Source organism: Zalophus californianus, chromosome 8, assembly GCF_009762305.2.
Source record: "Zalophus californianus isolate mZalCal1 chromosome 8, mZalCal1.pri.v2, whole genome shotgun sequence".
Taxonomy (NCBI): domain Eukaryota; kingdom Metazoa; phylum Chordata; class Mammalia; order Carnivora; family Otariidae; genus Zalophus; species Zalophus californianus.
The window spans coordinates 126,372,027-126,924,261 of NC_045602.1; the positions used below are offsets into that span (position 1 = coordinate 126,372,027).

At 47.0% G+C, this 552,235-nt stretch overlaps 3 protein-coding genes and 2 pseudogenes across 23 annotated transcripts; 4 read left to right on the forward strand and 1 right to left on the reverse strand.

Annotated features, from left to right (window-relative positions):
* Positions 1 to 17,809: 17,809 nt before the first annotated feature.
* Positions 17,810 to 283,915, forward strand: EYA2 (EYA transcriptional coactivator and phosphatase 2). 4 transcript variants are annotated; one of them, XM_027622030.2, is made up of 16 exons: positions 17,810 to 17,930; positions 99,587 to 99,705; positions 114,445 to 114,490; positions 117,848 to 117,990; positions 124,649 to 124,765; positions 178,765 to 178,832; positions 180,624 to 180,801; positions 191,942 to 192,084; positions 198,273 to 198,356; positions 232,425 to 232,514; positions 254,562 to 254,620; positions 258,442 to 258,602; positions 262,193 to 262,307; positions 263,267 to 263,388; positions 274,708 to 274,808; positions 281,768 to 283,915. In XM_027622030.2, exons 2-16 carry the CDS (start codon positions 99,597 to 99,599, stop codon positions 281,846 to 281,848), a joined length of 1,617 nt encoding a protein of 538 aa, XP_027477831.1. In that variant the 5' UTR covers positions 17,810 to 17,930; positions 99,587 to 99,596; the 3' UTR covers positions 281,849 to 283,915. The 4 variants fall into 4 exon arrangements, with proteins under 4 accessions (XP_027477831.1, XP_027477834.1, XP_027477833.1 ...); XM_027622032.2 differs by lacking the exon at positions 17,810 to 17,930 and adding an exon at positions 22,706 to 22,755; XM_027622031.2 differs by lacking the exon at positions 17,810 to 17,930 and adding an exon at positions 58,248 to 58,403.
* On the forward strand, positions 245,971 to 246,530 carry LOC113937448 (annotated as a pseudogene).
* An 11,996-nt stretch (positions 283,916 to 295,911) lies between the features above and the next one.
* On the reverse strand, positions 295,912 to 435,038 carry ZMYND8 (zinc finger MYND-type containing 8). Of its 18 annotated transcripts, none has more exons than XM_027621964.1 (23): positions 434,962 to 435,033; positions 418,883 to 419,116; positions 409,987 to 410,057; positions 381,140 to 381,288; positions 371,796 to 371,939; positions 368,743 to 368,856; positions 366,199 to 366,291; positions 364,987 to 365,074; positions 361,832 to 361,887; positions 358,794 to 358,871; positions 357,200 to 357,315; positions 351,132 to 351,613; positions 338,266 to 338,406; positions 328,141 to 328,293; positions 324,697 to 325,206; positions 319,522 to 319,920; positions 317,377 to 317,567; positions 314,029 to 314,109; positions 311,572 to 311,650; positions 309,369 to 309,608; positions 306,528 to 306,688; positions 305,474 to 305,540; positions 295,912 to 297,561 (listed from the first exon to the last, which is right to left on the reverse strand). In XM_027621964.1, exons 2-23 carry the CDS (start codon positions 418,894 to 418,896, stop codon positions 297,422 to 297,424), a joined length of 3,567 nt encoding a protein of 1,188 aa, XP_027477765.1. In that variant the 5' UTR covers positions 418,897 to 419,116; positions 434,962 to 435,033; the 3' UTR covers positions 295,912 to 297,421. The 18 variants fall into 18 exon arrangements, with proteins under 18 accessions (XP_027477765.1, XP_027477755.1, XP_027477772.1 ...); XM_027621954.1 differs by having other exon boundaries at positions 371,796 to 372,014; positions 434,962 to 435,032; XM_027621971.1 differs by having other exon boundaries at positions 319,651 to 319,920; positions 434,962 to 435,031.
* Positions 435,039 to 505,141: 70,103 nt separating this feature from the next.
* LOC113937861 lies at positions 505,142 to 505,727 on the forward strand (annotated as a pseudogene).
* Positions 505,728 to 535,676: 29,949 nt separating this feature from the next.
* Positions 535,677 to 536,714, forward strand: LOC113938072 (S-phase kinase-associated protein 1-like). The gene has a single exon (XM_035728959.1). It carries the CDS (start codon positions 535,881 to 535,883, stop codon positions 536,370 to 536,372), a length of 492 nt encoding a protein of 163 aa, XP_035584852.1. The 5' UTR covers positions 535,677 to 535,880; the 3' UTR covers positions 536,373 to 536,714.
* The last annotated feature ends 15,521 nt before the right edge of the window (positions 536,715 to 552,235 follow it).

Sequence of the window (552,235 nt, forward strand, 5' to 3'; positions counted from 1 at the left end):
CAAATTGATAGGGGCAGTTGATGGGGCAAATTGGTGTCACTCAGCTGTCTCTTTTACACGGGAAGCCACTTGGAAGGCCATTCGATGAGGCTCCCCTTCTCCCCTAGAGTCAGGCAAGTTCTCACTGGAGCTCACATTTTAAGAGGTCTCTAGGCAGCTGCTAGCCGGCAACAAGATGGCGCACCAGCACTGAGGCTCTCCCAGTTAGAGACCACCTGCCCACCAAGTCCGGGGAAGGGGGACCGGCGCAGACCTCAAAGTCCAGACCCAGCAATATGAGGTGATTCGCTTTGGGGAACCGAGAAAGAGAAAAGTTCTTAGCTCCTCCCCAAACCTAACAACCCATCTCAAGGCCTGCTCTAATGACTTCCATGGCCAATATGAAGGATTTTCAAAAAAATATGGGGCAAAAGTGAAAAGTTATCCAAGAATGGAGAGTGCACCCAAATAGTAGCTTTTGTTGTTTTCTAAGATTTTATGTATTTATTTGACAGAGAGAGAGAGAGAGAAGGAGCAAGAGAAAGAGCACAGGCAGGGGGAGAGGAAGAAGCAGGAGCCTGATGTGGGGCTCAATCCCAGGACTCTGCGATCATGACCTGAGCCAAAGGCAGACGCTTAATCGACTGAGCCACCCAGGCGCCCCACTTTTGTTACTTTCCAAGTAGCATAACTTAATCGACTTACTTCCACACATCACAGAAGTAAACAAATGGGTGAAAATGGGCTGCAGCCAACCCCTCGGCATTGGAAAATGCCGGCCCTTCCTGCTGGATTGTCTCCAACACCCCGAGAAACCCAAGACTATCTCACAGTCAGAGGGGGTACCACTGCCAACTGGAAGAGTAAGTGTTAGCAAACCAGAATTTCTTTCTTATTATTTTAGATCAGAATGACACTTAGAAGTTTGTATGTTGTCTTCTAGGTCCCAGTGGATGATCTGCCCTACTCCACGAGGGCAATACTGCCCTAAATCATGAATTCCAATTAGAGGTAACTGAAAAGCCTCAGAGCTGACCTTCTGCTAAAAGAGATGCCAAGCAATTAAGGTTTCTTTAAAAAAAAAAAGAAGAAGAAGAAAATGCATTAATATATTTTAGTCACGTAGCTGGAAGAGAAATGTAAAAAAATCTCAACTCCTGGTAATGAACATGGAGAAATAGAGGCAGGGTCACAGCAGAAGGAGAAATGGCTTAGAAGTCAAAGAGTACAAACTTCCAGTTAAAAATATGAAAGTTCTGAGGATCTAATGCACACTACTATGATTATAGTTAACAATACTGTACTATGTACTCGAAAGTTGCTAAGAGAGCAGATCTTTCATGGTCTCACTACAAAGACATGTTAGTCATGAGATGTGATGCAGGCTAAACTAGGGTGGTAATCATATTGTGATACATGAGTATCAAATCAACCCATTGTGCACCTTAAGCTTATACAATGTTACATGTCAGTTATACCTCAATAGGGTCGGGGGGAGGGTGGGTCAGGAGGCTGGGATCTAATTCAGTTCAGCCTCTACCTAACTGCGTGATTGCCTCACTTCCTTCCCCCATTTGTAAAATCAGAGGGTTGGACTTAATGCTCTCCAAGTTGAAAAACTTAGATATACATCAAACGGAGAGCTGCAAATTCAAATTTCTATAGAGATCAGTGGGTACAGAGAAATGAATGAAGAAGGGCAGGTGGGAGACAGCAGGGAGCGGTGGAGTCTCTCTTAACTGAAGAGAACAAGCACCACCCAGCTCCATCAGCCGGTGCCATTTAGGCAGGAATGTGAGTTTCATGTCAACAGATGTTCCAGTTGTTTCTCCCCCCCCAAGAGAAGCCAGGAATCCAGATGTTAAATGAAATGTTCTTATTATTAATGATGGCACTTAATTTAAAAGAAAAACTCTTTTTCGGAAACACTGCGAGGGACCAACAAAATCCACTTGAAATCAGTTGCTTTAGAACGCTTCCACATCTGGAGAAGTCTCAACTTCACTGGCAATATTAGCTGGAAAGTAGCTTATTTCGCCTTGTCCTAACACCCTACGTGTTTACATGTGCTGATGTTTATTCGCCTGGGAAGTGGCTCTCTAACAGAAACATTTGTTTTACCTGTTGTGGCAAATCATCCATTTGCTGAGGGGCAAAGAACAGCCAAACCTTCCCCTCTCCACCCCCCACAAACATTTCCCTAGACCAGCTTATGAAAGCACTTGCAGATTTGTTTGTTTCTCTGTTAACCGAGCCACAGTCATCTTGGGATGGGCCGATGTCCATCTGTCCAGACGGGGTGCAAGCTTACATCCCAGCATTGCAGATCCAGCACCTGAAGGCAAGACCCTAATGATCACAGTGGATGTCCCACTCAATCCTACCACGCAGTGTCCATGGAAAGACCACTTCTCCTCTCTTCCTCTCTCTCTCATCCATCTTTATTATCCGAATTCGCTTCTTGGTCCTCATTGCTGTGTTTTTGGAAGGATATCAGGTTAATTCTTATCCTCCTTGCTTCACTTGATTTCATGCAAATGATTGAATCCTAAGTGCACATTTCAAAGAGGAGTCTTTTTTTAATTTGATCCTTCAATCTTAACTTTGCCCTCCAAGCATGCCAGAGATAAGCAGAGTCTCAATTTTTAATATAATTTTACAAAAATTTATGGAGAAAAATGGAATCCAAATGATGGACTTGCTTTTTTTTTTAAATAATCAAGCAGGAATTAATTTTTCAAAATAATTGTCTAGAGGTGATTCGATTTCACACACTCTTTAAATATGTATTTGTCAGTGCTCCATGGCTTGAAGGGACAATTTAAAATTGGTATATATAGTAGGCTCTGAATCATAAATAAAAACTCCTGCAGTTAAGCTTTGTCATTTTTGCTACAAAACTCCATTTTGAAAATGAAATTCTAATTTCCTGATAAATCCTCTTTCTTCCTCCCCCATTCCAGTGTCTAAATAATTTTATCAATGGAAAAACAGAGGATTGTTTTTTAATAATTGCAACCTAGAGATGTTGTGGCAGGCAGAATTTTAAGATGATCTCCATGATCTCCACTCTGTGGTGCTGATGCGTGGAAAAATCCCTCCCCAAGGTAGGGGGGACTTGTGACTTGCTTCTAGCCAATAGAATTTGGCTAAGGTGATGTGATGTCACATTCCTTAATAATTACATTATGTGGCAAAAGTGATTGACATCATTCCTGTGATTTTGTGGGGTGTGTGTGAGAGAGAAACACTGGTTAGCATGCACTAGAGTAAGAGATTATGGCCTTGAAGAAGGAAACATCTATGTGTGAACTGCCTATGTTGAGTGTGAGCTCCTAATGGTGAGTGTGAACTGCCTATGGTGAGTGTGAATTGCCTATGGTGAATGTAAACTCCTGATGGTGAGTGTGAACTGCCTCTGGTGAGTGTGAATTGCCTATGGTGAGTGTGAGCTCCCAGTGGTGAATGTGAACTGCCTATGGTGAGTGTGAACTGCCTATGGTGAGTGTGAACTGCCTATGGTGAATGTGAGCTCCCAGTGGTGAATGTGAACTGACTATGGTGAGTGTGAACTGCCTGCGGTCAGTGTGAATTACCTGTGGTGAGTGTGAGCTCCCAATGGTGAGTGTGAACTGTCTATGGGGAGGACCACATGGCAAGAAACTGCAGGCTGCCTCTGGGATTGAGGACAGACTCCAGCCACTGGCCTTTAAGGAGCTGGGCCCTCAATCACACAGCCACGGGGAAATAAATTGTGCCAAGAGCCTGACTGAGAATGGATGGGAGTCCTTCCCTGGTTGTTAAGCCACCAGGTGAAAATGCAACCTGGCCCCACCTTGACTGTAGCGTGCTGAGACATCATGCAGAGGACCCAGGTCAGCCATGCCTGTACTCCTGACCCACACAAACTGGGAGTCAGTAAATGTGTCCTGTTAGTTTGTGATAATTTATTACACAGCAGTAGAAAGCTAATGCAAAAGCCATTTGTGAGGACTTTTGTAAAATGGTCTAATCACAGAATTTCGATGTTGAGAGAGACATTAATCTGGCCCCTTCATTTTACCAAGGAGCAACTGGGAATCAGATACAGCACCGGTCATGCAGCAGGTTGGTGACAAAGCCAGGAACCTGGAATCCTGCCTCCTGGGGAATGGATTTTATCAAAAATCACATACCTAAAAACAGAATAACGATAGCTGGCATTTCATTACACGCCAGGTCTGTGCTATATGATTTGCATAAACCATTTCTTCTAACCTAAAATCATTTTCTCTTTTAAAATGATTGATTTCACAATTTATTTTTAATTACCCCAGTAATATATTAATACATTATCATCATTAAAACAAATCAAAGAATACAAATAAAGTGAAGTTTTCCTTGCTCTTTCTTCTATCCTTCCTCCAAAACCAATCCCCCTTCCGTTTGAGGAAACCATTTGGTATTAGTTCTATGTGTACATTCCCAGAGTATATTTAGCAGATGTTTCTTCTAAACTGTCCCTTGTCCATTAATTTGGTTTCTGATATCTTTTGCGGGACAGTTTTAAACCTTTTGCAGCCAAATTCACCAAGGTCTTCATAATAGATTTTGTCTTTTTGTTTGCTTGTTTATTTTGTTTGTTTTGTTTTAATCATTATTGCTGTCCAATATTGCTCAAAGATTCTGCCCTGCCTTGATTTTGTAGAAATAGTCCTATGGTTTTTTTTCTAGCATCTTTATGCTTTTCTTTTTTCTTTTAATGTGTGCCTTTTACTACACATGGAATTTGTTTTAATGACTGAAGAGAGGTGAGAGTTAGCCTTTCCAATGGAGAACCAATTGTTCCAACGGCATGGAGTAATCCACGCTTTCCCCACTGAGCAGCACAAATTTGCATAAGTAAGTGTTTGTTCCTAAGCTCCGTATTTTATTACATTGATCTATTTTTGTTTATGCCAACACTTCTCCGTTTTAATTACTATGACTCCACTATCTATTTTGATATCCAGTGAGCCAATTTGTATTCACTTTCAAGATGTTCTGGTCAGACATTTCCTCTTTCAGATGAATTATCAAATCAGCTTCGCACATTCAAAAAATAGCGATTCAAGCATCTGCATGTTTATACGTATCTGTATGTATATGTATCTGTATGTCTACATGTGTATGTGTGTACGTATCTGCATTGTGTGTATATGTTTCTGTGTGTGGCTGTGTGTCTGTGTCTAAGTGTCAGTATGTACTTGGGTCTATAGCTCTGTCCACTGAGAGGGCCTGAGAGCAGAGATGAAAGAGCACACTTAGTGCTCAGGTCTTGGTTTCTAGAAATTCTTTTGCACTAAAAGGAACTACAGATTTTTGGAGAAATGCCTAATTCCAGGATTGAGTCAAGACAAGTAGATCAAACTGAACATCTTGTTGTGCGAGAAAGGAAGGAGATGTTCAAAGAATAATGAGGAGATGTCAAATGGGCACAAAAGCCAGGACTCCCACTGACCGCATCTGTGACAGTCTGGACATGAAAATAAAAAGGAGAGTAACAGGCTAAACACATTGAATAAAGGAATATGAATAAATAAATTAATAAATCGAAAGTTTGATGAGGAACAGGCTATGTAGGTAGTCTCAAAGTATATTCTCACAAAATACTTATTAATTATAAAGGAAAGAAGAGTAACTTGATAGTGGAGGAGCTTGGCAGACACCACCTTAATTAAGTATTGGAGTTAATAGCACCATTAATGGGACAAATTGAAAACATGTGCTATAAAGAACGCATCATCGCTTCTGTGGTATTCTTGCCAAAGAGAACCTGAATCCAATCATGAGAAAACATCAGAGTAATCTAAGTGAGGGACATTCTGCATATAACTGATACTTTAATAGCATATTATGTAACATAATGACACCATATTATAGTATCCAAAGTTATATACTATATATATCATGTACATAGTATATCATAGTATATAGTATTATATATACTATGCATTGGAACATACTGTTTTCTTTTAAAATATATTTTTATAATGTATATACTTTTTATTTATTTAATTTTTTTTAAAGTAGGCTCCACGCCCAACATGGAGCCCAACACGGGGCCCGGGCCCATGACCCTGAGATCGGGACCCGAGCTGAGATCGAGTCAGACGCTTGGGGCACCTGGGTGGCTCAGTCCTTAAGCATCTGCCTTCAGCTCGGGTCATGGTTCCGGGGTCCTGGGATCGAGCCCCGCATCGGGATCCCCGCATCGGGCTCCCCACTTGGTGGGAGGCCTGCTTCTCCCTCTCCCACTCCCCCTGCTTATGTTCCCTCTCTTGCTGTGTCTCTCTCTGTCAAATAAATAAAATCTTTAGAAAAAAAAAGAGTCAGACACTCAACTGACTGAGCCACCCAGGTGCCCCATATGTATTTATCTTTTATATCAATCTGTCCAGATCTTTTTAATATATAAATTCTTCCCAACAGTTCTCTGAGTATTTACAAGTGTGTGTATATACAAATATATTCTTCTTAAAAGGTGTAAACATACTATTTATGACATTCTACAAATGACATTTCCCATACAAATAGATTCACTTCCTTAGGTACTTGAAAATATGGATATATCAGGTTAGCCATTTCTTTTTGATTTGCCAGTTAGTTCTTCCCCATCTTATTACTCTTATAAGCAATGCTCAATGTACATCTTTTTGCGCATGTTAACTGTGGACTACTTTATGTGCTTCTCTAGAAAGGAGATGAGTAACAGAATTCCTGGGTCTCACTTTCTATTTTAATAGGTATTTCCAAGTTTCTGTCCTAAGTGACAACACCAGTTTGAGCTTACAAGTAATATTTCACAAGAGAAATGACGATGCACACAAAACTCAGTAATCTATAGAGCATAATGTTGAATGTGGCAGTGTCCCTCACTATCTGTTCTCCCTTTCTACCACAGTAATAGAATATTTAGCTTGGCGTTGTACGCTGAGATAAAGTCTACATTTTCCAACCTCCTATGCAACTACGCATGGTCATATTTTTTTTTTAAAGATTTTATTTATTTATTTCAGAGAGAGAGAGAGAGTGTGTGCACAAGCAGAGGCAGGGAAGGGGGGAAGAGGGAGAAGCAGACCCCCAGCTGGGCAGGGAGCCTGACGTGGGGCTTGACCCCAGAACCCTGAGATCATGACCTGAGCTGAAGGCCGATGTTTAATGGACTGAGTCAGCCAGGTGCTCCAGGAATGGTCGTGTCATTAATTTCTGGCCAACAGGGTGTGAATGAAGATGATGTGTTCAACTTCTGGGCAGTTCCCTTACAAGAAAGAAATGAGTCTTACAGCTCTTTTCTCCCTTCCTACTGGCTGGAATACAGATGCGATGACTGGAGTTAGGGCCGCCATTTTGGATTATAAAATGGAAGCCACTTGTTGATGACGGCAGAGCAACGAAACAAGGATCCTGGGTCCCAAATGATTGTGGACCCACCAAACCAGCCATCAACTGACTACCCAGACTTTTAAGTGAGAAAAAAAATGTATCAAATAAGTGCCACTTTGGGGGGGATGTCTTTCTGTCACAGCAGCCAAACTGATGTCCTAAATAATAACATCACTGAACGTTGAAAGAGAATTATCTGGTGAAGAAAGCAATCATTTCAAATTGGGAAGGTCGAAAAAAATATCATTTTATGCGATCTTCCCAACAATTCAGTGAGGAGGAAAGTTTGTGTATTGGTATTTAGCGGCCATTAATGTTGTAGATCGTTAAAAATACTTATTGTACAACTATTGTATTCCCCTGGGGATTTTTTTTACACTGTTGGAGAGGGCAGGCCAAGGGATCAACTCTGCTGAAGGAGCTGGGGAAAAAAAGCTGTCCAAACCAACTGGGGTTTTGGCAATGAATACACATTTGTTCACCAGTTTAGCATTTGTTTAGATTCCAGTGTTTTGAAAAATTAAGTGGTTCAGTATTTTAAATTTGTTTCTAAGCCCAGTGTAACAAATGACCTTTCTTCTCCTTAGGTTACTGAAAAGAATTTTCTTGTGTTTGTGGCTAATTCCTCAATGGCAGAGGCCCAGATGGGGGACCAGAGGGATGCTTAGGTCAAAAATAAACACGGGATGAGAGAAGGATCCTGGATTTCCTGTGTCTCCTTCCATTTCCAGCCATCCATTCTGTTACATCTGAGTTTGGGTGGTTTTTATAGACAGAATAAACTATACACAAATTCTAGGAAATAATTTTAAATTACCAAAATTACAATTTCCAAACCTAGTTTTCCCCCTTGGGCTTATAAGTGTCCTCTTCAAATCTGTTGTTTTATTTCTAAGACTAGAATAACAAAAAATCAGCTTGTCTTTAAGAAGTCATTGGTTAATATCTGGTCCCGTATGAGCTTAGCTAATTAAATGTCTTTAACATTTTAAACTGCATTTCTAAATTTGATATTTTGGGTTTTCTTTGCAAGCACTTCAACTGTCCAACATTTGTACTTAATCAATTCATGTAAATCTAATAAGTGACACTTATACATCAAATCTTAAATTACCTTAAGTGTTCCAATGATTGCATACAAACTTAGCCAGACTTGAAAAAGATTGTTGTTTAATTTTTCATTGCTAAAATCATTGCTAAAAAATGTTTAAGCAATGATTCAACTACATTTTAATTGTAATCAACAAGTTTGACCAACATGTTACTCGAGTAGTCTAAGTCTCTTAAACATAAGTCTCTTAAAATATGTAATTTACTAAATATGAACAGATTCATTCTTAACAAAAAAATATTAATCTGATGATTTTGGCCTTGTTGAAATTTTTCACTTTTATATCTGAATTGTATCTTAGTTAAAACATGCTTTCTGATAAAATTCCTTTCCCATTTAGGACATTTCTATAATTAATATTCCTGGGGTTTAAAGATGCCTGTCTTCCAGGGGGATAATTACCGCCAGGTCATAAGGTAGCTGGGGTTGCTTCCAACTAGACTTCTTAGCCTGGGGTCTGTGTGTAGAGTTTGGGAGTTCTGTAACTTAGATGGAAAAATAGTATATTTTTTTCCCTTTTTAAAGCTTTATTTACTTATTTTTTTAAAAGATTTTATTTATTCATGAGAGACAGAGAGAGAGAGAGAGAGAGAGAGAGAGAAAGGCAGAGGGAGAAGCAGGCTCCCAAGGAGCAGGGAGCCTGATGCGGGACTCAATCCCTGGACCCTGGGATCATGACCTGAGCCGAAGGCAGACGCGTAACCATCTGAGCCACCCAGACGCCCATTTACTTATTTTTAAAGAGAGAGAATGAGCCTGAGCAGGAGAAGCAGAAGGTGAGGGAGAGAGAATTCCAAGCAGACTCCGCACTGAGCGCCAGCCAGACTCAAGGCTTGATCTCATGACCCTGAGCTCACGACCTAAGCCAAAATCAGGAGTCCGATGCTTAACTGACTGCCCCACCCCGGTGCCCCCAAAGTACCTTTATTTTCACCAGCCTCTAAATGAAGCTTAGCATTCCCTTCCGATACGGATGTGGCAACAAACCTCAGGAGCGTTAGCAGGACCCGTGACCCTGTTACCTATAGCAATCACAGGTAATTTCATATCGCATCATGGTTGTTGCAAATATCTGGAAATATCTTTTATACTCAGCACTGCTGCAAAATTATGGAAGTTATTAGGCCTGCTGTTAGATCTTATCAGTAAATGTATCAATAAAGAAACTCATATGACTGTATCACAAATGCATATTTTTAGTGAGGTTCAACTGAAGTACAATAAGCTGGATGTATTTAAAGTGTTAAATTTTATCATTTTTGACTTATATGCACACCACGAAACCATCAGCACAATCAAGACATTGAACTTTTCCATCACCCCCAACAGTTTCTTCATGCCCCTGTGTGATCCATCCTTCCCTCCACCTCATTCACAGGCTTTGCTTTCTGTCACTATAAACTCATTTCCATTTTTAAGAACTTTACATTAATGGAATCACGCATTATGAGTCTTTTTTTGCGGGGGAGGGAGTTTGGCTTTTTACTCAACATAAAATGATTTTTGAAGTCTATCTATGTTGTGTGTGTATCATACATTTCTTTTATTCCTTTTTATTGCTGAGTAATCCACTGTATGGCTATACCACAGTCTGTTTATTTATTTACCTGCTAACGAACAATGAAGCTATTTCCAGTTTTTCGCTGTTACAAATAATCCTGCTATTAACATTCATGTATGAGTCTTTGTGTGGATTTGTGTTCCGCCTTCTCTTCAGGGTCACATGGCTGGGTCCTATGGTAAAGGGATAGTCGGGTTTTGGAGAAGCTGCCAGACTGTTTTCCATGTTCCAGGATATGAGAGTCTAGTTGCTCCACATACTTGCCAACACTTGGTACAGTCAGTCTCTTTAACTTTAGCCAATCTAATGGCTATGTGATGGCATTTAATTATAGTTTAGTTTGCATTCCCCTCCTAACTAATGATGTTGAGTGTCTATCAGCCATCTGTGTGTCTTCCTTTTTGAAGCGTTGGTCCACAATTTTTTGCCCTTTTAAAAAATTGAGTTATTTGTCTTCTCACTATTGAGTTGTAAAAATCTTTGCATATTTGTTCTACATTCTTATGTGATTTTTACATCTGTCTGATGGATGTGTCCTATTCTCCCAGCCTGCAGCTTCTCTTTTATTTTCTCCATTTTGCCTTTGGAAAAAACCAAAAGTTTTACATTTTTAATGAAATTCAACTTACGAATATTTTCTTTGATGATTTGTGCCTTTTGTGTCCCGGGAAAGCTTTGCCCAGCCCCAGGTTGTGGTGACTTTTATCTAATGTCATCTTTCAGAAGGTTTATGGTTTTAGATTTAGGGTTGATTTTTCTGTGTCATGTGAGGTAAGGGTCTAGGTAATTTGTTTTTGTCATCAATATTCAGTTTGCCAGCACCCTATGTGCATTACATGCATTTTTCTGTATTTAGAAGCTTTTTTTGGTGGTGGTGGGTGGGGGGAGAAGATGTCCTGAGCCTTCACCAGACTGCCAAACAGGTCCGTGGTACATGTTCTAGAGATTCCAGCAGAGTAAGAACTGCTGATATCCAGGCAAAGAGTTCTTGGTCTCCGCGCCCGAATCCTTTATAGCAGCCCATGTGGTTTGGAGAGACCCTTGCTCAGCCCAATATGGTTGCATAACAGCCAGAGATTTGGGCCAGAGCACCGAGTGGGGTGTCATCAGAAATGCGGACAGGATGCCCTGAACTGTACCAAGAATTGTCATGGTGATGATTTCATAACTTTGAAAAGGGTTGCTCACTGCCCCCGGTCTGCTCAAGCAAGTTTGCAACCACCTCCCATGTGATTACTTGACTAAATTTCACGTGTTCTTGGGCCTCGGGACATATCTAAGTTATCCTGCTTAGGCAGGATGGTCATCTGTCCCCGTTTGCCTGGGATATTCACTCTCAAAAGGTCTCTAGACAGGGGCGCCTGGGTGGCTCAGTCTGTTGGGCGTCTGCCTTTGGCTCAGGTCATGGTCCCGGGTTCTGGGATCAAGTCCCACGTCGGGCTCCCTGCTCAGCTGGGAGCCTGCTTCTACCTCTCCCTCTGCTGCTTCCTTTGCTCATGTTCTCTCTTGCGTGCACTCTCTCTCAAATAAATTAATAAAATCTTAAAAAAAAATAAAGGTCTCTAGACGGACCTTTGAACTTGAGCAACTCCTATAGTCTTTTCAAATACCCTCTCTGCGTTCAGGAGCACAAGTTCTTTAAGAATGTAGAACAACATCTAGTTGGATTGTGGAGATCTCTGATGTCTCCCCATCAGCGTTTCTAAGCTCATGGCCCTGATACTTCCCAAAGACCAGTTGGCTCTGTTCACCATCAAAGAGTACAGTTGGCCAAAAGCAGGGAGAAAAGAGAAGCCACATGTATTTCTTTAAATTTTTTATTGTTATGTTAATCACCATACATTACATCATTAGTTTTTGATGTAGTGTTCCATGATTCATTGTTTGTGCGTAACACCCAGTGCTCCACGCAGAACGTGCCCTCTTTAATACCCATCACCAGCCTAACCCATCCCCCCCAAACCCCTCCCCTCTAGAACCCTCAGTTTGTTTTTCAGAGTCCATCGTCCCTCATGGTTTGTCTCCCCCTCCGATTCCCCCCTTCATCCTTCCCCTCCTGCTATCTTCTTCTTTTTTTTCTTAACATATTTTGCATTATTTGTTTCAGAGGTACAGATCTGTGATTCAACAGTCTTGCACAATTCGCAGCGCTCACCATAGCACATACCCTCCCCAAGGTCTATCACCCAACCACCCCATCCCTCCCACCCCCCACCACTCCAGCAACCCTCAGTTTGTTTCCTGAGATTAAGAATTCCTCGTATCAGTGAGGTCATATGATACATGTCTTTCTCTGATTGACTTATTTCACTCAGCATAACCCCCTCCAGTTCCATCCACGTCGTTGCAAATGGCAAGATCTCATTCCTTTTGATGGCTGCATAATATTCCATTGTGTGTATATACCACCTCTTCTTTATCCATTCATCTGTCGATGGACATCTCGGCTCCTTCCACAGTTCGGCTATTGTGGACATTGCTGCTATAAACATCGGGGTGCACGCACCCCTTCGGATCCCTACATTTGTATCTTTGGGGTAGATACCCAGTAATGCAATTGAGAAGCCACATGTGTTAAAAAGGCAGAAATCTTGTCATTTGATTTGCTTTTTCTGTCTAGGGAAAAAAGAAAGGAAAGAGTGGCAGGGTTTTGAGGGAAAGGAGGTGACCTGGCTGAGAGAAACTGCTTAGAGCTCTATGGGTCGTCTTTAGGCCAGAATCAGCTTGAGAGCTGATCATGACCAAAGGTCTGGGCAACCATCGAGGCATTTGCTTCATTACTGAATTTTCCAATCAAGGGGATAAGAGTTCCATCTTATTCTCCTCTCATTTGGCACGTTCTCTGTGGTCTCCTAACTAGTCCCCAAAGGGAAACTTAGACGTCAGCCATCCGGGCTACTCTCAGTGTGAATCCTCAGGGCCTTTACCGAAGAACAAATTGAAAGAGAGAGCATAAAAGAAGAAGAGAAGAAAACCTTGACCTTATCTTGAGCTCTGTTCTGGCTCCTCAGACAAATGGGCTTCTTGAACACTCTTATTCCTGTTTATTTATTTCAGGGTGAGGGGTAAAGGAAATTAGAAAGGGCAGCATGACTCTGGTCATTTTGTATACACAGCGTCAAACCCATGCCATATCATTTGTATCTGTCATTCATTCATCATCATTTACTCGGTGCCTATTCGTGCCCCAGGCACTGTTCTAGGCACCGGAGATCTAGCATGAACAAAACATCAAGTGTCCGCTCCCACGGAGCTGACGTTGCAGTGGGAGAGACAACCGTGAATAAACAGGCAAATATGTCATGCAGTGTAGTGGTGTGATCAATGTGCTGAGTAGGAACAATGGGGTGAATTGGGACAAGGATGCTATTTTGGACAGGGAGGTCAGGGAGGGCCTCTGTGGGGTGGGTACGTCGGGCAGAGACCTGAATGGGTTGGAATGAAACCACCGGCCTGTGCCAGGAAGGGGTAGTATAGGCCGAGGGAGCAGCACGTATGGGTGTCTCAGCGTCCCTCTCCACGTGAGAATGAGCATCTTCCACGGAGCATCAGTGACCCTGAAATTCTGGAGCTCTGCCTAAAATTGCACCCAAGAGTTGAATTCCTGCTCTTTCATTTTTTTTAAAGATTTTATTTATTTATTTGACAGAGAGAGACACAGGGAGAGAGGGAACACAAGCAGGGGGAGTGGGAGAGGGAGAAGCAGGCTTCCTGCCAAACGGGGAGCCCGATGTGGGGCTCCATCCCAGGACCCTGGGACCATGACCTGAGCCGAAGGCAGACGCTTAACGACTGAGCCACCCAGGCGCCCGATTTCCTGCTATTTTAAATGGGAAGAATTATAATGCCTGACATGTCAACCCAAGCCCCCAGACAATTTCCTAAAGTGGAACTAAACCCTTAAAATGCGGACTGAGTACCCAACTAGCTTGTTAAGATGGTAAAGTGCTTAAAGGCGGGCTTCCTGATCACCAAGCAATTTACTTAAGTTTGCAACAAATAGTTGTGTACGTGGTGACACAGCCACATCTGATTGTATGTCCCCTTCTTTGCTCCTTGGTGCACTTTTCAAAATGGGATTCTGATGCTGTCTCCATAGTACCTGAAATGTTACTTTCCCAATGTGTCCTTACTGTCCTACATGTTATTCTGAGAGAAATGCCACATAGAGTTTTGAGGATACAAGTAAGACTTTTTCTTTGTAAATACTGGTCTGATCATTTTGAGAGTCATGCCTTCTATGAAGTTTAGGTATTAGATACAAAGAGGCAGTCTACTGGGAAACTGTTGACCAGGGAGATGTTCAAAGTATGCCTATTTTGTGCCCTTGGGTTAAGGAGAATGTAAGATTTTATTATTGTTTTTGCTGAAGGGGGATTTTTTTTATTTTACACGTTTGCCAAAAGCCCCCTCCCCCAACCCCACCCACCTTACATATTCTCTCTCTTTTTTATTTATTTATTTGAGAGAGCACTACAGAGAGAGAGAGAAAGCAAGCATGAGCTGTGGGGAGGGGCAGAGGGAGACAGAGAAGCAGACTCCCCGCTGAGCAGGGAGCCTGATGTGGGGCTTGATCCCAGGACCCTGAGATCATGACCTGAACCAAAGGCAGATGCTTAACCAACTGAGCCACACAGGTGCCCCTTTATTGCCTCTTTTATAGGGACCCATGGGAAACCTTCTCTCCTGTACCAGTATCAGGCAAAGTTCTTTTTTTTTTTTAAAGATTTTATTTATTCATTTGAGACACAGAGATACAGAGAGAGAGAGAGCATGAGCAGGGAGAGAGGCAGAGGGAGAGGGAGAAGCAGGCTCCTCGCTGAGCCAGGAGCCCGATGTGGGGCTCAATAACAGGGATCATGACCTGAGCCGAAGGCAGACGCTTAACCATCTGAGCCACCCAGGCGCCCCTCAGGCAAAGTTCTGATAGCTTTAAGTAGTCCTGTGTGTTTCTATCCTATACGCATTGAGATTCATGAATGCAGGGAAGCACTTTGAAATTCATGGTTTTCAATCTTGACTCTGCAATATTTTGGGGGTTCCTTCAAGACCCTCTACAAGTACCCACAGGAGAGAGGTGTGAGACTGGTGCAGGGATCCCTCACTTCCTTTTTCCATACTGAGCTTCTGTGCATGCTTGCTTTTGAGCAAAAGAAAATTGGAAAGCCACTGATGTACTTGATCACATTTTCCTCTTTGCCTTGACTGCCAGGAAGCTCAGCATCTAATTCTCAGTCCACCATTTGACAAGGGCTCAGGACCTCCTAGCCCACATTTTGCCTTTCTTTTCGGTTCCTTCCCATGTTTCCCCTTCACCTGCTTTTCCTGTTTTAGTTATTCTGTTCCCATATATTTATGTTTTTGCATGCTGCCTCAAATCCTTTTTGGAAAGAACTAAGGTTTAAATGAATGCATTAAAGAAAAAGGAGTACTTTTTCTTTGCAGGTGGGAAAGGAATGTGTATAGAAATAAGGCATGATTGGACATAGAGAATATACACGTGTGCTTGTAGGATCTGTATACACATGTTGGATACTTTGTGAAGTTTGTAGTTTTCCAAGTTAAGTTGGTCTTCTGGCTTCCAAGAACATGTACTTGGAAGACTCCGCGGGTGGGGTGGGGGGAGTGTTTTATTCCAGGGTAGGCAGGCCTGTGGTCTACACTCTGAAGAATCTGCTTTATGATTTAGTATTTTTAGATTTTGTCTGGGATTATTTTGCTGATCATTATAAAATGAGGACAACTACTTCATAAGAAAAAATCAAGGGAAAAAAAAGGGATGAAAAGGGGGCACTGGTACCTAGGAAAGCAGCTGCATTTTGGGAGGTCTTCAATAAGAATTGGGAGCCTTAACGCCTATTTGGGCTTCTACCTCATCTGCTGTGACTTGGTGGTCAAGTTCTTATTCTCCCAAAGATGGGGACTCTCACCCTCTGCTGAACACTGGAATCACCCGTGTGATTCAGGAGCTTTAAAAACTGATACCTCAGTCCTTCCCCCAGAGAGTCTGGTTTAATTGGTCTGGGGTGGGGCCTCAGCATGGGGATTTTTAAAAGCTCCCCTGGAGATTCTAATATGCAGCCCCCAGTTGAGAACCACTGCCCTAAGAAAAGGAAAAAAATAATAAGCACCTGCCTCCTGTTTATCTTTCAAAGTGCTGTGGGGCGTGGCTGTGATTTATGAGATAATTGGCCAGATTCAGGTGAAGGAGTAAAATGATGCCAAGGAAACAGATTAACCCTTTGTATTCCACAGAGTACCCTTAATTAATGTGGTCGTTGACATTTCCCCCATGATCTGCAGGAAGAAACCCAGTCTGACCCAGCACACACACACACACACACACACACACACACACACACACACACACACACACACACTTATTGCATGCAATTCACTTCATATTTCCTAGGCCAGTCTATCCCATTTTATTCCTTTAGAAAAAAAAATCTGCCCACCACTACTGTTAAAATAACATATTAAGGCTCATGGGCCAAGAAAAATTAAACCCCTCTGGAGAACATGAATACACCCAATTTATAATGACTTGGGGCTTTCTGCAAGATGCTATGGGAAGTGAAGCTCTGTATACAGTAATAATGATTGGGTTTTGTTTTTTTTTTTAGTAATAATAATTGTTGAGCAACACTAGTACCAGCTACAGTCATGGTCAAAAGTGTTTACAAGCATGACCTCAGTGAATTATCACAATAATAATATAATATGGATGTTAGTATCTCCACTTTAGAGATGAGGAAATCAAGGCCAAGCACATATGCATGTTCTGCTTCTAGGAACAGAAGAGTCATCTAGGAGCTACAGGTCCGGTGCTTACTTGGCTCATGGAAGGAGAACAGCCATGCTTACTGAATACATTTGCTTCTACTTAAAGTTTTGGGAGTAGAAAGGGGAGAACCAGCTCTGACCAGAGGTGGATGCAGGTATAGCCCGGCCTGCAGCATATAAATTTGGACGTAGTTTCCCCATCTGTAAAGTGGGTGAAAAGTAGGTGGATGATCCCTGAACTCTCCTCCCCCAGATATCACCAGCAATGGCCTTTCTCATAATTCGTGTCACCTCCTCAGAGAGGTCCTTCCAGACTCTTCTAAGATTACCCGCCCTGCACCCCCAGCACATAATTTCCTCCCTCCATAATAATTCTAACTTTCTGAAGTTTCCTTGCTTCCCTACTTGTTTGTTTATGGTCTATCTCTGCTTGTGCACGTAGCTCCGGAGGACAGAAAAGGAATCTATCTTGCTCCAGTGGAATCTCCCAGGGGCTGTACCTGACACAGTAGATGCTCAGTGTAGGCTGAATGAGTGAATAGGTGGATAAATGGATGAATGGATGAATGAATGAATGAATGAATGAATGAATGAATGAGTGAATGTCGGTGTAATTGTGAAGGTGCCTTTCTCAGGGGCCGCGCCTGGGCTGCGGCGGGGCGGGGAGGAGGTGCGGGGTGTTGGTGGGTGGGGAGGAAGCTGCGCCCTCGCCTCCTGCAGGACCGGCAGGAGCGGGCACGCTCGGCGGGGCTGCAGGCGCGGAGAGCAGCGCGGCGGCAGCGGCAGGGCGGGAGCCCAGCGCCGCGCGTCCAGCCGCCGGGGGTGTGCGCCCGCCGAGCCCAGCGCCGCGCCTCGGCGCCCCCACGCGCCCACGCAGCGGCGCGGGGACCGGGCGGGGGCAGAGGGAGGGCCCGGCCCGGGGAGGGGAAGGGGCCGGTCCTCCCCGCGCAGGCAGCGGCCGCCGCAGCCCAGGAGGCGGAGGCAGCGGCGGCGGCGGCGGCGGCAGAGCAGCACGGTGCCCGCCGCAGTCAGCCCGGCCGCGTCGGACCCGCGCCCGCCCGCGCCGGGGCGCCCTCTCCACTGCGCGCGGTGAGTACCGCCCGCGGCGCCCACCCCGGGCCGCCGGCCGGGCTCCGCCGCCCTTCGCCGGGCCCGGGCTGACGCGGACCGGTCGCCTTGCGCCTCCCTCGTGCACCCGCCGGGCCCGGGCCTCCGCAGCTGTCGGGGCGCTCGGGGGACGCACGCACCCGCCCTCCAGGACACCACGGGCGCGAGGGCGGCGGGGGCGGCGGGGACGGCGGGCGGGTCCGGTCCCGGGAAAGCCGGGTTCCGGGCCTCAGTTTCCTTTTGCGCTCGTGGGACAGCGGCTCAAGTTTGCACCCCCGCGCGCGGGACAAGTGCACGGCGCGCGGTTGGTGTAGACGCGGCGGGCTGCGTTTGGCCCCTTTCAGGGCCCGGGTCGTCGACGACTCACGGTGGTCCCCGCACCCCGGCCCGAACCGCAGAGGCGCCGGGAGCCCAACGCACGCCCGCCGGCGCCGTCTGTGGAGCCCCCGGGATGGGGCGGGAACGGCCGCCCCGCCGCCTTCTAGCAGCATTTGTCTTTGAAAGCCCGGCTGCGCCCGGCCTGCGCGGGGCCGGCTCCCGGGGCTTGCCGAAGCCGGAGTTGAAAACTTAAAAAACTTTGCCTCCGAAGACTGGTTAGAAGGAGGCTAGGGTTTTGCTGTAGTGGGAGAAAGTGGGGAAAGGAATTGTTTTTTAGCCTTGCAGTCCGGAGGTTAAACGGCCCTGCTGGCCTTGATTCCTGCAATATATTTCCTGCCCCCAAATAAATAGTCTGTAAACTCCAGGAATCCTAGGAGAGCTTGGCTGGTAAAAATACTCGCATCGCGCAATCCTCCGAGCGCGTTTCTCGGGGGCTGAGAGGCAAGCGCTTTGGCTGGGAGGGTCCCGCTCCCCACAAGCGCAGTTAGCGTGCCTGCCGCTACGGTCTGAATTATTTTTGCAAAGCAAGACCGAGGCTGCATCTTTATGGATACCATTTTCTTTTCTCCCCTCTTTTCCCGAAACGCTACGTAATCTTTAATTACTTTATAAAAACGTTGAGGTATAAATCATCCCTGGTGGAGGGACCTTTTCATGACGAGGTGCGGCGAAATGAGTGAGCATCGGAGTCTGGTTGTTAGCAAGAGCAGAGGGGAGGCAGAATGATTTACAAACATCAAGTAAGGATTTGAGTGCTGAATTATGTTTGAGTTACGGAGCTCCCTTCCAAAGGAAATTATAACCAGCGGACAATTGCTGTATTTCAAACCAAATTTATTCATTTCATGAGCCCTTTCTTGCTTGAGTACTGATTTCTACTACCAGAGTATGAGTCCTGAGCTAGTAGCCACATTTCCAGCCTCTGGGCCTTTTGGGGAGGTGAGGGGCAGGGCAGGGAGACCTCCCTTTAAAAATAATCTTCATGAAAAACCTTTCAGGCAACTTTATCCAAGGAAATGTTCACGTTTTCCACTCCCCCCATCTTTAAACCCCTTAAACATACTTCCTCTCATTTAGACATCCTCAGACTAAGGGAATAAAAGATGGATGTCATAAATGATGATGGTTTGAATCTTGCTTTTGACTAAGCCTAAGATTGTGTTTGTATGAAAAATCTTGCCTTTGGAGGAAGCTCTACGTTTGGCACTTTTGACCAATACGGCTAGATCCGAAAGGGCCTGAACTTTTTAAAAGCGGTTCGTAGGTCCCACAAGTACTTGGTAGTTAGACCATTCTTCCCTTGTAAATTTAGCTTCAAAATATTAACTATTTTATCTTAAAGGACTTGGCATTTTTCCTCTGCCTTGAAAACACCTCACTTCGAGTCCGTGGCTGTGTGGAGAATACTCTATAAACAGATCAGTCTCTTTCCTAACGTTAAGTAGCTAAAGGAAAGAAAATAAAATAAAAAGATGTTATCCTGATTCTTTGCGATTTTTAAAACCAGATGCTTTCATCACTTAAGTTCTAAAGTCTTCTTTTCATGCCTTTTGTGTTGTATTAAACACATCATAAAGAGCTATGATTTGTTGACTTGTTATAGGATTACCATTTGGCAAAAACACCCAAGACATGCTGTTTCAAATATGTGGTCTTACTTCTGCTTTAAATTGCACGTACAAAATTGCAAGCCTTGTTCCAGACGGATAAATTGATAAAATGCTAGCTGCTGTTGGAACAAGGCAGGAGTCCTCAGCAAAAGCGCTCTGTGGTGGAGCTACGTACATTTTGAATTGGGTGAAGCCAGATATGGGGACCCCGGCAGTTTGTGAAAAGGTAGACACAGTCCAAGCACGTACGTCCACTTTAAGACGCTTTGGGTTCCCCCATGACAAGATGACTCCTTTCCCACAAAGAAGAAACATTTCCTTATTTTTCGGTTGCTTTTCCAAAGATAACTTGTGTTCGGGCGCGAGAGACCAGAGTTATGCAGAAATCCAACCGTAACCGGCTCAGAACGAGGACTCATTCCCGCTTTCTTCCACCAGATGTTTTTTAGGTGTCCTTAGCTGGAACGCCCAGTTTGAAACTAATTAGGCCAGCAATAAACTCCTTGTATAATAAAATTGCAGGCCGTTATGGTGCATAAGCGGGGTTCCCAGCCGCTCATGACAGATGCCTCTCTCTGGCAGAGAGAGACAGCCCATAGCTATCAGCGGAAAATGAAGGGAGTGCAGATATCTTGTTAGACATTTGCCCTTCTCTGTATATCCACGCACACCTTGAACAGCACGTTCCCTTCTGTAAGGCATGGGTAGTAGAGGTTGTATCTAGGTAGGGTTTTTGTCTCTGCTGGGCAGGCCTCCTTACCATAAAAAAGCTTGTGGAAGAAGTTAGCCCAAGTACGAGGTGGTGGCCACAGGTCTGAGGTGTGTGTGTTTACACGTGTGTGTGCAGGCTGGGTGAGAAGGCTTTTTCTCACGTGGCAAGGTAAAAACTCATCTGCTTCTCACCTAGGCACAGATAAAATGCTAGGCTGTCTGGCCTGATAGGCATTCCTTGGGGGACAGGAGAACCCCCTTCCCCAAAGATTTTTTATAAAGGGGGAATTCGCCCACCGATGCATTCTCCTTATCTGTGGGGTTTGTGGAGGTGAAGTGGCTGGTTATTCGGTTACCTCCAAAGGCCGAACCTTCTGACTCTTGCCAAGACTAGGTTTTGTTGGTGGAAGGAATTTTTTTTTTTCTAGCTAGCTGCTCTCAAAAAGGAGTTGGTAGACTCTGCTCAAAAGGAATCTCTACAGAGAATTAACCCCAGAGTTGAGAAAACACAGCCTGTTGACAGAAAACACACACACACACACACACACACACACACACACACACTCATGCACACTCCCCATGGTGCTCTTCTCGCTTCCCACCTGCCTCCCCCATCCCCACCCCCCAAATCATAACAGCTTCCTGAATGGCCCATTCCCCACACCCCTTATTGTTGGTGGCCGTTCAAACAGTCCCAAACATACAAAACCAAAAGAAGATTCTAGTAGGGAAACAATTAGCAGAGAATTTCCTTGAGACAATGCTTCATTTTCGCTATTTGAAGATCTTAACTGGTCTAATGGTGTTTGACTAACTAACACCTCTTCTAATCCGAGGATAAACCCCCTCCATCAGGTGGCAAATACTTGAAGTGACTGGCTCAGACCCACTTGTCTCTGTAAATGAATTGGAGGGGGCAGGAATTTGTTCTTCATGGCATGTGATTTAAAAATCAATTTCAAGGTACGAATGTACCTGCCAGGTGTATTCATGGGAGAGAGGGCCAAGGAAGCCACAGGCTTTTAAGTTTATTTTTGCTGCCCTTTCTTTCTTTCTTTCTTTTTCTTTCTTTCTTCCTTCCTTCCTTCCTTCCTTCCTTCCTTCCTTCCTTCCTTCCTTCCTTCCTTCCTTCCTTCCTTCCTTCCTTCCTTTCTTTCTAGATTTTATTTGAGAGAGAGAGAGAGAGCACGAGCAGGGAGGAGAGGCAGAGGGAGAAGGAGAAGCAGACTCCCCCCTGAGCAGGGAGCCCATGCTGGACTCGCTCCCACGACCCTGGGATCATGACCTGTGCTGAAGGCAGACACTTAACCGACTGAGCCATCCAGGCGCCCTTTTTGCTGCTTTTTCTTCTTTTTTCTCACTCTCCTCTTACTGGTGTCTTTGCCCTTTCTCTGCATATGCAAATTCTATCCTTGTGTTTAACAGTAATGAGATGAAGATGCCTGCCATGTATTGGACACTTGTGTACCAGACCTGAATTCTATTATTATTAATTATTATTATTATTATCATATCCCAACTTTGTTAACAAGGGAACTGAGTCTCAAGTCAGTGCCTCATGAGAGGCTGCAGAGTGAGGGAAACCAGAACCAAGGCCTTCAGACCTCTGCAGACGGTGCCTTACCCATTCGCTATGAAAACCTTGGCCCAGAGAACATTCCTGCTCTCCTTTCTCTTGGAGAGAGATGCCAAATTAGGCTGGTCTGAAATGCATGGAATGCAATTATTTTCTGATTCTGCCCTGATGTTTGTTGTTGTTGTTGTTTTAAACGGAAGAAAAATCATATTAAGTATTGAGAAAACACAAATATGAGCCGTTCTGAGTCATGATATTCGTCAGGTTGTGTACAGTTCTGTAAAGGAAAATGTTTATTTTCAAGGGCTAATTTGATTTGTTCCTTCGATACTATAATGCTACGCATTTCAGTTCCTAAAAAGAGTCAATGAGTTTACGGGCAGTGGCAAGGCCCTAAAATGTTCCGGTAGGCAGTCCAAATCGAGTTTACCGGAAGGTGCTGGATTGCGATTGGGTGGGTTGTTGTTTGGGGTGAGATTATAAACATTTGGAGAGCGAAGACTAATTTGGAGCAGGTGGTCCTGAGAGTCAGGTAACTGGAATGATTTATCTTTGCCAATTTGAAGGTTAAAGGAGGATGTCAGTTCCCTGAATCCAGGACAGGAAGCCAGAGGATCTGTGGGGGCTAAGAGGGGGCCCCCACTTTGGGACAGAGCCTGGCAGGATGGATGAGAGGGTCTCTGCACACAGTCGGGGGTCTCTTGAAAGCGGGGCCTCTTCGCTGTTGTCACTGCCCTTGGACGATTGTGGTTTAGGACACAGATATGCCTGCATGCTTTTTTTTTTTTTTTTGCAGGATCTGCCTCTGCGTTCAGATGTATGCAGGAATTGAAAGCAGGAACTCAGATGAATAGATAGGTAGCCAAGGGAGACAGGTTTTCATCTTACCAATTTTGAGACTGTGCACACGGTCAACTTTCTTGGCCCGAGAATGCTAATTTAGACAGGTTTCAAAATGAACGGAGTATTGAAAAGAAGTTAGAACTTATTCTGTCATTTTGTATCAGTCTTATTGTGGCAGTAACACAAAAATGTGTGTGATTTCAGGGGCATTGGATTTTTTCCCCCCTCTTTTTCCCTTTTGAATATCTAGCAAAGTTACATTTTTAAAAATCTGTGTGTTCCCAGATGTCATGTATCTGTACGTACCGACTCACAGTCATTCCGAGGAGAACTGTCAACTCCCTGTGAATTTAGCTAGAAGAAAAGTGATAAAATCGACATTTCCCCCCCCGAAGAATGAGGAACTGGAGGGTCTGACTACTGTATGAATATAGCAACTTACTTTTGTCTCGCATCAGCTGGATCTGTCAGTTCCCCTTTCTTTTCTATTCATCTCCCAAGAATGGTCTTTCATAACTGAAATGTACAGCATATTAGCCAAAAGACATTTTAATTTCATAAAGAAAAATCATGCCAGAGACAGCCGAGTCTGTTTCAACCATTATTGTTCTGTAGCGTGCATACTTTGGGTTTCATGGTAAGATGTGGGTTTGCCAAGAAAGAAAATTACAGCAAGAAACTATGTTGAAAGCATATACACTTCTGTTTAAGAAATGGGAAAAACACAGAAAAATTCTGCATGGTAATTGCTTTAACGTGAGTTTTAAATGTCATTGTTTGACTTACGTTAAAAAGTCCCTCTTAGCTAATTCTCACATATGCTGTTACCAAATAGCTCACCTTTAAAAATGGCAATTGTTGGCCTTAACTTTGATGCTTTTTGAGGCTTTAAGAGATATCTTTAGTCCTAGTGGAAACATTCCAAATTTTTAGATTGTGTGGGCCATTTTTTTTAAGGTTACTTAGATATCGATTTTATTTTCTTGACCCAAAATAAGAAAACATGGGGAATTCTCAAAAGCTTTTTACAGGCTGCTATTATGACAAGAGAAGCCAAACCAACATGTATTAGGTCATGAGCTTGAAGTTGCATAAATAAGCCCTATGAAGGTCACCAAAACAGAGCGAAAACCACCAGTTCTCCTTACCTCGGCCAACTCCGCATTCCTGCTGGTAGATGTGTTCGGTTGAAGTGGACGAGGAAAGGGGCTGCAGAGCCCACGGTCAAAAGATCTCAATTTGATTTGGGTTCTGAGGATGAATGAAGACATTCTTGGGGTCAAGTGAGGTGTGGGGGTTGGAATTCCCATCCCCCTCGGACCCTTCCCTCTCCCAGCTCTGCAGAAAAAACAGGTTCCGGCAGGGCAACCCCTTATTCCGAAGCAGAAGTCTCATTCCTGGCATTTGGATCTGCGGCAGCCAGAGGTCGAGATGTCTTTTGTTCCTTCTGGTCAGTTTCTTCACCTCCCATCCCCTTCCTGTAGGAACTTCGCGGTTAAGGTTATTTGTTGTTTCGAAAGCCATTTTTTTTTTTTTTTGTGCCTACGAACACATGTGTGTTTTTTTAGCATGTGGAGCGGGCTGTGTAAGCACGCACCTTTAGGTCTTCCTTGATGGGCAGCTCCCCGAAATACATGGAGACAGAGTGTCCACTGTGTCCCCGAGTTTGGTAGCAACCTGAGTGGTGATAGAAATCCCACGCAGGGAGGAAGTCTCCTTTCAGAAGAGACAGAAAAGGGTGTCAATGCAAACAGAGTGTTTTCTTTTGCGGGTGTGTATTATTTGTCTGTATGGGGACTTTTGTTTCAGGGTGTTCTAGAAACATTTGTCTCTCCACCAAAGGTATGAATGTCCTTCTTGGTGGGGAAGGTGGTGGATGGGAAGGAGCACAGGAGGCAGGTTCCTGCACCTCTGGCCTTTTGTGTGACCGGTACAGTAGAGGGAAGTGGGGACTCGTGGCCGGGACCGGGATGGTGTCACGCGGCATGACAAGTTGTGACTTGCCGCTTGTGTTGTAAATAGAGTGTTGGCCCCATCTGGCTGGGGAAAAGAATGCAGCCAGGGAGATTATTCACTTCTGGTCTGCCACAGGCCAGAACTCTCTGGTGCTGTCCTCTTGCCACTGAGACCATGCTCCCTGGAGATTTGAATGTTGCGATGTGCAGGGAAGGCGGGGAGAAAGAATGTCTTAAAATCAGCAAATGTCTGAAACCCTCCAAATGTATTCCACGTTGCTCTGGCACCCACAAGAAAGGCAGAGTGAGAAAAAGACACAGAAGCAGGCTTTGCGGGAAGGGGCAAGAGAAATTGGAGGGCTTGCTAGTGGTTTGATCTCGAGGGCAGAATTTTCTGACACCTTGGGACCCCTGGAATGCCCTTCTGGAGTATCTTTAGGAACCTGAGTTTGGAAATGTCCTTTCCTGCACCTTGGCTGTGCTTTCTTTGTGCTTATTTTTAGCAAATTAGTTTTTTGTTTGTTTTTAAGAAAACATAAGACTTTTTTTTGGAATAACGAGTGGCCCATATTTATTGAACACTTAATATGTTGCAGGCACTGTGCTAAGCAAACGCATTTCTGTCTCCAAATAGCCTTAGATGGAATTGGCTATTATTGTTATTATTATTGTGTCTATTTTACGGAAGCAAAACTTGAATCTCAGGGAAGTGAAATAACTTGCCCAAGGTTACATGGCTCATGTCGGAGCCAGGACTGAACTGAGTTTTGATGCCTAACCAACCACTAGGATATCCAGGCTGCCCCCCTGCCCCTGGTGTAATATTACCTTTCCTCTACAAGTCTGGCCTGGAGAGCCAGATTTTAAAGTTCATCTCCATTTGTTTTGCTTGGGGGATATTAGCTGATGGTCAGGCACAAAAGTTGGGCTCAGAAATGAGAGACATGTGCTGATTCTCATAGAACCTTGAGCCTGTCCTTGTAGAAATCAGAGAAGGTTTAGTGTTGGAATCTTGAAATGGTGGCCACATCTCTGCAGTTAGCTGGCCTAAGCGAATTGCCTATGGCTGCTCCTGTGCCAAAATTGCGGAGTCGAGTGGTTACTACAGAGATCTCATGGCCCTTTACGGAATAAGTTTCCTGACCCCTGAGCTATTGCAATATGACAAGACAAATTTTGTTGACAAGGAAGAACATGCTCTTGCGACATTGCATAGACCATTTCACTGATTTGTGATAATAATTATCGAGTGCCTCCTACATGCCTGATACATTGCATGGTGCTGGGGGAAAGTTAGAGATGCATTCATGCTTTCATTCATTTATTCACCAGTATTTACCGAGCTGTGTTCTAGGTGCCGGGCTAATTACTGGAGATCCAGAGGCAAAAAAGACCCGACCTTGCCTCTCCAATGGTAGGATCCTGGTGCATCTCCACCAACATTGCACTGCCTCTTCCTCACCTTTGAGGATCCAGAGGGCAGTGATAGGACTTCTTGAGCTTCCCAGTACGCAAGCAGCAGGTTGGAGAAGTAGACCCAACTTTGTAGACCCTTACTCAAAGAAGCCCTGCCTAATTCAATAAGAGCTGTATACCGACTGGCTTCTGTGCCTAGAACTGTGTTGTGCACTGTGACCTTCCTTCTGCTTTTGTCAAGTGGTGGTGGTGAACAGGTGGTGATGTTGGGGGCCGGGAGGAATCAGGCTTCCTGAATTTAAGCCCTGGCTCTGACCTAAAGCCTAGAGGTGAAGAGCATGCACCTGGGAGCGGGGCTGCTTGGATTCAAATCCCTGCTCTGCATAAACCAACTACTTAACTTTGGGCCAGTTACCAAACTTTTCTGTGCCTCGGTTTCTTCATCTGTAAAACAGAGTGGATAACTGTGTACCTTCCCCCAAAGAGTTGTGGAGATGGAGTAAATACATATAAAGTGTTTGCAACAGTGCATGGCAAATAGTATGAATTATATCAGAGTTGGTGGCTGTATTATTTATTATTATTTACAAGCTGCATGAAACTGGGTTTCAGTTTTCTCTCTATAAAATGGAGATGCTATAATAACAACAGTAATAACTGCTTTGAAGGGCCATTGCGAGAATTTAAATGAAGCAGTGCCCATCCACATGGACTACCCAATAGGGGAGCTCTTCTGCTCAAGCCAGCCCTTCCTGCCCTTGACGTTATAAGGAATCACATACTCGGTCGTCGATGTCCCTTTAAGTTACTGGTCCATTGGGTCCTTTTTCAATATCAAGAGACTGTGGGGCAGTGGTTGAGAGCATAGCCCTTGAGCTCAGACAGACCTGGTCTGAGCCTCAAGCCCCCAGCTCACTAACTCTGCCATCTCGGGCTGGGGCTTGACTCTCTTAGCTTCCCAAACGGTGGAGGCTGTGGTCGCTGTCCCCTGGGTGGTGGTGAGGGCTGGGAGAGGTGGCACCCATAAACCATGGAGCAGGGTGTTTGGCACATAGTAAGTACTCAATAAATGGCAACTTGTGTAATCATCACTCCCACTCTGCTGCACCTACATCCCTGGGAAAGCACAGAACATTAGTAAATTTTAATTTGAAAATAAAAGAACACATTTTAAAACTGCCAAACAGATTTAAAATAATATTCATTAAACAAAATTAAAATATTCTATTAAAGCCAGACTTTGGGCTCAGACCAAATTTTTATAACCCAAGCTTAAAGGCCAAGGAGTCCCCCAGCCACAATGGGGACATTGTGATTGAACTTGAGACTTCAACGCTGCTATTGAGCAGTCTTTGAAACGCACGTTTCCCCGTTAAAATAAAAGGGAAGTCATGGGAAGAAAAAAAAAATGAGGTTCTTGCTCACCCCAACAAACCTTAATGAATCGAAAAAGAAAAACAAAAGATTTCTCATTTTTTTCTTCTGCTACTTTATCCTGCCAAAGACGCATGGCCCTCTCCTAACCCCACCTTTGAATGGTACCCGCTCAGAATGTTCCAGATCTGATATGGTCTACTAGCTGAGCTCGTCTAAATGCTGGTCTTCACCAGATTTTACAGACGATGGTGTATTGCCAACAGCTGGGGTGTGGGAGCCCTGCCGCTCCTGCCTCAGCTTCCCTATTTGCTGAACGGTGATAAAATAGCTCCTGCATCTGGCCGTGGTGAGCTCATCTAAGATTCGGGTACCCCTGTCGATGTTTAACCTGGTCTTTTGGGACTTTGAAGATTTCAAGAGTACGGGTGTGCCTTCATCTGAGAGGTTTTTTTTTTTTTTTTTTAAGATTTTATTTATTTGACAGAGCGTGAGAGAGCACAAGCAGGGAAGTGGCAGGCGGCAGGGTGGTGGTGGTGGTGGGGGAAGCCGACTTCCCGCTGAGCAGGGAGCCCGTTGTGGGACTCGATTCCAGGACCCTGGGATCATGACCTGAGCTGAAGGCAGACGCTCAGCCGACTCAGCCACCCAGGGGTCCGTATCTGAGAGTTTTGAATGAAAACCATCTCAGTATGCAGGGAGGGGAATGGGGAAGGGAAGAAGTGGATTTAAAAGTCTCCCACAGGAGTTTTGATGTGCTCGACACTTTGACAAAGCTTTTTTAATCCTCTCAAAACAAAATCCCATGACATATGTATTTCCATTTAACAAATAGGGAAACTGAGGCTTGGACCACTCCAGTGGCTGCTCAGCAAGATTCCATTCCAAAGCACAGGCCCGTTCCACCCCACCACCTGCAGCCCTGTCTGGCATGAGCGCACAGATGATCCAGAGACTTCTCCCTGACTGACCGGTTATTTGTGTTCTGGTCCTACATTTCAGTAACAACCTTCGTCCTCACCAAGCCTGAGTCCTTGTGGCTTTTTACCTGCCTTGCTGTTGAGAATGAATGGATTCTTTCTTGAACAACAAAGAGTAATGATCGTGGGCTGTGATATTCTTCTCTAGGGGACATTTTTTGAGAACCTCTGCAGTTTCTTGCCAGCCAGAGGAGGGGCATGACCTTGTCCTCTGATCAGGCCAGGCCCTTGGCTATGATGTGGAGCCAAGAGGCAGGTTGTCAGGGTGGGTGGCTGTTGAAGAGGGTGTGGGATGGATTCCCCACTCCGACACCCACCTGCTGTGTGACTTAGGGTGGAAGACTCAAGTCCTCTGAGCCTCAGACACGGGGCATGTGCTGTCCATATTGGATTTGTAACAGCTTCGGTCAGCCATGGGTGGGACACATTCGGCAGTTCTGAGAACAGTGTTCTTAGATATTATGGAATTGCCAACCCCCCACCCCAAAGTACTCCAAAAAATGAGCAAAAGTGAAGGCAACTCGCCCCTGGAAATATTCCTCACTGTTCTTCAGGTAGATACAGTCTTGGGATTTTACACATTCAGGAAGAATCTATAATCCTCCAAAGGGCAGTCTTCCTTTTAACAGGGTGCTTGGACCCTTTCCCCATTGACTTAAAAGATGCACGAAATTTTTTCTTTCTTCGGAGTTCTGTCTATTTTATTACACATTTGGAACAGATGTAACAAGCAGCTCAAACCAATGGTTTCACAAGTTTTTATGGGTTAAGATAAAAATGGTTTAAAACTCAAGTCCATCGGGTAATTACTAGCAAAAGTGGCACAAAGGCCTGGCAGAATTCCTGAGTGATGTTTAAGAAGTACCAATCCGAAGGTGTGAAATGCCCCAAATCGCAGAACCTTCCACTAGTCAGAATTACAGTTCTGCACTCCATTCTCAGGGGAAATAAGAGGAAACTAATGAGATCTCTCAAGAATGTCATTAAACTCATCTCAGGGCACCCTAGGGTCTGGGTACATTTAGTCTGTGTCATAGATCTTCAAAAGAAGAATGACTTGCCTTTAAATGAATATCATCTTAATAAAAATGACTTCTGAGTGCTGACTCCATGCTGGGATCTGTTCTGAATGAGTTAGGTATCAACTCATTTATTCCTTACAACAATTCTATGAAGGAAGTGCTATAATGATTTCCATTTTAGATGAGGGAAGTAAGGCACAGAGAGGTTAAGTGACTTGTTCAAGGTCACACAACATACAAGAAGCAGAGCCAGGCTTTTTATGCAGGAGTATGGTTCTACAGGTTGTCTTCATAACTCCTGCCTCTTTTAACTGCCATAGAAAGAATCAAACTTACCTTCTTTTTGACCTTACTTAACTGGACAATTCATTAATTCCAGACAGGCATGGGAGGGAAGCAAAGGGCACGTTAGCCTTAGCTATAATTCTTTTCGTCTTTTCGTGTATTCTGTGGCTTCAGGTGCAGCGTAACGCACCTGAGCTGGATGCAGAGTTTACTCCTTACTAAGCCTCATGACCTTGGGTTCACATAACTTCTTCTGGTCTGTTTCCTCATTCATGAAGCGAGTCCACATCCCGAGTAAACGGCTCTCACCTGCAGAGAAGAACACCAGAGACACAGCCCTTGATGGTTAAATGCTGTTGATTACCCCTTGAGGGGCAAGGAACTCTAGAAATCGTGTCTCCCCGTGGGGGCACAAGCACTTTGGTGTGGCCCGGAGCGGGAGACGAGGGAAAGGTGCCTGGGACGTGAGACTCGAGCTGACAAGTGTCTCAGGTTTTTCCAGATGACTTTGGACGGAGCCCGAGACACTGGCTTTCCTCATCCCCACGTGAGACGCTGCCAGGACGAGTCCTCGGTGGGCGGCCTGGCCGTCAGAGCCATCTGGGATTAGAACGTGCACGGGTGAGGAGACTGTTCGTGGCGGAGCAGAGACCCTGGTCCTGCAAACTCCAATGCCAACATAGGCTCTCATTTTAGGGTCTTCATCTTTCTTCTTGCCCCCTTTCTTCTCCAGTGGACAATGCCTTTTTCTCCAGAAGGGTCTGCCCCATCTTCAGTGACCAGGTGGGCAGACTTCATGGAGTTGGCCCTTTTCACTTTCCCTCTCCACCTTACTCCCCCCCCACCTCTGCCTCCCTTTACCCTTCAATATGGAAAACTGAAATTTTTTATTCATTCATTCATTCATTCATTCCAAAATATGTAGAGAGCACCAGCTGTGTACCAGGAACTACTCTGGACACGGGGAATATAGTAGAGAACAAAAAAAATCAAAGCCTACTTCCTCCCTCACGGAGCTGCCATTACGTGGAGAAAGACCAAAAATAAACACCCAAATATGTAAAGTACACAGAATGTCAGATGGTGAGACCTCTGTGGGGAAAAATCAAGAGGTGGATAGAGGGTGCCCCGGGGTGTGGATGGATCCCCGCGGCCTCTGCGCCCAGCACTGAGGGAATGAGGGAGCTCTGCTGTCTGTGGAAGAACATTCTAGAGAGAAGAAACAACAAGCACAAAGCCTTGAGACGGGAGCTGCCTGGAAGCCAGTGTGGCTGGAGCCCATGAGAGAGGGGTGGGGGCAGATGAGGTCACGGTGGAGGGACCCCATTGGGTGGGGTCCTGCTCAGAATCCAGCAGCTATTCTCTGTCAATCAGGCTAGTCCAAAATCAAAATTAGTATCATTTTTGAATGATTTAAAAAAATACACAGGACGTAGGAGCCCTTGGGTGGCTCAATCAGTTAAGCGTCTGCCTTCAGCTCAGGTCATGATCCCGGGGTCCTGGGATCGAGCCCCACGTTGGGCTCCCTGCTCGGCAGGGAGCCTGCTTTGCCCTCTCCCTCTGCTCCTCCTCCTGCTTGTGCACTCTCTCAAATACATAAAATCTTTAAAAACAGAAACACACGGGACCTAAATCTGAAACCACTAATTGCAAACTCCAATACCCAAAGTGGCCACACAGGTGATGAAGTTAATGAAATGGGCGTGGCAACTAGCTGGGAGGAGTGTGGGCTCTCTATTGCCAGGTATTCTGTTCTTTCAAAAGACAACGAAATCTGGATTTTAGGAGACACGCCCCGAGTTTTAAGTCACCACGAGAAACCAGCAGAACACTCATCAGGCCGCTGGTCTGTGACTCCTCTCCCAAGCACCACCCTAGACCTTGGGAATCTCCTTCCCGTGAAAAGCCACGAAGGCTTTATCTTGCTGCCTCTTTTCTTTTTACCAATTCCCTACCAGAAGGATGCCAAGAGATGCTCGAAATTGTTTCCAGGAAAAAGTAGGCCTCGAATCTCGTGGGAACGGGGGGGCTGAGACTTCTTCCAAGGAGCAATCAGCTTGCTTCATTTTTATGTCTTTCTCAGGATGTTTTCCTGCTCATCCCTCATCGTGGGTAATGACAACGTGGTCCAAATCTGTCCTCCTTCGGGTTTTCATTAGTTTCCTGATGATTATTATTTTGTCATCTGGGGTTGATTTAGGAGTGGTGAAATGTTTGCAGGTTTCATAATGGTTGTCAGCCACTGTTTAGAATGGCAAGGAACTTCTTGTGTTGCTCACATTGCAGGGACGGGGGTGGTAGGTTCCAATGGCTACAGACATGGAAGAGGGAAAAGGGGGGAGCCCTGAAGGAGGGGCCACATCAGGAGACTGGAAGTTGAGTCGGTAGGTTGGGGCAGCAGGGGTGCGAGAGTCAGGAGAGCTCACCACTGAATTCATAGTGTCCCTTCTTCACCCCAAAGCCAGAGTTAAGCAAAAATCGGGCCAGGGGGCCACATGGCTGTTGAGATTGTTCTGGTTGTAAGTAACAGAAAATTTCCGGGTTGGCTTAAGTAAAAGAAAGTTGATTGACTTGGGGAAATGAAAAGTTCTGGGGAGTGCTGGTTTCAGGTGTGGCTGGATCAAGAACTCAAATGTAGGTGATATGCCCATCCCTTACTGGATATCCCTGTTTGGGAGGATTCTGTACTCTGCCATGTGTCACCTCTGGATGTAGGGATGGGGTGCGAGAAAGGTAGGCTCCCAAACTGGAGTCAGCAACATTTGTTCAAAGGGGAAGGTGGACCAGTTCCTTGTGGACCCCACAACTGCATTATAATTCACTTCTACTCCTGCCCTGTCCACTCCTCGTCTATCGGACTACAGTGCCATTTGTGAAATTTGTCATTTTTCCAGGCACTGTGCTGCATACACCCTTTATGTGTATCATTTCCTTTTCTCTTCAAACACTCGCGTGAGGTTGGTACTTGTAAGACCCGCTGTAATTCTGCCTCCCATATGCCCTTTCCCACAGGCCTGGAGGATGATCTTTTATTTCAAGCAAGGGTGTTTAAGGGAGGTTCATCTTTATTCATAGCGTCTTGTGCAAAATTAGCACTCAGTACTTGGGAGGCTCTAGCTCAGCATGGGAGATGCACTGAACTTGGGAGGAAAATTTAGAACAGAGTCGTTGTCACTTGGAGTAGAGGAGTGATCCTGGCTATGCTGTGCTTACATTCTTGGGCCTCTGGCAATCCGCCTGCATTTCCTTTCCTCCTCTGACCTTTGCCCTGTGTCACAGCACCCACTGGATTTCTTCATGTTCCATCTAGTGGCACTGCAGTAAAGTCCAAGGCAGCTCAGAGATGGCAAGCTGGCAGCCAAGATGCGTTTTGTTTGGTCTGCAGAATATTTTAAATAGAAAATAGAGCCAACACTTGAAAATCTGGACATTTCACACAAGAAGGCAGACTTCTGGCTTCCATTAAAAAATCAGAAGATCTGTCAACGCTGTGCCCACATTCCCACATGACTTCAGTGGACTGGAGTTGGGAAACCTCTTTTAGGTGGATGGGTCTTAGCTCACCACAGTCCCCACCATGCCCTATTGTCTCCCCAGTACTGGGGCTCAGGGTGAGTTCCCCTTGGCCTGACCATGGGGATGGGTGCTGTTGGCTGCCCTACAGTCAACAAAGAAGGAAAGGAAATCTCTCCTGTAGTCAGGTCTCCATCAAAACTCTGAAAATGAAGCATAAACCAAGTTGGTCACTAGTATGAACAAAATGGGAGGAAAGCATGTGTCTTCAGGTAAGTCAGGGCTTCTCAACCCTGGCACTAGTAACATGTAGGGTTGGACAGTTCTTCATGGCAGACATCTGTGCATTTTGGGGTGGCATTTCACGTGTCCACATAGGGACCACTCCCCCTTATAGAAGTAAATAGGTCCCCGGGTGCTGGGCACCCGTCACCGGTTTGGTACAAAGAGTTACCATAAGTGAGAAGCACTGTTCTTGCTCTCCGTCGTGCCCCAGCAGCCCTGCCTAGGTTTGGCAGTAAAGGTTATGAGTTGGCTGATTCTGGTTTAATAATAGGTAGACTTGCCAACCATTGAGGCCGTTTACAACTGCCTGTCTAAGATGTTACAGAAGGAATTCAGCATTGGATGAGAGGCTGACTGTCTTAAAGAGTCTTTGGAGACTCTTTTAGCTGAGAGGGGCCACGGTGGATGCCACTTTCAACATTCTTGCAAACAGTGGGTTCTACTGGGGAGCGTGGGCAGCCATCAAGTCTTGTTGAAGAGTGGGGGATGGGGAAGAGGGACCAGAGGACCTGGGACATCTCCTCCAGCTCTGTTTCTGAGCTGTGGCTCAGGGAGTGCATTGTCCCAAGACCAGTCCAGTGTGTTGCCTACTGCATCATGGTAGCCCATAGAGGTTGTCTGCGGTAGAAACCCAAGGGGGGCCTGAATGTCCAGAGTGGGAGATCAGTCCCCTGGGCTAGTACTGTGTACAATGTGGTGTTTTCTTCTGGGCCTTTCGCCTGTGCCTCAGATCCTATCAAGGGTCTGAAACACTTTCCCTGCTTAGGTTTCCCCTCATTACAACAATGGGTACCATTCATCCATCCAACACACATTTGTTGAACACCCACTGTGAGGCAGCCACTGTTCCAGGCACTTAGCGAGCAGGGGAGAGCAAAACCCACCAGGTTCTTGCCCTCGTGGAGCTTATATTTTTCAGGGAAGGCAATGGCAGCAGACAAGAACACAACCAAGGACACAAATGTGTGTGTGTGTGACAGAAAATGCTGAGTGCTATGGAGAAAAACGGAACAGGGGGTAGAAAAGGGAGCGGTGGGATGCGGCAGGGAAGAGTGGTGTTTTTCATCAATTTTAATTTAAAATAGAATGGTCACTGAAGTGACACCCAGTCATCTGGCTCTCTGGAAATAAAAGGCCCTGATTTGTAGTGTTTGCCACTTCCCATGGGGTAAAGACTCCCATGGTGGCCTATTGCAAGCCACCCGTGGTTTAAGCAGCTCACACAGTTCCTGCAAATCTAGCAGCCATTTCTTGCAGGCTGGTGGGGAAGGCAGAAGAACCCACCCCAGAGCCCTAAGCGGATGGTGGGGAGTGTGCTCAGGAGTAGCCAGGAGTCCACTGTGCCTGCAGCAGAGTGAGGGGAGGGGGCTGGGAGACGTGGTACGGGGCATTTTGGAGATTTAGGGCATTTTAGGCCACGCTTGCCTTTGTGGCCTCCGTTCTGTGTGAGGGTGAGGTGGGAGCCGCCAGAGAACTCCAAGCAGAGGAGGGATGGAACCTGACGTTTAGCAGCATCGTTTAGCTGTGAGAACAGGCTACGAAGGCGTTGGGAGCCTGTTGAGGCAAGAGGTCCTGGTGACTTGATCAGGAGACAGGGTCAGGGACAGGGCAAGGGGTGTGGGGAAGGAAGGGGCAGCAGGGCTGGTGGATAGTTGGACTTGGGGTGTATTTTGAAGATAGAGCCGATGGGATCTGCTGACGGAATGGGTCTGGGAAGGGACAGCAGTCCAGGGTGACTGAAGTTTTGGGCCTGAGCATCTGGGAGGATGGAGCTGCTGTTTCCCGAAGACGGGAATGGGCGGTTGGGAAGGAAGGTTGGGAGCACCTTCTGTCAACCTGGCCCTGAGCAGGGGCTTAAATGCACCGTCCCCTTCCTTCTTCAGGAGGGGGCTTTTTTAGTATCCTGTCTTAGAGAAGGCGTGGCAGCCACTGGAGAAGGAACGTGCCCGAAATGGCCCTGCTGGAACGTGGCCAGGCCAGATGTCCCACCCTGCCACCGCCCTGGGTCCCACCGTGTTTTCTTGGCTCTCCTATGTCTCCTCTTTGTTTTGAGGAAAGGAGGCAGAGAAACTTTGCAAAGGAACCCCCTGAGGAGCTGAGTCCGTCTCCCTTGTTTGGAAAGAGCTCTCCAGTTGTTTCTGCAGGCACAGGCTGGTTCTGCTCAGTGGATCCATCGCTGGACCCTTGCCCTGACAGATTTGTTGGAGTCACCCCATGAAGATTAATATTTCATGGCAGGACCCATACTTTTTAAAATATTTTCGTTCAGTTTGTCTAAACGTTAAACAAAAACACAAAAAAATATGCGACCCCATGTTTGTTGCAGCATGATTTTTAACAGCCAAGATTTAGAAACAACCTGTGTCCACTGATAGAGGAACGGATAAAGAAATTGTGGAATATATGTGCACAACCGAACATTATTCAGCCATAAAAAAGAATGAAATCTTGCCACGTGTAACAACATGGGGGGACATCAAGGGCATTGTGTTAAAGTGAAATAAGTCAGAGAAAGACAAATACCATATGATCTCTCTTATCTGTGGGATCTTAAAAAAAAAAAAATTCAGTAGTCCGTAGCTTCGGAGGCTTTGGTTTTGTGCAGACATAGGCTTCAATCCAGACTCCACCACTTAATAGCTTGGCTGCCTGAGCCTCAGTTTCTTCATCTGTGGAATGGGTGTGTTGAGAGTTGCTCTGGGACGAAAGGAGATAATGCATTTAAGGCACTGAGTACTGTGCCTGGTGCAGAGTCCACATTTAGCAAATGGGGTCGGCGGGGGGGTTGGATCTCAGGACCATTTGAGAGAGGGAATTAGAAAGCCAGGTTTAATCCTAGACGAAGACTGACTTACCTTCGAAGCTGGGGTGGGCACAGGGGCTGTGAAGCTCATCGTGCCTGAAAGCTTTGAGGTTTGGTCTTTTCTTTTCCTTTTCGGGCAGAGTGGGTCATGGAGATAGAAGGCCTCTCCCCGTGCTTCTACTCTGCTCACCAGGCAGCGGGTCCCGGGCCACTGACTTGCTCTCTGGGCTCCCGGAGGAGCCGACCTCAGCCCCACAGTCTCTTGCCTTGCGTTGTCATTTGTCGAAAGCAGAACGGCATGTTCTCTCAACAAGCAAATCCCCAGATGTGAGCCCATTCGGGGCTGCCACGTTTCTCCTGATGGAATTCCTGACTTGGTGTGTTGTGTTTTTTTAAAAACACGCCCACTGCCTCCAAAAACCTCAGCCGGGGAAGAGAAACATTTCTCGTTGAATTACTGCCTTTTGAAATGGTGTCAAATTATGCCCCACTTTCATGGCCCAGATACGCCAATCTTTCCACTTACTGCTTTTCCGGAGAAGGCTGCTAGATGGCAGAACGTGGACGGAAGGCAGGCCAGCCCTGGCATGCTACAGATGGGAAAACTGAGGCTCTGGGAGACCAAGGGGGTGAGGGGGCATGGTGCGCAAAGTCAGCCTCAGAGCTTTGGCCAGACCCAGATCTCTGGATTCCTAGCCAGTTTTCTTCCTCCTTCATCAGAGGTCACAAACGGGCAGCCTGTGGCCACCTCTACCCCTAGATGTGCTTTCTTTGGCCCAGGAGTGTTTTGATTTGAATGAGTTGCCAGCGCTTAAAAATCAGGAGAGTCCATAGAAAAACTCTGATTTCTGGCTTCTCTTGGACCATTGGGAGATCTGCATTCCTCCGTGGTGACAGTGGAGGATCTCCGTTTGCCACAGGCCCCACCCCTCCCTCTAGCATCCCTGGACACTGGGGCCGAATGTCACTTGCCATGGTGGCGTTTCCATTCCTGGGTCGCTTCTGGTGGAATGAGGAGGAAAGTAACATGTCTCTTGAACTTGTGCTTTATCAGAAACAAAGAACCAAAAGTCAACTGAAGAGGCTACTTGTTTAAAAGCGAAGGGTACAGAGCATTATTATTATTATTTGGTAGCAGGGAAGAAAATTCCTATGAATTTAATATGCAAACAGAACACGTCAGTGTCGAGAGTAGCCAGCCCCCTCCACTCACTAACACCACCTTCCCCGCTCAGCCGGCGTTACTTTTGTGACCCTGGCACCCCAGGGCCACAGGTCCCACTTACTTTTTTTAAAGGCAGAATTAAACTTCTCTGACCTAAATCTGTCGCACTTCTCTGAAATTTGAAATATTATCAAACTGAGTTAAGAAATTCAAAAGTTAAAATTTTAATTGCTCAAGAAAGGGCGTGTGTGAGAGTCTGCATGTGCCCATACGCGTGTGCGCATGCATGTGCATGTATGTGAAATGCTGATTTACGGGATTTCCTCCCGAGTTGGATGAAAGTGTTTTCTCCCTGGCTCTGGGATAGCATTTCTGGACTTCACTGTAAATTTAAGCCGGGACATGAAGCCAACTGGTTTTCACTCTTCTTCAATGGTGTATCAGTGCGCGGGGCTAAGGTTGGATTCAGATTGCCTTTCCTTCATTAGGGGGCGTATTGGGGGGAGGGTCCATGGAAAGAAGAGTGGGGATACCAAGTTTTCAAAATGATCATCACTTTCTTTCTAGGACAGCTGACCAAGAGAAGAGGGGCTGGCACTTTCAACATGCCTGCTGGGTGCCAGGCAGTCACGTGAAGATTATCTTTCCGTTTTCCAAAGTGAGCTCTGGAACTTTTTTTTTTTTTTTAATATTGATGTGTTAATTTTTGTATGTGTTAGGACAAAATTTAGAGAGATAACCTTGAAAGTACATAAATGAGCCACGTATTTCTTAGAATGAAGATCCATTTATCTAAGCGGGATAAAAGAATCCATTTAAAGAAAAATATGTAAATCGTACAGGTGGTTTGTGGATGTGACAGATCGTGAATGATTGTTGTGATGTTATTCTCACAGCACTCGGGAGTGGTCAGGTGGTCAGCCCACCCCTATGTTTGTAAACCCTCCTAACACCTTGTACTACCTCAAAGCACTTAAATTTGTCATTAAACACTTAATTGTGTAATGGCTTGCACAAATCTGTCCGGCCCCTTTAAACCGCGGCTGTGCCTGGCTTTTCATTGTTGTGTTCCCAGCACTGAGCAGAGTGCTGGGCACACAGCAGGTACACGGACTCCTGCAAGGTCGGAACTGCTGTCCCCATTTTATGGGTGAGGAAACTAGGTGCAGAGGGATGAAGTGGTTCACTTAACACATCAAAACCAGGATATGGCAGCATCAAGATTTGAACTCATGATTCTTGGGCTGCACGAAGCTTGTGCACTTTTTGTCAAGCAGCTCCGCATGGGACTCGGACCCTGACAGCTGGCCCATGGCAAAACGAGGGAAATGAGGTGCATGCGGGGAATTTCATGAAGCTAGACTGGTTCAATTTAAAGAATGGTCTGTTATTTTAATTTTCTTTCCATTGAGGGTGCTGACGTGTTTGGGTTTTTTTGACTGCAAAATTTCTCATCTGTTGTTTTTAAACACTTCACCCGACAAATCAAAATAGCAGCCCCTTTCTGTGGGTTCCCCCAGGTTTTTCTTGTTTTTGAGATTTTCTAGTTGGTGGAATCCCAGAGTCTGAGAGTCACTGCACTCCAGTCTCCCCTTGAGAGGTAAACAGGTCAGTCACGCACTCCCTGCTCCCCCAGCCTCTGACTTCCCTCAGCTGTGCTTCATCGGTTTCCCCCTTCTGGGAGGGGAGAGCAGGTGTGTCTCCCTCACTCCCGGCCCCAGTGACATGAAGACAGAAGCTGGGGCAGTGTCTCCAGCACTGGTCCTTAGACCTCTCCAGATGGCCGGAGGCTGCCTTTGCAGGTTGTGCAAGGAGGCACAACCCGCCATCCCCCTGGGAGAAGTAGGAGCTGCTTGGATGCCTGTGGTTGACTGGCAAGTCTTCACGGGCTCTGCTCACCTACTTGGCTTCAGCACAATGCACATTTCCTTTTCTAGATCAATCCAGACCCTTCCCCTCTAGAGGTTAATCCTAACTACCTGCCGAGCAGGTCTGCCCCTGTTGGCCCCAGGTCCCTTCTTCCCAGCCTGGAAGCTGGCCAGCTCTCCAAACCCTGCCAGGACATCTAGCTGTAGCCAAACCTTGGCCGGCTTTTGGGGAGCCTCTGGGGTGGGGAGGCTGTGCCAGCAGCTGTGGAGACTAGGGGACAGAAATACCCTGGTCCTCCCCTCAAAGAGCTTGGAGACGAGTAGGTGAGACAAGACAGGCCCAGACGGTTAGTTTAGCCTTTGAGGTTCTGTGTGGAGGGCTGGAGAATGACCTCTTTTCTTTTCTTTCTCTTTTTTAAGATTTTATTTATTTGAGAGAGGGGGAGAGAGAGAACAGGAGGGGGCTGGGGAAGAGGGAAGAACAGAGGGCGAGGGAGAAGCAGACTACCCGCGGAGCAGGGAGCCCTGCGTGGAGCTCGATCCCACAACCCTGAGAGCACGATCACAAGCCGAAGGCAGACACTTAAACGCTTAACAGACTGAGCCACCCAGGCGCCCCTGGAGAATGACGTCTTATGCCTGCATCCCACTTTACAGTTTACAAAGGGCGTCCATGACTTACTCTGTCTCATTTCTGTGTTTCGCCCTCTGCAGTGGATGATGGCTGGCAGCCCGTCCATCTTCCAGTTTTCCTTCTTTCCCTTCCTTTCTGGTTCCCACTGCACTTTCAGGCCATCACTTTACTCCCCAGTTCTAGGTGTAGACCTGTGTGCCCCTGTGTAGACCTGGACGTGCACAGCATTCCATCCCTCTGCCCTCCGGGCTTGTTCAGGCACCAGGTATGAGCTGAGTGGGGCCCCGTCCTGGGCACTTGGGTCTGGCTTGGCTAAGCTGGGGGACTGTGGCCATCCTGCTGGGAGGCGGCCTGCCGGACAATGAAGGCCCCCAGGATTAAACCCGAGGCACCATACAGAGGCACACGATTCCCGATGACATCACTTGAGCATCTGGACCCAGCTCTTCCTAAAGCTGGGTTGGAGAATGCCACGAATACCATGGGTTATTCGATTATTTTTCATTTACTTAAAGTTTGAATGGACCTTTCTCCCACTAGCTGCAGACAAATTCAGTTGGCTCCATTTACCCAGTTGCCCTGCTTCCTCTCATCATAATAAAACTCCATTTCATTTTTTAAAGCCCTCTTGAAAGCCTTTTCATAGCATTTGGACTCATTTCTCTGCGATAACGTTGACCTAATTTTGCCGATAAGGGATCTGAGACACAGAAGGGGAGGGAAAAAACTTAGCTTCGCCCCCCCCCGGGGGGGGGCACCCTCACCAACTTTTGGTTTGGGGAAGAACAGTTTTTGATAACCAGGGCACCTGTACCCCGGGGAAGGGGAGTGTAAGGGGATTTGGTGAACAACCCGAGCCAGGTCAGGGGGCCCCTAACTGCATCCTAGAGCCACAGTCTGGGTAATACTAGTAGTCATTTTAGATGCTTAGGGAAGTTCTGGACGGTGGGAGAGGAAATAGTGAGCTGCCCTTTACCCATGGGGAGTGGAATGGGGAAAGAGGGCGACTTTTATTTTTCACTTTGTATACTCTGCTGCTCATTCTGAAAACTAGGTGCATGGCTTGTTTTATATTCAAATAAACAGTGAATTTTGCAATGTAACAGTAGCTAGCTTTCATCTAGGAACATCAGAGCATCGAATAGTGAATTACAAACCAAACATGAGGGGCATGTGGGCAGCTCAGTGGGTTAAGTGGCTGCCTTCAGCTCAAGTCATGATCTCAGGGTTCTGGGATCCAGCCCCGAGTCAGGGTCCCTGCTCAGCAGGGAGTCTGCTCCTCCCTCGCCCTCTGCCCCTCCCCCCTCCTGTTATTTCTCTCTCTCTCTCTCTCTCTCTTAAATAAATAAATAAAATCTTTTAAAAAGGGGCTCTTGGGTGGCTCAGCCGTCAAGCATCTGCCTTCAGCTCAGGTCATGATCCCGGTCCCGGGATCGAGCCCCGCATCGGGCTCCCTGCTCGGCAGGACGCCTGCTTCTCCCTCTCCCCCACTTGTGCACCCTCTCTCGCTCTGTCTCTCTCTGTCAAATAAATAAATAAAATCTTAAAAAAAAGAAAAAACATGAGTCCGTGAGCATATTACTAATAACAAACAGATAAGTAGGTAAACAGGAGAGAGGGAGGTTTCTTGTCCACAGTGGAATGACAAGGGCCAGCTGGAAACATGGGGGGGGTGCCGGGTTAGACATACGTCATGGTCCAACCGTTCTGGTAACGATTGGTCCAGTTAGGAATCATCCATGGATATTCAATCTGGGCTGCGGGATGTTGATGAGTAGGCTATTTGGATGCTCTTAAAGGCTCTCCCCACAGATGGCTTATTAATTTCAAGGGGGAAGATAGCTCACTGTGTCATGGAGAAATCGGCACATGGACTGGGTGATCAGCATTAGCCTGATCAGCGAGGGAAGGCTGGATGTGATACCGTGAGAGGCACACACCATCACCCCTGTAACGTTCTGGCCAAGAACACATAACTGGAATCTAATCATGAGGAAGCAACAGATGAGCCTAGAATGCAGAACATTCTGTTACCAAAAAGGCACCTTATTCCTCAAAATGCCAATGTCGTAAAAGGCAGAGACAGGCTGAGGAAGGTTTCTAGATTTAAAGGTGCCTAAAGAGATATGACTGCTAACTACAGGGCCTAAGTCTAGACTGGGTCCTAGGTGGGAGGGAAAAGCACCCTAAGGGACATCAGTAGTCAGGTGACAAATTGTAATACTGAGAGCATCAGGTCTCACTGATCAGATTCTGTATCAGTGTTGAATTTGCTGATGCTGATGATGGTCTTGTGATTCCATAAGAGGCTGTGCTTTCTTAGGGTATAGACACTGAAGTATTCAGGAGTAAAGGGCATGATGTATGTAACTTACTCTGAAATGGTTCAGAAAAAAACAGATGAGTGTGTGTGTGTGAGAGAGAGAGAGCGAGAGCATGCAATTGACAAATTACATGAGATGTGATGCTAACAGCAAGTGCATCTGGGTAAAACCTATGCACCTGTTCTTTGTACTAGTAAGTTTGAAATTATTTCCAAATGAAAAAAATTTAAAAATTACTACCAGCAAAAACAATCTATATCTGTCTGTCTGTCTATTTATCCATCTCATAATAAGAGTGGTACTTGGCAATTACTGAATAGTGAGACAAAGTGGGACACATCATTATGTCATTTATTCCTCAGAGACCCCCAACATCTGGCTTCTGAGTTAACATGCTCCTCTTCACAGAAGATGAAACAGAAGCTTAGGGAGGTGAAGGTGCCCGCAAACCCACAGCAAGTCTGTAGCAAAAGCGGTGTTTTCACATAACCCAGTCTCTTATCTAGAACTCGTACCTACTAAGCCAGTCTGTCCCAAAGCCTGGGACACCTTCCACGGGAGGGTGTTTCAATGTTATTATGCCAATAGAGCACTGGATAACATGAAATCACATAGCGATTTTTTAAAAATCTCATTTGCATTCCCTTTCAATTCTTTTAAATCCACAAGAAAGTCTCAGATTTGTGCTAGGTGGTTGTGAACACCAAACACTTGCTGATTCTCACTGAAAAGAAAAGAGTCAGTAGACAGGCAGCAGGCTCTGGAGGGGCCGAATATCTTGCTTGTGGGTTCGTGATATTTATTCTTCTAATTACCTTCTAGTTTGGGGCAGCACTTTATATTTGCGATTTAAAAAAAAATTTCCTTTTTAAGTATATTGATTTAAGTTTAAGTCTTTTAAAACTGAGTCCATTCAAAGAAAATATTAAGGAAGTAACAGTAGCACCGTGTCAGGGACATGAATATGACAGAGTTTGGGAAAGACAAAGGTTTGAGCAGCTGCAGATGGACACCCCTCTCAAGTTCATGATGTTTGGATCAAGGTGACACTTTCCCATCGGTGGTCCCCACTTTCTTAACACTGTCATTTAGGAGGGCCCTCGGTGGGTCATTTTCGCCATTCCCTTGTCCCTTCCTTCAAGGTTGTCCTGGGAATAACTGAGCCTTCTCTCTCTCTCGATGATATATGACATTTCCATGATGTGTCATGTCCATAGTTTCTAGAACCTGGAGGAACGAGGCATAGGACTCCTAGGCTAGAAATTCGGAGATAAATGGTATTAGCTCTAGGACTTCTATACCAAAGTATCATCACCCTAGTGGTTTAAAACAGCAGAAACGTATTCTCTCCTGAGGTGAGAAGCCCAAAAGCAAGGTGTCACAAGGCCATGCTCTCTCTGAGGACTTACGTCTTCCTGGCTTCTGGTGGTGGCCTCCAGTCCTTGGCATTTCTTGGTTTGTAGCTGCAACCCTGCCATGTCTGCCTCTGTCATCACATGAGCTTCTCCCTGCGTGTCTTCACATGCCTGTCTTCTTAGAAGGACACCAGTCATACTGAATTGAGGGACCCCTCCTCCACTATGACCTCCTCTTAACTGATTACATGTGCAAAAGACTATTTCCAAATAAGGTCACATTCTGAGGTGCCTGGGGTTAGGACTTCAACAGATCTTTTCGAGGGCCATAATTCAATCCATAACAGAGGCTTATTCAAAAACTCAAGGAGTGGGAAAGAAAGATTGATGGCTGACCCCACATAAGCACATCCGCATGGCAGAAACGCCATCCGTGAAATCAAAAGGTAAATGACAAACCAGGGAGCATTTTTGTGGCGCTTAACACAGAAAAAGAGGCTGGTTTTCGCTAACATATAAAATAGAGTTCCTAGAAATTGATCAGAAGACAAGAACAATAATTTCTTAGAAAAACAGATAAAAGATATGAACAGGCAGTCCACAGAACAAGAAAGGGGAAAGATGTTCTGTCTCACTTAAAATGAGAGATATGCAATTAAAACCACACCCAGAGGATTGGCAACAATTCCAAAGTTTGCTAACGTACTCTGCTGGCGAGACCGTGGGGAAGCAAACACTCTCATCTCTTGCTGGTCGGAGTGTGTATCTGAATGGTCCTTTTGGAGCTCCTTCCAGACCCAGCTTGGCAGGGTCTATCCACATTACAGATGCACCCACCCTTTGACTTAGTGATCCCTCTTTTAGGAATCCATCGCAATTGTCCACGTGCAAAGTAGCGCGTGCAAGTCTTTGCGGGGCGTTATTTGTAACAGCAGAAGTTTGGGAACACTGCAGATGCTCAGATAGAGAACTGGTTCCATAGAGTATGGCTTATCCGTGCAATGGAACACTATGCAGCTGTCAAACAGAATGCAGATACTCTCTAGACACTAATTTGGTTAAAACCTCCAGAAAAATATTACAAAAGGAAGTTGTATAGTATGCTACTTTTTGTTGAAAAAAAAATAGTGGAGTGAATAGGAATATACATGCATATTTGCTTCTATTTACATAAAAAAATTGGAAAGGAGGGGTGCCTGGGTGGCTCAGTTAAGTGTTTGCCTTTGGCTCAGGTCATGATCTCAGGGTCATGGGATCGAGTCCTATGTTGGGCTCTCTGCTCAGCAGGGAGTCTGCTTCTCCCTCCCTCTCTCTCTCTCTCTCTCTCACTCACTCTCGCTCTTACTCTGTCTTGGAAAGGAAACTAATGAAAGTGGCTATGGGGGGAGAGAGGAATGGGAAAGAGACTTTTTCACTACATTCCTTTATAATTTTTATTATGAATCATGTGGATGTAGAACCTGTTTTAAAAAGTAATCAAAAATAAATGGGAGACCTTGGTAGGGGAAAGCTTACCATGGTTTGCTGCACATCATTACTTTGCACATCCTGAAGTCTTATTTTTACTCTGGGAGAGAGCGTGTGCCATGGGATACCCGAGTCGAGTAAATCAGTGCAGGTCATCTTGTGGGCCCACAGTGGACAGACTAGCAGCATATGGGAGCCCTGTGTCTTGGGTAAGGAAATGGGAACCCTTCCAGTTATTTTCCTTTATTGTAGCCAAGAAGTGCCTCGGAGTGGTAGCCTCTTACCCAGCATGGCAGTAGGATTTCAAGCAAGAGAACACTTACGACAAATAATGTTAACAGATAACACTAATGTCATGGCTCCTGTGCTGTGGGGACACTGTTCTAGGCCCTTCACATATATTTACTCCCTCCTGCAACTCTGAAGTAGATATTTTAATTATCCTCACTTTACAGATGAGTAAACTGAGGTATAGAGGTTAAATATTCTGCCGGAGATGACACAGCTCCGTAGTGGAGACGGTGGGATTGGGACCAAGGAGGTCTAGCTCAGAGATCACTCTTCTTGGCTTCATCATTCTGCTGAGTGGGTTCAGGGACAGGAGTTTGAATGGATGGAAGAATGGGAACTCAAAACCATCAGCGGAATTCTGCTGGGGGCATAAGGCTCTGATCTTTCCAGTATTGCTTTGACCATTCTGTTTTTGTCAGACAAAAATGACGATGATGATAGTAGTAACATCTACTATTTATGGAGCACCTGCTAGGTGCCAAGTACGGTGAAGGCTGTCTTACACATCTCATTTTATCCTCAGCTCAGCCCTATGCGGTAAGTACTGTTGTCCCCGTTTTGTGGATGAGAAGACTGAGGTTCAGAGAGGTCCAGAGTCTTAGGACACCAGTAAGGGGCAGAGATAGAATTGGAAGCCAAGTCTCGTGGATTCCAGAGTCTGGATTGGTCACCACCCCCTGGTCTGTGCCCTTGGGGAGCTGTCTCCAGGATGAGAGCTCTTCTTTGGGTAGCATCTACCACATCGCTGGGCGCATACAGTCACTAGTGCTTGGGGTGGTGATGTTACATTTGCTCATGGAAAGTTGACCTCGGTCGTGCTGGGGTCTCCCTTCCCTCCTCTGCCAGGTCAGGATGTGGACGGGAAGGGGGGCTTTCAGGCACTGCTTTGTGGAAGGGGTTCCAGAAGGTTGTGTGGCCCGGAAGTGGCACCGCACTGTCAGGGGCCTCTACCTCCAAACTACAAGCAAATTCTTCCCTCCAACAAGAGCACATTGTGTTCCGGCCCTGCTCTCCCACCCAGGCTACTTTAAATGCGGATCCTGCTGCCAACAGCTACTTTTAGCAAGGGCAGACTATCATAAGGAGAGAAACATATGAGAAAATAGCAAAATGGAGGCATTGTTCCTGAGGGTTTGGAGCAGGTTCAGGGAACTGTGGGGTGGGAGAGGCCTGGAGACGTGCTCTGCCATCACAAATAAGTCATACAAAAAAACAATAATAATAATAAAGTCACTTAAAGAGTTTCCTTGAAGCTGGCGGGAAGGGAGGGCTAGCAGGACTAACTCTTGAAGGGTCGGGATCCCATAGTCTCGTGGACCCTCATCCGAAGGAGCTGGGAGATGTTTGGAGAAGAAAATCACATTTGGAGGCTGGAAGGAGCACAGGGAGGTTGGTGGAGTGATCGTTAGGGAAGGAGGGCAGAATAAGCGTGTGGCTTGAGAGAAGAGGCCCTTTTTTGAGGAAATTAGAGGTCCCAGGAATGAGCTAGGACCACATAAGTAAAGGACGCAAGGACAGTTCCAACTAGTTAGAGCTTCTCATGCTGCGAGGAGGTTGCTTCATGCAGTAGTGAGTGGACCGTCCCTAGAAGAATTCAAGCAGACCCTGGGTGATGTTTACAGGGATGCCAGTGTTGAGCTAGGACGCAAACTTGAGCAGAGGTTCACAAACACTGGTTCATGTGCCAGGCCAAAGAGGCTTTGAGTGGTGAGGTTTTAATCCAGAAAGTGAAATTGATGTTTATTTAAAGGACTGTCCTTTGAGACTGTGCCCTTCCTATATTTGGGTGTTCCAATGTCCTTTATAAAATTACCAGTTTGTGGAACGTAGAAGTCTGGAAATATCAGGATTAGACAATATACAAGTCTTTTCCACCGCTAAGATTCTGTGATTCTAGGAAAGTATGCTTCTGATTTGGGTGAAACAAGATAGGGCAACGAGTGTAAAATCAAGCTTAAAACTGACACATCAAGAAATGGCCATGTCAGCATATTATTTAGAGATGTGGAGATCATTACCAGAAAGAACAGCTAAAAAAGTTGACAGTGGTTGGCCCCAGAGAACAGGGCTGGAGGTGAGATTTCTCTTAAGTATCAATCTTGTACTATTATGTGAATTTCAGAGCGACGAGCATGTATTATATGATCTTAGATCAAAATAAAACACCTTACACCTTAGAAATAAAAGCCAAATGATAACAGCTGCCATGCATTGGATTTTGTGCTAAGAGGTTTTCTTTCTATTTTTGTACTTACCCCCATCTTAGAGATGAAGAGACAGGCTCGGAGAGGGGAGGTGACTCGCTTTGCTCTACAGTGAGGGGGCCTGTCAGGGGTTTTGACTTGAGAACCCAAGTCAGACTCATACACACGATCCTTCTCAGTTTGGCCTTGATGGGAGAAAGGCAGAGTGAGAGACAGCAGACTGTCTTGAAGAGTCTGTCCTATGCCAGACACCGTGCTAGGAGCCTTGCATAAATATCATACCATCTCGTCCTCTCTGTGACACTGAGAAATAATAATGCTCACCCTCACACGGCTGATGTTGGGGGCCGGATAATTCCCTGTTCGTGGGGGAGCCGAGCACTGTAGGATGTTCAGCAGCACCCCTGGCCTCTGTCCACTAGATGCCAGGAGCACCCCCCACCCTCCCCAAGCTTGACAGCCAAAGATGTTTCCAGACATTGTCAGATGGCTCCAGGGAGGCAAGACCACCCCCAGTTGAGAACCACTGGCTTTCTCTGACTGGGTGTGTCTTATAAATTGCCTTTTTAAAAAAGATTTTATTTATTTATTTGAGAGAGGGGGGGGAAAGCACAGAGGGAGAAGGAGAAGCAGGCTCCCCGCTGACCAGAGAGCCAGATGTGGGACTTGATCCCAGGACCCCGGGACCATGACCTGAGCCGAAGGCAGACGCTTAATGACTGAGCCACCCAGGCGCCCGTCTATTGTCTTTAATTGCCATTTTACAGACAAGAGTACTGAGGCTGGCAGGAGAGGAGAGATTCACCTGGGCTCACGTAATTGTCAGTAGCAGAGCTGAGCGTCCAGCCAAGTCTTTTCAATACCGAACTTCCAAAACCAGCTGATGAAAATCTGGGCCCAGACTTGACCCCAGGTTGACCCCCAGGCTGGCACTAAAATGCAGATTGAATCTTTTCTTTTTTAACAGCAGTGGACATCTTAGAGCAGGTGCTGGTGTTTCGTTAAGTTTTTTAAAGTAGGCTGAACAGCACCCAATGCAGACGAGGATGTGGAGCAACGGGAACTCTTACTCATTGTTGGCGAGAAAGCGAAATGGTACAGGTGCTTGGAAGACAGCTTGGTGGTTTCTCTAAGACTCAACATCCTCTTACCAGGCAATCCAGCACGTTTGCTCCTTGGTATTTACCCAAAGGAGTTACAAACACGTCCACACAAAACCTGCACATGGATGTTTATAGCAGCTTTATTTATAATTGCCAAAACTTCAAGCAACCAAGATGTCCTTGGGTGGATGGATGGATAAACAGACTATGGGGTATTATTTAGCACTAAGAAGAAATGTGCTATCAAGCCATGAAAAGACATGGAGGAACCTTAAATTAATATTCTTAAGTGAAAGAAGCCAGTCATATATTGTATGATTCCAACCGTGTGACATTATGTAAAAGGCAGAAGTGTAGAGGGGACGCCTGGGTGGCTCAGCCAGTTAAGCATCTGCCTTCGGCTCAGGTTCTGATCCCAGGGTCCTGGGATCGAGCCCTGCGTCGGGCTCCCTGCTCAGTGAGGAGTCTGTTTCTCCCTCTGCCCCTCCCCTGCCGGTGTGCGTGCTCACTTGCTCTCCCAAGTAAATAAAATGTTAAAAAAAAAAAAAAAAAGCAGAAGTGTGGAGACAGTGGGAAGATCCCTGGTTGCCAGGGGTCAGGGAAGAGGGAGGGATGAACAGGCAGAACACAGGGGATCTTCAGGGCAATGAAACTACTCTGTGTGATACTATGACCATGGGTACCTGTCATTATCAATTTGTCCAAAGCCATAGAATGTACACCACCAAGAGTGAGCCCTAATGTAAACTACAGACTTTGGGTGATTTTGATGTGTTAGTGCCGGCTCATTGATTGTAAAAGATGCACTGCTCTGGTGGGGGATATATGGGGAATCTCTGTACCTTCCTCTCAATTTTGGAAACCTAACGCCACTCTGAAAAACTTAAGTCGGCTGGAAGTGTGGTGGCTGAAAGCATGGCCTCGGAGCCCAGTGCCTTTATTCCGTCCACTCACCAGCTCGGCAACCCCGGTGTGCTGCTTAATGTCTCTGGGCCTCAGTTTTCTCTGCGAAATGGGGCTCATGGTAATAACTCAGGGTTGTTGTGAGGATGGAGATAATGTGAGCAGGTAGAGGCTCGGCATCAATAAACAGGAGCTGTTGTTTGCAAGCTTTGAAATCTGTTTCACACAGTCAGATCTGGAACTTGGACCCCAGTGACGCGTTGCAGAGCATCATTTCTGAAGTGGCTGACTCTGCTTCTTAGCAGTTGGGCCCTGGAGTTGCAATTTGGGTCGATTTTTCGCTGACCACCGAGCAATCATCCCTGGGGGCTGCAGGAGTAGCCAGATTTGGCTGGAGCGTCCCGAGGAGGAGCCATCCGAGCTGATCAAGCATTTGCCTTCCCCACCAATAGGAGTCTCAGGAGAATTATGGAAATATCTTTGCACATGGAAGAGATTAATTCGTGTGGTCACAAATAGCTCGAACACTGTGTCCTCAGTGCCGTGATCTCCTATCCCCTGAAATTTATTCAGGGTGCCAGCTCAGCCAGAAAAGCCACAGGGCTGCCTTAACTATCCACCACGCTTAGCTAGAGGACCTCTCAGGAATTGGGGGGGGCGGCGGGATGAGATTAAGTGGTTTGATTGTTTTTAATTTCACCCCTCCGCACACACCATAGCCTGCTTCTGCCCTCCCACACATCAGCCAAATGCAACTGCTGCATGGCCCCAAGTTCCCACCTCCAGCCCTTTGTCTGCCTAGTTCCTGGACTCAGTATACCCTCTTCTTATCCCCATGACCACCTTCCAGTCTCCACATGGGCAAAATACCATTTTTCAAGCCTCGTGTCATCACCTCTGCCTTCCACTAGCAGATCCTACATGGTTTTCAAGGGTGTGGGATCTGGAATGGGGTTAAGGCCCCGGCTCTGCTGAGGAGAGGCAAGGGGCTTACTCTCTGTAAACCTCAGTTTCTGCCCCAGTAGAACGGGAAGGCTGATTGGTACCTTCGCCGTTGGATCATTTGGATGAGAGAAGGCATGGTGTGGGCTTGGCACTGTGCTGTTAAGCACGTGGTAAGGACTGTAAAGGTGAGCTCGGGGCGGGTGCAGAAAGAGACCACTTTAGATGGCTGGGGGGGCCACACCTCCAGGAATTTGGCCAGTAAGGAGACATCGTGCCTGCGTGGATTTAGGCAGCAACATAGGCGAGATCAGCTTAGTGTCGGCTCCTGCATCCCCAGTCCCACAGGACTCTTCCCAAAATTTCCATTAAAGTCGCAAGATTGACTCTCACTGGTCCAGTTTGGGTCCCAAACTTGTCCTGGAACCAAGGGCCATAGCCAGGGATGGGATGAGGCTCTGATTGGACAGGCTTGGGCCACGTGCCCATCCCTTTGTAAATGACACGATGGGACCCAGGAGTGGTCCACTCCATCCAAATGATGTGGACAGAGGGTGAGGTAGGAGGGATTCTCCAAGGGGAAGTCAGGATGCTGTTCGAGAAGATAAGATAGATGCTGGGCAGGTACAGACAACAGGTGTCCACCAGCCCCTCGAAGAAGATGGCTCGTTGGAGCCTGATTGTGCAGACTGAATAAGAGTTCGTCAGGTAGGATGGAGGAACTGGAGTGAGGGGAAGGGAATCTCGGGCAGGGGAACAGCAGGAGCAAAGGCCCAGAGGAATGAAATGACGTGTTTAGGAAACCTAAGGGAGCTCACATGAGTGGAGCATAGGAAATGGGACTGGGAGATGGGTAGGTGAGCAAGGGTGGAGAATTGAGTAGCGTCCTTGGATGTGAAGTGATTCAAAGAAGAAAGAGCTATGGTTCAGTTTGTGTTTAAAATTCATTCATTCATCTTAATCTCAGGAAACAAACTGAGGGTTGCTGGAGTGGTAGGAGGTGGGAGGGAGGGGGTGGCTGGGTGATAGACATTGGGGAGGGTATGTGCTACGGCTGAGCACAGACCTGTACCTCTGAAACAGATAATACATTATATGTTAAAAAAAAAAAGATAGCAGGAAGGGAAAAATGAAGGGGGGGAAATCGGAGGGGGAGACGAACCATGAGAGACTCTGGACTCTGAGAAACAAACTGAGGGTTCTAGAGGGGAGGGCGGTGGGGCGATGGGTTAGCCTGGTGATGGGTATTAAAGGGGGCACGTATTGCGTGGAGCACTGGGTGTTATACGCAAACAATGAATCATGGAACAGTACACCAAAACCTAATGATGTACTGTATGGTGATTAACATAACATAATAAAATAAAATTTAAAAAACAACAACAACAACAACAACAAGAAGATGCCAGAATGACAGGTATCAGCAACCAGAAATGGTGCAGCTGTAGAGGACTCAGAGGTGGCAACACCAGCCAGAGGAAGTCCCTGACGCAGGCACTTCCTTTTAGAGAAAACAAATAAAAAATAAAATTCATTCATTCATCCAACACATATTTACCAAGCACCTACGATGTGAATAAACAAAGTCCCTGGTTATGTTCTAATGATACCAAACGGCAGTGACAGGAGACCGGACCAGAGACGCTGAGTCTGAGGGCAGGGAGGCCAGTGGGGAGGCTGGTGCACCAGTCCAGGCAGGAGAGGAGAAGACTTAACTGGGGGGCAGAACACATATCCCCCTATCACAGCTCTGCTCAAAGCCATGTAAAGTGAGTGCACAAGGCAGATTTTCAGGCTCCTGTTTGATGTGTCTTCGGGGCAGCCTGCGGGAACAATTTTGTACCATCTGTTTGCGTAAGCTGCCACCCCCAGAATGAACCTGGATTTGAACCTTTGGGTGCTCTAGGTACTGTTTGGTTGTGACGTGCTTACCTTTCTGGGCTTCAGCCTCCTCCATTGAATGGCTTAGCATAGCACCTGCCTGGCGGGACCTTGCTAGCATGAGGCATAGGAAACGTTCAATAAATGGCAGATGTTATTAATTAGTAGTATTACCACAACTCTCTTCAGGGAAGACTACCTCCTGATAATCATCGTCCTCTCTTGGAAAATGGGGACCATGATATCATGTACCTTAGAAGAGAGGGAAACCACTTAATGTGTGACCTTGGGCAAATGACGTCACTCCTTTGTGCCTCAGATTCCTCATCTGAAAAAAAAATAGGGCTAATATTAGTACCTGCTTACAGGGCTTCTATATGAATTAAATAAATTATGTTCGGTGCTTCAAAGTGTTCCTGGCACATAGTACGGTCTTCCTATATGTCAGGGAAGTAAATAGTAGTGGTGGTGGTATATTCTTCCTGAGTAGGAGTGAAAGTGATAATTAAGTGAGGTTATGACATAATAAAGGCTTATTAAGTGGTCAGTGTCATCGTTTTCCCATCAGATACTTTGAGGGGAAATGACAGCATTTAGTTTGGGGGACAAAAGGGACACCATTTCCTCCCACAAAGGCGGATGCCTTTCTCCCAGAACACATGGATATTAAGGATTGCTCCTTGGGTGGGGCGGAAAGGCACGAATTGGGGAAAACGGCTGCAACGCCTGTTCAAGCAGGTCAGGAGAGCGAGGCTGGTCCCTCCCACTGACCCACTTCTCCCAGGAAAACCACAGGGGCGTCCCCCAGCCCCGGACAGCCGCTCTCCGAAGGCAGCTCGAGCTGTATTTCACTTTCCTAACAGGGATTTCTTTGCTCCCTCGTGCCTGGAATAATTTGTGGTTCCACTTACAAGAGTAAAGCTCTTGTGATCGGCCCCAGTCGGGTCCCGGAAGCAGTGACGCCTGGGAAGCAGTTTGAAAAGGTCAGTTGAGGGCAAAGTCCAAAGTGATTTTAAGTGGCCGAGCTGAGTGCCAGGCTGAATGGGAAGTCCTTTTAATTTATGACAGTCTTACCCTGTGAAGAAAAAGACAACACGGCTTTGGAGCAGTCTGATCACCAAGTAATAAATCCCTTTGTGTTTATAAAAAGTACAGATGTATCTAGCTCACGTTTCCAAAGGAAAAAAAAAAAATCTCTGGTGGCTGGGGTACGGGGCTGAACTCCTGTCCATGAAACTGTAGGAAAAACTTCATAGAGAATAAGGATTTTATAGCCGTTACACCTTTTTAATTTATAAGGATTTGACCCAGACTGCCTGGCATCCCAACTTCCCAAGCTGTGTAACCTTGAGCAAGTGACTTCATCTCTCTGTGCCTCCGCTGTACAACGGAAAGAATCATAGTACTGGTCTCTAGGATTGTCTTAAGAATTGAATGGATTGCTACACGTCAGGCAGTTAGAACAGTGCCTGGAACAATGGATTCACTTGGTAAGGGTTAGTTACTTTTACCTTACAGACTTTTGTTTTGGGGTTGGTGGCAATTTTCTGCCTGGCCCACGGGAAAGCCAGTGGAGAGAGTGGCCTCGTGGTTTGCAACAGAAACCTATAATTAATTGTCTCTTTCTCCTTGGTGTTTTAGCCCGGTAGTCCAGCGCACACACTTCATCATGACTTGATTTTTTTTTTTTTCTTTTTTAATCCAACCTTTTAGGACATGCTTCCAGTGAGGCATTTGGAATTCTTGAATTCCAGAGATTTTTTTCTGGCCACATCAGCTAACAGAGGAACTCTTCAAACCCGAGAGAAGCCTGCAAACCACTGGTTAGAAAATCGACTCACTCATTCATTCGTGCTGCAAATACTCTTGTGGGCTTACTATTTGCCAGGTCCCTGTGCCAGGCTTGGGGTACAGAGTGAGCACAATGTAGTAAAGCTGGCTCTTTGGGGAGCCAGGCCCTGATTTAGGAGCTGTGGCTGTATATATCTCAGTCCATTTCATTATCCTCATCATCTCAGTCCCGGGAGATAGAGTCCCATTTAACAGATGAGGAGACTGAGGCACAGAGGGGTTAAGGCAACCCCACGGGCACACAGCTGGGAAACAGAGTCCAGATTCAAACCCAGGCAGCCTGGCTCCTGTGCCTTCACTCCTCTCTTTTTCTCTCCAGCTTTTTAATTTGGAAAATGTCACGCCTCCAGTAAATTTACTGGTATGGTAACCATGAACATCATATACCTGTCACATGGATTCGCCACCTATTAAGATTGCCACCTTTCTTTAGCTCCCTTTCTCTCTAAATTTGTGTTGAGCTCTTTACTTGCAGATATCCTGATTCCTCACCCCTAAATATTTCAGTGTAGGTAGTAATTATCTATTGCTGCATAACAAATTACCCCCAAATGTCATGGCTTAAATAAACAAATGTTTTTTCTATCACAGTGCTGTGGGTCAGGAATCTGGCTGCAGCTTAGCTGGGTCCTCGGCTTCAGGGTCTGTTGCTAGGCAGGAATCAAGGCCTCAGCTACAGCTGCTTTCTGGTTAGGCATCATCGCACTCACTTGTGTGCCTGTTGGTGGGAGCCCCAGCTCCTTCCCCATGGTCCTCTTCATAGGGCTGCTTGTGATCCTCTGGCCGGCTTCCCGCAAAGCCATGGATGAGAGAGAGAGGGAGAGAAAAAAAGAGAGAGGGGGGACAAAGTCCCAAAGAGGCAAGACGGAAGCCACAGTCTTTTGTAACCTAAACTTGGAGGTGATAAATCACTTGTGCCAGATACTCCTGGTCACACCAACCAACCTTGTACTGTGTAGGAGGAACACTCCCGCGGGAGTGAAGACCAGGAAGCAGAGACCAGCGGGGCCTCTTGGATGCTGGCTAGAATGGGGTGTCTCTCTACACAATCCCAATACTCTGATCACACTCAGAGCATCTGCTCCTAACACTGTACGAGTGTCTCATTTACTCCACATCCGTGGCTCTCCGGTTGCTCCGTGGCATCCTTTTGATGAGATCTTTTATCCAGTCTAGGCCCTGCTCTACACTTACTAGTCCTGTCTCTAGTTTCCTTTCATATGGGGGCAGTTCCTCAGTTGTTCGTTTGTTTGTGTTTTTGCATTGTCTTTCAAACCCTTGCCTATTTTTTTTTTTTAACAATCCAGGCCAGTTATTTTGCACAGTCTTTTCAATTTGGACTTATTTGATGTTTCCTGGTGATGATTCAGGTTAAACATTTTTGTCAGGAATATTGACATCGGTGACATTTAGAATCTCCCCTTGTAATCCCTGACTTGGGTCACCCAATGGGGAAGACGGTCCTAGAAGGAATAACGGTTCTGTGTGATAAGTGATGCTAATGGCTAGGGGGCGTCCAGGATACCAGAGAGGGCCTGTAGGACATGAGACCATATAGACCACAGGGCATCTGACAAAGTTTGGTTGGGGGAAGGGCTTGGGAAGACTTCCAAAGGCAGGTAAGAGTACCAGTGAGTGGATGAGTGGGTGTGACCCAGAGAAAGAGGCGGGGGGGGGGGGGAGATATTCCAGGGGGGCAGGAACAGTACATATGACAGCCCAGAAATGAAGCCCAGCCAACTGGCAGAAATGAAGGAAGTTCTGAAATCTCAAGCGGCAGAGACACAGGGATGTCATCGTGTGGGGTGGGAACGGGCAGCAGCCTGTTCAGGTAGGGCCCGCTAAGGCATGTGGATCAGTCACAATCTTAGTTGCAAATAACAGAATCCAATTCAGCTACTTTAAACATAAGTGGAAGAAGGGCCAAGGGAAAGGCATGGTGGCCACATAATCCCTGGACTACACCTGGGGGCTGCTCCAGTGGACAGTGATCCTGCACGTCCCCTAGCAATTAGCATCACTTATCACACAAGAGGTCCCGGACTCTAGAGACCCTTCCTTGACTCTGGCAAGGATGTGGCTGCTGGAACATCTGCCCTTTCTGCTTCTGGAAGCGATTTGCCTTTGCCATCATGGGGATGGATTCTGCATGACCCATCACCTCCCTTGAGTCATTGGCTTTTGATCTAAGATTCAGGAGGATGAATCTGACTGGTGGATGTCAGGTCCCATGTCTGCATCCTAGTTGCAAAGGAGGCTGAGAAAGCAGATTTCTGACATCCGCCATGGGGAGCTCGGGCCTATAATGTCGGAATTCCCCCAAATGGGAGGAGTGTTCAAAGGTAGTGCCAGCCAGCAAGAGAGAGTTGTCCACGTCACATAGCGAAGAGCTTGAACATCACCTGTGAGCCCCAGGGCACCTACGAAAGATTCAAAGCAGAAAGTGCAGTGGTCAGACTTTTGGAGGGGACAGAAGAGAGAGAGAGGGACAGCTGGAGGCTGTGGATCAGGCCAGCAATATGTGAGAGTGTGTCCTAGACTAGGTATTGGCGCTGGGATGGATGGAAGAGAAATCTCGAAGATGGAGTCTCCCTCTGATTGCAGAAATGAGAGGGAGTCAGGGAAAGGCAAATGATCAGATTTAGGAACAAAAGAGAGCTAGGAGGTCAGAGTGTCTTTAAGAAGTGGGGTTACAGAGGTGGGGGCTGTGGTCTGGATTCTGTACACCAGCACGTGGTGCTTCCAGCTGCGTGAGGATGGGAACTGCTCCTTCACCTGCAAGTTAAATCACGTGGCTCAGACTCTGCCTGCCTGAGTAATCGGGATGGTGGTTAAGACCCTGCAGCCCAGGGCTTGTGTTTAAGTTCCAGTGCTACTCAGCTGGGCAAGTTGTTTAGACCATCTATTTCCCCAGTTGCAAAGAGAAACCAGTTAATTGGGCTCTTCCGGACTGACCAACAGAGATTGCCGAGGTTTGGGGTTAGCTGACATTTCCTTCTTCTTCCTTTGGTAACTTGCCTTGATTTCCCTTTGAGGGGCCCCTCACCCGCTGTGAGGCAGCATGCTTTTGCCTCTGTTCTATTTCTGTTGTGCTGTTTCGTTATTTTGAAATACGAAATACTCCGGGCTTTGTACAACGGTACAGCATTGTCATATTTCGTTATTTTATCTGTTAGCGTATAGTTTCGGGATGCGCTTCCACAGCTCTCTCCGCTCCTGGACTGTGAGTTGCCAGTCCGGATCGACTCCACCTTCTTAACATAAAAGCATTCTGAATGTCCTTTTGGGAAACACTCCTCCCGATTCTCTGTCCACCGGGATGGGGCGGGGCTGACTCCCATCCCCCCCCCCCCCCAATCAGGGGCTGACGTGTGATTCAGATCTGGCCAAGGAGCGGTTAGCAACACGCTGGTGATGGTGATTGGTCCAGGGATGGCATGTGACCCAGGCTGGGCCAATCATAATAATTCCTGGCTTATAGCTGGTACTAATTGGGAAAAAAATACGGTAGTACCCACCCCGCCAGACTCTTAATCCTCAGTTTGAGTTTCCGGGGGTTCAGGTACCTGCCATCGACGAGTGGGAAAGCAGATGATTCTCTTTCTGATTAGCAGCAGGTCAATGGTAGCCTAATGTTATGTCACAACACCTAACAGCATTCACATCACTTTATCTAATTGAGTGGCATTTTGTCAGCTCACATCATCCTAAGAAGGGTGAGTACAGGACAATAAGATATTTAGAGAGAGAGAGACCATATTCATATAACTTTTATTACGGTATACTGTTATAGTTCTATTTTATTATTACTTGTTAATGTCTTGCTGTGTCGAATTTATAAGTTCAACTTTATCATAAGTATGTGTGTTTAGGAAAAAAAAAACAGTATATACAGGGGTCAGTACTGTCTGTGGTTTTAGGCATCCACTGAGGGTCTTGGAACGGATCACCCCATGGATAAGGGGGGACTATTGGACTGTCTTACCACTGGAGTGGAAAGCTGGCAGAGTGTCGGGCTGAATGCACCAAAGATTATCTTTGCCAACAACTTGGGGGAGGGAATGCTTGAGAATGAAGCCAACACGGAGGGAAGAAAAATGAGGGCGGGGGGCGGGTAATGACTTTATTACTTTTAAATCCCTTGATCAAGCCGTGTCTGAAGCTAGCTACTGCTAAGGTCCAGTTATTTGAGTCGGTAAGTTTCCCTTTTTGCTTAAACCAATTTGAGCTAAATTTCCTGTCATTTGTAACGGAAAGGGTTCTGACTAACACAAGAATCTTCCAGAGAAAGAGAGTGATTTACTGTAAAGCCTTACCACAGAAACTAATTTGTTTGCTGCAGAAGTTTGCTATGAGAAAGCAGGGCTGATATTCTTAGAAATCAGAGTGCTTTGCTTTTTGCCCTCTATTTGTAAGGGGTGGAGCAGTGAAAATTGTAGCCTTCCTACCTTCCATAATGGCTGTCCCAAGGAAGCTCAAATCCCAGGTCCACTTACTATTGCGGGGACCTTAACCTCTCTGTTTCCTCATCTGTAGAATGGATATACTATTCAGACACAAACTTTGAGAGGAGAGTAAAATAAGATAATGTATGTTAAGCATAGGGACAGTACTGGGTATATGCTAAGTATTTAATAAAACTTAGCCATTCGTAATTATTATTAGATGAAAAATCTGTGTGCCCAATGTTGTGCCAGGATCCGAGAGAAGATACACAAGAAGAATGATATGCCCACCCCACTATCTCAGAAATCTTCATGGCGGAGAAAAGGTTTGATCTGGTCTTTCAAGGATTCACCCAAATTTAAAAACATAAATAAACAGAGGGCTTCCTGGACAGAATGGGCGGAAACACACATCAACACTAGGAATAGGTAACACTGACCACCAGCTGTGTACCAGGAGTGGCTGTTAAGTGCTTTTCTCGTGTCAACTTGTATGAGATGCCTAATGGCCCTTGAAGTGGGCGCTGTGATGAACTGTTTTACATATGAGAACACAGAAACACAGAGAGGTGAAATCATCCACCCTCCCACCTGCAATCACTTGGGTCCGAGGTTGTGACCCAGGACTGAATCCCCCGTGGGGTATCTGGATCCAGAGCCCACACTCTTAACCATTCTGGTGATACTACTGTTACTAATAAAATAAATAAATAAAAATAACAGAACATTAGTTATTGAGGCCACGCAGCTTGAGGCACAGGGACAAAACTCAAACGGTGATAAGGGTGTAAAAGAAAAGGCACAAAGATCTGGCCCTCGAGGGGTTAAACACTTTGTTCTGTGATCTGTGATCAGCGCAAGGGCCAAGCGAAGGACTCTGGGAGGGGAAGGCGACAGGCAGCTGGTGACATGGGGGGCGGTGGCCAGCTGTCTCCCACTGACCAGGCCTCTCCCGGGCGAGGCCCCAACAGCTGTGGGAGAGGAATGGCGCCTGGCGGCTCCAGTGGCCTGCAGAGTGAGCCAGTGACCCTGAGGTGAAAGATGGGCCTGCCGGCCCTGCAGCCCCCTGACTCGCCATCTGTCTCACCACCTGGAAGTGCCACTTCTCATTGTTCCCTTTGGTGTAAACGGGGGAGCAGCTTCAGGGTAAACAAGAGGAGCTGTGTAAGGCACCCCGATCTTTCAAAAGCCTGGAGCCTGCTGGCCGCCAAGGTGTATTTGGTGGAGAAGGCTGGCCGGGGCACCAGCAAGGAGAGCAGCATGCCGGATGGGGTGGCGGGACAAGCTGGGCCTTGCAGTCCCACGGGCCCAGGTTCGGATCCAGGCTCTGCCACTAAGAGCTATACCTGCCTTCAGGCAGGCCACCGCCGTATCACGTATGTCTTCTGTAAAGTGGCGCAGAGACTCCCAGGAGGGACTAGAAGGATTTAATGAGATGATGCGGTTGTGCGCAAGGTCTAGAACCAGACTTGCAGGTTCATATCTGGGCTCTTTCCTGTCCCCCACGCCTCACCCCCCTTCTTAGCTGTGTGGCCTGGGCAGGCTCTTTAATTTTTCTGGAGCTCAGTTTCTAAATCCCTTCAATAGGGTGATAATACCTATCTCCCGGGGCTGTGGTGAGAAAGTAAATGTGTTACAGTGCATAAAGCATCTAGAACACTTCAGTAAGCACTGTTAAGAGAGGTGGTTTAGCATGGTGGTTAAGAGAACAGGCTCTGCCACCTACTAGCTGTGTGACCTGGAACAAGTGACTTCCCCTCTCTGTGCCTCAGTTTCCTCATTTGTAACACGGGGAGGCTCATAGCCCCTGCCTCAAAAACTTGCCATAAGGATTAGATGAAATGTTATAAAAGCCTTTGGAGCTTAGTGGTTAAGTACATGGTAGGCGTTGCCTCTTAATGTTATGAAGGTGTTTGTCGATCTTAAAGTGGTTGTCCCTAGAGTTTTTGTTAACATTGTTTGTAGAACATTCCTCCCCAAGGAGGGGGCAGTGGACAGTCGGAGGGGAGGCACCATTTTGTAACAGAAAGACCCTCTTAGAGAAAAGATGGGGAATGGGGCAGAGGGGCCCCTGACATTTGGGGACATTTTTTGTGTAGTCAAGAGAATTTAAGAGTTGAGTTCATCCAGCTCCAAACTGGGATATCTCAAAGGGCTCCAGCAACTAGCTGCGCAGTCTTGAAGGCGTACTTATACGGCCAAGCCGGGCTCCAGGGTGAGACTTGCTGGGTTCGTGTCCCTTCTCTGACACTAGCTGTGGGACTTTGGGCACGAACAAGTTATTTAACCTCCCCATGCTGGGTTCCCCCATCCGTAAGACGAGGACTCCAACAGACCTGCTTCCCAGCGAGGATTGTGTGAGTTAGTCCACAGAGAGCAGTGGTTCCCAGTCATGGGTGACTTTGCCCCCCCCCCCCCAGGGGACATTTAGCAGTGTCTGCAGATGTTTGTGTCACAGCTGGGGGAGAGGATGCTTCAGCATCTGGTGGGTAAAGGCCAGGGATGCTGCTGAACATCCTACAGTGCCCAGGACGGCCCCACAACAGAGAACGACCCAGCCCCAAATGTCAGTAGTGCCAGCAGAAATCCTGACTTACATACGGGTCTTAGCACAGCGTCGGTAAACAGTTGGTGCTCATGTGTGTTGAGTGACTGAATGAACTTGCTCTCTCCAAGGCTCACCTTCTGGCATGGAGAGAATATGTATACGTATGTATAAGGTATGTGTGCGTACATATGTCTACCTATCTATACGTACACACACTATACACACAGACAGACACATATACATATATATATCACAGATCCATCATGAGATTCAAGGAGAAAAATCCATGGATGTGCCCGGCCGGAGGCATGGCCCTCTGTGGGCCGGGTAACTGTTGTCGCTGTGGAATGAATGTTGCTATCAGTTGGTGGGGGGGCACAGAGAGTCCAGATCCGAGATCCGATCGGGGCAGGAGGGCTCATGCTGGAAGCCAGCTTGCCTGAGCTCAGTGTGAATTTCTTCTTGTTCAAACTGGTTTCTCCCTGAAGGATTTCAGGGGTGACAAGTACACCAACAAACAAGGATGGTGGCACAGTGTGCCGAAGGAAGCTAGAGCTGTTTTGGTCGCTGGTGTTCTCCCTTCCTGCTAATTTCTGAAGCTCTAAGAATTTTAAGGGAAACTTAATCCACACGTTGTTGCCTCCTGTGCACGTAATTCATCTAAATGCCTTTCTGTAACAGAACCTCTCTGTGGCTTGAAGCCCTCCCTGTACTTTTATTTTTATTTTTTCTTCTTTCTCTTTCTGTCGCCTCCCCCGGCCCCATCTCTCTCTTTTCTTGCTCATTAAAAAGATGCCTTTTCTCTCAAGTACAGGAAGTTGGCTTGTGCCAAAAACAGGGTGGATGCTGAAAGCTCCCGGGGTGAGTGAGCTTGGAGGCTCCAAACGCTGGGCCTCGAGCAGCTTTCTGACCAGACGCCTCCTCCCTGTTCCGTCTTCTCTAGCTGGCCCTGGGGAGCCTCAGGGACTGCTGCAGGGGTGTGGCCAGAAATGCTTACTTCCGCCCTGAGGACAGGTGGGGGCTGGGGACAAGATGCCCAAGGTGGCATCTCTGATTCTGCAGCAGGTCTGTAGGGGCGGCAGGAGCTTCGGGCCACTTGTGGCCTGGGTTTCCTCGTCTGGGCTCTGGGGGAGCGAGGGGCTGTTCGGATGTAGGGGTGGGGAGCCTGTGAGGTGAGGGGCACAGAGTGAGTGTGTCGGGTACTTGACACTGCACAGCCAGGGCTTGGGGCTTGCCAGCCACTGGCACCACTGCCTCTTCGGGGCACCTTCTGAAACTTGCGTCTTCCTCTCCAGGGCGGGGAGAAAAAGAGCACCCACTCTAGAGCGTCGGTGGGAAGATCCAAGCAGCTCTTTGCTAAGGGCTCCCAGTAGGATCTGGCGTGTAAGTAGGGCTCAGAACCGTTTGTTAATGTTTGTGCCTTGTCCTACTTTCTTTGGGCTGCTAGAATCCGTGACCGTCAGCTGGGTGGCCAAGACAACAAACACCTATTTCTCCCAGTTCTGGAGGCTGGAAAGTCCCAAGGCGCCAGCGGACTTGGTGTCCGGTGAGAGCCCTCTTCCTAGTTCTCCCCGTGTCCTCACGTAGAGAAAGGCAGGGCGAGTGAGCTCCCTGGGGCCTATTGTAAGAGCACTAATCCCATTTGTGAGGGCTCCACCCTCATAAGCTCATCACGCCCCTCCCCCCGAAGGCGTCGCCTCCAGATACCCCCCTACCAGGGAGTAGACTTCCACAGATGGATTTTGCGGGGGGCAGAAACATTCAGACCATAGCACGTCTCAGACCTTCCCTAACTCCTGCCTGCCGTGTAGTGAGAAGAGGTATCAGCTTGGGAAGGAGGGCAGGAGAAAAGGTAAAGATGCTCCATTTACCATGTCCTGCCAGCTCGTTTGGTTCTTGAAAAAGAACGTGCCTCCTGCCGTTAGCAGTGGGAAGTTCCTCCCTTTCTCTGGGTGGCCTTAGGCACTCTGGACCCCAGTTTACTCCTCTGTATAATGGGGATAATTATAGTATCTGCACTCTCAGGGTATTGGGGATTAAAGGAGATGTCCTATGTAAAGAGCCTAGAACAGTGTCTGCCATTTCTTAAGTGCTGCTGGAGAGTTGGCCACATTGAGCCAGGGTGGTGGGATGCTCATCAACTACCTGATGGACTTTTTTTAAAAGTTCAAGTTCCCCGTTTTTAACCAGCTTCCAACATCTCTGAGAGTTCAGCCTCCTCTCCTGTGCCTCAGTGCTTCTGTTCTGTAGAAGGAGAAGGATGCTGCACGCCGTCTACCAAGTTCCCAGAGATGCACCGCGGGGCATTTTGCAAGCCTGGGAGCCCTGTCGAAGCGCAAGCTGCCACGAGTGCTGTTACCATACTCCACATTCTCCGGGGCTCTTGGGGGACGTGGGAAGCTTGGATTTGTGTAGACATTTCATGACGCGACTCCAGTCATCGTCAGGGCATTTGATGATTTTGGACGAGGCCTGCCTTTCACCTCTGTGGCCTGCTGGGCCCTTCTGGGTGTGTTGCAGGAAGGGAATGCATCATTTCTCCTATTTGCCGAGTCAGCTTTTGCAGCAAGCTCTTGATATGACAGTTGTGTGTTTTGGTTTAGCTTTCCGACCTTCTGCAGCCTTCGCTGCAGAGGGTGGAGGTACTGAGACAATCTGAGCAAACCTTTGGCTGCCAACAGTGGGCCTGGTGAGGTCTCACTTTTGAGGAGACGCTGAGCTGTCGTACGCTGGCTTGCAGCTCGGCGCTTGGGGTCTTGTGTGTCGGGACTGAGGGCCCGGAAGACCCTGAGCACTGAGGGTCTCAAGAATAAGTGCTGACCTTGGGATCTGGGTCCTGTTTCCCAGTGGAGGTTAGTCTCCATCCCCAAGGTTGTTTGTCTCTGGAGCCTGCCTGTATTTGAACTTCTTCCTCCTCTGGACCTCGCCCACTGGATCCCAGTAGGACCATCAAATCCTCTGCCAAGATGGGCCATCAGTGGGGAAGGCTGCTCTCTCCTTACTTCTAAGCTCAAAACCCTGAGAGGTCTTGCCTGTGGAGACAGGGTGCGTGGCTTTGTGTTTTATTACTATTTATTGTTCTTGTTATTTTAACATTTATGGAGCACGTCTTAGCTGTGAACTCATTTCTTGAGCGTCACTGTGGTCAAAATCTCTCCAGGGTGCAGGGCCAGGGGTTACTTTGATTCGTTTTTGGCTTTTGCCCTATTTACTTTATTACAAATATCATTCTGCTTGGGGCTCCCTTTGTTCTAAAGACTTTTCTGGATGTGGCCCTGGGTCCACCCTAAGCCCCTAAACACTATTGTTTGAACGTGAGCTGGGGCATGCACGAGCAAACATTTTCTGTACAGAGCAAGATAGTAAAATTTTAGGCTTTGCAGGCTAATGGTCTCTGTGGCAACTACTCAGCTGCGTTGTCATTGCAAGAAAGCAGCCACAGAAAACCAGTAATTGAATAAAACTTTATTTATGAAAACAGATGGCAGCTGGAATTTGGCCCATGGCCATAGTTTATTGACCCTAACGTAGATGATGGCAGCTTTGTTCTTCTAATAGGAATTCATCTTTGCTTCTTCCATGGATCTAAAATGTAAGTCATTCTTACATTTCAGCCTGATTCTACCTCATTGTTTGATCCCCTAGAGCAGAGGTCAGCCAACTGTGGCGCACAGGTCAAATCTGGCCACCTGCCTATTTTGTCAGTAAAGTTTTATTGGAACATGGCCATACCCACTGACTTCTGTACCATCTGTGGCTACTCCTACCCCCCCCCCCCACATCAGCAGAGTTGAGTAGTTGTGACAGAGACCTCTTGGCCCCCATGACCTAAAATATTTACTTTCTGGCCCTTCACAGAAAATGTCCCTCGCCCTAGAGAGTTGGAGAATGGCTGGAAAGCACCCTTTTTTTTCACATATGTGTACAAACTAACCCCTTCAAACTCCTCTCCTTAGGCCTTTTCTCCCAAGTTCTCTCATCTAGTCCTCCAAATATTTCAGATGTTCTTTTCTGGACACTAAGCTTTTTCCACTGCTTTTAAACACTTTTGACCAGGATTCTCAGAAACATATTTATGACAACCTTGTAATAACATAAAAAAGGAAAACAACACATATGCTCAGAAGACACACCCCACCACCAGCACGACACAAAACACACATATAAGTAAAAGTTTCAGGAAACAATATTTATTCGTACTACATGCAATACACTCTCATGTTTTCCATTAATATCAGTCAGGATAGGCTTGACTCCAGGATAGGCTGTGGTAACAACCCCAAATCTGAGTAACTTTAAGTCAACAGACATTTATTTATTGGTCCTGCTCCATGTCTTTCCTGGGTCTTCTGGAGACTCTGAAGCTACAGAATATCACACATTGGCTCTCCAAGAGTCTGTCCAGAAGGATCACTTGTCATTTCCTTTAATACTTCTTTGGCCAAAGCAACTCATATGACCATAACTTTAAACAGGGTGAAAAAGTGGAGTCCTACTGTGGACCCAAAAGATGAACCAGAAATATTTGATGAATAGCATTCATAACTACCATATTATTTATCCCATAGATAAGGTTTTAAGTTGCTGTTGGCACTTGAGACCCTGTTTTTAAGGGTCAAGTCCTTAGACTGGAACTGTACTATAATATGCTTTATAAGGTGATACCAAAAACATACATGACCCTGCTGCTTTTATGGAAAAATCTGAAGTTAATGGGTGAAATTGAGGAGTAGGGAGGGCTTAACACTTTAGAAACTGTCCTGCTGAGTATGGGAATAAGTCAGGGCAAACAACACAATCTAGGCTTTCAGTAACATGTTGCAGAAAACCCAATTCAAACTGGGCTAGCAAGTAAAGGGAACTTATAGTCTCAAGGAACTGAGAGTCCAGGGCTAGGGCTTGAGTTCAGGTATAGCTGGATCAGGGCTCAGGCGATGCAGTCAGGATTTCAGTTGCTTTCTGGCTCTTAACTTAGTTTTGTTCTCCACTTTTTTTGGCTTGATCTTCAGACTGCACATGGATAGACGGTGTGGGTGGCTCCATCTGCACATCCTGTCAGGCACACAGTAGGTGCTCAGCAAATATTTACTGGATGAATGGATTGCTTATGATTGGCTTAAACAGTTGATACTTACAAGTGTGAAGTTGATACCCACTTTAAGACTTCTGTGCATTTGTATGTGTACCACAGAGAAGTTAAAAGTGAAATACATGGCTTTGGTTGCAACCTCTGGCTGTACCACTTACTCACCATGTGGCTTTGGGCGAGGGTCTCCAACTCTGTTTGCCTCCACTCTGCATCTGTGCGGTGGAAGCTCCTCATGGAGTTGCCAGGACATCCAAATGAGGTCATAGTAGTATTTACCATCTACTGATGGCTCACTGAGAGTCAAGCATTTTCCTAAGAGATGTACATGCATTTACTGAATCCTCACAACCACCCAGTGAGTTATGTACTCACATGACACATGAAAGCATGACAGAGAGGCTGAGAGGCTTGTGTAAGGTGAGTGCCAGAGTCAGGGTGTGCACCCAGCAGTCTGATCCCAGAGCCGGTGCTTTTCTCCATTATGGGTGCAAAGTGCTTAACACAGTGCCTGGCACAGAGCAAGCACTCAGTAATTGAAATATAGTCATCAATGCATGCTCGTTTGAAGATCAGGGTGAGACACGGAGAAGCTATGCACAAAGGAGAGGTGAAGCCCAGTTCCCACCACAGGCTGCGGCCCCCTGCCCGGGCCACTACCCAGAGCTCTTCTTCTGAAGGCCAGAGAGCCCACAGAGTGGGGCCCAGCCCTGTCTGTCCAGCTCCACTGACCCCCCTGAAGCATGCGGTCCCCACACTTACCCTGCAGGAACCTCACGCCAGGTCAGCCCTGCTGGGGTGGACACAGGGCATCCTAAGACTTTTATGGAAGAGGTTGCATTCCCAGTTATTTTAAGATGCAGAACTTCAGACGTGTCCCCAGGGGAATGAGGGTAAAGGAGTCACTCTGTGTCTCTGTGTACAGAAAATGAGATTTCATCAATATTTCTGATTCATTCTATTTCAGTTTTGCACAACTCATATCATTCCATCTTCAAGTGCCCTCCCTCTAAGAAACCCGATGTTTGAAGGCCTGGAACTCTATTTTTTTTAAATGTTTTAAATTATTAATTATTTATAATTATATTTATATTTATATTTATAATTTAAATATATTAAATTATATAAATTTATATATTTAATTATATAAAATAAATAAATATAAATTATATTTATATTTATAAATAATAAATATATAAATATAAATTAAATATTTATAATTTATAAATAATAATTATATTATTTCTAATATTAAAACTCGGAAAAAGCAGAGAGATAGTTGAGTAATCACAATAGCTTAATGTTTGTCTAATGGTAATGTGCCTCTATTTTATGCTTTATGTGTACTAATTCATTTAGTCTTCATGACAACCCTCTGAGGCAGGTTTACTATTAACCCTGTATTACACATGGGGAAACTGAGGTCCCTTAGTAACTTCCCTTAAGCTAACGCAGCTAGTAGGAGGGGCCCAGAAGCTGTGTCAGTAACCACCACACTGTGTTAATCCGGTTGTGATACCTGACCCTAAGAAATATGATACTATCATAGGTAGTGTGTGTAAAAAATCTTGAAGTGTGTTCCCCCATCCCTTTTGCCCTCACCCACCACACTCCAGCTGCTCTGTTATGCTTTCCATTCCTTAAACATGCCTGGCTCATTTCCACCTCAGGGCCTTTGCACATCTTGCCCCGCCTGGTTGCTCTTCCCTTCCTTCTCGTCACATCACTTGTTAGCCCACATCAAGCGTTCGCTCAAATGTCACCACTCCAAGAGGCCATCCCTGGTCATCCTGTCTAGAATATTTGTGTACCCCCCACACACACACTTATTGTCTCTCTCCCCCATTAGAATGTCAACTCCAGGAGCACTGGGACTTTATTTTGTTTACTGTTCCATCCCCGAAACCTCGAACAAAGCTGGGCACATAGTAAAAGTTCAATTAATACTGTGGAAGGAGGGAAAAAGAAAGAGGGAGGGAGGGAGGGAGGGAGAGAGGAAGGAAGGAAGGAAGGAAGGAAGGAAGGAAGGAAGGAAGGAAGGAAGGAAGGAAGGACAACTAAAAAAATAAAATCCGTAAATTTAGGAGCTTACAGTAAAGGAGCCATCCCGCACCCCACACAGCTGTGTTTCTCTCTAAACCCCAACTTATTTTGACTTGTGGTTTATAGACAAAAGATTTGCATAGCAGACAGGCTCTGGGCAGCTAGCTCCCTCTGAGGGAACACATTCATGTGATTTTTAGGCTGCCTTTCTCCAGAAATACCATGCTGATGAGTGGCCTGTGTTAACACAACAGCAATCACATAAACAGATGCTCCTCCTGCTGAACTGGTGAGCGACTGAAGACACTCTTACGTTTCTTGGTGTTGTTCCCCAAATGCCACCTCATCCTCCCTGTGGTCTCCTTCTCAGCCTGGAGCAGAGCTGAGTTCAAATCAGCCATTTCACGGGGCAGCGGGCTCTGACGACACTAGGTTCTTACTATGAGGCGTGCGCCATGCCAAGGGGAGGCTGGACTGTGGTCTGCGGGCCACACATTTTTGGCAGAGGACTTATTCTAGGTTCTTTTGTTTGTTTGCCTTGATTTGGGGATGAGGAAGGAGCAAGAACAGTACCTTTGGTGATTCTAAAGGTCAGACTAGAATGTCAGCACGTCCTGTGGGCATTTTCTCAGCCCTGGTGTTTGCTGGGTGAGCAGAGGGTGGGCTTTGCCTTTTATTTTCTCTTCTTGTCATTCTTTGTTGCATTATTCATTTTCTTCAATGCTTGTTCATGCAGTCATCATACATTTAGTGAGCACCTACTGTCTGCCAGCCAGGCCCCAGCCTGGCATTTCAAGAAACTGAAGAGGTATAAGAACCACCCTCAACAAATTCCACGTCACCAGCAACCCTTATACTCTTTCAGGTTCAAATTTCTTGCGACTTTTTTCTTTCTTCATTGGTTTTATTTTGAATTGCAGAAGAAATTAACATGCGCATCACGAACCGTTCAGATGATGCTGACATATATAAAGTAAAAAGGGGGCATTCCCACATTCCCTTTTCTAACACAAGCACCATTCATTGTTGGATGGGTGCTCCTGCAGACGTGGTTTAATATGTATGGAAATTATCCTACACGTTCATATGGTTTTCTTTTCACAAAATGGGACCAGACTTTATGTACCACAACTTACTGTGCATCCTAACTTACCCGTTATGATACCTGACGCTAGGAATAGGGTACTATCATAGGTAGTGTGAATCCTGTGGACATCTTTCCCCCGTGCCAGCACATCTAGATCTTATCTGCCTCCCTACGGACAGCAGTTCATTCATGGATATAGCAGAACCTTTATTTTTCCCATGTTGGCCCCCAATACAAGGATCCACACGCTTTTTCTATAAAGAGATTGTAAATATTTATGGCTTCACAGGTTATTCAGTCTCCATTCAACTACTCAGCTGTGTCACTGTGGTCTGAAAACAGCCACAGACAGTATGTAAACCAAGGGGCGTCGCCGTGTCTCAATAAAATTTTATTTAGAAATCGGGTGGTAGACCAGCTTTGGCCTTTGGGCCATAGTTTGCCAACCTATGACCTTTTAGTCTTCCACATTTTTCTCCATATTCGTGTATTCCTAGACAGATGGATTTTGGTTTGGTTTGAATTGGTTTGGGGGTTAGTTTGGGTTTTTTGTTTTTTGGGTTTTGGGTTTGTTTGTTTTTTTTAATGGGTGGGAGGGTTTGGAGGGGGAGGAACAATCACTGATCCTTTTTTTTTAGTAACGTATTACACATGTTTAGCATCTTTTTTCCATCTTTAAGTGACATTCATGGAATGGGCTCCAGGACTACTAGTATAACTCTTATCGTTTCCAGTGGCCACACAAAATTCCATTGTATGGAGAGATTATCAGTATTGGTGAGTGCTGTAACAAGTAAATCCTGTCTTCTCAGGGCTTAACATAACAACAGCTGCTTTCTCACTCACATGAAGACCAGTAACAGTGTTCCTGGTAGACCATTGTCCTGATGTGGTCCACTAGGGACTCAGGCTCCTTCTATTGTGTAGCTCTCTGTCCTCTAGGGCCTCAGAGGTGAGTCAGATCAGCAGACAGATGAGAAAAGAATGATCAAGCTTTAGAGTCTCTACAGGCAAGACCTGTACGTTGCAAATATCCCTTCTGCCCATGGTCTGTTGGCCAGAACTCAGTTATTGGCCGACCCTAACTTTGAGATCATCTGGGAAGTAGTCTAGATAATGTGTTCAGAAGAAAGAAAAGCCCGGTTTCAGTGAGCACAGAAGCATCTCTGTCTCAAGAATTCCATGACTTATGGACGGAGCACACAACAGATGCTCCATCGCAAACAAGGACTGTTGTCTCGTTCTGACATTGTGATGCTCTTAAGACCTGTTGTGGGCTCTTTGCCCTGCAGAGCACTGCACTTCTGCCTCCTTCTCCATGCTTCTAGTCGTTTATCAACTGGAGAGCTAATTATGCAGACTTGTCAGAATTTCGCTGTAAAAATTAGCCAACTCTTAAGGTAGTAGACTGAACATGGCCCTAAAAATACCGGGTCCTAATCGTTAGAGCCTGCAAATGTTACCTGGCAGAGCATAGACCTCTCAGGATCCTCGTGGTCATGATGGAGATGACTGGGCTGGGAGACAGACCATGCCTGGCTGCAATAAAACTTCATGATTTTTGATGTATCTGAGTCCATGTTTTCTATAATTATGAGAAACACGCAACCACATATAGTTTTCCACTGATGGTTCACGGAAAGGTAGCAGCACTGTAGAAATAAGCATGAACATTCCCATGAGGGACCCTCATTTTTCCCGCACCACCCAGCGTGTAGTAGGTGCTCAGGAAATAGGTGATGAACGCATTAATGCATCTGTGACAAACAGATCTGACTGAGTCCCAAAGACCTCTCTAATTACATTGGCGCCTGTCACTGTGTACAGTGAGACCCTTCTGGCTAGCTCGGAGCTTCTGAACCTTGCCACTATCAAGAGTTTAGGCTGGGGAGGGCCTGGGTGGCTCAGTCGTTAAGCGTCTGCCTTCGGCTCAGGTCATGATCCCAGGGTCCTGGGATCGAGCCCCGCGTTGGGCTCCCTGCTCCGCGGGAGGACTGCTTCTCCCTCTCCCACTCCCCCTGCTTGTGTTCCCTCTCTTGCTGTGTCTCTCTCTGTCAAATTAATAAATAAAATCTTTTAAAAAATAAGTAAAAAAAAGAGTTTAGGCTGGGTAATTCTTTGTCATGTGGAGCTATCCTGTGCATTGTGGATGCCATACTCTCCCAGTTTTGACAACTAAAAACATCTTCAGGCATTGCCCAATGTCCCCTGGGGACACAGTCGTCCCCAGCACTGTTTTAGCTGACTGTAGTGAGGTGCTGTCCCCTCTGCAGCTTTATTTCATTCCCCCACCCAGCGCCCTCTCCTTCCTCTTGCATCTCTCAGCTGCTTGTACCCCAACACACACACACACACACACACACACACACACACACACACACACACACACACAGAGGCACGCATGTCCCTTCAACTGCTCCCACTTCGGCATATAAAAGTGTCCGAGCATAAAATTTTCTGTCTTACCCCTCCCCTCCTCCACTCTCCATTTCCTGAACCCGGTACCCAGCTGCCGTCGGGGGCATCTCTTGCCTCTGAAGTCTACAAGCCTCTCTGTCCCATCAATGTCAGCAGGAGCTCTGTGTGCAGAGGGATGATGTGGGGGAATGTCGGAAACTGTTGGCCAAGTGTTTTTCTTTGCCTTCTGAAATCTCAAGAAGGGCTTGTGTCGAAGGGGTTGCAAGAAAACAACTTTCGATAGGGCCCCTCTGGCCACACCTGGAAGATTCAGGCGAAGTGAGGAAGCCTGAGCTTAGGGCCAGGGCTGCAATACACCCAAGTTTTGCTTTGATTTGTTTTTCTGGCAGTATCAGTCTGGGAAGTAATAATATTGACTTTGGCTGTTGAGCTCTCGCTATGCACTGCTGCAAAGCCCTTGACGTGAATTTACTCATTTCATCCTCGGCAACCCTGGAGGTGGTTACTATTATTGTTATCCCATTTTACAGCTAATAAAATGGAGGCTGGGAGAGTCACCTTGTCTGAGGACACAGCTAGTAGGAGAAACAGTGGGATTCGACTTCAAGACTGGCTGCTTCCAGATAGTAATAATAAAAGTAGCTGAGATGTACTGATATGTTTACCACATGCCAGGCACTGTTGAGAGTGTTTTATGTGACTTAATTTATTTAATCCTCCCTACCACCGTATGAACTACATACCTTTATGATTCCCGTTGATGAGTGAAGGAACTAAGGCACAAAAGGTTAAGTGATTTGTCGGTCCTTAAGCCCTATAGTCCAGTGCACTGGACAAACTACATCTCAAGGATCAAATATGTCCCACTGACCGCTTTTGTAAATAAAGTTTTATTGAGACATGGCTGTGCCCGTTCATTTACATGTAGCTGCTTTCAAAGTATAGCCACAGAGTTGAGCAGTTGCAAAAGAGAGAGTGTGATCCACAAAGCTTGAAATATTTACAGAAATATTTTATGGCCCTTTACAGAAAACATTTGCCAACCCCTGTGCTAAGATCTTCCCTGATCACCATTCTGCCCTCCAAGCTGTGGGACCCCCACAGCCTGCTGGATTTGAAGTGTGTTTTATAAGTTTAAACAAGGGAGCATTTTGGCAGCTCCTGGAAAGAAAACCAGCATCCTAGGAGGTGCTGTGGAGGTGCCCTCAGAAGGCTGACTTCTCATCTCCGTTATGTTTCTTGGAGTTTGCTTTAAGATTAGCTCAAGTGTGGAGTCACCTTCCTCAGCCCTGGGAGAAGGGAGAGGGGCATAAAAATCTAAGGCTCCTTCCCCTCAGCTTATTTAACCCTGGACAAGCAAACTAAGAAGCAAACAAATGCATAAGCTACTTTTAGATTGAAAAGAAAAATAAAATAAGTTTGGAGAAAATAAAACAGGAGGACATGCTAGGCCTAAGGGCTCTAGGTCTCATACTCACTGGGGAATTTTTTTAAATGCTGATGTTCAGGCCTCACCCCTAAAATTACCTGGATTCAATTGATCTGAAGTAGGGACTGGGCATTGGTTTAAAAAACAAAACTCCTAAGGTTTTGAAGGCTCTGGTGAGACAGTGGTCAAGGGATGGGGAGGTAGCCTTTGGCTAAGACAAATGGACAAGCAAGAAGAGTGCTGTAGGCAGAGGAAACAGCACGTGCAAAGGCCCAGTGGCAAGAAGGACTATGATGCCAGGGGATTCGGCATGACCAGAACTTAGGCTGTCAGGAGTGGGTGGGGAAAGACGAGGCTGAAGGGTTGCCAGGGCCTCGGGCAGAGAGTTCTTAAACCAGTGTTGTTCAGACTGCAGGTCTTAACACATCGGTGGGTCTTGAAATCACTTTGGTGGGCCACAGCCAGCACTGGGGAGGAAAAAAAAGAACAGAATAGAAAATACCCATGTGTGTCACACATGAGGTCAACATGATTTCTTGAAACTTTTATTTCAAGTTTTATAAAGGTGTACAGTGTACTGCATTGTAAAATGTATTTCTTACTGTGAGTCTCAATCAAAGATTTTGAAAGCCACTGTTTTTAGCCCTTGTGAAAGTTTGGAATTTAGCCCAAGGGCAGTGGGGAGCCATTAAAAAGGTTTTAGTGGGGGCATGACAAGGTCAGATTTATGTTTTAAAATCTCGCTCCAGGAGCATGGAGAACAGATTCGGGGGTGGGGGGCAGTGGAGGCTTGGAGGGGGATGGGGAGGCAGGAGGGGACGGAGTGGGTCATCAGGGACTGAGGATGAGACCCAAATAGTTTCTGGCACACAGAAGGCCTGCAGGTAACTACTGAAGGGATGCGTGCCCCCACAACAGTGCCAGGGAGTAGGGGGGCTAGAGGGTTGAAAGGCTGAGTTTCAGGTTCTGCCTCCCACCCCTCCCCGGGGAGCCCTGGCCCTGACTTGTCACCTTTCCTGTGGGCAGGTATTTCAGGCACAACAGATACTGGGCTTTTTTTTTTTTTTTTTAAACACCTCCTCTTTGTCAGACACTCTGCTAAAAATGCTACCCAGGATTAACTAACTTGACACCCTCACAACAACCCTTTTGGTGGGTACTATTATCCCCATTTTATAGATAAGGAAACTGAGGCCCAAAGGAGCTAAAGTACTTGTGCAACCAAGGTCACCACGATCATCAAGGGGCAGGACTGGGGCTCCAGAGTCTATGTTCTCCAGCATCTGTAGCAGTTACGGGGGGAGCCAAACTGCGTGACTTAGAATTTAGGGGGTAGTAATAGCTGAGTGTCGTTGTGCAGGGTCCATGAGCAGGGGATTCAGTGAACACTACGCTCAGAGCAGTGCTAGATCAGTGACAGTTACTGATGCTGTGACCGTTCCCCCACTTGATGGAGCAAGTAAGTAGTGGACCTGGGGTTCAAACTCACATAACTGGTGAACAGAACGGCAGCTCCAACTGCCAGGGTTCGAGTCCTGCCTCTGCTGTTTGCTTTCTGCATTGCTGAGGTGAGTTACCAGGGTCAGCTCCTGTCACTGGGCACTCTAGGTCAGAGACTCGCTGAGCCCAGCTTGCACTGGTGACCCCTTTCCGAATGTGAGCTGTAGGTCCTACTGATAAAGGTCGGACAGGAGTTTAAGCACCAAGACCGGGATTCAAGCTCCCAGCCAGCTCACTCTTGAGCAACGAAATCTCTTTAAAAGGGGCCAAGACACCAAGTCTGGTTTCTCTCCTCACCTTTCAAATCCTTAATCCCCTCTCCCCACCTCTAACCCCCAACAGTGGACAGAATAGGGCTTCAGGCCCAATGGGGCCATCAAGGTCACTGGGCACCCCCGAGCTGGCCACACCATGCTGCACAGCTCCTGAGTGTGACCCAGGGTACCTTCTCCACGTCTTGTCTCAGAGAACTGTTTTCTTTGGCGTGTGATGGAGACAGGTGACCCCACCTGGTTGGTTCAGGCCCAGGCTTGTTCAGCCTCCCAAACACTCTTGGCCTTGGCCTCTTGACTTCCCTGGTTTGGCACAGCCTTGCCTGTGTTGGCTCCTGTCCGCCATGCTGTTCCTTGCAAATATGAGTGGCCCTTCTAGAACGTGTTTGTCCAGTCAAGGTTGATAGACTTCTCAAGCTGCCGTCTGTTGACTTTTCTAAGAGCCTTCTGGCTGCCAGGCTGCTGTGGATGACTCTCAAGCCCTGTCTCCTCTTGGGGTGTGGAGTCAGCTAAGAGAGCCCGGGGGGAGCTGGCCGTGTTCACAGGACTGTATCTGAAGAGAAGGCTGGGGCCTATACTGGCCGGGATTAGGCAGGTGACAGAGCTGTATTTCTATGGAGATAGCCCCTGGTGATTGTTTGGAGAATTTTAAAACGCAGTATACAAACAGACTGTTCTTGACAACCAGGATACGAACAAGGCAAGCTCTCAAAGTCTCTTAGATTTTATTTATTCATTCATTCAACAAATATTTATTCGGCATATATTCTATGCCAGGCGCTGTTCTGAGCACCAGGGACGGAGCAGGAAAAATCTAGTTATGATCTCTGTCCTCGTAGAGTGTATTAAGCTCTCAAATAGCACTGTCCAGTACAAATGTAATGCAAGCCACGTGTGTAGTTTTAAATTTTCTGGTAGCCACATAAAAAATATAAAAAGAAACAAGGGAAATTAATGTTAGTAATATATTTTATTTTATCCAGTATATTGAGATATTATTTCAATGTATAGTTAATATTTTTAAGATTATTAATTCGTTACTGTACACTTCCTTTTGTACAAAGTCTTTGAGATCTGGGGTGATTTGGACGCCTCTCAGTTTGGACTAGCCACATTTCAGTGGCTCGTGGCTACTGTCTAGAGAGCGTTAACTACAGAGATAAGCATTATACAACTAAAAAATCAGCTAATTATTAAATGCAGTGGTAGTAAATGGCATGAATGAAAGTTCTAGATGCAGTGAAGACTAATCTAGTAAGGGAGAGTGGTGGCGGTCGTGGTGGTCAGAGGAGGCTTCCTGGAGGCAGTTGCATTGTGCTATTTATGCAGAAACCTACAGGTGGCAAGGGTCGGGGGGAGATGAGCATAAAGGGCAGAGGAGACAGCAGCCCCCAAGGTGCGTAGACCACAAGGTGGCAAGGAGCATGCTGCCTTTGAGGGGCAGCAGGTAGAATGCTGGTGCCACTGCAGGGTGGAGTAGTGAGGGGTGGGATGGGAGAGAGTAGCAGGGGCCAGGTCACCAAAGCCCCCAGCACAGTGTCTGATGCTGGGGGAGGCCTCACCAAGACTGATTGCTGGTGCTTGGAGGGTCAGCTGAGGCTTGCAGTTATTTCAAACTTCTGGAAGATTGGTTTGGCCAACCCAATCTTGTAGTGAATACCTCCAGGACAGGCCCTGCCGGTGGCTCAGCCAACAGCCATTGCCCCTCTTCTGGGGCAACCAGAGCCTGGTCTTGTTTGGTTGGCCGTGTGCTCCGGCCAAAAGGATGAAGGATGATTAGACTAAGCCCCTTTACCACGATCCAGTGCTCACCAGGGAAGCATAAGGGAACATCTGCTGGAAGAAGCTGCTAGAGCTGTTCCTCTAAGATAAAATGAAGGGGGCCTATGAGGGGTGCCCCCTGTTTCACTACCTTCCTGCTTTGGATAGGGTAATGTCAAGTCATAGTGCTTGGAGCTGCCAAAGGGAGAAGCCAAGAGATATGCAGAGGTGCTTGACATTGTCGACCCTCCGAGGCCACCATCGCCATCCGTCTTGTGCATTCGGACGGCGCGTGTCTATGTGGTCTCTTGCCATGTGTGGAAGGAGAATGTGCCAGGCCTTCTGCAGAGCACCGCATCTTACCTCATCCTCTCAGCACCTGTCTTCGTCCCTGTTTTACAGGTGAGCCAGAGTCACACCCGGGCTTTCTGGCTGTTTTTAACCCTGACGTTATGCTGCCTCTCTGTGTTTAATGTGCTGGTTTGGAAAGCTTCCCCCGCCACCAGAACATTCCTCTAATACAGGGTTTCTCAACCTTGCCAATTTGGACGTTCTGTGCACTGGAGGATGTTTAGCAGCATCCCTGACCTCTAGTCACTAGATGTCGGTAGCACTTTACCCAATTGTGACAACCAGAAATATCTCTGGATATTACCAAGTGACCCCCAGAGGACAAAATGGTCACCCACTGAGAACCTCGGCTCTAAAAGATGTGTTACCGCCGTCCACCTAGGTAGCTCTGTACCTTTGTGCAGGTTGTGTAATCTCTCTGGTCCTCAGTTTTCTCTTCTGTAAAATGGGTGTGGGGGGGGTAGGTAGGGGGACACAATATTATTTACCTCGGGGGTTATTTTGAGGATTAAGTGAACAAATATATGTAAAGCACCTAACAGAGTGCTTGGTGCACGATGAGGCCTTTCATAATGTGAAGATTTGGCTCAGAGGTCCCTCTGTCTGAATTGCTAGCTGGATTTTACCAGCATGAGTGAATTCCATGATCCACAGTGAAATCTCCTAGGATGTTGGCTCTGGGAGTCAAGGGTGCCATCCATCTTGCCCCTCGCTGGATTCCCAAGAATTAGATGAGTGCCTGGCACATAGTAGGTGTTCTGTGGTGTTTATTGAATGAATAAGTCTTAAATCCTTATGAATATCTATAAAACAATTTTTTTAGATCTCTCAAGTTTCTTTCGTTCTTGTCTGTCTTTGTAAAATTTGTTTTTACTGTTTTTTTGTTCTTTACTGTTTTGTTTTTTACTTTATTTTTGCTATAGCTGTGTATTTATGAACACCAGAAATTACAGATCCTGAGGATTCTTCAGCACTGCTGTGAGCTGGGCCAGCCTAACTTGGGAGCCTCAAATCTGTTTCAGTAATCCCGTTGGCCTGTTTTAGCCCCCAATGCACACTTTTAGGGTTTAATATATTTCCCAGAAAGGTTCTGGCTGGATATTAAATCTGGCCAAGGGCAGATCTCGGCAGAGGGTGTGTGCTTAAGGCTGTTGAGTTTAGGTTTCAGTTAGAATTTGGAAGTCCCTCCCCCTCTTCTGTACGAGCACCATTATAATCCAATTTATTATTAAATTTGAGGGAGAAGGGGATAAGGAGAGTCATGCATATTCCTTGAAATATAACCCTATCATCGACTGAATGTCAGACCATAAAAATTAGGCTATTGTTCCCGTCTGTAAGCTAGTTTTATAAAATTCTCTCATGTTCTTCCATCAGATTTGCTGATTTGAGGCATGATGTTAAAAAACAGATCAACTCAAGGGGTCTTAGGTTGACATGATAAATTTGCAGACACTAACTGCAGTTCTTTTTGAAGAATCAATTCTCAGATTTTCGCAGTAAGCATGACCGAAGCACAGCTAAAGTACTTACTAAAATCCAGAGAGGGTGTAAACATATTTTTCTCAAGGGCCACCATTTGAAAACTCTTTGGTTTCCATTTCTTTACTGGCCCCCGCTGCGGAAATCAGAGTGTTCTACTTGTTTAAGTGTGTACGTAAGTATTTGGAGGAGAGGTCCTCAACCGGGGGTGGTTCTGACCCCAAGGGACATTTGACAATGTCTGGAGACATTTTAAGTTGTTACAAACGGGGAGAGGTGTGTTACTGTTATCTAGGGAGGTGTGGGGCCAGGGTTGCTGCAAGACAGCCTACAATCTGCAGGCCAGCCCCGCACAGAAAAGAATCATCCAGGGGCGCCTGGGTGGCTCAGTCGGTTGAGCGTCTGCCTTCGGCTCAGTTTGTGGTCGTGGGGCCCTGGCAAAGAGCCCCTTGTCAGGCTCCCAGCTCAGTGGGGAGCCTGCTTCTCCTTCTGCCCCTCCTCCTGCTCATGTTTTCTCTCTCTCTCTCTCTCAAATAAATAAATAAAATCTTAAAAAAAAAAATCATCCAGACCCAAAATCTCAAGAGTGTCAAGGCCGAGAAGTCCTCAGATAGATGTTCATTGCACCAATTAAAATTGAAGAAAAAAAAAAATAGGAAACCTGACTATAACCTGAATGTCCATCACTTGGGTAATGGTTAAATAAACTTTGGTACATTATTTCCATGGAATACTATGCAGATATTATAAAGAGTTAGGTGGCTTTATGTGTACTGATTAGAAAATTGTTCATGGTGTATTTGTAAATGGGAAAACCAATACACAACATAGTTTTTGTTAAAATAAATTAGTATCTGCTTTTAGTGATATTAAGGAATTTTGTAGGCATGATAATGGTACTGTGGCTATGTTTTCAAAAGAAGTCTTTTTTTTTTTTAGAGAGAGAGATGCATACTGAAATGTTTACAAATGAAAGTATGTTATGGCTGGGATTTGCTTCCAAGTTCTCTGAGGGGAAATGTAGATGTGATGGAAATGGGATAGGACTGGCCATGAGTCGGCACTTGGTGGGGCTGCGTAACGGGCAGAGCAGACTCACTGGATGAGTCTGGGTATTTTTGTGTATGTTTAAAATTCATCATTATATGAAGTTGCTACACACAAACACACACATACGTAAATGCACTGAAGAAAATCTGGTAGGAGAGAGCTACGTTGATACACACAAACATAGATTTGGCACTTTATAACAGATAACCATCATAATGGTGCAACTAGCCCGGAAGTTTATTTTTCTCTCGTCTGAACGTCTGGGCCGACCCAGCAGCTCTGCTCTGCGGGGCCAGCAGGGGCCCAGACTCTTTCCATCTTGCGACAGCGTCCTGAAAGTGCAGCCCTTTACCTCATGGTCGAAGAAGGCTCTCTATCACGTTGCGTTGCAGCAGGTAGGAATAGGGAAAAGGTCAAGGTTCTCCTGATTCTTTTAAGGATGTGGCCTGCATGTTGAATGCATTGCTTTCGATTCCATCCTGTTGACCATACTTAGGCACATGACCACAACCTACCTGCAAAGGAGGCTGCAAAATGCTCTGGGTGGCTGCATGCCCTGCTAAGAATCAGGAATTCTTTTATTGTATAAGAAGGTGAGAAGAGAGAGAATACTGGGGACCACCTGACATACTCTTATGTGTACCCCAAACTGTGAATGATGGTTAGCACAGACCGGTGGGGGGAAGTCTATCTTTTTAGGTTATATGTCTATTCAACTCTCTTACCATGAGCCAGTATTTCTTTTTCTTTTGTAAAAAGAATTAACTATAAAAAAACGCTGTCGCTAACCAGTGCGTGCATGGTCCTTGTATATGACACTATGAGGTTACAGTGTCCCTAGTAGTCATTAAACTGCTACTTACCACTGACTATTTAGTGCCAATTGCAGTTACCGTGTTAAATGCTAAGGATGCAGCAGTGAAGAAGACAAAGTCACTCTCCCCTCAGAAGGTGAACAAATAAATATACAACACATTTTAAGATATTGATCAGAATTGTAAAGATGAGGGGCGCTTGGGTGGCTCAGTTGGTTAAGCATCTGCCTTCGGCTTGGTCATGATCTCGGGGTCCTGGGATCGAGCCCCGCATTGGGCTCCCTGCTCAGCGGGGAGTCTGCTTTTCCCTCTCCCTTTTCCCTCCCCGCCCCATGCTCTCTCTCCAATAAATAAATAAAATCTTTATTTAAAAAAATTGTAAAGACGAATAGAGCAGGGTCAGAAGATAGAAGGTGGAGGGTCCGGTTGGAAAGATGGAGGAATGGGTTTGATAATATGATCAGGGAAAGCATCTCTGAGTAGGTGACGTTTGAGAGAGAAAACACCTAAACGAAGGAAGAGACGAGGATTTGTGGCAGAAGGAACAGCGTGTGCAAAACCATGAGGCAGGAACCAACTCACTAGGTCTGAGTCATAGCAAAAGGGGTAGCATCCCTGCAGGAGCGGGAGTCGGGGCAGAACCCCCAGGAGGTGCAGTTGGAGGGGTGCTAGGGCCCATGTGGTATGGGGCCGTGGATGGGGTGTTCTGTTAAGCTCTGTAGGTATTACTCTGAGCCATTGTGGCCAAAAGATGTTTTTCCTAATTATTTGCAATTATTTTCAAAATGTGGGAAGACATCCCGTGGAGACAATGGAATGCAGGGGAATGAGATTTATGTCTATGGCTGTCATTAGCTGTGGAACCTGAAGCCATTTACTCAACTTACTGGCCCTGTCTTCGCTTGTAAGGGTGGAGAATGAGAGTTGCCTCTGGTTCCTCTTCTGTTCTGAGAACTTGACAAGTAGCAAGTCATTCATCCTCAAAAAGCCACGGGGACCATCTGTATCCCCATTTAACAGGTGAGAAACTTGAGGCAGGGAAACCAAGTGAGATCCCATACCACCAGTAAGTGGCAGAGTCGGGATTTGAACCCAAGCCCCTGGGCACCGAAGGGGGCCTGCTTTGTCACCCCATTGTTCTGGGTTCCCGCTGGCTTGTGGGCTGGTTGGGGGAAGTGCAGTGAGGAAAGATCTGTGACAGCAATTTGCAAGAATATAGATGCTAAACAAATGTGTTAATATTATTGTAATGTTCTTCTCTCTGTTCTTTAAAAATATTTTTTTTGAATTTCTAAATCCCTAGTGAAATAATCAGTTCAGCTCATGAGCATTAGTGGGATGAAGCCATTAAATCAAAGGTTTGTGGGGGAACTTCATAATGGCAGAAGCAGACCTGAGACCTCTATTAGTATTAGTAGGAAGGACACCCTGGACATCACGCCCCTCTGATGTGATGTCGCGGAAAGAACTTAGCACCATTCTGAAGCATTACTGCTCCCCCCATTAATCTGAACGTCCTCATATTTTATTTTATTTTTATTATTTTTTAAAGATTTTATTTATTTATTTATTTGAGAGAGAGAGAGAGAGAGCACAAGCAGGGGGAGTGGCAGGCAGGGGCAGAGGGAGAAGCAGACTCCCTGCTGAGCAGGGAGCCTGATGCAGGACTCAATCCCAGGACCCCGGGATCATGACCTGAGCCAAAGGCAGTCGCTCAACCAACTGAGACACCCAGGCACCCCTGAACCTCCTCATATTTTAAAGAGAATTTGTGGGAAATATGGTAGAAAGAGAAATAAGTTAACAATGCCATGAGGGAGCAAACAGAAAAATCCAGTACATGAGATGTCTACAAGACAACTAACCTAGTTTCTTCAACTCTGTCGGTATTCTGTATAAAAAGGGCAGTGGGGTGCACCTGGGTGGCTCAGTCGGTTAAGCGTCTTCCTCAGTTCATGTCATGGTCTCAGGGTCCTGGGATCGAGCCCCACGTCAGGCTCCCTCCTGAGTGGTGAGTCTGCTGCTTCTTCCTCTGCCTCGCCCCCCACCCTACTTGTGCTTACATGCTCTCTCTCTCAAATAAATAAATAAAATATTTTTTAAAAGGCAGGGAGGCTATTCTAAACTAAATAAATGTAAGAGACATAATAAGCAAACATAATGTTTGGACTTTGTTTAGATCTGGAATCTTTTGGGTTTTTTTTTTATAATTGAAGTATAGTTGAAAGAGTATTATATTGGTTTTCAGGTGTGCAGCATAGTGATTCGACAATTACGTAGTTCACGAAATGTTCACCATGATAAGTGTAGTCCCCATCTATCACCATACTGTGTTCAAGAAGACACAAGGAATTATTGTGAATTTTGTTAGATGTAATAAAAGAAAGCGTCCAAATTTTTTAATGAAGTATAGCAGAGACAAAAGACTTCAAAGTTTGAATTTGCTTTAACGACATCACCGAAGAGAAAAATATATCAAAAAGCTTAGAAGAGACACATGTGGTCAGATCTTGAAAAATGTTGAATCTGATAGGTGCTCGGCGATTTATTTTACTGTTCTGTCTGCTTTTGCGTATGTTTGGGGTTTTTCCTTAAAAACCACTTCTAGCCCTTACTGTGAAACCGTCTTACAAAAAAAGGAGAAAAGAAACCTCACTGTATGAAATGGCATAAAATGGAGCCAAGCTCAAAACTAGAAGAAAAATATTTTAAAAAGTACAAATCAGTGCCTGGCCCCTTCAATTTCAGGGTAACGATGTAATCAGAGATCAGTCATTAGGAAGGATTAATGTTAAGACATCTGCTGTAGTCAACGGCAGATGGCAGAGGGGAGAACATTCGGAGTCAGACTTCCTGGCTTTAAGTCCATCACTCCCACTTACAGCTGATTTTAGGCAAGTGACTTAAACTTCCTGTCCTCGATTTTCTTATCTATGAAATGGGAATCTTCATTCTGCTGATCTCATAGGGACTGTTGGGGAAATTAAGTGAGCTCAAATACAAAAAGCACTCAAAACAGTGCCTGGCTTTTAGACAGCACGTGAACTATTATTATTACTATTTTTCAGCTTCCTGGGGGCACAAATAAGGATTTGGGTTAAAATGAAGATATTCTATAGGGCACCCGCGTGGCTCAGTCAGTTAAGCATCTGCCTTCGGCTCAGGTCATGATCCCAGGGTCCTGGGATCAAACCTCACAATGGGCTCCCTGCTCAGCAAGGAGTCTGCCTCTGCCTCTCCCTCCTCCTGCTCGTGCACTCACTCTCCAATAAATAAAATCTTAAAAAAAAAAAGGATGATATTCTAAAATTCGGTTTTTAGTATTCAGTTTCTCCAGTGTTTCTCTCTCACCCGTTCCCCTTCACTCAAATTAAAATGCCCAGCTCTGTAGCTTCAGAACGCGTCTCTCCATGGTCCGAAGTAGGTCCGGGTCATTGCGGTGTGCTGTGGTTGGGTGAACAAGAGAGAAAGGAACAGTGCTGCTGGGGTGGTATCTACGGAGGGCGAGCACTGTACACGCAAAGCGAAATGTCTTTGCAGCTGAGAGAATGCTGCCTCTCGCCTGCTGCTTGCTCACCTGTCCCTTGGGGGGGGCCCCCGTGGCCTCCAGCCCTTGACGTTCTCTAGCCATTACTGGCAAGGGCAGGCCTTCCCTTACAGTGAAAGTCCTTGCTATTTTACTTTGTGCCTTGTTTTGTTGGTTGTGGGTTGGGGCTTTTTTTTTTTTTTTTTTTTTTTTTAATGGCTCCGCATGAGAAATATTCTATAAAGTTTTGCATTTCGCTCCAGGGCTTTGCTGAACCCAACCTGAAGTCAGCAAAACGTGTGTGGTCCTGTCTCAGTCTGTCACTGCACACTGGGTGCTTTTTTGAAGGCTGTCCCTTATTGGCCTAGTAAATATTGGAAAGTGCTTTATAAAATGCAGTCATCTGAACTTGAGTCATGTTAACCACAAAAAAGCCAATCTCAAGAGGTCACATGCTGCATGATTCCATTCTCAAGATGACATTTCAGAGATGGAGAATGGATTTGTGATTGCCAGGGGTTAAGGGTGTTTGGGGGTCCGGGGCATGAGGGCGGGCATCCCTGTGAAGGGAGAGCACAAGTTGAGGTCTTTGTGGTAAACGGAATAGTCCGCTGTCTTGATTGCAGTGGTGGTTACGTGTGATAAAATGACACTAAGCTGCACACACACTCACGTAGGCCCGATGCTGGTTTCCTGGGTTTGCTATGGTGCTGGAGTTACGTAAGAGGGAATCACTTGGGGAAAGTTGACGGAAGGATACCCAGGACCTCTCTGTACTATGTTTTGCAACTTCTTGTAAATCTATAATCTCAAAATAAAAAGTTATAAAAAAAAAAAAATCCCATGGATAGCAAAACGGGATTACAAAAACAGTGGGCCCTTGTTTTCACATGCTATCAAGAATGAGGGAAGCATTGTAAAACTATCCCATCAACCATTTTTATTCTGCATCAAGTTCATATGATTAAGTATTTATCAAGCATGAGTGACAGAGCTTGTTCTGGGACTAAGATGCCAGACCCAGGCTGGTTTTCCTTTCTTCTTCTTTTTTTTTAAAGATTTTATTTACTTATTTGAGAGAGAGAGAGAGAGAGCAAGAGAGTACAAGCAGCAGGAGGGGCTGAGGGAGAGGGAGAAGCGGGCTCCCCGCTGAGCAGGGATCCTGATGCAGGGCTCGATCCCATGACCCAAAGATCATGACCCGAGCCGAAGGCAGACGCTTAACTGACTGAAGCCACCCAGGTGCCCCTCGTTTTCCTTTCTGACACACGACTCCCTAGAACTTCATCTGCTTGGCTGAACAGTGATGCTGTGGAGGCGGGTTTCTGAAATTGCTTATGTCTTCCTAAAAGAGTTTTGGATAAGAACCTCTCATTTCAGGAGTAGAAACCTGTGCAAGATGTGAAAACGAGACATGGCCATTGGGAATATAAATTCGATCAACCACTCCAAGGGGCAATTTGCAAATGTCCTTTACAGTTTTAAAGCTAGAGCCAGCAATTTTACTTTGGGGTATCACTCCCAGAGAACTGCACGCATGTGCCCCCAGGAGGGCCTATCCCAGGCGGCGTGGCATTTAGTTATAATAACAAGACTTAAGAAACTTGGGGAGTGGCCAGAATACTGCAGTGTAGACATACCAGCGAATCCTATGCAGGAGGTAACAAGAATAGGCTAGATGTCTGTATTGTGACATTGAACGAACATCAAGCTATTTTATTATTAGAGTGAAAAAAAAAAAGCCCTGGAACAGGTGGCACAGATCAATGACACTGACACAACAATACTATGTGTTTTTAAGGAAACGTGGGTGTTTGAGTTTATGACTAGGAAAAAGTCTGCAGTGCCATTCATCCTGTTATTAACTATGGCTACAGCTGGTGGGAGATCGTGGCCAAAGGAGATTTGAATTTTATCTGAAATTTTAAAATGTATTTACAAATGTTTTGAGATATTACCTGGTTGTGAAAATTTTCTCTTAAGAGAAGGTCATACAGTTATCTTCTCAGCAGGAGGAGACACATCTGTGCAACTGTGTGATCGATATCTGGGTCACCCATGGATGAATTCCCCCTGAGACTGGATACAAAATCCCACTCTAGAATGTGGACTTCATGAGAGCAGGGAACTTGTCTGATTCAACATTATATCCCCAGTGCCTAGGACAGTTCCTGGCTGTCCAAAATAATAAGGTGAAAAAATTTACTGAATGAATAGCCACCTTTCTTTTTTGATACGCAATGTAAATAGAGTCAGTGGATCTAAAACCATCAGCAGCCTGACTCAATGAATGAACCAGTGGATGGATTTAGCATCTGCTGTGCCTTACTTCATCATCCTTCTCTCTAGCCTTTGCAAAGGAGACCGACAGCCCCTTGTTCGTCCAGGGAGAGGGTTCCCTAGGTATCCTTACATCTGCCCCTACAACTTCTATTAAGTGACACCTTCCCCACTGTAAGGGAGACAGGCTGGGGGAGGCAGATGTGGACAGGAGGGGCAGCTTGTCACCTCGCCAGGGCAGCATGTGGGGTCTTTCCCTGTGGATGCTGAAATTGGCCACAGTGACAGCGGCCCCCAGATTTCACGGACTGAACTTACGGTTCACTCCTATTCTACCTTTCCCACTGAACACGGAGGATGTGGTGCACATATACCAGAATGGGGGTCATAGTCTTCCAAGACTCTGCTACTCAAAGGGAGTCTGGGGACCCTCACTGCTACCAGCTCTAGGTAGACACCTCTCAAGGTTCATGTCCAGTAGGAAAGAGCATCTCCTCTCCAACCATCCATCCGGGACCTCTCACTGGCCCCGCTGGCTCATGTGATCCCCATCCCTGAGCCAATCCCCGTAGACTGAGGGGTAGGAGATGATAATTGCCAGGCTCAAGGCCCTATTGGTAGTGTCAGCCCCACCCAAGCCATACAGGCAGAGAGTGGGGGAGATGCAGTTCCCCCAAGGGAAGAAAACATGCTCTTGCCACAAAACCAGGTCAAAATGCCAGTACCCGCACTGCTCCCACCCTGCCCCCACTCCTCTTCCGTGCTGTGGCTCTAGGCATTTCCACTTTCTCCTCCTGCTTTCCAATCTCAAAGCAGGACCACCAGATTCACTTTGCAATATATACATGTATCATATCATCTCATTGTACACCTTAAGCTTGCACAGTATGTCAGTTGTGTATCAGTAAAGCTGGGGAAAAAGCCTAAGAGGGGGCAAGCAGGACTGCCAAGGGCATGACAGCCAGGCAGAGCTTAATAGTAAATGACCGTGTTTCACATACACCTTGTGTTACTGGGGCAGGAGCTTTGGGGCCACTTCTCCCTTCTGGGAGGGACAAGGAGGCAGTAGCATCCAATGTCCACCTACTGCTGACCATGTCCTACTGTATGGAGGCCTAATGCTAGGAAGAAGAGTAAACCCGGGGTCTCAAACTCAGTGCCTAGAGGGGCCCCACAGTAATGTAAATGTGTACATTGTCCAGGGTAGTGATAGTGGCCATGACCAGCAGTGTTTGGCACAAATAGCAGACAATTAATATTGGTTGAATGGATACATTTATTCATAGAGCAGTTCATTCATTATACAAGAAGTATTTATTTTTTTAAGATTTTATTTATTTATTTTATTAAAGATTTTATTTATTTATTCATTTGAGAGAGCGAGAATGAGAGAGAGAGAGAGAGAGAGAGCACATAAGAGGGGGGAGGGTCAGAGGGAGAAGCGGACTCCCTGCTGAGCAGGGAGCCTGATGCGGGACTCGATCCCAGGACTCCAGGATCATGACCTGAGCTGAAGGCAGTCGCTTAACCAACTGAGCCACCCAGGGGCCCCTAAGATTTTATTTATTTATTTGAGAGGCAGAGAGAACGTGAGCGGGGGGGAAGAGGCCGAGGGACAAGCAGACTCCCTGCTGAGCACAGAGCCCCAAGCAGGGCTCCATCCCAGGACCCCGAGATCATGACCTGAGCTGAAGTCAGACGCTCAACCAACTGAGCCGCCCAGGCGCCCCTCCAAGAAATATTTATTAAAGAGGTATCAAAGGCCAGGCCTCGCAGTTTTAGGGAATGTAATGGTGGACAAAATAGACAGAATCCTTTCCAGGGAGTATATAGTCTGCTAAGGAAGACAGATGGAATTTAAATGACATCCGAACACCCACCCAAAAATTGGGTGACTGGTGTATAGAGAGGGACATGACCCTGTGGAGGTGGGTGCAGGGGGATGGGCTCTACTCAGGGAGGACCTGGGGAGATCATGGTAGCTGAGACCTCTGAAGGGCGAGCAGGAGGGAGTGGTGTTCCAGGCAGAGAGAACAGCATGTGCAAAGGCCTCAGGTCAGGAGGGAGCATGGAATGAGAGAAAGGCCAGAGTGCCGGAATAAGACCTCCCTTGCAGGGAGGCCAGATCAAGGCTGCGTTCTAAAGCCTGTCACATTCTGAGAACAATCAGAGGTTATAAGCAAGGATGCAATGAGGAAGGCAGCTTCAGATTTATGTTGTCAGGAGCTCCTGAGGCTGCTGCCCAGAGAACAAACTGGAGGGAGGCTAGAGTAGCCCGACAGAAACGGGCACAGAGGCTGCGGTGGCTGTCCAGGGCAGAGATGGTGGTGGCTTGGGCCAGGCGTTGCCCATCGAGGTGGAGAACAGTGAGCGCATTCCGTGGATTTTTCCAAGGTAGACTTAACAACACCTGGTGACGGGTTGGATGTGAGAGCTGGAGGAGAGCGAGGAGGGGGGAGCAGTCCTGGGCTTCTGGTGTGAGCAGCCACCCCCCCCCCCCGCCAGATGGGGGAGACTGGGGCAGAGCCAAGTTTGCGATTGGCAGATGTACTTTGAATGAAATGAAATGGGGGTGGTGGAGGCAGCCAGAAACCTCCACGTTTGGGCCACAGCTGTTGTCTATCCACAATCTTGTGATTGCCATTGGCAGGTTTGGATTTCTAAGCCCTTGAAAGATGCTGGGAACTGGACGTCTCTGAAGTCCCCTTGGCCGACTGGCCATCTGTCCTCTCCATCCAGCGGGGCTGGGCCACTGTTCTCAGCCAGGGTAGCCAGGGCACTCGGGGGGTGTGGAAAGGTGAGCCACCCACCCGCCTGGGACCCTCCATCTGCTTTTGATCCTTCATAGCCTTTGAAGTCCCCCCTACCCCCACCCTCCAGCTGTCATCTCTTGGGCTCCTCCAGCAGCCCCATGCTCCCCCAGTGCTTCTCAGTCCCCGGGGACAGGGGTGGTGACAAGGGTAACAAATGGTGCAAGCCACTGGCAGCAGCAGGCCAAGGAGAAGGCCAGAGGGCGGGGGCTTTTGAATGCCTCTTTCTTCCCATTCCTCTTGGTCTGGTTCTGCAGCAGCAGGGGTATTGGGGTTTTGCAACAATGCAACAGGGGGAAAATTGTTTTTGTAAATGAATCCCATGCCTTTGCTTCCTTTCTCTGCCTTCATGAAAGAGAAGCTAAGTCTTTCTCCTCCCCTCCAGACTCTGTTAAGACTGTCTGATTTCTCTCTTCCCTCCCCTGCAAAGAGAATAAGCTGTTCTCCTATTTCAGGTAATTGTGAGCAGGGGAGAAGGGGCAGAATGTGAGTGAGGGAAGCCTCCCCACAAACTGCAAGAGAATTCAACTCTGCCCATCAAACTACAATAGGAACCAGTGGTTTCTAGGTGATCCTCATGACAGTTCCTAGTATCTCCCCGGAATGAAACTAATCGTGTCTTTTGTCTGTGTGAATGCATTCTCTAACTTAATCTGCACATAACCTGCTGGGGAAGGTACTATTATTTTCTCCATCCTTATGGATAAGGCTCAGAAGTTACATAACTCGCCCAAGGTCATACAACTGATAAGGTGCGTAGCTGGAATTTGAACCTACGTAGCACATGACAAAGCCAGAGCTCTGACCAGGTGGCTTAGTGGATATTGGCGCTGGATGGGCCCTGGGTTCAATTTTTGACCCAGTTTTACTTGCAAGCTGTGGTTTAGGAGCACAGACCTATCCCTGATGAACATAGATGCAGAAATCCTCAACAAAATATTAGCAAATCAAATTCAGGAATACATTAAAAGTATCATTCATCACAATCAATTAGGATTTAATCTAGGAATACAGGGGTGATTCAGTTTTCACTAATCAATCAATGTGATACATTGAGGAAGGATAAAAACCAGATAATCATCTTGATAGATGCAGAGAAAGCATTTGGCAAAATTCAACATCCACTCATGATAAAAACTCAAAACACGTTTAGAGGGAACATACCTCAAAATAATAAAGACTATATATGAAAAACCCACAGCTAACATCATATTCAGTGGTAAAATACTGAAAGCTTTTCCTCCAAGATCAGGAACAAGACAGGGATGTCCACTATCACCACTTTTATTCAACATTGTACTGGAAGTCCTAGCCATAGCAATCAGACAAGAAAAAAAAATGAAGATAAGGAAGAAGTAAAACTGTCACTTTTGCAGATGACATGAGACTGTGCATGGAAAACCCTGAAGACTCCACAAAAACACTATTAGAACTCAAGTGAGTTCGGTAAAGTTGCAGGATACAAAATTAATATGCAGAAATCTGCTGTGTCTCAATACACTAATAACAAAGTAGTAGAAAGGAAATTTTTAAAACAGTCCCATTTATAATTGCACCAAAGGGATTCAAATACCTAGGAATAAACTTAACCAAGGAAGTAAAAGACCTGTACTCTACAAACGATAAAACATTGAAAGAAACTGAAGATGATACAAATGGAAAGATATACCATACTCATGGACTGGAAGAATTAATGTTGTTAAAATGTTCATACTACCCAAAACAATCTATAGATTCAATGAGATATCACCTCACACCAGTCTGAATGACTAGTATCAAAAAGACAAGAAATAACAAGTGTTGGCAAGGACACAGAGAAAAGGAAACCTTCATGCCCTGTTGGTGGGAATGTAAGTTGGTGCAACCACTGTGGAAAACAGTATGGCGGTTCCTCAAAAAATTAAATAGTAATACCATATGATCTAGAAATTCCTCTAGTGGATATTTACCCAAAGAAAATGAAAACACTAATTTGAAAAGATATATGCGCTATTGTGTTTATTGCAGCATTATTAACAATAGCCAATATATGGAAGCAATCCAAGTGCCCATCAATAGATGTATGGATAATGATGTGAGATATATATATAGATACACACACACACACACACACACACACACACACACACACACACACACTCAATGGAATATTACTTGGCCATAAAAAGGAATGAAATCTTGCCATTCTTGCCATGGGTGGACCTAGAAGGTATTATACTATGTAAAATAAGACACAGAAAGAAAACATATGATTTCATTTATACATAAAATCTAAAAGACAAAACAAAAAACAAAACAGACTCTTAAATACAGAGTGATTAAATACAATGTGATTGCCGGGGGGGAGGTGGGTGGGGGGTGTGGGCAGATTAGGTAAATGGAATTAAGAGGTATAAACTTGCAATTATAAAATAAATAAGTCACAGAAATGAAAAGTACAGCATAGAGAATATAGCCAATAATATTGTAATAACATTGTATGGTGACAAATGGTGACTACACTTATCCAAGTGAGCAGTGAGTAATGTAAAGAATTGTCGAATCACCATGTTGTATACCTGAAACTAATAGGACATTGTATGTCAACTGTACTTCAATAATTAATTAATTAATTAATTAAAAAAATACAGCACTGACCTTAGAGCCAGACCACCTGGTTGTGAATCCTGGTTCTACCACTAACTAGAAGGTCACTTTCTGAACCTCAGTCTCTTCATCTCTACCCACCTCATAGGATTAAACAAGCCAATATATGCAAAGAGCTCTTGGCCCCAGACTAAATGCTCTTCAAGTGTTCATTATTTTTATTTCTATTATCTGTAAAATGAGCACTATAATCAGGACCAGGTTAAGACCTTCAGAGGCCTCAAAACACCAGAGGGATCAGCCTCCCTCCTCTGCTGCCCCATGTAATTCAATAATAAAACAATATGACCCATAAAACCCAAATCCGAAACTCACTGTGTGCTGAAATTTTAATTCTTTTCAGATCCTCATGGCAGAACAGGGTGAGTTCACCAAACAGGAATGAGTCATGTTTCCTTGGTGCTTAAGCTGTGCCCAGACCTAAACCTGTGTTTAGTTGACCTGTTGGGAAATAGAGGGCGGACCATTATATCTCCCAGGGTAGTTGAGAGAATTTGAAGGAGGTGATGTCAAAGTGATGGGGGAAATTGCCTGGTGTGGAATGGGTGCTTGGGAAGTGGGAGCTATGATTAGAATTTTTGGAAGGGTTTTTCTCACTGAACTGCTCATACTGCTATACTTTATGGTTAATAGTTTGCTTCTGCAAGATAGCAGTACCCGTAAGCTCTAGCTGGCAACAGGAAAAGAACGATTGTCAGGGTCCTGTTTACTTTGCAAGAACTAACATTGCTATTGCTTTAGCTTTGTTAGTGATACTTACTTCTTTTCCTCCAAAGGAGGATGTGTTTGAATTGCTGTTGGTATGTTTGAAGTTGAGATCTTGAATTCCTAACAAAGATCTAGACTCTTTATTCCTTTTTAGAGTCAATACCATGCAAATTAGTTTTGGGAAGGGCAAACTTCCTAATCGTTATATCTTCATTCTTTCATCATTTCGGTATGTTCCTCTAAATCTGTAGTAGTGGTTTTTATTTTCATGTCTATTTGAAATTATGTCAGCTTTCTTTTATTTGGTGTTTGCATCATGTGGATTTTTATAATTTTTTGCTGTGAGTCTGTCTTTATATTTAAAAGGGATATCTTGTGATAAGCATGCAGTTAGTTTTTCAATCCAGTCTTGTAATATTTATCTTTTAGTGGGAGTATTTATTCTGTAAGGTAAATGGACATTAAATGTTTACACTTAATGTAATTATTGATAAATGTGAATTTAAATCTATCATTTTTTTTCCTATTTGTTCCATCTCTTCTTTGTTTCTTTTTCTCTAATTTCTTGCTTTCTTTTGGATTAATGAAGTATTTTCATTGTTCCATTTTCTCCTCTATTACCTTGTTGGTATACATTTTTTATTATTCTCTAAGTAGTTACTCTAAAGGTTATAGCATGCATCCTTATAAATTTTAAAGTTTGCTATAAATTAGTACTTGTACCACTTCCAGGAAAATGCAGTGTCCTTAGAACATGTAAACTTCATTTATCCCCCTCTTATTTACATATTTATCCTTTTATGTTGTTCTCCATCCTTTGCCAAATTTTCATGTTTCCAAAGCATTCTTTTGTAGTGCAAATGTACTGGTGAAAAATAATCTTCATTTTGGTTGTTTCATTTTTGTCTTCATTTTTGAAGGGTTTTTTGCTGGCATAGAATTCTGTGTTAGCAGATGAAATTCCATTGTTTTTTGGTTTCCATCATACTTGCAGAGAAGTATTCCTTCTTTAAAGATAATTTGTATTTTCTTTATTTATTTTAGAGAGAGAGATAGCAAGTGAGAGAGAAAGCACATGAGCGGGGGGGAGAGGGAGAAGCAGCCTCCCCACTGAGCAGGGAGCCCAACATGGGGCTCGATCCCAGGACCCTGAGATCATGACCTGAGCTGAAGGCAGATGCTTAACTGACTGAGCCACCCGGGCAGCCCAATAATTTGTCTTTTACTCACCCTGTGGCTGCTTTTAAGATAATATATTCTCACATGTGTATAGTTTGATTATGATATGCTCAGGAGTGTTTTTCTCTGTATTTATTTTTCTTCTGATTTGCAGAACTTTGCTGATTGCATTGGCTTGATGCCTTTATCAGTCTTGGAAGATTTTCTGTCAGTTTCTTGTTAAATATTGTTTCTGATTTGTTTTCTCTTTTCTTTCCTTCTGTGGCTCCTGTTACATGTATGCGGGACCTTTTCTCCATGTCCCATTATACTTTTATGCTTTTTTTGAACCTATTTTCCTTTCCAACCTTCTTTCTGAGATTTGTCTGCTGACTTATCGTCCAGTTCATTATGCCTTTCTTTTGCTACATCAAATCTGTAGTTCAACTGCTCTATTGAGCTCTGAATTTCAATTATTATATTTTTCAGTTTTAGAATTTTCATTTTTTTAAAAATATTCTAGTTCTATAGTAGTATTCTCCAATTAAATCTATTTTCTTTTTTTTTAAGATTTTATTTATTTATTTGACAGAGAGAGAGAGCACAAGCAGGGGGAGCGGCAGGCAGAGGGAGAGGGAGAAGCAGGCCCCCTACGGAGCAGGCAGCCTGATGCGGGGCTCGATCCCAGGACCCTGGGATCATGACCTGAGCCGAAGGCAGACACTTAACCGACTGAGCCACCCAGGTGCCCCTAAATCTATTTTCTTGATCATATTATCAGTGTAGTTGGGGAGTCCATGTTTGATGAATCTTATTATGGGTTTGGTTTTTTGTCTCAGTTTTTGATCATTTGGTCTTGTCTCCTTGCATGCCTGGTAATTTTTATTAAGTGCTAAACATTGTATATGAAAAATTGTGGAAACTCTGGAAGGTAATACCTTCCCCAAAAGAAAAGTTACTTTTCTTCTGCCAGGTGGTGATACTAGAGATAAATCACTTTGAACCAATAAGGGATAATTGGATGACAAATCAGGATCTATTTGGTTTGCCCATACTCTAAGGGAGTAACCTTTCAAAGGTCTCAGTTAAAAGCCTGGTGTGTTTACCAAGGATTCTCATCCTTGACGGACCATGAACTCCAATTTTCACCTCCCTAGTACTAAGAGATTGCCAAAAGCTCTGCTTCATTTATTGTCTTCTTAGCTACCTCCCTGTGTTTGGCTTCTCTCACTCTCACCTCGCCCAGCTTAGGTATCACCAAACTCCTCAAAGGTTATAATTGTCAGCAATGTCAGGCTCACTCCTCTGTGGTTCTCATAGCTCTAGGATCTCTGCTCCTTGGGTTCTAGCTGCCTTAGTAACCCTGAACTCCAGTTTTTGTCTCCCCAGCCCAATGAGATTGGATAAACCCTAAGCTGTTCTTTTTCCTTCTGTGCTTAAAAATTGGCAGATGTTTTGAGGGGCAAAGTGGCAAAAGTCAGACTTAACTCAGTCCATGTCTCATCTCTCTGGGATCCTGGGCCCTCAAGCCCTCCCTTCGTTGCTGTCTGATACTTTAAAACAATGTTTTATAGCTTTTATTTTATATTGTGATAGTGAGATTAACCAAAATTACAAATTATCCCATCATAGCTGGAAGGTGAACTCATTTGAAGAGTTTACTACATACTAGGAAAAATGACTTATTTTTATTTTCTCCAGTATTGGAGAAAAATGCAACTCTAAACCATATTAAAAGGAAGACTCCAGATGAATTAAAGACTTAAGCATGAAAGTTAAAATTCTAAGTGAATATGGAAATATAAACAAATTAAAATATGGACACATTTTAATATCCTAGGGTTAGGGAAATAATTTTACACCTAGAAAAAAAATACTGGGCAAATATATTAGAAAATTTTTGATCTCCAAGACACCATAAATAAAGAAAATGAATGGAAACTTAAGGAAAGAAATTTACAGCATCTAAAACCAGCAATGAACACTCCAGCAAATCAGCAAGAAAAGACAAAAAGAAAACCCAATAGAAAAAAGGGCAAAGATAAAAGATATAAATAGTTCCCAGAAACTCACATGTTGCACAGTTATGTGACTATGTGCTTAAACTCACTAGTAATCATGGAAATACAAAGTAAAACAAGTATGATATCACTTTCCGCCCATCCCCTGACAAAGATTAGAAAGCTGGAAATGCCAAATGTTAGCAAGAATTTATGAAACTAGAACACTTATGCACTTTTTTTTAAGTAGGCTCCATGCACAGTGTGGAGCCCCATGCAGGGCTTGAGCTCATGACCCTGAGATCAAGACTTGAGCCAAGACCAAGAGTTGGACGTGTAACCAACTGAGCCGCTCAGGTGCCCCTGATTTATATACTCCTGACAGGAATCTAAATTAGCACAGGAATTAGTGAGGAACTGTCTACTAGTACTTGGTCAAGTTCAATTCACATATACCCAATGACAGAAATCATCCTTGTATATATATACATTTAAGAATGTGTGTGTGTGTAAACACACATATATAGATACACATTATATATATATGTGTATATATATATATATTTTTTTTAATGAAGATGTTCGTTGCAGCATTGTTTATAGTAGCTGAGAGATGAAGGCTTCCTGGATGTTTATCACTAGGGCAATACATAAATACAATAGAGCGAATACACAGTATGGAATTCTAACTATAAGCTAGATGCCTATTCAGCAACATGTACACATTATAAAATCATAGTGCGGAGTGGAAAGAAAAAGCCTAAAAACAAGACAAGATCTCATGTACAGCACTATTCATGTAAATTAAAACACAGTCACACATAAAACAATACAGCATCATTTTATAAGGGGATATATTTACATATTTAATACATTAGAGTCATCATCTAAGATGGGGTGGAAAAATGAGAATAAATGGGAACTTTTAAAAATTTTGTTTGACGAAGCTAATCGCTCAATTATAGATTTCCTCCTTCCCTCCCTCCCTTCCATCTTTTTCTCCCTCCCACCCTTCTGCAGATGGTAACAGGATGACAGAATGAACAAGATTCCGTGTCAGGTGTTGTGGGGGAAATAAAGGTGATTTCCATGTTGGCTTGGCCTTCAAGGATGTTAGGCAAAAGTCTACAGTGAACACACCAAAAGCTTTAGTTAGCACTACTCTGTCCCAGAGTTAGAACTCACAAGCCCCTTCCTTCTCTGAGCTCCTGAGGATGACAGCAACTCTTGGTAAAATAAATAAGCAATGCGACCGAGGCCAGAAGTCACAGTGCTTCTTCTTTCCCCGTTGGGTAAATGTTTCCCAGCTAACATAAAGATATAAACACTAGGAGCTTACTTGTGTGGAATTCTCTCATCAGATTAAAAAGTGTATATAAAGTACTTCCTATGTGCAAATCCTAGAATAAGAGATTTCTTTGTTGTTGTTTTTTTTTAATTATTAAGTTTTTCGGGCCCACAAAGATGTGCAGTAGCCACATCACAGTGGTATGCCCACCATCCTGTTTCCAACTAAAACAGGGGTTGGCAAACTTTTTCTGCTAATTACTAAATAGGTTCAGCTTTGCGGGTCTCTGTCACACCTACTGTACTCAGAAGGTGCAGTGTGAACATAGCCCCAGATGATCCAGTCAACCAACGAGCAGGACTGTGTTCAGAGAACACTTTGCTTATGGACACTGCAGTTTTCACATGTCATCAGAAGTTATCCTCCTTTTGGTTTGTTTCCAACCATTTAAAAATGTGAAAGCCAGGGCACCTGGGTGGCTCAGTCAGTGAAGTGTCCGGCTCTTGATTTCAGATCAGGTCACGATCTCAGGGTGGTGGGATTGAGCTTCGTGTTGGGTTCAGCACTGGGTGTGGAGCCTGCCTGAGATTCTCTCTCTTCCTCTCCCTCTACCTCCCTTCTCTAAAATAAAATAATAAACAATAAAAATGTGAAAGCCATTCTTAGCTCACAGGTAACACAAAAAGGTGGGCTGGATTTGGATGGGCCACAGTGGGTGTCAACCCCTGAACCAAACGTTACAAACTCAGTTGAAGCCTCCAGGGTACCGCTTTCCAAAGTGCCTTCCCCCCACCATCCCCAGAGTCAGCCATTCTCTGAAATTTGTTTTTCATCCTATACATACTATCATCTGTGTATTGCATGTGTGTATATCCTTAAACAGTATATAGTATTGATTTGTATGTTTTGCACTTCATAGAAACGGTATCATACTTTGGGTACCCTTCTGCCTCTTTGCTCAGGACTCTGTCCGTTCTGCTGTGTGTGGAGCCCCAGCTTAGTCTTTTTCACTCCTGTATGATATTCCACCATGTGTACACACCACCTGTAATTATTCTTTCTCTGGGAATGCACGGGCATTTAGGTTGCTGCCCCCAAAGACCTTTCCTTATAGCCACCTGTTTTCATCCTCACCATGATCTTTCCAGGGAGGTACTTTGATAACGCCATTGTCCAGATGAGCAAGCTTTTCACTTAGAGCGGTTTGGTAGCTTTCTCAAGGTAGTGAGGAGTGAAACTGAAATTTGAATCCATGACCTTTGCACGATGGAATCTGAGCTTATAACCACTTTGCCTTCGGTCGGTATGTTGTGTTTTATTAAAGTAATGATAACAGATCCTCCCAACGATGACCTTGCAATACTAATGTGCTTAGCCTTTCTCTGAGGACACCTTGAATCAGTGCCAAACGTTATTGGTTGTAGCTTAGCCCTTGGGAAACCACCAGGTACGGTATTATACACATGAACCAGAAACCTCACTTCCTAACCATGGTGGGGAGGAATTTAGGAGGAATAAGTACTGGTGTGGTGCAAGGACTGAACGGGTTTCAATAAAAAATGAGAAAGACCCAGGAGACTTGTCCCACACTTTCCCTGCCCCCATAACATTTTACCAACATCGTAAGTAATTCAGGAGCTAGCGTTTCCTTCCTTGGCGGGGACCAAGGTGATGGGCTGTGGAGTCTGGCCGCCAAGAGGGACTTGTTAAGTATTACAGATGCCTTTCGAGCCTCTGTCTGTCCCTCCACCTAACACCATGTCCATTTTTCCCTCGAAACTGCAGTCAACCGCCTCTGCTCCCTAAGCTTCTGCTTTTGGGGACCCAAACCCAAACTCTCCTTCCCCACCTGTCTCTCCCTTCCTCCGCTGGGAAGGCTCCCTAGCTCCCTCCAGCTCATTCAGATGACATTTAAAAGAGACCAGAATATAATTTTTCTAATGGCAAAATACCGTAAGAAGGAGGGGAAAGTTTTAATCAAGTGGGTATATTCTCCGGAGGGGAGCAAGTACTTCATTTTAATTCCTCATTTCCCTTTGATGAAAAGTTTAGTGAATTTTTATTATGTAGAATTTATAAGACGGCTGGGTTTAGGTAATCAGCTTTAATATTTATACTCTTAGGGAAAGAAATAGGAATCATTAGTAAGCCTGCATAATTAATGAATAAATTATATTTCCCTTTGTTTTCTTTCAGGTACAAGGAAATGCTAGAACTGGTGATCTCACCCAGCCTCACTGGAAACAGAGATTGTCCGGGTAAACCGAAGCTTAACCGTGCCGATGCCGATGTCTGGACTCTGAGTGACATAGAAGGTAGGCCTCCCGGCGTGAGTTTTGGTGGACCTGTGGTGGTCCCGCTTGCCCCGTGGAATTTAGTTAAGGGACTGACAGCCTTCGACACGTGTCCTTTTGCAAGTACCGTCATTATGACAGTTTCTCCTCTCGCCATTGGGATTGTTGCCTCTGGACCAGAACTTTGGCGTGCATTGCTAAGGATTCTGTCTAGTCATTAGAGGGGCAAGTGTGCTCATTCGTGTTCTGAACTTCCTGTGCCGAGAAATGCTGACACCTCCGCAGACGATAGGCAGTGTCGGGTGTGTTCCAGGGCCCAGCCCTGGGTGTGTCCTGCAGGGTCGCGGCTCCAGCTCCGAGTCTGTCCCCCAGCGCTGTCCCGCCATCACGCATCCAGGCAGGCGTCTTGTTTACGAAGGTTTGACGTTGGGACAAGAACTCATCTGCCTTTTGCTTTCAGGTTGGGTTAGAGTCAAGGAAGCAGAGGAGAGTTAAGCTGTTTAAAAAATTATTGGCAAATGATGCCGCTGAACTAGTTTTCACTAGAACAATTCCAGCTATTGTTTGCTCTGTTTGGGATCTGTCAGCCTTCCTGGGAGAGCTGGGAGTTAGCAGAAGGCATTAAGCTATTATGTTTAACCATTGGGCTTAACCCTTTATGTGGCCAGCTTTGGGGATTTGCCGCTGGTGTCCTAGGACCTCGGGCTGTCTTTCCTTCACCGCCTGTGATTGATGCCAGCTCAAGGGACACAAATGCTGCCTAACTGTCGTGGAAAACCAGAGACTTGTGTCTAGTCAAATACAGCATCGCAAGGAATTTGCTTTTCAGCAACTCCAGGCTACTGGGAATAATTCTTGCTGTCACCAGGACAATGACATTTCCCTTGCATGCTGGTAATGAAGCTGGGACAAGCCTACTCAAAGTACCACCAAGAGGGTCTGGGCTCCCCCACCAAACCACATGCTAGAGAACACACCCTCAATCCTGGCATTTTGGAGTGTCCGTGTAAACCACTCTGGGCTCTGTGAGAGTTGGAGACAATTTGTTAAGCCCTGTTCAAAAGCAGTCATTCTCTTATTTCTGAGTAGAGCTACTCTTCAACCTAGGGCTTCATTTCAGAGCCGGGAGAGCTAGGAGGAAGCTGCCAGGTGAGGAAGATCCAAGTCTGAATCCCAGCCCCACTGCTTCCCAGCCAAATGGCCCCCGGCCAATTGTTTCACCTTTCTGAGCCTCCATTTTCTCACCTGTCAAATGGGGGCGTAGTCACGACCCGCTTCAGAGGATGCCTATTGCTGCCTGGCACACCTGAACGTGTGGTACCGTGGTTAAACATAGTATTGCACGGTCATTCTCCAATGAATCAAATCACCACGGGGAGGGTAGAACCAGGGTTGCCAACTGGCAGCTCACAGCCAAGTCTGGGCCTCATGAATGCCTTTGTTTGCTTTACACTGTAATAAAATAAAAATAAAAGTAAACTTGTAAAAATCAGGAGTGCTCACATAAAAATCTGGATTTCTAGTTGCTCTTAAAATGCTGACCGCTTTGTAGACGCGGGGCCCACATTCCCACCTGGCTGCCACTAGTGGGAGCTGAGGAGCAGCTGTCCCTGAGATGAGTCCTGGACACTTCCTTTGTCCTTAATTTTTGTGAGCACATACTTTGCGCCAGGCACCATGGAAAGCTGTGTGACTGCAGATTAACCCTCCTACTGTCTGTCACAACAGAGCAGACACGCAGCACTGGCTGTGTGCCAGGCATGGTTGTACAAACTCACTGAATCCCCACAACCCCTGGGAGTGGGGACTGTTGTTAACCTTTGTGTTACCAGTGAGGGAACTGAGGCACAGAGAGGTCAAGAGATCATGAGGTCACCTGATTGAGATAACACAGTTCAGTGACAGCCAGAATTTGAACCTAGGTAGTCTAACTCTGAAATCTCTTCTCCTAATCAGTACACTATAATGTTTCTCATTGAGTTATTACACCCTTATTAGGCTATGAGCCCATCTTACAGATGTGTAAGTTGAGGCACAGGGGGATTAAATATTAAGTAAGCAGCCTAAAGACACAACTAGTGGCAGGGCCAGGAGTCAAACCCAGGTGCTCAGGCTCGAGTCCCCACTTCTAAATTTTAGACTCATTTTCTGCCAAGCCCTTAAGAGTCCTCAGACCCCAGATATTTGTCCCCACAGTGGTGGACATCTCTCTCCTGTCCACATCCTTTCCGCTGCCCTGGCAGGCAGAGCCAATAGGGTCAGGTTACACACACGTACACACACACACACACGTACACACACACACACACACACACACACACACACACACACACACACACACACTTCTTTCTCTTGAGATGGGTGGTGAGTTCCTGGGCTCTGCAGGGAACATTCCACCCTAGCTGCAGTCTCTAGTGCTGGATTCGTCAGCTGCCCTTCCAGCCTGGGCCCTTCTGTGACCCTTCTGTGACAGAGTCATTATTGACTGACTGCAGGGATCCAGATCCAGGGAGGACCCCAGGGGGGCAGGAGCAAGGGGGCCTCCATTCAGGGGCTTCTGGAGGGAATGTGAAATCCGGAAATACCACGGTGGTTCCCGCTGCATTCGTGCAGTCTCTTACCACCTCGGGGCCCCTGGTCTGGTCACCCAGACTCTTTGAAGTTTATTTGCCTCATCTGTTAAAGGGGAGTATTCTTCCACTGAGCTCCCTGAGTTGATTATAAGGATAAAATAGTTAAAACATGAAGAGGACTTAGCGTTTCTTAAAAAGTATAGAATAAGATCTAATTTCCTTACCCTTGGCCACCAGGCTCACCTGTCTACCCCCACCAGCCTCTCAAACGCAGCTCGTCCCCATCCCTTTGCTCAGTAGACCTAGCTTCAGCCTTGTTTCTTTCGTTGTAACTCAGGAACTTGATGCTGCCCTTGGGGCCTTGGCCCATGCTGTTCCCTGGGCCTGGACCAGTCTCCCCCGTCTGTGGGACCATCCCTCAGCCTTCAGTGCTCATCAGAAAGGTCTTTTCCTATCAGAAGTAACGGTTCATTCACTCATGTGACAGGTGTTTTTTCAGCCGCGTGCCCAGCATTGTTTTAAAAGGGCATACTAAAGCCCCTGCCTTCCTGGAGCCTATTCTAGGGGGCCGGCCGGCCAGAGGCTGATGATAACAGTAAATAAGCAAAACACAGAGCATGTCAGGCGGTGATACATGCTATGGGGAGGGGGCAGGGGAGAAAGCAGGGAAGGAGGATAGGGAATGCAGGGGTGTGGGGATGTCCCTGGGAACGTAACACTTGAGTAAAGACCTTAAGGAGATGAGGGAGGGCGTTCGTGTCGATGTGGAAGAAGAGCCTCATACACTTAGGAAACAAGTGTAAACGCTCTGGGACAGCAGCGGCGTCCCCAGAGCACCTGAGGAGCAATAAGGAGGCTAGTGTGGCTGGAGCCCAGGGAGCCAGGGGCCGTGGGGGGAGGAGGTCAGAACAGTGGCCAAGCTCAGACCTCGCCAGACCTTGAGAGCCACGGGAAGAACATTGGATCCTACCCTGAGTGAGATGGGAGGTATGGGAGGGTTTGGAGCAGAGGAGGAGACCTCTGATCTGTGTATTAACAGGACCCCTTGGGCCATTTGTGAGAAAGACGGGGGGGTGGGGACTGAATGGGGGCCCACGGACAAGCGAGGGAGGCATTACAGTAACCCAGGAGAGAGGTGCTGGTGCCTTGGACTGGGGCAGGAAGAAGGGGCAGATTCTGGACCAGATTTGAGGGTGGAGCCGACAGACACCCACCCACACCGTTCTCTGTCCTGTTTTCTTTTCATCACCCTAGTCTCTGTCAGAAGGCACATGTTTGTTCACCTGTTGCTTATTGGGCTCCCGGCCTGAATGTCAGTTCTCAGGAGGCAGACTTTGTCTCAGTCACCTGTGTATCCGCTCTGCTGAGAGCAGGGTGTGACACCTCGCAGGTGCTTCCGAAGTCCTCCGAATGAGTGAGGACAGAAGATGGAGCCCTCCCTGTGACTGTGAGCGCTCCCCTCTGTTGGCCTCCCATGCTTTCACACCTCACAGCCCTTGCCACCCTGCACCCCTGCCCGAGCGCCCTTCCTTTTCCTCTGTTTCTCCCTGACACATCGGTTTCTGCTCACCGGCTAACACATAAACACACAGTCCTTACAAAGACTGGAAACTCTGGGCCACATCTATCCAAGCTCAGTCTCTCTTCCCTTCCCCGGAAGTAACCACCGTATCCTGTTTTGTGTGCATCTTAAGACCTTTTTGTAAGAATCACATTTGTGTCAACATTTACTTATGTGACTTACGGGTGTGTATTTTTATATATTTAAACATGTATGCTTACTATAAAAATTATAGTATCGCTGGAAAAAAATCTGAAACACAAAACAGTCGCATACTGTGTATTTGCTCTAACTTGTTCTGCTCACTCAGGACACACTGAGTAACGATATAATAATATACCAAAGAATGACGGTGCCCCAGTTCATGAAGCCATACCCCTGTGGAGGAACATGAGGTTGTCTGTACAGACAGTGCTACCAGGGGTGCGGTCATGCAAGCTACTGTTTGAACACGTGCCCTGTTTCTCTAGGGAAGATGCTGAGAGGTGAAGGGCAGCGTCCCGGGGCTCCCTTCCCTGTCCTTGTTGCCTTACAAACTCCCCCTCATCAGTGCTGCCTCTGCCTCATCGCAGAACCTCCCGAGCCCCTCCAGAGGGTTGGTAGTTTCTCGTGTATTCCTTCATTTCTGCAGCCATGAGGTCAGCAGGTTGTTTGATGAGCCTACTGTGCACAAGGTGCTGGGGACCCCCCTGCTGCCTGCCTTCAGGGCCTCTGCAGGTCACTCTGCTCCCAGAGGCACTTTTTGCATCATCCCATGGTCGCCGCACCCTACATCCTACAGGGTTTGGGCTCAGCCAGGCTGCGTGTGTATCCCAGCTCTGCCATTTGCTCCCTGGGTGAACTTGGCCAAATTCCTATTTTCTGCGAGCCTGTGTCCTCATCTGGATAATGAAGATATGTTTGCTGCATGTGTGTTCAGTAAATTGTTCCAGAATGCCTGCTGTGAGCCAGTGCCTCGTGTGGATAGTGGGGCTATAATGGTGAATGAGACAGACGAGTCCCCCTCCCAGAACTTCTGTTCTAGGCGAAGAGACGGGTACTGAATTTTTAAACAAATATGGGATTTCAGGTGGTGGTGATTTTTATGAGGAAGTAAAGCAGGGATGAAATAGAGTGACCTGCAGGCGGGCCAGTGGTTAGAAGGGCTTTAGCGCGATTATGCTAAAGCCTGGCGGGGTGCTTAGAAAACACTCAGTAGAGGTTAGCTCTGTGTCTCTCCCTCTTTAATGTGCATAATAGACTCAGCCGGGGACTTTGTTAAATTTCAGATTCTGATCCAGCCTAAGAGTCTGCGTTTCTAACAAGCTCCCAGGAGATGCTGATACTCTGGTTCACCAGCCCCTCTGAGGAGCAAGGGGCTAGCTTGGTGTTTCTCAGATTCTCTTGTGCATCAAAATCACTTTGCAAGTTTTATTAGCATGCAGATGGCAGGGCCCCACTCCTAGATTGCTGATTCAGTAAAGGTTTGGTCTGGGGCCCAAGAATTTGCATTTCTAACAAGTTCCAGCTAATACTGATGCTGTTGGCCCAGGGACCACACTTTGAGAACAAGGCTTCTGCACTGGTTTTAAACCTGGCTGCACACCGGATTCTTCTGGGAAGTTTAAAAAAAAAGTTTAAGGCTCATGTCCAGATCCTACCCCCAGAGAATCTGATTTAATTGGTCAGAAGTATGACCCAAGCAATGGGATTTTTCTAAAGCTCTCGAGATGAATTTATTGTGTACCCAGGATTGAAAACAGTTGTTCTAGGTGGTGAATTCCTCCAGGACAAGGACAGTTTTTTATTCCTATATATGTATTCAAATTATTGTTCCTGATTAGCACACAACTCAGTCTGTGACTCTTGGTAGATCCTTAAAAATTATTTATGGGTGGGTAGGTAGATAAATGGATGGAAGGGTAGAGGATGGATGGATGGAGGATGGATAGGTGGATGGAGGATGGATGGGTGGAGGATGGATGGATAGATGGATAGATGGATGGATGGAGGATGGATGGATGGAGGATGGATAGGTGGATGGAGGATGGATGGGTGGAGGATGGATGGAGGATGGATGGGTGGATGGAGGATGGATGGGTGGAGGATGGATGGATGGGTGGAGGATGGATGGGTGGAGGATGGATGGAGGATGGATAGGTGGATGGAGGATGGATGGATGGAGGATGGATGGAGGATGGATGGATGGAGGATGGATGGAGGATGGATAGGTGGATGGAGGATGGATGGAGGATGGATGGGTGGATGGAGGATGGATGGGTGGAGGATGGATGGATGGGTGGAGGATGGATGGGTGGAGGATGGATGGAGGATGGATAGGTGGATGGAGGATGGATGGATGGAGGATGGATGGAGGATGGATGGATGGAGGATGGATGGAGGATGGGTGGGTGGAGGATGGATGGAGGATGGATAGGTGGATGGAGGATGGATGGATGGAGGATGGATGGAGGATGGGTGGGTGGAGGATGGATGGAGGATGGATAGGTGGATGGAGGATGGATGGATGGAGGATGGATGGAGGATGGATGGAGGATGGATAGGTGGATGGAGGATGGATGGATGGAGGATGGATGGAGGATGGATGGATGGGTGGAGGATGGATGGATGGAGGATGGATGGAGGATGGATGGGTGGAGGATGGATGGATGGGTGGAGGATGGATGGATGGAGGATGGATGGAGGATGGATGGGTGGAGGATGGGTGGGTGGAGGATGGATGGAGGATGGATAGATGGATGGATAGAGGATGGATGGATGGAGGATGGACATGAATCAGTGGAGGATGTGTGGGTGGATGGGTGGGTGGATGAATACAGAGTGGTCTTGAGGAATCACAGATAACTTTAGGCTGGTATTAGTTTTGAATCCTTAGTAAAGTTTCCTTAATTTCCCCCTGCCTTATTTCCATATCTGTAAAATACAGATAATAACTTCCTCCTTGGGTTGTTATGGACAGTGATAGAGATAAGTCTCACGCAGTCCTTAGCACAGTGCCTGACTTATGGAAACCACTTGTGAAATAGGAGCTATCATTCGTTACTATTCAAGGGAAAATTGGATTTGAATTGTATCCTGTCTTCTGGAAGGAAAGGAAAAAATGTTACAGAACTAAGAAAAAAAACCTATTCAAAATACAAAAAAAAAAAAAAAATGCGGATACATTTTGCAGAAGCCAAAGCTATCATCTCATTAAGGGTTTCCTCTGAGAGGCGAGGCCATGCCCACGGGGCAAGTTGGGCTGTCTTCTCTTGGACCTCCCGCACCTCCTCTGCCCTGGGCACGATAGGGTCTGATTTCCCGTTCCCGTCTCATGGGTTCTAGCCTGGAGCTGGCACGTTTTGATTCATCTCATCCAAGCCAGGTGGAGCTGCCCAGACCTCTGCCAGAGTCCTCACCTGCGGAGATGCAGATCAGCTTCACCTCTCCCACACTTCAGCCTTTCCCGGCTGGCTTCCTGGGGGCCCTAGCACCCAGAACAGCCTCTACCTGAATAGAACAGAAATCCCCCTCGGGGGGTATTGGTGTAGTGTGAAGGAAATTGCCAATCCCCTCTTTATGAGAAAGGGCACTGATGATTATTCATTATTGAACACCTTCCCTGCGTGAAGAGCTCTCGCCCCGGAGGTGTCTCCGGGACTCCCCACCTTCTCCAGCCACTCTCTGCAGTATGTGGGTCCCACCTCTCCTGTTGCTTACCGATTTTTCTTTAAAACAGTTCCCTTTCGTATGGAGGTTCCTCAAACAGTTGAAAATAGAGCTACCATATGATCCAGCAATTGCACTACTGGGTATTTACCACAAAGATGCAAATGTAGGGATCCGAAGGGGTACGTGCACCCCAATGTTTATAGCAGCAATGTCCACAATAGCCAAACTGTGGAAAGAGCCAAGATGCCCATCGACAGATGAATGGATAAAGAAGAGGTGGTATATATACACAATGGAATATTATGCAGCCATCAGAAGGAATGAGATCTTGCCATTTGCAACGACGTGGATGGAACTGGAGGGTGTTATGCTGAGTGAAATAAGTCAATCAGAGAAAGACATGTATCACATGACCTCACTGATATGAGGAATTCTTAATCTCAGGAAACAAACTGAGGGTTGCTGGAGTGGTGGGGGGTGGGAGGGATGGGGTGGCTGGGTGATAGACATTGGGGAGGGTATGTGCTATGGTGAGCGCTGTGAATTGTGCAAGACTGTTGAATCACAGATCTGTACCTCTGAAAAAAATAATGCAACATATGTTTAAAAAAAAAAGAAAAAAGAAGAAGATAGCAGGAGGGGAAGAATGAAGGGGAGTAAGTCGGAGGGGGAGACATACCATGAGAGACGATGGACTCTGAAAAATAAACTGAGGGTTCTAGAGGGGAGGCGGGTGGGGGGATGGGTTAGCCTGGTGATGGGTATTAAAGAGGGCACGTTCTGTGTGGAGCACTGGGTGTTATACACAAACAATGAATCATGGAACACTACATCAAAAACTAATGATGTAATGTATGGTGATTAACATAACAATAAAAAATTTAAAAAAACAGTTCCCTTTCATTACATTCATTTTAAAAGGATGACTTAACACCAGTTCCAGAAATGAAAAGTTATGCCTTTGATAGTCTTGCTGTGGTTCTAATACACATTCAGATAAATCGGTGATGATTTAAGTAGAAGAGTGTGTATTTAGGTGTCTTCTCAAATCTTCATACTCTGGGATATGCTGGCCTTGTTCCTTTCAGTCCTCAGGAACACCCCTACAAGGGACAGATGCCTTGTTCACTGTCACATAGCCACTCAACGAGGGTCAAAACTGGGGTTAGCACATCTGGACTCCTAATACAGTGCTCTCTCCTGCTGTCATTGTCTCCGGCCTGGGAGCACTTTAAACCACCCATACAGAGGGGATGAGCTGATTAGGTTAATAGCCTTGCACCTTTCGTAGCAAAGACCTGCCTCAAGACATCTTGCACTAGAAACGGTCTCGTCTCATGGGGATCACTTAGAAGTGGGCCTCTGGGGTCCAATTAGGCAACATAATAGTGGTTGCTGCTTTCAGAATCATTAGCTTCTTAATCCTCCCAGGGAGAGGTAAAAAAGTGTGAACATTCAAATTGGGCTCCTGGATTTAAGTGGCTTAAGCAAGGGCCCCAGGAGGATGGAAAGCTAATAAGCGCTCCCATGTGTGGGGCCCTTAACGCTTGGCGGCTACCTGCCTTTTGCAATGCTAGAAGCAGCCCTGTGGGTATGAGCTATTGCTCCATCTTGTGGGTGTGGAAACCAAGGCTTAGAGAGAAGAAGTGACAGGCACAAGGTCATACGGTTATCTTGCAACAGCAGCAGGATTTGAATTTGGGTCTGACCCCTTAAGCCCATGTGCTTTTGGAGGGAAGAACGTTAAACTGACCAATTAGATTTGCGTTGTAGATCTGGCCCACAGCAGGTGCATGAATGCACAAATGAAGGAACAGCGTATGAAGGCCCTTGCACGAGTTTCTTCACACAGTCACGTGTATACACAGTCACCCTCAAGTGTGCATTCACACATATAGACCTAGCTTTAGTTGCCTTATTTTAAAATTTGGATCTTAGGCCTTGCTTGTGTATATTGTCTTCTGGGCCCCATGTGCCTTTGAGTTTGTGACTTCTAGATTGGGGATTTATTTTTATGAACCTGGAGTTGTGATACTTATTAATGATTTGCAGTTTTTCAGTAGCCCGTAGTCCAAACTCCCACCACTCAGAAGTGTGGTTTCCTGGCCTGCTGTGTCAACCTCACCTGGGAGCATTCTTTTTTTCCTTTTAGGATTTTATTTAAATTCAAGCTAGTTAACATATACTACACTATTGTATTAGTTTCAGGGATAGAATTTAGTGATTCATCCGTTGCATATAACACCCAGTGCTCATTACATCACATGCCCTCCTTAATGCCCAACATCCAGTTACCCCATCCCCCCACCCACCTCCCTCCTGCAACCCTCAGTTTGTTTCCTATAGTTAAGAGTCTCTTACGGTTTGTCTCCCTCTCTGTTTTCATCTTATTTTTCCTTCCCTTCCTTTATGTTCATCTGTTTTGTTTCTTAAATTGCACATAGGAGTGAAATCATATGGCATTTTCTTTCTCTGATTGACTTATTTCGCTTAGCATAATACCTTCTGGTTCCATCCATGTCATTGCAAATGGCAAGACTTCACTCTCTTTGATGGCTGCGTAATATTCCAATGTGTGTGTGTGTGTGTGTGTGTGTGTGTGTGTGTGTGTATACCGCATCTTCTTTACCCGTTCATCTGTCGATGGACATCTGGGCTCTTTCCACACTTTGGCTCTTGTGGACATTGCTGCTCTAAACATCGGGGTGCACGTGCCCCTCCGAATCGCTATGTTTGTATCTTTTGGGTAAATGCCTAGTAGTGCAATTGCTGGGTCGTAGGGTAGCTCTATTTTTCACTTTTTGAGGCGCCTCCGTACTGTTTTCACCTGGGATCTTTCTTGGCCTACAGGCTGGGAGTCTGCATTTTCACAAGATCCCAGGGAGTCCTGCTCCTTATCATCTACTTGCTTCCTTTGCAGCTTGTTCTAACTGTAGTTAAGACTTATTTGCATAATCCTTTGTTTGCCATCCACCTTCCTCACTGAACAGGAAGTTCCTGACTGCTTCAGCTCATTGTTATAAACCACTTCCTATCACATGCCTGGTGCAAGTAGGCAATGAATAAGCGAATGAGTGAGTGAATGAATGAATGAGCTCATTCCAGAGGCTTTGGCCATCGGTTTAGCTAATCCTCCCTCTATCCATGGGAAGCTGGGGAGGAAAAGGAGACTGAGAGTTTTAAATTCAGAAGTAAATGGAGGAGGCTGTCTGTCCCTCCCACCTTGAGAGCTAGCTGTCCCATTTTATGTGTCAGCCACATCCCCCAAAACACATGGTGAGGCTTGGAGATTGGCTACCTTGGGTCAGGTCCCTAGGGCTTGGCCTCTGGCAACGTGGTTATAAGTGATGCCTCCATTGACCTCAGCCTCATCTGTCATGGCAAGTTCAGTGGCACTAACAAGATTGAGAACAAGAAGCTGTGGTCCACGCTAGTCTATCAGGCTCCAGAGCCCACCAATAGGAGTGTGGGCTGCTGCAGCTTCTGAATGTAGTGTTTCCAGCACCCTGAAGATGCTGGGGGCTCACTTTGACGAGTGGAGTGCAAGGGTCACCTGCCCCTTGTGCCAATGGCCCCGTGTTGGTGTTGGGGTGACCCTGAGAAGTATGACCTCCTCTAGATGGCCAGCATGCCTGCACTCCCGCTAACTCCCACTGCTGGACTCTGTAACGCTTTGGCATCGTGCAGGGACTCATGACCACGGTCCCCCCACCATCTGCCCCCCTGGCAAACCGTGGTACCGTGGTCATGCTGCTGGCCAGGGCTGTGGGCAGGATTGTTCCTCAGCTGCATGGAGAGCTTGGTGGCCTGGCCTCCCGTGTCTCCAGCCTCAGTGGGTCTGTCTGGCTCTGACCGCCATCTAGAGAAAGCTGTCAAATACAGTGGCATTCAGAAAGTGGCGAAGCGGGGCCTCTGGGGGATCACCAAAAGACATCCTGGGCTACACTGAGGACCAGGATGTCACCTATTACTTGAACAGCGATGTCACACTGGGGCTGGCATTGCCCACAGGACCGCCATGTCGGGCCCACTTCCTAGTATGCAGATGGTGACAACGTCAGGCAGGCCTCCTGGTCTTCATGATCACAGCCTTGGACCACAGCAGGAGCACCAGATGGAGAGAGAAGCTCTCTGCTCCTGGCAAGGCCCTGCCCTACCTCTGCGCCCAAAGCACTGAGCATCACCGTCCTTGACACAGTCCCACCCAGGCCCTCTGAAGAAGGGAAGGAGCTTGAAAGCCCCACCTTGTCACATGCCATCAGGATTCCCAGTGAGGTGTACGCCATCCCCACCTGGAATAAAAGGCAGAAGGGAGGGCGACAGGTAGGGAGGAAGGAAGGGGAATCGTTGCATATGTAATGTACTCATTTTCCAGGCTTCCCTGCCCCCAGGTCTCCTGGGATGAAAAGTTCAATACCCTACCAGTCCGAAAAGATAAAAGCCTGTGTTTTTCAGAAGTCCCACAGTCTGCAGAAGGCAAATCTTTTACTGAATACCCGTCTCTCACTTGCACAGTCGTCTTGGAGGTTGCTGGGGCGGGAAGGGGAGAGGATTGTAGGCTCGCAAGCAGGAGAGGGAAACCTACCCACGTGGGGAAGGCAGGTTGCTCAGCAATTCAGAGCAGAGGAAGCAGAAGTGAGGCAAACATGCAAATCACAGCGCGGAGATTGGGGCAGAAAGACGCTTCAAATTTACAGAATGCCAAGTTCATCTGAGCCCATAGGAATGTTTCCATAAGATGTGATTTTTATGAATATTTACATATTTATTTAAGAAAACATATTCAAAATGTTTAATTCAGTAACTTATGTATTACTAAATGTACTGAGATCATGGGCTTTTACCCATAATGACATTGTGGCTGCTTCCGAAGGAGGCCGTTCATTTTCTAGCCCTGGGGGAGGCTGAGGCTGGGGTGCTGGAGGTTCTGCCTGGGGCAGCGAGCCCCAGCTAGGGAAACTAGCATTGAGTGAGCACCTACTGTGTGCCAGGGGCTATCCCTGGCATTAGAGCACGACTGTTCTTGACATATAGTTAGAAATGTATTTTTACACTGCTATTCAGCTCACACACGCACACACACATGCCCGTGCACACCCCCCCCACAGCACATTCTCACGTCTGTAACTGGAACAAAAGTCTCACCCAAACCCTTTTTACTCTGGGCAATACATGCTGCTATTGTCTATTCTATTTTATTGTCTAGCTCTAGCTGTTGCTCCCTGAATGGGCTTCAGGCCTCCCACCCTCGACCCAAGGGTTTGGGACCCCAACAGAATTTGACTCAGCCAGGGTGGCGGTTCGGGGAACGGACTTGGGACTCACATGGCCCTGGGATTCACGTCCCAGTTCCAGTGCCCACAGGCTGTGTGACTTGAGCAGCGTCCTTAGCCTTGCCCAGTTTCTTCCTCGGTACCGTGGGGACAGTGACATTGCCTGCCTTGTAGCACTGTTGAGGGGACTGAGTGAGGTCATGCCTATGAGCGGTTAGCGCAGGGCCTGGCACGAAGTGAGCTCCTACGTGGACGCTAGTTGCTCTTTGTTACAGTGAGGGTCAGCATGGGCTGCAGCGCCCTGGATCCAGGCCACCTGAGTTCAGATCACGGATCCGCCCCTCCTGACCCATGGCCTTGGGTGAGTTAAAGTCTCTGTGCCTCCAGCTCTTCACCTGTAAGGTATGAATAGAACCCCCCTCATGGGGTGATTATGAGGATTAACAATTACTGATCAAGGTAACAGACTTAGAAGAGAGCGTGGCACATAACAGGCACTGGATAAATGATGGACGTTATCATCATCTCATTTAATCCACACGCATCCTAGTGGGATCAATTTTTCCCCATTTCACAGGAGGGAACTCTGAGGTCTAGAGACTCTAGGCAAGCTGCCCAAACTCTCACTGCTACTGAGTGACAGAGCTGGAATTGCAGGTTGCTGTTCTGAGCCTCCAACTTCAGGGGTGAGAGAGGCTTGGAGCTCCGGAGACCTTGGAGCATTTCTCAGGAGGCAGACGTGCCCCCAGCCACGTACCCCAGGACATAGGCACTGCCCTGCACACGAGGGAGTGTGAATTGGCAGGTTGGTACAATCAGAAAACATGTTATCTAGTATTTTCCAGGCCTTCCCCGTGAGGAATTGAGTTGCAGTGTTCAAGATGACAGAGCACAGTCCCCAGTGGACTGTCCATTTGTAAAATTAGCCTCTTGAAAATCTCCCTCCCAGCTTAATTCCATCACCTGTTCGTCACCTCTTGCATTATTATCTCCCAGTGACAGTCACATGCTGTGGGCCCAGGGATACACTTGAATCAGCTCAGGCCTCTTCTGTCTTCCTGCTTCACACCCGAGCTGGAGCCTAGGAGATGAGCCAAGAGGTGCCTTCCCCTGAGTACTGGGGCCAGCCCCACCTGAACGCCCTGGACCGAAACTAGGGTGGGAGAGGAAGAACATCAAGATGTCATCAGAAGAAGGGAAATGAATGTCGGATAATCAAAATCAGCTGGTGTCTGCCATTCTTGGGTTCTTGGGGTTGCCTTTGAGGCAGGGAAGGGAGCAGTTCTCCATCCAGGAGTGGAAATGGCACCAGCCTGGGAGTCAGGAAACCTGGTTCAGGTCCCAGCTGTGCTGCTCTCTAATTATGTGACTTCACCTGAGCATGTTCTTTCTGTCCCTTTGGCCTCAGTGTCCCCATCCATGCAAGGGGTAAGGGGGAGTGTTCTACTCTGATGTTTCAAGATGCTATAGGCTCTTTATGTGTAGTCCTTCAATTAGTACCTGGAGACAGAAGTCACCCAGAAAGGGTTTTCAAGAAGGAAAGTGCTCAAATGTTGTGCCTCGGATGAGCTTTTGTGGTTGAGAAAGTCCCTGGCAGCAGTTCTCTGAGTTTCTTCCCACTCAGGTCAGCCTCTAAAGTCACAGCTTCTGTGGGTCAGCACTCTGACAGCTAAAGCCCTTCCAATTTTTCTTTTCCCTCCAGGCATCACCACATCGGCCTCTCCGAGTGTGTCTCAGCTCTTCGCAAGGTGAGCACCCCGGCCCGGCTCCTTCTGCCTGGGTGTCCCTTTCTCCCCCTTGCCGGGCAGAGGCTCTGGGGTCAGAGTCCCAGAGGGGAGTCCCAGCACCAGCACTTCCCCACTAAGCCACCTGGAGCGCGCAACTCCACCTCACGGGCCTCAGTCTCCCCATCTGGAAGAGGGGGACCATCACGATGCCTGCCCCATGAAATGAGCTAGAACATGTCAAAAGGGCTTTAGGATGGAGCCTGGAGCAGAGCGTTGCGTGTTGGCTGTTTTCTCCCTTCTTCTCTTTGTTCTCTTTGTTAGTCTTTCTTTCTCTTTCCCTCCCCTTCCTCTCCTTTCCTGGGCAGACCCTTTCTCAGTTCTTCCCGTCCTCCCTTCATCCCTGCCTCCCTCCTTCTGCCCCTTCCTCCTTCCTTTCTCCTCCCTTCTTCACTCTGTCTCCCCCTTCCCTCCCTGTCCTGCTCTCTCTGCCTCCCTGTCGCCTTCATCCCTCTCCTTCCTCTTTCATCCTCTCTTCTGGTACCAACACCCACCCAGCACTCCTTCAGGCCACATTCCACATGGGACCGCGAGTCCCGGAGATGGGTGAGGCGGGGCCCCTGCCCTCGGGGAGCTGCCCATTGAGGGGAGGAGACAGGCCAGTAAAGCAGAGACCCCCTCACATGGGTGGGCAACATCAGTGTGCCACCAGCGGTGTGCAAGGGGCAGAGGGAGCTCCCTGGTGGCCACGGCTCACTGAGAGCTGTCGGGGAGCTGCCAGCCTGCAGCCCGCAGCGTGGGAGGCCCGGTGGTGGGCCCAGCCTGGTGGCCAAGGTGCCCTCGGTCTGGAGGGTCCGCTCCTCCAGATGTGGATGTGCACTTCCCTTGACAACACCGGAGAAGCTGCTTAGAAGGAGCACACTTTCTCGGCCTTCCTTTCCCTGCAGATGTTTTGGGGGTCGTTAGTAGCAACAGAGGTCTGTCAAATGTATCTCAACTTTTCTTCAAGGCCTTCGGGTTCTGCTCCTCTTTCTCGAGGGGGAAAGGGCTTCTGATGGGAAACCGGAGTTGAGTGCCTTCTAGTTCCAAGGACAGGTGTAAATTGGGAGCAGGGTCAGATAGGGTTCTGTGCTCAGCACTAAGTGCCGACCCTCGGCATTCACCCTCGGGCACTGCACCGAGCAGGACACTGGTGGATGAAACCGTCCAGGACTGGGTCGGGCGTCTCCAAGTCAAATGAGTTTGTTACACGCTTTGGAACAAGTTCCCCAACCCTCTATCACAGTAGTAGTTGAAAGGAAAGAGGGACAGGAGAACATCTTTTTGTAAATTCTGTAAAGTTTTGTACCTACCTCACACCTGCCATGAGGCTTCTTATGGAGGAGGAGTTCCGGTAACGAACAGGTTTTAACTAAGGAGATGTAACCAGAATGGAACCCGACCTGGAGTTGGGGATCTCATTACCATCTACTGGCAGGCTCTCTGGTTAGAGCAGCTAGATACGGGATGTTGGGTGCAGATGGCCCTAATGTCCAGGTGTGGGAGCTCACAGGAGAGACTGGCACCAGGGAGTGGTGAAGGGCACGGCCTCTGCATCAGCTGTGCGCGATTAGTAGGTTCCTTAGTCTCTCTCGGCCTCCGTTTTCTTATCTGTAAAATGGGAGTAGGAGTAGTAACTGCCTCCAGGGATTGTCATAATTGTTATGAGGTTTAAATGAGCCAATACGCTGAAAGGAATTAGGACAGTGCCTGGTACATAATAGGCACAAAAATTTTTGGCTGTTTTTATTACTAAAGGAGGTGGACCCTGTAGGGGCTCTTGCAGACGGAGTGCGATAGAGAAGTGGCCGCTGCTCAGATGGGTTGATAAAGTCATACAGGGGTACAGACCTAGGCTTGCTAAAGCTTCTGCTTTGTAGGGGTGTGTGTGAGAGAGAGAGAGAGAGGGAGGAAGAGAGAAGCCTCATGGTTTGAAAATAATAGTGATGAATCCAAATTTTAAAAAATCAATAACTGCACTAGCCAAAGAAATTATATCCGTGGATCCATGGACCACGTATGGCTCCTGGGCCACCATCTTGTCCCCTTCCTGCTAGAATAACCCACCTTGACTTGACTTATTGCTGCCTGTAGGGCTGAGTCAAGCTCAGTCCTCTAAGTGAGAAGCAGCACAGTTGCAAATGTGGACTCTGTAGTCAGAGTCCCGAGTTTAAATTCTAAATTCCCCCACTTTCTAGCTGTGACTCCAGGTCTCTGAGCTGTGGTTTCCTCTTCTCAAAAATGGGAGTTACAAGAACCCCTACCCCAGAGAGCTGATGTGAGCATCCAGTGAGATACACTGCATGCATCAGGTCTATGGGACAAAATCCGAGCCTGTGGTAAGAACGCAGTGATTGGAAGCACTCGTTACAGATGTCTTAGGAGGTGGACCTTTAAATCCTAGGCCTTTATGGAACCTGTCATTCACCATGGAGAGCAGAATCCATTTGTGTCCCTGCGTTGCATGTAACAGAATATAGGCTCCAGCTGATGTCAACCCAAAAGGACTTTTCCTGGAAAATCGGGAGTAGCTTCCAGTGTAAGTGAAAGCAGAATAATCAGACCTTGAGAAAGACCAAGAAAAGGACAGCTTCTGGGATCCAAGCAATAGGAAGGAATGAAAAGACAGGGTCTTTGGAGTGTAGCTGCTGGAGGGAACTCTTCAGCCCAAGATTTAAATTCCCAAGACAGAATCTGATTGGATGCTCTTCCCTCACAAGTCCCCCCCTTGGCTAAGAGCAGGACATGCTCTTCCCTCACAAGTCCCCCCCCTTGGCTAAGAGCAGGACATGCTCTTCCCTCACAAGTCCCCCCCCTTGGCTAAGAGCAGGACATCAATTGGGAAGATGTCTAAGGGTAGATGAGATAGGACGGATAGGCTGCAGTCATCAGTGGCGTGGACCCAGTGACGTCACACGACAAAGGCTTATTTCTTACTCACTGGAAGTTCAGTGTGGATTAAATGAAGCTCCCCAGGGCAGGTGTCCTCTACATGCTGACGCGGGATCCAGGAGATAATCCACACTATAGGTCTGCTACCTCAATCTTGACAGTTGCCACCCAAAGAGGAGAGAGGACAGGAGGGTCGCAGGGGATGGTTTTATTAGCCAGAACTGGGAGAGGCTTATACATTCTGTGGGGCAGAATCTGGTCCCATGGTGGAATCTGACTGCAAGGCAGACAAGAAATAAAATCTTCCTGGTGCCCAGGAAGAGGAAAATGAAATGGGATTTGATGAACACGTAAGTTGCCTCTGCCCTGGAAAGAGCAGGTACCCAAAGGAAAACAAGGAGGAAGGGATGCTGCGCTGGGTTTGGATTAATCTTCTCTCTTTCCATGCAGACCTTGCCCACACGTCCTGCCCAGCCAGCCTGCCACGGCCATGGCAGCCTACGGCCAGACACAGTACAGTGCGGGGATCCAGCAAGCTGCCCCCTACACCACCTACCCACCTCCAGCGCAAGCCTATGGAATCCCTTCTTACAGTGAGTACCAGACCAAGCCCTGGCTTTTCCGCTGGGGTCCCCAACGTCATGGTCTTTCTTCTGTCCGGTTGCCTCAGTTAAATGCAAAATGGCAAATGCAGCCAGCCTAATTTGGGGTTGGAAATAGAGGGAAAAGACAGACATATTTAAATATGGTTCTAGTTCAACGAACTATATCAAGACCTCTTTTGATTGCAAGACTAAGAAACTTAACCCAAGCTGGCTTAGGAAAAATGGAAATTTAATGATTCACATACTGAGAAATCTAGAGGTACAGTCAACATCAAGTATGGCTGGATCCAGGTGCTCGGGGGCTGTCGGGAGTACCACATCCTGCTCCAGGTTCGGATGTTTTCCTCTGAGTTGGCGCCAGTCCCACACAGGTTCTTCCCAGGTGGCAGCAAAGATAGCGCCTGTCACTCCGGGTCTGTATCCGTTCAGCTCAGCACACCCGGTGGAAGGAGAGTGCCTCCTTCCCAGCAGTCCCACCGGCTTCCCCCGCAGCCCTCGCTGGCCCAGACTGGGTCATGTGACAACGTTTCAGTCTAGGCCAGGAGGTCAAAGTGTGAGAAATAAGGAGGCTGAAGCACGTGGATCGTATCTGAGGGAGAGGGATGGTTCTCTCAAAGGAAAATTAATGGATGCCAGGAAGACGAAAACAACAGACCTACAGGCCTTGACTGTGAGAACCTTCCTACTAAGAACCAGAGAATCAGGGAACCTGGCCCACCACCCGAGGCTCACCTGCCCCTGTCTGTACTGTTCAGGGTTCTCCGGAGAAGAAGAACCGATGGAATGAAGATATCTTATGTCTCTACATCTATATCTAAAGAGAGAGAGGTATCATAGGAATTGGTTCACCCAATTATGGAGGCTGAGAAGTTACAAGATCTGCAGTCGGGAAGCTGGAGACCCAGGAAAGCCAAAGGTGTCATTCCAGTTTGAGTCCAAAGGCCTGAGAACAAGAGGGCTGATGGTGTCACTTCTGGACTAAAAGCAGACAGGCCCAAGACTCAAGAAGGGCTGACTTTTCAGCTTCGGTCTGAAGGCGGGAAAAGACCCATGTCCCAGCTCAAGCACTCAGGCAGAAGGAGTCCCCTCTTACTCAGCCTTTTTGTTCTATTTGGGTCTTCAGTTGATGAGATGAGGCCCATCCACATTAGGGAGGGCAATCTGCTTTATTCAGTCTACAGATTCAAATGTTAATCTCCTTCAGAGATGCTCTCACACAGATACACCCAGAATAATGTTTGACCAAATGTCTGGGCACGTTGTAGCCCACGGAGGGTGACACGTAAAATTAACCATGACACTGCCTCATGATAGTCCTGCCCATTTTAACTGATGTACCAATCAAAAACTCTTTTGGTAACAAATGACAAAAACCCAGTGTTAATTAGCTTAAGGAAATAAGGGTGTTTATTGCAAACACAGCTGAACATCTTAGGGTACTAGCTTCAGGCAGAGCTTAAATCCAGGTACTCAAGTGATACTATGAGACATCAGTCTCTCTGCTTTCCTTTGGAAGGTTAAGCTTCAGTCTCAGACAGGCCTTCCCACTAGGGTACCAAAGACAGCCCCAGCAGTTCCAAGTTGTAACTCCCCCCAAAAGAGAGCTTCTCTCATCCAGGACTTTCTGCACCATCCTGGGGATTCCTCCGACTGGACTTCCAAAGCCATCGCTGACCTGGACACTGGGGCAGAGAAGATAGAATGCTCTGGATAGGCCACATTGGGCCATATGGAACCAAGAGAGCAAACTCACCCAAGAAAAAGAACCAACCTGAATGTGAGGTAGGGGAAGAGGAGGGGACAGGTAGAAACCACAGATGTCTAGTGGACAGAAGGTAGGATTGGTAGGCAGGAGACCTAGCTTCCAGGCCCAGCTGCCTCTGATCTCCCCATGCCTCAGTTTCCTCAACTGTTACATTAATATCTCATGTCATCTTCCCAACCAGATGGTGTGGCTTGAGTGCAGAGACCCAATCTTGTATTTTTTCCCCTCCCTTTTCTCCCTCTCTACTTCTGCTCTGTTCACGTGTTCATTTATCATTCATTCATTCCTTCATTCCTTCATGACATTGGGTCATGTGCTGGGCACACAGAGGCCAACAAAGCAGAATGGGCCCTCCCTGGAGCTTATAGTCTGGAACAGAAGCTGAAAAGTGAAAGCCAATGGGTAATGTGGGTAGCTCTCTTAACCTATAAAATACACTTGGCATTTTAAAAATTAATTGCCAATTTTAAAATGTGAAATGCTAACATAAAAATTTGTATTTCTAACGTCTTTAAAAAGAGAGATGATCAGGCAACACTGAGCCCACAGTTTTTGTGTTGGGAATAGGTGGCCCTGAGTAGGGCTGACCCCATTAGCCTAAATTCGTCATGCTCCCCACCCAGCCCACATGACTCATTTGAATTAGCTGCCGGTCCCCTGAAGACATTTGAATTTGCACCCCCAGCCTAAAGGGAGAAAAAAAATTAAAGATGTAAAAATCTTTATGTGTTTCAAACTATGATGTGTGATACAGGGAAGAGAAGTAGGTCATGAGAAAGAACAGAAGAAGGAAGACTTCATCCAGGATCCAGCATCAGGGAGGTCTTTTAGATGAGGAGCTGATTCAGCTGAGAACTGAGACAGCATCCAGGCAGGGGGATCGCCCACGGGAAGGCCCCTGAGATGGGGAGGAATTTGGCGAGTCCAAGAAGCCCCGGAGCTGAAGCACAGTGGGGGCTGAGGTAGGAGAGATAGGCAGAGCCCTCAAGGCCGGAGAAGGGTTTGGGATTTTATTCCAAGTGAAATGGGGGAACTCATTGGCAGGTTTATAAGCAGAGGGCTATATTCTACAATCTGGGTTTTTTCAAGATTGCTTTGGTCACCGTGGGGAGCCTGGATCGGAGGGAAGGAAGAGGGAAGCAGTCAGGCCAGTGGGAGACCAAGGAAGCAGGTGGACGGGGTGATGGTGGAGGCCTGGGGCAGGACAGTGCACAGACTGAGGGAGACAGCTGCAGGAGCAATTCTAGAGATAGGAGTGATGTGTCCTGGGAGAGCAACAGGCCAGGCATTGGTAATAGTCACCAGCGTGGAGTTGCTGCCACCCTCAGTCCCTCAGTGCTCTGTGTCCTTACCAGGGAGGGTAAATAAATCGCCCAGGGTCGCCCAGCTGGTTGGTGGCATTAAACCCAGGCAGCCTGGCCCTGGAGTCCAAGCTCTTAACCACTGAGCTCCGCTGCCCAAGCCTGCATCCCGTAAATGCTGGGGGATTACCAGTGACAGACCTCCACCAACAGGTGTGGACACCATTTCCAACTTTCTGTCCCTCCTGTGCTGGAAGACTCGTGATATAATCACCCTAAGTTAGCCCAGCTGGCTGACAGCCAGGGAAAATGAAGCCATATTATTTTTCGGTGTAAAAGAGAAAAGTAGCCTTGTTCCCAGACAAAGCATGGCAGGTGGTAAGAGCACATGTCCTGGGCTCACACGCCACCTCTGCCACTTGCTGGTCCTAACACACTGGGCAAGCCATCTCTGTTTCCTCATTCATACAGTGGGAGTGATACCAAGTCTGGCCTCCTCACTGTTATTGTGAAGATTAAATGAGACTGTCTGTATCAGAGGTCAGCTGCCATTTTCTGTAAAGATCCCGATGGTTATTTCTGGCCTTGTGGACCATACAGCCTCGGTCACAGCTATTCAACTCTACCACCGTAGTGTGAAAGCAGCCAGACAATATGTAAACGAATGGGTGTGTCTGTGTTCCAATAAAACTTTATTTACACAAACAGGAAGTGAGTCAGGTTTGGCCCACCAACCATAATTTGTCAGCCCTTGACCTATATGAAGGGCTTAGCTCACAGGGCCGGCCCAAGGGAAATGCTCAATCAGTGCTGTAGGGGCCAGGCTGCCACACACACCTGGAATGTTCATGTCACTGAATAATGACAGGTAAGATGAAAAGCTGTTTTCCTTCACATATGCCTGTGCCCAAGCAAGCAGTGTTTGTTCATTGTCTGGACAAACCTTGTTGAATCTTGTTAGGAAACTTTTCTCATTGCTGCTTGGCAAATAGCATTATTTACTTTTGTTGAAACAGCTTCAAGGAAATAACACATTTGAACAAACTAGAGGGAAGGAGGTTAGGGGTATTGAATATGTTTTTCCTCAGTTTATTATGCAACATTTAAGACATCTGTAAAAGCATAAAGAGTAATACTATAAATGCCCATGGACTGACCATCCAACTTAAGAAGTAAAAAACAAAAGGTTATTTTCCTTTCTACTCAGAGATAACCCACATTCCTGGATTTGACGTTTATCATTCCTCTGCATTTCTTTAGGTAGAATAGAGGTCAGCAAATTTTTTCTGTGAAGAGCCTGACAATAAATATTTTTAGCTTTGCAGGCAATACACTGTCCATCACAACTACCCAACTGTTCCATTGTAATGCAGAAGGAGCCATAGTACGTAAATCAATAGATGTGTCTGTTTCAATAAAACTTTATTGTCAAAAACAGGCAGTGGGTCACTTTTAGCCCTGGGCTTATGTAGAGTATTATTTTGCATGTTTTATAATTTTATATACATTGTTTCTTTTAGTAGCCATTCTTTTTTTGAGAGAGAGAGAGTGCAAGCCAGCCCAGCCTTCGGGGGTGGGGGGGCGTGGTAGGAGGGGCAGAGGGAAAAGGAGAGAGAGAATCCTAAGCAGGCACCGTGCCCAGCATAGAGCCTGACACAGGGCTCAATCCCACAACCCTGAGATCATGACCTGAGCTGAAATCAAGAGTCGGACGCTCAACCAACTGAGCCACCCCGGTGCCCCTAGTATCCATTTTTTTGACACTTGCTTTTTCTACCCAACGTGTGTCTGTGAAATTTATCCCTGTTCATGCATGCTGCTATAGGTCATTCATTTTCACTGATGTATAATATTCCATTATTTGTACCACAACTTGTTTATCTATTATACCCAGAACTTAATCACTTAAAACAGCACTCTGATATATTATTTCTGGGCTGCTTTGGGTTGACTGGATGGGCTTTCTGCTGGTCTCCCCTGGTTTCTCTCATGCACCTGTATTTGGCTGGCAAGTCGGCTGGCATGGCTGAGCCTCTCTTTCAACCTGGCCTTTAATCCTGTGCTTGCTCACAGCATGCTGGTGTCAGGTTTCCAGAAGGGCAGAGGTAGAAGCTTCAAAGCCACTTGACGCCTAGTCTCCAAAACCCCCATCACTCAGCCACTTCTACCAGTCAAAACAAGTCACAAGGCCAGTGGAGATTCTAGGAGTGTGAAAATAGACTCTACCTCTTGACAAGAGGAGCTGCAAAATATTGTGATTGTGTTTTTTCAATCTACCTGAGTACATCTGAATTTCTTAACAAAGAAGGAGGAGTCTGCCCAAACAGGAAGTTAATCTGTTGGCATCTGATGGTGGGTGACATTGGAAACTCAGGAACCAAGAGAAAGAACTCAATACTCTGATCACAATAGACTTCACCATGTCTGTCTTATAGAATCCTTTGACATCTTCCTGTTCTGCTCAAGAGAGAACAGTGGGCCAGCCTCAGTGCTGCCTCTAAAATGCAAGGGTGGGCTTTTCTTCCAGAGAAGTTTCTGGGGGTTGAAAGCAGGGACTTTCCTCCTCCTTTCCTTTGCTCCCCCATGGTTTGGAATTATTGTCTTCATTCACAAGACTGAATGGGTGAAAAGGAAGGAACCACAGTTACAAAACTGGCCCCAGAACTAGAAATGTCCTTTGAAGAGATGTAAACAACTTTAAGATACTATTTGACACCTGTAAGATAAACAGTTTATTACATTTTCAATAAAGACACAATATGTAGGCTACTGATGATGGATCAGGCCTCCTCCCTCAATACAGTCCCTTCTCTAGCCTGTTGCTCATAGAATTGGTGCCTGTGCTTTGGGGAAGCATGTCAGACTTTGGCTGGAGAGGGGACACATTTTTAACTGTGGCTTTTGGAGAAACAGGTTTCACACGCAGTAAGAGTGAAAGTCATCTTTACAGAGGAAAGATGGTTCATTTGACACATTCCCCCCAAATCCTGCTGGACATTAACCATACATGGCACTACTCCATAGAGTAGGAGGTTGAAAACTCGCTACCCTCAGAGCCAGGCAGGAAGCACGAAGCTGATTGCATGTGCAAAATATGAGCCTCTCTTGACCTGCCTTTCCCTTCCCCACTTTTGACAATGTCCTGGGATGTAAAAAAAAAAAAAAAAAAAATACAACTGCAACGAAAAAACAGCACCTTAAAACCAGCATTAATGTCTCAGAGACAGTGCAGAATTTGTGGTGACCTGGGGAACCTACAGGGACAGTCTGTCTTCCCATGGGAATGCAGGCATGGTGTTGCTAGACCGTCTTGTTGCTCAATTGAAGCCATAAGTCCAGATTTTTTGGTGAAATCTCCTGATTTTTAAACAAAAGCAACTCATTTCAGGTTTTCCTTAAAAATAGGCAGGTCAAGCAAAATACGTCTATAGACTAACTTTGCCTGACAAACTACCAGTTTGTAGCTCCTGGTTTAGACGCTGATAAAATTGTGTGCTCTCTTGACTCAGTAGTTCTTCTGTAAGTGACAGGGAAGCATCCTAATCATGTGTCCCCGGTGCTTCTTTTTCCTCCTTCCAAGGCATCAAGACAGAAGACAGCTTGAACCATTCCCCCAGCCAGAGTGGATTCCTCAGCTACGGCTCCAGCTTCAGCACCCCACCCGCTGGACAGAGCCCGTACACCTACCAGATGCACGGTCAGTGTGGCGCTGCGGCCCCTTCCTGTCCACATCTAAGGCACTAAGTTAGGTGGTCAGTCATTCATTCATTTACTTGCCAGATTTCTTGAGCACCTACTATGTGCCAGAATCTATCTCGAGGAGTTAGAGCGGCAGACAGAACAGAAAAGATATGAGATCTGCCCTCATAGCAAGTACATGGCAGGAGGGAGAGAGTGGCAATAAACAAGGCAACAAATAAACCAGCTGATTTTGGAAGAGGTTGAATGCCGTGAAACAAATAAACATGGTGTTTGGGTAGAAAATGATGGGCCATTGAAGGGTCAGGAATGGTGAGATATGTAATTGTGGAGGGAGTCATCAGGGAAGACTCTGAAGAGATGACATTGGACAGAGACCCGAAGGGTGATGCGGAGCCAGCCCTGTGCAGACCTGGAGGAAGAGCATTCCAGGCAGAGGGAATGGCCTGTGCAAAAGCTGTATGCGGGGAAAGGTCTTGGTATGTTTGCGGCACAGAATGGAGACCAGTGAGGCTGGAGCGGGGTCAGGTGATGTGGGACGAGAGAGTCTTAGAGAACAGAGCCAAATCATGCAGGGTCCTGAGGGCTGTGGGAGGAGCTGGTTTTGATTTAAGTGTGATAGAAAAGGCAAGACCCTCGTAGACTCAGAGAAATGCCAGATGGTGGGAGTTTGGGGCAGGCAGGTAAAGAAGCTGTAATTCCATGCAGGAGATTCAGCGCTCCCTGTCACCCTAGGGTCACCTTAGGGAAGAAAACTCCAGTGTGTAGTTATTCCCATCCCACGGCCCCTAAGCAACTGGCTTACTGGATTCTTCTGTCCTCACCTCCGCTCTTTGACCAACTAGGACCCCTTCCCTTCTTACAGCCCCTTGGGAGCTGGGATGTTGGGGCTGATGCGTGGAGTAGAGGGTTGGTGGCAGTAATTTGGGGGATCCTCCTCCTGGTATTTTTTTCCTTTGATGAAAACTGGTGAAAATGACCATCAAGGATCTGAAAACTAATATGTAAGAATGAAGGAGTTATGACAAAGCTGTGGGCTAATGAGTGATTGTACTTCTCTTTTAAAAAAAAATCTATTTGCAAGTCTTGTCACTTTATCTTTTTAAATTTTTCATTGAGGAATTAAGGAAACGATAAAGATGGATACCAAGGGCAGCTTTTCAGGGAAAAACATTGCGAAGGGACAGCAGACGATCTCGGAGTATGTGTAGAGAAAGGGACTGATGCGCATTGATGCCCGGCCTGTGCAATAGCTTCCCCGTAAAGGCCTGCATCAGAGTTTGCTGGTGACACTGTCAGCTAACACTGACCACACACTTACCCTGTGCCACATGGTGTTGTGGGGATCATCTTATACAATCTTCATGGCCAAGTGTGGGTGCTGGTTTAGATTTTACTGCACATGCAACGAGCCTCTTAGTGGTCTGGCAGAATCCTGTCCCCCAGCCTCACCCAAAGTCCATGCACGCTCTCTCGCTCTCTTCTCCACTTCTGCTGTCACCTCTGGCTCCCCACAGCAGCCTTTCTGAGTCCCACTGAAGGGTATGAGCTGCTGGGACCCATCTTCAAGTGGGAAGTGAATTTTGGCACCAATCCTGATAATAAAGACTTGTGCAGACATGAACTTGAACTTGCGTTTGGATCACTCTCAGGCCAGTGTTTACTAGCTCTGCAAATAGAGATAGGACTTACTGCCTCAGGACTTCCAAGGCTGTGGAGGTTGAAGGGCAAACACGTCCCCCCTCCCCCATTCTGACACCCACCTCCCGCTCTGCAGGATAAGAAGTGCGTTCAGTCATGTGGGGTGGCTCTCCATCCATCATTCTTTCACTGTGTATTATTGAGTACAAGTTCTATGCCTGGCACCCTTTTAGGCCCCGGGGGGCACAGCCGTCAACAATGACAATCCCTCATAGAGACAGACCATAATCAATTAACAAATAAGCAAACTATTACTAATTTTGATAGAGCTTGTGAAGGACAAAGACAGGGCAGTGCAATGGGCAGTGACGAGGGAAGTGGTGGTTGGTATCACCCAGGTGGTTAGGGAGACCTGAGTGATGAAAAGGAGCCAGCTACTTGAGCACCTGGAGGCTCTCCCAAAGGAGAATCATGAATCTGGGGGCAGTGAGTAGGGAGGATGAGATTGGAAAGCAAAGCGGGAAGCACCCGCCCCGACCCCGGACCAGGACGTATAGAATATGTTATTTCTTCTCTGGTCCTTACAGGAGCCCCATGCAGAGGGTACCATCACCTCTGCTTTACACATGATGAAAGCGAGGCTCAGAGAGGGGAAGTGACCTACCCAAGATCACACAGCCAATAAGTGTTCAGAGCTGGGATTCAGACTTGGGTTTCTAGAATTCCAGAGCCTATGCTGTTTCCTCCAAGTGCTATTTCCAGGACTCCTTCGGGACTCTGTATAGCATCCTAAGCTGCGTATACACCATACACTATTCCCCTTAATCCTCCCAATAGCCCTATGACATAGGTTCTATCATTATCCCCATCTTACAGATGGGGAAGCTGAGGCACAAATTGGTAAAGTAACATGCCTAAGGTCACGTGGTGGTGGCAGTGGGATTTCAAGCCAGACGGTTTTACTCCAGAGGCCAGGCACGCAACCTCCACACCATCCTGCCCTCCCTCCTTTCATAGAACCTTCTAGAAGACGATTCTTCATGGATCAGCCCTGGCCTACACCCTACCTCCCCACCTCAATCCCCACCAGCCCTTCACAAATTGAAAAACATCACCTGCTCTGTTCCCACCCGACCATGGGAATAATCCAGGTTATTTTCTTATCGTCCTTGTGGCCCAGATGCCAGAAGGGCTGTGGCAGCAGCTGGACTCTGTCCCAATTAACTGCCTTCAGTCTAATGCTAATGGCCATAAGCTGCTCATGAGACAGCCCAGGCATTTTGCAAGCCTGACATACTCCTCCTTAAGTATTTTTTTCAAACACAAACACACAGAACGCTCACACACCATGCCCATGTGCTTCCTATTAACTTTTTTTTCAAGTTGTTCCAGAGGAGAAATAAACTCTCAAACTACTCCGTGTGTGTTTCAGAATGGAAGATGTCAGCTGAGCTTAGTTTTTCAGACAAGGAAGGGAATGAAGAGGGGACCCGAAAACATGAATAGAGTGAAATTGGTCCGTATTTAGAAGCTGGGTTAAGTTTTTCTCCTCTCTAGGAATTAAAATCATAATTTCGTAGGTGCCAAAAAGCACCCAAGCAGGGACCACCCCATCATTTTACAGATGAGTAAACTGAGGCACTGCCATGGAGTGGTTTGTGTAAGGTCACAGAGCAAAAACATTAGATAAGCTGGGATGCCTCCCCCAGGTCTTTTTTTTTTTTTAAGATTTTATTTATTTATTTGATAGAGACACAGCGAGAGAAGGAACACAAGCAGGGGGAGTGGGAGAGGGAGAAGCAGGCTTCCCACGGAGCAGGGAGCCCAACATGGGGCTTGATCCCAGGACCCTGGGATTATGACCTGAGCCGAAGGCAGATGGTTAACGACTGAGCCACCCAGGCGCCCCTCCCCCTAGGTCTTCTGCCTACTCTCATAAACTTCCAGAAACTTCCACGGGGTCATCACCCCTCAAGGCCCTGGTTTGAGATCTGTATCTGTTTGGATAACACTGCTCCTCCACCAAACGTACAATAAACGTAAAAGAGAAAAGTTCACAGCACTCGTTCAGCCTTTGCTTGGTTGTTTATTTTCTTTTTTTAAGTTCACCCAAGGGTTTTTGTAACTGAAATGTATTTCTTACGGGTTTGATTTTTTTTGTTGTTTCTTTTCGCTTCTCCTGCTGAAACCCTGCTATTCACAGAAATGGCCCCAAACAATTAAAAAGAAAGGAAGAAAATGTCTTGAGAGTGTATTGTAAGAACTTGCTGGAGCCATGCAGGGGTTGAGAGCCCAGACCTGGGCTGCAGTCAGGCCTTGCTGTGTCCCGCACGCTCGATGAACTTGGGCAAGGCACTTGACTTCCCCGTGTCTGTTCCCTCACCTGTGAGCTGGCATCCTAGCAAAAGAGATGACCTCATGGGACTCTCGGGAGGTCTAATTGGAATGATTCCTGACCACATCAGAGGAGGTCCATAAAGGCTGGGTGCTCTTTTTATTATTCCTGTTATTTATTTTTTTTATATAACATAGGCATTAAAAGCAGTAACCCTGAAGTCAAGCGAAGTGAACTTCCCAGTTCTGCAGTGGACCAGCTTGTGACACTGAGCCCGTTCCTTCTCAGTATCTCAGGTTCTTCCCCTATAAAATAGGATACTGATAGTACTTACACATGGAGTGCGACAATAATTAAATGAATTAATTAATGTATGTGACATATTTAGAGCAGCACCTGGCATAAACTAAGTGCTCTACAAATGTTAGTTGTTATTACAATTGACTTTTGAACAATAGGTTTGGACTGCAGCGGCCACTTACATACAAACCTTCTTCCATAAATACAGGACAATCCTATAAATGTATTTTCTGTTCCTCATGATTTTCTTAATAACTTTTCTGTTTTTAGCTTACTTTATTGTAAGAATACAGTATGTAATACATATAACATGCGAAATGTGTGTTAATTGACTGTTTATGTTATTGGTAGACTATGAGTAGTTGTTCTCTTTTTATCATTTTATTTTTTTCCCATCATGATAAGCATACTCTGTAGTAGTTAAGTTCTTGGGGAGTCAAAAGTTAAATGGGGAATTTTAACTGCACGGGTTGTTGGCACCCCTAGCCCCCATGTATTCAAGAGACAATTGCCCTGCTATCCTAATTTCAGGTCTGATGGTCTGTGTTCTTCCCAAGTTCACCTGTATTTCCTGAACTCTCAGTTTTACTAAGTAGTCCTGGTAAGAGGAAAGAGGAATGTGAATTTGAGAGACTGTTGAGTCTTTCACAACAGCATAAACTCCCCTTCTGGTGAAATCTGCATTACAGGGGGACTTCAAAATAGTAGGAGAGCTCTTCAGTGGGGATTCCTTTTGTATTTACCAAAGGCCATGAAACATTAATACCGAGGCTCAGAACCCAGCATGAGCTATTGAGGAACATGGGAAGAATGTGATTCGGGGCTGGGTAGGAGAATTAAAAGCCTAGCAAAAGGGTTTGTAAGCCAGTGATCTCAGCCAGAGGCTTCAGGGGCCAGTTCGTGGGGGATTTTTGAAGTCTAGCATGGTTTCTGACACCAGAAAGCTTCGTGACTTTGGACAAGTCATTGAACTTTCAAGATCTGTATCTCACAGCTCTGGTGTTCACAGATGCTCACTGAAAAAATAGAGAGGTCGGAAAAGTTCATGGTCAGCTGCATCAGATACATTTGGTAAATAGTGAGCAGCACAGAGTTAAATAGATGTCTTTGCTGCAGGACTTTTCAGATCCTTTGCAGCCTGATAATGCCTTGTGGCTCTTCAAGAATGGAATTCAGTAGCTCGTTTTTTCTGGGTAGATTGAATAGGGACCTTCTCTTCAAATGACTCCTCGTACTCAGCAGGAAGTCTTGGCTGTGATGGTCCTTAGAGCCCTTTCTGTGTTAAAATTGTTTGAGTCTCTAATTTAAAAAAATAAAAAATGGTGAGGGGCGCCTGGGTGGCTCATTTGATTAAGCGTCTGCCTTCGGCTTGGGTCATGATCCCGGGGTAGTGGGATCAAGCCCCGCATCAGGCTCCCTCCCTGCTCAGCCAGAAGCCTGCTTCTCCCTCTCCCACTCCCCCTGCTTGTGTTCCTGCTCTCACTATCTCTCTCTCTGTGTGTCAAATAGATGAATAAAATCTTTAAAAAATAAAAATAAAAAATAAATAAACAATGGTGAACATGCATGTATTTTCTTTTTAATGTATTTTAATAGTTTGTTTTTGCAGAGATATAATTCACCTATCATAAAATTCATCCTTTTTAAGCATACAGTTCAGTGCTTTTACTATATTCATAAAGTTGGGCAACCACCAGTACTCTCTAATACCACATTTTCATTACACCTCTTTTAGGGTTCCTGGACCCAAATCCAGCAGGGGAGTCCCATACACACACACCAAGCAATTCCCAGACACCATGTTAGTGTCTGAGAATTCAGCTCAATTCTGACACTACCCAGAGACAGCATCAGATTCTACAGGTTAAGGGTTCAGTCCTGCAAGACTACCTCATCCTCCGTTCAGATGCCAGGCATAAGCCCTGCCTGCTGTCTCTCCTGACTGACTGGCTACCGGTTGGAGCTTCCAGTGACCCCCTCCTTGGGGTTCAATTAATTTGCTAGAGTGGCTGTCAGAACTCAGGGAAACACGTTTGCCAGTTTATTAAAGGATATGAATCAATAGCCAGATGAAGAGATACATAGGGCAAAGTCCTGAACAAAGGAGCTTCTGTCCTCATGGAGCTTGGGGCCCGGCTCCGTGGCACATGGGAGCGTCCTCGTTCCCCAGGCATGGAAGCTCCCTGACAAAAACCAAAAAGCTGCTCTCTTGGGTTTTTATGGAGGCTTCATTATGTAGTAATGATTAGCTAAGTCACTGGCCCTTGGCTGATTCAACTTCCAGACCCTTCTGCTCCCAGAGGTCAGGGGGTGGGACCGAAAGTTCCAGCCCTTTAATTACATGGGTGGTCCTCCTGGTAACCAGCTCCCAGCCTTGCATAGGTCCAAAAGTCACTTCCATTAATAACAAGACACCTGTTTCACCTTAATGGCTCTGAAGCGTTTTCAGAAACTGGATGAAGACCACATGTATCTGAAAATTATAATTTGGTCATCTGAATGATCAAATATACATTTTTTATAAATTATTATATCATAACCCTGAATGAAACCCCATGCCCATTAGCCATCACTCCCAGTTCCCCTCCCACCAATATATTTTCTTTTGTAATAAGGGGAAAACAGATACATTTAAAATTACTCTTCCTTTAAATTATTTTTTTGAGCAGTTTATGCATTTACCTAGTTTAAATAGCTATAGAAATCTCTCTCCCACCCTTGCCCCACATCCACTCAGTTTCCAAAGCCCCAGTGGTTAACCATTTATACGAAGTTCTTGTGAACCCATCCAGAATTGGGTTTTTTTTTTTTTTGCAAGGATAAGCAAACATGAAAATCATCAATTAGATCGCATGTTTCTATGACAAGAATTAGCTCATACGTGATTCATAAATAAGGAAATGATGTCAACTCTATTTTCAAATGATAACTCTGAAGTTGCATTGGTGCATTTGCTTTTCAAATTTTCTCCTTATCACCAGTTTTAAGAAATTTCATTTTTGATGCATTGGTGTCATTTTCTTCATGATTCTAGTGCTTTGGATTCATTGAGCTTCTTAATCTGTGAGTGTTTTTATCAAATTTGGAAACGTTTTGGCCATTATTTCTTCAAATATTTCCTCCCCACCATGTCTTCAAGTTCACTAACCTTTTCTTTTGTAGTATCTGATGTGAATTGCACTCAGGGCATTTTTTTCATCTTCAGGAATTTGATTTGTATTTGTTTATGTTTTTCTTTTTTTTCTTTTTTCTTTTTTTTTTTTTTAATCTTTCATGCCTCTATTGAACATGTCTAGTCTTTCTTGTGGCTCCTTGAACAGACAGAATACAGTTAATAGTAACTGTCTTAATGTGTTTGTCAGCTAGTTCTGTCATCTGTATCATTTCTGGGTTATTTTTCATTGATTTTTCTCCTTGTTATAGGTCATATTTCCTGCTGCTTTGCATGCATGATAAGTTTTGATTGTATGCCAGACGTTGAGAATTTTACCTTATTGGGTGCTGGACGTGTTTATATTTCTGTGACTATTCATGAGCTCTGTTCTGGGATGCAGTTAAGGTGCATGGAAACAGTTTAATCCTCTCCAGTCTTGCTTTCAGCTTTTTTAGGTAGAGCAGAGCAGCGTTTGGTCTAGGGCTCTCTGGACCTAACAAAATTTTCCCATTACCGAGGAAGCCTCTCAGAGTGTTCTACCCAATGCCCCATGAACTATAAGGTTTTTCCACTCTGGCTGGCAAGAGTAAGAACTATTTACAACTCTCTTGTGAGCTCTGAGGATTGTTCCTTCTAATCTTTTCAAGTGGTTCTCCTCCAGCCTTAGTAATTTCCTCCCAGATTCATCGGGACGCGGGTGGACACCTGAGGGGAAGTGTCCACAAATGTCCAGAACGCTCTCGCAAAGCAACTCTGTCTTCTGGTACTCTGCTCTACGAATCCTCCCCATTACTTTGGCTTCCCTGGACTTGCAGCTCCATCTGTTCAACTTAGACTGCTGGGTGCCATCTGGGTGGCCCTTCATGAAAACCCGCCATGCTGGGGCAGTCCCATGGATCATCCCTCATTTCCCTGCTCTCAAGGATTGCTGTCTTTCACTGTCTGATGTCCCATGTCTTGGGAATCTATTTTCTAAACTATTTAATGTGGGAGGATAAATCCAGTCCCCATGACTCAGTCTTGGCCAGAAGTGGAAGTGCAGCTGCGTTGGTTTTTTTGCACTTTTTCCCAGCACATATGCTAACAGCAGCTGAATGCAAAATACATAACACAGGTAGAGGCACCAAGTTCCGTCCCTGGTGCCCTGTGTTCTTCCTCTGACCTCAGATGGGCCACATGCTCTGGTTTGGAAGAAGTTATTTTACAATTTCCCCAATCTTTGGTGCATTTTTCCCTGGTTTCCATAATTCACCACCTCCACATTCCTTATACCCCCTTCCACCAAGATACTTCCACCTCTTTTTTAAAGCTGAGCCTTCTAATGGAGCACTTCTCTATTTATTGCTCTTTTTTATTGAGATTATTATTGCTTTTGTTAATGCTCTGGTTACAAAGTTGCATTGCTTTTGTGCAGTCTGCCCCGACACTATTTTTTCCCATAAGCCCTATTATTTCAGTGCACAGTTTTGTGCAACACATGGCCTTTCAGGAAGGTTTTATCACATTATGGCGGTAACACTTGTAATATATAGTAAGACTATATATTCTTATTTTCATAGGCAATGTTCACACATGGTCTTCTGCACTTCGCTTTCTTCATTTAGCTATATACTGAAGAACTTTCTAAGTCAGTGTCTAGAAAGAGCCTCCTCTGTTTTCACAGATGCCTATTATTCCATTCAGTGATATGCTGTAAATGATTTAATCAGCTCCTCTTTGGGTGTTTACAATAACCACCAATATGGCTATGAATAACCCTGAATGTGTATCGTTTTGTTTTTCTGCAAGTACATCTGAAGGGCAGGTTTCGCGGAAGTGGAATTCTGGGTGGAGGGGAAAGTCCATATTTAAATTAGGTAGATATCTGCAAGTTACTCTCCAGAGGGATTCTACCAATTTGAACTCCCACCAGCAGTGTCCCAGAGTGCCTGTCTGGCCAACCCAGTGTCATCTAGTTATTGGATGCTTTTTCCAATCATATGCGTAAAAAAGAGTTTCTTGGTGTAATACTGATTTGTGTGTTTTATGAGGTTGAGCATCTTTTCAGATCTTTAGCCAATTTGTGGTTACTTTTCTGTGAATTAGAAGATTAGATTTGAGGGGCACCTGGGTAGCTCAGTCAGTTAAGCATCTGCCTTCGGCTTAGGTCATGATCCCAGTGTCCTGGGATCAAGCCCCACATTGGGCTCCCTGCTCAGCGGGAAGCCCGCTTCTCCCTCTCCCACTCCCCCTGCTTGTGTTCCCTCTCTCGTTGTGTCTCTCTCTGTCAAATAAATAAAACCTTAAAAAAAAAAAAAAGATTAGATTTGAGACATTATGCAGAAGAAGAGAGATGAGGTGCCAGGCATACCAACATTTAAGCATATTATAGAGCTTCAATAACCAAAACAGCTTGGTTTGGGTACATGAATAGACTGATTGACCAATACTGGGAAGCACGATGCCCAGAAAAAGACAAAACATATCCAGGAATTTTGTACATGGGGCATATGACATGTCAGTGGGAAAAGATAGAATATTCAGTGACTTGTGTTGGAACAACTCATTAGCCATCTGGAAGGGAAAAAATCCATTCCTTTTACTATATATCAGGAAAAAAATCCAAATGGATCAGCAGGGTTTTTTTTTTTTAATTTTTTATTTAAATTCTAGTTAGTTAACATATAGTGTCATGTTGGTTTCAGGAGTAGAATTTAGTGATTCATCACTTTCATATAATACCCAGTGCTCAACACCAGTGCCCTCCTTAATACCCATCCCCCATTTGGTCTGTCCCTCACCCACCTCCCCTGCTGAATCAACAGTTTAAATGTCAAAAGTAAAATCCTAAAAGAACTAGAATGAGAATAAGCAAAATTTGCATAACCCTAGAGTAGAAAGGCTTTTCTAACCGTGACTCAGAAATGCAAAGTCATCAACAAAAAGACAGCAGGCTTAACTACAGATTGGTTGCGGGGGAGGGGGCCACATGGCAGAGAACACCAGAATTGAAGTCAAAGCAACAAAAGCAAACAAACTAAACAAAAAACAAATGGCAAACTGAAAAGAAACATTTACATCTCAAATCACACACAAGTTGTTACCCTTTTCAAAATGATTCTACAATTCTGTGGATTGAACCTGCTCTGGGATGAGGTTCTTCTAAATAAGGAAGAGAAGTGAGTTAGATACAACGTTACAGGGAGTGGTAGGACCTATAGCATGCCTATCGGGGCTTTAACCCATTGCTGCCACACTAGGATGGGGCCCCCAGGAGGCTAAGTCTTTCCATATTTCAAGGTAATCCCCAAAGTTGTATTTTACCGTGAAATCTCAGTCTTTTTCAGTATTGGCAAACTGATTTAAACACTCTCTTTAAAATATCTCGTGAAGCAGACAAACATGTATAAGGCTGGTCTTCATGCTTCCATCTTGCAGTCTGGTTCCCCATTTTCTTAACTGAACCACAGGTCCTGAGACCAGAGGTACATGGAGGAAATTACCAGCCAGGTGGTGACTTGGAGAGCCAGAAAGATCACCCCCCTTCCGCCCCCACCTCTGGCCTGTTTTATCAGTGAGGCACGTCCCACGGGACTCGAGCGATGGGCATGGTTAAGTTACAGGATTTTTGTTCCCTTAGTGCCCGAGGTTCTTGGTCATGCCGCTTCGAAGAATGAAGAGGGAAACCAGACCAAGAGTGGTGGGCAGCAAAGCAAAGTTTATAGAGCGATAATACAAAGCTCCCAGAGTGGGAGGAGACCCAAGAGGGTTGCCGTTTTGGCATTCAAATCTAGGGGTTTTTATAAGCTCTTTCGAAGAACTATCTTAAGCATTCTGAATGTGGGCCCCCTGTGGATTGGCTGCTAAGATGTGCCCATCAGGGCTTTGATCCTGCACCTGTCTCCCAATCGGGTTATTGTTCACGTGTTGCTGGTCTTTTGGGCTCTCAGGTGGAGACTAACTGCTCAGCTTGTGATAGTGACCAATGTTTTATGGTTCACTGTTTTGTTTCAGGATGTTTTGCAAAAGTCACTCCTGAGGAGGCTGCTAGACAGGGTGCTACTGCGGTCTCGTCCAAGCTGTAAAGCAGGATATGCTAGCTCAGTTTCATTTTCGCTGTCCCGGGTTTTTGCCTTTCTTGCTGGGGACCCTAGCCCTGACTCCCTAAGCGTCCAGTGAACTCCTACCGCTTACAGCCGAGCTGGAGCCGCTGCCCCCCGTGAAGTGGGGTTATTTCACCCGGTCTTCTTGGCAGCAGCATGCTGCGTTTAGGGCCGTCCCAGCACAGCCAGGCTTGAGCAGCCCGGGTCTGCCTGGTCTCATTTTGTCAGCCGGGACAGAAGCCAGGCTTGGCCTCCTGTGGGTTGCTGGCCTGAGGTCAGGTTTCCTGGTGTGAATCAGCAACTTTTCTGCACACGACAAAATGGGTGAGGTTTCCCGATACCTGTCAGCATTCTTGCACCATGGGGCACCGCCACCCTGGCGGTCACCTTCTCGTCACCTTCACAGGCGTTGGCAGACTCGCTGCCTCCTGCTTGTGCCCAAGTCTTCTGGAGTTAGGGTGTGCATATAGGGTTTAAATGGATAGTCTTTTCCTCTGGTCCCACAACAAGATGTATTTAGTCACCCCTATCTCCAAACGCCACTGAAGATGACAGATGAGAGCAGCTGGGTGATGGGGTGTGCATTTGGGGGTCACGAGGGAGTTTCAGCCACAATGATCCATGAAGGCGGTGCTGGCCTGGAGACTTCCCACAATGAGGGAAAAGTTCTGTATCCGTGCTGCCCAGTGTGGCGGCCAGCAGCCACGCGTGGCTGTCGAGCATTGGCTCACACAACTGGAGACCTGAAGTTGTCCTGTTTAATCTTAATTGTAACACCTGTAATTGTGTCTGGGGGCCACCCTATCTGGCAGCACAACTCCGAGAGTCCATTAAAAGCCAGCTCTCCTGGTTCCGGATGGGGTCAGGGGAGGTTAATTAGTGGGTGTTAGAGAATGAATGTTTTGTGTCCCCCTAAAATCCGTCTGCTGATGCTCTGACCCCCGATGTGACAGTATTTGGAGATGCTGCCTTTGGCAGGCAGTTAGTGGTAGATGAGCCATGAGGATGGGTGATCAGTGTCTTCTGGGAAGAGGGAGAGAGAGATCTGTGTCTCTCCCCCTGCCCGAGTGCACACCCCGAGGAGGGGCCATGCGAGGGCATGGCGAGAAGGTGGCCATCTGCAAGCCAGGAAGGGGGCTTTCACGAGGAACCAGACCAGTCGGCACCCCGATTTTGGACTCCCCAGCCTCCAGAACTGTAGGAAATAAATGTCTGCTGCTTTAAACCAGCCAGTTTCTGGTATTTTGTCATGAGAGCCCCAGCTGACAAAGATGGTGGTTTTTCTGAGACACACAAAAGCAGAAGTGGAAAGCTGAGAGCTTGGAACATTGTTTTTTATTATTATTTATCTTTTGGAGACACTCCACCTCCTTCTCTTCTTGCCCCCCGCGTGAGAGGGATTTTCAAGGCAGAGCTACAGAACTGAGGGCGTAGGAAGCTGCCCTCGGGGTTGGCCTGTGGAGCCGTGAGCTTGTGGGGGCCTTAGGCTGGCGCCCTCATGTGGCCACGATGGCAGCAGACGTTAATGGAGCGTCTCGCTGTGCCAGGCGCTGCGCCAGGTGCTGGGACTGCAGAGGTGAGCGAGACAGGTGTGGTCCCTGCCCCCATGGCCTTCGCAGCCCAGGGTGGGGAAGCAGACGATAAACGACTGATGGCACAACGTAGGTAAAACTGCACCCGTGAAGTGCAAGGGGGCGACGCCAAGAGGGACTCCGCGGCTGTCTGGCTCCGAGCCTGTCCCCTTCGTTGTGCCACTGGTCACAAAGCAACGTGCCCAGGAGCCCAGCCTGCAGGTCAACGTGTGGGGCCGGTTGGGTGAGGCCCGTGATGAACTGAGGATCCCTAGCTGTCCATACTCCACTAATTGGTGCCATGCAGTGGGTCAGTTATTCCAAAGTAAAAGAAAGAAAGAAAGAAAAGGAAGGAAGGAAGGAGAGAGAGAGAGAGAGAAAGAAAGAGGAAAGAAAGAAGGAAGGAAGGAAGGAAAAAGAAAGAAAGAAAGAAAGAAAGAAAGAAAGAAAGAAAAGAAAGAAAGAAAGAAAGAAAGAAAGAAAGAAAGAAAGAAAGAAGAAAGAAAAAGAAAGAAAGAAGAAAGAAAGAGGAAAGAAAGAAGGAAGGAAGGAAGGAAAAAGAAAGAAAGAAAGAAAGAAAGAGAAGGAAGGAAGGAGAGAGAGAGAGAGAGAAAGAAAGAAAGAGGAAAGAAAGAAAGAAAGAAAGAAAGAAAGAAAGAGGAAAGAAGGAAGGAAGGAAGGAAAAAGAAAGAAAGAAAGAAAGAAAAAAGGAAGGAAGGAAGGAAGGAGAGAGAGAGAGAGAGAAAGAAAGAAAGAGGAATGAAAGAAGGAAGGAAGGAAGGAAAAAGAAAGAAAGAAAGAAAGAAAGAAAGAAAGAAAAGGAAGGAAGGAAGGAGAGAGAGAGAGAGAGAGAGAGAAAGAAAGAGGAAAGAAAGAAGGAAGGAAGGAAGGAAGGAAAAAGAAAGAAAGAAAAAGAAAGAAAGAAAGAAAGAAAGAAAGAAAGAAAGAAAGAAAGAAAGAAAGAAAGAAAGAAAGAAAGAAAGAAAGAAAGAAAAAGAAAGAAAGAAAGAAAGAAAAAAAGAAAGAAAGAAAAAAGAAAGAAAGAAAGAAAGAAAAAGAAAGAAAGAAAAAGAAAAAAAGAAGGAAAGAAAAAGAAAGAAAGAAAGAAAGAAAGAAAAAAAGAAAGAAAGAAAGAAAGAAAAAGAAAGAAAGAAAGAAGAAAGAAAGAAAGAAAGAAAAAGAAAGAAAGAGAAAGAAAGAAAGAAAGAAAGAAAGAGAAAGAAGGGAGGGAGGGAGAGAGGGAGGAAGAAAAGAAGGAAGAAAAGATAAAAACCCAGAAATCTGGAACTTTGTAAGATCTTTCCCAATTTAAAAAAATTGCTAGGAATAAATTAAAAAGAACTACTTCTGCCCCTAGGCCGCCATTGTGCTAAACCAGTTCTACATCATGGTGGCCATGGAGAAGACTGATGTCAGGGCGAGTTCTGAGCTCCTTCTGGGGGCCCTGCCCTCAGGCAACTGCTAGTCCAGCCCACAGGAAATGGTGCCCGCCAGTACCAGCAAACCACTCCTGGCGCTTTGGCTCTGTGGCTGACTCTGAGGTGCTGGTATAATCAGTTCATTCATTCATTCATTCAACAAATATGTATGGAACAAAACAGATGAAAATCTCAGCCCTCCTGAAGCTGGCGTTCTGTGGTAGGAGACAGATAATAAATAAGAAAAACAAGTTATATAGTATGTTAGAGGGGGATAAGAATTAAGGGGAAAACTAAAGAAGCAAGTGCTGGGTTTGTGATGTTTTCTGAGACGGAGTGATCAAGGAAGGCTTCATGGAGGAAGAGAGTAGAGCAGCAGTCTGAGGAAGGTGCAGGAGGGGCCGTGTGTTGGGGGAGAGCAGTCCAGGCCGCACTCACACGTGTCAAGATGGCCACGTGGCTGGAGTACAGTGAGTAGGGGGATGCTGGTGGAGATGAGGCTGCTCAGACAGGGCCCAGCAGGTCAGTAAAGGAACTTTGACTTTTGCTCGGAGTATCCAAGATGAGGCAGTGGAGGGGTTTTTGAGCAGGAGGGTGACATGATACGTCTTAGTTTTAACAGGCTTCCTCTGGCCACCGTGGGAGAATAGGCTGTGGGGGCAACATGAAGCACGAGACCAGTGAGGAGGCACCTGCAGTCGTCCAGGCGAGATGAGGGCTTGGCTTAGGGGTGATGGCAGAGGTGGGGAGACCTGGTCAGATTCTAGACGTATTGTGCATGTGAAATGGACAGCAATTGCTGATGGATTGGATGTGGGGAATGAACCGGAGGTATATGGAGGGTGAGGGAGGTGGAGCCAGGCTGGTCTGCTCCCTGTCCGGCATTGCAGCTTGTTCCAGAGGGGAAGCTCCCAGTCTGTGGCTCTCCCGCCCAGGGAAGGAGCTTCACTTTCAAACCCAGTTTCCCTCGGAAGGCAGGTGGGTCTGTGAGGGGAGAGCAGCTCTGTTGTTGTTCTGGGCATAATGTGACTGAATATTGTTAAACATTCAATTAAAAATAATCAAAGACGTTATAGCATGGTGTAGTTGCCATTGACCATACTACAGTAGCTTTCCTGCGAGTTTTAACAGATGTGAAAATCCTGAAAAAAAATCCTTTGTAGGTATGTATGGAATGGACTCCTGTACTAGGATCGGGGTTAGCAAACCTTTTCTGTAAAAGAGCCAGAGAGCAAATATTTTAGATTTTGTGGGCCTGAAGTCTCTGTACTAATTACTTGTAACTCTGCCATTGTAGGTTGAAACTGTAGATGATAGGCAATGAATGAGCAAGACTGTTTTCCAATAAAATATTATTTCCAGTAACAGGTGGAGGGCTGGATTTGGCCCTCGGACTATAGTTCGCTGACCCCTGTGTTGTAGGAGCAGATCATTTAAGCCAGGTCTTCACTGTGTGAATGTCTGCAGGACATTACAAAGCCAGATGAGACTGCAGAAAAAAATCTTCATTTTGCTGGACTCTTCCATGCATTGCAGAACATCTGTCACCTCTGTCACCTACCCACTAAATGCCATTAATGTCCCCAATAAAAGCGTCCCCACAAATTTCCAGGCACCTGTAGGGGTACCACAGTGCCCTTGAGAACCCCTGGTTTATGCAGCAGCAGGTACAGGCATGGGGAGCAGTGTCTGTGTGTGTAGGAAAGACCATCTGTCACTCACTCAGCACGCATTCATGAGCATCAGCTCTGTTCCAGGCAGTGTGCTAGGTGCGGGCCACTCAGCCCCGAGCTGACAGTGGAGCCCTGCCTTAAATGGAATTTCTATCCCAATGAGAGGGTACAGACAGTGTATTTGTCTGCTGGAGTGGCCATAACAAAATTCCACAGACTGGGGAACAAACCACAGACACTCATTTTCTCACACTTCTGGAGGCTGAGAGGCCCCATACTGAGGTACCTGCAGATTTTGGTTTCTGGTGAGTGCTCCCTTTGTGGCATGAGGATGGCCACTTTCTCACTGCATCCTCACATGACATGAGGAGGGAAAGCAGTCCCTGGGATCTCTTTCTGTTCTTATAAGGACACCAGTCCTATAGGATTAGAGCCCCACCCTTATGACCTCCTTTAACCTTAATTACCTCCCTAGAGGCTCCATCTCCAAATACGGTCTCATTGGGGGGTAGGGCTTCAACATATGAATTGGGGGGCCCCCAGGCAGGGGGGAGGGTAGAATTCAGTCCATAACAGATGGTGAGCAAGGAAATGAGCAAATGGCTGTGGCGAGTGCTCCGAGGAGAATGAGCAGGGAGATGGGGTGCAGAGGATCTGGGGAAGGGGGGTCTAGGTTGGGGGGTGGGCAGAGCAGGGTCTCTGAGGAGGTGACGACAGAGCTGGCCCATGCAAATTAAGGCCAGCAGCCATGGGTCAGGAGTGTTCCTGCCAACAGGAGGCCAGGCGGCGCGTACATAATGGGGTGGAGGGTGGGGCCGGAGGGTGGGGAGGAAGGACCTCACAGAGCCTTGTGGCCAAGTGAAGGCGTTTGGATTTTGTCTTGAGAGCACCAAGCAGCCACTGGGGTTTTAAAACAGGGAGGTTGATCTGGTTTGCATCTTGGAAAGACCATTTAGCTGCTCTGGGCTGAGTGCAGTATAGGGGGTCGTGGAAGAAGCAAGAAGATCGGGAGGAAGCTATCTCCTAGTGACAGTGACCACCCAGCTCCAGCCCTTTCTCCCTCCAGTCCTTGACCCTCCAGTCCTCAAGGTCAGACACAATGGAGCCAATGCCAAAATTCACAGAACTTGCCTCCAACAACATCTGCCAGGTCCCGGCAACCCTGCTCAGAAAATTCTAGAATCATCCCAACTTATCCTTGGACTCCCCAGGGAACAAAGACTCAGAGCGGGCTTTGATATTTCTGCTCTGGTGTCATTTGTTTTTCATTCCTACTTCTGACATTTAGGAAATAGGAGCTGAGCCCATACCAGGGTCTGGGTCTGTAAAATTTGTTGAAATTATGGGAGATTTGGGGCGCCCTGGGTGGCTCGGTCATTTAAGCGTCCAACTCTTGGTGTTGCCTCAGGTTGTGATTTCATGGGTCAGGAGATCGAGCCTTGCGTCAGGCTCTGAGCTAAGTGGGGAGTCTGCTTGAGATTTTTCTCCCTCCCTCTAACCCTCCCCCTGCTCGCTCGTGCACGCGCTCTCTCTCTCAAATAAATAAATCTTCAAAAAAATAAAATAAAATATGGCAGAATCAATCTCTCTGATAATTTTGGTGGGGGAGGGGGAAGAATGAAAAAGAAAACAACAATGAACCAAAAACCTACAGACACACAAAAATGCAGTCCTATTCGAGGTACCAGTCCTGCCGCAGTGATTTCTTAGAGACAGCAGTGGTGAGCAGCCTGCTCCCAGCCCCAGCTGTCAGGCCTTCTGCTCAGGAGTTGGAAAAAATATTTAAGGGCTGGGGGAAATAGAGCTTCAGGCTGGGAGCCATTGATTAGGTGGGACACACACACAGACCAATACTACAAATCCACCTTCACTCAGAGAGAAGCCACAAGTCAGCCATGGGATACATAATTTGCACCCTTAAAGCAAATCAAACTTTTTCTACTCCTAAAAGTTCAGTTGGTAAGGGGGAACGAGGGAATTTCTCTGCTTCTCTCAGCCTGGGACACTCTGCCCCTCTCTCTCCGCCTTATTTCACATCCTGTGCTGTCTGCAAGCCCCAGGCACAATCCTCCAGACCCTCATCCACCTGCCTTTCTATGCTGCTTTTTCACTTTTCATGTATTTATTTTAAATCGCATAAGAAATACTAGTGTGTTTCTTTCTGTGCATGTGTGTGTTTCCTCCCACAACCAGGGAATTCCTCTCTTTTTTTTTTTTAACAAATAATATCTTGTTGTACATCTTGTTTGATAAATTGCCTTTTATATTTCTCACTAAAGAAGATGCTTTGGAGCTCTTCCAAAGTCAGTTCAAATAAACCTACCTTATTCTGTTTTCTGGCTTCCTAGTACGCCATCAAGAAAGTCGGACACCTGGGTTTGACTCTCAGCACCACGCCTCACAAGCTGTGTGACTTGAGGCAGATAACACCTCTGAGACTTGATTTTCCCATTTTGAAACAGAGTCCATAGAAGGAGTTGACCTCAGGGGCTGCTGTGGAGCTGGGTGCCAGATGGTCCACGCACGGGGCTCAGGGAACAGTCAGGGCACTCTATTAAGGTCGGCTGTTACTATTCTTATGGATATACCGGGGCATTTAGCCATTCGCCTTGGATGAGCAATTAGATTGTTTCCAGCATCTCACTATGTTTACCTCCTCTGAAGCTCTTATTTCTATACTTATTCTGCCCCTGGATGTAGTCGCTACCCTGGAGTATTGGTTGCTATCCTGGAACTTGGTTGTGGGGCCACTTGCTGTCCCTGCTACTTTGTCCCGGGATCCTCATTTCTGCATGCATGCTTGTCTCCTTCTATGGCAACCAGGGTCCCCCCTCCAGCATCTTTGGCAAGCCTTACCAGGTCTCCCCAGACCTTGCATTTCTGCTAACTCAGCCCTAAATTGTGGTCTCTAAGAACTGGCTGCTCAAAAGGATTGTGCAACCCCCCAAACCATAGCCTGGGGCCGTCCCAGCTGCTGCTGCATTTGATCCCCAATTAGCTGCCTGCCTTTAAATTCTCCAGGCTTCTCTGACTGGTCTCGTTACAGACCCCTGGGACCAACATAGAGATGTGGCTGCAGAGATGCACAGGAGGACTCCGCCTTGGGGGTGGGGGTGGGATTTGTGACCTCGGGGGCCCAGATTCTTAGAATTTGCTGTTGCTGAGGCTTTAACTTCTCTCAAGCCTTGTGACCTGCTCCGGGGCCATTAATCACAGGGACATTTGATATTGCGTGTTGGAACAGCTGGCCGATTGCCCTGGCCTGGAACGTTGAGGCAGGTTATTAAAAGGGAGGGGTGGGGCGCCTGGGTGGCTCAGTAGGTTAAGCGTCTGCCTTGGCTCACGTCATGATCTCGGGGTCCTGGGATCAAGCCTCACATTGGGCTCCCTGTTCAGCGGGGAGTCTGCTTCTCCCTCCCCCCCACTTGTGCTCTCATGCTCTCTCTTGCTCTCAAATGAATAAAATCTTTTTTTTTTTTTTTTTTAAAGAGAGGGGTACTCATCTTCTGGTGTTTGCCCAGTGCAGGACAGTATCAGGGATAACATACTCTTCTCTGGGGGACTCAGCTTTCTCATCTGTAAAATGGGAGAACTGAACTAGAAGGCAGTGGCTCTCAACCTTTTCTGATTACAGTTCACACTAAGAGGGACACTCTGAATCGCAGCCCCGTACGTGATGTGCAGACATTCACGTGCATAGCTGGTTACAAAGGCTCTGCAACAATAACCCGCTTACTATATTATTTTACACTCTGATAGTTTCTGTTTTACAGAAAAAAACAACAGAAACAAAACACAATTCTCTTCTATTCCACGTAAAGCATTGCAGGTCAGGATATGTCCATTGGTCCTGCATCCCACCAATGGATGGTGGTGTCCAGTTTGGGACTCTGGACAAGATCTCCAGAGAACTTGATGATGATGGCTTGGGTGACAAGAGGGCTAGATTTTCTTTTTTTTATAATTTCTTGCTTGGCTTTGCAAGTATTCTGTGTTCATTGTGGAATCATTGGAAAGTACTATAAAAACGCAGTAAAGAAAATTCTATTAATAGTCTTTATTCCCACCATTTGGTTAAGCCACTTTATCTTTGGTTCTACCGGTTCCTTTTAAGGTTTTAATTTATATGTGTATGTATATATATAGTCATGGCAAATTAAGATTATGTTGAATCCATAGATTTAAATTTTGTGGATTTTTTAGCATTGTGTGCATTTTCTCATCTCATTGAACTTTCTTTGTGAACATGCTCTCAGGTGACTTTATAGTACTCCATTGAATCAGTGTGCTGTAATTTATTTAACAACTTATACTGATGAGCACTGAAGGAGCTACCAGCCTTTTCCATCTCCCACAAGGCTCAGCAAACTATAGCCAGCAGCCCGTAGTTATAAAGTTTTATTGGAACACCACCACACCCATCCATGTTTGTATTATCTACAGCTGCTTTCTCATTACCATGGCAGAGCTGAGTAGTTGCAACAGAGACCCAGTGGCCTGAAAGACCTAAAATATTTACTGTTTGGCCCTTCACAGAAGAAGTTTGCTGTCCCTGGTCTAATAGATGATGCCACAAGGATTGTATTTATATTCACAACATTGGGCCATGTTTGTCTATTTCCTCCTTCTCAAGGACATATATTAGATGTATTAAAATGTAATTTGGTAAAACCCTGAAGTTTGGCTTGCTTTGGTTCCCAGAATGAAATGTAAATGACTAGGTTAAAATGAAGAAAAAAGACATTTCTTTTTATTTAATAGGGCTGTGGTTGGAGTGACCATATTATTTATTGCCTGAGCCTATACATTTTTTGATATGACTGGGAACACCGTTAATAATTATGCTGGGACAACAGCCTAATCTGGGGTGGCCATGGGTCCACAGGACACACCCTAGCCATGGAGAATGCATGGAATCTTGTAGAAATCATGCCCAAATTATGATTCTGGAGAGGGTGTGGGTTCTGGTCTTCCACTAACTGCTGGATGATGTTAGACAAGTCGTTGTGCATGTGTGGTCCTTCATGTTCTCCACTGTCATGCCAGCTACCTCCAAGGCTCTTCTGCAACTCACCAAGACCCAGTTCAAACTAGATTAGGATTTAGAAAGGCATGTATTGGCTTGTGGAAGCAAACTAGTTATGGGGGGAGTACAGCTGACCTCAGGGACCCAGAACCAGGGATGCAAACCCTCTTGTCAAGTTACTTAACCTTTCTTCAGTCAGAAGGACAACAATAATCCCTGCTTATAGGATTGTTGTGAAGATAAAAGGAGTTAGTATTTATGAACTACACATGATAGTGCCTGGCACATAGTATGTGCTTAATAAACACAAGCTGTTGTGTTTTACTAATTCTGTTATTTTTTTCCTGAGGAGTTCTGTATAATGTTAGTATAAGACTCAAGTCCACAGAGTATTTTTGGTCACTCAAGGACAAAGGAATAGAGGGCGAGAAAAAGCAAATGTCAAAACCTACTAGAGATAACGTAGATTTCAGAACTGTACTTCTAGAAGGGATACAAGTGATCATCTAGGTCATGGGTCAGAAAACTCCCTCTGAAAAGGGCCAAGTAGGAAATATTTTAGGCTTTACAGGCCATAGAGTCTCTCACAACTACTGTAGCTTGAATGCTGCCATAGATAATACCTACGCGAATGGCATGGCTGCATTCTAATAAAACTTTATTTACACAAACGGGTGGCCAGACCACAGTTTGCCAACTCTTGGTATAGGGTGATTTAGGTCAACCCATCCCTAGGTCTGGGTGAGTTACTGTGGCTGCCAATTGTACTATTTCCAAGTTTTAGTGATCCTGAATGACCCAGAGTGGCAGGATTGAAGTTCTTGCCTTTTCTGTGGCTGGGAGGGATTGGAGGAGAGAAAACTAATCTGGCCACTAAGTTGAGAGTGGAAATGATATGCTGCCTCCGGGCCACAGCATTCAACAGCCAATACATGACCTTCCAAGAGCTCTTTTCTCTCTGACAGTGCTCAGATTGGGATGAGGGCTACCCCTTTACTGATGGCCTGGAGTGATTCCAGTGAACGGAGCCCCTAGCTGACTTCAGTAAACAAATAGCATGAGAGAAGAATCAGTTCTGATTGCATTTAAGCCACTAAAATATTGGGGATGTTTATTACCATAGCACACCACAACCTGCCCAGACTGATTTATCGGCATAGAGAAGATTTTACATGGTACATGATGGTCGCAGTAAGAGCCTTCCCCTTTCTCTCTTGTTTCCATCTTTCTGATTCAGTGGTAAAGCAAGTAGGGAAGTCTCTATTTGGTGTATAGGTCTTTAACACCTTCTAATACCTGCAAATATTTATTTCATTTTATTTTATTTTAAAGTGAGAGGAAAACTGAGGTTTGGGGTCTTTGTCAGGCCCCAGTATTTAGCTAGAACCAAGAACATTTGTTTTCTGTGTATTTTCTGTTTCTTTGTTTTCATTATTGAGGGCAAGTGGCACTGATTTTCTCTTTATAGTAGTGATATAAAGTCTTCTTCCCAGACAACTTTATTTAAATAAAAACAATGAGTGATTTCATAGAAATTATGGCTGAGGATAAAGCTCAGTCTTACAAAAGTATAAGTCCATCTGAAGTTGATGTAAGGGATACTAGGTAAAATAATAGTGCAGGTGGTTTGAAGACATGGTAAAAAGCAGAGAGAGATAGGTAGATGCATCAAGTCTGGAAACACAAATCCAGTTCAGTTTCTTCCTTGCACAGATGTGGGAGTGGAGGCTCAGAGAGAGGACGTGCTCTGCCTGGGGTGACCCAGCTTCCCTGCGGCAGGGCCAGGAGGCCTCCCCGAATTTTGCAATTCAGAGGCCAGACTGCCCTCATCCCCGTGGCCTATCCCTGCCAGAGCCGGAAGGAAAACCGATGAATGCCAGCAAGGCTGCAAATCACCTGTACCATAGACCCCCCCCCCATCCATGGCTTCACTTTCCCTGATTCCAGTTACCCACACTCAGCCGTGCTCCGGAAGCAGAGGACCACCCTCCTCCTGTCGTACCGTCAGAAGGGCAGTAGTAGCCTCGCACTATGTCACCGTGTAAGCATTTTGTCATCTCCCATCATCACAAGAAGGGTGAGGAGACAGTACAATAAGATATTCTGAGAGAATATTCTGAGAGAGAGAGACCACATTCACATAACTTAGAGTGTACTGTTACAATTATCCTATTTTATCATTAGTCATTGTTGTTCATCTCTTACTGCACCTGATTTAGAAATTAAACTTCATCATCGCCACGTATGTATGTTTAGGAAAACACATAGTACCTACAGGGTTTGGTACTATCCGCGGTTTTGGGCATCTCCTGGGGGTCTTAGAACGTGTCCCTCCACAGATAAGGAATTACTGCATTTGTGTCCTAAAGCTGCCAGAAAGGTAGCAATAAACTGGGTGGCTTAAAAGAATGTAAATTCATCGTCTCACGGTTCTGGAGGCTAGAAGTCTGAAATCAAGATGTTGGCAAGGCTGGTTCCTTCTGGAGGCTCTGAGGGAGAATCTGTTTCATGCCTCTCTCCTAGCTTCTGGCAGCTGCTGGCGGCCCGTGGTGTTCCAGTCTCTGCCTTGGTCCTCACACGGCATTCTCCCAAATTCCCCTCTTCTGATAAGGGCACCAGTCATTGCATTGGGGGCCCTCCCTAATCCAGTGGGACCTCATCTTAACTCGATTACATCCGCAAAGACCATATCTCAATAAGGTCACATTCACAGGTACCAGGAGTTAGGAGTTGAACATATCCTTTTGGGGGACACAGTTCAAACCACAGCGTCACCCATCCAGGGTCCCTGCCTGAACCGCAAAAGGCATGGGGCTGAGAGCTGTGTTCTGTCCCTGCAATGGCTGGGCTTTGCAAAAATTGAAACCACCCAAGTGAGAGAGGTCAGTCCAGGCGGCCGCTGTTCAGCTGGCTTGCATTAGTCTCAGTCTAAGACTGTGGCGGCAAAGGCGGCCCAGACCCCAGCAAGTTCGACAAGGAGAAGCTGCCGCCAGCAAAGGTCAGGGCTCACTCTTTACAGTATAAACATAACCGCCTTCCCAGCGCCCCCCCCCCCAGCCACACAATATCTCTTTCAAAGATCTCAAAACACCGACGCAGACCGTACCAAATTGACTTTATTGTTTTAAAACCGGCCCCTTCTGTCCGCCACCACCCGCCACCCCCTCCCCAAGGGGAAAAAAATTCATAATAGATGTCTCTCCAGTGCACCTCTGTTCCCGGCAGCTCGGGACCCTCAGGCGGTGACTCTAATAGTGTGTCTTCCTAGCCAGCATTCATTTGCCAAATATTCAGTGACCACCAGCCTCATCACGGCCCCGTGAATCAGTGGCCGCTGTAGTGACAGAGCCACCGTGGAGGCTTCCAGGGACCAGGTGCCAGGCTGGGCACTTTGCCAGCATCCACTCCCTTGCTCCTCACTTCGGTGCTTGTGGCAGGTTCATTGGACAGGTGAGAAGACTGAGGCTCTGAGGACGGAAGTCACAAGGCTGGGAAGTGACATAACCAGGATTAGGGCCAGGGTGAAGGGGAGGCAAGCAAGGCATTCTTCCCATCTGCAGAATTGCCGGGGATTCCAGAAGCTCGGTAACCAAGATAAACATTTTAATGCCATATTGAAAATAGTCAATGCCAATGCAAAAAAGCCCTGATGAGCAAAGTATCAAAACATTAAATAAAGACGGTTTGCTCATGTTTGTTTTACCAGGTAGCATTAGCCTGCAGGGGAAACCATTGTTTCCAGCCACATGGGGTCGGTCACTGAGGGTCCTGCTCCTGCCGTGCGGGTCTGGGGGCACGTGCAGAACACAAGCCTTTATATGTAGTCATGCTTTTTTATTGTGGAATGTTTAATCACTTTTTGCACTTGGTTCACAATACGGGAGGATATTTTGGTAAATGCATACAGGAACGTGCATTTTGCTGGGTCAGCACTGACAGGCTTTTCCTCCCGGCAGCCTCAAGCAGAAGTGCCTGTCTTTAGGGGCGCCTGGGTGGCTCAGTCCGTTAAGCATCCAACTCTCGGTTTTAGCTCAGGTCATGATCTCAGGGTTGTGAGATCGAGCCCTGCGTCAGGCTCCACCTTGGGTGTGGAACCTGCTTAAGATTCTCTCTCTCCCTCTCACTCTGCCCTCCCCCAGAAAAAAGAAGACCCTGTCTTTAATTATTCCCTTCTGGTAGATTCTACAACTTTGCACACACGATCTCCGGTAATCCTCATAACCAGGCGTAGGCATTCAGAACGTGGCCTCTGAAGCCAGACCCCCGGGGCTCACATCCGAGCCTGGCCATTTCATACCTGCGTGACAGGCAAGCGACTTTGCCTTTCTGGGCCACAGTTTCCACCTTTGTAAGATTTGGATCTTAGGAGTCTTCACCTCATCAGTTGTGCTGTTGTAAGATTGTTGTAAGGATTGAATGAGTCAGAACGTGTAAGAGCAGAGCCCGGCACAGAAGCTGTGCCACGTGTTGATGAGCATTATTATTATTCACAAGTATTATTATATTAGTCTTTTGTGGCTGTAACAAATTGCCACGAAATTAGTGGCCTGAAACAGCACATATTTGCTATCTTACAGTTCTGGAGGTCAAAAGTTGGACTCACTGAGCTAAACTCAAGGTGTCAGCGGGTGGTGTTTCTTCTGGAAGCCTTTTCCACCCTATGGGGGCACCTGGGCGCTCCTGGGCTTGTGCCCCCCTCCCCCCAGCAGCACGTCAGGTCCTGCTCCCACCACATCACTTTGATCTTCTGTCGTTCTCTCTCTCTGTCCCTCTGTCCTGCCCCCCTCTTCTGCTGATATTGCACCCCCCTCCCCCGTAATCCAGGACGCTCTCTCTATCTTAAGGATGGATGATTAGCAACCTTAATTTCATTTGCAACCTTAATTCCCTTTGTCATGCAGCCTAACATATTGGTGATTCCAAGGGTGAGGGTGGGTATCTTTGGGGAGTGGAGGGGTCCTATTCTGCTTACCACACACACACACACACACACACACACACACACACACACACACACACTTGTCAACAATTTTTTATTCTCAGTATCCACGGCGCACAAGGTTTGGGGTCCCAGCCATGACAGAGCAGAGAAAAACTCCACCCTTGCACAACTTACATCCTAGCAGGGGGGGACACAGACAGTAAATAAGTTGTTTTTTTTTTTTTAGGCAGAATTCATGTTTTTGACAGTGATGGATTCATGCAGAAAAAGAGAGCAAGGAGGGGACTGGTAGGAAGCAGATGCAATTTAGGTAGTGGGGGGGGGGTGGGCAGTCAGGGCTGGCCTTGCCAAGAAGACGAATTTGAGCTAAGAGGAAGGGAAGTCCGGGGAAGGGCATTCCAGGCGGAAGGAGCAGCGCCCACAAAGGCAGGTCTGAGGAGCGGCGAAGGGGCCAGATGGCTGGAGGGGAGGTAGTGGGGGATGTGGAGGGAGAGGTGAGGCCGAGAGCTGATGATGGGGCTGGGCCCAGTGGACCGCTGGGAGGGCTGTGGCTCTACTCAAGTGAGGTAGGAAAGGCAGGAGGAAGGACAGGACCCAGTCTGAGTTCTGTACACCTTTCCTCGGGCTGCTGCAACACAGAGCCGCCCGCTGGCTGTGCCGCGCAGCTCTGGAGGCCAGAAGTCTGAAAGCAAGGTACAACAGGGCGGTGCTCCCTCTGAAGACTCTGGGGGAGAGTCCTTCCTTGCTCTTCCAGCTCCTAGGGGCTCCTTCCCTTCCCTCCCCATGTCTCTGTGTCCTTTTCTGTCTTTCATAAGGACACTGTCGTTGGATTTAGGGCTCCGCCCGAGCCAGGGAGATCTCACCCCAATTCTTAACTTGATTACATCTGCAAAAACCCTCTTTCCAAATAAGGTCCCATTCTGAGGTTCTGGGTAGACGTGAATGGGGGTGGGGGGGGCACCATTCAACCAACCACAAGTTCTAGCAGGGTCTGCTACATGGAGAGTGCTCTGTAGGCAGACGCTGGGCACAGGGAGACCCATGGGAGCAGGTGACTGTCATAGTCCAGGAGACCACAGGAGAGGCATGGCGCCTATGAAGGGAAGGAGCTGGGGAGCAGCCCATTAGCTGCCCTCTCCTCACCCAGGCTGGGAGATGGCTCCTGTGTCCCTAGGCAGGAGGGCCAAAGGTCAGCAAAGGGCTTCTTCTGTCCCCGGCCATGCAGGAGGGGGTCTCCCACTTACAGCAGGACAGACCAGCTGCTGCTTCTGCCACAGGAATGCTCCTGGGACGAATCCACAGAGGCCAGGAGAAACCCTGAGGGGTGTGTGTGTGCGCATGTATCGTGGCAAAAAGCATATGACATAGAATTTATCATCTTAACCATTTTTAAGTGTACATTAGAGTAACGTTAACTATATTCACATTTTTTTTGTGCAACAGATCTCCACAATGTGTTCATCCTGTAAAACTGAAACTCTATCCACTGAACATCGCATTCCCCCTCCCCTAGCCCCTGGCACCCACCATTCTACTTTCTGTTTTCAAAAGTCTGACTACTTTAGATACCTCACAGAAGAAGAATCAGACAGTATTTGTCTCCTGAGGGGCCTCTTAAAACAGGAGAATAGAGACTTCCAGAAACAGGAGGGCAGGTGTAGACAAAAGCTCTGTAGCAGTGAGTTTCAAATATTTTGACCTAGACCAAGCGTGGGCTAACTGTGACCCAATCTGTCTACCGCCTGTTTTTGTCCAGCCTAGGAGTTAAGAATGGTTTCTACACATGCAGACAGAGGAGAAAATCAAAAGAAGAAGAATATTTCATGACACCTAAAAATGATATGAGATTCAAAATTTCAGTGTCCACAAATAAAGTTTTATTGGCACACGGCCACTTCCATTCAGTTACATAATACATAATGTGGCTGCTTCCACACTGCAGGGTCAGAGTTGAATATTTGCAACACAGACCATATGGCCAGAGCAGAAAATACTTACTGTCCGGCCCTTTGCAAAAAATGTTCGCCTGTCCCCTGATCTAGACCCACAGGAAGAAATACAGTTCTATTTTATCACATGCAGGTGCTTGTGTGTGGACATGGATATACAGGCATACCTCGGAGATGTTGCGGGTTTGGTTCCAGACCACCGCAATAAAGCAAATACCGCAATAAATCAATTTTTTGCTTTCCCAGTAAATGCAAACCTTATGTTTACACTATACTTTAGCCTATTAACGTGTATGATGGCATTATGTCTAAAACAACAACATACATACCTTAATTTTAAATATTTTATTACTAAAAAGTGCTAAGCACCATGTGAGCTTTCAGCAAGCCATAATCCCTTTGCTGGTGGAGAGTCCTGCCTCGATGCTCATGGCTGCTGACCAGGGTTTCTGTCCAAATTCAACGCTGTTACCACTGTGTTGAGCTGTCGCTAGAAAAGGAAGTGTCTGGGGGACAGGAGGAGGGGAGGCAGATCCAGTGGCTTGTCACCAAATAGCACAAACCCTTGGTGCGTCCCCAGGTGTGTGCTGCTCAGAGCTGCAGGGGAATCAAAAGCACCCTACAGGGCTCTTGCAGGTAATCAGCTTAAGCCACCCCCTGCAGGGAAGTTAGATAAGCAGCAGGTGGGCACCCCTGAAACAGGACCAGGAGCTCAGCTGACACCTCCACCCAGAGGAGTCGCAATTCTGTACACAAACCCACTTTTGATTCTTCAGTATTTAAAGGACACTGATCCAGGGCGCCTGGGTGGCTCGGTCTTTAAGCGTCTGCCTTCGGCTCAGGGCAGGATCCCAGGGTCCTGGGATCGAGCCCCGCATCGGGCTCCCTGCTCAGCGGGGAGTCTGCTTCTCCCTCTCCCACTCCCCCTGCTGTGTTCCTTCTCTCACTGTGTTTTTCTCTGTCAAATAAATAAAATCTTTTAAAAAAAATAAAGGACACTGATCCTCAGGAAACCCAGAAAAATCCCCCCTCCCTATACCCTTTCTTTTCATGATATATTAAGTTTGTTGAGTGGTTAACATATGCACATAGTACAGAGGTAGTAACGTCTGCCTCCTGTCCCTGTCCCACAGCCACCCACAACGCGTCCCCAGAAGCAACCCCTGTCACCAGGTTCTTGGGTGTCCTTCCAGAGATCGTCTGTGCATGGCTAAGCATATTTGTACGATGAACACTTTTTATACAAATGGTAAAAATCCAACCGTAAACCAACCAGAACTCAGTCCTTGAGTAGCTGTCAGCAGCCCCCTGGTCTGATCTCTCCATCACCAGGGGGTAGTGTCAGGTTCTGGATTTTGTCAGAACTGGACCAGTCGAGGAAGCCGCTGGTGAATTTCCTTGCTGGCCTCCATGGAAAGGTGTGCAGGGATCAGCTCTAGTGGTGTCTGCTGTGACCGTGGGAGGGACGTATGGGTGGGTGATACAGATTTTCTCCCTTGGTCTAGAAAGTGTTTCCCAAACTTCAGGCACTCAAACATCTTATTCATGATTTTGTCACATCTAAATACCACCTGTACTGCTACTTGATTTTTTTTTAATTTACAGGCTTCTTTTGCCTTAAAATAAATTCATTTTAAAAGGTGAATTTGTAGCACTGCCTTTGGTGGAGAGCCACCATTGTTTGCCATAAATGGAAGGAGTTGGTAAAAATGAAGTCAACGAAAATAAAACAGTATTATTAAATCCTAGCCAAGACTCTGGACCTGACGCCTGGCTGTGCTCTCTTTGCTAAAAAGAGAGATTAGTGTCTGTGAGAGATTTTCTCCTTGACCTAGTAATAATTAGTACTTGTTTAATACTTACTGTGCTTCAGGCGCTACCTCATTAAATACTCACAATTACTGTATAATATAGAAATTATTATCATGCCTGTTTTACAGAGGAGGAATCAGGCACAAAAGGGCAATAACATGGTCAAGGTCATTCAGCTAATGAGTCGTGAAACCAGGATTTGGAACCTAGCAGTCTAGCTCCAGAGTCCAAGCTCTTCACCTCTGACCTAGGCTACCTGCGAGATACATTAAAAAGAGAATTAAAGGGACAGCTGGGTGGCTCAATCAGTTAAGTGTCTGCCTTCAGCTCAGGTCATGATTCCAGGGTCCTGGGATTGAGTCCTGCATCGGGCTCCCTGCTCAGCAGGGAGCCTGCTTCTCCCTCTGCCTGCCACTCCCCCTGCTTGTGCTGTCTCTCTCTCTCTCTGACAAACAAATAAGATATGAAAAAAAATTTAAAAATAAAAGAGAACTAAGAAAGTCATCTAAAGTTATCTTTGTCCCACTACTGGGGGTATCTATCACACTCTGGGACCCCTGAGCCAGCAGAAGAAGCAAAACTAGATGTAAGACCTAAGTCTGGGTTCTCATCCCATCTCTCACAAATTCGTATATGACCCTGGTCCTTCAGTCACTGATCCTCAATCTCCCCCTCTGTAAAGTAGAGAAGTTGGCCTATATTTGAGGTTCTGGTTAGCAGGAACCATCCCTTATCCCACAGGACCCATGGCATCTGGCCCACATTATCAGAGTGCATTCAGCTGCAAGCAGCAGAGAACTCAGTGTTCCAAGTTCCCTCTAACTTTCATCCTGATTCTTGTCACCTCACAGTCACAACATGGCTGCTTTACCTCCAGCCCTTACCTCCACATTCCAGGCAGGCAGAAGAAGGGAGAATCAAGAAGGAACAATGCTATGATTCGGAAAGCTAAAGTTTTCAGATTTCGTTTAATGGGCTGGATTTGTGTCCTATGACTACTCGTAGCTCCAGGGAAGACTAGAAGAAGTGACAATTTTTACCTGGGTGCATTGCTATTCCGAGTCGCCTCTCTCTCTCTCTCTCTCTCTCTTTTTAAACTAGGCTCCACACCCAGCGTGGAGCCCAACGCAGGGCTTGAACTCATGACCCTGAGATCAAAACCTGAGCTGAGATCAAGAGTAAGCCACTTAACCGACTGAGCCACCCAGGCACCCCAGCTTCTCTTAACAAGAATGGGGAGGAAATGGATATTGGGTAGGCCACCATCAGGCAACCAGAAATGCTTGAAGAAGGAAAGAAAGGAGGGAAGGAGGAGTGGGCTTATCCCTCAGACCCCTACCAGCTCTCTAGGACTGTGACCAAAGAATGTTGGTCCTCCCCTCTCTTACGGAGCTCAGTGCCCAAGAGCACGAATATTATATTTTTCCATAAAAGGGCTTTTCTGTGAACTCCTACATGTCGAGGCCACTTTTGTTTTTACTGGCAACCTTATTCCAGGGGAATGAAAGTTCACCACGGTGCAGATGTATATTTCAGTACGACGGGAGGCACCGGCAGGGGACCCATGGAAAGGGAACTCTGAAAAAGGGGAAGGCAAACGTTCCGCCTGGGAAGGTCACGTACGAGTCTCGGGAAGAATGAATGTGTCAGGTGCCTTCCAGCTACAGTCAAGGAAAGGATGTGGCCTTGGGGCCAGTGTTACTTCTCCGCAGCTGCCCACGGCCATGCGGGTGGACCACATTTTTTTTCATGTGGCCGGCCAGCACCCTTCCTACAGTGCTGCATTCACAAGGCAGCATTTCTCCTTTCATTTATGACCTAGCCCGACTTAGCATTTTCCCATCTCTCTCTAACTGGGTGGCCTTGGACAAGTTTCTTCATCTCTCTGTTCCACAGTGTTCTCCTCTGTTTACTGAGCTGAGGATGATACCCTCTTCACTGAATTATGAGAGTTACTATCTATAGGAAGCTCACCGAGACTTTCCTGGCACATAACAAGCTCTCAGTTAATGTTATGGTGTCATCATGATTGTCATCTTTCTCTTACATGAGGAAGTCAACGGAAGTTGATACCTGCCTTTATCAATGTTGGGCAGTTCTTGAGTGATTGTCTCATTTTTGCAATGGGCAGGAGGAATAATTCAATGTTAGGCGGTTTTTGGATTCTAGCAAATTTGTCCAGAGACCAAACTGTGTATTTGGAGAGAGAGGTATTCATGGGGCCTGTTGGTGGGAGAACAGAGCTGGGTGCTGTGTCTGAACATAGCTCTTCCCACCAGGGCTCTGCTTTTGGTTTTATTCAACTCCGGGGGGCACCCTTCACATCAGAGTCATCATGGACTTACGTAGTAATCAGGACCATTGTCAATAGATAGCACTAAAATGTCTTGAGAATGTGAAGGGCCTTCTTCAAAGGGGGCTGCTTTCCATATGCTCACGTCCACACTTCTGTGAGCCATGGACCCTCCTGAACACTTCTTATATTCATTCAGTCAGTCCACAAATATTTGTTGACACCTACTGTGTCCTGGGCATGGTTCCAGGCCCTCGAGATGCAGCAGGGAACAAAAGAGACAAAAAAATCTATTTTTGTGTTGGGAAATATGGACAAAACCAAGATAAGTAATAGAATGAGTAAGTAAGTGCCTTATCTGGTAGGGTGATAAATGCTGTCCATGGATGAAGAACAAAGTAGAGCAGTCAGGAGGATCCAAGGTGTGCCCGTGGGAACCTGTCGTGCCGTTCCACTGTGGTAGTGGGGCCAGGTCTCGCCAAGAAGCCGCGGCTGAGCAGTTGGTTCATTCACCCATCGAGTATTTGTAGAACTCTATTACATCATCTCTTTCATCTCTTCACTCAACAAATATGTAGTGAGGGCATGCTGTGTACCAGACCCCATGCCAGCCACTTAACTAACATTCTCCCATTTCATCTCATGAACATCCTGTGAGGGAAGGACTGATATTTCTCCCACTATGTAAACGAGCAGATGGAGTTCCAGAGAGGAAAGGTGACCTGCCCAAAGTCACAGGACCAGGAGTGGAAGAGCCAGGTCTGAGAAGCTGCCAAGTACACACTTCCTACCACTTCGATGTGCTAAACAGATAATCACACTAACTTAGCCATTGCAGTTGTGATCATGGCTATGAAAGAAGAGTACAGGGAGATTTGGAGAACTCTAACTGGACTTGGAGAAAGACCAAGTAAAATAACAGCCCCTGCGTATGAATTGGCTAGTGCTGTGTAACAAACCACCCCAAGACTTCATGGCTTACAACAGCCACAGTGTATTATTTCTCACAATTTCTTGGGTTGGGCGGGCTCAGCAGAGTTGGTTTTTTGCCCTTCTTGGTGACACCTGGGGTCGCTCGGCTGAGATGTCCAGGAAGGGGGTACTCACTCATCTGACAGTTGGTGCCACAGGCTGGGATGCCTTGATTCTCCTCCATGCAGCCTCTCTTCCTCCAGGGTCTTGCCAGCTTCCTTACAGCATGGCAGCTGGGTGCCAAGAAAATGAAGGTGGAAACCGCCAGCTCTCTTAAGGCCTGGGCTTGGAAGTTCCAGAACATCACTTCTGCCACATGTGATTATTGGTCACAGTAGGTCACAAGGCCAGGCCACGTTCAAGGAGGAGGGAAAAAGACCCCACCACCAGCTGAGAGGAATGGCATCTGCATACAGGGATCAGAGGAATTCTTGGCAGCCTGTCACATTTGGTCTTAAACACTTCTTGTGAGTTTGCAGAGTGGCCTGAAGACAGTGTTCCGAAGGATTTGTCACCGGAAGGAACTTTTGCCTGGACCACCCTGTCCTTTGCCTCAACTTCTTTACCTAGACATCTACATAAGCAGTGGAATCACTGTAAAACCAAGAGAACTTTTCTCATGAAATTGGCAGGGCCCTGTCTTTGAGAGTTTTATTTGGCATCCATGTTACGTGAGGATTTGGGAATAGTGTCCGGGTACATGCTCAGCCGCTTTAACAGTGGTTCAGTGGGACTGCAGTTTATTTCTCTCTGACGTGACAGTCTGGTTGTAAGCAGCTCTGCAGAGTTAGGAAGCTCAGCAGCCCTCCCCCCTTTCGTAGTTCCATGGTGCTGAAGGTTACTGCCCTTATCCCAGCGACCCAGGATGGCTCACACCGAGCCTGAGCCAGCCAGAGGGGAGGGGGAGGAGGTGGAAGGCAAAGACCACCCTCTCTTTAAGGGCATAACCCAGATATGGCACCCCACACATGTACTCATGTGACATTGGCCAGATCTTAGACACTTGACCAACCTAGCTGCAAGGGAAGTTGGGAGATGTAGTATTTATTTGGGATGGCCATGGGCCCAGCTAAAACTTGCAAGCTTTATTACAATGAGAGAAGGAAAGAGCAGGGGTGCCTGGGTGGCTCTGTCTGTCAAGCGGCTGCCATAAGGTCAGGTCAGGATCTCGGGGTCCTGGGATCAAGTCCCGCATCAGGCTCAGGCTCAGCAGAGAGTCTGCTTCTTCCTCTGCCTCTGCCCCTCCCCCCACGTATGTGCGCTGTCTCTCTCTCTCTCTCTCTCTCTCTCTCTCTCTCTCTTTCTCTCAAATAAATAAAATCCTTTAAGAAAATGAAGGAAAGAACAAACACTGGGGGTAGTCCTCTGGCTCAGCCTCCCATGGCTGTCCGTAGGAACCAGTGTGCAGATATGCCTGAGGATGAGTGGCGAGGTTTCTCATCATCTGCACACAGAACAGTCACTGCGGGCTGCCCACCAGAATTGCCAGCCCTGTCTGGGTACAAATGTCCAGTGTGTGGGCTTTGACAAGGGTTTGTGTTAGGGTTGGATGAGATCCAAGTCCTCCCAGCCAAGTGCAGAGTAAGTGCTGAGCTGCCTTTTCTGGACCAGTCCTTCATCTGCTCAGAACGCGTCATTAAGTGCCTGCAACCACAAACAGCCCACCCGGCACAGGGCCAGCTCTGGGCTCGGTTTGTCACTATAAAATGTGCCACCACTTAAGAGCTGACTGTTAAGGTGAGTTCAAGAGTTCAGCAGCTTGGGATGCTCCCGGGGCAGGTTCCAGCAGGTCCGAGCTGCGTCCGGGAGAAATGGAAGCCGCATAAGCTCTTGTCGGAGCTGGCTTGCCAGTTACCAGCTGTGCAACCTTAATCATGTTACTTAACTTCTCTGAGCTTCAGATCCCTTGTTTTTAAGAGGTCAGGATTAGGGATGGTGTCTGTCTCCCCCAGGTTATTGTGAAGACAAAACTAAAATAAACTGGGGCAGCTTGTTCGTTTTTTGAAATTTGAGTGTTGGTCAAACAAGACGATTTTTCTCTTTTCAGAGCTTAAATGCTACATTTTATTTCATTGAATGTCCACTTAGACTGTAAGAGCCTTAAAGGCAGGGACCATCTTATTCCTCCCCATCGTGACCCCAGCGAGTAACTATAAAGCGTGCGTGCACGCATGCGTGCGTGCATGAGTGCGTGAGTGAATGAATGATAGGAGGCTCCTGGGCAAGGGACAGCAAATGCCAGTGTCTACAGGAACAGGGCATGTCACACAGTGAGGAACATGTGCTGGGCCAAAGAAAAATTGGGTAATAAGCCCCTACTGTATTTTTCTGTCTCATTTTTGTTAGAGACACAGATACTGGGTCAGTGTCCTATTGGTACCATAGCAAATTGCCACAGACTTAGTGGCTTTCACAACGAAATTCATTATCTTCCAGTACTGGAGGTCAGAATTCTAAACTCAAGGTGTCAGCAGGGCTGCGTTCCTTCTGGAGGTTCTAGGGAAGAATCTGTCTCGTTGCCTTTCCCAGCTTCCAGAGGCTGCCCGCTTCCCTTGGCTCACGGCCCCTTCCTCCATCTCTAAAGCCCATCACTGCAACCTCTGCTTCCACGGTCACATCTCCTCTCTGATGCTGACCTGCCCGTCTCCCTCTCGTTAAGACCTTTGTGCTCACATTGGGCTCACTTGGATAATCCAGGATTATCTCCCCATCTCAAGATCCTTAATTTAATCGTCTCTGAAATGTCGCTTTTGCCATGTAAAGTAAAATGCAGTTCTAGGGATTCAGATATAGACATTTTGGGGGCCATTATTCAGCCAACCACGGAGATACAGAAGCATTTTTTTAACTGTAAGAAAATATCAGGCCAAGGATGATGGATTTATCCTCAGTGTGGGGGGAGACAATAGGGAGGGGAGGGGAGCATGGTCACATGGAGAGCGCATGCCCCTAAAAGGGGCATCCGCTACTCACTCCGAGCATATGATTGTAGGTGAGAGAGCAACCCCAGTTTTCCAGAGCGTCCCTTACTTTTTTGTTCAAATAAAAGCCCCAGACCTGGATTCTTACGTGAAATTATTAAATCTTACCAGTTTTTTTTTAAAGATTTTATTTATTTATCTGAGAGAGAGTGCACGCATGCCGGCGGGGGGGGAGGAGCAGAGGGAGGGGCACAAGCAGACTCCGAGCTGAGCGCAGAGCCCGACATAGGACTTGATCCCACAACCCTGAGATCATGACCTGAGCCGAAACTAGGAGTCGGACACTTTGACCGGCTGAGCCACCCAGGTGCCCTAAATTTTATCAGTTTTAAAAATATTATGCTGCTGGAGGATTCTGAATTACTGTATGTGTTTCACCCCATTCTTTCCCAGCAAAAGAGAAATAATGGAAGTGATAGGAATAAGAATAAGGACACTATCGATGGATGGCATAGGTCCCGACATTGCTGAGGATCCGATGAGTTTTTTGAGCATATGTGTATTAACTCATTTGATTCTCACAATGCCCCTGTGAGGTAGATGCTATTTTAATACCCGTATTACAGATGGAGAGAGTACAGCACAGAGAGGCTGACTAACGTGCATGAGGTCACATAGCCAGTAAGTAGCAGACTTCATCTCTGTCCATCAGAATCTATTTATTCTTTTTTTAAAACTCTTTCGGGGCACCTGGCTGGCTCAGTTGGGACAGCATACAACTGTTGATCTCAGGGTTGTGAGTTCAAACCCCATGTTGGGCGTAGAGAGTACTTAAAAATAAAATCTTTAAAAATAAATAAGTTTAGACTTACATAACAGTTGCCAAGATAGTACAGAGAGTTCCCAGCTTCCCCTACGACGTACAAAATCGCGGTGCAGTGGTCAAAACCAGGAAACTGACAATAGCTCTGTGCTTTAACTGAATGACGGACTTATCCAAAGACCACCAATCCTATCACAAACATCCATTTTCTGTTCCCAGGGTCCAATCCAGGATCCCACGTTGCATTTAGTGGTTGTGCCTCTTCTGTGACAGCCCCTCCGTCTTTCATGACCTTGACCCCTTGTTGAACACTAGTTGGGTGTTTTGTCGAATGTCCCTGGATTTAGGTCTGTCTGGTGTTTTCTCATAATTAGATCGAGGTTGTGCATTTGGGGCTAGGAGACCACACAGGCAATGTTGTACCCTCCGTGCATCTTATCAGGGGCTACGTGATGTCAGACTGCCTTATTACTGGCAGGGTTGACCTTGATCAACAGAGTCCCCACCCTGTAATCCCTTGGTTTAAATGCTTTTCTCGTGTAACAAGAGGGGAAAAGATAAAAACACAGAATGTTCTGCAGGCCACGCCGGCAGGCCTTCTTCTGTCCCTTGGGCTGACTTCAGCCATAGGATGTGCTCTGGAAATGTGAGCACCCCACCGAGTTTGAAGACAGGCTCAAAATCACCCACTGGTGATGGTGGGAGTGGGGAAGAGCGACACCCAAATTCTGGGCCTTTGGAAACACTTTGAGCACGCAGAGATTGGAAGAGCTGGCCAGAGAAGGGGAAATAAATCCAGCAGAGATGAAAGCCGAGGTCCGCAGCTGCTGGGTCCATCAACTCTTTAAAAGCAACGTGAGGTTTTAGGGCAAGGAGTGAATTATGGCCGTTAGGACCAAGGACAAGACGGCTTTGATCTGAACGTGGGAGATATCTTAAGGGAAGCTGTGGCCTTTGCGTGCGTCATTCCCACATCCTCCTGGGGTATTTCAGATGGACCGCTTGGAATTTACAGGTCTGCGGAAAGAGCCTCACTGCTAATGGTAAACACTTGGAACGGGCAGCTTGGTGAGTAGAGGGGCGGAGTTGACATTCAGAGGGAATGAGCCCGGTGCCCCTGCAAAGGTACCTGAGAATAATGCACCATTTTACGAGGCTCTTTGCCCATCAGTCGGACAGATGGAGGATTTGTATCTTATGAGGCACTCGAGGGTTGCCGTGGGAGGTCATTTCGGTGAGCACTTGACCTCCCTATTTGAAAAAAGTATCAATTTGGAGAAGGTTGTCTTTACTGCCAGGAAACTTTAGACTAGAGCCCATACCATGGCTTTTTAGGGCCACCCTGTCACAAACCAGATGTTGGCCTCTGCTAGCCCCAGGGCGGGGCCCCAGCCTGCATCCGACTTCCCCTCATTACTGAGCCCTGGCTGCTGGGGAGCTAGGCAACCATCTGCCATTGGGGAATCAGACCCCTGTGCAGCCAGGCCAGCATTTGGGGTACACTGGGAGTGAATAGGGGGAGGAAAGGCATTTTCCGCTAGGCTAAGTCAGACACCCACTGAAACTATTAATAAACCCTCTGGTGGGGTGGGAATTCCCCAGCAGAATGGAGGGGGGAGAACACTGAGGTGAAAAACAATGGACCCCCAGAGTCAGACAGCCCTGGGTTCAAATCCCAGCTGTACCACTTGCAGTCTCAGAGTTGTAAGCGGCAAGTTGCTTAACCTCTGTCTGTGAGCTTCAGTCTTTCACATCTTGCAAATCTTTGCTCAAATAAAGAGCCTTCTGTGACCACCCACCAGTACCCGAGTTCCCTAGGTCCAACCAGTTTTACATGTTTATTCGTTTTCAGCCCCTCCCTGCTAGGATGTCAGCTCCCCGGAGGCGGTGTTTACCTTCTCTTGTCCATGGCTCTGTCCTTAGTGCTTAGGACAGACTGGCACATAGTAGGTGCTCAGTAAACAGAATGATTGATAAGGGATCACAGTAGAGCCTACTTGGTTCTTTTCTCCTTATTGTGTGGGGGACAAACTAGGATAACCAGGGGAAGGGACTTAGCGGAGTTCCTGACACAGCATGGGCTCAATAATCAGAAACAATTATCCAGGTCAGTTCGTTTGCTCTTTTAATGTAGTCATTCAATATGTAGTTATTGAATGTCTGTTACATGCCAGGTCCTGTGCTAGAAGCTGGAAATAGTGCCAAGAACAAGACAGACATTCTTTTTGTTTGTTTTGTTCAAAAATTTTTTTTCAGAGAGCTGCTACATGCTGCTTACTTTTCTAGAAACCAGGCACAAAGCAGCCAACAGAGTCCCCACTCTCGTGAGCTGACGTCCTAGTGGGAATGAGATGAAGAGTAAATATGTTTCTAAACACATAGGGTGGCTTCAGGGGTGTGAATTCCAGCAACAGGAGACAGTCACAGCAGAGTGATGCGTAAGGCGTGGCCGGAGTGAGGGGGCACTGGGAAGTGGGCATGCTCTGGAGCGGCCGGGAAAGGTCACAGCTGAGCAGAGACCTGGCTGACAAGAGGTAGCCAGCTGTAGGAGGGGTCAGGGCTTCCAGCTGTGGTGCCCAGTCTGACCGCATCAGCATCGCCTGGGAGAGTGTTAGAAATTCAGGTCTCACCCAGAACCTGCAGAATCTGCTTTCTAATGGGATCCCCGGGTAGTTGTAGGCGCGTTAGTGTTAGAGACTTGGGCTGTGAGCCGGTAGTGAGGGCAGAGGGACAAGTAAACGCAGACGTCCTAAAATGATGTCCTGGTGGCCAGGTGGCTGGAAGGAGGCAAAGCAGGGTGGCGGTGTTGATTTGCTAGGGCTGCTGTGACAGAAACACCACAAACTGGGTGGTTGAAAATGACAGGACTATATTCTCTTTACAGTCCTGGAAGTCCGAAGTCCAGACTCCAGGTGGCACCAGGCTTGGTTCCTTCTGGAGGCTCCGGGGCAGAATCAGTTCATGGCCTCTCTCCCAGCTCCCGGTGGTTGCCGGCAGTCCTTGGCTTGGAGGCCCATCACTGCCCCCATCTTTACCTGGCACTCTTCCCTCTGTGTCTGCCCCCAAACTTTTCTCTTTGTAAGAGGACACCGGTCCCTGGATGAGGCCCCACCCTGATCCAATATGACCTCATCTTAACTTGATGCCATCTGCAAAGACCCTATTTCCAAATAAGTCACATTCAAAGGTACTGGGGTGAGGATGTGAATATATCTTTTGTGGGGGATACAAATCAACCCATAATAGGGCTGAAAGATGGGGCTCAGTGAGGTCAGAGAAGAGGCAGGTCACAGCAGGCCTGTGGACCCCGTGAAGGGAAACCAAGGACGCCGTGACTGATCTGGAAAAGAGCTCTGGGAGGCTGTGAGGCTAGCGGATTGAGCCAGAGTCGGGGCAGATGAAGGAAAATCAGTGAGGAAGCTAGGCGGTTCCCAGGCAAAGAAATGGTAGAGGCGTGGAGGTGGTGGAGGTGGAGAAAGGGGGACAGACTTACAGAGTTTTCAGAGGCCCTATGCACAGAAATCCGTGACAGTATTTAGATGGCTGAGAGTAGGAGGGGCACCAAGGATGATGATTCAGTCATCCATCTGTTCTTGAGCAGACATTTTTTTTTTTTTTTTGCACATCTGGGCAGTGAAAACTGGGTGTGTTATCTCCCTGGGGAGGAGGGCAGTCATGAAAACGCCTGGTGCTCTCATGGTGGCCAAGTGGCTGCAGTACCTCCTGCCTCTTTACCATGCGGCACCTGGCAATGTCCTCTCATTCGGGTCTGCTTAGTTGAGATGCACACCCCTTAAGCAGTCTTTGTCATCAGGGGAGCGTGATGCAGTGATTGGTCCAGGCTGCATCACATACTCCATCCCTGCTGAATTTCCGTCAGGGCGGTAAGGTATGTCTAACCTCAATGCCTTCCCTGGGCACTAGATCAGTGAAAATCTCTCTCCATCATGTGTAACTTGTCTCAGAAGCCCTGATCTTCATGGCTTACCACTCGGACAGTCCCTCCAGAGAAGATCCTTGGCAGTAAGAATAGTGCCCTTGGCCTTGGGATCCACTGTGACCCTCTGATCTGTTTCTGCCACACTGAGCGAAGTCACACGGTCAGTCCTTCCCCATGTTGTATCAGATTATGTCACTCCTCTGCTGAAAACTCTCCGTGTGAGGCTTCCCACTGCAGTCAGAAATAATGCCAGTGCCTCCCGGTGACCTCCCTGCAACCAAGCCCCACATGATTCCACCCCTGAAGACCTCTCTGACCTCGTGACACATACCGCACCCCCATCTCTCCATTTCACACACACCGGCCTTCTTTGCATTCCTCACACCTCGGGGCCTTTGCCCACTTTGCTGTTACCCCCAACCTGAACTGCTCTTTCCCCAGATCTCTCTGTGGCTGCTTCCTTCCCGTCCATTTAGCTTCTGCTCAGTTGCCACCTCCTCTAAGAAGCCCTCCAAATCTATCAATCCTCTGCATAACTGCCACGAACAAATAGCGACGTTTAGTCTGGAGTGTGCTCACAATTGCCACTTGCCTTTTCCCAGCTGGCACTGCGAGTTGGCTCTCTTTCCAGCCCGGCCCATGTGGATCCACATGTGGTTGCCTTTCCTCGGTGGTATTGTTGCCCTTCTTGGCCCTTCTCCCCGTCTCTGCCCGACATCACTCCTGCTCAGGCGGCAGGGATGCAGTGACAGGGCAGCCTGTCTGAAATGGCATTCTCAGGAATGCGGATTGTTTTATTGCCAGTTAAATACGCTTTACACTACCTGTGAATGAGGCCATTGTGACATTTAGCAACTGATTTGATTAAACACAGATGTGGGCTGGACTCCACGTGCAGCCGAGATGCAAGAGGACAGGGTCCGGGTGCGTATTTGGATTTTTTTAAGATGGCAAAATAGACTAGATGACTCAGAGCCAGCAAAACGGATATGGATGCCTCCCTCCCTGGCATGTGGACCATGCATCCCTGTTGGTCTTAGAGCTGCAAGCTCAATCTGCCATCTCCCCAGATCCTTTGTCTTCATCTGGAATCTTCTGTTTGGCCTTACCCAAATTGTTGTTGTGGTTTTTTTTTTTAACCTTCCTCGGGTGTTTTTATTCTCACAGATATTTTTTAAAAATGGTGGACTGATGGAATACTAGCGAGCATTGTTGACATCTTGATGGTGATTATTAACACACAAAGAATAATAATCCCAGCTACCATTTATGGAACATTTACTCTGTAAATGGGCTCTGCCTTGTATATGCCATATCTTACAGAATCCTCATAATAAACCAAATAAATAAACTGTTTAGTTCCATTTTACAGCTGGAGAAACTGAAGCTTAGCACTTTCAACCAGTGTCCCTAGTCACAGGGCAAATAATCAATTATGCATGGATTCTCTGTTGTCTCCCCCCCCCACCCCCCGCCCCCAGACCCCATGATCCAAGACAGGACCTAGCTCTTTCTCCAGACAGAAATCTCAGCACACACTAGCTAGTCGGCAAATATTTATTGAACAAATGAGTGACTGCCTGGATGAACATAGTAGGTCAAGGGCAGGGCCAGAGCTTGTCAGGTCAAGCCAGGGCTTTGCCTTCATCGCTTGGTATTCTGGCAAAGAAAAGAAGCAAAGCCATCAACCTGGGGAGACCTATGACTTGTCCCTTTCTGGACCCTGGGCCGCGGCTGGGGTACTTGACTGGGTCAGGCTCACTTTTCTCTACCTACTCGTGGCTTTTCCATTTTACGCATTACGTGCAGGTAACTTTTTATATCAACCCCCAGTTACACAGCCAGGTCTTTTCACTTGCTGTCCTGGTGTGTTTTCGACAATTTTAAACACTGGCATCAGTAAGATGAACAAGTACTTGTTTTTGAGTTCACTGTGGACCCGGGACGGTAGGTCCCTTGGCTGTGGGGAAAGAAGTCGTAAAGTGGATTCCAAAGCAAGAAACATCGATGAGGGGCTGCTTTTCACTGGGATTATCTGTGAGGCTTTCTTTGCGCTGTTGGGGGTGACACGTCAAGCCTGTGGTGACAGGGACATCGGGTTGGCTGGAGAACCGAGGCAGGCAGTGACCTGTGTGATTTCCCACAGCGCTGAGAAGGCAGGGCCGCACGTTGGCTGGGCGCCGGGGCTTCGGGGTCAAGCCGACCCGGGCTTGAACCCTGCTCTGCCATTTCGTACTAGGACCGACTTCCTAGGGTTGTGGTCTAGATGAAGCAAGATATTGCTTGTACAATGACTAGCCCTGGGAAAGGAAGTGCTTAGTAAATGGAGGCCATTATTATTATTTTTTTATCATTCGTCTAAGCGCTAATGCCAGTAACGAAGAGGTTTCCAAGGGCTTGGGTTCAGTTAAAGGTGAGCTTAGCCCAAGAAGAGGAGGAGAGGTTTTCATGGTGACTGTCTCCATCTCCTTGGAAAGCAGAGGGAATCCAGAAGGCAACAAGCCCAAGAAGGATGTGCAGAGTCACCGGTTATAAGAGAAACATGAATTAAAGATAACAAGGCAGATATCATATTAGTCCTATTAGGATAGCAATACTTAACAAGGGGGGGGGGTGTTAGCCAGCCGTTGGTGAGGATGCAGGGATGGGGGACCATCAGCACTGCTGGGGGGAGCATGCACTTGCAGCCAGGAGCTCTCACCTGGCCCTTAGGGAGACCAGGTCTTAGGACTTTGGGACCCAGCTGTCCCACTCCTCGGCATACATCCCAAGGAGACTCACAGGCCCACAGGGGACGGTCCAAGGGTGTTCGTGCTGTGGTGGGTGGACACGGAGGTGTCCCAGGTACTGTCCCAGAGGAGGAGCAGGAGATACCAAGAACACACACAAGGGAGGGCTGAGCAGTTGCGAGGACAACAGGGGAGCGGTGCCTCTAGCAATGTGGACGGAGCCCAAGGACTTAGTGGTGGGCAAAAAAACAGAGGAACCATATGGAAGATAACGAAACGGGACAAACAGGATGTACCCACAGCCACATAGACGGGTCTTAAGAACTTCCTGATGAGTGAAAAAAACAAAAAATCCTAGGAAATGTAACAAACAGAATTCACAAAAATGATGTACCTGCCCACCAAGCACTGGTGAACTTGTGCAGGAACCCATAGAGACGGTAGGATACGCCGGAGACATGCTAGAATTATTGCCTATGAAGTGACAGGGAATGAAAGGAAACACATTTTTTAACCAACTGAGCCACCCAGGCCCCCAGAAACGCATTTTTTAAAAAGAGAGGTCTTGGGTGTACTAGTGAGGAAAATGTGCCATGAACTTGAATTCACTCGACAGTTAGTACCCAGCATTTTGCAGGATGACAAAAGGGATGGGCTGATGCCTGCGACTGTCCACACAGGCTCCCTGACATTGGTGGAGGCACAATTCCAGGGACATAAAGAATCCCTCTGTGTCTTCTATAGAAGGTGTAAATCTCGATCTGTAAGCTCAAGGGAGTAAAAAGAGGATCTGACTTTATTTTCAGCCTTTCAACATGATTTCTACTTTGAGCTACCGTTCCCCTAGGCCGGTGGGAAAGTTTCACTGTAGTCTTTCAAGGCTTTCCCCAAATTCTCCGGAATTTTGGCCATGGTTCTGGCATCTTATCCCAAGCTAGTGTGTTATAGTGTCAGGGGCTCCTCATCCTCCCTCACTGAGACCCAGGCTGCTGCCGACTTGTCCACCCTCTCCATCTGTGAGGCTCCCTCCCGTCTGGGGCTCTTCATCACCGTGTCTTTGCCACACTGTGGGCCCAGGAATGTTTCATTGTTCTGTCTTCCTAGACCAGAGGTCACAAACTGGAAACCCACAGGCCACATCCCCTGCAAATTTGTTTTTGTTTGTTTTGGTTTTATTTTTTTTTTTTTTGGTCCCAACTAATTTATATTTGTTTCCTACATATAAACATTGGGAAATTTCCATATATAAACCCAGATTTTTCACTTCTTTGGAAAAATCAGAAGCCCTGGCTACATTAGATCACACTTCTAGGGGACCGAGGTCAGTTGGAGCTGAGCCGCATTGTATCAGTCAGGAATGCTTTGGGCAGCTAGTAACAAAAAGCCCAACTAATGTTGGCTTAACCCATAATAACATTTATTGTGTATTGAGCAAGAAGTCTGACCCTAAGATTGCTTTGGCAGCGCATCTGTATCTTCAAGGACCAGGTTCTTTTTGTCCTTCGACTCCTTCAACCTCAGCGTGTGGGCCTTTTGCTTTTATGTTTGTAGCCTCGTGTCCCAAGATGGCTGCTGTAACTCCAGGCATTACATCTTTACATAACCCAGGGGAGGAACTGGCAGGGGAACAAAAGAAAAGTCTTTCCCAGAAGCCCCTTGGCCGAAACTAGATTACATAGCCATCCCAGGACTGCAAGGGAAACTGGGAAAGCAAGGAAAGTAACAGGCAAGGAGAAAGGAACTGGGAATGCCTGTGGGGAGCCAGACTGTGCATTCCAGGGGCGCCTGGGTGGCTCAGTCAGTGTAGCGTGAGACTCTTGATCTTGGGGTTGTAAGTTCGAGCCCCACGTCCGGTGTAGAGATTAGTTAAAAATAAAATCTTTAAAAACAAAACAAAACAAAAAACTACGTGTTCCAGTTTGCCACAGTCCCCACCACGCCCTATCGTTTCCCAACACTGACACCGTGTGTCAGTTGCCATTTACCATCATGGCTGCACCAGCTCCTTCCCTCACCTCCTTTTCCTGTTGGGCCTGGAAGGTTCTGAGGGCTGCCCATCTCAGACTCAGCACACACAGCCCCTTCCCATGGAGGGGAGGCTTGCTGCTTTCTCAGCACCTGTGTGTGGGCACAGAAAATTCCTCTGCCCCAGGACCCCCTGCTCATTCTCTTTTTCTTTCTCTGCCCACCCCCTTGCCTTCCCTCTTGCCCTACCCCATTCCTTTAGCCAGAAGAATCACCCATCCTCCCAAGAGAATCCTTCTTCCTTCGTATTTCTTAAGCCATTTTGCCTACCTCATTCTAATTCTTAGTTGGCGCACCAACTGGGACCAGTCCACAAACTCACTGGCCTGTGATAACATAAGTACAGAACTGAGAGTAAGAGAGAGAAACTTTCCCAGCAGTTAAAAGACTAAATTCTGCCCCAGCCACCAGGCACGCAATCCGCAGCTCATCTCAGCACAGGATGTAGGGCCGTTTGGGGGTTGTGGTATCACGTGGTGAATTACATGTGGCATGAGTTGTATGCTGGTTATGCAACCATATCTTTGTTAAACACTGGTCCTTCCCTGACAGTTCGAGAAGCATTAGCCTGCAACTCAAATCCTCCCACACTCCAGGGCTTAAACTTTAGAACACAAGAGCTGGGATAACTCATTTCTGCTAATTCTTCTGCCCACCTGTGCAGGACCCAGGACCCTGATGGGACTGGAAGGAGAAGCCCCAGTTGCCCTGACATGCTTGCCTTCCTTCCCTCATCCCAGAATGGCTTGCCACCTCTCACTTGTGGTTGTGTGGTGAGGAGTAGCAGGTGGAGGAAGGAAGAGTGAAAGCAGATTGTCCCCCTCGGAGCACCGTGGGAGCGCTTTCCTTGCAGGGAAGTTGGGGAGAAGTATCCAGAAAGTGCACACCTCTCAGCGCGTTCCCTAGTATCTCTCCATTAAACACCTCCGTATCGATATGATGCCCAGTTGTCTCATCTGCCGTGAAAAATCCTGCTGGCACATTGGGCTCCGGGTTCTCGGGGAGTTCTCCAGAATCCGGGCGGGCGCCGCCGCTTTTGCGCAGTTACCTCCGTGGTGGGGCTGACTGGAGGGCTCAGCATCGTGGGCAGTACCAGTGCAGTCAACAGGTTTGCTTCCCAGTTTACATGGAGTGCATCCCCCAGGGCCCTGGGCCTGCTGACAGCAGTAATAAAGGAGGATGGATCTTTGCGCACTGACAGCGGTTCAAAGATCCCAAATGCCACCTGCATTGTACGTGGCCCCTGCACATGAGAGCTGCTTGGTGATCTCGGAAAGTGGCCCACCGTTGCCCGGGGGAGACCCGGACCCAGCTTGTCTCTCCCAGCCCCCCATTCCAAAGAGCCTTCTGCAGGGAATCTCGCAGTCTGGTTAGATGAAGCCATGATACTTCCAAAAAGGGAAAGAAGATGGGAAAGGAACGTGAGGTCGGTGTCGAAGGGGTAGGGGACAGGCATGGTTCCCTGAACTCGGGGTGGGCACAAGGAATCCCAGAGATGCAGATGTCACCTCTTCTCTCAAAGCCCAAGGAGCTTCCAGGACTGTGGCAGAGGGAAGGGTCCTGAATTCTCTGGGCGTCCCCGTTCTCCTCCTTTGCGCCTGCCTGGGAGACCAGCTGTGGGATGGGGCTGGGAGGCAGCGGAAGCAGAAACTTTGTTTTGTTTTCAATGGAGATCCAATTCACATAACAGTAACCATTTTATTTTTTTTAAAGATTTTATTTATTTATTTGACAGAGAGATAGAGAACACAAGTAGGCAGAGAAGCAGGCAGAGGGAGAGGGAGAAGCAGGCTGCCCGCAGAGCAGGGAGCCCGATGTGGGACTCGATCCCAGAACCCTGGGATCATGACCTGAGCCGAAGGCAGCCGCTTAACTGACTGAGCCACCCAGGTGCCCAACAGTAACCATTTTAGAGTACACGGTTCTTCACAGTGTTGTGCGACCACCACCTCTATCGAGTTCCAAGACATTCTTATCACCCCAAAAGGAAACCCCATCACCCATGAGGCTGTCACTCCCAATTCGCCCCTGCCGCCAGCTCCCAGCATCACTAGTCTCCTTCGGTCTCCGTGGATTGGTCTGTTTTGAACATCTCATACAAAGGCAAATCAGACAGCATGTGGTCTTTGACATGTAACATTTTCCACTTAAAATGTTTCTGACATTCATCCACGCTGTAGCGTGCGTCAGGACTCCATTCCTTTTTACAGCTGAATAATGTCCCATCGTATGCATTTGCCACATTCCGTTTATCCATTTATCAGCCGATGGACGTCAGGCGTGGTCTGCCTTTTGGCTGTTGTGAATAGTGCTGCTAGGAACATTTGTGTACAGGTTTCTGTCTGAACATCTGTTTTCAACTCTTTGAGGTGTGTACCCGGGACGGGGATTGCTGGGTCACATGGTAATTCTGTGTGTACCTTTGTGAGGCATCTGCAAACTCCCTTCCACAGCGGCTGCACGTCCTACACTCCTACCTGCAGTGCGCAAGGTTTCCAATTTCTCCACATCCTCACCAACGCTTGTTATTTTCCATTTTGTGGGGGTTTTTTTGTTTTGTTTTTTAATGGCCGACCTAGTAGACATGTAAGAGTAGATGTCCAGCAGCTCAGACACTGTTGGACAAGCCAGGGAACGTTCCAGCACCGAGCTTCTGTAAACTACATTAAGGAAGGTGGACAGCTGTGTTGAACAAGTCACTGTGCATAACAGCGCACGATGGGGTTGAGGGGGGCATCTTTACTTGGCACCGAGGCCTGCCTCCAGATGCTGGATCACCCAGGATTTCACATGTTCACTGAGGTGAAGGACCAGGGGTTTTTCCTTCATTTATTGTAAAATACAATAAAAATGAATCTCTAGAACTTGCATTCTGATTGGGGGCAATATCACCCAAAGGGAGCAAAAAATGGTTCTCAGAGTAGGGACGAAAACATGTTACTCTTTTTGTGTGAAGCACAAGTATACATAAATACCTAAACAGATACGCAATTATCTATAATATTAGAATTTCACAGGAGAAGGGGTAAGTAGAGGAAAAATATCAAAAAGGATGGGGCAATCATGAAGAAAAAAGATGGAAAAACAATGAAATTTTTTTAACTTTTTTTTTTGAGATTTTATTTATTTGACAGAGAGAGAGAGCACAAGTTGGGGGAGCAGCAGGCAGAGGGAGGGGGAGAAGCAGGCTCCCCGCTGAGCAGGGAGCCTGACGAGGTGCTCCATCCCAGAACACTGAGATCATGACCTGAGCCGAAGGCAGACGCTTAACCGACTGAGGCACCCAGGTGCCCCAACAATGAAAATTTTTAAGACACACTAATTACAAGTCCTGATTTTTAGTATCAGATTCAGCAGACAAGAGACATTCCTACACACCATCTCCCGATTTCTATACTCATGTCATTGAGAACAGTTTGCGGGCAGGCTCCAGCCCACAGTCCACACAGTTCAGTAGTGCTGTGTAATGCATCACTGCATTGGATCTGGGGAATTATCTTAACTCTCCGTGTATCTATCCACTTGATTGTGTTCTGTCTCCTCCCAGAATGTGAGCATCAACCCCTTACTGCCATATCCTCAACAATGCCTGACATGGTGATACATTTCACTAGGAAATGTATTGCCAAAGAAATGGATAAATACCCGCTTGAAAATTGTTTTGCTGATATGGTGGTTCTGGTCTGCCAATGTGGCAGGGGTCCCAGCCGTGTGACCCAAGATGACCATATTTCACAGGGAAAGGGAGGCCTCACCCTTGCCCCGTAAGGGCATACTCAGGAAATTGCACACATGAGCTTACTGCCCTCCCCTTGACTAGACCTCATCACACGGCCACACCCTCCACAAGGGAAGCTGGGGGAAATAGTGTTTATTCTAATCAGGCATGTGCCCAGCTTAAAAGCAGAGATTCTTTTGACACGAGACAGAAGGGGTGAATGGATACTGGGGGACCCCGAGCAGGACCTGCACCTTCACCTTAAGAGAGGACTTTTTCCTCATCTTGCCCTTGCCTTCCCCGGCCCTCCTGTGGGCACTCCCCCAGCCGGTTGGAGGCAAGAAGTTGGTGTTCAACATTCCAGCTCAAGGCGGTCCATTTCGAAAACCCTCCAGAGACCACATGGTGTGGCACAAGATATCTGGGGCCACGTGCCCCCATCCTCCCGGGTCCTCAGGCATGGGATGGCTGTCTCCCTGCAGGGGCCTGGGACTGCCCTCGGCACACTGCAGTTTGTTCAGCTGTCCGTTCTTCGGAGGCCCCTGGGTCACAGAACGAAAACAAACAAGAGGCTCTTTGGGAGAAAGAATACCAAGGGACCAGACTGCGGCCTGTTTGTTTTTAAAACCTGTCCAAAGTTGTCATTCAGAAGGTTGACACAAAAGAAAAGAGAAATCAGAACAGAAAAACCCTGTGGCCAAGACTCTTCAGAGGGCAGGTGTGTTTCTAAGCTTTAGCAGGTAGGGTCACCATGGTAACCGTGGCCCCAAAAATGATCTAGAATGGAACAGGCTGGCCTAGACCTTCTGTGGACCTGTCCGAACAGGCCACTGAGGACAGAATGGGATCTCAGCGTGCCACACTATTGTGGACAAATTCTGTGGGTTCTGGTCCTTGGATAAGCCTCCCTGTGTTGGAGATCAGGTGAGGATGCCCAGGTGTGGCCATGTTCCCGGTCCTTCCTCTCTTCACCTGGCTGGCTCCAGCTCATCCTTCAGAGATTAGTTTAGGTGTCACTTCTTCCGGAAAGCCTTCCCTGGCCCTACCTCTCCCCAGCAGGCATTACAGAACCCGTCTGGGTGCCCAGCACAGAATCCTTCTTACCCCTGGATATGGGTATGGTTCATTTTGTAGATTTGACTTTGGAGCCATTTCAATATTTTTAGATAATTATAAAACACATTTGAAAACTCCTAAAATTTGATAGCAAACTTTTATAGACCTAACTGCATATTGAGTTGGTTGGCATAACCATACAGAAAGGAGACTTTATTTACCCATATTTTTACTTTTTTCTTTTTTCTTTCTGCCTCCTGATGTTCCAAGAGTCCTTTTTAAAATTTCCTGTCTGTGTTGGGCGCCTGGGTGGCTCGGTCCTTAGGCGTCTGCCTTCGGCTCAGGTCATGATCCCAGCGTCCTGGGATCAAGTCCCACATTGGGCTCCCTGCTCAGCAGGAAGCCTGCTTCTCCCCCTCCCACTCCCCCTGCTTGTGTTCCCTCTCTCGCTATCTCTCTCTCTCTCTCTGTTGAAAAATAAATAAAATCTTTAAAAAAAATAAAATTTCCTGTCTGTGTCAAGAACTTCCTGTTCTCATCTTTTCAGAGTATGTCTGCTGTGACAGATTTTCTTAGTTTTTCATTTGAGAATGTCTTGATTTTCCCTTTATTCCTGAAGGATATTTTCTCAGGATGTAGGATTCTGGGTTGAAAAACGTGTCACTTCCTTCTGGCCAAGAGAAATCAACGAGCTTATTCTCAAGTTGATATGTAAATGCTAAGTTTATACATAGAAGCCAAAACAATCTTGAAAAAGAAGAACAAAAGGAAAACTTATGCTGCCTGATTTCAGAACTTAGAGTAATCGGGTCAGGATGGAATTGGTATGGGCTAGATCCATCGGTGGAACAGAGTCCAGAAATAAACTCTCACATTGTCACTTAATTTTTGGCAAAGGTGCCAAGTAACTCAGTGAGGGAAAGAATAAACTTTTTATAGGGGTGCTGGAACAATTGGATATCCATGTGCAAAAGATTCATTTAGACCCTTACCTCATACCATACACACAAAATTAACTTAGATCATAGAGCTAAAACTATAAAATTTCTGGAAGAAAACATAGGAAAGAATCTGACCTTGGGTTAATCAGTGAAAGCAAGATCCATAAGGAAGATATTGATAAAAAAAAAAAAAAAAAAAGCTTCTGCTCTTCAAAAGACACCATAAAGAAAATGAAAGGACAAGCTACCAACCTGGGGGTAATATCTGCACATCGTGTATCTGATAAAGGACTTGTGTCCAGAGTATATAAGAAACTCTTACAACTAAATTTTAAGAGGACATACCTAACTTTCTTTTTAATGGGCCAAAGATTTGAATAGATATTCATCTAAAAAGATATATGAATGGCTGATAAGCACATAAAAAGATGCCCGACATGGTTAATCATTGGACAAACACTACCTAAAACCACAAGGAAATACCACTGCATACCTACTAGAGTGGCTATGATCAGAAAGACTGAAAATGCCAAGTGCTGAAGAAGCCAGAAATCTCATACACTGCTAGTAGGTTTGTGAAATGGTACAGTCACTTGGAAGACACTTTGGCCATGTCTTTGAAAAGTAAAACATACTCAAAAAAGAAAAGAAAAGAAAAGAAAAAGGAACGAAAACATATATCCACACAAGGACTCATATGCAAATGTTTAGAGCCTCTTTATCTGGAATAGCCCCAAATTGGATGTGGTACATTTACACACACAGTACTATCCAGCAATGAAAAGAATGAACTGCTGACCCACACTACGACACAGAATAGCTACTGCAGCCTTATGTGGAGGGAAGGCCAGATACAAGTACATATCGCCTGATCCCATTTCTGTGAAATTTCTAGAAAAGGCAAAACTCTAGAATCAGCGGTGGGTCAGCTGCCTGATGCCGGGGATGGGGGCGGGGGTTGACTGCAGAGGGGCAACAGGGAACTTTGGGGGGGGATGGAAATGTTCTAAAACTGCATTGTGGTAACGGGTGCACAGTTATACCGATTTACTTTAAAAATCATCCAACTGATCCCAGTGGAGGAATGTTATAGTATATAAGTTATAACCCCCAAAAGAACAGTTTGTAAAGCAGCAACAACAGCAGCATAGAGAGGTGTTGAAAACTCAAGTCAGACTGCCTGGTTCCAGCCCCAGCGGTGGTCACCCACTCTCTGTGCTGCCTTGGGCACGTCACTTCACTTCTCCGGGCCTCAGTTTGTCCAGGAAGAGCTCAGAATGGCACCCGACACACACAAGTTCACCATGGCTATTCCTGTGGCCACCCTCTTCCCTCTCTGGGCGCCTGCCTCATTGGCCTTTCCTCTCTTTCTCTAACCTGCCAAGCGAATCCCTGCTTTAGGATCTGTGTGCTCAGTTAGTGAACACTCCTCCTCCAGGTTATGTCCATCACTGGCACATCTCAGCTCCAGTGTCACCTCAGAGAGGCCTTGCCTGACCACCCTGTTTTCAGCGACACCCCATTCGCCACTCACTTATTCATTCAGTAACTTGCATTTACTAGTAGTGATAATAGAAGTTACCATTTTTATTCCCATTTTATAGATGGGGCAACTGATGCTCAGAGGGCAAAAGTCCTTTTGTGCATTTATTCAGTTTACCACCGTTCAGTTTATTCATTTACCACCTTGCACCCCTTAGAATGGCTACTGACAAAGAAAGAAAAGGAAGGAAGGGAGGGAGGAAGGAAGGAGAAAGTGTTGATGAGGATGTGGAGAATTTGGAACCCTGTGCACTGTTGGTGGGAGTATAAAATGATGGAACGCTATAGACAAAAGTAGGTGGTTCCTCAAAAAATTAAAAATCAAATTATCATATCCAGTTCTTGGGTATCTACCCAAAAGAATTGAAAGCAGGGTCTGAAAGAGGCATTTTTACCCCCATGTTCATAGCAGCATTATTCATGATAGCCAAAAAATGGAAGCAATCCACGTGTCCACCGACAGATGAATGGCTAAACAAAATGGTATATGGTACAATGGAATGTCATTCTGGCACCTGCCACACCGTGGACGAACCTTGAAGACGTGATGCTAAATGAAATAAGCCAGTCACAAAAGCACAAATGCTACATGATTCCACTTACGTGCCGTTCCTAGAGCAGTCACAGTCGTGGAGAAGGTAGAATGGTGGGGGCCAGGGGCTGAGGGAGGGGAGGAGTGGGGAGTTAGTATTTAATGGGGACACAGTCCTAGTTTTGCAAGGTGAAATGAGTTCTGGGCATGGATGGTCGTGAAGGTCGCACAACAATGTGAATGTAGCAAATGCCACTCAGCCGTACACTTAGAAATAGTTAAAATGGTAAACTTTATGTCATGTACACTTACCACAGTTTTTTAAATAGATATTTTTTGTAAACATAATTATTGAGAGCCAGAATCTGTATTGCATGCACTGTCTCATTTATTGCTCACCATAATCCTTTGAAGGAGGGGCTACTTTTTATTCAATAATTGACAGAACTGAGCATCAGAGAGATTTGGTAACTTGCTGAGGTCACAGGTTCCATCCCCATCTGTCAGCCCTCAAAGAGCGCACCTGTCTGCCACATTTTTCTCCTCCACGTCCCTCTCTGACTGTAAGAAACCTCATCTGTACCCGTTCCTCCTTCCTGCAGGCACGGCGGGGATCTACCAAGGAGCAAATGGCCTGACCAACGCAGCCGGATTTGGAAGTGTGCACCAGGTAGACGTCGCTCCCCACCACTTGTATTCCCTTTCCTTAAACAGCCCCCTTAAGTCAGGGCACCCTGAGAATCCACTCCCACCCACAACCCCCACCACAAATGCAGTCTCTTATTCCCTGGGTTTAGATACCGCAGGAGTCAGATTGTGCAAAGGGCCCTCCGAAAGATACAGAGTAGAGACAGAGAAATTGGAATCACTGGTGGATTTCCAAGATGATGTAGGCGATATTCCGTCCTGACCTGAGCCCGAGATGCCCAGTGACTGTTGAATCTTGAATGTATGAATGCAAATGCATGTGTTCTCTTGACCTTCTCAAGCGTGAGAATCCATCATCTTCACTTCTGCATTCCAGTGCCAAGTGCCCAGCACACAGTGGGGGCTTTATAAATGCTTGTTAAATCACACCGGGCCAACCCTGTGAAGATGAACACTGGCCAATAGTTTGATTGTCTTGTTCTCACTTAGAGATTAAATTCAGAATGAGAGTGGGAACTCTGTCCTATTTGTGCACCTCTTCTATTAAGTCTAGAATTATTTCAGAACAAAAGGTTAACATGCTTTCAGGCTAGCCTTAAGACAAAACGACAGAGTAGGCTGGCTTTATGGAATATTTAACATTTAAATATGAGGAATGCACTATTTCTTCTTCAGTGAGCTGGAGAATCTAAATGATTTAAACCTTGGAAGATTGGGAGATGGTGTCTGTATTTCGGTATTATTTCCAGTCTGCCCGTTTCACCAAGAGGAGCTTGTCAAAAACGGAGATTCTCTCAATGCCACCTCCAGAAATTCCGATTCTGTAGGGCTGGGGTGGGGTCCAGGAAGCTGAACTTCCCGTAAGTTTTCACAGGGTTGAGAAGCATCAGTTTATGGTGATGGTGGGGCAGAATATTTGAAACAATGACTTGTTCGGAATATTTGAAACAATGGTGTGGGAGAGCTGGAACATCCGGCTGGTTTAAGCAAAGCTTGATCAAAAGGGGATTGGCATTCTTTGATTTGATCTCTGAGACTTCCTCATAGAAGATTCTGGATCTCTAATGCTGTATATAGTGCTGCTGTATCTGTACCCTTCGTGCACTTAAAATGTCACCTAGTCTCCTGGTATGTGTGTATGTGGTCCTTATCACTCATTCATTGGTTTATTGATTTATCTAGTATTTATTGAGCTGCCCTGTGTGCCCGGCACTGTTCCAGGTGCTAGGGATATAACAGCAATCAAGACAGACACTGACAGAGCCACACCCACACCCCTCAGGGGGCACCTGCTGACCTCTGCATCCCGGGGCTCGAGGGTGTTCCCTAGGACCAGAGCACAGGGCAGGAGGGAAGTGCCAGGGAATGAAGACCACTGGGAGCAGCTCTCAAAAAAAACCTGGCTGGAGTTGGTGGATGAACAGCCCAGCTCTCTTGCCCCTGGGAGAGATCATTCTGAGGGTGTGTTTTATAACATCCCTGTGTTTTCCAGGGGAATTCCCTCCAGTGCCCACTTAAAAGCCCCCAGATCAGCTGCTTTTCCTTCTTCCCTTTCCTGTCTCACTTCCCCATTCCTGCAACTGGTGTCTCGTTCACCTCCCAAATACTTGCACTTGCATCCTTGTCTTGGGGTCTGCATCTGGGGCAAGTCCCTGCCCTCATGGAGCTTTTATTCTAGTGGGAGAAACGGAGACAGACACAGGAGACCCACCCCATGAGGCCCCATGCCACTGTCAGCCTGTGACTGGGCGGACGGAAGGCCCATGGCCAGACAGGCTTCCTCACTCAGCGCCTTGTGTGTCTCCCTTTCCAGGACTATCCTTCCTACCCTGGCTTCCCTCAGAGCCAGTATTCCCAGTATTACAGCTCATCCTACAGCCCTCCTTACGTCTCGGCCAGCAGCATCTGCCCTTCTCCCCTCTCCACATCCACCTATGTCCTCCAGGAGGCATCTCACAGCATCCCCAACCAGAGTTCTGAGTTGCTTGGCGGTAAGTACAGTCGCTGTCCTGTGGTTATTGGTGGCTGTAATCTGAGCTCTCATAGGAGGGATGGGCTGAACGTGGGTCCCAGTTGTAATGAACTGGTCACCCAAGAGCTAAATCCAGTCCTCGTATATATTTTGTTGGCCTTTCTGTGTGTGTGTGTGTGTGTGTGTGTGTCTTTAATTGTACCCATGTTTAAAATTTTTACCTAAAAATTCTAATTTATGCTTTCCCTTGAAAGTAGATCTGGTCTTCTCTTGAAAGCAAATCTGGACCTGGTCACTTAGGTCTACCTTCCTAAGTGACGACTCTTGGCTGGCTGAGTAATATCTGCCCCATTCAGACAGGGCACACACAATTGCACATCTGGCCAATGTACTTCAGGTTCATTACCTGCCTGGCCCATGTGGACACTGGAGTTGGTGAGCCCTAGTCCTCAAAGAAGGGAAACTAGTATTTGTTGCCCATCTGCAATGTGCCAAGCACATATCTATGTGATTTTCTCATTTCACTTATTTATATATTGATTCAACAAATATTTATAAATATTTGCTGTTGTCCAGGTACTATTTAGTTTAGGAAATAAAATATAGTACAACGTAGACATCATTCTTGCAGACAGGAATCAAATAATCACATAAATACAGAATTACAGACTGTGATAAGGAAAGTCACAATCCTCACAAAAACTGGTTTTCAGGTACCCCCTCTTTTCCACATAAGAACAATGACGATCAGAGTGATAAGTAACTTGCTAGTGGTTGGCGGAACTGGGATTTGAACACAGGCCTGTTGGGCTCCATAACCAGTACTCCTGGATATTCAGTAGTCAAACATAGCTGAGATTATGTTATCTAAAACCCATTTGAGAACAGAAGGACAGTGGCCATCAGACCTTGGTTCTCTCATCGAGAATTCTAGAATCTTTTTAAAAATCCTCATACGTGTATGTTTTCAATAGCGCATCAGCTTCAGAAATCCCTTTTATTGGGGTGCCTGGGTGGCTCAGTTGGTAAAGCGTCTGCCTTCGGCTCAGGTCATGATCCCAGGGTCCTGGTATCGAACCCTGCATCAGGCTCCCTGCTCAGTGGGGAATCTGCTTCTCCTTCTCCCTCTGCCCCTCCCCCTGCTTGTGTGTGCTCTCTCTCTCTCAAATAAATAAATAAAATCTTTTAAAAAAAAAAGAATCCCTTTTATTAGGACTTTTTGGCTTCAAAAGATAGAAGATGCAACTCCAACTAGTTTAAGCAAAAAAAGTAATTTTTTATTTTTTATTTTTTTAAAGATTTTATTTATTTGAGAGAGAGAGAATGAGAGAGAGAGACCACAAGAGGGAAGAGGGTCAGAGGGAGAAGCAGACTCCCTGCCGAGCAGGGAGCCCGATGCGGGACTCGATCCCGGGACTCCAGGATCATGACCTGAGCCGAAGGCAGTCGCTTAACCAACTGAGCCACCCAGGCGCCCGAAAACAAAAAGTAATTTTTTAAAGATTTATTTATTTTAGAGAGAGAGCGCACACACGAATAGGGGGAAGGGTAGAGGGAGAGAGAATCTCAAGCAGATTCCCTGCTGAGTGAGGAGCCTAACATAGGTCTCAATCTCACAACCCTGAGATCATGGCCTGAGCCAAAACCAAGAGTCAAGACACTCAACCAACTGAGCCACCCACACACCCCCAAAAAAGGAATTTTTAAGCATATGTAATCAAAAGGTGTAGGGATTCAAGGCTGGGTCCAGGGGTTAAGATGATAGTTTTGGGCCTCAGTCTCTCAGCATTTTCCTGGGTTCATTTCCCTCTCAAGCAGGCTTTCCCATTATGGTGGCAAAGATGGTCACCAGCTGCTCCAGGATTCAGTCCTTCCTGCTTATCTACCCCTCAGAGAGAGTTCCTCCTTCCTAACAGCCCCTCCCTGCAGAGGTCCCAGGTAATGCTTCTATTGGCCCAGCTTAGGTCACATACCTATCCTCACACCAGTCTCTGTAGCAGTTGGATGAAATTCTGGGATGGGTCAGCAGACCTGGGTCTCCTACCCACAGCAGGAGCTAGAGTTGGGTCATCCCCACCCAGACCACGTGGACTGAATGAGGGAGAGGTGGTTTCCCAAAGAAACCCAGAGCACACCACCCAGGGGAAGACAGTAGAGACACTGGGTGGGCCAAAGTAACCGGTATCCACAACCCATGGAACTCACCTAGATTAGGATCAACATGTAGGAGAGTCCATGTCCTGACCCCTGGATGATGTACATCCCTTTGCAACTAACTTACCGGCCTATGGATTCATTCTTTCCTTCCATAGATCTGCTATGCGTATGTCTTCTCTTGTATGAGATGGTTTAGGCTTATTATCATTAAATGACAGCAATAAATTAGAATGCCCAAATGTAAAGTAGATATCCTTGCATTTTGTTCTCTTTTCTTTTCAGTGGGTTTTTCAGAACCCACTGATACTCTGGGGCTTGTAGAAGCTAAGCTAACATGACAGTGTGTGGACATTCATTCCATAATACTGGTTGACGGTTAGAAAAAGAACAGTAGTTGAGACTAACTTCTTCTGTTCCTGGGATTCTTGGTACAGCTATTGCTTTTAGCCCTTATGTTTTCCATCACTGGGGACAAGTTAATTATCCTTGGTTTGGTGGCAAATGGGGACAACATGGCCCGATATTTCTAAGTCAGTTTTTTTTTAAGTAGGCTCCACATCAGGAGTGGAGCCCAGTGCAAGGCTTGAACTCATGACCCTGATATCAAGACTTGAGCTGAGATCTAGAGTCAGATGCTTAACAAACTGAGCCACCCAGGCGCCCCTTTTAAGTCAATTTTTAAGGAAGTTTAGGGCTTAAACATTGATTTTTGTCATTGTGATTTCATCACAGTATTTAATGAATGCATGGTACCTAGGTGACAACTTCCAAATTGCTTTCTTTGAAGGGTATGAAATTTAACAAACTTTTCTTTATCTCATAGTGCTGAATTATCTTTGACCTTCCTGGTTTTCAGAGTGTGGCCACTCCAACTGACTTTAGAGAGGAGATATAAGCAGGAAATCCTTAAGTAGATGCCACTGTCTATGTATAATTTGGAACTGGATTCCAAGTCTTACTTCCCAAGAGTTTGGGGTATGTGGGAAGGTTATCTTTGTTCCCCATCAAGAGCAAACATAAAGGTTCATTGTATCTCTTTGAAACTTTTCTTTATTGTTTCCCCCTGTTCTTCCTTTATCCCTTCGTCTAAGGTTCAACAATAAGTGGTTGAGATGGTTTTTACTGTGTGTCTAACAAGCTCACATAAAATCTAATGACGTAAATAGTTGTCAGCTGTAACCGAGGTCTCTTGCTTCTTTTCCCCAGTGTCTGTTACAAAGGAAGGGCATGTAAGCATGCATGTGTGCACATGCGCGTGCGCGCGCATGTGCACACACACACACACACACACACACACACTCACTCACTCTTAAAATTTCCCATAAAAACTCCACCTTTGAAATTATCCAGGATCTCCTTGAGTGGTTGGTTCCAAATTCCAGAGCCTCAGGAGGGTTATATATTACCAATAGATCATGCTCCCTCTCTGCGTTGCCTGGATAGGGTATCCTGATGCTCTTCTCCACCCCGGCCCCCAGCCCAGCCTGCACTGATATGCATTAGCAGTTATACGAAGTTCCCAACAATTTACAGATGATTGCAGGGCAATTTGCTAAGGTAGAGGGCAAAATCTGAACATCTGACGTTACTCAAGAGAAAAAACAAATTAGTAGTGGTTGCTTAAGGGATCTTTCCTTTTCAAACTTTTCAGTATGATGCAGATTATCTAAAAAGATAATTGGACAGACATCGGAGCTCCTGATTCTCAGGGCTTTGGATTCCAGGACTTATACCAGTGGGGCCCAACCCCTCCAGACTCCCCCTACCCCCAGTTCTCAGGCCTTCAGCCTCAGACTAAATTATACCATTGGCTTTCCTGATTTTCCAGCTTGCGAACACCAGATTGTGGGACTTCCTGACCTCTATAACGGCATGAGCCAATTCCTATAATAAATCTCCTCTTAGGGGCGCCTGGGTGGCTCAGTTGGTTGAGCGACTGCCTTCGGCTCGGGTCATGATCCTGGGGTCCCGGGATCGAGTCCTGCGTCGGGCTTCCTGCTCAGCGGGGAGTCTGCTTCTCCCTCTGACCCTCCCCCCTCTCGTGTGCTCTGTCTCTCAAATAAATAAATAAAATCTTTTTTAAAAAAAATAAATAAATCTCCTCTTATCCTATTGGTTCTCTTTCTTGGGAGAATCCTGACTGATACACCATGGGTCAAAGAAAAAAAACGAAAAGAAAATTTAAAAGTATTTTGAACTTAATGAAAATGAAAACACAACATGTCAAAATTTGTAGAATGTCACTAAAGCAGTACATAAAGGGAAAATTTATAGCACAAATGTCTATGCTAGAAAAGAAAAATTTCAAGCCGAACACCTCATCTCCCACCTTAAAAAACTAGAAAAAGAAGAGCAAATTACAATCAAAGTAAGAAGAAGAAAGGAAACAATAAAGACCAGAATGGAAATCAATGAAATCTGAAAACAGAAAAACAAGAGAGAAAATCAGTGAAACCAAAAGCTGATTCTTTGAGAAGATAAATAAAATTGATAAAACTCTAGGTAGGCCAATACAGAAAAAAGAGAGAAGACATAAATTACCAATGAAATGAGAGTGGTAACATCACTACAGACCCTACAGATATTAAAAGGGCAATAATGCAGTTTTATGAACAGCATCATGCCAATAAATCTAACAATTTAGATGAAATGGATGAATTCCTTATAAGACAAAACCTTCCAAAACTCCCTCAGGAAGAAATAGATGACCTAAACAGATCTATATCTTTAATAGGCCTACATCTATTAAATAAATTGAATTTTTTGTTAGAAATCCTCCCATGAAGAAATCACCAGGCCCTGATGGCCTCACTGATTAAGACTACCAAACATTTGATTAAGAACTACCAATTCTACAAAAATTTTCAAGAAAATTGAAGAGGAAAGAACACTTCCCAACTCATTCTATGAGGCCAACATGACCCTGATGCCAAAACTAGATAAAGACATTATAAGAAAAGGAAACTAGGGGCGCCTGTGTGACTCAGTCGTTTAAGCGTCTGCCTTTGGCACAGGTCATGATCCTGGAGTCCCAGGATCAAGCCCCGCATCAGACTCCCTGCTCAGCAAGGAGTCATTTTCTCCCTCTGACTCTCCCCCGTCTCGTGCTCTCTGTCTCTCAAATAAATAAAATCTTTTTAAAGAAAGGAAAGGAAAGGAAACTAGAGACCAATATCCCCATAAGTGCAGATAAAAAATTTCTAAACAAAATGTTAGCAAATCAAGTCCAGCAAAATATGAAAGAAGAATAATATATTATGACCAAGTGGGATTTGTCCCAAGGATGCAAAGTTGGTTTAAAATTTGCAAATCAACATAATCTGCCATAATTAATTAACTGGAAAGAAAAAAAGAGGTCATCTTAATAGATGCAGAGAAAGCATTTGACAAAATTTAGCACCTGTTCCTGATAAAAATTCCAAATCAGGAATAGAAGGGAACACTTTATTAGAAAAAGGCATGCTACGGACTGAATGTTTGTGTTCCCCTCCAGATTCATATGTTGAAACCCTAATCCCTAAAGTGATGGTATTTGGAGGTGGAGTCTTTGGGAGGTAATTAGGTAATGAGGGTGGAGCCCTCATGAATGGGGTTAGTGCCATTATAAGAAGAGACACAAGAGAGATAATATCTCTCTCTCTCTCTCTCCACCGTGTGTGGATATAGCAAGAAGGCATCCATCTGAAAACCAGGGAGAAGACTCTGACTAGAAACAAAATTGGACAGTGCCTTGATCTTGGGCTTCCCAGCCTCCAGAAATGTGGGACATAAATTTTTGCTCTTTAAGCCACCCAGTCTGTGACATTTTTGTCATAGCAGCCCAAGTTGACTAAAATAGGATAACTGCAAAAAACCTACAGCTACTCCCTAAGATCAGAGGCAAGACAAAAATGTCTACTCTTACCAGTTCTATTCACCATTGTACTGGAGATTCTAGTCAGTGCAATAAGGCAAGAAAAATAAAGGCTCCATATTGGAAAAGAAACAAAACTTCATAAAGGGCAGTAAAATGATGTGATCACCTACGTAGAAAACTAGCTAGAACTCATTAAAAAGCTAAAACTAAAAAGTGAGTTTAGCAATGTTGCAGAGTACTAGGTGGATATATGAAAATCAGCTGTATTTCTATATAGTAACAAGTGATAGAAAATAGAATATTTTTTAAAGATTTATTTATTTAAGAGAGAGAGAGAGCACAGGGAGGAGGAGCAGAGGGAGAGAGAAACTTAAGCAGACTGTGCTAAGCGCGGACCTGGACATGGGGCTTGATCTCAAGACCCTAAGATCACGACCTGAGCCAAAACCAAGAGTTGGGTGCTTAACTGACTATGCTACCCAGGTGCCCGGAAATAGGATAGTTTATATGCCATTTACAGTATCATCAAAAAACATTGAATACTTTCATTTCAGTGTTATTCATTTCATTTCATTTCATACTCAATGCTATTGAATAAGTCTGACAAAAGATGTGCAAGAGTCAGACACTTAATACTACAAAGTGCTAATGAAACAAAGTGAAGACTTTAGTAAATGGAAAGAGCTCACAGCTCAGAAGACTTAATATTATTAAGATGTCATTTCTCCACAAATTGATCTATATATTTAACACAATCTCTGTCAACATCCCACTCTTTTCTGTAGAGATTGGCAAGCTGATTCTGAACTTCATAGGTAAATACAATGGACTTAGAATAGCCTCAACAGCTCTGATACAGAAAAAAATTTGGAAGGGTAACACTACCCAAAAGGCTAACACTACCTGATTTGAAGACTTATTACAGAGCCACAGTAATCATGACAATATGGTATTGGCATAAAGATAGACAAGTAGATCAATGTTCCAGAATAGAGAATGCAAAAATAAATGCACATGTATACAGACAAGTGATTTTTTATAAAGTTTCAAGACAATTCAGTGAAGAAAGGATAGTCTTCTCAACAAAAGATTCTGAAACAACTGGATATCTATATTCAGAACAACTTTAGTCCATACCTCACATGACATAAAAAAGTTAACATAGAATAGATCATACACCTAAACATAAAACCATAAAACTTCTAAGGAAGACGGGAGAAAATTTTTGTGACTTTGGGTTAGGCAAAGAATTCTCATAGATGACACCAAAAACATGATCCAGACAGAAAATAAATTATATAAATTGACTTCGTGAAAATTTAAAACATTTGCTCTTTGAAAGACACTGTTAGGAGAATGAAAAGAGAAGCTACAGTCTGGGAAAAAGTAATTGCTAAGCATGTATCTGATAAAGTATGTCATATTAGAGTTCTCCAAACTCTAATATCAGGATAGAGAGAGAGAGAGAGAGATAAGAAGAGATTTATTGTAAGAAATGGCTCAGATCAGCAGGTCTCATGATCTGCCTTCTGCAAGCCAGAGAACCAGGAAATCCAGTAGAGCAATTCAGTCTGAGTCAGAGGCCTGAGAATCAGGAGCTCCAATGTCTGAGGCAGGAAAAGAATGGATGTCACAGCTCAAGAAGAAAGATAATTTGCCCTTCCTCTGCCTTTTTGTTCTTTTTGGGCCCTCAATGGAATGGGGGATGCACTCCCTCCACACACACATTGGTGAGGGCAGATTTCTACTTAGTCTACTGATTTCAAATGCTAATCTCTTCTGGAGACACCCTCATAGACACACCCAGAAATAACGTTTTACCAGCCCATCAACTTGACACACAAGATTAACCATCACATACATGTAATATATAAGGAATTCTCAAAACCCAAGACTAAGAAAACAAACAACTCAGTAATAAAATGGGCAAAATATTTGAGCAGACACTTTCCCAAAGAAGATACAGGGATGGCAAAAAAAAAAAAAAAAATACATAACTAAGATGCTGATCATTAGTCATTAGAGAAGTATAAATTAAATCCACAATGTGTACCCCTTAGAATGGCTGTAATCACGAAAACTGACCATACCAAAGGTTGGCAAAGATGTGGAGCAACTGGAACTCTCTTACCCCGCTGGTGAGAGTGTGAAATGGTACAACCACTTTGGAAAACAATTTAGCAGTTTCTTTAAAAACTCAAACTTGGACTCAACACATGACCTTGTAATCACGCTGGTAAAAAGAAAGCTTACATGCATACCAGGATTGATGTGTGACTGTTCATAGCAGCTTTATACCGTCCCCAAACTAGAATTAACCAAAATGTCCATCCACAGGTGAACAGATGGAGCGTGGTATATCCATAAAATAGAATAGTACTCAACAACACAAAAGAATGATCTATCCATATATGTGAAAACATGGATTGAATCACAAAACAATTATTCTGGCTGAAAGAAGCCAGACAAATAAAATCTTTAAATAGGGGCGGGCGGTGCACCTGGGTGGCTCAGTTGTTAAGCGTCTGCCTTGGGCTCAGGTCATGATCCCAGGGTCCTGGAATCGAGCCCCACATTGGGCTCCCTGCTCAGCCAGGAGCCTGCTTCTCCTTCTTCCCCTCCCCTGCTTGTGTTCCCTCTCTAGCTGTCTCTCTCTCTCTGTGTCAAATAAATAAATAAAATCTTTAAAAGAAAGAAAAGAAAGAAGCCAGACAAAAAAGAATATGTACTGTGTGATTCCATTTATTTAAAACTCTAGAAAAAACAAACTAATTTCTAGTGAGAGCAAGTGTATCAGTGGTCGCCTGGGGAGTGGGTTGGGAGGAAGAGATCATGAAGGGATTACAAGGAGACTTTGGAGGTGATGTAAAAGTGTAAGGAGGGAGAAAGAAAAAGAATGAAATGACTCCAAAGAAAGTTTACATAAATTGCTTTAGCCTGTATACCTCTGACTGTGAAACTTGAATCTTGACACTTCATTCTCAAGAATGTAAAAGGTAGGGGAAAGGGCTGCTTTTTTAGGGGCGGGGAGGGAGACTCTTTTTTTAAAGATTTTATTTATTTGAGAGAGAGAGAGAGAGAGAGCAGAGCAAGAGAGAGAGCAGGAGCAGGGGCGGAGGGAGGGGCAGAGGGAGAGGGAGAAGCAGACTCCCCGCTGAGCAAGGAGCCCCATGCAGGGCTCGATCCCAGAATCCTGGGATCAGGACCTGAGCCAAAGGCAGAGCTTAACCAACTGAGCCACCCAGACACCCCAGGAGACTCTTAATATATTGGCTTCCCCCACACCTTATTTAGACATTTCTCAGATGCCTGGTATATCCCCCCTTTTTAATACTATTTGCCTGGATTTTGGTGGGGTCAACATGTTTTCTAAGCCCCCATAACCTTAGAACTACCAGGTGAATCAGGATAAACCTTATCTATGACTCTAAAGCATCTGTGAATTTCTCTAACGCCGATTCCCCACCCTCCAGAAGAAAGTCTCTGCAAGATGGATATTTGGGAATCTCTCCTGCTGTGTCCTGAAAACGCTGGGGGGTTGGAGATGGCCCCACAGTCCTGACAACTCAAAACTAAACCTTTCTTCTTATGTCCTTAGTCTGCTAAGAAGTAGAAATATTAAACCAAGTTCAGGCCCTTGGGTTTTGGAGGGAAATCGTCCTTCCAGGGTAGAGAAAAATATCAGTCCATTGCCAAGCAGTTTTAGACAAAAGCATTTTCCTCCTAATGATCCTCAAGAACTGGTGATTATGGAAGGAGAGATGAAGTCGTCAGGATACATTTGGGAACTAAACCCAGCAGCTGTAAAATGAGAGAGCAGGATGGGGTGCCCTCCCCAGTTCCACTCCGGCGTATACTTCTGTCACTCTCGCGATGGGGACTGGCCCAGACTTTGGTTCTGCCTCTACCATGAGTGTCCAGGGTAACACAGATTGACGTCATCCCACTTCATGAGTTCAATAAAGACAATAAACTCTGATAAAAAGCCACGTATTTCAAACTTCTGTGCTTAAAAAAACAATACAGCGCAGATACTGGCTTTGCACCCTGGGTCCCAGGAGGGTGCTGCTCACTCATGCCTGGTCATCAGACAGTTGCCTGAGGGCATGAGCGTGGCAGCCTCTCTGCGCCTCCCAGAAGCACCAGCTCAGTGGAAGCAGGTGGCCACCTTCTGCCCTGCATCTTCTCACTGACCCCTCATATATAGGGGTCAAGCCAGCTCAATGGCTAGCACTGAGGACACGTCAGTAAACGTGTCCTCAGTGCTAGCCCTGTGCTTTTAATAGAGAATGGAGCAAGCCACATAGGGAAAGCAACACAGAGAATTCTCCCCGCACACCTCCCATTCGCCCCAAGCTGGGCATCTCTTAAAGATAGAAAAGTTTGCTGCCCTGCTCCTTTTTTTTTTTTTTTTTTTTAAGATTTTGTTATTTATTTGACAGAGAGAGACACAGCGAGAGGGAACACAAGCAGGGGGAGAGGGAGAGGGAGAAGCAGGCTTCCCGCCGAGCAGGGAGCCCGACGCGGGGCTCGATCCCAGGACCCTGGGATCATGACCTGAGCCGAAGACAGATGCTTAATGACTGAGCCACCCAAGCGCCCCTGCCCTGCTCCTTTTAAATACTGATTTTCTTCCTTCTGTTCATCTGGGGATCCTCAGGCTTTGAGAAATAGAAAGTTGCAAACACAAAACTCTGCTCACTGTCCCTACAGCTCCCCCAACCGCCCACCCTCACTTCCCTAGAGCTCCGCTCAGGTGTCCCTTATCCATGAGGCCCCCCCTGACTAGCCCCGTAGCAGTTAGTAACCTCCCGGCATCCCCCTCCGCATCCCATTTGTAACACGCGTCTTCCCCTGGCATGTTAGATACTCACTTGTTTGTCTAACGCCCCGTTCCTCCCTCTAAAATTTAAGTACTGTGGGAAGCAGTGCCTGGGACTATGCCTGCTTAGTGAATCTTGGCTCCGTGAGTGAATGGTTATGAATAGGCAGCCAAGGGGACCATCAAGAGCAGTTTTGATTCCATGAGATCTTTGCCTTTTGTGCTGCCTATGGGGCCTAGCTTGGCTCTGGTGGGGTGATATTTCCTGGGAGGAGACACTCAGCAGAGCTTCTGATATGTCCACCCTTCCCTTTCCTGCACCAGGGGAATATAACACGCACAATGGGCCCTCCACGCCAGCGAAAGAGGGAGACGCGGACAGGCCGCACCGGGCCTCCGACGGGAAGCTCCGAGGCCGCTCCAAGCGGAGCAGTGACCCATCCCCAGCAGGGGACAGTGAGATCGAGGTAACTCCAGACTGCCTGCTTGACTGGGTGAATGTAATCTCCACCTGTGGCTGGAACAGGAGCGTGGGGAGCAGAGTTCTGTCCACGCACAGAGGGGAGAATGGCCCTTTGTGTCCACAAAGCTCTGTAATGGGGGAAAGAACACTTGATGGGAAGATAGAGAATTGTGTTGGCCGTAAGGAAGCACTGTTGACAGACCAGGCTAGGAAAAGTGACCCTGGAGATAGGAAATAACATAAAACACAGGTTCTCAAATGTAGGCAACAGCAGAATCACCTGGAGGCCCATGAAAACCCAGACTTCTGGGCCCCACACCCAGAGTTTCCAATTCGGTAGATTCAGGGGCGGGGAGGGGGGAAGGGGGCTGATAATTTGCATGTCCAGCAAGTTCCCAGAACGTGCTGATGCTGCAGGGTTGAGGACCACACTTTGAGCGGCCCTGGTAAAGACACCAGTGGGCAGTGGACCTTCCCAGCTGGGTTAGAGGGTTCTTAACTCTGGCTACATAAGAGTATCACCTGGGATGCCTTTTAAAATGCAGGTGCCCAGGCCCCATCCCAGACTAATTAAGTACACATTGCAAGGGAGTTCTTAGACAGTAGCTCACAACCTGAGCTACACCTTAGAATCTCCTGGGAAGCATTGAGAACCATCATTCTTAAGCTGCACCCCAGACCAGTGAAATCCAATTCCCGGAGGAAGGGACAAAGGCATCAATATATTAAAGCTCCCCAGGTGATGTCCAGCGCACAACCCAGGCTGAGAAGGACGGGTCTGAGGGATGTGCCAATCTTTATTGTAATAAAGCAAGTAGAAGATTATTGGTCAAGCACTGACGTTTTCCCAAACAAACAAGAACCGCATGCATGAGAGAAGGGGGAAGGGTACTAGTGGGGACAGAGGCAAAACAGATGCCCCAAAAAACAGATGGAAGCAACCAATCAATATCTAGGGAGAAAAAAATGGGCATGTCCGTTAGTTCATACTTCTTCACCGAAGGCAGAAATATAGGAGGGCAGATCTGTTGGCCTGCGTGCACTATGGGTATATGGGCAGTATTGTCAAAGTCCGGGTCCATGCCAAGAGATCTGAATGCATCATCATCCCATCTCTGTTCATAATCCTGTACAATGTATGCAGCAACTACAAAGCTCAGCCCACAAACTCAGATGTGCTGAGAAATACCATTTTCATCATTTCCTTAAAGTCAATGTAATTTTGACTCTAAGTCCCCATCCCATCAGGGTGGTTAAGAAGCTCCACCTCGTTATTGGGGCCCCTTGCCCCCAGAATGGTATGAGAATCTCAGTGCTCAAGTGGTCCCAGAAGACAGAATAAGAGCCCCTCGTGTCCAGGATTTGAGGTGGTGGCTCCTCCCTTCCTCATTGTCAGTACCCGCCGTGGTCAGTGAGAGTCCAGCCAGACTCTGGACTTATGGGTTTCCGTGCCATATGCTGGGTGTAGAAATGAAGATGGGAACCTTGGAGTAGGAGATACAATCCTTTGGTTGCAAGCAACAGAAACCAGTTCTGGTTACTTAAGCAAAATGGAATTTACTGAGAGGGAGCAACATGGAGAGAAAGTCATAAAACCAAGGTTAGAAAGAACAGTAACAAACACAGGCCGTGCTGAGGAATCTCGGGAACCTTGAGGATGCTGCCTCTACTACAGAGTAAACCGTGTGAGATTCTAGAGACACTTGACGTAATGTCTGATTCCAAGCAGACAGCATCCCACTGGCCTGGCTCAGGCTTGCCCTTGATTGACAGTTCCACCAAGACAGCACACAAGGGGAAAAGAAAACCAGAGTGCTCTTATCGGGCAGGGACGGATGCTGAGTGCCCCCACAACAAATACCCACCCCCAGGGCTTTTGAGGTTTAGCCAGCGTTCACTAGTAGAGCGGTACTAGTTACCAGTGTTCACCGGTAGGGTTGTTAGTGCTTGTTGATGGCCAGCGTCTGTTCCAGCTGTCCCAGAAGGTGTTGAATATTTTGAAGACCGTGCTTGTCTCCTACCCTTGGTCAGCCTCCTGAGGTAGACCAGCAGCCATCCCCGCTGAGAGCTTGCCCCCCTGGGGACCTGCCACAGAGCCAGCATCCTCACTGCTCATGGGACGGCTCTTAGCCAAGGGATTTGTTCTCGTTTTTCCTCTAATTCTCGAAGCCCTCTCCTTCCAACGCCGAGGAGACTTTACACTATCCCCTCAGCAGGATTAGGCCTTTGCAAAAGGCTAGAAGAAAATCTGTTTGCCTCAGGTTGTCTTTGCTTTTTCTGCCTCCCCTATTTCTGAGGATTTCCTGCAGCTTCAAGTGCAGATCTAAGGAAATCACCAAGAGCAGTGCATACATCAATGTTTTTTTTTCTTTCATTATTTAGTCACTTAACGTGGCTTCTGCTCTTGGTAGGGGTGGGGGTGGAGAGACATTTTCCGCTAAACTGAGAAGGCAGTGGGGGTGGCATGGGAGTCGGGGATTACGGGGCAATATCATTCTGGAAACCTCTGCTTCTCGATTCCAGAGGGAAGAACCGCTGGTTAAGAACAGTTGAAAAGGTGCGAGCTGTGTTTCACTTCTGTGCTTAATGTCAGCATGGCGGGTTTGCCCCAGTCGCCCCTCCTGAGTCTTTGGCAGTGTTGCTAATGACGGAAGCCCATGAGAGAGAAGTTATGTAGAGAAGTGGAAAGGAGAGAACTTCTGAGTGTAGATTAGTTAAAATCCCTCGACTGCACGTGCCAGAAACCAACTTGAGCTAGCTTAAGTGAAAAAGCAGAAGTTATTTAGGGATACCAAGATTCTTTCAGAACCCCAGGGCAGGGGACAGCAGAGTGTCAGCAAGATACTGGAACCAGGAGGCAGACGGGGCAAGGAAGTGCATTTTCACCTTCTCTCCCCATGTGGCAGAGCGCAGGTGCTAGAAGCCCCGGTGCTAGAATCCCCCGTGACCGATCGACCGACCGACCAACCGACCACGGTATCTTTTCAGCACAGGCACGAACTGGTTCCTGGGCTCTACCCTCCTCTAGCCTTGCTCTGCCTCTGACTGAAACCAGGTCCTGGAAGAGTGTGGGGTGGTCTTTCCATCTTTCATCCCTCTCTTCCCTGGAGACTGGCCCTCCCCGCCCTTCAGATCACGTGGCCGCCAACTGCCATTCAAAGATGAGGAATGTCTTTCTAGGTTCCAATTTCAAGTTTCCGAGGAAAGGCCTCTGACTCCTTTGGGATTAGGGGCTTTCCCTGGCCCAAACCACAGTGGGCTAAGGAGTAGGGTCACCTGCAGAATAGCCACCAGGAACCTACCCACAATGGATCTAGGGCAGGGGAGGGAGACAGACTTTCTTCTTCAGAGGGAATGTAGTAGGTCAATGAATGGAGTCAGCATTCAGTTTGAAGATATTCACTGATTTTTTTTGAATTTCCTTACCAAAATTTCCCAGTTTCACTGATCCAACTGAGTTAGTTCAGATAAACAAGGACTTAGCATATTGAAACCCGGAAGCCCTCCTTAAAAACAGTAGTTGTCAAACTTTTTTTTTTTTTACCGTGACCCATAAGAACTACACTTAACACCATAACCCAGCATATACATACACATAACTATAACTAGACCCCAAAACTCACAAAATAACACTCAGATCTGCTGATTGCTTTGAAAACCCCTGCACTAACTGACCTTTTCCTCCTACAGACCACCCTTCCCTTTCCTGTTAAAAGCATGGCAAAGGCCCGTGTGTAAGTACAGCTGTTCACCTACAGAGAGTTTTCCAGGATGGCCCATTCGAGATGGCAGACTGAGTAGGTGCCTTTGGCTCCCACCCCCACCACCAGCTATACACATAGTCAGGCCCTTTGCTCTCACACACAGCGATCACCAGGAAAACCAACAATGTGAAAAATAAAGCCAGGATAAGGTAATAGGACAAGTGACAGGTAATTTAAAAAACAGGAATGTAGGAAAATTATGATTGGTTTTCTTATAAGGATCCAAAGGAGCTCTTGCATCCATAAAATAAGAGATGGAGGCTCTTGGGAAGGAATTACTCAGAGACAAAGTAAGAGTCACTGGAAATGTTTAAAATGACAGAAGTTTAATAGAAGGGTTCGGAGGAAGTGTTTAAGAAAGCCCCCAGAACACAGATCAAAAAGACAAAATTATAGAAAATGTATATTTTTTAAGTATAAGCCTTATCTATCAAAAAATGTCTAATTTCACTGTCAGAAATTCCAGCAAGAGAAAACAGTGGAAAAGGTAGGAGGAAATCATTTAAAGAAATAAGATTGAAAATGCTGGGTGCTAAAAACAGTATGATTGCCAAAAGACCACACCTAGGTGTATCCTTAGGGAACTTGAGGATTGCTAATATAAAGATCCTAAAGTGTCCAAGCGGGGGAAAAAAGCAAAACCTCCATAGGACTGAAGATCAATGAAACATCACACTTCTCACCAGTCACACTGGACATGAAGCTAATGGAGGAATGCAGTCCAACATCTAGAGGACATTATTTTCTAATTGGAATTCTGTACCCAGAGGTACCATAGAGCAAAATCTAGATAGATCAGATATGTAGGAATTCTACTTTCTAAGCACCTTTCCAGAAGACGCAGCTTAAGGATGTACTCAAGCAGAACAAGGAAGAAAACCAAGAGAGAGGGGCACCTATGTGGCTCAGCTGGTTAAGCATCCAAGTCTTGGTTTCAGCTCAGGTCATGATCTCGGGAGCCTGGGATGGAGCCCCGAGTTGGGCTCTGCACTCAGCACAAAGTTTGCTTGTCCCTCTCCCTCCTCTTCTGCTCCTCTCCGCTTGCACTCCAACCCCCCACCCCCCGCCATGCCTGTGCTCACTTGCTCTCTCTTAAATAAACAAATAAAATCTTAAAAAAAAAAAAAAGAAAGAAAGAAAGAAAAGAAAACCAAGAGAGAGACTTGGGATCTAGGAAACAGTGGCTCTCTCCTGGAAATGCAATAAAAGGACATCTCAGGATACTAGCTCTGCAGTGAGCCTGAAGATGATCCAATGCACACTGGAACATTCTGTCACCGAGAAGGAACATCTCTGATACAGAGGGTGTGGCCGAATTTGAGATTCTAATGAAGACACATCATTGGAAACAAGAAAAGAATTAAAGCAATTAATAAACTCCTGCAAAAACAGAAAGTTATTCCAGACAGGCATGGCTCCTATGTGAACAAACAGGGACGTGGCATGATTTTAATTGAGAAGGACCACAGGGAAGACATGACCTTAATGAGAGGAATGGTCTCCTGAAAGTGGCTCTGGGATTAGGACACTGGACACACAGAGAAGGAAGCAAAATCCCAGTGGGTTCCTTGGCTCTGCAGTGACCAGTAATCACAAGATGTGAGTGTTCTTTACTGGTTACCAACTTTGAAAACCAAGATCTAGACAGAGCACAGAAGATTGAAGTACAACCCTGAAACCAAAAGCACGAAGCAGTCTATCCACGCTGGCAGTGGGAAAGGAATGGTAACACTGCTCAAATCGGAGTGAGGAAGAGGTGGGGGAGGTGGTGGGGACACCAACAGCCATAATTTTGCATAGGGGATTTACTGTTTTAGCCAGGGAGAGTGTCCAAAGTGGATGGTCTTGGAACTAGAGGGGCTCACATAAGTGAAAAATGTAAAGTCCCGGAGAAATGAGGGACATTACCATGAGCTAAACCCTCATCTTTTGCATTACTCAGTCAAGAGCTATTATTGTCTGAAGTTGGCAAACTGGTAAATAAAGAAGGCGTAAGTATGTTACTTAGAGTTACGGAGGTAGTCACCAGAATTGCTAAAAACAGGAGCATTGAGAAGTAGTTGGGCTTACGGTGAGCGGAGAATGCAAAAAAGGTAGTACTTCATTTTTTCAAATGAATTATATGACTTTTATTGTTGTTTTTGGCCTGAACTCCTCCATTTTTGAGCTTTTATGTGGAAGGCAAGAACAGGCTTCTTGGTTCTGGCATTCTCTGGGTTGATAGGAGCCCAAAAGTGGTCATCAGAATACACTTTACACAGCTGAGGTTGGATGGGGACCCAGTGAGTCAGTGAGTCACATGTTTTATAACTTAAAGATAATGTTTTTCAAGATTTCTTTCTCCTCCCAGGGAATTAATTTCTGCAGACATTAAGTCAGATGCAAGCAAGTCCATTTGTCTCCATTCTCTTCCTCTCTTTCATCACAGCGTGTGTTCGTGTGGGATTTGGATGAGACAATAATTATTTTTCACTCCTTACTCACCGGGACTTTTGCATCCAGATACGGGAAGGTAAGAATCCACTTTGTCTCTTCTCTCTCTCTGTCTTTTTTTTTTTTTTTCAACACGACAGTCTGTCCAGCTGGTTTGTCCTGGGAATTGTGGGGGCAGTTTATGAGGCGGCTTCTCCAACAAAAGCTGCCCCTCTGGGTCAGTCTGGGTTTGAGAGCTCCTATGGAATGTTCCCTCGACATGTGAAAATTTAATTAGCTTCCCCTTCTGTCGTCCCCCATGCCGTTCTTCCAACACAAGAAGCGTTTAGCATCCACTTGATAGGATATAAGCTCAGAGTCTTTAGCTGTCTCCCTCCTAAGAGGGCGAGGATACACTGCAGCCAGAAACAGTAATCTTAGCTAAAAAACAAGGTAAAGTATTTTTCTAGTTCCCTGTTGTTTATCTTAGTGTCTCCAGCAGATGAATTCCATTTTCCTTCCGTTTTTCTAAGATGAGGGGGAGGCATTTTGTCCTCTCCGGTGTGGACCTTAGCAACAGCTTTGCAAACGTATCATGGACAAATTATGTCAGGGAACCATCCAGTTAGAATTCTGGGCAAAGGCTATCGGCTGAGTGGTGGTGAGTGGAAGAAACACTGAAACCACCCTCATAATGCAAAAGTGAACCCAGCTGCTAACACCCAAAGCCTGCCGATTCTCTGCATTCGTCCTGTTGGCTTCCCAGCAAACCACATATGGAGGCCGTCCCTTTGGGGAGACAGGTGGGGGTGGAGGGGCAGAGCTTTGGAGAGCAGGCAAGCTCTCATCTCGTCCGAGGTGACCGACCTGTTGGCAGCTGCTTCCACGCATGGGTAGGAACCATGAGACTCACCAGCGCCTGGAAAATATTTCTGTTTCTGTTTAGAGACCAGAAATATGATTTGACATCACCTCATGGCTTTTCCAGCTGCTCGTGTTTTTATGGGGGTTATAACAAGCTGGATGTGTAATTAGCAAGATAGATTTATCATCTGCCATTATGTTGTAAAGAATACAAAAATGGTGTCGGTGGTGCAGAAATCTCTTGCCACGTAGGAATGCCGTTAATATGTCTAGCAGTGCCTACAGGAAATCCGGCGTGCGTTCTTGCCCTGAGCACAGCTTAGGTAAAAGATGGCAGAGTCCAGAGCTGCGGAAAACACCAGAGTGGACTTGGCAGCCATTGCAAAAAGTGGGGCCATCCCAAAGGGGCTGTAGTAGTGAGATACCCACTAGGTCTGGGTGTTTTGGGGTTTTTCTCACCACCCCAGTAAAGCCCCCACCCGCTAAAAAGCATGCCTCCCCGCTTCTTGCCCTTTGAGATAGCCCACTCTGAAGTCCTACAGCTGCATGCTACAGCTGGGCTCTCGTGGACTGTGTAGGGCTGTGTAATCTTGGGGATGGGATGGTCTTTGTGTCTCTATCACCACCATTGCTGAAACCAAACTGGGCATCCTCAAGACAGGGACAAAGCCCAGAGCACCTTTCTGAGCCCGTGCTACCTGACCCTCTGTCCAACCCTACCCCCTAATCCCAGCCACCTCCACCTCCAGCTGTCGATCTTGCCCTTTATAGCTGCCTACAGGGCGGGGGTGGTGGTGGAGGGGGGGGGGAGTCATCCTACAACACAAGCCTAGTTGTGTCACTTCCCTGCTGGAAAATGGTCACTGGCCTCCCCATGGATAAACCCTAATCCCAGGCTCCCAAGGCCCTTCGTGAGCTGGTTCCTGCCCCATCCTGCAGCCCCGTTTCCCGCTACTCATTGTAACTTGCTTTCTGTCCTCAAACCTGGCCACGTTCTCTTCCGTCTCCGCTGGGTCTCTCCCAGGAAGCACAGGGTGCAGAGTAGGAAAGTGAGATGGGGAAGGGAGGCAGCCAATACACTTTGCACAAAGAGTTACTGCCGCAGTTGACTAGGGCTCAGTCCCTCTTGCGGCCCCTGGAAGACTCTGTAGAGCACGCCTCCGAGTGGACCCACCAACGAGTGAAGGTGCTGGGATATTTATCTGCATCTTCCCTTCCATCATAGGTTGAGGGCTTCTGCTAGAGTATTACCTCCCTGCACTTCTGGCCTGCCCCAAGAAAGCCATAGAGCACAGTGCTCACAATTGAAAGCCTCTGCGTGTACAGGAATGGCCACAGCTGAGGGCGTATGGGGAAGGGGCACCCTGGAAGCCTCTGCTGTAATCTGGAATGTTCTACCATGTTCTTTTACTAGATGAAATCTTACTTTCAGTTCTCATTTTAAATGTAGCTTCCTTCGAGAGGACTTTGCTAACCACTCCCCTTTATGTAAATTGCAGCTCCCCCTATTACTGAGTTTTTCATCTATAATTATGCACTCACAGTCTGTCTCCCTTCTAGGTTATATGTACCATGAGGGCAGGGTCTGTGAACACTTCTTTACCTACCCAGCCAAGCAGTGCCTGGGCCAGAATTGCTCAATAAATATTTGTTGCATGAATAAGTCAGGACGATCCTCTAGAATGAAAGCTACATGATGACAGGCACATTTTTTGCCCTGTTTTGTTCATTGCTTTATCCCCAGTGCATAGAACAGAACCCCCCACTTAGAAGGCTTCAAATAAATATTTGTTGAAGGAAGGAAGGAAAATAGTATCAAAACAAAAATGCCTAGCTGGTGGCCAACAACCAAATTCAGCCTGCAGACATTTTTGTTTGGCCCCTAGAGTGTTTGAAAAAATGTGAATTTGTCGCCAACATTTAAAAATCAGGAGATTGCACAGACCAAAACAATCCAGATTTCCAGCTCTTCTTGAAAAATTAGAAAATCTGGCAATCCTGCATTCTCATGTGGCAGCAATCAATAGGAGCTGAGTAGCAACTGGCCTTTTGCGGGGGGGCGTCTGCTCTGCAGCTGAACCACAGCCCCCACTTGGCCTGTTTAACCCACTTATGGGACCCTCCTGGCCTCACTGGCATCTGAGTTCCAACATCTGTCCTAGAATTTCGGAAACACAGAAGGTCAGAGTTGGAAGGACCTAGGAGACCAACGTGCCCAAATAGTCGCCATGGTATAGAAGGAGAATCTGAGGCCCAGAGAGAGTAAGATCACCCAGCAGAGAGTAAGAATCATATTTCAGGCTCACTTGCCTGCTTGTGAGCCCCCAGGATGCCCAGGGGAAACTGAGATGAGAAGCTCTTGGAGCATCCAAGTCCTCTGTGCCAGGTTCACTCCAATTCTAGAATTCACCACTCCCTCCTTCAGCTCTCTCCCCCTAGGTGAGGAATGAGGGGCTTTTTTTATTTGCTAAAGCCAGCCGCCCCAAGAGAGACCAAAATAACCATGGCTTAAACAAAACAGTTTGTCTCTTCCAAGTAACAGTCCAGGTGTGAGCAGCTCGAGCTGGTAGGGCTGCTACACACCAGCACCAGGCACCAAGGCCTGTATGTCCTCTGCCATTACAGAACACTGCCCTCATTGGCAAGGTAAAACCGGCTCGCCCCCATGTGTATATTCCAGTCAGTGGGGAGGGGGAACAGGAAAAGGAGAATTTACACCTCTTTATTTTACCTTATTTTTATTTTCCTTCCCTCTCTGTTAAAGGCCAGACTCAGAATCTGTGTATGTATATATATATGTGACATATCTATATCTCATTTCTGTTCACATCCCATTGGCCGAAACTTGACCACATGGCCACATGTAGCTGCAAGGGAGTCTGGGAGATGTAGTCTGGTCACATGCACCATTGAAGTTCCAGAATTCTATTATTCTGGAGGGAGAAGGGAAGAATGGATATCGGAGGACAGCTAGCATTTCCTAGCACAAAGTACCATCTCATAAGAAGAACAATGAAAGAGGAAAATGTTGAGGAAAAAGATCCTAGAGGGCAATCATATTTGTAGGTCTAAAGCTCCAAAGAGAGATCTGGGCTACAGCGATAAACTTGGAAGTCAGAGAAGTATCGAGGACCTAGAGGAACAGGAGTATGAGCCCCATTTTGCAGACAGAGTAACTGAGGCACAGGGAGGTGATATAGTCAAGGTAGTCATAATAGAACTAAAACACATGGCTTTGACTTTTGGCCCACAGCTCTTTCTCTTTGTGCTTTTTCCAGAAGCTACAGCTATGTGGAACTCATTATTAATAGCCAGGATCAAGCAGGAGTCCATTTGAAGCATGGAGTGTTTAAGCTATAAAGGGTATTTATTGAATCACAATAATTGAAAAACTCAGAGGTACCTGGAATTCAGGTGCGGCTGGATCCAGGAGCACAAGCAGTGTTCTCAGGGCTTGGTCTTTCTGTATCCCTCGGCCGACTTTCTCCATATAGCAACTCCCTGTCAGCAGTCCCAACTGAAAAAGACATACCTCCGGAATTCCAGCACAGCTCCCAGGCTTGAATCTCATTGGCCCAACCTCTGTGGCTCTGGTCAGCCAGCCTAGATCAAGAGCCGATGCCCAGAGAGAGTGGAGGAGCAGGTCAGTTCCGCCCCAACCAAATGCGTAGAATGGGGGAGAGATGTTTCCCAAAGGACACTGAAACGCTCTTTCCAGAAGAGGGTGAGGACCATGGAGGTCCAGAATGGGTTCTGACGGCCGAGACATCCTGTACATCCATGCCGAGGCCCAGTGGCTCTTTGCTTGTGGCCACTGCATTGAGCACTGTACAGGAAAGCAGAAGTCATACTAATTGTGGTCCCAGCCAAAGGGGTAACTTGCTGTTTACTTAAGGAAATAAGACCAACAGAGCTAAAATGATTAAGGACTGATTCAAAACAGAGCGTTTGAATTTTCAAACAGAAACTGGGCTCTCTTCCTGTTCCCAGTCAGAGGCATGTGCTGCTCGAGGCTGTCATCTCTCCACTTCCTTTCCATCTCTTCCTACCCAGTGCTCAGCGCCAGAGCCTCCCTCTGGTAGCAGTACCTCCCTCATCTTGTGGATCCATTAGAAATTCCCTGGAGAGCTGGAGCGGCCCACAGTCACCGCCTCTTCCCTAACCTCTGCTTCTCCCACCTCGCTCCTAGCAGTCCCTGAACTCTATTTTTTCCAGCCTGGATTAGACAAATGCAAGGTGGTCAGGAGCCTTTCTTTGCTGTGGCCAGGAAAGGACTCTTAAGAGGGATTCATCGGCAGTCCACCCGCCCCGGGGTTCACAGCAGGTCGGCGCTGACTCCTCCTTTGGTGCCTTGCCTTCCAGGCAGCTCAGTACCAATTGGAAACTCAACTCCAGGACCAGTTGTGTGTGTCTTTTTAATAACAGCTTTCTGGAGATAGAATCCTGTGTGCTCTACCCATACGTTTCCGTCTGTACATTTCAGTGCTTTTTAGGATCTCACAGAATTGTGCAGCCATGACCACCATCTAATTTTAGCACATTGTCATCACCCCAAAAAGAGACCCTGTGCCCCTTAGCGGTCACTCCCTGTTTCTCCGAGTCCCTGGCCACTACTAATCTACTTTTGGTCTCCATAGATTTGCCTCTTCTAGACATTTCTTATAAAATAAATTCAACAATATGTGGTCTTTTGTGACCAGCTTCTTCACTTAGCCTCCTGTTTTTGAGCTCTGACCCATCCATGCTGTGGCGGGCACCTGTACTCCAGCCCTTCTCATTGCCATGTGGTTCTCCCTTGTACGGACTGTACTACATTTTGTCTGTCCCTTCCTGAGTTGAGGGACAGCTGGGTTTGGGGCTCTTATGCATAATGCTGCTGCGAACATCTGAGGATAAGCTTTTGCAGGGACACCTGTCTTCAGTTCCCTTAGGTATGTACCCAGGAGTAGAATTGCTGGGTCATATGGTAACTCTAGGTTTAACATTTTGACCAACTGCCAAACTGTTCTCTGGGGTAGTTGCACCATGTTATGATCCCCTAAGCAGTGTGTAAGGGTTCCAATTTCTCCATCTCCTCACCAACACTTGTTAGTGTCTTTTTGGTCATAGTTCTCCCAGTGGGTGTGAAGTGGGATCTCATGGTGGTTTTGATTCGCATGTCCTTAATGACTAATTATGTTGACTAGTGATGTTTCATGTGCTTATTAGCCATTTGTAGTATCTCTTTAGAGAACTACCTATTCAGATCCTTTGCCCACTTCTTTAAGGATATGTCTTTTTCTTATTGACTTATAAGAGTTCTTTATATATTCTGGATATATATGTGATTTGCAGTATTTTGCAACAGCAGATAATGTGATTTGCAAATATGTTTTCTCCATTTGGTGGACTGTCTTTTCACTTTGTGGATGGTGTTCTTAGAAGTATTTGAAGTATTTCAAGGGAGAAAGATTGAAATTAAATTTGAGAAAAGGTAGCCAGGGAATGAGGCCTCATGGAAAAGCTCAATGTTGAATAAAGACTCTAAGGCGGGGCGCCAGGGTGGCTCAGTCAGTTGAACATCTGCCTTCGGCTCAGGTCAGGATCTCAGGGTCCTGGGATCAAGTTCCACATTAGCCTCCCTGCTCAGCGGGGAGCCTGCTTCTCCCTCTCCCTCTGCCCATCCCCACCATTCATTCTCTCTCTCTCTCTCTCTCTCTCAAATAAATAAATAAAATCTTTAAAAAAAAAAAGACGAAGTAGAGGAACAGATATCTGGTGGAAGAGCAGAGGGAGCGGCAAGTGCAAAGGCCCTGAGGCAGAAGTTTGCCTGGTGGATTTTAGGGACAGCAAGGAAGCTGACATGGTTGGAGCAGAGCAAGCAAGGAGAAGAGTAGTAACTCACCAGCCTTTTACTCTGAAGGCTTGGAGTAGAGGAAGGACAGGGTCTGAGTTCTATTTCTAAAGAATCCCTCTGGCTGCTCCCCTGGGGAGAATAAACCACAGGGGAGCAAGGTTGGAAGCAGGAAGACCAGTTTGCAGGCTACTGCAACAGTCCAACTCAAAGAGGATGGTTGTTTGGACCAGGGTGGTAGAGGCGGAGTGGTGAGAAGTGTGGCAATCTGGATATATTTTGAAGGCAGAACCAACCACAGATAAAGAACGCAGCATGATTCCTTATTCTCTCACACTGGGCTACAGAGACGTCCTAGTTTCTGCCCAGGGTCTTCCTCTGAAGAGACCTGACTTATTCGCCCCCTAGTGCCAACGAGAAAATTCCTCTTGAACAAATTCCCCCATTTTTTGCACAGTGCGCTATATGCCAACTACTCTGCTGTGAGCACTAATATTTTTTAAGTTGGACCTCACATGCAGGCATTGAGTTATTCATATTCTTTGTGCACACAAAGCCCCTCTCTTGTTTCACAGGGGTAAAAATGTGTGTTTCCTTTTAGACCCATTTGGATCTTCCCCCTCCCCTCCCCATAGTTTAATGTGGTAGGTTCTGTTTGTTTTCCTATGACATATGTACAGGTTTTTTGCATACATTTGTGTCACGTCTGTAAAGAGCGTTGTTTAAATACCCTGTGTTTCTCACTTCTCTCCTGCTCTGTGGTTTTGGATCCTTCCACGTCATCCTACAGGCAACACCAGTGTTCTGACTCAGTGGTACTCAACTGGAGGTGACTTGGCCCCCAAGGGACATTTGGCAATGTCACAGCCATTTTGGGTTGTCACAGCTTAGAGGGGTGCTACTGGCATCTAGTGGCTAGAGGCCAGGGATGCCGTGAAACATCCCACAATGCACAGGATGCCCCCACCACAGAGACTGATCTGACCCCAAATGTCCATACCCTGCGTCTAACCACTGCTCTGGACTCCGTGTTAACCTTCTCTGCCCTCTGCACGAGGAGGACTCCTAGGCTCCCCCAACTCCCCACCCGCACAGACATTGCTGTGACAAGCATCCTTCAAGGACTCTTGAGCTTTGCACGTTCTCTCTCACTGAATCCCCACCACAAATCTGTAAGGCACGGCTGCTCCTATTATACCCATTTCTGGAGAAACTGATGCTCAGAGAGGTGGTGTGATTCAGCCATAGTCACCCAGCTTGGAAGGAATGAAAGCCAGGGTGTGGCCCACTGCTCTCAACCATGCATCTAGACAGCATGCCCAGCGAGCCATGTAAATGTTCTCAGGGTAAAAATGAAAAGCTACTGGAGTGAACTCCTGCTTGACTATGAACTCCAAGCTTGCACGGACTGGGTCTGATGTGTTCATAGCTTCATCCCCTGGCACCCAACAGTGCCTGGCACATCTGCTTGACAAATATTTGTTGAATAAACAAATAAATAAATAGCTTGCAGGCAGGGAGTTTTAAGTGTGAGCAATTGCAAGCACTGCAGAAATGGGATTCCAGGGTGCCTGCCTTCAAGGGAACAGATGTCCACACACATGACAAGACAGGGGCTTGTCACGTTCTCTCCGGGGCCAAGATGCTGGGTGCCAGCCTGGCCTGGCCTCACCCAGAGCTTGGCCCACAGGAGGGGCTCAGTGAAGGCCGTGGAGTATTGAGCAAGTGACCCCTCTAGGCAGGGTAGCGGCCAGGGACATTTTGGCAGGTGGGGGCCCTGGGCTGGAGCCAGATGGCCCTTGATGCCTGCCTGAGCAGAATCCTATCCAGGGTTTCCTTCCATGTCACGCCTTTAAAGGGCCATGCCTTCCTCAATCCGAAAAGATTTGAGGTTTCAAACTGGCAGTGCAGGGCCAAACCTGCCTAAGGACAGGTTTAGTCTGGTCCCCTGGCATTTCCTTAAGTTCTCAATTCATTGCTGATATTTTTTTATATCTCTTTTTTTTTAAAGATTTTATTTATTTATTTGAGAGAGAGAGAGAGCATTAGCAGGGGGGAGAGAAGCAAGCGGTGAGGGAGAAGCAGGCTCCCCGCCGAGCAGGGAGCCTGATGTGGGACTCAATCCCAAGATCCTGGGATCATGACCTGAGCCCAAGGCAGATGCTTAACCTACTGAGCCACCCAGGCGCCCTCTCTCTCTCTCTCTCTCTCTCTCTCTCTCTCTCTCTTTTGAGAGAGAGAGAGTGCACACACATGCAGGGGCAGGGGCAGAGGGAGAGAGAGAGAGAGAGAGAGAGAGAGAGAGAGAGAGAGAATCCTAAGCAGACTCCACTCCCAGTGCAGAGCTCAACACAGGGCTCAATCCCACGACCCTGAGATCATGACCTGAGTTGAAACCAAGAGTCGGATGCTTAACTGACTGAGCCACCCATGCACCCTGCCAGTTTTTTAAAATCTGGGTATTTTACATAAAAATCTGGATGTCTCACTTCTCTTGAAAACTGGGGTCTGGCAACAACAAGCCTGAGTTTTCAAAGAGTGGGGACCTCTGACAGGACATACACCCTCAGGTGCCCCTCAGCCCCCTCACTGAGTGGTGGACTGTGGAGCTCTTCCCCTCGTGGATGGTGCCTCCTTTGTCCCTGGAGACACATCTGTGACCCACCGAGGCCGGGTTGTGCCCAGAGTGTGTGGGACGTGTGGGGGCAGAGATCGCTGGCCCCTGGTTCCCTCCAGCCGACCTCTAAGCTCCATCAGGTCATTCTGAGCTGTGCACTTAGCATCCTCTCGGAAACACAGAGTGTCTCCTTCCTCATGGGCATCTGTCTAGGGAAGCTATTACGGCTGGGGGTCTGTTCACTCAGAGGGGTGTAAACCCCTACCACCAGGACCACCTTCCCCTCCTCCAAAAGCTGGAAGGGAAGCAGTGCTCCTCACCCAGTGTCCTCACGCAGGGCTCTCCGCCCTTCCTGAGGAGATCTAAACGCCCTACGGCTCAGAGCGCCACAGAGCTTGCCATAGCCCTGCTGCAGGGGTTCATCTCTTGCGGGGATGACTTGGCGCTAGAACCACATCACCATCATCTTCATTAGGTGACTGGGATGGAATTTTCATTGCAGCGGCACTGTGAGCACCCCGCCCTCTGCCCTTAGCCCTCTCCATTCCTGTGGGCACGATGGCTTCCCTCTGCCAGGACCTGTGACACTCTGGGGGTGATTCTTCAGTCTCCCAGATGGCCCCAGTTGCACACGGCAATGACCCGCTCACTGACCCGCCCCTGTTGACTTCCTTCCCCTGCCCCCACTTCCCTACTCGGCCACCCGGGCTTCCCGGGGTCTCCTCTCAGATAAACTCGCAGCGGACTCCTAGGCTCAGGGGCTGCTTCCGGGGAGACCCAGACTCCGACTCCAAGGAGGTCCAAGTGTTCAGACTTCCTCCCGATTCCAGGAATGGGAACTCTTCATTGTCAGCACCCTGTTGTCACATAACCCCTCCTGGCAACGTGAAGTGTGGTCCGGCGCCCCGCATCAGCAGGGAGCTGTTAGAAATGCAGAGTCTCGGGTCCCAGATGCACTGAACCAGAACGGACATTTAAACTTGACTCGCAGGTGATCCCTTCACACATTAGTCTGTGCCACAAGATGTAAGCCATGAATTCACTCGTTGATCCGGCCCGCCCGCCAGCCTCTTTGTGCATCTGGAAGAGGCTGGGTAGAGAGCCCGGCCAGATCTCGGCTCTGTGTTCATTCCCACCCCCCTCCCCCCGCCCCGACGGCCCCTCTGCCCCCTCAGACCAGTCACAGTCCTCCCCCACTCCTCAGCGGGTGTTATTACGTGATTCCGGCTCGGATTCCGGAATCCAATACCCAGTGCAGTGCCATCAGGATTCAATCAGATCCAGTTGGCGATACACGGCTGAGCCCGTCCGTTACCACTTTACAAACTGAGAAGAAATAAAAAACCCCGGTTTTATGACCCAGCAGTTAAAAACTATTTGTAGAAGTTGCTACGGTTCAAATCAAAAGTGCCCTCCCTGGAGGACTATTAGTTAATTCAGAGGACCACGGATTCTTTCCTTCTCTTTCTTTTTACCCCGTCTACCTTGAGATGCGGTTCTAATTCACTTCTGCCGCTCAGACGTCGAGAGCTTTCCATCCTTTGACAAACACAAGCCAAAGTGCTTAAGGACATCTGTTTATTTTATTTCTTTAATGAGAAAACCTTCCAATTTCTCCGGGCTCAGCTGTGTTTATTTACACTGTGTTAGCCATGTGAGGCTAGCACCTTGGAAGTTTAAAGTCCTGGTGGGGCCCTCGAAGCGGCCTCCAGCTCTGAAATGGAGTCAGCCCTGCCCAAGGAAAACAGAGTCCTTGGAACTCTATAAAATAGATTTTCAAAATAAATACTGCCTAATTCACTCGGTAGATGTGGATTAAGTCAAGATGAATACAATTTGGAAAGGATTTTCTGAGGAAGTCGGAGATTTCTTTCCCCCACTGGGGGTTAAACCTTGTATTTAAATCTTTGTTTTTCCCCCTCCAGCTCTCTTTTCAGTTAAGGGAAAGGTATTTAGTCTTTGTGGCTAATAAAGAAATGAGGACTTTGATTGGCCTTCGAGAGTGGTGATTATTTTCTTTGTAGGACCGGGGATGGTGACTTCGCTGGCCACTTCACTCCATCCATTAGGGCAAGAAGCAAGCATCTGTGGTTGTCATTCTGGCGGGGGTGGGTGCGGAAGAGGTTGGAAATGCTTTGAAAGATGGCTGAGAGGTGAATGACAGTTGGAGGGGCCATGGGCAGGGGGTGGTACCCTTTGTAGATTTAATCCCCTGTAATAGTGCTTCCCTGAGCCCGTGGGCCTCCATGCCAAGTGCCTCTGCTTATGTATTTTAGAGCATTAAAGGATTATTTCCAACATAAAATATATTTTAGAGATGGTTTGGGGTTGTCAGAAAAGTGCTCATTAGCAGGGACTTTCTTTGAAGCCCTGTGCTCTCTGCTGCTTGGAGAGAGACCATTTCCTTGCAGAATCAACTTAGGTTGCGGGTTTTCAAGCCGGTTAAGACCCCTGATTTTCCGCCCACAAATTTAACAAATGCTGACCGCTTCCCAAGACTTCTTTGGCCAACCTTTTTGTTTTGTTTTGTTGTTCCCTTCTTTAGTTCTACCTTTCAGTGACTGCTGAAGGGGATCTGAGAAAAGTAATAATAATAAGGGGGTTTTAAATCTCCTATGCAAAACCTACAACAGATTGTCGGTTGGGCTCGAGCAAGAAGCTCTTTGTCTTCTGTAAATATAGGGGTTGGTGCTCACAATTATAAGGAATAAAAAGACAATCCTAGGCACCCTGCAAACCTAAATAATGGGAATAATTTTCCCTTAACACTTAACTAGCAGGTTGAGAAGCTGCCTCCCCCCTCACCCCACCGGCACTTTTTACGGTACTTATTTTCCAACAATAGGGCTCCTGAGCTGTCCCAAGCTCACTGGAATTGCTGTGAGCCTTTGGGGATGAGGGTGTCACTCGGTGAATGGCAGGAAGGTGTCAACGAGGTTGTATTGGGGAACTAGGAGGTTCCCCCCACCATGCCCACTTCCCCCACTTCCTCTGTGAATGAGTGAACTTGTAGGCCCTTCTGATGGCAGAGGGGGGAAAGCTCGGATCCAAGTCCCCCCCCACAGGGCCTAGTTCAAAGTAGAAATATGCAGTTGTAGAACCTCTTTGGAAATGTCCATCAACGGATGAATGGATAAACACTTGCTAGGATGTTCGTACAGTAGAACGTTTTTCAGGCATAAAAAGGCATGCCGTACCGATCCAAACTACAACGTGGACAGACCCTAAAAATGTTACACTACGTGAAAGAAGCCTGCATCGTGTGATTCCATTTCTACGAAACATCCAGAATCTGTAAATCCACACAGACAGAACACAGGTGGGTGGTTACCAGGGCCTAGGGGGAGTGGGGAGTGGGGAGCAGCTGCCTTGTGGGTATGGGGTTTTCTTTTGAGCTGATGGAAATATTTAGGAACTAGAGAGGTGTTTGCTCATCTGTAAAATCAGAATAATATTCCTGTCCCACTGACCTCAACAGACCAGCCTCAGAATCAGGTGATATTTCCCAAAGGGTACTGTGGGTACCTTTGAAGGGATACAACTGCCTGGAACTGGAAGAAAAAAAAAAAATCCACATTTTTTATTCAGAAAATGAGGAGTTTTGTTGTTTTTTTTTTTTAAGTAATTTTGTCATCAGGTTTTGGGGTCAGGGTAACACTGGCCTCATAAAATGAGTTGGGAGGTGTCATCTTCTGTTTTCTGGAAGAGATTGTGGAGAATTGGTGCTAATTCTTCTTGAACTGTTTGGTAGAATTCTCCAGTGACACCATCTGGACCTGGAGATTTTGTTTTTCAGGAGGTTTTTAACCATGAATTCAATCCTTTTAATGCTTATTGCTGGTTCATCCTGGATGAGTTTTGGTAGTTTGTGGTTTTCGAGGAATTGGTTCATTTTGCCCATTGTCAAATTTATGTGTATAAGAAAGAGCTAAAAAAAAAAATTTACTTTCATGGTGACTTTCAGTTTGTAGCATATAACCCATACCCAGAAGCCTTCAATTATAGGGATAAACGCTATAGGCCCCTCCCCCCATGTGCATGGCACTGGGTCACAAGTCATCCCCTTGGTCCTCAAGACAAACCCACAAAGGCAGATGTGGTGATCCCCATTCTACCCAGGACACCACCTCAGACCACCAAGCTAGTAAGTGACAGAGAAGGAATCAGACCCAAGAGCTCCAAAGGCCATTCTGAGCCCCAAGGCCATCAGAGCACATGACAGCCGATCACAAAACCCCCAGTTCTAGGGCCAACGTTCAGACCTTCACTCCAACCCAATTCCTCCCTATGCAGGACACCATGCTAGGGGGAAGGGAGGGGGCCCGAAGGCCACAAGTGACTCTCAACCATGTTTTTTGTTGCATTTTTTAAATTAGTTGGCCAGCATTTAAAATTGGGAGATTTTTTTTTTTAAAGATTTATTTATTTATTTATTTGAGAGAGAGAATGAGATAGAGAGAGCACGAGAGGGGGGAGGGTCAGAGGGAGAAGCAGACTCCCCGCTGAGCGGGGAGCCCGACACCCGGGACTCCAGGATCATGACCCGAGCTGAAGGCAGTCGCCTAACCAGCTGAGCCACCCAGGCGCCCCTAAAATTGGGAGATTTTGAGGGTCCCCTGGGTGAGTCAGTTGATTGAGACTCTAAATCTTGGTTTCAGCTCGGGCTGTGATCTCAAGGTTGTGAGATCGAGCCCTGCATCGGGCTCCACACTCAGCAGAGAGTCTGCTTGAGATTTTCTCTCCCTCTCTTTCTGCCCCTCCCCCTGCTCACGTGCGCATGCTCTCTCTTCTCTCTTAAATAAATAAATAAATAAATCTTTTTTAAAAAATAAAATTGGGAGATTTCACATAAAAATTCAGATTTCTGGGTTCTCCTGAAAAATCAGAAGGTCTGGCCATGAGGCACCCACAATCCCAAATGGCATCACTTGGCTGGAGCTGCATCGCAGCTGCCCCTTTAAATGGGGCCGGTGGGCTCCAGTTTGCCACAGTCCCCACTACTCCCTGTTGCATATGGCCAAATATCAGTCATCATTACTCTCCCTTGCACTGTTGTCTCTCTCGAGGAAGAGTCAAGCGGAAAGTTAAATATTTCTCACAGCAGGAGTTGGAGAATGAAAGACAACAAGGCCCTGTGTTCCACCTGGCCCGTTCTGTTCATTCAAGTGAGCTGCTTAGTCTCTGTCAGTATGGCTGTCTTTGGTGCCTCATTTACAGGATGAAGCCCAAATTCTGTGGGCCAGCTTCCAGACCCTTCCAGATCCTCTCCCGCCTCAGCTCTGAGACTCTCAAGTGTATATTTGAGGCTACAGCTTTGCAGTTGCACCAAGAAACTCCAGGGCTTTGTGCTGTTCCGTCCACTAGGAATGCTTTTCTCACTTGCCACCCATTTGCCCAGCTAATGCTCACTCAGCCTTCAGGTCTTATCCTGGATGTCTCCGCCTCCAGGAAGCTTTCCTTGACTGTCCTGGGTTAGGCATCCCTCCTATGTGCTCCCTTAGCACCCTGCACTTACCCCTCTTACAGATAGATGTTTTATCACCTCATTACTTGTCTGTCTTCCCAACTAGACTGTAGCTTCTCAAGTGCAGGGATGGTGACTGTGTCTTCATATCCCTACTTTTCTAGCACAGCACGTTCAATGTGCCCCATAATTGCTGTCAAATCAATTTTCTTTCAGTTATAAGTAACAGAAACCCAACTTAAGCTGACAAGCAGAAAAGTGAACTCATTGCCTTTTATAACCAAAATGTTCAGGGGTGTATCGGCTTCAGGTACGGCTGAATCCAGGGGCTCAAGCAGTGTCAGCAGAACTCGGTTTTCTTTCATTTGCAGTGGCAAAAATGCGCCCCCTAGCAGCACAAGACCAACATCCTGCCAGCTCAGTAACCCCAGTAAATAGAGACTACCTCTTTCCCAGTAGTTCCAGCCAAGTCCCAGACAAAGCTGTTCTTGACCTGGATTGAACCAGTCACCCTGGGGTTAAGCGGGTCAGCTTCCTCGTAACTACACAAACAGAGTGTGATGAAATTCAGGCTCCCAAAAAACACTTATGATGCTACTACCAGCAGGTGTGCTGGATGCTGTGCTGACAAGAATAGCAAACACTCCCTTCCACATGTATGTTGTAAGCCACATGGAGGCCAAGAGCCTGCATGGTCTTACCCAGCATGTAATCGGTGCTCAGTAAACATTTGAAGATGAAACATAATCTGACCAGTTCCCAGGGTCCATGCCCTTAGCTGTGGCCCTAAGCAGTATGGTCCATTACCTCTATGCCCTCTTCTAGTACTCCTCTCCCCCCCGACTCTGACCCAGCCACACTGGCCTCCTCGGTGGTACTCAGACCCACCAGACACACTCTCACCTCAGGACCTTTGAACACTTGGTTCCCACTATCTGAGATGCTCCTCTTCCCACATGGCTTCCTCCCTCTTCCCCCGAAAATCTTCTGAAATGCCTCCGTCTCAGCAAATACCTCCTTAACCATTCTATGAAATTGCCACACCTCCTACACAGCCCACATACATGACACAGATTCTTTGCCATAGTTTTTTTCTGTAGTGTTTTCTACCACCTGGCAGAAGTACAGAATGTGCACTGCTCAACCCTAGGAGGCACCACTTTCATGGTGGTCCATGGACATGAATGGTGTCCCTAGAGCGATGCTGTGCACAACCTGTGCAGCCGTACATAGCATCCCTGCCATCAGACAGATGGCAAATCTTGCTTTATTCATTTATAGGACTGTTTTGTTTGCTGATGTATCCCAATGCCTGTAATAGCACCCGACACATAAAGGACACTCAGTAAACATTTGTAGAATAAATGAAGGGATGGATGAATGAATTTCTGTTGCTCTCAACAATGCTGCACTTTGAGAGCTAAGTTGAAGTGTGAGCGCAGAGGAGCCCTGTGTCCTGATGGATGTCTATGAGAACATTTCCCTCAGGACTGGAAGAAGCCACATGGAGTGACCTCTAGCTCCTTCTCAGGGTCCTTCTGTAGATGCTGGGAGTCCAGCTGCAATATGCTGAGTGCTCTGTCACCATTGAAGAGGAAATTGATTTTGCTCCTCAAAACGGTTGTTTGTTCTCTCCTACCCTCCTCCCGTTCTTTAGGTTCCCTGGTTGGGGGGGTGATAGGACCCTTGACACTGTTGGTCATTCCTTGACACACCGTCAGTGCTTGTAAGTTGTTTAGCTTCTCTGCAGACTGAAACCAGGCCAGTATCGGCTCGTGCCAAACTCCCTCGCTTTCCTGATCCTCAACACAAAGAAATCTTTGGGCTGAGAGATGATGGTCCGAGCACATCACGTGATGACGGTCCGACATCACATCCTCTAGGGCTGAGGGACAGGGGGAGGAAAGGATGGGATTGGAGCAGACCACCCTGGAGCTGAGTTCCGTCTGTTAGGATGGTGGGGGTTTGCTGAGCCTCAGACCCTCATCTGTGAAATGGGTATAATAACAATGCCTGCGGCGCCTGGGTGGCTCAGTGGTTAAGCGTCTGCCCTCGGCTCAGGTCATGGTCCCGGGGTCCTGGGATGGAGCCCCGCGCTGGGCTCCCTGCTCCGCGGGGAGTCGGCTTCTCCCTCTCCCGCTCCCCCTGCTCGTGTTCCTGCTCTCGCGGTGTCTCTCTCTCTATCAAATAAATAAATAAAATCTTGAAAAAATTTAAAAAAAAAAAAAAAGCAATACCTACCTCCCCGGGTTTTTGGCTCAATAGGATGGCATAGTGCCATGAAGGCAGCCCTGGTGATCTATTTTGGATATAAATCAAATCGTTTCATTCTCCTTGCTTGAAACTGGTCCCTGGTCTCCAGTCACATTTTGAATAAAGTTCAGACTCCTCCACATGGCCTCATCTGATTTTCCTGCCTGGGTCTCTCCTCCCGCTCCCACTTACTTAATACCCTCACTCCACAGCCTTCTTTCTGTTCTCCGACACACACAGCTTGTTCCTGCCTCGTGGCCTTTGCACTTGCTGTTCCTGCTGCATAAGCATCCCGTGGCCGGCTCCTTTGTTTCACTGGGGTCTGTGCTCAGGTGTCAGCTCCTCAGAGAGACCTCCCCTGCCCTCCCCACCTCTAGTAGCCTCCCCCCCAGACACACACACGGTTGATCTGTCTTGCTCTCTCAGTTCCTCTCTCACCCTCCAGCACATCTTTGTGTTTCATTTTCTTCAGAACACCGGTCACTAGCTGAAATGAAATTTTTTTTTTTCATGGCTCTCCCCCTCCCCTAGAATGTGGGCTCCATGTACAAGGGACATTCACTGTCTGAGAGCAAAGAGACAGTAGAGCATAGTGCTCAACAACAAGGGTTGGCACACTATATCCATCTCATGGGCCAAAGCTGGCCTACACCTGTTTCTTTTTTAATAAAGTTTTATTAGAACACAGCCATGCCCATCCATTGACATAGTGTCTGTGGCTGTTTTTGTGCTGCAGCAGCAGAGCTGAGGAGTGACAGAGACCATATGGGCCACAGAGCCTAAAACACTGGCTATCTGGCCCTTTATAGGAAAGTTCGTCAGGTCTAGAAAAGTTTGCCTCTGGTCTAGAACATGGGCTCTTGAGCCAGACCGCTCAAGTTCAAAGCCAGCTCTGTTCCCTAGCCACATGACCTCAGTCAAGTCATTTTGCCTCCCTGGGCCTCTGTTTCCACCTCTGTAGCATGGGTGTACTATGAGTAATACCTCATAGCATCAACGAGTTCATACATGAGAAGTGCTTAGACCTGAGCCTGCTATGTAGCAAACAGTCTTTGTAGAGTAAATGAATAATAAATATCATAATAACAATAAATTAAATAAATGTCTTTTGAAGAACCGCTTCTTTAGAAACACATTGCTCGTTGTGTAAGAATGCCCTCTCAGTGGACAATAAGCCAAAGTAGCACAATCTGGGCAAATAATGAGAAGCAGAAGACTCCCAGTGTTGAGGAGGGATGCGTCGGTGCTGGATGGAAGCAGTAGGCACTTGTTGGGTGGCAGGCCCTGTTCTAAGCCCTTATATATGAACTTCCAGAAATGCACTGATCTCCTGTGCCATCAAGTGGCCCTTGGTCCTGGACAGTGAGTCACTTACCTTAGGGTAGCCATTTCCCAGGGTCTGTCTGGAACTCTCCCGGTCTTAGCACTCAAAGTTCAAAGTCCCAGGAGTTTCCCAAATCAGGGGCAAATCAGGACAGTGGGCCCCCTGCCCCACATCCAGATCTACTTACTTACGATTTTTTTTTTTTTTGGCCTTTGAATTTATACCCTCGGAAAATGCTTTAAAAGCTGCCAGATCCCTCCAGCTGAAAGAACATGTTTCGAAGGATAAAAACAAATCAAAGAGTCTGAGTTGTTGCTTAAAACGCCCAAAGAGGAGCCAGTTCGGACATCTTTGTTCTTTTAGATTTGAACATGATTTTGTCATTTGTAGTCAGCTTGGCTCTTTTGTGACTCAGTGGTGACAGGATTTATCCTACAGTTTTTGGGGGGAACGTTCTTGTTAGTACAAATAGACCCATTTGCTGAGCTAAGAAGATCTTTTCTATTTTCTGTGTTCTCCTGTGAAACTGCCAAAGAAGCCAAGTTGTTGGTTTTTTTTTTTTAACTTCACTGTTTAAACATGTGAATCAAACTGTTTTTTCTTTACAACCATCATTTTCTTGTCTTCCTCTTTTAAACAAGCTGATCTGTTTTCCAGGAGTTTCCAAGTAATTAAACCCAATTAAAATCATTAAATTCTTTCTTTTAATGACAACTTTATTATTAAAAGCAAACCACCAGGAGGAGATTTACCTGGCAAAGCCCTCCATTGTGTGCTAATCCGTCCCTGACCTCTGGCTGACATGTCCAAGAGATAAACCCCACAGAATAGTGAGGCTGGTTTAATGAATAGCTTTAATTAATACTTTTCTTCCTTGTGGCAGTGTAATTATTTGTTCAGCTTGTAAACAGCTACTTGGCAGTGATTTTTTTAAAGGCCCAGTTGGCTTGCGCGGTGTGATGGCTTTGATTGGTTTTGTGTGTTTGTGTTGTTGTGTTTTGTTTTGTTTTTTCTTTAAAAGAAGGGGAGAGGTTCCAGAATATAGGTGCAGAAGTGCATTGTCCTGAAGTTTGGGATGTCAGGGTGATCCACACAGAAGGAAAACAAGGCAAATGCTGGTGGCGGCTGCCTGTATTTGTGAGAACCCTCTCCAGGGCAGGCAAGTCTGCAAGCCCGGACAGGGTCCCCGCCAGATACAAGCCTGGCGAGCGGCAGTCTGGGTGCTAAGAGGAGGGAGGGCCGGGAACTGCAAAATGCCAGGCCAGCTTCCCACCCCACGTGTCCCCCTGCCTTCGCTTCAGGTGACAGTGGGGGTGATGCTGGGTGTGGCCAGGGAGGCCCCAGAGCAGCGAATTCTGTGAATAAGAATGACAAGCCCGCGGGCAGTGCATGTCCCCTGCCTGGCACTGATCTCAAGTGCTCTCCGTGTGTCTGCTCACTGACTCGCCATCACTCTAGGCAGGTGCTATGGTTACCCCCGCCTCCCACAGACAGGAAACGGGCCCCGAGACGTGCCCACAGTCACACCTTGTAGGAGGAAGGGCAGAGCCCAGGTGTGCAGGCAGGTGTCTGGCTGCCGCAGCGGTTCTGAGCCCCTGGGTCACACTGCCCTTTGGGATACAAAAGTGGCACCTTTCAGTCAGCTGGGTGGGAGATTTAGGTGTGGTTTGTTTTTTGTTTTTTGTTTTTTTATTTAATTTAGCTCATCACTTAGGAGGCTAGTTTCATTAATAAGGTTGCTCACTTATAAATACAAAGTTGATTGACACTAAGGACTCAGCCTTTTCATTATTTTTTAATGATTTAGAGCAGCGCTTTTCTACTGAGGGTAATTTTGCCTCCCGGGTCCACGTGACAAAGTCTGGAGGCATTTTTGGTTGTCAAGACGAAGGGGGGGAGGGGTGCCACAGGCACCCAGCGGGGAGAGGCCAGGGATGCTCCCAAATACCCTGCAATGGACAGGACGCCCCCCATGACACAGAATGATCTGGCTCAAAATGTCAACAGTGCCAAGGATGAAAAACCCTGATCTGTGGAACTATGGAATCCTCAAATTTTTCATTCTAGAGACGTTTTGTAAACACACAAAAGTAGTCCTTTTTTTTTTTAGGATTTTATTTATTTATTTGACAGAGCACAAGCAGGGAGAGTGGCAGGCAGAGGGAAAGGAAGAAGCAGGCTCCCTGCGGAGCAAGGAGCTCCACACGGGGCTCGATCCCAGGACTCTGGGACCATGACCTGAGCCAAAGGCAGATGCTTAACCAAGTGAGCCACTCAGGCACCCCACAAAAGTACCCACCCCTAGTAGGTGGGTTCATTTACCTTGCTTTTAATTAGTTAACTATGTTAATTAGTTATCTTAGTGATTTTGACTGTTGACCATGTCACCGGAAGTTTTTCAGAAACACACGTAAGGTGTAAGAGTTCTCAGCCCAACATTAGCTATTGAAGAACTTTGCGTGAGTATGTGAAGACCCCTTCCCAAATTCCCCAGACCCCTACCTCGATTTGTTACACAGGTTTCTTTAAGAAAATGCTTCATGAGGAGCACAAAGCAGGGTTAACTTATTTCTCCATCCAAGAAGCTTCGTGCTAAGTGTTCAGATCCCTCTTTCAAGCCACCAAGACTCCCCCAACACTGGGAGCAGGCCAAGCTGTGTCTGGAGCAGGAAAGATAAGCAAACAGTCCAGGAGGACTTGCATCTGGGACTGGGTCTGCTCAGAGACTGCAACTGGGTTTAACACTTAGGATGTCAGAATCCCAGCAGCTCGGAGCAAAGACTGTGGACTGCCCCGTCCTCATGTCCAGGGACCGATCATGGCATTCCTCCAGAGACACCCCTGATTAGGAGGAAACAGGCATCACCTGAGAATCACCGACCATGGATCGCTGTGAGAACAAGGCAGCATGGACAGAGTTGTTTTTTGTGTGTTTGTTGGATGGTTGGCTTCTGAAAAATACTTGGGAAGCACTGCATTTGATAAACATTAATGGACCGAAAGAGGCCCAAAAGCCGGTGACCAAAATGAGTCTTTCTGCAGCACATCTCCTTTTTGACTCCTAAATGACATCCTAAAAAGTTATGGGCTGTCCGTAAATGGGAGGAAAGGCTGGGGGCAAAAAAAGGATTCAGAGCCCTGCCGTGGCAGCTAATGTGATCTGATTTCCACTCTCAGCCAAGGTGTCTAGTTCCCGCAGCCTGGCCTCGGGGGCGGAGAGGAGGGCAGCTGAGAAATGAGGGATTTACCGGGGAACTTAGCTTTTCCATATCAAGTCCAGGAAATGAAAGGCACAAATGCTCAGAGGCAATAAGGGGAGATCCTTTCCCACCCCTGGGCCCTACTTTTATCCTCTCGGAAGCCCAGCAGTTATTAGAAAGGCAAGCCAGCCTGAGACCTGAGGAAGGAGGCGGGGCTGATTTGTACAAAGCAGCTGCTTGTCATTTCTCCCAACTTTGCGAGTGTAATTTAATTAAATGAACCATTTATTTCATTAAAAGTAGACATCAACAGTTCTAAATCAGGCATTTACAGAAAGAAAAACCTGATTATAATCTGCCTTAAGCCTCTTCTCCTGAATAAAATACTTTATGCTGTTAGTTCCTGTGAAGACGTAGTCCATGAGTAAAGTGGGTAAGGTTTTGGTTTCTTAGTCAGATAGGAGTTTGAAACCCAGCTCTGCCGCTTATTAGCAGTGTGACCCTGGACAAGTCACTTCATCGCTTTGCATCTTGATTTCTCTGTAAGACAGGAAAAAGGATTTGAGGAGGGAATCTGGTAATGTGTGTAAAGCTCACATACACTCATACATTCGCTTAAAAAATACTCACCTGAGCTCCTGCTGTTTACTGGGCTGTGTTCCAGGCTCAGGGGCCATAGCAGTAGCTCTCACAGAGCTTGCCTTCTGGTTGAGGGAGAAGCACCAAAAATCATAAATAAGAAAGATCGTTTCAGATCGTGATAAATGCTGTTAAAACCTGTACCAGGGTAAGGGATGTAGAGTGAGCATGGTTGGCATCAGGGTTAGATGGAATGATCGGAGAAGGCCTGTCTGGTGCTGAAAGTGGGAACTGAATGTCATGAAGGAGCCAGCCATGAAAGCACTTGGGGAAAGGAAATTCCAGGCAGAGGGAACAGCAAGTACAAAGGCCCTGAGGCAGGAGCGGGTTTGGCAAGTTCAGAGAGCAGATTGGTGGGTTGGAGAGAAGTAGGAGGTGGCCACTAAGAGATGTTAGCTTTACTCGGAGGGCCAGGGGAAGTTAGTGGATTTTAAATGAGGAAAAACAGCTCTGATTTTTGTCTTTAAAAGGGCACTCTGGCTGCTTCATAGACCCCAGATCTGGGGGGGAGGGCAAGCTAACTGTCTGTATGGTAGCCTAGCACACAGATGCGCTTGGTCTCTTCCTCCCTCACGTCTCCTTCTCTTGGTGAGGGACTAAAGGCCCCTGGGAAATAAGGTAAAGCACTAAGCACAGGGCTTAGCACCTAGTAGGCACTCAAAAACCAGGAGAGCTCTAATAAAGAGTATTATTATTTGGAGGAAGTGTCTCTTAATCCTTCGCTTTTGAAGAGATTGGGGAAATTGAGGCATAAGGACAGAGGGACGTCCTGGGGCTGACAGGTGCTTTTGTGAACTGCAGCCGCATGGGCTCTGCTCCCTCCCACCCCCAGCCAGAGAGTTTCCTGCCACGAAGCACACTGTAGTGACATTGGCCATTCCGAGGATCCAGAGGGCATCCTGCAGGACCAGCCAAGAGAGTTCTTGGCTTTGTGCAGATAGAAATCAAATACATCCCGGAGACAGAGCAGAGCTGACTGAATAGTGTGAGTGATAGAGTATAGCAGAGTGTCTGAGAGACTCTGAAAAGGAGAGGTGAGGCTCCCCGCCGCTTGGGGTTAGGGGTTTACATTGGAAAGGGGTCCGGGGTAGATGTTCCATCTACCCTACCATCAATCCAGGGTAGGGTTCCATCAAAGGTGAGAGTCACGTGAACAATAGGCGTTAATCCATAAACCACCGAAGTCGGGTGTTGATGCCAGTGTCGACTGAGGTTTGTTCAAAACTAGTGTCCTTGAGCTCAGGAATCCCGTTCTTCTTAGATATTATCAGGTGTTTGAGGGCCTAGGAGGAAACTCAGAGAACGATTCACTTTCTTGTTTCCCCCTTGAGACGGGGACGTCGCTTCTTTGGTTGACTCAGATGCAAGGTGAAATGTAGAGGAGTAAACAGGGCCTAGCAGAGAAACAGCAGAGTGGAGCCTTTCTAAAATGGAGTCTCTTCTGCTTCCCTATCTCGGTAGGGGACAGTGGACAGCATGGTTGCCCTTGGCATCAGGATTTGAGTCACTGCTTCGCTAACAGATTTTCCTAAAGCAGATTTCAACTTGACCACCCCATCCAAAGCCCCTTTTTATATTTTAATTTTTTAAAAGCCCCTTTTAAAATAAATAACTTAAAATGCCCTATTTACTACCCTGAAATGAAAATCTAAATAATACAGCCCACCCACTCACGACTTTTAAAAAAAAAAGGAATATAATCTCTTGAATGTAAGATAATGAAAAGAAATAAAAGAAAAAACATTTTAATATGTATTTCAGTATGTAAATACCCAGGCCTGACCACAATAGGAGACACAGTGAAGGAACCTGAAACGTGTATCTGCTTCTCATTTAAAAGATTTGCATTTAAGAGAGGAAAATCCAGAGCCATTCTGTATGACTGGAAGAACTGGGTTTTTATGGAGGTTCTAGCACATCGGCATGATTGGTTAAATCATTGGCCATTGGCGAGTGAACTCAACCTCCAGCCCGACCCCTCTCCCTGGAGGTCAGGGAATGGGGCTGAAAGTTCCAGCCATGTAATCCGTTGTTGATTTTCCTGGCAGCCAGCCCCCATCTTTAGGGACTTTTTTTTAAGTTTATTTATTTGTTTGTTTATTTATTTGACAGAGAGAGATCACAAGCAGGGGCATCAGGAGAGGGAGATGCAGGCTCCCCGCTGAGCAGGGAGCCCGATGCAGGCCTTGATCCCAGGACCCCAGGATCATGACCTGAGCCGAAGGCAGACCTTTAACCAACTGAGCCACCCAGGCATCCCTTTAGGGGTTTTTCAAAAGTCACCTCATTAACATAAACTCACTGTGGTCCAAAAAGCCTTGTTCTGAATAACGAGACACCTGGTTCACTCTTAGTGCTTTCATCACTTAGGAAATTCCAGGGTTTTAGGAACTCTGTGCCAGGAAAGGGGACAAAAACCAAATATATATTTCCTATCACACACTCCCTAAGTACCACTACCCCCCCCCCCAGCCAATTATTAGGACCACCAAAACCACCAGACTACCCTCTAGGAGGATGGGCCACCTCTGCTGAGAACCACTGCCTTAAAACCTGGTACGGGAGATGATGTGCCCAGAAGAGCAGCATTTTGTAATTTCGTCCTTGCCTAATGTGGAAGGCAGACCAGTGGCCTCTGAAAGATGTCCACGTCCAGTCCCCAGGACCTGTGACTGTTATCTTCTATGGTAAATGTGATTAAGTGGCCCCATTATAATCACAAGCGTCCTCACAAGAGGGAGGCAGGAGATCGGAGCGCTCGGTAAGAGCTGGGAGGACAGAAGGAAGAAGTTGAAGGCGGAGGCACTGGGCATGTAGGTGGACTCCAGCAGCTGAAAAAGGTGGCCCTGGGGACCTAACACCTCTGCTTACCTTCATGCTTACCTTCCAGGTACAGTGAGTGGAAAAGATTGCCATTTATGTCGTGATAACAAGCTTGTTTCTCAACTGCATGCGTTTAAGTTAAAAAAGCAGGGACAGGTAGCTGAATTAAAGGAAAATGTTAAGTTAGCCCAGTTGCCCTGCGGTGGGACAGAACTTGCAAAGGTGTAATGAGTATGGCTGTGGTTTGGAAAATACCAGGTTAAACTATTGCATGGGAATTTCCAAGCAGGGAAAGTTTTCTAATGGAAGATTCTGGACCCTGCCGCTTTTTGCTAATAATACCTAACACCAGGAGCAGGTCATCACACACGCATTATCCTCCAGGATTCCTTGGAGGGATCCACTGATTGTATTCAGATGAGGAAACTGAGGCCCGGGAAGTACGAACATCCCATCCAAGGTCAGGTCCTTGGGGAATGGCAGCCCCCAGGATTTGAACTCGGGTCCCACTAACTCCATGATTGATGCTCTCAGTGATTTTTGCTTCATGGAACTGCTTGCCTGTGGCCACTTGCAAGCACACCCTCAAAGGTGGAAGCAGTTTGTGGTGGTCATTTGCAGGAAGCCAGTTGCCTCATTAGACTGTGCTTGTGTGAAAGAGAGATTGGTGCTCTCAGACCAGATAATAACCCGGATCTTGGCTTATATCACCTTGGGGAGAGGCTGTTAAGAGGTGCCATCAGAAGACAAGACAGTCTTTCTAAAGTGCCGCCTGGCAAAACTTGGTCGTTGTTAAGATGTGTAGAAGCACTTGAGCTTGCCCACTGGACACTGGCAATGTTGGAAACATCGGTTTTGCACAGACACAGGGAGATGACAAAGCAGAGTCAAAAATTTTAGGTTATAAATAGTGACAAAAACTCAACACACATTAGTTTAAGCCAAAAAAGGAAAATGTATCCGCTCTTAATGATCAACATGTCCAGAAGGAGACTTCAGGAACAGTGGGATCCTGTCCCCAAATAATTGTGTATGAAGCCGTGTGCCTTGTGAGGGAGGCTCCGCCCATGTGGTGACAGAGGCGGCTGCCAGCATCCTCCGGCGGAGGTTCTACGGCCTCCAGCCACGGCTCAGCCATGGCAGGGGGTCAGAAGCTGCCACTTTCCCACCGGTTACAGCTAATATCCTAGCGCCAATTCTCAGGGGCTCCCACTGGCCACATGGCCATCCGGGAACCAGTCACTATGGTTCTGGCCAGGCCTGGGTTATGAAATCATCCTGGGAAGCCGATAACGGGTATTAGTTTTACTAAAAATTACTAACTGCTTATTTACAGACTTGAAAGTTCGTTCCCAGAGAGATTAGGTAGCTCCACAATATCAGGCCGCTGCCCCTTTTTCTCACCAGTTGGTGTTTTTTCAAAGTGTCTAATAAAGACCCCGTGTCAGGGGCCCTCAAGACCACCCTCAGGCTTGATGAGCTGCTGGCAGGACCCACAGGACTCAGAAGAGCTATTATGTTCACAGAGTTTATTACAGTGAAAGGACGCAGGTTAAAAATCAGCAAAGGGAAAAGGCACGTGGAATAAGATCCGGGAGAAAGTAGGCACCAGCTTCCAGAATCCTCTCCCAGTAGAGCACAGATGTTCCTCTAAATTCTGCTGGCACTGATGTGACAACACATGTCAGGTGTGGCCAACCAGTGGAGCTCACCTGAGCCCTGGGGTCCAGGATCTTATTGGGGTCCATGCTATAGGCACACAGCACCTCAGCTACTCAGACTCCAGCGCCCCAGAACAAAAACAGGCGCTCTCCATAATCCCACTATTAGCAGAAACCATCTGATCAACTAGCATCGCGTGGCCCAAGGCTCATCTACCAGGAGCCAAGGACCAGTCTTGAAGACTTGACCTGCTTAAGAATGCACAGGGTTCGAGCAACCCAGGCCTGCCCAGTTAACTCTTTCTGGACAGCCTCCAAATCTTCACAGCAGGGACCCCACAGGAAACCAACTGAATGGCTCAGCTTATATGGAGACCACCAGATACTGGGCCCGGTCCATCTGGATAGTCCAGGGGAGACGTCACACTTCTTTCCAGTCACACAGCTGAATCATGGAAGGCGGACATTGCCTCAGAGCAAAGAAGCTAAAACAGGCATCATGACATAACCAGAGGATTGTGGAATCTGGTGTCAGATCAGACCTGAGTTCTAGTCCCAAAGCTGCCTCAGGAAGAAATGCATTTTATACCATGACCCATCCCTCCCCACCCCAACCCTCCCTCTGTCTCAAATACACACAAGCACACACTCCAACTGAAATAGAAGTTCACCATTACTGTATATGACATACTCTGGTATTTGTCATCTATTCTAGGGATTGGCAAACTTTTTCTATAAAGGGATAATAAGGGGCGCCTGGATGGCTCAGTCAGTTGAGCGTCTGCCTTTGGCTCAGGTAGTGATCCCAGGGTCCTGGGATTGAGCCCCACATTGGGTTCCCTGCTCAGTGGAGAGCCTGCTTCTCCCTCTGCCCCTCTCCGCCCCTGCCCCCTGCTCATGCTCTCACCCTCTATCTCAAATAAATAAATAAATAAATGTTTTTAAAAAAATAAAGGGATAATAAATACTTTAGACTTAGGCTATAGGCTCTGTGGTGACTATCAACTCTGCCATTGTGGCGCAAAAGCAGCCATAAACATTAAGAACAAATGGGCCTTGCTGTGTTCCAATAAAACTTTATTTACAAAAACAGACAGCAGGCCACAGATTCTCTTGTATTTCTTCCATTTTTTTTTTCTTTTGTAATGCTGGCCATTAAAGTAAACTTTCACTTACGCTATTATAACCAGCACTTTGAAAAAGCCATCTGATCTTTACAACAACCCTGTGTGGTAAGTAACCCCATTTTACAGATGACAAACTGAGGCATGCAGAAGTTAAGTAACTTGTACAAGTCATCTAGCTGGTAAGAGGTGGAACTGGCCTTGGTCGTAAGCAGTCTGGCTGAGAGCCCACTCTCTTAACCTCTACTCCAAAGCACTCAAAAATTAGCTATTAATCTTATTACTCAACCAGCTGTGAAAGAACCCAAAGGCCCATAGTCACCTAAGGTTTCAGGATAAAATTAGGACGTGCCTTCCTTTTGTTCAAAGAGTTGTTGTGATGTTGAATAAATAGTGTGTGAATCTCACTTCTTTGAATGAAACATGCATTGAAACCATCTACAACCAAAGCGCGCTACATGCTTAAAAACAGAAAACAGGGTAAGCTCAGGGAAGGAATTTCGATAGTGCACAGGTAGAGTTACTCATTTAAACAACTGTTTGGTAAAAACTTGGACTCCTTTTGAAATGAAAATGTTACCTCCTAACCAATGGGGGTTGGGAAGTAGACCTCCAAGAATATGGCTTAAAATGGGGAGCTTGTCAATTTGGGCACAATGGAGATTTGGTATTAAACAGCCCATCGTCTTAATTAACCCGAGTAACGTTTGTGTTCAGAACTGGAAACCTCCAAGAATCCGTTTGCCGTTTTCTTCATTCGAGTTTGTTTGACATCAGATTAACTTCCTCTGAGGAAAGACTTTTGTTTTCATGCTCTTACCCTATCCCGTCAATCCAGGAGATACAACCGTGCGTCACCAGACAACTGAATTACTGATCCACAGGGCAGATCTTAGAGCAGCCCATGTGGAGAAAGTCCCCCCATCCTCCTCTTGTTAGAGAACTTCACCAAGAATGCATAATAATTAGATTGCCGAGCTGCCTCCCGGTCCACAGCATTCGCCGAGGCAGGGTGCCAAAGCTTGGAGCCTCCGCATCCGCCTCCTGAATGAGCGCACGCACAGCGCAGCTGGCCATGCCAATTTCGGGGATCGTTAGAACACGTTGAAAAAATCTGCAGTGCCTTTGGTTTGTCCCCTCTCTGGGAGAGAACCACCCCCAAACTCTCAAGTCAAACAGAGATGACCTTCCGTCCTCCCAACCCCACCCGCCCCCAGCACGGTCCTTTGATGGACAAGTTACAAATTGAAGCTTGTTTTGGGGGGAAAAAGATCCCTTTTCTCCGTTCTCCCTTCTGGTTTAAATTGATCATTTGTTAAAAGCAATCTGTGTCTGCTGTTGCTTATTTAGGAAATGAACTTAAACAAGCTGGTATTTTTTTAATCCAAAGAATATGTTGTGATTAAGAGGTGGTTTTCGTAAAGTAGCACCTGGTTTGGGGTGTTCCTGCTGGGTTTACAGACGCAGGTTCTTTTAAAGAAGGGTAAGTGTTTGAGGACGTGGCCTGGGAGATTTTGATAATGACCAGTGCTTGTGGAGTGCCTGCTGCATAAACCTCACCACAACCTCGGGTGGTAGAGGGGTCAGAGTGGGTTTGAATGGGTTAGTGGTCTGTTTTTAGCCGAAGAACATGGCGTGAAGGCTTCCCTATGTTAGGCTTTATTTGACAGGGAGACGTGCTAGGGATCAGAAAAGGATCCCCCTCCGAGCTGCATGGAGTGACTGAAGCCAATAGACCAAGGTGGTGCAAACGTGGAGTATATTAGGAATGGATTCGGCATGCAGCACGAGACAAAACCGGTGGCTTTCGTCTTGCCCTCACATTTCACATTAATTACTGCTCAGTCCCCACTCGTGTGTGTGTGTGGTTTTTTTTTTTTTCTCAGTCTTTGCAATCCTGGAAAAACTTTTTTTTTAAGATTTTATTTATTTATTCGAGAGAGAATGAGAGAGAGAGAGAGAGCATGAGAGGGGGGAGGGTTCCGAGGGAGAAGCAGACTCACCGCTGAGCAGGGAGCCCGATGCGGGACTCGATCCCGGGACTCCAGGATCATGACCTGAGCGGAAGGCAGTCGCTTAACCAACTGAGCCACCCAGGCGCCCATGGAAAAACATTTTCTACTTGGATAAAGTGGTCTGGCTCAGGGTCACACTCTGTTACTTAATTCCTGGGACAGTTGGGTTATTCTAGACTTTTCCACCTCTTAGAGCTAGTTTTTATCAAATTCCTTGAAAAGAGGTCCCACTTGTGGAGTTCAGAACAATCTCCACCCAGCATGCAGGCAGATTTTAGGAAAACCTGAAACAATGAGAATTCTCAAAGAGTAGATGGGTATTCTAAAGGTTCTCCTCAGAAGCATCTGAGCGTCTTTCAATTTTTGTTTGAAATTTTTTAAGAAGATTTTATTTTCAAGTAATCTTTACACCCAACGTGGGGCTCCAGCATACAACCCAGAGATCGAGAGTCTCACACTCCACCAACTGAGCCAGACAGGCACCTCAAAATTTTGTTTTAATTTTTAATTATATGGTAAGTATGTGAATCTCTTCTCTTTCAAAACATTTTAGAATATTCTAGCTTGGGGGCGCCTGGGGGGCTCAGATGGTTCAGCGTCTGCCTTCGGCTCAGGTCATGATCCCAGGGGCCTGGGATCGAGCCCCACATCGGGCTCCCTGCTCAGTGCGGAGCCTGCTTCTCCCTCTGCCTCTCCTGTTCCCTCCCCTTGTGCTCTCTGGCTCTATCTTTCTGTCAAATAAATAAAATCTTTTAAAAAAAATAATAGTCTAGCTCGTGCTAAAGTTCACTTTCATCTTCACCTCTAATTCCTGTCCCCTCCTCTCTGCCTTCCAGAAGTAATTACTGTTCTTACTCTAGGTATATCCTTCCAGAAATTTATAAATATGTAAGTGCCTATGGAAAATATTTGGTGGCATGGTGTTTCTAGTAAATGCCAATAACATGCAGTATATAACTTTCAGAAAACTCTTAATTTCACTCAATATTTTTTTATATGTCCATATTAATACGTGGAGATGTGCTTCATTTCTTTCAACTGAATTTGGTTTTCCACCAAACAAATATACTACATTTTATTTCTCTAGTAACCTTTGGCTGGACAGCTAAACTGTTCAATCTTTGGTATTTACAAACAGTTCTGTAATGAACATCTTATTACATGGCCCTTGTTCATCTGCATGGGTTTTTCTCTAGAGTAGATAATGGGAAGTGGAATTACTCAGTATGTTCCCTTTTATTTTTAATTTAGCTTTCTTTTAATCCAGGAAATACATGCATATACTTTAAAGCTCATATAGTTCTACAAGAGAAAGTGTTAAGAGAAACAGCAGTCCCCAGTGGACCCCACACAAACCCTTTCTTTCTGCCCACAGGCAACAACTTTCAACCCTTGATGATTCTTTTGGTACTTACCTCCAAATTTCTAAGTAACCTGATTATGTTATTATTTCTTGATTTTTTTTTTCCATTTTAGGCATGCTCCCTGGCTTCCCAAACTAGAAGATGAGAATGTAGCCCTCTTCCCCTGCCTGGCCCCCATCACACACATGCAGACTCCCTCCCCACATCCTGCCAGTACGGATAAGACGTCATTTCAGCTGTATCAATATTGAGTATTTGTCTTCTTCTAGCTACACAAAATACTTTTCACAGACAGGCCATTCCATATACAATAAGTGCTTTTCCTGTTTTATGTGCTGGCCTGGGAGTTGACATTTTTGTACATAAATCCTTTCAGCGGATGAGCGTGGACGGCAGCTTCTTGCTCTTGTCTAGCACGCAGAGGGCTGCTCATCTGTCGTTAGGTGCACGGCCTCGCCAAGAAGTAACGTGCAATCATGCAGGGGTGAAATGGTTTGGGGGTGAGTAATGTGTGGAAACACCCCCCAAAACCCTTTCCCAGGTCACACACCAATTCCCAGCTTGGCCCTGAAACGTTTGCTTTCCTCATTTTTTCTTCATTTTTCACTGAGTATTCTACTCTGCCGCCTTCCAGCCAGGACCCAGAGTGCTAAGCTTTGGCTTTCGGGGTCCTAATGAGGTGTTTCACCTAATGGCTGTGTTCCTGGGCTTGATTCTTCACAGTTGTGTGTGTGAAGCTGAGATCACCAGCTACATTTTTTTTTTAGGGTCAAAAAGGGTTTATGTTGTTAATTATTTATTTTTATATTAGAAGTAAGACAGCCTGTCGGTGAAAAATTCAGGCAGGTCCCCTTCATGCCTCCTGCCACTCCAGCCCCTCCAAGGCCTCCACACAAGCAGTGCTGCTCTGGGGCCACATGACCTGGGTTCAAATCCCAGCACTCACCAGCTGCAGGGCCTTGAGCAAGTTACCTAACCATTTTCGGTCTCAGTTTTCTCATCTGTAAAATGGGAAAATAATAATGCTCAACTCATAAGTCTTTGTGGGAATTAAATGAATTAAGTAAAGTTAATTTGTACAGTGGCACAGAGAAAGCATTTAATGGCTATTAACCTGGAATATTACTAAGTGTTGTATATCCTTTTAGACCAGTGGTTCTTAACCACATTGAAACTGGGTGGGTGGAGAGATTTCAAAATTCCTGATGCCTGGACCCCGTCCTCAGAAATTCTGATTTTATTGGCCTGGGGGAGAGCCTGAACATCAGGATTTTTAACATGCCCCCAGTCATTATATTGTGCAGCCAGAATTGAGAACCATTGTACCAAGTATTTTTCATGTGTATTAGTTAGGTTAGGTGAGGTTATGCTGCAGTAACAAACATTCCCCCAAATGTCATCTACTTCTCTTTTATGGTACATGCCCCTCTGATCTGTCGCAGCTCTGACCCACATTATCTTTTCTCTGGAACATTTAGTCTCGTGAAGTGGGAAGAGAGAGCATGACCAACCGCTTGCTCTTAAAGCTCTGGACCAGAAATGAAACATAACTTCTGTTTACATATCATTACCCAATGCAAGTCACATGGTCACATCTGAGTTCAACAGGGAGTGTATATATCAGGGGTTGGCAGACTTATGCTGCTAAGGGCCAGATAGTAAATGTTTTAGGCTTTGCAGGACACAGGATCTCTGTGGCTCATGCTGACCTCTGCCTTCAAAGTGCAAAAGCAACCATAGACAATACACTGTTTAAAAATGTAAAAAGTCGGGGTGCCTGGGTGGCTCAGTCAGTTGAGTGTCTGACTCTTGATTTCACCTCAGGTCATGACCTCAGGGGTCATGGGATCAAGTCCCACGTTGAGCTCCATGCTGGGTGTGGAGCCTGTTAAAGATTCTCTCTCCCGGGGCGCCTGGGTGGCTCAGTTGAGCATCTGCCTTCAGCTCAGGTCATGATCCCAGGGTCCTGGGATCGAGCCCCACATCGGACTCCCTGCTCCACGAGAGGCCTGCTTCTCCCTCTCCCACTCCCCCTGCTTTTGTTCCCTCTCTCACTGTGTCTCTTTCTGTCAAATAAATAAGTAAAATCTTTAAAAAAAAAAAAAAAAGATTCTCCCTCTGCCCCTCCCCCCACTCGCACACACGCATGGGGGCTCTCTCTCTCTTAAAAAAAAAAAAAATGTATAAAGTCGTTCCTAGCTCATGAGCCACACACAAACAGGCAGCAGGCCAGATTGGGCCCGTGGCTGTATGTGCCAAGTCCTGGTGCGGATCGTCCTCCTACGGGATGCCCACCGCAGCATGTGTATGGGAGAGAGGGAGAGAAAAGGGACCCTTTGACTGAGCAGTTGGGTTTCACACGGTTCTACTGTGGTGGATCTTGCTTTTGTCACTTCATATCTTGGTGCTAGTTTCATGTCAGTAACTCTCACATGACTTTACTTTTTAGTGGCAGCCTAGTTTTCTGGGGTATGGAGGGACCCTAATGGGGTTTTGTTTGTGTGCTTGCTTTTATAATTAAAACTCTTGTGAGAAAACAGTGATGTTGCATGTACGGGAGGAGTATGACAGCTTCCACAGAGAGACTGTAGTAAAGAGAGAACCAACATGCCCGCTCTGCCGGTGGGTTTTACCCAGTCTCTGCTGCTTCCCTTTAGTATTGCAGGCTTCCCTGGAAGTGGAAAGGCTGGGAGGGGCCCTCCTTTCTTGCCGCCATTCCCGGATCTGGCAACTCTGAGCACAGTGGCAGTTGCAGGGGCATATGGGGGAGATTGCAGTACTAAAGAGGGCAAGGAGAAACCAGGAGCACCTAGGAGTGAAATCTCGGAAGCCATCCAGCATCATCACCCTGACCCCACGCGGAGACACAGCCTAGACCGCATGGGAGTCCATCAGGAATGTCTGTGACTGCCTTTCAGTCGGGAGGGCGGGGAGTGTATGGGAGAGAGGCCCTGCTGGCAGGTGACTCTGTCCCTTCTTTCTACCAGGACACCACAACGTCGGTGCGCATCGGCCTGATGATGGAAGAAATGATCTTCAACCTTGCAGATACGCATCTGTTCTTCAACGACCTGGAGGTTTGGCATTGCCGGCCCGTTCTGTGTCGTAGTCCCCATGCTAAATGACCTGCGTCGGGTTCGGGGGAAGAGCCCTTGTCCAAATCCAGGGGGCAGCCTCCCGAGGCCAGCGAGGCCGGCCCCTGCATGGATGGTGGGGATTTAGGGGCTAAATTCAGAAGACCCCTCTCCGCTCTGAGCTGCCTTTTCTCTTTTGTGGTTTTCCTTTTTCCTTTGGAGGCTAGAAATTTTTGCTGACAACCCCCAAGAAGGCACAAAACCATGGCCAGCAACAGACAGTTTATTGAAAACACACTTGGCCAGCTGATCTCCCCAGCTTCCCCAGGCGACCAACAGGCTTCTCTCTGCTCTGGCAGTTTCGCTAATCCAATAAAGGCTGTGTCGTCTCTTCCTCCTGAAATTTACTATTTAATAAGTTTATTAAGGCAAATTAGTACAGATCCTCCTGGGTCAGTAATAATTAGCAGTGGGCCAGGATGGAAGCTTTTAAAAACAATTTACATTCCCCTGAAAACATGTTTTACGAAGAAAGAGAGCAAGCCGAGGGACTGGTGCTTATTTAGTATCTGCTCCTGTGCCCTGAGGCAAGTGGCAAAAGAGATTGGGGGGGGGAGGGGAACAACGTCAGAAATCAATTTAACTCCTTTGTTTATACCCAGCCTGTGGCAGAAAGATTTGAGAAGAATTTCAAATGGAAAACATATTTAAAATTGAACTATTAAAGCAAGGCAAAGGAATAGAAAGCTAAGTTAACAAATAAGGGTAAGGCACTGTACCAGGAAAATCTAGCTCAGGCCAACTACTGCAGTGAAGTTCAGAGTTAATCTCTCTTGAGCTCCCTGGTAGCCAAAGCAAGGAAGGAAATACAATGCATGATTTAACCTCTGATGAAAGAGCAAGCAGCTTTCTCCAAGGTGAGAAGGTTTTTTGGCTGATAAGAGGATTAATGTGGGGATCTAATGGCTTTGTGAACTGCATTTGCATTTTTGGTTTACCAGATTGAAAAATGAAGGTAATCTAAAATTATACTGTGTATGAAAGAACAGTCCTGATTATCTTAGCAGGAATATTTTTTCCTGGAATCAAAAATCCCTGGGACTAGCCTGTGAAGTAGAAATATGAAGGCTCTGAATTCTGATCTGGCCTGGTTGGCCCAGAGCATGACTGGTATGTATCATCAGGAAGGGCTACAGGTTTTCCTTTCTGGTCTGTGGTCCTAAAATTCCAGAGGAGGAAACCCTTGCTGAAATGATCAGTCTTGTGTTCTGTCCAGCCTAGGCAAGCCATTTGGGCCTCAGCCTTCCTATCTGTGAAGTGGAATGGATGTTCTCTGCCCAACATCTTAAATTCAGTTAATTAACAGACAGGGTATTATTAGTTTCAGGGGTAGAGTTCAGTGATTCTTCAGTCTTATAACCAGTGCTCATTACATCACATGCCCTCCTTAATGCCCATCACCGAGTTACCCCATCCCCCCTCCCTTCCAGCAACCCTCAGTTTGTTTCTTATGATTGAGTCTCTTATGGTTTGTCTTTCTCTGTGATTTCATCATGTTTTAAATTTTTCCCTCCCTTCCCCTATGATCCTCTGTCTTGTTTCTCAAATTCCACATATGAGTGAGAACATATGATAATTGTCTTTCTCTGGTTGACTTATTTCGCTTAGCATAATACCCTCTAGTTCCATCCATGTTGTTGCAAATGGCAAGATTTCGTTTTTTTGATGGCTGAGTAGTATTCTGTTGTATATATATATACCACATCCTCTTTATCCATTCATCTTCGATGGACATCTCGGCTCCTTTCACAGTTTGGCTATTGTGGACATGCTGCTATAAACATTGAGGTACAGGTGTCCCTTCGGATCACTACATTTGTATCTTTGCGGTAAATACCCAGTAGTGCAATTGCTGGGTCGTAGGGTAGCTCTAGTTTCAACTTTTTGAGGAATCGAAGAGAGGATCTATGTAGAAACTCATTGATGACAAAGGAGAACATTGGCGTGGTGTGTTGCTCTGTGAGCATCAAGCCCAGGACTGTCCCTTCAGCCAGATGCAACGTGCAGGCCCACTTTACAATGACCTCTCGTGTCTTGGGGAAAAAGAGGGGGGAGGGAGGGAGAGAACTAACGAACAAAACAAACATGGCAGTTGAATTCAGCAAGTGTTTATGGAGCCTAATGTAATAAAGAGTCAGCTGATTGCAAATGACAAAGCCTGACTGGCTTTAGCAAATGAAAGGAAATTATTGGCTCTTATGGTTGAAAAGTCCAGGGTAGATTTAGTCTCTCAAGATCTCCTCCTTAAAATGTTGGCTCCATGAGGGCAGGAACCCCAGCTGTGTCACCCTCAATCCCCCGGGCCTCAGCAGTAAACAGCTAAACAAATCCATAAATGAGAAAGTTAATTTAATGAAAAGGTCATGAAGAAAATAAAACAATGAGATGTGCTAGTGAGTGGTGGGAGAGAGGGGGTAGGCTTGGGGGGGGGTGGGTCAGCATTCTCGAAGGAGTCAGGGGAGGCCTCTCGAGGAGGTGACGCTTGAGCCAAGGCTTGAATGATGACAGCAGCCAGCCAGGTGGAGATCTAGAGAGGTGGGACCAGCACATGCAAAGGCCCTGCGGTGGGAAGTGTGTGAAGGCCACAGTGACTGTAGTGAATGAGTGAAAGCACAGGGGCGACTGAGATAAATGAGTCTGGAGAGGGAGGTGTGAGCCAGACACGGGTCAGGGACATCAGAGTTTATTCTAAGTGCTGTGGACAGCCGTGGGGCCAGGGAGCATTAAACAGGAAAAGCTGCGTGATCTAGTTTATGTTTTAAAACGACTGCTCTGGCTGCTGTGTGGAGAACGGGCAATAGGAGGCGAAGGGTGGAGGCTGGGAGACCAGCAAAGAGATTATTGCAGTTGTCCAAGCAAGAGAAGAAAGCTGGGTTGCATCAAGGTGGTAGGATATAGGCTTCGGGATGGCGGTAAAGCCAGAGGGCTCCTGGTGGGTTGGATGGGGGCACAAAGGAGAGAGAGGAGGCGGGGGTCGGGGTGGCTTGGCCTGACCAGGGCGACAGTGCCATCCTCCGAGATGGGCAGACAAGGCAGACGTGGGAATGCGTGGGGAAACCCATCCTTCTGTCGAGGGCACGTGGGGTTTGAGGTGTCTGCGACACCCGGGAAAGATACCGAATCGACGGGCAGAGGTAAGAGTTTGAAGTCCCACACGGTAAAAACGCCAGACACACAGTGGGCGCTTTATCGACGTGGGTTGAACCTGAGGCTCAGAGCCAGGCATTTCACTGGACTGATGTGTGTTTCAAGGCAATGTCTTTAGTCTCGCCGCCTGTGCTGTTCCTCATTGGCCCCGAAGTGGGAGTCACGCCTCCTGGCGAAGGATTTAATTCCCAGCTGGAGCTACTCAGGGAAGCCAGTTTGGTTTTATTCCCTAAATGTTTTTCAAAAATGTCCCCGGTGCCAGAAGCCCCCAGGGCACCTCAGCAGAACTGAAACCGTGGTGCACAAGGGAGAAGTTAAGACTCACACAAGGAAAAACCGTTAGCTTGCTGGTGCAGGGAGCCCTTGTCCAAATCCAGGGGGCAGCCTCCCGAGGCCAGCGAGGCCAGCCCCTGCATGGATGGTGGGGTCTTAGAGGCCAAAGTCAGAAGACCCCTCTCCGCTCTGAGCGTGCAGTGCCATCTGTAAGTAAGGGAGTTAGCTCGGGCACGCAGCAGCGATTTAGGGAGAACTTAGCGTCTGCCAGGCCCTCTGCTAAATGCTGCAGATTCAGTGGCAGATGATACACAGCAAGATCCCCGCCCTCAGAGCACTGACCTTCTGGCTGGGGAAGCAGATCATAAACAACTGAATATATAATGTCAGATAAAGTGCCCCAAAGAGAGACCAGCAGAGTCAGGGAGGAGATGGTCATGAGGCTGTTACTTCACTTGACACAACCAGGTAAGGCTTGTGCCACGTTGGAGCAGACACCTGAACGAGGTGAGGGAGCGGGCCATGTGGGTATCCGGGCAGGGAGTGTGCCGGACAGAAGAGCAGGGCAGAGGCCCTGAGGCATGGTCCACGTTGGCAGGTTCCGGAAACAGGGAGGCTGGCCCAGGAGCAGGGAGGATTGTGGTGGGCAGTGGGAGTGGGAGCTGGGTGCAGGTCACATGGGGCTCTGGGCCATCCGAAGGCTTGGGATAATCTCCTCAGGGTGACAGGAAGCCATTGGAGGGTTTTAAGCAGGAGAGCACCAGCTGACTTAGGTTCCGAGGCTCCTTCAGTGAACAGACCAAAGAGGGCAAGGGTGGAAGCAGGTATCTGAGTTCTGTCAAGTCAGGCACCCAGCCTCCCATGTGAAAGCACTCAAGGGGAAGAGTCCAGAGACAGGGTAGGTGCCAAGTTCAGCTGATCTCCGGCTCTCCAGGACACCTGTCCTGAGCTTAGGGCAAGCACCTTCTAATCCGTTCCATCTGCCTTGGAGTCCTGGCTCCACCCATGCCTGGCTGTGTGCCCGGGGCAAGTGTCTCCCCCTCCTTTAGCCTCAGTTCCCTCATCTGCTCAACAGGTAGAAGAAAAGCCCCGAGCTTCCAGGGTGTAATGATGTTGGGGGAGAGATGAAAGCTGCCCGCACAGAGCCTGGCCCGCTTGCACGTGCCCAACAACTGGGCCTCTCCACCAGGGGTGCGGCGTGTGCCTGGGGGCTGGGCAGGGGGCTCCATGGTACCAGGGCAAACTGTTTCATTTAAATCGTTAGACGTTTATTTTACTATGAGCTAGAAAAATACAACTAGCTTGCCCACCTCCTGATTTCACAATGGTTCAAAAGCAGTGCATGCAACACAGAGATATGGCAAGGTCATGACTCCAGCTGCTGGAGCTTGGGCATAAATACCGCCAACCGGCTCCCTGCTCTGGGCCACCTCGCCTTTGTGCAGGAGCCGCTTAGAAGCTGGGGCAGGGGACCCCTCGTTCAAAATGTTGGCTGGGTTGCAGGGCAGGGCACGGGCTCAACTGAAACTCATGCGCCTATGGCTTAAGACCTGGGCGACCATCCTCAGGGCTCACGGAACTGCGCTCACCCTGAAAGCCCTTTCGTGGGGAGCCTCCCGAGCTGTCACTTCCTAAAGGGCTGTAGGAGTCACGGCCAAAGCTGATGCTGGGCCTAGCCCTGCGCCTCCATCCCAGCTGAGCGGAGGCTCTGGGGGAACACAGCTAAGAGAGGCTTTGACTTCCAGGCTCAGGCTGCAGGGCAGGAGATGCCAGTCAGCATGGCCGCAGGGTGAAACCAGCATGGCGGATCCGCATTAGAGGAAGTACTGGCCTCACTTTTGCCGGGCTTCCCTCTTTCCCCTGCCTCTGCCTTAGCTTGTGTGTTCTCTCTCTCTCCCCCCCCACCTCTCTCTCTCCCCCTCCACAGAACCTCGTCCGTCTGTTCTTTCCTTTTCTCTCCCTCCCTTCCATTTTTCCATTTTCCTTCCTTCCATTCTTTGATCCCTCTCTCCCTCCATCTGCCTGTATTTCCAGCCCATCATTACCATCTGCTTAGCCTTTTTTCCATCCATCCGTCCGTCCATCCGTCCGTCCATCCATCCATCCATCCATCCGTCCATCCGTCCGTCCGTCCATCCGTCCATCCGTCCGTCCGTCCATCCGTCCGTCCGTCCATCCGTCCATCCGTCCGTCCGTCCATCCATCCGTCCGTCCGTCCATCCATCCCTCCATCTGCCTGTATTTCCAGCCCATCATTACCATCTGCTTAGCCTTTTTTCCATCCATCCGTCCGTCCATCCGTCCGTCCATCCATCCATCCATCCGTCCATCCATCCGTCCGTCCATCCGTCCATCCGTCCGTCCGTCCATCCATCCGTCCATCCGTCCATCCATCCCTCCATCCGCCTGTATTTCCAGCCCATCATTACCATCTGCTTAGCCTTTTTTCCATCCATCCATCCGTCCATCCGTCCGTCCGTCCGTCCGTCCATCCATCCATTTTTCTTCCCCCCCACACACACACTCATTGATCCAACTGTCCATTCATCCATCTTCCCATCCATGTATTTTCCGTCTCCCTTCTTTCCGTGCGTTCCCTAGCTTCCTTCCCTCTGTCTGGCCTTCTTCCCTTCCTTTCTTCCATCCATCCACCTAGCCCTCCTTCTTTCTTCCTTCCACCCTGTCCCTCTATCTTGTATTCCTCCCATTAACTTCTGCCCAACTTTTATGTACCAGGGGTTCTAGTCACAGAAATGAGCCAGGTGTGGCCCCTGTCCCTGAGGAGCCCGCCTCCTGGTAAGGGACACACATGTAGCACACCATCATAGGACAGGTGAGCTAGGACTGCTCTGCTGGACATCCCCAAGGGGGCTCAGCAGCAGCCCAAAGGAGGAAGTGATTAAGCAGTCCTTCTGGTTGAGATGACAGGAACAGGGGAAGCATCAAAGAGGAGCAGGTGCTTGGGTATTAAAGAAAGAGTAAGGATTTGTTTGGGGGTTGGAGAGGAAGTACAGGAGAGACACAGGTGTGAGAAGAGTATTCCCAAGTCAGGGAACAGCAGGTGCAAAGGTAAAGAGGCAAGAAATGGATGGGTATGTTTGGGGAACATACAGCGCAGCAGAAGTTAATACTCCTGCAGACAGATCCCATTTTTATTAACTTGTTTCACCTTCTTAGATGAAAATACATATCAGAAGTACCAGCGAGGCACTTTAGCAACTTCGAGATAAACTCTGACTTGCAGAACTTAGAGCTCAAGAGTGATTGTTCAGGTCATACTCCATCTGTGAAGAGTACATGAACCCCAGAAATTGAATGTAACATATGTGTATGTGCACAAGTATACGTCTCTCAAGAGGGTAGTGGGAGCATCCCATTCCCCTAGGGTCAGGATTTGCCCCAATATTAAGCCTTAAAACCAAGAGAAGGCCAAAGAAAGTATACTTGGAGCTGAATTAGAACCCAGCTCCTTTGTGAAAAGAAGTTTTGGAGTGAATACGAGCCCTCAGAGCTCTCTATGCAGGGCCAGACAACCCCCAGGTGCAGGCTGTAAGGCGGGGAGCAAGGATTGCCCCCTGGGCTGGTTCAATGTGTTGCCAGTGGCAGGAAGAAAGCAGAGTCCTGAGAGTTCCCCGCCCCCACACTCGTCCCTGCTGGGGGACATGAGCACCTGCAGGTGCCGTCCGCATCTGGGAGGCCCTGGCACTTATGCCAAAGCTGGTCTCCACCTATCCAAAGGCTGGGTGACTGCAGGAATTTCCTGTGGCAGAGACAGATCTCTTTCCTTGATCCACCCCAGAATGAATGGGGTGCTTGGAAAAGCAAGGTTGGCAGAGGACCATGACATTCAAAGCAGAGAAAACACCCAACGAATAAGGCCACCGGTGGCGAAGGTACAGGCCTTGAAGTCAGACTTTGGTGTGAACCCCATTTTGCCACTCGCTGAATGATCTTAGACACGGTGTGACTTCAACATTCTGGGCCTCCGTTGCCTCTTCTGTAAAATAAGGATGAAAACGTATCTTGTAGGTTGTTTTAAGATCAGAGATGGAGTGTGTACAGCCCTGCTCCTGGGCATGGCTCCTCCACTGTACAAGGATGCCCTGCACTGGCCCGGCTAAGCACTCAACCAATGACCGCGGAGATTGTGCCATTTGTAACCAGACCTGCGGGGTTGACCGTCGTTTGTCCTCTGGCCCTGGAGACCCGGAGCCGTGAGAGGTCTCCATCAAGCCTTACAAACACCCTGAGAGGTGGGAGTTGCGAGGAGCAAGCCCAGATCCAGACCTGGGACCGGATCCCCCAGCTGGTGGTTCCTGGACCCCCTGAGACTGCCTGGGCCCACTCAGCTTCAGAGGCCACTGGGCTGTCTCTCGTTGGCAGGTAAAGGAGGAAACCTTGGCAGCCATGCAGCCAGCTTCACAGGAAGCATGAAGCATTTCTACTAAGTGTCTACCCAACCCAAATGCCTGGCACAGAGGTGCATGCTATAGATACTTTTTGAAATGACTGATGGGTACAAAAAGCCAAAGGATGGGCTGCAAACTTCCCCTGTCCAGTGGGCCTTTATCAGCGATAATATGAGGCAATGGCTGAGAGCAAAGATTCTGGGGCCAGATGGCCTAGGTTCATAACCCAGCTCTGCATTTGCAAGCTGTGTGACCTCAGGTGAGTTACTTAACCTCTCTGTGCCTCTGTCCTCATCTGCAAAACGGGAATAATAATACCTGCTTCATTAGATTAAGAATTAATTGGATTAATGTATATAAAGGACCTAGAACACAAGAGCACAACATAACCGATGGTTATTAGTATTATTTTATTATAATGATTTTCATTATCATTATGCGCATATAGAATCATCCCCTGCAAAAGTGCCAGGAATTTGTGCACAATCCTGTGCAGCCAGTCGTGTTTCTTTCCCCCCCCCCCATTTTACAGATAAAGAAATTAAAGTTTAGAGAGGGTGAGGGATATGCCCAAGCTCACAGTAGCTATAAGTATTAAGCCCAAGATTCAAACCGGAGTTGGCTGGACTCCAAAGCCTGCACTCTTAAAAAATGCAAATCTTCAAAACAAGAATTCATTCTTTCTGTTTTAAGATACCATAACTTTGATTAAAAATAGATTTGAAAATCTAGACCTTGTTGAGTGCTGAGATTTTATAGGCAGTGTGATTAGGAGCATTTCCAGATTCCAGCAAAAAGGCTCTCAGTTGGGGCAAGAGAAAGATGCGAAACGGAGGTTACGGTGAGCTAGGGCCAGCACAGTGTGTGGGAGAGAGCGTTGGTACCATTTCTGCTCCAGGAGTAGGTGCTGTCGGGGGTATGCAACCTCCTTGTCCTCGTCAGTGTGTTTTAACTAGCCCCCAGGGCAGGGCCATCCGGCCAGGGCGGGGTGTTTGCAAGTGGGAGGGAGTCTGCCGGTTGTCCCAGGAAGGGGAAGAGGTACTGGCCTGTAGCAGGCAGGGCCAGGAATGCCAGATAACCGCCTGGCGCGGGAGGAACCATCACACCCAAAAAGCCAGCCGCACCCCCTGGAGAATCGCAGCACTGAGCCCTTGAGAGCCATCAGCCGGCTGCTCGGTATTTCTGGATCACGTAGTGGATAGCACAACCCAGGCTTCGGGTAGCCGGCTTTTACTTGAATACCAAAAAGGAAACAAAAAAATGGTTAAACTTATGGGTTTTTTTCCTACTAGTGTCAAGGGGGAGAAATGATTACACATTAAGCCAGTGGCTGGTGGCTATTATACTGGACAGAACAGAACATTGACCTCATTGTAGGAAGTTCTATCAGTGCGAATCTAGAATCCTAAACTTATAAGACACAACCTGTATTTTCAGTGATGATGATGATGATGCAAATCGTAAAGCTGACATATATTGAGCGCTTCTGTCCCAAACACTGTTCTGAAGAGTTTGCACGTGTTAACCTGTGTAATCCTCACTGTTGTTACCCTATTGTCTTAGTCTGCTCAGGCTACCACAACAGAACACCACGGACTGAATGGTCTAAACAACAGAAATGAATTTTGTCACAATGCCCTCCCCCCACAATTCTGGAGGCTAGAGGTCCCCGACTGAGGTGCTGGTAGATCTGGTTTCTGCAAGGACTCTCTTCCTGGCTTGTAGAAGGCCACCTCAGTGTGTGTGCAGAGACCGAGAAAGGGGGCTCTCTGATGTCCCTTCCTTGAAGGGCACTGATCCTATTAGATCAGGGCCCCACCCTTATGACCTCATTTAACCTTAACATTTACTTCCTTAGAGGCCGCATCTCCAAATACAGCCACGCTGGGATTCAGGGCTTCACCATATGAATTGCGGGGGGAACACAGCCATTCAGTCCATAGCACCCATTTTACAAATGAAGAAACTGAGGCACAGAGAGGTTAAGTGAACAGCCCGAAGTCACACAGTTGGCAGTGGCAATATTCAGACCCAGGTGGCCTGGCTCTGGCATCCAAGCACTTACCCACTATGCTCTGCTGCCTCTCCCAGGGAGAGCAGTTGCCATCTGGCTTGGGAAAGAAGATTCCCCACAGGAAATCCAGACCGAACACAGTGCTGTAGACGACGGGTTCGTAGGGAGGGACAGAGCAGAGAGGGTTGGTGTAGCCGGGATGTCAGGAGAAAGACAAGCAAGGTCTGGCAGCAAGAGGAAAAGAAATTCCCCCCACATAAATGTGCAAGACAGAAGACAAAAGCTCCTCCGTGACTTAGCACATCATCTTCACATCATATATACAAAACAGGAGTCACACAAATAACAACAACAAACCTAAGGAACCATGACAGCACAGCACCCTCACTCCCCACCCAGAAGTTGAGCAGAGCAATAGAGGATCTGAACGCATTTCTAGAAAGAAGAATGCGGGCCATAGCAGGAGCTGAGCGGAGGGCACAGCTAGGAATAATAAACACCGTCCAGCCCCAGCTGATACGACTGCAAGCTGTCCAGAGGGCCTGCCTGCACTCGTTCATTCAGGCCTTACACCGCTGCAGATGGTAAATACTGTCTCAGACCCCCATTTTTGAGATGGGAAAACTGAGGCACCACGATGTTAACTTGCCCAGCGCTGACATGTACTGAGCTCCTGTGCTGGGCATCACACAGGCAAATTTCCTCACTGAAATCTCACAACAGCCCTGCAGGGGAGGGTTCTTTATCTCTATTTTACAGATGAGGCACCTGAGGCCCAGAGAGATCACATAGGAAGAGCAGCGTGGAAATTTAATCCCAGGCCAAGCCGACTTCAACATGGTTTTGAGGTGAACCGAGGAGGAGAAAAAGGCATAAGATCAGCTGAGTGCAGGGAAGAATAGAGGCCTCTGTTAGAAATCAGATGGATCTAAAGGGTTTTGGCTGACAGTACCCCTTGCCGGATTCAGGAATGGCCAGGAAGGCAGGCAGGCCCAAGGGGGAGCATTTCGACGTGCTGCCAGAGCTTCGGGAAGGATCTCGCTAGAGGGACTCCGGAGTGGCTGGAATCTGGGCAAGCTGAGGCTGCTTGCCTGACGCGCAGGCCTGATGGCTAACGTCTGATTTACGGTTCTGCGGGAGCTATCAGGGAGAATAATATTTCACCATGTCAGCGCTGAACTGCTCTCCCAGGCATCCTGCCCAACCGGCCGTTAATGCGGTGCGGCCCAGGCCTCTTTGGTGCTCTTCAGATAAGTTAAACATTTAGACAACACAAGAGAGACAGCCGGGTTTCCCTCCCAGGGAGCAGGCCCCTCTCTGGCTAGTCTAGAGGCCGCAGTAGGCAATCTCACTTAAAAATATACCTGCCTCGAAAGAAAAGGAGTGGCCAGGGAGTCCATCTGGCCTGTAACGAGACTCATTTTTCTAAAACAAATTTGTCAACAAGTTCCCTTCTGCATTCGTGCCTCCAGGCAGCCAAGGACAAAAAGTAATGGGATCGGACCTCAGCAGGGCAGGTTGGGGAAACCCCAGCTGTCGCCAGCTTTATCAGAACGAATTTTGATAAGTATTTGTCCCTGAGCTTGCTGTTCGGAACTGAACAATCATGGGAATGCTGAGTATCCAAGCCTGCGGGATGCAAGCAAAGGATGATCCGGCCTTAAATTACATTTTTATTAGAAAAACAAGAAAATTGAAAAGACCATGAAGGAAGATAAGCCTTTGGCAAGGATGAGCAAGAAAAAACGAAAGAGAAAAGAGGTAGAGATGATAAGCCACATCAAGAATGAAAGGATGGATGTTATTGTAGATTCAGGGGAAATTCATTTTTTTTTAATTATGAGAATACTATACAGTATTATGCCAGTGAACTTGAAACCTAGATGAAGTTGACACTTTGCAGGAAGATTTAAATTACCAGAATTAACCCAAGGGGAAGTTTAAAAATAAATAAACCAATGACTGTGAGAAATTGAAATGGCAGTTGAGGATGTACTCTCAAAAAGGCACCAGGTTGAGCTGGTGTTAAACAGGAATTCCACCAAACGTTCAAGGAAAGGATAAATCCCATTTTGCACAAACTACAAAGCAAAGAAAAAGATGAGATGCCCTCCCCCTACATTTTATGAGACGAGCATCACCCGGAAACTAAATCTGGACCTCGAGCACGTGACAAACGGACAAATCACCGCCGTCGGCGAGGACAGGCAGATAGCCCCACAGGTACTCTCACCCCCACCCTGTGACTCTTCACCTCAGTTCCGCCTGGGCCCGCTCTGGGCTTTAGTTTCAGAGCCCTGGTGAAAGAGGGATCCGGACTATAATTGGTACCATTTCTCAGGCCTGCCACATTCTTTGTAACACACCTGCCAAGGGGCGTACTAAGCATGTTTCATAAGAAACTGGAGACTTTGTCACCTGAGAGAGCCCCAAAATGCTGACGCTCCAGTAGCATTGGGCACACCCAGCACCCATATCTTGGGTTCTATGACCCTTTTCCAGGAAAAGGAACCAGGGCTCCTTGGAGAAGTGGCTGATTCCAGGGCTGGGGGCAAGAAACACACATAATACATGGGAAGCCTCTTATGGTGCCAGAAAGTAAGGAAGTGCTCCAAAAACCCTACAGTGATGGAGGATGTCAAAGGGACACGGGGGCTCCTGGAAAGAGTTCCCAGGGGCCAAAGCTGGAGCACTTTGACTACTAAAACAAGGAACATACTATTGGATTCTAAGTATTAAAAAAGTGCCCATGAGTCCGCAATGATACAGATAATGATTAAACCAATAAGTAAGTGGAGGGGAACAGGACAATCTCCCATGCAGAAAATTCTGAATCACTTATTTTTTTAAAAAGATTTTATTTATTTGAGAGGGAGTGCCTGTGCATGGGGGAGGGGCAGAGGGAGAGAGAGAATCTCAAGCAGACTTCCCGCTGAGCACAGAGCCAGATGCAGGACTCGATCTCAGGACTGAGATCATGACCTGAACCGAAACCAAGAGTCAGATGCTTAACCGACTGAGCCTCCCCAGGCGCCCCCCGAAACATTTACTTAGATACTCCATCCCAGCTGTGAGCTTTGCATAGTGACTGCCTTTCAAAGAGTACAGTCTAGAAAGGAGAGGAGAGTAACCTTCCAGCAGACGAACCTGACGGAGACTGCCTGAGCCAGGTGGTCAAGGTCAACGTGAGCAGTGGTGAGTCACATTGGTAGGATGCACATTTGATACGATGCAGTGGGAATGGCACTTTCCTTCTGCAGTCCTGCTCACCAAAACCCATAACCCCAGTCTAACCATGAGAGAAACAACAACGAATCCCCGTTGAGACATATTCTTGCGAAACACCTGACTGGTACTCCTTGAAAGTGTTAGCAACACCAAGGAAAGTCAGAGAAACTGTCACAGCCCAGAGGAACCTAAGGAGAGAGATGACAGAATGTAGTGTGATGCCCTGGATGGGATTCTGGAAGAGAAAAAGGACGTGCGAAAACTAAGGAATTCCGGATAAACAATGGACATCAGTTGGGCCGTGCTCTCTCGAGGAGGCCTGGACACGATGCCCAGCCAGAATGGCACGATCCCGAAGCCCCATTCCCACAAGGACTGGCAGCAGCAGGTGGCCACGTGGTTCAAGCAGCGGGCGTGGCAGATCCACAGAGGCAGGGCCCAGCAAACCAAGGCACAACGCAGCGACCACACGCTGCCTCGGGACCCATCCGGCCCGTTGCGGGCTGCCCCACCCCAAGGTGCCAGGGGGCAGGGGCTTCGCTTGGAAGGGTTACAGGTGCCCAGCATCCCTGACAAGGTGGCACAGACCGTTGGGATTTCAGTGGCTCCAAGAAGGCCTCCCAAGTCCACATGGTCCCAGCAGACGAGTTCCGTGGCCCCCAAGAAGGGAGACAGCTCTGCCGAAGAGCTCAGATTGGCCACCCCATTGACAGGCCGGGTCATGCCCACATGGAATGTCCGTAAGGAGAGAGCCAGGGTCCTTACAAAGGAGAAAAACCGCAGGTGTTCACCAGTCTTCACGTGGCCCGTGCCAATGCCCAGCTCCTTGGCATCCAGGCAAAAAGAGCCAAGGAAGCTGCAGAACGGGATGTTGAAAAGAAAAAGTAAAGTGCCATTGGCAACTTGTGATCAAAAAAAAAAAAAAAAAGGAACTGACATTAGTTAATAATGATATAGTAATGTTTGTTTATGAGTTGTGACAGGTGCACCATACAAATATGTTAGGCCGTCAGTTAAGCATCTGACTCTTGGTTTCAGCTTAGGTCATGATCTCGGGGTCCTGAGATCCAGTCTCGCGTTGGACTCCACGCTCAGCATGGAGTCCGTTTGTCCCTCTCCCCCCTCTGCTCCTCCTCTCTCTGTCTCATAAATAAAATCTTTAAAATGCATATATATGTAAGATGTTACGTATATACATATATAATCTTTAAAATGCATTTATATAAGATGTTATATATATAACATATATACATATATAACGTTAACAATAAGGGAAACAGCGTGGGATGTATGGGAACTCTCTATACTGTAGTTGCAACTTTTCTGTGATCTAAAATTATTCTAAAACTAAAAACTTTGATGTTAAGTAAGCCACCCGGGATCACACACCCAGAAAATGTCAGGGCTGGGACTGAAGCCCATGGAGGGGCGTTTGAACACCAACTACAGCGTCCAGGGGATATGAACCTGAACATCTCTACCAGTTCTCTCCTGCCCCCGCGGCCCTGAGATGTATGAGTGCATAGCATCCTGACAGGTTGGTGGGGTTGGACTGAGGAATGTAGTTTTCTGCACTGCTTCTAAATTGCCTTACCTGCAGAGTTGGCCGACTATGAGCCTCTCTTGATGGTGAACTCAGTTCAATTTGACCATTATTGTACCAGGCACAGAGTTCAGGCCTGCAGAATTCAAAATAATGATAATAGCAAGAATTATGCCAAACGTGGATGTGGCATTTTCTATACTTTTTCAGAGTGCCTTACCCATACTGACTCATTTAATCCTTGCAATACTCCAATGTGGTAAATGGTGTTCCATAGCTCAGTTAGAGATAGGAAGCTGAGGGTCAAAAAGATTCAGTACCTTGTCCAAGATCATTCAGTTAAATGAGTAGCAGAGCCAGAGTTTGACCCTAGGGTCCAGAGTCTATGCCCTTAATTGCTATATTCTCTGATGGATGCTACCTTTATAGTTTCCCAATTTATTGAATAAAAGAAGAGATCGGCCATTATACAAGGCCTAGGTTAGTCCTAGAGGCCCCACAAAGTGGGAAAATAGAGACAAGTTGTTTGTCCTGACGTGAGGTGGAGTTGGAGCAGTTTTTACAAAGAAGATTATATCAACAGAGCCTCTTCAGGCTTTTGGCAAATGGAAAGGGAAGGAAAGGCATTCGAAATAGAAGGAACAGCAGGTGCAAAGACCCTGCAGCCATAGCGTATGGGTTGTTGAAGGAATAGCAGGAGTCTGCTGTGTCCGCAGGTGCAGTGAGAGATGGTGGGCAATGGGGGCAGGGTGCGGACATGGAGACCCCGAGTCTTTGTGAGGACCGTGTTTTTATTCAAAGGGAGGCGGGAGCCACTGTGGGGTTTTGAGCAGAGAGGGACAGGATCTGACTCAGGTGCGAACAGGACCCCTCTGGCTGCTGGATGTGGACTGGGCTGGCAGGATGGGGCACAGAAAGGGTAGAAGCAGGGAGAGTGAGGAGATGACCCCGTGAGTCTGAGTCAGGGGTCCGCAAACTTCTGTCAAGAGCGGGATAGTAGATATTTTAGGCTTTGCAGGTCACACTGTCTCTCACATTGTAGGACAAAAGCAGCCATAGACAGTAACAAATGAACGAACTTGGCTGTGCTGCAACAAAGCTTTATTCGCACAGATCGGTGGCGGGCCATGTTTGGCCCTCGGGTTATAGACTCCTGAGCCCTGATCTCGGTGGGAGATAATGAGAGCTTGGAGTGGTGGGAACAGTGGAGGAGGTGCGCATAGTCAGATCGTGGACATATATTGACTATATATTGACTTACCAGCTGGATTTGCTGATGGGTTGGTTGAGGAATGTGGGGGGAAGCAAGGAGTCAGGGACTACTCCAGGACACATGCAGGATCCAGCCTAGGGTTGGGCACGTGAGAGGTGACCGGTAGGTCTGGGTGCTGAATTGGTGGTACAGCATTTCATGTACGTCACCTCGTACTTCCCAGTGATAATGTCAAGTACCTGGAAAGCAAGAGCCACTTTACATCCTTGAAACCTCCCCACTCTTGACGCATGCGTTGTCTGATGTGGTTCTGGGCCCACAGTAAGTGTCTTTACAGTTTTTGTGATTCTGGGCCCCTCCTCTCCCTCCCTGTGTAGCCTCGGGCATTGTATCGTTTGCTGGGGCTGCCGGAACAAAGTACACAGGCTGGGTGCCCGGAATGACAGGAACACTGTGTCACGGTTCTTGAGACGAGAAGTCCAAGATCAAGGAGCCGGCAGGGTTGGTTCCTTCTGAGGGTGCTGAGGGAGAGTCTGTGCCCTGCCTCTGTCCTCATGCTCACATGGCATTCTCCCTGCGTGTGTCTGTCTCTGCATCGACATAAGGCCGCCGCCGTATTGGATTAGAACCACCATCCTAATGATCTCACCTTAACTTGATTATCTGCAAAGAGCCTATTTCCAAATAAGGTCCGTTCACAGGTCCTGGGGGCCAGGGTTTCACAATCACAATTCAGCCCATAACAGGCAGGTTTCGCACTTTTCCCCACTTCGTTTCCTCCTCCATGAGATGTCAGCAGTATCCCCCTTAATATATGCAAAGTGCTGGGCGCCTGGGTGGCTCAGTCGGTTAAACATCCACCTTTGGCTCAAGTCATAATCCCAAGGTCCTGGGATTGAGTCATGCTTTGGACTCCCTGCTCAGCAGGGGAGTCAGCTTCTCCCTCTCCCTTTGCCCCTCCCCCCTACTCGCGCGCGCGCGCGCTCTCTCTCTCTCTCTCTCTCTCTCTCTCTCTCTCTCTCGTGCTGTCTCTGGCACGTTGGGAACCTAAATGTCCTTCAGTGTTAGATCCTGTCTCCTTCCCATGAGATATTTTCTGTTTTCCAAAGGCAGTGCATATGTGCATTATCCTTATAGAAAAAGAGAGAGTGAAGGAGGGAGAGAGGAAGCATTTCAATGAGTTTAAAGCTTCCTTTGACCACTAACCCAATCCCAGTGCTTTCCCAGATAGAACTGCTGCTTCCAACTAGATGTATAATCTTCTAGATCTGTCTTTTCCCATCCATATGTATATATCCATATAAAATATTTTACTTTGTTTTTAATGGGTTTTTATAAATACAGTTGGCCCTTAAACAACACGGGGTGTTTTTTAAGATTTTTTATTTATTTATTTGAGAGCGAGTGAGCGAGCAGGGGGAGGAGCAGAGGGAGAGGAACAAGCAGACTCCACGCTAAGCAGGGAGCCCAACGTGGGGCTTGATCCCATGACCCCGAGATCATGACCTGGGCCGAAACCAAGAGTCAGATGCTTAACCAATTTCCAGTTGAGCCACCCGGGCACCCCAACATGAGTTTGAATTGCATGGATCCACATATAAGCAGATTTTTTAATAAATACAGCGCAGTGCTATAAATGTGTTTTCCTTATGATTTTCTTAATACTTTTGTGTAGCTCACTTTATTATAAGAATACAGTATACAATACATATAATATATAAAATATGTGGTAATTGTTTATATTAGCAGTAAGGCTTCCAATCAACAATAGCTATTAGTAGTTAAGTTTGGGGAGAGTCAAAAAGTTATACACCGGTTTTTGACTGCATGGGGGTCAGCACCCCGAACCCCCATGCTGTTCCTGGGTCAACAATATATATATGATGTGATACTGGATGTATCATTCTCCAGCCTGCCTTTTTTCCCCACACCATAGGATGTCTTGGAAATATTTCCATGGGCTACCATAAAAATCTACCTCATTCTTCTGACCCGCCGGGTAGGATTCCACTGAATGGACATACCACATTTTATTTAGCGATGATCCAGTTGAGGGAACTTTAGGTATTTTCCTGTTTCTCGCTGGAATGATGGACATTCTTGCACAAGGCGATGTGCGGGTGTTTCTCTGGATCAGAAAGTGTAAATTCCTCGTGGCTGGGATTGCGTCAGGGCCCAGGTCTCTCACCCAGGTCGAGGCATGGGAACCCTTCCTCTGTCTTTATAAGCAGGTCCTGCTCGGACCCCCCAGGATGATCACACTCGACCCTGAGGAGGCCAGAAGCACCCTAGGCTGTGAAGAGCCAGTAGCCCACCTTCGAGGCCTGCCCCCCACGCAGGAAAATTGAGGGGCATAGGATCTTCCTCCCCCAGAGCTCCCTTCCTCGGCGCCGCCCCACTCCCCTCTTTGCCAGCCAGGCTCAGCGGGTAACTGGATCCAGGTCAGCTGGTAGAGTATGAGGTAGCGTCTAGCTGAGCGTCATGGTATTTTATTAAGTCCGAAATGTGATCGCTACTGTTGTCACACTTTAGCGCCCCCAACAATCCCCTTGCAAATGAGAAAACCAGAGCCTCCCACATGCCTTTCCCCTGACATCAGGGAAAGCACAGGGAACCCTGCCCAGGGGCCTGAGCCCGTGTGACCCCCAGAGCAGCTTTCGAGCTTGAGGCAAGGACTGGGGGGCACAGGCAGGTGTTTTTCCAATTTCAGCCAAAGCAATGGATGGGGGAGAAGTCTGCTACTAATTTTGTGTTCTCTGTGCCTGGGTCTTCAAAGTCAGCATTGGCTTTTAAAGACCGTTTTCATGAACAGACCAGGCTTGCTGGTTGAGGACCCTTCCATCTATGTAAGATTTCTGTGGCTCAGAGGGCTCCAACTAGTGTGCCCACTGGGGCCACGTAAGCAGGTAAGTGAAGGGAGGAAAGCCCAGACGGGAGCGTAGAGCCCTGGAAAGGGCTAAGGATGGTTGGGACAGAAGAATGCAAGCCCCACACTGCCAGCGCATGTAAAGTCTCAGAGTAGCGAAAATCTGGAAAGACAGGGAGAGTGAGAACAAGCAGGGGGAGAGGGAGAGAAAGAGAGGTCCCCTGAGTTTATGTATTGGCTACTGTTCCAAAAAAACGTTTCAAGTGTAGTGTGGGCTGAACAAGCTACGTCTCCAGGCCAGCTTGCAAGCTCTTCCCTAAGTGAGCTTATCAACACAGAAGAGTTCTCAGTCTGGTTCCTTTACCCCTCGAGAGCAGCACTGTCCACTAGAATTTTCTGTGATGATGGGAGTACGTGCACCACCTAATACAGCAGCCACTGGTTACATGTGGCTGCTGAGCACTTGAAATAGACCTAAGGAACTAAATTTTTTATGCTGTTGAATTTAAATTTATTTAAATATAACTATCAGTAACCACATGGGCTAATCACTACTGTATTAGACAGAGTGACTATAGAATCTTTCAAGTTGGGGTGTACCATCATGCTCGACTATTTTAGGAAAGAACAGTCCCTCTTGGGGAGGGGCATCAAGTATACTTGAGACCACCAAGCATCGATGAGACTCCCGGGTACATGGAAAGGAAGGAAATGCGGAATGAGGAACAGCAGAGGCTTAGGTGTAAGCTAGCTCGAGTGGTCACTCAGTAGCCCCAGTTTGTTCCCAGTGTTCTCCAGAGAGCGTCTCAGTTGGGTTCACCCCTTAACATCCGCCATGTTCTTTGCCCTCTGCTCCGACGTCCACCTGCCCACATGGTGGAACTTCCCCACTGCCCTTTCCATCCAGGCCTGTCAGAGCACGCTGCTGCCCATGCCCCGACATTGTCCCGGGCCCATGGATGGGAGACGTCCCACTTTGCCACAGAGCTGTGGGCCAGAGTGTGCCAGGGACTCTGGAAGCGAACCTCACCTTCTGGCAAACCCCTTTTGAATGCAAAGCCCTTTCATGGGACCAGAGAGAGACCAGTGGCCAGACCACCCCTTTCTCCAAGGTTCCAGCCTCAATCCCCACAGAGTAGCCCAGGCCGCCCCAAATGCCACTGTCCCCAGCCCGCCCCCACATCTCCATAACAACATGGTTACCCCTATAGGTTTTCTAAAAATTAATGAGGGAAGGGGTTCCCATCATCCCCACCCCCCTCAGAGCTGCTAGTCTCAAAGATAAATTCAAGCCTCTTCCTTATGTAAAAAGAGATGGTGCTCAAAATGTTGAAAGCACCTTCTTTTTCCCCAGATTCTACCCTCCTATCAACAGTCCAGAGATGTCACCGCCAACTTTTTTCTTAGTGTCGAGCTCAGAATTCCACGTGCTTCTCCTCTCCCTAGCAGTGTTTTCCAGGAGACACCTGCCCCCTGAAATGACCTTGCAACCAACACGGGGACATTTCTAAATCTTCATACAATAACAGAAACTAACATTCACGCCACGCCTGCTCCGTACCATCCATCCCTGCACTGGATGCTCTCCGCCCAGCCCCTCCCTTCTCCTCACGCCAAGCCCGTGAAGGAGGTTCCGCCGTCTCGCATTTCCCAGCCCGACCTCGGGGGCTCGGGGTGGTTATGCCACCGGCTGGAGGTCACACAGCTGGAGCCGACTCCGAACCACACGACTGTGTTCTCTTACCGTTCGGAAGGTCGGAAGTCCAGAACCAGTCTCCCTGGGCTGAAGACGTTGGCGAGGCTGGTTTCCTCTGGAAGCTCTGAGGGGAGGAATCCCGGCCTTTTTTGGTGTAGTGGGCCCCCGTATTTCTGGACGTGTGGCTTCTTCCTCCATCTCCCGCGTACCCCAGTACCACCCCAGTCCCCTTCCCCTTTCTGTCTTCAAATACCCCTCTGCTTCTTCCTTACAGGACCCCTTGTAATGTAAACATTTAGGGCCCACCTAGATAATCCAGAAGACTCTTCCCATCTCAAGACCTTTAACTGAATCACATCTTGCAAAGTCCCTTTTGCCATGTAAGGCCCCTGGGATTAGGGCAGGGACATTTGAGGGTGGAGGGCATTATTCAGCTTACCACAGTCATGGTGGCCTGGTTTCTGGTTTCAGCTGGGGCTGGATCCAGGGGATCAAATACTGTGATCAGGGCTTCAGCCCTGTCTCCAGCTCTCAGATCTGCTTTTCTCCAGGCTTAATCCCACCATGTGGCAGCTACAGTGAAGGAGAGGCCCCTTCCCCAAGGTCTCAGCCCAAGTCCCAGGGCCGGCTCTCCCTGGTCCAGTTTAGACTACATGCTCATCTTTGACACAGTCACCGAGGCCGGGTCTCTCCGCTTGGTCAAGCCTGGGTCATGTGCCCTCCCCTCTTTCTTAGCTCACACGTGCTAGGGTGTTTCCCCGAAGGGAACGGAGAGATCTGTGAGTGGTGGAAAGCAGCATGGCTCTGGAGTCTGCTGGATGGCAAGCATTATACATTATACAGTAGACTCAGTGCCCAATCGATGCTGACCGCAGAGCATGGGACACAGAGGAGGGCTGGGGGCGGGGGTACCTCCAGAAGTGAATGTTGATGAATACAAGGTTCACTAAGCGGATGAAGGCAGCAGAGCCTTCCGAGCAGAGAACGTAACTTGATTAAGGCAAAGGCCTCGGCCGTGGGGCCAGGGTGACTGTATGTCCTCACATACTCAGGGGCGGAGGGGGGTGGTCCTGTTCTGCGCCTGTCCTCCTAATGTAATCTTAACAGCAGCCCCCTTTACTTGCAAAACAAACTGGGTTTGCATGATAAATTATATGGTCTCTCCCCCTTAACAGCCAACCTCATTTATAAGGGTACCGAAGGCAGAAGAAGGGATGAGACTTAATGGGAGGTCACTAACCTTTAGTGGCAAAGCTCACGCCAGAATTCAGAACTCCTGCCTCCCAGGGCAGTGCTCAGCTTATGAAACCAACTCTCTGAGAGACCACATCAGATTAACCAGTCATGGGGCGCCTGGGTGGCTCAGTCGGTTAGGAGGCTGCCTTCAGCTCAGGTCTTGATCCCAGGATCCAGGGATCGAGTCCCATGTCGGGCTCCCTGCTCAGCAGGGAGCCTGCTTCTCCCTCTGCCTGCCGCTCCCCCTGCTTGTGCTGTCTTTTTCTCTGACAAATAAATAAGTAAAATCTTTAGGAAAAAAAAAAAAAAAGGATTAACCAGTCTTCCTTCTCCCTCTTTTTCTCTTCTTACCACATTCTCCACAGGATTGTGACCAGATCCACGTTGACGATGTCTCCTCCGATGACAATGGGCAGGACCTAAGGTAGGAGTGTGGGGAGCCAGAACTGCCCCTTTTGATTGGTTATTGAGCTTGCCTTTCACCAGAAGCAGAGAGGAGGGGCGGGCTGGGTTATCAGGATGAGTGCCCCTGCCTGGGTCAGAACCCAGGGTCGCAGCCCCGACCGCCACCCTGCAGCCTCCTCAGCATCACCTCCAATCACAAAGGCTGAGATTTTCACAGACTCTCTGTGACTCTCCTTATGTTTATCTCTCAATGGTTTCCTGTCTGCTTCCCAAAGTAATGCATGCATATTGTAAAAAATTCATACGCCACTTCTAACCTTGCCTCCCAGAATCACCATCACGAAGAGTTCGGCACCCCTTCTTCAAAGGTTTGATTGCTTCGTTAGCATACCTATATTATTTAATATGAATATTGATACAGTCCATACTCAAAAAGATATTTCTTGACTGAGTAAGCGGTATGTCTAGTTTCTAGGGGACAACACTCTTAGGACATGGATTCCCGAAATAAGGTACCCAACTGCTCAAAACGAGACAGCTTTCAGAGGAATGTGGCTGGAATGTTCCAAGCCTGCCCCTGAGAAAACCTTATAAAAATGGAACCAGAGTTAATCTGTGCTTATCCAAAATTATCCCAGCCCAGTGCCTCTTGGCCCATCAAAAATATTATTAGACTGCATGATGTTTTGCTTATGGGACCAGTAACTTCACCTAGTGTTTGCTTCCTAGATGTGTCTTCCATCTTACTCCAAAAAAAGAAGTCAAAGCTTCTGTCTCTGGGCCCTGGAAGTCTTTTCAAAGGCCAGCACAACTAGAAGTGAGAGGCAGGCACCTGCTTCATATTAATTAGCCATTCTGAAAATCCCTCGCAGTCAGGACTGGCAAGGAGCAAGGCTCTGGTGCCAGCCAGGGCTTCTCCATTTATGGAGTAAATAAACCCCAGATCAAGGTTAATTGTGTCCTTTCCATGACATCATAGCTGGGAGCCACTCTTCCCCTCACGGCAATGAGCAACCAGGGTTCCACTTTTATAACGTTTCCCCTGTAGCTGGCTGGCATGGGACTGAGAGCAGGTTCCTCTGAAGGCCGTCTCATGCTGAGCTGTTTGGGACATCACTTCCAGAACCCACAATCTGAGGATGGTTTTCCCCACAGACACCAAATTCTCCATGTATTCATTCAAGCAATCTCTTTTGAGTCCCTACTGTGTGCCAGGCACCAAGCATCAAATGTACCTTCTTTGGTTTTTTTCAGTTCACTGCAGAAACCAACCTTGGTAATGCCCTTATTTTGCACACGCCCTATCCCAGACACCTTACGTGCATTAACTCCCTCATCTTCACAGTTACCCTAGGGAACAACACCTGCTTTTCTCATCATCCCCATTTTACAGGTGGGGAATGGGAGGCACAGAGAGGTTAAGTAACCTGCCGAACCTCACACAGCCAGTAGGTAGGGGAGGTAGGATTCATGGATGTCCTTCCCTGCCCTCCTGTTCTCTTGGCAGAACATCTGGCCACCTCCCCCAGGGTGTCCTCGGAGTTTTTAGTATGTGTTCTTTTTCAAGAATCAATTTTCTGGCCTTTCCACACTACTCCAAGAGGGGCCCAGAAGGCATAGTCCTGGGTTCCCGTTGCAACTTAAAGGAAACTTCCACCATGTCCGGAGCCCTTGGTGTCCTGCCACTGAAGCAGGAGGATGTCTTCAAATTCCTTGCAGCAGGAACTCACGTAGGTGGCACCAACCTTGACTTCCACACGGAACCGTACATGCACAGAGGGAACAGTATTGGCGCAAACATAAATCTGAAGAGGACGTGGGAGAAGCTCTGCCGGCAGCTCGTCACGCGGTTGCCATTGAAGACACGGCTGACGCCCACGTCCTAGCCTCTGGGAATCCTGGCCGGCGAGCTGTGCTGCTGCTGTCTGGGGGCCAGTCCGGTGGCCACCCCGCTCCTGGAACCTTCACCAACCAGATCCACGCAGCCTTCCGGGAGCCACGACCTCTGGTAGCTGCTGTCCCCAGGGCTGACCGCCGACCACCAGAGGTGCTACTCTGCCTACCGTAGCTGTGTCACAGACTCTCCCCTGTGCCACGTGGACCCTGCCACCCCATCCGGCAGCAAGGGGGCTCACAGGGCGAGTCCGATGTGGCGGGTCCCAGCCCTGGAAGTCCTGCACATCTGTGGCACCATCCCCTATGAGCACCCACGGGAGGCCTCACCAAATCTTGGCTTCTGCGGAGACTTCTGAAGAGACTGAGAAGGAAGAGCAGGCCACTGCTGCAAAGGCCATGACCAAGGAGGAATTTCAGGGTGAATGGACTATTCTGGCTCCCGAGCTCACTGCTGCTCAACACAAGGCTGCAGACAAGTCAGGAGGCACACCGGAGTATATGTTCGAAGCCTTGAGGATCAAGTCGCATGGGCCAGTGTCCTGGCTTGCATGCCCCAGGGAGCCCCCAAGGTGCAATTAGCTCTTGAGTCGGAGACATTCGCCCCAGGTGTTCCTGTGGCTCCAGCAGAGTTTTTGTTATCACAACCAAAGCCTCTTCCCTGGGAAGAGTTTTCGACCCAAGAGTAAGGCCTGGCCTCTGCTCGAGTAAGGCTGAGCCCCAGACACAGAATGGAGGGTGACAGCCGCATGTCCCATCATGCTGTGTTCAGGTGCCCCACAGGGAGCATGACCTAGCACCTTGCACTTTCCAAATGCCCTTTGACCTCTGCAGCAGCAGGGGCCCTGAAGTACGGGGAGGTACGTGAGATACGGCTTCCAAGTGTTGCTACATTCCTGCTGCACCGCATCTTTGTAAAAAATGTCTTTCTGTTTCCACTCTTCAGCTTATCCTAGAACATCTAGAAAGTGCAAAATAGTGCAAAGAGGGAAAAAATCAGCCAAACTCACACCCTGAGACAGCCATAGAACCATATTGACCCGTTTCCTTCTGCTCTTTTCTAGGAAGAGACTCATGGTGGGGGGGGGGGGGTGAGGGGGCGGCACAGAGGAAGAGAGAGAATCTCAAACAGGCTGCACGCCCGGTACAGAGCCCCACATGAGGCTCCATCTCATGACCCTGAGATCACGACCTGAACCAAAATCAAGAGTCTGACGCTGAACCAACAGCCACCCAGGTGCCCCTAGGAAGAGACTCATTTTTAAAGCTTTGGGTCATACTATACACATATCCCTTGTCACGCTCTGGTTTTCCCCTTCCGACGGTGATTTTGCAAACCTCCAGCAAAGCTTCTGGCGGAGGGAAGGAAGATGGGGGGGTCTCTGGCGCGTTGGGGTTTTCATTCTCACGTGCTGGTTGCTGTAGGCAGCGAGTCGCCCACACTCTCCTGTTCGGGTTCTCAGCTGCCACATCTGTCGTCAGCTTTGTGGGACACTCTGGCTTCGTCCCCAGTCCACACAGAGCACTTCTTAGGCCGACATGCTTCATTCGGAGTGGAGGATTGTATCTGCAAAGCCCCAGCAATCGGCTCTGCCTAATTTAACAAATCAAAAAAATTATGGTTATTTCTGTGGAAAGATACGGAGATGTCACAGAATGGGAAGAAAGGGTTGGCAGCCAGGCCTTACAGGGAACACGGAGCAGTGCAGATTTGGGGATCGAAGTAGGAGGAACTAACACGTTTTCTTCTGGACTCTTCTGTCAGGATGAACCAGCTGCAACCATTTTTTGGAATTCCCTTCTGGTTTCGAATTCTAAAGGCGGGGCGGGGCTTTTCCTAGCTTGGCCACTGCACGCAGGGGCTTCCTGGCTCTGTGGGGCCTGTGGGCTCCTGGCAAAGAGCCCCCCCCTTGCCCACCGACAGTATCTCTCCCCCCCCCCCCCCAGCACGTACAACTTCTCCACTGACGGCTTCCACAGCTCGGCCCCGGGAGCCAACCTGTGCCTGGGCTCCGGCGTCCACGGCGGCGTGGACTGGATGAGGAAGCTGGCCTTCCGCTACCGGCGGGTGAAGGAGATGTACAACACCTACAAGAACAACGTCGGTGGTGAGTGGCCGGTGCCCCCCACGCAGGGGGAGCGGGGAGGGCTGGCTGCCCTGCTCAGGCCGCACCCCGGGCCGAGGCAGGGTCAAGGGTGGCCACGGCCCCTTGCGTGCGCAGACACCAGCTTGCTCAGTGCACGCCTCGGGGCGCGCTCTGGAAGGGGCACGAGCATTTCTGTGTCCTCACTTGGGGTGGGTGTGGGGCGGGAGGCTGAGGAATAGATGACAGCCTGCCCGGGATCCCACAGCCCACGAGCGGTGGGGCGGGCTTAGGGGCCACCCCCCCCACCGACGGCTACATCAGGTGTGGCCTGAGGAGGCTGAGGTGGCCTCGCCACCTGTGTTACAACACGCCCTCCGGGCGCCTCGGTCACTTGCTGAAGTTGGGGGACCGGTGGCTTCGGCCCCTGCTGCTCCGACAGTGGGCTGCAGACCAGCTGCGTAAGCATCAGCTTTGTTGCCAGACTCTGGGGGCCCCTCCAGGCCACTGGGTCAGATTCTGCGTTTTTAACAAGATTCCCGGTAATCTGTGGAAACACTGAAGTTGGAGAAGGCCTGGAAGGCGCTGGTTCTCATATTGGAACCACCTGGGGCATTTCCAGCTCTGATGTTCTCAGCCTGGCTGCAGCTGGGGTCGGGACACAGGGTTCAGGCCCTGATGTGCGGTCAAGGTGAGAGCCGCCGGCTTCGGCAGCAAGAGAGCATTGGTCGTGGCACTGGATGAGAAGTCTGGAAGGGCCTATGGGCAAGGCTTGCTCTGCAGTGCCAGGCCCTAGATCGCTTTTCTGGAATTCTCTGGGCCAGCGGTCCTTAACAGGAGGTGATACTGCTTCTCCCCCAGGAGGCATTTGGGGGTGTTTTGATTGTCACAATGCATGGACCCAGTTACAGGCCCATAAAGGGAAAAGGTCTGAGTAGGCAGCTGGTAGTGTCTGCCATATGCCCCTTGGCCCCCAAAGCTTCTAGGGCTCCCTCCTCCTGCCCCAGAAAGAGTAGAGTCCCAGGAAGAATCTAGGGTCTCAAACTGGACAGAACCTACTTCCAGTCCCAATGCCTCCACTTTCTGGCTACCTCCCTGAGCCTCAGCGTCTAAATCTGTGAAATGGGGATAAAAACAGTTGTCTCCCTGGGTTATGGAAAGGTTTGTTGTTAATAGGCACAGAAGTCATGACTCTGTGCCTGAGGCAGCGGCTCAGCAAATGGTCGCATTTGTCACTGGCTCCTTTCAGTTTTGCTTGGGAGTCTTTCAGGTTCTTCTGTGTCTCCAGTCCGTGGCTGCGACCCTACACAGTCCTGACCGTAGCTAATGTTTACTGAGCACTCACTGTAGGCCGGGCTCTGTTAGGAGGGCTTTTCACCTACTGTCTTATTTGCTCTTTACCACAGCCCTGTGAGGTAAGTGCTTTTCTCATCTGTGTGCTATAAAGGTGGAAACTGAGATCAGAGACGTTAAGTAACCTGGCCAGCATCACACAGCCCAGGTGGCAGAGCCACCACAGTGGAACCCAAGGCCGGCGGCTTCGCCACCACTGCCCACACTCGGTAGCCTCTCACACCCAAGTCTGTAGACGTGGAGCAAGGAGGGGAGCAGGTGTGCTTGGAGTAGAGGAGACAGGGATGGAGGCGGCCAGCAGGGGCCACCTGCTCCTCATCCAGGTTAAGCCCCAGGAAGCACCCGGGGCTCCTGTCAGGCTGCTCTGCTCTCCCCTGAGCTGAGGGGGGATTGCGCGGTGTGTCAACAGGTGAGGGGAGCCTGCTGGTGGCAGGACTCCGCGGGCGGCCCCCCCAGCTCTTTCTGCATCATAGAACTGGCGTGGTGAGGACCCCAGCCTCCAACCCCAGGGGTCACCAACACCCCAGGATCCTGAGGGTTTGGGAAGTTGTGCTCAGAAGAGAGACATCCACAAGATACAGGGTGAAAATGGGAAAGGCTTAACAAGTCAACATCGGGAGGCAGGACTGGGTTCAGAGGCCTTTGCCTGATATCACACCTCCCTCTACCATGTCCTGTTACAACCCTTGAACAGGTTACTTGACCCCTTCGTGCCTCAGTTTCTTCAGGTGTCAGATGGGAATAATGATGCTGCCCAACTCATAGGATAAATGTCAGGATAATGTGAATTAACACACGGGAGTTGCTGAGAACTGTGCCACCGTGCAGTGAGCACTTCTTGAATGTTGCTCTTGTCTGGGGAAGGAGGCCGAGCCTGGGGAAAAGCTGCCGGTAAGGGGCAAGCAGACAGAAGCCTGAAGCATACTTCCTAGTGCAAAGTAGGAGGGGTTGACCAGCTGACTACCCGTGGCAGCACGCGTGGGAAGCCTCTTGTAAACCATATGGTCCCGTGCCCCTGACAGTTTGTATTGTTATTAAGGGCTGTGGGGAAGGGGCAGAGAGAAGGCAAAGCCAGAGACCACCTGCAGCGTCTTGTCCTAGTGAATTCCTTCTCCCTTGAACAAACACCAAATCGGCACGAGCCGTGCACCAGTCCCTGCGAGAGCACTGCCCAGGGGCTGGTTCCGCGGTGGTAAACAAAACCGGCTCAGTCCCTGCCCTCATGGAGGCAACGGTGTGGTGGCCGAAGCAGACATCGAACACATGATTACACAGATGTGTTTGAAATCATAGTTGTGACAAGTGTGCCAGGAGAAGAGGTGCGGTGTGTTGGGAGGGTGTAAAATAGAGACCTGACCAGGGTAGGCCTTCCAGAAGAAATGACATTGGAAACGGAGTGTAAAGGACTTAGGCAAACAGGGAAAGGAAGATACGAAGAGTGGTCCAGGTTCTGAGATGACGTAGGAACGCACCTGGTGTATCAAGGGACAAAAAGGGGGCCACCAGGGCGGGAATGGAAGGACAGCAAGGCAATGGCAAGAGACGAGGTAAGCAACTGAGCAGGGGCAGGGGCTCTGGAAGCTGAACTTCATCTTAAGGGCCTTGACGGCTGAGAGACTGACAGTCAGCTCTAGAGAGCCCGTGGAGTGGGCTCTGGAGGCCCGCTGCCTGGGTACACCTGTCTCCATACTTCCTGCCGTGAGCAAGTCAGTTGACCTCACTAAGCCTCAGCTTCTCCACCTGACTTCCACAGTGTTCTATGTCAATTATATCTCAATGTGAAAAAATAGTGTCCACCTCTAGGGGCACTGTGAAAGTGAGTGAAATAAATCCTATTAAAAAGCACAGGCCAAAAAAAAACACAGGCCATACACACAGTAAGCACTCAATAAATGTTAACCGTTTTTATTTTATTCATTTTTTGTCTCCGCTGTAACAGTACAAACTCTACAGTCTGCATTTTTTGTTCATCTGTATATGCAGTGCCTATTACAATACTGAGCACACAGAAGGCACTCCCGAATTCTTTGTTGGATGGACGGGCAGAGGGATGGATGGAGGGATGGCCGGGTGGATGAGTGGGTCAATCAGTGGATCAATCAATCACAAAATAAGATTAAAATCACTGGATAAAGTTGACCTTGGATATCATCTGATTTGAAATGTCAGGGTACCAGTAGCTAGATTCCCCTTCCCTAACCACCCCCCTCCCCAGACCTCTCAAATGATAAATACCACGTCTTTATTTTCCTTGTCCATAGGCTTGATAGGAGCTCCCAAAAGAGAGACTTGGCTACAGCTCAGAGCTGAACTGGAAGCTCTGACCGACCTCTGGCTGACCCACTCTCTCAAGGCGCTTAACCTCATCAATTCCCGGTAGGTGGGAGCCCCTATTTGCCTTCCTGCCCCTGAACTTTTTCCCATTTGAGAGTGGTGGCTCCTCCATTTCCATACTTGAAGAATTGGACTCTCCACATTCTCACTTGCACACTTTCCAGACATTTGATAAAGCTGAGGAGTCACACAGTACCATGGAAACCTTGTACCACCGCTGAGCAAACAGGTGCTAAGACTTCTCAGGGTCCAGCAGAGCTTTGTATGTAGGTCGGTCTGTCCCATCCGCTGTTGCCCACAACACCCGCCAGTCCCAACAAAGCCCTCTGAAAATCATTTTATAGTGGGCCACAGATCATCTGGCAGGCAAATACAGGGTAAGGAGTTTCATTCCAGGCCTCCCAATAAATTGCCTCTTGCTCTTTAACAAGATCATCTGAGCCAGAGAACAAATAACCCCCTGCACTAGCGTCCAAAAATCTTGTGTCCCAGCATAGAAATGGTTACAAGATGGCAGGCCATGAGCTGGCTCTGTCCTGCGGATGTGTCCTGTTTGATACACACTTTGTCCCAAAGACTGGGAAAGTAATCCATAGCTCCAGATTTCTAGGTTCTGTCAAAATATCAGAACCGGCAGGTGTTCTCCAGTTTACCCCAGTCCTCACCGCTCCCTGTTGCCCTACACCTGATCCATATTACTCATTTACATCCCTGATAGGCAGCTGCAGCTATGTAAGTGTGGACCCTTGCAAGAAACATTTGTTTTAAATAAGTATTAACACTTAACACTGTAAGTAATATTACAGGATTGCGTTTCAATGTGCCAGGCAGCCTCAGGCTTAAAAGAGGAACAGCTGAAGGATCTTTGGGCCTCCCCTCACCTGAAGATGACTTAGCCAGAGCTCCAAACCCCACCAGGGCTCCTGCCGACTCCAGGCTCGTGCTGCAGGGTGAGGAGGCCTGGCCCTGGTGTTCTGACCTACAGTCTTCTCTGTCCTCAGGCCCAACTGTGTCAACGTGCTGGTCACTACCACTCAACTAATCCCTGCGTTAGCCAAAGTCCTGCTGTATGGACTGGGCTCCGTGTTTCCTATTGAGAACATCTACAGTGCAACGAAGACAGGTAGGGAGAACCAGACCTCACGGTGATGCAGGGAGGGAGGGTGAGGCTAGCTCTCCATCCCGCATTTGGGAAGCTTAAGGAAAAGGGCACTAAGAAAGCTAAAGAACTTGTCCATGGCCATGACTCAGATCCCCAGAACGATCCCACAAACCACTCGTTCTAACCTCAGCTTCCAGAGAAAGTGGTTAGGACCATCGTTTTCTAAAGTTAGGTTATCTGCAAGGTTGCTATAACACACACCCAAATACAGGACTTACGTCAGAATCCAAGCTTCTTTCTCTCTCACAGGTCAACAGACTAGAGGTGAGTGACTCAGGCTCGTGGGGCAGCTCTGTCCGCAAACTCGCCCAGGACCCCAGGTCCTTCCCATCTTATTTTTCCACCAGCCCCTGTGGTTTTATTCTCATGTGTGGTTAAATCAGAATCCTGCCACATTATCGTTCCAGCTTAGGGGAAGAGGGGAAGGAGTGAGTAATACATGTCAAATGTTTTAAGACCAGGACTCAAATGGGATACCTGGTGCCTCTGCTCACCTCCTCTGGGCCCCCGCTTAGTCACATGGCCACGACTAGTGGCAAGGGAGGCTGGGAAACGTAGTCCATAGCTAAGTGCCATGAACACAGGTAAGTCATGGAATTCTATTACTAAGAAGAGGAAAGTAGGGGCACCTGGGTGGCTCAGTTAATTAAGCATCTGCCTTCGGCTCAGGTCGTGATCTCAGGGTCCTGGGATCGAGCCCCACATCGGGTGCCCTGCTCAGTGGGGAGCCTGCTTCCTCCCTCTCCCTCCTGCTCATGCTTTGTCTCTGTGTCTGTCTCTCTGTCTCTATTAAATGAAAAAAGAAAATCTTAAAAAAAAAGAGGAAAATAGTTTCCACCACAGCATAGCACATGAGGTGATTTTTAATTTAGGTGGTACAAGCCGTCAAATAAACTTGAATCCAACCTTGAACCACACAGACAAAAATTTGTGTTTTTTTTTAATTCTCTTTTAAGGAGAGAATCTCAGTTTAGTGGTATCCTACTTTGACACCTCTCTTACTGCTTGATAATCTTTATTAACGAAGAGAACAAGCCTTAGGCTCAGAGCTTCCATCAGATAAGAGAATTTAATAAATAAAAATGAACAGCATCATTTATCATCAGGGCAAGTCGTATTGGTTTTCGGAGGAGAGGGGCTGGAGTTTTTTATTCTTATATCACCTAAAACTATATAATAATGTTAAATAAATCTAGTTAGTTAAGATGTTTTTATTTTTTTTAATTTTTATTTATTTTTTTGACAGAGACACAGCGAGAGAGGGAACACAAGCAGGGGGAGTGGGAGAGGGAGAAGCAGGCTTCCCACCGAGCCGGGAGCCCGACGTGGGGCTCAATCCCAGGACCCTGGGATTATGACCTGAGCCGAAGGCAGACGCTTAACGACTGAGCCACCCAGGCACCCCCCCTTTTTTTTTAATTTTTATTTAAAATGTTTTTAATTAGAAATTTTTACCCTTGTTTTTTTCCTAGAACCAAAAAAAAAAAAAAAAGTTATGGTATTGTGGAAGCATTTTCCCAGACTGGTTTTTGCCTTTACTTAAGTTCTAGCTCTGAACATTACAGAAAAGTGCCTTTAGATTTTTAGATTTTAAAATCATAAAATTCAGGCCCCGTCTGGCCATGAGAGCTTCTGCAACAGGACTTGGTGAGCCTATCATTGTCTTTCTGCACACTGTAGTCATGTGACTTCGCAGCTTCTTGAGAACCTTTCTTAAATACTTTTTAATTATGGTAAAATACACGTGACATGAACTTTACCATCCTCACCATTTTTCAGTGTATATTTCAGGGGTATCAGCCCCATTCCCACTGTTGTGCCACCATCCCCACCATCCATCTCCAGAGTTCTTTCCATCTTGTAGAACTGAAGCTGGGTCTGCATTAAACAGGAACTCCCCATTCCTGCCTGCCCCCAGCCCCTGGCAAACACCCTTCTACTTTCTGCCTCTAGGAATGTGACTGCTCTGGGGACCTCGGAGAAGTAGAATCATAGAATATATATTGTCTTTGTGACTGGCTTATTTCATGTAACGTAATGTCCTCAAGGGTCCTACCTGTGATGTAGCCTGTGTCAGAATCCCTCTCCTTTTTAAGGCTGAGTGATACTCCATTTATGTCTGTGCTACATTTCGTTTATCCGTTCATCTGTCCACGGACACTTGGATTGCCTCCCCCTCTTGGCTATTGTAAAACAGTGCTGCGATGAACACGGGTGTACAAATCTCTCTTCAAGACTCTGTTTTCAGTTCTTTGGGATATGTACCCAGTGGTGGAATTGGTGGATCATAGGGTAATTCTACTTTTCATTTTTTTGAGGAACGCCATACTGTTTTCCGTAGCGGCCACACGGTTGTGCATTCCCGCCGACAGGGCCCAAGGGTTCCAGTTTCTCCACATCCTCACCAACATCTATTCTATTCTCTCCTCTTTTGATAACTATCCTAATGGGTATGAGGGAACTAGTGTTTTTTTTATTATTATTAACATATAATGTATTAGTTTCAGGGATACAGGGCTGTGATTCATCAGTCTTACACAACACCCAGTGCTCACCACAACACATAGCCTCCCCAGTGTCCATCACCCAGCCTCCCCATCCTCCCCACCCCCTCCACTCCAGCAGCCCTCAGTTTGTTTCCTGAGATTAAGAGTCTCTTATGGTTTGTCTCCCTCTCTGGTTTCGTCTTGTTTCATTTTTTCCTCTCTGCCCCTATGATCCTCTGCCTTGTTTCTCAAATTCCACATATCAGTGAGATCATATGATAACTGTCTTTCCCTGATTGACTTATTTCGCTCAGCATAATACCCTCTAGTTCCATCCATGTCATTACAAATGGCAAGATTTCATTTTTTGACGGCTGCATAATATTCCATTGTGTATATATATACCACTTCTTCTTTAATCCGTTCATCTGCTGATGGACATCTGGGTTCTTTCCATAGTTTGGCTATTTGTGGACATTGCTGCTATAAACATTGGGGTGCACGTACCCCTTTGGATTACTACATTTGTATCTTTGGGGTAAATACCCGCTAGTGCAATTGCTGGGCCATAGGGTAGCTCTATTTTCAGCTTTTTGAGGAACCTCCATACTGTTTTCCAGAGTGGTTGCACCAGCTTGCATTCCCACCAATGGTGTAGGAGGTTTCCCCCTTCCCTGCATCCTCGCCAACATCTGTCGTTTCCTGACTTGTTAATTTTAGCCATTCTGACTGGTGTGAGGTGGTATCTCATTGAGGTTTTGATTTCTATTTCCCTGATGCCGAGCAATGTTGAGCACTTTTTCATGTGTCTGTTGGCCATTTGGATGTCTTTTTTGCAGAAATGTCTGTTCATGTCTTCTGCCCATTTCTTGATTGGATTATTTCTTCCTTGGGTGTTGAATTTGATAAGTCCTTTATAGATTTTGGATACTAGCTCTCTCTCTGATATGTCATTTGCAAATATCTTCTCCCATTCTGTCAGTTGTCTTTGGTTTTGTTGACTGTTTCCTTTGCTGTGCAGAAGCTTTTTATCTTGATGAAGTTCCAATAGTTCATTTTCCCCCTTGCTCCCTTGCCTTTGGTGATGTATCTAGGGAGAAGTTGCTGTGGCTGAGGTTGAAGAGGTTGCTGTCTGTTTTCTTCTCCTGAAAGATTTTGATGGATTTCTGTCTCACATTTAGGTCTTTCATCTATTTTGAGTCTATTTTTGGGTGTGGTGTAAGGAAATGGTCCAGTTTCATTATTCTGCATGTGGCTGTCCAATTTTCCCAACACCATCTGTTGACGAGACTGTCTTTTTTCCATTGGATATTCTTTCCTGCTTTGTCGAAGATTAGCTGACCCATGGAGTTGAGAGCCCACTTCTGAGTTCTCTGTTCTGTTCCACTGATCTATGTGTCTGTTTTTGTGCCAGTACCACACTGTCTTGACAATTACAGCTTTGTAGTAGAGCTGGAAGTCCGGAATTGTGATGCCACCAGCTTTGGTTTTCTTTTTCAACATTCCTCTGGCTATTCGGGGTCTTTTCTGGTTCCATACAAATTTTAGGATTATTTGTTCCATTTCTGTGAAAAAAGTTGATGATATTTTGATAGAGATTACATTAAATGTGTAGATTGCTCTAGGTAGCATAGCCATTTTAACAATATTTGTTCTTCCAATCCATGAGCATGGAACGTTTTTCCATTTCTTTGTGTCTTCCTCAATTTCTTTCATGAGTCTTCTATAGTTTACTGAGAACAGATTCTTTACCTCTTTGGTTAGATTTATTCCTACGTATCTTATGGTTTTGGGTAGAACTGTAAATGGGATTGACCCCTTAATTTCTCTTCTGTCTTGTTGGTGTATAGAAGTGCAGCTGATTTCTGTGCACTGATTTTATATCCTGCCACTTCACTGAATTCCTGTATGAGTTCTAGCAGTTTTGGGGTGGCGTCTTTGGGTTTTCCACATAAAGTGTCATGTCATCTGCAAAGAGTGAGAGTTTGACCTCTTCTTTGCCGATTTGGAGGCCTTTTCTTTTTGTTGTCTGATTGCTGAGGCTAGGACTTCTAATACTATGTTGAATAACAGTGGTGATAGTGGACATCCCTGCCGTGTTCCTGACCTTAGGGGAAAAGCTCTCAGTTTTTCCCCATGTAGGATGATATTCGCTGTGGGCTTTTCATAGATGGCTTTTATGATATTGAGGTATGTACCCTCTATCCCTATACTCTGAAGAGTTTTGATCAAGAAAGGATGCTGTACTTTGTCAAATGCTTTCTCTGCATCTATTGAGGGGATCATATGGCTCTTGTCCTTTCTTTTATTAATGTAGTGTATCACATTGATTGATGTGTGGAAGTTGAACCAACCTTGCAGCCCAGGAATAAATCCCACTTGGTCGTGGTGAATAATCCTTTTAATGTACTGTTGGATCCTATTGGCTAGTATTTTGGTGAGAATCTCTGCATCCATGTTCATCAGGGATATTGGTCTGTAATTCTCCTTTTTGGTGGGGTCTTTGGTTTTGGGATCAAGGTAATGCTGGCCTCATAAAATGGGTTTGGAAGTTTTCCTTCCATTTTTTTTTTTTTAAGATGTTTATTTGACAGAGACAGACACAGCAAGAGAGGGAACACAAGCAGGGGGAGTGGGAGAGGGAGAAGCAGGCCCCAGCAGAGCAGGGAGCCCGATGTGGGGCTTGATCCCAGGACCCTGGGATCATGACCTGAGCCGAAGGCAGACGCCTAACGACTGAGCCCCTCAGGCAACCCTTTCCTTCCATTTCTATTATTTGGAACAGTTTCAGAAGAATAGGTATTAATTCTTATTTAAATGTTTGGTAGAATTCCCCTGGGAAGCCATCTGGCCCTGGGCTCCTTTTGTTGGGAGATTTTTGATGACTGCTTCAATTTCCTTGCTGGTTATGGGTCTGTTCAGGTTTTCTATTTCTTCCTGGCTCCGTTTTGGTAGTTTATACGTCTCTAGGAATGCATCCATTTCTTCCAGATTGTCTAATTTGCTGGCATATAATATGCTGGCTCATAATATGTTCTTATAATTGTTTGTATTTCTCAGTGTTGGTTGTGATCTCTTTCATTCATGATTTTATTTATTTGGGTTCTTTCTCTTTTCTTTTTGATAAGTCTCGCCAGGGGTTTAGCAGTCTTATTAATTCTTTCAAAGAACCAGCTCCTAGTTTTGCTGATCCGTTCTACTGTTCTTTTGGTTTCGATTTCATTGATTTCTGCTCTAATCTTTATTATTTCTCTTCTCCTGCTGGGTTTAGGCTTTATTTGCTGTTCTTTTTCCAGCTTCTTTAGGTGGTGTTGGGTTAGGTTGTGTATTGGAGACCTTTCTTGTTTCTTGAGAAAGGCTTGTATTTCTATATACTTCCCTCTTAGGACCGCCTTTGCTTCATCCCAAAGATTTTGAACAGTTGTGTTTTCATTTGTTTCCATGATTTTTTTTTAATTCTTTAATTTCCTGGTTGACCCACTCATTCTTTAGTAGGATGCTCTTTAGCCTCCATGTATTTGAGTTCTTTCCAACTTTCCTCTTGTGATTGAGTTCAAGTTTCAAAGCACTGTGGTCTGAAAATATGCAGGGAATGATCCCAATCTTTTGGTACCAGTTGAGACCTGATTTATGACCCAGGATGTGTAATCTATTTTGGAGAATGCTCCATGTGCACTAGAGAAGAAGGTGTATTCTGTTTCTTTGGGATGGAATGTTCTGAATATATCTGTGAAGTCCATCTGGTCCAGTGTGTCATTTAAAGCCCTTATTTCCTTGTTGATCTTTTGCTTAGATGATCTGTCCATTTCAGTGAAGGGGGTGTTAAAGTCCCCTACTATTATTGTATTATTGTCGATGTGTTTCTTTGATTTTGTTATTAATTGGCTTATATAATTGGCTGCTCCCATGTTGGCATAAATATTTACAACTGTTAGATCTTCTCATTGGATAGATCCTTTAGGTATGATATAGTGACCTTCCTCATCTCTTATTACAATCTTAGGTTTAAAATCTAATTTGTCTGATAGCCTTCTTTTGATGTCCATTAGCATAGTAAATGGTTTTCCACCCCCTCACTTTAAATCTGGAGGTGTCTTTGGGTCTAAAATGAGCCTCTTGCAGACAGCATATCGATGGGTCTTGCTCTTTTATCCAATCTGATAGCCTGTGTCTTTTGATTGGGGCATTTAGCCCATTTACCTTCAGGGTAACTACTGAAAGATATGAATTTAGTGCCATTGTATTGCCTGTAAGGTGACCGTTACTGTATATTGTCTGTGTTCCTTTCTGGTCTATGTTACTTTTGGGCTCTCTCTTTGCTTAGAGGACCCCTTTCAATATTTCTTGTAGGGCTAGTTTGGTGATCATAGATTCTTTTAGTTTCTGTTTGTCCTGGAAGCTTTTTATCACTCTTTTCTATTTTCAATGACAGCCTAGCTGGATAAAGTATTCTTGGCTGCATATTTTTCTCATTTAGTACCCTGAATATATCATGCCAGTCCTTTCTGGCCTGCCAGGTCTCTCTGGATAGGTCTGCTGCCACTGTAGTTTACAGACCTCTTGTCCTGAGCTGCTTTCAGGATTTTCTCTTTGTCGCTGAGATTTTTTAAGTTTTACTATTAGATGTTGGGGTGTTGACCTATTTTTATTGACTTTGGGGGGGGGTTCTCTGTGCCCCCTAGAGATTGAGCCTGTTTCCTTCCCCAAATTAGGGAAGTTCTCCACTAGAATTTGCTCCAATATACCTTCTGCCCCTCTCTCTCTTTCTTCTGGGATCCCAATTATTCTAATATTGTTTCACTTTATATCACTTACCACTCGAATTCTCCCCTCGTGATCCCATATTGTTTACCTCTTTTTCTCAGCTTCTTTGTTCTCCATCATTTGGTCTTCTATATCACTAATTCTCTCTTCTGCCTCATTTATCCTAGCAGTCAGAGGCTCCCTTTTTTATTGCACCTCATTAAATAGCCTTTTTGATTTCAACTTGGTTAGATTTTATTTCTCCAGAAAGGGATTCTCTAGCGTCTTCTATGCTTTTTTCAGGCCCAGCTAGTATCTTTATAATCGTTATTCTGAACTCTAGTTCCGACATCGTACTAATGTCCATATTGATTAGGTCCCTGCCAGTCGGTACTGCCTCTCGTTCTTTTTTTTGAGGTGAGTTTTTCCATCTTGTCGTTTTGTCCAGAGAAGAATAGATGAACGAAAGAACAAAATGCTAAAAGGGCAACAACGACCCCAGAGAAATATACACTAAACAAATCAGAAGAGACCTGAAACTGGAGGGAAAAGAAAAAAAAGACTATGATCAGGCTGGTGAATAGAACAGAGCCATACAGTAGATTTGGGGTATATTTTGGTCTGTTAGAAGAAACTGCATCCCAAAATTTTAAATACAATGAAGGGATTAGAATATGACTGTAAAAATGAAAATTAAAAAAGATTTTTAAAAAGGAATTAATAAGTTGGTTGGAAAAGGAAAGAAAAAATTTTTTTAAAAGAAAATTTAAAAAATTAACTTTGAAAGACTAAAGAATTATGGGAAAAAAGCCATGAATTCTATGTGCAGTATTCCCCTAGCACTGGAGTTCTCCCGTTCTCCTTGATCGGTAAACTTGGGTCTTGGCTTGGGGGCTGTACGTGCTGATCTTCTGGGGGAGGGGCCTGTTGCCGTGGTTCCCAAATGTCTTTGCCGGAGGCAGAATTGCCCCGCCCTTGTCGGTCTGGGCTAAGGAAGCTGCTCGCATTTGCTCTCAGGAGCTTTTGTTCCCTGCAAGCTCTCCGTGCCACTTTGGAGGACGAGAGTGAAAATGGTGGCCTCCCAATCTCCGCCCGGAGGAGCCGAGAACTCAGGGCCCCGCTCCTCAGTGCGCCCCTCAGAGAAAAGCAGTCACTCCCGTGTCCCCGGTCTCCGGCCGCACTCCGTGCTCACCCGGCCTGTGACCGAGCGTTTCTATGTCTGGCACCCGACCCCGTGTGGAGTCTCCAAACCCAGCAGATCCCTGTGGTGCGCTCCTGCGCCGCTCCTCCCGGGGGAGGGAGGGGAGTCTCCCCGGATCTGCCGCTTGTTGGGTCCCTGCTGGAGGAGCAGTGGCCCGACTGGGCCGCGGATCACGGTTTATGGCCACCCCGAGCTGAGAGCCCGCGCCTCGGCTCCGTCTCTGCAGCCGGCTTCCCCGCTCCGATATCTAGGAGCTCTGCCACACTCAGGCACCCCCGGTCTTTCTGTGACCCCGAAGGTCCTGAGACCACACTGTCCCGCGAGGGTTCCACCCCCTGCTTAGCCACTGGAGTGATGTCCCTCAGTGGAGCCGACTTCTAAAAGTTCCGATTTTGTGCTCCGCGGCTCTAGCACTTGCCAGAAGTGGTCGGCGGAGGCCCCCTCCCCCGCCATCTGTCCTCCCGAATATCGCCTCGGATTCACTTCTCCGCACATCCTACCTTCCAGAAAGTGGTCGCTTTTCTGTTCAGAGAGTTGTTGCTATTCTTCCCTTCGATCTCCTGTTGAGTTCGTAGGTGTTCAGAATGGTTTGATCCCTATCCAGCTGAATTTCTGGGACCAGAGGAAATCCAGGTCTCCTACTCCTCCGCCATCCTGGACTCCCAATCTGGTGTGATTTTGAATACAGTGATTCTATTCTGTATTTAAATGAATTCATTTCAGTAAAAATAGAAGTGGGAGTTGATTTTTTTTTTTTTTTTAAGATTACATAACAGGAGTTCCCAGATTTGGTCACAATGGTGAGGGTAGTTCTGGAATGTTTGAGAAACTCTGGTCCAGGAGGGCATGTCTCAAGACCTGACTCATGAACAAAGGATCCAGTCAGTGGCCAGATGAGTATGGAAAACTCACAATGAACATGAACACATGAAAAACTCCATTCAGTCCTATGATAAAAGTTTTAAAGCAAAGTTGCATTTAACAGCACTTTTTTCTGTAGAGTTTGCAAGAAAGGCATCCATAACCCAGGCACATCTAGAATTTCCATTCAGCCCATTGATTCTGTTTCTATGTAAGAAGAATCAAATGCCATCAGGGACATGTTAGAGCGACTTCCTTCCCATTTGGGGAGACCGAAGGTCAACACACTGAGGGTAATCAGAGTTGAGACTGCATAGAAATTTGGCCTCCAGCTCCCCATTTTAATTTAAAAAGCATTTTTTTTCAATGGTCAGGTTTCTACTCCGATAAGGCTGCATGACACACCTCAGGGGCTTACGGTGTTTCTCACTCACACGTTTGGGGAATCGGCAGTGACTCCGCTGGGATCGCCTCCAGGTTCTGCTCTGTTCCGTATATCCTCTCACCACGGGACCCTCACTCACTGCGGCCGTTGGGCACACTCTTCTCCTGACAGATGGCAGAAGTGAAGGGAGCCAAGCCACACCAGCCACACACACTTCCCGTGTCAGGTCCCTAGCACTCCGGTAGTGGTCAAAGCAAGTCATACGGTCAACCCAATATCCGTGGGGTGGGGCGTAGACTCCACCTGCTGTAGTGAAAGGCGTTGCAAAGTGTAACGTAATTCTGCTACCTCAGAATACAGTTACGATTCACAGCTCTGACAGCTCTGCTGCCTAGAGCAGCAGAAGAGAGTAGCTCAGAGCTCAAGCAACTTGGGCAGCCTAGGTTCGAATCCCGACTCTGCACTTGCTAGCCGGGCGCCCCAGGTAAGTGACCTCTCTGCCTCTGACGGCTTCTCAGTCTGTCAAAATGGATGATCAGAATCCCCCTAAACATCTGACACAAGGGAATAGTGCATGTTCCCAGCAGAGCACAAGTGCTCAAAAATAAGAGCTGTGTTATTATAACTACTATTGATACTCTTCCTCTGCTTCTCTGCGGGGCCCTCCACCAGCCTCAGTTTATCTCTAAAATGGGAATTCTATTAATTGCCATTTCATAAGGATTGCCGTGACAACAGTAAATGAATAACCTAACTCAGTGTTCCCCAACAGAGTGGGGAAGCATTTTGCCTCCCAGGAGATATCTGGCAACATCTGGAGACATTGTTTTTTCAACTGGAGGAGGTGCTCCAGGCATCTCCTGGGTGGAGACCAAGGACGCCCCCAAACATCCCCCACGAACAGGGCAGCCCCCTCAGCAAAGCCTCATCCTGCCCCACGCGCCAGCCAGTAACGCCGAGGCTGAGAAATCCCGATGTGAGCGAAACGCTTAGCAGAGCACCTAGCAGACCGTAAAGTCAGAGAGGGACCACTATTTTTAGCACTGCTGTTTTCCTTTTTGTTACTACACTCGCTGACACCGTTGGGAGGAGCTAAGATCTGAGTCCAGTGTGTCTGGATTTATTCAGCTGTCCGCACACCTGGGAAGGAGGCAAATATGAAGGGGTGGTCATCAACGGGTAGCAAGAAAAAAACTGGGCAGGGGAGTCAACCTGACGGCCAAGTCTGTCACCAGGCTGCCACCTGTGGACGTGGGAATCCTGGCGCCTCTCCCTCCTAAGTCATGTCACCTGGTGCCCTCCGCTGTGAAGTGGGTCTGGCGCCCCTGCGCCGGCCAGCGGTGTCGACTCCAGAGCGCGCTTCAAGCCTCTGCACGCCCTCTTCTGTGTCACTCTGGGCAAGCCATTGAGCCCCTCTGTGCCCTCATGCTGTCACCACTCACGTGGGGATGGTGACAGTGTGCACACTGCTTGAGGACGCGCCGATCAGTGCTTGGCCCTCAGGAGGAGGCTGCTCCCAGCAAGCACTTGGTTCGGGTTAGGAGTCCCCGCAATCCTGGGTGCTCAGCAGCCGTCTTTTCTTTCTCCCGTTCTTGTGTGTGCAGGGAAGGAGAGCTGTTTCGAGAGGATAATGCAGCGATTTGGCAGAAAAGCCGTCTACGTCGTGATCGGTGACGGCGTGGAAGAAGAGCAGGGAGCAAAGAAGGTACTCTGTCCACCTCTCAGACTCCGCTTCTCCTCTTGAGACAGGCTCGTGGGTCTCCTGGGCTCTTTACGAGGATTTCCCCCACCGCCCCCACCCCGGCGCTGGCTGGGTCCCTTCCTTCCCAGGCTCTTAGCTCCCTGGTCCCTTCCCATTTGCAGTCGCAGAAGCATCCTGAGTAATTTCCTTCTGCAAATCCCCCTCGGTGCCTTTGGCTGCCGCCCCTCGTAGCCCTGGATTTTTTCTAGGACAACTGCTCGGGAGCCCGGAGACACTCTGTCAGGCAGGCTGGTGGGGGGCTGGTGCACGTGTGCGCTTTATTCCATACTTACTGGTCATATGTTCCAGGAACCCTTCCCAGTTAATAAAGACAGCATTAAGCTAATGAGAAAGAAAATCCTACATTTCTGATCTTGGGCCCATGAGGAGAGAGGCAGGGGGTTCTGGTGGCCCCAGCTCTGCTCTTGGAAAAGGAACAGCTGCCCCAGTGCTGGGTCTGGACCTGTCAACAGCATCCCAGAGAGCCTGCCACCCCCCGCCCCGACCCAGAGGCCTGGGAAGTGGGCTGTTAATGTCACAGAGCTTAATCGGGAGGACCTGGTTTCCCCCTTCCCTCCCCAGCAGCAAATTCCAGGGAAATGCAGAAATGTTCAGAGTCTCAGCGGACAAAGCTGAAAAAGAGGGTCCCAGGAGATGGCCCTGGGGGCGGAGCTAGAAGGCCTTGCCCCCTGCGAGGTTCCTCCCCTTCCCCTCCCCCAGGCTCCAGCAACACTTCAGAGGGAAGAATTCCCTGCTCAGGTACCACTCTGGTCTTCCAGAGACACAGGCCTGCCTGCAGCTCCCTCCCCCAGCTGTCCATACTCTGTTGGGGGCCTCGGCGACCGAGCGCTTAGACGCAAACACCGCGGCTAGTGGGTGAGCTCCGTTAGCTGTGCGGCTGCTGCGTGCCAGTGACTGTGGCAGGTGCTGGGGAGCCTGCCGTGAGCAGAAGGGACAGGCTCTCGCCCTCACTCAGCTCCAGCCTGGGGCAGGCAGGAGACACAGGAGTGTAACGTGTGTGAGGTGGTGACCAGAGCTTTGGAGAAAAATAAAGCAGGGACTGTGGGGGCGGGGCCGGCTGCCAGGGTGCACAGTGGTCAAGGCAGGCCTCGCTGCCAGGTGACATCTGCGCAAAGAGAGGAGGAGAGAGGCAGTGAGCCAAGCAGATGTCAGAGGGAAGGCAGTCCCAGAGAGGAACCGAGAGATCCCAAGGTCTGGAGGCTGGAGCTTCCCGCACGGAGCCAGCACGGCCACCGTGGCGGGCCCGGCGGTGGAGAGTGCCCAGGAGGGGAGGCCCAGGAGGAACCTGAGCACTTCTTTTTAAAGCATATTTAACTTTAAAAATGAATTGATTTAGCGAGAAAAATATTAAGTAAATAATTGTAATAGAGGTGATACACAAGGACTGGTCGAGGCAATAGCATGAATCACAGGAATTACCACAAATTACTGGTGCCCCAGAAGCACCGTGCCAGGTCAAGAGCACGGTCTGGGTGATGAGACTAGCCCCTGCCAGGGCCTCTAGAGCCCCCCCTCGCCCGGCCCGGCCAAGCTGAGTGCTAACACAGAACTCTGCCCTCAACATGGGACAGCGATCAAAATAAAGCTCTGCTTCGAGCACGGTTGGACTGGAGAAGCAGCGTAGGCCCGCGGCCCCTGGCCCCTCACCAGCCCTCCGGCCCTCTCCCAGACAGGGACAGGGACCTCGGCGGAGCTGCCACTGACCTGTTCCCACCTTCTTGCCGTTGGGAGTTTGTCAGGGCAGCATAGTAAATGTTTGGAAATGACCCCTTTACTCTCCTGAAATGAAATACTAATGGTCATGAGCACTATAACCATAATGGCTGAAAGGTCAAGATCTAATGGTGTTACCAAAGAGAGAGAAAGGGAAAGTTATTTACACTCACAGTAGCCTGCGTTTCCACACGTAAATGTTCAGGCACAAAATCCCAGGGCTTATACCCACGCGTGCCGTGGCCGTGACAGGGACACAGGTGCACAGCCTTGGCCATTCAGGAGCCAGGTGAGGGGCCGCGGCTGATTTCTCCAGACTGCTAAGCAGCTCCTAGAGAGATCCTGAATAAAACAAGTCACAGACTTCCATTGCTGTACACAGCAGTTGCACTCCTAGAAATGAAGGTTTTATTAAAAGCATGGACAAGATTTGATTTCTGTGTAACAGGTACAATGTTAAGAGTCCAGGCTCAGATTACTACGTACAGGTTTGTACTTACTGGACTATCTGACAGGACGTTTGAAAACCAGTCAGGTCCCAGGTGCGTGAGATGAGGCAGGACCCCACCGGCACCTGCCCCTAAATCATTAGAAGTCGAAATTCACAGCTCTAGAAATTTCCACAGTGACCCCTAGAGGGGCAGGCTTTTCCTCCTTTGAGTACAGCTAGTCTGGGCTCTCCTTCCTGTACCGGACCAGGCACCTCCCCGGCCTCACCCTACCGCGAGCCCTGCTCCCACAGAACGATGCGGCCAGGGGCGCACATTTTACCCTAAGTCCTAGCTCTGCCCTTTGGGCTGTGTGGCCTTCAGCAGGTGGTGCCCGCTCTCTGAGCAGCGCTTCCTAAGCTGGACCGGCCGCCGCGCAGATGCGCCTCGGGCTGAGCGGAGGGACCTTGCCGAGGGCGTGTGGAGCCTCTGGTATCACTCCCCGGACAGTGGGGCGGGGCAGGAGGGAGAATACGACCGTTAGAAATTCAGAACCAGCGGGGAAAGAAAAGATGAATGCTGATCTGCACATGAGGTGAAAGCTCACCCAAATCGCTCGTTGGCTCAGAGCCCATGGGAGACGCACATGACCGAGACCGGCAGAGGGGTGGAGAGGATGGTCTCCAGCAGGGGCGGGGGCGGGAGGGTCTCAGCTGGGCCACTACCGCCCAGGTTCTGTGCAGTGGGGTTGGGGAAGCCAGAGACGCTCGGCAGTCGTTAGGACAGCGGAGAGAGCGGCCACTCCCCTGTAACACACCGCGGGCTTCAGGCCCAGCGCCGGGGACCCAGGCCCCCTCCATCTTGTTGCTCTGCCGGCCCGGGGCTGCTCTCTCGCCACCGTCCCCCCCTACCCCCGCTGTCTGGACGGCGGCCCCTGGCAAGGGAAAGGGGTAGGCTTCCCCATCGCTATAACGGCCCAGGGGACACAGGTGGACCGCACTGCTGCTCGCACCCCAGCGGCCAGACCTGGGTCACGTGGTCACACCCTGTGCGTCTCTAGCTCGCAGATGTCGCCCTTCTGAGCCACCACGTACCCAGCTAAGAAAAATGGGGGCTGCTGGAGGGGGGGCTGGCAGTCTCCATCACAGCTAACCTGGGGCAGGGCTGTCACTGGCACCCAGGGGTGCCCGACCTAATCGCACACCCGTACCCCTCCTCTTGATTACTGGCATCCTCCTGTCATTGAATCCTCCAACCCCCCTGCAGATGGGGTGTCATTTGCTTCATTTTACGGAGGTTGTATTTGAGACTCAGGGAGGTTAAGTAACATACCTCAGGTCACACAGCTGGTACAGGCAGACTGAGGTGTGTTTTGCTCCAAACACCAAGCAGGAAGGAGGTGGACCTAGGAGTTTCAAACACTCTGTCCTCACCCTGAGCTGGGGTCTTCTACCAAGGAAGACCAGGGCGCAAACACCCCCATCCACTGAGCTCCCCTAAAAACCTCTGCGACTGAAGCAGCAGCCCCAGCCCATTAGCGAGGAGCGCTGTGCACCAGCCGCTCCCCCGGCCTGATGGATGGGAGTCATTAACCCAGGCTGCTGGACACCTGAGCAGCATGAAATACGGCGACAGGACAAGGGGCTTGGACTGCTGGGGCTGACAGCGTTGTTAATATCTCCGTTTTAGTGGGTCATTTGTCTCCACCTCTCCACAAGTGATAAATCCACCTGTGCTCTAGGCCTGGGATGGAAATGGCTGAGACAGTCTCTCCCACCTTTGCTCTCACCTCCCAGAAAAATGAATTACATTCTTTAAAAGGGGGCAGGATTGGCCGGGCAGGAACCAAAATCCATCTTTGCAGAGAAAGGAAGGCTTGGCTGCGGTGAGGAGGGGGTGGGGGAGCGGGGGGACCTGGAAGGCATTAAAGAAATGGCATCCGTTGCCCACGATGGATAGTACGCTGCTTCCTCTGAGCAAGAGAGAAAAAGAGGTGTTCGCTGAGAACTTTGAGAAGCCCGCCTTCCTCCTTGTCCCCTCTCCCTTCCTCTTCATTCCTTCCCGGTGTGTTTCTTGAGCACCTACTGTGTGCCAGGAGCCATGCTATGCAGCAGTGAACGTGACATTCCAAGCTCGAACTGTCTTCAGGGCCTTTGCACCTGCTTTGTCTTCTGCCTCGACTACCTCCCCCCACAGGTTTGCACCTCCTTCTTGCCCTCTGCGGGCTGCTTAACTGTCACCCCCTAGAGAGGCCTTCCCTGACCCCAGCTATCAGAATAGACACCCTCCCCCAGCTGCTTTCGGCCCTGCCTCCCTGTTCTGTTTCTGCTTTCGGCCCTCCCTCCCTGTGGGCGGCAAATAGGCTGCCCATTTCACACACCTCAGTCTGCCTGTACCACTTGTTTCCACAGGTTAAACAAGTGCTCACCACAAACACAAAACCATCTTGTTCATTTTGTGCCTGTGGATGCCTTCTCTGTGACTCCAGTGGGGACCCTATGTGTGTGTGTCAGCTGAGGAGGGCCCACGGAGCGCATGGCAGTGAACCATCAGACACAGTCCCAGCCCTCTGAATCATCTCCCCATCTCAAGATCCTGCACTTAATCACGCCCACAAAATCTCTCTATTCACAGGTTCTAGGGATCAGTTGGACATCTTTGGGGGCTATTATATAAAGAGATGGCAGAGTGATAAGTGCAGGGCTCCCAGAGGCAGGAAAGGATCTGATGTGTTCCAGGAGCCAAAAGGATGCCTGTATAGTTTCTAGCCTGTGGACATGGAACCTCACAGGGCAGAACTCCAGGCATCCAAATGTTCATCAAGCACCATCTGTTCACTTAATAAATAATTTAAGGCCAATGACTGTCCTGTGGAGGCTATCTTTTAGCTGCAGGTAGCAGAAAGCCTATGTAATGGTGTTAAACACTTGCTCACCTTATAAGATTAGAAACAGTTGTGTCCTAGGTTGTTGCCATGGGTCAGAAATTCACCAAGCATCCCTTTCTGTCATTTTGCTCTACCCTTCTAACCATCTTTGGCGTTTTCTGATTTGTTGCCTCGTGATCTGAAAATGGCTGCCACAGCTCCAGGCATCACATGCTAACATGACAGCATCCAAATAGGAAGGGAAAGTAAGGAGGAAGGCCTTCTCTCCTCAGGTGCCTCCGTCTAATCCTGGAGGAAAACCTTTCCCAGAAGCCCCTCACCACCTTCCTCATTGGCTTCAGTGGGTCACAAGTCAAGAGGAATACAAGACCTGGGGCGTCTGGGTGGCTCAGTCAGTTAAGTGTCTGCCTTCAGCTCAGGTCATGATCTCAGGGTCCTGGGATCAAGCCCTGCATTGGGCTCCCTGCTCAGTGAGGAGTCTACTTCTCCCTCTCCCTCTGTCTCTGTCCCCCACTCATTCTCTCTCTCTCCAAATAAATAAAACTTAAAAAAAAAAAGGGGGGGGGATACAGGACAAATCCCTGGCAAACAGGGCTGGGGTTGTCACAGCTTGCTTAGATGATCATAGCTCATCCACTAGGTCTGGGCACAGTGCTGCCAAATTCTGAGTTCTGGAAGCAAGAAAGAAGACAGAGTGATACTGGGCAGGCAACAACTTTGGCCAATGACTAAATCTTCCAGTGATAAAAGTGCAGTCAGCTTTCTTCTCTGGAGCCTGAGCCACCTCTCCGGGGCTCAGTCTCCTCATCTGTGAAGTAAGACAGAGTGCCTCCCTGATGAGCATTAGTGACCAGGTTAAACAAGGTCATGTGTGTGGCACAGAACACGCACTCTCACCAAATGTTAATGACCATGTGGTGACCGTGACCGTGAGGGCAGTTCGTTCAGGCTTGCTGCCAGTTTAACTTTGGTTGAATCAGTTCTCTTTCTCGCTCTCATGCCCACTTGAAAAAGGGGCTTGTGCTTTTGTCTGGACAGTCCAGTGAGCTAGGAAGCACACAGCACCAGCACAGGGGCTGGCTCCGGAACGGGAGCTTTAAGAGACTACTGTTTAAGACACTGGGTGTCACAGGCTGACACCGTGAAATCCAAACTCTGCATCGTGACACCGAGGAACTCGCTGGCCAGCCTCTCCCCACCCCCGGCCCTGCACACGTGCACACGCACCCCGCACGACGACCGTGTGTCCCTCGCCCTTGCGTCCTCGTGCGCCTAGACGTAATCGTAATAGCAGCCGGGAGTGGACGGGCCGGGCGCCCGCAAGAGCCGCAACAGCTGTGCGCGGCAAATAGGCTGCCCATTTCACAGGCGAGAACACTGACGTCGTCCCATCCGCCGAGGCCGGCCGGCCCTACCCTGGCTGGCACCGGCTCCGTCAGTCCATTTGGCGATGAGCAAACGTTAGGGAGGGGTGCGAGACACACGAGCCCCCTAGCTGAGACTTTCTTCTCGAGGTAGCAGGACCGAGGACAACTTTTTAAGAAGGAACGGCCTTCTCACTGCCTGATTTCATTCCGGGTCAGCGCGCCACCTAGGACCTAGGACCTTCCCAGAGACGGCGGGAGGGTCAGACCGTGTGCCAGGCTGCTCGGGATGAGCCGGGCGGCCCGGGCTCCGAGGGAACGGACCCCGGTGCGGCCAGACCGGTGGGCACTGGCCGGGGGTGGGGGGTGGGGAGGGGTCTGCCCCGTGGTTCGGGAGACGCCCACAGGCCACGCCACCTCGGGTGGCCTTGGCATCGGGCTCTGACCCTGGGGAGGGGGGGGCTGCGGGGGGCGGGGCCCTAACCGCGCAGCTGCCGTTCTGTGTTCCAGCACAACATGCCTTTCTGGCGGATATCCTGCCACGCCGACCTGGAGGCGCTGAGGCACGCGCTGGAGCTCGAGTATTTATAGCAGAAGCCACGGCCTCGCCACCTGCCGTCACGGGCGCATCCCGCCCCCTCCCAGGCCCTCGCCTTCCCCGCCTCCCCGCCAGATGCTGGACGCCGGGCAGGGTCCCTGCGGCCGAGAGGACGTGCCTGGTGACCATCTCAGCGGCTGTCCCTTTAGGCCAAGCGCGGGTCCGGAGACGCAGAGTACCCCACCGTGGCTTTTGGGAATATTTAACTTTGGAGAAAAGGGCTGGCTCGGAGTCCAGCCTTTTCCACGAGACTCAACAGAACAAAAGCGAGGAATTGCCGATTTGGGGGAGGGCTGGTGATGAGGAGGGGACAGGCTTGGGTTTGTCTGTTTTTTTTTTTTCTTTTTAATTTATGGACTAATGTCATTACTCCGGTATTATGCTCTCGTACCTGCGTTGGTTTTCTTAGTCGTTGGTTTGGTTTGGTTTTCTAACCTGGCATGTGGGGTGGTGCAGTTCTCACTTAAGCACTCTCTGCTCCAAGTTGTGCTTTGGGGGGACAATCATTCTTTGAACAATTGGTGAGGGAGGCGATTCGGGGCTGATGGGAAGACTCTTGCTTCTTTTTGTTTTTAAGGACCTAACCTGACGTCATGTGGACAGTGCACGTGCCTTATGCTGCCATCTTGTTTTCTAGGAAGAGGGACCCTGGGGAAGCGGCGGTACTTTGTGACAGATAAAAGGCATTAAATAAAACCACGTTTACATTTTGAAGTGGGGTAGGGTGTCACTACTTTATGACCACTCTTCAGGCTTCCATTAGAGGTACTAATAGACTTTCAGCCATCCACAGAGGAGGTTTGGGTGAAACAGACCTGCCCCACAGTCCTGAAATTAGCTACCCAGGTGGTCAACTACTTTTCTCTTGTGAGGATTAAATGTCCAATGCTGGTTCCGAGGGAAGCTAGTAGTCCACAGTCTGTAAGTGTTTTAGCCTGAATTCTAGAGGACTCAGAGCTCCCAGTGGTCAAGGATAGTGTCTTCCTCATTCTGTATACTCAGTACCCGTAATAGTCTGACACAGATATGGCACTTAATGAAGGCTGAAGGATGGATGGATGGACGGACAGACGGATGGTCAGACAGATGGACGACAGATGGGTTATGGACGGGTGGTGGGTGGATGGAGGGATGAAGGAATGGATGATGGATGGGTGGGTGGTGAATAGCTAAGATTCACTGGCCCCAGGCTGCTTAATCTTCACTGTTTCCCCAGCAGTATCTTGCAGCTCTTGAGAACAATCTTAGAAGTAGAGTAACTGGAGTATTCGGCCCTCACAAACAAAAGCCCTTGACCTCCCAGAAGTCTGAGCATGACTTGAGAACTTCCTAACCAGCCCAGCCAAAGGACAGAGACTCAACAAGTCCTCAGGTCAACCTCTGGGGCTGAAGGTGTCTGCCTGTCCAAGGGCTTTAGAAATCAGAGAGCCACCACTGGGATTTCTTTCCATTGCAAAGGACAGAAACACAACAAAGTGGCTTAAACAAAACAAAAACACAGAATTCTATGGCTTACTTGACTGAAAAGTTTAGGGATGTGTGACCTCAGACACCCCCATCCCAAATGCAGAATTCAAGATACAGCTTTAAATTTTTTAATTCAGTCTCTTTCTCTCCATCTTTGGACTCTTCAGTTTGGTTTCATTTATAGGCAAGAGTCCACATACTTAGAGTAGAAGGTTTCTATTGATAAAGCATTAATTCTTAAAAGGACAACTGTTTTGGAAAAAAAGGTTAAATTTATTATGTGAGTTAACAAATGTCCTCATGGTTCAAATATTTTAAGTTGGTTCTTCCTTAGTTATTTGCAACCAAAAGCATCCCAACTTACATAGCACATAACGAATAGTGTTAGTAGTGGTGGTAGTATATGTCACAGGCTCAGATTTCTACTCAGGAAATCGAACATTCATATTACCAACAACTGGAGCTGGGTATTTTTCATCAGATATTAATCAAGTACCTAAAATGCACTGGCAGGGGCGCCTGGGTGGCTCTCAGTTAGGTGTCTGCCTTCGGCTCAGGTCATGATCCGGGGTTCTGGGATCCAGTCCCACATCAGGCTCCCCGCTCAGTGGGGAATCTGCTTCCCCTCTCCCTCTGCACCTCCCTCTGCTTGTGCTCTGTCTCTCAAATAAATAAATAAAATCTTTAAAAAAATTTAAATGTGACAAGAGCAAAATTTAATCCCCTTAATATATAAAGAGCTCTTAGAAACCCGTAACAACCAACCAGATCTTTTAAAATGGCTGGCGGGGGTGGGGGGGGAGGCACACCTGGGTGGCTCAGTCGGTTAAGTGTCCGACTCTTGGTTTCAGCTCAGGTTGTGATCTCCGGGTCACGACATCGAGCCCCGCATCAGGCTCCATGCTGAGCACAGAGTCTGCTTTGGATTCTGTCTTCCTCTCCCTCTGCCCCTCCTGCTCGTGCACGCTTTCTCTCTCTTGCTATCAAATAAATCTTATATATATATATACACACACATATATATATTTATAAATAAAATGCTTGAAGCTAGGGGTACCTGGCTGGCTCAGTCAGGGGAGCATCATGCGACTCTTGATCTTGGGGTTGTGGGTTCAAGCCCCACACTGGAGAGATTACTTAAAAAAATAAGATCTCTAAAAAAATTTTTTAATAAAATGCCTGAAGGCTGTAAAACAGACATTTTACCTTTTTTTTTTGAGATTTTATTTTTTAGGGTGGCTCAGTTGGTTAAGCATCTGCCTTCGGCTCAGGTCATAATCCCAGGGCCGTGGGATTGAGTCACAATTCAGGTTCCTTGCTCGGCAAGGAGCCTGCTTCTCCCTCTGCCTGCTGCTCCCCCTGCTTGTGCTGACAAAATCTTTAAAAAAAAAAAAAAGAGTTTATTTTTTAAGTAATCTCTCTATCCAATATGGGGCTCCAATCCACAGCCCTGAGATCAAGAGTCACATGCTTCACTGACTCAGCCAGCCAGCCAGCCCTACATTTTTTTCAAAAAAAAAAAATAAAACTGCTTCTTGAGGCACCGGCTGGCTCAGCTGGTAAAGCATGCAACTCTCCATATCTCAGGGTTGAGAGTTCAGGCCCCACAATGGGTGTAAAATAAAATCTTTTACAAAATAAAACTGCTTCTTAAACTTACAAAAAGATGGTCAAGGGGCGCCTGGGTGGTTCAGTTGTTTAAGCGACTGCCTTCGGCTCAGGTCATGATCCTGGTGTCCCGGGATCGAGTCCCACATCGGGCTCCCTGCTCGGCGGGGAGTCTGCTTCTCCCTCTGACCCTCCCCCCTCTCATGCTCTCTCTCAAATAAATTTTTAAAAAAATGATCAATCTCACACATACATTGAGATACCACTTTCCACATCAGATTGGCAAAAATAGAGGAGTTTTGGGACTCCTAATACCAGTGAAGCTGTGGGGCCCATCACAGATTGCTGGCAGAAGCTGAAATTGGCACGACTCCTCAGGAGGGAAAGTTGGCAATATCCACCCAATTTGTAAATTGTATCCAGCAATTCCACTTCTGAGAGTCAATCTGTAGATATATTTATGTAGGTGTGAAAACTCCATACAGATTTATTTTTCTACAACATTATAATAGCAAAGAATGAGAACAACCCAAACACCCATCAGTGGTGAACTGGTTAAATGAGGATACGGCCACAGGATGGAATACTACGCAACCATGAAAAAGAACAAGAGTATTCTCTATGTATCAGTCTGGGAAGATCACCTACACGTATCATCACTAAGTGAAAAAGGCCATTTTCAGAACAGCATGTGGCATATGCCACCTTTCATATAAAATGGAGAAAAAAAAAAATGGGACACCCAGGTGGCTCAGTCGTTAAGCGTCTGCCCTCTGCTCAGGTCATGATCCCAGGGTCCTGGGATCGAGCCCCGCGTCGGGCTCCCTGCTCCGCGGAAGCCTGCTTCTCCCTCCCCCACTCTCCCTGCTTGTGTTCCCTCTCTCACTGTCTCTCTGTCAAATAAATAAAATCTTTAAAAAATAAAAAATAAATAAAATGGAGAAAAAAGTAAAACCTGTAGAATCGTATCTGCAAAAAGAAACTTTGGAAGAAGATAGAAGAAATTAATAAAAACAGTGACCCATTGGAGCTATCAGACATATGGGTAAGTGGGAGAGTGCCTTACTTGTATATTGAATGCTGTGATTAGATTACTGATCTTGAAAATCAGATATCAGTTCTAGAGACTTCTCTGTCATAGCCAGTCGCTGTAGGTAGCTTGTTTCTAGCCAGTTTCCCAAGCAGCAACACTAGCCCTTTCCTGTGGGACTCAGGGTGCCAGTGTGAGGCTGGAGACAGCTGGGCTGTGAATCAGGCAGCCTCCTTCTTGCCCGTCCCAGGAAGCCTGGTCTCTGCCAAGAGCGAGGCAGTGGTGGTCTCCATGTCGGAGCCAGGGATGCCCGATAAAGCCCCATCCCATTTCAGAGCAGCTGTGCTAGCCGTTCATTCATTCTGCCAGGGGAAGCCAGGGGAAGCCAGGGTCTACCATTTACCAGGTGCTCTTCTGGACCTGTGGGCAAGGATGAGAAAACAGACCGAGGCAGTCCCGACCCCCACGGAGCAGACTTTGCTGCAGAGGGGAGGCGACACAAGCCGGCGAATTAACCGCGAGACGCAGACCTTCCCACTCATCGCCTGTCCTTCAGGACGAACAGCAGAGTGCCAGCGGCCACAAGCAGGACACCAGCCCACACGCCCCAGACCCTGGACACTCCCTGCGCACAGGCTTGACCACAACCCAAGTCCCCTTCCAAGAACCACGTGGAGGTGGTTCAGAACAGCAGCTGTGGGACCCTCAGCAGGGAGGAGAAGGTGGATCTTGGAGGCCTAAGTCAGCCAATTTCAAAAAGCTAGCCTGAGGGGCACCGGGGTGGCTCAGAAGGCCAAGTGCCTGACTCTTGGGCTCAGCTCAGGTCTTGATCTCAGGTTTGTGAGTTCGAGCCCCGCACTGGACTCCACTCTGGGTGTAGAGCCTACTTAAAAAAGGGTAGGGGGGGAGCCTAAGAACATCCTTTTGAAGATCACAGGATCTGTCTAGTGAAACATTCAGGGTCCAAAAGGCAGCCTCTTGTCCAAGGGGTAAACACTGACGGTCTTTTTGGTTGGTTGAGATTGTGACTTTCAGAGTATACGATGTGGCGTTGCTGGGTCAACGATGGGGACTGCTCTCCTCTCAGACACTGGCTAGAGTCCAGAAGGAAGCTTTGGGGTGATGCGGCACAGAGTAACTGGAACGGCGTGGGGGTGCTGTGGACAGCCTGGTCACCTCCGAGCAGGTGGCACCTGAGCTCAGACCCGGGTGGTGAGAAAATCCAGGGCAAGCACTCCAGCGGGGAGACAAGGAAGCATAGAACTTGTGGGCAAAGCTTTCGAGCTGGCGGGAAAGAAGGGAAACCCGGGAAGACTGGAGGCGAGGTCACAGGTCATGGGGTCAGAGGGTAAGGCCCCGCGGCAGATGCGGTTGGATCCTTTTGGTCACGGATTTGGAATTTTACTGGAGTTTGGATTTTACTCTAAATCCACTGAGGACCCACCAGAGGGTTTTCAGCAGGAGAGTGGCATGATCTGATTGGAATTTTTAAAAATTACTCTGGCTGCTCTGGGGACAATGGTTTGGAAGTAGGGTGTCCAGTCAAAAACAACTGGGATTCCTCGTGAACTTAAAGATGTTTACATTTCATTTTATAATCTACATACAATGTCCTGCACAAAGATCAAGTAAGTATGCACCTTGATGTATTTTGATATAGGCTCACACTTGGGTAACCACCGCCCAGATCAAGATGGAAGAGGTTTCCGGGTCCCCCAAAGGCTCCCTCACAGCCTTTCCCAGCCCCTACCCACATTCGTCACCGTCCTGACCTCTGGCCAGGCTCCCCACGGCCCTTCTGCCCCCTTCTGCCGCTGTTGATGCCCGCTCCGCGCTGGCAGAGCTATGCCGGCCGGTGACCACCAGAGGGCAGTGCGACCCCGCAGCGGGGCCGAGCCGCCGGCCGGTGCCCCCGAAGTCGGGCCCGGAAACGACGCAGGCTGCCGTTGAAAGGATTCAGAAAGCATTGCCATCAGGCCATGCCCACGCTTCAGGGGTTGCTTCGGTGAAATGGCAGCACCGTCGACAACGTGTTCAGGCCTAAGAGTTGATAAATTCACCTGCCGTGGCCACAATGGCGATCCCAGCATAAAGCAGCGTCTCTGCGGGAAGGCAAACGACACTACAGTGGCCTCAAGAGCAATCCGCAAGCACAGCCCTGGGAAATGCCAGAACACGGCGCTCGAATGTTTAATAGTGTGCGTGTAACCATAGTGTTGTTTGAAAAAAAATGTCCGGATTTATTTTTACATCCTGAAGTTCATTCAAGGAGATAAGCTGGTTCCAGCCAAATACTGATTTATAAAATTCAGCAGGAAGTATCCGGCCCAAAATGAGTAGCTGGTAAACTCCCCCCCGCCACCCCATGAGTAAGCAGAGTTGGCAGAGTCCCGGGCCTCTTCTGTCTCGGCCCTTGGATCCTGCTGGCCACCTGGTGTGGCTGAATGAGAAGCGGTAAACACAAGCCCAGCTTCTAACACTAAGCACCTGCTATGTCCCAGGCACGGAGCTAAGCCCTCCACCCGCACTAGCTCATGTCATCCCCTGCTGGAGAGGAAGCATCACATGGTGATCAGGCCGGGAGCCTTGGGTTAAATCCCAGATCTTCCTGTTACTATCCGTGGGAACTCCACCCCTCCGAACTTCACTTTCCAGCTGTAACATGGCAGTAACAATAGAACCAGCCTTACGGATTGCTCACAGCACTGAATGCGTGCCAAAAGGATCAGCACTTAGAACAGTGGCTTCCAGACTTTTCTGACTGCACTCCACAGTGAGAGGTGCCGGTTACATCAAACCGAGGGGGGCATGCACCTGTTTATGTACATACGAATGTTCGTATATTGTCTATGTCTGAAATAGGCTTCACAAAGCAATGCCTACCCATCTTACTATGATGCATCCTATTCTATTCCATCTTGCTCTACTGTGCTTTTAAATGAGGCAGGTCACAATCCATTAAAACAGTTTCACTCACAACTCAGTGTTTGAAAGATGCTAGTTTAGAACAAGGTTCGGCAAACAGTACGTTCATCATCCAATTTAACTGTGGTGTTCACAAGCCCCATTTTACGGAGGGGGAAAGGGAGGCCCAGAGGGGTGCTGTGGCCTGCCCCTGGCCTTGCAACTGGAATGTGGCCGAGCTTGGACCCCAACCCAGCATCCTTGCGAAATGACTACTCTTCGGCCCAAGGTTGCCAACTGGTGGCTCACGGTCCAGATCTGGCCCACAGAGACATTTCGCTGCTCTTCACGTTATATGATCAAACGTCGACCCAACTACTTAAAACTTGAGAGATTTAACTCAACAGCCACACTTTCAACTTCTCTCCAAAAACAAAGCAGAGGATATGGCAACACTGGGCCTGCAGGTGCGCACGGTCAGCCGGTGTGCAATTTCTGCGGCAGTCACTGCTCCAAGCTCGCCAATTGCCACCGTCCCCGCCACGCCCTGTTGCTTCCCTGACACACCATCTACCATCACACAGGGCAGCTGGTTTTTCCATAATGAAGACACATTTCTCTTTCAAAAGTGGAAGGAAAAAAAGTTAAACCAAGAGAACTACAGGTTTCAAGAAGAAAACAGAGGCAGGAGTCTATTCTAACATGTTTGCTATAAAAAAAAAAAAATACACATCTGTGTCCACTCTCCCCCCACCCCCCGACCGGGTCCTGGGAGCAGAGTGGGCAACTCTCATCTTAACACTAAGCTGTAGCTACCTCTCTCTGTCCGCAGCTGTGTCCCCAGCACCTGAAACCGCCCAGCCAAGAATGGGTGCCTAATAAGGAAGGGAGGGAGGGAGGAAGTGGCTTTTATACAAAAGCTTTTCTAATGATGACAAAGATAAAGGTTAAGAGCAGACATTCTTTTGGGTCATCAGACGGGATTCAAGTCGCTTCTTCCCCTAACTAGCTGTGTGACCTCAGGCAGCTTCCTCGACCTCTCTAGGTCTGGTATCTTCAGCTGCAAAATGCAGGTTAGGGTTCAGTGCATATAAATTGCCTGGAATTGGGCGCCTGGGTGGCTCAGATGGTTAAGCCTCTGCCTTCGGCTCAGGTCATGATCCCGGGGTCCTGGGATCGAGTCCCGCATCGGGCTCCTTGCTCAGCAGGGAGTCTGCTTCTCCCTCTCCCTCTGCCTCTCCCCCTGCTTGTTCTCACTCTGTCTCTCTCGCAAATGAATTAAAAAAAAAATAAAATCTAAAAATAAAATAAAATAAAATAAATTGCCTGGAATGTAAAAGATGCTATAGAAATGAAGTTGCCTTCTCCGGCAGTTCACCAAAGCGAACCGAGGTCAGTACTCGATTGTCTTAACAAGCTGTCTAGAGCCCAGAGCTGACCTGGCCTTGGACCCCTCTCCTGGGCCAGGAAGGCAACGGTTTTCCATTAATATCATGCCCTGAAGAGAGCCTTGGGCAGGTGGAGCCCTGGGCCAGATGGCAAAGCCAAGGGTTTGATGCCCAGCCACAACTCTGCGTGAGAAATGACTTGCTCAGCATTCAACCATTGCCCCTCCTTCGGCTGTACCTTCCTGGATGGAGAGGCGGGAAAGCTGAAAACTTCTCCAGGCTCCCTTACAGCCAGGGGTCTGGAGCACTGAAGGGCCCACAAATCAGCTGCGTTCACAAGAGATCCCTATTTGGTACTGAGTTAAGTCGGGGAGAACGCTGGCTGCACACGGGGCATCCGGCCTGCAGGTGCAGACGAGAGCAAAGCTGACGTGGGCCCGGCCCGAGAGGCTGGTGCAGCTAGATCCACAGCGGCGCTTCACGATCCTGAAGCAGCAGCGCCCACCCCCGCACTGCCCACCCAGACGGCGGCCCTGCAGTGTGGCTGCCTCAGCCCTCCTCCTGATCCTCTAAACCCCCATCACGTATCAGATCCAATCAGGGAAGCGGCCTATTATGGGACTTAGGCCTTCTTACGGGGGTCAGAGGGGTTGGGGAAGTGGAAGTCTGAAAGGGCACCTGGAGTCACCAACGAGGCAATCTGGGAAGCCGTGAGGCACGTCCAGCCGCCAAAGTGAGTCTGCGGAGAGGCGCCAGAAGAGAAATCGACGGGGAACCGTGGCCTCTGCAGCCAAGCACCCGGGGCCGGGCCAGCTGCTGATGTCCAGGAGTCCGAAACAAGACCCGCGTGCAGCACCGCGGCCAGCAAGGGCTGAGCGCACGGCGGTCGCCACACTTGGCCACAGCAACCTGGCAAGAGAAGAGGCTGCTGCTTCCCTTCCGCTTTCAAAATCTCACACGAGTCCCTCTTTGGGTCAATTCTAACTCAGCACCATTCAAGGGAAAGGATTCTGGGAAATGTAGTTCCAGCCTAGCCGACCGGCCGCAAGCCGCACCGCAGACCAGTTCGCTTACTACATCCTTCCGCTTTACCTGGCTGGGTGAATTCGGCTCTCGACAACCGACCCGGCTGACAGAGACTCTGGGCAGTTCTGCGGGGGGCGCCGTCAATGTTTCTGTCAACCCAAGGCCTTTTGTGTAGGCAGTTTCCTACCTTGGGAGTCTTCAGCCGAAGCATCCTGAATCCCACCTTCCCAGCCTTCCTTGCAGTTAAGACGTAGGCATATGACGAGATTTAACCAATCAGCTATTCCCGGCTGGAGACTCAGCCAATCAAATACACTCAAGTGGTATTTAGACTCAATCCGATACGCCCGGCACAACCTGGGTTTGCTCAATCCAGATTCGCCCGCAGGTGAAAGCAATGGAATTCTGCAAAGTGAATTCTGATGGGTGGGATCCAGTCTCGCAAGGAGGCAGGAGGGACAGGCCCAGCGTCATTGGTGAGAGTCGCAGTGTCTCGGCCCAGTGGCAGTGACGGGAAGTTCCTGCAGTGTAACTGGGACATTGTTTGTGGCTCTGCAGTCTCCCCGCTGGTCTCTCTGGCCCTCCTTCCCAGAGGTCTGTGAGTCCTGTAATATCCTTTAATAAATTCCTCTCCTGCCAGATTACCTAGAGTGTTGTTTGCAACTAAAACCCTGGCCCCCTTTAAATTCATGGAGGCCTCGAGTCTCAGTTTCCCAGCTGCACAGAGCAGAACAATACCCAGCCTGTGGACAGTGGAGGGGAGTCAGGGAAAGAGGGGCCCCAGAAGGCGTTTTGTTAACTGACCGCCGTGCCGCAGACACGGGGGTCCAGTTTGAGTCCTGGCTCTGGCACTAACCTGTTGTGTCACCTTGGGCAAGTCACTTCCCTCGTTCTGCCCCGTGCAGTTATCATGAAGACCAAAGATTAGGGGAAGACCCTCAGCACAGAGCTCAGTATCCGGACTGAACCCACACCCGGGACGCTGGAAGGAATATGGTGACCTTTGTTTCCCTGGATGAAAGAAAATGTAGGGCTGATGTGCCCGAATATGAAAGCTGAAGTTTGGAAAACATTTCTATGTTCGAAACACAACTCTGATTAATGCCACTGAATTGTATACTTAAAAATGGTTTAAAGGGCAAATTTTATTATATATATTTTACTACAATTTATTTTAAATAATATACCAAAAATCATTGAATTACACACTTCAAATGGGATGGATCGTATGGTATGTGAATTATATCTCATTAAAGCTGTTTAAAAAAAACCACCCACCTGGCTTCCCATCCGGTTTGGAGCACAGTGCAAACCCACCCTCTCTCCCTCCCTCCCTCTCTCCCTCTGCGAGCCCATCAGCCCCACCCCCACCTGGAATCCCTCCTTTCTGGCCTCACCAGTCCTTCTCTTCCTGGAAGATGCCAGGTCCCGGCCTCAGGCCTTTTTACATTTGTTCTTCTACCTGGGACATTCTTCCAACCGAGGTTAACAGCTCTTGGCTCTGGCTGCCCAGTAGGATCACCTGAAAAACTTTAAATGACGGATGCCCAAACCCCAGCCCAGAGAGTCAGATGTCATTATTTGGGGGAAAGCAGGGAGGGTCTCAGCATTTACGGGTTTGTTATTTTAAAAAAAACAAACAAACACCTTTCCAGGAGCTTCTAATGTTCTGCGAGCATGAACAACCAATGCCCTGGTCATCAGGGCTCGGTAGCCCTTCCTTCAGGTTTCTGCTCAGTAGCCAGCTCCTTGGAGAGGCCATCCCCAAGCACACCATCTACCTGCCCTCCGCACCGTGCTTATTTACCTTCAACATTATCTGTCCCACCTAGGATTACATTGTACGCATGTTTGATTGCTTCCCATGGGGAATGTCAGATGGATGAGGGCAGAGGCCGCACCTGTTTTGTTCAGTGCTGTGTCCTCAGTGCTCAGTCCAGAGGGTTCGGTAAACAGCTGTCACCTGAACGAACGGCTTTGGCCCACCTCTCTGTCTCCGGTGGTCCAGCTCCGACTCTGGGGGCTGCAGTCCTAGATGAGGGCCACCAGGTGGCGAGAGTGCCCGATCGCATTACGGGCCTCCGCAGCCGGTCCTGCTCCGCAGCCGGTCCTGCTCCGCGCCCGGCCATCCCTAAAACGTAGCAAGGACCATGGCAGACCCCACTGTCGATTCAGACTCATCGGGCATCTGAAAATACTCGACCGGGACTAGCGCCAGAGAGGAAGGCTCCACAGCCCTGTCTGGAAGCTCCAAGTGCTCCCCCTCTTGTCTGGCCACTCACAGACCCTCTGGTGCAGCCTTGGAGGACTCCCATGGGTGTTGGAGACTGAGGACCCAACCACCGGAGGCTGTGGATCACGGACCCAGAGGGGAACGAAGAGGCGCTGGAAAAATGCCCCAGGCCGCAGGCTAAGTAAAAAAGGAAACAAGACAGGAGGGTGTGTGTCAGATGCTGCCAGTTATGTTCCAGGAGAAAACTGCCTCTCCGCGGAGGTCTGTAAATGCACAGAACTGAAGGGTGCGTAGGAGAGGGACCTGGGAGAGCCAGGGGACTGGGAGCACACCCATATCTTTCCAAATGGAAGGCATGGACCTAGTCAAATATATAGTAAAATTCAACATTTTTTTAAAAAGCACCACTTTCTCTACCACTGTGAAAGCCACTTCCTCCTCCAGTGCCTCCTTCCCTGGGAGGCTGCAGCTGAGACCGTGGGTGCAGGGGTCATGGTGAGGAAGGCTCAAAGGCTGCCCCTGCTCAAACACGGCCCCATCCAGGAGCCAAGTGTCCTTCCAAGCCCGCCCATCCCCTGACACAGCTCACCTGTGAGTACGACGCACAAGAGGAAGTCATAAATATGTATTAACTTTGCTCAAGGATATGAAAACTAGTAAGAGGCTGGGACAGAGGACAATGGGGGGAGGGGAGTGGCTGCTTCAGAGGTGACACCTGAAAGACAATCCGAGTAAGATGCCAGCCACAGAAGGGTGTGCCAGGCCAAGGGCGCAGCAAGTGCAAGGGCCCTGGGGCCAGACAGGGGCTGGCTTGCTGGAGCTGGAAGAACAGGGGGCCATACTGCGGTCCTGCTCACAGCCTCAGCCTCGTCCCTTAAAGTGGGGCTGTGTCCCCCGCCCCCCTGTGGTCTTCACATGAGAAGGCAAGGTGCACATACATGCCCAATGAGGAAGCTGAAAAAAATTTTTATCTCAAAAAATGACAATGTCCATGGGGTGCCTGGGTGGCTCAGTCGTTAAACGTCTGCCTTCAGCTCAGGTCATGATCCCAGGGTCCTGGGATCGAGCCCCACATCAGGATCCCTGCTCAGTGGGGAGTCTGCTTCTCCCTCTCCCACTCCCCCTGCTTGTGTTCCCTCTCTAGCTATGTCCCTCTACCAAATAAAATTAAAAAAAAAAAAAAAATGACAATGCCCCATTTACTGGGAAAAGCATTCAATAGCAGTCCAATTAGAATCTTTCAGCAGCTCCGTGGCCTTGAGCTAGTTACTTCTTTGGGCCTCTTGTTTCTACAAGAGCACCTGGCAGCTCACATTAGGGCGGCCCACACCCACCAGGTGAATGCCAGGGACCACTGACCCTGTGACATCCGGTGCCCTCTCCACCTCCACTCCTCTCAGCCATACCAGCCACCCTGCAGCTCTTCCAAGCATGTCAAGCTCCGAGTGAATACCCCAGGGCCTTTGTACCTGCTGGTCCCAGTCTAGGATGCTCACCCACTTCATGTCCCCATAGCCAGCTCTTCATTCAGGTCTCAGGTCAAACGTCGCCTCCTGAGAGAAGCCCCAGCATAATCCCAGTGAGAGTAGCCACCTTCACCCCTTGAATAATCTCCATTTTTGGTTCGTTCCTGGGTTTCGGCACCAAAATAAATAAATAAATATAAAAATAAAAAATAAAATAAAATATCCCCATTTTGTTCCTTTCCCATCAGTGGTCAGCAAATGGTCTGTGGGCCAAATCCAGCCCATCCTCTGCTTTTGGTTTGGCCCATAAGCTGAGCATAGTATGTACATTTTTAAATGATTGAAAAAAAAAAATCAAGGGCGCCTGGGTGGCTCAGTTGGTTAAGCAACTGCCCTCGGCTCAGGTCATGATCCTGGAGTCCCGGGGTCGAGTCCCGCATCGGGCTCCCTGCTCTGCGGGGAGTCTGCTTCTCCCTCTGACCCTCTTCCCTCTCGTGCTATCTCTCATTCTCTCTCTCTAAAATAAATAATAAAATAAAATCTTTAAAAAAAAAAAAAGAAAGAAAAAAAAATCAAAATATTTTGTGACCCACGAAAGCTAGATGACCAGGGCCTACCCGGGCCATGCTGAGGTCGCAAGCTGCCCAGCCCACCGCCCTAGCCACGGAAAAACTGTCCCCTCCCCTCTCACTCACTGTCTTGCAAAGACCGACCAGGATTTCCCTTCTGGTTGCTGTGTCCCTGTCAATAAATTCCAAGGAAGCGGACTTCCCAGGAAAGGTGCCCGCTGGGGGCCCTATTTACCATGTGCCCACCACCTATGGAGAGGTCCTTGACCGCCTGTGCTGGGTCATGCAGACCGGACACGGCCATCCCGACCCAATGGAAAACTGCAAATTTGAGGACGACCAAGCCATTTTTCCAAAAACAGTTTAATTAAAAAAAGGTGAAGAATCTGAAAAAACCGGGGGCAGGGGAGGGGCGGAACCCAAAAGAGCATACTGTGTGAGTCCACTGGCTCAGTCACAAAGAAACACCATCATCAAAAAAGATATTTAAGTTTAATACAAATTTTATACAAAGAAAATGTGAAAAAATACTTCCATATGCTAAAAGCAATTATGCTTCACAAATAAGGCCAGCTAGGCTATTTTTTTTTTTTGACAACTGCAATTCACAAATGTTCTTTCTCTCTTTTTCTTCTAATACTCTCTCTGCGTAGTTCTTCTCTAATATGGGTAACTAGCTGGAAACTGTACACGGTTCGCATCCTCTTATCAACAATGAAGAGAAAGTAAACAGGACTAAAATGTACAACAGAATGTACTGGAATGATATTGTACAATTAATTTTCTCATATACATACATCACCTTTTGCTTTGTTCAATGCTTTTTGTTTTACACAACATACAAAATGGTACTACAGTGCGCGTACTGTGACAGCACGGCCGGTGTCTTGCTTTCTCTCACACTGCCTGTTTCATGCTTACATAAAAACGTAAAATTCCATCGTATAAATAATACATACATGCTTCATCCCAGACTCAAATGTCCTCTGCGTGCATCTTGCCTTTGAGTGCTCGCTTCCAAGAAGCACGGCATTGCTTACCAAGTATGTGTGAGTGTGTTTAAAAGGAACCACAAAGCAAAGAAAAGATTTCTCTTTGTTTCAGAGCTTATGACTCTTCAAGCTTCCTCTGTCCTCTCCTGCGGTGGAGCTGAGCGGGACTTGTTTCCGTCTTCTGGAAACAAGGGCCTTTTTTCTTCCCTTTTAGGAGTAGTCATCACTGAAACCACACAAAATAAACTAGCTTCTCCAGGTGGCCTTCCGGTCCAGAGAGCTTGCATTGTATAACATAGGAACGTAGTATCTGAAAGGGGCCGATGGCTCCATGGGATGTACCCACAACTCCTGGTCCCGATGTGCTGCGTAAAGACGCCCGAACACCAATGGGTCGCATCCCCCCGCAGCGTGCACGGATGAGGCCTGTGTACCACAGCGACCCCAGGGCCCGGGCTCCATGCCGCCGTGACAGAGGGGCCGACCGACCAGCCCTCCTCCAGCGTCCAAACATTCTTTCCGTTACTGGGTTTATTTTTTTCTAATGGTTTTTCTTTTTCTTTTTTTTTATAAGTTAAAGTCAATACAAATATAAAAAGGGGAAGGTATTCTAGGTTCAAGGACATCCACAAATTGTACATCATTTACACCTAAAGCATAGGTTTCGTGTGGGTCCAACAGTCCTCAGTCGATGCCAATGCAGGACGCTATGTAGTGTAGGCTGCCCTCTGTGCCAAAGGCGAAGGCCAAGTCCGCGCGCCTGGTGCTCTCCAGTCTGAAGGAGGCTGCTCTCCAGTCTCACGTTTCTTTGCTGCTTCCTATTGCCCTGGTGTCTGGTTTTTTTTTCCTCCATGGCGTGGGTGGCTTGTGTCGTGACTTGTCCCTAGTCCCAGAAGGTGTCCAGCCGAGACTCTTTCGGGAGGAGACTCTTCGAACTGGAACTGGTGTTGTGCTCGGAGCGTGCGGGTCCTCGCTTCTCGTCACTGCTGCTCCAGCAACTAGACTTACTGCTCCGGGAGTGGTCTGCAGGAGAAAAGCAACAGAAGGGGAGGTTGAGCATTCCTGCCGGCCCCACCGAGGCGGAACTGCCCCACCACCGGGCCCGCGCCTCCTCGGCGGGTCGCCCCTCTGCCCTCCTGCTCGGGGCAGCGTGGCCCGAGCCACCGTCCGCTCCCCAACGCGGGGGCATCTCCAGAGCACAAAGGTAGAACGACTTCTCGTTTTGGGATTCAACAGCTGATCAGAAAAACAGGAGGCCATCACGTGGTGGAGAACCAAGACTGGTGAGGAAGGAAGTGAAGTGCCAAGGGAGGCAGTCCTTACGCGGCACCTGAAACCGTGTGTCCGTATCACACGGTGGATCAACACCAAGCACTTCTTGGACACTTCTGTGTCCAAGCGCGGCTGCTGGAAAGAGGAACCGAAATGTGGCATTCGATTGACTTCCTTCTATTGGTGGAGTTTCTTTAGTCAATTTATAGACAACTTGAAAAACAGACTATAACCAAACCACCTGAGGGAGAGGATCACAGAGGAGAAGGATCGAGGGCCAGCTTGGTTAAGTCGAGCTAGAAACAAGATACCCAGCAAGCACAGGCTGGGGGTCACCAAAGGACACAGAACCAGAGAGAAGACCGAGGATGGCTTTGAGGAGACATGGACCATAAGAAGCTAAACAATGGCTGTGGAAGCTAAGAGGAAGCTGAAGGAAGAGCCAAACAAGGGGTCTGTAAGCTGTCGTGCTGCTCAGCTCAGGCAGGTGTGGCTGATGGCGAGAGACCCATCAGCACACCACCAAGACCCCATCACACCCTGATCTTCTGACAAGTTCAGAGAGGCTGGGATGAAACTTTGTTTTTAAATTTCTTGAGGTGAGATGATAATATTTAATTGAAAGAAGCCAACTGTCAAGCTCAGAGACAGAATGAGAATGAGTGAGGAAGGGACCAGAACAGAGCTGGGGGATGACGGTTCTCACCGCCTGGTAAAAAGGAATGCGAGTGTTTAGTCACGCGTTCTGGTTTTGGAAGATAAGTAATAAAGAGAAAGATAAAAATCTCCAAAGTAATGCGTTCACCCAGGAGAGACTTCTTTTTAACCATCTGCATCAATGACCAAAAGAACAGGCAGTATTCCGGTAGACAGAACTGGGGTCCTAAATCCAGCTCTTCTTACTCATTCTTCCTCATTTTTTTTTTTTAAGATTTTATTTTTTTATTTGAGAGAGAGAGAATGAGAGATAGGGAGCACGAGAGGGAAGAGGGTCAGAGGGAGAAGCAGACTCCCTGCCGAGCAGGGAGCCCAACATGGGACTCGATCCCGGGACTCCAGGATCATGACCTGAGCCAAAGGCAGTCGCTTAACCGACTGAGCCACCCAGGCGCCCTTTTCTTCCTCATTTGTGAAACCTACACGGGATGGTTCCTCAGGAAGGTCTCTGGGGAGTGGTCAGCTGGTCATCATCCAACGGGAGAAAATCCGACAACAATGCATTCAAGTGAAGGAACCTGCACCACAAAGCCAGGCCAGCCAGCCCCAGGTCTCTGCAGGACCCCGCTCCTCACGCTAACAGGACACAGGGCTCTCTGGCTGGTATGGCCAATCACTGCAGGGGAGAATCGGTGTTAACCTAGGACGCTTTCTGAAAAAACAACAAGGATGATCCCTTCCAGAAGCCAAACTGTACACTCTGGCTCTCGTTTCCTACTGCAGTTTTCCATGGCCCTGCGAAGCACACCTAAGAAGCACAAGGCAGAGCAAGCCTCATCGGTCAGAAAACAGAAGACACGCCCACAAAGGGAAACGCACACACAAGACACGCCCACGAAGGGAAACACACGCACAACGAGCCTTCTGCAGGCCAGGAACGATCCCGGCAGCTTCGGGGACACAGGGTCCCACTTCCCCTTGTGGGCTGGGTAGCCGGGGCGCAGGCTGCTGGGCCGGGGCGCTCGGGGCATGGGCAGGCTGCTTACCACACCCGCCGGGACCCAAAGAGCTGGTCCAGGCAGCCTCGGAGACCGTCAGGGAGCTCGGGGGGGCCATGACCCAAGCACCTGCTACTTGTGTCCGTCAACAGGCAACCCGCCGTAATCAGAACTGTGAGCCCTTCTCCAACCGGAGGCATTCACGGGCACTGGCGCTTTTCTACTGTGCATGTTAAGCCGTGGGCGGGGTCACTGGCCACACAGCACGGTGTGACGGGTGGCGGCAAAGGTGCACCGACGACATAAAAGCAACTTTGTGAGCGACAAGTTCAGAAGCACGTCGAAAGCACAATTCTCCGAACCACTAGTTCTGCCCACAGCCTAATTCAACCAGGGAAACAGGGGCCAGAACCAAACTGAGGCAGAGAGCATCACCCAAGGGATCGGGATTCTTGAGGGGGATCATAACTCCTCTACCACCAAGGCTGACTGAGGACCGGCCGGGCGGGGCAGGTGAGGAAGGCGCCGTGGTCAGGACTGAGGAAGGGGCTACAGACGAGGTATCGAGGGGCCAACTCCTCCGCCACGATGGCGGGATCCTAACAAGTAACATCTGAAACCGAGGAGTCAAAACTTAAGTGATACGAAAGGGCTTTCAATGACATGAAGGGTAAGGGGTCCGCTGAAGAGCTTGGTGCAGAAATCAGTTAACTGAAGGCAGGACAAAAGGCAAAACAGAAACTGCAGGAGAAGGGACAGCTGGGCCTGAATGGACGCATAATCCCGGCAGCCCAAGCACCTCAGCAACAAACAGCCAGCTCCGGACTGCGGGAGCCCGGCCTCAACGTCTCCGGCTCGGCTGCCAGGTGCCAAAGAAGACCCAACTGCGGTTAGGGACAGATGCACCTGCTCTCCACCCTGAGGACGGGAGGTCCCAGCGGAGCAGAGGGCCGGCTGGACACGGCTGGAGGAGGAGGGGCAAGGGTGGAGGGCAGCTGCCGAGGGAGGGGACAAGAGACGCCTTCTCTAGGGGACAGAACCGGAACAGAAGAGTGCACGTTGTTGTATTTGACCCAGGGAACCCCTAGAGCACCTAAACAGTGACATAGGTCGTCAGGGAGGAGGGGGAGAAGAGAGGTCATCGATGAGCCCAACTCTCATCTTCTAAAGCTGGAAGTCAACAAGCAATGTGGAAAACTGACCTCCAGAAACAAAAAGTACAGGGACATCCGTTATCTGTACGTAAGGAGGTACATACCAGACGCGTCAGTGGGGACTGGGCCTAGGAACGATCCTTCTCTGGACCATTTTATTTTCTCTAACTATATGCATGTTTTGCTTTAGAATCTCAAAATTAAAAGACAAGCAGCAAGGAAGGGCATACCCCCTACTAAAGCTGCTTTTCTCCCTCTGGCTGTGCCCTCCTCTTCCTCACCCGCCCAGCACCAAGAGCCACTCCGAGCTCAGGAGTCCCCAGGGTTTCAGAGCCCACTTCCGTCAGCGAGATTCCACCCGCACAGCCACCAACAGCAAGAGCCAGCGGAAGAAATACGACGTATGAGGAATTCGAAGGGGCAGCAAACAGGCTTTTGCACAACCTCCAGCACAACGTTTTGTGAGAAACGGAGGAAAATGGTAAGATGCAAGTCCGCTGTCCTGACCAGGCCTCCAGGCACCTCCTGCTTACGCTCAGGGATGTCATGGGAACACTGCCTGAAAATACTTTTCTTCCTCCAATCTCTGACAGTGAGCTCCGGGGTGCTCCGCCCCCCCTTTGCTAATATGCCTCCCGTCCAGCCTCGTCCCAGGTCCTAGATGTGGACACCTCCTGAGTTCAGCCCCGGGTGCACCTCTTTCTTTAGCCAAGACCTGCCGAGACGGTCCCTTCTGCTGGGGAGATCCTGGGACTCTGACCAATCCCATCTTTGTGAGACAAGGTCTCAAAACGCCATTTAGAATCAAGACGTCCACAGTTCTTCATGGCTCAGAGCTCAATGGTGACCGCGCGGAGACAGAGACCACACGGCAAGAGCACAGGAGTAAGAAAGCAAGAGAGACAGGATGGAACAACTCTTAGACAGACATCTACCTGGGCTGGGGAGGAGACAGGTTGTGGGTTGTGCTGTTCAACACGGTAGCCACTAGCTACACGATGCTACTTAAATAAAGTAAAAGAAAATGGTAACTTCTGCTCCTCAGCGGCCAGGTGTGCGAGCAGCTACCATAGGGGATAGCGCAGGCAGTACAGAATGTTCTAGGGGACAGCACTGCTCTAGGGGGAGATGCAAGGTGTCAAGGAAGGAACCTGGAAGTACAGGAGGATATTTAAACGCCATGGAGGGGCGCCTGGGTGGCTCAGTCGTTAAGCGTCTGCCTTCAGCTCAGGTCATGATCCCAGGGTCCTGGGATCAAGCCCCACATCAGGCTCCCTGCTCGGCGGGAAGCCTGCTTCTCCCTCTCCCACTCCCCCTGCTTGTGTTCCTGCTCTCGCTCTCTGTCAAATAAATAGATAAAATCTTAAAAAAAAAAAAAAAAATGCCATGGAAAGGGGGCGCCTGGGTGGCTCAGGTGGTCAGGCGTCTGACTCGGTTTCAGTTCAGGTTATGATCATAGGGTCATGAAATCGAGCTCCGAGCCCTGCTCCATGCTCAACAGGGAGTCGGCTTGGGGATTCTCTCTCTCTCCATCTCCCTTTGCCCTTCCCCCTACTCGTGTGCTCTCTCTCTAATAAATAAATCTTTAAAAATAAATAGACGGGCCCCTGGGTGGCTCAGTCGTTAAGCGTCTGCCTTCAGCTTGGGTCATGATCCCAGGGTCCTGAGATTGAGCCCCCCATCGGGCTCCCTGCTCAGTGGGAAGCCTGCTTCTCCCTCTCCCGCTCCCCCTGCTTGTGTTCCCTCTTTCACTCTTGTCTCTCTCTGTCAAATAAATAAATAAAATCTTTAAAAAATAAAATAAACTAAAAATAGACAGACAGCTAGCTAGCTAACTGCCATGGGAAGGAAGCAACTGAAAATAAGACATCTGTCTACAAGAGGACAGGGAGGGAAAGGCCAGAGCAGCTATGGGGAGGTCTGAAGGCCGGGGGGCTGGAAGGGGGAGGGGAGGGGGGCAGCGCCTGGCTGTGTTCCTCTGAAGGAACAGGCAAGGCCACGGGCTGCCAGCGACGGCGCAGGGCAAGCCGGGAGGTCTGCAACACAGCAGAGAACTTGGGAAGCTGCCCTTGTGGCGAGTGGGTACAGAGGCTGCTATGCAACGGATCTGGTCAGACGAGCAGGCCGATGAAAACGTCTGCTTCTCAGGTTAGTGGTCAAGATGTGTGCGTGCATGGTGGGATGAGCGTGTCCTCCTGCGCAACCTTCTCCGGCCGACCTCTGACGCTTGGGTACAGGCGAGTACAGGAGGGATGGCTGGGGTCTGACCAAGGTAGGGTTCTGCCAAATGGACATACTGAGAAAACCAGAAGCCAAGGGAGGCTGGGTTACATGAGCAAGGGTGCTGCTGGAATGAGCCATGGAAATGAAGCTGGGGAAGGAGGAAGGAAGGAAGGAAGTGAAGAAAGAAAAAAAGTAGGTCTGGAAGCGGCGGCGGAGGGTGGGGGCCACATCCACAGCCCCGACGTTCCCCAGACATCAGCGCCTTATTAGTTGAGCCATCCAAAACTGCCGACATTCAACCATTTTTGACTTACAATGTCATACGGGTCAACCTAAGTACGCCCAGCACCGTGGGTGAGACCATGTCCGGAGTCCGAGAAATCTGGACTGAAGTCCTGGCTCTGATCATCACTCACGGAGTTACTCGTGCATGTGACTTGACTTCGCACGGCCTCAACATCCTCATCTGCATAATGGAAATAGTAACTTCTCTCACAGAAGCCGGGAATAAGCGCGCTAAGGTTTCCAACTGCTTCACGCTCTTCCGTAAGCATCAATTAAGCACTCTTCTGACTTCCCCTGGAGTCATCTGCCTAGTTCACCCCTAAATCCCCAGCCCTAGCCAGGACCTGGCCCCAGAGACACTCGACGAATTCTGATGCACCTCCCACCATCTACAAATGGCCTAGTGCCACGCATCCTCCTAGAATCTCAAGTAGAGCTCAGGATCCTACCCTCCCGCCCTCCTCCTGCCCCGTCCTGTCACCAGACTCCTCAGGGATTATTCTCTATTCTCTGCTGCCACCCACCCAGTACCAAGTCACCAGCACCTGCTGGGGCTTCTGGCCTCCTCTCTCCAATGTGAAACTTCCTTTCCACCCACTTGGGACACCCGTGTGCTCCAGGTCAGGGGTCCGCCAACGATGGCCCACGGGCCGAATCCAACCCAATGGAAAAAGATTAGAAAATACAGATTTTCCTTGGACCACAGCCACTTGTGTGTAAACTCAGGTACCGTACATAGGATGCATGTCTGCTTTCATCCTACAACAGCAGAGCTCAACAGCTGTGACGCAGACCAGAGGGCCTGCAAAGTCTAAGGCACTCACTCCGTTGACCCTTTACGGAAAGTCGGCCAGCCCCTGGGCTGGGTAATACCTCAGACATGGAATGTGATCATCCCCCAACCATGTTCCTGCACACAGTCCTCCTCATGCCAGCAGATTCGGTACAGCAGTCAATGTCCCCAGTGCCGCTCTGAGCCCTCTCCCCTGCTCCAAAACCCCAACAAGGGGGGGCAAGCCTCCCCCGCCCCCCGCCACCCCGTCAGAAGCGATGCTTCCCCGCCCTGGCCTCTCTCCCATCACCTTCACAATTCGGAAACAGCCACAGTCCTCGCAACATACTGCTGATTCCATGTTTTTATTTTAAGCTCATTTTAAAATTAAAAAACAAACTTTATATCACTATCTACATCATTAACAGAAAATCAGTAACACGTGCCACAGACAGGGCAACTCTACAAATAAACATAACGAAACCAAACTGCAGTATGAACGTCTAGATAGATGCCAAGTCTGCTCTGTCTTTGTTAAAAGGAGAAACTAGAAAATATCAAAGAGGTGCAAAAGGCATCTTAGCACTAAACTGAACTGTTCTCGGGGATTCAGTCAGAGGACTGGAGGGAAGGGGGCAGGGTACGACTTTTTCAACAGGCAGTTCAATCAGATTTAATCCCAAGTTCACCTTCTCCCTAAAGTCGGCTTGTGCCACTCCCTTTTAGCGCCTCCCTCAATCTGAATCCCACACCCCAGCCCCTCCGGGAAATCCTCCCCAGCTACAGATGCTAACAACAGCACTTCCTCCTCAGTGCACTGAATATATAGAAGGGAAGTAACATGTTTAGTTATCAGCTAAAGAGAATCATCCAGCAGACAGAAAGATCCTGGAGCTAAGGGACCCTGAATTATGCAAATTGTCCTCGATGGGGGCACCTTCTGTGAACCCTCTGGAATCACCCAAAACTGGTTTAGGAGGGGATAGGAAAATGACCCTTCGGGCTAGAATGGAGGACAGCTCAAACCCCACAGAAGAGAAAACCTAAAAACTTAGCCCCAGAAAATACCCCAAAACAGCCTACCAGGTCATTCCCCAAGAAGAAAGATTTCTACAGAAAGATCACCCAACTCAAAATTTTCTTTTCTCTAAAGGCTCACGTGCCCTCTCATGTGGGCGTTGGGACCTCAGGAAAAGAGTTCCAGATGGTTTCACTCACTGTGGTCATTTCCCTGAGGGCAGAAGAACTGCCCGACCTAACATGCACACCTTCTACCCCACCCCAGGTCAGCAACAGAACCCTCCTTTCGAATGAACTTTTATGCGGAACCCCAATAAACAAAACAAACCCAGGGAAAAACTGATCAGTTTGGAGAGGTGCCTGAAAGCTGCCTTGCCCGGCCACTCCCTCACCCCCCAGTGACCTGCCCAGGGCACCCCCAAAGATCCCTAAGGATCCACAGTGGATGGAAAACCACTGCCATAAACCCTTAAAAGTTCTCCCTGAGAAAATGGCTTCCCCTCTGCCCGGGAGGAGTCGTGAGAGCACCGTTCACCCACCAGGGGGCAACATACCAGAGCCTTGGTTGGAGCCTAAGAGAATGGAGGAGGGCGTCTCCCTGGAGCCAGAAAGGTCGAGGGTCTAAAAATACAAAAAGAGAGAGATGGACACAAGGCACGGGGGCCAATGTAGCCCCCCAGGGAAGCCTAGGGATCCATGGGGGTGGAGGCCAGGTCAGCGGGGGTGGCCCTACACCTGTGCTCCGTCTCCCAGAATGAACAGGCTGGAACCCAGTAACAGGGTGGCCCCTTACTCAACTCTACAGCCTTAGCTTCTAGAACATTCACTGTTTCCTCAACTTCCTCCACTGACATACCTACCCTCCAGAGTTTTGCCCACATCCAAAGAGGAGGTATATTCCTTCAAAAGGATTATCCAGCTCACGTTTATTTCACATTAACCACTTACCAGGCAATATTATCAATGAAATCAAAGGGTTTGGATGGATGGCATAAGGACTTACTCTCGTCTTAATACACATTGAAATAAATACATTATGACTACAAATGTAAAACATTATCAATGTGCCACCGAAAATAACTTCTGCATACAATCCATGTGACATACACCACACACTGGGAACTAGGAGGTGCCACCTTCGCTTTCCAATACGGCAGCTACTAGCTTGATGTGACTATTTATATTTAAATTAATTAAAATTGAAATTGAGAGTGCGAGTCTTTGCTCTCACCAGCCAGGGTGTGAGCGCTCAGCAGCCACATGAAGCTAGTGGATGCCATGCTGGGCAGAGCAGACACAGAACGTTATCGTCATCACAGAAGGTTCTACTGGACCACAGTGTTGTAGACTTTGAGAGTCCCCGGAGAGCAGCTGCCAAGTCACACAAACGTCCACTCGGGCTCCACGTCCCTCCGGCCCGGCCCACGTGCCCACTGGTGAAAAGCAGCTAAGACTATCACCCCCAGCAGCAGGCTGCCTTGACCACCTTGCAGACAAAACCTCCTACCCACATGGGACTTGCAGAGGTGGCAGGCATGGGGACGGGTGCTGAGACTCCGTGTGGCCCGAAGTGTTGGCATCACTGGCCAAAGGCGAGCGGCTACTCACCGACCCGCTGTCCTTGCTTTTCTCTGCCGACGTCTCCTTGTCTTTCGAGGTGCTGGCTGTTTCTGGAGGGGCTGCCTGTGTGCTGGAAGAGCCCCCCTGTGATGACTTGTTTAGCGTTTCTGCGCTCACCTCGGCATCTGCTTCCTGCTGAGGAGCCGTAGCTGGGGGGAAAGGGAGAGAGAAGCCACGTATGAGCCGAGCGCCACGGCTTCCAGAACGGCAGGAAGCCCCTCTCTGCACCAAGCCCAGAACAACGCTGACCCACCCACCATCTGTAACAGAGGCAGCTGCTGCACAGTCCCGCCCAAGGGCTTTTCCAGTTTTCTAGAAGCCGAAATTCCAGACGTAGTGTGAAAATAGGTTAATTTTTAACAGTTCATTAATTCAAGTTTTATGAAGTCACTGTGGAGACGAAAGCATGGTGGGAGAGCAGATGAAGCCCATCAGCAGAGCCAGCCTGTCACCACTGATTTAGAATTACTCATTCCATAATTTCTCATTTTAGTCCTATTTTAGCCCCGTGCACTTGCTTCCTTCCAAAGCAAGGCAGGGAAATTCACGTGAAAAACATGGTGTCTACGGCAGAGAGTTTCTAGAGAAGGTAGAAGCTTGGAGCGTCTGAGAGGAAGTTCTGAAAGATGGACATTATAATGCCACAAAGAAAGGAACACGGAAGGACATTTTGGCCCTCTTGTAACAGTGACAACAAAAGGGTCGTCAGACACATTCCAGAACTTAAGAGGAGAATTTAACTCCCCTGCAGGAAGAAATTTAAAGTAGCCATTAAGAAGACATCTCCCTAAAGGTAAAAGGACCCAGCAATGGATGGTTCAATATTGCCTTTTTTAAAATAACGAAATAACAGAAGATCTGCCTAGAGTAGGAGTTGGCATACTAGCACCTCCTATTTTTGTCAATAAAGTTTTATTGGAACACAGCCACGCCCACCACTTACATATTGTCTAGGACTGCGTTCTCTCCAAATCACAATAGAGCAGTTGCAACAAACCACATGGCCCACAAATCCAGAAATATTTACTCTGTGGACCTTTCATAGGAAACGTTTGCCAACCTCTGGCCTTGGGAGTGCTTCTCGATCCTGGTCACTCACATGTCACCTTCAAAAAGTTCGCCAGTCTAACAGACACACTACCTTACTTTTTTTTCTTTTTTTAAGATCTTATTTATTTATTTGACAGAGAGAGACACAGCGAGAGAGGGAACACAAGCAGGGGGAGTGGGAGAGGGAGAAGCAGGCCTCCCGCGGAGCAGGGAGCCCGATGCGGGGCTCGATCCCAGGACTCCGGGATCATGACCTGAGCCGAATGCAGACGCTTCACAACTGAGCCACCCAGGCGCCCCCAGACACACTACCTTATTAACTATAGCATTTTTAATTAAATGAATTATTTTTTTTTAAAGATTTATTTGACAGAAGATACATAGTGAGAGAGGGAACACAAGCAGGGAGAGTGGGAGAGGGAGAAGCAGGCTTCCCGCTGAGCAGGGAGCCCGATGCGGGACTCGATCCCAGGACCCTGGGATCATGACCTGAGCTGAAGGCAGACAATTAACTGATTGAGCCACCCAGGCACCCCAAGTGTCCAACTCTTGATTTCAACTCAGGTCATGATCTCAGGGCCATGAGATCGAGCCCCGAACTGGGCTTTGCGCTGAGCGGAACCTGCTTGAGATTCTCTCTCTCCCGGGGCGTCTGGGTGGCTCAGTTGTTAAGCGTCTGCCTTCGGCTCAGGTCATGACCCCGGAGTCCTGGGATCGAGCCCCGCATCGGGCTCCCTGCTCCGAGGGAAGCCTGCTTCTCCCTCTTCCACTCCCTCTGTTGTGTTCCCTCTCTTGCTGTCTGTCTCTCTGTCAAATAAATAAAATCTTAAAAAAAAAAAAAAAAAGATTCTCTCTCCCTCTGCCCCTTCCCCTGCTCACCCTCGCTCCCAAAAAAAAAAAGGAGGCTAAGCATATAAAGCTAGTATCTGTCAGAAATAAAAGCTAACTGGGCGCCTGGGTGGCTCAGATGGTTATGCGTCTGCCTTCAGCTCAGGTCATGATCCCAGGGTCCTGGGATCGAGTCCCGCATCGGGCTCCCTGCCCCTTGGGGAGCCTGCTTCTCCCTCTGCCTCCCTCCCTCTTTCTCCCTCACTCTCTGTCTCTCACGAATAAATAAATAAAATCTTAAAAAAATAAAAGAAAGAAATGCTAACTGTAAAACCTAACATTGAAAATATTACTAATGAATTCTAGCTGGACAGTGTGTCCTGCTGGAGGCTCCTAGCCTGAGGGCTGCTTGTTCTGTGTTAGAGAGGACAAAGATAGCTCCAAACCAACATTTCTTCCTTCACATGAGAACTGGGAATCCATGTTACTTAAAGTTAGGAGACCAGTATTACTTTAAAAACAGGATTTCTCAACTTTAGTGCAATTGGCCATGTTGGGCCAGATCATTCTTCATCGAGGGGGGCCGTCCTGTGCATTACAGGATGCTTGGCGACAGCCCTGGCCTCTCCCCTCTGAATGTCAGTAGCGACCGCCTCGATTAGGACGACCACAACTGCCTGCAGTCACTGCCAGTGTCTTGGGGTGGGGACCAAAAATCACCCCGCTGAGAACCACTACGCCTCACATGAAACTACACTCAGCCCAGTAACAGAGAGGAGGCCAAAAGTTCAAACAGCTGTGCCTCACGTGTTGGCTCAGTGTCTGCACGAGACTGGCAAGGGACAGGCCAACCTGGCCACACCAGTCTGCCCTGGGGGCCTGTGGGCCAGGGGGGAGCCGAACGTCCACCCCACCGGGGCCTGGGCCGGGCTGCACCCCGCGTGGCCATACCTGACTGGGTACAGGACTTCATGTGCTCGGGCCAGTGAGCCTGCTGGCAGGGGTAGTCACAATAGCTGGTGTTCCAACAGCAGTAGAAAATGGCCTCCTTCTTGCAGTTGGCACACCACTGCTTCTTCTTGGTCTCGTCCACCGCCTGCTGCTTCTCCAGCTCCAACTGCTTCTTCACCTCAGCAATGAGCCGGTCCCGCTCCTGCTCCAGGCTCTGCCGCATCTCCGCCATAGTCAGCTCTGACAGGGGAGGAAGGAGGACACCAGCTTCATCACCAGTCCCCCGGCCCAGGGCAGGGAGCCTTTCACACCAGGTCAGAAAGGGAGTCCAGGATATGGGTTCCAACAGACACGGGTGCGGATCCTGGCTCAGAGGTGCCTCGGCTGTGTGAGCCCCAGGCGAGTAAGCTAGCCTGCCTATGCCCCAATATCTGCAGATAACCAGAGACCCGCCGTGATTCTGCGGGAAGTCCTCAGAGAAATCTTCAAAGCAATTTCCACTAAGCTCACTTTGAATTTTATCATCAGTGTGTTTGCAACCAAACACTCAAAAGCACCCAGCATATACGTGCAGGTGCTGTCCTGACCACCTTGTATCAACTTGCTTCATCTTCACACTAACTCTGTGAGACAAGCCCACCGTAATTATCCCTTTCACGGATAAGGAAACTGAGGCACACAGCTAATAAGGACAGAGCTGGCCCTGGAACTCGGACACGCTTTCTATTTAGTGTGTTCAGTGGCAGTGGGTGAAATCTACCACACAGGATCTCGTGATGGATCATTATGGTTGATCAACCATCAAACCGCTCAGTCTGCTGATACTTCCTCCTGTCACTTGAGACAAGAAGTCCATGCACAGTTCACCTAGGGGTGACCTGCACGCCAACAGAAAAATAAAGGATCCTTTGATCGTCAGAATTCTCTCCCTGAAATCAAAACACACACACATACACTCCCCCCCCCCCCGCAAAACCACGAGTGGCTCAATCGGTGAAGCCTCCGACTCTTGATTTCGGCTCAGGTCATGAGCCCTGCATCAAGGATCCATGCTGGGCGTGGAGTCTGCTTAGGGTTCGCTCTCCCTCTGCTCCTCCCCACCCTGGCTCTCTCACACACGTGCGATCTCTCGCTCTCTCAAAATTAATTAAAATTTTTAAAAGGCACCAAAAAGGAAATTAACCCCTTGCACTTGCGCCAGACACAGCCTCTCCGTCCCTCACTGCTGCCTTTAACGAAGAGCCTGCAGACCACGGCAAGTTCTGGCCAGCCCTCGTGTATTTTTTTTCAAACGTGCAGCCAATTATTTAAAAACAGAGAGATTCTGCATAAAAATAGATTCCTTGACTTTATTAGAGAAACAAGAAGGCACAACATCCAACTAAACTCCCTCCATGGCAACACGCTAAGGGACAGAGGGCTAACTTCCCCTGTCGGCTTCCTAAGGATTTGCATTTGCAATGCATGATTTCAACACGCATCACCTGCGAGCAGGCGGGCACACCTGGGCCTGCCTCCCTAACACTGGGGACCCGAGCCAGCATTTGGATTCTGGGGCTGACACTACATGATGGTCTGAAGGAAAATGCTCTACCTTTGCGGGGAAAGCCTTTAACAACATGGACACAATGGCAGGCCAAAACAGCACTCAGTCTGAACCAGGGAGCAACAAAGAAGCTTCCTCCACAGTGTGGGGCACAAAGGAGGTGTTCGAGACTTTGTTAAAATGCCCAATATTCAACAGGTAGGAGGAAACATCTAGAGCCACAGTGCTGGAGCCTGAATCCCAGCTGTCAGACTCCAACAAACTTCCTCAATGTGTCCATGCCTCACTTGCTTCACCTGAAAATGGGGATAGCAGAGCCCTTTCTCAGAAGGGTTTCCAGGGGAATTAAATTCAAAGTTAATTCATGGAAAAGTACTTAAAACAGTTCCTGGCCCAAAGTCCAGAGTTCAGTACACGGAGTTACTGCTGTTGTTGCTATTTAGCTACACATGTTGGGATCTTGAAGAGAAAAGAGAATACCCCCTCACACCTGCTCTTACACCTGATTCGACTCTCCAGGATTCTGTGGTCTCCCCAGCACTGGGACATCCCCAGCCTACTGCAGACTCAATTCAAACCCTGGACCTGCGTCCAGAGCTGCATAGAAGCTCACACCCCAAAACCATCCTCAGTGCGGACCAATCCGCCGGGCCTCACCCAGGTTGTGTTTCATTTCAGAGAGCTCCTGCTGGTGCAGCCACTGCAGCTTGTCTATCTCGATCCTCAGCCTGCGAATCTGTAACGAGGGGGAGTGGGACTCTTAGAAGGCATGTCTGGGTGGCATTCACCAGCAGGGCTCAGAACTTGACCTCCAGCTGTAAGAGTCAATGCCACATGGTGGATCGAGGCGTAGGCAGCCTAGCTGCTGCAGTCCAGAGAGGTGGGCACCAGTGTGTTAACCCAAATTCAAGAGGAATTCTGTTTCCAAAAACAAATACAGTTGACCCTTGAACAACGTGCGGCGGGAGAGTGGTTAGGGGCGCCAGCACCCTCATGCAGTCAAAAATCTACATGTAACTTTTGACTCTCCAAAAACTTAATAGCCTACTCTTGACCAGGAAGCCTTACCAAAAACATAAGCAGTTGATGAACACATACATTCTGTGTATTAGATACTGTATCCGTACAATTAGGTAAGCTTAAGACAATGTTAAGAAAATCACAAGAAAGAGAAGATGCATTTTACAGTACTGCACTGGAAAAAATCCACATATAATAGATGAGCACAGTTCAAACCCATTTTTCAAGGGCCAACGATACAAGCAGTCCATCTTTTCCAAGAAATACTGGCTCCAGGAAAAGCCACTTCAAGTAAAAACAAGCAGGGGGCGGGGGGGAGGGGTCTGGCTGGCTCAGTTGCTAGAGCATGGCGACTCTTGATTTTGGGGTTGTCCCACACTGGGCAGAGAGTTTACTTTAAACATGAATGAATGAATTAAGTAAAAACAAGGACCAGATTTTCGTAATAAATTAAAACATAAAAGGTTTGATTAGAACTTTGGTCTAAAAAAATGAAACTAGGGGCGCCTGGGTAGCTCAGTTGGTTAAGTATCTGCCTTCGGCTCAGGTCATGATCCCAGAGTCCTAGGATTGAGCCCCACGTCGGGCTCCCTGCTTCTCCCTCTCCCTCTGCTGTTCCCTTTGCTTGTGTTCGCTCTCTCTGTCAAATCAACAAATGAAACCTTTAAAAAAAAAGAAAGAAAGAAAGAAAGAAACTAAAACAAATAAAGATACTTAATCTCTTATCTAACATTTTAGGTGGGATCCACAGTCATTCACCTGAAATTCCAAAGCCTAAAGTCTCTGGAAACCAAAGGGTATTATTGGAGGAAGGGGTTAAGTGTTGCAGGAAAGTCATTTGGAGGGAAAAAAATAACTTGACCTGAACTGCTATGGGGCTATTTACAGAGTTTGAGAACCACAGTGCTTCTCTACAATGGCAACGTTGCCCTCCCAGCTCCCTCCAGGACACTGCAATGTCTGAAGACATCCAGGATGTCACAACTGAAGGGTGCTACTGCCGACAGGAGGCAGAAGCCAAGGTGCTGCTGAACAGCCTATGATGGACAGGGCAGCCCCCATAACAGGGAATTATCTGGCACAAAAGTCAGCAGTGCTGAGGTTGAGAAACCTGATTTATCCCACAAGGTGTGGACAAGCATATTTCACAGCAGAAATGTTGGGGGCAGGGGTGCATATTGCCTCTTTAAATTCTGAAAATTTCTGGCACACATCTGGACCCCAAGGTTTCAAGTGAGACATTATGGATCTGTTTTTCCAACCACAGGCCAATTCTTAAATCAAACAAAAAAACAATGAAGTATTTGGGGAGAGGGGTGTTTTTCTAAGTCAACATCATCCCTTCTTGTTTGTGACATCCTTGGCTCAATCATAAAGAGGGTCACATGAGCAAAAAATCTCAGGGGACTCACTGATTCCTCTCAGGACCTCTCTCAAAGCTTTATATTCACATCGTTCTCCATCAAAAGCCTATTAGGACACCTTCCCAGAGATTTTCTCTTCTTCTGAGGGGCATCCTAACCCTGCCAGGCCCTCATAGGTCAATAGCTTGTGTGGAATTTCCCGGTCTCCAACGCCACTTTGAATGACCTCAAGAAACCCTGCCACTCATCATTTCACCTGGTAACCCCTCTGCATCTGGCACATAGTGAATTAGCCTAAGGAAGGAAGTTCAAGGAGGTCTATTTTTATAAATGGTCACTTATAAGTGGACAATTTAATGTCTTAACCACTCCATTCCCTAGGCAACCACATGATTGTGGAGGCTCTCAGGACACGAATTCTTAGACAACAATAATCACTTGGATAAAAAAGTCCACATTTTACAGAGAGCCAAGAGACAATTACACATGGGGCCAAAGGAACAGACCAGGGGGTGAACTCAGGCTCCAGTGTGGGCTGTCCTCTGATCACACAAAGCAGGGTGTGTCCCCATAGAGCCAGCCTTCTGGCTAAATGAAGAAGTACCCTCCCCAACAACCACAATCGGCAGAGCACCCTGGAGGGACTTCCAGAGCAATCTGCTTCCTGGCACCATTTTACAGCAGCCATAAAACATTCTCAGCAAGTAAGGAATTATGTGTCATCTCTGACCTCGGCTATTGTGCTTCCCGTAGTGTTTTTAGAAAGATCATTATAGATCTCTGTCATCGTTCCTTTTATTGCATCCATCATCTGAAAGATAAAAACAGAAACAATTTGGGTGATCACCTCCCTGAGGCTTTTCAAGAGGACAGACATCTAAAATCTAACATAAAGCAGGGGTTCTCAACAGGGGGCTATTCTGCCCCTCACAGGACATTTGGCATTTGTGGCTGTCGTGGCGGAAGCAGCAGGGGAGCAGGGGGAAGATGGCATCTACTGGGTGAAGGCCAAGGATGAGCTAAATTCCCTACAGCGCACAGAACAGCCACCACAACAAAGACTTCTCCAGGCCAATATGTCACCGGTGCTGAGGTTGAGGAACTGGTATAAACCAGGGGAGTAATGAATCACCTACAAATAAAGCTAGTTTCTGTAGCCACAGGCTCATCTGGAGGGTCAGGGCATTCATTCACTGCCTCTCCAGTTTGCTTCCCCTCTTCCTTTGCTTTAAGAATCTGAGCCCTGACGGCATCAGCAAGTTTGTGGCATCAGCTCAGGTCCCCGCAGCAAGCACCTAGTTATCTACTGACTGAATAGCGTCTGCAGGATGATTTCTCTCCTGCCTCCCACTTGCTGGCTGATCCCACGCCCGTATCACAGGAGAAAGAGGAGGGGACAGGAGACCAAACGAGGCCTCTAAGCATGGCCTGGTCACTGCCAAGTCTCCACTGTGTTTTGCAGTTTGCTCCAATCCTGCGAGAAGGCAAGACACAGACCACCCCTGTCTCTGACGCCCGAGATTTGCTCCCATCATCACCCTCTCTCTGAGCCGTGGTTCCTCCATACAGAAAACAAGGATAACTGCAGTACCCCAGGTAGGGTGTGCTCAAAGGCTGCGTGAGAAAGCCGTGTGAAGACTGTGGTCCAGGGCAGGTGTTCAGAAATACCTGTTTATCTTATCTCTACAGAAAAAAAATTCACACGAGGTTTAACTATGAAACTGCCAACCCCCAAAAATAGTAACCCCCAAATTCACCCCAAAATGGGAAGAAAATGAATACGATGTCTGGAGATTTCCACTCCTAATTTGTTTCGGGGGCCACACATGGACGCTGCCAGGAAAAACACTTTGTGTTTCATGCAGTCGCTCTACATAGGCTTTCCTGCCCCACTGCACCAACCATGTCAATTTAAAGTATTAAAACTAAATGGCTTTACAAGAAAACTTTAGAAAGCGGATGAAATTCAATACATTACTAATGCAATGGCTACATTCCATTTTAAAGAAATCATGGATTTGTGATTTGTGGACGGACTTTCACTCTTTCTTCCAAATATAGCAAAGGACGCAACATTACTAAAGAGCACCCTTCTGCCAAAACACACAAATCTGGGTCTTCGACTCCGGGTCACCTTGGAGACAGGAAAGTTCATCAGCTCCAAAAATATTTCACTGTGTTCATTTTCTTAACTGTAAAGACAATATCTATGAAGAAGTTCATCCCTCAATTTTGCTGTAAGAGCAAAAGGGGCAGCCAAAGGTAATGGAATAAAACTAATGCAAGAGCTCAGAAAATGGAATAAAACTAAATGCAATGGAGCTCACTCAGCGGGCATCAGTTTCCCCATCTGTAAATAGGCGGCTTGCACCAAATCAATGGAAGGTGGTATAAGGCTGGACTACAAGCAGAACAAGAGACTATTTAGACAATACCAGACACCTTCGTCAATCAGTAATGAAAACATGACCCCCCTTTTCCATTCTCCTGTAACTCTGCACATCCCATTAGGAAGAAAGTCTCAGTTCAGTGCCAGTATGTACCAAACACTTATATGACAATCTCTCTTTTTAACCAAAGGAACAAAGACTTGGGCTTCAAGTCGTGACAAGGAAGGTGATCTGACAATGTTAAGCTCAATTTTATTTTAGTTCTTCAACGAAGTCAATTTAAATAAAGTTAAATTTAACTTAAATAAAAATAGTACATCAATAACTCACTGGTGGACAGGTGAGACTAAAATCTTGCGAATGGCCATAAATGACTACACCTTGAATCCTGGCTGTTCTGACACTCAGTGCCTCTCTAACAATCCATGCGTTTTATTCAAAAGGAGGACAGACATAGTAAATGAGAGACAAAGTCATCCCCGAGACCAGTTCTGATTTTAGCTGGGGTGAGGGGGACACTGGGGAAGCAGGGGGATGTTAGGTAGGGTTGCTTAAAAAAGCCAAGTGCAAGAACAATGAGTTCATGGACACTGAACATCTGTCCAACATAATAATGCAACTCTTTATTAAAAGACTTCAAGAATTCGAGATCCAACTATTCCCAAACACTGTCACCCATTCTTTCTATAAACCTGAATAATTTACTCATCACTAATTAGTAATGTACTCATTTGTGAAGAGTAAATTATTACTACTGCTTGCTTAGTCATATACTAAATACTCTTCCAAGGTTATTACTCATTAACTACTATTAATAGCCACTGAGAGTAACAAGCCTGGTGAAGAGGCGTCAGGCACCCAAATGCATTCACTCGACAGCTCTGTGTCGACACCTACTGTGTGCTGGGCACATTTCTAGGCCCTGGAGGTAAGCCAAACAGACAAGATACTGCTCTCGCGGAGCTGACAGCCTGTGGTTATTCTGCTATGAAGCAGCATGTTGCATGGACACGCACAAAAACGCCAGAGCACTCTCACGGGACGGTGAGAAGAGCTGCAGGATGTATCCACCTGAATTCAACAATGAGCACAGAAACACCTGGCAAATTCAGAGAAAGAGGCTGCAGGAGAGAACACCCACAAATGAACCCACCAAGGGGATTCCGGCCACCATGCCCCCCGAGGGTGGGCGCGTCGGGAGGGAGGCCACTACTCCCTAGCCCATCTTGGTTCCTGGAAAGACTTACATGTGAGCGTCGTACCTTACACATCTCATGCTTACGATTCCGTCCCTTTGTTCCTTCCACGTGGCTTCTAGATGCAAACCAACCCCTTGGTCTGTTAGTTATTAACTGACGGAACAGTAACCTGTTCCAGCGCTTAAGGAAACCATCTCGATGAGTGCCCTGAATTCTGAAGGGTAATTCTGACGCCATGTCACTTTTCTGCTGTATACTGACTTTAGCATCAAAGCCCTCAGAATAAGATGCAGTGCATTCTAGATTTCTCTGCTTGGATCCAACCTTAGACCCAAATGGAAGAATGTGGGCTTGGAGAGCCTCAAGAAAAACAGGGTCTCCCCTCTGAAGCACCCTGGAAAGCCTGCAAGGTCAAGACCCTTCTGGCTCCCATCAGGAAGTGGGTCCTCTGAGCCCCCACCCCCACCCTCGGATGCTACTGGCACTCACTTTGCTAGTGTACTTGGCAATGTCTGCAGCGACGTCAGCAGAAGCGGTGGCGATGGGCAGGTCTGCGCTGACTGAGGATGCAAGGGTGCTCGTGGACCCTGAGCTGGTGACCAAGGGCGACGACTGAGTGCTGGTCACCAGGGTGATGGTAGAGGTGGATGGGCTCTGCGTGATCTCCTTCTGCTGCACAGCTGGGAAAGCAAAGCGTCCTGGTTACCCCACTGTCATGGGAAAGGCCCGACCCAGCACAAAGCTGTGCAGAGGGAGTGAAGTCCCTGACATACACCCTTTGAGCGTGTCTACGTTCAAGTGATAGACATTCTCCCCTTGACCAGACTCTGGCCAGGACCCTCTCAGCCTTTTCTGGGATGACGCCTCAAGCTTGGCCTGTAAAGCCTAGTGTAAACACTAACCTGGTTTCTGACAGCTCAAGGCCGCACCCCTAGGATGACCCCAGACCCCCCCCCCCAAAAGTGCCTACCTGAGAAAACAAGGCTGCCAAATGAATTTACTATTTGTTCCAGCCAATACCCTTTGGCCCCTGTCTCCCAGTCTCTATGGGAGGATAGGAGCCTAACTTCGAGAAGCATCAGCTAGCAACCCCACGTGGGTTTCACATGAACCAACCCCCCACTTCCCATTTTTTGTAAAATTTCATGTCCCTGACTCTACTGGAGTGCCCACTCAGCCCCTTCCCTACCCCCCCACTTTAAAACACCCAGTCAACTCTGTAGAAATTGGGACTGACGTCAGTTCATGCTGGACTTTTTTCTCCCTATCATAATAACATATACTGATTAAAACCAGTCCTTACCACTTTCACTAGTATCCAGCTTTGTTTGTCTTTGACCTAAGACAGTCTGGAAACTGAGAACCATACCATCAACGGGTCTCTTCTTGACAGCACCTACGTTCCCCTGGGGAAGCTCATAATTCTTACGGGGTACAGCCACAGAAAAAACTGGAACTCGTCATCCCAATCTCAAATATCCTAGGTTCACTCCTGCCCCACTAGCTCTTTAGATTCCAAGAGCACCGCAGCTGCACTCCCACCGAGCCTGACCAATCTGTCGGTCCTCCTTCCCCCAGTCTTCCAGGGGCTCTTTGGGGCTGTTCAAGACCTGGCTAACTTTCAACCCACAGCTGCAGCTCTTTACAGCTCTACTCACTAGGGCACACTCAGTATGTGAGAGTTTCAACCAAAGACCCCTACCCTCCAAGGATCTAGATGGTGGGCTTCCCTGCGGGACAAGATCAGCACCAGCGCTCACAACAGATGGACCGACGGGTACTCATCTGAGCAGCACCAGATCGAGCCACTTCAGCCACTGGTGCTTGATGCTGACTGTTCTTCTGGAGGTGGCTAATCCCTAGTGATTAAGGTACGCTTTGCTACCAACTCCTCACACTGTCTTCTTCCCGAAATAATGCCAAGAGGTTCACGGGTGGGCACAAGAAAACTTATACAAAGGTATTCACTGCAGCACTGCTTACAACAGAAAAAAACTGGGAGCAATCTAAATGCTCATCAGCAGGGGAATACTTGATTTAAATCAACTATGGAATACTATGCAGCAGTCCAAAAGAATAACATAGATAGAGCTATCATGTACTAACATGGATGAACCTCCAAAACATGCTGATGGGTGTAAAAAAAAAAAAAAAAAAAAAGGAAGAAGAAAAATAAAAAAGCAAGTATGGTACCATTTTTATGTTGTAAAAAAAGGAAAAAGAAAAAAAAAGTATTTGTATGGAGAGTCATATATACGTAAATATATATGCATACATGCATAAAAAAGGTTTCACGGTTAACAGTGGCCACTGAGAAAGGGTGAAGAATGAAATGGAAGTTCGGTCAAGACAACAGATTGCGGGGCAAATATTTTACCCCTTTCGAAGAAGCCTCTATGCATGTATCGTTTCTAACAACGGAGGGGGGAAAAAAATGAAAGTGAAAAAACAAGTCGCAAAACAATCTTTAAAAATAATGCCACATGGGATGCGCGAGGCCTTCAAGATAGGACGGCCACAAAACAAAAAGGAACTGAAAAAAAAAAAAGAAAAAGAAAGAAAACAATTCTGTCTCTCCTGTCGATGTGGCAAGAAGGGAGTGGGCGCCACGTTGAACAGAAGGGGGCATGGTACCTTTCACAGCCTGTCTGGTCTGATATCTCGTCCCCTGGGAAGACTGAGGCTGCTGGTTCTGCTGCTGGTTCTGCTGCTGGCGCTGTATCTTCTGCATGTGCCACTTTTGGGAAGACGTTTGAAACTTACTTGACGAGTTCCACACGACCCGCTGCACGGCCGGGGCAGTCTCCTTCGGTAAAAGCGGCCTCTGCTTTTTCACCGGGCTTCCCGTGGTGGTGGCGGCAGCAGCGGCAGTGGCGGTGGCGGCGGCGGTGGCCGGGGCCGCGACGGTGGACGTGGTGCTGGTGGTGGCCGTGACACCAGCCGTGGGAGTTTGGGAGGAGGAGCGGGTGAGGAGCGGAGTTTCAGGTGGGGACTGGTTGCCCGCTGTGGTGGATGGTGGAGCTTTACCTACAACTAAAGCCGATGCATGAAAACAAACAAACAAAAAGTGGAGATTGGACTCAGGCTGGCCCGCAGCGTCTGTCTACGCCAGTACATTCTGGGTCAAAGGGAGCAAGGCCAGCCACAAATGCCGAACTCAGTAGGGCAAGGATCCCCCAATGGAGGAGCACATCTCACCCTAGGCACAGAGGGTGCCATGCCTCTGCACATCTTCCTCAGAGTGTCGGCCTTTTCTTGTGAGCACTTGCCCACATCTGAGACTCCTATCAGGGCCTCTGGGGGAAATGGGGTGAACTAGACCCAGCCCCTGCCCTCAAGCTGCCCACCATCAAGTGGATGAACAAAATGACTGCACGTGGTTTGTTTTATAGTTAGAGCCAGGTAAGCACTTTGTGAAAGACCCAGCCAAAGTCGATCCAGAGATGAAGACAATCCCTTTGACTAGGGAACCTATAAAGCATGTACTCCCAAGAATCAGGTGACTTCCCAAAGGCCAGAGCACTGAACACCATGAAGTCACCCAGAAAGAAAGTCTCCCTTGACCTCTGACTCCCTCCGGGACAAAGTCCCAGTGTGCTGCTAATGGCCTTGACACCTAACACTAAAGGGAATTCGACCCCATGGCCAGAACCTTCCCAACACAATGGTATTGCTCTCTAAGTCAGGAGACTTGCGTTTGTTGCTATGGTTGTTGCTATTGTTGTTTTATTATTTTTTTTTATTTTAATTCCAATACAGTGAACACACAGTGTTCTATTTGTTGCAGGTGTACAATATCGTGATTCGACGATGCTTACGTATTACTGAGTGCTCACCATGGTTAGCACACGCCTTGCTTTTACTCTGACTGTATTCCCGCTCCCACCATTTACCACGCAATACGGTTTACCTCTTGTGCGGTGGTCAAATCTACATCTAAAATGAGCTTAATTCTTCTGTAAAGCGTAAATTGCTTTAAATAAAAACATAAAGTCAAGAATTACACAAGCAGGACTTGGGAATGGCCAAACTAGTGAACTGTGAATGACAGATTTGGAAAAGGCCGCCTCCCACAGTCGGTCTTCTGGGAGGGGGCGGGTGTGGCGGAGGGGTAGGACTTCAACAGGCAGACCTGAGAGTCTGGGGGAGTGAGAGCATCAGCCAAGACGTGTTTAGGAACAGGCAGCATTTCGGTCAGTGAGAGCAGGCAGCGAGGAGTGGCGGGAAGGCGGGTTAGAGCCAGAAGCACTGAGCAGCCCAGAAGGGGTGGCCCCATTGCGCTCGTCTGTAAAGGGGGGGGCAGGGGGTGTCAGGTATCACTGCAGAGGTCCCAGCCACCGGTGGGGTGGGTCTGCCGCCCCCCCCAGAGGATGCCCGTGGATCACACCCAAAACACGGGTACAAGTCAGCACCTACGTGGGAGACAGTGTACTTTGACATAAGTAACTTTGAAGGAGGATGATGTTTGTTCTTTTAGATTTATGTAACCTAGAAAAGACCTGACCTTGATTAGGCTAGGGAGGATTTTCAGTACACTGGGTTTTAGGAAGTCAAGGAGAATGGGGGGGGGGGCGGGGGGGGGGAAAGCTGACTTTCCTGACTCCAGTGCGGGGGAATTTTCTCGTTGGTCATCACATCTGCCTATAGCTCTCCTCTGCCCTCCTGCCCCTCTGGGTCCCCCCCAAGTTCACAGGCAAGGGCGCAGGTGGAGCTGGAAGGGGAGCTCTCCATGCAGTGAGAAGCCCTGCTCTTTCCCCAGGATGATATGACGCACCAGACACTGGATACAGCCCCTGCACCTTGCAGGTGGGGAGGGGGCTCTGAACCCAGGTTTTCTAGGAGCGGTTTACCAGGTGGTCCCCCGCTGGGGTTTCTAACCTGCAGAAGCACTTTACCTGCCTCCCTTTCCTCCCAGGTGACCAAAAAATATCCCGTTACTGTTGAGGACCAAGCCTAGCCCCTCTCCTCAGACAGTAGGTCCTCCTCTTTCTACTGATTTGCAGAAACAAACAGCTGGCTTCGCCGATGGGTTGCTGCTCTACAGTGGCCATGGCTGGCTCTCTGTTCCAAATAAAAACCTGGAGTGTGCAATCCAAAAAGATTCTAGGCCCGAGGCACCCTTTGGGGTTACTACTTAGACACTAAAATATTTTGATTTCTCGAAGATTCTAGCGGTTTATAGAAGGGAAAAAAAGAGGCCATAGGAAATTCCGTTTGTCCTAGAAATTTGGAATGTATAATCAAATCACCTGTGTAGCCCAGAAAAGGGGGATTCTCTTAAGGGCCACCATTCCAGAAGCCGCCCCTACTTATTAACCTACTGATTGTAGAGTCTGGTCACTGTCTAGTACCTAAAGGGCGGGCTTTCTAAGAGAAGGATGGAAATTACTGATGTTGTAAGGTAAGCACAGCAAGGTCTCTATGGAAGTTCTCTCTTTGCCTCGATTCTGAGATCACCAGCTAGAAAGCAGTTCTGCTACCTAAGGCTCCAAATTCTACACATAAGCTGCATTCCCAGCTGAAGGTGAACTGAAGGTCACCATGGCACACTGCAAAATGTCCTTCACTTAATAAACTTGTAAGTGAAAACACAACGTTGAAAAAAATGCTCTACTGCAGAGTCTGATAAAAAGCTGATACTTCAAGACTCAACCATCAGGGGGCTCTAGATTTAAGACTGGCAGGTGTTTGTCCCAATCCCTGGGACAATGCCCTATCCAAATTATGTTTTAGGATCATTTTCAGCTTGGGGCGCCTGGGTGGCTCAGTCGTTAGGCGTCTGCCTTCGGCTCAGGTCATGATCCCAAGGTCCTGGGATCTAGCCCCGCATCAGGCTCCCTGCTCCGTGGGAGGCCTGCTTCTCCCTCTCCCACTCCCCCTGCTTGTGTTCCCTCTCTTGCTGTGTCTTTCTCTGTCAAATGGATAAATAAAATCTTAAAAAAAAAAAATCATCTTCAGCTTAATTACACACACCACACACTTGGGGGTCTCCCAAACATATTTCCTTCAGACATCAGTGCAAGGAAGAGCTGTGTCTCAACTAGGATTTTTTTTTTTTTTTGAAAAATAGGAGATCCTTTAAGGGATTGTAATTCCTTTGTTGCTTTGACTACTAGGAAGCTCACAGCCAAAATGAAAGCCCAACTATGCTAACTCTGAAGGCTAGAACATATTTCTGTGCATAAACTTTCCCAGACCGCTTACTATTCTACTTTCATCTTTTACAGACTTTATTTACATTTTGTTTCATGGTCAGATATTCTTGTCAATCTGTTACAGATTCTTTCTGGAAGGGGAAGAGGCATAAAACCAATCCCTCCAAAGATATGTTCCAGAAAATAAGGAACAATGTAACTGTATCATTCATAGGAGCACTACCATCGCTGTACCCAAATATTCCCATAAACCTCATGGAATAAATGCTACTCCCCTATTGTTTTCTGCCACATCTGCCTCAAATCCCAATCCACAACCCATCATCCGATTTTTCAGAGGCCATCCGTAAATCTAAGGTGACCCGGGAATGGTGTGCTATTCTATCCTCCCTGCCCCACTCAACTGCTTCTCTTTCTCCCTGCACTGCACCAGAGACATTCCATCCTCTTCTGAAGAACTACAAGAATTCTCGCTCCCTAACAATTGAGGTTCCATAGCACCCCAGGTGGGCAAGGACAAAGAAGATTCTCAAGGCCCATCCCCGACTTGCTCTAAGCAGCCAGACTCAGAATCACATCTTACTCAAGAGTTTGGTTGAAAAGTCCGCTCCTGTCAACAGTTGGGCATGGTCAAAAAATCAAGCTTGACTATCCCTTCGGGTACTCACAGAGTACATAAAGTTTTCTGGCTATAACATCCAGTTTGTCCTTAGGCAGTGTTTTTCCTGGGCCCTCAATTGACTCTTCAATTATATCTTTCTTGGGCATGTTGGAATCCCTTCTTACCCACGTGCCAAAACCAACGGAAAATGTGCTGACTGCTTTGTCCATGGGAAGGACACCTTTCCCATCATGCACACTTTCCTTCTGGAGGAGATCTTGCCTCCCAGGGAACCAATGGCAATGTCAAGACAGCTCTCACAGCCACAACTGGGCAGATGCTCCTGGCATCCGGTGGGTAGAGGCCCAGGATGCTATTAAACATTCTCCAGTGCACAGGATATAAAGTATTACTCTGCACAAAACGTTAATAGTGTGTCAGTGAAACATATGTGGAGGAACACCAATTCAAGTGCCCACCATCCAACGCCTTCCCCATTTCTACAGCCCCAAGAAGCACTCGGCATCCTGGTACCACCTCCCCAAGTGGCCTCCTAATTCCAGTAAGAAAATGCACTGGGGAGGTGCCTGGGCAGCATGAAGGGAAGAAAGGGAGCTGAACTCCTCAAGATCTTTGAACTGAACTTTTTTGACAATATCAACCTTGTCACATGTCTAAACGTTGACAAACACTTTAGGAAAATGAGTGAGCCTCTTGGGAAAGCAGGTGCTTCGGCTAAAAATGACCTTGGTGCTAGAAACACCTACCGTTTTTTACTTTTTCTGCTTGGTGCTAGAAACACCTACCGTTTTTTACTTTTCTGGGACCAGAATCAACCACGTTGGGTACTAAGCAGATCAAAGGGGGGCAGGCCCCGGGGGAAGTCAGTCCTGGGCCTGATCAGTGACTTAGCTAGGTGACCCTGAGCCAATCAAAGCTCTGCTCTGGTGCCTCCCTTTGTGACGTCAAAGGGTCACGTAACTTCTGGAAATACAAATGCAAGGTGGCACTCTAAACCAAATCAAGAAACCGGAAACTGGTGCGATCACTTACCATCCTGCTTGGGAGATGTTTCTTTGGGTTCCTTCTTATTTTTACGACCCTCCCGCCCAGAATGGTCTTCTCCTAAATCTATGACAAGTTCACTTTCTGAATCGGAGTCCAGGCCCAAGTGTACTGTTGGGGAATCGGTCTCATCTTTCCCCTTCAGTTTATCCTTTGTGGGATGAGGGGAGGCTTTCGCTTTTTCTGAAAAGTCCTTCTCAGGCTGGGGGCTTGACTTTTCCTTGACCGAGCCCGGATCAGCTTTCTCGCTGGCTGGTGATGTGCTTTTCAGCTCCTCCTTAGTCTCCACAGGGTTGGCCAGTTTGGGCTTTTTTTTGACAGCCGACGGCTCTTTGTCCATCCGACCACCCTCTTTGTCTTCGGCGTCTTCTGGCTCATTCTTGGACTTCTGCTCATCGTCACTGATATACTCACTATCGCTACTATCAGACTTCTCAGAATCTTCCGAATCGCTGTGCTCTACGGCCGTGTAAACATCTTCTGAGATTTCATTTATGCCTAAATTCAAAGAGAAAACCCAGCATGTGGCGTAGTCACAAAATAAAGAGCAGGACCTAAAATGCAAACATTTTCCACGCCAAATGCTGGAATTAAAAAAAAAAAAAAAAAAAAAAAAAAAACATTTCAAATCCCATCACACTGGCCTGGTGGGGTTACCAGTGAGCTAGCTGCAGCTGACAAATGGAACTTGGGTTTGCAGAGGGTTTCAGTTACTGACCTTCAAAGATGACAAGGGACCAGACCACGTAAATTCTAAATGTATCGGAGCTACATCTTTGCATCACTGCTAACTAATTGGGATGCAGAGAGTGGGAGGGATTGAAGGGAACAACAGAGATGAGCGGTTAAAACGGATCCATTTTACAGATCAGAAAATAGAGGCCCAGAGAAATCACTTATCCTAGGACATAAAGAAAACCAAGACAGAGGGAAGGCCAGAACACTGGGCTGCTGACGGGCCACCAGCGCTGTTCCCACGAACTCCCAAAGCATTCAAGTCCTTGTCCCTTTGTGTCTGGGCCTCCAAGAAACAAGCCAAAGCCTTAAAGCAAAGATTGCCAGCTCACAGCCCACAAACCACATCTGGCCAGCACACACGTTATGTAGGAAGCAAGAGCTTGGCCCAGCAGGTATTTTGTTGTTTGTTTGTTTTTCACTTAGAACGACCATATTCCCCAATTCACAAGTCAGGAAATTTCACACAGAAATCAAGACAGCAGGCTTGTGTGGAAAGAGCAGAGGATGTGGCCACTCTGGGTTACAGGCCTGCAAGGCAGTGGCTGGCTAGAGCCATGAAGCCACTGGCTGCTTCCCTCAGGGACACACCATCTCTCCAGCTGACCTGGGCGCCCAGCCTTCCCTCCTGCTCCCTGAGCTGATGCAGAGGCGAGCCACCATTCTGTCTGCCCTGTTCTTCCACGGACAGCGGAGTCAAGAGCAAAGTCACATCTCTATCCAAAGCCAGACAAAATGACAACATAGCAGATGTTTCTCACTCTTTCTCTCTCTCTCTCTCTCTCTCTCTCTCTCTCTCTCTCACACACACACACACACACACACACAAATGGGCAAAAGCATATTCCATTTAACCCATTTATGTGTCCTGCTCCCAATAATGAGTGTCATCTGGCCACAGGTAAACAAGACTATACCCTAAAATGCTGAAATGAGAAAAACCCAATCTGTACTGTCTTCATTCTAGAGCCATGGCCCCCATGAGTGAGGTCACTGTCCTGACCCAGACACACTGAAAGGAAACCTGCAAACAGACAAAAACCATGAGCAGCCCAGCAAAATCATTATAGAATTATATGCCTCCACCAGGGCTCAATCCAAACCAGGAGAAGCCAAAATACAAAAACTCAGATCTGGTATAACTTCTGGGCCCCTAAGGCTTATGCCACGGTAGTTAACAGTGAGACACAAGTACAAATGTGACCACATTTGTGATAAAAAAGGCTTGGATACCAGAGCCCAAAGGACATGAATTCAAATCTTGCTCTTGCACTTTTATTCACTGCGTGACACTGAACTAGTGACCTAGCTCTCTGAGCTTCAGTTTCTTCATCTGCAAAATGGAACTGATAATGGTATCAACCTCCCAGGACAATTTATGCACCGTGCATAGTACAGTGCAAGGTATGCAGGAAACAGTCGGTAAACAGAAATATTAAAATTCTTATTAACGTTAATAATAAATCAAGGAGTTAGACCAGCTGCATGGAAGGACCCAAGGCGCATTATTTAAATGGCCTGCAAAATTTCAGCCATGCCATTCAAAGTCCTAACCAAACAGAAAATCCAATAAGAAACGCCTTCCTCTGGCCCCTCTGGATGACTCCTGACTACAGCTTACTCATCCCAAGGCCCATAGCACCCAGACACTGTAAACCTCACCCTGGTGTGGCTCTCTCTCCTGAGGCCAGCCATCCCCTACTTCTCTGCAAATACCCTCCTGGCTTTGTTTACTTAGTCAACGAATATTCCAGAGCATCTACTATGTACACAAGACCAAGTACCATGGAGAACATAAATGCTTATAAGGCAACCTCCCTGTCCTCTAGGAGCTTCCAGTCTAGCTTCCAGTCCAGAGGGAACCCCTCCCCCAACACAGAGACTGCTGATGCTTCCAAGCAGTACAGTGCCACAGGAGGCGGCAGATGGGGAGGGGAGGGCAACCAGAGGAGACTTCCTGGAGGAGGTGATGCCTGAGCTCAGCCTGAGGGAAAGGATTTAGGTAGGCAGTGTGAAGGCAGGCAGCACGGGGAAGAGGAAGGGAGGCAACAGGTATAGAAGCAGGACGCGTGTGCCGAGTGGGAAGGGCTCAGTCCGCAGCAGAAAAGTTTGTGTTGGACATGTGTGGAACACACTTGATCCTGACAGTAGGAACCTGACGTGCACGGACAGGGAGCATAGGGGCAAACTCAGGAGGATCCTTCCACTTTCAAACTCCCCTACCACCTGCACCTCAAGCCTGCAGGCTGCCACAACCAGAGAATAAGCTGGGTGGAATTCAAAGAACCCTTCAAGGGGCGCCTGGGTGGCTCAGTTGGTTAAGCATCTGCCTTTGGCTCGGATCATGATCTCAGGTTCCGGGGATCGAGCCCCGCATCGGGCTCCCTGCTCAGCAGGGAGTCGGCTTCTCCCTCGCCCTCTGCCCCGCGCCTGCACTTGTGATTTCTCTCCCTCAAATAATCTTAAACAAACAAACAAACAAAAAACCCACAAAGAACCCTTCTGAACCACTAACTAGCAAATCGGAAACATTCTGCCCAGAGTGGAGCTATACCTCAGTAGCACACACAAGGCCAAGGTCAAGCAGCTGCTAACAGCAGCTAAGGTCCAATTCTGGCTTCATCCAGGCCGTGACCCTACAAAGAGTTAACGGTGATGGTGGTGACAGTGCCTGGGCGAGCAAACCAAAGGACATACCTAATTGTGCTTTGCAACTCTCTATGGTCTTGTCAAGATTTAGCTGGAACCTGCTGCGGATCTGCCGCTTAGGCGAGATGAGAGGAACAGGCGCCGTCTGCTGCTGGACCGACTCGCTCAGCTCCTTCAGGTCCATCTCGGCCTTGCTCCGATCTGGAAGACATGGTCACCCCCTCATCAGGCAGGCGCTGGCCGGAGGAACAGGCAACGCTCACCACTTAGCTTCCTTCTCACAAACACGCGCTCTAGAACACGGCAGGGAGAGAAACCTCAAACCTTCTTACTGTTTGTCCCAACATCATCTGCTCGACGACGTGCTGATTTGGAGATAATAGCCCGAGAACACATTTGGCAGATTTACCCAGTCTGCTGAACAGTCGCCTGGGTGGCTTTCAATATTTAAAATGCACAATCCCAGCCAGATGGTTGTCTGTGGAACTCCGCGTCATTAGGGAGCTCGAAAGCCGAAGGTTACAGTAATATATTCAATCTCAGTATCAGCAGATAAAGTCACACCGAGTCTGGCCAGAGTGTGCTTTTTAACTCCAGGCCCAGATCAGAGAGGGCTTGTACCCAAGAGACGCTGAGCGCCTCCCCGCCACAAGGCCACCCCGGAGCGCACACACATAACTGGAGGTCCGATTCCTCATTTACCACAGACTTCACTTTTCGTTCCTAGTCGACCCGAGACTGGAGCTCAAGTCAGAAAAGGATGGCGAATGCCAGAGAGGCAGACCTCCTCCTTTTGGTCCAGGCATCCATCTGAAGACAGGTGAACAGATTAGCCCTGGATATTCAACCTGTGTCTTCTCACTCAGATACACTGCAAGCTCCTCGCCCTCGTCCCAGGCAAAGGGCTCTGACGGAGGACTCAGGGCCAAGGGTCCGGCCACCCTCCCCACTTCGACCATGGGCTCCTTATATGACCAACTAGATCAGATTCCAAGGGTCTGTGAGCTTGCATTGCTTGAATTCCTTCCCCACCTCCTCTAGTACCCCCTGAAACAGGAGAAAGGCATAAAACGAAGGTGTCTGCACAGTCCCAGAATGCAATGAGACTTCACAGGCAGGGACCACTTTCAGCCACCCTGCCTGCCATCCTCTGGCGTGCCCCCTCCCTCTCCAACCGAACCCAAGCAGAAAATGCGGGCACATGCCCTGCCCTGGCCGATCCCAGAAACACAGCTGGAAAGCGTGTGGCATCCATCAAGGACAAAGATGAGAAGCCACTTCTGAGCCTGCTGCCCTCACCTGGGAGCTCACTCTCAGACGTCCCCCATCTCCCTGCTACCCCACCCCAAGTGCCACCTCCAACCAGCAGGCTGTGCAAGAGGCCCAAGGTATAGTCTGAGGGCTGGACTATGAAGGCTGCTCAAAACCTTCACTCTCTTCTCGTTTCCATTTTCCAACATGACCCATGCACCTGCCCCTTCACCCAGGAACAGGGCAGTCTCTCACCCTGCATACCTACAGATTTGTTCCTTTATTTTTTTTTTTAAAGATTGTATTTATTCTTTGACAGAGAGATAGAGAGAGAGCACAAGTAGGCAAAGAGGCAGGCAGAGGGAGAGGGAGGAGCAGACTCTCCACTGAGCAGGGAGTCCGACGTGGGGCTCAATCCCAGGACCCTGGGATCATGACCCGAGCCGAAGGCAGCCGCTTAACTGACTGAGCCACCCAGGCACCCCAGATTTGTTCCTTTAAAGCGACTGGAGGGAGGCAGCCTCCCAAGAGCCCCACCCGGCCCACTCACAGCTAACCAGAGCAAGGAACGGCTCCACGATGACTTATCACCGTAATGAGGTCCCCACCAAGGTAAGATTAGGAAGGGCCCTTTACCAAAAACATACTCGGGGGGGGGGGGGGCAGCCCTCAGGGAGATTCTGGGTGTGAGTTGCTTACAGCAAGCAAATACCATCCTTGTCCTGCGAGAAAGGTCTCAAGGCTCTAAAATCATATCCACCTGGGAGTGTGTGTGTCCATGTGCGTGAGCATCCGTGTGCGTATGTGTGTACAGGACCGGACATGCTCACAGAGAGGATGGGGTAAAGGCACAGGCACTTGGAAGGGGGAAAGAATCTTCATGCAAATTTACCCGAGAAGCACCTTACAAAGAGAACACACGGAGTCAAACAGTAATAAAACAGCAAGGTGGAAACGGAGGAGGAAGAGGGCCAGGAAAACTGCAAGAAAACAGAAGCGTCCAATTCAAGAGCAGGACGAGAAGGACTTGAGGTCTCAACAGTTAAGACGCGGACGTGACAGGAAAGGGGGGAAGGACAGGAAGCCTGTCTCATGACTTCCGCTTTCAGAAATGAGAAAGCGGGCTGGATTCCTAAGGGAAAAGGCAGCCTTTTAAGTACAAAGTTGTCAAAGAAGTATCTCACAAAACCACTTTCCATTGGTGTCCTCAATAATGTTCCACACAGCAGTTACCAAAAAAAAACACCATCTACTCTACCAGGACTCAACAAACTTTCTGTAAAACACCAGAGAGTAAACTGGGCTCTGCAGGCCATATAGGCTCTGATGCCAAAGTGGCCATAAATAATATGTAAACAAATTGATGACACTGTGTTCCAATAAAACTTTATTTACAAAAAGAGGTGGGGGGCTAGATTTGGTCCAAAGGCCATAAAATTTACCATCCCCATTTCTAATGCACCGACTGCTCATCTTGGCTGCACAATGAAATCACCTATAGAGCTTTAAAAAAAAAAAAAAAAAACCCCAATGCCTTGGTCCCCCTCCCAGAGAAAGTGAATTAAATGGCCTAAGAGAAGGTCTGGACACTGGCCCTTTAAAGTACCCCTGACAGGGGCGCCTGGGTGGCTCAGTTGGTTGGGTGGCTGCCTTTGGCTCAGGTCATGATCCCAGAGTCCTGGGATCGAACCCCCATTTCGGGCTCCCTGCTCAGCGGGGAGCCCGCTTCTCCCTCTCCCACTCCCCCTGCTTGTGTTCCCTCTCTCGCTGTGTCTCTGTCTCTGTCAAATACATAAATAAATAAATAAAATCTTTGGGAAAATAAATAAATAAATAAAGTGCCCCTGAAAGGCTGCCAGGCTGGCTCGGTCGGTTGAGCATGTGACTCTTGATCTCAGGGTCATGAGTTCAAGCCTCCCATTGGGCATGAAGCCTACTTAAAAAAAAATAGTAAGATAAAAAAAAAAGTACCCAAGATGATTCTAACTGGCAGCTAAGGCTGAGAAACCCTGTATTAGTCCCATCTTCTATGTGAGTAAAAAAAACTCCTCCTGGGGCGCCTGGATGGCTCAGTCAGTTAAGGCTCAGGTCATGATCTCAGGGTTGTGAGATCGAGCCCCAAGTCAGGCTCCATGTTCAACAGGGACTCTGCTGCTCTCCTCCTTCCTCTCCCCCTCCCCACCGCTCATGCGCATAAATCTTTAAGAAAAACAAAAAAAGAAAACTTCTCCTGATTTGCCTTAACTTTTGTATATCTGTGTTAACCTTCTAAACCTAGGGTTCATTAAGAGAGACCTACACCTCGCCAGAATACTCCTGTTTATGTGCGTAACTATGTGTCTAACAGTAAATGCGATCTCTTAACTTTAGCTTAAAAAGGCTGAACTCTGAAATACTCATAATCAAGAGGAATGAAAAGAAGGTTAAAGCACCTCATTTTACAGTTAGGGTTTCTCCGGTCAATAAGCTACATTAATGTTTATTCTAACAAGAAACCACCAGAAGCCAGGAGGGGGCTGGGATCAGGTCCCTGGGAGCAGACCTTCAGGAGTTTAGCCAAATCTAATTAACTTTCTCTAATTTTCAGCTGCGTTTTGAGTTTCCCTCTCCTCCACAGGGAGGAAAGAAGAGCTTCTTTCTCGTTTAGCTAATAGTGGCTTATCGGGACTACTTCTACCCTTGCCCTTCTATATCAGGAATATTTTCAGAATCCACCTTTGCTGCCAACATTTTGAACTTTTCTGCTGATATTAAGACAGCTTAGGCTATAAATGGAAACCAGGGAGGAAAAAAAATACCAACGCTAGAGAAAGAGACACGATCTTACATTTCTGGTGGGAGCATAAATCAGAAGCATCCCTTTAGAGGGCAATTTGGCAGTATCTCTCAAAACGTCAACCACACACGGTCTCTGACCAGAGATTCTACTTCTAGGAACTCATCCTACAGCTACGCTCCCACAAGGGCCAAAAGGGTCTTCACTGCAGCTGTTTTCAACAGCAAAACAACCTAGAGCCAACACAGAAGGTGCCCAGGTAAATAAGTCAACACTTCATCTTGAAGTGCAACAAAATACGGCTGCTACAATAAAACCGTAGCAGACCTTTATGTGCTGTTCTGGAAAAGCCAACCTGTTTAGTGAAAACGAAGGTAACAACTGACAGAACACGTTAGCATTGGTGTGGGGAGAAAAGAAGGAAATGGAGCACAGATCTGAATATTTGTGTTCTTGGGGTGTCTCGATGTTGGCACTATTGGTATTTGGGGCTGGATAAGTCTTTGGGGGGATGGGTAAGGAGGTGGGAGGCTGGGGGCTGTCCTGTGCATTGTAGGACGGTCAGCGCTTTGCTGGCCTCTACCCACCGGGTGCCAGCAGCACCCGTATCCCAGTTGTGACATAAAAATGTCTCTAGGGGCACGCCCGGCTGGCTCTGTCGGTGGAGCGTGCCGCTCTTGATCTCCACACCCCACACTGGGTGTGGAGATTACTTAAAAATAACTTCTCCAGGGGCGCCTGGGTGGCTCAGTTGTTAAGCGTCTGAGGGTCCAGGGTCCTGGGATTGAGCCCCACATCGGGGTCCCCGCTCCGCAGGAAGCCTGCTTCTCCCTCTCCCACTCCCCCTGCTTGTGTTCCCTCTCTCGCTCTCTCTCTCTCTGTCAAATAAATAAATAAAATCTTTAAAAATAATAATAATATGGGCACCTGGGTGGCTCAGTCGTTAAGCGTCTGCCTTCGGCTCAGGTCATGATCCCAGGGTCCTGGGATCGAGTCCCGCATCGGGCTCCCTGCTCTTTGGGAGCCTGCTTCTCCCTCTGCTTCTCTCTCTCGCTCTCTCTGTCTGTCATGAATAAATAAAATCTTTGAAAAAAATAAAATAAAATAAATAAAAATAATAATAATAATAATAGTATCTCCAGACACTCCCAAACAAAAATCACCCAGGTTGAAAACTCCTGGTGTATATATAGAGGAGCTCTCCCAGAAACTAAAGAGAGGTAACCATGGTCATTTGTTGGGAGGGGCACAGAGACAGGTGATCAGAGGTTATGGACAGGCTGGCTTTTCATTAAACATCTTTCTGTCCTTTGAAATTTCTCTTACCACGTGCCTTCATGACTCATAATAAACTTTTCAAGAAAATATAAGCATGTATTTTTCAATTAAAAAAAAAAGGAGATTTCTTGGAGTGCCTGGGTGGCTCAGTTGGTTAATTGTCCCACTCCTGATTTTGGCTCAGGTCATGATCTCAGGGTCATGATATCAAGCCGCGCATGAGGCTCTGGGGCTGCTTGGGATTCTCCTTCTCCCTTTCCCTCTGCATACCCCCCAAACTACCCCCTCTCGCAAGCTCCCTCTCTCAAGGGGAAAAAAGAAAAAAAAAAAAAAAGAAATAGATTTCCTTTGTTCAAAAGCTGCTGGGTGACTATAATGGGTGGACTTCCTGGAGCTACAAAATGGTGGCTCCTTCGAGGAAACAATAATCCTCCAGACCAGAGACCCTGGCAAATATCTCTTATCAATCAAAGCCAAGCAGAGATCTTCCTCACTTCACCCACTGGGGGGGGAAAAAAAAAAATCAAGGCAGCCTGTGGGAAGCCTGGGCCTCCAGTGTTGCATCCAGGCTCTCAAAGGACGCCTGACTTCAAGGTATCACTTTATCCAGAGAAAGAAAGGAGACCTCCCATCAGTGACAGCAAAGGAATAAACATGCAGCAACGCTGTGGGTCTGACAACTTCACATTGCTGTCCGCATCTCTGACTGAGCATCCAGACACGTTTGTGTCACCAACAGGATCACTGAACTGCTGTGTTTGTTCAGCCCAAAGCAAACACCCTGTGTGTTAAGAGAAGATGAGATTCCCAGAGAAGCAAACGGTAGTCTAGAAGAAAACAATCAGGCCTTCCTTCTCTCGTTCTTATTCATGACTTATTTTCCATACAGTCACAGAAAGGGGCTGTAACCATCCACCAGGCTTCGGCTCCTTGTTTTAGAGCAGACAGGAGGCCTGAGACAGCAAGTGAGGGGCCTGTACATTAGCAAGCAGGGAGAAAACAGTCTCTGTAAAAGCTTTCCCCTTTGTCATGTGCCACAATTAACTCTAAGAATCACAAATCCAACAGATGTCCCACTGGGCTGGGTTTTTGTATTTTGGGTTGGATTTATTTGTTTTGCCCAAAAAAGAGTTTTCATTTTTTAATGCAACTGATTGCCGACTTTTAAAAACGAGGAGAGTTCATATAAAAATCTGCATTTCTGTGTTCAGAGTCTGACAACACAGGTTCAACTAACTTGGGGGAGCTGCATCCTTCAGAAAACCAATCTGTCCTCCACGGGATTGCCTGTTCAAAATCGTCACCTCACCCCCTGACCCCTACAGCTAGGCCAACTTACCCAAGGGCATGAGAGGCAGTGTCCAGGGCCCACCAGCATCCAAACACGGCCCCATCTTGCAGCGTGTCGGCTCACATATCATGGCTAAGAGCATAAACTACAAGGCAGACAGGCCTGAGTCCACAAGGCCAAACGTGACCGCAGACCACAGGTGATCCTGGCTGGGCAGGTTAACTGCTTCTCTGTGCCGTTTCTTTTTTTTTTTTTTTTTTTTAAAGATTTTATTTATATGACAGAGGGAGACACAGCGAGAGAGGGAACACAAGCAGGGGGAGTCGGAGAGGGAGAAGCAGGCTTCCCGCCAAGCAGAGAGCCCGATTCAGGGCTCAATCCCATGACCCTGGGACCATGACCTGAGCTGAAGGCAGATGCTTAACAACTGAGCCACCCAGGCGCCCCCGCCCCAGTTTCTTCTACCTCACTGAAATGGGGCTATTATCTACCTTGAAGGCTGTTGTATTTTTTTAATAGTTTTAATTTACAGAGAGTGAAATCTGGGGGGAAATACAGTTGTAGGAGTTTTAACACCCGCATATAGGTATGTGTAACCACCACCACACACAGAACGCAGAACAATGTCAAAGGCCAAAGAATCCCTCTGTAGTTTGTAGTCAAACCCTCCCCCACCCCAACATCCCCCACAATCACTCCCGGTTTCCATCTCTCTAATTTTGTCTTTTCCAGTTTTTTGTTTTTGTTTTTGTTTTGATGAAATACCGTTTTGTTAGATATAATAGTGTTGTCAGCATCCCCAGCGCGGTCTCATTTCTGTCTGCTCAAAGTAGTTACGTGGATGCCAGACGTAAAAAAAAGCCCCATGGGGTGCCTGGGTGGCTCAGTCGGTTAAGTGTCTGACTCTTGATCTCAGCTCAGGTCTTGATCTCAGGGTCATGAGTTCAAGCCCTCCACTGGGCTCCACGCTGGGTGTGGAGCCTACTTAAAAAGGAAAAACAAAAAAAAAGAAATCCCATATAAAGCACCTGCCCCATCCCCAGACAAGCTCTTGAGGATTATTTAGAACTTCCCTCCACTGTCTGATCCTTCTACCCAGCCACGACAGTTTTCACTGGTCCCTCTCTGATCCTCTTCCTGTTAGGTAACTGAAATGCCAGCCCAATGCTTTCGTTCCTACTGACAAGGCGTGTGTCCTGGAATGGAAGAAGCTGGAGAGGGGGACACTTCTGCATACGAGAGCCTCGGGTCCCACACAACGGGAAGAAATCCTTCACTGCCACCACAGGTAAGCCAAACCAAAAGACCCCCCAACCATCACAAGGATGTCCAAGACTGCCTGGCTTAGGGAAGGAGCTATTCTTACCACACGACTGGCAGAGAAGAAACATGACCATGAGAACTGCCTCTGCACAGTGTTCCTTTTTGGGGTGTGGAGGTGGAGGGAGGGTATGAGAAAGCTCACCACACTGCTGAGATCAAGGACCAATCCCCAAGGGAGCAAACGGGGCCCCTTTTGTGCAAATGAGCAATTCGCACCAGCCAATCTGAGCTGGGGCCCCAAAAGTTACCACTCTGCCTGCTGGACCACATCCAAGCTGCACTAAGGTGGGAGCCAGGATGAGCCAGGCTCTGGGCTCCGTGGAGACAAGGGCCTCCTCCAGCCCTGCCGCCTGCTGGCTCCCCTGCAGACCTCCGTCTCTCCGTCTGGAAGGGCACTGCAGGACAAGATCAACCTGGAGAGTACCGGCCTCCAGAGGCTGTGAATTCACACGTGAGCATCACTCCGCACAGGGGGCGGCCCCTCCCTCCCTTCCTAAAACCCTGCATTCGCGAGCCTCCCTTCCCAGCTGTGACAACCAAAAATGTCTCCAGATATTGCCAAGTGTCCCCTGGAGGGGAATGAGGGAACTGTCCCAGGGGAAGAACAGGTGACAGGCTATTTTCAACACGGCACTCAGCGTGGTCCTTCTAAAATGCTCAGTTCATATCCCTCCACTGCTCCAACAGCTCCGCCCCACGGCCCGCCCCACGGTCCGCCCCACGGTCCGCCCCAGGGTCCGCCCCAGGGTCCCAGGGCTGACGGACCTCAGCTACTCAACTTTTCCCCTTTACCCACTGGGACAGGCCACCTGGGCCTCCCTGTCATTCCTACAGCACAGAGTTCATCCCTTACCCCAAGGCCTGTAAATCTCTAGTTCCTCCTACAACGTTTTCCTCCCCCAATACAGGGATGGCTGGTTTTTCTTGTCAGGCAAATCTACGTTTAAATACTACCTCACAGAGGCCTTCCCTAAACACAGCCTCTTCCAAACCACCCCCATCCTGCGTATCTCTCTCCTTATCATGTCAGCACACTCTACCTTCTCTCACGGGGTGAACTGTCTTGTTTCTTTACCTTATTTGTTTCTCACTCTCTAGAACCAAGCTCTGCATAAGAGCAGGGCCCTTGCTCACCACTCCCTGCCCCGTGCCTGAAATAGCACACAGCATGTAATAGATGCTCAATAAAAATCAAAGATCATGATGGAATGAATCAATAAAATAACTTCACAAATGGATATTTCGCATTTCTGGTGATAATTTTTCTGAAGACTTTTGCCAAAGGTAGTGCTTCAAAAAAAAAAAAAAAAAAAACAAATGAGGGGCGCCTGGGTGGTTCAGTTGGTTAAGCATCTGCCTTCGGCTCAGGTCATGGTCTCAGGGTCCTGGGACTGAGTCCCACGTCGGGCTCCCCACTCAGCGGGGAGTCTGCTTCTCCCTTTCCCTCTACCCCTCCCTCCCCAGTTGTGCTTACTCTCTCTCTCTCTCTCTCTCTCTCTCTCTGAATAAATAAAATCTTTTAAAAATAAATAAATTAAAAATTAAAAAACCAAAAGAACTCCAATGGTGGGAAAATACAACCTACTAAGTCAGGGATAAAGACCAGCATTTTTTTAAAAAATTAGGAGAGAATTAAGAAAACAATATATCAAAATATACTGCACATAAAGTAAATACTGATTCATAAAACTTTATGTACATCGTGTGTGTGTGCATATAAAACATCAAACATATATACACACATAGGGTGGTGCCTGAGTGACTCAGTCAGTTAAGTGACCGACTCTTGATTTCAGCTCAGGTCATGGTCTTGGGGTCATAAGATCAAGCCCCTTGACAGCCTCCAGGCTCTGTGCGGAGTCTGCTTGAGATTCTCTCTCTCCCTCTGCCCCTCCCCGAGCTCATGTGCTCTTTCTCTCAAATAAATAAATCTTTAAAAAAAAGAACAAAAACAAAAAACCTATACATACACACATATAAGAACCAGGTTACTGGGGTCAAGGGCAAGAAATGGTTGTAAACACCAGCCTAAGGTACTTCAAGATGAAACAACTTTACATGTCAACAAGCCCCAGGAAATCCCTTACTTGCTCCCCTTACCAACCTCTCTTCATCTTTGTCCAGTGTACCTTTTAAATATTTTGCAAAGAGAGAAGAGTTCAGAGGTCAAGAACCACACACAAAAGAGGACATCACAACTTGCAACAATATTCATAGTTGCCGCAGAAAGAGACTTCCAAAAATTCCCACTGACCCAAGTTAAGATTCAGGATGCTTCCAGTGGTGGATGTTTTGTCCGTTTTCGTCGTGATGGGTGTTGACGCTTGAGGAGAGAAAGTTTTCGGGCTGCCGGATAAACTCCCTGCTTGTCCCGTCTTTGCAGAGGCTGGTGAAGCTGAAAAAGTACGTTCATTGTTAAAAAACGAATTTACAAATAAATAAATAAATGAAACTTTTTAGGGGGAGAGGAGAGAAACTGTATTTGATTTCAACAAAGCCCCTAGAGCGCCACAGATGGGGAGCAGCGGGAAGGGCTGGCCATTTATGTCAAGCACAGGCTTTAACCCAATGTTAAACCGTTAAAGCTTCGAAGGAAGAAGGCCTCCCCAGTCATTCTACTAAACACAAAGCTCTAAGACAAATCGGCTAAGCTGCCACTGAAATTGGTTTGGCCCATTCACGGGTGTAAATCTCAAAATAAACAGAGATTAAACCAGCCCCCACCACAGTCCAGATGCAGAGACCGGAGCCAGGCTTACAAATGGCATGCCATCCATTTGTGGGAGATGCAGGAGCTGGCTTGCACAGGCATTGCACCTGCCGGAGGCCAAGTCGACCCCTTGGGAGATCTCCGGCTTCTCATTTCAAAGGTTCTGTGACGCTGAATGAAGCCAAATTCAGCACCAGATGGAGTGAGGGCGTCACTGGTCAATTATCTCCCTCCTTACTATGTTCCAAACTTTTAAAGGAGGATAGAGAATCGTACCTAAGCCCAGGTCTTTTAAAAATACCTTACAACTACCTATATACTGCTCCCCTGAGCCTCATCCACACTGAGTCGGGGGTAGGACAGAAAACACACCATGTGACAAAATGGAGTGTTCAGATGGGCCATGCCTCCTGAAGATCCTGGAGATCCTGCCCCTTTGCCTAAATAGCCTGCCATTACTGGGACTGTGCTGTTACTAAATTCGTGCCAGACAACAAAATGGCCAGCCTTCCTCAGACGCGTAAGAAACATGCACTTTGCAATGATCTGGTCCTTAAGAGAAGCTGTTGATGGCAAGGGGGTTACAAATTGGGACATCCTGGGGACTTCAAAAGTGTTCAGACACTTTGGTGGATGCTTGCCTCAGTTTCTTCACCTGCCAAATGGGAGATACTCAAAGTGAGGATCCAATGGGTGAAACTCATATAGCTGCTCAGCTCTAGTTCCAGGGCCTGCCAGCGCTAGCTTTAATATAACAAAGGGTTGTAAAGACCAGACACAGACAGGGGTGGCTGCAAGCATGTATCGGGAGCCAGACACTGGGTTTTAAAAGTCCAGCTCTGCAGCTGACCTGCTGGGTGTCCTTGGGCAAGCTACCCGAGGTCTGTGAATCTCCTTTCCTGCTAGCCTCAAAGAGGGATGTTGATAACATAATGCAAAGGGACTAATAAAAGTACCTACCTCATCAAGTTGTAATGATCAAATAATCATCTAAACAGTGCCTGGCATCAGTTAAGTACTATATTATTTGTTATCAGTGTGGTATTTTTTTCTATTTCCCCATTAACCTCGAGGGCTTCGGTTTCAATCATCTAAACCAGGAGTTTTTGGCCAGGAGTGATTTTGCCATCCAGGACACACTGGGTATCATCTGCAGACATTTTTCGCTGTCACCACTGGGGGAGGGGAGGGTGCCACTGGCATCTAATAGGTGGAGACCAGGGATGCTGCTCAACATTCTATAAAGCACAGCCCCCCGAAACAAATAATTATCTTTGGTCCCAAAGGTCAGTAGTGCTGAGGTTGATAAATCCACAAAGGGATGAAGTGGGCTTGTCTCTGGGCATCCTTTACCTCATCTTGCAAATGAGGAGGGCAGGTGAAGGTGAGATGCACTAATGCACGCCAAGTGGTCCTTCACAAAGGCTCGATCAATACTTGAAATTATTTTGAGAATTAAGTTTTTTTTAATAGTAAATTAACTTCATTTTGCTCTAAGGATGGACAAATGCCTGGCCCAACACCTGGTACACAACTTTTTGTCCAATGAGAGAGGCAGTCGCTGTTCGAGCGCTGTTACTATAACCACTAGTACCATAACAAGTAGAACTAGTAGAACTAAAGTACCTGGCCCACCAAAAAAAAAAGAGAGAGAGAGAGAGAGAATCATCAAAGGTATTAAAGGTAAAGGCATTGCAAAATATGTAAGCATATGAGCAATAAAATCTTTAGTCTTGGGATTTTCTTTATTACTCATTCACTTGTATTCTACCTGCTTCCTTGCAAAAGAGACTTGCAGTGGCTGAAACCTCTTTGGGAGGAATAAAAGACCAGGGCCTCTCACACTGTATTCTCCTACACAAACTAGCAACCACGTAGAGCAAGAAGGGTCCTCTACTAGCCAAAGCACTGCGTGCAACTGCAAGGCACTTTGACAAAAAAGCCTAACCAGAAAGGGTGAGCCGTAACGAAAACACATGTAAACATGCTATTGCACATAGAATTCAACCACAAAGAGTCCACAGTTCCCGACTTAATAATAACAGCTCCTGTGAACAAAGTAAGGAAGGCAGGGCACCTGGCTGGCTGGGGAAGAGCATCCAACTCTTGACCTTGGATTACGAGTTCGAGCCCCATGCTAGATGTAGAGATTACTTTAAAAAAATCAAATCAAATCTCTGGGCGGGCGGGGGCGGGGGGGGGTGGTAAGGAAAGAGAAGCCAGCAGGTGGTCTAACAGAGCCCTGCCCCACTTGTAGTCCTGCAGGGGAATTCAGCAAGCACAGAGGCAAAGTTGTTATTTTTGAAATTCTGTAGTTTAAACATAACTGGAACAAAAAGTCTTTAATTTCAGACATATAAAGTTTCCTTTGTTAATAAAACTTAAGTATTGAAGGTTTAAGAAATACGTCCTTTTTTTTTTAATTAAACACAGCACTTGGACATGGCAAGAATAAGGGTGAGCCAGTAGAGATGGGTCTGGTTCACTCTCTGCAAAGGTCAGAGGCCCCCCTCACAGACATCTGGGACAAAAATGCCTCATGTAATTGGGAAAGGGATAGCACTGGGGTCACCCACCTCGGGGGGAAGAGATGGCCCCTGCCCACCCCTAGTACCACAAGCCCACCTCCCCAATTTGTGAAACACCGTGTACCTGCCTCGACCTCCCCATGAGTTAATGCTACAACCACTCACGTAGATGTTCAAGGCCAAACATGTCTACACTGCGTCAATTCCTCCCTTGCTCTCCTGCCTCAACTTACCCCACTCTTCAGCAAGGCCTCCTCATACCACTTCCAAAATACAACCCCCAGCTCCCCTCTGGTCTCCACGCCCACTGCTATCAGCCTAGTACACAGAGTCTCAATGGGACAATATGCCCCTCAAAGGGCAGAAAAGTGGCTCTTAGGGGGTGAAACACTCTTACTCCTTTTATGTATAAAACAGACACATGGGGCACCTAGGTGGCTCAGTCGTTAGGCGTCTGCCTTTGGTTCAGGTCATGATCCCAGGGTCCTGGGATCGAGCCCCGCATTGGGCTCCCTGCTCTGCAGGAAGCCTGCTTCTCTCTCTCCCATTCCCCCTGCTTGTGTTCCATCTCTCGGTGTGTCTCTCTCTGTCAAATAAATAAATAAAATCTTAAAAAAAAAAAAAAAAGAAAAGAAAAACAGACACAGGCAGTACATAAACAGACCTACAGTATTTTCAAATTTCCTGAGGGTCCACTCCTAGGTATATACCCCCAAACTGAAAGCAGTACTCAAACCCTGGTTATACAAATGTTCGTAGCAGCACTATTCACAACATTGCAAAGCTGGAAACAATCCGAATGTCCACCAATGTACTGACAAACTGGGGTGTCCACAGTAGTATGTTACTGAGCCATGAAAAGTAATGAGGTTCGGATAATTGTTGCAGTGGGGAGGCCCCTGGAAACATACACTCAGTAAAAGGAGCCAAACACAAAGGCCACAGGTTATATGATTTCACTTAAATGAAGTATCCAGAATAGGCAAATCCATACAAACAGAATGCAGACTGATGGTCTCCAGGGGCAAGCGAGCAGAGAGTGGGGGGAGTGCCTGCTTAATCAACAGAATTTTACTTGGGAGTGAAGGAAATGTTTTGGAACTAGAGAAAAGTGGTGGTTGCACAATACTGTGAATGCACGAAATGCCACTGAGTTGTGCGCTTCAAAATGGTTAATTTTAGGGCATGTGAATTTCACCTCCGTTTAGAAAAAAAAGTCACAGGAGGACGGATAGGAAAACATGTCTAAAATTGCTCCTTACAGGATCATAATGAAAGAAATGGTTGGTAAATACTGCCCCTGCCCATCATTTCCCACCAACACCCTGTAAGAGCTTCCCACGGTCCCCCAGCCTCCTGCCACAGCACTCCTCTCCAGCACCCCTCCACAGAGTAGCCAGGCATACCACTCCTCCATCTAAAACCATCCAGAGGTGGGGCGAGCATGAGACTCTTGATCTTGGGGTTGTGAGTTTGAGCGCCACACTGGGTGTAGAGGTTACTTAAAAATAAAATCTTTTTTAAAAATAAGTAAAACCACATTAGAGGCATGCTATGCCCCCCAGAATAAAATCCAACCACACATCTGACCTTTCCTTTCCTCATTCTGGAATTTTCAGCCACATACAGGCCTTTGTACTGTTCTTCCAAATTCAAACCTGCTCCCAATTCAAGCCTTTATATATACTCATGATTCCAGAGGAAAGGCCCTCACCATCACCCCCACCCTTGTCACACTGGCTGGTACCCCTCAAACACCACCCTCAGGGCCCTCCCCTACCAGCCCCATCCAAGGCGGTCAAGGAGCCTCCTGTTTACTATTTTCCCTTGGCCATGAGAACGTCAGTCCCAGGAGAGCAGGGGCCCTGCCTGGCATCTACAATGCAACCTGGTGTCCGAGACATTGACAGAATGAGCAGATACATGAGAGAGTTAATGGAAGAATGAGCTCTCCGTTTCTCTTCTCATGATCCTGGTCATGATAAGCAACAAAAACAATACTGGCAACCAAAGAAAAATCTTTTTCATAAAAAGACATCAGTTTAAATAATCTCAATATTATGCAGCTACTAAAAAACAAGGTGTGCTAAGAGAATGATTGATGAACAATCCAAAGAAGAGACATAAATGAGCAGCTCAGGGGAAAATATGGTCAATAAACATGTGAAAGGTAGAGACACACATACAGATATGGATAGACAGATATCTCCATCCTGTATCTTTTTCACATGCATTTTTTTTTAATAGATTTGGGAGTCAGCGGCAGGGAGGAACTTTTTATTTTTTTTAACAAGGTTTTTTTTTTTAAGATTTTATTTATTTTTTTTAAAGATTTTATTTATTGGGCGCCTGAGTGGCTCAGATGGTTAAGCATCTGCCTTCGGCTCAGGTCATGATCCCAGGGTCCGGGGATCGAGTCCCACATTGGGCTCTCTGCTCAGCGGGGAGCCTGTTTCTCCCTCTGCCTCTTTCTCTCTGTCTCTCATGCCTCTTTCTCTCTCTCTCTCTCTTTCTCTCTCTGTCTCTCATGAATAAATTAAAAAAAAATCTTAAAAAAAAAAAAAGATTTTATTTATTTATTTGTGAGAGAGACAGAGTGCGCGCACAAGCAGGGAGAGGGAGAAGCAGGTCCCCGCTGAGCAAGGAGCCCGATGTGGGACTGGATTCCAGCACCCTGAGATCATGGCCCAAGCCAAAGGCAGACGCTTAACTGACTGAGCCACCCAGGCGCCCTCACAAACATGGTTAACTTGTCTCAAAAAATAACACCTAGAGGCAACTGGGTGGCTCAGTCGGTTGAGCATCCAACTCTTGATTCCACTCAGGTCATAATCTCAGGGTCATGGGATCGAGCCCCAAGCGAGGCTCTGTGCTCAATGTAGATGGAGTCTACTTGAGATTCTCTCTCCTTCTCCTTCTGCCCTTTCCCCCCTCCCCACTTGTGCATACTTTCTCTCTCTAAACTAAATAAAATCTTTAAAAAAAATAAAAATTAGGGTGCCTGGGTGGTTCAGTCGGTTAACCATCTGCCTTCAGCCCAGGTCATGATCCCAGGATCCTGGGATGGAGCCCTTGCGTCAGGCTCCCTGTTCAGCGGGGAGTCTGCTTCTCCCTCTTACTCTGCCCCTTCCCCTGGCTTGTGCTTTCTCTCTCCCCGCCCCTCTCTCTCGTCCCCCTGACAAATAAACAAAATCTTAAAAAAAAAAAAAAAAAGACCAATGTATCTGTTTAAATATTTGCATTTATACTATTTCATAAAACCAGGTTTCCTCCCCTAAGAAATGTTTCCTAAAATTCATTCAATCACATGCCCCCATCATTTCTGTCATATTCACATGCCATCTATATGCTACTGACAACTAGAACTATATGGATAAACACAGAAAGATGTCAGAGAAACACTGCTCCCTTGAAAGGAGCAGAAAGCTTAGTATGATCCCATCTGACCATAAAATATTCTGGTAATGACTGTCAATGTGGCTTATACATTAAAAAAAATCTGAAGAGAACACCAAGTTTATTTTTTTTTATTTTTAATTTTTTATTTATTTATTTATTATTATTATTATTTATTTATTATTATTATTTATTTATTTTTTTAGGAACACCCAATTCTTAACAGTTGTTACCTCTCAGGGTAGAATTATGTGCTATTTATTGTATAATATTAAAGTTGAAAAGGAATACTTTATAGTCAGGGGGAAAATGATACAAAATTAAACGTAAATATGGAGGAGCTTCAAACATGAACGTTCAGCAATGAGAATTTTGTTATCAGTGCTAAAAGTCAAAAGCATAACATAATGGTTCTCAATGGAAACTGGAGGGGCGACTATGTCCCCAGGAGACACATGGCAATGTTCGAACACAGTTTTAGCTGCCAACTGTGGGCAGGGGTGGGTGCCCTTGGCATCTAGTGCCCAGAGGCCAGAGATGTTGTTTAAACACCCTGCAAAGCACAAGAAGGCCCCATAACAGAATCATCTAGCCCCAAAAGTCAACAGTGCAGAGATTGAGAAACACGGTGTTAAATCATGCTAGACGTTTTCAAAAGCAGAAAGACATTTGGAAATGCTCGTTTCAATTAAGCTTTGACATGGATGCCAATCCTTTTGTAAAGCCGTAAGTCTTGCCCAGAGGAAGAACTAATCGCCTTTGAAGTCACAAATAATTTAATCAGATTTTATACTTTGATGTACAATTCACGAGTGTGGGCTAAAACACATCATTTATTATCTACATTTACAAAACCCGAGCCTGTGCTAAGTGCTATTCTGACTCCATGAAACATGAGTCTTAGAATTAAATTAGAAAAAAAATGCCCCTTCCCTCCCACACACCCCAGCACTCTGGGGGGTGAAGGCAGAGGAGTTAGTGATTCATGCCAAATTTCTTCTACTTAGAAAATCTTGGAAGCAACCTACATCTTCAAAGGGCTGTAGCTTGCGCAACTCTTGGTGGCCTGCACAGATGATCCACATAGTAGAGCATCACTGGACAATCCAAGACAGGACAGAAAGGCTGTTTTAAAGGTCTATTAAATAACTAGTATGGACAAATATTCAGAACACAAGGTTAAGTTAAAAAAAAAAACAAAAAAAAACAAACTCGGATGCCTGGCTGGCTCAAGTCGGTGGAGCATGCGACTCTTGGTCTTGGGGTTATAAGTTCAAGCCCCACAGTGGGCACAGAGCTTACTTTAAAAAAGAAAGAAAAGAAAACTCAAAACTGGCTACATAAGATATTGCAAACAAGTGATCCACGAAGGTATTCAATGCACCGTAACGATTTTTATAAATCTGAGCCACTATGTAAAAGTTGGGGTAGTCCACATTTAAGAAAACTATTTGAGGCCTCTCTTGAACAATGAGAAAAATGGCAACAGAGCCCACATTCCCAGCTGGCTAGAACCAGCAGGAAGGAAAGGCCCCCAAGACCCTACAGAAAAGGCATACCTCAAGAGCACAGCATTTTGAAACGTCCAGGTGATGATTTCATCACCCGGGTTTAAGGAGCTTTTTTATAATGAAATGCTCCAGTGCATCATGCATCAGAAGAGTATGTATTGCTTTAGGAAGTGTACACAAGCAACCACCTGCGTGTGATTGGTCATGAGAAAGAAAGTGACTTCTGCTACATGGAGTTCACCCCAGTCCCCACCACTTCCCAACCTTGCTCATTCTCATACCTGTCTGATCCCTGGAAGTATCTGAGTTTTCAACATAATAGTATGACTCATAAGCCAACACAGAAGAAGTCCTGAAAACAATATCTAATGGCTGACTGGGAGGTGGGGTGAACTCTGACTTTCATTTTGTAAATAACGATTACTGTATGACAAGTATGTAGTGATTTTCACAAGAGTATATGAAAACATTTTTCCTTCTCCCTAAACAGTAACCCACAGTGGAGACAGAGAGTGGGGACAGCCAGGCGCTCGGACTCTTACCCTAATACATATTCATGACTTAAGTCAGGATCCTGCAAGCAAATATTGGCAAAGGCATCAGTTCTGGCCAAGAGGTCTAGATCAAGGGGGAAGCAAGAAAATCACTGAGAATATAAACCGCTCTGATCAGTAACCAGGACACCATGAGCGAAAGGCTTCTGGCTGAGCAAACTGCTCCTCAGAAAACGAAATCAAATTCTGTGGATTACGGACACCTGATTCTGAGTTTCTTGATTCCTCCACCCCCAAAACAAAAGGAAGCTTTCTAAACTCTTACACAAGATTTATTTAATAACTTATTTATTTCAATGTGCAGTCTTATATTGCTGGCCACAAAATTCTTATTACTGAAATGAATATGGCTTTTCTATCCTATGACCATCTTTTTTGTTTGTTTGTTTACCTAATTTTGGATAAATCACAATTTCATCTCAATTATACTCTCCCTGACTGTGGGAGATTTCAATCGATAGTCTACTTCTCCTTCTCCTAAATGCTACCGTCGCTGCTAACAGCAGAGGGCACTAGGGTGCAATGAAAAGAAAATGGATCTAGAATCAGGATCTGGCCCTGGGAACACAGGCACCTCCCTACACCGTCCACAGGGACCTCAACTGGCCTTCTATAAGATGAGGAGACTGACTCACAGTTCCTTCTGAGTCGGTCAGAGAAGTTGGCAAACCGACTCAGGGACCAAATCTAGCGTAACACCTGTTCTTATATGGCCTGCAAGGGTATTTACCATTTGTAAATGGTTGGAAAACACCTAAAGGATTCATAGTTCATCAAATACACACATTATAGGAAGGTCAAATTTCAGTGTCACAACCACGCACAGCCTGTGGCTGTTTTATGAACACAATGACAGTGTTGAATAGTTGCACTGTTGAGAAAGAGACGCATAAAGCCTAAACTATTTACTATCTGGCTCCTTACAGAAAACGGGACAATCTGTAAGATTAAAATGATGTGGAGGACTGCCTTTTCTACCCATACCACTCGCTGGCTGTCTAACTCATAATCAGCAAAATGATCCAAGCACAAGCTGGTAAGAGGATCGTATTTTGGAAAAGGGACTTTAAAGTCTACTGAAATGGAGAATCTCATTTACCGCTTAGAAAAGCCATTCGAATAATGAGGAGTTTTGTCAGGAATTCTACTGTCAGTTCAGTCTTTTTTTTTTTTTGTAAAGATTTTTATTTATTTATTTGTGAGAGAATGAGATAGAGAGAGAGCATGAGAGGGGAGAGGGTCAGAGGGAGAAGCGATGCGGGACTCGATCTCGGGACTCCAGGATCATGACCTGAGCTGAAGGCAGTCGCTTAAACCAACTGAGCCACCCAGGCGCTCTGTCAGTTCAGTCTTGCTATGTCCCGAGGAAAGAGAGAAGCTTAATTAAACACATTACACATGCTCTCAGATTCCTCTAAAACTGTATTTCCTGAAATATGGAACAGGATACAAAACAGTGGTTCACAGACCAGCATGTTCTATTTTACAAGTTAGGTATTAACTTAATGTGCATTAGAGAAAAAAATGCAACAAGCAATTTAAGCACATGAGTTTATACGTATTATTCAGCTTAGGATAAAGCGCTGTTGCAGATTTAAGTATACAGTTAAAAGAGAGGTACCAGCATGCGGCAAAACTGATGCTGATGAACATTCGGGCAACACTGCTGCCCAGTTAGAACACTTTCTCAAAAGCAAGCTCTCTAGGAGTGGTAACAGGCTGCAGAGTTGGTGTGATTACGTGTTTTGTTCGCTTGGCTTAAATGCGATCATGTAATGAATAAAAGTGACCTTTTTTGGGGCTCCTGGGTGGCTCAGTTGGTTAAGTGACTGCCTTCAGCTCGGGTCATGATCCTGGAGTCCCGGGGTTCAAGTCCCGCATCGGGCTCCCTGCTCAGCGGGGAGTCTGCTTCTCCCTCTGACCCTCCCCTTCTCATGCTCTCTCTCTCTCATTCTCTCTCTCAAATAAATAAATAAAATCTTTTAAAAAAAAAAAGTGAGCTTTTAAGAACTCTGGTCTCGGGGCGCCTAGGTGGCTCACTTGGTGAGGCAACTGCCTTCAGCTCAGGTCATGATCCCGGGGTCCTGGGATCGAGTCCCACGTCGGGCTCCCCCTGCTCTATAGGGAGCCTGCTTCTCCCTCTCCTCTGCTTGCCACTCCCCCCTGCTTGTGCTCTCTCTGTCAAATAAATAAATAAAATCTTTAAAAAAAAAAAAAAAGAACTCTGATCTGAAACCGAGAGGCAAAAGCAAATTTCTATTCTGAAAGTATGTCACCAGAAGTTGCATCATCCTAGAACAAAGCTCTGAAATAAATGCAACGGAGCGCCTAGGACCCCATGGTTAGGGTCAGAACTGGGGAAAGAGATTGCAGCCTTTGTTCTGAAGAACCAAAAGCCACTGGTACTTAACTCTCTCTCCACATACAGCCATTCTGAGAACAGCTCCAAGCAGTACTTGAAAATTACCAACCAACCAGGAACAAGAAACAACACAACCAAAATGGGTGGAATGCCTTGAGCTCATTTGACAGGGTCCCCATCCTTTTACCTTCTGGGGACTTTGGCGGTCTCTTGAAGAACAGGCGCCTGCTCCTTAAAGAGTTCTTACGTAAAGGGAGGAAGGGAGGGAGGGATAAAAGAAAGAGGAAGGGGAAGGGAGGGGGTCTGAAGGGCTGCCCAAGCTTAAAACATTGGTCAGAAGCCTCAAACTGATGGTCCAATCTACAGATGTGCTTTATTCATTCTGGAAAACATCCGAAGACATTTTGAGTTGACATTTAATATTTGGGGGTTTTATATAAAAATGCAAATCCCCCACTTCTCTGGAATAATGAGAAGATCAGAAAACCAAGAGGCCACATTCCTACATGGCAACCATGGGCTGAAGCCCTTGAGGTGAGGCATGTGTCCAGGGGTTCACCAGGTCCTGCCCCCTCGACCAGTCTCCCCAGCCCAGAGCCTGAGAATTGGCTGCCTTTCATCATCATGATTAGTGTAGAAGCTTCTCTGTGCCCATGTCTCTCAGCGGTAGACCAACAGAGGATAAACAGTGAAGGCCATGTTTTAAGAAAAATAAGAGTAAACCCATTTCCTTGTGGAAGCAATAAAGCTCCTTAGCACTGGACATGCAACCAAATAATAGTTGGGGAGAAAGAATTCCATTTAAGTCACCGTTACTTTCCTTACACTCGGCCAGCACCCCTCATGCACGTCACCTCTCCGAATCCGTGTAGGCATTTGCTGAGCAACCACCATAAGAAATAATATAGCAGCCCACATCTTTGTAGCACTTCCTGTTTTAGGCACTATTCTGAGTGCTTTCTGTATACATCATCCTTTAACCCCTCAAAAGAACCTATGAGGCAGGTCCATTACTATGTCACATTACAGATGAGGGAACTGAAGCATCAAGACATTTAGTATCTTGGGGCGCGCAGGTGACTCAACTGGTTGGGCATCTGACTCTTGATTTCGGCTCAGGTCATAATCTCAGGGTCGTGGGATTGAGCCCCATCTCAGGCTCCACGCTCAGCGTTGAGTCTGCTTACAGTTCTCTCTCTTCCTCCACCCCCTCCCCCCACTCACGTGTGCACTCTCTCTCTCTCTAAATTAAATAGAGAAAATCTGTTTTAAAAAAGACATTAAGTGTCTTGCGTAAAGCCGTGTGGCTAGTGAGTGGCAGAGCTGGGATGTGAGATGAGCAGCCTCATTCTTCACCACTCCTCTACAGCAAGTGTCTACGGCCTTTCTTGAGGAATGGGAGTGCTCCGGGGAGAGGACACAATCGCTGACCTTACGCCCTGCTCTAGTATCTGAGCACTACGTAACGGGAAGGTAGAGTTTGGACAGACAATCCCCTGATTAAAATAACATTCTTTTTTTTTTAAAGATTTTATTTATTTATTTGACAGAGAGAGACACAGCTAGAGAGGGAACACAAGCAGGGGGAGTGGGAGAGGGAGAAGCAGGCTTCCCGCGGAGCAGGGAGCCCGATGCGGGGCTCGACCCCAGGACCCTGGGATCATGACCTGAGCCGAAGGCAGACCCTTAACAAAACTGAGCCACCCAGGCACCCCCCTAAAATAACATTCTTGAGAAACAAACTGTTACGGGAAGTTTTGCTGTGATAATCCAAGAGCCAGTGTGACCTGAATTCTGAAGGATGACTGGCCGCCTCTGCCCGCTGCTAGGAATGACCTCCATCTGGCCTTTGGGGACCACTTTTCTCCCTTCTCGATTCCTAACAGCAAGAATCCCACCGGGTTATCCATTTAAAATTTTAAATATGCTCCACTGGAGTGAAACCCCGTAGAGATCCCTTGCATGGAGGGGCGCTAGTCCGCTGGACCCTGACAGGTGTGGCCCCAACGGAAGCCCCATGTCCCAGGGGCCTCCTCCCCATCTCCCACCCCAGGCTGACCTGTGCTCTTGTCCAGGAAATCCATGGACTCCTCACTGGCACTGAAGTGGCTCGAGGTGGCCTTCTTCTCGGCATCCTGCTCCACATCGGAACCCGTGTGCACAGAAGAGTTTGTACTCATGGGGGAGCGGGGCATATCGGATAAGGAGATCCTGCGGCCTGCGCCCCCACTCAGCATGGGCTTGCTCATCAGGATCTTGGGGGACGCCGTCATGTCAAAGTTGAGCTTGACCTTCTCCTGCTTGTCTATCTTGGCAGCACCGGCGCTGGGGTTGCTGGGGTCGAGCAGCATTTGGTACTGGCTGTTGGGCGTGTAGGGTGTCCTGAAGGGAGAGTAATTAAAAACCCCAAACTTCCTGCGGATGTTCTCCACGTACACCTCCATCTCCTGCATTGCACTGTTGAAGATGCTTTTTGTCTTTTTCACAGAAAAAGGAATTTCTTTAGACATGAGGTAGCAATTATTTATTGGAACCCAGGCCCTAGGAGTGCAGAAAAGAAAGAAGAGTTGAAGTCAACTTTGGTCCTGTCAGAGATTCCGCTCTTCTTTTTTTTTCAAGTTTTTTTTCTTAAATGTATTATATCACAGTACGTTTAAGTGTTGGGCGCAGATTGTACAGTAGATCTCCACAGCCTATTAGTCATAACTGAAATTTTATGCCCGATGATTAGTTACCCCCCACATCTCCCCACCCCCACCCCTGGCAAACTACCATTCCACCCTTTGATTCTGTGGATCTGACATGAGATACCTCCTATAAGTAGAATTCATGCAGTTATTTGTCTTTCTGTGACTGGCTTATCTCACTTAGCACAATGTCCTCCAGGTTCAACTATGTTGCCCATCTTTTTTTTTCTTTATTTACCATATTCTTTTTTTTTTAAGGTTATGTTAGTCACCATTCGTTACATCATTAGTTTCTGATGTAGTGTTCCATGATTCATTGTTTGTGTATAACACCCAGTGCTCCACGCAGAACGTGCCCTCCTTAATACCCATCACCGGGCTAACCCATCCCCCCCCAAGCCCCTCCCCTCTAAAACCATCAGTTTGTTTCTCAGAGTCCATAGTCTCTCATGGTTCGTCTCCCCGTCCAAATTGCCCCCCTTCATTTTTCCCTTCCTACTACCTTTTTTTTTTTTTAAGGCTGAATAGGAACACCTGATATGTACATACCACAACTTCTTTATCTGTTCATCTGTCAGTGGACATTTAGGCTGTTTCCAGAACTGTCTTTTCCTTAATGCAAACCACATTAGCCTTGTATGTTTGCCAAGATTGTTTTCTGTGGGTTTTTTTGGCCAAGATTCTTAAATACATATCTATTCTTTAAAAATTACTTGGTTTGCATGGTTAATACATGATTTAACCATTAACCCAGACATGTTCTGTCATAAGAACAGAACACCAACAGCAAACTTAGTGAAAACATTAAAAGGCTCCTAAATGTAGTCATTTTAATCCATTAAAAAAATAGTAAATCCCCTTTTGGCTTTGGGTGAGTAGAGAGTAAGAAAACAGTCACTATGGGTACCTAGGGGGGGCTCAGTTGGTTAAGCGTCCGACTCTTGGTTTTGGTTCAGGTCATGATCTCAGGGTCGTGAGATCAAGCCCTTGAGTCAGGCTCCGCACTGGGAGTGGAGACAGCGTAAGATTCTCTCTCTCCCTCTCTCTCTCCCTCTCGCTCTGCCCCTCCCTGGCCCCCATGCCCATCCATGCGTGCTCTCTCAAAAAAAAAAAAAAAAAAAAATTAAAAAAAAGAAAGAATAAACGTTTTGGGGCGCTTTAAAGTGGCACAGTCCACTGAGCACCTGACTCTTGGTTTTGGCTCAGGTCATGATCTCAAAGTCATGGACACTGAGCCCCACGATGGGCTCCATGCTCAGCGAAGAATCTGCTTGGATTCTCTCTTCCGCTCCCTCTCCCTCTACCCCTCCCCACCACACGTTCTCTCCCCCTTCTCATAAATAAATATTAAAAAGAAAAAAGAAAACAGTCCCTGCATCCAGGGCTGCAAGAGAATCAGTCCCAAAGTCACTGCTCTACACTCAGACGTAAAGAGCTCTCCTATTCTTGTAAAACGGGGGTTCTACATGGCACTAGAAGAAAACACTAGAAAACCATAACCCTGAGAGGAGATGCATGGCTTCAAATAGGAGATAATTCACGTGGAAAATAAGCAAGGAACAGCCTCCACCTTCCATTCCCGACTGGTTTTGTCTTCCTGCCTTCAACCCCCCACAACCCAGTGCTCTGCAGAGCCTTCACGAGAGCAAGAGCTGCTTTTCTGGAATCAGTGGCCAAGTGACTGCAGGCAGGAGATGGCAGTATAACCTACCACTGCTCTGGGCGGAGACTGAGCCCAAGCAAGAACTGGAGGGTAGACTGTGTGACATTTGATTCCCCAGCCTCAAACCCGAGCCCGTTTGCAGCTGGGAATCTGGTGAGAATGAGCTTTTTCCAGGGAGGCCTTTAAGATTTCACAGACCGTAAACTCAATGCCAGACACAAAGCAATGGGGAACAAAGTGGACAGTGGGGAGATAGAACAGTCCAACGCAAGCATTGTCTACTGGGGAACCTCACACATGCCCGTGCAGGAATCTGGACACCCCCGCCCCACCACTGCGGAGTCTCCCAGCATTTTAAAGAGAAGCAAAAAATATGGACTGCTTATATTGCATTCTACCCAAGTGTTAACGTCTCGTTCCTATTTTGAAGAGAAAGCAGCCCAGGAAAAATCAAGTATGTGCATGGGGTGGAATTCAGGGCACAGACTGGGGAGGTTTGCCACTCCCAGTGATAAATAGATCGTGACAACACTAAAACCGAACACCCCAAAAATATCTTAACTGCTCTCTCAGCGTGCTGGAAATTACCAGCTTCTCATCTACCCCAACTCACTGCTGTTATCCCACAGAGACCTGAGGAACCACATCTGCAGCCAAACAGAACGAGGCAGAGCAGGAGCCAGATGCCCCGTGGGTGAGAGTCTGTGGCTGTTACAACTGGGTGAGCAGGAGTCTGGACTAGACAGGACAGCTCGAAGGAGAAGCCAGGATCCCCCAGCTGCCCCCCGACAAACGACTCCCCCTCCCCGAGCCGGCCTCGGCTCTGTCATCTTGATAAGGTGAAGGATGAGCCCCTCCCTTGGAGCAGGGTCACAGGGAACAAATGAAATGCACCTGGGTCAGGTGGCCAGTCCCCAGAGCACCGGGAGCCCAGCACACAAGCCAGCCACTGTGACTGTGTTCCCCCCACACCTCTGCCTGGGGTCGGGGCCTTAACTGTTTCCTGCCAGGGTCTCAGCTGCCTTCCATGAAGGTGTCTGCCACTGATTTCAGGAAAGTGTTCCCTTTCCTTAGAGCAGGCCCAGGACAGAGTTAAAGGGAACTTAGATTTGCTTAACAAAAATAAAACCTCTGGGGGCAATGTTATGAGAGGCCCCAGAGTCACACAGCTGAGCTACTCCCTACGCTGGGCCTCAAGTTTTCGTCTCCGTAAAATGAGAATAAAGCAGCTTCTACAAAAAGCGCTTAGAACAATGCCTGCCGCATAGAAGGCACTCCATTCACGCCAGCTCGCTCTTCTGCGGCTCTGCAGGCATTTGATAAAATATTTCCCGGATTTTTATACAGTATCGTGTGTGTCTATGATACCAAACTCCCAAAAGGCAAAAATTTTTAAAGGATAAAAAGCTCACAACAAGACTCTTCAGAACATGACTTGATCTGTAGGAGCACCTCCCGGGGCTCACTCTAGTCTTTATTAACCAGACGATGAACACATAACAGGTTGCGCCATTTCTTATTCTGCTCTCCTAACCAATGTGGCTTACATGTGTCCAGGCTTATGGTTTGCTCCACAACCCCAAAGTTGCTCCGTGAGAAAGGGACAACCTAGCCCATCTCTTTAGCCTACACATTGTGCTGCTGGGTCTGACCAGTTCTGCTTGAAGAACATCTCCTGGGAGGAAGGGACTTCAGTGGCCTCATCCCGAGAACGCCCAAGGTTCTGCGACTCCACCACCTACTCCCCACCGCCATGCAGTGTCCTTAACCACTCCAAGGGGCTCCCCTCACCCAAAATGAGCCAACAGTTCGGCACGTCCCCTCCAAGGGAGCAGAAGACACTGAGAGGGTTAGGCAAACCTCACGGGCATCAGACTTGGGCTGCCATCTTTTTCACAAATATGGGGGGGGAGGGACGGCTTCCACGACAGTTCCTACCGAGAACCAACCTACACCAGCAATTTCCGGGGGAAATGGCCTCGGACTAGGGCTAGCAGAGCTCATGTCCCCTAAGCCATCTTCAGTAGCTGTCTGACACACAGGAGAACGTCCATGCAGAATGCGCTAAGCTGAGAGCAGAATCAAAGATGCTAAGAGAATATTTGGTGCATGGGGGGCAAGCATTGATTTCTCCCACCCACCTATGTCCTAAATATATCCACACTGGGTCATATTACAGAACAAGAATAATCCCAAATCATCAAGATGGCTAACACTTGCCCTGCTATAATGAAGTAGCAGGAAGATGCACAACCTGATACTAATTCCTCTTGCTCTTCAAAGAAAAGGCAGACGCTGTGTGATCGGGGCCCTGCCCCCTCCCCCACCCATCTCTTAACAGCCTCTCCCCCGTCCCCCTGTTCAAATCACCCCATGCTCCTGCTTTTCCCAAGCACAGCAGGCTGGCTCTGTCTGTCCCTCCACCCAGATCTTCACTCAGTCTCGGCCATTACCTCCTGATCTGAGATCATCTCGCCTGTATGTTTACTTGTGTTATTATCTGTCTTCCCCACTAGGATGCCAGCCTTCAGATGGTTGGGGACAGTGTCTGCCTGCTCACTCCCAAATCCCCAGCAACCAGCACATGACCTGGCCCACAGCAGGCACCAAAAGATTTCCAGCAAAGTGGTCAAAATCAAACAAAGCAAAATACTTCCTATCAAACCCGGGCGCCTGGGTGGCTCAGATGGTTAAGCGTCTGCCTTCAGCTTGGGTCATGGTCCCAGGGTCCTGGGATCAAGCCCCACATCAGGCTCCTGGCTCAGTGGGAAGCCTGCTTCTCCCTCTCCTTCTGCCTCTCCCCCTGCTCATGCACACACTCTCTCTATATCTCTGAGTCCCAAATGAATAAATAAACTCTTTAAAAAAAAAACAAACAAACAAACCCAGGACCCTCTCAGCAAATTCCCATTTTGCCTCCAGACAACAGATTTCTAGCAAAATTCACTCTTCAGTTTTTTATTTGCAAGACAAGCAGAACTGAACAGAGTAACAGTTCGGATTCCAGTGTTTGAAATTATACACTGTATTTTCTGTATATTCTGTGGCTGTATATAATTTTTAGGGTACGTGTTTTAAGTATTCTCCCCAACACAAACACTTTTTCAAACTACTTGGTAGGGCTTCGAAAGGTTTTTGCCTCGTTTAATCACAACACAGCTTGCTAAAAGAGAACTGAGATATTAACCATGGCTCATCTGGGTCTACCTGTTGTTCTCAAGCATGTAGGAGCAGGAACTGCTAAGAGCTGGAACAATTCACTTCCCTGTGAGCAAGGAAAAGGGGAGGGTAGAAAGGCTGGCGGGGAGGGCTCCCACCTGTTAAAACAGCCACCTCTTATAATTTCCTATTTTAGCTTCAGAGAAAAGGCAACAGGAGGGAACCACCCAGCACAATGATAAGAGATTCATTTACTGGCAATCTGGGGAAATACTTCTGATCTCTGAAAGCATTATTTTGAAAAGCAATTTGCACGGCAGTTTAATTTGCTCTAGAAAATCCAAAAAAGAACAAGCAGCACTTAAAATAGCCATGGTGCCAGTTTCATCAACAAAACTACGAAAGCAAGATTCTTCTCTTAAACATACCTGAAAACACTGAAGCCCACACATTATCAGGCTTAACACAGCCCAGGACTGTATTTTTAACCACAAGATAGATCACTGGTTGGTGTCATGACAATAAACAACACAATAATACCTCTGCCTCTGCTTGCACCCATGATAGTATCAAAGGTTCAGTTAACGCTATACGTTTGCAGCCGGTTTGATCTCCCACCTGTCATGTTGTCCAAAGAAACGAGCATCAACCTGCCCATCTTTATCCCGCAGAGCTTTTGCAGGCCAGAATGGAAACCCCTTCAGTTTTGCCCAGACCAAAGGATGTGGATTGCTCTAGGAAAAGAAAAATAAAATCCAGAGTTTGTATATATTTGACAGCAAGACACACATTTAAAGCTTGGTGTGTGACAATACAACAAGGCCACCAACTGAATGAGAACAGTTCCAGGCAGGGTCTCCCAAGTGGGCTCGCCTAGGAGGGCGTGAGGCCGGTAAGCCCCAGGCAAAGCTGGTTCTGGGGATGAACGACAAAACAGAAGGATGGAGCACCGACAAGACCAGGCACGGACCCTGGCTCTAACGCTATTACCCAGGTGGCCACGAGCAAGAGCGTCCACCTTCCCCTGCAACATGGAGACAGCAATGCCTACACCCTCCTTTGAGTTGGGGAATTAAATGTGCATTATAACTGACAGGTAACAAGGGGTACAATCAGCCACCTTTGTCCTTTATTGAGGCTGCCCAGAGCCTTAATTATGCAGGTATTTATTTCCAAAGACAGAAGAGACATAAACTATGTTCTACTTTTCCACTTTACTGGCCCCCAGCTTGCCTCCCAGCAAGCTCCACCCCTACTTCTTCCCACCCTCCCACCAGCCCACCCCAAGAACACACTTCTCTGCAGAACACCAGTTTGGAAAATGCAGATCCATGAGGAAAACAGGGTGATTTTTCTCTCTCCAACTCCTACCCCAAACCACCAAGTTGGAGAGACCATTGAGGCAATCCAGAGAGGTATTTCCAAACCTCTCAACACAGATCCAAAAGAACACACTCACTGAACTCTCTTCCCGCTATCTGCATTACCATGGGGCGCCCCCCTCCCTGATGAGCTCCTTCTTGCTCTCTACCCTGCAGCCGGCCCTGGATTAATAAGCCCAGGAAATCACAATGCTCCCTTTGGCACATGAATTTTCAGCCCCAGAGGTTTATTCTCTCTGGATCACTTACATTCTGCCATAACTTTATCACTACAAAAATCATTTAAAAACTTCACCCAGTGGGGCACCTGGGTGGCTCAGTCGTTAAGCCTCTGCCTTAGGCTCAGGTCATGATCCCAGGGTCCTGGGATCGAGCCCAGCATTGGGCTCCCTGCTCCACGGGAAGCCTGCTTCTCCCTCTCCCACTCCCGCTGCTTGTGTTCCTGCTCTAGCTGTCTCTGTCAAATAAATAAATAAAATCTTTAAAAAAAAAAAAAAAAACACTTCACCCAAAGTTTCACCGAATAAACCACCTGGACAAAGTAGCCTTGGGTAGCCATCTAAGGCATGGGGCTCAGAAAATGAAGTAAGGAAGGGTACCTGGGTGGCTCAGTTGGTTAAGCGACTGCCTTCGGCTCAGGTCATGATCCTGGAGTCCCAGGATCGAGTTCCACATCGGGCTCCCTGCTCAGCAGGGAGTCTGCTTCTCCCTCTGACCCTCCCCCCCTCTTGTGCTCTCTCTCTCTCTCTCTCTCTCTCTCTCAAATAAATAAATAAAATCTTTAAAAAAAAACAAAAGAAAATGAAGTAAGGAAAAGAAATGCAACTTACACAAGGCTCACAAAACCAGTTATCTCGTTTTTGGCAAGCAGCTAGGTAACACTCTGGACATACTTCAATTTCATTCATCTGTAAAGCAAAAACATGTTAGGATGTGTCATCCCAGGGGCCTCACATCTGGAGGCCCTCAAGGAATGCATGATGGTGTGAGCAGTTAAGGTTAGCTAAACCAGGTCCGACAGTGGGGAACACCCTCAAGAAGAGTCCAACTACCCCCCACCAACCCCCTTGCTTCACCTAACCCAAGCCACCACCACCACCACCTCCTCTCTCTCTGGACCACGTCTGGATCAGCTTCTACTCTTGTGCCCACTGGGGTCCATCCCCCAAGACACAGCAGCAGGGCCATCACGTGCCAACGTTTACCTGACCGTGGGTTGCAACTGGAATCTATGAGGTGCAGGACAGTCCCCGAGACAAAGAATTCCCCAGCCAAAATGTCAGTAGTACAAAGCTGAGAAACTAACAAGGAAATCTAAACTCCTGATGAGCTCCGTCAATGCCAAGTGTGTCCAGGCCTTGGGCCTCCTGAGCTCCCCAACCACCTCCAGAACCGCTCGGCCTCTGCTCACTGTGCTCAATTCCCACACATGTCTAATCACACCATCCAGGGCAGCAGGTGCTCAACACCCTGTTGCCTTATTTTCTCTCCACCGATGACAATCTGGAATTGTGTAGTCTGCAGACCGTCCTTCTCCCTCTTGAAAAATACGTTCCCCTAGAAAATCTACGTCTGACCTAGAATCAAGGACCCCAGAAGCCCATTTCCTAGCTCTGTAACTCTAGGAACGGTTGCCTATCTTGTCTGAGGCTCCATTTCCTTCCCATTTCCTCATGTACAAAATGGGGATGCGAGCAACACCTACCAAACGGATTTTAACAATTATAGGAGATGAATGTAAAGCACTTCAAGTGACACAGTAATCAATACATTAGTTAACACTGATCAGAGATCTCTGCTGGCATCACTGAAGTGATCTACAGGTACCGATCCATTTATTCCTCACACTCCCTTCAAAGGCAGGACTGCTGTTACCTACATGTGACGGAGAAAATGAAGCCCCCAGAAAGTCAGGACACCTGCCCAAAGTCTCACAGCTGGAAAGTGACAGGGCCAGGATTTGAACCCAGGCAGCTATAACATTATAACTAATAATGTTGTAACTATAATTGACTAACTTAAAGGTGAGTGAATAAAGGAACAAAAGAATACATGCATGAATGAATGATGGCATATAGTTCCTCCTTCTGCTCACTCTACTTGTACGCTATTCCAAAGGTACAGGGTAAAGAAGGTGGTAACGTCAGGTCCAGGAGAGCCCTGCCTTGAAGCCCGAACAGGGGCAATGTGTTGCCAACAGGTAGATTCAGAAATGGCAGACACAAAGCATCTGGGTTCAATAAATTCCACCTCGCGCAACCCACCAATGATTAAAAGCCTAGGCTTTAGCTCCCAAATACAGGAAAACAAATGAATCCCCAAGGGGGAAACAACTGGACAACTCATTCATACAAAACTCCAAATCAATAATAAACATATAAAAAACAGTCCATCGGGCGCCTGAGTGGCTCAGCCAGTTAAGCGTCAGCCTTCGGCTCAGGTTGTGATCCCAGGGTCCTGGAATCGAGCCCCATATCAGGCTGCCTGCTCAGCGGGGAGTCTGCTTCTCCCTTTCCGTGCCGCTCCCCCTGCTTGTGCTCTCTCTCACTCTATTAAATAAATAAAATCTTTAAAAAAAGAAAAAAAAAAAAAAAAACAGTCCATCACCACTTGTCTTCAAAGAAGTGCAAACCAAACTCATGGTGACATGCCCGGTTTTACTGATTGCATTGCAAGAACGTCCAATATTGAGAAGGACACAGAAAAACTACCATACTCACCCATCCCAGGCTGTTGTTTAAGATGCTACAGCTTTTCCAGAAGCCAATGAGGAAATATCTACCTAGAGCCTTAGTATAAATGTTAGAAAGGTACCTATCATGTCTAAGGGTTAACATTTCTAACATTTATACTAAGAAAATCATCACAACAGCCATGAAAAATTCTGTTGTTCCTGTGTGTTTAATTACAATGGGGAAACACTCAAACTAAGTGAAAAATATAAATTATAAAACTCTCTACAAAAATAGGTAGAAATGGACACACCCTGAGATATCCAAGTGTTTTCCTTACAAATGAATGGATGAATGAATGAAGTACACAGACATGTTTAAGTCCATTACGTCTAGGTTTCTCGCTCCTATGGTGGGGGTCTAATAAAGCCTCCCTGGTACTGTTTCTGCTCCCAGCCCACCCTACAACCACTAGGGCCTCAGAGCCTTTCTTTCACATCATCAAAATTGTATTTCCAAGAGGGAATGACTCTCCAGGACTCTCCAGGCCACTCCCTGAGAAACAATCAGGACCTTTCCAAGACATAACATCAAAACCCAAACATCTTCCCTAAGAAGAGTAAAAGGGGCCTGGCCCAATGCCACAGATTGTAGGGTGAACAAATCATGAGCCCTATCTATGCAACTAAGAAAACTCAGGATGCCCAATGCTTGTGCTTGACCATGACTCAAAACTGAGTAATACAAGGTCATCTCCACCTCCCTTAGATCATGGGTCAGATAAGGGTGGTTTATAACATACTGGGGTCCACTCTTTGTCGCTTTTACTTTTCTTTGAAGACGGGGGGCACTGTATGTGCCTCAATAAATGCCCAAACTGGGATGCCTGGGTGGCTCAGTCAGTTGAGTGTCTGCCTTCCGCTCAGGTCATGATTCCAGGGTCCTAGGATCAAGTCCTGCATTGGGCTCCCTGCTCAGCAGGGAGTCTGCTTCTCCTTCTCCCTCTGCCTGCCCCTGCCCCTGCTTGTGCTTTCTCTCTCTCTCTCTCTCTCAAATAAATAAAACCTTTTTAAAAAATAAATAGATAAATCCCAAAACTGCCATAGCTACCCACTGAGAAATTCTGCAGATAGAAACCAGCCACCCCAGCCCCTCACTCTGGGTGCATTTAAAATCGGACAGTGAGAAACACATACCTCATGCTCACAGATTTTGATGACTACTTTTGCTATCTGCGTCAATTTGTGATTTCCTAAAGGAATAAAAAAGTATGATTAATTCAAATGGAAACACAACTATTAACACCCAACCATGGGGTTATACTTCCACTAACAACCTTTCAACTTGCTTCCCCCCAGGATTAAGCTTCAAAGGCTAAAAGCCAGAAGATTCTGGCTCCTGATATTGGTTCAAATTATGTGACTTCTCCCCTAAACACTGAGCAATCTTTGGTGCCTCAATGTCATCTCTGAAACTGAGTAATTTGTGTGGGATTCCTACAGCTCATAGGTTAATATCGGGAAGATGCTTTCACGTCTGAAAGGCTCTAATTAGTGGAAAGGAGCCTCATTCGCCCATTGTTCCAGACTCCACATGTAAAGTAACAGGGGAGAGAAAATAAGTAGCTCTGCTGTGCCTGGTGCTTCGAAATACATTTTCTTAACTCCTCAAGAAGCTGTACTAGGAAGCAGGTATGAATGCTCCCCTTTCATTAATGAGTAAGCCAAGGCTCAGGAGTCATTGCTTACACGAGACTATTTAGCTAATGAACTGAAAATCTGGCCCCAGATCTAACTCTAAATCCCTCACCTGCACACTAAACCAGAAGACAAGATGGCTGAAAAGCCATGCTTTCTTCAGACATTATGGTATTTCCAGACATTATCAATTTCTTGGCAAAAAGATTTTACATACACACACACACACACACACACCCCTTCCTAGATTTCTGGCTTGCCTTGAAAACTCAAAAAATCTGATAACTCTGTATCCAAAAACGACTGGGGTGTCCAGTGGTGAGCCCTTCAGAACAGGTAGGAGTTCATTCCCCCAGTTTATCAGGCTCTAGTTCTCCCCTTGGCCAATGGCCATGCTGGCTTGTGCTGCTATTTTTCTGCCACCTAATCTCATCCACTTGCTTATGTGATCTTACCAGCCTTTCTACATATTTGAGTTAATAATCTTTACATGAATTTTCAACCGAGTGCCTCTCTCTCCCCTCCCCATACCACTGGCCCCGCTACTGAGCTAATAATGCAGAACGTGTGCTTTGAGCAGAGAGCCACCCCCTCATACATCTTCCCTTATACATTAGCTAACCATCTACCCTAGGACCATACGGGAAGAAGACAGGGGCGTCTGCTCTTCAAGATCTTACACCCAAAAAAGGGGGGGAAAAAAAATATCTTAACATCCTCAAACAAATAAAATTAGCACCATCCAGGAAGTGTGATAAACGCGACCATGGGCAAGTACAGGTACTATGAGATCTCCTAACGGGAGCATCTGGTATGGTCTGGGTCCATAAGGGAAGGCTCCTCAGAGGACTGAGGCTGACACCAAAGGATAAGAAAAAGTCATGAAGGCAGAGTGTTCTCGCAGATCACAAGAGGAAGAGAATGGAGCAGGACACTGGAAGAGCTACCTGGCCAGAAGGTAGACAGAGAGGACTGTGGGAGAAGGTAGGGTAATGTGAAAGGTGCCATGAGAGCAGATTTTAATAGGAATCCTCTTCCATTCTGTCCTGAAGGCTCAATCCACAAAAACGTAACTGACACAACTTTATCCGGAATACAAAGAACTCCTAAAATGCAGTAATAAAAACACAAACCACCCAGTTCTTGAAATGAGCAAAAGATCTGAATACATATTTTACCAAAAAAAGATACACCAGTGATTAATAAACACATGAAAAAATACACAATACCTTTAATTCTAAGGAAAAGGCAAATGAACACCACCGTGACATTAACAGTTCACACTTCCAAGAACGGCTAAAATTAACAAGACTGACAACACCAAGTGTTGACAAGGATGTAGAGCAACTAAGACTCTCCTATGCATGGCTACAAGAGTATAAAATGATACAACCACTTTGCAGAAAGTTTGCCAAAATGTCTTGTAAATTTTTTTTTTTTTAAGATTTTATTTATTTATTTGGCAGAGAGAGAGACACAGCGAGAGAGGGAACACAAGCAGGGGGAGCGGGAGAGGGAGAGGCAGGCTTCCCCCGGAGCAGGGAGCCCAATGCGGGGCTCGATCCCAGAACCCTGGGACCGTGACCTGAGCCGAAGGCAGACGCTTAACGACTGAGCCACCCAGGCGCCCCGACTAGGTTTCTATTTAAATTTACAAGACAGGGGCACCTGGGTGGCTCAGTCATTAAGCGTCTGCCTTCGGCTCAGGTCACGATCCCAGGGCCTGGGATCGAGCCCCGCATCGGGCTCCCTGCTCAGCGGGAAGCCTGCTTCTGCCTCTCCCGCTCCCCCTGCTTGTGTTCCCTCTCTCGCTGTGTCTCTCTGCCAAATAAATAAATAAAGTCTTTAATAAATAAATAACTAGAAACCTAGTCAATGACCCAGCACTACCACTCCTAAGTATTTACCCATGAGAGATGAAAATATATGTCCACACAAAGACTTCCACAAGAATGTTCACAGTGGCTTTATTCCTAACAGCCGAAAGCTGAAAATACCCAAAGATCCTTCAAAATCCACAAAGGGAATAGATAAATAAATTGTATGCTGATACAGTGAAAAACCACTCATGGGAATAAAAAGGAACAAAGCGACTGATACATACAACAACATGCATGAATCCCAAAAAAAATTACACTGCATGCAATCAGCCAGACACAAAAGAATGCCCTAGGACTCCATTTGTATGAAATTCCAGAATATGTAAAACTAATCTGTAGGGGCAGGAAAAACCAAGGAGGGTGGATTTACTGGTAAGGGACAAGTGGGAATATAATAGAGTGATGCAAATACTCTAGATTTAATCTGAGGTTGTAGTTATACTTTTGAGGTGGGTTACACATTTGTCAAATTCAGAGTCTGTATTCACAAAATCTATGCATTTTTTCTACGTAATCATTCCTCCATAAAGTTTCTAAGAAGGACAGGTAAGCAGCATCATATAGCCATGAGCCACTATGGATACCAGCTCATTCCCTTAAAGCACAGAGTCACTGTCCCCTATTCACACATATTAGCAATCTATATACAAATACTCTCAGTTTTTGGCCCTGGCACAGGAAAAAAAGAGCATGATTCTTTAGGAAGGGTGGGAGATTGAGCAAAACACACAGCATAAACATTCTCTTTTTTTAGGAGCCACCTAAGCCACCCACCTCCATTATAAATGATGCAGTTGTGCAAAATCCACTTTGCATCGGCCAGGAAAGCTTCTGTGCATCCATACATTTTCTTTTTAGCATTCTGGGGAGAAAAGCCAAGGAGCATAATAACCCGTGAGTCTGTACAAGCTGCAGCCAATTAACACCTGCGTCCCCACATCATTTTTCTTAGCAGTCATTTGCCAAATTAATTAATGCTTTTACCCATTTCCCAAGATGCTATTATATTTGAGATCTAGAGCTCCATAAAAATGAAGTCGCTGAATTCATCACAGTAACTTGAATTGTTTCCTCTTATACCAGCTGTCATTTATCAAGCAGCCCCTTCCAAGAAACCAGGATATTTTATATACTGACGTGGCTTTTATTCATTGTAACAGCCTCACATAAGCCTTGTGACTAAGAACGCAATGACACACTTACTATCATCACAAGAATACTGAGGTCTGGGATTGTTAAGGAACTTCTGCAAAGTTCCAACGCTATTAATTTGTGAAGCTAGGATTCCAACTCTGTCTTTTTTGAATGCCTTCTTTTCTTGAAAACCATGAGGGTGTGTGTAATTTTTCAAAGCAGGTTCGATTGAGCATTTGGGGGTCAGCAAGACAATATAAGGTTTTCTCCTCATCCATGCTTTTCATTCCCCATATTTCATGCCAAAAATTTGAAAATTAGCACCAGGGTGATATACACAATCTAAAGCGTTCCAAGTGTAATTTTCAGGATGGAATTTTAGCCTGAACTTTTCAAAGCACCTTCAGGCATTAAGGACATATCCGTAACAGTAGAATTACTTCTAGGAAGCCACATCTTTATCAGCAATCTGACGGTTTCCCAAACACTTAATTTTCTCTTTTCTCCTTCCTGCTGCCTTCCTTAGCACCTCTGACAGAAAAAGAGGAGGTAAGGCTCAAATCAATCAAATCACTGATTCATAGAAGTGTGACTTTTTCAGCTCAATTTTCAGACAATCACCAGCAAAAGTAATATTTGGAGCTAATCAGTGGAATTCAACACTCCATTACAATCCTTGGAAGAATGTTACAGAAGTGAAGGGATCAAGAGTTCCTCCATCCAAATAAAAATGGTGCAGAGGAAAGGCACAGTAATCATCTAACTTGAGATGGGGCACAGGAAGTGAGGGAGGGTCTTTAGTCCCTCTGGGAATTATGGCTACAATGGTGAGGTTCTTTGATGGAGGCCAACCTTTTCCAATGTACAAAGGTCCATAGGATGGAAGATGTATTCCGCATAGTCAGGATGCTGTTCCAATGGAACAGGCTTCTGGAATGCATCTGTCTATAAAAGAAAAGAAGAGATGCACACACACACGGAGACACAAATCCATCATTACTGTGGAAAACAAAGCATTAATAGTAACAAAAGTACTTTCAAAATGGAGACAACTTTTCAGACAATACAGTTCTAGTGGTTTCCACAAAGAATGACCTTGGGGAGTACTAAGCTGGTTCAGCTTCTAGTTCTGCCTGGTTATCAATAATCATTGGCGGGGGGGGGTTTCTTTTGTTATTTGTTTAGTTTTCAAAATATATGCAAATAACAGGTTCTGTGCTCTTCTATTAAGATCGACAAGAACAACACACCATGAGCTACTTCGTACGTGAACTCTGAATAAGGCTTACCTATGTCCTGCAAACATCCATAACCAAAATAGACAGGAAAATGTGGCCATACCCAGAGATGACACACTTAATAAAGTCCCCCTAAGTGCCAGCAGATATTTTACACTTGGGGGGAAATTCAGACAGTGAGATTTTGCTCCTCCTCCAAGAAGCCAAATTACCCTCAACACAGAGACTATGTCAAAGTTTTTCATCTTGCGCCACGTTCTTCAGCCCTTACGTGAATCAGCTCAAAATGCAAGGCCCGGTTTGTTGATGGATTGTTTATACTTATCAATATTTAAAAATCTACAAGATTTGGGGCACCTGGCTGGCTCAGTTGGTAGAGCATGCGACTCTTAATCTCAGAGTTGTAAAAGTTCAAGCCCCACATTGGGTGTAGAGGTTACTTAAAAATAAAATCTCAAGGGCGCCTGGGTGGCTCAGTTGGTTAAGCGACTGCCTTCGGCTCAGGTCATGATCCTGGAGTCCCGGGATTGAGTCCCATATCGGGCTCCCTGCTCAGCGGGAGGTCTGCTTCTCCCTCTGACCCTCTTCCCTCTCATGCTCTCTGTCTCTCATTCTCTCTCTCTCAAATAAATAAATAAAATCTTTATAAATAAATAAATAAATAAGTAAATAAATAAAATCTCAAAATCAATCAATCCATCAATAACTAAAAGATTTAATTAAACACCAAATGACAGCCAAGCAAGGCATCTGAAAGAGCTACCACTTGCAGTCACTGGAGCCCTCTTTTACCCAGAAGGAAAGTGTGTGGCCATTGCAAGTTACAAAGATGCTTCAATATCATCGGCAACTTTCTGCCCTAATTGATTTTATATCAAACAATTTATGTGAGAAATTAAGGCCTTCTTCGATTTTTCTCTTTGGTTTATAATTCTACAGTGTTGACAACTCTACATGAATCTGTTCTTTTTGTAAAACAGTCCCATAATTTAGCCTATAGAAAAGCAGAAAGTAATTCCTTGTCACTCAACATAAAAACAACTCTACAGTTAAAAAAAAAAGAGTTGTTTTTCTTTCCAAACTGAGGCTCTCCATGCTTTTGCTTCCATTGACGGAGATTTTGTTACAAATAGATTCCCAATTTAGCAACACCCAATTGGCATGCTCTGAGTTTTTTTTTTTCATGGTATCAAGTTTCAGAATATAATCTCAAAACAAAAGCTTGGGGTTTTTTTTGTTTTTTTTTTTCTAAGAAATTAAGCCACACTGTCTATTCAATACCCTGAGGTTCTACAATGCTGTATATTCCCTTGACTTAGAAAGCAGACTCTGGAGAGTTTAACAAAGGGTCACCACTAGCCCATATGGTGCTTCTGTGCAAACTGGAAAGAGAAAACCCTACCCTTAAAGTTTCTCTAGATTGGTCCGTACAAAGAATGTCATAACATGTTGATTATATGGGCACAACATATTCTTTTTAAGAACGAGGCATTTTATAGTCATGTTCCTAAAAAATGTCATGAAAAAAACTAAAACCACCATGACTATGATGTGCCTGGGACTCTGGGGAGGGTAACCACTAGGAAACAGAGCGTGCCAGCTGAATGTGGCAGCCTTGCTTTCACATCTGGATTTCCTTTAAGAGGCAAAGGGCTCTACCTCAAATCCCATTTCAAAACTGAAGGAATGAACCAAATTCTCGCCCTTTATGGGAGTCTCACTGGTTGAGTTTCACTTGGAGGTTCCATCATCAGACCTTGATTATAAATACACTGGGTTGTATTCCACTCTCTCACTGAAATGGAATTTTACAAACTCCCAAAGGGAGAAGTACAGAACCTCCTTACCCAACGGGGTCTGGGTGTGAGGTTTCACTTCATGACCAACCAGAATTTTAAATCCCCACCAACTTTCAACTGCATGTCATTCCCCCATTAAACTCACTGGGGACACGGAGTACTCACTACAGAGAATTAACTGATTGTCATCGTACTTTATATTTAATTTTTAGGTATTTGAGCCAGGCACATAAGAAGACCCAAAGAGTATTCACAGGTGTCTGGAAAGCAAAAACTACCCAGAACAAGAATGTTAACAGAAAACAACAAAAGTCACTATTTTCCATTTACACTTACACCAAAAGGAACTTTTTTCTTACCCCTGGCTGTTTCATTTTCTGAATGGCAAACTTGAGCAGGTAGGATAACTGTTCGATGGTGAGCATTGTCATGGCCTTACTCTGAGTCTCGATGCATTCTGCTACTGTAATCTTCTACGAGTCAAAATCACACAAATGTTCAGTTAGAAAAAAATTACTATTCCCCGTACAAAGTTCCCTTTCCTCCTAATTTTCCAATAAGCTCATAATAAAAATTCCTTTCCATCCAAACGAGACTAGTTGTTTCACTTGAGAAGGACTCCAATCTACTTGACCATACACTGGATCAGTGGATAAAAATGAAGAGGCACACCAATCCACTGGTGATGACCTTATTTGGAAGTGTTTTTCGCTCATGAAGATGACATAATCTGAGAAAGAGGCAGGTGGGCAGGGACCTGAAAAATCGTCACCGTTACAACCCTGGGTTTCAAGAATGGGATGTGAAAGGAAAGACCACTAATGGTTTTAGGGTGATCTCTGCACACAATGAATCAGTCAGTTAACTTGATCCTCTTAGCATTCTGGGCTACCTTTCAGGAAACTGACAAGGCTTTAACTCAATGACATCACTGATGGAAAAGGACAGTATTCCCTGTAGAAAGAAGCCAAGGGATGGGAGAGAACTAAATATAAATGACTTTATTCTCTGTCACCACGGATGTGAACCCACTCAGGACATTCTGGCAAACGACACAAGAAGCGTAGTCTAGCTGTCTGTCTCCATGGGAAATAAATGTCATTTTGAAAGGGAAATTCCCATGAAAGAAGAGGCCCAGAGAAATGTCTGAAACCAGACTCTGCTATGTCAATCTGGTACAAAATCCCAGAGCTTCAGACTCCTTATGTAGCAGCAACACCAAAATAGCAAAGTCTGATGATGTCAGGAAACACTCTTTAACCATCTGTGTAGGGAGAGCTGAGAAAAGTTTCCTCCAATTAATCTTGATTTAGTTTCCAACCTTCATAGCTCTGGATCCTCCAAAAGGAACCTTCAGAAGTGTCTGGTTGGTTGTCGAGGAAAAGGGCAACACATGAGTTGCTCAGAAGCTGGAAACAGTACATGACGCACGTACCTAACGGCTTAGCTACCCGAGCCTGAGACAGCTAGCGAGGTGCCTGCACTGCCAATGCACCCCTGGAAGAAATGTGGGGCCCTGAACCTTAGACACAGAACACCTGTTTGTTTGAATCGCTGTTTGCCTCCAGGTAGCTATCCATAGCGAACGCTTTCACCTCTCCTCCATCCCTGATCCCTTCCCTCCTGGCTAGCAGTGCCTGGTTCCCATGACATAGACTGACAGTGCCAGACAAGCATTTTCAAGATTCTTTTGCTTGAAGACTGGTGCAATCCTGACTGATGAGGCCAAGGACAAAGTCACCTGGAGGCTGAAGGGCAAGGTCCTTCTGCTTGATAAAAAGGGTTGTAAACAGAAACACTCCTCCTCTTAGAGGGATTTTTGTCTAGGCACACGTGATTAAAAACCCCAGCAGCCAGCTTACGGCCATGGCGGGGGGCGGGGGGATGAGGGCACACTTCGCCTCAACAGTGAAACAGAGTCTGGCTGTGCACAAACTCTGGCCTGGCCCTGCCTCTGGGTTCTTTCTACACATGAGAATAAATCCCTATTGATCCCTTATTGTTCCAGCCCGCATCCATCAGGATCGTTACTTGCAGCAAAAGTCACTATCATTTCTGCAAAATTATGAATAAAACAACTGGGAAGGGTGGGTCAAGACAAAAGGAAACGGATGAAAGATCCAGTGCCCCCACTAACTGTAGCGGAATCAGGTCGAGCCCCCAACAAGAGGGCATCGCTGCGCAAAGGGTATCCTACACATCTGTCTCAAGTACCCCAAAGAGAACCAGAGGCCATCGTTTGCAATTTTAGGGGCAGAACACCATTAAAATGTCATCATCGTATCAATGTGAAGTCTCGTCTCTTTTCATATAGTTCTTATTTTTCTCCGTTCCCAACACGAAAGCAGTACCACAGACACCGTCCTATAGCTTGCTTCTTTTGAAAGACATCGGGGAGAACGTTCCATTTCGTATACAGAAAGCTTCCTTGTGTGAGATCAAGTTCTAATATACCTTCAAACCCAAGTGACATTCCGTATTAAATGATTTTGCAGATGGCATCATTTGCAGCATCTTGAAAAAGCGTCATCACTGGAAGTCGCCAATAATGGAAGACACCTCAGAATTGTGGAAATGGTCATAACTGTTTTAATAAAGGAAAACGTTAGGCTTTCTGACAAATGAGATACTTATGTTCTTCACTAAGCCAGCGGGCTTCTGCTTGGGTTCTGTACCTGCAGCCTCCTCAATGGAAGGCGGCACGACTCGCTCCTCCTCTCCTTCATGCTGTTCTCAAGTCTCAGTGAGGCCTTCCTGGGCCTTCCTGGGCCTTCCTGGGCCTCTTCACTTGAAAGGGAAACACCCTCCACAAGCCTTACTCCCAATTCCTCCTCTTCAATTCATTTTATTTGGTTTTTGTCCTCTTCTCCTGAAAAGCATGTCATGCGTGCCTCTTTTTGTTCACGGCCGGATCCCTAGCACCTAACGGGCACTCGAGAAACAGTTGCAGCATGAATGAAAGCATCAGATGACAACCACATGGAGCACATAACCCAAATTGGTCTTCTCAGCTACCGCCAATGACTCAACGGATGCAGCAGGAGACAACATCCAAGAAGAGCAAAAACAGCATGCGATCTTTTCAAAATACGTGAACTGTTAAACAGTTCCTAAGTTAACTTCTGAAATGTTCATTACAGCAGAATCAGAGAAGGCTGCAGATCCCAGAGTGATCCAAAGACCCAGGAAGAATCAAAACCAACACTCAGTGCAATTGTCACTGCAAGAGCGGCAGTGCTCAGGCCCCTGCCAAAGCTGGTCCCGAAAGGGGGTGACCAGGATAGAGCAAGTGGAAGGCAAGAGATTTCATTTTTTTCCTGAATCTGGATTATTCAAAAATTTTTAAATGAAAGGGAGAATGAGAAAGGAAAGGAAACGAAGCAGATAATGCATTCATTTGTTGGGAACTAACCTCACATTCAGGACAAAACCAGTCCCCCTCTGGTTCCGATGTCAGTCTCAGACACTTAGCGTGATAAACCCGGGGACAGAGCTCACAGCAAAGGACTTGGCCTTCCCGGTGACAAACCCAGCAGTAGAAATCATTCCGTCCATCCTGCGGTACAACATCAACAGGGTCTGTGGTGAGTGGCTGCTTCATATAGTAAAACGGACCATGTCTTAGTTCTGACTGAAATGTAGGCAAGAAAGACAGGTTTGGTTTCAAAACAAATGTGCATTCTCAAAAGGAATTTGAACAAATACATCAATAACAACAAAAGAACATCACAGCATTCCACACATTCCTTAAAAAGCTATCTTGGGTCACTCTACTAAATACAGAGTTTGCAGGTCATTAGATACTAAGATATTTTTTTTCCTCTCTCTCTCTCTTCTACATTCATAAGCCATAGATTGAAAAGCTGGTGTCTAAGAGTTAAGAGGCTGCCCTAGCAGAATAATTACAATGGCTACTACCCAGGCATACCCAGGTTCAAATTTTAGTTCTACCAGCTGCATGACCATGGCCAAATCTAAACCTCTCAGCTTCAACTTTCTCATCTGTAAAATGGGGATGATAATACCTAACATCATGGTATTTGGGTTGGGATTCAAGGGGATGATATAACGTATGCATTTAACACAGTGCTGCCATTAATGATATACTTAAGAGACCAACAAATGGAGGTCTAAACAAAGCCAACAATTTGCCCTAGGATTCTTTCAACAGCAGGCTCTGGGAGGATAGATCAATTGGGATTTGAGGCACCAAAAAGAAAAAAAGGAAAAAAAAAAAAGGCCATTCCTTTTTTAAGTCTACCCCCAATGCGTAAAATATGTGAGCCACCGGAGGCTTCCTAAAGCCATGATCCTTCAACCTGGTAGGTCCTCATATTTGCAGAGGTTCCAGATCTCCTATTCAGAAACACCAACAGCAGAAAGATTACATGAGTGGCCAATTCATGGGAATCAAAACCACTTCCTACTCCAGAATGTCAAGAAAAATGTTTCCCTGATGATACATTATACAATCTAACAAAGCCACATTCCGAACACATAAGATCACTCAGAAGAAACTCATCAGGAAAAAATGTCTAGTGGAAATCAGTAACAAATACAATTTTTAAGAAGTACTGTAAGAAATTATGGGGGTGGGGCGCCTGGGTGGCTCAGTCGGTTAAGGGTCCCACTCTTGATTTCAGCTCAGATCATGATCTCAGCATAATGGGATCGAGCCCCTCGTCGGGCTCCACAATCAGCGCAGAGTCTGTTTGAGACGCTCGCTCTCTCTCTCCCTCTGCCCCTCCCTCCTCTCTCAGATACATAAGTAAATGAATCTTCTACAAAAAAGAAAGGAAAGAAATTCTGGGGGCAACTGGGTAGCTCAGTTGGTTAAGTATACGATTCTTGATCTCAGCTCAGGTCTTGATCTCAGGGTTGTGAGTTCAAGCCCCACACTGGGCTCCATGCTGGGCGTAGAGCCTACTTTTTTTTTTTTTTAATTAACATAACAATAAAAATTTAAAGAGAATAAAAAAGAAAGAAAGAAATTCTGGTGGTAAGCATCAAAATGACCCAATAACTAGCTATCCGACCTTAAGAAAGCTACTCAACCTACTTTGAGCCTTGATTCCATGGGTAATAGTTTAGCCACAACCCCAGTACCTATCTTGGACAGTAAGCTTTTTTCCTGTCCTGTCCTTCAGCAAAACATTACAGTTTCCTCCACAAAGGTCTCATATGTTGGTTAAAGCTGCATAATTTTTGTTGATATTATGAATGGGATCTTTCTCTACCCTATTTTCTAAGTAGTTATTGTTGGTACACAGAAATGTTTTTAGTTTTAATGCTGATCTCCTATATAGGCAGTTCTAACAGTTTACTGATTAAAAACATCTGCTCTAAGCGACATCAGTTTTTTTGTCTGTTCATCTCTAATATTTTTACACTCCTTTTCTTTTCCCCTTATTGTAATGGGGCCCTTATTTTATCCTGGAACCCCCAGGATAATGGGAAAGAGTGGTAAACATTAAAAGCAGGCATGTCTTGTTCCCGCTTTTTAGTATGAGGTTTTAAGATTATCGAAATGTCTGCTATTTCTACACTCCTTTTTATCAACCCTCCCGGACGCTTCCTTCGTAGATCTTTGTTAATCCATTCTTCAAAGCCTCCCTACTCCCCTTTCTACTAGGAAAACAACTAAGATTCCATTTATTTACCTGACAGAGAGAGACACAGCGAGAGAGGGAACACAAGCAGGGGGGAGTGGGAGAGGGAGAAGCAGGCTTCCCGCGGAGCAGGGAGCCCGATGCGGGGCTCGATCCCAGGACCCCGGGATCATGACCTGAGCCGAAGGCAGACGCTTAACCAACTGAGCCACCCAGGCGCCCCAACAACTAAGACTTAAGGGTAACTCGGGCGCCTGGGTGGCTCAGTGGTTAAATGACTGCCTTCGGCTCAGGTCATGATCCCGGGGTCCCGGGATCGAGTCCCACATCGGGCTCCCTTCTAGGCCGGGAGTCTGCTTTTCCCTCTGACCCTCTCCCTTCTCATGCTCGCTCTCACTCTCTCTCTCAAATAAAATAAAAATCTTAAAAAAAAAAAAAAAAAAAAGACCTAAGGGTAACTCCATAATTCTTGAGCCCAATTATTTCCCTGCTTCCATTCAGATACAGGCCTCTATACTTGGTTTCCAGACAATAACATCACTACCATTTTCTTTCCATGTTAAGTGTTTAACATACTCTCATACACATCATCTTCATTTTATCCTCACACCCCCAGAGAGGTACTCAGGATAGACACCACTAGTCGCACTTGACAGATGAGAAAACTAGTTAAAACAACCCAACTTTCTCTCACCCTGATACCCTGTATAAGACAATGCTGGGTGGAGGAGAGACTCTAATGATGAAGTGACCCCCTCAGAGAACATTCTCCATAGGTCAAAATAACTTCTGTTTCATGCAAAGAGCTGAGGGGGGGAGGGAGTGAATCTGAAAATTAGGAAAACAACCAGAAACACCACAGAAGGGGACATGAAAGGAGAACATCTGGCGGGGGGGTGGCTCTCACCCTCCCACTACTGTTGCTCAGGGCAGAAAATTCTTTGTGGGATGGAGCCATCCTGTGCATGATGGGATGTGTGGTAGTATCCACTGGCTAGATGCCTGGAGCACCCCACCATCCACAAAACTGTGACGATCAAAAATGTCTCGATATTGCCAAACATCCCTGGGGGGCAAAACTGCCCTTAGTTGAGAACCACTGACATACAGGGTCTGCTATCTGCCTAGGAAATGCTTGTTTGCGTTTGGGGCAGGAGAGGGGGCGAAGGGGGGCTTTAAGGAGGGGGCGGAGGACAAGAAACGAGAGGGAGGCAAGGTGTGCAAAGACGAGAAGATCCTCGTATGGAAAGGTAAGCCTCACGTATCAAGCGAGCACGAACTATTTCTCACCTGAGTGAGGTCTTCCAGAGTGCTTCTGTGGCTTTTGCAACATAGCAGTAAGCCATAGTTCAGTGCCTGACTTCCTTTCAGCAAGTTAATAATAGGACAGGAAGAGTCAATCTAAATGAAACTGGAAGAATCGAACAGGCCAGCTAAACTCCCTAACTGGAAACCCAGGGCTTTCCTGTCCAAGAGAAGCCTAGCTGCCACTTCTGAGGTTAAGCTCCCTGCCCCCATGTCCTTGCCTCCAGCCCACACCTGGCTGGGAATGGGTGTTCCTGGGGGGAATCATGAGGGACGCGTGCTAGGCAGCAGCTCCTGCTGCTGAGAACTAGCTGCCTGGTAACCTCCGTATCAATCAGATATCTGCCTTATCTTGTGTTTCCTGTTCCATAAAAATAGTCTGATAACAAATATGGAACATTTAAAAAAGGAAAAGCAAATCATTCCAGGTAAAATGAGTTACGATTTTCTCCGCCCTATGTGTAGGGGGTGTTACCAGCCTGCTAGTAAGGCAAACAGGTTGCAACCTGTGTTATTATAGGATAACTGCAGGCTGTGTGAGCAAATGTTCTTATTTCCCTGCTTCTTCCACAGGCTGATTGAACAAGAGAACAGGCTCATTCACTCACTTCTCTAATACTTCAGTCTTGTGCCAGTAGCCAAAAAACTTCTTCTCTAACGGGTTGTATAAAGACTGGAAATAGGGGCTCCTGGGTGGCCCAGTCGGTTAAGCGTCTGCCTTCCGCTCAGGTCATGATCTCAGGGTCCTGGGATCGAGCCCCACATCAGGCTCCCTGCTCAGCAGGGTGTCTGCTTCTCCCTCTTTCTGCTTATGTTCTCTCTCTGTGTCTCTCAAACAAATAAAATCTTAAAAAAAAAAAAAGACAGTAAATAGCTGAGGGCGTTGCAGGTCATGTGGTCTCTATTACAAGGACTCAAGTCAGCAACAGTAGCAAAAAAGCAACCATAGACAATATGTAAATGAACGAATGTGGCTGTGTGCCAATAAAACTTTATTTACAAAAATAGGCTCAGGGCAGCATCTGGCTCACAGGCTGTAGTTAGCTGACACCTGGTCTGCGTAAAGCAGAAAATGGGTGGTCTGGCTGTGTGTGAGCACAGGGTACATGTGTGACAAACGGGGACCAAAACTCAAAATTCCTACATGGACCACAGAGGTAACATACGTGAGTGAAAACGGTCCTTGTTCCAGCTTTTGTTCTTCTCCATTTAAAGCACAAAAACTGCAAAATACGTCTCTGCTCTAAGAAAAACTGCCCAGCCCTGGAGTGCGAGGAATGTCACTGGCATTCAGCCTGGACGCTGGCGAGACAGACAACAGGGAGAGGCAGAACTCAGGCCCATCTTAAGGGGCAGCCCCGGCTCAGCTCCAGTGATTAAGACAGCTAGGCAGATACACACTCCCAGTGCTGCCTGAGCTCAGGGAGAAGCCAGCAAGCCTACACCCCCCGGAACTGTCTCCACTGTTAATACACTGCCCCAGCCCAACAAGGGACTTCTGTGAATATTTTTAAGTTTTTAAGACAATGCATGGGCCCGACAAAATAATATCTAGCTCACCCATTTATGGTATGTACATACCCTATACTCAGAGGCGGCGGGGGGGGGGGGGGGGCCATCATTCCTTTACCATATTTGATCAAAGGTATACCGATGGCCACCCAATCTGTTAGCAGATTATTTCTCAATCCTTTAATGATGGGGGGGGGCCCGCTTCCAAGTGGAGTCTTCATAGTCAAATATCCCAAGAACTAAAAATTAGAGTAGTATTTTTCAGTAAAGGCCCTACCTTAATATCATTTGAGGGAAGATACTTCTTGGGCCATCTACCACAGGATATTTGGCAACCTAACCTTCCACAAAATGATAGGAGCATCCTTTCAGGCTTTGGGATGTCTCCCCCAACCCAATCCCAAAAAAAAGCACCCCCTTGTTTTCAAACCTTTCCTACAGAGTGAAACCATACCATTGGGCCAAAAGCCTATAAAATATTAATTATAGGGGTGCCTGGATGGCTCAGTCGGTTAAGCTTCTGCCTTCGGCTCAGGTCATGGTCCCAGGATCCTGGGATCGAGTCCCGCATCGGGCTCCCTGATCAGAGGGGAGCCTGCTTCTCCCTCACCCTCTGCCTGCCACGCCCCCTGCCTGTGGTCGCTCTGTCAAATAAATAAATAAAATCTTAAAAAAAAAAAAGTAATTATAAGGCTTAAATACTTTTTTCCCAAAAAACAAAGTGTGTTTTAAAGTTCCTCTTACAACTCCCCTAAAGTTACTGAATTCCTAATATATGAAAAATGGGTGAAATAAGGTCCAACCTTAAAAATTCAACCCCTATCTCCACTTGGTTAATAAGAAGTCTACCAAAAATGGAAAAATATGGGGGTTTTTTTGTTTTTATAAGACAAGAAAAGCTTTTTTTTTTTTTAACACAAAAAAGAAATTAAAATTGAGAGGAAGGGGAGAAGAATCTTGACATATGCCAAAAATCAAAGGCATTTGAACTCTTGAAAGAGCCAGAGGCAGAAGGTATGAGCCAAGTCGGCAGGGTGTGACACTGGGGAGGGGTGGGGAGTGTGGTAAAACTAGAGCACAGAGGCCCTGTGTCTAAAGGGGCAGGCTCTACTCTACTTCAGCTGTTGCCGGATTTTTCTGAGTTTTTGTAAGAACCCAAAATACAAGTTGTTATTTGAAATCTCATGATCTTCAAATGTTGGTGACTAAGAAATTATATTACTGGTAAAACCCAGCACTTGCAGACCTACAATTTGCTTTCAATTCCGTAATTTTGTAATGCTATAAAATTCTGAAAGAAAGAAAGAGGAAAGGGAAAGTGTCCAGAGGAATTTTTTAAAGGGATTTAAGTTCCCCTTAAGGAAAAACAGATTGTTACAGGAGGGAGGCCGCCGCCACTATGCAAATATGATATGCTAGAATAAATTATGGGGTCAAGGGTCAGGAATGTCATTTCTTTGCAGTTAAGCCAGTTTCTCCTCTGCCAACTCCTGACTGTTCGGCCCCAGGGAGTTTTAGGGCTGAAAAACAAACCTACAATCAACCTTATGATGTTTCCAGCCCAAACCCCTTTTTTTCAAGGTAAATGAATCTCAAAGATGGGTCAGTAAGTGACATGGTCCCACAGTGAGTCTCCCAGATGCAGTGGGGCTAGAAAGAGCCAGATCTCTAGGTCAGGACCAAACTTCCCCTGTGCAACAGTCCCATAAACTCTTCTATCAATACTGAAGATGACAGATTACTCAGGAGCATAATCATGCCCCATGTCCAGCTCCTCCAAGTCTCCTCTTTTCCACACCCAGAGTGCACTGTGGATTCACGAGCCCCCACCCTGCGGCTACAGCAGCCGCCAGACACCGGCCACTTTTTGAGGCTGCTAGTCCAAAAGGGGACACGGACTGACAAACGTGTCACTGTGGTCACGGGCTGTGTTACAGAAATGGCCCTAACACATGGATGGGGAAGGGAGAGAAGAAGATACATGGACTATGCAGGCTGATCAGCTTCCAGCAAGAGAGATACAAGCCAGTTCCTTAAAAGACGGGTAGAAACTCAAAAAAGTGTGATGCATGTGTGCATACACAGGCAGAGGCCAAAGGAGAAGGCTTTCTGCACAAAGGGGACAACCATCTGCTTCACGCCCTCCTGGTACCTGGTAAGGGAGGGTTTGCTCAGGAAGTTAAATTACTACCTAAGTTAAGGTTTGGGGATTATCTGTGGCCTTCCTGTTTCTGTTTCTTTAAGAAAGAGAGAGAATGTCTCATGGGATCCACGCCCAGTGCAGAGCCCGAGGCAGGGCTCAACCTCAGGACCCTGAGATCAGGACCTGAGCCAAAAATCAAGAGTCCGATGCTTAACTGACTGAGCCACCCAGGCTCCCCTTTGTGTTTCTTAGTCTTCACTGTCAGCAGCTATGGGATGGCTCCTGGGTGAAAGGGATGGGTGTCAGCGCTTCAAGCCAGACAGGCAGACCTAAGCTCAAAGGCAGCTTCTGCTTCGTTCTGAGGCCTTGAGGAGACACCTTAACCTCTCTGAACCTCTGTGTTTTCATCTGTAAGATGGACACAATTACAGCCCTTTCCCACAGGGTTATTATAAACATGAACACAGAAAAATGCCTTACAACAGGAAGTGGCACATGGTCAACCAATGTCTCTTAGTATTATTACCACCAGCACCGTCATATACGCTTCTCAGTCCCCCTAGAAATTTATTTAGGACCCGCCTGTTTCTTCTAACGAGATTCCCAACTCATTAGACCTGCACTATCCAACACAGTAGCTATAAGCCACAGGCAGTCAATTAAATTAAAATTAAATTAAAAATTCAGTTCCTCCAAGAAACAGACTCTTAACTACAGAGAACCAACTGCTGGTGACCAGAGGGGAGGTGGGCAGGGGGATGGGGGAAATGGGGGTGGGGATGAAGTTGAATGCACTTACTGTGATGAGCATGGGGTATTGTAAGGGAAGTGTTGAATCACTATACTGTACACCTGGAACTAACATTACACTGTATGTTAACTAACTGAAATCTAATTAAAAACTTAAAAAATTTTTTTGGTTAAAAAAAAAAAACCCAGTCCCTGGGTCACATTTGCCATTTGCAGGTGCTGAATGGCCACATGTGGCTTGTGGCTATTATACCGAACAGCACAGATCTAGAACGTTTCTGTAGCTGTCGTTTCATTATTTCATACATAGTTTGTGTGATTATTCCACTTAGTGTCGAGCCTGGCTTAATTTTTATTATTATGATTGACATATCACCACAACCCTGTGAAACTGGTCGTGGTACTATTACTCCTGTTTCAGTGGATGAGCAAACTAGGCACAAAGAGGTTAACTTGCCCACAGACACCCAGCAAAGCAGAGCGGGCATCTCGCTATATAATTTTGAGAATGGAAATAGATTCGTGTGCAGAAATGCAGCCCTCTCCCAGTTCGGGGCATTTAACTGTTGCTAGTTTTCTTCCCATGAAAGCAACAACCTTATTTTTATTTCAACCTCCAATCCCCAGGGCCCACTTCGGCACTCCCATAATGCACAAGATGGATGAACACATCCGGAAGAATCCCTACTGAAATGCTAGCAGAACCACCGGGGCATCCTGTTTCCTCCAATGCTAGGAGATCTGACCTCGTGGCCCGCTCAAGCAGCTTTTTTTAAATCTTAAGAGTATCTAGCCTGCATCAGAGAATTTTAAAGCTAGATCTCTCAAGATCTAAGATGGCTAATGGATATTCCTATCTAGTTGATAGGTCTTGGCTGCAGAAGGAGGAAGGGGTCCAGAAAAGACTCCTGTCGGGTCGATGCGCAGTGAGACAAAAGGGTGACCAATTACCAAAGAGGACAGTGGGCAACGGGTAGAGACAGCAGCTGTGTTACCACAGACCTAAACCTATTATTTTACAGATGAGAAAGCTGAGACCAGGAGGGAGCCTGCCTCAGCCCCGTAACCACCTCCAGGCAGAGCTCAGCACAATCCTACTGGCATGGTCTAGCAGGAAAAACTCCTCCGGCCACATGTGGAAACAGCAGTACAGTGTAAGAAGGAAATCCAAGGAAAATCCCCAAATCCTACAGGACGGTATCTTCAAGCTCATCTGGGTCACTGCCCTGTCCCCAAAACAGATCTAAAAAGCCACTGGAAATTTCTACACAGACCCACTTTGAGCTGCCCTTCTTGTCCTACGCAAATGACAGCTAGAGCAAGGCAGCTTGCTAAATGCCAAGAACATGGGCTGTCAGCAACACCTGGAAAGCTACAGTGCTGCTCCCTACAACCTTTGTCCTGCCGGTGTGGACGCCATTCCCAGCGGCCCTTTACCTGCTCCTTATTGTTATTGTTCAGTAAGCCGGGTTTCTTTTTCTTTTTAATGGGGCTTGTGGATGTGTCCTGTGGCGAGTGGCCATTGGAAGAATGCGGAGGGCTGGGGAACTTTCTTTTCTGGGCTGTTCTCTCTGTGGAGCCAGGATCTGAAAGAGACACACAGGACCACATATTTTAAAGCAGTCAGGGAGGCCGAGGCCCCCCCAGGGAGGGGGTGTGTGGGACACAAGGCATTCTGTCCCCAGGCCCAATGCCACTGTAGTGTTCGTTCGTCCTCCTAGAATACACTCACCCCATCCCTTTGGTTAATGGTCTCAAAGGTCAGACACTTCCTTCAGCCTACATGCCATTTTTGTTAAAATTTTAATTCACTGCCAGAATATAAAAATCGAGAAACTTCCCATTATCACCCTAGACTTCTGGCTTCTCTTAAAAACAAACAAACAAAACAAAACAAAACACACACAAATCAGGGCCTGCATGGCGTTATGGCACCAGACTGATCTGTCTACCAACCAGTGAGACACTTTTAGTTGGAAACGTGCTCTCCATTTTGCCAAAAGCCCCACCCGTCTCTACTGTGTCCCTGTTGACCAGGTCATGACCCAGCCACCAGTACCGTCCTCATCCCAAAATGCTTCTTCTCCATACCCGCACGGGATGGCAACGGCCAGGAAACCAGGAAAGACAGGCCAGAGAGGCCACACGCTTCCAGAAATCGAAGGCACACGTGCTTCTTTGTGGAAGACGACAACACTTACTGTGTCATGCTTGCTTGTGACTCTCCTCCGAAGGGATAGACACAAATGACATTCTCCCTGATTCTCCTCCGAGACATGCCAGCCGCCCACCCGTGCCAATCATTCCTTCCCATTTGGACTCTCCCAGCATCTCATTTAAACCCAGACACTTCCATCACCACCCCGTCTTCACCTGCAAGGCCTTGGGTCCATTCCATGCCCGCTGGCTGTCTCATTAGCGTCGGGGCGAAATAAGGGCCCCGAGTGGCACGCCTTACATTCTGAGAAAGAGACGTTACAGGCACAAGGAAAGACAGCTACGTGAGAGCACAGGGGATGGGGTGGGATGTGGAATCCAGAAGGACGACTATCCCCAAAGCGAACCTGACGACGCGCCTCCTCCGGTTTTAACTTGCGGGCAAGCCCCAGCACGCGGGATGCGCCATGCGTCACCAACCTCCGTGTGTGGACAGGGGCCACTGGGGCAGATGAACACAGTCTGGTACAGACACATGCGAGGCCTCCTAGGGGTTTCCTTCCACCTGAAAGAGCATCTTCCAAGCAGGCTCATTAAAGGAGATGGTGTACGACTTCTGCAAAAACCGATCCACAGGATGGAACCCTCCACTCTCAGTGGGCAACTTCAGAAAAATCCCCAACAAGCATTCCGGGTGCTACACATCTGACACATCGCCCCGAGAGGAAATTAAACGCTAACCAAAGGCCCCTTGAGGGAGAACAGACCCCAGAGTTTGGAGAATCATCCCACAGACTTCAAAGTGGAGGCCCAGAGAGCCCAAAGGGATGGCCCAGAGGCACATCACAGCTAGTTAGCAGGAAAACTCACCGAAAAGGTGCAGCCTGGGATTGGTGTTCCCCTAGAGAGAACCTCCTCTCACGCCCTACAGAGCTCCCTACCCCACTCCACCCTCATCCGTGAAGACTCACCTCCTCCACCTAGAAACACATGCTATAGATACAATCACAGGGAGCAAAGCAACCCTAAAATGATTCAAATTGAGGCCCTGGGTGATGTACCCGCACCTGGAAAGGACTAAAATGTCCACAAATCGAGGACTGGTCTAATAACATTCCATAGCCATACAGTGGAATATTCTTTTTTTTTCTTTTATGTAATCTCTATGCCCAATGTGGGGCTTGAACTCACAACCCTAAGATCAAGAGTCACATGCTCTACCAAGCGACCCAGCCAGACGCCCCTCATACAGTGCAATATTCCACAGCCATTAAGAATAAGGAAGCACCTCTATGCAAAACAGATGCGTGACTATCTCCAGGCTTCTGCATCTGGTTAAAAGAGCAACACACATCTAGCACCGTTAACAGACTGACACACACACCCCAAAAACAATGTTAGATATCTAAGTTTGCACAAGCCTAGCACATTCCCGGATGAACACGAAACTACTACAGAGCTCTCAACTGGGACTAGCGGCTGTCTCAGGGGAGGAAAACATGCAGGAGGTGGGGGAGGGATTATTTTTCACTGTGTACCCTTGTGTATTTTATTTATCATGAGCACAGACTACCTTATCAAAATAAATTTAAAGTGAGGTATTTAGGAGGGTCAGTAGCACATAAAAAAGCAGCAAGTGCAAACCAAAGTCAGGAATGAGCAAATGATGAAGGCCTGATTCAGGATAAACAGTGTCACCAAACCAGATGGACCAATCACCAGAGGCTTGGGGACCACAGTCTGGGATTTGTTCAACATGGAGCTGATAAACCCAAATAACCCTGCTCAACTGTCAGAATATGTGTGTTTTAGGAAGGTGTTCTGGTTGGCGCGCCTCGATGGCTCAGCTGCTTAAGCATCCAACTCTTGATCTCAGCTCAGGTCCCTTTTTTTTTTTTTTTAAGATTTTATTTATTTATTAGAGAGAGAGAATGAGAGGTAGAGAGCACGAGAGGGAAGAGGGTCAGAGGGAGAAGCAGACTCCCCGCCGAGCAGGGAGCCCGATGTGGGACTCGATCCTGGGACTCCAGGATCATGACCCGAGCCGAAGGCAGTCGCTTAACCAACTGAGCCACCCAGGCGCCCTCAGCTCAGGTCTTGATCTCAGGGTCATGAGTTCAAGCCCCACATTGGACTCCACGCTGGGTAGTGGAGCCTAGCAAAAAAAATAAAAAAAACAGAAAGGTGTTTTGGGGGCCCCAAGGAGATGCATCCCAGAAGAAATGGCACCTCGGCCAGCCCCCACAAAAAAAAATTTTTTTTAAGATTTATTTATTTATTTGACAGAGAGAGAGAGAGCGAGAGCAGGAACACAAGCAGGGGGAGTGGGAGAGGGAGAAGCAGGCTTCCCACGGAGCAGGGAGCCCGACGTGGGGCTCGATCCCAGGACCCTGGGATCATGACCTGAGCCGAAGGCAGACGCTTAACGACTGAGCCACCCAGGCGCCCCGAGCCAGCCCAAAATTGAAAGCAACTGGGCAAAGCTTTTGGTTATTTGGTATGTTTTGTTTCATTTGCAGGTACTTTTCTTTTTTTTAACGATTTATTTATTTATTTATTTATTTATTTGAAAGGAGAGGACACACAGGGTCGGGGGAAGTAGGGGACAGGAAGAGAGAACCCCAAGCAGACTCCATGCTGAGTGTGGAGTGTGACATGGGGCTCAATCTCATGACCCAGAGATCACGACCCGATCCAAAATCAAGTCAGATGTCCAACTGACTGAGCCACCCAGGTGCCCCTGTGGGTAGATTTTTAAAAGAAGAAAGTACATGAGCAAAGACACATCAGCAAAAAAGTTAGGGGCACATTCGGGACAAAAACAACTCGTGTGTTTCCATATTTCTTCATGGAGCGCAATGCATTTGGTAAGGGACAGCTTTCCTCGTTGCAAGGACCACCTGGGCACCCTCCCACTGCTAACAGTACTCCCAAACACACTGACAACAAAAAGCACCGCCACGTACTTCCCAAACACTCACAGAGGGGTGGTACCAGCCTCCTGAAGAATCACTGGGCTAGAACAAGAAAACATGGTAGATGATCAACACAGTCCAGCCAATACTTAGCCAGCCTTTGGGAGCCAGAAAGGACACCAGCCCCTCCTTGGACAGCCTAAGTTACCTACCTGTGACTGAGACCCCCTGGGACAATGGATCCCAAAGGGTAGTCCCCACACTAACAGCGGTGGCGCCACCTGGGAATTTTAAGAAATGCACATTCTCAGGCCCTACACCAGAGCTACAAATCAGAAACTCTAGAGGAGAGCCTGGCCATCCGTGGTTTAAGGAGCCCTTCGGAGAATTCGGGTGCACGCTGGTTTCAGGTGATCTAGGATGTGTGTTTGGGGGATGCAATCGAAGTTCTCAAGTGTAGCGAATCCTGTTCCACACTGGTAAAGCCCACCTCCTCCCCTGCCCCACCGCCACCTGCGGGGCTTGGTCTGGGGCTGAGGAAACAGAAGCCGAGCAAGAAGGCAAAGCAAGAGAATAAAGACAACTAAATAGGAGAAGACGCCAGGCCACCCTCTCTACTTGTCAGGCTCCATCTGCAAAATGGGAGAAGGGAGGAAGGGACCAGACCGGAACTTCCCACGTGGAGTCCATGAAAGTGCTCCAGGGACCCACGAACCACATGCCACGGTTCTGTACAAAGACACAATTTCCTGGGAAGAGGGCCATGCCTAATCTATCTTCCCAAGGGCGTCATCAACACTAAAGATTAAAACTACAGAACTAGAGGATCTTAAGGTCCCTTTTGAACTCTGAAATTCGTTACTTCCAGGGCAGATAGGGGAGAAATACACATAAGCAATTTAAGGCAGAGACAGCGTTTTGCCCAAGCCCAGCAGGAAACCAAAGGGGAAACCAGCGACCTGCTCAGTGAGGAGGGGTCTGACCAAAGGCCGCCCGTACCTAAGAGGACCCCAACCTTCTAATCCCTGCAAACCACAAAAACCCCAATTCTGTTCCTTCCTGGCTACAAACACACAGACTCCCTCCAGAGTTAATGAGAGATTGTCGGCCGCGTCCAAGGGGCAGGAGTGGAACAGGATCCAAGCAACAGACAAGTCTCTCAAGGCACAGGCTTTCAGTGAGGCTTTTAAGGAGAAAAGTGAGAAATACCAACTGGATTCACAGTCCTTCGGAAGTATGAGGGAGCAGGTCAGCATTCTGACTTAAAAATCTGCCCACTCCTAGACCTGGGGTGGTGACAGAATGGTGGGTGTGGGCTTTGCTGTAGTCATTGCAACAAAGCCGCCTGTGTAGGACCTTTTCCAGAAAGCTGAGTCAAGGTTTTTTTTTTCCCCCTTCTTTAATGATTTAATTCTGACGAGGATTTACTGCTAAACACATCTCATCTATAAACTTGGAAAGATGACAAACAGCCACCGTAGACTGAATCACCAAGGAAATGGCTCACCCTTGATCTGAAAGTTCTTTCTGTGAGGTAGCAGGGCCTGTGATTCCGCTAGGGCACTGGCCCACCAGCGACCCTCTGCCTCCTAACGCCTCTCCCCCCAAAATAAGTCTGGTTCCGACGGAGTTAATGTGGGCGAGGGAGGACAACTCCTCCAGGCCTTTGCCTGGAGACAGAGCGGTGACTCAGGAGAACAGCTTGGCGTGGAGCAAGAACAGCGGAACTTTCCCCTCCTGTGACATTTCAGTGAAATCTTAATAATATGGGAAGGCCTACTGGGTATTAGGAACCAAGCATGTGATGAGATCCTTCTCCAACCTGTGTCTTGTGAACTGCCAGAAATAATCCCACTCAGCCCCTCCTCAATGTCCCCTGACCTAAGGGACACCGAACTTCAAGATAACCCAGTCTTTTAGCCTTCCTCAGCCACGAGTATTAACAGCTGAGGCTTTCTCTTATTACCGACAACGTAGGGGGGCCTTGTTCAAAATGCCTTTGGTGTACTTCCCTTTAAGTCACTTGCCCAAGATGACACAAGTGGCTGGGCTGGGATCTGAACCCAGGCAATGTGACTAGGAGGCTCACACATGGCCTCACGCCGGGGAGAGGCCGTCCTCAGCTCTGTAGCAAGATGACCTCTTCACACAGGGTCTATGTTGACGAGCACACTCTCGTGGGGCCTTTTTCCCTCGCAACTGCAGATGGTGGCCTGAAGGTCAGTGGGGTGGTTATATTCCCCAGGAAGCACATTCCCCTCCCAACGGTGGCACCAGAACTTAGCTCAGGCTCAGGCCACAAAACAGGCTGGGGGCAGGGGGCCTGCGAGGTCATTTCCTCTCCCCCCACGCCCCTCTCCCCCGTGCCCCCCCCTTCACCCAGGCCCGCCAGACTCGGCCCCGGCAGGCACCCGCACCCCCACCCACATCCGGCACCTGAGTCACGGCCTTTGACATTCTCCAGAGTCTGGGAAATGACACACCATGACAGGGAATTGTCTCCTCAGGAGAGGGAATGGGCCCCAGCTGAACGGCCAGGCACTTCCCCAGGAGGATCAGCCCTGTGGTGTGTTTCTGTGGGTGTTAAATGTCCTTCATGATGTGGACGGCGAGCCTGCAGGGCCTGAATGAAGAGAAACCCACTCAACAAGCAGACGGGCAACGTGGGCCACAAAAGAGACGGACAGTCTCACACAACGTGGGACAAGCTGGCCACCCCGCACGGAAGCTGGAGCACATATTCTGATAAACCGGGTCGCCACAGTGGTTAGGAGCTCTGCAGCTGCCCAGCAGTGCAGCTCAAGGAAGCTACTTAACCTCTCTGTGCCTCTGTCCTTCTATAGGATGGAGACCAGGGTACCTTGAGGAGTTACAAAAGGATTAAGTAAGTTCAGTCACGGGAAGCTCTCAACATAATACCCGCAAAGAGGAAGCACTCTGTAAATGATAGCTATTTTTTCTTTTTTTTTTATTTTAAAGAGTTATTTATTTATTTATTTGACACACACACACACACACACACACACAGCACAAGCGGGGGGGGGGGGGCAGAGGGAGAGGGAGAAGCAGGCTCCCCCGCAGAGCCACAGAGCAGGGAGCCCGATGTGGGGCTCGATCCCAGGACTCCAGGATCATGACCCGAGCCAAAGGCAGATGCTTAACCCACTGAGCCACCCAGGCACCCCAATGATAGCTGTTTTTTCAAACCAACAATCATCCCTCCTCCTCCTCCTTCCCCACCCCTCCGTTGCAAAACCAGGCCTAGTTTGCTCGGAAGAGCCTGTTAAGGTCAGAGTTATGGAAACGCCGGCCGGCCTATCTAACATGGAGACCGGACCGAGCCCAGGACATGACTTCTGCATTTCAATCAGACTGTGAGCAGTCCGGCTTGCCTCCCGTAACCGCGACGGCACGGGTCGGCAGCAGAGGCCTGCGCTGGCTCGGGCTCCGAGGGCACTCGCAGACAGCGCTCCGGGTCACTGCCAGCCCTCTGCAGAGCCTGCTTCAAACAGGACCACTCTCGCTGCTCTCCCAGCAACGGCAAAGCGCAGCACAGTTAATGATCTCAACGTGCTGCCCAAAGACACAGAGCAGGTACCCACGCAGGCCTCCCTCCCCAGGAATCAGAGGGCCCTCTCCTGCCAGTAAGTACATCATCATGAAACCAGAGCCTGGAATTTCCCTCAGGCCCAGAGCAGAAATGAGAAATGGGGAGCGGACGATGGGGATGAGAGGGAAGGGGGCAGCATTTTTCTCCCAGCAGATAATACCCAGGCCACGAGGAACACAGGAGTGAAAACAAATAATCCGGTCACTCACAGAACGTCTAGAACCGCACCCCCCTGAAGACAGGCTACAGCCTCCTCCAGAAAAGCCGGGCTTCTCCAAGGCCTCCCTGCCTGAGAATGTGAACTTCTCACCCGAACCAGGAAAAGAAGGGCTGGCCACGGAAATGAGGCCATGGAACAAAGGGGTCACTCTCAACTTGGGGGAAATGTCACTGTAGCAGGGATCCCGAGCACCTCGGAAGCGAAGCTAGCGAGGGACAGGTAACCCTGGGAAGGGGCGCTTACCTGCCATTGAGAAAGCTCTGCGGCTCAGAGGGCCTCCCCTCTCTTTGAAAGAAAACTGAGGCTCTCATCCGGCAGACATTCCTGCTTCCGGATCCTCAGCAGCCTCTCCCAGGGGGAGGAGGAAGAAGCAGAGAGGACAGGCTAAGAGTCACCACTTACCAGGCCAGCCCCGGTCTTGTACGCACTAGGTGGCCCAGCACAAGGTCACCCTCACCTCTCTGCAGTTAGGCAGTCTGAGGCAGGGGACGCGCCTTCATGTCCCCAGGCTTTCGGCTCTAATTTATCACCCTCGACAGCCAGCAGCTCGGCTAAGCTCAGAGTCCTTGGTACACTGCACCCAAGAGCCATTTACTTCACCGGGTGGGAATAAACGCAACGAACCGCCGTTGTCCCGCAGGCTGGAGCGAGAAGTCCAGAAGGGAGTGTGGTGGTTTGCAATGTGAAGGTGTTTGGGGCTTTTTTTTTTTTTTTTTAATAATTTTCAAATCACTTCTTACACGTCTCTCCTAGAGCCGAGAAAGCCATCCTCCCGCTACCCGCCATCCTCCCGCTACCCCGTGTCAGCCTATTTCTCCCCCTTACAGTCCCCTCCCTGAAAATCAGGCAGACCGGGTGATAAGACAGCAAATTCATATGTAAAAGGTGAACCTCCAAACTCCCCGGGCAGGACTGAAATTGCCGCCATCCAGGGAAAAGAGGCTGATTTACAAATGAATTCACTGTGTTGCCCTCAACAACTAGAGGCAATCGCAACCACCCAGCCCCTTCTCCCCCTCTGCTGGGATGAGGCCTTCTGGAAAACCGACAACATCTCAACAGGAATTTCCTGATTCAAGAATGCCAAGCTCTTTCACACTGCACAAAGCAGGGGGGAGGCAGGGCCCAACCTCAGACCAGAAACCACTGCACCCCACCCACCCCCTCAGCAGGCCCAGGCCCAAAAGGCTGCATGCGTCCAACGTGTGTACATATTTGAGGCCCTTAACTCTGCCAAGTCACCACAAAGAAAAGTGTGGAGTAACCGGTTGCCTTTGGCCTTTGCTACGTAGCTGGCCCAGGGGAGGGCTCCCGGGAGGACCCGGTTCTGGTGGCGGAAACCGCTTGCATGATTTATCCAGGCTGCGCCTGGTCCCACCCCCTGGCCCAGCTCAGATTCTAGAAAGCTCAGGTGCTGGTGGGTGGCTTTCAAATGGCGGCAGGGAACAGCGGCCCGCAGAGAGCCAACTCGGAAATAAAAAGGCGACTCTGCCCGCAGCAGCAGACACAGAGAAGTGCGCTGAGAACAGAGAAGGGAAATGAAGAGGCTCAGATGAAGAAAGGGGTGCTGCTGGTAACCAGGCGGCGGCTCCCCACACGCCCTGGGTGTGGGGCTGGCCTCTCTCGGGAAGTCACCTCAACGAAGACAGGGAACGTGCTAAGGCACCGGGGAAGAGGGGACAGGTGCTCGACAGTCAGCTCATTGTGGTCCTTTGACGCAGCAAGGATTTCAGGCCCAAATGTCGCCCATGTTACCCTGGTCAAAAGGATGCTTAACGCAGCCCGGGTATCAGGGAGGGGTCCTAAGAACGTGTCCTGTGCAAGCCCCCCCCCCCCCCCAGCTCAGGAGGGCACAGGACGGCAGACTGGCACAGCCTGTGGAAGCCAAAAATGGGCAGCAACTTCAATGTCAACACCAGGAGGCTGAAATGCAAAAAATGGTCATGCAGCCATAAAACGGAACGAAGAAGAAATCTCATCTTTATGTACTGGCATGGAACAAAAATCTAAGTGAAAAAAGGCCAGAAATAGACCTGAGTGAAAGAAATTGGGGCTGTGTAGGCTCTGGGTTTGCAAAGGCCTGGAGGAACACCCAAGAAAGCAGGAGACGCTGGACTCCTCCTTCGGTTCTTTCTGAACACGTTCACGTATTGAACTATTTAAAATGTTTTTAAGTGGGTATGAGAAAATGAAGCTCTCACTCTGTGCCAGGGGCCGCATCTGCATCCCCGGCACCCAGCACATGGGAGCAGCTCAGGACATGCCCCCAGCATTCATCAGGAGCCACTTGGGAGAGGGCTCGGGTGTTCAGAACAGTGAAAAGCAGTGGTTCCCACGAGGTCTCCCCAGGAGACACTTGGCAATGTCACGAAACATTTCTGGTTGTCACAACCAGAAAAAGGAAGGAGTCGCTCCTGGCATCTAGTGGGTAGGAGGCAGGGATGCTGCTAACCACCCTACTGGGCACAGGACAGCCCCACGACAAAGAACGATCAGGCCCAAAATGTCAATAGTGCCGGGGTTGAGAAATCCTGGTGTCAAGAAGCTCCCAGTGAGCTGCCAGGAAAGTCCAACCTTGTGTAAATACACCACCCACGGAGGCATCCGTATCCATTAAGAAGGAAAATAATGCCTAATATTTCACCTGGTGGCCCTGACTGCACATTTCAAACAGAAGAAAACAACGGAACCAGTGACTCAACAAATAAAGTCACTGAGCAACTACTAGACATCTAGCCTACCCAGGAAACTGTTAGGGGAAGATCCCCGCCCTGGTGGGAAGACAGTCAGAGAAAATAATAGTAATAATAATAATGGCTGCCTTTTGGTGACCACTTCTCTCTGAGGTACTGTCCTAAACACAATCAATTTATTTACTCCTGGCCAGGGTTCTACAAGAAGGTACTGAGTATTCCCATTTTACTGATGAAGAAACTTGAGGCCCAGAGGAAAACAGGCTCACAATGAAGTGGCTGGTCAAAAGAGAATGAATGGAAAGTATATTCCACATAGAATGTGAAATGGACTGATTACACATAGACAAAAAGCTGAGGAGCAGGAGAAATACCAGGAGTCTGTGAATGATGTAAGTCAGAAGAAAGAGTGTAGCCGGCCAGAGAAACACTTCTCTGTTTTCTTCTCAAACAGAGTTCATGTGATTCATGAATAGCACATCATCCTCCTCACCCCACTGAGCAGGGAGCCCCAGGGAGTCCGACATGGGGCTCAATCCCAGGACCCTGGGATCATGACCTGAGCCAAAGCCTACTTCTTGAGAGGCTACTTGATGAATGCTCTGAAGAACCCCCTCTGAGTAGGGGTGGTGTTTTTGCACCCGTGGATAGATGCGGCTCAGAGAAGCACATTTATGTGCTCAAAGGCATGCCTACCAACGCAGCACGCTGGTGACTCATGCAGCTGGCTCCCACCCCAAGGCCCTTCACTGCACCGGTCAACTGCCTTCCCTAAGGTTGTCCATGCTACCTTGTAATCTCTTATCACCTAGGGTGTGCTTGCTGTGGGCCAATGACGGCCCAGCACTGTTCAGCGTGTGGGCTCAGCAGCCATACCACTAGGTCTGATTCCAAGCACTGCCACCGGCCAACTGTGCATCCTCTGGCAAGTTCCTTGGTCTCTTTGTGCCTACATTAATTCAGCTAGTATAATCTTTCTAAAAGGGTTATTAGAATTCAAGGAGACAGCACACGCCGCACGAACAGCATCTCACGTCATTGTGAGAGCTCAAACCAGCTTCCCCAACTCTTTCCTTACCTTCACCCTGATTTGCACCAGACTAGCTCTTCCCCGTCTGTTTCTGAAAAACGGTTCACTGAAGGACGCCTGGGTGGCTCAGTCAGTTGAGCAGCCACCTTTGGCTCAGGTCAGATCCCAAGGTCCTGGGATCGAGCCCCATGTCCAGCTCCCTGAGGCTCCCTGCTCAGCGGGGAGTCTGCTTCTCCCTCTCCCTCTGCCCCTCCCCCAGCTCTTGCTTGCTCGCTCTCTCTTGGTCTCTCTCAAATAAATAAATAAATAAAATCTTTAAAAAAAAGTTTCACTGAAGAGAGAGACAAACTTTCACAGCAAGTCCTCAGGCTGGCTCAGGTTCAACCAAGCCTCAAAATCCCTTTTTTTTTTTAAAGATTTTATTTATTTATATATTCATGAGAGAGAGAGAGAGAGAGAGGCAGAGGGAGAAGCAGGCTCCCAAGGAGCAGGGAGCCCGATGCGGGACTCAATCCCAGGACCCTGGGATCATGGCCTGAGCCGAAGAGACGCTCAACCATCTGAGCCACCGAGGCGCCCCAAGCCTCAAAATCCTTTCAGGGCTCAGGATTTCCTCCCTGATAAAAAGCACAACAGTCCAGGTGGCCCTCAGTACCCCACCACACCCTTCCCGACAGAACAACTTCCCTCTGACTCCTCCTCAACCCTCCTCAAATGAGGCTCTCGAAGGCTGTGAGAAAGCTGGGCTCAGATTCCTAGCAGTCTGCACAATGTATAATGGATGTCCGACCTCGCAGGGTTCGCGCCTACATGGTGCCTGGCACTGAGCAAGCGCTCTGCAAAGGGGTGTTCCTTCCCCGACCATCTTCTGCCCATTCATGGTCAGTCCCACCTTCGCAGATGCCTCCTCGATCCAAGTGCCAAAGTGTCAGGACAGTTCACATGCCCCTAGACAGCAGCTTTCTTCAAATCTAAATTAAGATGGGCAGCCCCTGCTTAAAACCCACTTGAGGAGCTTACTGTAGACACCCAACAGCTTATCCAGACCTACGAGGCCCCCATGCATCTGGCCCGACTTACCTGCTCTCCTCCATCCACTGAACCCTAACCACAATGGCCTCACACAAGGCAAACTCATGTGCACTTCCTGACGCTTCCATCTACAATGTTCTATGCTCAACCTTCCCATACCTGGCAGCTTTCAGCTTTTAGCTCAAACCTCACCCTCCAGCAGTCTTCAGCCCCCTAACATCCTGAAGTGTGGGTCTGGGTGGGTGGGTGGGTGTGGGTGTGTGTGTGTGTGTTGCTTTTGCTGTCTTCACTACAATCATCTCTCACTGAAAATTATCGAAAATTATTTTCTTCTTTTGCTGATTTCACTTATTTTTTTGTGTCTCCTCCAGAATGTGAGCTCGATCTTGGTTTTTCTGTCACTCTTTACAGCCGCCCAGCACGTGGCACAGGGCCTGGCTTGGGGCCTGGCTTGGGGCATGGCTCGGAGGTGTCCCCAAGGACACACATCTGACCAGGTAAATGAGCAACAGGAGAGGTTAGCAAAGGTCCAAGGTGTGCCAGCAGCCCTGACTCACAGGAAACTCCCGTTCTCTGTCCCCGGCCTGAAATTGCTCCCAGCAATCCAAGAAGGCAGGAGGGGAGTGAAGTCAACGGGGAAGGGGACACCAAAGAGGACCTGGCCATTTCAGGGTCCGAAAGAGAGAAACCAGAGCACTACAGAGGAAATTCCCTTCTCAACAGGGACTCAGCCATTCTTGTTTTTTGCCTAAAGAGCCCATTTCCCTAAAAGGAGGGGATTAAGTAAGGATTTATATCCTGAGAGGGATGGGTCCGCACAGCTAAACACAATTACTGAGAAACCATAGGGGGAAACTCAGGAGGTTTTCATAAGCCCCCTATTTCCCAGCTCTGCATTCTTCTTGCAGAGAGCTATTGTCTCTGAGTCATCTAGAGTTAAAGAGGGGGAATGACTTTCTCCAGGGAAAACACGCTCCCCACTGGGAGACCCCCCCAACTACGATGACCATTTAACCAAACTTTTTAGTCCAGGTTCTTTGCCCTTTTTCTCAAGAGACCCTTTTAAGCCTGAGGATCTCTTTTCACCCCGTCCCTTAATCCTCGCCTGGATGCTCTGATTCTGTCCCTGCAATAGGATGCAAGGACCCACAGGGAGCAAGAGCACCTCTCTCAAGTGTGGGCTCGGCAGGTTCATCTTCCCTCCACCCTGCTCGTTCTTGGGCGTGAGTCGAGAGAACCTAAATCTGCTCTGTCCTGTCTCTACCTCACCAGGCTTGACAGGAGTCTAGATTCTAAAGACACATATGTTGAACAATTTCCACCAACTAGTGTTTCTGGTCCCAACCCAAGAAATAGCAACCTGGTTTCAATGACAGCCCCCCACCTGCTGTGTGGGGATAGGATGGTTCCTGGAGGTGGTTAAAGAGATGAAGGACAAAACCAGGTCAGCCTTATTAGGAAGGGGGCCCTAGTGACAGCTGATGTGATGATCCAGTAACACAGATGGGGCGCAATCTCCAGGACATCAGTATACAGCCACAGCCTGGGCCAGTGGTGGCCCAACAAAGGACCACAGACTGAATTCAGTCCACTCACAGCTGGGTGATAACGTTCAAAATTTTAGTCATCAACATTTTAAAACTCGGGGAAACAGCCATCTGGAATAAATCCAGATTACCACCTTCTCTTAAAAAAAACAAACAACAACGAAACAATCTGGCCACACAGGGTCCCCATTTCCACATGAAACCACCCTCCAGGCTGCCCACCCCCTTAGGATGGAACACAAAATTCCCCATTTGCCAAGGTCTCCATTACTCTTTTAACGGTCAAAATAATTAAATCTCACCTTGAAAATCTCTTAAAGGTAGAGTAAAGCAGAGAAGGACAAGAAGGCAAATACAGGCAGAAGAGCTAAGGGACGCTTTGCTAGGACGTTCAACCCCATCATGACACCGGACGGGAGCAAAGACTGGCCAATCCAAAATGCGTCTCTTTGGCACAAGGATTAATTCAGGTGGGTTATTTTTAAGAAACTGCAAACACAGAAGCAGATCTGAAAACACCAAGTAGAAATTACCCTTTTGTAAGAGACATTTAACATGCATCAGAAAAATCTCCATTTGTAAGAATGTCTTCCCAGCTGTACCAGGAAAAGGGGAATGACTAAATCTCTAGGAACTCTTACCAATGGAGAAGACTACGACTTAAATCTGCGTAACAACCTGACCCTTGTTCACTGGGCTTTTCCTGGGGACCTCCCCTAACAGACTCCCGCCCCCAACACCTTCTGTCTTTAGCCGAAAACCGTATGTTTCAGGTGATGGCTTCAGTCATTTTGGGGAGTCACTCCGTTTTTCCGCGTCTCTCTCATGTAAACATGCATTAATAAACTTCTGTTTGTTTTAATCCTGTTAATCTGTCTGACATCAATTATTAGACCAGCCAATGAATCTAGAAGAAGAGAGAACTTTTTCGCCCCTAGAGTATAAGTTAGTTTATATTTTTATAAGGGGGTGAGAAAGGATAAATGAAAATATATCAAACTGTTAACAGTGGTTACCTGGCTTGAGAAGATTTTTAGCTTTTTCTTTGTATACTTTGGCTTGTTACAGATGCGATAGGGAAGCAGAAGAGACTAAAAGGCTCCATCTCTGCTGTTTCTCTGCTAGGCCCCTAAAAATTACTCCTGTTTTTCATTTCACCTTGCATCTGAGTCAACCAAAGAAGTGATGTCCCCGTCTCAAGGGGGAAGCAAGAGAGTGAATCATTCTCTGAGTTTCGTCTTAGGCCCCCAAAACCTGGTAACATCTAAGAAGAACCAGATCCTGAGCTCGGACATTAGCTTCGAACAAATCTCAGAACAAATCTCTGTCTCGACACTGGCATCAACACCCCTGCCTTCTGTGGTTTATGGAATAACACCTATTGTTCACCTGACTCTCATGCCTTTGATGGGACCCTACCCTGGATTCCTAAAGGAACATCTGCCCTGGGCCCCTTTCCAATGTAAACCCCTAACCCCAAGGGGCAGGGAGGCTCAGGCTCACCTCTCCTTTTTGGAGTCTCCCACACACTCAGTCTGCTATAATCTATCACTCACACTATTTAGTAAAACTCTGCTCTCTCTTCCTCCCGGCTGTACTTGATTTCTATCCTACAGGAAGCCAAGGATCCTCTTGGTGCGTCCTGTGGGACCCCCTCTGGGTCCTTGGAATGGCCTGCCTATGTCTCAAAGAGATGCACTGCCTTTATCGTTTGAAAGGAAAATCCAATAATCCATTTTCTTCCCTTAATTAGTTTATATTTCTTGGAAGAGATTCCCCCCCCCAAAAAAAAAACACTTACTGAGCAGCTACTATAAATCGCCAGCACCATGGTGGTCAGGGTGAGACAGACCTGGTGCCCATAACCATCTAGGCAAAAAGACACACAGGTAAATGAATTCTACAACAGAGGGTTTATTTGGGAGGCCAGGGAGAGGGTGGCCCAGCATATCCTGTGGTATTTGCCTCCAGCCAGTGTGTCAAGATGCCAAAGGGCCTGGCAAAAACTCAGTTCAATGGGGCCTGGACAAGAAATGCCAACTTGAGAACATAGGAAGACAGCCATGCTCTCTGTTGGCAGAAGTTTTCGAAAAAACAAGAGGCCCAGGAGGGTCCGATCAAGCAAAACTTCATCTCTGATGTCATAAGAATTTATTCAGCATATTCTATGCTACGCCAATCCCTGACTAGGTTTTCACCCACAGCATCCAGCACAGCACCCACCAATGTATTAAAGCTACAGAGTAGTGCTGTCCAATAGGTCTTCCTATAATGACGGGACCATTCTGTACCTGTGCCATCGGATACGGCCGCCTCAGCTCCACGTGACTATTGGACAACTGAAATGTGGCTAGTACAACTGTAATTTTTTTTAATTTTAATTAATGTAAATTTAAACAGCCATATATAGCAGACAGCATTGCTGTAAGAAGCTCTGTATTAAACAGACAAAGAGAGCCAGCCTGGCAAGAAAGCAGAATACCTCAGAATCCTCCACCCATCCCTACTTGAGGGATTTGGCAGGTGTCTTCAAGGCATAATGATCTGATGCCTAGAAATATGTATATGGACTTGCCTTTGATTCCTTCCTTAGCCTAGCTTGAAAATTCTCAAGCCTCTAGTATGTATAAGAATGCCTGATCAGGGGCACCTGGGTGGCTCAGTGTCAAGCGTCTGCCTTGGGCTCAGGTCATGATCCCAGGGTCCTGGGATGGAGCCCCACATCAGGCTCTCTGCTCAGCGGGAAGCCTGCTTCTCCCTCTCCCACTCCCCCTACTTGCGTTCCCGCTCTCTCGCTGTCTTGTCAAAAAAAAAAAAAAAAAAAAAGAATGCCTGATCAGAGCTGATCACTGTACTTTATGGGCAATTTAAGGGACTTTCCAGGGTGATTTTGACTTTGGAAGTCAAAGGACTCCATTGAAGGAGGTATAAATGAAGGCTCAGAAAGAGGGGGGGGCTGGGTCCCCAAGCACGTGGAGAAGGTGAGGGCAAGGCAGTCACCTAGGACAGTAGTCTGGAAGAACTGCAAAGGTGTGCCTCTGCAAGGAGCAGGAGAGAACCTGACCTATCCCAGGACCGATATTTGGGCTTGGAAGGCTGTATAAGGCAATGTGCAGGTCTGCAGGGATGCTGACCCAAGCCTAGAAAGGACAGGGAGTAGGGCCTTGGATCTCTCCCTGCTCAAGACTGTAGTCTTCAGGAGCCCTTAGAAATTTAAAGCAGGAGAGCAGGACAATCAGACTTGTGTTTTGGAAGGGGCCCTACCTGAGTGGTATTAATACTTCGGGAAGGAAAGAAATCAGAGGGAAGGGGGCCATTTCAAAAGAGTGCTATGTCCCTGGGGGGAAAGAAAGACAGGCCACCAATCGTTTCAGAGAGAGCAGACATCTGAGCTTGGGTAATTATTTCCAGGCACGGATTATGCTGGAAACAAAGCCACCCTCTCTAGCTGAAAGGCTGTTTTTTACTTCGTTTTCCAGGATAAAAGTTGTATGCATCTGATAGACCAAGTCAAGCCATTCACCCATTTGTTCAAAATAAATATTTACTGCACACCAACCAGAACAGGCACAGTGGTAGTAAAAGAGGCACCGATCATAATGGGATCAAGAAAAACAAAAGGCAGGACCCACCCTCATTTGGAGCCTTAGACCCAGGGAGGTTGGGAGGTTAGAAGAGAGGAGAGAGGAGGATCTCCCAGGTAGGAGCAAAGACTCCATGGCTAGAGATGGCACTCTCTCTGAAATCTCAAAGATTGGTGTGGCCCAAGTAAGAGAGAAAAGGAGAACACAGAGGAAGGCTTAAAGGGTAGGCAGGGGCCAACACATGGGGATTTTAGGATTTTGATCTTCATCCTGAAACTAAGGAGAGCGAGCTCTTTAAGAGCTTCAAGTGGGAGATGGTAGCCAGAGGAGATGTTCCTTTCAGAAGGACTGGGGGGTAGACAGAGACCTCGGGACCAGTTAAGAGGCCACTGCAGTCCAAGAGTGATAACCTACACAATGATATTTAGGACCTAACACTGTAAGAAAATGACACAAAGAGGCAAAAGGACAGAAGAATTAAGAATTAAGTCCCATCTCTTTGACCTAACCAACTGGCAGAGTACTGGCTTATCCCTCACAGTAGAGAAGCAGGTGTTTTGTTGGGGATGGGGGGGGCGGGGCAGCAGGAGAGCAGGCTGAGATGTGAAATCAGCTTGGGACATGCTGAGTTCGAGACACCCATGAACAACAGGTAGGGAGGTCAGGTGGGGAGCTCAGGTAGGCAGCTGGCCCTTCCTGCCTCATGACTCAGGAAAAATCTAGGCTTGAAATAAAAAACGTGTGTGTCACAAAGCTACAGATGTGGGCGAGATCACTCAGGGAGAGAACATGCTGGGAGAGAGGAGGCCAGGGCCACGCTTTCTACAACACCAACATTTAACGGCTGACGAGCAGAGAAGGTACCAGGGAAAGAGGAGCAAAACCAGGACTGAGGTAGCAAAAGAACAGCCGAGGAAGAGATGGTTTCCAGGAGAAGAATGAAGGGCAACATCCAGTACCTCTGTCAGATCAAGGTGGAGGAGTATCTAAAGCTCCACCAGAAAAAGCAACAAGCATGGGGCGCCTGGGTGGCTCAGTTGGTTAAGCGACTGCCTTCGGCTCAGGTCATGATCCTGGAGTCCCAGGATCGAGTCCTGCATCGGGCTCCCTGCTCAGCAGGGAGTCTGCTTCTCCCTCTGACCCTCTTCCCTCTCGTGCTCTCTCTCTCTCTCTCTCTATCTCATTCTCTCTCTCAAATAAATAAATAAAATATTTAACAAAAAAAAAAAAGCAACAAGCATGGAGTCTGCAGGAAGCTCAGGGAGGGAGCTCAGTAAGACACTCACGTGGAGGGACCAGGCGCTCCCATGGAGGGACCAGGGAGAGGCACAATGGAGCTAGCAAGACAAATCTGGAGGTGAGGAACCCATGACATAAATACAGACACTTCTCCCAAGAAATATGGCTTTGAAGAAGAGGCCAGGGAAGAATGGCTAGTAGAAAGCACGCAGGGTCAAGAGGGTAGACGGGGGAGAGACTTGAGTGTGCTCAAAAGTCTATACATCCATCAAAACATTAAACAGACTTACCACCCTAGGACCCCAGAACCCCACTCCTACCTACATTTATAACCAAGAGAAATGAAAACATCTATCCCTACAAAAACGCATACAAAATTTTCACGTGTATTCAGAGTCGCCCAAAAGTGGAAACAAGTCGAATGTCTTATGAACGGATGGATGAGTCGGTAAACAAAACGTGATATACCCCTAATAGAGCATTCTTCAGCCATAAAAAGAACAACGTCCTGGCATATGCTACATGTGGATGAGTCTTGGAAGCATTAAGTCTAAGAAATAAGTCAGATACAGGAAGTCATATACTCTGTGACTTTGTTTATATAAAACAACCAAAACGGGTAATTTCCCAGAGACAGAAGGTGGACTTGTGGTTGTCAGGGCTCGGATAAAGGGACAATGGGAGTGATTATTAATGGGGATGGGGATTCTTACTGGGATGAGGAAAATATTAAAGTCGTTTGTGGTGATGGTTGCACAATTCTGTGAACATATTAAAAACCATTTAAGTGTATACTTTAAAATAGAGATTTGTACAATATGTGAATTATGTATCAATAAAGCTTTTGTTCTTGGTTTTTGTTCTGTTTTTTTTTTTTTAAGTCTGTGAAATGCCAGGTTTCTAGGTTCCCAGGAAAGCTGGAGGTGGGTAGAACGAACTTGGGGTACGGGTGGGGAGGACCCTATGATACTGCACTCCACCCCAACTGCGAGATGTGGGCTTTCCAAACTTGCTCCCCTCAAGTCAATGGTAAAGGACCCACCATCAAGGAAGCAAACCTATTTGAGAGTTTCAGGCAAAAAAAAAAAAAAAAAAAAAAGTGCCAGGATCTCTAAAAGGCCTCGGACCTGGTACCTTAATTCTACAGGCATTTGGAGGAAGAAAAGGAGATGGTTCTTTTCAAACTCAAGTTGAAAACAGTCCATTTTAGATCACAGTCTTCTAGAATAACAGAAGTCACATAAACATGTAGCACGGGTCAGGCTTCAAAAATGGGGCCAAAAAAAAAAAGAAAATGGGGCAAACACAAAATTTTCCACAAGTGAACCACAAAACGAAATTGCATGAACGGGGCGACAGGATCCCATGAACAGATGCATGGCAGATGCTACTCTAGCCAAGAGAAGGTAGATTTCTCATTTGGAAAGCCATTATCCAACATCTTCAGAGTTCCGGGACATTTTAAATCTTCTTAGGAGAGGAACAATCTGGTAATCTAACTCACAAATAAATGCTTTCCATTGCATAGTACATGGATGGTACTTCTTAGGCTATAGAAGAGCCAAAATAGAGTTAAAAATACTGATGCTCATTTTTTAAAAGAAAATTCTCAGCACTTCTGCATCACACCGTGATTTAAGAATGTTTACGGTTGTATTTTCTTAAAGAGTTTCCCTGGGGGAAAAAAAATGACAGGTCTCTATCTCATAGCCATCCTCATAAACAATCCCTTTGTGAAACAGTCTTAATTTACATACAACAGTGAGAACAAGGATCCTGTACTAATTAAGGTCTGGGGCTGGTTAGCAAATTGCTATAATTGTATATTCTCAAGCATCCTGTCTCAGAAAACATATCCCTAACCCAGGCAAATCTCAGCAAGAACGATACTGTTCAAGATTTTAATATCTTGAGCTTCCGCTGCATCTGTGCACGGTTTCCAAGTGGCTCATTCCCTTGTGCGGGTGATATTACACAGACATTTTTAAAAATGGTTTCAGCTTTGGCAGCCTGGCATCCGCACACCACAATCATTACCGCAAAATGCACACATGGCAGGATCAAGAGGCAAGCAGCCCAAACAGGGGAGCCTTTGTATGGAGACATGAACTCCCAGAGACCATCATTTTTCAGATTTCAAGTCCCTGGCCTTGGAGGGGCTTGCTCTGAGTCAAGCATCGTGTGGCCAAAATCCTGCACAGAACTTTGCTGTGACCAGTCTCATGCAGAGAATGCAAACTGACAAGGCACTTCTGACCTGGAGATACGTGTTGTTGGGTTCGTGCGTGGTCTTTGAAAAACCGGCCTGCATAAACCACATTTCCAAGGCAGGCATTTTTATGGCGCAAGGGGGGGGGATCCGGGCAACACTGAATGAGCCATATTCCTGCTGGTGAGCAGTCAGATGGAGGCACGCTCCCGCATCAGAGCAGGCACTCTGCTGTTCAAAGGCCCCAGCACCCCAAGGTGCCAGCCAGCTCATCTCACTGATCTACCTTGCAGATGTCGGACTTAGCACCCTTGGAAAGAGCACATGGTTACGTACAGAGGTTTAAACTCAAAGATAAAACCTGACCCCAGTTCTCCACTTCGCCACTCCATTAATCCCACTGAGCCTCAGTTTCCTTGGCTATAAAATGGGAATAACGACACACCTACATCCCAGCATTATTATAAAAATCCAATGAAGTAATTTGCATAGAATCCCTGGCACCTGATAAGTACTCAGAAGATATTAGCTAGGCAAACACACCTAGCATCTAGACAGTACTTCCGATTTATGCTTGAGCTTCTTTCAGCAAATCACTACCCTCAGACACAAATGTCAACCTGACATCTTAAAAGCTCGAAAGCTTTGTCTCCAGAGAAATAAAACGCTCCAGTAAATGCCCAGGCTGGGGTAATGGCAATGGCTGGCTTGGGAATTACTTAGTTAATAAATGGGTGCGTGTTATGGGTGTACAAACTGAAATTTAGTTAGAGAACCTGAAGGGTCGTACGGACTAGATGTCGGAATAGGATTAAAGAATTATGAGTTAGTTATTGGAGTCTCTAAGTGTCCCAAGCAGAGGACAGTTCAAGGCCTGCTCTCCATCTGCAAGTAGGGAATGATGGTGCCAATTTCCCAAGATGCCAGAGTGGCCATGTCACCTCCTAAAGAATCATCTCCTCCCTGGTTGGGGGCAGTTGGTGGGACCAGGTGTCCAGACACCAGCCCTTCCCTGGCCAAAGGGCAGATGCATGAAACAAGGTGAGCGACTCTCCCAGCAGACTTTGTCCTGTTGACCGTGAGGAGGCTATACACTGGTTCTGCTCCCCACGGCATCCCTGGACCTCCGGACTTCCCATCAACCCTGTCAGCCAAGGGACCACCTTCATCCATCCTTTTCCTGCTCCCATTAACCAGAACTGGCTTTCATGGCTCACAACCAAAGAATCCTGACCAAATGGTGTCCTGTGGGGACCACTGAACTTCCCAAGTTCAGTGTCCTGTGAACCACTGAACTTCCCAAACCACAAGAAAAGCAGGCTCGAGAAATATGTATGCATTTGCTGGGTCCAGATCATCCCACCGTGGACTTAGAGATAAAGGTCTAAAGAGAGAGATAAGTCAGGCTTTGCAAGCATCCCATTTAGACCATGCTGACCTCAGCTCTCAGCACCTGAGCCACCCAGCATGGCTCCAGGCATCTGTGAATGCAATCGACTCACCTGACCCAAGGTTCTAGACACAAAAGCACCCCGTCACCTGGCCACCCAACCGTGGAAGACGGGAGCTCGGTTCCACACAAAGAAAGCCATCCAAGGCAGTCCCTGGGGGAGGAGAAAAGTCTCCCTCAAAACCAGGTGACCCCTTCCCACTCCCCCTCATGGTTTCCCCACCATAGTAAGGGCCCTGGGAAAATCAGTCCCAGCCAGCTGCAGACAAGCTTTCTTCAAATGTCATAGAGGCCAAAAGCACAGGAAGCCTATCTGAGCCCAACTTCTGGGAAGCCTACAACTCTTCACAGTCTGGGCATGGCTCCCCTATCTGTCTCCACTCCCCCTTCCTAGAGGTTCTAAGTGGGGGAAACAGCAGAAGGTGGTAAATAGGGCTTCCACCTGACAGGCTTATCAATACAAGCTCATCCTTCTTCCTCTGATTCTAATCCTGGCTAACACTTCTGAGCACACACTACACCCCAGTTCTGAGCATTCTGTGTATATGAGCAAATTCAATCCTCAGCTAGCTTTACCATCCCCGTGGACATGAGGAAACTGAGCCACAAAGAATAACCCAGCCAGGTAGGGGGCAGGCCAGAGTGGGGATCCAGGGAGTCTGGCTCCAGAAGAGGTTTTTTTTTAAACCTCTATGCCGGGATGCCTGGGTGGCTCAGTCGGTGAAGTGTGTGCCTTCAGCTCGGGCTATGATCCCAGAGTCCTGGGATGGAGTCCCGCATCGGGCTCCTTGCTCAGCAGGGAGCCTGCTTCTCCCTCTGCTTGCCACTCTCCCTGCTTGTGTCCTCTCTCTGACAAATATTTTAAAAAATAAAATAAGGGGCGCCTGGGTGGCTCAGTCGTTGACCGTCTGCCTTGGGCTCAGGTCTTTTTTTTTTTTTTTAAAGATTTTATTTATTTATTTGACCGAGAGAGATATAGCAAGAGAAGGAACACAAGCAGGGGGAGTGGGAGAGGGAGAAGCAGGCTCCCCGCCGAGCAGGGAGCCCGATGTGGGGCTCGATCCCAGGACTCTGGGATCATGACCCGAGCCAAAGGCAGACGCTTAACGACTGAGCCACCCAGGCGCCCCTTGGGCTCAGGTCTTATCTCGGGGTCCTGGGATCAAGCCCCACATCGGGCTCCCTGCTCAGTGGGAAGCCTGCTTCTCCCTCTCCCACTCCCCCTGTTTGTGTTCCCTCTCTCGCTGCGTCTCTCTCTGTCAAATAAAATCTTAAAAAAAATAAAATAAAAATCAATAAATAAACCTCTATGCTACCCAACATCTCAGATGGAAGGGTGTGGTTGAACATGGCGGTCTAGAGCCTGGGGAGAGACGGAGCCTACCGAGAGACGGAGCCTACATTCCAGCAGAGGAGACCGTCAATAAACAAATAAGAAGTACAAGGTCATAGAGAGGGCTTGAAGGAAATCTGGAGTGAGCTTGAGGAGGCTTCTGGAATGCCATAAGTGTTCAATTCTCTTGACCTGGGTTGTGGTCACACAAGTGTATACATGTGTTTAAGTTTATCAAGCTGTACACTGATGATAAGACTTAAACTATACCAGAACATAGTAAACAAATGGCAGATGGTGAGAGGGAGCTTTCTCAGTTCAGGAGTGAGAGGGTATAGACAAGGGAGAGGAGAACGCTGGAATGATCCACACGGTCATGGATCAGAATTGGAGACAAGCATATGAACTCATGTTTAGTTTAATGTAGATACAGAGAGAAATTGTTATAGTTGTATGTATACGTACGGGTCAGTATACACACATACGTTTCCCAGCTCTGTCGGCCAAGAGGCCCAAGAAACAGACATCTACGTAGCAACAAGCACACTGAGGAACCAGAGCTTGGTTTCCAATGCTACTCTTCAATAAAAGGAACCAGGGTGCCCAAGGGAAACAGCTAAATCCAGGGCAGAAAATATACGAGATGAGCCTAATGCATCTTGTAGTGACCAAAAGTAAGAAAGCGTTCAATCAATCAGTCAACCAACCCATCAACCCCACTGATATCAAAGGGACACAGGAGCCAACCAGAAGAGCTTCTCATGGCCTAAGACCATCTTTAATCTCTACCCACACGGTGGGGCTCAGACTCACAACCCTGAGATCAAGAGTCACACATTCTTGGGGGTGCCTGGGTGGCTCAGTTGGTTAAGAGTCACACGTTCCACCGACTAAGCCTGCCAGGCGCCCCCTTAAACCTAGAACATCTTCTTTTTTATTTTTTTAAAGATTTTATTTATTTATTTGACAGAGAGAGATAGCGAGAGCAGGAACACAAGCAGGGGGAGTGGGAGAGGGAGAAGCAGGCTTCCCGCTGAGCAGGGAGCCCAATGCGGGGCTCGATCCCAGGACCCCCGGGGGATCCTGACCTGAGGTGAAGGCAGACGCTTAACGACTGAGCCACCCAGGTGCCCCAATCTAGAACATCTTGAGCAACAAAATAAATAAGCCATACTGGACTACAACCCAAGGTTTAAAATAATAGTCATGCTGATATAAGTGACTAAGTAACAAATAACTGGGCAAAAGGGACAAATCTCTCAAACGGAAGAATTCCAAATAATTTGTGTACACACTCTGACCTCAAGGAGGTAGAGTACACCCCCATTCGGTAGGTGTGGGCGGGCATCATGACCTCCTTACGAAGAGTACAGCACAGGAGGCTGGTGACCTGACCCAACCGGCCAGGTGGTCAAAATCAACATCATCAGCAAGAAAGCACATCGGTAACACATACCATGAGGGGCGCCTGAACAGCCAACACTTGATTTCAACTCAGGTAATGATCTAAGGGTTGTGGGATCAAGTCCCACGTTGGGCTTCCTCCGATCAGCAGGGAGTCTACTTCAGGATTCTCTCTCTCTCTCCCTCTGCCCCTCCCCCCCCCGCTTGCTCTCTCTCTAAAAATAAATACATAAATCTTTTTTTTTTTTAATGTACCCTTGATGTGATGTGATGAAAATGGTATCTTACTCTGTGGTCTTCCTCCCAAAAACCCACAACCCCAGTCCACCCAAGTCCAGTCGTGAGGAAAACATGAGATAAATCCCAACTGTGAGATATCCCTCCTCAAAACTATCAAGGTCAGGGCGCCTGGGTGGCTCAGATGGTTAAGCATCTGCCTTTGGCTCAGGTCATGATCCCAGGGTCCTGGGATCAAGTCCCGCATCAGGCTCCCTGCTCGGAAGGGGGCCTGCTTCTTCCTCTCCCTCTGCTGCTCCCCCTGCTTGTGCTCTTTCACTCTCTCTGTCAAATAAATAAATAAAATCTTAAAAAAAAAAAAAAGCTATTGGGCGCCTGGGTGGCTCAGTTGGTTGAGCGACTACCTTCGGCTCAGGTCATGATCCTGGAGACCCCGGATCGAGTCCCACATCGGGCTCCCTGCTCGACGGGGAGTCTGCTTCTCCCTCTGACCCTCTTCCCTCTTGTGCTCTCTCTCATTCTCTCTCTCAAATAAATAAATAAAATCTTAAAAAAAAAAAAGCTATCAAGGTAATCGGAAACAAGGAAAGTCTGAGAAACTAACAGCCAAGAGGAGACTTAAGGAGCCCTAACTATATGTAACCTGGTTTACTGGGTAAGATCTTGGAACAGAAAAGTGACCTCGGTAGAAAACCCAAGGGAATCTTTTTTTCTTTTTTAAGACTTTATTTACTTATTTGAGAGAGAAAGAATGAGAGAGAGAGAGAGAGAGAGAGAGAGAGAGCGCAAGAAGGGGGTAGGGTCAGAGGGAGAAGCAGGCTCCCCACTGAGCAGGGAGCCCGATGCAGGACTCAATCCTGGAACTGCAAGATCATGACCTGAGCCGAAGGCAGTCTCTTAACCAAATGAGCCACCCAGGCGCCCAAAAACCCAAGGGAATCTGAACAATGTACAGGCTTTAGTTGATAAATACATACCGATATAGATTCATCAACTGTGCCGAAGGCACCATGCTAGCATATGATGTTAATAGCAGGGAAAAGCTGTGTGTGTGTGTGTGTGTGTGTGTGTGTGTGTGTGTGTGTGCGCGTGTGTGTGTGTGCGCGCGCGCGCGTGCGCGCAGGAAGTGGAAGGGGTGACATGGGAACACTCTGCACTATCTGCCCAACTTATCCGGAAATCTAAAGCTGCTCTAAAATTAGAAGTTACTTTTAAAAATGTAACAGAAAATGATGGAATGGCTCCTTTGGACTGGATTGCTACCAAAGGTCTCTGGGAGAGGAGGTCTAAGATGAATCGAGAGATAAGAAAGGCAGCTGGACCCAGAGCAGCACGTTACCGGCAAAAGACACAGGACACACGGGGCCCCCGAGAGGGACCAGAGGGAAAGGAGGTGGGGCAGTTCAAATGGAGTCAGGGAGAGAAATTGGTAGAGTCCAACAGAAGGTCGCAGGGTGAATGAAGGCAAATGGGTTGACCCAGGTAGGTAGGCCATAGTGACCTCCAACTTGAGCCGAAGGAAACTGGAAGGTCAGTGGAAGGAGTTCACAAGATGATCAGGATCTCATCTGTCTTCTAAGAGCACCTCACTGCTGTAGGGACAGGACCAGAGTGGGACAATGAAACAAGGGACAATAGTCACCCCAAGGGGATCATCACTTCAGATGCCACAGTCATTGGGAGATGCAAGCTGGTGAAGAGCTAGGAGCATCCCGGGGTCTGAAAGAAGACGAGAGGAGGGCTCTCCCACCCAGAGTAGGGGGGGCCTGAGCAAAGTGGGCCTCCCGCCGATGGACGATCCCTCAGTTTGACCCTTTTGGAAAAGTCTCCACAACGAGGCTACAGGGCATTCCACGCACTCAGTGCTCAGGAAGGAAGCACCTCCTTGGTGGTAGCTGGAGCCTCGGTTCGATCCCATCCTGCATTTACCACCTGTGAGAGGCTGCTAGGCAGAGCCTCAGTGTCCTCATCTGCAAAATAGGAACAATACCTCCCACCTCCTAAGGGGACTAGAATAATTCAAGAAGAAAAGGCTCCTGATACAAACATGGCCTTTGTAAATACTGTCAGTGAGCGTTAGTTCTACAAGAGAACCCAAGGTGGAAGGATCTTAGAATCTGACCCAACACCCCATTTTAAAGATAGGAACATGAAGGGACAGAGACAGAAAGCGTGCAAATGAGCACAGTGAGGACAAAGACGCTGTGTCCCATTCTCCGGTGTCTCTGTCCCAAATTCCATTCTGACCACAAGGGGAATGGGAAATGCTCCCTCGTCAGCAACTATCTAAAGACCCCTCTACGGGAAGGTTCTTTCCTTGCTCAAAACTTCCCCATGGCTCTCCTGATCATTACAGGTGCTGCTGGCCCAGCGGGGGGCAGGGGAGGGCTGTGATGAAAAGGCAGTGGCCCTCTGACTAGGCCCACCCTCCCCAAATCCTCAGTCTGCTCCATTGCTCAGGCACACCCCCTCTACCCCCTCCACCTCCAGGCACAGACCACCCACTCTGGCAGCCTGGCCTTCTCACCTAGGGCACCCCCACCCACCCGGCCAAACCATGCCGCACCCCCCATCCGTGAGGCCAGGCCCCAACAACAGCCAGAGTCACAGCCCTCATTATCTGACCCTCATCTTTGCCCCAAATGACAGGGCTATCTTATAAAAAGCCTCAAAAAGCTCTGTTGTTTTAGATTCCTCTAGGGAGCCAGCCACTTCTTATAATGCTCTCTAGCTGGATTCTAGAAAGTTCTAGAATCTTTCTGGCAGTCTGCAATAACCCTTCTCCCAACCCTATCTCCCCCATAACCCTCAGCTCAGAGCAGACACTCAGGGACTTGTCGAAGGAATACCAGCACCTTGGTACAATCATTAAGCTTGGAAATGAGCATTTTCATCAACCAAAGATGTGGAAAATGCTCCAGTAGCTCATTCCTAAAAACATCCTGAAGGCAAAAACTGAATAACTACTTCCTTCTGGGAAGCCTCCTACAATTTCACACAGACCAAATGAAAAGTACCAATCCCACAATTAGAAGATTTTGAGGAGTCTAACGCAGGATTCTGAATTAAAACATCAACTGTGTTTGCTCTAATTAGCTAAATTTTGTCCTAAATGCAAACGCTATCCCCAGCATTCCACAAAGTCCTACGTTTCCTCTTTATCTCTAACCAAGACCACCGTTTTCCAAGGAGGGCCAACTCTGTTTCATTTCTGTGATTCCGAAGAGGACTGTTATTAAAATCAGAAACCCAACAGCATCTGGACTCTCTGGTTGCTTCTAGCACCTGCGTTATTTAAACGGTGAATTCCTAAAAGTCACCCTGCAGAGAGGCAAGGAGCCACCCTCCCCCTCAGTCATCATACATATGTAAAATTTACTGTTGGGACAATCCCCACCCACCATCCCATAGGTAGTTCTACCTACACAGACACACAAGGGAAAAGAAAGCAAAAGGAGATTTCTCCACAAATCAGGCCCATCCATCAAAGGTTCCTCTCAAAATCAGAGGAGTGTTACAGCCTCGGATCCTTACAGCCACACTTCACTGCGCCACGACAACTAGAAAAAGAAATTCCAATTTCCTCCTCTGCTCTGGAATAGATGGTACAAGATTTTTACTCACCTTTGGAGCGAGTAGAGATATCCATGCCCTCTACCACCTCCTGTTCAGTTTTTATTTCCTCTTCGGCCAAGCTGAAACAGAGCAAATTATGTTCACATTTAGGTAGACTGAGAACCTGCCCCATGGGGGCCGCTATTGAGAAGTTCTAACAACAAACCCACATCGAAGACAATCCCCCATCCTTTCGGAGGGCCGGGGGGAGGGGGTACCCCCACACTTGATTTCCAACAATGTGCTAAGTAAGACTCCTAAAGGAGTTTTTCAAACCACTAGGTTGTTCTTTTTTTAAGTCAAATTACTATTCCAGTTGTCATGCTGCTGGGGGATGCAAAAAAGCACATTTTTAGACACACAATTACAATCTGCCCCCGTGGGCCACTGAGAACCGAGCCGGCAAGTAAACAAGTTTCTCCTTGTTAACACCGGGTTCAGGTTGGAGGTGCTTCACAGGGTACCCATAGTTCTGATCTCTGAATGCTGCAAGGCAGAGAGCATTTCCCATACCTCCCGGCTAATTCTTAAAATTAGCCGATGAGGCAGAAACAGGAAAAAAATATATATAGGTTAAACTGAAAAGTGGGAGAATATGCCCAGGTTAGAAGCAAAAGGCCTGGTCTCAAAACATTCAAACCACGAGCACTTATCCCAGGAATTAGGCTTGGGGTGTCCATACTCCCACCTCCTGGATGTTTCCTCTCTGTTGCACGCATGGCTTAGAGCAAGCATTCAGCACTCTTGAGCTGTGACTAATTATCCCCCACCACAAAAGTGGAATGAGGAAGGATTATTTAAGACAGGCTGAGAGTTGGGGGTTGGGAAGAGAGGGGAGGGGGGCAGCGGGAAACAGGCCCCTTGGCTGGGAAGGTCCACCAGAATCTTCTCGCACTCTCTCGGCTGGCTGAAACTCCATTTGAATGGAGTGCAGGCCACTTCATGTGCACCCCCCCCCCAACACACACACACCTCCCCGGCAAGCCGGTAGAGTTCTGCTTTTATAGGGGCAAAATATTTGAGGTGCTGGAACCTTCCAAGCCTTCAGGCTGACAATGAAGTGATAAGAATATGGGCAAAGTACTCTAGCGGCAACTCCATCAGTCTGTGATTCACCATGAACAAAATGGGTACATCACCAATTGATATGGCTGGAATTTTCCATTTGGAAGACTCAAAGCCAGGACTGGAGGGAGGGCTGAGAGAGAGAGGAAGGATTAGAATGTCCCTTCTGTGTTCCGTGGTCTGAGACTGTGACAAGACAAAAGATGAGTCCAAAAAGGCCTGGAACCTCAGGGTCAGAGGGAGATGGCTTTAGGAGAGGGCCATGTCTGATCTCAGGACGGGAACCAGACGGAAAGGAAGAAATTATAGCTCAGAATAAAATTAGAAAACTTGCACACCTCTAACGTAACTAGTCCCAGCAGAGAGAAGAAAGAAAGGTAGTTTAAAATTGGAATATTAACACATTTAGCTCTCTGATGTAGAATCCGATTAACAATTTCACTGACACTGCATCCGTGGAAAAAGCCGTGATACCAATCACCAAAGAAACAACCGGCATTTTGTCACAAATGGTTTCCATCAGAAGCAGACTCTTAAATTTAAACACTCTGCTAACAGGCAATATTACAAGGTGATTTGTGGAAGGTGATTTTAGCACGAATACTTTTTACTCCAACTTCAGAGACATTCTCAACTCGGAAACACACTCTGCCTGCAACACACACACGGTCCAAATGAATACTTGCTGATGGTTTCTTGCCTGAGGTGACTGGAAATACATTTTCATAAAAATGTGTGTGTGTGTGTGTGTGTGTGTGTGTGTGTGTGTGTATCAAGCAGCCCTCAGAGATGGGGAGATGATCAACTTGAAAAGAACAAATAGCAACCTTGATCTTTCTAGCAACTAGAATTCTATTTCCCTCTCTGGCATCAAGTATGTGAAATACTAAACTTACTGCAACCGATCCCCTATTTTGAGGGACAGAGAAAACACGCATCTGGGATCCCACCCAAACGTACACTGATAAAATAGTTAGGCAGAACAGAGCCCCTAAAACCCACTTGATGGATTTCTGCAGTGATGAAAACATTCAAAGGTGTACTGATCATGGAGGACTGCATTCAAGAGAACAATTATTTGGCTTTTGGCAGCCCAAAAGGAGTGGGAGTCCTTCAGGCCGGGATGCTGCTGAGAAGCTAGGGAAATGCAAACTAGTTAGGTGGTGGCTATTTGCTGTTGCAGCAAGAGGGGAGAAAAGTGAAGCAGTTTTATCTTTGCAAGTATTACAAGTGGGCCCCATAATCACCTAACTTTAGCAATAGCACCACCAGCTTCAGCCAAGGATTTGAGCACAATTTCAAAAAAACCATCTTTTTTAGCAGATCAGCAAGCCATGCTTTCAAAGGGAACCCGTGCCCACACATGCCCGCGTGCGCGCGCGCGCGCGCACACACACACACACACACACACACACACACAATAACTTGCATTTGACTAAAGGAAATTGCAGTGTCTATGCGTTAAAAGGAAAAAAAACTTCATTTACAAGAGCAAAGACCAGAATGCAAAATGAGTCATTCTGAACAGCCACATCTAAAGGGACTTCCTTTTTTCTACACCACTGATCTCAGTTTTTTTGGTGGTTGTTGTGTTTTTTTGTTTGTTTTTGGTTTAGTGTTAAGGACTAGTATGTTATTAGGGAAAAAATTATCAGTATTACATCAAAAGTGGTGGTGAGAAAAGATCTGTACCTGTCTGAATGCCCCACAGATCGTGGTCAATTTAGGTTAAAAACTGTTCAGTCGTTTGGAGGAGAAAAAAAAAGTCAAATAACAATAATTGTTAAAAAGAAAAGGCAGCTGCACCTGGAGAAAAGACTTTGAACTCTTGTCCTTAACACATTAAAGTCTTAGAACATACACAGCATCTTTCCTATCTGCTAGCTTCCAGCAACCCCGATTATTTAAATCAAAAACAATGGAACAAGCAGCCCTTGTTTCAAACTGACATTACTTTTTTTTTTTTTAAGGTCCACTGGGGAGGCTGGGGACCAGCTAAAGAAAAGAGTAAAATTAGCTGAAAACCAAACAGCCTTTCAGTCCAACAAGAAAATACACCATCAACTAGTTGTATACATTGTCTGTTGCCACCGCCACCACCTCTTGCCCTCACATTTACCCTAAGTCACTTGCCTCTGGATTTCACAAACTGCTACGTTTCAGACAATTAAAGAAGAAATAACAGTATCTGCAAATACAACCAAGACTTTCCCCTCCGGTCCCAGAAAGAATAAGATTTGTCCCCCCAATGCCTGAGCAAGAAAACCCAGGCTTACTTCTTAAACCTGCATGCACTGAAAAAGAGCAATTAAAAGTTGCAGATGAAGTGCTGCACCTCCAGGATGTTTTAAGCCTTCTGATTATTAATTCTGAGGACTCAAGGCTGGTCCGCAATTCCCAGGAATGCCATCCCCTCAACACTTCCAAGAGAGAGAGAAAGAAAAAAAACATCTAGTTTTGACAGGAGGAAAAAAAAAAAAAAAAGCCTGGATACACAATGCCCAGATATTTTTTCCCCAAGTGCCCCTACTATTTGACTTTTAACCAAGAATATCTAACCCAGCTAGAATATATAACCAGCATGCACAAGACTCTGGTTCTACAGATGAGGATCATCGCACAGCAATTCAAGAATCATGCATCATTCGCAAGGACTTTTCCTTTAGCTTTTTACTTTCATTCAAAATACCAAACTGGTCCAGGCTGTAAGAAATATTTAATCCCCAAGACACAACATCTTCCTCTGCTAGATCACAAAAGAGTGAACATCAAAATAAGAAAACCATGCTTCCCTAAATCTGCAATTAATTTTTTTTTTAAATTGGGGTGGGGGGAAGGGAATGGTTAGCAGAGCAGCTTTATATAAGCACTCACCTAAAACAGGCAGAGTCATCGGGAGCTAAGCTATTTATGCAGGATTCTTAAAATGGCGTCTGGCAACACTGCCTCATTCCTGTATTGAAGCTAAAATGGTAGCAGGTTGTTCAATAGCTGTAGCTCTTGTGGAAGCAGCCCTGCTAGTTTCAAAGCCACCTTCCTAAATATCAGAACTAGGAAAAGCTCAACCAAAGGACACCAACAACCCAACGTTTAGAAGCTTAAAAAAAAAAAAAAATCTGCAATGACAGGGGGAGTTTGTGAAGTCACAGGTTCCTGAGGAAAACCCTTTCCCTTTTAGATCCTGAGCCTTCCACAGGAGGCTCTGAGATGGGGCCCCCTTACCCTCAAATTAGGTGGGTGGGAGGTCAGGAATTATGCAGCCCTGTGGCTTAAACTGCGGACAGACAGGTGTCTACACAAATGCAAAAATGTTAAAAGGGAGCAAGCTGGGGAGGGGGAGGAAGCCCATTCCCTCTTCTTGATACATTAGAAACCAGCTCTGCATCCCTCCCAAAAAGGAGCTAGGTGAAATCAAAGTGTTGCAAGGAGAGCAGCCATCTGAAAAGCCAAGCTAAAGGGCTGCACCCCTGCTCTGAGGCCAAGGTAAAAGAAAAAGGCTGTGCATAAGCCTGAAAACGGCCACCAAATACCCAGCCAGCCCTAAGACGGTTAACCTCCAGGAAAGACAATCTGAGCCTGCAGAGGAGAAACAACAGTAAAACATTCCCTCAGCCAATGCACGGGATACTCACAAATCAGATTTTTGTCCACCCCCAACAGAGCCCTGAAAATTAACAATGGGTTTTGCAAAACCCGCTTTCAGAGGCCGAACTAGCAGCCTCAGAGTGGGTAATGTAATTTACTGTTACAGGTCTGAGAATTGGCCTCACCACTCTGGTGCTTGAGTGGGGAGTTTCAAGGTGACTGCTTTTTAGCTCCAGGGGAGAAAGGAGGGCATGGTGCCCAAGGCTGGGCCGGGGCAAGGACGGGAGGTTGGCTCCTCGCCGGCCGGTAGGTAGGTAATCTTGATGAGGAGGGACAGCCTGGCAGCAAAACTAGCCGCACTGCTGACATGGCTCCCGCCTGCTTGTTTATCTGTAAGGAGAGTGCGGAGTGGGGGGAAGGGCAGCAAAGCCTTAGCAACCTGGAGCCAAGGGTGAATCCTCACTTGTTTTGCATTTAAGATCAAGGGGAAAGGACTTCTAAACAGATTCCCTTACTAAATCTCTGTTGTGGAGTAGCGAGGCCACTTTTGCATGTATAGTTCTTTTCAGGGTCAACCAGAGGCAAAGCCAGATATAGGGCCTCTCCGCGGACAAATGTTTGTTGCCTCGGCCACAGAAGAGAGAGGAGAAAAGAAGGCAAAAGAAACAAAGAAATCACACATTGGAAGTGGTTGGACTTTCTAAAAACCTACCTTTGCCTTCAGGGTTTTCTGGGTTACTATCATCCTGGCTTTTTAAAATGTGACTCATTGCCCCCCCCCCCCCCCCGTTTAAAACCTGAAGAAGTTTCCCCACTGTTCTCCCAGGGAAAGAAAAGGGGGAATGTTTTGTTTAAAAGAAAAGGGGTTACAAGAAAGAAAAGGAGAGAAAGAAAGAAAAAGCCATTGTTCTCATCCCTAATTTATAATCCAAGAGGCCCCATTGTTTCTTTCTTTTTGACTCAAATCTTTGAGCTGTTAATTATAAAAGTAACTGGACTCAGCTCCAACAAGCGAACTATGTTCATGAGCAGCAATTAGAAAAACTCTGCAGAAAGTTTACTGAGTGATTATATATAATTAATTCCTAGTTACTTACAGACGGAACACTGACCATTTTCTGGAGCTAATAAAAGCAGTTACTCCCCCTCCCCCACGTGAATGCCACTTAATTTCCCAAAGCAGAAAAGTGAATCCATCCTGGAGGGTCTTGAAGGAAAAAAAAGAGAGGGAGAGAGAGAGAGAGAGAAGAGTCACAAGCTCCAGTGTGTCTGTGTTTGTTCCTTGCAGCTGTGCATCCTCTTTGGGGACTGAGGAGGCAGAAGGAAAAAGGGAAACAGCCCAAGTTCTGTGCCTCCCTCTGAAATGTATAACTGTGGCAGAACGATCACTCTACCTTGATGTAAAAAAGAAAAAGGGGGTGGGGGTGGGCGGTGGGGAGGGAATGCCTCAGGACTGGAATGTAGGAGATTCTTCAGCTTGGCGGAGAGGCTTCTCCTAAAAGGAACAAAGATGGTAGAAACTTCCAGAAGGCCCCTTCTCAGTCTGGCCACTGCAACTGTCAATCTGTAACCTTTCCTCCAAGTCTATTGGTTCAAAAGCTGGAGAGAGGAGCCCCATTGGGCTGCTCTGTAAGCCAGCACTGCTGTCCCTACCTAGTCCTGCTGCAATGCAGACATTTATTTTCCCCCCTTAGTGAAACTGGGAAATAAGCTACTTTGGAAGCAATTAACTTTTTACAGACTCATGCTTGGTGGTGGCCACAGTACCAGAGGAAAGTGGCCAGCTTGGTCCAGGGCTGGGAACTTGCTGGGACTGCACATCTGAAAACATCTTGGCTTTGCAAACCTGTAGGAGCCATTTTAATGCAAGCTTTTAGAGGGCAAATGCCTTGCCCTTAGGTTTCCTTCCAGCCCAACAAACACCATTATGCAAACGTTGAAGGCACCAAACCAGGAGTCTTGTGATTAGATACTGCTTCTAGGGAGGCCACAGGAACCTCAATATGTAATTTCCATTTACAGCCAGGAGATAAAGAACAAAGAAAATTGCTAAGTGTCTGGACTGACTTGTGTGGGGTAGTAGCACTGTTCAGTTTTAAGTACACAACATCATTAACTGCCTGCACTTCTTAACAACTCGAAAAGCTGGCCTCGCACCGACTTTTCTTAACTTAGAATTGGTACGTTTCTCGTTATTAAATGAGCCTTTTTCCAACTGATGCTAAAAGGTGGGTGGCTGGACACGAACTTAAAGGAAAAAAGATTATGACTCCATAAAGTTGGCATAACACAACAACTGACTATATTTCCAGCATTTACAGTCATGCTAGATTGGTCTCCAGGCTGGAAATTCATGTAGTGAACTTCTGGGCAAATTCTGAAGCTAACGCTACCCAAGCGTCTACTTTTTTTCACTCGTAAGTCCTAGCTACAGCATTAAGAGATCAGGAGAAGTGTAAAAAGTGAGAAATAAATCATAAGTAAAGGCAAGCGTGCATAGAGATGTGTGGGTCAGGCCTGGGAAAAGGCCAAATCCGTTTGTTGTGCAGGGAGTCCTGAATCAAACCAAGTTTGGTGGTAGGTGGGATTTTACACTACAAGTATTCTAAATCGGGGTGCTGACACCCCCACCCCACACACCGCCGCCAGGCTCCTGCCCTCACCAGTGTTTAAGGCTCGGTGACTCTAAGAACAAGCACTTTCATTACATTTCACAAGCAGATCACCTACCCAGAGTTCTAGCTAATACCCACACAATCCCAATTAAAGGTCTCCAGTCCAGTCACAATGAACTGACCATTTCTCCCCTGTCTGAGGGTAAACAGGAAGTGTGATCTTCAATCCTAGCAGCAGGTTATCAGGAAAAACAGTGGATTCAAACAGTCACCTAAAATCAAGAGACTATTAAAAAGCCCTTATGTGGTCCCTGCTAATGAAAAGCCCCCCCCCAACTGCTGTAGCCCAGACCCTCTGTTACAAACAGACCCCAAATGTCCGCCAAACTCTTTATACATGGTCACAGAGGAAATGGATTGCTTTACTTACCCAACAAATGTTCAAGCAACCGTCTCATTTTTCCACAGTTAAGAAGAGAGAACAGGCAGGCAGATTTGGGACTTGATCAAAAAGGAAATTTTTTTTTTAAACAGTTACATGGGATTATTAAAAACACACAACAACACAACCCAACAACTGAATATGGAATATGCTGTCATGAGCCACAGACATGATTTTATTTCCTCTGTGCTCCATCACACAGGAGGACAGAGGATGATACAATGTAAAAGAGGGAAAAGAAAATGAAAACAAGGATAAAAGATCCATTAGTTCATTGAAAATCATGCAAGAGTAGAAAGCTAAGGGATTCAAAAAGAGTCCTCACAGATTTATTGCAGGATGTTGTCCAACCTCCCTCCCCCTCTACACACACACACCCCCCCCATCCCCATCCCTACTCCAAAAACTTCCTCCAAAGCCTAGAAAACACTTTCAGAAACATTTGCTGGCTGTAGGCTGGCTTGCAGAAGAACACTCTGTATCAACAGAAGTCAGGAAAAAAGGCTGAACAATGTAGTTTCAAGTGAAGCAGCCCTGTAGGGAGAGAACAGACCATGGAGAGACACCACCACCCACCTAGGCCCCAGGAGCTAGGATCTCTCCTTAGCACTGCTCTGCTGAGGGCTTGGTTCTTTTTAAAACACACGTCCTTTCTTGTCAGAACTTACTCCAGCCTTCCCAGAACCTCTTTGGAGAGGGACACTTGCCTGCTTTGCTGTCTGCCATGGGCTCTCCTTGGAGAGGAGCCTGCTTGCTTACCTTCCATTTTCTTCCCCCAGCAGGCATGTGACACAGGAGAAGACAATAGTGCAGGGGGGGGGGGGAGAACTGCTCAGAGAGAGAGAGAGACAGGGAGAGAGAGAAAGAGAGGAGGAAGAAAAAAAAAAAGGGAAAAAAAAAAAAGCTTCTTTTTTGGCATTCCAGGATCTAGCTTCAAACTATTCCAGAAACACCATGTCCTGGTGAAGAAAAGGTGTGCCAGGCCTTTGCTAGTTTGCAAAATCAAGCTATGGCTAATGGCTACTTAGCCATGTGACCCAAGAAAGCAAAAAAAATTCTCTCTAAACAGTTCCAAGTTAACCTAAGTGCTGTGGGGGTGAGTGTGGCACGGCCAGCCACAGAGAAATCACACTGCTCGCCCACAATTCGGATGTCTCAGAGGGAGGGGGAGAAAAGATGGTTAAAAAGTCGAGCTTACCTCTGTGGATGCATTGTTAACACTGTGTAATGTCAATACTTATAAAACATGGAGGACAGGCTCCTAGTTCTCACAGAAAAAGGGTTTGGCACTTCGGCTTGATGATCTGGCCGCCTAATAAAAGCTCATCCCCGATTGGCTGCCCCGGCAAATCGGAGTGTAAGGCCGGCTGGGATTGGCTGAAACACTTCCTGAGCGATTATCTTTGTGAGGCTCTGGTGAGCAAGAGCCATCCTGTGCATAGAAAAAGACAGGCTAAGCTAGGCCTTTTGCAGCGAGAAAAACTTGGGAAAGGGGCCCCCAGACGCACTTCTCCCACACCCTGGCTAGATTTCCCGGCACGGGCAAACCAGTGCAGCCAGCCTGACCTGCTCCAGCAAAGCCTGAGGCCCGGATGCCACGGGGAAGGGAGTTTTTGGGGTGAGCTGAAAGGGCTCACCCTCACCTGCCCCCACAGAAACGGCTCTTGGCTGGGAGGAAGCCTGGCCCTTTTCTAGAACAATCCAGCAGAGTGGTTCTCCCCCGGAGGGGGGGAGGGGAGGGGGCGCGGGGACGGAGTGAAGCTGAGGAGTGGGGAGCCCCAGGAAAACAGCCAAGGGGGGCAAGGAAAAGGGGTTTGAGGAAGGCCTCTGAGGAGCTGAGGGAAAACAGGACAGACGAGCCCCAAGAAATCGCTACAAGACAGCCCTGGCTTCTCAGAGGACAGAGGATTCGGGCTGCTGGGAAGAGGAGGGGAGCAGAGTGGTCAAGTTTGCATAGTCATTGTCAAAACGCCTCCTGGAAAAGCAGGCCAGAGAGCCATTTGCCGGCAGAGAATCTCACTCCTCACCCCCCTCAGCCAGTACTCAAAGGAAAACCAAAATGGGTTCCTGCCTCCCTGCCAGGATGCCAACAGGGCCCCCCCCTCCGTCCTTACCCTAAGAAAAGCCAAATGCGCTCCTAGCAGGCCACATGCCTAGATCTACAAACTTCCCTTCCCCTCCCGGCCCCCTCCCCCACCACTGAGGCCTGCTAAACCTGTCAGTTAAACAAAAATCTGACTTCCGTATTAGTCTGCAATGCCTTCAGCTTCCTGCCTATTAACCCTCTCTCGGACTCTGGGCCTGGCTGGGAAAAACTAGGCCCTGAGATCGCAAAAAAGGCCTGTGGAAAAATACCAGCTGCAGCTCTCCCGGCAGATGCAGAAAGAGAGAGAGAGAGAGAGAGAGAGAGTGAGCCGCTGTCTCTCGCCTTTGCTTCCCAAGGAGGCGTGTACCTTCTGAATCCAGGGCACAGGCAGTGCCTCTCGGTCTGAGAAGCCATTTAAATCCAGAGGGAGAAAGAAAGATGTCAAGCCCAGCAAGGGAACAAGAACCCCCATTATTAGCCAGGCCTACACCCACAGCTTAGCCCTTCCTGCCACAATCACCCCTGTATGTATGTTCTTGGGGAACTGGGCCCTCGGTGGGCAGACAAATCCCATGAGCTTTAGAAGGATTCTTGCTTAAATTTATTTCCACAGAGAACGGCTTCTTTTCGTCCCCTAAGGCAGATGGAAGAGCTACTTCACACACAGACCCACTCTTGGCAGCCCCCCACCCCGTCTCTGGCACTGCTCCCCAGTAAAATATTAACTAGTTTTTTAGAGCTCCTTATAATTCCACCCCTTTCAATGGTATTAGGAGGTCTTTGCCTGTGTCTTCCCGAAAGCTGCCTTTGCAGTTGGTCTGTACCGAGAACGGAAAGACAAATCCAGAAGGATCTTAAAATGTCCATGCTTGCTTGCTTGCTTGCTGTTTTTTCCCCCTCAAAGACAAGGTGCTTAATTAACAAGATTTTTTTAAAACAGCAAGCTGTAACAACAGAAGCTAGATAAACACCCTTCTTCAGAGGCTGGAGAAAGCTTCCAGAGGTGACGCAGCCATATGCCAGGAGGTAAAACTATGGCCCAATAAAGTTTCCCCTCGCCTCCTAAAATTAGGACTCGTGGGCTTTCTGGTCCCACACCGTTCGTTCCCACAAAGAAAATGTAGAGCTGATCGCCTGCTCTCCCTGCCCCCGCCCCCCCCCACATGGACAACAGATGCCCACCTCGTGCACATAAATTCTTCCTGGCTGGGAATCTTATATCAAACAGGAACAAGCCAGGAATCCACACAGACCGTTCGGCAGGGGCAGGGCCCAGGCTTTATAAAAAGGGAGGGGATTTTGTTGCTGTTGTGTATTAAGCGGAAGAGGCCCAGATGCAGGGAGGGACACCTCCATCACCCGGCCTGACAAGGGTCCAGCACTCGGGACAGGCCTGGGCCTCACTAGAAGGGAGGGGCCCCCTCTTCCTGCGGGTGGAGCCGCGTACAGGGAGACCAAGTGGGGGGCAAGAGGTGGGGAGGCCAGAGCTAATCAGACCATGCTGTCCCTCCTGGCGGCGTGGGCAGTGGCCCTCCGCCACCATCCCCTAGGGAACACTGTCTACCCCTGCGTGGTGCTGCTTTTGGGGGAACGGGCGTGTCTGCGAGTCTATGGCAGATCTCGTGTGCCACTAGCTTCATGACCCAATGAGGAAATGAAATACGCCACTGGTGCGCGTGGTGGATTTTAACCCAGGATTAAAGCTTGTTGCATAAGCAGCTGCAGAGTCCTCCCCGCTTCCCCCACCCCCCTCTGATCACTTGATCACTTGAAATGTTTTCTGGGGCAAAGAGCAGGAAGCTGCCGGCTTATTCTGGCAGCTCTGCTCTGAGGAATGCTATTGGCATTCTGGTAGGTCTGAGGTTATCAGAAAGACAGCGATTGGGTGGCGGACAGAGACAAAGGTATGGTGGCAGATGGAATCCTGGGAGGGACAGGGATTGAAAAGGAAGCCCGGGGCAGGCCTACTAAGGGCCAGTTCTGGGCTTGATGGAAGGTGGCTGATAAGCGGGAAATAAAGAAACCAAATGTTGCCAGCCTCAATCTAGAGACCATTCGGTGGCCCCTCTCAAAACACCCCTTTGCAGAGTAGCCCCAACAGCTCCGGCATGCTTGCCTGGGGCCTGGTACTGTGCTAAGGTCAGCACTTTGCACTGACTGACTCCATGAGGTAGGGAGCATTGTTACAGATTTGGAATCCAGCCCAGCGAGGTGAAGTGAGCTGTGCAAGGTCACACAGCTGGCCAGTGCCAGAGACCAGACTTCCACCCCAGTTAGGACTCCGCACACCTAAACTCGGTACCTTCCCCTGCCTCTAAAGAAAGGGACAAAAGAGAAGCGGAACCAAGCAGAGCAGAAACAAGGCTAAAATTTACCAAGAGCAACTGCAGGATCTGTGTCTTCTTTTAGGAGATCGACTCCTTTGAGAATAAGTTTTAAGTACTGAATGATGGAGCTGGGAGACCTTCAGCTCGGACTCATTTAAGGCCCAGAGAAAGCTCCTCTCTCCCTACAAGCCTCCAGCAAGATGTTAAGTGGAACACTCTGCCATCCCTAAAATTAGGTTTTTATATTCCTGGAAATCAGTGGTTCTCAACGAGGGGTGGGTTTAGCCCCCCGCCCCGGGGGCGGGGGGGATATGTGGCGATATCCGGAGACTTGGGGGTTTTCACACTTGGGGGGAGAGGTGCTATTGGCATCTAGTGGGTAGAGACCAGGGAACGTTGCTAAACATTCTACAGCAAGGAACAGACACCCCACGACAAGGAATTATGCTGTCCAAAATGTCCACAGTGCCGAGGTAGGGAAATTAATAAGCAGTGAACTAATAAAAATAGATTAAAACATGTCTTTCTTAATATTCCCAGGGGATGGAGAGAATCAGGAGACGGAATCAGGCTTATGGAAGCCAGAGTGTCTCAGTGATAAAGCTGGTCTCAAAGGAGAGGAAGAGCTGACCCGGCTCCCTTCCCCAGGCAACTTACTGCCGAGGCCTCGCTGAAATGGCTCTCCCCTCCTGCGGGCCTGCAGCCAGGCGAGCAGCCGAGCTGCAGCCTCAACAAGCTGCATCCCGAAGATAGCCCGGTCGCGGACTAGGAAAATAAGCACGCTCGGAGTTATCTGCCTCAAGCTAGCAGCAGGCCGCTCGGGCCGTTATGTGAAACGGGCCGTTATGTGAAACGGGCCGTTATGTGAAACGGGCGGGATGGAGGCAGGGAAGTGTTTTAAATATCTTGTTTTGTTTTGTTCCTTTTTGGCCAATTGGAACCGAGGCCAACTTCGGGCATGGTGACAGAAGGGCTCACCTTCAGAGCATGGAGCTGACCGAGTCATGTTTACAGCCACAAAGAGGTAATTAGGACTTGTCCCTACCTTAAGAGAAGAGGTGCCCTCTGAAGTGTCTTTTTTTTTTTTTTTTTTTTCTTTTTAAACTTCTTCCTAGGAGGGACTGGATCAAAAAAACGGAGGCAGGAGGGAAGGGCAGGTGGAAAGGGGGGGTGCGGGGTACATGACCATCAGGCAGATGGCCACAGTGTGGGTGCGGAGAGACTTAAGGGATGCAGGAAGAAAATGAAAATGAGAAGGAAGAAGATTCAGGACCTCCCCTTATCTGCTCTTTTTACTTCCTAGCAATCACCATTATGGGAAGAAGAGCATGTATTTATTTATCTGCTGTTTGTTTCTTTGTCCCACTAGACCAGTGGCAATGTCAGGAGACGTTTTAGGTTGTGCCATCTGGAGGAAGGAGGATGCTATTGGTATCTAGAGGGTACAGACCAGGGATGGTGCTGAACACTCTACCAAACACGGTACAGCACCACCCCCCGAAAACTAGCCAGCCCCAAGTATCACTAGCGCCGAGGCTGAGAAAGCCTGCCCTAAACTGAGAACTTTAACAAGGCAGAGCCTGGTCTGAATTCCTCACCTTTGTGCCCGACAAGTGTCAGAGCTCAGTTAAACACCACCTCCCACCCGGACGGGTGCACTCACCTCCTACCTGAGCCCCCCTATCTGCCCTTGCAAATGCTTTCGGGGACAGGGGAGTTAGACTAGGAAGAAACTGGGGATTTAGACACACACACAGGCTGCAAGCAATCCTTTGAAGCCAGACCTCATCCTTCCTCTGCTCAAAACCCATCAGTAGATTCCCACCTTGTTCAGAGTGAAAAGCCCAAGTGCTAAAAATGGCCCACGGGATCAGTGCCTTGCTCCTGATCCCTGACTCCACTCGTGTCCTTCTCTGCTCCCAGGGTTCACTCTGCTCACTCTGCTCCCGTCACCCTGATCCTCCATCTGTTCTTTCCACTGCCTACCTCCTCCAGCCCTTTCCCCTTGATCTCCTACTTCCCCTCCCCCAGACCATCTCCCCTGCTACCGAAACCACCTCACACAAACCCGGTTCCATCCTGGGCCTCCACATATCTGCCTTCCCGCCTTCTCTTCTGCCATCACCATGCCCCCGCCCCCCTCCCCACTCCCCGCGCCCTCCCGGATGCCTCCCCCTCAGAGCCCTCTTCTTCCAAGTTAACCTTTTCTCTTTCTTTCCACATCAAGAGGCAGAACCGTGCAGTGATTGAGTGCGTGGCTGTTGGCGTCAGATTGTCTGACGTCTGGGTGTGAATCCAGCTGCCCCACTAGCCAGCTGGGCAGCCTTGCTTGAGGTACGAAATTCGCTGTGCCTTGATTTCCTCATTTGTACGATGGGGGCAATAATATACCCACCGGGAAATTCACTGGATCAGGGAAGGGAGGTCAAGCACTAGAGCCCCACAACACACAGTGAGCACTCATGCAGTTGCTGTTCCGTTGTCCCTCTGTTTGCTCTTAGAAAGGAAATCTCTGGATGCTTCCAAGTCATTTTTCATCCTTTTTTCAACATCAAACTTTCCAAAGGAGGATAAGGATAAATCCCGCTAGCTGGCATGCTCCAAGCATTGTGTCAGGGGCTGTTCTGAGCAGTTTACATAAACTAATCAATTACCCTCCCAAACCTGTGAGATGGGTGCCATATAATCATCAACCCATTTCCTAGATGAGGAAGCTGAGGAACTATCAGTAGTCCCCTCCTACTAAGAAAACTTCTCCGGCGCCTGTGTGGATCAGTCAGTTAAGTGTCTACCTTCAGCTCAGGTCATGATCCAGGGGTCCTGGGATCCAGCCCTACATTGGGCTCCCTGCTCCACATGGAGCCTGCTTCACCCTCTGCAGCTCCCCCTGCTTACGCGCGCTCTCTCACTCGCTCTCTGTGTCTCTGTGTCAAATAAATAAATAAAATCTTAAATAAATAAATCTTTTAAAACATCTTAAAAAAAAGGGACGCCCGGGTGGCTCAGTCGGTTTAGCGTCTGCCTTCGGCTCAGGTCATGATCCCGGGGTCCTGAGATCGAGCCCCACATCGGGCTCCCTGCTCAGCGGAAGCCTGCTTCTCCCTCTGCCTGCCGCCCCGCTGCCTGTACTCTCACACTCTCTCTCTCTCTCTCTCTCTCTCTCTCTCTCTTTCTCCATCTTTCATTCTCTCTCTCTGTCAAATACATAAATAAAATCTTAAAAAAAAAGGTTTGCTTATTATGCACTGGATTTCTTGGAAGCGTACTTAAGAAATTGCTAACACTTTGCATCCAAGGAGTACTGGGTGGCCAGAGGTCAGGAATGGGAAGGAGATTTTTTACTTTTATATACCTTTTGTATTTCAACCATATGAATGTATTACTTCTTCCAAGATAAATTAGTAAATGTAGTATTAGGAAAATTCTGGAAGACTGTAAAAAAGGCAAAGAAAGATTAGTGGGTGGCCCATCCAGGCATCCCCACTGGGTCACCTGCACCTTTCATTGTTTCTGAGCTTTTTACAGCTCTGGCACCAGTAGAAGGATAATACTAATGCAGAAGACTTCCGTCCATAGACATGCAAATTTAGCCCCTGGAATGCAATTGATTATTGCCCTGTGGTTATTGGGGAGTTTTGCTAATTTTTGCATCTCTTCATAAATTCATGTCAGCATTTCCAGTATGAGCTCGGCTTTGACTCCATCTTTGAATTAGTTGGACGATCGTACACATGCCCTCAATAATAATGAGGTACGTAAAATACATAAAACATGTTCATTTTATATTTGTATGTTACATAAAATACATAAAACGTGTTCATTTTATATTTGTATGCAACTGGTTAAAATAAATTATTTTGAACAGTAATATCTTTTAAAAGAAAAAGAAGTCCTCATTCACTTCCAAGAAATCAATTTCAACAGGCTGGTTAGTCTTGGGTCCACTGTTTGTTGATCTCATGCTAACATCTGATGCAGGACACCTCAGAGGTTCCAAAACACTGCCCTGCCCAGCAACAGAAGCTCTAACTGCCCGGGCTCCTCTTCCTCCAGACCCTGTTCTCTCTTGGCCATCTGGCTCTTCCTCTGGCCTCTGGAGCCAGCCTGCTGGGGTTGGGGCAGGGAGAGGGGTCCATTCCAAGCTTCCTCCCTAAGGAAGTTGAGCAAGTGATTTCACTTTTTTGTGCCTCAGTTTCCAAGTCTGTGAAGTCCTTACATCAGACAGTATGGGGATTATTTAATAGAGGCACAGAGTACCTGCTCAAGAAATGTCAGATGATTTTGCTTTCCTTGAAACCATTTCCATCCTACTACCACAACAGATTCCAAATCTAAGTATCCAGGTCTTTACCTCTCCCCTGAACCCCAAATCTCCATATCTTAACTCCTGGGCAGGCATTCTCTTGCCACTTATCCGGGCCGTCTACAGAGAGGTATGGAGTGCTTCCTCTACCTCTAAGCACCAGACTTACTGTCTGTTGCTCCTGCTTTCAAGGGCTGCAGGCCGAACAGAGGAAGTCATGAAGAATTAAATGAATACACGAATAAGATAAAATATAGCCGATTGAGACCAATGCTATGAAGAAGAACAAAACAGGGTGAGGGTAGAGAGAAGTGACCAGATTGGGGTGGGGGGGCGTCTGCTTTAGACAGGTAAGAAGGGCTCCAATGAGGCTGTGACATTTGAGCTGAAGGAGATAAGAGCCTTCCTGGTGGAGGGAATGGCAGGTACAAAGGCCCTGAGGCAAGCCTGAGCTTGGTAACTCGGTGTTTCTGAGGCACAAAAAAACGGCCCATGTGTGGCTACAGTGAAATGAGGTGCAGAGGAGCTGAGCGTGGAGGTAAAGTCAGGGACATGGTCACTATTCCATCTGCAATCCTTCCATTACTCAGACTCAAAATATTCCAGAATGTTCTTTACCTTTCCATACCCCCGCCTTTACCTTTCCATGCACCTGCCAAACAAAGCACTTCAAAACATACGTTGGCTGCGATCAGTTTTCCTGATGTTTCCAAAAAACCTTCAGCAATTCTCCACTAATTAATGCAACCCTGACTCCCTTCCATCAGGACCCCTTTATCTGACTCCATACTTGACTCTCCCCCCTCATCTCCCTCTATTTCTCAGTAAAGCTGGAAAGTATGGCCCAAGTAGGACCCACCGTGGCTCCTTCTCCATGTATCCCTTATTGGGATAACAGCCACCCTTCAAATCCAGGTGGCACCTCCTGCCCACAGTGTCTTTCCTGCTTTCTCACCTGGACGCCTTCCGGGCTCCCGATCTCCTACAACCCCAGAGCACATAGCCCTCCCTGCCTCCAGGGCTTCTCAGTGTGTGGGCTGCTGGGACCTCTCACTGAGCAGAGCAAACCCAACTTCTTGACTCCCTCAAACTAGCACCTCCACAGGGCTCCTCAGTTTGGTCCACAGAATCAATCACCCCAAACAGCCCTCTCAGTCCCGACCACGTGGGCCAGCCTGGGTGCTCGGCCCTGAGTGTATTCTGAAGGTGGCTCTTGCGCTTGTCACCTAATCCCTTTGATGGGTGCCACCATCCCGCTCAGAGGACTGCTCCTGCCTGTTCCCAATGGTTCCCAATCCTTCACTGTAGAATTGCCTGGGAATTCTGCCCCAGTTCCCAGGAGCGCATGTTCTACGTCCCTGGGAATCACACTGTGCAGTCAAAGCTTTGAATCCTGCTCTAAACTGGTCTCCTGCCAGAGGGATCCAGGTAACAAGACATCACCTGCCTGTTCAAAGCCTTCCATGGGCAGCACTATTCATGATATAGCCGAAAGGTGAAAACAACCCAATTGTTCATCAATGGATGAATGGATCAACAAATGGATAAATATTCCACACAAGGGAATATTACTATTATTCAGCCATAGAAAAGAATGAAGCGCTGACACATACAACAACATGGATGAGCCTTGAAATCCTGATGCTTTGTCAAGGAAGGCAGACAGCAAAAGCCATATATCGTATGATTCCATTTCTATGAAATGTCCAGAATAGGCAAATCCATAGAGATACAGAGATATAGGTATAGAGAAATAGAGACAGGTAGAAGGTTGCCAGGGGCTGGGGAGATGGGGGATGAGGAATAATTGCTTAATGGATACTGAGATTTTGCGGAGGCTGGATGGCTCAGTTGCTTAAGCATCTGCTTAGGTCATGATCTTGGGGTCCTGGGATCCAGCCCTGTGTTGGTGTGCTGAGCTACATGGGGCGTTGGTTAAGCATCTGCCTTGGGCTCAGGTCATGATCTTGGGGTCCTGGCGTCCTGGGATCCAGCCCTGTGTTGGTGTGCTGAGCTACATGGGGCTCCGCGCTCAGTGGGGTGTCTGCTTGTCCCTCTCCCTCTGCCCTCCCCCTGCTCCTGCACATTCGCACGTGATCGCTCTCTGTCTCAAATAAATAAATAAAATGTTTTTTACAAAAATGGGTAGAGATTTCCCTTCTGGGGTGATGAAAAAGTTCTGGGTCTAGATAGTGGTGGCTTTCACAACATTGTGAAAGCACTTAATGCCACTGGATTGTATAATTTAAAGTGGTTAAAATGGCAAATTTTGGGCGCCTGGGTGGCTCAGTCGTTAAGCGTCTGCCTTCGGCTCAGGTCATGATCCCAGGGTCCTGGGATCGAGTCCCACATCGGGCTCCCTGCTCTGCGGGAAGCCTGCTTCTCCCTCTCCCACTCCCCCTGCTTGTGTTCCTGCTCTCGCTATGTCTCTCTCTGTCAAATAAACAAATAAAATCTTAAAAAAAAAAAGGCAAATTTTACATTATTTCTATTTTATCACAGCTTTAAAAAACCTGCCAGGGTCTTCCTGTCTCACTTAGGATAAAATCCCAAATCCTCCACCTACCCTCCCTCAACTCCCACCCATACCACCCCCCCTCACTCCACTCCAGCCACCTGTCTGCCACCTTGCTGTTTTCCAAAGCAACTATTGCTTTTTTGGGTCTCTCTTTTGACCCTGAAGTTTGTATTTGGATCTCGGTCTTGAGTTTCTCCTGTTACGTTATAAACTCCATGAGTATAGAACTGTGTCTTACAGATCATGGGTCCCCTTCAGCAGCACCATGATTATTTTTTTTTAAATATTTTATTTATTTATTTGAGACAGAGAGAGAGAGAGCACAAGCAGGGGGAGCGGCAGGCAGAAGGAGAGCGAGAAGCAGACTTCCCGCCGAGCAGGGAGCCCGATGCGGGACTCGATCCCAGGACCCTGGGATCATGACCTGAGCCAAAGGCAGACGCTCAACTGACTGAGCCACCCAGGCGCCCCAACATCATGGCTATTAAGGGAACTCAGTGCTTGATGAATGACTAGCAAAACGACTGCTCCATTCTACACGGTTACATCCACTTTCTAGCATCATGCTGAGCCTTCATACCTTCCCATTTTTTTTCTTTTTCTTTTTTTTAAGTAAATTCTACCCCCAATGTGGGGTTCACAACCCCAAGATCAAGAGTGGCATGCTCCATCTACTAGGGCAGCCAGGCGCCCTATACCTTCCCATTTTAAATCACAACCTTTCAATCCCCTGCTCAAAACCCTCTGATGGCTTCTCATGACTTTAGAACAGGAGTCTACCTGTGGGCCAAATCACCTGCCCACCACCTGTTTCCCTCTGACCCTCAAGCTAAAAATGGTTTCTCACATTTAAAAATGGTCAAAAATGGGGAACCTGGGTGGCTCAGTCGTTGAGCGTCTGCCTTCGGCTCAGGTCATGATCCCAGGGTCCTGGGATCGAGCCCTGCATCGGGCTCCCTGCTCCGCGGGAAGCCTGCTTCTCCCTCTCCCTCTCCCCCTTGCTTGTGTTTGTTCCCTCTCTCACTATATCTCTCTCTCTGTCAAATAAATAAATAATCTTTTAAAAAAATAAAATAAAATGGTCAAAAAAAGGGGCGCCTGGCTGGCTCAGTTGGTAGACCATGCAACTCTTGATCTTGGGGGTAGAAAGGGGGGGGAGTTCAAGTCCCATGTTAGATGTAGAGATTACATAAAAATAAAATCTTTAGGGGCGCCTGGGTGGCTCAGTTGGTTAAGCATCTGCCTTCAGTTCCGGTTGTGATCTCTGGGTCCTGGGATCGAGTCCTGCCTCCTGATCCCTCCTCAGTGGGAAGTCTGCTTCTCCCTCTTCCTCTGCCCCTCCCCCCCAGCCACCGCTCATTCTCTCTCTCTCTCTGAAATGAATAAATAAAATCTTAAAAAAATAAAATCTTTTAAAAAATGGTTGAAGAGGGCGCCTGGGTGGCTCAGATGGTTAAGTGTGTGCCTTCGGCTCAGGTTATGATCCCGGGGTCCTGGGATCGAGTCCCGCATCGGGCTCCCTGCTCAGCAGGGAGTCTGCTTCTCCCTCTGACCCTCTTCCCTCTCATGATCTCTCTCATTCTCTCTCTCTCAAATAGATAAATAAAAAAATCTTTAAAAAAAATAAAATAAAATAAAATAAATAAATAATTGAAGAAATCGTAATTTGTAGCATGCATAATTTTTTGTGTGTGTGTGAGAGAGGGAACACAAGCAGGGGGAGTGGGAGAGGGAGAAGCAGGCCTCCCGCGGAGCAGGGAGCCCGATGCGGGGCTCGATCCCAGGACCCTGGGATCATGACCTGAGCCGAAGGCAGACGCTTAACGACTGAGCCACCCAGGTGCCCTGAGTCGCATTTTCTTCTTACACAAAGCAGTTTCCATATGAGATCTCCAATAGACCAGCTATGGCCCTAATTTGGTATTACCCCTTCTTGCTCAATCTATCAAGTAGAATCGTATATAGTCACAATTTGTACATGAATTTTAAAAGGTCGAATACCAGTAATTTCAACTAGGGCAATATGTAGAAATATAAATCAACGAATTCCCCCCTTCAACTGTTTAGCACACTCTGGCCACTTTGACCTACTCTGGGATCCTCAAAATGTGCCAGTTGTCTCCCATTATGGACCTTTTCACATGCTCTTTCTGCTTCAGATCCTGGACCCAATGTCACCTCCTCCAGGAGGCCCCCTGGGGTCACATCCTGTCACAAGAGTGGTTTCATTTTCTTCCCAGCACTTAGCACATTCTCAAACTTGGTGCTGTGTTTGCTTTTCAAGAAAACTTATCGTTTTCATATACACTGGCGTGACCCCGGAGTCTAGAGCAGGCCTGGCACTGGAAAGTCTCTCCAATGTTTGTTCATCGGAGTGAATGCAGTACCTTGGGCTTCTGTACATACTTTTTAAATAGTTTGCTTACAAGTGGGTACAAAAAGGTAACTAACATGTGCTTGCTAAGTAATCGGAGTGACTTCTGTGGGCTTCAACCTCCTCCTACAGCCACCCCTGTCTCCACCGGCCTCCTCATTGTCATGACAACACCATCAGCACCAGCACCGCCATCTCTACCTTAGAAGAGCAGATGGGGCTTGTTGAGCCTTCGCACACCTTCCATGTTAATTAACCGAATCGTCCCAATAACTCCATGAACCAGGTCCTAGTCCCGCCCTCATTTTACAGATGAGGAAACCGAAGCACAGAAAGATTAGGTAATCTGCCCATCTGAAAAAGCAAGACGTTCACGAGAAAAATTAAGTCCAAGCCCTCTCGGGCTGTAACATCCCAAGAAAACTGGTACTATGGACACAGGGGACCGAAACAGGCCGGAAACAACAAGGCGATCAGGAACCGAGTTAGTAGCAACGACAACATCAAAGACACACCAAAGACAAAGAAATCTCAGACACGGGGCAATCTGACCCAAACTCAACTCCCAGGAGCTCTTGGGACACCAAGCTCCCTCCCAGGCATTTCCCATGCAGTTCTGAAGCCCCAAACCTGGGTGTCACCCTTGACCTCTTCTTCTCCCACCTCCCAGCCCAGAGCCCAGTGGGATCTACCTTCGGAGCCGCTTCCAACGCCTACTCCGGCCGCGAAGCTCCATCCTGCAGAGCTGGCGGCCAGCTCCAGAGCCACCATTATCTGTTATCTGGGCAGGAAGGGAAAAGCCTCCCACCAGCCCCCAGGCTCCACGCTGGTCCCATCCCCCACCCCGAGCAGCCAAAGGGATCTTTTGAAATTTCAATTTGGGCCAGGACACACCCCCCTCCCCACCCCCACCTCTAAACCCCTTCAAAGGTTTCCCATTGTTCTCAGGCCAAAGTCTCAAATTCTTTAACTGAGCTTTCGCAGGCCAGCAGGATTCCCTTCTGCAGCTTCCTCTTCGGTCTCTGAGCTCCACCCGGATCCCAGCGTGCTTGGAAGGCTCTGAAGCCAGGCTGGCTCAGTTCAAATCCTGACAACTGCCATCCACTCACTGTGTGACCTTGTGCAAGTAACTTAACCTCTCTGGGCCTAGAAAATGTGGGTAACGCCTCCCAGAGTGTCATCAGAACTAAATTAGTTCCTGTGGTAAAAGGTTAATATTTAGCAGTGTTTGGCACAACTTGGGTATCACTGCTGTTATCAGGTAACTCCTACTTATCCTTCAAAACCCAATACAAAATTAATGTCTTCAGGGGCGCCTGGGTGGCTCAGTTGGTTAAGCGACTGCCTTCGGCTCAGGTCATGATCCTGGAGTCCCAGGATCGAGTCCCACATCGGGCTTCCTGCTCAGCAGGGAGTCTGCTTCTCCCTCTGACCCTCTTCCCTCTCGTGCTCTCTGTCTCTCATTCTCTCTCTCTCAAATAAATAAATAAAATCTTAAAAAAAAAAAATCAATGTCTTCAGGGTAGGCTTTGTGGACCCACTTCCCAATAAATCAGACACAGCCACCCTACTATATGTTGCCCTCATGGTGCTTATGGGCAATCATAATTTAATACCTACTACATGTTTAATAACTGGGTATAAATTCCCTGATGAATTTCTTATTTAGTGCCTTTTTTGTCCAAGTCTGTATCTCCGGCACATAGCAGGTACTCAAAAGTAATCTGGTGAATGTTGAGCAGGAAATGGCCACATGAGTCAATTGCAAGAATGCCCAGATCTCTAATTTTCAAGTCAAAGCATTAGGAAAGTCGAGTTTTAATGAGGACGCAGAACACTGAAGCTCGGTGGGGGGACCCGGGTTACAAAAGGAAGCTGCAGTGATTGGCAAGGCAAGTGAAACTGGGCGTGGCCCAGAGGGGCTGCCCTCCAGGCCCAGGTCAGCCTAAACTACGAGGCCTACACGGGAGCAGCTCAAACATGGGAGCTCCTGAGGAGCTAATCCCGAAACGCTGAAGCCGAAGTCTCCAGGCCCATGTGGTGGGCTACCCTGGGACAGGTAGCTGCAGAAACCCCCTGGCTTCTGGGCCTTCCCTGCCTTGCTCTTTCTTGCTGATCTTACCCACCCCTTTGGTGCCCCAGCCCCAGGAACAGGCTCGCCCTAATGTCTGTAGTCCCAGGGTGACCCCAGGCCTTCCCCAGCCCAGCCTGACATCAGAACCTCTGTAGGGTGGCCAAGCTTAGCAAATAAAAATACAGGATGCTCATATTTAAATTTGAATTCCAAATAAATGGACAATTTTCTAGTCTTAAGTATATCCTGTGTTTAATCTGGCACCCCTAACTCTCTGGTCCCATCAGACTCTCCCCTGCAGTGTGTGCTCTCAGTGAATTTTCTGTTTTGGAGTCCTGAGCTACTTGGAAGGGTGACCCAACCCCTCCAATCTGTTTCTGCCTCTGGGTAAGGGAATGAACAGCACTAGCAGCTTAGGGTTAGTTAAAGACTGTAGCTCTTACCACCCAGTATAGATGCCATGAAGAGCAACTGGAAAGGCCATTCTCCCACTCCATTTTTCTGGACACCATCTCCTAAGGCCTTCACCACAAACCCTTGTGAGTTATGCAGCAAGGAGTGCATTTTATAGAGGAGGAAAACTGAGAACCATTAATTCAAAGGGAGGGCCAATAAGCCAAGTCCCCAGTCTTTAGGATTCTCATACTAAAAACCCTTCTTGACTATCAGATGTGAATATGCAGTAAACCGTAAGCTACAGAAGGTCAGGGACTTGTCTTTGGGTTTGGGGGTGGACCCCCCAATGTCCAGCACCGTGCCTGGCCCTTAGTAGGCGTTGCGTAAATGTTTATGGAATCAGTGAGTACAAACCCACCAGAGTCTCCATGACACTGCAAGCGGGTGAAGAAGGCTCTTGTGTGCTCTCCCCAACTCCCTTTCTCTCTGTCTCTCTCCGTGTTCTGGGTCTTGAACCCTGATCTGCCTTCTTGTGCTCTCTCCATAGCACCAACTACATAGGAGATGGGGGAGGGGATGGTTAAGCTTCAGCGGGTCGGAAATGAAGCAAAACAACAAAATGTAGTTTCAAAAGGCAAGAAACATGACTGTGGAATGTCAAAACAGCCATGCTGGTTGTTTTCTCGCTGGGAAGAAGGGACTTTGAGAACTTAATTCCCAACAGTTGCTTTCGGTAGTCATTAAACCCCTGCCATACCTTACCATTTGCTGGCAAATTGCCCTGAAACAGTAAGGGAATAAATAAATTCCCAGGAGAAAAGGATTTTCTAGGGTATCTAAGGAGATGTGTTGAATCCAACCCAGAGAACCCTTTGAGAATACAGAGCCACAGAATGGACATGCTGATTAACTCTCCTGGAGAATCAGCCACCAGGTAAACAAGGGCATCCACTACGCCTGTTGTTAATGGTCCCCACCTGGACTTGAAGTCGGACATGAACACTGGGGTCATGAACATTGGAGTCTGGCTCAGGGAATTATTTTCTATTTCCCACTGATGTTTTCTTTTGTCGGCGATAGGGATGAGATGGCCATGAGGGGTGGTCTAAACATTTGGGGTTTGAGACCCATTTCATCAGGACTTGTGCTCTTTGTAATTAAACAGAAGTGACTCGGAGGCATTTTCATTAGGTTTTTACCTTTGGGATGCTTCCCCCGTGACCAATGCTGGCCTGGTCATGGATCTCAATCTGACCAGGGGGCGTTTCTCCATGGACTTCCCCTAATGACGCGCTCATCTGGAGAGATCCTTCAGCTTCTCAGAGAGGCCTTATCCGGAGATGCCCAGCCCCACCCGGCAGTCACCCTCTATGACATCATGCTGCTGTACTGAGCACGGAGGTTATCAGCAATCATACCACGTGCGCCTCTTGTTTACTGACGTGTTGGCTCTTGGTCTCTCCAGCTGCACTACTGAGACCAGATGCTGGCTGACTGGTTCATTCTGGATCCCCAGCCCCACAGCAGGCACTGAGGCAAAGCCAGGGGAAAGGATGGGTAATAGTAATAATCCTGTGTGCCAGCTTTTAGATTTTTTCACCTATTAAAGCCACTGAATCCTCACGGCATTGTGGGGCAGGTATCTTGATAACAATGCTTTGCACTGACCCTTCCCTCTCCTTGAAATGCCCTTCCCCCAGATGTCCACAGGACTCACCCCGTCTCTTCATTCAGGACTCTGCTCAAATGTCACCGACTCAGAGACCTTCCCTTACCCCCTCCCTAAGGCAGCACCCTTCACACCCAATCCCTGCGGGTTGGGGGTTGAACTGTGCCCCCCCCCAAAAAAGATATGTTCAACCCCCACCCCAATAGCTCAGATTGGGGCCTTTTTGGAAATGGATCTTTACAGAGGTAATCAAGTTAAAATGGGGTCAGGAGGGTGACCCTAATTCAATATGACTGGTGTCTTTATATAACAGGTAAATTTGGACCTGGAGACAGGCACAGAGGAAAGTCAATGTCAAGAAAAGCACAGGAAGAAGATCTTATGAAGACACAGCCTTGGAGTGAGGTATCTACAAGCCAAGGGGAGCCAAAGTTGCCTATAACCCAGTAGAAGCAAGAAAGGGGCTAGAAGTATTCTCCTGCAGGTTTCAGCCTCACAGGGCCCAGCCCACAGTTGGGTTTCAGACTTCTGGTCTTCAGAACGGTGACACAATAAATATGTTGTTTCCGGCTGCCCAGGTTGTGGTGCTTTGTTAGGGCAGTCCTAGGAAACCAACACACCTGCTTTATTTCTCTTCCTTGCTCTGATCACCACCTGCTCACTGCATGTACTTCGTTCCTCTGTTGGCTCCCAGCACCCACACGGGAACGCGTGCAAGTCTCTCAAGGCTGAGGTCTCATGGTCACGCAGCTGTTACAAGGTCTGGCGTTTATTGGTTCCTTCCAGAAGTGTTTATTGAGTGTCTACTATGTGCCAGGTCCTGCTGTAACTGCTGGGGACACAGCGTGAATGCAATAGACAAAGACAAAGATCCTTGGCCTTTTAAAGCTTATGGTCTATTAAGAAGAGACAGATAGGGTGCCTGGGTGGCTCAGTCGTTAAGCGTCTGCCTTCGGCTCAGGTCATGATCCCAGGGTCCTGGGATCGAGTCCCACATCGGGCTCCCTGCTCAGCGGGAAGCCTGCTTCTCCCTCTCCTACTCCCCCTGCTTGTGTTCCTGTTCTCGCTGTGTCTCTCTGTCAAATAAATAAATAAAATCTTTAAAAAAAAAAAAAAGAGAGACAGATAATAAACAAAAAATGGTGATGAAGTTTACGGAGAAAAAGAGCAGGAAGGGAGGTGGGGAGTTGGGGTGGGCAGCAGTGATAATCAGGGTGGACAGAGGCCACAGGAGGGAGGGGACCGCTGAGTCAAGGCCTGAATGAAGTGAGGGAAGAGGCATGGGAGTGTCTGGGGAGGGCATTGCAGGTAGACCAGTGGTTCCCAGCTGGGGCGATTCTGCCTCCCAGAGGATGTTTGGCAGTTTCTGGAGACAGGGAGGTGCTACAGCCGCTCACGGGGAATGGCCAGGAATGCTCATGCTGACCATCACAGAGTGCACAGGACCGCCCCAAACGTCCACAGCACGAGGCCAAGAGGCGCGTCCTGAGAGTCTCTGTGTGCACGTGTATGGTGCTGGTGCTGCGGGAATAGCAGGGAGCTCGCTGGGCTGGAAGGTTCTGTTCCCTGGGAAGACATAGCACTGGATGAGGTCAGAGGCTACCCAGGAAGGGAGGGACAGGTGGGTCTTTTTTAAACAGGATTGCTGTTTGAAGGAGCTCAGTTTTCATTCCAAATAAGACGGGAAATCACTGGCACCTTTTCAGCAGAGAAGGGAGACAGACTGACATGTTCTAAGTGGTTAACTTGGCAGTGGGGGCTGGGGCAGAGGAGGGAGACCGGTGAGGAGGCTGTTGGAATATTCCAGGCCTGAGGTGAAGGTGGCTCGGAGGGGGTAGAGACTGTGAGGTGGGGGAGAAGGGGGCAGGTTCCGGCTCTACTTGCAAAGTTCAGCTGACAGGGTGGGAGAGGCTTCCAGGGTTTTTGGCCGGAGCAGCCGGGAGGACAGGGGTGTAGTGGCCTGGATGGAACAGCAGCAGGAGGACAGGTTGGGGGAGAACATGGGAGGGGAAGAGAAACCAATAATCCTCCAGGTGGATAATGGGGTGCAGGGGGAGTTTGCGCTGGGAGCATAAATGTGGGCCACATCAGCGTATAGACAGTATCAGAAGCCACAATACAGGGGCACCTGGCTGGCTCAGTCAGTACAGCATGTGACTCTCGATCTCGGGGTTGTGAGTTCAAGCCTCACCTCGGGTGTAGAGATTACTTAGAAATAAAATCTTAAAAAAAATATCAGCAGGCCACAATACCAATATATCACCTAGAACAGGGGGTGCTAGGGACAAGAAGAAGGTCCAAGGGCCAATCCCTGGGGCTCTCCACAGCTAGAAGTTTTGGCTACAGTGAGTCAACAAAGATGACAAGAAGTTTCTAGTGACAGAGGATGAGAATCAGGACAGGGGTGTCCTGGGACCCCAGGAAGAAAGTGTTTGAAGGAGGAAGCAGTGACCACCTTGTCAGATGCTCCTGACTGGTCAGGTTGGGCGAGGCCTGAGCACTGACCACTGGTCCTAGGAATATGGCGGCCACTGGCAAGCAGGTTGCTGACACGCAGAAGCACTCGATCAACCTTCATTGATGCGATGTCTCAGAAGACCTCAAAAGCTTGCCACTCCCAGCCATGTGAAAGGTGTGTGTTCACGTCTGGCTCAGGCATTTTCCAATTGTGTGACCTTGGCCAAGTTCCCTGCCGGCCCCAGTAACCCCCAACATTGTCAGGGTAAATGAGATGATGACAAATAAAAAGGCTCTCAGCCTTGAACACGGTGAAGTACCTTATAAGGGCCAGGGGTGATTGTTGCCAATGGAGCATTTATGTAAAGACATCATCCCTGAATTCAGCTCTCAAGGTCCCTCAGCTTCTGCTGACATCATTCAGCAGAGAACAGATTGAGAATTCTCAACCTTTCAAGAATGGTGCATCCTGTTAGTATGAGGTCCAAACCTTACTGCTTCTTGACAAAGACATGATACATAGATTATTAATTTAACATTTATTTTGAATAGGAAATGCATGTATGTTGTAAAGAATTAAAATACAGAAAATTTTTTAACTTTTTTAAGATTTTATTTATTTATTTGACAGACAGAGACACAGCGAGTGAGGGAACACAAGCAGGCGGAGTGGGAGAGGGAGAAGCAGGCTTCCCGCCGAGCAGGGAGCCCGATGCGGGGCTCGATCTCAGGACTCTGGGATCACGACCCGAGCCGAAGGCAGACGCTTAACGACTGAGCCACCCAGGCGCCCAGATTTTTTTTTTTTTTTTAATACAGAAATTTATCCAGGGAAAACCAGGTCTCCCTCCATCCCTGACTTCTGAGGCCCTCCCCAGAGGCACTGACTGTTAGCAGTTAGCAGAAAGATTCTGCGCAGGTCCAGCACAGGATCTGATCTCCCCTCCCCCTCCTATTGGCACAAACAGCCACAAGTTACCCACACTGCTCTGCTCCCGGCTTTCGGTACTCCTCAGTCAATCGTGGAGAATTGTTCCCCACCCAAACACATAGGCCTGTTTTATTCTTTTTATTTTTTTATTTTATTTTATTTATTGCTGTGTAATTAAAGATTTATTTATTTGAGAGAGAGAGCATGAGCAGGAGGGGCAGAGGGAGGAGAAGATAGACTCTCAAGCTGACTCCTCGCTGGGAGCCCCCTTGGGGCTTGAACTCACGACCCCGAGATCATGACTAGAGCTGAAATCAAGAGCTGGACGCTTCACCGACTGAGCCTCCCGGGCGCCCCTGTTTTATTCTTTTTAAATGGTTGTGGAGCAGTATCCATTGTGCTGTTGTTATCATTATTTATTTAACCATCTCCTACTGAGGGACGTTCGGATTGTTTGCAGTCTTTGGCTATTTTCGGATTGTTTGCAGTTTTTGGCTATTATGAACAACACAACAATAAATACATTTATTTCTCTGTCTTGGGCAAGGGTTATCTATAGGAAAAATCCCTAGAAGTGGAATTGCTGGGTCAGTGGGTCTCTGTATATTTAAGCTTTGCTGAAAATACCTGCAAAGGTGTGTGTCTGTTTGAAATTTGGTATTATTGATTGTCACATTACCGATGTGCATGCTTCTCGACTGTGTATGGGAGAAGGTATACAAAGGCGATTTTTTAGGAGCTCTATTTTGTGTGTTGGGATGGGGGCAGATTTGGGGAGACAGTGCCTGAGACCTGAGGTAGCTGGGTCCTTACGGAGGAAGTCTCCAGCCTGAGGCTGGGCATTCTAAGGATCAGATGAGTCTCCTTCTGATAGAGATGGGGCCATCCTGCCAGGAAGACAGCAGGAGGGACAGGATTTAACCATTAATTAGCAGAGTAGGTATTTGTCACATCCACACTGTATTAGTTCAGCGTTCAGCCCTCAGGGCACTCAGAGAGATATTCCTCAAAAAACCTAGAGTCTGGGTGCCTGGGTGGCTCAGTTGGTTGGGCGACTGCCTTCGGCTCAGGTCATGATCCTGGAGTCCCGGGATCGAGTCCCACATCGGGCTTCCTGCTCAGCGGGGAGTCCGCTTCTCCCTCTGACCCTCTTCCCTCTCATGCTTTCTCTCATTCTCTCTCTTTCTCAAATAAATAAATAAAATCTTAAAAAAAAAAAAAACCTAGAGTCTAATGGAAGAGGTGAAGTCAAATGTTAATACGAGAATTGACTTGCAAAACTAGAGAATAAAAAGAGTGACAGTATATGTGGGTGCTGCCTAGGGGGCAGCAGATACAGAATGCTCCTTTTTTATTTTTATTTATTCATTTGAGAGACTGAGAGAGCACAAGCCGGGGAGAGGAAGAGAGGGAAGCAGACTTCCTGCTGAGCTGGGAGCCCGATGACTTGGGGCTCGATCCCAGGAACTGGAGATCATGACCTGAGCTGAAGGCAGATGCTTAACCATCTGAGCCACCCAGGTGCCCCAGAATGCTCTTTTTAACAAAATATTGGGTGAGCTTGGATGTCCAGGCTTATGGCGATGGTAACATTTAGTTTACTCTCCAGGGGCGCCAGGCACTGGGCAAAGCCATGTCGGCTCATGTAAATATCAGAATGATTCCCTAAGATTGGAGCCATTGTTGTCTCTACTTAGAGATGGGGAAACTGAGGCTCAGAGAGGTTCATCCAGTGTCACCCAGCAAGTAAACGGCAGAATCAGGATGTGAACATGGTTCTTGTGGATACCAAGGGGGAGAGGGGGTGGGCACGCAAGTGGTCAGACGGCAGGAGATGGAAACACTGCCTGCCCAGTGCCTGAGAGTCTGAGCGCTCCGGCTCCTACACAGATGAAGCTTGGTGATGTTACTCTAGGAGAAATAAGCCAGACACAGGAGGACAGATGCTGTATGCTCCCACTTACAGGAGGTACTGAGATAGGCAAGTTCACAGAAACAGCAAGTAGAAGGGTGGTGGCCCAGCCTGGAGGAAGGGGGATGGAGGGTTAACGTCCAATCCCTGTGGAGTTTCCCTTTGGGAAGGTGAACAGGCTCTGGAGAAGGGCAGTAGTAATGGTAGTACAACCATGTGAGTGTACTTAATGTACAGAACTGTACACTTAAAATGGGAAAAATGCTAAATTTATATTAAGTATGTTTTAGCACAATTTTTTTTTTTATATAGCACAATTTTTTTAAAAACCTGGGGTGGGGGGCGCCTGGGTGGCCCAGTTGGTGAAGTGTCTGCCTTCTGCTCTGGTCCTGATCCTGGGATGGAGTCCTGAGTCGGGCTTCCTGCTCAGCAGGGAGTCTGCTTCTCCCTCTGTCCCTCCCCCCCATGCTCTCTCTCTCTCTCTCTCTCAAACAAATAAATAAATCTTTTAAAAAATATAAAAATAAGTCATGGGGATGTAAAAGACAGCATAGGGAATATAGTCAATAATATTCTAATAACCTTATGGTGACAGATGGTGACATCACTTATGGTGAGCATTTTGTAATGTATATAAATGACGAATTACTATGTTGTATACCCGAAACGCCTATAATATTGTATGCCAAGTATACTTCAATAAAAACAAAGCCTGAGTCATCCTTGCCTCTTTTCTTATGGGTGTGACCCCACCAGCAAAGCCTAAGGCCTCACTTCTGTTTTTTTCTTTAAGATTTGTGTGTGTGTGTGTGTGTGTGTGTGTGTGATTCATTTCTTTTTAAGATTTTATTTATTTGAGGGCGCCTGGGTGGCTCAGTTGGTTGGGCAACTGCCTTCGGCTCAGGTCATGATCCTGGAGTCCCGGGATCGAGTCCCGCATCGGGCTCCCTGCTCGGCAGGGAGTCTGCTTCTCCCTCTGACCCTCTTCCCTCTCGTGCTATCTCTCATTCACTCTCTCTCGAATAAATACATAAAATCTTTAAAAAAAAAAGATTTTATTTATTTGAGAGAGAGAGCAGGAACAGGGGCAGAGGGAAAGGGAGAAGCAGGCTCCCCGTTGAGCAGGGAGCCTGATGAAGGACTCGATCCCAGGCCCCTGGGATCATGACCTGAGCAGAAGGCAGACGCTTAACTGATTGAGCCACCTAGGCGCCCCACTTTTTTAAGATTTTATTATTTATTTTTATTTATTTAAGTAGGCTCCATGCCCAACATGGGGCTTGAACTCATGACTGAGATCAAGAGTTTCATGCTCCACCAACAGAGCCAGCCAGGTGCCCCAGGCCTCATTTTTTTTTTTTTAAGGATTTTATTTATTTATTTGACAGAGAGACACAGTGAGAGAGGGAACACAAGCAGGGGGAGTGGGAGAGGGAGAAGCAGGCTTCCCGCGGAGCAGGGAGCCCGATGCGGGGCTCGATCCCAGGACCCTGGGATCATGACCTGAGCTGAAGGCAGACGCTTAACGACTGAGCCACCCAGGCACCCCCCTCCGGCCTCATTTCTAAATAAATTAGAGTCCAGCTGCTCCTTGGCACCCTCCCTGCACCCTGTGGAGCAGGAGTCCAAGCCCTCCAACAACCCCCCCCCCCCGCCCCCACCAGGGTCCTGGCTATCTCCACCTGCTGGGTGGCCCAGCCAGTCTCCTTAACAGAGCACGCTTCTACCCCTGGTCAGGCCGCAGTCTGTTCTCTCTGACAGGGTGATCGTCAGATTTCATCCCTCCCCAGCTCAGAATCCTCCTGGGGCTCCCACCCCACTTGGAGTGAAGCCTGAATCTTCACCACGACTTTGGAGTGATGGAGATGATTCAGAACTAGGTGCACTAGGGGGCACCTGGGTGGCTCAGTTGGTTAAGCGACTGCCTTCGGCTCAGGTCATGATCCTGGAGTCCCGGGATCGAGTCCCACATCGGGCTCCCTGCTCAGCAGGGAGTCTGCTTCTCCCTCTGACCCTCTTCCCTCTCGTGCTCTCTATCTCTCATTCTCTCTCAAATAAATAAATAAAATCTTTAAAAAAAAAAAAAAGAACTAGGTGCACTAGTCGGTGCACAGCACTGGGAACATACTATGTGCCACTGAATTGCTCCCTTTAAAATGGTGAATGTTATGTTGAATTTCACGTCAATAAATTATTTACAAATTTTTTTTAAAGATTTTATTTATTTATTTGACAGAGAGAGACATAGCAAGAGACGGAACACAAGCAGGAGGAGTGGGAGGAGAAGCAGACTTCCCACTGAGCAGGGAGCCCGATGCGGGACTCGATCCCAGGACCCTGGGATCATGACCCAAGCCAAAGGCAGACGCTTAACGACAGAACCACCCGGGCGCCCTACAGAAAATTTTTGAAAGCTGGCTGCAGTCCGGTGAAAATACTAAGATTTTGCAGCCCAAAAGGAGAGCTTGCTTAAGTTAACTTGTGACTCTAAAGAGTCCCAGACAGTAACAAACCCCTTAAGAATGAAGTTTGCACAAATTCAGAAACAAACCATTTTTTTTAAGTAAACTCTATGTCCCATGTGGGGCTTGAACTCACAACCCTGAGATCAAGAGTTGCATGCCCTATCCACTGAGCCAGCCAGCTACCCCAGAAACAAAAACCATTAGCATGGCCCCCTGGACCCTACACAATCTGTACCCCCAAGCCCCACTCTCTGATTTCAACTCCCTCTCGCCTTCCCCAGCTCACCATGCACCTCCATCTGGCTGTCTACATCACTACCCTTGGGGCCCCAGGGCCTTTGCACTTGTCACTTGCTCTCCTTGGCATGCTCTTCACTCATACACTATTTTTTTTTTTTTTTTTAGAGCACCTGGGTGGCTCAGTCGGTTAAGTGTCTGCCTTTGGCTCAGGTCATAATCTCAGGGCCCTGAGATCAGGGAGTCTGCTTCTTCCTCTCCTTCTGCCTGCCACTCCCCCTGCTTGTGCTCTCTCTCTGTCAAATAAATAAATAAATGTTTTAAAAAGAAGATTTTAGGGCACCTGAGTGGCTCAGTTGGTTAAGCAACTGCCTTCGGCTCAGGTCATGATCCTGGAGTCCCAGGATCGAGTCCGGCATCGGGCTCCCTGCTCAGCAGGGAGTCTGCTTCTCCCTCTGACCCTCTTCCCTCTCGTGCTCTCTGGCTCTCATTCTCTCTCTGAAATAAATAAATAAATAAAATCTTTAAAGTAAATAAATAAAGATTTTATTTATTTATTTGAGAGAGATGGAGAGAGCATGGGGGGAGGGGCAGAGGGAGAGGGAGAAGCAGACTCCCCGCTGAGCAGGGAGCCGGATTCAGGGCTCTATCCCAGGACCCTGAGATCATGACCTGAGACAAAGTCAGATGCTTAACCTACTGAGCCACCCAGGCGCCCCTCCCTCATACACTTCTTGACATCCTTACCCTCACTTGGTTAAGTCTCTGCCCAAGTGTCATCTCCCTGACCACTCAGTTTAGAACAGAACCCCCCCACCCCATTATTCTACTCTCTCACCCTGCTTTGCTTCTCTCCATATACTTACAGCTATGGGATGGACAGCATACCATCCAAAACTCGTATGTTGAAGTCCTAAGTCCAGTGTAAATGTGTGACTTTATTTGGAAAGGGGGTCTTTATAGAGGTAAGCAAGTTAAAACGAGGTCATTAGGGTAGGCCCTAATCCAATACCGCCTGTGTCCTTGCAAGGAGAGCAGATTCAGACACAGGGACTGACACACTCAGAGGGAAGACAATGTGAAGAGACGCAGCAGACGGATGTCTAGGAGCCGCGGAGAGAGGCCTGGGACAGATCCTTCCCTGAGAGCCCTCAGAAGGAAACAACCCTGCCAACAGACACATTGATTTTGGACTTCCAGTCTGTAGAATTGTGAGATAATTAATTTCTGTGGTTTTAAGCCACCCAGTCTGTGGCATTTTGTGACGGCAGCCCCAGCAAATGAAGCCACTTGCCACTCCCTGTCCTCCGTCGGATCTGTCTCCTGTCTCCTCACCTGCTCAGAGGGCATCAGGGATTTCTACCTGTTTTGATCACTGCTGTAGGCCCAGGGCCTAAGACGGTGTCTGGCACGTTGCAGAGCAGGGGATGCATTTCCAGAAGTGAGTGAGCGAGAGCCTGTTGGAGTGAAGGGAGCTGTGGGGGGCCATGAAGGGTGGGGGGCTGCCGAGGAAAACCGCATGGGCTTCTCCTATCTGGCTGCTGTTCTCCAAATACATAAGAGCTCTGTGTGATGTTTTACAGGGGAAGAAATCGAGGTTCAGAGAGGAGAAGTGTTGGAGCTGATTCATGGTCCCCAAAGATATCTGAACCGTAAATGCTACCTTACCTGGAAAAGGGGTTGTCGCAGACGTGCTAAGAGGGGGAGAGTGTCCTGGATTAACCAGTGGGCCCTGACTGCAGTCACGCGTACCCTTCCTTGTAGGAGGAAGGCAGGGGGGCTTTGAGGACAGAAGAAAAGAAGGCAGAAAAAAAAGGCAATGTAACCATGGAGGCCAAGACCAGAAGGATGTGGCCACAAGCCAAGGAAGCTGGAGGAAGCAAGGAGCAGGAATGGAGTCCCACCTCGTGCCTCCAGAGGGAGCACAGAGCTGCCGACACCTTGATTTCAACCCAGTGGCACTGATTTCAGATGTCTGGGCTCCAGAACCCTGAGAAAATACATTTCTGTTGTTTTCAGCCAAACAAAAACAAAAGCAACCCAGCTCTGAACAAGGAGTCTGAGCCTCTTCCCCATCTGCTGCACCCGCCCTGGACAGAGCCACCAGCCCGGAGTTCCACGTGAGGCTACCTTCCCAGTCCACTGACATCCATCCCTGTCCTCCCAAGTTCTGTACCTTCTCTGTGTTTAGCCAGAGCCACCCAACCGTCATGTTTCTCCTCACCTGAAAACCCTTCCTCACCTTCTCATTGCATTTTGGATCCCTTCCAAAATTCCTTTTTTTTTTTTTTTTTAAAGTAAGCTCTACACCCAATGTGGGGCTTGAACTCATGACCCCGAGATCAAGAGTCCCATGCTCTACTGACTGAACCAGCCAGGTGCCCTGGATCCCTTCCCAAATTCTTAATGCAAAGCCTGCAAAGGCCTAGCCTCAGGGTCCAGAACTGAAATGCTTGCCAGGAGCCCTACAGGGTAAGGAGGGACTGCAGAAGTTAAAACCAAATCTACAGCCCTCCTCTGCTCCAACTATTAGCACTTAAGAATGTGAGCCCAGTATGGCCAGACCTTATGATTTTTTAAAAAGTCTGGGAAATCCATGGGTGCCTGGGTGGCTCAGTCGTTGGGTGTCTGCCTTCAGCTCAGGTCATGATCCCAGGGGCCTGGGATCGAGCCCCGCATCGGGCTCCCTGCTCGGCGGGAAGCCTGCTTCTCCCTCTCCCACTCCCCCTGCTTGTGTTCCTGCTCTCGCTATCTCTCTCTGTCAAATAAATAAATAAAATCTTTAAAAAAAAAAAAAGTCTGGGAAATCCAGATTTTTATGGAAAACCACTTTTTAAAAAGACTAAACTGAATCCATTTCTGAAACACATGGAATGGGCAAAAATCTGCAGGGCTACTCCATGGGCTGTCTCCAGACCATGAACCACTGGTTCTTGGCCTTGGGACCAGCTATCATGAGCCCTGCTGGCCTCTATCAGACTCGCCTGAGCCTTAGGCTAGTTTTAGTTTCTTTTTCTTTTCTTTTCTTTTTTTAAGTTATATTTATTTATTTTTAAGTCATCTCTACATCCAGTGGGGCTCGAACTCACAACCCCGAGATCAAGAGTCGCATGCTCTTCCAATTAAGCCAGCCAGGTGCCCCTAGTTTCATTTTTAGTTTCTGAAACTGACCCCAGCCTCCTTCGTTCTTCATAGCCTTCTGGCTTTTTGCTCTGAATATTGCCCCACTTTGCTTCCCCTTGAGCCTATTACTGACTCATCTAGTTCTCAAATGTTATCCCGGAAGAGCCTTCTCTGGACGCCCCCAAGTAGGTTAGCACCGTCACCCCCCAGTTTTAATCACCCTTTACTCCTTTTTCTTCTGAGCACTTACCACATTTGTAAGAATAGATTAATTGGGGAGATCATTTGCAGAATGTCAGTCTCCCCATCCCAGGTGGTCACCTCTAAAGTGCACAGACCTAGGGCGCCTGGCTGGCTCAGTCGGTAAAGCATGGGACGCTTGATCTCAGGGTCGTGAGTTCAAACCCCACATGTGGCGTAGAGTTTACTTAAAATTTAAAAAAATATACCAAAACCCCTAATTAAATAAATTAATTAAGTGCACAGACCTGGCCACTAGGCAGGGCCATGTGACGAAGGTGTGGCCCTCTCAGCCGCGGGGCTTGGGAAGAGAGGCGATCTGACATCACATGACCAGAAGGGGGCAGAGCTGCATTGGAATCCAGGACCGTCCGATGTCGGGCGGGGCGGCTTCTCTCCTGAGCAAGGTAGCAGAGAAGCTGCTTGACTCCCTCCTAAGTATCAAGGTGCTTGCCTGCGTGAGTGTTTCCAGGCAGGAATGAGGACAAGGGGGTGGCCCGGCACCGACCACACAGACAAGCTCAGCCCCTGCGGAGGGACAGGCCAGGAGATGGAAGGGACTGAGTGAGGCAGTGAGTCCCCCTGCTCAGAGACAGGAAGCAGGGCTGCCCATCAGGCAAGGCTAAGGCAACAGGCCTTCCTGCCCTGGGGCTAAACAAGTCTGCGCGTGAGCTACCTGCTCCAGGAAAAGCTTGCTCCTGGAAAAGGGGAACCGGCTAAAATAGCTTATTTATCAAGGCTAATAAGTTGCTTCTCAAGACTCCCTTTGCTGTGCCCAGCGGTCCAAAGCTATCAAGTCAAAGTGCTGATTGTAACCAGTTCCCTCTTATAAGACCTGTCTTGAAAGCACCCAGTTCTAGGCCCCCTTTGACTTCCCCTTTCTGAGACACTGCGGACTCTCTCAACATAGGCTTCGCGTGAACAACAGGTTTTTCTGGTGATTGTTGGGAGGCTAAAAGCTGACATTCCAGTGATTGTTTCAGGGCAATCTGGCTGTTACTGTAATGGGGCCACTACCTGATTTAGAAAGAAACTTCTCTGGGCAATTGATTCTGATGTCAGCATATTAAGCGTAAATCGTACAAGTGTCCTGAGCAACCCCTTCTCAACCCCACAGTGGAGAGTAGATACTATCTCTCAGCTGGTCCAACGCTGTTAGCTGCCCTCTTTTTTTTTTTTTTTAAGATTTTATTTTTTGACAGAGACACAGCGAGAGAGGGAACACAAGCAGGGGGAGTGGGAGAGGGAGAAGCAGGCTTCCCGCGGAGCAGGGAGCCCGATGCGGGGCTCGATCCCAGGACCCCGGGATCAGGACCCAAGTCGAAGGCAGATGCTTAACGACTGAGCCACCCAGGCGCCCCCAGCTGCCCTCTTTTTCCCTTGGAACAAAATAACTGTTTCTTTGAGCTCTAGTATGAAGAGTTATTCAGAGGTAAACTGCATGCAAAATATGCATCTTTAATCCTTAGAATCACACTAGAAGGCCTGGACCGGGGAAACATACTCCTCCTGGTTTGCCTGGGATTGTTTCAGTTTTTTGTTATTATTTTTATTTATTTGACAGAGCAGTCAGTCGCGTGCACAAGCGGGGGTGCTGGGAGGGGGGCAGAGGCAGAGGGAGAAGCAGGTTCCTGGCTGAGCAGGGAGCCCGCTGTAGGGCTTAATCCCAGGACCCTGGGATCCTGACCTGAGCTGAAGGCAGACACTTAACGACTGAGCCACCCAGGTGCTCCTAGAAATAAAATGTTATTTAACACACTTTTCTTTGCCAAAGGTGTAAATCCACGTGTTTGGGTAAATCAGAGGGACTTTGAGTGTCTCTACAACTACACTCAAAATGCACGTGAGTTCTCCAAGTTAATCTGCTCTTCTCTACATTTTTTTTTTAAAGATTTTATTTATTTATTTGACAGAGAGAGACACAGCGAGAGAGGAAACACAAGCAGGGGGAGTGGGAGAGGGAGAAGCAGGCTTCCCGCTGAGCAGGGAGCCCAATGTGGGGCTCAATCCCAGGACCCTGGGATCATGACCTGAGCAGAAGGCAGACGCTTAACGACTGAACCACCCAGGCGCCCCTCTTCTCTACATTTCTTGAGTGCAGACAGGGGCTATGGGTTTCTTTTGTTTTCTCCATAGACCCCTGAACTCACATCTAGGTATTTAGTGCTGTTACTTTATTTATTCCTTTTGAAAAGTTTGCCTGGAAGGCCCAGAATCTAAACTTTTTCCAGTGGCTACGCTGCATGCCAACAGTAAATTGCTTATTAATCATTAACTCACCTCCCTGGCATGCATTTATATGTTTAGATATTTGTTCTCTGTGTAAGGGGAAGACAATTCTGGAGCTGTAACAAGATGTAGGCTTTTCCATAAGTCAGCCTGGGCAGGCTCCTCTCCCTCATTCTGAGATCTGCTGTAGCAACTCAGAGGCAGCCTCTTGAGCAAGGGGACAAGGGGGGAGCCAGCAAGGCCCAGGGCCCCACATTTAAGGCGGCACTGGCTCTCAGGCACCCATGCTGCACTCGCAGGTTCAAGAGAGTGCGTGCCTCCTTAAATGGTGGTTCTGGACGCCTCCAGACCTCATTCTGCTTTTCAGTCCAGGGCTGTAGAGTCCTGACTCTGTGACTGACCAGGAGGTGGCCAGTCCAGTGACATTCAATGTTCCAGAGTCTCTGGGTCTTCAGCTATGAAGTGGGGTTCTTGGTGAGGATTAGGGGAGCTCACACTGGGATTTGCCCTGTGCACAGCATACTGCAAAAGCCTTTTACCATTTCTGCCCAGGGCCAAGCCCCAGGCCAAGCCCCTACTGTAGTTTATCTAGTTTCTTCCTTACAGATACACTTCAGAAGCTCCTGTTGCAATTCTGATCCTACAGATGAAGAAACCAGGCTATGAGAGTAGCAGATGGGATTCTCTGACCCCAGCACTTTCCTCATTACCAAACACCGGAGGCTTTCTTGTAAATAGCAACCTGGCACTTCCTGTCTGGTGGTGGTTAATCCTCACTGGGCATCCATGTCACCTGAGGAGTCTTTAAAAGCACAGATGCTTCCAGAAATTCTGGATTAATTAGTCTGGGGATAGGCCCAGGCACTGAAAATGCTTTTTAAGGAGCTCAGCTGATTCTAATGTGCAGCCAGATTCAGAACCACTGTTCTAGAGAACTAAAAGCTTTAGATTAGCTCTAAAGAGAACTCAGGGGGGGCATTTTTAAAAAAGATTTTATTTTAAAATAATCTCTACAGCCAAACGTGGGGCTTGAACTCATAACCCCGAGATCAAGAGGCCCGTGCTCTACTGAGTGAGCAGCCAGGAGCCCCTCAAAGAGGGTATTTCTGAATTTCAGCCACTTAAAGAGGTGTGCATGTGTACACATACACATCCCACCCCAAGTCAGGAGTGTAGCTTTGCAGTTAGTAAAACAATGTGTTTTTTCCCCTCAATCCCAGCTCTGCTCCTCAAAGGCTATGAATTGGGGAAAATCTCTTCACCTCTCTAAATCGACCAGAGCACTATCAGAATCCCCTTAAGCACCGATTGAAGGACCCGCCCTGTAGCTTAAGAAAAAGGTCGAAAAAAGGGTGGGGGGATGGGTTAGCCTGGTGATGGGTATTAAAGAGGGCACATTCTGCGTGGAGCACTGAGTGTTATGTACAAACAATGAATCATGGAACACTACAACAAAAACCAATGATATAATGTATAGTGATTAACCTAACAATAAAAAAATTTTAAAAAAAGGTCAGATGGGATGGGGGCGGGGAGGTTAGATCTGGGTAGGTTAGATCTGGGTAGGGCTGAAAATTTGCATTTCTAGCAAGTTCCCAAGTGCTGCTGTTGGTCCAGGGAACACACTTTGAGAACCAGTGCTGTGAGCTGATTATAATGAACGACCCTGATGAGGTTCACCAAGTGCCACTTCAGATCAATCCTCAGAGCCTGCAAAGTGCCTCTCATCGTATGCTCACAGCCATGGGGTCCCCTTAGTACCAGTATTTTAGGAAGGCTATCACATAGGCTCCCAAGAGTGAAGTGACACGTCCAGGGTCAGACAGCCAGAAAGCTGCAGAAGTCTGGATCTGAACAGGACTAAAAGCAGAACACCTGCGCGATCTACTCCTTTGCAGACACCACAGCAAGCTCTGGGACCACCGGCCTGAGGTCACATCCAAAGCCGCCGGGCACACCCAGGTCTGCGGCAGGCAGAAGCCTTCCCGCCTCCCCCGCGGGGGGGAACACCAGCGCCTTGCAGAGCGGCCTGCGAGCAACTCCGTGGAGGCTTGGCGCCCCCTGGTGGCTGTTCTGGGAGCAGCGCCACGCTGCCCCGGCGGGGCGTTCCGCTCTCTCCTGCGTGAGTCACCGGCATTCTTCGGCCTCCTTACAAACATGGAAAATATTATTCAGTCCATTCCATCCTCCGAAAGAACTCTGGGTGTTGAAAGGGGGTGGGGCCTTCAGAGTCGAGGAATGGAAAGGAAGGGCGGTGGACCGGGCCCTGGGGAGCTCGGAGGACTGGGGTAAAAGGGTAAAGATGGGGAAAGCGCAGCTGAGAACAATCCGGACTTTCACCTTTTGACCTTCCCAAGACTCCTGCTGAGGAATTTCCAGGACTGAGCCTCCTGGAGCGGCTGCAGAAGGCCAGCTTGTTCTCCCAGTGCCGGCGCCCGCTGCCTGAGCTCGTCCATTTCTGCTTTCATGTATTCATTCAGTGGGTATTTTTGAGAGCCTACTATGTGCCGGCACTTTTCTAGGTTCTGGGGATACAGAAAGAAACAGAATAGACAGGATCCCTGCCTCCATGGATGCCCTCCCACCACAGAATGACCGGCGGAAGGAAGGAAGGAAGGAAGGAAGGAAGAAAATTGGAGGAAAATGAAGAAGGGGGATGGGGACCTCACAGAAAAGATGACATTTAAGCAAAAACGTGAGGGAAGAGAGGGAAAGAGAGAGGCAGGTATCTGGGGGAAGAATGTTCTAGGAAGTGAGAATCGTAGGAGCCAAGGTCCTGGGGCAGGGGCCAGTATGTATGTTTGAGGATTTGGACTAGGTTCTTCTTCTTCCTTTTTTTTTTTCTCCTTAAGATTTTATTTATTTATTTGACAGAGAGAGAGCAGAAGCAGGGGGAGCAGCGGGCAGAGGGAGAATCAGGCTCCCCGCTGAGCCAGGAGCCAGACGCTGAACTCGATCCCAGGACCTGGGGATCACCACCTGAGCTGAAGGCAGACACTCAACTGACTGAGCCACCCAGGCGCCCTTGGACTAGTTCTTGATAATAAAGTGGGATATATTTTTTACTATCCAGGATCTACTTGCTCTGTTATTAATTACACTAAACTGACTCATTTTCAAAAACAAATACTTATTTCAGCCTCATCAGGGTGGGTTGAGGAGAGCACAGGAGGTAGCAAAGAGTGAGATAGTAAGTATAAACAAGCCTTTGAGAGAGTTTATTTTAAAAAAGAGTAGGAGGGACGCCTAGGTGGCTCCATCGGTAAAGCATGCAACTCTTGATCTCAGGGTCCTGAGTTCAAGTCCCATGTTGGGGGCAGAGTTTACTTACAAACCTAAAAACAGGGAGGGGTCCAAGTGGATAAGAAATACTAAGACTCGTGTGCATGTTGACCTTGGATGGCCCTGGGATTGGGTCCTGGAACTTCCTGCTTTCTAGAGGACCTTGTTCAGTGCTAAGATTTTATTTATTTTTATTTTTTAATTTTTTAAAAGATTTATTTATTTGAGAGAGAGAGTGAGAGCATGAGCAAGAGGGCCAGAGGGAGAGGGAGAGTCTCAAGCAGATTCCACACTGAAGGTAGAGCCCCATGCGGGACTTGATCTCTTGATATCTCTTTATTTTTTTAAGATTTTATTTATTTCTTTGAGAGAGAGAATGAGAGAGAGGGAGCACATGAGAGGGGGGAGGGACAGAGGGAGAAGCAGACTCCCTGCCCAGCAGGGAGCCCGATGCGGGACTCGATCCCAGGATCCTGGGATCATGACCTGAGCTGAAGGCAGTCGCTTAACCAACTGAGCCACCCAGGCGCCCCTCTTGATATCTCTTGATATCACCCTGATATCAAGGCCTGAGGCAAAGCCTGCCTGGGTGGCACAGTGGGTTAAACGGCCGACTCTTGGTTTCAGCTCAGATCATGATCTTGGGGTCATAGGATTGAGCCCCATATCTGGCTCTGCACTCAGTGGGGGAGTCTGTTTGAGACTCTCCCTCTCCCTTTGCTCCTCCTGCTCTTGCGCTCTCTCTCAAATAAATAAATAAAATCTTTTTTTTATTCATTTGAGAGACAGAGAGCACAAGTGGGGGAGAGGCAGAGGGAGAGGGAGAAGCAGTCTCCCCACTGAGCCAGGAGCCCAACGTGGGGCTCGATCCCAGGACCTGGAGATCATGACCTGAGCCGAAGGAAGACACTCAACCATCTGAGCCACCCAGGTGCCCCAAATAAATAAAATCTTTTTTTTTTTTTAGATTTTATTTATTTGACAGAGAGAGACACAGCGAGAGAGGAAACACAAGCAGGGGGAGTAGGAGAGGGAGAAGCAGTGTTTCCGCGGAGCAGGGAGCCCGATGCGGGGCTCGAACCCAGGACCCTGGGATCATGACCTGAGCCGAAGGCAGACGCTTAACGACTGGGCCACCCAGGCGCCCCTCAAATAAATAAAATCTTAAAAAAACAAAAAAAGACCTGAGCTGAAACCAAGAGTTGGACACTTGACCTGACTGCACCACCCAGGCGCCCCCAGTGCCAAGATTTTAAATAGCATCTTGATGCCAATGACTTCCCCCTTTATATCTCCTCTCCCTTGAGCATGTCCAAATTTACAGCTATTTACAGGCATCTCTAACCATTATCAATTGTACAAAACAGAATCATTGATTGCCTCTTGCCCCACCAAAATCTGCTCCCTTCCATGAAGCTTTGATAAGCACAAAAGTAGGGAGTGGCTCTTATTTTCTTTTTTCCTCTCATTTCCCATCCAGGAGTAGCATCCCTGTGGGTTTTGGCTCCCATCCCCTTCTCTATACACACCATCTCTTGGTCTCCCTGCCTCCACCCTTGCTCCCAGTGTGATCACTTTTCTACCCAGCGATTATATGGATCTGAAAAATCCAGTCATGCCAGACCCTTACTTAAAATTCTTCATCAGGGGGCGCCTGGGTGGCTCAGTCGTTAAGCATCTGCCTTAGGCTCAGGTCATGATCCCAGAGTCCTGGGATCGAGCCCCGCATCAGGCTCCCTGCTCGGCGGGAAGCCTGCTTCTCCCTCTCCCTCTCCCCCTGCTTGTGTTCCCTCTCTCGCTGTGTCTCTCTCTGTCAAATAAATAAATAAAATCTTAAAAAAAATTCTTCATCAGTTCCCCATAACAATCAGAATAAAACCCCAACTCTTTTCCAGGGCTTTCAAGATCCTCCATGATCTTCCCCTGGCCTCTGATTGCATCTCATACATTCTCTGCCTCCTTCGTTGTACTCCGACCAGTCTATTCGCACCCCCTTTCCTGTGTTTCTCAAATAAAGATTCCCTTCCAAAGGCATTTTGCTTGAGAGACTTTCTCCAGCATCTTCACGAGGTCAGCTCCTTCTGATCCTCCATGCTCAGCTTAAAATGTCACCTCCTTGAGAGGCCTGCCTATTCTGAAATGGCCTCCCAGCTGGACACTTTCTCGAAAACATGGCTTCCCTGCTCACCCTGCCCCCCACAGCATGATCTATCTCCACTCCTCTAGTCCTCATTAGTCCCTGCCACCTGGATTCCCAGCTTAACCCCAGCTTAACCCCAGCCCTGGCCTTCCGGAAACTGGTTCTCCAGCCCTTCCTTTGAGTCCATCAGCTCCTCCATAGCCTACCGATAAATTCCTTATTTGCTCAATTTAGCCAAAGGTGTTTTTGGTCCCTTGCAATGAAAGAACCCTAAGGGTGGGGTGCCTGGCTGGTTCAGCTGGTAGAGAGAGGGACTTTTGATCTCGGGGTTGTGAGTTCCAGCCCCATGTTGGGTGTAGAGATAACTTAAAAATGTCTCGCTGTGTCTCTCTCTGTCAAATAAATAAATAAAATCTTTAAAAATAAAATAAAAAATAAAAATAAAAAAATCGAAAGTAAGGAGGGAGGGAAGGAAGGAACCCTAAGGGTTATAGCCTCCATTATCAGGGTACCAAGAGAAATCGCCGAACTATATTTGAGTAATGCCTTAGGTCAATAAAGAATAATGATAATCGGGGAGAGAACAATAGTAACATTAAATTAATAACACTTATTGAGGACTGTATTAGTATGTAGGTTCTGTAGCTATGGCCCTACAAAGACCAAAAGGGAATAGAATTGCATTTCTCAGTTAATAGTCCATATATATAAGGGGCCAAGGATGTCCCTACCTTGTTGCTCAGTATCTTCAACATGTGGCTTCCACCTTAAGGACCAAGACAGCTGCCTGCACTCCTGGGCTCTCAGGGGGGACTAGAGAGGCGGGGCGCTGTCCCTCCCTTTCAAGGTCCCTATCAGAGAAGGTGCCTGCATTATCCTCACTCCCATCCCATTGGCCAGAACCTCGTCACGTGGCCACGGTTGGCCGCAAGGAAAGCCAGCAAACGTCATCTTTAATTGGGCAGCCCTGGCTTCCTTCTACTCACATCTGGCAAAGATAACTATGCTGATTCCTAGCAATGTAAGCATACATTTTACATTTACACAAATAGTCTTGTGTCAGAGGGTTCGTTGGGTTTATTTTTTCACTCAATTTTCAAGATCCATTCATGTCTCTATGAACAGCTAGTCATGCCTTCTAGCGGCTTCCCCTTACTGTGTGCATCCGGCATAGTTAACCAACGCGCCCCCCTAGCGATGGGCGCCCATCGCCGTCTTCACCTCCACCTGCAGCCTCCGCACGTGTCACTGCCATGGGCATCGATGTGCACATCTGTGCACCGAATGAGTTATTTTTCTTTTTTTTTAAAGATTTTATTTAGGGGCGCCTGGGTGGCTCAGTCGTTAAGCGTCTGCCTTCGGCTCAGGTCATGGTCCCAGGGTCCTGGGATCGAGCCCCACATCGGGCTCCCTGCTCCGCGGGAAACCTGCCTCTCCCTCTCCCACTCCCCCCGCTTGTGTTCCCTCTCTCGCTGTGTCTCTGTCAAACGAATAAATAAAATCTTATTTATTCGTTTGACAGAGAGAGAACAAGCAGGGGGAGCTGCAAGGGGAGAGTGAGATGCAGGCTCCCCATGAGCAGGGAGTCCAATGCGGGAGCTCAATCCCAGGACCCCGGGATCATCACCTGACCGAAGGCAGCTGCTTAACCGACTGAGCCCCCCAGGCGCCCCTGATTGAGCAGTTCTGCGGACTCCATCCCCAGGAGAGGAGGTGCTCAGTCACAGGGGAAGTGAATGACAAGTACGGCCAGACTGCTCTCTGGCAGAGCTGCTCCCAGTCTTTACTCCCACCAGCTGCCATGAGGGGCGTCTATAGTCCCCCAAAGGTATTTTGTTCATCTTTGCTACAGCTATAAATGGACATCTGTTGTTTTTGCGAGGCCAGATCCATTCTTCCTTTCCAGTCACTGGACGCTAGGTTTCCTTGGGGAACCATGGCCAATCTCAATCCACGTGTCTCAGATGAGCGTGACCTTGCTCTCTCACTTCCTGGTTTGACCATGTGACTGAGCACTGGCCAATCATCACCTTACAGCTCGCAGCCAATCAAGTGAAGGCCCAGGACTGAGGAAGCTAGGCCAAATTAGAGCCAACTCAGCTGAAAGATGACTAAATCATGATGTTGTTGCTTGTGTCCCTGGAACCAGCCATGCCTGAAGTGGATATGAACTGAAGCTTATAGTGACATAAGCCAATAGATTGATTTTCTGATTTTTAAAATTAGTCTATTAATTTTAATTTTTTTTTAAAGTAGGCTCTGCACCCAGTGTGGGGCTTGAACTTAGAACCCTGAGCTCAAGGGCTGCATACTCTACCAACTGAGCCAGCCCGGAGCCCCTCATTCTCTTTTGAGGCCGATTTGAGTTGGGCTTAGGAAAGCCACAACCAAAAGAATTCAGACTTAATAACGGCCCTTGCCCCATCCATCCTGCCGCCAAGTGCATGGTAAGTCACAGAACAAATGTTTGTTGAACGAATGAGTGAGTGCACATGTGGGAATAAATGAGACATGAGAAGTGGCCACCCTGTGATAAATACTCCTACGTACGAGTTCTCCAGGAGTTCATATGAAATAGTACTGGGAAGGTTCATAAATAAGGAAATGGGCTTTAAAAATTCCTTTTGCTATATTCAAATCCTAAGGCTACGTAAGATATATGTAAGCTCCTTCATTGTAGTTTTTGTTCCTTTTGCTTTCAGACAATCAGGTAACCCTCATTAAACTAGGAAGGTAACTTAAAACCCCACCATATTCCCCTTAGAGGGTTAGAAATGAGACAAGCAGGCATAAGACTTTCTCTTCTGCAGCTTTCCAGGGGATGTTTTCCTTTGTGTTTATTTTTATGAAAAGTGTGGTACTGAGAAATCCTAAGGGTGAGCACATTAGTGCCAACCATTTTTTTTGAGTTTATTTTTTTATTTAAGTAATCTCTACACCCAGTGTGGGGCTCGAACTCACGATCCTGAGATCAAGAGTCCCATGCTTATATGACTGAGTCAGCTTGGCGCTCCAGTGCCATCCATTTGACAATGATTTGCCCTAAAAGTAAAATTTGATTATTTTTTCGGCCTTTGGATTTTTTGTAAAGATTTTATTTTATTTTTATTTTTTTAAAGACTTTATTTATTTCTTTGAGAGAGAGCGAGCCAGAGAGAGACAGCATGAGCGGGTGACGGACAGAGGGAGAAGCAGACTCCCTGCTGAGCAGGGCGACCAGTGCGGGGCTCGATCCTGGGACTCTGGGATCGTGACCTGAGCTGAAGGCAGATGCTTAATCGACTGAGCCGCCCAGGCGCCCCTAAGATTTGCTTTGATTTGATTTATTTTGAAGATTTAATTAATTTATTTGACAGAGAGAGAAACAGAGAGAGAGCACAAGCAGGGGGAGCAGGAGGAGAGGGAGAAGCAGGCTCCCCTCTGAGCAGGGAGCCTGATGTGGGGCTCAATTCCAGGACCTGGGATCATGACCCCAGCTGAAGGCAGGTGCTTAACTGACTGAGTCACCCAGGCACCCCTGATTTTATTTTTAAGTAATCTCTCCACCGGCTTGAACTTACAACCCCAAAATCAAGAGTCACATGTTCTACTGACTGAGCCAGCCAGGTGCCCCATGCCTTTGGATTTTTTTATTTATAAGAAAGTAATATGTGTATCTTTTTTTATACTTTTTTAAGTAAGCTCTATGCCAACATGGGGCTTGAACTCAGGAGTCACATGCTTTACCAACTGAGCCACTCAGGTGTCCCTGTATTTGATTTTTTTTAAAGATTTTTATTATTTATTTGACAGAGAGACAGCGAGAGAGGGAACACAAGCAGGGGGAGTGGGAGAGGGAGAAGCAGGCTTCCTGCTAAGCAGGGAGCCCGATGTAGGGCTCGATCCCAGGACCCTGGGATCATGACCTGAGCCGAAGGCAGACGCTTAACAACTGAGCCACCCGGGCACCCCTGTATTTGATTAAAAAAAAAAAAAAGATTTTATTTACTTATTTGAGAGAGAGCACACACAGAAAGAGAGGGAGAAGCAGGCTCCCCGCCAAGCAGGGAGCCCAGTGCAGGGCTGGATCCCAGGACCCTGAGACCATGACCCAAGCCTAAGGCAGATGCTTAGCCGACTGACCCACCCAGGCGGCCCCGCTGTATTTGATTTTTTACCAGAGGCCTAGCAGACCAGAGAGGCAGTGTCCTTTTCCCCTCAAACCCATGGCCCTGTCACCTTCTCTAGGGACAGCCACATAACTAGTTTCTCTTGTCACTTCCTAGAGAGTCTCTAGCATAAATAAGCTTTATCAGCCACGGCTCTTGACGGCAAGCAACAGAGACCTATGCTGGCTAACCTCAACTGCAGAGGGATTTATGGGAAGGATACGTGGGGAAGGGCAGGTGCTTATAGAATCAGTAGGAAGGATAAAGACCATCAGGAAATGAGGGAGGCTAAGCGTGGAAATTCTGCCCAGGCGAATGTTGCTGCCACTCCATCTATAGCTGCTCCTGCCTGAATACCCAGTTATCATGCGCAGGGTAGATCCAAATTCTCTGTACATTTCTCTTGACATCACTGGCTGGAGAACTGAAACTACTGGACAGAAACGTCTGATTGTCCAGGTCACGTGCCTGTGTGGCCAAGTGGTGGAGAGAGGTTCTCTTTATTTGTAATTTTGAGGAATCTTGCTAAATTTCTTTCCAAAAGATTGTTTCAATCTACACTTCTAACAACAATCCGGAAGAATTTATATTGCCCCAGAGGTGCCAAAAGAGCATGAAGAATATTTTGAACCAATCGTGGAAGCATTTGTGCGTGCTCTGCAGCACTTGAGAAGAGATTAAAAGCACCTGACTGTTGTCAGTGAGCTGTCTGAGTCCCTACAGAATTCAGGGATCCCTTTATAGTCCTGGATAAGAAGAGAAAAAAGCCACCTGGGTAATACAGGTGTAATTGGCCCCCCACGGCACTTAGGTGGTCCCTTTGAAGATCAGCCTCTGTGATGTGGGAGAGAGGGGGTGTCTGATTTGTTTTTATCTCTATTTTTAAGTCCTGAATTTCCAATTCATTAAAAAAGAAATCCTGGGGGCACCAACTCTCAAGGAGCCCATTAAGATTTGGCTTTGGGGAATTGGCTTTTGAATTGCCAAGCAAAATGAAATCACAAATATAATTATGTCATTGTACCGTTGTGTCTAAGTAGCATAAGAAATGAATCACTTAGATCGGCGGGGGGGCGGGTGGGGGCGGCTATCAACAGCAGACAACCTGATGAAGAGTGGCTTAGATTTTCTTCCAAAACAAGGAATCTGAAAGTAGGTAGCTGCTGTCGCTGGGTGAATGGTACCAGAGCCAGGTACTCTTGATCATCTTGGCCTTGCCCTTGGTGCGGCAGTCTGGCTGCAGCTGCACCAGGCATCGCGTCAGTGTTCAAGGCAGAAGAGGTAGGGGAAGGGCTGGAGCCAGTTGCATCTGTCCCTTCTATCAGGAAAACGAACATATTCCTGGAAATCCAACAGCATAGTTGGCAGCCACGGCAGCAGAAGCGCTTTCCAGCTTCCAAAATAGGAGGAAGGAGAGAGTCAAAGGTTGGGAGCAGTTGCAGACTCAGCCCATTGACTAGATCTGCCGCAAGAAAAGTCAGAAAATCCACAGTGTTTGGAATATTGAAATCTCTTGTCCTTCCTTTAGTTCTTCCACCTAAATGATGGACATTGAAATAATTTTTCATGTCTATATACATCCACAGGAGACTTAATAGTAATTCACTATGTGAGTTATTAAGGGCTATTAAAATGCAGTATTCATGAACTAAAATGAGCCAGCTTATCCACACCGGTGTTCTGCCAAGACCATCTGGCTGCCACTCAATGCTTGATGGCCTTGCCTTTGCATAAATAGCTGAGATTCCTACAGTTTAAGGAAAAGACACTTTGTTAGTGGTGTTATCTTAAATTAGTTATGGTTCTCAATAGCTGCTTCTATTTCCTGTGTCCAAAAAGGTATTGTAGCCTATTGTGGGTTGAACTGTGCCTTCCAAAAAGATAGGTTCAAGTCCCAATCCTCCTCCTTGTAAATGTGACCTTATTTGGAAATAGGGTAATTAATTTAAATGTAATTAAATTAAAATGAGGTCATACTGGATTAGGGTGGGTCCTAATCCAATGACTAAAATCTTTATACGGAGAGAAAACAGACCTTCGTGCACTGTTTATGGGAATGTAAAATGGTGCAGCTGCTGTGGAAAACAGTTTGGCACTTCCTCAAAAGGTTAAACATAAAATTACCTCATGACCAATTCCACTCCTAGGGATATACCCAAAAGAAGTGAAGGCTGGTATTCAGACAGATACTTGAACAAACAAATGTTCATGGCACCACTATTCACAAAAGCCATAAAAGGGAAGAAACAACCCAAATGTCTATCAACTGGCGAATGGCTGAACAGCAGGTGTTCTATGCGGATGCTGGAAGGTTACCCAGTCCCAGGAAGGAATGGAGTACTGATACAGGCTATCGTGTGCAGGAACGTTGAGCACACTTGGAGGGAAAGAAGGCCCATGCCTCCTGTAAGGGTGCCATTCACATGAAATGCCCTGAATAGGCAAATCCACAGAGACGGAAAGCAGATTAATGATGGCGGGGGCGGAAGGAGAGGGGCATATGGGGGGACACTAACAGGTGTGGGGCTTACTTTTAGGGTGATGGAAATATTTTATTTTATTTTTTTTAAGATTTTATTTATTTATTTGAGAGAGAGAGAATGCGAGACAGAGAGCACGAGAGGGAAGAGGGTCAGAGGGAGAAGCAGACTCCCCGCCGAGCAGGGAGCCCGATGTGGGACTCGATCCCGGGACTCCAGGATCATGACCCGAGGGGAAGGCAGTCGGCCCAACCAACTGAGCCACCCAGGCGCCCTTATTTTATTTTTTTTTAAAGATTGTATTTATTTATTCATGAGAGAGAGAGAAGCAGAGGGAGAAGCAGGCTCCCTGCTGAGCAGGGAGCCCGATGCGGGACTCGATCCCAGGACCCTGGAATCATGACCTGAGCCGAAGGCAGACGCTTAACCATCTGAGCCACCCAGGCGCCCGTGATGGAAATATTTTAGATGTCTGCGATTCACTGGGTGATGGTGGTACAACACTGTGATTGTGCCAAATACCACCGATGGTTACTTTTACGTCATGGGAAATTCACCTTAATTTTGAAGGAGGTGGGGGAGAGGGAGGAAGGAAAGGAGAAAGAAGAACCATAAGAGTTATTGCTGGTGGGCGCCTGGGTGGCTCAGTTGGTTAAGCGACTGCCTTCGGCTCAGGTCATGATCCTGGAGTCCCGGGATCGAGTCCCGCATCGGGCTCCCTGCTCAGCAGTGAGTCGGCTTCTCCCTCTGACCCTCCCCTCTCTCATGCTCTATCTCATTCTCTCTCTCAAAAAAAAAAAAAAAAAAAAAAAAAGAGTTATTGCTGGTGGCCAGATGAGAAAATCCTTACACGTTTGTATCTTGTTACAGCCTTTGGGTAGTTATCTTTTAACATTTTTTTAAAAAGCTTTATTTATTTATGTAAATAATCTTTGCACGCAATGTGGGGCTCAAACTCACAACCCCTCGGATCAAGAGTTGCATGCTCCACTGCCTGAGCCAGCCGGGTGCCCCAGTTTAACATTTTAAAATTTCTTTTTTTTTCTTTAAAGATTTTATCTATTTATTTGACACAGAGAGAGAGCACAATCAGGGGGAGCGGCAGGGAGAGGGAGAGGGAGAAGCAGGCTCCCCAGTAAGCAGGAAGCTGGGTGTGGAGCTTGATCCCAGGACCCTGAGATCATGACCTGAGCCAAAGGCAGATGCTTAACCGACTGAGCCACCCAGGACTCCCAACATTTTAACATTTCCATGGAATAGGTTTCATTCTTAGGAACCAACGTAAGGCTATCCATGAAAGAAGATTTAGGCAGTGTTGTTCACAGTGGCAAAAATGGCAAACAAAGGGGGTGCCTGGCTGGCTCAGTCAGTGGAGCCTGCAACTCTTGATCTCAGGGTCATGAGTTCAAGCCCCACGTCGGGTGTAGAGCTTACTTAAAAAAAAATAAAAAATGGCAAACGAAGTAAATATCCATCCATAGGGAATGGTTGAACACAGCATGGTGTAACCACACTACATGATGGAGCCATCCCACAGTGCCCCATCACTGAAATGCTCTCTGCTGGGTGACCTGGACGGATTCTCATGTGATACTGTTGTTTTTTTTTTTAAGATTTTATTTATTTATTCATGAGAGACAGAGGGAGGCGGGGGAGAGAGAGAGAGAGAGAGAGAGAGAAGCAGAGGGAGAAGCAGGCTCCCAAGGAGCAGGGAGCCCGATGCGGGACTCGATCCCAGGACCCTGGGATCACGACCTGAGCCGAAGGCAGACGCTTAACCATCTGAGCCACCCAGGCGCCCTCTCATGTGATACTGTTAAATGAGAAAAGCAGGGTGCAGAAAAATGAGGGTAACATGATCTTATGTAAATGTGTGTGTATATATGTGTATATATGTAAATGTGTGTGTATATATGTGTATATATGTAAATGTGTGTGTATATATGTGTATATATGTAAATGTGTGTATATATGTGTATATATGTAAATGTGTGTGTATATATGTGTATATATGTAAATGTGTGTATATATGTAAATGTGTGTGTATATATGTGTATATATGTAAATGTGTGTGTATACATGTGTATATATGTAAATGTGTGTGTATATATGTGTATATATGTAAATGTGTGTGTATATATGTGTATATATGTAAATGTGTGTATATATATGTGTATATATGTAAATGTGTGTGTATATATGTGTATATATGTAAATGTGTGTGTATATATGTGTATATACATATATATCTATATGTATCCAAATATATGTGTGGACATGTCTTTGTATAAAATCACATGGAGAAAAAGTTGGGAGTATATGAACTAGAGGTGAGGAAAGGGGAGGAAAAGGAGAAAAGAAGAGGGAGAGGCCAGCCAGAAAAAGGAGGAGAAAAAAACAGAACGATTTCACTGGAAAAGGAAAACCCCTCAATATGTACGATATGGTCCCTCTTATAATTGTATGTAAAATTACGTACATGTACATAATATGTACAAAAACTTTAAATCATAAACTTACTTTCAATTCATTATAATCAATTAAACAGAACTAAATATAGAATTAGAATTACTATTGCATTGGCTTCCTCATTACCAATTAATCCATGATGGCTTCTTCGTGCAGAAGGTAAAGCTGCATATTTGCATGAACAGTGTTTCTGGTGTATAATTTTCCACTTGTCTGGCATTATAATATGTATGCGTTATGATTCAAGTATGAATTATTCAGAATTTCCCCCAAAATATATCCAGAATCTTCCATATTAATGTATGTGACTAAATAATTAATATAAGTAGCTTACAGCATCCCTGCCCCCACAGGAGAGAGCATTCAGTCTTTGCCAGCTGGGCAACTGAGGCCCTCATAGGAGATTGCCTTTGCCCATTGGTTTCCTCGGACTTTTATGATGCGGCGAATGAACTAGGAGACAGAGGGGGAGCTATAGAGCTGCCAACTATATTTTCACCTGCTGAGCATCCCTTAAGTGGACTATCCCACCTTCATTGTCATTCCATTTGGTTCCTCTACAGCCACATCTGGGTTTAACTCCTGCTGTGAGCATGTGCAGGGGTGGGGGGGTGGGGGGTGCGGGTCGGGGGGCAGTTAGCGAATCAGAGGACACTGTTCATCTGGCCACTGTGACGGGTTCAGGGCTGGACACATGACCCAAGCTGGACCCATCAGAGGATTTGCTTCCTTCCTTCCTTCCTTCCTTCCTTCTTTCCTTCCTTCCTCTGTCTTCCTCTCTTTTTAAAGATTTTTTAACTTTTATTTGAGAGAGAGAGAGAGAGGCAGAGGGAGAAGGAAGAGAATCCCAAGCAGACTCCCCACTGAGCACGGAGCCTGATGCAGGACTCGATCTCATAACCCTGAGATCATGACCTGAGCCAAAGCCAAGAGTCGGTTGCTTAACCGACTGAGCCACCCAGACGCCCCCAGATTTTGCTAAACTGTCAAGATGTGCTGCCAAAGTTGTAAATCAGTGAGCCCGGTCGGGTGCTCCTTGAACTTTGTTGTGCCTAAGGGTCACCTGGGTCCTAGCTGAGAGATTCCCATTGAATAGGTCTGGGCCCAAGGACTTATATTTCAAACAAACTCTCAGATAATGCTACCCCTGCGGCTCCTCGGACCTTTGAGAGCCTCTCATCTAACAGGCTGAGAGGAGGGAGGGGAAAAGCGTAGGCTATAGCTGATGAAGGAGGGCTCGGCAAGCCAGGCCCTGGAGCAGTTGAAAGGAGTAGGGGTTGGGGGGGAGGGAGAGGTAAGAAAGGACAAGGAGGGGCGCCTGGGTGGCTCAGAGGGTTGGGCGTCTGCCTTCGGCTCAGGTCGTGATCCCAGGGTCCTGGGATCGAGTCCCACATCGGGCTCCCTGCTCCGCGGGGAGCCTGCTTCTCCCTCTGCCTCTCTCTCTCTCTCTCTCTCTCTGTGTCTCATACATAAATAAATAAAAATCTTAAAAAAAAGAGGACAAGGACCTCTAATTACTATTGCTGTGAATTTCTTGTAATGTTCTTAAGAGATGTGCATGGGAAATGCGATTCCTTTTTAATATCTTTTGGCTGATGAACTGGTTCTCTCTTTTTTTAAAAGCTTATTTATTTATTTGTTAGTAATCTCTCCACCCAGCATGGGACTTGAACTCACCACCCCGAGAGCAAGATTCACATGCTCCACCAACTGAGCCAGCCAGGCACCCCTGTTGAACGTGACGTCTCCAAGGCTGAATCTACGTGGGTCTCTGAGTTCATAAAGGTTGCAAGTGTCCAGCTACTCTCCCTTGTTGTCACTGATTTTTTGGTCCATTAGAAAGTGAACACAGGTGAAGGGCCATGGAGAGATTTTGCCCCATAGAGTGGGTCACAGACTAGAGAGAATTAGCTTCTGTGGAAATGAGAGGTTGAGGGGTCTTGTGGAACCAGAGAAAATGTTTTACCTTAGAGACCATATTAATTGATCTAGCACCCCCAGCAAGTGTTGTTTTGTGTTGTCTGTGGTACATTAATGTTTCATCTGCGTTCTCTCCAGATTAAGGGTTGGGTTCTGGGTTTTTTTGTTTGTTTCTTTGTTTCCTTTATTATTTCTTTCTTTAAACATTTCCTCAACATTTACCATGTGTCAAGCCTTGTTTGAGGCTCTGAGGATACAAATACAAATCAAACCAAACCGAACATAGCAAAGACAGCTGCTTGACCACTAATATCTTCTTTTCTCCTTCTTTCTTTTTTTTTTTTTAAAGATGTATTTATCTATTTGAGAGAGAGAGAATGAGAGAGAGAGAGCACATGAGAGGGGGGGAGGGTCAGAGGGAGAAGCAGGCTCCCTTACTGAGCAGGGAGCCCGATGTGGGACTCGATCCCGGGACTCCGGGATCATGACCTGAGCCAAAGGCAGTCGCTTAACCAACTGAGCCACCCAGGCACCCTCCTTCTTTCTTTAATAAAAGAACTCATGAGTTTTGGCTGGCACAGGATTGTCCTGTTGATGACTACATTTCTGACCTTTTTTTTTTTTTTTGGATCTAAGTGCTCATGTAACCAAGTTCTGAGATGTTTATGAGAGTTTATGTGAGATACGAGCAGAAATGATGCAAGCTCATTTCAGATCATGCCATTAAGCGAAATGGATATGTTCCCTCTTTGCCCTTTCTCCTGCCCTTTACCACTGGCTGGGATACAGATGTGGTGGCAGGAGCTAGTGCAGCTACCTTGGACATGGAGATTGAAATTGTGTGTTGAGTTTGTCAATGCTACTACCTTAGAACCACCTAAGTCTGGGTTGGTAAGTGAGAGAAAAATAAACTTGATTTTGTTTGAGCCAATAACTTAAGATCTCTTTGTTATAGCAGCCAGGGTATTGTACCCAAACTAGTAAGTCTCTGACCCCTACCTCTAGTGGAGGCAGTTAAAAAAAAAATGTGTGTGTGGGGGGGGCAGAAGTGCTGAAACAGAGATAATCCCTTAGTATTGTGGGGTTATAAATTAGGTCATGCCCAGCATAGGTTGGGATGCTGATTGATGGAAAGAGTTTATTGAAGAGGATCTCTGAAAAGGATCCCCACAGATGGAGATTGGAGTAGTGCTGGACCCTTGATTCGAGTAGGATTCTTTGGCTATAAGTAACAACATCAAAATCCAACAAAGACTTTTTATTCAGGGATAATTCAATGGAGTCATCCATTTATTCAACAAACATTTACCTATTACCTACTATGTTCCTGGCTCTGTTCTGGGTGCTGGTGATAGGGCAGTGATTAAAATAGTCAAAAACCCCAAATTAAGGCAAAACTCTGCCTAATGGATCTTACAATCTAGCGGGGGAGAGATTTATTATCTCACAAAACAAGAAATCCAGAGATAGGTGGTCTTGTGCTGGTGGATACAGACAGAGGTTCAACACTGTCTTCAAGAACGCATACTCTTTCCATCTCTTCATTCTGCTGTCCTCAGTGTGCAGACTTTGTCCTCAGCCTTGTAACCTCATTGCCGCAAGATGGCTGCTACAGCTCTAGGCATCACATTGCATGCACATTAACCTAGTAAAAGGACAGGGACTGTTTCCTCCTATGCAGCTCTTCTTTTTTCCCCTAGAAGGAAAACTTTCGCAGAAGTCCTCAGCAGATTTTAAGTTCCATTTTCTAGAATTGTATCATATTCCTGATAAAATCACTGGTAAAGAGTAGGAGACAACCATGACTGGCTTACGTTTGTGGTTTTCAAACTCTTAAATATTATAATGACCCCAAAGAGCTTTGGTTTTTGTGGTTATATTGATTGATGTTTGCTGCATTAGCAGTTAGAACTGAAAAATTAAAATATATGCATTCATTAATTCATTTAAAATTACCCTTTACATGTTAACTTAAATAATAATTTTTGAGGGAAAAATGGCATTTCTCCCCAAACAATAATTAGTGGAAAAAGTGACATTGTTTTACATTTTTCTTTATCTCTTTAATGTCTGACTTCATAGAAGAAGCTGGATTCTACTTTCTCCTTCTGCATTTAATCCATTGTGATCTGTTGTTTTGCTTGAAATATGTAAAGAAATTCTGGCCTCACACAGATATGCTTTTGCAAAAAGGAGGCCCTCATGGACCTCCTGAAAGGGTCTCAGACTCTCAGGGGTTCTTGGCCCACACTTTGAAAACCACTGGCATGGATCAATCAAAACTCACTCCTAGGCTATGAAGAGGCTTACCACCATCCCTGATTCCACTCAGCTCAACTTCCCCATAAACTTCCCCATGGCTGCTTCCATTCCTGAACAAAACCAAAGTTCTTTTAGCAGACAGAAAGGAGGGGAGGGGCGCCTGGGTGGCTCAGTTGGTTAAGCATCTACCTTTGGCTCAGGTCATGATCCCGGGGTCCTGGGATGGAGCCCTGCATAGGGCTCCCTGCTCTGCGGGGAGTCTGCTTCTCCCTCTGGCCTCCTGCCCCTTGGCCCCAGCTTGTGCTGTCTCTCTCTCTCTCTCTCTTCTCTCAAATGAATAAGTGTCATCTTTAAAAATTTTTTTAATTAATTAATTAATTTATTTAAAGATGTTATTTATTTATTTGACAGAGAGAGACACAGCGAGAGAGGGAACACAAGCAGGGGGAGTGGGAGAGGGAGAAGCAGGTCTCCCGCGGAGAAGAGAGTCCAATGTGGGGCTCGATCCCAGGACCTTGGGATCATGACCTGAGCTGAAGGCAGATGCTTAACAACTGAGCCACCCAGGCGCCCCCCACCAAATTTCTTTTTTAAAGAAGGGGAGTGGGGGGCGCCTGGGTGGCTCAGTTGGTTAAGCGACTGCCTTCGGCTCAGGTCATGATCCTGGAGTCCCGGGATCGAGTCCCGCATCGGGCTCCCTGCTCAGCGGGGAGTCTGCTTCTCCCTCTGACCCTCTTCCCTCTCATGCTCTCTATCTCTCATTCTCTCTCTCTCAAATAAATAAAAATCTTAAAAAAACAAAACAAAAACAAAAACAAAAAAAAAGAAGGGGAGTAGGCATTGGGTAGGCAGCCCATAGCATTTTGCCACAAATTTCTCCACAGCGGTGGTTTTCAAACTCACTGCATCTCATAGGGAGAAATACATTTAATGTACACTACACACGTGCATACAGCAGAAAGAAAAGTTTTATAAAATACTTAGCCTTACAGCATGCAATGCCCTCTGACATTTTCTATTCCTTTTATTCCATTCTCTTTCATTAAAAAAAAGTGCTGGCTGTAACCCATTACATTCATTTCATGACTCCCTAGTGGGTCATAATCCTCAGTGTGAAAAATACTGCTCTCTAGGGACTTGTTGATTGACTGGACAGAGGGGCTGGAGTGAGGTATCCAAGATGAATGGAATTAAATAAGAATCGCCTTGAAAGTTGACCAGGGAAATTCCCTGAGATGCCCGTGTTGACCTTGCCTTTTTTCCTATTGCTTGTATTAATTCTTTTATGTTCAGCAGGGGGAAGTAGGTTCAACTCAAACAGCCTTAAGTTAAAAAAAAAAAAAAGGAGAAGAATTCATTGACTCACAGAATAGGAAACCCCAGGAGTTTTGCCAGCTTCAAGCACAGCTGGGACCAGGTGCTCAAAAGGTGAGTATCTGTCAGTCTCCACCTATAAACTCTGATGCCCTCCATATTGGCATCAATCTCAGGCAGCAGTGGCTCCCTTCAGCTTGCCAACTACAGAAACGACAGAGGAAAGGGGCGCCTGGGTGGCTCAGTTGGCTGGGCATCCGACTCTTGGCTTTGGCTCAGGTCGTCATCTCAGGGTTGTGGGATGGAGCCCCGCATTGGGCTCCTTGATCAGTGTGGAGCCTGCTTGGGATTCTCTCTCTCCCTCTGCCCTCCCCTCCCAACACTCGCTCTTTCTCAAAAAACAGAACAAACAAACAAAAAACAGCAGAGGAAAGAAAACTACATCTTCCTGGTGGTTCTACAAAAATGTCCTCGTGCTGGTGCTCATTGGCCAAGCCTGGGTTGTGTGTTTACCTTGGGAAAGGGATGTTGAGGTCAGCTTCAGCTGAACCACATGGGTTGAGGGTGGGCAGACTGTGGCTCCCCAGTGGAGAACTGAGAACCTGTTGCTTGAAGAAGAGAGTATTATGAGCAGGCAAAACCAGCAGATGTTTACTCCCCCAAGCTCCATGAGGAAAAAGGAAAATGTTGGGTCTTGAACACCATTATATTCCTACTGACTGGCACAGACTAGGCTCAGAAAATACTTGTTGTATGAAAAGGCCTATTTTGTTTGTGTGAGAGAGTACCCTGGGCCACTTTGCATGTTTCAAAAAGTAAAAGAAGTAAGGATAGACAAACCAATGGAAGAGAATAGAGAGGCCAGTTTAGACTAACACATCTATGGCCAAGTGATTTTTAATCAAAGCATTAAGGTAATTCAGTGAGGGAAAAAAGTTTTGTTTTTCAAACAATGTTGCTGGAACAATTGGATATTCATACTGAAAAAGATGAACTCAACTCCCACTTCACACTATACATGAAAAATATTCAAGAGAGATCATAGACCTGGGCGCCTGGGTGGCTCAGTTGGTTAAGTGACTGCCTTCGGCTCGGGTCATGATCCTGGAGTCCCGGGATCGAGTCCCGCATCGGGCTCCCTGCTCAGCGGGGAGTCTGCTTCTCCCTCTGACCCTCTTCCCTCTCGTGCTCTCTATCTCTCATTCTCTCTCTCTCAAATAAATAAATAAAAAATCTTTTAAAAAAAAAGAGAGATCATAGACCTAAATATAAAAGCTAAAATTAGAAACTACTAGAAGAAAATACAGGACCCTGTTGGGATGGACGGAGATCATTTAGACAGGACACCACAAGCACTAACCACAAAAGAAAGCATTTATTTATTTATTTTGTTATTGAGAGAGAGAGAGAGACAGAGAGCGAGTGGGGGAGGGGCAGAGGGAGAGGGAGAGAGAATCTCAAGCAGACTCCCCGCTGAGCATGATGCCAAGCTTGATCTCATGACCCTGAAATCATGACCTGAGCAAAAACCAAGAGCTGGACGCTTAACCCATTGAGCCACCCAGGCACTCCATATATTCCTTTACGAATTCTTTTTTTTTTTTTTATTGTAGCCCCAAACTGGAAACAACCCAAATGCCCATCAGTTGGTGAATGAATTAACAAATTCTGATGTATTAATATAGGGGCTTCATCTTGTCACTTCCATCTCCCTGGGACTGAGAACTGTTGCCTGCCTGGCACATAGGCAGTGTAATAAGATTATGTAGTGATGGTTGTTGATTCTAAACTTCAAATACATAGCATCTATAATAATAAGATTATGTGAATATTTCCCACTACAGAACAGCTCTGTCACAGAAAGGGAAGTAGAGCTTCTTCTATGGTTCCATCTTCCACCAAGTGGCCCTGATCCCAGGGCTGCAGTTAGATTTCCCACTGTCCCCGAGTGTGGTGGCAGTTTTCTACCAACGGCATGCTAGAGCTGGCTCGTTCCAGGAATCGATTGTGCACCTCTTCTTTCCTTCTCCATGCTCGGTGGCCTCATGCTGGCAGCTTGAAATTGGCCACGGAAGGAGTATTTACATCCCCCCTAACTGGAACACACAACAAATCAGGGCTTCTTTCCAAGAGCCAGTTGACCCTTTACCAGCACTCCACTGCCAACTGTTGTCCCTAATCCCTGGCTGCCTCTTGGTCTTCTGCTGGCTTCTCGGATTTTCCATAACGGGTGTAACCAATTCCCCACACCAAATTCCCAGACCGAGTATTTAAAATCCTCGTTGATAGAAGAGATGCATTTCTTTACCTTCTGCTTTTAGAACATCCAGGTCCTTAGTAATATAATTTGGGGTGGAAAAAAGCGGACTTTCTTCTTTATGTTATTTTTCATAGAGCCTGTTGACTTCATGTTCTAATTTCTTGTTCTTCTCTCTCCCTGGGCCTGCTGCCCATATGTCATGCATTCTTAGCTTAATTCCACCGTCTCTTGCATACCATGTCTTTTTGCTTGTTTTGGTTTCCATTTTCATTTTTCTGGCATACATCTTGAATTCATTTTTGTTAGAAGGGTTAGGCGTGTTTGATATGGAAATGGAGGTCTAAAGCACTTAAAAAATTTTTTTCAAGCACTTTTTTGCTGAAAAATTTTAGCTCCATATTCTGAAGGATTTCCTTGCTCCAATATTTCCACACACTAATTTGGTCTTTGGCCATGTTTCTTCTATTTTTCAGCATATTCACGGGCATAACATTTTTTTCAGTAACCATATTTCTAATCTCTAGAAACCTTTTCCTGTTGTTTGATCGTTTCTCTTTCATTACAGTCTGTTCTTGTTCTGAGGTGCCTTATTTATTTATTTTTTAAAAATTTTTGAAGATTTATTTATTTATTTGGAGGGGGGAAGAGAGAGAGAGCACACGCAAACAGGGGGAGGGGCAGAGAAAATCCCAAGCCGACTCCTCGGTCAGAGTGGAGCCCAGCATGGGACTCAATCTCATGACCCTGAGATCATGACCAGAGCGGAAACCAAGAGTCAGACGCTTAACCGACTGAGCCAGCCAGGTGCACCTGAGGTGTCTTCTTTAAATAAAGTTTGAGGGGTGTCTGGCTAGCTCAGTCAGTAGAGCATGTGACTCTTGATCTCAGGGTTGCGAGTTCAAGCCCCACATTGGGCATGGAGCTTACTTTGAAAAATAAATAAATCAGGGCACCTGGGTGGCCAGTTGGTTAAGTGCTTGACTCTTGGTTTCAGCTCAGGTTGTGATCTCAGGGTCTTGAGATCAAGCCCCTCGTAGGGCTCCGCACTCAGTGGGAAGTCTGCTTCAGATTCTCTCTCCCTCTCCCTCTGTCCTTCCTGCTCCTGTGCTCTCTCTCTCAAATAAATAAATAAATAAATAAATAAATAAATAAATAAATAAAATCTAAAATAAAGTTAGAGATAACCGTGCTTGTATCGATAGACAAAAATGTGGCAAGAAAAATTTTTTTAGCACAAACAACGTTGAAACAATAATCAGAATAATAACCAGCTTTCAGGCCTGTTGTGTTGGTGAGGCTTCAGGAGAAAGGCACTGGCATACATCCCCCCAGTGACCTTTGTGGGGCAACTTGCCCATATGTAGCAACAGTACTGTGGGGGCACGTGGCTGGCTTAGTTGGTAGAGCATGCCCCTCTTGGTCTTGGGGTTGTTAAGTTCAAGCCCCACGTTGGGTGGAGAGATGACTTAAAAAAAAGTTCTCTGGCATTTTACCCTTTGATCCAGCAATTCTGCTTTCAGATCTTTGTGTCACAGATACACCTGTGCACATACAAGAGAAAGTGAGTACAAAGATTTTCATTGCTGTATTATTTGTCATTGCCAGAGCAGAAACAACTGGAGTTTCCCTCTATAAGGGGTGACGTAGCAGCCCATGGAATGGTGTGCAGTGATAAAGAAGGAAGAGGAAGTTCTCTTTGTACTGCTGTGGAATGATCTCCAGGGTATACTGTTAAATGAAAGAAATAAAAAATGCAGAAAAAGCTTATACAGAATGCCACCTCTTGTATAAGGGAGCTAAGCATGTATATTTCCTTAAAGAAATACAGGAAGGATTCACAAGACTAACGTGTTTGCCAGTGGTGTAGGGAGAGGGAGGAAGTGGGTGCACAGGGATGGGTGGAGGTCAGTTTTTTCAAGGGATTATTTTTTATATCCCTTTGCTTTTTTTAAGATTTTATTTAATTATTAATTTTTAGAAAAGATTTTATTTTTTTATTTGGCAGAGAGAGACACAGCGAGAGAGGGAACACGAGCAGGGGGATTGGGAGAGGGAGAAGCAGGCTTCCCACGGAGCAGGGAGCCTGATGCAGGGCTCGATCCCAGGACCCCGGGATCATGACCTGAGCCGAAGGCAGACGCTTAACGACTGAGCCACCCAGGCACCCCTAAGATTTTATTTTTAAGTAAGCTCTACATACAACGTGGGGTTTGAACCCAGAACCCCAAGATCAAGAGTCACATGTTCTACCAACTGAGCCAGCCAGGCACCTCTCACTTTGCTTTTTGAACCTTGTGGATGTTTTTTATTAAAAAATTAAATAGAGGGGCACCTGGGTGGCTCAGTCAGTTAAGCGACTGCCTTCTTCTTTTTAAAAAAATTTTATTTATTTATTTGACAGAGAGAGCACAAGTAGGCAGAGCGGTAGACAGAGGGAGAGGGAGAAGCAGGCTCCCTGCTGAGCAGGGAGCACGATGTGGGGCTCGATCCCAGGACCCTGGGACCATGATGTGCGCTGAAGGCAGATGCCTAACCAACTGAGCCACCCAGGCGCCCCAAGCGACTGCCTTCGGCTCAGGTCATGATCCCGGGGCCCTAGGATGGAGCCCTGTGTCAGGCTCTCTGCTTAGCTGGGAGTCCGCTTCTCCCTCTTCCTCTGCCCCTTCCCCTGGCTTGTGCTCTCTCTTTCTCTCAAATAAATAAATAAAATCTTTAAAAAAATTAAATAAAAAAAATTTAAAGCCAAAATATAGTGATTATTCATTATGTGCCAGATTCTAGGGTGAAGGCTTTTTATACATCATCTCATCTAAACCTCGGGCCAAGAAGCAGGAGGAAAAATTCCATTTATGGAGGGAGAGACTGATGCCTAGAGAAGTTAAGTTACACAGGTAAATTGTGACTGTGTGATTTGGACGTGGTACGTCTGACTTGAGATCTTTGCTCTTAACCCTACTTGGACCATGGCGGTTAATGTTTAACAACATCCACATTTCACCTCCCTTTTGCATATTTTATTTTCATCTTCCTGTGTCCCCACCCAGTCCCTGCCCAAATGAATACATAATCCTGTGTAACTGTCATTGTAGGGAAGTTTCAATTTTCTACTTTATAGATAATATTTTCAACCTTAGCTAAGACAGCAGAGGAGAGGGGTGGACTCCGTCTCAAAAGCTTGCCGCCTGGACAGGAAGGAGCTGCCCTCGTGGTGGCTCATTAAGACAAGATGCCTCCAAGGCAGGTGGAAAAAAAGTGACTAATCTTGCTTCAACATCAATATGAATTGAATGGATCTTTTTAAAACTTTTTTAAAAAGATTTCACTTATTTATTTATTTTAGAGAGAGAGAGTGAGTGGGGAGACAAGCAGAGGGAGAAGGAGAGAGACAATCCCAAGCAGAGTCCAGGCCAGAGTGTGGAGCTCCACGCAAGGCTCGACCCCACGACCCCACGACCCCACGACCCCAAGACCACGACCGGAGCTGAAACCAAGAGCCAGATGCCCAACCAACTGAGCTACCCAGGAGCCCCTTGAATTGATATTTTTAGAAACTGTGACCCAATTCATTGTTCCCTCTTTAGAAATTGTAACGGGCGTGCATTGGTTTCCCATGGATGGGGTGACGAATACCCATCACAAACTTGGTGGCTTAAAATGACAGAAATTTTTGCCCTCAGACGTCTGGAGGCTAGAAGTCCACAATTAAGGTGTCTGCAGGGGTGGCCCTTTTGGAGGCTCTGAGGGAACATTTACTCGATGCCTGTCTCTTAGCTTCTGGTGGTTGTCAGCAAAGGATTGTCACCAAGGTTGGTGTCCCTTGGCTTTGTGACCCCCTGCCTCTGTCTTCACGCTCCTTCTTTGTGTCTCTGTCCTCTAATAAGCATACCCGCCATTGGACTTGGGCTCGCTCTAATCCAGTATGACCTCATCATTTTTTTTTTTTAAAGATTTTATTTATTTATGTGACAGAGAGAGACACAGCGAGAGAGGGAACACAAGCAGGGGGAGTGGGAGAGGGAGAAGCAGGCTTCCCGCGGAGCAGGGAGCCCAATGCGGGGCTCGATCCCAGGACCCTGGGACCATGACCTGAGCCGAAGGCAGACGCTTAACGACTGAGCCACCCAGGCGCCCCAGTATGACCTCATCTTAATGATACGCTACCCAAAAATATGGCACCTGGGGGCACATTGAATGTTTTAAGCTGAAGGAATGTGAGAAACACAGGGGCAGGAAGGACTTTTTGAAGCAGGTCATACATAGACCCTCCGGGGAAAAGTGCCCTCCCAGTGCTGGAAGGGACGGGGCACTCTTATCTCAGAAGACCGAGGGACGCCAGGAGAATCTGAAGGAACAGGCCACGCTCAGTTTCCCCATTTGCTACTGTTAGCTCACATCCCTTTTTGTCCTATCATGTTTTCCCACAACTCTCCCCTCTTCATCAAATGTAGTATAAAAATACTCAAGTCTAACTGTTTCTTTGGGTCTTTATTTGCTTGTAAAAAACTGTTGTGTCCTGTAAAAATTCTATTAAATAAATCTATGTTTTCCTCTTGGTTAATCTGTCTTTTGTTTTGTGGTGCTCCAGCTGAAAACTTAAGGGGGGTAGAAGGAAACGATACTTGTTCTCCCCTATATTAACTCGATTATATCTGCAAAGACCCTATTTCCAAATAAGGTCACACTCTGAGGTCCTGGGTGGATATTAACTTTGGGGGACACTATTCAACCCAGTCAGGGTGTGAGTATTTTTTTTAAGATGCTATTTATTTATTTTTAAATATTTTATTTATTTTTTTGAGAGAGAGAGAGCGCACAAGCAGGGGGAGTGTCAGGCAGAGGCAGAGGGAGAAGCAGGCTTCCCGCCGAGCAGGGAGCCCGACACAGGGCTCCATCCCAGGACCCCGGGATCATGACCTGAGCCGAAGGCAGACGCTTAACCGACTGAGCCACCCAGGCGTCACAAGATTTTATTTTTAAGTAATCTCTCCACCTGACACAGGGCTTGAATTTACGACCCCAGAGATCAAGAGTCACATGCTCTACCAGCTGAGCCAGCCAGGCACCCTGGGTACTTTTTTTTTTTAAGATTTTATTTATTTATTTGACAGAGAGACATAGCAAGAGGGGGATCACAAGCAGGAGGAGTGGGAGACGGAGAAGCAGGCTTCCCGCTGAGCAGGGAGGCCGATGCGGGGCTCGATCCCAGGACGCTGGGATCATGACCTGAGCTGAAGGCAGACGCTTAACCGACTGAGCCACCCAGGCGCCCCGGCACCCTGGATATTAATTCTCATTCCATTTTCCTAAAATTCTAGCCTCTGCTCCATGGTCTGTGTGTATGTGTGTGTGGAAGGGCAGAGCTGAGAGGTTATGTTAGTGAACTCTGGAAAGTGTGATTCCTTCCCTGGCACCAGAAATAGTTTCCTTCCTGCCTGGTATATAACAGGGTGCTCAGTAAGATTATGTTGTGATAGGGGTGGGGGGCGCCTGGGTGACTCAGTCAGTTGAGCAGCTGACTCGTGATTTCAGCTCAGCTCCGGTTCCAGGAATCGAGCCCCTAGTCGGGCTCTGTGCTCAGTCTGCTTGAAGATTTTCTCTCTCCCTCTCCCTTTGCCCCTCTCCCCACTCAGGCACACTCTCTCTCCTCTCTAAAATAAAAAATATATATAAATCTTTTTTTAAAAAAAGAAGATTATGGGGGCGCCTGGGTGGCTCAGTAATTAGGTGTCTGCCTTCAGCTCAGGTCATGATCCCAGGGTCCTGGGATCGAGCCCCGCATCAGGCTCCCTGCTCAGCGGGGATCCTGCTTCTCTCTCTGCTGCTCCCCCTGCTTGTGTTCCCTCTCTCGCTGTCTCTCTCTCTGTCAAATAAGTAAACAAAATCTAAAAAAAAAATAAAATAAAAGATTATGTTGTGATGGCTGTTGATTCTAAAATTTGAGCAAACAGCCCCCGCAATACAATTATGTTAAGTCAGCAGCATCTTGATTTTCCTCCAGGAAGACTCCCCTTTCTCTAGCTCAATCCACACAGTTAGGAGGAGCTAACCCCTCTCTCTGGCTTGATAAGTGGACGTGTGACCAGGCAGCCCTGGTCAGTCAGAACATTCTGTCATCCTGACCACAGAGATTGGTTCAGGAGATGACCCCTTGACCCCAAATTGAGCCCATCAGAGCCTTTGAGATTCAGTCCTGGGCTTTTGCTGGAGCCCTTAGCCCTGAGTTCCTGTTTGCATGGGTTACCAAACTGAATATAAAGCTGGAGCTCGAAGGGCCCCCCGGGGAGTGATAGGCTCCCTGGTATGAAGTCAAAACAAAGGAAATCAGAGCCAAGAGGTGGACAAGACAGATTCCCAATGATTTTGTCTGAGCTCCTAGATCCAGCTGTACTTGAACACAGTCCTTAATCTGGTCGACCAGGGATAAGCCAAATAATTCTCTTTTAACCCAGCTTGAGCTGAGTTTCTGTTATTTGCAACTCAGAGTCCTGGCTAACCGAACATCCCTTCAGTTTCCTTGGATTTCCAGTTGATGGCTTGAAGGCGAATGAGAAGAGAGGGTATGCTAGTGAAGTATGGCAAAGGAAGGGGGCCCTTTCAGGTTATCTGATTCTATGGGGTTCTGTGCCTTGCTTTGTCTTTGAGCTATTTTGCAACTCTATAATTTGTACAAAACTGGTAATAATGCAAATGATTCTTGCCCATAGAGATGCAAATGAATTTTGTCCGGTGGAGACCTAATTGCTGGGCACTCTATGGAAGAGATGGTTCCAAGCACTATATGTTGCCCTGGGGACGCTGACCTGTTTTGTGTCTATTAGTAATTTCATTTCAGCATTCCTGACTGCTGAAATATAATACATCTGTGGATTCCCCTTTGATTCAAAATTAACATCTTACTGGTTCCTTTATGTATTTATTTATTAAAATACTTTATTTATTTGAGAGAGAGAACACAAGGAGGGGGAGGGAGAGGGGCAGGGGCAGAGGGACAAGCAGACTCCACACTGAGTGTGGAGCCTGACATGGGGCTCCATCTCATGACACTGAGGCCATGACTGGAGCCGAAATCAAGAGTCTGACGCTTAACTGACTGAGCCACCCAGGCGTCCTCTCTTTGTTCATTTGGCTGGCCCAGCGTCTATTGTGCCCTCCCCTGGTAATGACACCCCAGTTTTCTGTTGGGGAGCTAGCCTTTCTCCACTCTTAGTCCGTGTGGTTTGGGAAGGCTCTTCTCATCCTCGGGATCCAGGAGTGCGCGTGAGACACAGACCTGATCAATGAAAGCATCATCTCTCAGGCCGAAGTGATTGGTTCAGAGTGATTCAGGCTGAGCCAATGGGAGCCCTTCTCAGAAGTTTTCTTGGAACTTTTGTCAAAGGGATTGCCTCCTTGCATTGGGGTTGCAAGGCTGGTGGGAAGGAAGCAGAAGCAGCATGTGGAGAAAGCTGCAGGAGGGTGAAACCAGCATGGAGAAAAAAACCTAAGAGGTTAGAGAGTGGTGACTGACAGCCATGAGCCCCTTGCTTCAACTATGCCTCGTATCTCCCCAGCTTTTTGTTTAAGCTTGTTTTGGTTGGGCTTTTATTACTTATGAATGAGACTCCTGACTAATAGAAACCTCGAGTCATTATGGCAAAATGCTCTAACTGCTTCTAAGATATGATCAGTTTACCTAGATTACCTCCATAATTATTTTGTCACTGCTTAGTGATTGATAGCCTGGAGCCAGCCTTTGGAATCAGAGAGAACTGAGTTCAAATTAGATGTCCACTACTTACAGCGCACCTGGGTGGCTCAGTTGGTTGAGCGTCTTCCTTCGGCTCGGGTCATGATCCCAGGGTCCTGGGATAGAGCCCCGCATCGGGCTCTCTGCTCAGTGGGGAGTCTGCTTCTCCTTACTCTCCCTCTGTTCTCTCTCTCTCAAATAAATAAATAAATAAATAAAATCTTTAAAAATATATAAATACATCTCCACTACTTACTATATGGGTGAGCTTGGGGAAGTGTGATCAAGCAGACAGAACTGTTCATTTAGTATCTCTAGGCTCAGTGTGAAGTCACGAGCAAGACAAAATGTTGCCATGCCTGTAGTCTAGCAGGGGAGTTAACTTTTTCTGAATCTCAATTTCCTCAGCTGTCAAATGGGTACAAACATAGTACCTGATTTTCCATATTGCTGTATGAAATATTGCTATCTTGTTAGTATTATTTCGCGCAGTAGGCACGATCAAGAATCCTCATAGATTTAGACTCCCTTTCTGTAAGCCGGAGCTTGCTTCTTTTATTTATACACCATATTTATTGATCAACCTCTCTGTGCCTGTCAACCCGGAGCAAAGGGGGTGCATGTTCAAACCCCAGCTCTCCCACTGTTCCGTCTTGGGCAAGTGGCTCAAGACTCTGAGGCTTAATTTCCGGAAAGACAGGTGATAAAGCCTACGTCAAAGTGAAAATAAAAGGAGAGAAACATAAGCAAAAGGAGAATTAAAAACATACGGAGCAGGTTAAAGAGGAGAAGGACAAACAAATTACAAGCACGTCGGAGGTATTTCATGGCTGTTTGTCCCACCCGTCTCTCGCTGGAACACAGACCAGAACCACGCTTTGTGTTTGCGATTGTTCTTCCTCTACTACTTGGCTGAGTTGAACTCATGCTGCTTCCTTTCTCCTTAAATATCCTTTCCTCTGGACAGGATGTTCCTGAAGGAGGTCACGAGGCAGAACATCCCTGCTAACTTTAGTTTGCTATTTCCAGCCTCAATTTGTTCCTGGACAAATCCATCACGGACAGAGAGTATCCTCCTCAGATTGGACATTGCTTGCACGATGCACCAGGGTTTTGTGGGACTTAAAAGCTTAGTTTCACTAACATCTGAGCCTTAAAAACTTGGTGTGCATCTGGGGGGGAGTGCCTCATCTCATCTAAAGAGCTCTACTGTGCAGAAGTTCGGGCATGGTGAATGTATTTTCTGCATTCCTTTTTTATGCACATAGGGGGAAAAAAACCACAATAACAAAAACCACACACACACACACACACACACACACACACACACGCACGCGCGCGCTCCTCAGAATGGTCCCTCCAGGGGACTGAGAAGCTCGGGTATTTAGACACTGACTCCTATATCCCATCCGCTGAGGATGACCCCTGGTGGTATCAGATCCTTGGCGCTTTTCCTGGGCTCTCTGCAGCCTGTCCTGGGGAGACCCTGGTATATGGGGGGTGGTGGGGTGGGCGAGAACATATCAGCACCCTCTGCCAGGGTGGTAGCTGACCTTGGAGGTAAGTCAAGGGGATTTGGGATGGGGCGCCAGGAGCATCAGCCACAAAGAGAATACATATATTGGCTTGTGGAACTGGGAATACAGGGAAAGGCGGGTTTCAGGCAGTGCTGAATCAGGGAGCTCAGATGATGCCAATAGGACCTGGCTTCTCATCAGCCTTTAGTTCTTCTGGCACAGTGTTGGCTTTATTCTCCACAGTGGCTCCTGGCAGATCCAGGCATCATCCTCCCTCTCCGGGAACCCCAGTGGAACAGAATGTTTCTTTTCTAATACCCGAGCTGACTCTCCTGGCCTGACTCAAGCCCGGCCCTCCTCTAGGTCCAGGAGGTTCTCTGATGAACAAGCCCTGAGTCACACACAGTAGTGTGCTGATAAATGTCTAACAACTGGCTTTTCGGGAAAGTAAAAGCTTTGATTTGTGGTGTTTGCCAGTTTCTGCGGTGTGAATACTCCCACGGCAGCCCAATTCGAGTTACCAACGTGATGTCACCCGGCTTATCAAACTCCAGTCTCGTCGCCAGCTCTTGTGAGCCTGCTGGAGCCAGCTCAAGCACACTGCTGGCTCTCGTGCCTACCCTGGGCCACACCCTGCACTTTCCACATGGACGACAGGGGGAAAGCAGTGGTCCCTTAAAGGAAAATCAGGGAGATGTTAGGAGGGTAAGAATGAAGAGATGCTGGAGTGGCTAAAGCAGCAGGTGTCCATCAATCCCACTAGGTCCCTTCGCACTGACAACCTTAATGCTGACTTAGAAATGACCTTGACATCTTATAATAATAAGTGATCGGGGCACCCGGCTGGGTGACTCTTGATCTCGAGCCTCACCTTGGTTGTAGACATCACTGAACCATAAAATCTTAAAGGGGCGCCTGGGTGGCTCAGTTGGTTAAGTGTCCGACTCTTGATTTCGGCTCAGGTTGTGATTTTGGGGTCATGGAGGGGATGGAGCCCCCGTCAGGCTCCTCGCTCGATGGGGAGTCCGCTGAAGGTTCTCTCTCTGTCCCTCTGTCCCTCCTCATCCTCTCTCTCTAAAATAAAATAAATCTTTTAAAAAAATCATTTTTTAAAAGATTTTATTTATGGGGCGCCTGGGTGGCTCAGTCATTAAGTCTGTGCCTAAAAATCTTTTAAAAAGATTTTATTAATTTATTTGACAGAGAGAGACACAGCGAGAGAGGGAACATAAGCAGGGGGAGTGGGAGAGGGAGAAGCAGACTCCCCGCTGAGCAGGGAGCCCGCTGAGCAGGGAGCCCGATGCGGGGCTCGATCCCAGGACCCTGGGATCATGACCTGAGCTGAAGGCAGACGCTTAACAGATTGAACAACCCAGGCGCCCGTTAAAAAAAAAAAAACTTAAACAAAAATACCATTGATTCTCACGTTCATGGGTCTGCAGGTCTCAGCTGGGCTCAGCGGGCCTATTCTGCTCCAGGCGGCAGGGGCACTGGGCTGAGTCTGCTCCGCATGTTCCTCCTCCTCTGCGGACCAGTGGCTACTTGAGACATGTTCTTCTCAAGACACCCACAAGAGTTCCAGAGGCCAAAAGCACATGAAAGTCCCTGTTCACAGGACATTTGCTAACATTCCATTGGCCAAAGCAAGTCACATGGCCAAGCTGCTGCTGTGGGCCTGGGAAGTGCATTCCATCCACAGTGGGAGGCCTTGCAAAGTTACTTGGCATTCACAGGTTTGTGAAAAGCTACTATTATTTGTGTTATTCTGCAAATATCTCTGATCACTTAAAGCCTTATGGACATTCGTCCAGGTCAGTAGGCATGGTTCTAACTGGCTCATTTAATATTTGCATAAAATTCCATAGTATAAGCATACTGTAATTTATCAACCATTCTAGTAATGAACTAATGATGAATGTTTATGTTACATCAAGTATTTTGCCTTTTTTTGCTTTTTGCTTCAAACATTGTGCAATGAACATCCTGGTACATATATTTGTATATGTTGTTTTTTTTTTTCTATAGAAAGGGTTGACAAACCAAGTTCGACAGATCAAATCCAGCCCCAGCACATATTTTTGTAAATAAAGTTTTATTGGAACATTGCCAAATGCATTCATTTACATAATATCCATAGCTGCTTTCCCAGTACCCTGACAGAGCTGACTCATTGACACAGAGACTGGATGGCCCACAAAGCATAAAATATTTACTCTTTACAAAGAAAGTTTGCTGATCTCTGTTCTATAAGGTAGAATCCCACTATAGAAATGCTGGTTAACAGGAAAACGGTATGAGTTTAAAAAAAATTTTTTTTAAGGTTTTATTTATTTATTTGACAGAGAGGGAGGGAGGGAGTATAAGCAGGCAAAGTGGCAGGCAGAATGGCAGCCAGAGGGCGAGGGAGAAGCAGGCTTCCCACCGAGCAGGGAGTCCAATGCGGGGTTCGATCCCAGGACCCCAGGACCATGACCTGAGCCAAAGGCAGATGCCCAACTGACTGAGCCACCCAGGTGCCCCATGAGTTTTTAAAATTTTAATAGATACTGACATAATTATTTTTCAGCACTTAGAATATTCATTCTTCATTAATTTTAAAAGTAATACATGCTTATTGTAAAAATAAAATGAATTACAGAAGTGTATACAGAAGAAAGCCCATTCCTCCACTGCAATCATTCTTACCAGTTTGGTGTAGTAGGTCCGATCAATACAACCAAGGCAGACACATAAACAGTGTCCTCCTTCCTCCCTTCCTTCCTTTATTTAAAGATTTTATTTACTTATTTGAGAGTGTGCTCAAGAGAGAGCAAGAGCACGACTGGGGGGAGGGGCCGAGGCAGAGGGAGGAGCAGACTCCCCGCTGGGCAGGGAGCCCGATGCGGGTCTCGATCCCAGGACCCTGGGATCACGACCTGAGCAGAAGGCAGATGCTTAACGACTGAGCCACCCAGGCGCCCCTCCTTCCTTTTTTAAAACAAGAATGGGGATTGGTTTATTCCTATAGCTACGAGCCCTGAAATACTTCTCTATTATTCTGCCCTCTTTCTGATGGCTCATATCCAAAGAGGTGACTGCGAGTATTTGGACACAAAAATCCCGGCAGCCAATGCCCTTACAGTAGAATTTCAATGCAACACATTGAGACTTAGACTATTTGTTGTCTCTGAGAGGCTAATAACCACAGGTTTTTGATGCCCTTTGTCCCCGAAGAGCCATTTTCGTATGACTCTTGTGCCTTAGACCATTCAGTGGCTTCCCAGTTCACTGAGTTAAAAATTCAAACGTTTAGTGTGGACTGCAAGGCCCTCCATGCCCTGGCCCTCAGCCACTCTTCTCCTGCCCATTCTCCCCTTGGGCTCTGTGCCTTCTTGCATTTCCTCAAAGTTGCACCAAGCCCTCTCCGGTCTTATCCTGGGTTAGTCAGAAACTTTTGGTTACGAGAGACAGAAACCCGATTCACATTGGCCTGTATCTAAAGGAGCACATTGACTTGTGAACCTGAAAAGTTCAGGAATGGAGTAAGGAGTGGATGGTTCTAGTCTCCACTGGTTGCCTCTGGTCTCTGCTGTCTTTTTTTTTTTTTAAAGATTTTTATTTATTTATTTGACACAGAGAGGGAGAGCAGCAGAGGGCGAGGGAGAAGCTGACTCTCTGGACTCCCTGCTGAGCAGAAAACCCAATGTGGGGACTTGATCCCAGGACTCCAGGATCATGACCCCAGCGGAAGGCAGACACTTAACCAACTGAGCCACCCAGGCGCCCCTAGTCTCTGCTGTCGTATCTTCATTCTCCGTCTCTCCCAATGGGAAGGGAAGTTGTCTCTAATCTTGCGTCTTAATTCGCTACCCGACTAGAAGGAGTATTCTCACTTCCTCCCAACTGGCTCTAGAAAAGGCCGTGTGGATAACACTCCCTGAATCAGCTGAGGTCAGGTGACCATCCCCAAACCAATTGCTGTGACCAGTCATGCAGGATGCACACTGATTAGGCAACCCTGGGTCTCGTGCCTCCCATCTCCCCCCCCACCCCCTCCCAACACAGGAGACAGAATCCGCCCCACATGAAACTCAAGTAGGGCAGTCAGGGAGTTCCTCAAATGGAAACCAAGGTGCTGTTACCAGAAGAAGGAAAACTGGCTGCTGGTAAGCTAAACAACCGTTGTCCGTGGCCGGCCCTTCACACTTATTGTTCCCTCTGCCTGCGACTCCCTTCCCCCACTTTTCACCCTGACAGTTTTGATAGAAGAGACAAAAGATTGAAAATGGCACACATGTCTATGAACATAAGAGACTGGCAAGAGTAGTGGTTTTCAAAATGGGTTTTTTTTTTTTTTAAATCAGCTGCGGCACCTGGGCGTTTGTTGGAAATGCAAATTCTCGGGCCCCACCCTTGATCTATGGCTGGGCCCAGCATCTGTGTTTTCACAAGGCCTCCAGGTGATGCTGCTGAACGTTTAAGTTTGAGGAGCACTGGGTGAGAATATTAATGTTCACACACAGCGGAAAGTTATTGGGTACTCCAGTTGCAGTAACCCTATTTCTAGAGGCTTAGACTTTGAAGAAGAACAAGTTGCTCATTAGTTACAAGAGCTGCGATCATTTTTCTGGTGCCAAACTTAATCATTCAGATTGTTTTATGCCGCGGCTCCTGTGGCTTCCGTGGCTCAGCAGGTGGGCTCTCGTAGCACCCGCTCAACACTCCACTCTTCTCTCTTGCCTAGAGGCCAGAGCTAAAGATGGGATTTTCCAGCCCCTTTCCCTTTGAAGCTACGTGAGAGGAAGCCTGTGGAGGAGATACTGGAGAAGATTTGATTCCCTTTCCGAAACATTAACAGGGACAAATGCAACGAGCAAGGCCTGTTACTTACCACCAAATGCATTCCTTTCTTTTTTTAATTTAAATTTTTGTTTATTTATTTGAGAGAGAGAGCAGAGTGAGAGAGAGCAGAGCGAGGGAGAGAACACAAACTGGGAGGAGGAACAGAGGGAGAGGGAGAAGCAGACTCCCTGCTGAGCAGGGAGCCTGACTTGGGGCTCGATCCCAGGGCACTGGGATCATGACCTGAGCCAAAGGCAGATGCTTAGCTGACTGAGCCACCCAGGCGCCCCAGTCAAATGCATTCCTAATACATGTACACAGTGTTTTGGGGCCTATAGACTCTTCAGATCTTGATTGAGATTCTAAGAATAAAAAAGGCAAATATATTGACTCCAAAATACGAAAAGAAAAACATAAAATAAAAATTAATATGAGTATAAGACATAATGTTTTATAGTAACATTATTAATTGTGAAATTCAGTCTTCATAAAAATGCCCCTAAATATGGAAAGTAATACGTCGGTTAGATTATCTCACTTTGCAAAAATGCAAGTGATGTATGTGTGGCGATTGCTTAGAAGCCTTGGCCCATAGCAAATTCGATGAATAATAATCTAATAACTTAAATTACAAAACTAATGTCAAGGTTTTCTATAACAAAAAATGACACTAATGAAGGATATGGGTACATTAGAAAATCTCTTGTAAGACACGAGGTGGGACTTTTTTCGTTGTCAAACAGTAAATATTCTTTTTGGGATCATTGTAGGGCATCGCTGGAGTCTGATAAGCCAAATAAATATCCAAGCCAATTAAGTATCCAAGCTCCTAAGATGAGAAAACTGCCAAAATGAGCTTTAGGAGCAGGTGAATGGAGCCATTGCCTTTTTTATTTGAAACGTTGACCCTCCAGGGTAGATACTGTGAATTGTCTCATAGTGATTCACTCCTTCCTCTAGGTTATTATGTTTTTGTTATTTTGCATTGCCTGTCACTTGTAGCAGAATGAATCATGACTGATTGATAGATTTGTTTGATTTTTAAATTATATGCATGTGAACAAAATATTATCGATAGTGGTGGTGGTTACACATCTGGATACAATTGCCCACAGTCATAAAATTGTACACTTAAAATGGGGTGAATTATATGGTGTATAAATTACATCTCAAAGAAAGCAGGGCAGAAAAAGAAAAAAAAAGAACATTTGAAAAATGTAAAGAAAAAATATCTATGTGTATTAGAATTCTCCAAAGAAACAGAATCAGTAGGAGATGTGTGTGTGTGTGTATTACTATATGATAGTATATGTATTTAATCTCTTTATATGAGGAATTGGCTCACACAATATTGGAGGTTGGCAAACACGAAATCTGCATAGCCAATGTACTCGTTCAAGTCCGAAGGCCAGCAGGCTGTGGTAGACTCAGGAGAAGGTGATGTCCTAGCTCAAAGGCCATCAGGCTGGAGCATTCTCTCTTATTCAGGAGCGAGTCAATCTTACTTTACCCAGACCGTCAACTGATTATATACGGCCCACCACATTGTGTGCTTTACTCAATCTACTGATTTAAATGTTAATCATATCTAAAAACATGCTCACAGAAACACACAGAATAATACAGACACATGGGCACCCCGTGGCCAGTCAAGTTGACACACAAAATTAACCGTCACGCCATGTATGTATTACATTAGTACAAAAGGCAAACAAAAGAGGAAGCTCTTTGCATGATATGCCTGTAAGCTTACTTTTCTTTTGTCACTGAAAACGTTATCCTTGTGTATGGAAAGTATTCAAACTGTAACAAAATGTTATATGATTAAAAATAAAAGTCCTAGGGGCACCTGGCTGGGTCAGTTAGTGGAGCGTGCGACTCTTAATCTCAAGGTTGTGAGTTTGAGCCCCGCACTGGGTGTAGAGATCACAAAAAATAAAATCTTTAAAAAAAGAAATAAAATAAAAATATAAATAAATCAATAAATAAAAGTCCTAGACCCTCTGGCCAGAGTCATTCACCATTCCTGATTTCTTGTTTTTGAAATATATTTTTGAAATGTATTATGCTTGTAGAAGCATAACTCTGTGTGTGTGTTTGTGTGTTTTGGGGGGTATTAAACCAATGTGTAAAAATAATTGGTCCTAGAACAAGGTACTCCATAGCCCAACATCCAGAGCCTAGCCTGGAGGACATAGACAATAGAGTTCCTTGCCAAGTGTAGAAAGCCTTCTCCTTCCTTCTCCGATAACACGGTCATGCATGAGGCTGGGAGCCCTTGTGGGAAAGGGAGACATGATTTAGAACAGCAGGCTTTGAACCAGGGTGCTGGTGCCCCTCGGGAGCCCAAAGAGAGTTTAAGGGAATCAGTTTATAGCTCCTCTGCTTCCTTTTATACCTTTCTTGCCAGATTTTCTTTCCCATTGCCCTCTGCCCAGTACCCTGTCTGTCCCTTTACAAAGGAGAGTCACACCTCTCCCCTTTCTTTTTTTTTTTTTCTTTTTTTAAAGATTTTATTTTTAGGGATGCCTTGCTGGCTCATCGTAGAGAATGGGACTCTTGATCTCGGGGCCGTGAGTTCGAGCCCTACACTGGGCGTAGAGATTACTTAAATACATTTAAAAAGTATATATTTGAAGATTTTATTGGCAGAGAGGACCAAGTAAAATTTCTGTTCCATTGTTCACGGCTTTTTAAAAACAGATGATGGTGGAAAACAAACTATTATGGTATTGATATTCTGTAGGGAAAATTTCAGAGTGAAGAAACTATTTTAAGATGTCAGTATTTATGATGTGCAAACATTACATACTTTCAGCTACTTCAACAATGTGATTTAAGAAAAAATGTGTGAGTATCCACGCAGTAGTTTGAAAATGCCTTGAGGGGCACCTGGGTGGCTCAGTCAGTTAAGCGTCTGCCTTCGGCTCAGGTCGTGATCCCAGGGGCGTGGGATTGAGCCCAGCATCGGGCTCCCTGCTCCGCGGAGAGTTTGCTTCTCCCTTTTTTCCTCCCTCTGCCCTTCCTCTTGGCACGCTCTCTCTCTCTCTCAAATAAATAAATAGAATCTTTAAAAAAAAAAAAAAAAAGAAAAGAAAAGGCCTTGAGAAAATAAGTGACCAAAAAGTTGAAGACAATTAAGAAGGAGAGAGGGAGCCTGGTGGCTCAGTTTTCTGGCTTAGTGCATTGTGATGGGGGAAGAGAAAATCAGAGGGCTGAAGGCCCGGAGGGGAAAGAGTGTGCAATGGAGGGGAACGCTAGGGAGGAGGGCCTCAGCCCACACCTGATTCTGACTAAGGGCGGGAGAGGGAGGCTGTAAGGGGCCCTGCTGATGAAAGACAGCACAGGGGCATGGACAGGCAGGGAGCAGGCCCAGTGAGCACTCCCAGGACATTCCTGCACGCTACCTGCCATGGGGTAGATGATGGCTAGGCTTGAGGTGACCCTGCAGTGAGGCGAATGGGCAAGGCTTGGCTGGGCCTGGGTGGAGGTTGCCGCAGAAGCTTACACGGAAGTCTTCAGAGCTGGGCCAAGGTGGAACCCAGCCCACAGCATACACATGGGCGGCAGATGCCAGGAGAGAGCCTTGGGATGGGACCCAACCAGGTACCCCTTGGAGGATATCCACCCATCCCAAGCTAAAGACCAGCTTACATGCAGGGTCAATACAGTTATGCAGGCTGTGCACTGCACAAAAGCACCAGGCTGAAGAGGGCTATAATTCAGCTTTTGCTCTGGTTCAAAAGGAACTTTTTTCTAATTTGCCTTTCAGAGGGGAATCTTTAAAAATTACATAAAGAGGGCGCCTGGGTGGCTCAGTTGGTTCAGCAACTGCCTTCAGCTCAGGTCATGATCCTGGAGTCCTGGGATCGAGTCCCGCATCGGGCTCCCTGCTCAGCAGGGAGTCTGCTTCTCCCTCTGACCCTCCCCTCTCTCATGTGCTCTCTCTCTCTCTCTCTCATTCTTGCTCTCTCAAATAAATAAATAAATAAAATCTTTAAAAAAATTACATAAAGACCCCCCCCCCCATAGGCTGGGGCAGATGGCCTACAAAAATGTGTATAAATGCAACATTCTTTAGTTTCCTTTCATAGTGGGAGCTCGCTATGGGCTGCAGTCTATAAGCAAGTTTCAGCCTGTAGACAGGTATGGTTTGGCCCATGCGGTATATTGATGCATAGAAAAATGTCACATAGGGGCGCCTGGGTGGCTCAGTCGTTAAGCATCTGCCTTCGGCTCAGGTCATGATCCCAGGGTCCTAGGATTGAGCCCCGCATCGGGCTCCCTGCTCGGCAGAAGCCTGCTTCTTCCTCTCCCACTCCCCCTGCTTGTGTTCCCTCTCTCACTATGTCTCTCTCTGTCAAATAAATAAATAAAATCTTAAAAAAAAAAAGAAAAATGTCACATAAAAATCCAGATTTCCTGTTTCCCTTGAAAAATAAGACCCTGGAATGATAGCTCTTCATTTCCACATGGCAACCAAATGCTGCTGCCGGTGGATGGAGTCCATGGTCTCCATTTTTCCCCAGTCCCCACCATTCCCTATTGTATCCAGCTAGCTGGGTTCACTCCTTTGCTTTACCTTCTTGACCCCTATAAAGAGCATTTGGTTTGTGATCACTACTATACCATGCTATGCCTTGCTTTCTTCATTCAATCATCTCTCTCAGAGATAGTTCTATACGCAGAGTTGCCTCATCTTTTAAATGGCTATAGTGACCCTTTGTACGTCCCTTTGTATCTCTTACTTAGATCATCCCCTATTAATGAACATTTAGGTTGTATCCAACTTTTCGCTACCACAAACAGTGCTGTAGTGAATGTAGTGAATATCCTTGTTCATGCTTCAGACAGATGATAGCATGCCAGAACCGGTTTGTACCTGCTCCAGAGAGCCAACTGTTCAAAATTCAGGAATCTTTTTTTTTTTAATTTTATTTATTTATTTGAGAGAGAAAGAGTGCACGTGTGCACGCACATGAGAGAGAGAGAGAAAGAGAGAGAGTGTGCACAAGCAGGGGGAGGGGCAGAGGGAGAAGCAGGCTTCCCGCTGAGCAGGGAGCCTGATGCGGGGCTTGATCCCAGGACCCTGGGACCATGACCTGAGCCGAAGGCAGATGCTTAAAGACTGAGCCACCCAGGCGCCCCTAAAGATTTGATTTTATTTTTTATTTTTTTCCAAAGATTTATTTATTTATTTTAGAGAGAGAGCATGTGCACACACAAGTGGGAGGAGGGGCAGAGGAAGAGGGAGAGAAGCAGACTCCCCACTGAGCGCAGAGCAGGACTCGGGGCTCAATCCCAAGACCCCGAGACTGTGACCTGAGCCAAAACCAAGAGTCGGTCACTCAATGGACTGAGCCACACAGGCGCCTCTAAAGTTTTTATTCTTAAGCAATCTCTATACTCAACATGGGGCTCAAACTTACAACCCTGAGATCAAGAGTTGCATGCTCCACAGACTGAGCCAGCCAGGCGCCCTCAAAATTCAGGAATCTTAAGAGCCAGTTGTTAAAATGTAGGTTGCTTGAAAGCAGCTCTGGTGGAAATATTTCCACCACGGGAGCTGGCAAATGCTACAAATCAGGATGTTTTCCCTCTCCTGGAAAGCCCTTCACGAGCACATCATTGCCAAAGGGGAGGCTGAAGCGTTCCAAAGGTCAGGGGTCAGAGAGAACGGCCAATTAGCACCAAGAAGTCAGAACAGGCTTTGGCCTGAGAGGAGGACCTGACAGGTCAGGGAAGGAATTGAGATCTGGACAGCTGATTGACTTTTTCCCAAAACTATGGACCCTCTGAAGTAAAACCAGGGCTCTATGAGGGTGGGGATTTTTTTTTTTAAGATTTTATTTATTTGACAGAGAGTGGGAGAGAGAGCGACAGCACAAGCAGGGGGAGCAGCAGAGGGAGAGGGAGAAGGAGGTTCTCCACCGAGCAGGGACGTGGGGCTCGATCCCAGGACCCTGGGATCATGACCTGAGCTGAAGGCAGACGCTTAACTGACTGAGCCACCCAGGCGCCCTGAGCGTGGGGATTCTTAATCATATAAGGTGCTCGCCAATCTTGGTTTAATACCCAAACATGCTGGTCACTAGGACAAGTACTATTGCCTAGAGCCGAGGTCAGAGATTATTACACAAGCTCCAAGGTTCCTCCCCTGTTTGTGGTGGTGATCAAATCAGAAAATGAATGCAAATATTTGGGAAAGCGTAAAATAGCCTCCCAAAATATTAGGCGAGTGTTAGAAAATGCCCGCGTGATGATTTCCGCTTACAATAATCACCCCCCCCCCCCAAGGAAAAATCAAATCCTGCAGTCCCGGCCCAGTAGCAGGGCAACATCCAATGCTTCATCCCAGCATGGCCTTATTGGCCATCATTTCATGCCCCCAGGAAAGGAAAGATACAGGATTAGGAAAAACAAAAGGTCCCCACCATTATCGATGACCGTATTTGTGGAAGTTGAAAAGATGGTTTGTCCTCATAGGATTGTGAACTCGGTTCCCTTCTTTTCTTTTTTTTTTAATTCTTTTTTTAAAAATATTTTATTTATTTATTCATGAGAGACAGAGGGAGAGAGAGAGAAGCAGAGGGAGAAGCAGGCTCCCAAGGAGCAGGGAGCCCGATGCGGGACTCGATCCCAGGACCCTGGGATCATGACCTGAGCCGAAGGCAGACGCCTAACCATCCGAGCCACCCAGGCGCCCTCTTTTTTTTTTTTTTTTTAAGATTTTTCTATATTTATTTGACAGAGAGAGACACAGCGAGAGAGAGCACACACAAGCAGGGGGAAGTGGGAGAGGGAGAAGCAGGCTTCCCGCTGAGCGGGGAGCCCGATGTGGGGCTTGATCCCAGGACCCTGGGATCATGACCTGAGCTGAAGGCAGACGCTTAACCGACTGAGCCACCCAGGGGCCCCTGTGAACTCAGTTATTTTCACAGCAGGACTAATCAACCACATTTGGGGGTAATGCACACTGGACAGGAAAATGTAGAAAGCAGAATGTTTCTGATCTGTGACTCTTTTTTCTCATGAGATCTCGGTGACTTTCCAACCAGGTCCTGGCAACTCCCCCCCCCCCCCCCGGGTCCTGCGGACATCCAGACAGGACAAAAAATCTGCCCCCCATTTCTTCCCAGATTCCTTCCTCAAGACCCCCCTCCCCCGCCCCAGCCCCTGCACTGGTCCGTGCTAACAGCTCTTTCTTGATGTGTGACTTGTCCCCATGCAGTAGGGACTCGACAGCAGGCCCGTGCTGGGGGAGAAAACAGGTATCAATTTCGGCAGCCCCATCTAGGTTTCCCCTAAGCTGGGGTTCCCAGATGTGAATTCAAGGTGGCTTAGAATGTCCCCCCACATGATGAGACGGAGGCAGGGGTAGTCCCTGACGAAGGTGGCCACTCAAGACAGACGGCTTTGCTGTCGGTGGAACGAGCACTGTGTGCAGTTGCTGTGTGCCACACTCGGGCCTTCGCTTCCTTCCTGTCAGCCACAGGGGAGCATGCGGCTGCGAGGGACACCCCAACTCCATTACCCTGCAGAAATCAGGTTAAAGTGCTTAGCTAGAGGGGACCATTATGCTGAGGGGTGAAATGATTTCCCGGCAGTCCCCTCTGCTCCTGCCCTGGTCTCTCCTCCCTCTCCACCGTGGAAGCTCCGCCCACTCAGACTAAATGCTCCACCCAGAGGCCGGAAATACGAATTCTCTGTGTTCAGCACAGACCTGGGCCCCGGCCTGCTGTTGAGACTTCTACCTCATCACCTCTAGGCCTGAAGCCTGAGCACTGATGGTCAACCCCACGAGGCTCGTGACGCTGTGGGGTTTTTGTTTTGTTTTGTTTTTTCATAATTTGAGAGCCTCAAAAAATGGGAGTGGCTTGAGCTTCTCTCACCTTCCTTGAGGCCCTATCTGGTTTTTAGCTGGGAAGGTCTGGCCTAATTCCCACTCCACAGCCTTGCTCCATCCCCAGGTGTCAGCCCCTCAGTGAGGTGGAGGTGGGACCTTTGGAAAGATGGGCTCTTGTGTTGGGCTCCTCCAGAAGCCAGCCAGAGACAAAGATTCTGGTGCAATAGTTAATTTGGGTGGTGGTCCCAGGAGGTCAGCAGTAGTGAGGCAGGAAAGGGAAGAAAGCCACCCTGGTGAGTTAAGGAACAGGCAACCTCCTGAGGAAGTGGGGTGCAAACCCTCTGGAGGCGTCTGGGAGGGTCCAAGGCATCTAGAACACATCTCAGACTTATCCCATCTGAGGGCTGAGCCTTGTTGCTGAGGGCTGCTCGTGGGACAGCTCCCCAGCACCTCTGCCTGCCCTGCATGAGGTCCAGAGAATGTTCCCAAGTGGGGAATTACAGGAACATGCAGTAGAAACCCCCAAATCTTGGTGGCTCATGCGTCAGTCCATCTCTAGTTTTTAGGGGGGTCTCTGGAAATTGCAGTCACTCATGGGCCCCAAGTCATGAAGCAGCCGCCATCTTGAGTACTGCTGACAACCCAACTAGAGAAAAAGAATGCTGTCTGGAGAGTCCCAAATCTGCAATAAAATGTTCCAGCTAAAAGTGACACATCTCTTCCGCTCACGACTCATTGGCCAGAATTACTCACACGGCCCCACCCAGCTGCAGGGGGAGAGGAAGTACCTTCTGGCTTGAGCCTGGATGGCACAGAGCTGGGTGCGCTGAGTCCCACGACTTCCCACTGGCTCCAGCCATTACAGGATGACGTGCAAGCCCACAAACATTTCACACGTAAGACTTCCCAAGACCCAGCTCCTCTCGATTTCCAGTCTCAAAATAATCAGATGAATTGGCTATATTGGGGCTGCATTCCTGCCTCGAAACTCCTGGTTGAGCTGAGAAGTGACCATCTCCTACAAATGGAGTCATGCTTCCCCTCCCCCCCCCGTCCCCATGGGGCCCATTTTACTCCTTTATGTTTATTATTTTGGTGTCTGTCTTCCTCTCTAGAGGAGTCAGGGACCATGTTTGCTTTATACTCCTAAAATTTCCTAAAACTTTCTACCACTCCCCTGCTCACTTCCATTCCTACACCCACACTGTTTCCTTGCTGTTCCTCTAGCACCCCAGGCTTGCACACACCCCAGCGTCTTTGCAATGTGCTCCTTTCTGTCTGCTGAAAACACTCTCCCTCCAGAGCGCCTGTGGTTCCCATACTTTCGGACTTGGTGCTGATGTACATCCTTGGAAGTCAAGTGTTAAAAATGGCGGAGCCAAAGGGGTGCTTGGCTGGCTCAGTCAGTGGAGCATGTGACTTTTGATTGTGGGGTCATGAGTTCGAGCCCCACATTGGGTGTAGAGATGACTTAAAAATTAAAAAAGATGGTGGAAGGCGCCTGAGTGGCTCCTTGGTTAAGCGTCTGCCTTTGGCTCAGGTCATGATCCCGGGGTCTTGGGATTGAGTCCCGTATCGAGCTCCCTGCTCAGTGGGGAGCCTGCTTCTCCCTCTCCTCCCTGCTCATGCTCTCTCTCGCTATCTCGCTAAATAAAAAAAATCCCAAGATTTTATTTTATTTTTTTAAAGAAATCTCTACATCCAGGGGCACCTTGGTGGCTCAGTTGGTTAAGTATTTGCCTTCGGCTCAGGTCATGATCTTGGGGTTCTGGGATGGAGCCGCATGTCAGCCTCCCCACTCAGAGGAGAGCCTGCTTGTCCCTCTTCCTCTGCCCCTCCCCCAACTTGAGTGCCCTCTCTCTCTAATAAATACATAACATTGTTTAAAAAAAAAAAAAGCGATGCCTGGGTGGCTCAGTCGGTTAAGCATCTGCCTTCGGCTCAGGTCATGATCCCGGGGTCCTGGGATGGAGTCCTGCATTGGGCTCCTGGCTCAGCAGGGAGCCTGCTTCTCCCTCTGCCTGCCACTCCCCCTGCTTGTGCGTGTGCTCTCTCTCTCTCTCTGACAAATAAATAAAATCTTAAAAAAAAAAAAGAAATTTCTACATCCAACATGGGGCTTGAACCCACAACCCTGAGATCAAGAGTCCCATGCCCCACTGACTGAGCCAGTCAGGCACCCTGAGACTGAACTATTTTTTTAAAGTCAGAGCCTGGTGAAAAATGTAATACATTATAAGAAGAAAGCAACAGCCCTAGACCTACGTTGATCCCTTTGGATATAACAGCATGGAGAGTCTAGCTCAGCACTCTCTGCTTCCAAATAACACCCTCACGGAGTTAACATTCTCCTGTCGGAGCAATGGCTAACATTCTTCACATTCTTAACAGTGCATTCTTGGCCACTAGGGCTTCTGATTTGAAAGCCTTGCCCTAAACTTGTTTCAATCTATCTTTGATTCAGAAAGGCTCCAATTATTTCCATAGCAGCTGTGTTAATTAATAATGGTGATCAGACAATAAAAGAGGAAATTAGTAAACCCTTCTCTGGCCACTTTCATCAAAGGGAAGAATGCTAACAGGCACTGATTGCTTGACTCGGAGATCTTACCTCTTTGGGGCTTTCAACCCACACTCACACCCTGAAACATCACCCCAAGACTGCAACTGCATGTCTGTTCTTCCTTGTGTGAGGAGGCCCATACATGCTCAGGGTTCTCGACTGAACTCCTCCTAGAAAATAGAGCCTTCAAACTGCAGTTTGGGCTGGTAAAAAAAAAACCTACCACTTTGCCCATAGACTTCATAGCTACACGATCATGTAATGTGTATTGTTGTGTTATTTTTTTCGTACTGTTTTGTCATGTTTTATAGTATATTTTATTTGTTTGTTATCTACCTTATAAGAATGAAAACACCCTGGGGTCAGGGGTCTGGTATTGTTTCCTTATATATCCTCAGTATCTACGTGAGTGTACCGCAAGTATTCATAATAAGTTTTTGGAATGAATAAATGAGTGATCTGTTTAGTATCCCAAAATCAAAGTATTTAAAGAAAAAAAAAATCTGAATTCAAGGGGCGCATACTGAAGCAGCTAGACACAAAAGATGGCTTCCAATTCCATGAGCACAAGGTGGCCGTCAAAACTCCAGCAGTTAGGATTCTTTAGTTATGTTCAAAGAGGGAGAGAGAGAGCTCCTCTTCCAGATGTCCCAGGAAATCGAGCCTCTTGCTAGCTTAACTCGAGCCCTGTGCCCATCATGGTAGGAGATTGGGTCCCATGGATTAATCTGGGTCTACGCCTCATGCCCGTTCCTAGAGCTGGGTGCACGCAGATTTCCGTAAGATACGTGGGCTGTGCAGGGGAAGTGTGGTGACCAGAATGACAATTCAAGCATTTTCCAAAGAAAACGGAACAGAGATATGATCTATTTTCTATGGTTAAATGATTACATTTAAGTAAAAAAGAAAAACAAAACACCACACACACCACACAAAACACCACACGCTATTTTCTACAGTTGCATATGTAGCCATGTAAATACATACAAAGAATTTTGGAAGCTTCCACTGCAAACTTACAGTAGTGATTACTTCTGGGGAGGGTCCCAAGGTTGGGAATTGTACTCAAAGGGCTATTTTATTTTATTTTTTTACTTTATTATTATTTTTTTTAATCAGGGCTATTTCGAATGTACCTAGAAAAATGATCCTCAATCACAGGCAGTTCTGCCCTCTGACGCTAGTCAATGTCTCCAGATATTTTTGGTTGTCACGAGGGGGCGGGGGAGGGGGAAAGTGCTCCTGGCATCTAGTGGGAGGAGGCCAGGGATCCTGCTAAACACACAGAGCACAGAGCTGTCTTCAGGAGCGAGAGTCATCTAGCGTAAACTGTCAATAGTGCCGGGGACGTTGAGGAACCCTGGTCTATCTGTCTATCTAGAACATTATGCTTTTTACAAGAAGATGGGATCCAAGTTTTACTTGCATAGTTACAAGTTGATTTTTTTAAAAAGATTTTATTTATTTATTCATGAGAGAGAGAGAGAGAAGCGGAGGGAAGAGCAGGCTCCCAAGGAGCAGGAAGCCCGATGTGGGACTCAATCCCAGGACCCTGGGATCATGACCTGAGCCGAAGGCAGACGCTTAACCAACTGAGCCACCCAGGTGCCCACGTTGATTTTTTTTTTTAAAGGATGTTGTGGATACTGTGATATGCCGTCCGCATACCCCTTCAGAACCAGTTAGTTACTTATTCCCCCAGCTGCCGGGAGTTTTGGCTGCTGATGACTCACAGTTCTAGTGAATTCTTCAGAAATTGCCCTTAGCTAAAAAGGAAGCTGCTCTAAGATGATGAGTCCTCTTCAAGGGTAGACTTTATCCTTGGAAACCTCAGCACTTTTGACACTGTGGGACAATACTTCTTTGTTGTGGGGGCCGTCCTGTGCGCTGTGGGATGTTTAGCAGCATCTCGGGCCTCTTCCCACTAAACACCCAGAAGCACCCCTCCTCCAGCAGCAACTACCAAAATTTCTCCAGACATTGCCAAGTGTTCTCTGGGGGCCAGATCGCCACCCCCCCACCGCACCCTGCATTAAGAACATTGCCGGATCCAATGCCTGGTTGATGCAGGGGTACAAAGGCCCCGCTCCCAGCCTCCCTTCCAGAACATGTCTGAGGGCTATCCCCGCCTTATGGCCCCACAGGGGTTTGGCTGAGGCTTTCACTGCAATTGCCCCTTCATTCGATTTCTCCCTCGGTACCCCCTGCTCCCGTCACCCCTTCACAGGTGTCGTTCGCAAGAACTCTTCCCAGTAGATGGTCTACCTGCAAATCTCCCTCCCAGAATCTGTTCCCTGGGGCTGAACAGGTCTCTGGGACTTTTCAAAATCAAGGTAGCAGAGGGCTGAAGTGACTTCTGGAAGGAACCACCGCAGGTAAAAAGTGGAGCTAAGACTGCAACCTGTCTCCTTATTCCAGAAATGGTGCTCAGAAGCATTCAACTTCACGACCTTCATCTCCACATTGGGCTCTGCAGACACCACAGGGAGCCTGAGTTTCCCATCCCCACTCCTACCCCATGTGTGTTTCTATAATTGAAGGAGCAGAAGAAAAATGCATAGAATGTGAAACCTGATGGCATTACCTTCAATTCTTTTTCTTTATTGCTCCTAAGCTACATACCGTATAGACACACTTGTCTGCAAGCTTTCAACCAGTTGACGGGCAGCGAGTCCAAACATGTAGACATTTCAACTACAAGTAATTAACACAACCGCTTACAGGCCTCTGTTCAGAAAATGTTTTCCTTTGGATAAAAATATGGATGGGAGATAAAAAGGCCCATAGAAACATCATGGTTGGGACAAGGTTGTTGCTCAGTGGGAGGTCCATTTCTAACAATATGGGACGGTTAGGGAAGTTAGAAGGCCATGGTCTGGTGTGAGAGCTCTTACCATAGCAATAATTAATAATAATAATAATATACATTATTTTAATCATTATATGATATATACTAACAATAAGCATTAATTGAGCCATTGCTAAATGTCAGGCACAACATGTTTTATATACACATGTTTTTCTTAAAGATTTTATTTACTTATTTGAGACAGTGAGAGAGAGAGCCCGATGGGCAGGGAGGAACAGGGGAGAGGGAGAAGCAGACTTCCCGCTGAGCAGGGAGCCCAATGCCGGAATTGATCCCAGGACCCTGGGATCATGACCTGAGCCAAAGGCAGACGCTTAACTGACTGAGCCACCCAGGTGCCCCTATACATATTTCTGTATTATATTTTCATATATTGTTAAATATGTTATATACTGTTTTATATTAGTATGTATTTTGCATATTATATAACACTTATATAATGACATATAAGTATCATATGTGGTATGTCATATCATATATCATGTATCAACGAGAGAGATAGTATTATTGTCTTGCCCACTGACTGATGAGGAATCTGAAGCATAGGGAAGTTTAGTAACTTGCTCAAAGTCCACAACTAGTAACTGGCTGAGCCACTCCAGCCTGCACGACTGCTCTTAATTTTCAAAAGCTGTGGTTCCAACTTGGAGCACATTCATTCAGTTGAATTCATTTATTAGAAAGAGGGGAAAAAAGTGTCTTCTTCCCTTCCTCCTAGCATATAGTAGGTCCTCAAAAAATAAGAAAAGTAAATAATTGGGTGGTCTTTGTCTTAAACTTTTATCTGTTTAAACTGGTCAACCAGGTTCAATTAAGGAACCCGTATAAATGCTGAAAATGCGTTGCTGTTCACTGAGCCTTTTTATTTGGTAAGATCTTATTTATTCATTTGAGAGAGAGAGCGAGACAGAGAGAGCACAAGCAGGGGGAGAGGCAGAAGCAGACTTCCTGCTGAGCTGGGAGCCCAATGTGGGGCTTGATCCCAGGACCTGGAGATCATGACCTGAACCAAAGGGAGACATTTAACCATCTGAGCCACCCAGGCACCCCGAACCTTTTTCTTTTTAAGATTTATTTATTTATGAGAGAGAGAGAGAGACCACAAGCAGGAGGGGCAGAGGGAGAGGGAGAGAGAGTCTCAAGTAGACTCTGGGCTCTGTGCAGAGCCCAATGCAGGATCTCACGACCCTGAGATCACAAACTGATCCGAAACCAAGAGTCGGGCACTCAACTGACCGAGCTGAATAAGATACTGAATAAGATACTTCTGTGTTCTTACAGTGAACAGTAGGTTCACTGTAAGTGATGCCTACTGTTCACTGTATCTTATGTTTGGTGATATATTTTCAAGCATTGAAACTGGCAACTTTCTTGGAACACACAAGTATCTTATTCAGCTAGTGATCCTTCAAGTGTCCCACTTTTTTCCAGTCATGCGTTATATGCAAAAAAGCAGGGGAGTTGATCCATTACTCAGTGTTTCACACATTCTGCACAGCACATCTCGAAGGAGTGTTGCAAGAACTGGAACTGACTTTGTCACTGTCTCTGTGCTCAGAAACTCTGACTTGGGTTTTATATTGGTTTGTTTTTGCTTTGCCACTGACGGGCAGGATCTGATCAGGTTGAACTTCCTGTATAATAATTCACAGAAAAGTTATTTATGGTTTCTTAATCTTCCTGATCTAAAGTAGCAACTTAGGGTAAAGAAAGAGTGTGTGGAGGAAGTGGAGCATAGGAAAAAAAAAAAAAAAAAGGAGAAAGAGAAAAGAAATAAAAACCCAGGGTGATGGCCAGAGTAGATGTCCTTTATGGGAAGAAAGTGTTCAAAATCACAGGCTGAATAGTATATCGTATTTGGTGTCATATATTTTAAAATCTAACAGAGGAAGTTAAAAAACAAAACAACACTTAGTTCTTTTTTTTAAATATTTTATTTATTTATTTGGCAGAGAGAGAGAGACACAGGGAGAGCGGGAACACAGCAGGGGGAGAGAGAGAGAGAGGAGAGAAGCAGGCTTCCCGCGGAGCAGGGAGCCCGACGCGGGGCTCGATCCCGGGACTCCGGGATCGTGACCTGAGCCGAAGACAGACGCTCAACGACTGAGCCACCCAGGCGCCCCACAACACTTAGTTCTGAGATTGAAAACTTCCTCTCTCCCTTTTAGGTTTATTCAAGAAGTTTAGCAGAGTGGCCTGGAGTCCGATTGCCTGGGTCCAAATCCTACTTCCGCCGCTTCCTAGTTTACCTGAATTAATACGTATAAAGGGCTTAGACAAGTGCCCGGCTCTTAGTAAACACTTATAAATGTCAAATAATAATAATGTGGTTAGAATAATAAATAGAAATAATTTTAGCTATCATTGCTTTAGAGGGACACTCCTTTTCCTCACATTTCAATTCAATTCATCACGTATAGGCTTAATTCTTTCTAGGCGCCCAAAGTTGTGTTCCGTGGGATAAAACTCAGTTGTGGCTAACATCAGGCTACATACTATGCTTGGGGTTGAATCTCCTGGAACTGCCATTTTTATGTGAGTTGCATGTTGGGCTGGGAGAGCAAGCAGGCCTGGGGAATGAAGACTGAATGATCAGATGAGCCCATGGTATCTAAATAGTGATGAGTCTGATTAACATGGTTTGTTTGCAAATAAAACATGAGCAGATTCCAAATGTACTACTGTACTGGGTTGAATAGTGTCCCTCAAAAATTCATGTCCACCTGGAACCTGAGAATGGGACTTATTTGGAAATAGGTTGTTTGCAAATGTTAGCAAGTTAAAACAAGATCATACTGGATGGGGCGTCTGGGTGGCTCAGTTGGTTAAGCGTCTGCCTTCGGCTCAGGTCATGATCCCAGGGTCCTGAGATAGAGTCCCACATCGGGCTCCCTGCTCGGCGGGGAGCCTGCTTCTCCTTCTGCCTGCAGCTCCCTCTCCTTGTTCTCTCTCTCTCTCTCTGACAAATAAATACATTTTAAAAAAATCTTAAAAAAAAAGGTCATACTGGATGAACGTAGGCCCTAAGTACAATATGACTGGTGTTTGTAAGAAGAGAAAAATTTGGGCAGAGAGGCCCAGACACACAGTGGAAAAGGCCATGTGAAGATGGAGACAGAGATTAGAGGGATGCATCTACAAGCCAAGGAACAGTAAGGATTCCCAGCACCAACCAGAAGCTACTGGTGGCTAGGAAGTATTCATCCTTGGAGTCTTTGAAGGGAGCACAACCCTCTTGACACCATGATTTCCATCTTCTGGCCTCCAGAGCTGTGAAAGGATACATTTCTGTTGTTTAAAACCATCAAGTTGGGCGCCTGGGTGGCTCAGTCGGTTAAGCGACTGCCTTCGGCTCAGGTCATGGTCCTGGAGTCCCGGGATCGAGTCCCACATCGGGCTCCTTGCTCAGCAGGGAGTCTGCTTCTCCCTCTGACCCTCTTCCCTCTCGTGCTCTCTCTCTCTCAAATAAATAAAATCTTAAAAAAAATAAAAAAAATAAAACCATCAAGTTTGTGGTAATTTGTCATTGCAGTCCTAGAAAACTCACTCATAACAAGAGAAATGAAAATTAAAATTATACTGACATGCCATTTTTAACCTGCCAGTTTGATAAAGATCAAAAGGTCTGATAGAGATGGATTGGGGACTTTTTTTTTCCTTTTGAACTTTTTGCATACTGAAAACTAAATTAAAATTAAAATTTAAAAAAGTGAGGGGCGCCTGGGTGGCTCAGTTGGTTGAGTGGCTGCCTTCGGCTCAGGTCATGATCCCGGGGTCCTGGGATCGAGCCCTGCATCGGGCTCCCTGCTCCGCGGGAAGCCTGCTTCTCCCTCTCCCACTCCCCCTGCTTGTGTTCCTGCTCTCACTGTCTCTCTCTCCGTCAAATAAATAAATAAAATCTTTTAAAAAAAAATTTTAAAAAGTGAACATATTGAGGGGCGCCTGGGTGGCTCAGTCGTTAAGCGTCTGCCTTCAGCTTGGGTCATGGTCCCAGGGTCCTGGGATTGAGCCCTGCATTGGGCTCCCTGCTCAGTGGAGAGTCTGCTTCTCCCTCTCCCACTCCCCCTGCTTGTGTTCCCTCTCTCGCTGTGTCTCTCTCTGTCAAATAAATAAAATCTTTAAAAAAATAATAATAATAGATAAATAAATAAAATAAAAAAGTGAACATATTGGGACGCCTGGCTGGCTTAGTTGGTAGAGCAGCGGTAGAGCATGTGACTCTTGATCTTGGGGTTGTGAGTTCAAGCCCCACATTTGGAGTAGAGCTTACTTAAAAAATAAATTAAAAAAAGTTTTAAAAATCAAAAAGTTGGGGCACCTGGGGCCTCAGTCAGTTAAGTGCCTGACTCTTAATTTTGACTCAGGTCTTGATCTCAGGATCACGACTTCATGCCCCACATTGGGCTCCATGCCCAGCATGGAGCCTACTTTAAAAAAATAAATAATTAGGGGCGCCTGGGTGGCTCAGTTGGTTAGGCAACTGCCTTTGGCTCAGGTCATGGTCCTGGAGTCCCGGGATCGAGTCCCACATCGGGCTCCCTGCTCAGCGGGGAGTCGGCTTCTCCCTCTGACCCTCTTCCCTCTCGTGCTCTCTGTCTCTCATTCTCTCTCTCTCTCAAATAAATAAATAAAATCTTTAAAAAAATAAAATAAATAAATAATTAAATAATTAAAAAGAAGGAAGGACAGAAGGAAGAAAAGAAAAAAGTGGACAAATTCCTTTTACTAACACATATTTTTTGCACAGCCAGGGAGCAAAGGATGGGTTTTTATTTTTATTTTATTTATTTATTTATAAAATTTATTTATTTATTTATTTGACAGAGAGAGAGAGACAGCGAGAGAGGGAACACAAGCAGAGGGAGTGGGAGAGGGAGAAGCAGGCTTCCCACAGAGCAGGGAGGCTGATGCTGGTCTCGATCCCAGGACCCTGGGATCATGACCTGAGCCAAAGACAGACATTTAACAACTGAACCACCCAGGGGCCCCGGGTTTTTATTTTTAAATGGTTTGAAAAAAAACAAAAGAATAATTTTTTGACACATGAAATTATATACAATTCAAGTTTCAAGGTCCACCAGTAATGTGAATTGAAAGTCAGCCCCGCTCATTCATTCGTGTTTAGGGCCTACAATGGCAGTGCTGAGATACTGAGGTAGAGGAGTCACAAAGCCTAAAATATTTATCCGGTCTTTTTTTTTTTTTTTTTTTTTTAAGATTTTACTTATTTATTTGACAGAGAGAGAGAAAAAGCAGGAACGCAAGCAGGGGGAGTGGGAGAGGGAGAAGCAGGCTTCCCGCCGAGCAGGGAGCCCGATGCGGGGCTCGATCCCAGGACCCTGGGAATCATGACCTGAGCTGAAGGCAGATGCCCAACGACAGAGCCACCCAGGTGCCCCTTTATCTGGCCCTTTATGTAAAATTTTTACATTCTTGTTCTAGATTATTATTATTATTATTATTTTAAAAGATTTTATTTATTGGTACACCTGGGTGGCTCAGTCGGTTAAGTGTTGCCTGTAGCTCAGGTCATGATCCTGGGGTGTCTCTCTATCAGATAAAATTTTTTTTTTTTTAAATGTCATCAGTTATAATAGCAAGCCTGGGTTTTTTTTTTAAATTTTATTTATTTATTTGACACAGAGAGAGCACAAGTAGGCAGAGAGGCAGGCAGAGAGAGGGAGAAGCAGGCTCTCCGCTGAGCAGGGAGCCAGACGTGGGGCTCGATCCCAGCACCCCGGGACCATGACCCGAGCCGAAGGCAGACGCTCAATGACTGAGCCACCCAGGCGCCCCTCAGATAAAATATTTTTAAAAAGATTTTATTTATTTATGAGAGGGAGAGAGAGAGAGAGAGAGAGAGTGTGCACGTGCGCGCATACACAAGCGGGGTAGGGGCAGAGGGAGAGAGAGAAGCAGACTCCCTACTGAGCAGGAAGCCCGATGCGGGGCTTGATCCCAGGATCCTGAGATCATGACCTGAACCAAAGTCAGACGCTTAACCCACTGAGCCACTCAGGCACCCTCCTGTTCTAGATTAAAGAACAAAATAATCGTTTGTATGCTTATAGAGATAGAAGGGTCTATTTAATATTGAATGGCCATCCCATGAGGACTTTTTATTATTATCATTTTTTTTAAGTAAATCCTACATCCAATGTGGGGCTTGAACTCATGACCTGGAGATTAAGAGTCACATGCTCTACTGGCTGAGCTGGCGAGGTGCCCCCCATGAGGACTTTTCGTTTTTTAGAACTTTTAAAAATTAAACAGCTCATGAAAAACTCAAAAGTAAACTGGGAATTTTCTTGTTCTTTCTTAAAGAACATTAGAAAAGCCAGGGCTTTTGTAAACTTAAATAAGACCTTTATCCCACCTGTCTGGGCCTCCCTGCTCTCTAAGCCAGTGAGGCCATTGGAATGAGAATGGATCCCAACCCCCTTTCCCTTATCTTATTGAAAATTCAAAGTATTTGATGTTAACAAAAAAACCACTCTTCCCCCTAAGCGGCCTGAGGTGACCTCTGAAAAATGGTTCGCTATTCGCTTGACCCAGAAAACCCTACGAAATCATGTAAATCAAGAGGTTCAAATCTTCGTGTTCACTTTAAGAACACACGTGAAACTGCCCAGGCCATCAAGGGTATGCATATCTGAAAAGCCACCAAGTATCTGAAAGACGTCACTTTACAGAAGCAGTGTGTGCCATTCCGTCGCCACGATGGTGGAGTTGGTAGGTGTGCCTAGGCCAAACAGTGGGGCTGGACACAGGGTCGGTGGCCCAAGAAGAGCGCTGAATTTTTACTGCACATGCTTAAAAATGCAGAGAGTAATGCTGAACTTAAGGGTTTAGATGTTGATTCTCTGGTCATTGAGCACATCCAGGTGAACAAAGCCCCCAAGATGCGGCATAGAACGTACAGGGCTCATGCTCGGATTAACCCATACATGAGCTCTCCCTGCCACATTGAGATGATCCTTACTGAAAAAGAGCAGATTGTTCCTAAACCAGAAGAGGAGGTTGCACAGAAGAAAAAGATATCCCAGAAGAAACTGAAGAAACAAAAACTTATGGCCGGGGAGTAAATTCTGCAGAATAAATGCAAATAAAAATAAAAAGGGGAAAAAAAAAAAACCCAAATGACCTAGAACTACATTTAAGTTTTACTAAAGCTAAATCAAAGCTTTCTGTTTTTGTTGTTTTGGTGGGAAGAGCAGTTTATCACCAATAAAACAAGTATAAAGGGATACCTGAACCCTTGAAAGTTCAGTTCTTGGTTTATGAAAGAAAACAGACCCACGTAAAAAGTTAGGTCATAATAGGATGGTCAATAGCTGTATTTTTGAAACTTTTGGACAACGATCCACAGTAAAATAGAAATTCTATTTTTTTTAAAGATTTTATTTATTTATTTGAGAGAGAGAATGAGATAGAGCATGAAAGGAGGGAGGGTCATAGGGAGAAGCAGACTCCCTGCTGAGCAGGAAGCCCGATTCGGGACTCGAATCCCGTCCCGAAGGCAGTCGCTTAACCAACTGAGCCACCCAGATGCCCTAAATAGAAATTCTATACTATGACCCAGCATACAGGTGTTCACACACATACTGAAATAAAAGCATTGGTTTTAATATATGTCTTTTAGTGCATTCTGGTACTTTCTACATTATTCCATCATTTAAAAAAATTACTGTATTGTATTTATTTATTTATTTAAAGATTTTATTTATTTAAGTCATCTTTACACCCAACATGGGGCTCAAACTCACAACCCTGAGATCAGGAGTCACACACTCCACAGACTGAGCCAGCCAGGCATCCACCCACCCCCCATTATTTTCTAATCCATTTTGGTCTAGTCTAGTCTGCTTATAAATAAAATATTAGTCATAACCCAGAAATTGACTTTATAACATACTAATGGATTGAAGCCTGACGTTTGAAAAACAGTGGTCTATATTCTTTAGGATCATGGTCAAGCAGAATGGTCCCAGGAAATTGTTTAAATTAAATATGATGGGGCACCTGGGTGGCTCAGTTGGTTAAGCGACTGCCTTCGGCTCAGGTCATGATCCTGGAGTTCCTGAATCGAGTCCCGCATCAGGCTCCCTGCTCAGCAAGGAGCCTGCTTCTCCCTCTGGCCCTCCCCCCTCTCATGTACTCTCTCTCTCTCTCTCTCTCTCATTCTCGCTCTCTCAAATAAACAAATAAATCTTTAAAAACAATAAATTAAATATGATACAAGCAAACAGTATGGCCATATAATCATTAAAATAAATGTGGTGAAGGTCTATGTACTGATGCAGAAAGTTGTGCCCAGAATATATTTGCAAGTTTAAAAAATGGGTTGTAACCAGCACAGCATTGGGCAGGACCTATAGCTGCAGGTGACAACAAACACACACACCCCTATCCCACCTTTTTTAAAAAAGATTTTATTTTTAAGTAATCTACACACCCAACATGGGGCTTGAACTCACAACTCCAAGATCAGGAGTCGCATGCCCCCGCAACTTTCCCATGGCTTCAGCAAAAAGGAGATAATTGGCAATGCTTGACCCACAATTCCCTCTCCTAGAGTTGGACTCCTATAAGGACTGAAGGTGGGTGAAAGATACTTTACACAGGAAAAATATGGGTAGTATTATCCAGAGAAGAGGGGTGCTACCTAAGGCACAGTAAAGGAACACCTGGCTCACTCAGTCATTAGAGCATACGGCTCTTGATCTCAGGATTGTGAGTTCAAGCCCCATACTGGATGGAGAGTTTGCTTAATGAACAAAACAAACGAACAGACAAAAAAGCACAGTAGAAATATGCACAATATGAGCTAACTGATGTTTAAGATGATCTAGGCAAAAATATAGGGAGGGATAAGTACACAGCGATTTGCTAACAGTAGATCTCTACAGGGCAGAGTTGCCAGAAGAATGTTCACCTTTTACTTTATTCCCTTCTGTATCATTTGCACTTTTTACCACAAATGTCTTGCCAAAATATTTTAAAAAGCAAAAAAAAATATTCTCATCTTAAGAAAAAAATTCGAAATATCTAGAAAAGGCCAATCCGCAAAGATTGAAAGTGGATTAGTGGTTGCCTGGGGCTGGGGTGGGACTGGGGATTAAAGATAAACAGCTGAGAGGTTTTCCTGAAGTGAAAAAACTGCATTATATTGAAATAGTGCTAAAAATCATCGAATTGTACACTTAAAAGGGGTGAATTTTATGACCTGTAAGTTATACTTCAATAAAACTGTCTTAAAAAAGGGGGGGGGGTGCCTGGGTGGCTCAGTTGGTTGGGCGTCTGCCTTCGGCTCAGGTCATGATCCCAGGGTCCTGGGATCGAGTCCCGCATCGGGCTCCCTGCTCGGCAGGGAGTCTGCTTCTCCCTCTTGTGCTCTCATGCTCTCTCTCTCAAATAAATAAAATCTTATTTTAAAAAAAGGGGGAAAAAAGAGGAGAGGAACCCAGAGGAAAGAGGTGGATGAAGACTCAGAGTCCAACCAATCCATCCAAAAACTTTGGATGCAGTTTTTTGAAAAACTGTATACCTTCGCCTGGCTCCAATCTTCCAACCGTCCCCAGTCTCCGTGATTTCTCAAAGATTACTGACTGCATGTTCTTGATCACATCTGCAAATTGTCTCAGTCCTTGGGAATGTAATTCATCAGGTTTTTAAAACTTTCTGACAAGGTGAATAAGGTAGAGAAGGCCCAGAGCTGAACGCTTTCCCGGGGCCTCCTGAACCTCTCCCCTTTGTGTGTGATTCTCCTCTGATTACTTCTCCTTTTGTCTGTGTTTACATTTTGTGATTTCTTAAAAGTGAGTTCCTAGGCAACACAGAGAGCTGGGGTGGTTGTGGTGCCCTGCGAACTAGGACTTGGGGACCGGCCTGCTGGTGCGGCCCCGCCACAGTTTGCTGTTCCACAGCAGTAGACATTCCTACAGTAGTCTATCTAGCAACCTTTCCTCTTTCTGGAAATTGTGCCCCGAGTTTCTGGGGGGATTTCCTCTCCCCCACTTGACCTCTCTGGTTCCAGTGGGGCTGACCCCCACCCTTGGGCTCTAAGAATAAGCAAGTGACTCAACTCTGCTGGGACAACAGCATGGCTCATCTCAGGCCCCGGTGATCGGCTCAGAGATGGGCATGTGACCCAGGGCCGTCCAGTGAGAGTCGGTTCTGGGATGTTTACTAGAAATACTGGAAAAGAAGTGCTTTTTTTTTCACCATGATGTGACGGGATATAAGGTTGTATCTGCTATGGGCCACCGTATGGGGAAGGCCTATCAAAGAATGAAACTGTGCGGCGGTGGTGGTAGAGTGGTGAGGTTAGCTGCCTTCCAAGAATGAAGCCAACACACAGGAAATGGCCCAGGAGATGAACAAGGAGAGAGTCTTGACTCACTGTCTGGATCCATTCATACCTGAACTTGCTGCTATCTGTGACCTTTGCAGTCAGGTGAGCCTGTGAATTCTTACAGTTTGATTTGGGTTTTCTTTTTTTAAGATTTTATTTATTTATTTGAGAGAGAGAGCGTGCACAAGGGGGGGGAGGGGCAGGAGAGGAGAAGCAGACTCCCTGCTGAGCAGGGAGCCCCATGAGGAGGGGCTCAATCCCAGTCACTTGCTGTTGAGAATTCTGATTAATATAGTGTCCTTGGCTGAGCTAGTTCATCTGTTGTCTCCATTTCCTTATCTGGGAAAAAAAAAGGACTGATAATGAGATGTGGGAATCAAATGAAACAATTTATTGAAAACCAACAGAGAAGGATATAAAGATGACACCAACTTACACTACTGCTAACAGTGTTTGAGAATACCCGCTCACTTCCCACCATCTTTTTTTGTTTTTGTCTTTTTTCATACATTTTTAAAAGACTTTATTTATTTATTTGACAGAGAGACAGAGAGAGGGAACACAAGCAGGGGGAGTGGGAGAGGGAGAAGCAGGCTTCCCGCCGAGCAGGGAGCCCGATGCAGGGCTCGATCCCAGGACCCTGGGACCATGACCCGAGCCAAAGGCAGACGCCTAACGACTGACCCACCCAGGCTCCCCAGGATTCCAATTTCTATTCTAGTATACTGCCGCTGGGAATAAAAGTTAAATTTCCCAGCCTCCCTTGCAGTTAGGTATAGTCACATGACTAAGCTCCAGCCAATGAGATGTGAGTGGAAGTGGGGGGAGCTTCCAGAAGGGAAAGGGTATGCTCTCCCCTTTCTCTCCCTGCTTCTGCTGCCTGGGATGCAGATAGGACAGATGGCGCTCCAGCCAATACTGTGAGTCATGTGACTTTAAAAATGGCGAGCTAGAGAAAGCCGGCAAACAGACGGAAATCAGGTCCCTGAGGAAAATGGACCCACCATACCAGCTCTCACCAGCTGACCTACAGACTTCTTTTTTTTTTTTTTAAGATTTTATTTATTTATTTGACAGGGAGAGAGACAGCGAGAGAGGGAACACAAGCAGGGGGAGTGAGAGAGGGAGAAGAAGGTTTCCTGCTGAGCAGGGAGCCCGATGTGGGGCTTGAACCTAGGACCCTGGGATCATGACCTGAGCCGAAGGCAGACACTTAACGACTGAGCCACCCAGGCGCCCCTCTCATTTATTTCTTAACTCCAGGCTCAGGCTGCCTCTTCTCTGTGGTTGTAAGACGGCTGCCAGCCACTCTTGGCTTCTATGTCATGTCAGCAACCTCAGCGGAGAGCTCACCACTTTCCTGGATGATCCAACACAAGGGGATTGTCAAGGGAGACTGCCAAGGGAGCAAGAACACAAGCCACAGCCTGGAGGAACACATTTGCAAAAGACATACAGTAGTCACCCCTTATCCACAAGGGATACGTTCCAAGACTGCCAGTGGACACCTCAAACGACGAACAGTACCGAACCCTATATATACCATGTTTTTTCCTATACATACATGTGATAAAGTTTAATTTATAAATTAGGTACAGTAAGGGATGAGCAACAATAACTAATAATAATATAGGGCAATTATAGCAACACCCCATAATAAAAGTTAGGTGAATGTGGTCTGTCTCTCAAAATATCTTATTGTATTGTACTCATCCTGCTTGTAGTGATGTGAGATAATAAGATGTCTACGTGATGAGATGAAGTGAGGTGAATGACATAGCCCTTGTGATATGGTGTTAGGCTACTATTGACTTTCTAAGAATGTATCAGAAGGAGGATCATCTGCTCCGGGACTGAGGTTGACCTTAGGTACTGAAACGAGGGAAAGATGAACAGCAGATAAAGTGGGAGTACTGTATCTAGTAAAAGACTATTATCCAAAATATACAAAGAACTCTTAAAAACGCAACAGTAAGAAAACTAACAACCAGATTTAAAAAACAGGCAAAAGACCTGAACAGACACCTCCCCAAAGGAGATATACAGATGGCAAATACATGAAAAGATGCTTTACATCATATGTCATCAGGGAAATACAAACTAAATCCGTTAGTAAATACCACTAAACAGCATCTAGAATGGCTAAAGTCAAAAACACTGACAACACCAAATGCTGACAAGGAAGTAGAGCAATAGGAACTCTCATTCATTGCTGGCAGGAGTGCAAAACCGGTATAACCACTTTGGAAGACAGTTGACAATTTCTCACAAAACTAAGAATACTCTTGGGGAGCCTGGGTGGCTCAGTTGGTTAAGCATTCGACTCTTAGTTTTAGCTCAGGTCATGGTCTCAGGGTTGTGTGATCAAACCCCATGTCAGGCTCTGTGCTCAGCAGAGGTGGCTTGAGATTCTCTCCCTCTCCATCCCCCTTTGCCTCTCTCCTTATGGACACACGTGCTCTCTCTCTATCTCTGACATAAATAAAATCTTTAAAAAACCAACCAAACAAAAAAAAAAAACCTAGGCATACTCTTACCATACAATCCAACAATGTACTCCTTGGTTAAATCCAAATTAGTTGAAAATTTACATCTACACAAAGCCCTGCACATGAATATTTATAGCAGATTTATTCCTAATTGCCCAAACTTGGAAGGTTTCTTTCAGTAGGTGAATATGGTATATCCATACAGTGGAATATTATTCAGAGCTAAAATGAAATGACTTATCAAGCCAGGAAAAGACATGGAGGAATCTTAAATGCATATTACTAAGTGAAAGAAGCCAATCTGAAAAGGCTATTTGCTGCATGATTCCAACTATACGACATTGTGGAAAAGCTAAAACATTCTGGAGACAGTAAAAAGATCAGTGGTTGCCAGAGGTTGGGGGAAAAAGGGATGAACAGGTAGAGTACCAGGGATTTTCAGGGCAGTGAAACAATGCTGTATGATACTATAATGGTGGATACATGTGAGTATATATTTGTCCAACCCTACAGAATCTGCCACACCAAGAGTGAACTCTAATGTTAACTATGGACTTTGGTTGATAATTTATTTATTTATTTTTAAAGATTTTATTTATTTATTTATTTATTTATTTATTTGAGAGAGAGAATGAGAGAGAGAGCATGAGAGGGGGAGGGTTAGAGGGAGAAGCAGACTCCCCGCTGAGCAGGGAGCCCGATGCAGGACTCGATCCCGGGATTCCAGGATCATGACCTGAGCCGAAGGCAGTCGCTTAACCAACTGAGCCACCCAGGTGCCCTGGACTTTGGTTGATAATGATGTATCAGTGTGGGTTCATTGATCATACAAATGTACCATTCTGGTGAGGGATGTTGATAGCAAGGAAAATATGTGCAGTGGGGGAGGAGGGTTAATCTGGGAACTCTGCTTTCTACTCAGTTTTACTGTGAATCCAAAACTGCTCTAAAAAACTGAGATCTATTAAATAAATAAATAAATAAATAAATAAATAAATAAATAAATAAAGGGTTTGGCCCTGACTGGATCAGATTGGGTCACATGTCTCTATCTGATCAACTGAGCATGCTGATGGATTAGGCACAGGTGCATGTCCCTGTCTGGAACCTGGAGTGGAATCAGCCCTCCAAAAGCACATGGAATGGGGATGGGGAGGGAGAGCACTTTAGAAAGAAAATAAGAAATAAGGGTTTGTTTCCTGAGAAGAGGAAAATGGATATTGGAAGGGAAAATCAATAGATATTGACTACCCAAGCAAAGAAGAGAATCAAATCTTAGACAGAGCAGCAAGTCCAGAGGCCCGGAGGCGGTAAAGAGATGGAACTTGTGGGCAGACTGAGCGACGCATTCTCTTTTAGGTGTCTAATTAACTCACTTTCAAGTTACAACTTTTTAAATTTATTGGGCACCAAATATGGGCCAGATCCTATGCTTGGAGCTAAAGAGACTTTTGTGAATAATAACTCAGTGGACAAGTCCACTGATTTTCAAAGGCTTACTTAATGTTTATTCAATGAACATTTAGAAGACCGAGTACATTTCATCACTCCAAAATTAAATTACATATGGCCTAATTAGAATGTCCACAATCCTTCTCAATCACTGCATTTTCAGAGAATTCAAGGATTCAGAGGAAGCCAGAGCAGTCACATGACTCACCATGCCCTCCCCGCCCCAAGACTCCCAGGACACATGGCTAAGTTTTGACCTTGACTAACTATAGTGACCACTTAAAGGGAAGAAAGGGCCCACCAAGAGTTGCCCATGGTTACTCTTGAATAGATGGACCCCAAACTATGTGCATCAATTTGGAGATTTTGTAATTGTTCAAAAGAGTGGGACAAGAAGCCTAAATTAATGAATTTTTACATAGTCTTCAAAAAAAGCTTTTTACATAGCCTTTTAAAGCCAACAACACCAATGCTCTCTCTCTCTTTTTCCCCCAGCTCTAATATAATTCATGAAACAAAATACAAACTTCTTTTATTCTGAATTTTAGTCTCTGGACACTTTGAAGTGGTTTTGTTAGTTTTTTAGATTTTTCTGCACTAATACTGAATTGCTCCATTGCTGTTTCTTTTTATCAAAAGAAGATAACATCAATTTCTTTGTTCCCTCCACCCCACATTGTTCCTGTTTCTATTATTAAAGAGATGTTTACCTGACTCCGATAAAGACATGCTACATCATTAGCTCTTTCGGTTAATCTGCAGTTATTAAGCACTTAGTATATGTACTTGGTACCATGGAAAACATTAAAGAAATGGACACTACAGGCTGTCCATTAAGGAATCAAGATTCAGTCTGTGTGATTTTAAGCTAGTTACTTAACATCTCTGAGCTTCTGTTTCCTGAACGATCAAATAAGGATGAAACATCACTCTTGCAAAGATCTTACTTACTCATTTGTTCAACAAATATAGTTCAAGCTTCTGCTCTGTGCTCCACACTTCTCCAGGAAGTAGGGACACAGGACAGGGCTAAGAACTGTAGAGGGTTTTTGGTGGGGATGGGAGCTGGCCTATAAGCAGGAAGCATTTGTATGTGAGCATTTCTGGTGTATTACCCAAAAAGAGCTCAGAAGAAAAGAACATGCATCTTACTTAAGGCCAGTGTATTAGGTTGTCTATTGCTATGTAACAAATTGCTTCAAAAGTTAGCAGCTTAAAACAATACACTTTATCTCATAGTTTCTGTGGGTTAGGGATTCAGGAGGGTTTGGCTGGGTGGTTCTCATCAGGGTCTCTCATCTGGCCGCCAGCCTGTCACTGGGGCTGCAGTCACCTGAAGGCTCACTTAGGCCTGGAGGATTTTTCTCAGCTTACTCAAACGTGGTTGTGGTAGGAAGTTTCCATCCCTTGCCACATGGGCCTCTCCGTAGGGCTGTTCATGACATGGCTTTGCTGGCTTCCCCCGCAAAACAAGTGACTTAAAAAAGAGAAAGAGAGAGAGCAGCTAAGACAGAAGCTTCAGTGTCTTTTATAACCTGATCATCACTTCTGGAGAATTCTCCTGTTTGTCCAGACTGCCCTGGTACAAGGAGGGGGTGGGGGCCACACAAGGGTGTGATGGCCAGGAGGCAAAGATTCATTGGGTGCCATTTTGGCGTCTGGCTACCAAAGTGCCCACAGTTTTTTGTGATTCTTTTTCTCATTTAAAAAAATTTTTAGGGCGCCTGGGTGACTCAGTCGGTTGAGCATCTGCCTTCGGCTCAGGTCATGATCCCAGGGTCCTGGGATCGAGCCCGGTATCAGCCTCCCTGCTCAGCGGGGAGCCTGCTTCTCCCTCTGCCACTCCCTCCCACTCATGCACGCTTTCTCTCTCTCACTTTCTCTCACAAAAATAAATAAATAAAAATACTTCTTAAAAAAATAATTTTTTAAAAAATATTTTATTTATTTGAGAGAGAGAGTGAGAGAGAGAGAGAGTACATGAGAGGGGGGAGGGTCAGAGGGAGAAGCGGACTCCCCGCCGAGCAGGGAGCCCGATGCGGGACTCGATCCCGGGACTCGAGGATCATGACCCGAGCCGAAGGCAATCGCCCAACCAACTGAGCCACCCAGGCGCCCAATAATTTTTTTTTTTTAAAGTAGTTTCCACACCTAACATGGAGCTTAAACTCACAACCCTGAGATGGAGTTGTGTGCTCTACCAACTGAGCCATCCAGGCGCCCCTCTTTTCTCGTTTTTATTTTTTTTAAAGATTTTATTTTTTTATTTATTTGAGAGAGAGAGAGAATGAGAGAGAGAACATGAGAGGGGGGAGGGTCAGAGGGAGAAGCAGATTCCCCACTGAGCAGCGAGCCCGATGTGGGGCTCGATCCTGGGACTCCAGGATCATGACCTGAGCCGAAGGCAGTCGCTTAACCAACTGAGCCACCCAGGCGCCTCTCTCGTTTTAATTTTTTAAAGATTTTATTTTTGAGTAATCTCTATACCCAACATGGGGCTCACAACCACAAGGTCAAGAGTTGCACTCTCTACCAACTGAACCAGCCAGGTGTGCCTCTTTTCGCATTTTATTTATTTTTAAAGATTTTATTTATTTATTTGACAGAGACACAGCGAGAGAGGGAACACAAGCAGGGGGAGTGGGAGAGGGAGAAGCAGGCTTTCTGAGGAGCAGGGAGTCCGATGTAGGGCTCAATCCCAGGACCTGGGATCATGACCCCAGCCGAAGGCAAGCACTTAACGACTGAGCCACCCAGGCGCCCCTCTTTTCGCATTTTAAATCACTACTCACTTTTATACTTAATTTTGTACTCACAATTTTGTGTATGTATATATATACATGTATATTTTTGTACTCACAATTTTGTGTGTGTGTGTGTATATATATATATATATATATATATATTTTTTTTTTTTTTTTTTTTTTTTTAAGAAGCACCCACCTCTACCCCACCCCCAATAGTATATATGTCCGGTCTCAGGAAACCTAGGTCCACCTCTGGTCCTACAACAAGTCTGCTTTTCATGACATGGGGAGTGATAGAGGTTTTGCACACAGGGTCAGAATCAGGACCCAGTCCAGGGAAACTGTTTGCTCAGGACCAACCCTGCGGGTGGAAGGTGTAGATTTCAGCTCCTCCCCCCTGCCATCCCTCAACATTCCTCTGGAAGCTTAAGCTGCTGGAATTAAACCAGAGGTTTTGATGAGTGGCGAAGAGATAAAGTCTTGTTTGCACATTGTAATGGTGTATTTAAACATTTTGACAATGATCAGGTGAGCTCCTTCGCTAGTATTGACCCCACTCTTCTGTAAGTGATCCTACCGGGCAGGAGGGCCCCTTGGCCACGTGACTGGGGCACTCACAAGTCAATTGACTTGCTTGGTTTCTTTTTGCTTAAGCCACACATCTGAAGAAATGCAGTTTTTTTGTTCTTTGTTTTCTTTCTTAGTGCACTAAGAAGAACAAAGCTGGCTTTTAAATCCTATTGCATCTCAACTTTTTGAGGCTCAAGCTGTGAATTAGCAAAAACAAACAGAATAAACAAAACAAAACAAAAACCAACAACAATGAAAAAGGAAAAAAAAAAAACAACAAAAACAAAACCCAACTCTTTTGGTCCTTGCTTGAATCTCCGTGATCTGAGATAAATCAAGCCCCTCTCCCCCTCCCCGAGGTAGACACCTAATGACGTGTTGGGATTTGCTTAATAAAAGAAATGGCCACCATTTATTGAATGCCTATTTTGTGTCATGGTATCTGCATATATTATTTCATTTGCCACTCATTTAAGAGGGCATGATGATCCTCATTTTGCAGGTGAGGCTCAGAGACGCTATATGATTTGCCTAAGGTCACACAGCACATAAATGATCAGATTGGGCTTAAATGGAGGTCTGCCTGAGGGGTACCTGGAGGGCTCAGTGAGAGGAGCATGACACTTGATCTCTTGATCTTGGGGTTGTGAGCTTGAGCCCCACGTTGAGTGTAGATATTACTTAATTAATTTAAAAAAAGAAACCAAAAATGGAGGTCTGCCTGGTTTAGGAGCCCATGTTCTTTTTACTATGTTGCCCTCCCCTATCCCCAGATAAGGTCAGATTTTTCCATTATATGATTTTATAGCATCCAATAGTTTTCTGCATATACTTACTAAATTTCATTATTGTAATAGTTACCTATTGTTGTGTAACAAACTACACCAAAACATAGTTGCTTAAAACTATCATTTATTGGACTTGGCTGGTTCAGTTGGGGGAGCATGCGACTCTTGATCTCAGGGTTTTAAGTTCGAGCCCCACATTGGGTGTAGAGATTACGTAAAAATAAAATCTTAAACACACACACACACACACACACAACTAAATCATTTATTATGAGCCTTTTTTTTTTTTTTTAATAAACTCTACCCTCAGTGTGGGGCTTGAACTCACCACCCTGAGATCAAGTGTTGCATATGCTCTACTGACTAAGCCATTCGGTACCCCTCTTTCTTGTAAGTCTTTGGGTTGGTGTGGGGTCCTTCTTTCTGTGATTTACACCCGGGTTTGCTCACGCGGCTGCATTCAGCTGGAGGGTCAACTGGGACAGCCAGATGGCTGGGTCTCTCTCCTTCTGTGGTCTTTCTTTCAGGGCTTTTTCTGGCTTGGTAGACTCAGGTCAGAGCCCCAAGCCAGCGAAAATGAAAGCTGCAAGGCCTTTCAAGGTCTAGGCTTTAGAACTTGTGCAGAGTCCTTTCTACCCTGTGATACTGGTCAAAGCAAGTTCCATTAAGCTTCGTATATGTTTAAACCATGTTGACCTTTTCACGGCTATGTCCACAGTGTCCAGAACAGAGCCTGGTACATAGACTATTTGCTGATATAAATGAGATTATCACAGTGTATTTTTCTCCTAGCACAGTGTCTTTTTTTTTTTTAAGATTTTTATTTATTTATTTGAGAGAGAGAGACAGAGATAGCAAGAGGGGAGGAGAGGAGAGAAGCAGGCTCCGCATTGAGCAGGGAGCCCCATGCAGGGCTTATCCCAAGACTCCGAGATCCTGACTCGAGCTGAAGGCAGACAGTTAACCGACTGAGCCACCCAGGTGCCCCTAACACAGTGTCTTATACATCGAAGTTCCCTAAATGAGGGTTATTTATTTCCCAGGGGAGATAAATAATATAGGCGATCTTTTTTTTTTTTTAGTTTACTTATTTTTTTTAGTACTCTCTGCACCCAAAGTGGGGCTTGGACTCATAACCCTGAGATTAAGAATCACATGCTCCTCTGACTGAGCAAGCCAGGCACCCCTGTTTGTTTTTTGTTGTTTGTTTTTTAATGTAAACTCTGTCCCCAATGTGGAGCTCAAACGCACCACCCCAAGATCAAGAATCACATGCTCTTCTGAGCCAGTCAGGTGTCCCTGGATGATCTGTTATTTCTAGGGAAACCTCAGATTTCCACAGAATGACCTTCATTGTTCTCTCCAACCTGTCTCCAATCCTCTGTTGTCTGATACCCAGTAAATTGCCAGAGATGCATAAATTAATGGAGGGGCATAGAAGATAAGAATGAAACAGGTGGTCATGAAGTTCAAGTCCTGGTCCAGCCTCTCGTTAGCTGTGAGACCTTGGACAAGTCATTTAAACCCTGTGCTTTTGTTTCCTCTTTTATGAAACAGATATAATAATAGCACATATTTCTCGAGACTGATGAAAGAATTAAATGGGTTAATACTTGTGTAAAGTATTAACAAGAGGAGTTGGCATACAGTTACTGTTACATAAAAGTTTATTGTTATAATTAACCTATAGGGCCTGACGTCAGTTTCCAATGAGTCACTTTCCTAAGATACAACATAGACTTTTTTTTTTTAAAGATTTTATTTAGTCATTTGAGACAGACAGATACAGAGAGAGAGCATGAGCAGGGGGAGAGGCAGAGGGAGAGTGAGAAGCAGACTCCCCACTGAGCCAGGAGCCCAATGGGGGACTCCATCTCAGGACCTGGAGATTGTGACACGAGCCAAAGGCAGATGCTTAACCATCTGAGCCACCCAGGCGCCCCACAACATAGACTTTTGAGAGCTGTTCTGTTTCACCCAACAATCTTCAAAGAATCTCTGGAAGCCATTGAGATGAGCTCTGAACAAGAGAGAAAGCAATCTTTCCCAGTTCATGGCTGGGTAGCTTTAATTTACCAATTTCTAATTTCATAGACAGTGTTTAGATTTTTTTTTCAAAGATATTATTTATTTATTTGATAGAGAGAGACACAGTGAGAGAGGGAACACAAGCAGGGGGAGTGGGAGAGGGAGAAGCAGGCTTCCCGCCGAGCAGGGAGCCCGATGTGGGCCTCGATCCCAGGACCCTGGGACCATGACCTGAGCCGAAGGCAGACGCCCAACGACTGAGCCACCCAGGCGCCCCCAACAGTGTTTAGATTTTTAATTGTAGTTTTCTATCGGTACGAACGACGATGCCTTTGATGGGAAAGTCAACTTTACAGGCTTAAATAGAAAAGTTATATTATAGTATGGAGCTTTCCTTTATTGTATTATTATTATTTTATTAGGGAAATTTTCTAACATAATCAAAGGGAGAGAAAATAGTATAATCAGCCCCCGTATCCATCATCTGGTGGTTTGAGAAAACCTTGTCAACTATATTGTGGTCTGCCTATAAAATGGCATACTGCTGGGCGCCTGGGTGGCTCAGTCGTTAGGCGTCTGCCTTCAGCTCAGGTTATGATCCCAGAGTCCTGGGATCGAGCCCCGCATCGGGCTCCCTGCTCGGTGGGGAGCCTGCTTCTCCCTCTCCCGCTCCCCCTGCTTGTGTTCCTGCTCTTGCTCTCTCTCTCTGTCAAATAAATAAATAAAATCTTTAAAAAAAAATGGCATACTGCAAACTATAGAAAGAAAAAAGTGTATTGTTCTGGAAAAAGATGTCCAAAAATATGAAGTGAAAAAAATGAGTTGCAAAAAAAAGTCTACACATTTTGTTTCCATTTGGTATTAAAAACAATGTATTTTACCAGCACATATTTGTAACATTATTGTTTATTCTTACAGAGCCTGGAAGAGCAGGAAGGAACAGCCCCTTCCCAGAACACCCCTCAAGCTTACTGCCACCCAAGCAAGGTGGAAAACTGGGTTTTCCTCACTGATTCATTTTGCAGTGCCTACCAGGTCTGCAGGGCACGGGATCGGGAAGTCGGCTCCCTCCTCTCTGTTGTCTCCCGGACTCCAGCTCAGGCCTGGAGGGGGCCTTGCCATCTCGGGGTTCCCTGTTTGTCGTTTGAACTCATGATTCTCTTGACTGTGCTTGGAACTGTCTTAGCAGGACGCTCCAGTCTTCTGAAGTTCTTAGAGTGGAATGTTTGTAAGACACACACCTCTTTCTCTTGCTAATATGAGTGCCTCCCTGGGCCCTGCTTTCAGGCTTTATCACTGGGTGGGGGGCAGGGAAGGAAACAAGTGTGACAAGCACAGTGAGATCCCTTTTTGCCTCTTGCGGGCTTGGAGACACTGGATGCTAGTATCTCTTGAGTTGTTCACCTTGAGCCAGACACTCTGCTGAGTGCTTTATACTTAACAACAACAACAACACAACAACTCCTTTGGTGTTTGCAGCCACTCTGAGGGATGGGTCGTGTGATGGTGTCCCTTTTAGGGATGCAGAAGATGCGGAGAGTCAGAGATGTGCCCATGGTCACACTGCTAAGTATGTGATGCTTCGAACCTCAATCTCTTAATCATTATAAACCAGCTGCCTCAACATAGAGTGTTCTAGAAAGACAGCAGAAAAAGGGCTCATAATGGTTACCTCTGGGGATTGAGCCTGGGCTGGGTGGAAGGGTCAGGGAAAGGGGTGTGAGGAGGCTTTGATCTCCCACCTAATAGTGGGGCCAGGTAGGTAGGTGATAGAGCTAAGCTGTGGCTAAGATCAGAGCACAGACTCAGGAGCCGGAAGTGCCTGCCCGGCCCTGCAATTCAGGATTCTCCCTGCTCGAGTGCAGACAATGGGGATTGTAATGCCGACTTCACAGGGTTGCTGTGAGAAATCAGTGAGTTCAGATATCCCTACCACAGTTCAAACAGTGCTTTGTCACACGGTAAATACCATACAAAATTTAACTATCATTATCCTGAGCATCATTGGCATTGTTTTCATGAATATGTATTACTTTTAAAATAATGGAAACAATAAATTAGTTCTTTTAAAAGACCAACTACAGTGTCTAGTAAAGTTAGACATATGCCTCCCCTATGACCCAGTAATTCCACTCTTGGGTTAAGAGAAATGAGTGCACATGGCCACAAAAATACTTGTTCAAGAATGTTCATAACAGCTTTTTTCCATAATAGTCCACACGAAACAAGCAAGTGTTCATCGACAAGAGGACAGATACAGAAAATGTGGAAGGCATAGTGAAAAAGTAGAGTCCTCAACAATAAAAACAAATGAACTACCAATGCGTCCCATAGCCAACATGACTGAATCTGAAAAATGGTATTTAAGTGAAAGAAACCAGATACAACAAAGTTCATTCTGGGGGCACCTGGGTGGCTCAGTCGTTAAGCGTCTACCTTCGGCTCAGGTCATGATCCCAGGGTCCTGGGATCGAGTCCCACATCAGGCTCCTTGCTCAGTGGGGAGCCTGCTTCTCCCTCTCCTTCTGTCTGCTGCTTCCCCTGCTTGGGCTTTCTCTCTCTCTGTCAAATAAATAAATAAAAATCTAAAAAAAAAAAAAAAAGTTCATTCTGTATGGTTCCATTTATATAAAGTCTAAGAATAGGCAAAACTAAGGGTGACAAGGTCAGAATAGTGCTTAACTGGGTTTGGGAAGGGACAAAGGGAACCTTCTGGAGGATGGATATGTGCTGTACTCCAGAGGACAGTGCCAATGTCTGGAGACATTTCCGGCGGACACCACTGATGCAAAGAGTGAGAGCACCTGGCATCTGGTGGGTGGAGGCCAGAGATGCTGCTAAACGTCCCACAGTGCTCAGGACAGCCCCCCACAACAGAGAGTTATCGGGCCCAAAATGTCAATAGTGCTGAGACTGAGAAGTGCTGGTGTATGGTTTAAATTGCTTACACATGATCCAGGAATTTCCGCATCCTTGTGGAGACTTGCCATTATTAGAAGCAAAATCTGAGTGGCAGAGATGGCTAGTTACCCTGAGGGTAGACTTGTCACTGCAAAGCAGCTGCCCAACGAGGGACATTTCCCAGCCCCCTTTGCATCTGAGTCCAGCCATGGGATTCATTCTTGCAAATAGAATGTGAGCAAAAGCAAAAAAAACAATGTGTGTTAGCTCAGGGCCAGGCAGTTGGGAAACGTGTGCTTTGTCCACTCACTTCTCCCTGCCCGTGCCGGATGCAGACAGTGATGGAGAGCCATCAGTCAACTGGCGACACAGTGTGGGAGAACAACATGAACAGGAGATAAACTTCTGTTATGCAACCCTGAAATACTGGGATTTATTTGTTACAGCAGCTAGTGTTACTGTAATATAGTCAATAAAAAGTATAGTCTCTGAAGGGCAGATCTTCCAAGCTGATCTATGAAGGAGTAGTTAATCTCACTTGTAAATTATTTGCGAGCAGGGATCATAGGGTACACATTTTCTTAATCCCCCATGATACTAAGCACGTCTTTCCTTCTTTCTTTCTCTTTCTTTCCTCCCTCCCTCCCCCTTTCCTTCTTTCTTTCTTTCTTTCGTTCTTTTTCTTTCTTTCTTTCTTTCTTTCTTTTTCTTTCTTTCTTTCTTTCTTTCTTTCTTTCTTTCTTTCTTTCTTTCTTTCTTTCTTTCTTTCTTTCTTTCTTTCTTTCTTTCTTTCCTTTCGTTCTTTCTTTTTCTTTCTTCCTTCCTTCCTTCCTTTCTTTCTTTCTTTCTTTCTTTCTTTCTTTCTTTCTTTCTTTCTTTCTTTCTTTCTTTCTTTCTTTCTTTCTTTCTTTCTTTCTTTCTTTATTTATTTCTTTTTCTTTCTTTCTTCTTTCCTTCTTCTTTCTTTCTTCTTTCTCTTTTTTCCCCCAAAGTCATATAGCTCTATGGATTGGAAAAGAACTTAAGTGTCTTTTTGTAATCTTTCCAAGGCACTATTTATTGGACCACAAAACATCAATTCCTACACTGTCATCTCATGTGTTTTGGGGTAGGATATACCTCACTTAATGCTCCGGAGTTGGGTTCTGATTGACTTAAGTCAATTGATACATTTTCTTTTCCCTAGCATCAGTGTTTGGTTCACAGATGGGCACATAACCAAGTCAAAGCCAATAAGATATAAGATATTAGCTGAGGCTCCTGAAGGGAAAACACTTGTGTGTGTGTGTGTGTGTGTGTGTGTTTTAAGTAGGCTCCCAGAGCCTACTTAATGCAGGGCTTGAACTCACGACCCAGAGATCAAGACCTGAGCTGAAAGCAAGAGTCAGACACTTAACTGACTGAGCCACCCCGGCACCCTAAGACCTTAGTTCTTTCTGCATTCCTTCTCTGCCGCTTTCAGCATGTGAGTTTTGCTCACTTGTGGTGGCAAAATAATGCCCGCAATTCCAGACATTCAGGTCACAATGTCATGTATCTCTGTTAATGAGAAAAACCTTTCCCAGAAGCATTCAGCAGATTTTTCTTCTTGTCTTGTTGCTCCAGAAGATATCACATAACAGTGCCCAAACCGATCACTGGAAAGGGTCTGGATCAATACGACTGGCCTGTTTTTTATCTTGATTCTGTTCCTCAGGCTGAGGCTGAGACCAGGACCCATCTCCCTGGAAGTACATGGCCACAGGGAGAAGGGGAGAACCCGATCACAACCAGAATTCTGATTTAAAAAGGGAGAATTTAAAAAATAATAATAATAAAATACAAAATAAAAAATAAAAAGGGAGACTTTTTTTGAGTAGGCCAACAATAGTCTGCAGTATCTTTTGCCATTTATTACAGATATTCATATACATGTTATATCAGTGTATTGCAAGAAATAGAAAGCCCAGAAGGAAAAAAAAAAACGGAGAAATTTATCAGCATGCACATCTCAGAAGATAGGGACATTCAGCTTCAGATATGGCTGGATCCAGGCAACAATATCATCAATATTTGGTTTCTCTTTTCATCTCTTGTCTCTGCTTTCTTGAGTGCTGACTTCATTCTCAGGCAGAAGCTTACCAAATGATGACCACAGAAGCTACAGTCTTATTCCCTACTCAGCAATGAGTATCTCTTAGGCAACTGTTCCAAAAGAAGTTTTGAGAATTGAGCTTCAGTGACTTGGCTTGGATCACAACCCTATCCTTGAACCAATCACTATACCCAGGAGGAATGGGAAATTCTCATTGGCCAATCATAAATCTTGTCTCCATGGGGCACCTGGGTGGCTCAGTCAGTTAAGTGTCTGCCTTCGGCTCAGATCATGATCCCAGGGTCCTGGGATTGAGTCCCGCATCAGGCTCCCTCTGCCTCTGTCTTTCTCTCTCTCTGTCTCTCTTGAATAAATAAAATAAAATAAAATAAGTAAAGAAATAAATCTTGTCCCCACCTCTGAACCAGAAAATGAGGTCATCACCATATCCAAGCAGATTAAGAATGTGGGAAAAGGGGCACCTGGCTGGTTCTGTTGGTAGAGTGTGCAACTCTTAATCTTGGGGTTGTGAGTTCGAGCCCCACGCTGGGTGCAGAGCTTACTTTAAAAAAAAAAAAAAGAGGGGTCCCTGGGTGGCTCAGTCCTTAAGCATCTGCCTTCAGCTCCATGATCCCTGGGTCCTGGGATCGAGGCCTGCATGGGGCTCCCTGCTCGGCGGGAGGCCTGCTTCTCCCTCTCCCACTCCCCCTGCTTGTGTTCCCTCTCTCGCTGTGTCTCTGTCAAATAACCAAATAAAATCTTTAAAAAAATAAATAGATAAAAAATAAAAATAAAAAAAGAAAGAAACGTGGGAAAAGAAACCAGAATGCTACCAAATTGCACTTGGAGTGACTGGATGACCTTGAGGGCACCTCCCAGTCCCAGCATGCTTTGCGCGGAGGCTGCAGAGTTCTAAAGTTCCTCAGACTCTCTTTGGGTCCTTCCCTGAGTCCTACCTGTGGTTCAGACCTGTTCTCTGTACTTTGTCCCTTAGGCCAGGGCTTCTCAGAGACTAATGTGCCTATGAGTCATCTGGGGGGATGTTTTCAAAATGCAGAGTCTGATTCAGCAGGTATGAGTTGGAGTCTGGGGGTCTACATTACCCGGGGCCACGTTGAGTAGCGTGGAGTCTAGAGCCTCCTGTATATCATGTCACCTTTCCAGAGGAAACCACAATTGAGTTAAGGAAGAAAAGCAGATCATATAAACTTCCCTTTTTAAAGAAATTTAAATTAAAAGGCAAGTCAATTTAAATAAAAAAATATTAAGTAAATAATAGTGAGGTGGTTTGTGGCTGTGGCAAAATCCCAAAGGCCTTCTGCGAGTGAGTGACTAAACTTTGGGGAATGGTGGTAGAGCCAGAATCTCTTCTAGAATTTTTTTGTCTGAACCAAGCTGAACCAAAATTCCTTGCATGAAAACTAGTGCTAGAGAAATCTTTTTTTTTATTTTTAAGATTTTATTTATTTATTCGACAGAGAGAGACACAGCAAGAGAGGAAACACAAGCAGGGGGAGTGGGAGAGGGAGAAGCAGGCTCTCCACTGGGCAGGGAGCCCGATGCGGGGCTCGGTCCCAGGACTCTGGGACCATGACCTGAGCCGAAGGCAGACCCTTAATGACTGAGCCACCCAGACGCCCCCATGGCCTCTTTAAACCGGGTGGGGGGCTATTTTTTTTCAAAACAAGGCCTTCATTTTTGGGAGAGGAGGCATTGTGTACCCTAATTGCCGATTGCAAGAACCAAGTGGCCAGGGAGTCTGGCTTTTGAAGTCTTGCGGAACATACTTATAAAGGTTGGCAATGCTGTCAAGACCCCGGAGTGGCATCCAGAATCCACGGCCTTGAAAGATCCCAGCGTGTTTATTTACAGAACGCTCGCCTTTGCTGACCAGGCCGATGGAAACCCAGCTCGGCGCTGGACAGCCTGCATGCGTATCAGTGCGCGCGCGCGACCGTCCCTGCTCCTCCCGTTCTCAACCCGATTCCAAGGAACTGAGGCTCGTGTCACCTCGAACTTACTTTTCATTTACCCCTGGCACATAAAATGCTCATTTCAGAGGGGGTTGACAAGGCAGAGAGAGTGCAGACTAACCCCAGAGGGGAAGTTCAACCGGTTTTTTGCCACCCTTATCTGCACCAGTGGCCTCCCCAATAATCATATCTCATTTGCATTAATTCCGTGAAAAGTGAAAACTGATAAAACAAGATCGCATGTTTTGATTCACTAAAAAATCTTTATTCCACAACATGGCTGCTCAATCTGGCTAATAGTGAGGAAACGGCTAAGGCTGAATAATGGGGTCATTTTTTTTTTTTTTTTTTTTTTTTTAAGAGAACAGCCTTGCTGTGTCTTCTGTGTCTGAAGATGAAGGATAAAGGAACCCATACTAATTCTTTGGCTTGCCTCTGACCAGATAAAATCTTTGGTAGGCTGGCCTTCTCTCTCCCTGCCCGCCCCTTTCTTTCTAAACTTTATTGAATATTTCCTATGATCCTGCTACCTGTTTGGGATATAATAAAAACCCAAACAGGGGTGACTGGCTGGCTCAGTTGGTAGAGAAGGCGACTCTTAAAACCCCCACGTTGGGGGCGCCTGGATGGCTCAGTCGTTAAGCGTCTGCCTTCGCCTCAGGTCATGATCCCAGGGTCCTGGGATCGAGCCCCACATCGGGCTCCCTACTCAGTGGGAAGCCTGCTTCTCCCTCTCCCACTCCCCCTGCTTCTGTTCCCTCTCTGGCTGTGTCTCTCTCTGTCAAATAAATAAATGAAATCTTAAAAAAAAAAATTAAAAAAAAAAAGCCCCACGTTGGGCCTAGAGCTTACTTAAAAACAAAACGAAACAACAACAGAATACTCTCGGCTCAGATGGAGTTCAGTTTCTGGGCAGGAGTGACAAATTCAAATGTACACCACGAGCCAGGGATGCAGGGAATAGAACTGGGTTGTGTGAGACAATAGGTGATAACTCACTTGGCTTCAGTGTCTGGGAGTATCAGGGAATGGTGGGGACTGTGGTAAACTGGAGAGCCCATGCCCTTCTCCAGGTTCTCATACTGGCCATGCAGGAAAGGAGACCCTTTCTTCCCACACCCTCATGTTCACATTTCGAAAGAAGACAGAAACTGACAGAAATCCAGATCCTTAGTTAAAACCTACCAATATCCAAAGACTGGCAATTGATTTAGACTTTTTAAACATTGTATGGGTCAAATGGAACATATCTGTGTTCTAGATTTGACCAGTCTAAAAGAGTAACTTTCAAATATTTTTGATCTTGATTCACAGTAAGAAATACATTTTATGTCATGATGGCGCATGCACGCACACACACTCCTGAAATGTAAGTTTCCAGAATACTTTGCTGTGTGTGATGCAGTATTTTCTTCTTCTTTCTATTCTAGTCTTATCCTATCCTAACCTACTCTTTGACAAAAAAGACTGGATGGGCAAGATTAAATTGCTTTCAAGACACATTAATGGATCAGGGCACAAAGTATGGAAAACCGAGTCACAACACAAGTCGAGGTGGTGCTCAGCACTGGCTACACATGAAATCAGTTACCTGGGGAATTCCAAGAAAACACTGATGCCTGAGCCCTACCCCAACTAATTAAATCGTCTGTCTGGGCACAGGGGTCTGGGCTTTGGAAGGTTTCCTGTGCATGGGCCACTACTGAGAACCCCTGCTCTGTATTCATGATCAGGAACTCTTCCAGACTGAACTTGGAATCCAGGCATGGTATTTTCTAGCTGTGTGTCCTGAGGCAATTTGCTTCATCAGAGGCTCCCTTTGCCCAGCGCAAAATGGGGATAACTAGTACTTAGCTTGTTGAGTTGCTCAAGGATTAAATGAGATAAGATATGTAAAGAGTTTTGCATTGGGGCCTACTGTACTATATACGTGGCAGGTGCTCCATCAATAGGGACTATTGTTATGTGTGGGAAAGACAAATTTAAACAAATGAGTTATGCAGAGTCCCAGTCAGACCTTTTATTGAAAGACAGCAGGTTCTGTTCACCATTTCTACCTGCTGCCTCTGATTGCATGGGGAGGTGGTCAGGCTTTGTTGCTCTTCTTACTGGAGTTAGTAGGAAAGATGCTGGCAGAACTGAATTCATTTACACGTTACAGATGTGTGATTCTTGTTAAAATAATAACACTAGTAATAACAGTAACACAGATATCCGGTGATCAACGATCCTAGTTTCCTGGGGACTGAAGGGTTCTCCAGAAAGTGAAGATAGGTGTCCAGGTCATCCTGGTTTGCTCAAGACTTTCTGAGTGTTCACACTGCAATGCACAGGCCAAATCCAGCCCACTTTATTGTTTTTTTTAATTGAAATTTTTGTTGAGTTAATTGTGGATTCACATGCGGTTGGAAGAAATAATAGAGAGAGAAGTGCCTGGCTGGCTCAGTCAGAAGAACACGTGACTTTTAATCTCGGGTTTGTAGGGCGCCTGGGTGGCTCAGTTGGTTAAGCGACTGCCTTCGGCTCAGGTCATGATCCTGGAGTCCCAGGATCGAGTCCCACATCGGGCTCCCTGCTCGGCAGGGAGTCTGCTTCTCCCTCTGACCTTCCCCCCTCTCATGTACTCTCTCTCATTCTCTCTCTCAAATAAATAAATAAAATCTTTAAAAAAAAAATCTCGGGTTTGTAAATTCGAGCCCCACTTTGGGTATAGAGATTACTTAAAAATGAAAATCTTGAAAGAAAGAAAGAAAGAAAACGAAAGAAAGAAATACAGAGTGATCTCTTGTATAAATTTGCCCATTTCCCCTCAGTGATAACATTGTACTTGCATACACGTATACAAGTAGTATAATTATCATGTTCAGGCTATTGACATTAATACAATCCACCAATCTTAGATTTCCCCAGTTAACCTTGTACTCATTTGTGCATGTGTGTGTTTATTAGTCCTATACAATTTTTTAAAAGAGTTTTTTAGATTAATTTCTTTTTGAGAGACAGAGAGAGAGAGAGAGAGTGGGCATGGGAAGCAAGGGCAGAGGGAGAAGCAGATTCCCCACCGAGCACGGAGTCCAATACCGAGCTCCATCCCAGTCATGACGTGAGCCAAAGGCAGACGCTTAACCGACTGAGCCACCCAGGCGCCTTAGTCCTTTACAATTTTATCATCTGTGGTTATGTATCTGCTGCCATGGTCAAGATGCTGAAACAGTTTTAACACCACAGGGTGTGTGTTCGCGGTGCCCTCTTGTAAGCACACCCACCTCTCCCAGATTATACCCCAGTCTTCATCCCTTATCCTTAGCAACCACTAATCCATCCCCTATTTCTAAAATGTCATTTCAAAAATGTTATACGATTAGAACCACATAGTATACTATGGGGATTTTTTTTTTTCCTGGCTCAGCGTAATTCTCTGGAGATTCATCTAAACTGTAGTGTATATCAATAGTTTGTGCCTTTTGACGGCTGAACAGCGTTCCATGATGAGGATGTGCCTCGGCTTATTTACCTGTTGAAGCACATCTGAGCTAGTCCTTGTCTTTGGTTCCTTGTCCTGTTTTTAAAGAAAAATATAAAGTTTTATTGGCACACGGCCGTGCCCATTTGTTTACACACGGTCTATAGCCACTTTCCAGAGTTGGATAGTTGCACCACAGACCAGATGGCCCACAACATAAAATATTCACTACCTGGCCCTTTATAGGAAAAGTTTGTCAACCTCTATTCTAAGCACTTCACATATATTAATCTACTTGACTGTTATCACACCCATATGCTGTTGCTCTGATCATTACTCTCTTTTTTTTAAAGATTTTATTTATTTATTTGTCAGAGAGAGAGAGAGCACAGCAGGCGGGAGCAGCAGGCTCTCCACTGAGCAAGGAGCCTGATGAGGGACTCGATCCCAGGACCCTGGGATCATGACCTGAGCTGAAGGCATGTGTTTAACCGACTGAGCCACTCAGGTGTCCCCGTTATTCTCCTTTTACAAGGAAGTTGAAGCACGGAGAAATGAAGTCATTGCTGAAGCCCACGCTGCTGAGTCAGATTTCGAACTCGGGCCACCTGGCTCTAAGTGGCTCCCTCCCAACCCATGATGCTATGCTGCAGTCCATTAACTCAAGGCAGGGGACCGCAAAACAGGAAAGGCAGCTTCCCAGTGACTTCTCTTGGCAGGCTGAGGGGATAATAAGATGTACCCCCGGTCCCTTGCCTTCTCAGGAGAATAATGGTTAGAGCAGAGCTAAAACTTCCCACTGGTTTGAATGTAATGATTCCACATGGACTTTCTTTCCTTTTTCCAGGGCTCAACTAAGGCTCAGACCCAGGGCTTGGTCAGCTGGTTTCCACATCTCCACTGGCAAACTGGAAAATTCACACAGTCATGCCCGCTTGTCTCCCAGGGATCTTCAGATAAGTAGGTACCTGATCCCAGAGAAAACTCCCCGGACTAGGGGAGGCTAACTGGTGGCTTTTTAACAAAAATACCTTCCTTTCCTTATTTTAGACGGGAAGCCGTATGCCCAGCTGGGAAGATTTGCGTTTCCCTTTAGGGTGATCTTGATTTTCCCAGGATTGAGGTGGACAGTTTCTGGGATGCAGCATTTTACTAAAACCAGGAAGGTCTCAGGCAAACCGGGAGGAACTGGTCACCCTAGTCCCAGCCCAGATGTGGAGGGAAAGGGTAATTTTCCCAAAAGACAAAGATTACAAGAAGTAGCACGTCTGTTCTTGCAGATGCTCTTGGTTTGTTCTTTTTTTCCTAAATGACTTGAGCGCTCCACACAAACAGAGAGGTTCTTCACCTGCACCCAGTATCTATTTCTTGAGAACAGGGGCCCTAGCCTACCTAGCCCTATACAGTCATCATTGTGTTCAGGAAATGGATCATGAATGGAAAACTATTTTCTACTCTACCCCCTCCTGCTCAAATGTCCCCAACTATTCCAATCAAGTTTTTCATGGCAGCTTTTTTTTTAAATTCTCTTTCAAGACAGTGTTTTGTTTAAAAAAAAAAAAGGTTTTGTTTTGTTTTCCAGAGTCTAGGACAGTTCTACAGAATGTCCCTTAATTTGGCTTTGTCTGATTGTTTCCACAGGTTTCAGTTCAGGTTAAACTATTTTGGCAAAATACTACAAACGTGATGGTGTGCATGTCCTTTCCTGGGGAATGATTTTTAAATTTCTAACGGGTGACAGTTCAATCTTTTGGAGGAGAAAATATTGAAATCACTGAAGGGAGAAGTACGTTGGCCTAGGTCATATCTACTTCTTAGTTGGTGAGCCCAGACTAATTTTGGTTTCCGTTTCCCTCTGTGTCTATGTAGTTCCTCGGCTTTCTGTGTTCTTAAAAATAGACCCCCCACTCCCGCCCCCACCCCTCCTGCCATAGTATGCTTTTTTTTTTTTGGTCAGCACTCTGCTAAAAAAACCAAAACACTTTTTTTTTCTTATTATTTTTGCACACAACTTGGTTTTCTCCAACAAGGCCTGAACTGCTATTGTTTGCGGCAAACTTCTTTGCATCCAATCCTTCCTCTTTTCAAGATAAGGCCTGTTTTTCCCAGGGCTCAGGGAACCACACCTACAAGAGCTGTTCCAGGCACGTACAGCATTGTTTTCCTTTCTCTGATAAGCTTCTTTTGCTGAGAGCACTCCCTTTGTCTCTTACCTGTCTCCACAGACCTCTGCGATTCACTTGTATTTCCTTGTGATAGTGAGGCCGTTTCTCTTAGGATGCCAGTTGATTATGCCTGTGCTGTCTGTTCTTGATAGCCAGTTAGCTGACCATCCCCAGAATCATGGCTTGATTCTAAAGCTTGGACAGAGCACATATCAGAACCTTTGGGGGCACCCGGGTGGCTCAGTCGGTTAGGAATCTGCCTTAAGCTCAGGTCATGATCCCAGGTTCCTGGTCGGGCTCCCTGCTTAGCAGGGAGTCTGCTTCTCCCTCTCCCTCTGGCCCTCCCCCTGCTCCTGTTCTCTCTCAAAGTCTTAAAAAAAAAAAAAAAAAAAAGAACATTTGAAGGACTTGTTAAATCCCAACTGCGGGGCCCTACCTCCAGAATTTCTGATTTAGTAGTTGTGGGGAGGGCTGGAGGATCTACATTTCTAACCTGTTCTAGGTGATGTTAATGCTGCTCGTCCATGGCCTACATTTTGAGAATCACTGGCATAAGCTGGCATTTATATAACAGCAAACCAATTATATTAAAGTATTTATTTAATTAATTAATTTATTTTTAAAGTAAGCTCTACTCCCAACATGGGGCTCGAACTCATGAGCCCAAGATCAAGAGTTGCATGCTCTACTGAGCCAGGCAGGTGCCCCTATATTGAAATATTCTAAAGTAAATTACAGACATTATAACACCCACAAAACTTGACAACCCCCTCTTCCCAGGGGCTCAAACCTCTGCTTTGCCTTGTTCCCCGCATCTAATCCATCTTGAAGTTTTCTCTGTTCTAGCTTCAATCTGTACCCCCACCCGGCCTTTCCTCCTGTGCCGTCCAAGCCCAAACACATGTCGCTTCTCACCTGCATACCACCTCCTACCTGGTCCTCTCCCACACCTGCCCCCCATCACCCACCTGATCTTTGGCACCTGAGTCAGATCATGCCGCTCTACCAAAAACACATCCAGTGGCTATTGCTATCACAATTGGATTGCAAACTTCTTTTACAACTGACAAGAGCCTGCATGTCCCAGCCCCTGCCTCCCTGCCTGCCATTAATGTTTACTTCTGCTTGGCTCATCACGCTCCAGCTGCACCTGAGGCCTCCGGGTTCTGCATACACCAAGCCGTTCCTAAAACAGGTAAGCCCGGCTGCGTCTAGGGACGGAAACTTGGCATCTTGGGGAGAGCAGAAGGAAGGAGATTTTTACCCTTACCCTTGTAACTTTTTAATTCTTTTTTTTTTTAAGATTTTATTTATTTATTTGAGAGAGAGAATGAGAGATAGAGAACGTGAGAGGGAAGAGGGTCAGAGGGAGAAGCAGACTCCCTCCTGAGCAGGGAGTCGGTTGCGGGACTCTATCCTAGGACCCTGGGATCATGACCCAAGCTGAAGGCAGACGCTTAACCACTGAGCCACCCAGGCACCCTTCGCTGATTTTATATAAACTTTATTTCAAAAGGAAACATTGGGGCGCCTGGGTGGCTCTGTAGGTTAAGTGTCTGGCTCTTGATTTCGGCTCAGGCCGTGATCTCAGGGTCATGGGATTGAGTCTGTGTTGGGCTCCACACTCAGTGGGGAGTCTGCTTGAGATTCTTTCCCTCTCCCTCTGCCCCTCCCCACACGTGCACTCTCTTTCTCTGTCTCTAAAATCAATAAATAAATCTTTTTTTTTAAAGGAAACATTATATCAATGTGTAAGGAGAAAATCTGAGTCCCTTGACATAAATGGAAGGTAGAGTTAAAGACAGTGAAGCAACATAACATGATTACATTTTGGCTAGATATGGTTACTTGCTGGAAACTTTAGGATTTCTGATGGCTTGTCCTTTGTTCAAAAAGGAAATTGCACCACACTGAGACTTCCTACTGAAGGTAGAATTGGAAGATGATTGAAAAGGGGTGATTTTCTTATAATGCTATTTAGAGTTGTCTGAATATTTGACTAAAAATCATCTCACCTGCTCGTGGGAAAACATTGAGTTCAAGCAGCTCATTTCAGAAATGGAGAAACTGAGGCCCAGAATGGGGAATGTATTTTCCCCAGGACACTCATTTGGGAATTTATCAAGTTCTTTGGACTGTAAGCTTTGAAAATGGAAGCTACATGGGACAAGGTCTGGAACATAGCAAAACTCAAGAAACGTGTCCTAACATGTTTGTCATCATTTCTCTTGAGTAGTTATCATCTGTGTAACTTACCTGTATGGGGCAACTGACATTTGAATTTTTTTTTTTTTAGTAGGCTCCACCCCCAGTGTGGAGTCCAATGCAGGGCTTGAACTCATGACCTTGAGATCAAGACCTGAGCTGATATGAAGAGTTGGACACTTAACCAACTGAGCTGGCCAGGTGCCCCGACATTTGATCATTTTTGTCCTTAACTAAATTTTCAGTTCCTTGAAGGCAGGGAATGTATCTAATAATATATGCTTTATTTATTTTATTTATGTATTTACGTATGTATTTTTTCTTTTTTAGTAGTCTCTATGCCCAACTTGGGGCTCCAACTCACGACCCAGAGAGCAAGAGAGTCACATGCTCTACCACTGAGCCAGCCAGGTGCCGCATCAATAAAGGCTGATTTTTTAAAATATGTGTTACAAGGGGTGCCTGGCTGGCTCAATTGGTGGAGCATGTGAATCTTGATCTTGGGGTCATGAGCTCGAGCCCCACGTTGGGTGTAGAGATTACTTAAAAATAAAATCTTAAAAAAAATCAGCTTTTATTGAGATATAGTTCCCATGCCATAAATTCACCCACTTAGGGGCACTGGGTGGCTCAGTTAGTTAAGCGTCCCACTTGGGCTCAGGTCATGATCTCAGGGTCTGGGATTGAGCCCCACATCAGGCTCCATGCTCAGTGGGGAGTCTGCTTGTCCCTCCCCCTACCGTTGCTCTCTCTCTCTCTCTCATGAAATAAAATCTTTAGGGGTGCCTGGGTGGCTCAGTCATTAAGCGTCTGCCTTCAGCTCAGGTCATGATCCCCGGGTCCTGGGATCGAGCCCTGCATCGGGCTCCCTGCTTGGCAGGGAGCCTGCTTCTCTCTCTCCCACTTACCCTGCTTGTGTTCTCTTTCTTGCTGTCTCTGTCTGTCAAATAAATAAATAAAATCTTTTAAAAAAAAAGAAAGAAAATCTTTAAAAAAAATTCACCCACTTAATGTGTACAATTCAAATAAAAATATATTAAGAAAATTAACAAGTCGGGCGCCTGGGTGGCTCAGTTGGTTAAGCAACTGCCTTCGGCTCAGGTCATGATCCAGGAGTCCCTGGATCGAGTCCCGCATCGGGCTCCCTGCTCGGCGGAGAGTCGGCTTCTCCCTCTGACCCTCCCCCCTCTCATGTGCTCTCTCTCTCTCAAATAAATAAATAAATAAATAAATAAATAAATCTTAAAAAAAAGGATTTAAAAAAAAGAAAATTAACAAGTCTACAATGGTTTTTAGTGGATTCACATCTACTACCATCACTGCAATCAATGTCACATTTTCATCACTCCCCCCCAAAAAAACCTGTACTCATTAGCAATCAGTCATTCTTCATGCCTTGCTCCCCCCATCCCTTGGTAACCACCAAGCTATTTTCTGACTCTATGGTTTTGCCTGTCTGCACATCTCATATAAATAGAACCCTACAATGTGTGGTCTTTGGTGAGTAACATCTTTCACCAGGCCTAAAGTTTCAAGATTCACCTATGAAGCATCAGTACTTCAGTCCTTCTTGTGACTGGATAATGTTCCACTAATGGATACACCACATTTTGTTTACCCATTCATCAGTTGATGGACACGTGGGTTGTTTCCACTTTGGGGCTCTTATGAAGAAGGCTGCTATGGTCAGTCACGTGCACAGTTTTGTGTAGATGTATGTCTTCAGTTCCTTTGGGTATCTACCTAGGAGTGGAGTTGCTGAGTTATGTGGTAACTCTAGGTTTAACCTTTTTAGGAGCTAGATTGTTTTCCAAAGGACCTCCATTTTGCATGGTATCTTACACTATTTTGTGTCATATATTGGTTTAGAACTTTTGGTTGCAATAGATGGATCTACTCCAGGAAAGGGTGGGCTTCTGGTAAAAAGATTCACTGGAAGTGGACTTGTTCTCCGCCTTTCTCTTCTCATACCTGAGGCCGCTCTGTTCTTGTCAGCCTACAGCCTGCAGTCTGCCTGAGACGGAGCACCATGCCTTCAGTTAAGTTGCAGAGCTCTGAAGGAGAGATATTTGAGGTTGATGTTGAAATTGCCAAACAGTCTGTGACTATCAAGACCATGTTGGAAGATTTGGGAATGGATGATGAAGGAGATGATGACCTAGTTCCTCTACCAAATATTAACACAGCAAAATTTAAAAAGGTCATTCAGTGGTGCACCCACCACAAGGATGATCCCCCTCCTCCCGAGGATGATGAGAACAAAGAAAAGCGGACAGATGATACCCCTGTTTGGGACCAAGAATTCCTGAAAGTTGACCAAGGAACAATTTTTGAACTTATTCTGGCTGCGAACTACTTAGACATCAAAGGTTTGCTTGATGTTACATGCAAGACTGTTGCCAATATGATCAAGGGGAAAACTCCTGAGGAGACCTGCAAGACCTTCAATATCAAAAATGACTTTACTGAAGAAGTGGAAGCCCAGGTACGCAAAGAGAAACAGTGGTGTGAAGAGAAGTGAAATGTTATGCCTGACACTGTAACACTGTAAGGATTGTTCCAAATACTAGTTGCACTGCTCTGTTTATAATTGTTAATATTAGACAAACAGTAGACAAATGGCAGCAGCAAATCAGTTGTTTAAGCAGAATATTGTCCTCCTTGCATGTGTAGTTTGAGTACAGATTCCAAACTTATGGGTGAGTTTCTTCTAGTAAGATCAAAAGGTTGTTTTTTTCTTTGCTCTAAATAAACCTGAACTGTGGGTTCTCTGTAGAAGGTGGCATTTTGGGCTTTCTGAAATTTGTAAAGCGATTTCTGCCTAGTTTATTGTCCAGTTAACTTTAGTTTAATGACCTTTTAAAAGTTGGCATTGTAAATAAAACAAGTTGAAAAAACTTTTCTGAAATAGAATTAACAACATACTCTTTTTTCATGAGTTGGAAACTGGAAAAAGCCTACCTGAGGTCAATGTTTTGAGTGGGGTTATTAGGATGTCTTCCAGCTTCCTGGAGTCAAGGAGTACCACTGGTATTGATTAGCCTGTATGTCGCAGGGCTCCCTTAATTGGATCTAAGGACTTGTTTTTGCATTTTTAATCCTCAGCTTTGACAATGTTGGCTAGAGACTCAGTTACTACTCAGTTTGTGGTTTTGGGGGGAATATAACTAGCCAGTCTGTTAGCTTTTCGATTAAAAAAGACAAATAACCCATGTGGTTATGTCATCTTCTTAAAATCATTGATCCCATGTGGGGGAAACTTCACACTACTTGCATGTAAAAAATAATTTAACCTTTAATGTTAAAGTGTCTGGCAAAACCTAGAAAGCATCCATCATGAATGCAAGATACTTTCAATAAAAGTAAGCTACTTAGTAGCTTTTGTGTACTTAACTGTGTCTCTCCACTTACTATTAAATCAGTTAAGTATATGTACGGTTCTGTAGCTGGAGACAGCTTGCAGGCAGTTCATGTCCTAGCTTGCTGGAGGCTGCTGATCTAACCCTTGGGTTCTGTTAGACTTGTGTCTCTTCTGACTGTCATGATCTGGTTCCCTGGAGCCAGCGCTTCAGTTCTTAACTGGTGCTCGTGGCCGCACAGGACTGCACTCATTGTTCCCAGCCTCTGCCCTACAGTCGAAGGAAGTTTTCTTGGTGCTTGAGATGGCTCACAAATTGTTATGTCTTTTTCGTTCCTCCTATGCTCCCTTTTCTCTTGCTTTTCCATTTAGCATCATCTGTATTCACATGGAGTCCTACCGCATTCTCTTCATGTTTACTGTGAGCTGTCTTGGCTCAGATTATTCGCTGATAGTAGTTTGCCTCGGTACTTCACTTCTCATTTGCCCTGAATCTGTATCTTATTTAATAAAGTCCCATATACTGTCAAAAAAAAAAAATTCACTGGAATCTTGCCTGTGGCATAATCTTTTTTTCCCTCCATGATCCTTACAGAAAGCCAGCAAGAGCGGATTAAAGAAACCTTGTAGGAGGGACAGACTCAGGATCATGTCTTGTTACCCATTTAGTCATGCCACCACCCTGCTGCTCCCAGGATGCCCCAGGTGAATCCCTACCTTTGTGGCCTCTGCCTGTAGTGCCCTTTCCTCAGATATTTTGAAGGCTCCCGTCTTGTCACCATTCCTGCATCGCCTCAAATGTCATCTCCTTTCAGGAGCCTGACCTGACATCCTAAGGTAGCCTCACCAGCCCCCAACCTCTGTTTTGTCACCCTGTGGTTATTTCTTTCCTAGCCTTGGTCACTTTCTGTAATGATTTTGCTTACTTTTGTGTTCGCTTTGGGATTATCCATCCCTCTTCCCTGTCTCCCTTCCCCCCGCCCGACTCAAGCTTTGTGGGAGCAGGTCTTCACCCTGCTATTTCCCATCCTAAAATAAGTGCATGCGTGTTAACTCACACGGTCAAGGGGACTCTGGCAATGTGATTAATTTAAGGATTTTGAGATGGAGAGGTTATCTGGAATTATCTGAGTGGGCCCAATGTAACCATAAAGGGTCCTTATAAGAGGGAAGCCGGAGAGAAGATGTGACAACTGAAGCAGGGGTAGGACTGATGGGACTCCTGGCTTTGAAGGTAGAGGGGGGCCTTGAGCCAAGGAATGTGGGCAGCCTCTAGAAGCTGGAAAGACAAGGAGATAGATTCTCCCTAGAGCCTCCAGAAGGAATGTAGTCTTCTATTTTAGCCCCATAAGAACCACTCCAGACTTCTGATATCCACACCTGTGAGATAATAGATTTGTGTGGCTTTAAGCCACTCGGTGGCAATTTGTCATAGCTGCCATGGGAAATAAACACAGCACTTAATAAGCACTCAGGTCAGAAGGTGAGTGAATGTAGGCCTCCCAGGCAGTCTGAGTTCGGCTGGCCTTGGCCACACGGTCACAGGCCTGCACCATGCCTCTAGCAAAGTTAGCGCTCTGCCCTTCACCAAGTTCAATTACTTTCTCTATCTCTGGGTCTCGATGGGGTGTCTTTTTTCCCTCCCTGGCACCTACCAGCTTCTCACTCTCTATGCTGCTTGGTTCTTGGTCAAACTCGCTTATCTTTATGAAATATGTTGTCCTTTTCTCATATTTTGGTTCCTTTTTTCTGTCTTTATAGGCCACTCTATTATATTCCATCTCTTCCAGGGTTCCTATCCTCACATCCTATCCACTGGGGGTCTAATCGCATCTCAACTTGTCTGCTGAGTCCTAGCTCAAGGAGGACTGTTTCTGGGGGCTGTACTTGGGGACCCTAAGAGCCCAGGACCTCACTTCCTGTACTCTCATTTGCATTTCAACCCAAGACCCTCAATGCCTTCCTCTTCTGGCTCGCGCAGCATCAGTGTGCACGTAACTGGTTTGGTTTTCGGTTCCATTTTTGTTTCTTGGCATGTGGGGATTTCCCTCACTTTCTTGTGAACTCAGTTTTTCACTTGAAAGAATATTTGTTATCTTTTACCCAGAATTGTCAGATATTTTTGTGTGTGTGGGGGGGTTCAGATTCCTGTATTGCTGGGGAGGAACTACCTTCACTTTTCTTTTTCAGCATCTTCTCTCTGCCTCCTAGCTCTGAATATTCAGTTTCTATTCTTCAGGTCCCACCCTAGTCCGTTCTTTCTGCTCTTTAGCCCTTCAGTTGCAAATCCTTTTATTAACTAGCTGATTCACTCCATAGTTTGTTTTTGTTTTTAAGTGTATTTATGTATTTGTGTAATCTCTACATCCAATGAAGGGCTCAAACTCACAAGCCCGGATATCAAAAGTCACACCCTCTTCCGACTGAGCCAGCCAGGCGCCCCCTCTATAGTTTTTTTTTTTTTTTAAGATTTTATTTATTTATTTGACAGAGAGAGACACAGCAAGAGAGGGAACACAAGCAGGGGGAGTGGGAGAGGGAGAAGCAGGCCTCCCGCTGAGCAGGGAGCCCGATGGGGGGCTTGATTCCAGGACCCTGGGATCATGACCTGAGACCTGAGCCGAAGGCAGATGCTTAATGACTGAGCCACCCAGGTGCCCCCCCCTTCAATAGTTTCTAATTCAAATTCACACCGAATGGAAATTTGACAAATCAACCTATTTCCTGTTTGGCCCAATAATTTTGCGCCCAGTCACCTCAGAAACCACTAGCCGGCCCATGGACTGGCTGCTCTTGGAGCTGATGCCCAATTGTGAGCCAATCAGCAGTGGCGTGAGCAGAAGTGACCAGTTAATGGTGGGTACCAAAGACAGTGACTTCTGCCCTTCCTTTAGAAAGGATCCGTGGGTGGGGGCAGTCATCATAATTGATATATAGTGGCTTAGCCTTTTTTTTTTTTTTTTATAATGACTATCCTTAACAGACTCTGCAATCCAGTTGATTGATAATAGCCAGAGGGTGGTTTAAAAAAAATTCTTTTTTTTTTAAAGCTAGACTCTTCTCTTGGCTTATACATTTACCCCTGGCATAGATATTGTTTTCATGCCCCAACGCATCCATTCCTCTGATGTTCCTACTCTGTAATTACTAAATAATTAGAAGAAGTTTTATCCTTTAAGTAAGCTCACTGTCATCACTTTAGAACCCAACTTCATTAAAAAAAAAAAGAAGAAGAAGAAGAAGGAAACTGCAATTCCAAGACTGGGGTCAGCAAACCTTTAAAAGCCTTTTAGACTCCATATGATGGGATGCCATGTAGCCAGTAAAACATAATGAAGCTGCTCAGCGTGTTCCAGTGTGAAAAGACCTTCCAGATACCCACCAGAAGTGAAAAAAGTTAAGGGCAGGGGAGCCTGAGTGGCTCAGTCATTAGGCGTCTGCCTTCGGGCTCAGGTCATGATCCCAGGGTCCTGGGATCGAGCCCCACATCGGGCTCCCTGCTCCGCGGGAAGCCTGCTTCTCCCTCTCCCACTCCCCCTGCTTGTGTTCCCTCTCTTGCTGTGTCTCTCTGTCAAATAAATAAATAAAAATAAATAAAATAAAAAGTTAAGGGCAAAGCAGAGCATATAGTATACCATCATTTGTGTTACAAAAATGTATCTCTCTCTATACATGTGTGTTCATTTGTAAACGCATCTCTTAAATAACACCTAAGAAACTGGTAATGGTGGTTGGCTCTGGGAGAGTAGTTGTGTGGTCAAGGGATTTTACCTGGCATCTTGTTTGTGGAATTAATTTAATTTAATTACTTTATTCATTTACTTTTATTTATTTTTTTGACAGAGAGAGGGGTTGGGGAGGGACAGAAGGAGAGAGAAAAGGTCTTAAGGAGGCTCCACGCCCAGCGTGGACCCCGATTTGGGGCTGGATCTCACCACCCTGAGATCATGACCTGAGCCGAAATCAAGTGTCTGATGCTTGACTGAGCCACCCAGGTGCCCCTTGTTTGTGGAATTTAAAAAGAAAGCAAAAAGAGGAGGGACAGTGAGAGGGAAAATGTAAAAATAGCCCCAAAGCCAAGGTGGGAAGATTTTGCTGGAGTGTCCTCAGATTTATCCTTCTCTGGAGGGGAAGGGGTTGGGATTGAGTCTGGTTCCTCAAGGCCACCATCTCACAGACCATCGCCTTCCCACTTGTCACTTGAATTTATCCTCGGGGGGTGGGGGGATGGGCAGGGAGTGGGGGATTTGGTTTTCAGTTTTATGTACAAGTCTGGCAAAAAGGCTTGGGGTTATGAAAGAGAATGTATGGGCCAGAAAGTCGCCCTCCTTGCTCACTGCCTTTAAGCATTTGACTGTGAATCACAGTGACGAATATATTTCACACTGTGATTCAGTATTCACACTTCTATATATACTTGAGATAAAAATTTTAAGAAACAACACATATTATGGGAGATCCACTCTGATATTTCATAAAATTCCATCACCGTGTTTTAAAATAGTGGGCAAATCCCATGATGTTGATTTCCAAACCCACAAATGGGTTTTGATTCACTATCTGGAAAGCATATCGTCTCACGAAGCCAACTCCAGTACTGTGTATTGGAGACACTTGATGTGGCCATCTTCAAAGATGTCTTTTCCCATCTGAAACAAAAAGCTCCGACTTCGGTGACTCTTCCATTTCAGAACTTTGAGCTGCCTTGATCCAAAACATGACCATTGCTAGAGAACATCTCTGTCTCCTCTCATGGCCCCCTCTGGTCCCATTCCTCTGCTAGTGCTGGGAGGGTCCTAAGTTTGACGTCATGAAGTTCATTTAGAAAGATTTCATTAAAGCAGCACCTGGGTGGCTCAGTCGGTTAGGCGTCTTCCTTCGGCTGGGGTCATGATCCCAGGGTCCTGGAATTGAGCCCCATGTCAGGCTCCCTGCTCAGTGGGGAGTTGGCATCTCCCTCTCCGGAGACTCTGTCTGCCATTCCCCCTGCTTGTGCATGCTCTCGGTCAAGTAAATAAATAAAATCTTAAAAAAAAAAAAAAAGATTCTCTCCCTCCCTCTGCTCCTCTCATCCCCTTCCTCTCTTAAGAAAAAAAAAAGGCTTCATTAATAAGATCTCTACTTCTTTATATTTTATGATTACTAACACCTGTTAAAATGTTGCTTTTAAGAGAGAGGTACAAGGAAATTCATTGTAATAGTAAAAGAAAGGAAACAAACTGAATGTCTACTAATAACATCCACATACTTATAAGAAAAGCATGATAGGGGCGCCTGGGTGGCTCAGTCGTTAAGCATCCGCCTTCAGCTCAGGTCCTGATCCCAGAGTCCTGGGATCGAGCCTTACATCGGGCTCCCTGCTCCTCAGAAAGCCTGCTTCTCCCTCTCCCACTCCCCCTGCTTGTGTTCCCTCTCTCGCTATGTCTCTCTCTGTCAAATAAATAAATAAAATCTTTAAAAAAAAAAAAGAGAAGCATGATAGCTCTCTATGTACTTTATGATAAGGTCCTTGCAAAGCAATTTTCATGATACATTACTAAGTGATAAGGGACAAAACATTGTGGACAGTATGCTCTTGTTTACATAAGAAGCAACACATCTATAAGTTTGTGTAGGTGTAGACTATCCCTGGAAGGACATGGTGATGGTCAGGGTGTCTGGCTGGCTCTTGATCTCAGGGTTGTGAGTTTGAGCCCCATGTTGGGTGTAGAGATTACTTAAAAATAAAATATTAAAGTATTAAATAAAATATTACAAATATTTAAAAAAGAAAAAAAGGAGGTGGTAATGCTTGGAAAGAGCAAGATTGGTGAACAGGAGTAGGGAGAAGCTTTCTTTGTACTCTATACCACTTTATACCTTCTGATTTTCTACCATTTATTTTATTTTATTTATTTATTTGAGAGAGAGAGAGAGCGCACATGAGAGGGGGGAGGGTCAGAGGGAGAAGCAGACTCCCTGCTGAGCAGGGAGCCCGATGCGGGACTCGATCTGGGGACTCCAGGATCATGACCCGAGCCAAAGGCAGTCGCCCAACCAACTGAGCCACGCAGGCGCCCTTTACCATTATTTAAAAACTTTTTCTTTTCGGACACCTGGGGAGCTCAGTCCATTGAGCGTCTGCCTTCAGCTCAGGGTCGTGGGATCGAGCCCCGCATCTGGCTCCATGCTCAGTGAAGAGTCTGCTTGAGATTCTTACCCTCTGCTCCCCACCCCCTCTCTTTCTCTCAAATAACTGAATAAAATCTTTAAAAAAATAAATAAATAAAAAATTTTTATTTTCATATACCTGAAAATGTGAAAATTACTAATTTCACAATTGCATTAACCACAATGGACACTTAAAAAAGAGCTTTATTGAGGTATGATTCACATGCCATAAACCTCACCATTTTAAAGGGTATGCCCCAGTGGTTTTTTTTTTTTTAGCATATCCAGTGTCACGCCATCATTACCATTATTTGTTTTTTTTAATGTTTTATTTATTTATTTATTCACGAGAGTCAGAGAGAGAGAGAGAGAGAGAGGCAGAGGCAGAGGGAGAAGCAGGCTCCCCGCCCAGCAGGGAGCAGGATGTGGGGCTCCATCCCAGGACCCTGGGATCATGACCTGAGCCAAAGGCAGACGCTTAACCATCTGAGCCACCCAGTTGTCCCTCATTACCATTATTTGATTTCAGAATATTTTCATCCCCCCAGAAAGAAATGCTGCACCCCTCCTTCACCACCATCCCCCATGCCCCCGTTCTCCAGTCCCTAGCAACCACTAACCTACTTTTTGTTTCTTTAGATCTGCCAATTCTGTACATTTCATATAAATGGAATCGTGTGATATATGTCTGGCTTCTTTCACTTAGCATGATGTTTTCAAGGTTCACCCATGTTATAGTATGAATCAGTACTTCACTCCTTTTTATTGCCTGATGATATTCCACTGAGCGGGTATTTTTGTTGAACCATTCATCAGTTGATGGTCATTGGGGTTGTTTCCATTTTTTGACTATTATGAATAAATGCTATGAACATTTCTGTACAGGTTTTGGAGTGGACTTACGTTTTTTTTTAAAAGATTTTATTTATTTATCTGAAGAGAGAGATAGTAAGAGAGGGAACACAAGCAGGGGAATGGGAGGGGGAGAAGCAGGCTTTCCGCTGAGCAGAGAGCCCGATGTGGGGCTCGATCCCAGGACCCTGGGATCATGACCTGAGCCAAAGGCAGATGCTTAACGACTGAGCCACCCAGGCGCCTTGTTTTATTTTTGTTTATTTATTTTTTAAAGATTTATTTATCTTAGAAAGAGAGAGAGCCAGAGCAGAAGCGGGAGAGACAGAGGGAGAGGGAGAGGGAGAGACAATTTCAAGCAGACTCTGTGCTGAGCCGGGAGCCCGATGTGGGGCTCGATCTCATGACCCTGAGATCATGACCTGAGCTGAAACCAAGAGTCAGATGCTTAACTAACTGAGCCATCCAGATGCCCCACGTGGACTTACGTATTAAATTCTTTTGGGAATATACCTAGGAGTGGAATTGCTGGATCATAGGGCAACTCTATGTTTCACATTTTGATGAACTGCCAAAATGTTATCCAAAGTGGCTGCACCATTTATAGTCCTACCAGCAGTGTATGGAAGTTCCAATTTCACCTCAAACTTGCTGATGCTTTTTTTTACCTTTAGCGCTCCCACAATGGGTACTTTTTAAGCATTTGGTAGCAAACTAATTTTTCCCAAAGCAAACACATTTAGTAAGTCTCAGAAAGAAAAAAAAAGGCAAAAAGTGAGCTGGGCTTAAGATTTTTCCACCTGTGTGGGGTCATTTGCAGGTAGTGGGGAGGGGCAAGCCTACTGTAGCCAGTCCAGGTGCCAATTTCAACTGGTTCATGCGACAACTCTGGAACAAAAATCACAGGTCACCAACCCCCCATCCAGGTTTAAAGCAAGAGGTGTGAACCAGGTTACTCCGGGTCAGAAAGCTCAGGCTGCTCTTTACTCACCAAAAATTTGCCTTAAATGTGATTCTTCACAGAGGTGTTTTCCCCTTTTAAGCAAAACAACAAATAAAGCGTTCATTGGTCCTAAGTCTCTTCTGCCTGTCTGTCTGACTCCCCGTCAGCTGTGTGTCCCAGCCAGGAGTGGAGAGGTCCAGAGTACACATAGCCTCGGGGTGGAGCCTGGACCCGGGCCAGCTCATTTTCAGATTGCATATTTCAAAACAGAGTTTTAGGCAGATGCAGGCCTTAGATATCCACCCAAGCAATCTATTTTCACTTGCAGGGCAATTTCAGACTGTAGTAAATATAAGGAGGCAAAATGGGTGGGGCGGGGGGAGGAGGAAATTGTTACTAACCTTTGGGTATTAATTCCTGCAAGCCCTGAGTTTGGAACTGCCATACGCTATCATTACTAACATTTATTGAAGGTGTACTTTGTGCTCAATACTGTTTTTAGGGCTTTCACTGTATTGTTTTATTTAATCCTTACAAGAAGTAGGGGTTATTTTATTTCCCACTTTAGGAAATGGAGGCACAGAAAGTTCAAGCAACCAGTCATTATCACACAGGTTTATAAGTAGCAGAACCAGCTGAGCAAGTCAGGCAGTGGGTGCCAAAGCCCACACTCTTAACCACTAGGCTATATTGTCACACAATAAAAGAAGCAAGAATGCAGGGGACCGTGAGGGGGGCAGGGACAAAAGCAGAAGCTCTGGGCTACACCAAACAACTGAGAAACATTCACTCATCCCCTCAAAGTGCATGGTTGAAATAGTAAATGCTTGGATTCCCAGATCCCCTTGTAGCCAGGGGTCCCCATGGGGCCCATATCTCCAGTATAATGAGATGTAAGGGGACATTTACTGTGGGGCCAGGGGGCAGTGAGGGGGAGCCAGAAACTTTTGGGAAAGAGTTTTAGTCTGAAAGAAAAGTGGAGAGATACGGCATCTCTCTTGACACCTAATCACTTTTTGGCTTCCTGAATTTGAACTGGAATGTGAATTGATTTGATTCTTCAGCTGTGGCAGCCATCTTGTGTCCATGAGGCAACAAACTAAGGACAGAAAGCCAATATGCTGAAGATGGTGGAACAGAAGGATTGTAACATCCTGGCTCTTTTTTTTTTTTTTTGTAAGGATTTTATTCATTTATTTGAGAGAGAGAGAGAGCACGAGCGAGCATGAGCAGGGGAGGGGCAGAAGTAGAGAGAGAAGCAGACTCCTCGCTGAGCAGGGAGCCCCATGCGGGGCTTATCCCAAGACTCTGAGATCATGACGCGAACTGAAGGCAGATGCTCAACAGACTGAGCCACCCAGGTGCCCTCTCATCCTGGTTCTTGATGAACACACTCTGGAACTGTCTACCTCTAGACGTATTATATGGGACAATTAAATGTCTTTATTGTTTATGCATCTATGGAGAGGCAATAAAGCATAATAGTTAAGATCTTGAGCCTGGGTTTATATCCTCCTGATCCAGCACTTAGGAGCTTATACCCTTGGGCAAGTTACTAATTTGTTCAATGCCTCCATTTATTCATGTGTAAAATGGAGATACTAAAAGACTCACTGCTTAGGGTTAGCACAAGGATTAAATGAATTAATATATGCAATGGACTTTGACTTGTGTCTGGTAAATCTAAGGTTTCTATGAGTGCTGGCTAGGATTATCTTTTTTTCTGCCAGAAGTTTCTTCCCCCAAACTTTTTTATTTTGGAAAATTTCAAGACTACAGAAAATTTTCAATAATACAATAAACACCTGCAAACACTGAATGTAGATTTATTAATTCTTTTTAAATATAGTTTTTAAAGATTTTATTTATTTATCTGAGAAAGAGAGCACGTGAGAGAGCACAATTGGTAGGGGGAGGGGCAGAAAGAGAGGGAGAAGCAGATTCCCTGCTAAGCAGGGAGCCATATGCTGGGCTCCACAAGGGGCTCCACACAACGCAGGGCTGGATCCCAGGACCCTGCGATCATGACCTGAGTCGAAGGTAGATGCTTAACTGACTGAGCCACCCAGGCGCCCCTAAATCTACTAACTGGTAAAATTTTGCCACATTTGCTCACATGCACTTTCTCTCTCCGTGTGTGTGTGTGTTTGTATTTTTCCCCCCTTGAATTATTTAAGAGTAAATTGTAGGCTAGTTAGTATGATTACTGGTCTAGTAGCCTATTACTTGCATATCCAACATGTGACACAAGCTAGACCAATTGAACAAATTCCTTTTTTTTTTTTTTAAGATTTTTAAGTAATCTCTTCACCCAAGGTGCGGCTCAAACTTACAACCCCGAGTACAAGAGTCACCTGCTCCACCAACTGAGCCAGCCAGGCACCCCTGGACAAGCTCCTCTTTTGAATTTGAATCTTGGAATAGGGTGATGAGAATATAGGAAAAAAAAAAAAGACTGATCTCTAGATTTACTGCTGGTTGCAGAAAAGATATTCAGGATCTTCTTTCCCTCCAGTTTCTGACATTTCTGGCCTGATCCTCTAGTCTTCCCTTTGATTCTGTGAGTTCCTGCCTATCATTTCACTCTGTCCCAGAGTCTGTTGTTGTTGCTTGCAACCCAAGAGCACTGACCAGCACAACTGCCCTTGAGGAAATGAGCACCCATCCTGGGAGCATGGAAGCAGAGGCTCTGTGAAATCAGAAAGGTTGTAGGAAGAATCTCTTCATTTTTGGAGGGCTTTAGCGAGGTGACCTTCTGATCTCATCCTCACAGTGTTTATGCTTCTGTGTCCCTAGGCCAAGCCAATTTTATTGGGGTAGTTTCAGGATTTGAGACTACTCTTCCTGCCTACCGAAGGTTCTCAGCCACAGGTCGGCAAAAGTCCACACATGCAGTGTTTCGATTATCAATTGCTGAGTAACAAATCACTGCAAAATTCAGTGGTTTAAAGCACAACCATTTCATTATCTCTCATGATATTGTACGTTGATTTGGCTTAGTGGGTGGTTCTTCTGTTGTAGATCTTGTTGGTAGGAGCTGTCTTCCCGGAGCCCCCAGGGACTGGAATGTGCAAAAAGGCTGACTCATATGGCTGGCAGTTACTACTAGCTGGGATCTTAGCTGGGGCTGTCGACGGACTGCCTCACTCTTTTTCCATGTGGCCTCTCCATGTGGCTTGGGGTTCCCATAACATGGTGGTTCCAGGAGGAAGGAAGTGGAAGCTGCCAGTCATCATAAGGTAGGAGCTGAAAGTCCTACCATATAATGTCCACTGTTTCCATTCATCCAACAGACCTAGAGCCACCCCAATTCAAGGAAGAGGAAATAAAGTCTACCTCTTGATGGAGGACTAGCTTGTGCAAACAGGAAGGAATGATAGCAGGCATCTTCACAAACTCTTTATTAGACCGTGTCGCTCATGTGGCTTAGATTTTAAGTCTAGAATAGTGTTTCCCAGATGTCGCTCAGTATGGGATTAGGAACAGGTGCCATCAAAACCCTGCCAAAGCCAGCGCAGAAGTTGCTTCCTCCTGGAAGCCTTTTCCGATATCCCTTGAGTTAAAAGCTCTATTCTTGGGTTCTCAAACAACTTGTACATATTTAAAAAATTTTTTTGTTTTTTATTTTTTTAAAATTCTCTATTTAAATTCAATGTAGCTAACATATTCTGTATGATTAGTTTTGGTGGTAGAATTCAATGATTCATCAGTTGCATATAACACCCAGTGTTCATCTGTTAATGCCCATGCCCCAGTTACCCCATCCCCCTCACCCACCTCCCCTCCAGCTACCCTCAGTTTGTTTCCTAAAGGTCAGCATCTCTTATGGTTTGCCTCCCTATTTTTGAACATACTTTTTGTTTTTTAAAAGATTTTATTTATTTATTTGACAGACAGAGACATAGTGAGAGAGGGAACACAAGCAGGGGGAGTGGGAGAGGGAAAAGCAGGCTTCCCGCAGAGCAGGGAGCCCCGATGTGGGACTCAGTCCCAGGACCCTGGGATCATGACCTGAGCCGTAGGCAGACACTTAATGACTGAGCCACGCAGGCGCCCCTGAACATATTTTTTTTTAATTGTTAATATCAGTCCCACTTTGTGTGAACATATGTATTTTTATATATGTCCATATTTTGGTCACATAAATTAACCCATTTATTATAGGCTAGCAATGTCTCAAATGGTGGAGCTTCTGCTGGTCTCTTGAGTCCTTCAGACTTCCAATGGCCGCCTTTACCTTGATGGCAGAAGCGGTGCTGTAGGGCCAGGGAGCACGAGCGACGGTTTTCAGGCAGGAACCACAACGCCAGATCCCCACAGCTTCTCTTTTCATCTTGGTTTTGGCACAGAAGGAGCAAGTGTACTTTCATGCTGGTTCATTTCAATCTTCTTCACCATTTTCCTGTGGGAGGCACCATAATGGTCCCGTATTTATATACAATTCCGACCTTCTTGGCGTGTTTAGTCATTTTGCCACAAACTAGGTCTGAGACCAGAGAGCTGAACATATGTATATGTTAATAGAATTGACAGATTGGTTTCCTTTTTACCTTCTTTCCTTTCTTTTTTTCCCCCTTTCTTTCACAAATAGTTATTTTTTTATTTTTATTTTTTAAAGTTTATTTATTTATTTGAGAGAGAGAGAGAGAAAGAGAGCGAGCACACACATGTGAGTGGGGGAAGGCCAGAGCGAGAGGGAGAGAGAATCTCCAGCAGACTCCCCACTGAGCACGGAGCCAGCTTGGGGCTGGATCCCAGGACCCTGAGGTCATGACCTGAGCCAAAACCAAGAGATGCTCAACTGAATGAGCCACCCAGAGGCCCTCTTTCACAAACATTTAAATACCTACTGTAGGCCAGACACTAATCTAGGTGCTAGAGACACTGCAGTGAACTGAACAAACTTCCTGCCCTCTTGGAACTTAGGGTTTGGAAGACCCACCCCAGTGACCATAAGGAGCAGAGATCTGAATGACAATAGGGAGCAAGCCAGGAGGAATGAAAATTCCAGACAGCAAAGGGAACAGCAAGTGAAAGGCCCTAAGGCATGCTTGGAAAGTTCAGGAAACATCAGGAATGTTAGTGTCGGCATGGGGTAAGAAATGAGAAAAGATATATTAACCTGAGATCAGAGAGGGAAGCAGAGACCAAGTCAATTAGGGTCTGGGTTTTATCCCAAATGCAATAGGGTGTCACTGGAACATAATTTAGTATATGATTTTTTAAAGATCCCCCTGGCTACTGTGTGGGGGGCTGGTTTATGGGATCACTAAAGGGAGAAGCAAGGAGAGCGGCAGGACAGCTGCAACTGTTCAAGAGAAAGTTCACGTGGGTCTTAGCATTCATCTCTGGGTTCTCAGCATCTAACATAGTATTTATTATCGGTTGTCTGACGAGGGATTGAACCCAAGTAACATACACAGTCTGAGCGAGTACTATTGCTAAACTATGTAGTGGGTACTGAGGATACATCAGAGAATGAAAGAGATAGAAGTCCTACCTTCACAGAGTTTTCAATCTAGTGAGGAAAAGAGGTACTAAATGCCATAAGTAAACAAAAATATATGGTGTTTCCAATGATAAAAAGTGCTATGAAGAGAGATGAAAAAGGGAAGAGGGATAGAGAAAGCTGGGACTGCAGTGGTCAGGAATTTAAAATAGAGAAATCAGGGCACCTGGGTGGCTCAGTCGGTTGGGCATCTCACTCTTCGTTGAAGCTCATGTCATGATCTCATGGGTCCTGGGATCAAGCCCCATGTGGGGCTCAGCGCTGGGTGGGGAGTCTGCTTGAAGATTCTCTCCTCTGCCAGTTCCCCTGTGCTCGTGTGTATTCGTGCTCTCTGTCTCGCTTTCTCAAATAAATAAATAAGTCTTTATAAAATAGGGGCGCCTGGGTGGCTCAGTCATTAAGCGTCTGCCTTTGGCTCAGGTCATGATCCCAGGGTCCTGGGATCGAGCCCCGGCATCGGGCTCCCTGCTCCGCAGGAAGCCTGCTTCTCCCTCTCCCTCTCCCCCTGCTTCTGTTCCCTCTGTCTGGCTGTGTCTCTCTCTGTCAAATAAATAAATAAAATCTTTAAAAAGAAATCTTTATAAAGTAGAGAAATCAGGGAAGGCCTCACTGAAGAAGTGACATTTGGACAATGACCATGGGGGAGATGAGGGAGGGAGTGATTTCAACTTTCCAGGGGAGGGGCACCTGGGTGGCTCCAGGCAGTTAAGGTTAAGCGACCGGCTCTTGATCTCAGCTCAGGTCTTGAACAGGGTGGTGAGTTAAAAAAAAAAATTGAGCTTTCCCGGGGAAAAAATGAACTAGGTAGAAGTAGCAAATGCGAGGTCTCTGAGGCCAGTGTGTGCTAGGCATGTTGAAGGGGCCCCGAGGAGTCCAGTGGACCTGGAATATAGCAGTGAGTTGGACAAGAACTGAGAGATGACTGAGAGGGAAAGACAGGTTGTGTGGGGCTTTACAGGTTACTGCAAAGAATTTGGATGACAGACATAAAGTGACTTGGTTTCTACCAGGATCTCTCCGACTGCTATGTTGAGAAGGGACTCCAGTTTGAAAGGCTGGAACGAAGGAAGCTGGGAGAACAGTGAGGAAGCTACTGCCACAGTCCGGGTGGGAAATGGTTATGGTGGAGCATAAAGCGGTGATTTTGTTCTAGCCACACTCAACACACTTAATACTGATTCAATAGTATTATCTAATATATAGTCCATATTAAAATTTCCCTCCCGAAGTCCTTTTTACATTAAGGAAGAAACCTTGATCCAATCGAGGCTCACCTAATGCGTTTAGTTTTCACCTCTTTCCCGCTTTGGTATTTTTAAGAGCTCAGGAAAGGTGTTTTGCAGCATATGTCCCACATTCTGGATTTGTCTGATTGTTTCTCCATAGTTAGGTTCAGGGTAGCTATTATTTGGGCAAGGATTTTACAGAGGAGGCATAATGCCATCCCCATTGCATCATATCAGGAGACACATAATATCAGATCCATTATTGGTGACGCTAAGCGATAGTGTTGGTGATTAGATCTCCCGGTTAAGGTGGTGTCTGCCAGTTCTGTCCACTGCAAAGCAAGTT

Coding starts and splice junctions, on each gene's coding strand:
- EYA2 (XM_027622030.2), top strand. CDS start 99,597: ATGCTAGAACTGGTGATCTCACCCAGCCTCACTGGAAACAGAGATTGT. Junction 192,085..198,272: donor CAGGGGACAGTGAGATCGAG/GTAACTCCAGAC, acceptor CTTTCATCACAG/CGTGTGTTCGTGTGGGATTT. Junction 198,357..232,424: donor TTGCATCCAGATACGGGAAG/GTAAGAATCCAC, acceptor TCTTTCTACCAG/GACACCACAACGTCGGTGCG.
- ZMYND8 (XM_027621954.1), bottom strand. Junction 381,289..409,986: donor TATCTCTACTCGCTCCAAAG/GTGAGTAAAAAT, acceptor TGTCTCTTTCAG/ATCCTGGCTCCACAGAGAGA. Junction 357,316..358,793: donor ACTGGTTTTGTGAGCCTTGT/GTAAGTTGCATT, acceptor TTCTTTTCCTAG/AGCAATCCACATCCTTTGGT.
- LOC113938072 (XM_035728959.1), top strand. CDS start 535,881: ATGCCTTCAGTTAAGTTGCAGAGCTCTGAAGGAGAGATATTTGAGGTT.